General features: G+C 35.6%; 3 protein-coding genes across 6 annotated transcripts; all 3 read right to left on the reverse strand.

Annotated features, from left to right (window-relative positions):
• Positions 1-8,746: 8,746 nt before the first annotated feature.
• On the reverse strand, positions 8,747-126,636 carry spn-B (X-ray repair cross complementing protein spindle B). 4 transcript variants are annotated; one of them, XM_090400643.1, is made up of 6 exons: positions 126,479-126,636; positions 110,755-110,892; positions 87,836-88,048; positions 59,716-59,855; positions 44,823-45,035; positions 8,747-8,813 (listed from the first exon to the last, which is right to left on the reverse strand). In XM_090400643.1, the coding sequence occupies exons 1-6, from the start codon at positions 126,543-126,545 to the stop codon at positions 8,799-8,801; spliced, it is 786 nt and encodes a 261-aa protein (XP_090256769.1). In that variant the 5' UTR covers positions 126,546-126,636; the 3' UTR covers positions 8,747-8,798. The 4 variants fall into 4 exon arrangements, with proteins under 4 accessions (XP_090256769.1, XP_090256768.1, XP_090256766.1 ...); XM_090400642.1 differs by lacking the exon at positions 8,747-8,813 and adding an exon at positions 17,722-17,953; XM_090400640.1 differs by lacking the exon at positions 8,747-8,813 and adding an exon at positions 17,722-18,511.
• Positions 126,637-159,741: 33,105 nt separating this feature from the next.
• Positions 159,742-160,372, reverse strand: Rpp20 (ribonuclease P protein subunit p20). Its single transcript, XM_090400713.1, has one exon. The coding sequence runs from the start codon at positions 160,267-160,269 to the stop codon at positions 159,820-159,822; it is 450 nt and encodes a 149-aa protein (XP_090256839.1). The 5' UTR covers positions 160,270-160,372; the 3' UTR covers positions 159,742-159,819.
• A 44,296-nt stretch (positions 160,373-204,668) lies between these two features.
• LOC150101341 (solute carrier family 35 member F6-like) lies at positions 204,669-447,819 on the reverse strand. Its single transcript, XM_090400695.1, has 13 exons — positions 447,710-447,819; positions 444,153-444,244; positions 423,835-423,905; positions 407,485-407,558; positions 387,212-387,273; positions 369,107-369,186; positions 334,570-334,702; positions 312,193-312,287; positions 281,269-281,313; positions 267,877-268,054; positions 232,345-232,427; positions 222,459-222,501; positions 204,669-205,009 (listed from the first exon to the last, which is right to left on the reverse strand). The coding sequence occupies exons 1-13, from the start codon at positions 447,802-447,804 to the stop codon at positions 204,789-204,791; spliced, it is 1,272 nt and encodes a 423-aa protein (XP_090256821.1). The 5' UTR covers positions 447,805-447,819; the 3' UTR covers positions 204,669-204,788.
• Between the last annotated feature and the right edge of the window lie 28,029 nt (positions 447,820-475,848).

A 475,848-nucleotide genomic window follows, 5' to 3' on the forward strand; every position in this document is an offset into this window, starting at 1 on the left:
TTAAATGTCTAACTGGCATTAAGATGATTTTAACCAGATAGGTACTTGACAGAAATATCAAAATTTATTGCTTTAGAAAATATGCTGTTTTCTCACCCCACTACCACATGTATTATCTATCCACCAAAGATTTTAGTATGACATAGGCTAATAGTATTTGGTACGCCTATAGTTTTTTTTTTTTGTTGTTGTTCAGTTCTTTTTTTTTTTTTTTTTTTTTTTTTCAGTCCAACGAAAGAAGAAACTGCCATCATAAATGTTCTATAGAGTTTTAATCTGGCAATTGGTTTTCAGGACTGAGGAGGGTCATGCTTTATAACTTGTTTTTATACACCAGAAACTAACTGTGATTGCATGTGCTTTGTGAACTGAATTTATTCCTTGCTTTCTTGATAGGAAAGAAATGCTACATCATACAGAATAACATATGTTTTAGATCATGATATGTCAGTGGACTGGTAGAAGATTTTCATTATCCTGTGCAAGGATATCATCCTGCTTATCAGAAGCCTGAAATGGCTAAAAAAATACATTTAATTTCTAGAGCAAAGTATCTAGATTATCTAACTGTTAGTCCATCCATCACATTCACATGATATATAGGTTTCAAACTGAATGAATGGATTCAAGTTACACGAGAAAAAGGCACAACACACATTATGGAACAACTAGAACTTGGTGGTTCCCTGTTGTGGATATCAGGATCAGACATTTATTGTTGTACTTCACTGGCACTAAGGTACTTATTAAAAAAAAAAAGTGTCCTTTCATATGTGCCAGAATTAAAGCATCCTTTTGACTGCTCGGTTATGCAGTGGATACAGTGGATTTGGAAATGAGTGTTGACAGAAGTGATGTGCAGCCAGTGCAGAGTACTCTAGCTATGACATCTTACTGCTAAAAAGTTTTCTTCAGGACCATTTTAGATGAAACATGAGTTCACAAACACTGTCTCTGCTAGTCTGATTTGCAATCTAGACTGATGCTTATGTTTCACTTATCGAGCATGACATTATTTTCTTTGATAACATTTTTACTTCTTTAAAATGCTCCAGAATCTAATCGGTGACTGATATAATTTGTCGAAAAATAGCACCAATTAGAAAGGGAGGGAGAAAAGGCTGAACTGTGGAAGGCAGATGATTTTTCAGCTTTGAAGAATCTTAACAGACACTATTACTGAAATACTTGCACAACCAATTCATACCTAATAGATAATGAACTACATCCGTTTTTTATTGTCTTTGATAACATTTTTACTTCTTTAAAATGCCCTAGAATCTAATCGGTGACTGATATAATTTGTCGAAAAATAGCACCACTTAGAAAGGGAGGAAGAAAAGGCTGAACTGTGGAAGGCAGATGATTTTTCAGCTTTGAAGAATCTTAACAGACACTGTTACTGAAATACTTGCACAACCAATTCATACCTAATAGATAATGAACTACATCCGTTTTTTTTTTTCGACATTTATTTATAAGCTGAAGTTTAATTATATTAATACAAGTAATGGACAGAAAAGGCACATTACAATTATATCAGTCACTTATTAAGGTGTTGGAGATAGTTATTTTTTAGCCATGTAGCTACCTGAGCTGCCACTTACAGATTAGATGTTATTTCTTAGTCTTCATATCAATTTATCATTTAATTGACAAATGATTTTTAAATAAGAGCACATAAAAAAAAATAACAGATTTTTAGGAGGGAAAATGCTATTATTTTTGCTAACAAAAATAATATGCCTCCATAGCACAACCGAAAAAACAACAGGACATTGCCCTCTTCGACCGGAAATGGTCTGGGTTCGATTCTCATCATGACAAGAGAAATCTTTATATAGGCTATTTTCAATTGAAGGCGAGTTAGCCAATCTCATATGGAGATAGCAGGATTTTTTCTTCCAGAAACTTTTTTTTTTTTTTTTGTCCCACATACAGGCAAATTGACCATGAAAACACATTGAATTTACAGACAAAAAATACTATTGTTGGTAATGGGCAGTAGATGGCGTATGTAGTTGGATAATTAAGTAATGAAGTGAGATTTTGTAGTGGAGTAGAGTAGAACCCTCCTGTGATGAGTCCTTGAGGGGGGGGGTTTCTTTTTTTAAATCTTACATCTATAGAATTAAATGCAGAAGTAAAATATTCATAGAAAAGTCAGATTAGAAAATAACAAAAGATAATTATGGCACAAAAAATTTTAATTTATGTGAAACAATTGATACAGGATTAACTACCATATGCAATTTTCATAGTTCAGCACAAACTGAATCTGCAGTATGAATAATTCTGGAAAAATGTAAATTACTATCATTTATTATACACTGCTTGGAAAGAAATCAATGGACATCCCCATAGGCAAGGAATTGTGCCATGTAATGAGTCATGTGGTTGTAGCCAGTATAAATTGGAGTAATATGATGCTTCCAAGTCAGTGTAACTGTGTCCAGGTGAAATGTTGCAAGAAGGGAACTGACAGAGTTTAAAAGAAGCATTGTGAGAGGATGCCATGTTGCAGGCTAATCTGTTTGGTAACTTGTTGACAAATTGAGTCATTCCAGGTCAACAACCAGTGATACCACACTGAGATGGAAGCACGGGGAGTAAACTGCAAGTGCTACTTGCAGTGGACAACCCACCACACTTACAGAACATAACTGCAAGATGGTACAAATTATAATAGGTAATAACCACCCTTCATCGGCTGACATGTTGAATTTGGAGTTCCGGACATCGACTGGAACACGAATCTGCATAAAAACATTCAGAACTGAGTCTCACAATATAGGTTTCCATCGTTGCAATATGCAAGTCCTACAAACCCGAACAAACATATAGTGTTATTTTCAGTGGTGCAAAGAGCATAGTGGGATGTAGAAGCTTGGAAAGCTGTGTTATGGAGCAATGAATCACACTACACTCTCTATTGAGCTGATGGATGGGTGTGACAGAAGCCTGAACACCTCTTACCAGAGTGCATAACTCCAACTATGAAATTTGGAGGTAGTGATGTGATGTTTTTCCTGGTTTGGCATCGGACCTCTGTTGTGGTGCCACGAACATTAAACTCTGAGAGGTATCTGAACATTCTAGATAATGCGATGTGTCCTACTTTGTGGCATTCTCTTTCAGCAAGACAATGCACCATGTCATAAGGCTGCTCCTGTAACGGCATGGTTTGTGGACATGAATGTCACTACATTTGACTGTCCTCCACAGAACTCTTATCTCAACCCTAGTGAACATCTCTGAGATGAACTGGAGCATCAGGCGAGGTCAAGAGAAATCTGCTCCACAACAGTCCAGGACATTACATGTCTACAGGAAGAACGGTCCAAAATTCCCACTGATCACTATCGTACGCTTGTGGAAAGTATGTCTAGTAGGACTGCTGCGGTCATCGCAGTGAAAGGAGGTCCTACATCTTATAAAGGTCGGTGCCATGTTCTGTCTTATCTCTCATAAAAAATAACTATTTTCACCCAGTATTATTTTTAACAATACCCAAATTTCAAGACAATTTGAGATTTCTCTTCTTGGAATTACCCTGACATCAAGCCTCTCCTGGCATAAACACATCACAACAATTGCATCTTCAGCATCAAAAAAACTAAGATTTTCTTTTGTTCAAACATTACTTAACCCCTGAACAGCTATTAACTTTATACAAATTGCAAATCCAACAAGCTATTGAATACTGCTCACATATGGGGTGGGGTCCCTAAAGGCTTCCTCAAAATGCTTGACTTGCAATTTGCTTGACAAAGGAGAGCAATTAGACTTATTAATGACCCATCTCTTACCAACTGACTTCCCCCTCCCCCACTTTTGCACAGACATTTGGTTTCCACACTATGTGTATTCTACAAATATTTCCATGGGAAATGTTCATCTGAAATAGTATCAATAATTCTCCCACTTAGTACTAAGCTCGTTGGAACATGTGCAGCTGCTGCTCAACATCATTTGTTAGGAAGTAACATAAAAAAAAATCCAGTAGCTTAATTTTATTGTTTACATAGAAAAAAAAAGATATTTGCCACCTCCCATAAGAAGTAGCAAACATCAGACTTGATGTGAGGGATGTTCTGTAAGTGTGGTGGGTAGGTAGCACTGCAGGTAGCACTTGCAGTTGACTCCTGGTGCTTCCATCTCAATGTGGTATCACTGATTGTTGACCTGGAATGACCCAATTTGTCAACAAGTTGCCAAACAGATTGGCCTGCAACATGGCATCCTCTCACAATGCCTCTTTCAAACTCTGTCAGTTCCCTTCTTGCAGTGCTTTCACAAGGTAGTCATCTTTTTTATGAAGAATTTAACAAAGTACAAAAAAAAAAAAATCTCAAAAACAAACAGAAAATAATAAAGTAAAGAGCAGATAAGGCTAGCTTTAATGAATTGAACAATATATAACTGAAAAACATTAATGTTTCAAAAAATACAGCATACTAAACATAACTGAAAGAAACCTATACCAAATAATGATGGATATCTCAAATTAAGCCTAAGGAAAAAGAATCCTAGTTGTCAGAAAAACTTCCTGCTTTAATATTGTCTAACTGGATCATTCACAGACTACAGAGGTGAGTATACAAGAATGCCTGGAGTATCAGGCAACATAATCTACAAAGGAGTAGAATAATCTGAGGCCACAATATGTTACCTTGGTGCAGTGCCATAACGAGGGCATGGCAAAAGAGGCACCTGCCATGGGTGCAAAACGTAAAAAATATAAATAAATAAATAGATATAAAAGTCCGCTATTTTATATTGTATTTTTTAATTTCGGCAATACGCCGCTTTAGACACACAAATTCTGCAACATACTGCAACTCATTTTGATGGGGTTAATAGTAAGTATTTAACATATTGCATTTAGTAAAATTTAACTTGTTACATTTAAATTTTTCAAACATTTTTGTCATTTTGGGGTCAGGCGCTTCATACCCTCGTTACTGTACTGCCTTCGTGAACATATTGTGGCCTCAGATTAAAGGCATTAGTGAGACCCAGCTCATAGAATTAACTATCTGGAATCAAGTGTAAAGGCACAACATTTTTAAGACAGATATGAGCAGAGGGCTGCCTAATGTTACTGGATGATTTCCAACTAGGGTAAAAAGCTTTGACAGCAATATTCATAATAATTCTCCATGCAGCAGTAAGTTTGAAGTTATTTAGTGTGAGGCAGAGTCTAACAAGATCATATACATGGTGGGGGTGCTATTACAGACCTCAGGAATCAGTTGCTGGTGACAATGAAATGTATCACCAAATTATCAATGGACGTGACTTTAATTAGCTGAACAGCAGTGAAATTTCATAAGAAGGAAGCCAAATTTATTAGCTGTTAGCAGGATAACTTCCTAAAGCAGCATGTGAGAGAAGGAATTCTAGGTCAAAGTAGGGTTAAGATCTGATTATGTATCAGAAGGAAGTTTCAGTTAAAGACCTGACTGCTCTGCCTCCAGTTGGTGAAAATGATCATGCTGTACTGACCTGGGAAGTAGCCAAATATATAGATGTTCCATTGAGGAAAGGTTACATATTGAACTACAAAGCAGGAAATTATGACCAACTAAGGAGAATACTAGGTTTAGTCCCATGGTATCGGTTGCTGGATGGAAAGGATATTAGCAGTACATGGGAATCATTAAAAAAATACTTAAATGAAGAAATAATGGAAAGGATATTTGGAGTTCAGAGAATAAACAGGGTAGGAATGAAATAGATGTGTCATCTCATTAAGCAAGAGATTCTTCAGGAAAAAAAAAAAAGATATGGAATGAATACCATGTGCACAAGGATGAAATTAGTTAAGAAAATTATAAGGTGCATGCAAGAAGAGTTGCCAATATTGTACGGCAAACTGTTGTAGTGTGAAATGAAACAGGCTCAGCAAGTCAAGACAATCCAAAATATTTCTAATGTTATGCTACAAGTAAAAGAAAGAATGAATATGAAAAATTAACTAATAAATGCAAATGGTGAGTCGGGGTGGCAGGCGAGAAAAGACCGTTAAACTACTGAGTGCCTACATGCTCACCTGCTAAGAACTCAAACTGTTATATGCAACATGGAACTCAATGTTACCTCCCTATACTCGATGAGGAAACTCAGGTGCATGAGGAGATGCTAGAGCTGTTGAATAAACTGAATACGAATTATACGAATTGTGCGAACAGAAGAGCAGCAAAGATGCTAAAAGAGTGTTTAGCTGAAATGGCTGTATAATTATCAGTCTCAGCATATGGAAAATTTCTCAGGAGCAGAACGAATGCATGATAATCATAATGCACAAGGATAGCAAAAACTGATGTGTCTAACTATCAACCTATCAGTATCACTAGCATGGTGGTGAAGATTTTGAAAAAGTTGGTAAGAGCTTGTATCGGGAAAATGATTTGACAGAAAATCTATACTCTGCAATGAACAGCACAATTTACTATGGAAAAGTCATGTTTGAATAACTTGCTCACATTTTACGATGTTATAGTTGAGTTAAAGAAAGGAAATTGGACACACCATTATACTTAGGACTTTGCTAGGGTACAGTGCAGAAGGCTGTTGAATAAGTTGGAGGATATGGGACTGGATTATGAACCAGCGTTGGCTAAATCACAGCTTGCAAGATTGCTTACAATGGCTCTTGAGACAATTTTGGTTTTTATTGAGTTTTACTGATTAAAAAAAAAATATATATATATATGTATTTATTTATTTAGATTATCATACAAGACAAAAATTCATGATACACATATATTAGTGTGTATATAAACTATTTTTGAAGATTATAACCTCAAATTCAGATGAATCAGCTTGTGGCAATTTGTATAGCTGACGATTTAGAGTAGAAGCAAGTACACATTCAAATCGCATGCAAAGGGATCATGTGGTAGCACTCAACAGGATAAAAGGCTGCAGTAAGCAAATTATGTTTGAAGGAAGCTTTTTTCATGAAGGAATAAAGTTGCAAACTTGGATGTAGTCTTGTAATGTCTCAAAGACATCATCTAGATCAGTGGTTTCCTAGAGCACATTCTAAAATACCGGTATGGCAACATGCATCATCTATTTTTTCAAGCAAATTTTTTGAATTTGTCTGTTAAAAGAATACATACAAAGTTTACATTATATAAAAATTTAAATATATATATGTAAGTTAGTGTGATCTTTTTCATTGCATTTCATTGGCCAGTGCTTCATAATTAGGAGAATATGATGATATTCCAGTTCTTAAACTGGAATGAACAACTTCGAATGCACGTCTACTTTACATTGTATGTTTAATACTCGCCATGTGTCATCAACGCATGCGTCATATAGCATGCCATGAATTGTTGTGTGATTATTTCAAACTATACGGCACACGATTGAACAGCAGCGGGCACACACACAAATTGGTCGATGGGCGTCATGGTGCCCGCGGGCATAGGGTTGGGAACCCCTGATCTAGATGATTTCACACAAGGAACAATTATTATTTGAAAGCTTGAAGAAGACAGCAGAATTACTGATATTGCCAGAGAGTTTGGAATCTTGCATAGTGTTGTATCCAGGCTCTGGGCAGTATTTCAAACCAATGGAATGTGTTCCAGGTGTTTGCAAAGAGATCATCCACACTCTACCACAGAGCATGATGACAGATTTTTGGTTATAACAGCAAAATGTAATCGCCACACCACAGGTCAGCTCCATTCAAGCATGGATACGCAGATATATCGACAAACTGTGACAAGTAGGCCTAGATGCCCAAAGGTCTGTAGTCTGCATCCCTTTATCCACAGCTCATCGCAGAATATGTTTCCAGTGGTGTTGCATCCATAAAAACTGAACAAGACACAAATGGGCTAATATACTCTTTACAGATGAGAGTCATTTTAGCCTTTCCTATGATTCCAGACCACATCTGACCTGGCGTGAAAGTAGTACTGCTTACCATTATGAGAAAGTTCTTGAAAGGGATAGATACAGCGATGCTGGTGTCATGGTATGGGTAAGCATTATGCTTAATAGATGCACTGAGCTATAAGTGCTGGAAAAAGAGACCGCGACTCTAAATTACTTGGTGGCAAGCATGGTGAGACATTATGAGAGCTGTATCGCAGTTAAGGTGGACATATTCCATACTGAAATATCTTTCCACAGTTTTCTGTAAGCACTGTACATTAATTCCTTAACCATGTCCTTAAGAAATTTGTAACTTTTGCCAAAAACATAATGCAATTTAATTTGTACAAAATTTATACATAGTTTTAATTTAATTTGTACACATTTTTTGTGTAATATAATTTATTAGTATGTTGGCAATAAATTTATATTCACATTTGGATCTAGTCATGAAATTTTTTTCATATACAGGTAAAAATGTAGTTTGTCCTTGGCTTTTGGACACCTGTGTGTGCGCGTGCGAACTTGAGTGTGTAATATTTTTGCAGACATATCAACACGTATAATAACATACATAAAATATAATATGTATAAAGACATATTTTTCACATAATACAATAAATATAAAAAAATAAAAAATTTGAATTGACAAAATGTCTTTATATATATATATATATATATATAGTGAAACCTGTGGGGTACCCATAACTATAGAATAATACATATGCCACAGTAAATAACTTTTTTTATTATCTAAAAATGTTGTCTTATGTATCATAAGACATCATCAGTACAACTAATGAACAATAGGAATTCAATTCAAAAAAAAAAAAAAAAAAAACCGGTGTGTATGTCTAAATTGGAATCCCTCTCTGCATATGCAGTCGCATGTTCATGGATTAAAAACTACTGGGCTGAAATTAAAATACAGTAGATAAATTATTGAATACAACTGAGGATAGCAATTTCAAAAACTTTTGAAATAGTGAAACAGTTGTTTCAATTAAAATTAGGTCTATGAAGTAAGGCTTCAGCACTTCTTTATACAACTGTTCATGTTTATATGTGGATCTATGTAGTAACTTGGTGGTTTGCCATTGGATCCCTGTGGTTAGCATTTTCGATTCCATGTTGTGCAAGGCCACATTTGAGGTTTGATAAATTTGCATTCATATCAGGTTTTTGTATGATGTAAAGAACAGATACTTTTCCAATCAATTTGGTGTAGGTTGTTAAGAGCGTGATCTGAGAGGCCTGATTCACCAAAATTAATACATTTAATGTGTCATTTGTGTTCTTTATACGGATAGGGATTGTATATCCAGTTTCACCAATATAAGGCAAGTGAAGGTGCAACAGAAGGGTGAGCCAATGGAGTAGAGAGGATCCTTAGAGGAGTTGAATATGTTTTTTAATTTTATAGGTGGTTTAAAAGTGACATTAAGAGTATAATGATGTACAATTCTATTTATTTTTTCTGATAATCTTTTAATGTATGGAATAGCTATGATTTTACTGTAATTTATATTACATGTATTTTTATGAAGTTTTATGAACTTCATTGATAGTATTTTTGCTATAGCCATTATAAATGTATTGCTAATAATTTATAATTCTTGTTTAAGAGCTTGTTCATTACAGCAAATTATTATAGCTCTGTATTTGAGGATGTTAATCCTTAATTAGTCACACCTTTTTTTTTTGTTACATAATTAGTTGTTGCATGAGGCTTACTTGACCCCAAAATTAAAGTTATACTCCTTTAATTTCTCATGAAATGTTTTTATTTATTATAAGGTTGATTATGTTTGAGTAAAATGAAATAAACAAATCATTAATATTGCTTTATTCTTATATTAATTATTAACATTTTTATTCAGTCTTAATTTTCCATACAATTATCTTACTGAAGAATGCTCATTGCAACAAAAGCTCAGACATTTTTTTTTTTTTACGATTCTTTGATTCTTGGACATATTATGCAGCAGCCCCAGGAATATCTAGAAGTGCTTAGTTCTGGTTGTGGAGGCTTCTGGAATAACCAAGTTTTCTCATAGATTTTTCTGGACGTCCCTTGGTACTTGTGGGATATCTAAATGGCCTAGTCAATTCCATGGATAATTTCTTTAGATAGTTCACCCTGCTCATTTTAGAACTCTTAAGTAGTCCAAAGTTATACAGAACATATGCATTTCTTGCAGATACATTAAAGAAATGGGAGAATAGCATCATTGGCCATCTTTTAGTGCATCTTCCAGGTTATATGCCATACACATTTTATCACATGTATCAACTTGGTGTCACCTTTTGTAGAATTATAAAATTTTATTATTTCAGGCTTATTTTCAGGACATTATGCATGGAAGAAATAAGAATTTCAGCTTTGGACTTCTTGGACTTTGTGATTCTGCATTGCTCAATTCTTGCTAAGTCTCACTCTCATGAATACTCAATATTTCACCATCCGATCATCCTCTTAACTTCCTCCTACCAAATCCTCTTCTTTCAGATAAGCTTCTACCTCCTCCTCTGTCAAGTTTTTACATGAAGTCATTTTGCATACTGCAACAAATAATATCATAAATATCCACCAAGAATGCACAAAAAATGGACATAAATCATAATATTATAAATAAAACAGCTCAAAAATGCCTTGATTTACTTTGGTAATGGCAAACTTATCATCATCAAATTCCTGCCATGTACCCTCAAGGGGTGTACAGGAATGGCAAACTCAGTGTCAGCAAATGTAATAATTATGACTAGAACAAGGAAATATGCATAAAGTACAAAATCGAAAAAAAATATCACTTGAAAAATACTCATGTAAGTAGTCGTAGTCACATGGGATCAGAACATCAGAAATCACTCCATACTCCACAACTGATTGTGCCAATGGTAGGCACATGATTGATTTGGCATGAGGGCAGCAAGAAACTGAGCTACTTGAAATCACAACAAAAATCTGTCACTGGTTTTGTCAGAAATCGAAACTGAATGATGGTCAAATAAATCCCAGTGACTAATTAAAGGTTAATGACTCTAAGTTTTTGCAAAGAGTGATGATATGAGTTAGCATGTATATATTGGCCGGTATATGTAGGCTTGCAATAGACAGTGAAGAATAGATTGCCTGAGGAAAGATGTGTGACCATTATAATCTAGGAAAGGAAGTGAATTCTGATTTTAATTTCAATAGTAAATTTTATGCATTCATGTTGTTTGTTAAGGTGGCCAAGGAAGATGTTTAACATTTGGCAGCCATGTGGCCAGATAATGAAAACACTGTCAACGTATCAAAGCCAAACTGCAGGTGTTTTAAAGTAAAGGAATCTAGAGCATGTTGCTCAAAAGCTTCTATATAAAAGTTAGCAATTGGTGGGGTGGGGGGAATAGTGGTGAGTCCATGGCTGTACCTTCTTTTGGCAGGTAAATATTATTCTGCTACATGAAGTAACCAGAATGTAGTACATAAGCAAAGAGAACTGTAATGTCGGACGGAAATTTGTTCTGTAAAAGAAGAAGAATTGTGTCATTGATTGGGACATTTGTGAAAAGGGCAGAAACATCAAAACTAACTATAAATCATCTTTGCCGAGTGTTATGTTTTTTTTAATTTTGTCATGAAGTGTTGTGTTACTACCAACTCCTTGAGTGTCGATGCTAATTTCTTGGCTAGGTGATAATTTGGGCTGTCTATACCCTCAACTATCGGCCAAAACAGAACGTTATGTTTGTGTACCCTGGAAACACACCATATATTCTGGGAGAACAGGTGTAATGGGCTGAGTTTTTTTAACAGTGTCCGATGGCCAAGAAGTGACAGACTTAAGTAATTTCAGTTTTTTATTAATCCTGTTAGTCAGATTATAGTTTATAAGTGCTGAGAAACTAGTTAATTCATCTGATAAATGTAAGTTAATCTGTTAAGGACGACTGTGGCATTACCTTTGTCAGCCCGACATCCTCAGCCACCTGAACAAACAACATGAGTGCATAAAATTTACTATTGAAATTAAAAATCAGAACTTGCTTCCTTTCCTGGATACACTGGTCACACATCTTCCCTCAGGCAGTCTATCCTTCACTGCCTACTGCAAGCCTACACATATCAGCTAATATATACATGCTAATTCATATCACCACTCTTCGTAAAAACTTGGAGTCATTAACACCCTTCAAAAAACAAAGCTATAACAATTGGCTCTAATGAACAAGCTCTTAAACAAGAATTATAAATTATTAGCAATACATTTATAAATAATGGCTATAGCAGAAATTCTATCAATAAAGTTCTTCATTAAATTTCATCAAAAAATACACGTAATATAGATTAAAGTAAAATAGCTATCCCATACATTAAAGGGTTATCAGAAAAAATAAATAGAATTCTACACCATTATAATCTTAATGCCACTTTTAAACCACCTATAAAAGTAAAAAACATATTCAAATTCCTCTAAGGATCCTCTCTCCTCATTGGCTCACCGTTCTACTATTGCACCTGTAACTTATCTTACATTGATGAAACTGGACGTACAATCCCCATCCATGAAAAAGAACACAAATGACACATTAATTTAACAATTTTGGTGGAGCAGGCCTCTCAGATCGTGCTCTTAACAACCTAAACCAAACTGATTGAAAAAGTACCTGTTCTTTACATCATACAAAAATCTGGTATGAATGCAAATTTAAAGAAGTCTGTGAAATTTTGATTAACCATCCTAATTTTAACAATAATGGTGGAATAAAAATCCCAAGAATTTGGATGGCACACATTCGGCCTACTTAGTTCTTCAAGTTTCCAGCAAATCCTGACTTTAGGACACTAAGCAATTATTTCAACTTTTATTGGCCATCATCCATACTGTTTTAATTTATGTGTATACTTGTGTGAGTAACTTTGTGTGAACATGTTGCTCTCTAGCTTAATTGATTTTTTGCAACCAAATAGATAATAATAATAACAACAGGACTCTAACATTGATGTAGTAAGTTTTTTTTGTTTTTTTTCGCAAGAGGTCAGGCCAGTAGTTTTAACGGTTGACCAAATCAATATAATTTTAGCATACCATCAGTACCATTGACAGGGCATAGCATAGAAGCAACCTACTCATGGCGCAGCTTAATAAGGGCACTCGTTCAGCCATATTGCAGTAGGTGCCGTTGCTATGCTAATAATTCCTGTTAGTGTAGCAAGTGCAGAAAGTTTTCCAAGCTTAAACTGATTAAAAATTATTTGCAAACAGCTGGACCAACCCAAAAAAGATTGTTGGTCCAGCAACTATATCGATAGAGGCAGACATAGCTTATAATTTAAATTTAGAAGAGCCTATAAACAATTTTATTGTGCGATATCCCCTGTATAGCAAACAGTTAATTAATATTGTTATGCAATCGCTTTGCATTAATGTTTCTCTTGTAATAAAAACAAAATAGCAATTAGAGATTTTCTTATATTTTTGTCTTATAATCCATCAGGGACAATATTTAATTGTTTGCTTCAGGGCATGATCTAATCTGGTGACGACCCTGCATACCATGTAGATTGTAGTGCAGCTTGCTTCTTTGTATATATGTGTATACACCAAGTGATGACTTTAATGTGAAGGTCAAAACGTCGAGTGATTATTTCGGTTTATATTAAACTGAAGTTTTACTCTAACACAATAGTTGTTTCCATAATTTTTATAATGAATTCTGATTACCGTGTAACCATGAAGGAAAAGAAAAGATATACAGTTGACTCTTCACAGAAAAATCACAGAGACCAAAGGAATAGTTATCTTAGTGAAAGGTTAGCAATAGTGAATTTTTTGGAACACAGGATTGATGCTATGTAACCTCAGCCAAGACTTTTTGGTAGTCTGTTATGCAAGTTCACTATAAAAGTGTCTGTTAATAGTGGGTGATGACTGTAGCAGTAAACTCAGACATCAAATCTTTAATGTATTCTTTGTGATACACTAATTAAAAATAAATTCTCAATGGATATCATCAAATTATTTAAACTAGTGATGTTATCCTCCCCTTCTGTGCTATCAAATTTCTTTATCGATACAAAATTAATAACGGAAAAAACTCACGTACAAAGATTATTTAATAGTATAATTTTCGCCTGTGTGTCACAGGCATCTTCAGTACGTTAAGCTCAAATTAAACAATAACTGACAATTCCAAAAAGCCCCACCTAAGTAGCTGGTGTAAGATAACTAAAAAGGTCAATAACTTTCCTAAAAATAAAAATAAATAAATAAAAAAAAAAATCAATACAATAAAAAGTTAGGAAAGATTAGCTGATTTGTAAAATACTATCTCCCATAAAGGGGATAGACGTAAGCCGTCGGATCTGTTTAAGTTAGGAGAATGAAGTAGAGTTTCACATGTTTCTTTATAAAGGCATTTCATGAGAAACTGACTTTTGTGAAGAACTCTTGTCTTTCTCCAATGAACTCTGTGTCTAGTGAAGATGGCATGTTCTGCAAGTCCAGACTTTTCAGGTTTAAAGTATTCAACATAAAATTGATGTTCTTCTAGCCGAATAGAGGCAGATCTTCCCGTTTGTCCGAAATAAGATAATCCACAAGAGCACGGAATCTGGTAGACACCTGGATGATTAAGATGTGGAAGCTTGTCCTTAGGAGAAGTGAGAAAGAACATGCCATCTTCACTAGACACAGAGTTTATTGGAGAAAGACAAGAGTTCTTCACAAAAGTCAGTTTCTCATGGAACGCCTTTATAAAGAAACATGTGAAACTCTACTTCATTCTCCTAACTTAAACAGATCCGACGGCTTACGTCTATCCCCTTTATGGGAGATAGTACTTTACAAATCAGCTAATCTTTCCTAACTTTTTATTGTATCGATTTTTTTATTTTTTTATTTTTTTTTATTTTTAGGAAAGTTATTGACCTTTTTAGTTATCTTACACCAGCTACTTAGGTGGGGCTTTTTGGAATTGTCAGTTATTGTTTAATTTGAGCTTAATGTACTGAAGATGCCTGTGACACACAGGTGAAAATTATACTATTAAATAATCTTTGTACATGAGTTTTTTTCCATTATTAATTTTGTATCGATATGTCTACTCACGGTATACCTCTTTTAAAACTTAAATTTCTTTATGGAAGATTTTCAACAGAAAGCACTAAACTCAGCATCATTAAAACTTTCCATCTGAATGCATTACATAGATGACATGTCTGCAATTTGGCAGGAAAGCCTAAATGCATCAAGTCATTGCAGAGAACAGAAAGATGAGTTATTTTTGAAAATAATTAATACTATTATGTTCTGTAGTTAGCTTCTTTTTTTTATGAATGTATAGCTGAGATGCTTAGAAAAAGTTGTTAGTACATATTGTTTGATATGGCACTAATTCACAACAGAGCAATGTCAGTCCAGACTTATTGTTAGATTAATTTAACACAAAGGATTTCATTCAATGCATTGCATGTGAGATGTATTCTTTATGAAGAGTGAAAGATTCATGGAAGGAAAGTGAAACTGGCAAGCTAGTTTCACTTTCTTGTTGGAAGTGTTTTGAAAGAAATGCCAGCAGTGCAAGAGAGAACACGCAAGGCAGAGATATGAATGGCAAAAAGGTAGGAAAATTTGAGTATCAATAAAAGTGTACATGAATGTACACTAGCAAAGTGAGCAAAAGTGACAGCAATAAATGATATAGCATGAAAATGGTGGTGGAAGATCAGGAGATGAGGTAATAATGAAAGAGAAAGAAATAAGTGCAAGGGTAGAAAAAACAGAGTATGAAAGAGCAAAAGATGGTAAGGAGAGAGTTTTTCATAGTGACTATGATAGCCCGATGAAATTTTGTTTCTCAGGTGTGAAGATTTAGGTTTTTAATGAGGCTGTTAGGATGCAAAGAGAGAAAGTGAAAGATGACCGTGTTACCATAACCAAATGATATGTAACAAATATGGTATGAGAGAAGATATGAGAGTTACTGAAGAGAGAGAGAGAGAGAGAGAGAGCAAAGATTGTGAGTCTAGCACTACAGAATGATAGAGGTGAGTTGAGAAGGCCATGATTACAACGAGCCAACACTCAGGTTGCGTAGAGGAATGGTGTGTAATTTGTGGATATGTGAGACAATTTGAAGGATAGAAAATGTTGAATGTGACTGATGGATTACACCTGAATCAATCTGAAACTTTGTGGCCACTTGAAATAGTGTCACGATGAATCCTTTCTTTCATAGTAACATGGTGATCAGCATTTGTTCTAACAAATTATGGAGACAATTATCATGCTTTAGTGAAAACCGCAGTTTAATATAAACCAAAATAATTACTTAATTCTAAGCAAAAATTTCAGCTCTTATTTCATATATTGGCAAGCATCAATACTGCTTTTGTTCTAATTTTTCTGTGAGTAATCTTCAGCCTATTTTGTTAAATTTATATGTTAGTGCTTTCTAGTAAAACAGATAACAGACTAGCTTTGATGTAGTAGGGTTTTTTCCCACCAAAAGTCAGGTCAGTGTTGTTAACAGCTGACCAAATTAGTGTGACTTTAGCATACTATGCATATTGTAATGTTGCTTTTCTCTTTGTATCTGTGTATACTCCAGATGATGACCTCGATATGAAGGACAAAATGTTGGATGATTATTTTGGTTTATATTAAACATAAACAGACAGAGTAGTTGACTGCATAATTTATTAGAATGAATGCCATGATAAAAGAATCTGCAGGAGAAAAAAAAATGTTGTGGAGAGTTTATAAGGAGAACAGTTATCAAGCAGTGCAATGCATAGGCAAGCAAGGAGCACAGTAAGGAAGGCAAAATCAGATTATGGGAAGACATCAGCAATGAAGGCATAAGGAAATCCTAAAGTTCTTTTGCTACAAGGTAAGTAGAGCAAGAAAGTTTATGAAACAATTTTAATGAAAGCTGATCATAAAGAGCTAACAGAAACAAATGAAGCAGTTGAGTAATTGAGTGATCACTCTGCAAGAGTGTACAATCCAGGCACAGATATATCGACAGACATGAGAAGGACTGATTGTGAGACTAGAAGTAAATGAATTGGAGGTGGTCAAGATAATGCAAAATCTTAATGTGAATATGTCCATGGAATTGGATAGAATATCCATCCTGTGTATTATGAGAATGTATGAGAGTAATGGCAATGCTTCTGATCAGGCTGTTTATTTTCTGGTAAGGTCCCAAGGGAGTAGAAAGGGTTCAGAAAATTCCACTGCATAAAGGAGACTCCAGACAAAAGTAGCAAATTACACAACAGTTAGAGTCTGATGAATGATCATTAACATATTGGAGAAGTCAGTCAAAGGCAAAATTCAGGAATGGGAAGATGGCAGTAAGTATCAGCTGGACAGGAACTAGCTGTATGATAACTTTTTTAAAAAAAATTAAAGAACAGCATATAGGAAAATAACAGCTCAGAAAAATATAACAAGGACTTTTTTTTTAAAAGAAAATCTGATAAGGCATGTTACAGTCTTAATCTTCATATACTATTGTTTCACTTGTACACTGACAATAATCATTGTCAGTGTACAAGTATGATGAATTGACAGGCTTTGAAAACAAGTGTTTTCAAAGCCTGTCAATATTTGTTCTGCCTTCTGCCTGATAATCCAAGTCTCTACATAAACACTTTGATTTTAAGTTCTTTGGAGAGACATGTATTTTTCCATATATTTATAATCTGATGATGGTATACCACCCTAGATTTATTCTGTGTTTGAATTTTTTGACCTATTCCAGTTTCTTTCCTTCCACTTTAAAGTATTTAAATAAGATAGCAACATAGGTAGATGACTGGGATCAAGTTTATTGTAGTTCTCTTAGTGTTGTTACTCTGTTAGTACAGGATGTATAGAGTGAGAGTATTCAGTATAAAGGATTATTACATGTAATCCCTTATGATGATCCCAATTATTGTTAACATTACAATAATGAGAAGGTTCAGACAAGGAAGTTGGTGCCCCATTATGTGAGATCACATCTAAACTGCTATGTACAAACCAGGCCATCTAGTTTTCAAGGTGGGGGAAAAACTCTGAAAGGGCCAAACAAACAGATTACACACATATCTCATAGCTTTATGGCAGAAACTAAGCTTGAGAGTCATTTTGAATTAATAACACTAGAAAAAGATGTTACAAAATGTATGTACATGATATAGATATATTACTGAATTAATTCTCTGCAGAGCTTAACTGATTAAGACAATCAAAAGGAAGTAAAGTTTAAATATTAAAAATCATTAAACATCAATATATATATATATATATATACACACACACACATATATATTCACACAATGTCAAAAATCTGGAATTTTAGTCAAACCACTAATGCCTTCTTTTTTTACAGTAAAGTAACAAGATAACGGTGGAAGATGAGGTGCAAATATTATCTCCATGTTTCGCAAGGTTACTTGAAATGGCTGTTCCAGTTCACACTCAGTGTTCACATTCTGACCAGAAAGAGTTAAATTAGTTCGAAACAACATTAATCTTGTAGTTACAATATTAGCCCATGTTAGGCCTAAGGTAGGAATAATCTTTCTTTCTGGACCTAGTAAAATTTGGCTGGAATCTAACACATTGCTTACCTAGAAAAACATGAATAAATTGCAATAAATGTTTTACAATGGAACATATAGAATCTTTTTTACATTGTGTATGCATGTGCAGTGTAACACAAGTCAGCTGACAAATGAAAGGAAGGGGAATATTTTGCTATGTATTTATTTCAAATACTAGTAGAGGTTTTTTTTTATAATATTCCCATTCATAAAAGGTTGGAAATATATAGCATGCTATACTGTAGCTGAGCCAAGATTTAGATCATCTGGATACTTTACTCTAGTTTCTTATATAATGAAACCTGTGGAGTATCCATAACTATTGAGTCACACACGTACCACAATAAAAATTAAAGATATGCAGATATTTCATTTTACGTATCTTTTATTATTATTATTATTATATGGGCAACTCCATGGAGTCCGAAGACTCATCGCAGGAGACCCAATCTACCATACTTCTCCTTGAACCCATCAACAGACAAAGCACTCACAACTGACTGTGGTAACCCATTCCACTAATTCACCACTCTCCAGGCAAAAAATCTAGTCCTCACACCTCTACTGACCACATATTCAACTTCCAGGGACGAACCTTTGTTCTGGTCCCTCTAGCCAAATGCTGAAACATTTCCCCTACATCTATCTTATAAAATCCTTTAATCAACTTAATGTTTCTATCATATCCTCTGTTTTTCTCCTATCAACCAACTTCTGTAATCCACACACCTTCAATCTATCCTCATAGGGAACATTTCACAGGCCACTCGCCTCTGAATCCTCTCCACCGCTTCCTCATCCCCAAAAAACCCAGGGGACCAGCCTTGAGCACAATAATCCAGATGTGGGGGTATCAAGGCCTTATAAAGAGGAATTACAACTGTGATACACAGCTTGTAATCTATTTATCCCAAAATGCATAACTTTACATTTCTCAACATTAAACTGACACCCATTAACTTTTTCCCATACTGATAGACTATTTAAATTGTCCTGCAAGCTCTTTGCATCTCCTAGATTAACTATTACTCTTCCTAATTTCGCATCAGCAAACAACTGAATATTTCCTTTCAGGTTATTTCCTATATCATTTATGTACAAATTAAACAGCAATGGTCCCAGCACTAAACCTTGTGGCACACCACTAGTCACCTGTTTTCACCTCGATTCTGCCCCTCCATAAACCAATCTTAAGACACTGTCAGCGCAAACAGTGAACAACAATGAGGAATTTGAATAAAGAAACAGTAGAGTGCATGTGCTAAATCGGAATCCTCTATGTATACAGTTGTTTGTTCATAGGTTAAAACTATTTGGCTAAAATAAATTAAAATAGATAAGTTAAAATAAGAGATAGAGTGCACATATCTCTGAACATCAAGACACATTCGACTTAACAAACCAAACAAATCTGGTCTCACGTATCACAGGATTGAAAACACAGACCACGGGATCCAATGCCATCAATGTGATACAAATTGATGGGAAACACCAAGCTGCTACATAGTTCCATATATAAACATGAATATTTATACAAAGAAAGAGCTGAAGCTCTACTTCATCGATCTAACCTCAGTCGTAATGACTGCCTTACTATTCCAAAAAAGTATAGAAAATTGTCATCCTCAACTGCATTAAATAAATTTGTAATCTCATATTTTTAGCTTATCTATTTGAATTTACTTTGAGCCCAATAGTTTTAGCCTATGAACACAAACTGTAAACAAAGAGAATTCCAATTTAATGCATGTGCTCCACTGTTTCTTTATTCAAATTCCTTATTGTTATTCACTGTTTGCACTGATAATGTCTTATAATATGTAAGATGAAATATCTGCATAATAAATTAAATTTTTACTGTGGCACATGAGTGATTTTATAGTTACCTTGCTCTAGAGCTTGATGATTAAACCATTTCAGACTTCCAATAAGTATAGTTTTTTCCAGTAAATAAGAACTGCATACAGTGTTCCAAATTACTATTTAATTTCTGAGATGCTAGTATGATACATTGATGAATATAAATGATATCATCAAATCACTGAGGAATTCAGATGATATTGTGCTGTCTAACATATTCCCAGAAAAAATTCAAAGGAATGAGGTTAGTGATTGAGGTGGCTCTGACCAATCCATCCTATGTCCTGCTGATAACTGAAAATTATTTGGGATTATGAGAATGAAGTGTGCAGCAGTATTATCAGTCTGGAACCATGTTTAGTGGCAAAGCAGAACTTGCCTGCATGTATTAATACACATTTTCTTCAAAAAAAAAAAAAAAAAAAAATCCCCAAATAGATCATATTTGAAACACTAAGATTTTCTGCTTAATGCTTTTAAGCTGCTTAGATTAGGTCTGAGACTAATAATGTAATAATGTACATTTTATGTGCAAATATAAGGCATTTCTCACTGATCATTATGTGTTAAAAAAGTTGAGATAACTTTTTATATATGTACATTATGTACAAAATAAATTTAAAATACCCCAAAAATATATAAAATTAATAAAAAAATCCTTAGCCTATCCACGTACAAATTTATTATAGGTTTAGAGAAAAATCTTTCGTGCGTGGGAGTTACATAAAAAGCTATCCAAGGAAATTTGGGGAAATACTTAGTTCACAAGTTCACTATGGCAAACCTTATTATCATGAACTACTTCTTTGGTCCTCAAAGGTTTGCTATGGTACGTGTTTTACATTATTTTTTTAAAAAAAACCTGTGCATTATGGATGCATGAAATGGTATTTTATTAGTAAGAATGTGAAGGGAAAAGAAGAAAGCATACCTATATCTTTTTTTTTTTTTTTGAATCATCGTCAACATCAAATTCCTCTCAAGAGGTGTGCAGAATACTATGGCAGTACTATAATATTAAAATTGCATTATTACCAATTTTGTCAGATTATCAACAATTTTCCTCAGAATTTATTACTTGTTGGTTCCAATATTACGAGATCCTATATTTCTGTTTTCTGAACACTTCTGACTTCATCAATCCACCTAATTCTTGGTCTTTCTTTCTCTTCTTTTTGGTATCTTGGACTATCTTGGTATCAAACACCTTTTATTTTTTGCTAACCTTTCATTTCGCATTCTTTTTAAGTAACCATACCACTAGAGATTAGCTCTTTTCACATATTCTTCAATATTAATAATGTCAAGTTTCTTCCTGACATCTTTTTTCATATGATTCTGCCACTGATGTCATCCAGTAACTTCCTTAATTTTTCTCGGACTTCTCATATCTTTGGTGTCTATTCTCTAATGAACTGTTTTATTTCTAACCCAACTCACATATCCATAAGTGAAACTTAGTTTGTATACTGGGTCTTATATACTTCTAGTTTAGTATTCAAATTATTTTCTCATTTCATATAAATGTATTGAATTGGCTACTTACTATACCATCTTTATATATTTTGCTCTCTATTTCTATATTTCATTTGCCACCTTCACTGAAAATTGTACCCAAATAGCTGAAATGTTTTACCTGTTCTATAGGTTGTGGAGATTTCATTACAAGTCTGCAGAGTATATTAAGAGTATAATGCAATCAAAAAAAAAAAAAAGTACACAGTTCAGATTAACATCACCAATTTTTATATTTCAATTCAATACCACTTTCTTTCATAATGTGATCCATATAGATGGCGAGTAAGAGTTGAGAGTGTACACTCTTATCTTACATTTGATTTTACATCAAACCATATTCCTGTACTTCCTTCAATTCTAACTGTAGACTTATATAACTTTTTACAACTTATGAACTATACTATATGTTGTTCAATATAATGTCCTGTGTACACTATATAACTGCAGCATTTTGAACAGCTTTTCCAGATCATCAAAACTTAAAGACAGATCCATGTTATATTTCCATGATTTTCAATTACTTGGTTAAAGTGAAAATCTGATCCTGACAACTTCTATTTGGCCTGAACTCAGCCTGTACTTCTCCAAGTTTCTTTTTCACATTTCTTAGCCTCTTCTCAAATATGCTTTCCTACATGTTTCCCACACTCGTTAAAGAAATTTCTCTGTATCTCTCACACTGTTTTATTTATTTTTTTTTTTATAGATAGGTACTATGATTGCTCTATTCCAATCACTCTTTCAACAAGGCCTTCTGAATGATGCAGTGCAGCCACCACAACTTTCATATCTCCATACTTAAACATTTCTGGTAGAATAACTACTCCAGCTGCATTTAGGTTTCTGAGCAGTGGCAGCCCGTACATAAGCACTGCGATACTGCAGTACCCCTCAAGGAAAAAATGAAAAATTTAAATTTTGTTTGTGCTTATAAATAATAACAATGCTTACAACATTATATAAATGTAATACAACATGTTAAAAGTTACAGCTTATGTCTCAACAGTGATTGAACAGTTAATAATCGGAATTGTTCTATTAGTGCTTTAGATTACGAAACAAATACACTGCGATCTAACACAGTGTCAATATTATCACGTTCTACAAAATGCAGCCAGTCTCGCCAATATTCGTTTGCACTTGTGATTGCATGTTACAAGTCATTCCGACACTGCTCATTTGGGCAGTGTATTGTATGCTTGAGGCGTTATTTCTGTGAGATACAAAACTTTTATTATTGGTGTTTGTTCGTGGTGAGGGGGGTGAAATATTTTTAATAAAGCAATTTTTAATATGTAAATTTATTTATTAATAAATTGGTTATTGATTAGGAAAAAAAGATTTATTTTTATTTTTTATTTTGTATATTCAGTAAAATTTTATATATTTATATTTATATATATTTATAAATATATATTTATATTCTGAGCCTTTTCTACTTTAAGGAATGATCTGTACTCCTAATTGCATTCTTCCTGAATATTTCCCACCACAGTTCTGTCACTGCTTACTTCATGTAATAATCTTTTAAACTAATTATTCAAGACATTCAGAACATCTCTATCTTCAGTTTTTAATATTATCTTTATCATCTCTGATCCCCTTTATAGCACTCTTCCCTCCATTTTGAAGCATTTTCAATAGACTCCAGGACATTTTGTTGCCTTCATTATATTTGTTTTCTATGTTCTTACAAAAGCATTACTATGACTTTTGACTAGCTACTTTTCACACAACTTAGCTCTTGCTTTTTCTCTGAATTCCCCCCAGGGCCTTTGCCAACTTACTTGTTCGATATGCTTTCGAATTAACAAATTAACATATTCCATATGCTTTCTTCTTTTTTTCAGGGCTGCTTCTTTAACTTCAGTTGGGAGGCATGTGGTAAAGTTGTCTGCAAAATTAAAACAATCCAAACATCTTGGATAATCTTGCAAAAAACAACTTCACCATATGCCTCCCTAGCTGAATCATCAATGCTTTTTCAGTCTGCCACTCTCCAAGATTTGGTTTATGAACTTTGTCATTCTTTCTTGAATATTTGTATAGCTCAACACTATAAGTTACTTAATTTTAATTCTTTTTAAAACTTTCTCACATATTTTTCTTTTCAATGTGATATTATTTTTATCTATTCTTATTTTTTAGACAAGTAAATATTGCTCAACAAGTATCTGATATGGTGTGTAATTTTATTTATTTTGAGGGGGTTACTGGAATAATAAATGCCTCTATGGAAAAGGGTCTAACTGTATCTAGTTTCTAAAAAAGTGATGATGATGACAGTCTTCACAGATATAGTAGTTACTCTCTACTGATTAACTTCTGATAAACTGTGAAATGTAACTGTTACTGTTTTCTTTACCCATGGCTTGATATAACCAAGGCAAGCCTGCAGTTTCTTTTCATCAAAAAGTGAAATCTCTCTTCACTAATAGGTGATTTCAACCAAAAGGTATAAATATTTGGCATCAGAAACCTGGAGAAATTACTTCTTGGTGTGAGACCTAATGCAGAGAGTCAGGGAAACTAGATCATCAAGGGAGGAATGAGAAAAATGTGTGTGAAAGTTCAGCTATGGTATGCAAATGTGATAAAGATATGAATGTCTTCGAACATGGTTATGTATGTGGTGAAGGGTTGGAAAAATATGCTTTGGGTTCGGAGCTTTTAAGTATGTCTGGGCAGGGAAAAGAGAAAATTCTAGAACAAAACCAAATAGATTGCATATCTAATTATAAGAATAGGCTAGGTGGTAATTTATTACGTTTATACACAAATATGAGGAACATTAGAAATAAAAGGGTTGAGTTCATTGCTTTATTGAATATGACGTGGCATAAGATTGTTGGCACCAGTGAAACCTGGCTATCAGAATCATATATTATAACTGGAATCAAGTGTAATGGGTTTACTATTTTTAGGAATGACAGAAGAGATAGGAGAGGAGGAGGAATGCTACTAATGATATCAGATGACTTAAGTCCAGTTAGAGTAGAAACACAAGAAAACAATGATGGTAACAATGTCCCATGTAGTGGTAAGTTTGAGTCTATCTGGTGCGAAGAGGAGGTTAACAGAATGAGATATATGGTTGGGTGTTGCTATAGGCCTGGCAGCTTGGTCGCAGGAGACGAAGAAATACATTGGCAATTTAGCCTTATGGGTAGCAAATGAATGATCATTATGGGTGACTTTAATTTTCCAAACATTCATTAGGTAGAAGAGAAATCTCATGATAAGAAAGAAGAGGAATTTATTGAATTGTTGTGAGACAACTTTCTCAAGCAGTATGTGAAAGAAGGAACTCGAGGTAAAAGAGTTGGATTTTCTCATAGCGTCAGAAGGGGTCTCTGTCAAGAATATGGCTATTTTGCCACAATTGGTTACAGTGATCATGATGTACTTTCTTGGGAAGTATCCAATTGTATTGATGCTCTGATTAAAATAGGTTACATGCTGAGCTACAAAGCTGGAAATTATGATCAACTTAGGAGAATACTATCTTTGATCCCATGGTATCAGATACTGAATGTGAAAAATGTAAGCAATGCATGGGAATCTTTGAAAAAGTGCTTAAATGAGGCAGTATCTGAATGTATTCCTACTGTTTAAAGCACATATGGGCAACCCCCGGCCCGGATCCGGCCTAATCTATTTCAGCGAAGTTTGTCTGATTCATGGTGGGAGAAAACATGGTGTGTTCTACTAACTCACATTAAGCTGACGTCATATGACTTGCGCAAAACACACTATGTTTTCTCCAACCAAGGTCTCTTTCTCACTTTGACTAGCGGAGTGTGTAAACGTGTCAGTTCGGTACTTGCGTTGGTGTTGTGCTTTGTTCAGTGCCTGCATTGATGTTATGTTCTGTTTGGTATCTGCGTTGATGTCGTGTTCTGTTCAGTGCCTGCGGTGTAGAAGACAGTTTTATTTGACAGTTCTGAATATCGCTTATAAATTTGGGACAATGTCAGGGGTTATTGCAAAAAAAAGAAAAGTAGATGCAGAGAATCATCAATTTCAAAATAACTGGACAGAGGATTATTATTTTATTCTGAATGAAGGTTTGCCTGTATGTTTGCTGTGCAACAAATCTGTATCCGTCAACAAAGAATACAACTTGAAGAGACACTTTACTTCGAGACATGCGGATCACCCAAAAATTGATGGACAACTATGAAAAGATGAAATACAGAAGTTGAAGAACTTGGATACCCAGCAGCAAATGTTCAACAAGCAAAGAACACAGCACCACATCATTGCCAAAGTCAGCTTTGTGGTAAGCGAAAAATTCGCTAAGCATTCTAAGTCTTTGGTGAAGGAGAATTTATCAAAGCATGTCTGCTGGATGTTGTAAGTATAATATGTCCTGAAAAGAAAAAAGACTTCAAGAGTATTCATTTGTCGAGACGTACTGTTGTCCGACGGATAGAAATTATGGCTGATGATATCGAAAAAAGTTTAAAAGAGAAGATTGCTAGATTGTAAGCATTTTCAATTGCTCTGGATGACAGCACCGATGCCTCCGATATAGCACAACTAGAAATATTTATTCGAGGAGTTGATGCGGATTTCAACATCACAGAAGAATTACTGGCACTTCGGCCGTTAAAAGGAACAACTACCGGTGAAGATACATTTGAAACAGTCAACACAGTCTTCAAGAGATTTGGGCTAAAATGGAATTCACTATCTGGTATGCACTGATAGAGCCCCCTGCAATGGTTGGTGCACAGGAGGGATTTATTGGAATAGCTCATGAAAGAGCAATAGAACTACAGATCCATCCAGAAAATTTAATAAATTTTCACTGCATTATCTACCAACAAAATCTGTGTGCAAAATCGATTAAATTCACAAATGTTATGGAAGTTGTAGTAGCCAGTGTTAACTTTATTAAGTCACGTGCACTTAATCACCGCCAATTTAAGGAATATTTGGCAGACCTATTTTTGGATTATGATGTGTCTTATTATTGTGAAGTGAGGTGGTTGAGTAAAGGTAAAATGTTAAAACGATTTTATGATCTGAGACAAGACATTGCAGATTTTATGGACATAAAAGGAAACACAATTAAACAAGTAAAAGATGATGAGTGGGTGTGTGATTTAGCATTCCTTGTAGATGTCACCGGATACCTAAACGAACTGAATCTTAAATGCAAAAACAAGGACAATTTCTTCATGAACTGTATGGACATGTCAAAGCTTTTTGTAATAAACTAAGATTGTTGGAAAGTAAATTCAGATAAGAGCTAAAAATTGTTATCATTTTCCTACTCTAGCAACTCATAAAAATATCCCTTATAATCGTTATGGAGATGAACTGAAGGCACTAATAGAGCAATTTGATACAAGGTTTGCCGACTTCAAAAACAAAGCCTCCACATTCGCTATATTTGCTCGTCCAATGGATGCTGATGTAAATAATGTGCCAGAAAACTTACAGATGGAACTTAGTGAGCTTCAGGCGGATTTAGTGCTAAAATCACAATTTAACAACATTACTTTAATGGATTTTTATAAATTTTATTTGGTGGAAGAAAAATATACAAATTTACGTGCCTTTTCAAGAAAAATCATTTGTCTTTTTGGCAGCACATATATGTGTGAACAGTTTTTTTCGAGGATGAAATACAATAAATCAAAAATTCGGACAAGAATATAACAGACGAAAACCTCGAAAATTCTATGCGATTATCCTTAAGTAATATTAACGTTAATATTCATAGTCTCGTAGTTGAAGTACAAGGGCAATCTTCACATTAAATTGTTATGTCGTTCATTATATTAAAAAATTTATGTAGAGCTTTATACCAAAGCATTATATTATAAATAAATGAAATATGAAGTAGCAACTTGTTTTAATTCATTTAATATTAATTTATTTTATTTAATAATTTGGTCCGGTCCTTGACTCGGAGACAGAATGATAATTTGGCCCCCGAACTAGGAAAGGCTGCCCATGTCTGGTTTAAAGAATAAATAGGTTGGGAGTGAAATGGATGTGCAACCTTATTAAGCAAGAGATCCATAAGAAGAAGAAGATGATGCAGAAAGAGTATCGTGAGAATAGGAATGAAAGGAGTTATGAAATATATAAACCTCAGACCAGAAAAGTAACGAGTATTGTGAGGAAAGGTAAATGGGAGTATGAAAAGAAATTGGCCATGCAAGCTAAAGGCAATCCAAAAGAATTTTATCATTATGCTGCAGCAAAAAAAAAGAATGAATTGGAAGAATAACTTTATTGAATGCAGATGGTACTCGGGTGTCAGAAGCTAATGAGATTGCTCAGTTAACGAGTGCTCACTTTGCTAAGATATATCAACCAGGTGTATGTAATATGGTGCACAGTGCTACTGCTACATTGGATGAAGAATTATAGGTTCATAAAAATGAGGTTGAAGAGCTGATGCATAACATGGATAAGAATTTGTCTACAGGGACAGATGGAATATGAGCCCATCTATGCCTTTCACATGTTTGTATAACTTGAATCTCAGCTCAGGAATAATACCAGGGGAATGAAAGGAATGTATGATAGTTCCGTTGTACAAGGGTGATGCAAAAACTGATGTATCTAGCTACCGACCTATCAGTATCTCTGGTGTGGTAGTGAAGATTTTAGAGAAGTTAAGAACTTTTATAACAATTTTATGGTCAAATTGGATAAAGATAATGGATACACTATGATAATGTTGGATTTTGCTAAGGCAAAATCACATTATCAAATGCTAAGGCAATACCACACAAAAGGCTGTTGCATAAACTGGAAAATATGGGATTAGAATAAAAACTCTTGGCTTGGATCAGGGGATGGGTGACAGACAGATATCAAAAAGTGGTATATGGTGGGTGTGAATCTGCCAGATTTAAGGTGAGCAGTGGTGTACCTCAGGATTCAGTCCTTGGGCCATTATTGTTCAATCTATACATTAATGACATCAAGCAGGATCTAACATCAGATTGCAATTATTTGCTGATGATGAGAAGATAGGCAGGGCAATCAGGGATGCTACTGATATTCAGCAATTATGAAATGATTTGAATAGACTGGAAATTTGGGCAAATGAAAATGGCTATCAATTTAATGTTAGTAAGTGTAAAGTTATGCACTTTGGTGATTAGAGTTCCAGTGGCATATTATATTAGTGAGGTTATGCTACAAGAAACTGAAGAGGCAAGGGATCTTGGTGCATTGGCAGATAGGAATTTAAAGTTCAAAGGTCACATAGCAAAAGTTGCAAACACAACTCAGAGGATAATTGCAATGTTGAAGCAAACCTTGATATGTAAAGATAAAGAAGTAATTTTGACTCTTTATAAGGCTTTGATAAGATCACACTTGGATTACTGTGTGCAGATTTGGTCTCCCAGGTTCCAAGAGGATAAAGAAGCTGTGGAAAGGATTAAATAAGAGTTACAAAGATTATATCTAAATTATGAGGTCAGACTGCAAGTATGTGGATTGCAGATGTTGGTTTACAGGAGAAAGAGGGGTGATATAATAGAAGTCTATAAACTTTTGAATGGGTGTTATAGGATATCAGCTGATGAAATTTTTCATTATATGGAAGATGGAGAGAGAACACGGGGGCATCCATGGAAGTTAAGTTTGTTTACCATCGAGAAAAGGGTAAGAACTAGGATTTTCTTCCAGAGTGCAGTGAGTGAGCGAGTGGAATAATTTGCCCTTAGGTAGGGAGTGCATCTGGTGTGAATGAATTTAAGGGAAGGTAGTATGATAGCTGGTTTGGGTGATTTGTAGCCTCCCTTGATGAATCCTTGACTGCCTGGGGGTCTCAGATAATAATAATATTATCAACATAAAGGTAGAAGATAATAGGTTTAAGCATTACACTAGAAACTTCAATGAAAAGACCTTAATGAAAGTTTAGCCCTTAATTGAGAAAATTAGATTCTGGAGGAGGAATCTGGGACCAACCACTGTGCTTTGAACTCAAATTTTTTTATATATGTTCAGCAACATAGAATGTACAAGAAAATCAGAAAATGTAATCAATTCTGAAAAGAATTGGTCTGAAAATTGGGAGACGGTTTTTCTCTACAGCATATTATTAAAGATAATATGTTACATCAAATTTTATTATAAAATTTAGGTAAATATCACCTCTTCATTGCTTCTGCCTTAGTATCACCACTCTGTGTCTGCCTCCCACTGACGAGACCTCAATAAAGGTCGAAACCAGTCTGGGTTGTGGCCCTTCTCTTAATGCATAGCAGTATACATGTCTGCAAGGAGATGTGCTTTGCATTATGGGAGATACTGAGACAAGGAGTGATGAGATCTTGGTCCACCTTTGCTACGAGTTGCACCACCTTACCTCAGTCCTGAAGGTATTTTCAGGTGCAAACTTTGTTTGCTTACACTTGGGTAAAGGATTAAACTAAATTTATTATTATAAAATCAATCTGCACTTGAGGCAGAAAGAAAGTCTTGCTTAATGATTTAGACAAATACTTGGGTAGATGATAAATGTGGGAGTCATTCCCATCAATAAATAAAAACAAAGGAACATCCTTTTTATGCAATCTGGAAAGTCCATACATCATGAGAAGATGGGATGGGAAAGATAAGATTTTTTTCTCCCTAAAATGCAAATACAAGGACATGACATGCTTCGGCATTTCAGTGACTTTTCTTGTTCTACCTCTGATGGGATGGTAAGTGTCAATATGTCTGACAAATGCTCACATTTTTCTATTTTATGTTCAATAGTATTCGTTATAAGTGTAGTCCCCCTACCCCCCGTCTTCTTTAGGAATAATCATATTGTTTGAAGGAAATCAAACAGTTAACTGAATTTTTAAGGACATCAAATTGTTTTAAAGGAAACAGAACTTGCAGAAGAACTAGAAAAGTATTACGTGGACATAATTGGAATTACTGAGACAAAGAATATGAAAACAGGTGAGAGCTTCAGTCGACGGAAGTTTTTTCACTTGGCTATGCTACCAATTATATATTTGGTTGTTGAAAGTTTATTTTTCACTTGGTTAGAGTATAATATAATTAGTTTAATCCTTTATCCAAGTGTGAGCAAACAAAGTTTGCGCCTGAAAGTATCTTCAGGACTGGGGTAAGATGGTACATCCCTTGGCAATTCGTAGCAAAGGTGGACCAAGCTTTCATCACTCCTTGTCTCAGTATCTCCCATAATGCAAAGCACATCTCCTTGCAGACATGTATACTGCTATGCATTAAGAGAAGGGCCACAACCCAGACCGGTTAAGGTGGTACAACACCAAGAAGGTGTTGGTGTTGTACCACCTTACCCCAGTCCTGAAGATACTTTCAGGCGCAAACTTTGTTTGCTCACAATTGGATAAAGGATTAAACTAATTATATTATATATTTGGTTTAATCCTTTATCCAAGTGTAAGCAAACAAAGTTTGCACCTGAAGTATTTTCAGAACTGGGGGCAACTCGTGGTAAATGTTCTCATCACTTGCTTAGTATCTCCGATAATGCAAAGCACATCTCCTTGCGGACATGTATAATGCTATGCATTAAGAGAAGGGCCACTACCCAGACCGGTTTCGATCTTTATTGAGGTCTCACTAGTGGGAGTCAGACCCAGAGGTGGTGATACCAAGGCGGAAGTAATGGAGAAGTCATATTTACCTATACCAGTTGCCAAAAGGTGTCACACCTTATTATTAAAATTCTCTGGATTAGAGATAAGTTGATGGAAGTTTTTTCACTTGGCTACTGATATAGGTAAATATGACTTCTCCATTACTTCCACCTTAGTATCACCACCTCTGGGTCTTGCTCCCACTGATGAGACCTCAATGAAGGTCGAAATCGGTCTGAGTAGTGGCCCTTCCCTTAATGCATAGCATGATACATGTCCGCAAGGAAATGTGCTTTGCATTAAGGGAGATACTAAGGCAAGTGATGAGAACTTATACCACCTTTACCACGAGTTGCTCCAGTCCTGAAAATACTTCAGGCGCAAACTTTGTTTGCTTACACTTGGATAAAGGATTAAACTAAATATATAATAGGTGAGAGCTTCCTAAATAATAAGTATAGGCTGTTATGTTCGGATAATAGCAATCAAGGAAAGAAAGAAGTGGCATTAGCATTCAACACCAAACACAAATATAAACTCCTTAATTGGAAGGCAGTTTCAAGTAGGATTATGTGAGCAAACTTCAAAATGGGGAAATGGACAACATAACTTACTTAAATTAAGGGGATATTAAATCCCGCATAGTTTTAAAACCGAATAAGAAACTCGAAGATTGGAATCAGAGAGTTTCTTGCCGATTATAGTAAACTATAAAGTATCGGCGACACTAGCGTTAGCCAATGCAAGTGATCTTAGTACGTAGTACAGTACCGGGCAACTCGTGGCAGAAGTGGAGGAAGTTCAGATCGCTATTCTTAGGTATTTTCCATAATGTAAAAACACATTTCCTAGGAAATGTATGCTGTTATTACATTATGGAGGGAGGTCACTACCCAGACCGGTTTCAGCCTTTTTTGAGGCTTCATCAGTGAGTAGCTAGACCTAATACCAAAGTGTATAGCGAAAAGAACATTACTTGATTTAAGTAATGTTTTCATTGCCGAAATGAAGCTTATTAGCTCTTTATACTTAAGTAACTTAATGGTTGCACCTGTTTTGAAAACTCGTTCACAGAGTACATAAGCTTTGTGTGTACTCTGTACATACAAAGCTTATGTATGCCGAAATGAAGCTTATTAGCTCTTTATACTTAATTAACATAACTTATTTTTGCCTATTGTTCCACCGAAGGTTCACCTAAGGAGGTGGAGGGATTTTTTTGGTCATTAAAGCAGGCAGCTGACAAAGAAAATGGAAAAAGTGATCCTTGTTGGAGATTTAACCAGCAGAGTAAGCATACAGGAATGATTTGGGAAAATTTGGAGAGAAGGATAAGGCTAATGGCAATTGCCAATAATGGCAAGTATCTGCTGGACTTCTGCTCAATATATGCACTGGTCATTATAACAACATGTTTCAACATAAAGATGTGCACACAAAGATGATTTTACAGATACACCATAGAGAAGCAAGAAATAAGAAAAGTCTCATTGACTATGCCATTGTTGATAGTGATATCTTCATATTGGTTCAGGATACACAAGTGTACAGAGGAAATGGAAGTGACCCTTACTTAGTGCTAAGTAGGATAAAAATGGATATCACATTGAAAAGAACGATATGTAAGAAAGTTTTAAAAAGAATTAATGTTGGGCAGCTTTTAGAGATACACTATAGACTTAACTACACAAACATTATTGAAGAAAAAAATGAAACAGTTTGAAAACAAAAACTAAAACTTGGAATCTTCAGTGGAAAACTCTGAAGATAATTTTGACTGATTGCAGTAGTGGACACAAGATGTTAACGAAGCAGTCCTAGAAAAGAAAGCATACCAATAGTTCCAAGCAAATAAGTCGGCAGCTGTCCTAACAGAACATAGAGAAAAATGTAAGCAAGCTAAGCTATGTGTACAAGTAGCTAAACTAAAAGTCATAGGAAGATACTGAAAGTTTTTCACTTGGTTATACTATAAATTAAAGATGCCAAAAAATTATATTCATGGTTTAATCCCTTCTCCAAGTGTAAGTATCAAGACTGGACTAGTTGTATATAGAGGCTAATGACTTCACATCAATTGTATGGATACTAATGCAATTGATGTGAAGTCATTAGCCTCAATATACAAGTAGCCGAGTCATTAAGATACTTCACATACAAATTGCTTACTTACACTTGGAGAAAGGATTAAACCAAGCCGGCCTGGTTGGCCGAATGGTTGGTATATCTGCTCTCCAAGCAAAAAGGCTGTGGGTTTGAATCCGGCCGTGGGCATGGATGTTTGTGATTGTATGTGAAAATACTAGTGGTCATGGTAGGCAGTAGATGGCATTGGTGTAGATGATGATAGTAGTTGCAGTTCACTGTAGTGGTGGTGAAGGAGAGTTGTAGAGTGGTGCCCTCTCTCGATGAGTCTTTAGACCCCTTGGAGGTGTCATGTAATAATAGTAATAATTTCTTCATCATCATCAAATTCCTGCCATGTACCCTCAAGGGGTGTACAGGATATGATAGTACTACATGAAAAAAAATTACATCATTACTAACTTCCTATCTATAATTTTCCTCCAAATCAGTCTGTTACTTGTCAAGACTCCAACATTATCAGATCTTATATTTCTATCGTCTAAGGCAATTTGTACTGTATCAATCCACCTACATCAAGTGTTCTCTGCCAGGTTGGCAGCAAACAAATGTTTGCTGCCAACCTAGCAGAGAACACTTGTTTTGATAATCTTTCTTCGCCCATTCTGTTTAAGTGACCATACCACCTGAGATTAGCTCTGCTAACACATTCCTGGATGTTGACAATGTCAAGTTCTTTCATAATATCCTCGTTTTTAATATGATACTGCCATTGATGCCATCTGTTCATGCCTATAATCTTTCTCAGGACTCTCATATCTGCGGTCTCTAGTCTTTGATCAAGTGTTTTACTTCTGACCCAGCTCTCAGATCCATAAGTTAAAACTGGTTTGAACACTGTCTTGTACACAGCTAATTTAGTGTTCCGACTAATTTCTGTCTTATTCCATATGAATTTATTCAATTGACTTCCTACCATACCAGCTTTGCTGATTCTGTTGTCTATTTCTATATTTAATTTACCATCTTCAGTAAAAATCGTGCCTAAGTAGCTGAAACGTTTCACTTGTTCCACAGGTTCTCCATTCACAACACAGTTGACATTTTCAATGATTCTGCCTATTTTCATTGTCTTTCTCTTTTTATTGCTGACCTTCATACCACATCTATTACAACAGCTATTCAATTTAGTCAAAGAATCTTGCAGACTTGTAGTGGATTTATTTAGAAGTATAACATCATCCGCATAAAGCAAAGAGCTGACATTAATATCTCCAATTTTGATATCAAGTTTAATACCACTTTCCTTCATAATGTGATCCATATAGATAATGAATAACAGAGGGGATAATGTACATCCTTGTCTCACACCAGATTTAACATTAAACCATCTTCCTATACTTCCTTCAATTCTAACAGCTGACTTACAACTCAAATAAAGACTAAGTATTGCTTGATATAATGCCCCATTGACACCATATAACTGTAGCGTATTGAATAGCTTCTCTCTTGGCACCTTGTCATATGCCTTTTCCAAATTGACAAAACTTAAATACAGATCTCTGTTATATTCCCATGCTTTCTCAACTATTTGTCGTAAAGTGAAGATCTTATCCTGACAGCTTCTATTTGGCCTTAATCCAGCTTTCTTCCACAATTCTTCTCAACCGTTTCTCAAGTATACTTGCATAGATCTTGTCAGGAACACTCAGTAGGGAAATACCTCTGTAATTCTCACATTCAGTTTTATTTCCCTTTTTATATATGGGTACTATGAGAGCTCTACTCCAATCATCAGGAATTCGTCCCTCTGTCCAGGCTTTCTGAACTATGCAGTGCAGCCACTGTATGACTCTTATACCACCATACTTCAGCATTTCTGGTCGAATGTCATCTACTCCTGCTGCCTTTCCACATTTCAAGCCTTCGATGGCTTTTTCTACTTCAAGTATGGATATGTATTCCTGACTGCATGCCTGGTCAGTGTTTTTTTACCACTGTGCTGTCATCACTGCTTGTTTCATTTAGCAGTTTTTCAAAGTAATTACTCCATACTTTAAGGATATCTTTTTCTCTCGTTTTCATGTCACCTTTATCATCTCTAACTCCATTTACAGCACTCTTTCCTCCATTCCTAAGCTTCTTCAACAACCTCCAGAATATTTTGCCACCTTCTTGATATTTAATTTCTATATTCTTGCCAAAGTCCTCCCATGACTTTTGTTTAGCTAGTTTTACACAGTGTTTAGCATTCTTGCATTTGTGTCTGTATTCTCTAAGAGCACAAGCTGACTTATTTTACAGAAACTTTTGATATGCTTTCTTCTTTTGCTTCACTGCCTCTTTAACTTCCTGTGTCCACCAGGGAGTTCTGATTTTTTTATCCTTGCAGACAACCTCACCACATGCCTCTTTGGCAGAATCAATCAATGTTTTCTTCAGAGTTTGCCACTGAATCTCCAAGGTTTGATTCCTGTTCTCAAACTCTTTCATTTTCTTTTCAATAATCTTTCTGTATTTTAGTCTACAGTTCACATCTGAGAGCTGCTCAACTGTTATTCGCTTTAAAACTTTCTTACATGTTATTCTTTTTGATATTAAATTCAATTTTATCGTGCTCAAGACTAAATAGTGATCGCTTCCAATTTCAAATCCTCTGTACACTCTGGTGTCCTGCACCAGGGAGAAAACATCACTATCAACAATAACATAGTCAATGAGACTTTTCTTATTCCTTGCCTCTTCTCTCCATGTGAATTTGTGCACATTTTTATGTTGGAACATGGTGTTAGTAATAACCAGTCCATGTCCTGAGCAGAAATCCAACAGATATTTGCCATTATTATTAGCTTTGCTCTTTTCTCCAAATTTTCCCAAAATATTTTTGTATGTCTGACAATCATTTCCTACTCTGCTATTTAGATCCCCAACAAGGACCAACTTTTCCTTTTTCATTGTGTCAGTTGCTTTTTCTAAAGCCTCAAAAAATTCCTCCACTTCTACCTTAGTAGAACCTTCTGTGGGACCATAGGCACAAATAAGTCTCATTGTCCATTTCCCCATTCTCATATTTGCCCACATTACTCTACTTGAGACTGACTGCCCTCGTATTTTGTGTTGAATACTATGGCTACTCCTTCTTTTCCTTGATTGTGATTGCCTGAATATAACATTTTGTATTTATTGCTCAGAAAGATCTCACCAGTTTTTGTCTTTTTTGTTTCCGTCACCTATTATGTAGATCTGGTACTTATCTAATTCTTCAGCTAGCTCCATTTCTTTGCCATTCAGGCTTCTTATGTTGATAGTACCAATCCGTAATTCTGGTGATGTTGAGTTGGGGTTTGTTTTCAGATTTGTAATAATTTCTTGGGATCTTTAATTAATAGTCATGGGAAGACTTTGGTAAGAATATAGAAGATAAACATCAGGAAGGTGGCAAAATGTATGGGATGCTATTGAAAAACCAGAGAAATAGAGAAAAGAGTAGTACTGTGAAAAGAATCTCAGATGATAAAAGTGACATAAAAACTGATGATAAAGATATTATAGGTGTCTGGAGTAATTACTTTGAAAGACTGTTACACAAAACAAGCAGTGACAGAATAGTAGTAGAAAATTTTCAAGAGGAATGCAAACAGGAGTACATATCAATACTTGAGGTAAAAAAGGTCATCATAAAGTTGAAATGTGGAAAGGCAGTTGGAATAGATAATATTCAACCAGAAATGCTCAAATATGGAGGTATAAAAGTTTTGCATGGCTATATTGCATAATAGAGTGAGTTTGGAAGATCGAATTCCAAATGATTGGAGTAGTGCTCATAGTTTCCATCTATATATGCGTAGGCTGTTCAATAAGTTATAAGACAGACTATATTTATACAGAAAACAGATTACCTTTAATCGTCATCATTTACATGGTCTTTTTTGAAGTAACTACTGTGAGACGCGATGCATTTGTCCCAACGTTGCGTCCACTTCTTAAACACATGTGAAAGTCCGTTTTTTGAGAGTTCTTTCAAAACCACCTTTGCAGCTTTTACACATGCTTTGTTGCTTTCGAAATGGTGGCCTCTTAGTGGTTTCTTGAGCTGAGGAAACAGCCAGAAATCACACGGTGCGAGATCAGGGCTGTATGGAGGGTGTGGTAGGATATCTATGTTGTTCTTCTGCAAAACGTCCACTATACAACCAGCAATATGTGGCCTTGCATCATCGTGGTGCAATACGAAGCCATTCTTCAGCAATGGACGCTTCCTTTTGACGTGCTGTACCATTGTCCGTAAACCATTCGCATAGTATGAGCCGTTTACAGTATTCCCGGGTTCTACGGCATGTTGGTAAACAATTCCTTTGTAGTCAAAAAACATTATGGTCATAACTTTACCAGCCGATTTTACAGTTTTTGCTTTCTTGGGGGGTAGGCGAAGATGGATGCTTCCATTCACTGCTTTGTTGTTTCATTGTAGGGTCATAGTGATACAACCAAGCTTCATCTGCTGTAATGATGTGTTTTAAGAAGTTGTCGCCTTCTTGTTCCAGTCTTTCTTTCCATTTTGTGCACACTCGATGCTGCATTTGCTCTGGTGTCAAGAGTTTGGGAATCCATCGGGCGCAAACATGTTTCAGTCCCAAATGTTCAGCCATGATTGAGTGAACACTTCCCACAGAAATATTCAGGACAACATGCAGTTGGCATACTGTAATTCTGCAATTCTCCTTGATGATAATCACTGCTGTGTTGATCATTGTCTCTGTGATGGACATTGAAGGTATTTTCAAGTTCAAGATCTTTCACATTTTGCCTTCCTTCCTTAAAAGTTTTATGCCAGCGACATTGCTTCATCGTGGAAAGCTTCGCGTATCATGTTAAAAGTGTCCGATGCTGATTTTTGCAAACGCACACAAAATTTAATCGCATAACGCTGTTCCAAGGACGTTTCCATTTTGACGGCTGGTCACGGCTTGCAGGCGTGTTGAAACAAGCTTGCGTTTAGTCACGTGACACTCTGGCACATCAGCCCATATACACCATCTATCAACCTCTTTTGTTAATACAGACAGCAACATTTCTTTATTCCACAGAAATTAATATTGTGATGAGTGGTTTCGCGACAGTAAAATTAGTCTTATTACTTATTGAACAGCCCTCGTATGTATGTATGTATGTATGTATATATATATATATATATATATGCACGAGGGCTTACTAGAGAAATTACAGAGGAATTTCTCTAGTAAGTATTTCAGGTAAGATTTATGCAAGCATTCTTGAAAAAAAAAAAGACTGAGAAAAATTGTGGAAGGGAAACTTTGAGAAGAACAAGCTAGGTTCAGGCCAAACAGATGCTACACGATCAGTTTCACTTTATGAGAAATAGCCAAGAAATCATGGGAATATGCCAAGGATCTGTACTTAAGTTTTGTAGATCAGGAAAAAAAAGGCATACACAAGGCACCTAGGGGAAAGGCTTTTCAAAACACTACAGTTATATGGATAAATGAAACATTATACAACGCAATATATAGTCTATATTTAAGTTGTAAGCCAGCAGTTAATATTGAAGGATATACAGGAAGATGGTTTGATGCAAAGCCAAGGGTAAGAAAAGGATGCACATTACCTCCACTCTTATTCATCATCTATAGATCACATTATGAAAGAAAGTGGCATTAAACATGATATTAGAATTGGAGATACTGAACTTGGCTCATTGATTTATGCAGATAATGTTATATTCCTAAATACATCCTGTGCAAATCTCCAGAATTCTGTAACTAATTGAATAACAGATTGCATTAAATTTGTCATGAAAATCAGCAATAAAAAGACAAAAACTATGAATATAGGCAGGAATATAGAAAACTTCAACTGCATTCTCAATGGAGAATCTATGGAACAAGTAAAACATTTTGGCTATTTAGGCAGTTTTTAGTGAAGCTGGCAAATTAAATTTTTAAATAGACAACACAATAAGCAGATCTGATATTGAAGGTGGGGGGGGGGGGCTTCAAAAAATTTATATGGAATAAGAGAAAAATTAGCCAAACATGAAACTAGTTGTGTTATGGATCTGAAAGTTGGGTTTGGATAAAGCACTTGATCAAACTAGAGACTACAGATATGAAAGTTCTGAGAAAAATTAGGAGAGTGAACAGATGGCAGCAATGGTGAAATCATACTAGTAATGAAGATATTAGAAAGGACCTTGATATTGTTAGCATTCAAAAATGTGTGAAGAGGGATAATTTAAGGTGGTATGGCCACTTAACAAGAATGGGAGAGGAAAGGTTAGCAAAACAGGTGTTTGATGCCAAGATGGCATGAAAGAGATCCCAGAGGAATACCAAAATCTAGGTGACTGATTCAGTCAGAAGTGACTTAAAAGAATGAAATGTTAGATATGACAATATTAGAGTACTGACAAGTAAAGACTAATTTGGAGGAAAATCATTGACAGGAGATTAGTAATAATGTAAACTTAATCATGTAGTGCTGTCATAGTAGCCTGAACACCTCTTGAGAGTGCATATCAGGAAATTGATGATGATATATTTTTTACATTTTAGATATGTTAATGGTATAAAGCTATATGCTACATTTTTTTGAAGATAGTCACATTACTTTACTTGAAAACCTTATGTTTCAAAATTTCAACATGTTGAGAAATTGTTACATACAGGTGATTCATTATAATAAAACTTCAGTCCATCCATCTGGCAGCATTATTATGTTAAGAATTTGCTATCTGGACTCATGGTATGGATAACTTTAACCTCAACAGTTCTCATTCCTAACATATACATTAATAACCATTAATCCGCAACCTTTTCAAATCTGCTTTACTATGGGAAGGGAGGGAAAAGTAATAGCAGATTTGAGTTATGGAGATCCTAATTATGCATATCCAAGCAGTTTCCATCATCACTCTTCAGAGACCAGTTTCTATCTACTCTTCTGACACCTATCGCAAACAAGAACTGTTAATTATAAATTGACAATAGTTACTAGTTGTCTTCTGAAAAAAAAAAAAAAAAAACTTTTCTACTCACCCTAAAAATCTCCAATTCAGAACAAACTACTTCACAGCATATAAATAGATTCTTCAAGGAACAAATCTGCAACCTTCCTTCAAGACAGTCAGAACAACTGATTTTTACTTGCCTCACTAAAAATGTGTTCTCTGTCCTCTTCCTCCACCTCTTTTTCCTTTTCTGGTGTTTAGAGAGCAACCTACTTGTGTAATACTTCTTGAGACAAACTGACAGAACCCAATCCATCTTCAAGAACAGATACTAAATTTACTTCAGTAGGACAGTCTGCAATCAGGTTTGCAGATCATGATATTAATCTTTCACAATTAACAGAAAGAAAGAATATCATTAGTCATAATTCACTTTCAGTGAGATTATCTATCATGATAATCTCACTGATTATTATGATTATCTATCCATTGAGTGAGTTCATAGCATCAACCCACTCAGTGGATGTTCTAGCTACTCAAGAAACCCACACTGAAAATGCTCAACAATTGCAGTCTAGAGGAAAAATTCAAGGATTCAGATTAATTGCTTCAGTTAATTATCCTAAATATGGAATTGCAACCTATATTGAGAGTTATAAACTTATGACAACAAGTAACAACAACAGCATATTCTCAGCAACTATCCAAATAGCTGACACCATAGTCATGAACATCCATACCCCCGAATGCCACTTGGCCTTATCCCCCTCTAACCGATCTACAACATTCATGTGTAATATTGGGAGATTTCAATAGTCATCACAATTTATGGGGTTATAATGAAAATGATAGTAACGGTGAAAAGCTGGTAGAATGGAAAAGCTGGTAGTATACAATGCTAAAGATACCTCTACCTGTATCCAGTGATGACATTAAGGATACACTCCAGATCTTTGCTTTGTAACCAAGGATCATCATCATTGAAGTCTCAGCATAAATAGAAAAGTTCTTGGACCTTTCCCAAGTAGTCAGCACAGATCAATCTCATTCTCTAGGAATTTATATACCACTTACGTTGTCTGTCCCAAATCCTAGATGGAACTTCAATAAGGCAAACTGGAAGAAATTTACTGTACAAGTAGATGTCAATATTAGGTGGATAAAACTTATACCTAGCAATTATGGCAGATTTATAGGGGTGATTAAAGGAGCTGCAAAGAGAACTATCCCTAGAAGTTACAAGAAAGAATGTATTCTGGATTGGAATAGTGATAGCAACAACCTCTATTACAAATTTATAGAAAAAGAAGACCAGACAGTAGCCAAGGATCTCTTGTGCTCCTTGGATAATGCAAGAAGAAACAAATGGATTGAGACAGTTGAAAATATCAATTTTACACATTCAAGTAGTCAAGCATGGTCCCTGTTGCAGTGATTGGATCCTAGTGGAATTGCAACTATATGTTTTGCCTTCTCTTTGATATCAATAGATTGCTGTCTCTTGGATGCTGTTCCACTAGGATCCAATCCTAGTGGAACAGCATCCAAGATCATAAGCAACCTTATGATCACCAGTCTGTAAAAGACATCAACACACAACTGTTGAAACTGAAGACATCCTTAAAACCAAACCCTATCCTTTTCAGACCATTCACCATTGAAGAGGTAAATGAGGCTATCAAAATACTTAAAATGGCAAAGCTGCAGTTGGACAAGATGGAATTTTTCCAGAATTTCTTAAAAATTGTGGTAACAATGTCATAAAATGGTTAATTAACCTATATAATAACATATTGGTTTCAAGAAAGCTTCCCTCTCTCTTTAGAAGAAGAAAATAATAACCATTCTAAAACCAGGCAAAGATCCATCATTAGGAGCTAGCTACCAACCCATAGCTCTTATGAGTGCTATTTTTAAGAATGTTACTCTTAAACTTATGGAAAGGATTATATACAACAGAATATCTTCCACTATAAACAACCTAATACCTCCTGAGCAAGCAGGCTTCAGACGAAGAAGAGAATGTTGTGAACAAGTACTGGCTCTTACATCAATCACTGAGAATAGTTTTGAGAGACATCTGAAATTTATTGCTATGTTCATTGATTTAACATCATCATATGACACAGTATTGAGAAAGGGTCTGCTATTTAAATTTCTGAAGATGATTCCATGTAGAAAATTTGCCAACATATATTGAACTTAATAACAAATGAATACAGGTATCTGCAGACAATTCAAAAAGTCGACTATGCAAGCTTAATAATGGACTTCTTCAAGGCTCCACACTATCTTCATTTTTGTTTAATTTATATATTTATGGTCTTCCTCAAATCAGTTCAAGGAAATTTGCTTACACAAATGACCTTGCAATAATCACACAAAGCACTAAGTTTAATGAAGCTGAAAAAATAATTACAAATGATTTGAAAATTCTGATTCATATTTCAAACAGTGGCATCTAAACCCAAACCTATCAAAAACTGAAATGTCTACCTTCCATCTAAATAACCATCAGACTAATTTCAAACCTACTATCTTCTGAGATACATTACTGAACTTTAACAGTACACCTAAATATTTAAGTGTTACCCTAGATAGAACACTCACCTTCAAAGAACACCTACTGAAAGTAGATCAGAAAATAAAAACTCGTAATAACATAATTCAGAAGCTGGCTGGTTCAACTTGGGATGCAGATGCTGAAGCCTTATATCTATCAGCTTTGGCATTGGTTTATTCAACTGAAGAGTATTGCTCCCCAGTATGGCTGAACAGTATTCATACTTCTAGGGTGGACATCCAACTTAATCAAACAATAAGAATAATAAGGAACAATAGGATCTACACCAAATTATTGGCTCTCTGTCATCAGTAACATCGCACCTCCTAACTTATGCAGAAAAGCAGCTCTTGCTAAATTATGGACAAATTTAACCAACAATGCTAACCTACCTATCCATGAAAACATACAAAATCCCCCTACAAGGAGACTAAAAATCAAGAAATTCTAGTTGGAGAACAGCAAAGGAATTCATAGGTGAATCTTTCAACTTGACTGATATGGAAAGATTAATGGCTCCAACACTATAATAATCCTAGATTAGCTACATTGGACCCTAATCTAAACTACCTGGATTTGGACTACAGTGTCATCTTTGGACAATCTTAAACCACATTAGAACTGGTTATGGTAGATGTAAACACCATTTACATAAATGGAAATGGACCGACTCTCCTGCTTGTGAATGCGATTATCACTCTCAAACTATTGAATATTTTACTGGACTGTCCAATATATGGCTTTTGAGGACACTATACAAGATATACATAATGTTATGATGGATTGCTTTGTAAAACTTTCTTTTACATGGTTTTTAGTTTTCATACATCTGCTACATTGGTGTATTATGTTTCTCGATGTATTTTACCATCATATGATAAATAAATAATGAGATTATTCAGAGTAACTTGTTAGGCATCTACCATCATCCTCCTGCGAATAAAAATGACTGCCCATCCCATAGTGAAGTTCAGGAAAACAGTTCCCATTAATGTTTAATTTTTCAGTTTTATGATTTGATGTAAGAACTTAATTTCTGGCATCAACTCTTTGCTCCAGTTAATAAAGCCCTTTTATGGTTATTCTTCATTATATTTTTATTTAGCTCTAGTCTTTATCATCACCATCAGTGGTTCTAACAGGTAGCAAAGTCCCTCAGAACTTCCAAGTATCCTTGGATTTTCTAACTACAATTCTAGGATAGGTGGTTAGCCATATGTCTACAAGCATACTTTGTATGTAAATTGCATGTGTTCTCCTGGCTAGTTTGCAACTGTAGGATGAAAAATCCAAGTTTCTAGGCAGGAAAACCCTGCCACCTCCATATGGAAGCAGTTAACTGACCTTCAACTGAAAATCCGTTATTATTATATGGGCATCCTGAAATGCCTATATAATAATATATCTAATTTAAACTGCAGATGTATGTTTCCATTCTTTAGATAATACTTACCTTCTGTCTTGGGATACAAGAGTGTGATAAGCATGCATAGACTTCTTGCACCAAAATTTAGTTCTGCTTCGCCAACCTCGCTACTATTTAGCAGAGTTTTCTTACTTTACTGAATGCACTTATCACTGTAATATAATTGCCTGACAATGGTAAGCATATTACTATATAAGCATTACATTTTCTTAATAAGATGGTATGCTTTATGCCAAAAAATGTTATTCTATATTGCATTTCACCAAAATTTTTCTGAAAAGATATATATGCAAACAGTTATTATAATTACTTACTTGATTTACACAAACTACAGCTACATTATACATCCTGGCTATTTTGTGTAGATAATAGCCAACTGCTTGTAGAACTTTAGCTTTTTTAAGAGACTCTTGCATTTCATATTCACAACGAAATACTGCAGCAATCGAATCTATAATTATTAGTCTCACATTTTTATTTCGTAGCAAGGGTGGTAGAGTGCGTTTTAAGCATACCCATAAGCTTCCCTATAACATAAAATATTCAAACAAAATAAACATACTGAAATCAAATAATGGAAGAGGCTTATCGCTAAATGCATATGATGCCAAAGTATAAGAGCCAAGATGAACAGTAAAAGGATTATTTTATTAGGATTATAAATTGAAATAGATTTGATTATATATTTAGTCATAAATTGAAATAGATTTGAATGATAACACCAATATTAAGTTAACATATACTAAAATACAAAGTGACAATAATTAAACTTCCTCTATTCAGAGCCTTACGTAGCTCGATCTAGCAACCGGAATGTCACCAAATTTGAAAGGGGAAGCAATCAAGACATGGGAAGAAAGATTTAGATGTCTGTTAGATTAGATGGGAAGAAGGATTCCACAAAAAATATTTTATTTTGAAAAGCTGCCAAATAGGCAGGAATATGATGCTGTACAATAAAAAACATTAAAATGGACAGAGAAATGAATAACAAAGACTAAACTGAGATGAAAGATTACCTTTATGTGTTGCACTTATGATAATACAGCAATAAAACATTTCATATCAATTTTTAGCACAGTAATTATGGTATTACAGTTACTGGAACGTAAGTGTTGTCACAATCCTGCTGCACAACTTGAGCACATTGAGTTTATCCATGCGAAAGATCTGGTTTACTGTGGCCACCATTCTCATGGACCAGAAATTGCATCCTGTATACAACATTCTCAACAGCAGAACGTAATGTCTGAAGGAATGTTCATCACAGTCTGTGATACATTGCCCTATAATGCTGCCAAGTTTGAGATATCACTATGATAGGTGCTGGCCTTCGGGTAATCCCACAACAAAAAATCCCATGGAGTAATATCAGGGGAATGAGATGGCCATGCAAATGGAAAGAAGAGACTAATCACTCTTTCTTCTGTGAAGTGATGCCATAGAGGATGCTGTACCAGTCATGCAATGTGGGGAGATGCTCCATCTTGCACAAAAATGGTCTCATCCAGACACTGTTGTTGCTGAAGTTGCAGAACAACGAAACTATTCAGTTACTGGTCCTGTCAGTGTTCTCAAAAAAGAATTTCCCTATTACAAAATCTACAGTGAAACCACATCAACTGGTAAATTTTGGTGAATGTAAAGGGAGTTTTTGGAGTGCATGGGATGATTTGGAAGCCCAAATTCGATAATTTTAGTTGTTTACAGTCCTGTTCAAATGCATCTCATCTCCCTACACAATTTTCCAAGATCAAACATTGTCGACATCCAATCTGACCAGAAACTTGAGAGCAAATGTAAGTCACATATCATAATCATTGTATTGCAGCTGCTGTACATGGCTGATCTTGTACAGATAAAATGCAATAAGTTTGCACAGGACTTTTCATACCACGGAATAAGGTATATCCAATTGTCATGCTACTCTACGGGTGCTGCTACTACCAGCAACATTTTCATGTGATCTGTTGACAATCATGGCGGCAACTTCAGTTACCAGTGGTGAAACTGGTTTCCATTCCTCTGTCAGGTTGAACTTCCAAAGATCCTGTCTCTCTTCAAACTTTCGAATCATCAATCAACTGCATTAGCTGACAGAGGAGCTTTATGCAAGTTCTGGTGGGTTCTAAACTCATAAAGAGTGGCTGATGCATTGCACTCATTAAGGTAAAATAACTTTATGAGTGTGTGATAAGGTAAAGTGAGCCACATGTTGAACATGATCATCAATAGGAATGCATTTGTGAAGTTTTCACTTTACTTTATAGCTCTTGTAATGCCACCAAAAGAAGTGTTCAACTTCATTTTATGCCAATTTTCGGCTTCTTGGACTACAACATTGGCATTCCCCTATCAACAACTTTTCGAAATAAATTTTTTTTTTTTTGCAGAATCCAACTTCCCATGTCTTGATTAGTCTCCCTACCAAATTTGGTGACATTCCAGTTGTTAGAATGAGCTACATAAGCCTCTGAATAGGGGAAATTTAATTATGGCCCCTCTGTACATTAACAATAAAATCCACCTGTTAAAAAAAATAAAATTAAATTAAAAAAAAAACAACAACTGAATTTTCTATAATTAAATCTCAAGTAATGCATTCTTAGCAACACTTTATGCAGAAGTATTGTACAAGTATATTTTTCTGCATCATGAAAACTCTGAATGAATATGTTCAGGTTTATCATTAACTTATAAACTATAGAAAGTTTAAACACAATGAATATAATGAAATTTATGGATGATTTAGAATTAATATTAAAGTGAGTGTATTATTATGCCTGTCAGCATTCGTCAGTCGGTGTGACTGTTTGCAAGAGCAAATCTACTCTTCAGTTAAAAGGTCCAGAAAATATTCCTTACATACTGGACAGGATTTGAACCCAGATCTGATCAGCCATAGACCTCAAAGGTCATATGCTGAAGTATAAAATTTTTCAAAAATGACAGCAAATTCATATTGTGCTGCTTTATAGATTAGAAAATAGCAGGATCATAAGTTCAAAAGAATAATAAGAATGAATGCTGAATTATAGATGCATGTTTCACATAGTTCTCATTTCCTTTCAGAACAGTGCAAAACTGAATCCACATAGTTATGTTCATTCACAAGTCTGTTTGTTAGCACACCTTGGTCATAATGCATGATGAAACAGCAAACTCTTGAGTCCTATAGATTCCATGATAGTATGAAAATCTGAATTTTAACTTCTCTTCTTTCACCAAATCCAGAGGAAATGTCCGCTAGCATCAGGCTTGATCTACCACGTGATTCAACCTAACTGCAAGAGGTTGAATCACAAGAGAGGTTTTACGTAGTGCAATTATGGTAACAGTAAAATTAATTAGTACAGTGTACTAATTAACTCACTATAAAATAACTCATAGAGATCACAGGCATAGTTTGTTATAGTGGATAATTTGATATAGCAAATTTCTTTTATCTTAACATTGTACCTATGAAAGTTTAGGCAGGACTTTTCAGTAGTTTGCTACAGAGAATCAAATGCATATATGTTCTGAAATCAATCACACCTCCAGAAGAATTTAGTCTTGCATTCTGGCTTTTATTTTAAACACAGAAATGTCGTAAAATAATAGTGATAATTTGGAAACCATATGGTCAAGATATGTTTATAACCTATGGTATGTACTGTCATCATCGTATTACTGAAATAAAATCCATGCCTGTTAAATAAAAAAAAACAACTGAATTTTCTATAATTAATGTTTATAATGAAAATAAACAAACACCAAAATGTCCATGTATTCTGCTTTATTTAACACATTTTTTTAAGATCCCACAACCATGTAGCTTATTTCAAATTCTTTAGTATCCTTTAGTGGTAGATAAAAACTTATGATATCAGCAGCTATACCTTGAGTTATAAACCACCTTAGGAAAAGCAATGAAAGGGCATCTGAAAAAATTAATTACATTTCTACTTATAATGGAAATAAATGTTAGCATGACTACATGATCACAGGACTATTACCATCATTTTATGTCACATTTGAGCAATTCAATTAAAAGGTGAATGTAGCTAAACAACCTGCTAATCCTTCTGGGATAAACAAAGATGGCAAAAAATGATTAACATACAGGGGGGGGAGATTTGAAAAGTTCTGATAAACATCTAGAACAAAAATGATATTAAAACAACTGATATAACCACAAGAAAGAACGTGTCTTAAATCCTTTAAACCCCATGTTTCATCAAATTGTAATATTTTTTTCTTTTTCTTTTAGGATATATAAGAAGACATATCAGGTTTGAAGATATTTGAAGAGTCACAGAGGTGCAGACTGTCATAAAGTTTTTCATGTTGCAAGAAAACTCTGCAACTGAGATTCACCGAACACTTTGTGTGAGACTTTAGGGGACTGTGTCCTAGTATATCCAACAGTTGTCAGATGGGCGGTCAAGTTTAAAAATTGGGCATCCTGAAACAACAGATGCCACCAGGTCAGGAAGACCTTCTACAGTGATTACACCTGAAAGCATCAATGCAGTGCATGCCACAATCCTTGATGATAATTGAATACTAGCCAGAAATATTGAAAAGGCTCTAGGGGATATCCAGGGAATGAGTTGGGGTCATTATTCATCAACATCTGAACATGCAGAAGCTCTCAGCAAAGTGGTCCCCAAATGTTTGAATGCTGACCAAAAGAGAGAACATGTGCTGTCATATTAAGAGATTTTAGGTCATTTTAAGAAATCAGGTGCACAATTTTTGGCTCATATTGTTGACCGTTGATGAAACATGGCTTCATCACTATGACCTACAGACTTAACAACAGTCAGTAGAGTGGAAACACAGAGGTTCTCCACAGTCAAAGAAATTCCGAACCTAAAAGTCAGCAGGGAAGGTTCTTGCCACTGTTTTTTTGGTGGGGATATGGATGGTGTAATCCTTACCAAGTACCTCAAAAAAGGTGAAGCAGTTTATTCAACAGCTCTGAAGGAAAAACGCTATGGGAAACTGAAAAGAGACATGTTGCTTTTGCAGGAAATGCACCTGCTCAGACTGCTCATGAAACCCAATAGACAATACACAACTCGGACTTTCAAAATCTGCCTCACCCAACCTATTTGCCAGACCTCGCCCCATATGACTATTTCCTATTCCCAAATTTAAAGGAACAAAATTTATCACAGATGATAAAGTCATATCTGCAGCTGAAAACTACTTTGTGCAACAATGGAAAGATGTTTTTTCTCAGAGGATTGCAAATTATGCAGCAGCATGGTAACAAGTGTATAGCACTTAGTGGGGAATATGTAGAATAACGTGTAAGTAATGTGGTTTTACCTCAATTCATCGTGATTATCACAACTTTTCAGTACACTCCCTTGTATGTATAACATATTCCAAAATTCATTTTGTGCTTCTTGCTTTTTATATTGGCAGCATCTCCACTTGTCTCCTGGTCTAGCTGTGTCCTTCTAAATCAGAACATGAAGGATTCATACTCAGAGAGTTCTAAGCTCCAGCACCATGAAGGAATAGATGCCTACTATTCAAATACAACAAATGCACTTGGAAGTGAGACACCAGAGCTACTCTCAGACACACACTATCTAAGGCTCACTGCAGTGCTTATATAGTATCCGAGAGTATCTCTCAGACACGATATAAGCACTGTATTAGCTAATGTCTCACTTCCGAGTGATGAGTGATACATTCAAACTGCTAGAATTCCAGTGTCAAATCAAAATGAGCACTAATGGAACTGAAAATAATTTGGAAATAGGCACACTGTAATTCAGTCTGAAAAACAAACAAGTAATATCTATCGAATGGAACAGAATGGAATATACAGAGAGAGAGAGAGAGAGAAAAAAAAGGGATAGCTAGCATTATTGTGAGGATGTGTCCTCCATCACAAACAGATGCCCTACATACTGAATGGAAGCTGTTAAACTGAAATCTACTCCATTTTCTATATTTCTTAAAGAAAAAAATCATTCTGTTCTGAATGAAGCATTTAAAATCCTATACTTTTAATAGAAGTCACTTAAAGAACAAAACTGGATAAATGGGAGAAGACATCCACATAAACTTTTACAGAGTAGGGCTTCTGATCTAATATCCTATTTCTCACTTCTTGTGGTGCACCTAGCTAGTAGGCAGTGGCGGCCCATGAAGTTTAAAGTGGGGGTGCTGTCTATACAAAATAATTCAAAAAAATCCTTTTTTCCTAATTAATAACCAATTTATTAATAAATAAATCTACAGATTTATTTATTAATAAGCTTACTGATTAGGAAAAAATAATTTTTTAAAAATTATTTTGTATAGGCAGCACCCCCACTTTAAACTTCACGGGCCGCCACTGCTAGTAGGCATCTATCTGGGTAATGAAAAAACAAGGATGGATTTCTTACTGGTGTTACACCCTGATAACTTAAGAATGTGAAATTTTCAGTTATCATGATGTAACAAGAGAAGAAATAAAAACCCTGTACAGATAACTAAGTAAGCAAGCTTGTTCCTAAGCAGATATCGTTAAGAGCCTTTGAAAGTAATGAATACAAAAAAAAAAAAAAAAAAACATGCTTGTATCCAAGTGAAAAATATAGCTGAAATTGTTTGTTGAACTAAATAAACAAAAAGAAGGGAATTTTATTACAGTTGTAATATGATAAAATAAGGTTAAGTAAAGCAAAGAAGATTAGTCATAGGATTTTGTATGTGAGAGGCTAGTTTTTACACTTGAAATAAGAGATTAAAGATTCAAGTTAATTCTTAGAAAATTTTGGAAAGGAGATTAATTTAGTATAGATGACATAGAGGTTAGCTTAAACAAAAACCAAAGCTCAAGGTCATAATTCCCAAATTGAGACTTCGTCACGTGTCAGTCGCGTGCACATAGACCGCATGATGTTTTGGCAAAAAAACGCCACTCTAATTGGTCAGTGAAATCGACTCCAGTAAGGGGGGAAGAAAAGAAATTGAAGAAGGTGCCGGTAGGGGTCATCGTATAAAAGGGTTAGGAAACCCCCCCACACAAGGCTTTTTTCCTCAGAGTTTTCTTTATGAGTCTTCGTATAGGTCTCATGCAGTTTTCCTGAGTGACAGGTTAGGAGTTTTCTCCGTTCGACACAATAAGGAAACAAAGTGTGCAGGATTTCGATTCCGTGTTCCTATTGTAAGAAATGAGGGATGCCGTTTAGTCAAAAGGAGAGAAGATAATGTCAGTGTGTTTCATCGTCCAGTGATCGTAATGAGAGAAAGAAAATTCCATAAAGAAAGCCCACGTGGTGAATTTCACAGCCATAGAATAGATGATCCTATGTATGTCCTTGATTGAAGAATGTAAGGTAAAGATTATGAAAGCCCACCTAAGGCCAAAAGAACTTAGGAGTGATAAGTTATAGAAGAGTTCGTCCTAGGAAGGTAAACTATCGGAAAAACTATCAATTCAAATCATATGTAACTGCAGTCATTGTTCAATCACTGAACAGTTGAAAGGATTAATGAAAATTATACTAGGACTTTAGTACATGTCAAACTAGAATAAAAATGAGCTTGTTACTATTAATTAATACGTATTCATATGCCTAGAGATTTATGCATGTACATTGTATTTTAATTAAGAGAGTTTTAAAGGTCAAAAGTGTGTATTAGCTCAGCGAAAGGATAATTTTAATCCATATTGTCTTAGTGAGAAAACTAGAGTAACTGATTATATATGTCTCGAAAATACAGAATTATAGTGTGATCAAACCAGTAAGGGGTTAGACAAAGGATCAACTAGTTCTAGGATTATACATGTCTGTAGGTATAGAATCAGTTATGGCGATATGATCACAATTCTCATGTAGGATCTTAACCTAATACTTGTGTTTAGCTAGTGAAAATTTGTATTATATATTCTTAGTATTGAATTGAGTTTTATTTGATAAAGAATGAATTGTATCATGTTTAAGAGTTTAATAAACTTTTGTTCATTGAAAATACAGTTGTCTGAGATTGCCGCTCAATGCACCACTTGTAACATTGTACGAACCTAATCATGCATGTGTGTGTGTGTGGGGGGGGGGGGATTTTGTTAAGTTACGAGATAAAGGTCACGACTGCATATTAGTTTCACACTCAGACATATTTTGGTAATTGCTCCTTGTTTTTGAATTTTATATCTTAAACTAAATGTCCTGAAAGCACAGTATAAAATAAATATTTAGGGACACTAAGGGGAGAAAAAGCTTGAATATTTGTATTTGGGTGATATCTTGTATATAACTAAGATTTGGACAAAGGCAAGTAGAGTTTCACATGTAAGGATAGTTGAAAGCATAATAATCGTAAATTGGGACACAACCTAAATAGCGCAGTTGGCAGGATGTAGTTTAGCTAATTAAATCCTAATTACAAGCTATTCACAACAAGTTGGTTTTGGGTGCACGTCAGACAACAGAGGAAAAAGTTTAATTAAGTGTTGTTGAAAAATTTAAAGATTAAATTACTGTAAACTGGATGCAAGTATGACTGATCCCTCTAGTAGTTTAGGCATGGATAACAGCGAATTTTTTTGTTATATTAACCCACAGCAGGTGTTCCCACAATTTTCGGGTGAGAAGACCGATGATGTCCTCAAATTTTTTAGTTATATAGAAGAGCTTAGAAGAGTTGGAGGATGGACTGATTTTCAGTTGTTAGTCTTGCTCCGGAGTAAACTAGTGGGAAAATCTAAAGCTTTCCTGTATTCCTCCCCCATTCTCAAGGAAACCCTGGATTACTCCCGATTTAAGACAGTCCCTAATTTCTGAGTTCTCAAAACTGGGAAGCTTAGGACCTAACTTGTGGAAGCTGCAGAAAATGGTGCAAAAGGATAAGGAGAGTGTGTGTCCGACTTCCACAACAGGTTACTGACCCTCTCCAGTACCCTAAACGTCTCAAGTGAAGACAAGCACATTTGGACTGGGCAGTCTTCCAACATTTAGGATTGGCCTAAGACCAGAACTGAAGGAGACGGCTTTCAGTAAGGAAATAACCAACTTAGAAGAGTGCTATGCTGCCATCAAGGAGAAGGAACAGATGCTCGGAGACATTCATCCCGTATCTACTGCCAGCTACATTAACGTGATTAAGGAGACGAAGAGTTCCAACTGCGAGAACAAAATTGAGAACGAATCTAGCTCATGTATAGGGACGAATAAGGATCAAAAGGATAGTGAGGAAGTAAGAGAAAATTCAGTCAACACTAATCAAGAGGCTGAAATTAAAATGAACATCCCAAAACAAGTAGGGCTAACAAACATGGAAGAAGTACATTCTATAATTAAACAAGAAGTTGAACGACTTCAACAGCCCGTAATGGACCGTCTTGATGCTGTACTGAAACAGCTGGTGGCAGTCACAGATAAGACTTCAAAATCATCTATCCCTCAACCAGAGAAGACTAATGAATTCATCAGACAAGAAGTAGAAAGAATTCAACAGCCTATGATAGACCGTCTTGATGCTGCACTAAAGCAGCTGGTGGCAGTGACAGAACAGAAACCCCAGGAGTCTCTACCTAAATCTGAATGAAGTAGTGTGCAAGGAGAAAGAAAGGAGACTCCTCGATGTTTTAATTGTGGCAAGATTGGGCATTTAGCCCTAAATTGTTTTAGTAACAAGAGACCCTCCAATAGAAATAATAGATATGAACCGAGATTTGGGCACACTCCTCATAATTTTGAAAGTAAACCATGGAGGAGAGGACAAAGGAATCATGAACATCTAAGAAGATCGAGAATTAAAATCAAAGGGAATATACATGGATGTTATTGTAACATATTGCTAGATACTGGTTCCTGGGCCTCTGTAATTACTGAAGATTATCTTCAAGAAATAAAATCCAGTGTATGGCGAGGTAGTTATAAACTAAAGAGACCGATTAGATTATTAGGAACCTCAACATCAGAGATATATGTAACAAAGAAGGTTAGAGTAAAATTGTACTTACCTGAGTGTAAGTACAATTTTACTCTAAGTAAAACTGTATTTAACATGAGTGTTTGGCAAGATTTGTTGGTCCTCCCTAGGACATCTCGCCCAAGTGCACAAATCATCTTGGGAATAAATTTTCTAGAGAAGTACAAATTCTCATGCGACTTCTCTCGTAATGAAATGTTCCTTATGGGAAGAAAATGGTCAGGTAAAGGGAGAAATAATAATGGAAAGAAAGAGAATCACTTCAAGGCAGAATGCAAAATGAGAATAACATCAAAGAAAGTGTACAGTCTAAGAGGGATAATGAAGAATGTATAGATAATCAGACTGATTCTTCATTAACTTCAACATCCAAAAAAACAGTCAGACTGAAACTTACCTCATATCAATTGTGAAAGTAGTAGATAATCAAAGCGTAGGGGAAAATAGTCAGAGAACAATCGCTGTGAATTTAATTGAGAGATTTGAAAGATCTAGAGGTTCCTTTAACAATTCAAGTTTGAAGAATGGGAGATTCATTCCCAGAGGATTGAGGCATGTCTAAAAAGAAATTTTCTGGAAAAAAAAATTTTTTTCTAGAAAGGGAGAACCTTTGTTACACCCAGATAACTTAAGAATGTGAAATTTTCAGTTATCATGATGTAACAAGAGAAGAAATAAAAAACCCTGTACAGATAACTAAGTAAGCAAGCTTGTTCCTAAGCAGATATCGTTAAGAGCCTTTGAAAGTAATGAATACAAAAAAAAAAAAAAAAACATGCTTGCATCCAAGTGAAAAATATAGCTGAAATTGTTTGTTGAACTAAATAAACAAAAAGAAGGGAATTTTATTACAGTTGTAATATGATAAAATAAGGTTAAGTAAAGCAAAGAAGATTAGTCATAGGATTTTGTATGTGAGAGGCTAGTTTTTACACTTGAAATAAGAGATTAAAGATTCGAGTTAATTCTTAGAAAATTTTGGAAAGGGGATTAATTTAGTATAGATGACATAGAGGTTAGCTTAAACAAAAGCCAAAGCTCAAGGTCATAATTCCCAAATTGAGACTTCGTCACGTGTCAGTCACGTGCACATGGACCGCATGATGTTTTGGCAAAAAAACGCCACTCTAATTGGTCAGTGAAATCGACTCCAGTAAGGGGGGAAGAAAAGAAATTGAAGAAGGTCCTGGTAGGGGTCATCGTATAAAAGGGTTAGGAACCCCCCCACACACAAGGCTTTTTTCCTCAGAGTTTTCTTTATGAGTCTTCGTATAGGTCTCATGCGGTTTTCCTGAGTGACAGGTTAGGAGTTTTCTCCGTTCGACACAATAAGGAAACAAAGTGTGCAGGATTTCGATTCCGTGTTCCTATTGTAAGAAATGAGGGATGCCGTTTAGTCAAAAGGAGAGAAGATAATGTCAGTGTGTTTCATTGTCCAGTGATCGTAATGAGAGAAAGAAAATTCTATAAAGAAAGCCCACATGGTGAATTTCACAGCCATAGAATAGATGATCCTATGTATATCCTTGATTGAAGAATGTAAGATAAAGATTGTGAAAGCCCACCTAAGGCCAAAAGGAGTTCTTTATAGAAGAGTTCGTCCTATGAAGGCAAAATATCAGAAAAAGGTAGAGATCAGTGTAGAAGACCCAAGTCAAAAGGTACTGTAAAATCTCGTGTCAATTCAAATCATATGTAACTGTAGTCATTGTTCAATCACTGAACAGTTGAAAGGATTAATGAGAATTATACAGTGCTGTACTAAATGTACATAGTATATTTACTACAGTGCCATATTGCGATGCGCACAAGCATATGCACGTTATAGTGAGATGCAAGATATTAGCGTAATGCAGCACTGTCCGTCACGCAGTTCCACTGTTGTTTATATGCAGTTTGAGCCAGTAGTAGAGTGTTCGTAGTGCTTATCATGTTTACTCCGTCTGTTTAAATATTTGGACATTATAATTAAAGACATAACATTTGTTATAGTTTTAATTTTAGAACATTATTGGGGTTATGATAATGGATTTTATTTTTAAGTAATTTTGAATTATACTAAACTGTATAATTTTATCAATAATAAACAATATTTTTTCGTGTTTAATATTTTTTTAAATTTTTATCATGATTTTGATATTTTATCCAAACACATATACACTGTACTTACAGTGTGTATGTGTATTTCTTTGCAGCACCCTCCACAATTTCAAGCCATGAGCTGCCACTGTTCAGGAAGGTAGAAAATGTTCTGGAAGCTGTTGAAAAAAGCTAAGAAATGGAGGAAGAGTACTGTAAAAAGAATCACAGATGATAACGATGACATGAAAACTGAAGGTAAAGTTATTCTAGATGTCTGAAGTAATTAATTTGAAACATATGAAAGTGACAGAACAATGGTAAATAATATTCCAGAGTAATGTACATATCAATACTTAAAAAAAAAAAAAAAACTAAAATGAGAAAAGGCAGCTGGTCTAGACAATATTCAACCAGAAATGCTCAAACATAGAGATATAGAAGTTTTACAGTGGTTACAATGCATATCTAGATGGCATGATGAAAACATCAAATTCTGGATGACATGAAGTAGAGCTATTGTTATACGTACTGTTATTTTGTAACCCTACTTCGTCTTTGTGTTCTTTACTTAAAACTTTGTGAATAGTCGACTGACACCATTTATTTATTTCTACTAGATCTTCTACTCGATGTTCTCACACTCTATAGTCTAACAAATTTATTTGTTTTACAATTGCATCAGTTAGACTTGTATTGAGTGTGAGATTATAAGATTTTAAACTAAAGACAAAGCAGATATTGTTGGCATTCCCTGCTTATGTTAATCTTCAACTTTAATTAGTCATGGTTTAATTATTGATTACTTAAACTTAATCTTGTGCAGGTTTGAAATTTTCAGGATAGTGAAATGACAGAATCAGTCCAATGTGTTGTTCACAAACCATTTAATTAAATCAAAAGGAATATTTATGCAGTTTCATTCAATTAACACACACATATATATATGTTACACGCAGATTATGAAATCGCACAATTCACGGAATGCGCAACACTTTTGCTCATTCCATGAACCGTATAACGCGCTTGTACAGTTCGTGGAATGTGTAGAATTTTGCACAATTCGTGAAATGAGCATTATGTTTTCTGCTTATTTCATGAATTGGGCCCTGACCTGACCTGACCTAACCTAACTTAAGGTTAAGTTAGGTTCCATTTTGGATGTAGGGATCTAAAATTTAACAAATATGGATGTTTAAAACCTAATCACACATACCATATAAGCTACAGGTCGTGCAACTCATGCCAATGAGAAACTAACCTTACTAAATACGACGAAAGGAATTGTGATGTTAGGTACAAATTTACTGTGACACTTGACTAACTGGTTAGGTTAGATTAGGTAAGGTTAGGTCAGGTCAGGTCAGGTTCCATTTTGGATGTAGGGATCTAAAATTTAACAAATATGGATGTTTAAAACCTAATCGTGACATATTATATAAGCTGCAGGTCGTGCAACCCACGCCAATGAGAAACTAACCTTACTAAATACGAAAGGAATTGTGATGTTAGGTACAAATTTACTATAATACTTGACTAATACTATTACAAAAAATCTTCTAAAAACACAGCAACTTGCAGCAACAACAAATAAGAAATGTTCTTTAAAACCTAATAGTTACATATTATATAAGCCGTTAGTCAACTTTCAGCAATAACCAATAAGAAATGCTATTCACCAGTTTATCACGAACTGCACCCAATTCATGAATTGAGCATTACGTTTTCTGCTCATTTCATGAAATGTGCAAAATTATACACATTCCACAAACTGTACAGCGCATTATACAGTTCATGGAATTCTGATGTTAGGTACAAATTGTGCGATTTCACAATTTACACGTAACATATATATATATATATATACACACAAGTGCATTACAATTCTTTGTTATTTTCAATTCTTCCTAATTCAAACTTGGTTCTAACTTTCTTTCTTTAAAGCTAAATCACAATCTAGAATATCCTGCCAGTCATATATACACTAACTGACAATAAAGCATCCCTTGTATAAGCTTAATTCAATATCAGTTTACATTATCTTATTGTACCCATAAACAGACACACTTGATGCACATTCTTGTTTGGAATTATCACATACATAAGCACTTACAATTCTTGTTCAGCACTGCTTTTTACATGAATCTTTTGTTCACACGAAAGTGCTACCTTTTGTGCTTCTTTCTTTCTGCTGGCTCGTTTTTGATTTTTTGCCAAATTTCTTCTTTGTCCAAGTTGTCAATTATTTTATGTCCTTGAGGACCATTGACATGCCAGCAATGTGCAACTCTTTCCTAGCAAGGTGTCCTGATGATCTACATAATATTTCTAATGGTAGCGAACTTAGGTAGAAGATTCAGAAACCTATGACAAAGTCCTTCTTGACGTTCTGCCTTATAAAAGCTCGGACTTCCAATATAAACATGCACGCATCTCTCAAAACTTCCATATACGGTCATGTATGGACATCTGAACATGATGACACCATACTTCTCAAGTCTTTTGAAATTGCCATACATGGACATGAGTTAACAGAGTTACATAATGACATCATGTGCTACATTCTTTTAACAGAGGCTCATGGTTAAGATATTACAAATACAAGATTATTACAGATAAAATTTGACATTTCTTTAAGTGCATCCTCCTTAGAGAAACATGTAAAAGCAAACATGATAAGTTACATATCATGAGAGATTTTACCATTTTTAACATATTATTTATATTACAATTTAAATTCATTAGGAGTTGGTACTTTTTTTTTACAGACTCAGATTCACAACTCTATGAAGAACAAAAGATTTCAAATAGATATAATTCATTTATTTAATTTTATATCTCTTGCAAACAAAGAAATAAAATGTAAAGCAAAATGCTGAAACATTTAAAGACAGTATCTGATACAGGAATTTCCACGTGAAACAGGTTACTTGGAGTCAGGTGATCACAAAAACCTGCTCAAGTTTTCATCCTTAAAAATTACTTCAAAGACAGATCATGTATTTGATCCACTTCAGCTAGTAGGGAAGTTAATAACTTCTTTGTGTGCACATGGGTTTGAACAGCATCTGAAGGACACTAACACTAAATTTTGAATGCTAATATGAGAGAGAGCGAATATGAAGTAGTAAAATGTTTAATGCACTTATTGATTATAGTTATTTCTTTAATTACAACAAATATACAATTATTACTTACCACATCCCCAATCTGTGAAATAAATATGTTGTCAAAAAGTTTCATATTTTCAGATGATGACATGAATGGGTTATTAGTGTGTGCCAATTGATAAAGACGTTTAATTGGAAATAAATCTTCTGTACAAATGTATACAACCCCTGAAAGAAATAAACAAAAACAGAAATACAGCTCTAACAAGCTCTGAAGATAGCTTGTTAGCCATATTCATTTACACTCATTCCTAGAAACTTATGTTTCAATATATAAATTATAAAGAAAAAGTAACTCAAGTAATTAAAATTTTTTTTTTTTTTTTAAATTTTTATGGCTATTTTTGTTTAGGAGAACCCCTTTTATGATGTCATTGGCTTTTTATTCAATTTTTAGGGCATTACTGATGTTTTAAAAAATTTCTTAGTGTTATAAAATACTAGTATTGGAGGAAAAGGTAAAGACTAGTATTGCACTCACAGATGGCAATTTAGCTTATGCTGCTTTACATAATGATGATAGGATTTACATAATTTTATTATCATTTTCTTTATTATAATTACTCAAAAGTGAAAACCTATGATCTTAAACTAGCTCTGTAAATGATAGTAGCGTATAACATGTCTTTCATATGCAGGAAAAGTGGAGTCATTTTCAAAATACACGTGTATTCAATAACTGAAACATGTCACCTTCTGAATTAGTTCAGATAAAAAAAAATACCACACCTGAATGGATATCTAAATGTGCAGAACAGAAAAATAGTGAACAGTTAGAAGAATAAATATTCTTAAATATTTTGACCTGTCTCCTTAGCTATTCTTAAATATTTTATTCTCCCTAATAACTATTCTAACTATTAAGAGAATAGTCAATAGGAATAATAGGAATGTGCATATAGTTAACTATAAATATTAGTTGGATATAACTATTCTCCCAAAATATTCTTAAATATGGTGCTCTTTCTCCCTCACCATCCTATCCCAGTTCTGTAACAATTAATATTCCATCTACAGAGCCTGTAGTAAGAAAGAATATTAATAACTTTACACAGAATAAAAATTTTCAGAAAGCTAAATATAATCAAAATATTATTATTATTTGACACCTCCAGGGACTCATTGAGGGAGGGCACCTGCTCTACAACTCCATCTCCACCATTGAATAACCATCTACTGCAAATTACAAAGAGTATTTCCACAGACAATCACACACATCATGCCCATGGTGGGATTCGAACCTGCAACCTTTTGGATGGAAAACGGATACACTATCCACTTGGCCAACTGTTTCTTAAATATTTTTTACATTTTTTAGATATTTCTTAAATTGTTTTTAAAATATTTCTTATATGGGAAAAATTTCTTTTTTTCCCCACATATATCAGTGATGAATTTTCACACAATTAATTTTCCTATGATAAATTGTTGGCAATGAACTGTCTGGACACATAAAACCCAGGTTTTAAGGGTGAGCAGAATTTGGGAAGAAGGTGAAAGATGGAAATTTTTTGGGGAAAGGAGAAGAACAGAATATTAGGGATGGGAGTAATGGGGTGTGAGCCGTTTTGACTGTGTGTAGTCCTCGGAGCTCGTGGAAAAAGTGGAGGCTATGTCATGTGGGATTGGTGTTTTTGTCTTGGGTGTATCTGTGTTGTTTTCTACTGGTTGGAGTTGTGACCTAATTTTTATGTTTTGGAGCTTCCAATTCTCAGGAATTATATAGGGGCAGTGAATGTTTATGGAGCTTTTGTCACATTTTATGGCTATTGTTTCCGATATTCTAAGCATTGTTTCATTTTCCTGTATGTCTACTATTACAGTTTTGTCAATTTGCGGGGTATGCTTCTGTTCAAGAGCGTGGACTGCTATTTCTGTTTTTCCTGTATTTTGTATTCTGTTTCTTATTGCTTAGATGTTCTGGAATTGGTATGTTGCAGTCATGGAAGTGTTCCTATAGTCCTGCTCATAAAGAACTGATCGTGGAACCTTTGTAGGTGATGTCACAGTCCTGTTGGCAAAGTTGTATACCACATTGTGGTGTTCAAGCATTTCTTTGTATGTGTGAGATTTTGCATGTTTTAGAAGTGTTGCCAATTTTTGGTTCTTGGTGAACACTATTATTCCTTCCTTATATTCTTCATATATCTTTAAAACATCAGTAATGCTGTAAAAATTAAGTATAAAGCCTATGACATCATAAATGGAGTACTCCTAAACAAAAATAGGCAAAATAGCCATAAAAATGAATATTTATTTAGAGGAGTAACATGGAAAATTTTCCAGAAATAATTTTTTTTTTTTTTTTTTTTTTTTGCAAAATTCAACCTGCAACATGGTTAAAGTATCATTACTTCTTTTTTTTATTAAGGCTTTACAGTGAACGTAAAGAATGTAAAATGTAAACATGTTTATAGGTCTCATTAATATATAAGTCAATTAAGTTTTTTAATGTCACTTAACTTTTTTTCTTAATGTCAAGAGAAAAAATGTTTAACATTAAACCTGTCTAAAAAATCAGAGCCCATTTTCATGGAATAAGCATCTATCCGATCAATGAAGATTTCTTTTGAACCAGTGCCATTCACTATAAACCTAATATCTAACAAACTCTGCCAGCCTGGATGGTTAGCATACTCACTTAGCAACAGGCTGCAGCTTTGAATTCCTCTGCAGGCATGAATGTTTGTGAATGTCGTTAGTTGGAAGATGAATTTCATTCCCCAGCAAGAGCACTAACTGGAGGCCTGAAATGACTCATTTGGTCTCTAGAATAGGGTTTCTGGATTATATAAAAAATAAATAAACAAAAAATATGAAAAAGTATAAAAAAAGTTTAGCCCACTCATGGCGCTAATAATGTACTACAAGTTTAGTACCTTTCGTAGGCAGGAGCCACAATAAAAAATAAATAAATAAATAAATATATATATATATATATATATATATTTGGAGAATTCATTTTTACTCGGTAGGAATATTATAAAATAAGTTTAATGACTATTACCGAGAGAAAAGATGGCAAGATATATTTAACAAGATACTACTAGTTTACTAGTTTCGTTACAAGAACATCATCAGGTATCATACTCAAAGAAATATATAAAAAATTACAGAGACTTAAAATTGTATTAACAGAACAAGTGAAAAACAGTAGCATGTTTGAAAAAATGCAAGTATGAGTTCCATACAAACGAATACTACGCGCTGTCGCGAGTGCGCCAGTACTGAACAGAAGCAACGTGTGCATCCGAGAGATTGTAACTCAGGCTGTTGTTGATATGAGAGGAATCTAGAGAAATTTCTCTTGATTCAACAATCTTTCTTTCGAGTTCATCGTAGCACACATGGATATTAGCAGTTTGAGTCCAGTTTACAATGTGCTGGCGGCCTTCATCATATTTGAAGTCAGGATACTTCAAATATGATAACAAGATCTACTTACAAAACGCAGGTCTGGCTATGGGCAGCCCACTCTCTCCGATTCTTGCGGATATATTTCTCAACGAATTTGAAGGAAAAGCTATTAACTCCTTTCACTTTAAACCAAAAGTCTGGTACCGATATATTGATGATATTTTCCTCATCTGGGAAGACGGCGTCAATAACCTCTATTTATTTTTAGACCACCTAAACAAGTGCCACGAAAAAATCTCTTTCACCCTCGAACTGGAATCGGATGACTGTCTTCCCTTTTTAGACCTTAAACTTACCAGATGTGCTGAGAACATTAAAATCTCAATTTTTAGAAAGCCTACTCATACTGACAGATACCTTCATGCTTCCTCCCATCATTATCCTCCACAAAAATGTGGTATTATTTCCACTTTAGCCCACCAAGCCAAATCATTACTTACCGAAGAAACAGAAATTATAAATGAACTCAGCTTTCTTAAAAAAACGTTTATTAACAATGGCTTCTCTCCAAAGAAGATTGACAAATTTCTTTCCCCCAGGCACTCAACTACTGCTGAAGATCCCCCTCCCCCAAGAGCCTTCATCTCCTTGCCTTACATCAGCTCTCTTTCACCAAAACTGGCAAAGATCCTCAGGAAATTTAACTTCAAAACGTGCTACACTACGCTTCCAAAACTTCGTTCATTACTTTGCAAACATAAACAGAAACATCTTCCTACTCAGTTTCCAGGAGTCTACAAGATTTTGTGTGATTGCGGAAAGCCTTATTATGGACAGACTGCCAAATCCATCCTTCTACATTTGGATGAACACCGTAGAGATATCTCCTATAATAGGACTAGAGCTAGCGCTCTCTCTAGCCACGTTCTCTTTTCTGCTAACTCAGACGAAGGCTGCCAGCACATTGTAAACTGGACTCAAACTGCTAATATCCATGTGTGCTACGATGAACTCGAAAGAAAGATTGTTGAATCAAGAGAAATTTCTCTAGATTCCTCTCATATCAACAACAGCCTGAGTTACAATCTCTCGGATGCACACGTTGCTTCTGTTCAGTACTGGCGCACTCGCGACAGCGCGTAGTATTCGTTTGTATGGAACTCATACTTGCATTTTTTCAAACATGCTACTGTTTTTCACTTGTTCTGTTAATACAATTTTAAGTCTCTGTAATTTTTTATATATTTCTTTGAGTATGATACCTGATGATGTTCTTGTAACGAAACTAGTAAACTAGTAGTATCTTGTTAAATATATCTTGCCATCTTTTCTCTCGGTAATAGTCATTAAACTTATTTTTTATATATATATATATATATATATATATTAGTATTTCCTATAAAAGCCTGAAGTTATTAGTCATCAATGTACTTTTAATTGACAAGAACCTTTGTATCAAACGGGAAGAGATAAATATTAAATTTGTGTTTTGGGCATGGGATGAGAGTAGCCCACCAAAAGAAAAAAGAGATAACATTTCTTTGTATACAGGAAATGCTCAAAATCCCTTATGTATCATACTGTACTTAGAATTACTTTTTTTTTCTTTTTTTTTTCATTAAAAACCTACAGGAGAGTGCAAAAAAATTAAAATTTGTTTGGTAAAGTGTACGAGGGAGGTCTGGAAAGTTCTGATAAACACCTAGAACAAAAATTAAATAATTTTATGTCGTCTTATATACCCTAAAAAGAAAAAGAACAAATTATTACTATTTGATGAAACATGGGGGGGGGGGGGGGTTAAGCTCAATTGCTTTAGTATCATTTTTGTTCTAGGCTTTTATCAGAACTTTCCAGACCTCCCCCCTCTCATATATGATGTGCATCCTGTTAATATCAATTAAAGTTAACATTGTTTACCATTAGAGGCTAAAGTTTACTATTTTTGATGAGTAGTCTGCCTGCACTTAATGTAACTGTTTTTTATTTTCTCCTCCTATCAGGTCACCACATAAGTAATACTTTTTTCCAGCACTGCCTTACTGATAAATAACAGAATAATATTACAGAAAAGTAATATGCTATGGTAATGGGAGAGTATGTTGGGAGATTATGTGGTAACAGGGAAGCAAAATGTGACATTGAGTGGCTGGAGAAATGCCTGGCAGGTAGTATGACACAAAAGAAAGAAGAAGAGAAAGCAGAGCATGAAAGAACAAAAATGTGAAAATAAGATCAGATTTTGTATGGTAATTCATTGATATCAGAAGTCCTTGAGGAGAGTGTGACAAAATCATGTTTTCCTGTAGGTAAGATAAAGGATGTCAGTGATGCTGTAAGGATGCAGAAAGTTAAGTGAAAGAGATGTTTATTTTGGCTGTACAAATGATTTAGCAGGTGACATGTCATATGCAAAAAGACATGAAAGAGTTAATAGTTTGGGTAGTAACAGAACCAAACCAAACAGTTGAATTACCGTATGAGCATTTTTTGGGGGGAGGGGGTACCATCTAGGTGGTGACATTGACTGATAGGAGAATAGAGGTTGAAGAAATGGAGGTGCTTAAAATACTGCCAAAACTCAATACAAACACAACCATTGGATTAGATGGCATATCAGAAGAAGTAGCAAATTATAAACCAATTAGCTTCTCAGGAGTGGTAGTTAAAGTATTGGAGAAATTGGTGAAAGACAGAATTCGGGACTGGATAGATAGAAATAAGATACTCTATAAAGGACAACATGGTTTTGTGAAGGGTAGAGGTCTTGATTTAGTAATCTACTTACTTTTTATAATCAAGTAACAATGGAATTGGATAAGAGAAATAGCTACTCAATGATATTGCTGGAATTTGAAAAAGCATTTGACAAGATTCCACACAGAACTCTATTGCATAAATTAGAGCAAATAGGAACAGAGATAATTTAGTAATTTGGATTAGAGGGTGGCTGATGGACAGATATCAAAGAGTAGTTTATGGGGGAGTTGAGTTCAGGAGAAGGCAAGTGACCAGTGGTGTACCACAGGACACAGTACTTGGTCCTCTGTTGTTTAATTTGTATATCAATGATATAGGAAATGATTTGACAGGAAATATTCAGTTGCTTGCTGATGATGCTAAACTGGGAAGAGCAATGGTAAATGAAGGTGATATGGAGATCCTGCAGGAAGACTTAAACAGACTAGTAGTATGAGCAAAGGTTTGCCCATACTGCTAGTTTGGCTGCCGGTTTAATGTAGCCAAGTGTAAGGTGATGGGAAGAGATCAGAAGCTGTGTACTATATCGATGGAACTGAACTGAACTGAAAGAAACTGATGAGGCCAGGGACTTGGGTGTGATTGTTGTGGACAAGGAGTTAAGTTTAGAGGGTATATTTCGACAGTAACCAAAACAGCACATCAGATTACATGGTTGTTGAACACACTAACAAGTAGGAATAGAGAAGTTATTGTTCCCTTATATAAGGTTTTAATAAAGCCCCATCTGGACTACTATGCTCAGATCTGGATGCTGTGGTGATGATTCAGGGACAGGTGACAAAAATTGCGATGAGAATAGATTGACAGTCTGTAGGCTTCAAAAACTAGCTGATAAACAAAAAAGAGAAGACATGACAGAAGCATTTAAGTTATTAAAGGGATTTTATAGGATTGACATTGAAGACTTTTTTATTTAATTTACCATTACATTTAAATCAAATGTAAATAAGTTCCTCCTTTTCCAACCCACTACCCATACATGGTACTAATGTACTATAGGTTGATCAACCGACGTCTTGTGTATGGGCTTTAAAAAAAAAAATAATAAAATAAAATAAAAAAGAGAGATAAGAAGAAAGGGGGAGAACAAGGGGTTACCAGTGGAAATCGTATAAGAGTATGGTTAGCAAGGGTGTTAGGGACTAGGTTTTTTGCTTGGAGGGTCGTGAATTGGGTTGCCAGAGGCGGTTGTGGATGCTTCACCAGTGAATGAGTTTAAGGAGAATGACAGGTACTGTGTCAATGATGGCTAGTGTAAATAAATGGATTTCCCATGATGAGTTTTCTTACTCCATGGAGATAAATGAATAATAATAATATATATTTCAATGAAAGCAAAACAGGTTACTTTCCTTATATTTATTCTGCAACATTATACACTTATTTCTCAATGTAATCTCCTCTACAGTAAGTGGTCAAAGGAAGTGAATTCCAGCAGCTGGTTTTTTTTTTTTTTTTTTTTTTTTTTTTTTTTTTTTTTTTTTTGTAAAACAGAATTACATGTTGCTGCATATAAGGCTGTAAAAAAGTAGTTTTCTTTTTTGTTCAAATTCTGAGAATTTGAGCAACACAACATAAACAAAACCACACATTTGAACTAATGCATCAAATATCTAAACTTCTTATTAATTTGTTAGTTAGGATAATGGAGCCTGTAAACCAGTAAAACACTGAAAAAGTTTAATAAGCAACAAAACATAAATAAAAAGAGGAATTCACATGACAAAATAAAAATAAAAAAGTCATAAAGTTCAATTATAGTATCATTATCTAAACAAACAACCAACTGATTATAGTCTTCTCAGTAAACGAAAATATTTTTTATTAAAAAAAGTTTCTTTTTTGAGTTCTTTATGAACTCTTATGAGTATATATTATTATTATTATTATTTGACACCTCCAGGGAGTCCAAGTACTCAATGAGGGAGGGCACCTCATCTATAAGTAAAACACTGAAAAAGTTTAATAAGCAATAAAACATAAAAAAAAAAGAGGAATTCACATGACAAAATAAAAATAAAAAAGTCATAAAGTTCGATTAGAATATCATCATCTAAACAGAAAACCAACTGATTATAGCCTTCTCATACAATTCCGTCTCCACTATTCAATCACCAACTGACCACAGCTACACCAACGCCATCTACTGCTGACCACCATTGGTATTTCCACAGACAATCACAAACATCCATGCCCACGGCAGGATTTGAACCTGAAGCCTTTTGGCTGGAGAGTGCATTGTATCCATATATCATGCAAGAAAAATTGTAACAGCTCTTAAGTGAACTGTCTTTTTCATAACATACAGCTTTTAATAGAGCACATCTGTCAGAGTATTTTAAAATGGTTGATGAGTAAGAATAAGTGTCCAAACAAATGACACATCAGCTTCTTCGCTTAGCTAGTAATGATGTCATCTGGTTAAAAAAACATGGGTTTGATATGAAAAATCTTTATAAAGTATTTTCAAATAAAAGCAAATCTTAACCAGTCTCATAAGGAAGTAGAATGATTTTCCAATGCTTTTCATTCCACAAAACAAAGTAGCCTGAGAATACAAACATATGACAGATATAGCAGACTAAGTGGGGTCGGTTTGACCTGACAGAGCATAATGCCAAGTCATTTGGGTCAAAAACAGGTCAATGAGCCTAATATATTTAAGGGGGGGGGGTATTTAGGATATGAAGAAAACATTGATTGATTCAGCCAGAGAGGAATGTGGTGAGGTTGTCTGCAAGAATAGAAACATCAGAACTTAATGGTGGACAGGACACAGGAAGTTAAAGATGGGTGAAGAAAAGAAGAAAGCATATCAAAAGTTTCTGGCAAAAATAAGTCAGCTTGTGCTCTTCAAGAAGACAGAGACAAATGTAAGAAAGCAAAACATAGTGTAAAACTAGCTAAACAAAAGTCATGGGAAGACTTTGGTAAGAACATAGAAAATAAATATCAAGAAGATGGCAAGATATTCTGGTGGTTGTTGAAGAAGCTCAGAAATGGAGGAAAGAGTGCTATAAAAGGAATTAGAGATGATAAAGGTGACATGAAAACTGGAGAAAAAAGATATCCTTGAAGTATGGAGTAATTACTTCAAAAAATTGCTAAATGAAACAATCACTGACAGCACAGTGGTAAAAGACACTGACCAGGCATGCAATCAGGAATACATATCCATTCTTGAAGTAGAAAAAGCCATCAAAAGCTGAAATGTGGAAAGGCAGCTGGAGAAGATGAAATTTGACCAAAAATGCTCAAGTATGGAGGTATTATTATTATTATTATTACTACTACGGGCTACTCCAGGGAGTCCTTAGACTCATCGAGGGAGGCCCTAAACATCATGTTCACACAACTGTTCAACATTCTCACAGTATCTATCATACCTTGCCTTGAACTCGCTCACTGTCATAGCACCCACAACAGACTCTGGCAGCTTATTCCACTCATTTACCACTCTAAAAGTAAAGAACCCAGCTCTAACACCCCTGCTAACCACGCTCTTGCCCAGCTTCCATGGGTGTCCCCTAGTTCTCCCACCACCAAACCTGATCTCAAAAATATCCTCTGAATTAATCCTATAGAATCCTTTTAGCAATTTGAATGTCTCAATCATATCTCCCCTTTTCAACTAGTTTCTGCAACCCACAAATCTTCAACCTGTTCTCATATGGTTCATTCCATAGACCTGCTATCATCTTAGTCACTCGCCTCTGGATCCTCCCCACCTCCTCCCCATCAAGAAGGAACCGAAGTGACCAAATCTGGGCACAGTAGTCGAGATGAGGTCTTATCAGGGCTCGGTACAGAGGTACAATAACTTGCTTGTCTCTGCTCGTCAAGGTATTTTTCAACAACCAAGTGAGTTGATGAGCTGATTTAGCTACTTTCGCAATGTGTCCCCTAAACTTCATCTCCCTATCCACCAACACTCCCAAGTCCCTGGCCTCATCAATCTCTTGGAGTACAGTTCCACCAATGTGGTATACTGCTGCTAATCTTTTCACCCCAAAATGCATAACCTTACATTTTGTCACATTAAATTGACATCCATTCTCCTTAGTCCAGAACTCCAATCGATCTAAGTCATCTTGCAAGACTTTGACATCTTTTGCATTCACTATCGCCCTACCCAACTTTGCATCATCAGCGAACAAATGAACTGTCCCACTTAGACCCTTCCCTATATCGTTAATGAACAGATTAAACAGCAGTGGTCCAAGAACAGAACCCTGTGGCACACCACTAGTCACAGGCCGTCTTTTGGACTCTACTCCTGAATAAACTACTCTTTGATATCTCTCCATCAACCACCCAGCTTTCCATCTCACCAACCCTATATCTATTCCCATATGTTGTAGTTTACGGATTAGAATTCCATGTGGTATCCTGTCAAATGCCTTTGCCAGGTCCAGCAGTATCACTGTAAACCCATTTCCCTTATCCAGTTCAGCCGTCACCTTGTTATAAAATTTGAGCAAGTTACTGAGGCATGATCTACCCTTCACAAAGCCATGCTGTCCTCTGTACAGTATCTCATTTTCATCAATCCATTCCTGTATTTTTCCCTTGACTACTTTCTCCAAGACCTTGACAACGACTCCTGATATGCTGATCGGTCGGTAATTTGCAACCATAGTCTTGGATTCTCCTTTATGAAGTGACACTATTTTCCCCTCTTTCCACGTCTTCGGGTATAAAAAGTCTTATAGTGGCTGCATTGCAGAACGCCTGGATAGAGGGACGAATTCCAGATAACTGGAGTAGAGCTTTCACAGTACCCTATATATATATAAAAAGGAAATAAAACTGAATGTGAGAATTACAGAGGTATTTCTAAACTGAAAGTTCCTAGTAAGATTTATGCAAGTATACATGAGAAACGGCGGAGAAGGATTGTAAAAGAGAAGCTTGGCGAAGAACAAGCTAGATTCAGGCCAAATAGAGGCTTTCCAGATCAGATTTTCACTTTATATCAAATAGTTGAGAAATCATGGGATGATTACAAATATAGATCTGAGAGCTGGGTCAGAAGTATAAAACTTGACCGAAGACTACATACCGCAGATATGAGAGTCCTGAGCAAGATTAGGGGTACGAACAGATGGCATCAATGGCAATATCATATTAAAAACAAGGATATTAGGAAAGAACTTGACATTGTCAGAATCCAAATGTGTTAGCATAGCTAATCTTAGGTGGTATGGTCACTTAAACAGAATGGAGATGAAAGATTAGCAAAACAAGTATTCTCTGCCAGGTTGGCAGGAAACAGACCCAGAGGAAGACCAAGATATAGGTGGATTGATACGATAAAAAGAAGTGCCTTCGAAGATAGAAATATAAGATCTGATAATGTTGGAGTCTTGACAAGTAACAAACCGATTTGGAGGGAAAATGGTAGATAGGATGTTAGTAATGATGTAAATTTTTCATGTAGCAGTATCATATCCTGTACACCCCTTGAGGGTATGTCAGGAATTTGATGATGATGAGTTATGTCAGAAAATCTGCATCCTCTTCAGTTTTGGGAACAAAAAGTCACAAGGGAATAAATCTGGGGTGCATATGGAGAAGGGTCCAATTTTATGGTTGATTTTTAAACAGAAATGCACGGACAGCTATTGCATCAATATTATGCATTGATGATCCAACTGTTTGGCCAAAGTTGAAGTCTCTTCTTATTAACAGCTTCACATAACCTTGCCAGCACTTCTAAATAATGTTCATTCACTGTTTGTCCTTGTTTAATGAATGCAAAGTGAACTATGCTGTTATAATAGAATAAACAAACAAGCATCTTTATCTGCAACTGCGTTATTTGTACCTTTCAATGGTGAAGATGGTGTTTGTCATTGCATGCTTTGGCATTTTATTCAGGATTATACTGAATGAACAAAGTTTCAGTATCAAAAACGGTGAACTGTAAAGAAAGATTAGAACTAACATCAAGCCGCCACCACCTTGCTGAAAATTTTCTCATTCTTAAATCATCCATCAAAATCTTATTGACTGTTTTTCTGTCTACAATTAATTCTTATGCCATTAACCATATATTTAATCGTCTGTCAAAACAAACTTATTGCCACATTCTTTCCACATTTTCACATGTTCAATGAGTTTGTGGTTACCAAATGCTTTAATCATCTCTCACACATCTTTCCGTTCCTCTTTAAACCTCTTATGCCAATCTAAACTGTTTCATGGCATCATCAACCATAAACTACTCTTTATTATTATTATTATTATTCAGGCCTCCGTGGAGTCAAAAGACTCATCGTGGGAGGTCTTTCCTAAGAACATAAAGTCTGTCAAGACTCATCGAGGGGAGGTCCCCCTTAAGAAAACAAAGTCTATCATACCACTCTTTAAACTCATTGACCGTTCTCGCTCCCACCACTCCATCAGGCAATGCATTCCACGGTTCAACCACCCTCCACGCAAAGAAACCACTCCTTACCTTCTTGCTCACAGTTTCCTTTCGTAACTTCCAGGGATGGCCTCTTGTCATCACTCTTTCCCACTGTTCAACCAAGCGAAAGAACTCACCAGTGTCAACCCTGTAACCACCTCTCAACAGTTTAAAAGTCTCAATCATATCACCTCTCCTTCTTCTAACCACCAAACTCTGCAGTCCACATTCCCTCAGCCGATCCTCATAACTATCCTCGTACAGTCCTGAAACCGTCTTTGTCATCCGTCTTTGTATCCTTCCCACAGTTAATTTATCCCCTTCAAATCCTGGGGACCAAATCTGAGAACAATAGTCCAAGTGTGGTCTGATCAGGGTCTTATACAATGGCATGATAACTGTTTTATCTCTGCAGGTCAGTGTCCTTCTCATAATTGCAGCAATCCTCTGTGTTACCTTTACCACCTTTGCAATATGACCCCTAAACTTCAGGTTTCTATCAATCATCAACCCCAGATCTCTTGTCTCCCCTACTTCCTCCAGTATAACTCCTCCCATAGAGTATACAGCATCCCATCGATGTTTCCCAAACCTCAAGACCTTACATTTTGCTGCATTAAACTGACACCCCCATTCATTTGCCCATCTATCTAGCTTATTTAAATCCTCTTGCAGGGCTAACACATCTGCACTATTACTAATAATCCTTCCCAGCTTCGCATCATCCGCAAACAACTGAATATCCCCTTGCAATCCACTGGCAATGTCATTGATATAAAGGTTAAACAATATAGGTCCTAGTACTGAGCCCTGTGGGACCCCACTTGTAACCGTCTGCCTCCTTGAAACTGCTCCACCATACACAACTCTCTGATACCTATCAGACAGCCAATCTGACATCCAGACCCATGTGCTGCAACTTAAATATCAGCTTATCATGTGGCACCCTGTCAAATGCCTTCGCTAAGTCTAAGAAAATTGCAGTATATGCCTTTCCCTCATCTAATGTTCTTGTAACTTTATTATAAAAGGCTAGCATATTGCTAAAACAAGAGCACCCTTTCACAAATCCATGCTGACTCTCACAGATAACATTACCCTCATCTGCCCAATGCTGTATACGGTCCCTCACTACTTTCTCCAAGATCTTAACGACAACTGATGACACACAGACTGGCCTATAATTAGACACTTCCAGTCTGTTACCACCCTTACGCAATGGCACTATCTTACCTTCCTTCCATTCCCTGGGTACCTTTGCCAAAGTCAGACTTTCATTGAAAAGCCAGGTTAAAGGCACTGGCAGTTCCCTATCACGTTCCTCTCAAAACTTGGGGTGAAATACCATCCAGTCCCGCAGCTTTACTGACATCCAGAGTACTCAGTATCTGAAACACACTCTCCTCCTGTACTTCTAAACCTCGAACCAGCCCTATCCCTCTAGCATTAAAACTGATTCCTCTAGGATGAAATACTCCAATAAAGTGTTCATTGAACAATTCCACTATATATTCTGTATCAGTCACCTATTCCCATTTTAATCCCACAATATCATTCTTCCACAGTCATTTCTCCTCCTACTGGCCACATAGCTAAAAAATTCCCTAGGATTTTCTTTGGATCTTAGGGCCAATCTCCTCTCATAGTCCAGTTTCGCTTTCCTTACCACACTAGTCACTCTTCTGGCCTGTGTCTTATATTCTTCATGCATATTCTCTTCACCTGTCTCCTTATATCTCTTCCATGAACTCTTTTTCGCATGCAATACCTGTTTAATATTGTTTGTCATCCACTTTACTCCAAATTGTGTCGTCTTCTTCACTCATGGTATACAACTTACCATTGCTGCTAACAAATATTCTTTCACAATTTCCCACGCACTAATGATATCCCGGCCTTCCAATTCCTCCCTCCATCAAACTTCCCGAAGTTGACGTCTAAGACTATTATAATCACCTGCTTTATAATTCCACATAAGTTCCAGTCTCTTTGATACTCCTGCATGTCTATTCATTTTCCAAGTCAAAACCATATGGTCACTCTCTCCCACTGGTGGGAGAGATGTCATCTCAGTTATTATCAAATCTTCTGATGCTATAACCAAATCTAAAACTCTTGAACCTCTTGTTCCCTCTGTTACATGTTGCCTAAGACATTTGTCCCTCAAGAATTCTAGAAATTCTATTCCCCTATTGCTACATGCATCTTCCTGTCTCCAATTTATACTACTGTAGTTAAAATCTCCCATAACAATCATTCGTCTTGCACTTGCCAAACTTAGCTGTCTAAACATCTCCTGGTCCCCATCCTATGTGCTCCTGGGTCTGTAGCAACATCCCACTATATATCCTGTCTTGCCTACCTCTACCTCACACCATACGGTCTCAAAATCATTTATCTCACTTCGTTCCAAAGCCTCCACTCTTAGAGGACATAGGTCATCCTTGTAGACAGGCTTATACGTTGGTTATGCATTATAAGGAATTGAACAACGTATTAAGGATATAAATTAAATTATACTTTAATAAATATTTTCCAATATTTCGGCAATGTCACATTGCCATCTTCTAAAGGAACTTACAAAAAAAGCACGTGCACGTAGGCACTACAAACACAGTAACTGGGAATGAAGAGATGAAGCTATTGTTCTCCTAAAAGTCCTGATGGTGCCCTCTAGCGGGCTAAGTAGGTGTTCTTGGCCGTTGGGCTGAAGGTCTGCTGATGTAAGCCTCCCAAATTTGGGGCAGTCGCATACAACCAAATTTGTTGAGGTTTGGAGAATTTCTTAGGGCTGAGGCTGATTCCATAAATAGTCTTTCGTATTTGTATTTGCTACGGTGTATTACTATAGCTTTCTTCCACCGTATTCTGTGGCGTGTATCCAGAGCATGGTTTGCAAGACCAGAATGGCTGTACTTGTGAAACCAGATGTAGTCCTTGTGTTCAGAAATTCTGATATTCGCTGTCCTGCCTGTTTGGCCAAAGTAAGACAGATTACAACTGCAAGGGACCTGGTATACACCAGGTAGGTCTAGGGGAAGTGGTTGGTCTTTAGTGGAGCGGATAAGGGATGCCAATTTTCTGTAAGGTTTGTAACAGGAGGTCAGGTCATGCTTTTTTAAGATTTTGGTAATCTTTTCCGAGGTGCCTCGGATGTAGGGAATGGTGATGGATTTAGAGTAATCCTTGTTGTGGAGGGAGGGAGGGGATCTGTGGTTTGTAGGTTCTAATATTTTTTGGACTTTTTTTGAGGGGGGTAGCCATTGGCTGAGAAAGTGTTGAGGATGTGATTTAGTTCAGTGTTTAGGGCCAAGTCGTTTGAACAGATTAGTTTAGCCCTGTTGTATAGTGTTTTCACTACTCCATATTGTTGTGGGGGGGGGATTGTTGGTGAATGTATCTGCCTGTATTGGTGGGTTTTCTGTAAACTGAGAAAACCAAGGTTCCATTAGGCTGGCGGGTGACTAGTGTGTCTAGGAAAGAGAGGCTGTTTTTTTCCTCTTTTTCCAGGGTGAATTTGATTCTGGGGTGTTGGTTGTTTAAGTGTGTTAAGAAGGAGAGAAGTGTTTCAGAGCCATGTGGCCAAATAGCAAACACATCATCAACGTAGCAAAGCCATATGGTTGGTTTTTGTGGGACAGAGGCTAAGGCTTTTTCTTCAAAGGTCTCCATAAAGAAATTGGCCAAGGGTGGGGAGAGTGGTGAACCCATGGCTGTCCCCTCTATTTGTTTGTAGAATTTTCCTTGCCAAACAAAATAGCCTGAGTTCATTGTGAACTGAAATAAGGCTGAGATATCGGGAGAAAATTTAGCTTGGATTAGCTCTAGAGTTTCCTTGAGTGGGACATTTGTGAATAAAGAGGAGACGTCAAATCTGACCATTATGTCAGTATGTTGGAGTGTAAGGTTTTCTATGCTGGCTTTGAAATGGGCTGAGTTTTTTATGTGTGATGGTGTGTTGCCAGTATAGTGTGTGAGCTCTTTGGCCAAATGTTTAGCTAATTTGTATGTGGGGGAATCAATGCCATCCACTATGGGACGTAATGGCACTTTTCTTTATGTATTTTTGGGAGTCCATAAATACGGGGAAGTATAGAGTTAAATGGCTTTAATCTGTTGGTAACTTCTACAGGCCAAGAAGTGACTCTCTTAAGGAGCCTGTGAAGTTTTCTAATTTGAGAGTTGGTGGGATTGTAATTGATGGGGAGGTAAGTAGCCCGATTTCAGAGAAGAGCATTCAGCTTACCTGTGTAGTCCTTTTGGTTAAGGACAACAGTTGCGTTTCCCTTATCCGCTTTGGTGATAACTATTTCTTTATTATTCTTCATTTCCTGTAGAGCTTTATATTCCTTGTTGGGTATGTTGGATTTTGGTGGGACTGCTTTGGAAAGGACACAAGCTACATCCAGTCTCACACTGTTGGCGACTTGATGTGGAAGGTGGCGGATTCCACGTTCGATCTGGATCATAATATCCTCACTGGGTGTTTTTTTGGGAGCAATCGTGAAGTTGGTACACAATAAAACAGCCTCCCTTTCCTAGACACACTAGTCACCCGCCAGCCTAATGGAACCTTGGTTTTCTCAGTTTACAGAAAACCCACCCATACAGGCAGATACATTCACCAACAATCCCCCCCCCCACAACAATATGGAGTAGCGAAAACATTATACAACAGGGCTAAACTAATCTGTTCAAACGACTTGGCCCTAAACACTGAACTAAATCACATCCTCAACACTTTCTCAGCCAATGGCTACCCCCCTCAAAAAAAGTCCAAAAAATATTAGAACCTACAAACCACAGATCCCCTCCCTCCCTCCACAACAAGGATTACTCTAAATCCATCACCATTCCCTACATCCGAGGCACCTCGGAAAAGATTACCAAAATCTTAAAAAAGCATGACCTGACCTCCTGTTACAAACCTTACAGAAAATTGGCATCCCTTATCCGCTCCACTAAAGACCAACCACTTCCCCTAGACCTACCTGGTGTATACCAGGTCCCTTGCAGTTGTAATCTGTCTTACTTTGGCCAAACAGGCAGGACAGCGAATATCAGAATTTCTGAACACAAGGACTACATCTGGTTTCACAAGTACAGCCATTCTGGTCTTGCAAACCATGCTCTGGATACACGCCACAGAATACGGTGGAAGAAAGCTATAGTAATACACCGTAGCAAATACAAATACGAAAGACTATTTATGGAATCAGCCTCAGCCCTAAGAAATTCTCCAAACCTCAACAAATTTGGTTGTATGCGACTGCCCCAAATTTGGGAGGCTTACATCAGCAGACCTTCAGCCCAACGGCCAAGAACACCTACTTAGCCCGCTAGAGGGCACCATCAGGACTTTTAGGAGAACAATAGCTTCATCTCTTCATTCCCAGTTACTGTGTTTGTAGTGCCTACGTGCACGTGCTTTTTTTGTAAGTTCCTTTAGAAGATGGCAATGTGACATTGCCGAAATATTGGAAAATATTTATTAAAGTATAATTTAATTTATATCCTTAATACGTTGTTCAATTTCTTAAGTGTTTTAATAAGACATAGGTCATCACTTATCATAAACAGTACCCCACCACCACCACGCTTTCCCCTCCTATCCTGACGAAAAATGCTATACCCAGCAACTTCTATTCCTGTTATTATATCCCCTTCTGTCAACCACATCTCAGTGATCCTAATAATTTTTGGCCAGGCTGATGCTATCTATGCCACCAATTCCTCTCCCTTATTCCAGATACTCCTGGCATAGTATAAAGCATATAAATGCCATTGTTTCTATACCCAGCATTATCCCTTCTAGACTCCACTTGGCTCAGTGTTACCTGACATCGTCTCCCTTCTCCCAAGTATCCATTCCCACAAGAGGCCACCCCTGCTATCATCCTCCCTGGGACACACTGCCTCGTTCAGATCAGCAATCTCTCCAGATGCCTACGTCCTTCCTCATTCAAATGTAAACGGTCTCTCGCACACAATTCCTCTCTTTCCTCAAATGCACTCCAAGCATCCACATATATCAGTCCTCTCTTGTCACACATTCTTGCTATTATGTCATTCAATATCACCGCTCTTCTGCTCAGCTCATCATTAACATACCTAGGCAACACACACACACTATTTTTCCTCTCTCTGTCTTCTTCCGTACAGTCTCAAGCAAAAATCTCATATCTCTCGTGGCCCGACTTACATTACCACTCAAGTCATTCATTTCTACCATCACAATCATCTCATCCACCCTTTCACCTCTCTTAATTGCCATAGCCACCCTTTCCATTGTTCCTCCTGGCAAACACTCCTCATGCATCCTATCTTGAACACCACGGATCATTGAATCGCCATACATTATACATCTTACCATTCCCTCTCTCTCCTATTGTTTCCATTCTCTCCTCTTCTTTCATTCCCATAGGTCTCTCTCATTCCCTCTCCTCTACTGCTATTCTCTCTTCTAGCATTCCCATACCTCTCTCTCCTACTGTTTCCATTCTCTCCTTTTCTAGCACTCCCATACATCTCTCTCATTCCCTCTCTCCTACTGTTTCCATTTTCTCCACTTCTAGCACTTCCATATCCCTCTCTCATTCTGTCTCTCCTACTGTTTCCATCCTCTCGTCTTCTAGCATTCCCATACCTCTCTCTCATTCCATCTCTCCTACCGTTTCCATTCTCTTCTAGCACTTCCATATCTCTCTCTTCCGTCTCTCCTACTGTTTCCATCCTCTCGTCTGCTAGCATTCCCATACCTCTCTCATTCCCTTTCTTCTACTGTTTCTATTCTCTCCTCTTCTAGCACCCCCCATACCTCTCACTCATACTCTCTAAATTCTCTCTCTCCCCTACTCTGATTCACCTTGCATTTATCTCTTCCATTCTCCTAATCTTATCTTTCATACTTCTGCTCTCATTCACAAGACATTCCACCTCCTCTTTCAGCTCATCTATCTCCCTCTGCAGGTCAGTCACTCTTAATCTAAATTCACTCTCCCAAACAAAACCATCTCCTAAACTTTCACAGTCACTCACCCCTTCCACACTATCAACTATTATTTTCTCATTCATATATATATTTTTTTCATTCTCTCCTATCACACTACTTGTCTTCCTACATTCATTCCCCGTTCCTGGAGCAACAAGGTCGGATATTGATATTTCTAATGCACTTATTTCCTCCAACTGCCTGCATTTTGCGTACATATGCTCTCCGCTCTCTTTCACAAGCCACATATCCAATTCCCAAGACGCATACATGCAAGTACTGCATGCCACAAAGTCCCTTATGATATTACTTATAATAGAGTTCTTAAATGGCGGAGGACTTGGCGATACGCCACTTGCGACTGCAGCTGAATCCGCCATCATTCCTTACTGCCGAGTAGCATAATCTTTAATAATTATTCAATTAATAAATTCCGTTAAATAAATAAGAAAAAAAGTACAAACAATTACAAGCAAAAAAACATTTAAGTACACTAAATATAATTAAATAAAATGAAATATAACTAAATACAGTAATGAAAACTTAGCTTCGTTTTGTCTTCCACCATTATGCATTCGATTCTGACGGTAACCAAAATATATTATATCACGACAGCAACTAACTTCCAAAAAACAACTACTGAAGTACACTCGTATTAAGAGAAACAATTTAGCACTCGAAAACGTAGAAAAACGGGTGTAAAGTTCTTTTGCTTTAGCCTAAGTTTGCATATAACTTTATGTTAATGCACTGTTCTAAATTCTTCACTCATTTTTCCACTAAAAGCAAAAAACACAAACGTGCAAACCTGATCACAACTTGTCAACTAATGGCTGGATTGTTTTGATATGACTCAAGGTAATACAATAGAACAAACATATTCAAACATGGATCTGCCTGACTTGCCATATGTGTGATAGTACAAGGACATTCTAGAAATCTGTCATGCATTATGTATATGTGTGTATACACAAATATAAGGTACCTGAGGCAAATAAGGCCCACCTTATTTAAAATTTGAATAAGTTAGACAATTGTTTAGATTAACTGAAACAACAGTGTTCATATTAAAGTTTATATTATCACTAATTAATATAAATTAATACTAATTAATATAATTGCAGTAATTTATATTTTAACCAAGTCTTTAAAAAACACCTTGTGTGGGCCTTATTAAACCATAGTGGTTTAATAAAAGCCTTGAACAAAAATAAATATTTAAAAAAGAATATAACAATTATTTTTAATTATTATTAATTTTAATCATAATTATTAGCTTAAGAACAATCATAAGGGCATACAAATACGCTACATTCTTCTTTGGGGAGACCAACACACTCTTCATGGTACCATTTAAGACACCGTGTGCATTGCTTCATATCAGCAACCTTTTCTTCCCTGCATCCATGGCAATACCACCCCTCTTTTGACACTGTTCGTTCTTTTATTTATTTTTTTTTGGTTCTTCCTGATTTTTAGTGGCAGCTTTCTCTTTCTTACTATCCTTTTCTTTGAAAATATCTTTGGTCACTCTCTGGCCCTTATAATTTAACGCTTTTCTTCGTGGTGTTGCCTTTACAACTGCATAATTTGGCGTTGGCATTAACTCCTGAAACAATGACTTCAAAGAGTTCTTTGTTTTTAGATTTGCCAGTGGAATCTCATCGTTGGAGTTATCTGAATCACAAGATGGAGGATTAGGACATGTTCTTACAGCTCGAGCAGGATTCAAAAATTGAGCTTTACGTTTAGAAATTGTTGGGTTTCTCTTTAAAAATAACTTCAACCAATCTTTTCCTGCAAGGCCACTTTCTTTATTGAAGTTATTCCTAATTTCATTTTGTTTGCAAAATATAAAGTTTGCCTGCATATAGCTTTTGGAGTTAAAGGGATGCCAATTGAAGCACTTTACTATTCTTTCTACCAAGTTCTTCACTTGTTCTTTTGTTAGTACAATATTTCTTCCTAATCTTTTCATCATCTTTTCTGTCTTTAAATGGTTCCTCAATGTTCTTCTAGGTACTCCATAGTGTTCTGATGCTGCACGTTGTGATAGTTGTCCTCTTTGCACAGCTTTCATAGCTGCTTCTCATCTTTCATCAGTCCAAAGACCCCGTTTCTTCTTAACTTCTGACATTTTCAGAGGCCTTTAGCAATAAAATAAGTAACTATTTTGAGCAATCACCAAAAAATAAAATAATAAATTATAGCAGTTTAATAAGGCCCATCAACAAATTTACTGGGCCTTATTAACTGCCAGGAATTAGATTAGATCACATCTATTTTCACATAAAATACGAATTCAAATCAATTAAAACATTTTTTATCATAAAACTGAACGTTAAAAGAACGATATTTTTAATTAAAACTTACAAATTATTGCGGCGTAATATTATTAAAGGGGAAGACACAACCACCTCCTACAAAAGTTCTAGGTCAAACTGACACAATACAGTTGCTAGACAATATGGTGCTACTGATTTGCCATTGCTTATTGCATCCTCTGTGTGTGTGTAAGAAACCAAACCGGCATAAATTAACATAAATGTGATTTTTTTTAAACGGGCTTTATTAGAGACACTGGGCCTTATTTGCCTCAGGTATCTTACATATATATATATATTTTTTTTTTTAATTGTATACAAGTTATTATTGTGTGGTGTGTATTTTATATCTCACCCACACACATAGTGCCATGTGTGCGAAAGAGGAAAAGAAGAAATGAGGAATCTGTTTATTTTTTTCTGAACAACTAAAGGCTGCATTCTTCAAGGAAGGCAGAGTAAGGAGGCTGTTCCAAAGAACAGAAGTGGATGAAATGAAAGAGGAGGCAGTGAAGTTGGTTCAGTGAGTTTTAAGAGAGACTGTAAAAGGATGTTGATTAGCAGTGGAGGAAGGAAAGTGGAGGAATAATAGTGGCCAATTCAGCAAAGTACTATCAATGAAAGTATCTGTAGGAGAGGCAAAAGACAGAAACTGAAGTCTCTTGAAAGGGACTGAAGTGGATGTGTTTGTAATTAACCAGATTGCCAGAGAGAGGATTTTGGTGTGCCACCTCAAACATGGTAGCAATACTCCATGGCTGGGCAGATTTGGGATTTGTATAGAGCTGGCGGTTGTGAAGTAGTGTCTCGTGTGAAAAAGTACATCAAGCTTTTGCCTTCCTTCTGTGTTATATAGTACCAGGATAATATACACTGACAAAATGACTGACATCAAATATGATGCAATTAAACAGTGTTACTAAACAACGGTGCAATTATCTAACTTATACAAATTTGTATAACTTATACAAATCTTATTATTTAAGGGAAAACATATAAAGGAAATTTATGTGAACCTTATATTACTTTTGGATCTGTCCAATACTGCGATATGGAATATGCAGTTGGGGAAGTGACTGCAAAATAAATCTATACAACCTAATCAATACTATCCACAAAAAAAATCCACAAACTCACATTTCATGTTACAAGTTTCTGAAGCACACAATTACTTTAACTTATGTCTTATGTTATGATCTGTCTTATGTTGTGATAACTTTCACAACATAAGACAGATCTGCTAAAATATAGCCAGCATGACTGGCTGAGTTGTTAATGTATCTACTCTCCAGCCAAGAAGCTACAGATTTGAATCCTGGCATGGGTGGATGTTTGTGATTGTCCTACTGTAAAAATAATCATATTAAAAATTCTGAATATTTTTACGTATTAATTATGCTTGTTAGTTTTGTTTTCATACACGCAGTGTCTGCACTTGTGATGTGCTCGTTATGAAAATATTATATTAGAAGTAACATGTAAAGAAGTAAAAAAAAAAATTGATATACTTACTAAACTGAATATTTGTGTTACTTATAAGAAAGTTTGTTGTGGTTTAAAAGTGTTGAATTTTGTGTTTTGTGAAAGACTTTCTCTTAGTGCTAATGGATACAGTGAGTCAGCCATTTTATTACAGTGCGTAGTTTCTGACTTTTGTGGAGTGCGCATGCTCCCAGAGAGGATTTGATGTGTGATTGACAGCTGACAAGGAAAGCGTTGCGTATCCAAGTAACGGTTGAAAACAAGAGAGTGTTCGGAAGTTTTTAGAACACTGGCCAGTAAATATTCAAGTTGGAAGGAACTTGATTTTTTTGTGTGTGGCAGTCGGAAGGAATTTTATAGTGTATTCCGAAAAAGGAATAGTGGAAATAATAGGTTTCAAGGAGGAATAAGTAATGAATAAAAGGAAATCTTGAAACTGTAAGTTTTTTAAACTGGCCGGTAAATATTCAAGTTGGAAGGAACTTGATTTTTTTGTGTGTGTGGCAGTCGGAAGAAATTTCATAGTGTATTCCGAAAAGGGAATAGTGAAAATAATAGGTTTCAAGGAGGAATAAGTAATGAATAAAAGGAAATCTTGAAACTAAGTTTTTTTTAAGTGGAAAAAGTTAAGACTGTCATTTAGTATTGTGAATGAAAGAAGAACTTGTTGCTTACATTCTAAAGTGAATGTTTTTCTTAGAGAAAATATTGATAAGGAAGTTCTATAAGTATTAAGGATGCTTGAAAGTGAATGTTTAGAAAGTATATTGATTAAGAAGATTTATAGGTATTAAGGATGCCTGATCTGATGAGTATTGCTACTAAAAGGAAACAAGATTTAGTCAAGAAGACTTTTATGTGTGTTACATTGATTGATGAAAAGGATCCTGAAAAAGAGCCTTAACAGAAAGAGAAAAAGACTATGAACATTTTTTTGTGATTGTGAAAGAAAAAGTGTTTAGTCTTAAGAGTAAGTTTATATTTTTAAATAAGGCCTTGGATCCATATAATCTGTAGTATATGTATTATTGTATTATAGTTATGTATTATTGCTAGAAGTGTATATATATTGTTTTAGTTTTATTAAATGTGTTTATTTTGTACTTGGTTTTGAGTCAATGATTAGCTGGATTCTGAAAGAGATAGTTAAAGTCATTGCACCAATTGGAGTGAACTTTTGTGCAATACAATAACATATAGGGACACTCGGAGTCAAAATAAAAATAACTGTTAGTAAAAGAGATTTATATAATAAATCACCTCATAAGTATATAGTATAATTATTAACAAAGGCACAGCCGGTAGACTAAATAGTTAATATAAAATATATATATAAAAAAATGAGGGAATATAATATACAATAATCTTTAAAGTATAAAAAAATAACAAAGGCGCAGCCAGTAGACTAAATAGTTAATATACTATATATATAAAAAAAGAGGGAATATAAAGTAATAAAAAATAACACTACTAACTCTGTATGGAAAGGGCATCTGCAACCTACCATTTCTTGTACCAGCTCCCAAAACCATATGAGGTATGGGAGACCATATGGCATCTACAAACGTTAAATGTGAATAAATAAGTTCCCAAAATATACAACTCTTTGCAATATATTGCAGACATTATAAACTATGAAAAATTGTTATAAATTATGTTTTAGTTTGTGTGCATGCTCCTTGTTGTTATTTATTGTTGTCACCTGAGGATATTCTTCAGTGAGGCAATGGAGTGCCTGTAGTGCTCAAGTAATAAAATCCTCATGATCTACCATGAACACTGGCCTGAGCTCCAACTCCTAACTATATCCTAATGGGGTAAGCCTTGTAGACTTCAATGCAACCAAAATTCAGTCCTGTCTGATCTGTTTGCATCCTTTCCCCTTACCTTCAATAATACTGAGATATCCAAACATGATCAGAGATCCCTTCTTGGAGTGACCAACACCTCTGATCTTTCCTGGCACAAACACATTTCAACTTCTAGATTCTGCAGCTGCAAAAAACTTGTACTTTTTCTCACAAGACACTACTTCACACCTTCACAAAAACAAAAGAAAGCAAAGCACTGTGCAAAACTAGCTAAACAATTGTCACAGGAAGATTGATAAGCACACAGAATATAAATATATTTTTCGTAAGTGAATCAGATACAAAAACTAAAAAGGGAAGAAAAGGCAGTTCTTTGTGTAGCTAGCATTCTTGAATGTATTTATCATGTTTTGCAGGATCTCTTTACAAAAGGAAAGAATGAATCTCTTTTAGCTGATGAATTAAATGGGTTTATTGCTGAAACTCCCACTGGTTTTCTGTAGCATATTAATTGTCATTAATCATGCTGAGAGGGATAATTTCTTGAACAGCTAGGCTATAGGACTGTTTTCTCAATAAGTGGTCTGACTGGTAGTAAAATAATTGTATATTGGTTTCTTTGCAGAATATATTCAGAATTTAATTACTAATTTTGTAAGATGATTGTGAAATTCTGAGATTTCACGTTAGAATTTAATTATTAATTTTGTTAGATGATTGTGAAATTGTGATATTTCAAGTTGCACACACCGTTTTCTCTTTCTAGAATACAATGGAGATTATGATAATATTTGTTGTCTTCCTGTATTGATTTAGTTATCAATAAACACATATCAATAATTCAAGTGGAAAAATCTTCAAAAACCTGAAATGTGGAAAGGCAGCTTCATGTGCAATTCGTAGGCGGCTTTTATCCACTTGAATTACTGATATGTGTTCCTGACTACATTTCTGTTGGGAGTTTTCTACCACTGCACCAACACTGCTCGTTTCATTTAGCAGTTTTTCAAAGTAATTACTCCAAACATCTAGAATATCTTATCTGAAGATAAGATATTCTGGATGATATAGGCAGCTTTCATGTCACATTATCATCTCTGATTCCTTTTACAGTACTTTTCTTCCATTTCTAAGCTTTTTCAATAGCCTCCAGAATATTTTGCCACCTTCCTGATATTTATTTTATAGGTTCCTACCAAAGCCTTTCCATGATGTTTGATTAGTTAGTTTTACACAGTGCTTTGCTTTCTTACATTTTTCTCTGTATTCTTCAAGATTATAAGCTGACTTACTTGACAGAAACTTTTCATATGCTTCATTCTTTTCCTTGCCTTTTTAACTTCCTATCCTTACAGACAACCTCACAACAGACATGCCTCTCTGGTTGGATCAATTAATGTTTTCTTCAGGGTTTGCCACTGAATCTCCAAGGTTTGGTTTTTGTAATGAACCTCTTTCATTTATTTCTTGAATAATGTTGGTATATTTGAGTCTGCTCAACTTTGATTCGTTTTAAAATTTTCTTATATACTCCTCTTTTCAATATGAAATTCAGTTTTATCCTACTCAAAACTAATCACTTTCTATTTCAAATTCTCTGAATACTCTTATATCCTGAACCAGTGGGAAAACTTTGCTATGAACAATAATATAATCAACAAGACTTTCCTAATTTCCTGCCAGCCTGGTTGGCTGAGCGGATAGCATATCCGCTCTACAGCTAAAAGGCTGCAGGTCTGAATACTGCCATGGGCATGGATGTTTGTGATTGTCTGTGGAAATACCAGTGGTCGGTGGTAGATGGCGTTGGTGTAGCTGCGATCAGTTGGTGGTGGAGACAGAATTGTACAGCAGGTGCCCTCCCTCGACTTGGACTCCCTGGAGGTGTCAAATAATAAATAAATTTCTTTACATGTAAATTTGTTTACATTTTTATGTTGTAACATGGTGTTAGTAATAACTAGTCCACGTCCTGAACAGAAATCTAGCAAGTACTTACCACTATTATTCGCTTTGCTCTTTTCTCCAAATTTTTCCAGAACATTTCTATGTCTGATAATCATTTCCTTCTCTGCTGTTTAGATCTCCAACAAGGACCAACTTTTCCTTCTTCACTGTGTCAGCTGCTTGGAAAATTCCTCCATTTCACTGTCCAGTTCCCCATTCTGATATCTGCTCACATTATCTACTTTATATTGCATGCCATTCAAGATTATTCTCGTATTTAGTGTTGAATACTAATCCTTAATCCTTAATCAGGGAAAAGTTAATCCTTCTTTTCCCTGATTGTTATTGTATAATACAAATACAAAATGTCATATATGTAACATTTTGTATTTGTTGTTTAGAAAGATCTTAGCTATTTTTGTCTTCTTTGTTTCAGTTTGTTATTATTCCAATTTGGTTCTTATCCAATTCCTCAGCTAGCTCCATTTCTTTGCCATTCAGGCTTCTTATGTTGATAGTACCAATCTTGAATTCTGCTGATGTTGATTTGGGATGTGTTGCAAGATTTGTTCCAGTAGCTGACTTTGCACTGTTTGCCCTGGTTCCCTGACGAAAACAACAAGGGCATTGTTTAACTGGGCGACAACCCAACCAGCATGGTTGGCTAAATTCCAAATTGTCAGCCCATCCTCATTCATCCACTATCCAGGTAGATACCTAACAGGGGGTGCACCACGAGAATGTGAGGAATGGACATTAGGTCAGAATCCCTGGTTGGTTCTCGGCATTCCTTAAAAGGCTACGTGGAAGTCTCCCCCCAGTTATACAACTTTGTCCCTAAAGCACCTCGAATCTCTGAAGTAAATATCTTAATTATACAATAAAGAACAGCACTGCTTTCCATTAGCAGATATGTAGGATAATTTACAAATCACCTACTCTAAGGATAATAAAAATACAGCTATAAAATCAAGCATAAATCTTCCACAATCATAATGCAATTCTACAGCTTCAAATCAGATACTGCAACATGGCAACATTAAAAAATCCTCAATACTTGCCAACTTTTATTTCTTCACAGTTAAATGATAATAGAGTCTGCAGAGTTAATTGAAGGCATAATTGAGTCTTTCCACTTGCACTTTCTCCTGCTATTTCAGTAATAGATCTAACTAAAATGCCACCATGGAGAAATTTATCTAGTACTGGGCATCCCACTGATATCTTTTTTGTACAAAGCTCAACAGGACATTCAGGTGTAGTTAGCTGAAAAGCTAAAAATGAAACCATATTTATCACCATCACAAAGACATTGCATATTAGAGTATAAAAAAAGTATGTTAATAAATTTGAATTAAGATAAGTCATTCCTTATATATGAAATACAATTATTACTATAAAATAAAACTTCAGAACTGTCATCTTCCAGCATTTTCAAGGTTTATGTATTACCCCAAGATCAACATACAATTATGGCATTCTCTCTGTATTATCAAAACATTTTCAAGTAGTTATTTTTCTTTTATAAGGTTAAAATTTATAATAAAAGACAAAGAATGCTTCGATATTTTATATAAAATATTGAAGCAGTCATTTGTATTCAAATGACATTACTGTAGTATTATACAATATAGGGTAGTGGTTTACATACAGTAGGTTGTGACCTGTTTGTGGGCCATGGAATCAGTTTAGCAGGTCATGGCCAATATTTTTTAATGAAATATAATAGAAAACATCAGAATTTATCTTACAGATGTCAACTTTAATGTGTTCATTCCAGATAGTGTCACATCCCCCATTTCCCTTCATGAGGAAACTCCCTTAATGGTATATTATGGCAATTCTGCATAGAGTAAGGACATTTGCACAAATTTTTGCAGATATACAGACTGCTTGTTTGAATGTTTTTCATGAAATTTTAATTGTAAAATTGGTATTGTCTTAATGGTAATGTAAATTATCTGTGGGAGGGTTGTTAATCATCATGCAGAGTTAGGTTGTTTACATTTCAGATGTCTCCAATTTACATGAATTGTTGCTATGTACAGTACATAGGCTAATCGTGTCCATACTGTATATAGTGTATATAGTGGTACAATAAAGCTACTTCTTTTATTTGCAGTATGGTGTCTGTTGGGGAGGGGATATTTATCATCAGTATATAAGAACATTTTTATTTGTCTTCTGAAAGAAAAGGTGTAGTGAGTCAGAATCAGTTTAGTTCTCTCTCCCACACAAAAACTTGCCACTAAGTTCCAACATTATAAAATACTAATGGCTAAAAGATACGCTACTTTGATATATACACCTAAACCTCTTTTTATGCGAATTGGGATATCAAAAATATTTTTTTTACGTGATTTTTATTCACTTTTACGCGACCAACCTAAAGTCTGAGTTAGGAAAAAATCCTTAATTCAGGAAAATTCTGAGAATTGCATTGTCGTTTCAATTAAGAAAATTCTAAATTATAGAAAATTCTGAAAATTTTATAGAATTGCATTCTCGTTTCAATTAAGAAAATTCTAAATTATAGAAAATTCTGAGAATTTTATAGAATTGCATTCTCGTTTCAATTAAGAAAATTCTAAATTCTTACGAATTTCATTTATTGGGAATTCCCCGAATTACATAACTGAATGCACATAAAAAAGCAGTTCTTAGCAGTTTGAATTTGATGTTTAAGAAGACAACACAGTTACCGCATTTTTTGCATTTGTATTTTTTAAGCGAAATCAACATAAAAATCACGTTATAAAATTAATAATTTTGCCAAGAAATAATAAATGATAAGGTACATGTAATTTTCAAACTTTCATTTCATTAACCGAAGATTTTAATCCAGACCTCACATGATGTTGCCAATAACCAAAAAAAAAAAAAAAAAGAAGGAAAGCCGTTTCCTTGGATATAAAAAATAAAAATTCAAATTTTAGATCATCTTCAAACTGGGGAAGGTGCGACGGCTGTGGGTAAGCATTTTGGAGTCCGTGAATCAACTGTCAGATCTATAAAGAAAATGAAGAGGCTATTAGAAAAGCGGTATGTTCTGGTACAAAATCGAGTGCGAAATTATCATCATACACAAGAAATGTTGTCCTAGAAAAGGCCGAAAAAGATTTAGTGATGTGGATAGATGTACAAAAAAGAATGCCAGTTGACGGAAATTCCATCAAGCAATCATCATTGAGATTTTATGAACAGATTAAAAAACTGCAGCCAGATACTTCATCTCAATCGAGGAAAAAATATGAATTTCATTCAAGTAATGGTTGGATGGCTAAGTTTATTAAAAGACATGCTCTTCATAATATAAAAATTAAAGGCGAAACGGCTTCTGCTGATGAAACAGCTGCTAAAGTATTTCCACAAAAACTTGCTAAAATAATTGAAGATGGAGTTACACTAGTGAACAAGTTTGTAATATGGATGAAACTGGCCTTTTCTGGAAAAAAATGCCAAACAAAACTAACGTATCAAAAATGCAAAAAACTCTTGGTGGGTTCAAAGCAGCAAAGGATCGCATGACACTCCTATTTTGTTCAAACACTTTAGGAGATGGGATGTTAAAACCACTACTCATAAATCGATCATTAAGACCACGGCCAATGAAAGGCGTAGATTTTCAAAAATTGCCAGTTCATTGGATGGCCAACAAAAAAGCTTGGGTGACCATTGATATTTTTACTGAGTGGTTCCACAAACATTTTGTGCCAGAAGTTAGATGCTATTTGAATGACAAGGGTCTCAAATTTAAAGTGCTTTTGATTCTTGTTAATGCACCTGGTCATCCTGCCATAGAACACCCAAATGAACAGATTAAACATATTATGTCAGACGAACATTTCAGTGCATTTTGAACAAGCTAAATGATGATGAAACACTGTCAGTTATGGATGTGTGGAAAAAATTTTCAATTATGGATTGTATTGATCAGGTTCGATTATCGTTATCTGAATGGAGATCAGAAACTATGAATGCATACTGGAAAGTTATTTGGTCCGCATGTGTTAAAGAGAATGCTCCTGTTTCCTTCAATCATACTGCAGAATTCCCCAATATAATAAGTTTGGCATGTGAAATTGGTGTAGAAGGATTCGGTGATCTTACATCGGCTGATATCAAAGAATTGTTAATTGATAAACCTCTTAGCGAAGACGAAATAGTGGAGATTGTTTCTGAGACTCCTGAAAGCGAAGAAGATAATGATAATGATCAAGATAATCCTACTTTTACTGTTGATATAATTAAAGAAGGTCTTAAACTGGCCAGTAATTTAGGCAATTATTTTGCCCGACATGATCCAAATGAAGATCGTGCTGGGAAGTTTTCACGTGAGCGTAAGTTGTTAATGTCTTCATACAGGGAATTATATCGCGACTTATCTAAAGCATCAACACAGCGATTAATAACTGAGTTCATGCCTAAAACTACTGAAACAACCAGTGGTACTTTTGTTCCAGACATGACAAGAAGAATTCCACAAGTTGAGGCAGAAGTCGATGACGATAATACCATATCTAGTAGTTCCGGTGATATTACAGTCTCACGAAAACGAAAGTTTTCGCGTTTATGTCAGAAACTGATAGCGCATAATGTAATTTTTTTATAGAATCCTTAGCAAACAACTGAAATGAATATGTTAAAGAGCCAAGAGACTATTTTTCCGGCACCGTAAAATAAGTTAAGGGGGTAATTTACGCCGCCGGAAAAATAGCCTCATGGCTCTTTTATCGTAGTAATAATAATATATGGGTACACCGCTCTGGCAATTCGTTAGTGGTGGTATATGTAAGTTTGGTTCACTTTAAACCTTGGTATTCATGGTCTACCTACTCACTGATGAGACTTCAATAAAGGTCAAAACTGGTCTGGGTAGTGACCTCTCCTCATAATGTAAAACAGTAATACATCTCCTAGGAGCTGCGTTTTACATTATGAGAAAATATTAAGGATAGTGACGGACCTTGCTCCACCTTTGCAACGAGTTGCCCTAGTGTTGTACTACCCAGGTGATCACTTACGCCTGGACTCGCCGATAGTTCTTCGGCATGAAACTCTTAGATTTCGATCTCCGAGTTTCGGATCCGGCTTTAAAATAAAATAATGAGGGATTTATTATCCCCTTAACTGAAATGAATATGTTTTTTTTTTTAAGTTATTAAAATTCATTATATGTGTGCATATTCTCCATGAAATGTAAATAAAAATCTTACGATCCTAACGAATTTAATGTTTGTTTTTTTTCATTATTTTGCTTATATTTCAGGTTTGGAACCAATCTTCACTTTTTCTATGGAGTCAGTAGTTCTTTTTACGCGAATTCTATTTACGCGTAATTTTTAGGAACGTATCTATCACATAAAAAGAGGTTTAGGTGTACACATGTTTAAAGGATAATAAGAAAGATATGATCCTAATTAGAGCGAAACAATGCTGCTCCAGAAAGTAAATGGCTATGATGTTACACAAAATGAGCATAGAAGACGGCTGTGTATAAGAGATGGACTGCATTTTAATATAAAACGGCATTGTCATTTAGAGAAAATGATGTTTTCTGGGCAAGTAAGAGGGTAGGGTAGGGAAACTAGAGTTACCAGAGTGGATGGTAGCAGGGATGGCCTCTTGTGGAGTCACTTGGAGATGGGAGAACAAGATTATTGCAGCATCATATGGAGTCTGTAGGGAATAATAATAGACGTAATATACTGAAACTGCATTGATGTTTCTTTATACAAATGCCAGGAGTATCAGAAATAAAGGAGTGAACTGAATACAGATAAGTAAATTAGTAGCTTTGAAAGTCTAAGCTACAAAGATTATTGAAATCAGTGGAACATCACTGACAGAAGATAATGTCTGACATGAATAGAACCAGAAGGGTATAGCATATTTCTGCAGGATAAGAAGGCAAGCAGAGTGGTGGAGTGTTATTTATAATAAGAGATGAGTTGTGTCATCTTTAAGTGGAGAATTTGGAAGGAAATGGCACTAATTGTTTTATTTTTTATGGTACAAGGTGGAAGAGGACAGAAGAAGATATTTTGTTGGATGTCACTGTAGACCAGAGAACACAGAGGGTTATGAGCAGGAAATGTTAAGTAGATAAGTCTGGCAAGCACAGAGCGAATGATCATTATGGAGATTTTAATTAGAGCAATATAAACTGGCTACCTTTTATAAGCTGGAAATAGCATATATCCAACTCATAAAAGATATTTACAAAGAAGGCACAACAAATGTCACTCTTTTCAATCACCCAATTAACTTAAGTAGAGGAGTATGTCAAGGCAATGTCTTATCACTTAATCTCTTCACATCTACTCTGGACAGCATCATTCAAAAAACAAACATGAAAGGTGGAATAAACAGTGATGGGGAAATGTTAAATATTCTATTATTTGCCGACGATGTGGTATTAACCACATCATCGGCCAGATGATGGTGCTACTGCACAAGGGTGACAGTGGCAGAATGCATGTGTCAAACTATAGACCAGTTTGTATTTCTTCTGTAGTTGTTCTGGAGAAATTAGTGAGAGAATGTATACAAAAGTGGGCTGATGAAAGTAATATCATCTGTGATAGTCAGCAAGGATTTGTTAAGGGGTGCTCTTATTTTAGTAATTTACCTTTTATAGTAAAAAGCAGTTCACAAGAGAAAGGCATATTCCTATATTTTTTTTTTGTTTACTCATTATTATTATTATTTTCTTTTGGAGGTCCCTGTAACCTCTAGAGAGCGTGCCCCCTAGGTGGCAGATACAGGAGCCAACAGATATGGTGGGGTGGTCCGAATATATTGAATAAAGACTCGTGGACAACAGGGCCATAAGGGGTAATCATCTTGATTGGGAATCAAGATGATTCCCAATTCCCACATCGTCGGCAAATAATAGATGATTACCCCTTATGGCCCCTTATGCAAGGGAAGTGGCAGTCCCATGGTCCCCTAGCTGGATCTATCCTCTTCTTCCTCTACTTTGAGGAAGATCTACTCACTTTAATCTTTCCTATAAGGCCTTATCAACCAACTCTTCTTATTTTATGACCCTTATGCTATTAGAGTTACCCAAGGGCTATGGGATCTTTCCATTTTTAGCCTATATCTATGTCCCCTCTATAATCTACTCTTTCCCCTTCAGTATACCCTATTCTTCCTATGGGTTTAAATTTGGAAGAAGGCTAATTCAGAAGCCTTAAGGTAGTAGCACTACCACTGGACTATCCATCGCCAGGCTAGTCACCTGACATGGAGAACATTATTCTACTTTTAAGCCTACAGAAAAAGGTAATCAAAATGAATCTATGGAAAATGACCTTGAATGAAAAAGGTAAAACGAAAATGGAAACAACAAAATATAATACATAGAGTAAACTGGAATGTAAGAGGAATAGCATATAAACAAATAAAATCGGACCAAATATTAAATGAAAGAAATTTTCAAATAGTAGTAATAACTGAAATAAAAAAGATGTTAAAAAGAACCATGAGAACTGAAAATTTTAATGTAATATATAGTGGAGTTGATAGAGACCAAAGAGCACAAGCAGGTGTTATGGTTTGGATTCATAATTCCCTTTCAAAACAATTAAAATATTATAAATTATGGAATGAATGAATAATAGAAGCTAGGATAAAAATAAATAGAGATTATTTAACTATAATTGGTTATGCCCCAGAAGAAGGAAGACAAGATGATACTGAATTTTATAATCAGTTACAAAATATATATAATAAAATAACTAAAAATTATTATGTAATATTAGCAGGAGACTTAAATGCAAGAATTGGAAACACGAAAATTAATAATAATATAGGAATATATGGAGAGCATACTCTAAACAGGAATGATAAAAAAACTGATTGACTTTGTAGTTTATAATAACCTTAAAATAATGAATTCTTTCTATAAACATAAAGACATCATAAATATACTTGGGCAGCAAGAGGATGGAAATCAATATTAGACAACTTTATCAAAGTTCTCTTTGATGTTAGAGTTCATTGAGGATATGAAATAAGTAGTGGCAACATCCTCATTAAAATAAAATTAAGTTACCATCTAAATGGTTACAAATAACAAGAACAGAAAGAAAATTTAGAACATTTGTTTATAAAACTAGATTATTAAATGACACAAATATATAATGGCTATATGAACAAAGAATTAACCAATATTTAGATAAAATAAAACAAAATGAAGAAAACAGAAATGGAATGGCTTAATATAAAAACGATACTAAATACAGCAGCAAATGAAAGCTTAGGAGAAACACCAAAAAATTTAGTAAAAAGAAAAAACTGAAGATATGGGACGGTACAATCGAAGAAATAATCAAAATGACAAAAAAGAAGCACATCATAAATGGTTGAGCAGTAAAAGATTAGAAGGTGAAATAGAATATAAAAGAATAAGAGCGATAACTAAAAGAGAAGTCAGAAAAAAGACAGAGAATCATGGAACAAATTTGGTTTTTTAATTTAGAACATGATTTTATAAAATAAGACTCAATGTATATAAGAATTTGAAACATTTAAGTACAGATACTAAAGAAAACGTAAAATTAAACATCGAATTGAAATTAGAAAGCATTTCTAAATTTCTATACAGAATTGTGGATTGATAAATATTTTAAAAAAGATAATTAGCAAACATTTAATGAAAATGAAAAGGAAATAACCAAAGAAGAATTAGAAATCAGCCTGAAAGAAACAAGAAATGGAAAATCACCCAGAGAAGATAGGTTAGGTTCAGAATTATATGCCTCAGGCTGATACAGTAGCCATGAAGGCTTACAGAGTAACTTGAAAAATGGCTGACTAAAGGGGCTCTGGCAAAGATGTTAGGACTGCAATGACATGCAGGAATAAGAATCAAAGAAAGACTCCTATTACAGTAAAACCCCATTTTTAAGTTCCCGCAATTTATGTTTTCCTGCCATTTACGTCATTTTCCATTGGTCCTGTCATAAGGCCTATTCTTACAATATATTGTTTTCCCAGCATTAACAACTTGATGTGGACGTTATTCCCTGCAATTTGCATTTTTTTCTCGGGTGGCAGTACTGATTTTCGAATCGATTTCTGAAGAAATCTGCTCATTTCTGTTCCCAGATGGTGTTGCTTTCGGCTGTAGTTTCGCTTCCACCATCATGGTGACCTGCACGCTTGCAGCAGTAATATAGTGATGAGCGATACCATGATTTTTCAATCACAGTACAAATTGATATTGCAGAATTTCTGCTACACAATTTAGCGTGTGAAAGTTGCTTTCAAGTTGCGGTGGTGGATTATCCATGTTAGTAACATGGAGAAAAAAGTCCAAAAACTTTTGCATTTAGCAAAGATCTTGGACTCTCCATGTCCACTTTGAACACGATAGTAAAAAACCGGTCAAGCATTGAACTCAATGCAAAGCAATCTGGCGCTATGTCAAAAAAACAAAAGAAAAGCAAAAACAATCAACAAATAAAGATTATTTTAAATAGATAAATGTAAGTAATTGTAAATTCATTTATTTTCAGTTATTAGATTCTGTAATCTAGTATGTAGACTCACATACTAGCAGTAAGTCATTTTAGTCTTTTTTAATGTTTTTTTATATTTCCTGCTATTTACACTTTTTTTCCATCAGTCCCCTGAAAAGTGTAAAAAAGGGGTTTTTACTGTATTTTTAAATAAAAGCTATTCAAAAGTAACCCACCAACAGAATGGAAAAAAACAATTGTGATCCCATCTTTAAAAAAGGTAGCAGAGATGACCTAAAAAATTATAGAGGTATAATACAAGAAACATTCTAAATCCCAGTTACAAAATATATAGCAGAATTTTAAATAACACACTAATAAAATATTCTGAAAACTTTATTTTAGAAGTACAGAATGGATTTAGAAAAGGACGATCATGTACAGACCCAGCCTTTTGCCTAAAATTAATAATAGAGAAAAGAAGATAATACGATTTAGAAACACATATTACATTTATTGACTTTGAAAATTCATCGTTATCATCAAATTCCTGATATGTACCCTCATGGGGTGTATAGGATAATTATAGTACTACATGAAAAATTTACATTACTAACTTCCAATCAACAATTTTCCTTAAAATTAATCTTTTATCTGTAAAGATTCCAATATTATAAATCTTGATCTTTCTCTGGATCTTTTCCCTTACAACCTAGCAAAGAATGCTTATTTTGCTAATCTTTCCTCTCCCATTCTGTTTAAGTGACCATACCACTTGCAATTAGCTCTACTAACACATTCATGAAGCAGCATGAAGTAGAGAATTGCTTTGTAAGGTGTAGCATGATGGGGACTTTGAGTGCCTTGGGCCAATACAGTAGCCATGAAAGCTTACAGAGTAACATGAAAAATGGCTGACTAAAGGGGCTCTGGCAAAGATGTTAGGACTGCAATGACATCTGCTGTTTCATCATTGGCAGAAGAATTCATATATCAACTGCAATGTGGAACAATTAGCAGGCAGAAGAATCTGAATACAGATCAAAGGCTGGCAGTTTGAGCCAAGTTAGCTGGCTATTGCAGACGTGGAAGAGATTGAGGCCTCAACAGGTTACTATCCTATAGTCGACCATGGAGAAACGGAAATATCTTACAAGCTATGCTTTGGAAGTTGGAACTTCTGTAACGTCCCAAGCTGTAAATAATTACATTGAAGAAGACACTGAAACTATGAGTAAAACATGCGTTAAATGTACTAAATGATGACATTAACTTAAATCCAAAAGGAAGGTCGGCATCTGATATTCCTCATTTGAAAACAAGAAACAGAGTCTTGAAAATTGGAATTTGGAATGTGAGAACATTATATAAACTAGAGAATTTTGACAACCTTATACAGGAAATGAAAAGACTTAAAGTTGATGTGATGGGAATTAGTGAAGCAAGATGGCCTAACACATGTATATTCTGGTGGAGAGAAATATGAATATGGAATGGGTTTCATGATTAAGAAAGGCATCTTTAAATCTGTAATGGAGCTGTGGCCCATAAATGAAAGAATGATACTTATTAAATTAGCCGCAAAGCCTTTTGACATCACAATTATCCAGGTTTATGCCTCTACAACAACTCACAATGGTGAAGAAATAGAAGATTTTGATAATAGCTTACAAAAATCTATAGAATATGTAAAATCAAATGAGATACTCATAGTGATGGTGACTTGAATGCAAAAGTTGGAAAAGGGAAAGAAAATTGAGTTGTTGAAAAATATAATAATGATATAATTCTGCATTCAAAACAACCTACACATAATGAATACTTTCTTTCAACATCCAAAGTGCAGACTATATACTTGGACAAACCCAGATAACTCCGTAAGAAATCAAATGGATTTCATAATGATAAATAATAGATACAAAAATAATATAACCAGCGTTAAAACATATCCAGGTGCTGATATAGGTTCAGACCACAACCCTGTTGTGTCTACTTTAAAAACTGGACAACAAACACATTAATTGTCAATCCAAGCTCTGACAAACAAAAAGAAAAATTTACCATAATCTTTGTAGAAAAGATCAAAATGGAAAAATGCTACTAGAGACACAAGATATCATAAAAAGATGGAAATAATATGGAAAAGAACTGTATGACTCTGATCGCACAGACGCACCAGATATACAAAATATGGATGGTGAACCAACTACGTATGAAGAAATAGAATACACTCTAAGTCATGAAAACAGGTAAAACACCAGGCCCTGATCAGATCACTATCGAATTGTTAAAAAAATTAATGACCTAAAGGTTATTTTTAATAACATCTATGATACAGGATATATCCCTGATGATCTAAGGAAATCCATCTTTGTCACTATACTATTCCCAAAATTCCAAGAATTTTTGAATGTTCAGAATATAGACTAATAAATTTAACAAGCCATGTTACAAAACTAGTACTGAGAATAATCCTAGAAAGAATAAAAGGCACTCTGTCAATAGAAATAGAAGACACCCAATCAGGTTTTCAAAAAGACAAAGGTACAAGAGAAGGAATTTTCAATTTGAAAACATTATGTGAAAGAAGCCTCAATAACCAGAAAAGCATACAGTGGAGCCTCAGTTGTTGAACAACTCTCATCTCGAACAAATCGATTCCCGAACATATTTTCAGAACAAAAAACGCACCAGTTTCCAAACAGAATCTCGGTTCCCGAACAGGCAAACCAGCAACCACATGCTCTGTGGGCTGAGATTACAGTGGGAGAGTGTCAGTTACACCATAGCCTCCACTCAATGCAGACACCTGCTGGAATTTCTGGAGAATTAATTTAAGACATCTATTGTATGTTATTATTACAAGGTGCCTCCATGGAGTCAAAAAACTCATTGCAGGAGACCCAACATTGCTTACTAACCATTATTCACACAATACCTGTCATACTTCCCCTTAAACTCATTCACATTCTTGAATATGCAGTGCCTTTTCTTGATTTTATTTATATTTTGTGGTTAATAAATTATTATTAAATAAGCTACCATGGGGCCGAAGAAGGATAGTGATAGCAGCAAAGTGACAAGAAAAGTTGTTAGATAGATCGGATCTTGCTATGCAGTTTTCGGTATGGCGAAATCAACAATCTGTACAATACTCAAAAATAAAGAGGCGATCAATTTTCGTCTATATTTTATCTATTTATTGTGTTTATTCTTTTTGTGTAAGATTCTATGCATTTCATTGTTTTTGTATACGATTTTATACATGAAGTACTCCTATAAAGGTTTAAATAAGCAATCATCTGGAGTTCAGGAATGGATTAATCCATTTTACATTAATTTTTATGGGAAATGGTTTCAGTTTTCAAACAAATCGGTTTCCAAACAGCCTTTAGGAATGAATTATGTTCGACAACCGAGGTTCCACTGTATATCTGTTTTATTGATTACACTAAAGTGTTTGATTCAATAGATCATAATACATATCCTATAGAATAATGGGTTAAAAGGAAAAGATCTACATATAATTACAAATATATAATGGAATCAAATGGCCTTAATAAGATATAAAAATGCATATTCTGACAACTTTGAAATCAAAAAAGGAGTAAGACAAGGATGTGTGTAATCACCCCTTCTGTATAATATAATATATATATATATAGTGAGCAAGTTTTTAAAGATATTGCAGAACTGAAGGGTGTAAAAGTCGGGGGGTAGGAACTTCAACAATTTTAGGTATGCAGATGACACAGTCCTTATAGCTGAATCTGAAGATGATCTTCACACGTCAGTCACAAAAATTTACAACAGAAGCTTAGACATGGGATTAATTATTAACTTAAAGAAAGCAACGTGCATGATTATATCAAAAGAAGCAATAAATAAGAAACTAAACATAACTGTTAACCAAAAGAAAATTGAACAGGTTCAGTCTTTTATATATTTGGGACAAATGTTTACAGACAGAGGAAATTCCCTTAAAGAAATAAAAAGAAGAATAGAGATAGCAAGAAAAGCCTTTATTGATATGAAAACTGTTCTAACATCCAGAGACATTAACATAGACACAAGAAAAAGATTAATAAAATGCTATATCTGGTCAAGCCTTCTCTACAACAGTGAAACTTGGACTAATAAAGAAGCAGAGAAAAAATTAGAAGCTTTCGAAATGTGGACCATCAGACAAATGTTGAAAATATTATGGACAGAGAAAATGAAAAATTAAGATGTTTTAAAGAAAGCAATAATGAAAATAATTAAAGAAAGAAAACTTAAATATTTTGGACATCTAACTAAACAAGAAGGAATCCAGAAATTAATATTAGAAGTGAAACTGGATGGAAAAAGAGAAAAAGAGGGAGAGGTAGACTCAGGAGAAAGTAGTTTGAAGACATTAAGGACTGGACTGGCTTGAATTACCATAAATGTTCCAGAGCAGCAAAAGATAGAAAAACGTTCAGTGACATGGTTGCCAAACTCCTTCCAGGGAATGACACTTGTAGAAGAAGAAGAACACATTCATGAATGATAACAATGGCAAGTTCTTTCCTAATATCCTCATTTTTAACGTGATACTGCTACTAATGCCATCTGTTCACTTCACTAATCTTTCTCAGAACTGTCATATCAGACGTTTCCATCATCGTTCATCAAGTATTTTATTTCTACCCCAGCTCTCAGATCCATAAGTTAAAATTAGTTGGAACACTGTCTTGTATACAGCTAATTTAGTGTTTTGGCTAATGTCTTTCTTATTCCAAATAAATTTATTCAGCTGACTTCCTACCATACTAGCTTTACTAATTCTGTTGTCTGTTTCCATATTTAATTTATCATCTTCACTAAAAATTGTGCCTAAATAGCAAAATTGTTTTACTTATTGTATAGGTTTGTCATTCAAGATACAGTTGACGTTTTCAATGTTTCTGCTTATTTTCATTGGCTTTGTCTTTTTATTGCTGATTTTCATACCAAATTTCTCATAACAGTTATTCAATTTGGTCAGGGAATCTTGTAGATTTGTACTGGATTTTTCAGAAGTATAACATCATCTACATAAAGTAAAGAGCTAAGATTAACAACACCAATTTTTTTTTATATCAGATTTAATACCACTTTCCTTCAAAATGTGATCCCTATAGATAATGAATAACAGTGGAGATAATGTGCACTCTTGTCACACACTTGATTTTACCTCAAGCCATCTTCCTGTACGTCCTTCGATTCTAACTGCTGACTTAGAGTTTAAATAGACTATGCATTGCTTGATGTAATTTCCCATTTACACCATATAACTGTAGTGTTTTGAAGAGCTTTCTATTTGTACCTCGTCATATGCTTTTTCCAGATCAAAAAAAGAAGAAAAAAAAATTTAAATACAAATCCTTGTTATATTCCCAAGATTTCTCAACTATTTGTCTTAAACTCAATCTGATCCTGACAACCTCAATTTGGCCAGAATTCAGCTTGTTCTTCACCAAGCTTCCCTTCCACAATTTTTCTTAGCCATTTCTCAAGTATATTTGCAGAAATCTTACCAAGAACACTCAGCAGGAAATACCTCTATAATTCTCACATTCAGTTTTTTTTTTCCTTTATATAGATGAGTACTATGAGAGCTCTTCTCCAGTCATCTGGAATTCGACTCTCTGACAAAACATTGTGGATACGCAATGCAGCTACTGTTAGACTTTTATACCTCCATATTTGAGCATTCTGGCTGACTTTCATCTACTTCAGCTGCCTGTCCACATTTCAGATTTTTGATAACATTTTCTACTTCAATTATGGATATAGATTACTGACTGCACGTCTGTTGGGTGTTTTCTACCATCATGCTAACACTGCTTGTTTCATTTAGCAATCTTTCAAAGTAATTACTCCAGACATCTAGAATGCGTTTATCTTCAGTTTTCATTTCACCTTTATCATCTCTGATTTCCTTTTACAGTACATTTTCCTCCATTTCTAAGCTGTTTCAATAGCTTCCAAAATATTTTGCCACCTTTCTCATATTTATTTTCTATGTTCTTGCCAAAGTCTTCCCATGACTTTTGTTTTGCTAGTTTTACACAGTGCTTCACTTGCAGGAAGTTGATATGGTTTCTTTTGATATGGTTTCTTTCTTTCCTTCACTGCCTCTTTAACTTTCTGAGTCTACCATGGAGTTCTGATTTTTCTATCCTTACAGATAACCTCATCACACGCCTCTCTGGCTGAATAAATCAACGTCTGAATAAATCAAAATCAATCATTTTCTTCAGGATTTGCCACTGTATCTCCAAGGTTTGGTTCTTGTTTACAAATTATTTTATTTTTTTTTTCAATGATGTTTGTGTATTTAAGTCTACAGTTCATCTCTGAAAGCAGTTTTCTTCAATTTTTGCCAAAACATTTCTCTATGTTTGGTAATCATTTCCTACTCTGCTGTTTAGATCTCCAACAAGGACCAACTCTTCCATTTTCAGTGAGCCGGCTGCCTTCTCTAAAGCCTCAAAAAATTCCTCCATTTCTTCCTTGGTAGAACCTTTTGTGGGACCATAAATGCAAATAAGTCTCATTGTCCAATTCCTATTCTGATATTTGTTCTCATCATTCTACTTGATATTGCCTTTTTTTTTTTAATTTTGCCTGGGGTGCTTAAGGGTCAAAGCTGTATAAATTGGAAGGAGACCTCCGTGTAACCTTTCATGCATAACCCCAGTCAGTTCTCTGAATTCCTTAGAATGCAGAGAACCGACTGGAGCTTTTGACCTAATGTCCAATCCTCACCTTCTAGTGGTGCACCCTGTTGAGTATCTAGCTGAATACTGAATGAACAAAGATGTGCTGGCAATTTGGAATTTAGCAAACCAAACTGAGTTCTTACTGGATCAAACCTCAATGTAAAATACTGGCAATACACATAGAATTTTATTTGTATTGTCATCATTTACATTGTGTTCTAAGCCAATTAGAACACAATTTGATGCTAAATCCCAAACAGCCCATCATTGTTAACAAGAAATTGCATAAAACATTTGCTTTTTTTCATGATAAAACAAATGTGTTTCTTTATTATTTCATTAAGTATCACCTCAGTGTGTATTATATAGTTCAAACAGTATTTTTAAGAACATAACCTTTCATTCATAATGCTAAGCTTCTGGGAATTTAGTATTTGATTTACAATGGTCACTAAACAATACTTTTTATTCAAGAACTAATTAGATCATAAAAGCAGGGGTATACTCTAAAGCCAATGAAACAGAAATTATATGGCAGTACAGTTGCTTCTGTTGATGATGATTTATGGTTTTAATGGTGAAATAACAGTAAAGGTCATACTGCAGCATATCAAAGGCTATAGCAGTACACAAGGTAAGTATCACAGTATCACAAAGGTCCATACCCACAATGAGATTTGGACCTGTGACCCATTGGTTAGAGAACAAGTACAATAACTGGCAAAGAGTGTACTTGTTCTTTGCCTGTTGGCAAAGAACAAGTACACTCTACTAACCAAGCCAGCACAGTTGCTAAGAGAAAGCCAATATATAATATATACATATGCATATATGTGTGCAAAGCTTGACCAATAGACTCTGAAAAAAGATTTGACAAAATTAAAAGAAACGTTTATTTATTTATTATTATTACCCCAAGACCTCATGGAGTCAAAGACTCATCTAGAAGGTCCTTTTATCATACACACACACAGCTCATCATACCACCTTAAACACACTCAAATTCTCTGCAGACACCAACTCTCAGGCAAGGTATTTCAATCATTCACAACTCCGCATGCAAAAAACCTGCTTCTCACTCCTCTACTCATACCTTCTTTATACAGTTCCCAGGGATGACCTCTGGTTCTCCCACTGTTTTCTGTAGAACCTCTCGAACACTGATCCTATAACAGCCTCCTTACTAACTTGTAGGTCTCTATCATATCTCCCCTCTTCCTCCTATCCACTAGACTCTGTATGCATCTTCTTAATCTTTCCTCATATTCAACATTCCATAGGTCAGTAACTACCTTAGTCAGTCACCTCTGAACCCTTTCCAACATCTCTTCATCCTTTTGAAAACCAGGTGACCAAATCTAGGAACAGTAGCCCCAGGGTGGCCTAATCAAAGCTTTATACAATAGAACAAGAATCTCCCTACTTCTACATGTCAGTGTCCTCTGCATTATTCCCAGAAGCCTTTGTGTTGTCTTCACAATTTTGGTTATGTGTCCCCTAAATTTCAGATCCTTATCCACTATCACCCCAAGATCTCTTATTTCCTCCACCTCCAGCAATATATCCCCACCAAGCATAAATTCTACGTCCCATCTTTGTTTTCCAAATTCTAAAACCTTACATTTTGCAAGATTGAACTTGCATTCTCATTCCTGTGTTCAATTACTCAATTTACTCAAGTCTTCTTGTAAGGCCACAACATCTTCTCTACTTTTCATAGTTCGTCCCAACTTTGCATCATCTGCAAACAACTGAATATCTCCATCCAATTCTTCGCCAATATCATTAACATACAAGTTAAACAGTAATAGTCCTAACACAGATCCCTGAGGTGCACCACTAGTGGCTTTCCTTTTCCAGGATATTGCTTCCCCATACACAATTTGCTGATACCTATCAGATAGCCAGTCTCCGATCCAATGCACTAATCTAATATCCAACCCCATTCACTAGTTTGACTATCAACTTATCATGTGGTAATCTATTAAAAGCCTTTGCAAAATCAAAGTAGATTACTAAAACATAACCACCCTTTAGCAAATCCATGCTGTCCATCAAAGATAATACCACTGTTGTCAAACCAATTCTGGATCCTAGTTCTCACAAGGTTTGCCAACAACTTAACCACAACACTTCACACACAGATAGGCCTATAATTTGATTCTATTACCTCCCTTACGAAGCGGAACAATCTTGCCCTCCTTCCACTTCTTAGGAACTTGACCCAGTGCAAGATTCATATTAAAAAAATATGTCAAGGCAGATGTCAACTCCCTGGCACATTACAGTCAGTCTCTCCTCCCCATCATCAACTGCTCTCAATCTCTCCATGAAGTCACATTCACAAGAATGAAAGACCTTTATGAACTACTCATTAAGTATCTCCACAATATCTTCCACAACAGCTGTCTTTATACCATTTTCTCCAATCGCTGTCATCCTTAATTAAAAGAAACACACGTATTAACCACAGTGAAAATTATTTAATTGTAAATATTTCATCCTAAGTATCTTAGGAGATCATCAGTACAGTAGTTTAAAACAATAATAGGAATAACATACAGTTAGGGTGCATGATTACAATATAATCTCGTTAAACGTGTGTAACGTGTTACAGAAATTAAAAAATAATTAATTATTTAACACAATTTTGTATGACAATTTCCCATACTTTAGGAATAGTAAGAACGTCGTTGTGGTTTAAATTTGGTCTGTGTAGTAGAGCTTCAGAACTTTCTTTGTATAAACGTTCATGTTTATATAAAGATCTATGTAAAGTTTAGACTTAGGATTCCCATAGGTTTAGTCCATAGGATTCCCATACCTTACGTCAAAGGCATCTCCGAATGTCTTTTTAAATTATGAAGAAATACAATTTTGCCACTACTTACAAACCTATCAACCAAATTTACAACTTGTTACCTTCTCCTAAGGACAACTCTCACCTTTGATGTTGCCTGGCGTTTATGAAATTCAATGCTCATGCAAATTGTCTTACTTTGGACAGACAGGTAGGTCTGTTCAGAAACGCATCTTGGAATATCAAGACCACATTTGTCTTTTTAAACCGCAGAAATCTGGCCTCTCTCAACACAGAATTGAAAATCCAAACCATAGGATCCATTGGGAAAAGTCTAAACTTTTACATAGATCTTTATATAAACATGAACGTTTATACAAAGAAAGTTCTGAAGCCCTACTACACAGACCAAACTTAAACCGCAATGACGTTCTTACTATTGTCATACAAAATTGTGTTAAATAATAATAATAATAATTATTTTTTTTTTTTTTTTTAATTTCTGTAACATGTTACGCACGTTTAATGAGATTCTATTGTAATCATGCGCCCTAACTGTATGTTATTCCTATTATTGTTTTAAACTACTGTATTGATGATTTCCTAAGATACTTAGGATGAAATATTTGCAATTAAATAATTTTCACTGTGGTTAATACGTGTGTTTCTTTTAATTATGATCGCACCACAGGTTTCGTTATTTAAAAAAAAAAAAAATGTCATCCTTCCATAATCATTCTTTTTTTTTTTTTTTGGCTAAAGAACTCCCTAGGATTCTTTTTGGCTTCGTTAGCTAACTGCTGCTCATATCTCACTTTTCTACTCTTACCAACCAACTCACCTGCCTTGCCTAGTCTTTGTAATCCTCCTGGAATTGCTTATTACCACTTCTCTTGTGATAATTTTTTCTTGCCCTTTTTCTCTGTATCGCATGCTTAATCTCTTCATTCATCCATTTCACACCTATCTTATTTAATCTTCTGATCCTTGGAATACATTTAGACATTGCTTCTACTAGATAGTTCTTAAATATCCCCCAAGCTGCATTGATCTCTTTTTCAGCTAACTCCTCATTCCATGCCACACCTGCAATCTGTCTCCTGAGCTCTTCATATTCACCACCTTTGTAGTTCCACATATACCATTTTCTCACAGAGGTCCTCACACTGCTGGAAACCACCCTGGTAATCACTTCATGGTCACTCTCACCAATTGGAGGGTGATTGGATACCTCATAATTACATCCTCTGATGAGATGATCAAATCCAAGACCCTCAATCCTCGTGTGCCCTCTCTTACATATTGTCTGAGGTAATTGTTCCTCAAAAACTCAAGAAACTCATTTTCTTTACTTCCAGTTGTTGTCTCATCTTCCCAGTCTATATTGCCATAATTAAAATCACCCTTTTCTTATTTGCTCGACTAATTTGATTATACATTTCATAGTCACTACCATCCACATTACTAGGTCTATAACATCCAACCAAGTATTTCATTCTATTCACCATACTACCTCAAAGCCACTGGCACTATTTTCCTCTTGCATCTCTATTTTGTATGGACATAACTCTTTCTCTATCATCAGTAGCACTCCTCCTCCTCTTCTCTTTATACCCTTTCTATCCTCACGAAACACATCGTACTCTTCCATCTCTATTCCTGTCAGGATGTCGTCCTCATTCAGCCATGTCTCACTTATTCCATTCACCCCAATTTTGGGGTGAACAGACTCAATTAATGCAACCATTTCACCTGCTTTGTTTCTTACACTTCTAGCATTTGTATACAAACACAGTAGCTCATTCCTGGATCTACAGCTAGTTCCACTGATACCACTCATTCAACGTGATTTCTCCATGCTCAACTCAAACCATTTCCCTTTCTCCTTATTCATTTTAGAACCCTCTTCAAATATAACTGTTTCCTCTTGATCCCAGGTGCATTCACATCCTCTTGGAGCATCGACCTTTCTCTCTGTGGTTCCCTGTCCACCCTGGGCCTTCCTGTTTCCTGTCCTGCACACCCGTTCTCTCATTTTCTATACTCATGTCACTCACTTCTTCAATCTCTCCTGCTCTTCCACATCGCTTCCCACATGATCAGATATTCATTCTCTGTACTCACTTCTCTACCTTCCAGCAGCAGTCTCTCCAAGTGAATCACACCGAAACCACTCAAATGCAGTCCATCACTCTTATACAGTTCACTTCATCCTTCAAACTCATTTCACACATTAACAAACTGCACTCCTTTTTGCTAACATATCATTGATAATCCTTCCTCTCCACCTCATCTCATCTCACCTGTCATACCTAGGCAAAACGCTTACTACCTTTCCTATCACACTATTCTCTTTTATACGTCTAAGCAATCTCCTGATATCCAATCTGATGTGTTCTTTGTTCACAGTCAAGTCATTTGTACCTATTAAAACCATCAACTCTTTTGCTCGCTTACTCCTCTTATCCAATGCCTCAATCACTACTCATTCCACCTCCAGTAAAACATACCTTGTGCATCTTCTCGTCCAGCACACCTTTAATAATTGAATCACCATATAATGCCACTCGCAGGTATTTCTTTACTGCTTTTATACCAACATTATTTGTTTCCATCATTTTCACTCTCCCATACATTTCCTGAATTTTCTTAACTTCATTCTGCATCCATTTCATCTCTTACCTCATTCTAACCAACTCAACTTTTGAATCTTGCATTACATTTTCGCTCATTCATTCTTTCGAATTTTCAAACTCTCGAACCATGCATCACACTTTTGTTCTCATTTATCATTTCAAGATTTCATACTTTCAAACCTTATGTCAAACTTTCACTCTCATTTAGCCTTTCGAGTTTTCATACTTTCGAACCTATGTTAAATTTCATTTAACATATTAAAAGAAAGACAAATACCAAATAATATTCTAAAAGCTATTATAAGTATATATGAAAATAATCAAATACAAATAAGATTAAATTATGAACTATCATGTACGAGAGAGATAAACCAAGGAGTCTGACAGGGATGTTCACTTTCAGCAACTGTTTTTAATATTTATCTAAATGACATAATAATAAAGTGGAATAAAAATTTCCATTAAGGTATTACTTTCTCCTACTGTGAATTTAAACATGCTCCTTGTTGCTGATGACCAAATAATAATTACAAATTCTGAGCCAAAGATTATGGAATGATAATATCAACAGAAAAATAAAAGACAATGGCCTTTCAAGGACAAGATCCAGTAACAACTAAAATAGTAATATATAAGATTTTAGAACAGGTGAATTCATTTAACTACCTAGGATGGATGTTACATATGGAAATGAAAAAGATATAAACCTAAAAATTGCAGAATATTTAAAAATATCAAGTGTAATTAACTCTATATTTAAACCTAACCTCAAAAACAAACCTCGTTTGTTTTTAAGGCTAAAAGTATACAAGATATCAGCCTACCAGTTCTATTGTATGGAAGTGAAATCTGGACAATAAAACAAAAAGACAAACAAGGATTAATAACAGCTGAAATTAAGTTGATGAGAAAAACTGCAAAGTATACTGTATTCGATTACAAAAGAAATGAAGAAATTATGAAAGAATTAAACCAGGAATCAGTAACAGAAAAAAATTAAAAAATATAAACATAAATGGATAGAACACATTGAAAGAATGAAAACAAAAAGATTACCGAAACAAGCCTTAAATTACAAATCACTAGGGAAAAGAAAACCAGGATGTCCTCTTAAGAGATTCAACAATGACTTCTAAGGCTGAAACAGGTCACTCTAGGCCTAAATCCTTGACAAGCATGATTATTATTATTTTTTATTTTTTGCTAAGGCATTTGCCAAGGTACCACATTATAAGTTGACATTTCAGTTGCAACACATGGGATTAGTGAATTGGTGAAGTGGATTGGAAAATGGCTGTCTGTAGATATAAGAGAATTGTGTATGGGGGAGAAGTATCAAGGAAAAGTAAGGTCACAAGTGGAATATCACAGGGATCAGTACTAGGACTTTTGCTTTTGGACCTTTATGTGAATGATACTGTCACTGGGTTATAGGAAAATATTCAGTTATTTGCAGATGATGTGAGCTTGGAAGGGTTATTAGTAAATAATGCCAACAGAGTAGCCCTTTAGGAGGATTTAAATAAGTTGGACAGATGGGCAAATAAATAGGGAATGCAAGTTTAATGCAACCAAATGTAAGGTCTTGAAAATTTGGGATCCACTGATAGGATGCTGCATACTCTATTGGTGAAACTATACTAGAGGATGTGGAGGAAGGAAGGAATCTTGCGTGGCAATAGATAAAAAAAAAATTAAGTTTAGGGGACATATGCAAAGGTAGTGGAGGTAATCCAGAAGATTGCTGCAAACCAAAGAACTTTGACCATTAGAAATAAGAGTAACAATTCCATTGTATAAAGCTCTGATCAGACCAAATCTGGATTACTATGTTCAGATCTAATTACCACGATTTGAAGAAGATAAATGAACTTTGAATAGGATACATACATGGATAACAAAATTGATATCAGAACTTTGCAATGTTGGTTATGAGGATAGATCGAGGGCAAACTACAGTATTTGGCAGATAGAAGATGAAAGAGTGACATGAAGGAAACATTTAAACTGTTGAGAGGAATTTACAGCATTGACATAGAAGATTTTTTGTATAGTAGAACAAAGGGAAGGAACAAGAACAAAAGGACAGCCCTGAAAGTTTCAAAAGGAGGTGGTAAGAAGTGACTATTTAGCTTTGAGCATTATTAGACTATGAAATTCATTGCCTGATGGGGTAGTGAATGTGATAGTTTGAGCTGTCTAAGATGGGCTTCCTGCAATGGGTCTTGTGACTCCATGGAGGTGTATTATAATAATAATGAAGTAATAAAATCATGTAAATAAAATATTATATGTTTGTTTTTTTTTCAAGAAAAAAATATGCATAAATAGTCATGTAAATCTTACCAGTTACAAATTGAGTATTCACAGCAGCACGTGATACAACATCCAGGAGAACTTTTGTTTCGTTAATAGGCAGTTTAGTCACTTTTTGCAGTTCAAGGATAGATAAAGTAAGGATGCTCTTGCAAGTAAGTAGTTTTGCTGGAATTTTAATATTCAGTTTTGATATATATATATATATAAAGGATAATTAACAAAAACTAAACAAATAAATGGGCAATTTAATCAATTTTGAAGTATAAAGTTAGACGAATAAGTAGTTCTGCAGAAAATTTATTATTCATTTAAAAATCTTAAAATATAAAACAAAATCCCATACAGTTTGCTGACTTGATTGATGTCATTTCCAAGATCTTGCTTTATAGATCACAGTTACCACAAGAAAATACAGGTAAAATCTGAGAGGTACAATGGAAATAGCTGCCATATTATATTTCTCATCCAACTTACAGTCCATAGTAACTTACATCAGTATTTTGCAACTCCAAAATTAACCTAATTTGAAAGCATTTCAAATTTTTTTAAATCATAGAGTGGCAATAATTCTTTAGTCAGCAAAAGGAAAATATGCCTATTTCAGGCATATGTAGTGTGGTCCAAGAGTAATGAGACTGAATTCAAATAAGCCAAAATATGAAGGGAAAAAAAAATTTTTTTTCATATTTATTTTTCACTTACTCCACTCAAAATAATCGCCATGAGACCAAATGACAGACTTTGGAAAGAAATCTCATCTGCTTTGATGGCATTTAGTTCTACTATCATATTGTTTCAAACATCATATTGAAGGCGAAGGCACTAATTCCCTTCAATCTCAACTTGGGAAACAGAAAGTCTGGTACCTAATCACATTACTTCTAAGTCATGGAAGTAAGGAAAGTCGTTGATCACTACAACCTACTTGTCACCAGAAACCTCTGCCCACTGAGAGCTGTGTGAGTGGGCACACTGTCATTTGCAACAGTCATCAAATGGAATGTGCCAATCATTCCACATTGTTTGTTGGTGAGAATCTAGAGATTCTCACCAACAAACATTTCAATACCTCCAAGCAGTAATTGTAACAATCTGCCAATAACAGTTCTTCATTCTGGAACAAATTCCTTATCCCTTTGTAATCAAAGAATGTGATAAAAATAATTTTGATATGCAATTTCTGGATCTTTTGATCTTAGTGATACTGGACACACAAACTCTTGTCCTCAACAGTAATGCTGTTTAGGAAATAAACATCAGCTGTTTGAATAAAACCTTTACAAGTATCCAGTCAAAGGAGCTTTTCCTCATCATGCAAACAGCATGGGAAAAAAATTGGACAAATTTTCCTTTTTTTCCAAGTTTGTGGTTAATTTATGGACCTTACTGATTCCTTATTAACCTGATAGCACTCTCAATCAGTTTTCGCATGTTAGTGAACTGCACATCTACCAATTCAGAGTTGCATGTCATTTTCAGTTGTTCTCTGGATCATCTGATATGTCCTCTGGACTGAGCCTCATCTCCATAAGCCATTCATAGTATTTCATATGCTCCATTTTTAGATTTTAACAGTGGGATTAGACAAACAAATAAAGTTGCTTATTTTGTCCATACAAAAAAAAAAGCAACTTAAGGCTAAATGGTAGGTTATGCTCCTGTGCCTTTCTAATACCCACTTTGAGAACAACACTGAAATTAGATTTACTATTTCAGTCTTATCTTTTTGTCACACTGGATAAGTAAAGAGATTATAACTGGAATAAGAAAATATTCACACATAATATTTTGTTTTATTTTTATTAATTTAGCCTTGAATTATTACAAAATGCAATGTGTAAGTGTATCATAAAACATGACAATTATTGAGTTTTTAGTGGCACTTATGACATTATAAAATATTATTAGGAACACATAAGAACAAGAATTAATAATTCATTAATGCAAATGTTTGGCCTGAATCTAATAGACCATCATCAATGCACAAGCAAATTCACAAGGTGGAGCACAAACAGTTTGGTATTCTCTTTCACAAATATGAGCCACATGCTAGAGTGACACCATACAATAGATGGTAAATTAATAAAATAAACTAAAATAATGAAGAAATAAAAATTAAAATGAAATAAAAATAAAAGATGAAAAGAAGGGGAGTTACTGTTTGTCATTTATCAGGATGAGACTTTCCAGAGAATATCATGATCCAAAATATCATTCGGTCCAATATATACCTGTTACATCGGTGTCATTTTAAGTTTGAATGGTTGTCTAAAGAAAATGCAGAAGAGCTTTCATGCCAACCAAACTTAAATCAGAATGTCTTAAACAGAAAACATTTTAATTTTTGTTTTCTATGAAAAAAAATAAAAAATAAAAATTATTCTAATACCTTTTAGCGCACAAAAGTGAGTGAGGCCATTTACTAACTTTTGAAGACTTGGTGGGGAGCCAATCTCCACTCAGCCTAGCACAAGACTAACTGTGCTTTTAATGGGTATATGGGGAGAAAAATATATTATTATTATTATTTTTGTTTATTTTATTTATTTTACCACCTCTGTTTTATGGTATCACTATGTGAAAGGGAATATCAATCCATTAATTGTGTTCACCTTGTGAATTTTCTTGCACACTGATAATAGCCTATTAGCTTCAAGCAAAAATATCTAAATTAATAAACTATTATTATTAATTCTTGTTCATGTTGGGACCCTGTCGGCTTGTTTACCAGCTGCAAATTCTGCAACCATCGATCTACAGTATAGCATAGTGCAATACAGTCTTCTATAGTTTTCTACAGTTTTATAGTGCAACTAGCATCTTCTTTATCAGAGACACGACTAAAACTCAACGGCCCTTATGGGAACCAACCCTGACAATCATCTCACACAATACAGAGGGCCTCTCCTCTGTAAAAGATCTTATTGCAAAAATGTGTAAAGAACAAAAATGTGATTTTTATGTCTACAGGAAACACACAAAGGACCTCAACAAGCCACACTTAAAATTGCTGGAATGAAGCTCATAAAAGAAATACCACATGAAAAGTATGGAAGTGCTATTTTCACTGGGCAGGAGCTCCAAGTTACAGGATGCCTAATCACAAACCAAAATAACACAGAACTCCTTGGAATAGATCTGGGTAACATCAGCGTTTTCTCGGTATATAAACCACCTAGTATAATCTTTGCTTTTGAAATGTCCCAGTATTATTATTATTATTATTATTATTCAGGCCTCCATGGAGTCAAAATACTCATCGTGGGAGGTCCTTCCTAAGAACATAAAGTCTGTCAAGACTCATCGAGAGGGAGGTCCCTCCCCCCTAAGAAACACAAAGTCTATCATACCACTCATTAAACTCATTGACCGTTCTCGCTCCCACCACTCCATCAGGCAATGCAATCCACGGTTCAACCACCCTCCACGCAAAGAAACCACTCTTTACCCTCTTGCTCACAGTTTCCTTTCATAACTTCCAGGGATGGCCTCTTGTCATCACTCCTTCCCGCTGTTCAACCAAGTGAAAGAACTCCCCAGTGTCAACCCTGTAACCACCTCTCAACAGTTTAAAAGTCTCAATCATATCGCCTCTCCTTCTGCAGAGTATCCACGAAACTCTGCAGTCCACATTCCCTCAGCCGATCCTCATAACTATCTTTGTACAGTCCTGAAACCATCTTTGTCATCCGTCTTTGTATCCTTTCCACAGTTAATTTATCCCCTTCAAATCCTGGAGACCAAATCTGAGAACAATAGTCCAAGTGTGGTCTGATCAGAGACTTATACAATGGAATGATAACCCTCTTATCTCTGCAGGTCAGTGCCCTCATAATTGCAGCAATCGTCTGTGTTACCTTTACCACCTTTGCAATATGTCCCCTAAACTTCAGGTTTCTATCAATCATCAACCCCAGATCTCTTGTCTCCCCTACTTCCTCCAGTATAACTCCTCCCATAGAGTATGCAGCATCCCATCGATGTTTCCCAAACCTCAAGACCTTACATTTTGCTGCGTTAAACTGACACCCCCATTCATTTTCCCATCTATCCAGCTTATTTAATCCTCTTGCAGGGCTACCACATCTGCACTATTACTAATAATCCTTCCCAGCTTAGTATTTGACACAAAGGAAATCTGCTATTATTATAGGCAACTTTAACAGTCATAGTGGGGTTATAGTGAAACAAATGAGGATGGAGAGTTAGTCGAACAGTGGGCTGAACGTAATCAAATGAATCTTATACACTATCCTAAACAGCCATTATCATTTAACAGTGGAAGATGGAAAAAAGGTTATAACCCAGACCTTTGATTTGTTAGTAATAGAATAGATAATCTGTGCACTAAACAGGTACTTGCACCAATCCCAAGTTCACAACACAGACAAATAATGCTGCAAGTTTTCCCACCAGTCCGACTTAAGGAGATCCCACTTAGAAGACGCTTTAATTTTAAAAAAGCTAACTGGGAACAGTTCTTAAAAGAGAATTAGACATAAACCTGACCAATATTTTACCCACATCAGAAAATTATGGAAAGTTCATCAAAGCTATTAGACAGTCTGCTACCAGGCCCATGAGAAGAGGTTGTCGAACATGTTACCTTCCAGGTTTTACAGAACACATCGTGGAAATATATGAAAGATATTGTGACCTATATGATAAAGATCCATTTTCATCAGAAACAATTGATGCAAGAGAGGAACTTATAGCAGCACTGTCTGAAAAAAGAAGTCAACAATGGGCAGAGAAAATTAAAAGCTTAGATATCAAACACAATAGCAGGAAAGCCTGGCTCTTACTCAAAAAATTATCTGGTGATCCCACAACAGCAGCAACCGAAGTTAATATAAATGCAAACCAAATTACAACTCAGCCATCTCTGAATGGTAAACAAAGTGCCAAAGGAAAAATACCTAAAGATTATATTAAAAAAAGTTAGGGATTCAGAAAATAATCTCTTCAAAGCACCATTTACTAAAGAGGAACTAGAAAATGCCCTAAAATCCTTAAAACCAGGAAAAGTTGCCAGTATAGATGATATCAGAAATGAGATATTAAGGAATCTGAGAGAAAAGGCAACAGAGTGGTTGTTAGAATTTTTCAACTTTTGTTGGACATTTATCCAGCATATGGAGGAAACCGAAAGTAATACCTATCCTGGAACCAGGTAAACCTGCTGAGGATCCAAAGAGCTACAGGCCTATAGCTCTCCTACGCACAACACTGAAGCTGTATGAGAGGTTAATCTTGAACAGACTAAGTCCAGAAATAGAGAAAGTGCTGATAAAAGAACAGGCAGGATTTAGACCAGGAAGATCATGCACTGGACAAGTATTAAACTTAACACAGTTTATTGAGGATGGCTTTGACAGGGGTTAGCAACAGGAGCCGTATTTATAGATTTGACAGCAGCATATGACACATTAATCTTAGAAGGCTTATAGTCAAAATTTACAGCATGACAAAACAGCTATTGGTTAGTAAATATATTTAGGTTGCTGCTGTTCAGCAGGAGATTCTTCGTTGATTTTCCATGAAAAAAAAAAAAAAAAAAACATGGCATATCCAGAAAAATGGTCTACCTCAGGGTAGTGTGCAATCTCCCCTCCTCTTCAATATATATACTAACGACCAACTTATAAACCCATGGTCAAGAACCTTCTTATATGCAAATGACTGGACAATAGCTTATCAAGCAAAATCCTTTGATGACATTGAGAAGCAGCTCACACAAGAGCTAGAAACCCTTACAGTTTACTATAAGGAAAACTAACTGAAACCAAATCCCAATAAAATCCAAATGTGTCTTTTCCATCTCAATAATAGGGAGACGAGGAGAGAGTTGAATATAGAATGGAATGGTGTGAAACTGGTCAATTATCCAAATCCCACTTACCTAGGTGTTACACTAAATAGGACCCTAAATTATAAGCGACACATAAGAAGACAGCAGCTAAATTCAACAAGTAATAATATTCTGCAGCGATTAACATCATCTCGGTGGGGTACAAATCCACAAGAACTGTGCACCTCTGCACTGGCACTCTGCTTTTTGACAGCCGAGTATGCTAGCCCTGTTTGGGAAAGATCATCACATATTAAAATTATTGATAAGGTTCTTAATGAAACATGTCGGCACATTACCAGCTGCCTTAAGCCTACAAAAATTGACCATCTATACTCACTGTCTGGTATTGCATCCCCTCACATCAGAAGGATACACAGAGTAGATATGAGCAGAAACAACAACTAAATGAGGAACAGCATCCTTTGTATGGACATTTGCAGTACATAAGAGGCTAAGATCAAGGAAAAGTTTTATTCACTCAGTGGAACTGTTGGTTGATTCCACAAAAGCTACAAGATCAACAATGTGGCAAGAACAATTTCCAGAGGCGCTAAACTTAAACGAATCTCTTCCTTCCAGGTTAGATCTTGACTGGCAAAGATGGAAGACCCTGAATAGACTTCGTTCCGGAATGGACAGATCAAATAGCCAGATGGGGGCTACACAATGACAGCTGCTCATGTGGTGAAACACAAACCATAGATCATCTTCTGCAATGCTGCTTAATAGACATTAATAATATATGTACCCGAGAAGATTTGATGCAATGTAATGAAACAGCTTTAAAGTATATTAGTCACTGGATGAGTGAAATTTGACATTTTATGTTTTTGCTTAATATTTTATGCAAGTGGCATTTTTGTCTTTTAATCCCTATTCTTTTAATGTATGCTTTTAATCATTTATATGTATGTTCTTACATTTTCTGTAGTTCGTACATGAAATAAAAATTAATTCTAGTGCCCACATATTTCCAATAATCATGACAATTATTGATTTTAAGGTGGGTGTGTTTCAAATTATTTTATACATGTAGTATTTATTTCATTTTCATCATTTCATAGATAAAATAATGATAAAGAATGACTGTGAATGAGTTAGGAAATGAATGTACACCATAACATTTCAAGAATAACAAGATTTTTTACTTAATGACTGTTACTTAATTAACAAAATGCAAAAAGATATTGCAGGATTATGTTTCCTTGATATGAAACTATCCTTGTTACATATCCGAGGATGGCTTCAAACAAGTAGAGCTAAAACCAGATGCATCACTTATCAAGTGAGGTTACATGCATCACTGGCACAGTGATAGTTATTATTCTTTAATTTTAACAAAACTTAAAATTTCTGTTGAGTAAAATTAATTGCTTAACAGCTTTTTCTTTATTTATACTAGACATATTTCCTTGCCATCTCGCACTATCTATATGACTTACAGCATCTTCAGGAGGTTGCTTAACATAAGTAAAACACCAACAAAAGAAAAGATCCTCTCAACCATATAGACAGCAAAACATGTCAAGGCAATACATCTAGTATAAATAAAAAATGTCTATGAGTTAAAACCTAATTATTTATTATTCCTATAAATCTATGCTGAACGGTTTTTCACTTGGTTATACTATAAATTAACAATGCCTTGCATGTGAGGTAACTTCACGACTGGGCTACTTGTACATAGGGATTAATGACTTCACATCAATTGCCTTAGGTGCAATTGACATAATGCAATGCACATATCCCTACAAACAAGTACAGGTAGTTCTCACTTTACGAATTTTTTGGTTCAGGATTTTTATTTTAAATTGTGCTGGCGAAGATGATTAGGGGCATGTACGAGTATGGCATAAACTTTGTCCTTAGTTTAATGATAATTTAAAAGGCTTTGAAGACTCAACAAAAACTGTGAATTCTGAAACCTCAAGCGATCTTAGGTATGGCTAACCAGTTTCAAATGGAAGTTTAAGAAGGTGATGTTAATGAGCTGCTTCAATCTCACGCTAAGGAACCTCCCACCCAATGATCTCCTTGAATTAGAGGAACAAGAAATTAACGAAAAAGAAAAAGACGATAACAAATATGAAGTTCCAACTCAGTTTTTCAGTTAAAAAAAAGATGCACCGAAGCTTCCTAATATATCTCCTACTACCCCTCGATGACTGCCAATTCACCCAGTGATATGGAAATTAGCTTTTTTTTTTTTTCAAATAATCTTTTTTAATTAAAAATTTTTTATGCTATTTTTTAAATATTTAAATCTTTGACTAGTAAAGTGTTTTCTTATTATTTAATATTCATTTTATATATTCCTTCTTACGAACGTAACTCTCGCTTATAGCATTATTTCTAAGGCAAATAAACTCCTGCTTTACGAAAGGGCCATCAACTCTCAATCTCCTAATCTATCGTGAAGGTATGTGGCTATTAAGTGACCACCAGTATGGATTCTGTCAAAGCCGTTCAACAGGAGATCTACTCTCATACATCACCCATCACTGGACAAACACCATGAAGAAAGAAATCCCAAGTAGTTGCACTTGATATCTCTAAAGCCTTTGACTGAGTCTGGCACAAAGACTTATTAAGCAAACTCATTAGGGGCATGCCCCTAATAATAACCCCAATTTGGACTGCCTCAGGACTTCTGCAGATGGATTGCCAACTTCCTGTCTGGATGCACACTGTGTGATGGTACACAGCTCCCTATCCTCTCACCATCCAACTAATGCTGGGGTCCCACAAGGTTCAGTTCTCTCACCAGAGGCAAATTCTCCATACTTGCTGCGAAATCTCATTAATTGAGAAAGTAATATTTATTTGCTAATAAATGCATTCCATTTAGGCTTTTATTTTTGTAGACAGAAGAGGTCTTAAGCTTGCACGGCAATAATTGAGCTTTGCGTATCGAAGGCCGATGTTTGCTCTTCTAGTCAAGCTACCTTATCTTTCTCGGTTGCAGGAGCTTCAGGTCCTCACAGCAGCACTGTGATTTCATGCGTGCGCATTGCCATTTCATGTCGTCTCACTCTGTTGCTTAAACACAGGCCATACGCAGTCAACATAGCTCTAGCCAGTGAGCTTCAGCCAGCCTTTACAAGTGTGCATGATATTTAAGTGAACTGCTTTGCAGGAGCTTGTGTATGTCAGGAGTGTCAAACTCAATTAGACCGCAGGCCATTTGCTATAAAACTGTATCTCAAGTGGGCCTCAAAAAAGTTTCAACTAAAAAAACCTGCACTAATCAGAATCGAAGGGAAGTGAAAAAATGAGTATAAATAAATTGGAAAAATTAATAACAAAAATTTTATTTATTCTAAGTCTTTACAAGACAAAATAATAATATAATGGTTATGACAACTAAAAAAATAACAATATAAAGAATATTAATATTTATTAATAATTTAATAATTAATATTATATTAATATTTACAATAGATAGCATTTAATCCAAATTAAACTGAAATTAAATTTTATTTGAATAAATCAAATATTTATAATTTATACATTCTAAAAAAAGTATAAACTCTCATTAATAACCATCATAAAAATTTACAGCGCCCCCTGTTTGTTTGAAATTTTTTGTGTTTGTGTTGAAATAAAATACTTCTATATATATTTTTTTTTTGGGGGGGGGAGTCTACATTTTGGGGAATTTTTTGAAAAATTGAATTGAAAAAGATAGAATAACATTTGTGAAATAAATGTTGTATTTGTATGATTAAATGTGCATAAATTTCTAAATATCTAGTTTTAAATGGTCAGTAATTCATTATTATTAATCAGACTTCAATCACACCTCTCACTCCCTGCATGCTAACAAGAGCAAGCATGAATTTCAAGACCAGCATTCGCCCGTCTCTCACCGACCCTCTTCCTTAAATATATATCAATGACCTACTTCAGTTGACCTCTAACCCAATACACAGTTTTGCAGATGACAACACATTACATTCCTCCCTTTCATTTGACAAACCCTACTTTCACAACTCACTTCAACATCAACCATCCACCACCACTGCCCTTAATTCCACAGAACATGACTGCTTCCTTGGACAGAGGAGAAGGATACACAGTAATATACTTGGATTTCGCAAAAGCTTTTGATAGAGTGCCTCATGATAAGTTGACAGTCAAACTAGAGCAGATGGGGTTGGATATTAGATTAGTGCATTGGATTGGAGACTGGCTATCTGATAGGTATCAACAAGTTGTGTATGGGGGTGCAATATCCAGGAAAAGGAAAGTCACTAGTGGAGTGCCTCAGGGATCTGTTTTAGGGCCATTACTATTTAACTTGTATATTAATGATATTGGCGAAGATTTGGATGGAGATATTCAGTTGTTTGCAGATGATGCAAAGTTGGGAAGAACCATAAAGAGTAGTGAAGATGTTGTGGCCTTGCAAGAAGACTTGAATAAATTGAGTGATTGGGCAAGCAAATGGGGGTGTGAGTTCAATGTTGCAAAATGTAAGGTTTTAAAATTTGGAAAACAAAGATGGGATGCAGAATTTATGCTTGGTAAGAATATATTGTTGGAAGTAGAGGAAATAAGAGATCTGGGAGTGATAGTGGATAAGGATCTAAAATTTAGGGGTCACATCGCCAAAATTGTGAAGACAACACAAAGACTTCTGGGAATGATGAGGAGGACACTGACGTGTAGAAGTAGGGAGATTCTTGTTCCATTGTATAAGGCTTTGATTAGGCCACACATGGACTATTGTGCCCAGATTTGGTCACCTGGTTTTCAGAAGGATGAGGAGATGTTGGAAAGGGTCCAAAGGCGACTGACTAAGGTAGTTTCTGACCTCTGGAATGTCGAGTATGAGGAAAGATTGAAAAGATGTAATTTGCAGAGACTAGTGGAGAGAAGGAAGAGGGGAGATATGATAGAGACCTACAAGTTGGTAAGGGGTTGCTATAGGATCAATGGTGGAGAAGTTCTACAGCGAATAGTGGGAGATCAGGGGAGAACCAGAGGTCATCCCTGGAAACTGTATAAAGAGGGTGTGAGTAGGGGAGTGAGAGGCAGGTTTTTTTCGTGCAGAGTTGTGAATGATTGGAATGCCTTGCCTGAGAGTGTGGTGTCTGCAAGGAGTTTGAATGTGTTTAAGACCCGGTATGATGAGATGTGTGTGAGATAAAAGGACCTCCTAGATGAGTCTTTGACTCCATGAGGTCTTGTTTAATAATAATAATAATAATAATAATAATAACATCAACCAACACTGCCCTTAATTCTGACCTCCAAGCCATCTGCCAACGGGGCTCAGATAACCTCGTCAACTTCAACGCTGGTAAAACCCAGTTCTGTCTTATTTCTCACAAAAAAGAACCATTTTTCCCCAGCATTGTTTTCCACTCAAATTCCCAGACAAGATGAAATTTCTCTTCTTGGAATTACCCTGACATCAAGCCTCTCCTGGCATAAACACATCACAACCACTGCATCCTCAGCTTCCAAAAAACTGGGTTTTCTCTTTCGCTCAAAACACTACTTCACCTCTAAACAGCTGTTAACATTATACAAATCACAAATCCACCCAGCTATCGAATACCGCTCTCACATCTGGAGTGGGGCTCCAGATGTGAGCCCCACATCTTTTAGACGTGGAGCTCTAAATGTCGACAGTTTTTGCACTTGGTTATACTATAAATTAAAAATGCTAAGAAATTATATTCTTGGTTTCATCCTTTATCCAAGTGTAATCAAACAACGTTTAAAGTTGCAGTCATGAAGTTACTTCACGCATAAACTTTGTTTGCTTACACTTGGATAAAAGATGAAACCAAGAATATAATTTCTTGGCATCTTTAATTAATCATACAAATCTACTAGTAGTGAATTGCCTATCTTGAATATTAAGTTTCATAAAAATTAGTTTATTTGGTCTTAAAGCTGTTCCCTACAGATGGATGAATATGCAAAATGATCAACATAACACAGTTAACTTGTGAATGTGCCTAGAAATAAATTATGCAGATTTTTTTATTCAGTTTTAGATTTTAGCTAACACAACAGGCATAACAATGAGAAATTCAAGCTAAACCTCTATGGCCTGCCACTTGTGGGTCAAAGGTACTTTTCTTGTAGGTCTGAAATCATACAAGAAACAGTCTCATTATATCAGTAACTTTCACTGTCAACTTTGCATGCACTAGATTTCATTTTATTACACTCAAACAATAATATTATAAATTTAAATATCTAGAGGAAAGGATTTATCATTCAAACTGCTATGGAACTGTATGGTAAAGCGTATAAACAAATAAGCAAAGGATGCACATAGTAAGCTGTTTATGGTATATATGGATTAGAAGACCAATGTTAAAAAGTTATCCCTATCTTTGGGTAACGTTACTGTGGTGTCATCTATAGTGTAAGTAGAAGGGCAGAAGGTGTGACCCAGTGGCGCACCCAGAGGGGCCCCCCCCTCTGGCCCCCAAAGAAAAATGAAAAAAAACACTACAAAATTTTCCAAAAATCTTTTCCTAATTAAAATTCATTTTTTTTTATTTATGTCATGTCCTGTCTTCTATGGTACTTATGAATTGGCAATTCATTCAAGATGCTCAGTCATAGGTCGTATGCGATGCGTAGTGTGTATTTTCTCAAATCGTCTACTCATAGCCATAATGACACAATTTTTACTGCCATTTGAGTCAAAAGGAAAGTTTTCTGCATTTGGCCTTTTCAAAATCTGAGTTGGTGATTTTATTTGTTTATTTATTTTTTTTTTTTATAGATGTTGCAGGCTAAGTGTAAATCTAGGGGTTCTGACCTGAAGCAATTAGGGCAGAAAGGTAATGCAGATGAGGGCTTTAATTCCAGTTAGAATTCTTTCAGCTATTTGGTGTGAACAAATGTTTGGATCAGAAGAACAGAAACTGTAATTTAACTATAGAAAAGAGGCATAAAAATCACAGAATTTATCCCATTTTGTGCTGCTGAGGTGCCAGAAGACTAAATGGGTGAATATCGGTCTGTATAAAAGGAAATGTGTGCAAGGGTATGGGGTAAGAGTTACTATGAGGAGACCTGAAATATTGTTAGATCAGATCATTACTAACAGCAAGCCAGTCTGCATTATGACCACTCAAGTCTTCAAGGAAAATGATCGTGCACAAAATCAATTACTCTCAAAGACAAATAATCAAAGCATTCAGAGTGATTACTGCAATTAGAAAAGCAGTATACACAGTAGATGAAAGTAACAAAATGTGTTAAGATAATTTGAAAAAGAGCAGTCGTAAAAAGGAGATTCTAAGTTTAGCAATCTCTAGCATGGAATATTAGATGCGAGAAATGCAGACCTGATTTCTTCTTACGGAAGGAATTGTAGAGAATGAAGTCTGGGCAGTTGAGATGTGCAGGTTATCAGTTCAACTTCTATGAGAAATCACAGATCAGGTTTTGATGCATAATCATTAATATCTGAATTGAGGCCATGAATGTTAGTGAAGTGGAAGTGAATGTGAAAACACCACCCATACAGAAAGTGCCAGGTCTTATTCACACATATGGCCTCAAAGGTACCTCCACATACTGCTATACCTGATCTCCCTTAAGACAACCTGGAGGAGTAAGTGGAAGAATTATGTACTAGGTCATGAAGCCTCCTGAGACATTACCATCAGGTTCTGTCCTGCGTACTACTTAGTAGCCAATCTGCAACTACTACTGTATACAGGATACTACTGTATCCTCAAATGGAAGTGATAGTGACTCTCTGATTAAACCCAGTGTTGAGCATGTTCATGAAGAGAGAAGTGTATCAACTGATGTATCATCAAAATTAAGGATGTTAAGTATTGGAGACAAAAATAGTGATAGCAATTTCAGACCTCCAATAAGTTGGGCAGTATTTCAGTGATAGTCATATCACCTAGGGGTATAGCATTTCCTGCAATCAGAGAAAATTTGCTTTTAAGGCAGCAGTTAACCTGATATATGCACACACTGCAGCCATTATCTTGATACATTCCCTTGTGACCACTTCGTAAAAGGCAACATCAGTCTCTAGTGCATAATATGCTGAAAGAATGTATACAGATAGTAGTTTAACTAATACTTCATTTTTCAAACAACTCTTCTGATAATCTTTCATTTCCCATTCTATTTAAGCAACCATACTGTCTTAGGGAATATATATCATAGGAAGTCTGCTCTGCTTCTGCACACATTGTGTAAGGTGAAAACATTATTTTTTTAATGTTTTCATTTTTAACATAATCCTGCCATCAAAGCTATATATTCACAATCTTAATTTACCTCAGAACTTTCTTATTTGCAGTATCTAATTTTTAATCAACTGTTTTGTTCAAATAACCCAACTTTCAGATCCATATATTAAAACTAGATCAAACACTGTCTTGTATACTGCTCCTTTTGTTTCATGTTATACCTTACTATTATGTATACAGAATGTTTAAATACTCACCATGGGAGGTCTGCTTGAGGTAATAAAAATCTATCACATCACTGTTTTAACTGATTAACCACCTGCATACTCATCATCCTATCAAGGTGGTAGGGATGCATAAATAATAATCTAACCCTCACTGCCCAATTAAGCAAAGAACCCTTACCAGCCTTTCTAAAATTTTACCACTAAAAAAAAAAAACACAAATTGATTTATAGTTTGATGTTTCCATTTTACCATCATTCTTGTGCTGTGGCCACAAATGTCACTGAAAGCCCTACAACTGAAGAATTCTAGAGGCAAAATCAGTATTAAGATAGAGTCTCTAAAAAATACACAGTAAAATTGTGTTCAAAACATATTTAATTTATTCACTTCAGAGCCTCCAACTCCTCTCCTCCTAAGAATAAAATCTATTTCTCCAGAATAAATTATCCTGACAAAGTGATCATTAAGCAGCCTGATTTTGCCAAATCTTCATTTTCACTCATAGGGGATAATTTATCATCAATTAACCTCTTCCTTACTGCAATAAGTTGCATGGGGGAAAGATATAGATGAAAATAGTACACTAGGTGAACTATATTAATTTCCCTTGTTTGCCAAATTAAAAAAAGTTGGCTACATGCAAGTTTATTTTTTTGTTTATTACAGAAATATACATATTTCTGTAATACATATAATTTACATATCTTTCGTTTCTCAATCAACCTTATATTCTCATTTTTTGTTCAAGGTCCTTTTTTTTAAAGAGCATTTATTGATGTTTAACGCCAGATTTTTTCATTGGGATAAGAATCCAGCCGGTCAGAAATGAAGATAAATGAAATTCAAATGTTAAAAAGCGAATTAAACTTAATAAACGAATAATAAATTACTACTCTAATAATGCATGTTTTTCATTTTTTCTTAAAAAACTGAAAATTCATCTAGACTTGAACTCTCACTTCTACCATGAATTTATGCTCAATGTATTTAAAAACTAATAATAAAGTGGAAAATTATTTTTTTAAACTTTATTCCGGTCATGTTTCTAATAGAAACTATCCTCCGTACCGTCACAAAATCAGAGAACCCACTTCTCTTTCCCAGAGTATAACGTATTTATATCTAAATTTAATTGTGAAAGATAGAAATCTGAAGTCATTCTTGAACCACAACACTTTTTTTCTCATTTGTATCTGCGTGCGTTGTGAATATACTGTACTACAAGACAATAAACACTACCAGTTTATAGTTACTATATTCGGCATGTAACTCTTTGATTCCGATCTTGGAGTTTCTTATTCGGTTTTAAAACAATGTGGGATTTAATATCCCCTTAATTTAAATAGTATTTACGACTTTATTAGCATCGAATTTTCATTTATAAATAAAAATTGTAATGATCATATATTACACTTATTAAATATTTTAGAAACCCTTAAAAAGAATAAATAAAAATATATGCACAATAATGGATGACCTTTGGTAAGCGCTAGAATAGTTCTACTATCTAAATTTAATTGTGAAAGATTGAAATCTGAAGTCATTCTTCAACACTTTTTTTCTCATTTGTATCTGTGTGCGTTGTGAATATACTATACTACAAGACAATAAACACTTCCTGTTTAAATATTTGATATAAAAGTTAGGAAGGGGTAAAAAAAAAAAAAAAGCAACGCATCACTTTGCAAATCAAAACTTTAAACTACAAGTTCCATTCAATTTCAAAGAAACTAAATATACCGCCAAAAATAAATCTATTGCAATGACACACATAATGATGGCGCTATTATCGTAGCTGTGTTGGAATTAGACGTCGGAAACAAATACATCCATCTTAACCTCGTATTCGCAGCTTCAACAGGTACAGTATATTATCTGTCTAAAACAGTGTGAGTGATACGGTAATTTTTTTGAGTTATGGGGATAAAACCCAAGTGTTCGGGAAGAACATTCCTAGAGAAGGCTACTAGAAACGAAAATATGACGAATCTTCTGGCTTCTTGATCTACGAAAATGGAAATGTCACCGCAGGGCCTCAACAATTTGCCCTAGTTTTACTTTTAAAATAAAATACATAAATAAATATAAATCAGCTAAAGCCTTTTATTCCCTTATAGGGAGTAGCCGAGACCTTTTAACCCGATCTAGCTTTTAGAGAGTGAGTGGCCAACATCAATCTCCACAGGTAGTCAATCAGAGATAACTATCACTAACTATGAGCGGAAACCGATGTAGAGACTGGTAAACAAGTGCTGTTATCTACTGGTACCTAACCCTAACAGGATATGCTCTTATTTGAAATAGCGTAGGTTCAACAAACAGGACAAAAAATCCGCTTGCCCGTGCAAGAGATCGACTAACTCGGTAACCAGTCGAAGAAAGGCTTAGAAAAAGTTCCTTCAGTCGGCGATTAGAGTTGAACTTAAGTCTATCTTCCTGGGGAATTGCACAGATGATGCAAGCGCCACTTTCGCTGACCTGCAAAGTCTTAATAAGAATGTTGATTATTCTTTCCACACTTATTGATGATTATTCGATTACAGAATGAATCTTGTTGCAAAGCAAGGAAGGTTAATAATGATTTTTCTTTGTTTGTTTGTTTTTCAGAAACCCAGAATTTTTATTCTTGCAAAACTGGTTGTATGCAAACTCACTATTGGCAGACAAATATACATTTCATAATGGGCAGAGGAAATCTATGCCATTGTGGACATGTTTCTCATAAGAAGATGTAGGATGTGCCATGGAGTTTCGATATAAAATAATAATACAATACGTTATTGTCTGGAATAGTGTAGGTTCTACGGTCGATTTATTTGAATTTACAGGAAGAAAAACCCGAGTTTCTGGGAGAAAAAAAAATGATTGCTCATACCAGAAATCGATTTACTCGGAACCAGTCGAAGAAAGGCTAAGAAAAAGTTCCTCTAGTCAGAAATTAGAAAAGTCAGCAATTAGCCTTTACCTACGGGCATCCCGAAGATATAAACCAATCTTCAGGAGACCTAGCACAGACGTAAACCCGTGCCAAAGTGCGACTAACTCGGTAACCAGTCGAAGAAAAGATAAGAGAAAGTTCCTTTAGCCAGCGACTAGATTTGAACTAAGTTTATCCTCATGCAACCTAGTACAGAGGATGTGACCATCTCTTCCATTGCCCTACACAGGCCTTTTCATAATAAAGGAGACAGAAATAGAAAAAAAAATCAAAAGGTTGGAAAAGTGGAGCAATACAGGGTCAAAATTTGGAAGATATTGAATGGAAAATTGACAATCGCTTAATTTGGCAATAACTTCAGCAGGGCAACATCAATAAATAGAAGGTTTGATACTTGCAGCTGAAGAATAAGCACTACAAACAAATGCATTAAAGGCGAAGATTAAAAACAAAAGATAGTGGACCATCTAAGGTAGTTCTTGCAACGAGAATAATCATATAGATGATAAAAAGTGGCATGATCGGGTAGCAAAAGCTGTACGTGTATGATAAATGGTTTCTCAACTTACAAAATCCCTTGGAAACACAGTCGAAAAAGTTTTTGAAAATGAATATGACAAGATATTATGGGACTTTAAAATTCAGCGATAGACACTGAACATAATATGAGAGACACCACTGTAGTCGAGCAACATGTAGTTTATTGTTGTAGCAATACCAGGATATAGTAGGACAGAAGCAAAAGTTCATGAAAACTGATCAAGTGTAGGGATTTAGAGACTGACACTGAAAATTAGCAACTTTAAAACAAGAAAACAACAACAGTTTTAATTGTCGTAGGAGCAGAACCAAGATAATTTTTAACACATCCGAAAAAGTTGTGCTTGCCAAATATACCATCTAAATTCCAGAAATTGGCAGTTAGGGACATCTCATATTTTACGAAAATATGTAATCAATTTCTAGGCCTTTAGATAAGGCCCAACCTCGAGTCATTTACCAGTCAGAGATTTCATTATGCAGTTTCATGTTTCTTCTTACTCTTTGAATACGAACTATATTAATTGAATTCAATTCAATATTATTATTATTATCGCACGGGTACCTCCATGGAGTACTACGATTCACTGTGGGAACCCCAAACTATAAATAAATATATAGCATACTACTCCTTGAAACCACACACTTAAATTTTCCAGGTATAACATCTTGTTCTGCTTCCTCTAGTCAAGAGCTGAAACATTTCACTTGCATCATACCTAAAAAGCCTTTAACTTAAATGTTTCTATTATATCTCCTGCTGTTTTTGCCTATCAACCAACTTTTGAAATTTACAAGTCTTCGATCTATCCTCATAGGGAACATTCCACAGACCTCTCATCATCTTGGTCACTAGCTTCTTAATCCTCTACACCAGTGCTTCCCAAACTTCTGGATGTCAGGGCCCCCTTTGCAAAAATTAAAATATTTTACGGCCCCCCTCGAAAAAAAATCGTAATAGAGATATATTATTATAATATTTATTGTATTTATATTCAATACAAAACATACACAGCGAATATTGCAAAAATCAAATGCATGTATTACATTTTTTGCCTCTTACTGTTCGGTTCTGAAGACGATGCGGGCTGTTCTGGTAAAATATGAAATACTGTCCTTTTTTTTTTTGAGTCTGTTTCTGCTTCTTCTGATTGTTCGCGGGAATTTTTTTTTATTTTTTATCAGCCACTTATCCATCTCAGGGTTAAATTGTTTAACGTAGAATAGATCAAATAATATCACCACTTACCGATACTGGCACACCACAGACTGATAACATGAAATTAGTAAATATTACCCGAATAAGGGAATCCTCGGACCAGGAACATTTTTTCTTTTGTGACCTTTCTCCCTTTACGGTAATTAAGCCTAACGCGAAACAGACAACAAAGGCAGGTTATTAAAATGCATATGATTGGTGCGGTAATAACAAAAGATCGCGCAACCGAAAGATAAAAGCATAGCTGACAATTGAGTTGAAATGCTAACTCTCTTCAACCGAATTCCATATGTGAACCTGCCATAACATTCATTATATATATATATTACTTAGTTTTAACACTTTTACGATTTTTAACACGTTCGGTTGAATTTTATTGCTGCCTTGGGAAATCGAACTCACACAATCTAATTAATAACAATAGTTTTTAGTTAGATACTGTGTTTGCCCATGCAACATATGGTTTTGTTTCAGTCTATATAGCATAGTTTCTGTATGAGGGGACATGTGATTCATTAATTAGTGTGTTTTTATCCCAGTTGTCTGTAATCGCACTATTTGTTTGAGAAATATATTACACAGACTGCTCATACCTTATTCACTGTTATAATAAAAGTACTTACTTGTTTTTATTGCCTCTGCAGTATAGTGGCTGTTAGGGAGGGCATGTTGTTTACCACTTCAAGGGAGTTACTATCTCCCCACATGAACTTGTTTAAACTTTTTTTCATGTGTGAAGTATATGCGAAATTTTTATTGGTAACAGAAAACTAGCTCGGATGACAGTGATAATATAAAACGAGTTTTGATATGTATATAAAGTCAGTATTAACTGTCCCTGATTACGAACGCATGATGAAAGGGACAGGAAGATTTGGAGCTTCCCTGGAGAGCATTCAAAGTAAATACAATTAACCACTGCTTTGAAATGAAACATATGAATAAGCAATATTTACTAATATTCATTAAGCGCCGAAGAAATACGCAGGAAGCAAAGTTTGTAAACCAATTTTTCCATTAAAATATAAAAAATAACAAAAAAGAAATAATAAATAATAAAAGTTAAATATGTTTCTTTTAAAATAAAAAAAAATCTACTTAGTCTTAAAACATTTTAAATTTGTTTTCATTATTTCATGGCCCCCCTCAACAAAACCTAAGGCCCCCCAAGAGGGTTGCGGCTCACAGTTTGGGAAGCACTGCTCTACACTACTTCCTCTCTCAAGAAACCCAGGTGACCAGACTTCAGACAGTTATTCAGATGTGGTCATATCAAGCCCATATAAAGAGAAATGTTAACTCCCTTATCTCTGCTTGTTGATGTCCTCAATAAAAAGTAATCCTGTGAACTACCCTGGCTACTTTAGCAATTTTCCCTCTAAATTTCAGTACTCTATCTACTATTATTACTTCCAAATCCACGGCTTCATCAATTTCCTGAATTAAGTTCCTTCAATGTGATACACAGCTTGTAATCTCTGTATCCAAAATGCATCACTTTACACTTTTCCACATTAAATTGACACCCATTATGTTTTGCTCATGCTGCCAGCCTATTTAAATTACCTGCGAGCTCTCTGCAGCACCTTCATTAACTATCACACTATCCAATTTTACATCATCAGCAAACAACTACACATCTCCCTTTAAATTATATCCTACAGGGTGTTCGGGATAAATTTGACAGTTTCGTAAGGAAAAAGAAAATCTTCTTTGTATCTATTAAATTTAATGAATTGACAAAAAAACATTACAGGCAGAGTTAATTACAATACTATCAACAAGATTTACTCAAAATAACCACCATTAGCATCGATCACAGCTTCAATTCTGCTTCGGAACCTCGAACAAGCTGATGCTACAGTCTCCCTGGGAAGGGCCGCAAAAACTGTTTTAATTTTATCCATTAACTGGGCTTTTGTATTACTGGAAGTGCGATTGGTGTCTTTTTCAACTGCGCCCCATACAAAATAATCCATGGGGTTAAGGTCTGGGGAGTTTGGAGGCCAAACATTTGGACTGGTGAAGTCGTAGAAATTTTCAGACAACCATTTTTGACTTTTCCCAGAGGTGTGGCAAGGGGCCGAATCCTGCTGCCATACATACGGCCTACCATTGCCTACCCTTGTTATCCAGGGCTTGACTACAGTTAGCAACTCCACGAACAAAGCCCGAATTCCAATGCCAGGGTTCTTCAACACCTGTTCCTGCAGATTTGCGAGGAATTCTGGTGTACGAACGCAATCAGATCGTCTGCTAGGGATCTTTCTTCTTGCTACATCCTCGTAGTCACCATTGCAAGTCTCTAGTTCATGCCTGATTGTTTTTACTGTATTCAGGGAGCATTGGGCAGCAGTCGTAATATCCTTATTTTGATGGCGGGCACGAATCATCATGATACAAGTTATTCTCTTCCATGATTCAGGTGGGTTCCAGCTATCCATCCTTTCTGACATCTTGTATGTGAATGAAGAAGGGTCCAAACTTTTAAATGAAGAGAAGTGTGTGTTAATACATGTAACTTACGGAAAAATATAATTAATTATAAAGATGTCAAATTTATCCCGAACACCCTGTATATCATTTATTATTATTATTATTATTATTTGACACCTCCAGGGAGTCCAAAGACTCATCGAGGGAGAGTGTGCCAACAGCATCGAACGATTTTCCCCTTCCAACTACTAACCGCGTTCAAACTTACTTAACTGAGCCATTAGTAGCAGAGGCTCAACCAATCGACAAACAAAATAAACGGCAGTGGTTCAAGCACAGAGCTCTGCAGTGCACCACTAGTCACCTGCCTACTCTATATGTTTTTTTTTGGAATTTGTCCATTGTAGTATTCTCTCAAATGCGTTTGCAAAATCCAGTAGCATCATAGTGATAGTGCTGCCATTCTCTTCATTCAAATCAGCAGATAACTAAGGCATGAACGAACTTCATAAAGCCATGCTTCCCCTTATACTATTATACTATTATTCCCCCCCCCCATTATTGCATTCTCTTCTTTCCAATTTTTCCAGTACTTTTACCACCACTCCTGCGAAACTAATTGGTCTATAATTTGCTGCCACCATAGACACACCAGTATATCCCCCTTACGCAAAGGAATTTTTTCCTCCTTTCACTCCCTTAGGACTTAGCCAGAGCCTAGACTTAAACAGCCTCTTTTTAAAGACTTAAACAGCCAGTTCACTTGCACATTCTTGTAATGCGAGCGTATGTGAAGTCCAATCTGCTGGCTGTGTTTGCATTCAGATTCTGGAATAAAGGAAGTAATTCCAATTCTTTAATTTCTGTTCTCACATCAGTCGCTGTCCTCTATGTCATAACAATATCTTCACTTGGATGATAGCCTTGCAAAATTTTCACTCAGTAGCTCAGCAGTTTTGTCTGCTACGTTAACCCTCGACCATCTGCACTCGTTAAATTTATCCTTCTTCCTACTTACCATAAAGTGAAAGAACTCTTTGGAATTTCCTTTTGTCTGTTTGCCTAGTTTCTTCTCGCAATCTGATTTTGCCTTCCTTAATATGCTGGTTAACATTTTTGCCTGATGGTTCTACTATTCATGAGCTAGTTGGTCGCCTTTCTCCTTGTATACCCTCAATAAATTTTATGCTGTTTGCAGCTCATGCTTAATGATACTACTAATCCATCTAACTCCTATCCGATTTAGCCTCTTGACATTGGATATAGCGTAATATTGCTTTCTCCAAATATCCACAGTCTACTCCCATGCACTGTGATCATCCTTCCCTTGTAGATCTTTATGTCATGGTACTCCTACAAGCTGACTCGTAAGTGTATCATAATCACTTGCCTTGTAATTGCACATATATTACTTGGAAAGATGTCAACGGACACTCTTCCATGGGCAAGGTGCATTACCATATAACGAGACACGTGTTTGTAGCAGGTGTAAATTGGAGGAAAGTTATGCTCCCAAGTCAGTGCAACCGTGTTCGGGCGAAATGGATGCGGGAAGGGAACTGACATAGTTTGAAAGGCGTTGTGATAGGATATGTGATAGGCCTATGTGTTCAGCAAATTGACAGATTGGGCCATCCCAGGTCAATAATCACTGATACCATATCGAGATGGAAGCGCAAGGAGTTAACTGCAATTGCTACCTTCAGTTGACAACCAACCACATCCACCGAACATGATCATAGAGTGCTATGAGGATCGTAGCAGTTTATGATCCTCGTAGCGTCAACTTATCATCGTAGAGAGCATTCCATAGACATGTTATCAGATTAGTCATTCGTCTCTGAATTCTCTCTATCACCTGATCCCAAACAACCTAGGTGACCAAATATTTCCACTGATTCAAGATGTGGTCAAATCATAACCTTATTAAAAAAGGATAATAACTTCCCTATCTTTACTTGTTAGTGTGTTTTTCAACATCCAAGTACTCCTTTGAGCTATATTAAAAAGTTTTGCAAATTATTATTAATATCATCAACAGACCATCATGGAGTCAAGAGACTAATCACAGCAGGTTCTAATCTCACATGCACAGCCCATCATACCTTTACTTAAATGCATTCACTACACTCTCAAACAATGGATTTAAGTCATCCAACAGCACTCTGCATGCAAAAAATCTTCTCCTCACTCCCTTGCTCACACAACCCACACTATTATACAGCTTCCATTGATCGCCTCTCATTCACACCCTGTCTCCAGATATTTTATGAAAAAGGTCATCCATGTTAATCTGGTAATTACCCCTCACCAACTTATGTCTCTACAATGTCTCCCCTCCTTCATTCCAGTAGGCTCTGTAATTTGCATTCTCTAAATCTGTCCTCATATTCTAGTGACCAGAACCTCATTTAGTTAATCGTTTCTGAACTCTCTCCAATTCTTGAAAAAAACCAGGCGACCAAACCTGTGCACTGTAATCCATATGCAACCTGATCAAAGCCTTGTACAATGGAATCACAATATCCTTACTTCTACACGTCGGTGTTGACCGCATCATTTCCATAATCCACTCGGTTGTCTTCACAATTTTAGCAAAATTTCCACGAAATTTAAGTTACTATCCACCATTACCCCAAGATCTTCCCTCCCCTTCACCTCGTCTAAAATATTTGCACCAATCCTATAATCTGCATCTTGTCTTCGCTTCTAAAATTTTAAAACCCTACACTCTGCTATGATAAACTGAAATCCACACACACACACGCACTTGCTCCCCCATGCAGTCTATGTAGGTCCTCTTGCAAAGCTGCATCTGCTCCACTTCTCATAACTTTGCACCATTTTCACACAACTGCATATCACTATTTAAGTCCTTTACAATGCCATTTACACACAAGTTTTTTTTTTTTTGAAGGCCATAAACAGACCCTTGGGTATGCCACTAGTAACTTTCCTCATTTGGGATATCACTCCCCACACACAACCAGTCTCCAATCATGCACATTAATCTACTATCCAAACTCATCTATTCCAATTTAACTACCAGTCTGTCATGCGACAGTCGAAAGCCTTTGCAAAATCTAAATATACCACTTCATATGCACCCCTTGTCTAATGTATTCATACCTTGTTATAATAAGTAGATTGCTAAAATACGGTCTTTCTTTAGCAAACCCACGCAGTCAATTAAAGAGAATTTTGCTGCTATGAACCCAGTTCTGAATCGTTGTTCTCACTAGCTTCTCCCATATCTTGACCACAATTCCAGACAAGCTGATTGAACTATAATTTGAAGCCTTATGAAGTGGAACAATTTTGCATTCTTTCCACTCCTTTGGAACTTGGGCTAATCTAAAACTCATATTAAAATTGTAAGTGAAAGCTGTTAATTCTCTGCAACATTCCCTCAAGCCATGCAGTGATATGCCATCACATCCCATGGTCTTGTTGACACCAAGTTTACTCAATTCCTCATATCATATATCTCCTGTTCGCTCACTATCATTGCTTCTTCCCCCCATTCCAACTGCATTATGTTACAATCAGAAGGATGGAACACTTTAATGAACTGTCATTAAAGAAGTCTACCATACTCTGCTCAATGTTATCATCTTTCCATAATCATTTCTTTCGATATATTGCTAATCTTTGTATTAGCCACATATCGAAAAAACTCCCTATTTCTTTTAGCCTCATTTGCTAACTGCCATTAATACTGCAATTTTGGTACTCTTATCAAGTCAGTCACCTGCCTTGCTTTCTCTTTTGTAATCATGTAGCTGATTACCGCTACTCACTTTGTGCTTCCTCCACAATGCCTTTCTTTGAGACTGCATGCTTCACCTCTTCAGTGATCCATTTTACACCCTGTGAACTTTGCAGTGCCCATCATTAGCCCAAAGTCCATACCCTTACCAATTTTTTGCAATGCAGTGGCATCATATCGATGTCTAACCTTTTCAACTCGAATTGCATAACCTTAACATTTTGCAATATTAAATTCACAATCATTTTCCTTTGTCCACAATACCATTTTAAATCATCCTGCATGTTATAAACATCACCTTTATCAACTATTGCCCTCCCAAGCTTGCATCGTTAGAAAAAACTGAATATTCCCCTTAAATCTTTTCCTATATCATTGACATACAAATTAAAGAGCAATGGCCCTAGTACAGAACTCTGATATACTCTACTGTTACCCTATTCTCCTAGATTCCACTCCATCATATACTACTCTCTAGTGTCTGTCAGTCAACCCTTCTTCCCCATCCATGCTTCTGATTTGCTTCAACTTTTTAAATAGTTTTTCATATGGTATTCCCACAAATGCCTTTGCACAATCTAAATAATATCATGGTGTAGCTATTTCCTTTATCAAATTCTGCTGTCGCTTTATAAAGTCATGTTGCCAACTATATAGCATCACTTCCCTTTCCACCAAATGTTAGATTATACCTTTAACCAACTTTTCTAATACTTTAACCACTCCTGATATATTAATTGGTCTGTAGTTTGCTACCTCTGGCTTGGAGCCATCTTTAAGAAATGGAACTATCTTACCCTCTTTCCACTTCCCTGCAACCTTGACAGAGCTGAGATTAAACAACTTCATCAGAAGCAATGCCAATTCTCTTGCACATCATGTAGTGGGGGTTAACATGTCATCTAACATGCCAAAGTAGGACAGTTTACAGCTGCAAGGGACCTGGTATATTCCAGGTACGTTCAGGGGAAGTGGTTGGTCAAGGGATGCCAACTTTTTATGTGGTTTGTAACAAGAAGTCATGTCATATTTTCTGCTCCTTATCCGCTCTACCAAAGACCAACCACCTCCCCTGGACCTGCATGGGGTATACCAGGTTACTTGCAGCTGTAAAGTGTCCTACTTTGGCCAAACAGGCAGGACAGCGAATATCAGGATTTCAGAACACAAGGACTACACTGGCTTCACCAGTACAGCCACTCTGGGCTTGCAGACCATGCTCTGGATATCTGCCACAGAATACGTTGGAAGAAAGACAAAAGAATACACCGCAGCAAGTTCAAGTATGAAAGACTATTCGTAGAATCAGCTTCAGCTCTAAAAAACGTTCCAAACCTCAACAAATTTGGGGGAATGAGACTGTCCCAAATTTGGGAGACATACATCTTGAGAACATCAGCCCAATGGCCAAGACAACCCAATATAACCGACTAGGGGACACCATTAGACTTTAGGAACAAGATGAGTTTCCTATCTTCTGCCTCATTTGCTTTTTGTAGTTCCTGTGTGCACATGTCATATTTGTATATTCCCATGAAGATGGCAACGTGACAAATCCGAAATATAGGTAGTATTCATTAAAGTTTCTTTTAACCAATATTCCAGTATACGTTGCAAATTCCTTAAATTATTTAAGTCTTTGGCCTACTTAGCTAATTTCACCTTTCTTGCCATACTGGTCACCCTTCTTGCTTACTTTGTACTGCACAGGAGTATGCTGATTATCTTTTCCTTTATATTCTCTCCACATTTCTTTTTTTTTTTTCAGCTCTTGCTTTATATTGCTACTCATCCACTTCATCACCACTTGGCTTATCCTACTGACCTTGAGTATTCAGTCTTATAATGCTTTTCTCAAACAATCTCTGACCACTTCACACTGACTACTGACATAATTTCCCTGTAGCTTTTTAAACCATGCCACTGCTCCAAGATGCCTCCTAAGTCTGCCATGATTACCAGCTTTATAGTTCAACATAACCCTTTGACAAAATTCCAGATTTTTGGCAACCTCCCAGAACAAGACTGCATGTTTACTCTTCCCAATTGGAGGCAGAATGTACTTTGGTTATGAATATATCTTCTGATGCTATTACCAGATCCAACACTCTAACCTCTGGTCCCCTTTATAACCTGTCCTATTTCCTCTATCCTCTCTAAAAATACAATATCCTTTGCATTCTATCCTTGTAACTATATTATTTTCTGTTAGAGGTCTCATTGATGCATTTTTGGCTAAGTCAAGTTGACCAATGACGAAAACTCCTTTTTCTCATTCCTGATATTTCTGGCATTTGTGTACATACATTTCAACATCCCTTGTACCCACAATTATCCTTGTGTAATGTCATTACTAATCCAACTGAATCAGAACCTGAGAAATCGCATTTAACATCACATAATTATTCCACAATCCTCCATCTCCAGAGACTTGTGGAATAGGTGCCCCCCCTCAATGAGTCTTTGGACTCCCCAGAGGTGTCATGTAATAATAATACTAATCATTTCTGCACATTCCCATTTATTCTAGGACTGGCCAGACACATGATTGATTGCATCTCCTCTAGTTTCTCGCGTTTTGCACTTCCAATTCAGTGGCCAGTATGTGCTTAAGGCTAATTTAAAATTTTAAAAACTGAAACAAATTTAAAAGGATCTTCCTAGTAACATCTGTGACAGTATGATGAAGACTATCAGTGGTTTAATAATAATCACAGATTTATATGCTCTCTAGTCATATCTCACTCTTGGTGATGTGAAAATAAGCTCCCCAACTCACTTGGCCTGTTGTCTCTTCTTTCAGCAGTAAGTTCCTTTAGGTTGTCCATCCAACTATTTTGTAAGCTCCCCGACTCACTTGGCCTGTTGTCTCTTCTTTCAGCAGTAAGTTCCTTTATGTTGTCCATCCAACTATTTTGTAAGCTCCCCAACTCACTTGGCCTGTTGTCTCTTCTTTCAGCAGTAAGTTCCTTTATGTTGTCCATCCAACTAGTTTGCAGCCTTCCTCTCATTCTCATGCCCTCAACCTTCCTTTTTTCAAGCTTTCTTAAAAGTGATTCCAGACTTATTTAAAGCATAAGATAGTTTAAAAATCTGAGATATATTCATATAGCCATCTTTGAGTGATTATGCTCAATTCTAGACGTTTTTTCTGAGATCCAATAATTAAAAAATATCCCGTCTATGGTCCTTGTAAATTTACTGATGAATGTCACAGATCAAAAAACATGCAATCATATTGCATTATTCTTTGATTGATTGTGTTCCCTCTGTTAAATTAGATGATTTTTGAGATCATTGACATCCATCAATGTAAAGGAGCACATACACAGTTGTTCTGATTCTGTCATGAATGAGGTGAAGTTGGAGACCTTACAAACACGAATTCCTCTAAGCTAAAACCAAACATCTATGGATAACAGAACTTTGACACTGGAGAATATTGACAAACAAATGATAGTTATTCCATGCTCTCACAAATCCAGTATGGTAAAAAGATTTAATGGATCCATTAAATCAGATTGAAGTGATCTTATCTTATGCATTCAGTATGGAATTAGTGTTTCATTTCTTCCATTCATTTACTTTCTTCTTTTGTAATGTATGCTGCCAGACAGTTAAATGCAGACAAGCTGGCTATTATGTATTGGGACTTGGTACACCAATTTAAAATTGAACAACGTGGATAATAAATGTGAAGATGAGGGTTTGTAAATGGTTGGCTGCCTGTTAATTAAGCGTGTTTATTCAACAGTTTGTGTTTTGTAGCAAGGAAGTGTTTTAAAAATGAAAAATTCTGCACTATCATTAGGATGTTTTTAATCAGACTAAAAACAGATCTAGAGATCAAACCAACTCTTTTAAGCCATTTCACTAAGCAAGATTATGGTCTATAATAAATTTAGTTTAATCCTTTATCCAAGTGTTGGCAAACAAAGTGTGCACCTGAAAATATCTTCAGGACTGGGGTAAGGTAGTACAACACCGGGAAACTCGTAGCAAAGGTGGACCAAGCTAACATCACTCGTATCTCAGTATCTCCCATAATGCAAAACACATATCCTTGCAGATATGTATAATATTATGCATTAAGGGAAGGGCCACACCCAAACTAGTTTCGACCTTTATTGAGGTCTCTTCAGGGGGAACCAGGCCCAGAAGAGGAGATACCAGGCAGAAGCAATGGCGAGGTCATCTTTACCTATAGGAGTGGCCAAACGGTGTGCCACCTTTTTATTAAATTACTCTGGATTTAGAGTAAAAAAAAATCTGCTAACGCCTTTTTTTTATTCCTGTATATATAGGGAGGAGGCGAGGCCGTTTTTAGCCCTAACTTTTGGAGACTGAGTGGCCAGTTCAATCTCCACTAGTACCCAATCAGAGATAGTTGGCCCAAGGCTATTACTAATTAAACGACACGCAGTGAAGAGTGACGGCTCAACAAGTGCCGCCAACTCGTGGTCCGTAACCCTAACACTCGTATTTAATGTCTGAAATAATGTGGGTTCTACGGTCGATTTTCTTGAGTTTACGGGACGAAAAACCCGAGTTGCGGGAGAAAAAACCCGCTTGCCCATGCCAGAGATCGACTAACTCGGGAACCTGTCGAAAAAAAGGTTTAGAAAAATTTCCTCTAGTCACCGACTAGACTCAAAATCACAAACGCCACATCCACTGAACTACACAGGCTCTCAGATTTAGAGAAAGATGTTGAAAGTTTATTTTTCACTTGGTTAGACTATAATAAATTTAGTTTTTTAATCCTTTATCCAAGTGTGAGCAAACAAAGTTTGTGCCTGAAAATATCTTCAGGACTGGGGTAAAGTAGTACAACATCGGGAAACTCGTAGCAAAGGTGGACCAAGCTAAGTCTAACCAAGTGAAAAATACTTTCAAGGTTGTGGTCTAATACTCAGCAATGAAATTGATATACCACAAAAATATTTCTAAATTTTAACCCCTTAACATAAAAAGACGTCTGTGACACGTTCTTTTGTTTATTTCACTAAAATTGATTTCACTTATAAATACAACCGAATATAGACGCTAGACAATCTTGTGCCTCTTTCCTTTCAGCCGAGAAAAGTCGCCAACGGCGTGTATTGGCTATTTCGTTTGCACATATTCATCGTTATTTTTTAAATGATGAATTTGATCCAGCAAATCATCCTTGCCCAAAAAATTGGCAGAAAAACGACCGCTTTCTGATTTTTAATTGGTACATTAAGGGGTTAAACTTTAAGTTTTCGCTGCCTTATTTTCACTTTTTTTTGTCGTCAGTGTTTTCCACAGGGTATTAACAGTTCAACACCTTCAGGAATAATCGCTTGGTCTTCTCCAGAAGTTATCGACTTTTCTCTCTTTCATTTAGCATATCTATCATCACAACCTATATGCTCTACATCCACTTCTGTTTACAATTAACCATTCTGAGAGCTCAAATATTATCTTCTTTTCCAATCTCTTTTGAGTCTGATGGAATAAAATATCTTCAGCATTTCATGTTTCTGCCACATAGATGATTTCGGGTATGGTGTTGGTTTTGTAGATTTGTTTGAAATCATATTCGAAGCAACTAAGGCTAGTGCATTGCCTGTTAATTGGATTTTCTGCTTGTGACCAGTTGGAGCCTTTGTGGGAGACCAGCTATCTCCAGTACTGTAGATTTTTATTTAGGCTCTGTGTGTGCACAGATTCTAACATCAAAGCAATTCTAAAAGGGTAGCATGCATTATTCCCAGCTTATGCTTCTGAATTGCTTGGACTGATGATAGTATGGGCAGAGTGAACACAGAAATAATGTTGACATATAACGCTGCCTTTTCAGCTACAGTTATATTCGTTTAGTAGAAGTTCTTTGTTTTAGAAGCTCTGTAAAAGTTGAAAAGCTGTTACAAAGATCTCTTATTCTAGATGGATTCAAGCATACATCTTTCCAACCAAAGATCATCATCTCTGTCAAACTTTTCAAATGAAAATGAGTTATCTGGTGTATTGACCACAGAGATAGCTCCCCATCAGTTCCACTTATCCATATCTTGTTCTATATACTGTATAATTACCAAGCCATCAATTCCGATAACATGCCTCCATGGAGTCTGACGACTCATTTGCATGTTTACGTGCATTTAATGGCTGGATGTTTGTTTATTTATCCATTAAAATTTAAATGGAATAATCTTTATATCAATTATTTAGTGCTTTCCCTTTCTGTAAATTTTGTATCCATAGTATTTATTCATTCACTTATGGACATGAGTCAGCTTTTGAGAGGAAAAATCCTTATATAAATATTTGGCTGTGAATAGCAGTCTGTTGAGGACCAGACACAATCATAAGTTAAATCAAACTCTATAAAGAACTACAATATTTTGTATAATCAAAGTTCAAAAGGTTGCAGTAGGAAGAACATATTTATCATAGTGAAAATGCCAGCATTCTTGAGAAGTCTATACATAGCAAAAGGATGGTATCTATCCAAAAACAACATGGACAGATACCATCAGTCCAGATAGCAATATCATATTGCAAAGTCCATACTGAAGAAGTAAAATCGTAGACAGGGTTGGAGGCAACATACAGGAGACAAAGGCTTGACTTAGGCTATGTGGAAAATAGCATTCCCAGTGAAAAATTCCAATTCTATCTCTAAATGACAGTAATGATAGCAACACCGTTCCACGAGTGTAATAAGAATAATAATGTTATTCCACATAATAGTATTCCATAATTATTTACATTACCTTGATGGACCTGGTTTCACTCAAGATTTCTCCATGAGTGCATTTCATAAAGATGCCTCCAACGATCTCGAGCCTCTCTTCCATGTTCCATCTGTTATTGAAAAAGAGAGCCAAAAAGCTTCACTTTGGCAATGCAAAATTATTCAAATTAAGTGGATATTGAATCCAACATTATTTCATAGCCGAATATAGAAACGACAAGAGTTTCATGCCGAATATAGAGACTACAAGAGTTACGGCGGATACAAGCTTACGCCAACCCTTAATGATGGGCAACTCGTAGTAAAGGTGGAGCAAGCTCCGATCAGACCTTAGTATTTTCCCATAATGATACATACATCTCCTAGGTCCTAGGAGATGTATCATTGACTTCCCCCCATAATGTATAACATCATACATCTCCTAGATGTTTTACATTATGGGAAGATACTAAGGCCAGTGATCACAGCTTGCTCCTTTAGTACGAGTTGCCCGTCATTAAAGGTTGGCATACGCTTGTATCCACCGTAACTTTTATTTCATACATTATTTGTATGAAACTCTTGTAGTTTCTATATTCAGCTATGAAATAATGTTGGATTCAATATCCACTTAATTTGAATAATCCATATGTTATTCCTGAGTCTGGCTATGTGACCTACACATTTCATCTTGCTTTCATATACTGCAGTCACCACATCTTTTATTCCTGATCTTTCTTAGTTCCATGTTTCTAGCATGTTCCATTTTGCTGATGTTACAAATCCTATGTATATTGCATGCTGAGTTATCCTGAGAGTCTCTTCTTTTTTATTCGTGTTCCATGTTTCTGATCCATATGTAAGTGATGGAAGAATGTCACTATTAAAGTTTTTCCTTGGCAGAGATGTCAAGGTATGGATCAGTAAGTGTTTCTTTTAGTCTGTTGAATGATAACCATGCAGCTTTCTTTATGCTAGTTCTTCGGATAAATCGTTATTCGTTTTAATTGTTTGTCCTAAGTAATTGCAGGCATCGACTTTATCCATTTTGATCATGTAAAGCAGATGGAACTGACTGTTTAAAATTTAAGCCTTTCTCTATTTTTTTTTCAGGCTGGTTTTTGCCTGCACTGCTTCTCTTAGTTTTTATCCTGAAAGTTTTGTAGTCTTCTGGAATTCTTTTCCTTAGTAACTTAAAGATAATTTTGTATTCTAGAAAATTTCCTTCAGATTCTACATTACATTCTATAATAATGTTACCACTGAAAGAGACAAGGGGAATGTATATACCATGATACTTCTGGATTTTGCTGCCTTTTGACAGAATACAGCATGGAAGACTGTTGCATAAATTGGAGAATATGAGATAGGATTATAAAATATTAGCATGGATAAGAGAATGGCTGACTGACATATCAAAAAGTGGTATATGGGGGATGTGAGTGCAAAATTTAAGGTAACTAGTGGTGTATCACTAGGATCAGTCTTTGGTCCACTGTTACTCAATCTGTACATTAATGATATTGGGAAGGAGTTGACAGGCAACATACAGCTATTTGCTGATGATGATGCAAAGATACGTAGGGTAATCGGGAATGCAGCTGATTTGCAGCACTTACAGAATCATTTGAACAGGATGGAATTGTGAGCATGTGGAAAAATGGATATCAATTCAATGTCAGTAAATGTAAAGTCATGCACTTTGGCATGATTAGATATCCAATGTCACATTATATTGGTGGGATTATTGCTAGAAGAAACTGACTAGGCTAGGGATCTTGGAGATAGGAAGTTGAAGTTCAGGGACCATGTAGCAAAGACTGCAGGTGCAACTCAAAAGATAACTGTAATGCTGAAATGAACTTTCACATGTAAACATAAGGATGACATTTGCCTCTTTACAAGGAATTGACAAGACTTGGACTATTGTGTGCAGGTCTGGTCTCCTGGTTCATGTTGTGATTCTGATACAGCAAAGGGAATGCAAAGGAGAGTATTAATCCTGTGGAGGTCATGGCTGATCTGACAGATACAAATTGTTTCATATAAATATTCTTACACATATCCGATGTATAGCTTGGAGATCATGACTAGCTGCACACGAGTGATATTCCACACTGTTTATGCAGTCAGTTTTGGTTTAACACGTGTTAAGTAAAGGCGCGTGATATTTGATAGTGAAAAATATCTGAGATACCGTGAACTCCAATGTAAGTTTAGTATTGGTTTTAGTTTATTATTATTACATACTAAGATGTGCTAAATTATTACTACTAAAATGCATATTTTAGCACATTTTAGAAAAAATTGCAGAGACCTACGCTGCAATTTTTTCGACCGCACCTGGAATTTGTCAGTTTGGAGTGCTCAACATTTAGTATTGACAAAAAAAAAAAAAAAAAATGCTTATTTAAAATTGCCAAGGGGCAATTTTAAATTAGCATTTTTCTCTCTTGCGCATTAATTTTGGGAACTACTATATTTTCCAACTGTCACCCTGACTACATTACCCACACAACACTTTATCCTGAGCAACAGTCCTGCCATTATGAGAAGGCTGATTTCATGGCTTTATATGGGAGGATTGATTTGGTCTACTCTCCCAGTTTGTCTTAGGAGGGTGTATTTGTGTGCATGAACTGAAATGGTCACTACTCACCCATCTTGACCTAATAGGAACTTAAACTTCTGCCAGTATAATTCTCTGGGTAACTATAACACAAACTCTCTCCATGCTAAAGTGTCAGCCTACTAGAAAGGATAGTTTCTATATGATAAAAACTCATGGCATAGGCATTGGTCACATTCATTGGCATATTTATCAATAGAATATTCCAAGAACATTAAAACACAGTTTAAATTTACGAAATAAAACTTTAGAAAAATATTCCTAGAGCAAAAGTACAGTATTTTTTAATCATATGATGAAAGTGCTTTCTTTTTTAAAACTGTATTTGAGATTGTAGCAATACTTCTAAATCACTTTTATCAGGTGAACTCATATAAAGTACTTTACAGAACATCTCAAGTACTGGATTATACATATAAAGGTGTTTGCTTCCCTTCACTCAATCAGTCTACCAACCCAGTGAAAAGAAGCAGAAATTCTTGGAATCCAAACAAGGATGGAAAGTTTAAAGTCGTATAATTTTAAAACTTATTTCCCCAAACTTCTGAAAAACATTTTATTCACATGACCTGTAATTTTGACTGAGAAACTGCACCACTTAAAGATTATGATAAAACAAGCAAATACTCCCAAAGTAGATCAGATAAAGTTATGAAAACGGAATAACCCATATGGGGAAATATTCCACATTTTTTAATATTCTGTATCAAAAGAGTGGGGAAATAATATTCCTAGTATTTTGATATTAAATATTCTACACAGGGTTATTTCCTCATGGTGAAATATTCCATGTTGGTTAAATGGGATATATTTCTATATGAAAAAAATACCAATTATTCATATTTTATTTTCCTCATAGTGCTTTAATCTGGAATAATGTTGAATGTTTTTGTAAGATTTACATGCATATACAGTGGAGTCTCTTTTTATGCGGTAGATACGTTCCACAGAAAAAAGCATATAAAAAATCTTTTTTTACATTGAAAAATTAAGGATATGTTCCATAATTTTCTAAAACCGAAGCAATGAATTAAAATAAACCTAAAATTGCATAAAAAGGTTATAAAATTCAATAAGAAAAAACCTAAAAAAGCAAATGCGAAAACTTGTAATGACTACAGAATGATCAGCCTAATGAGTCATGTTCTCAAAATGTTCCTGAAAATAATTCAAAAAAGAATACACAGAAAATGTGAAGTCACCATCAGTGATACCCAGTTCGGCTTTAGAAACTGTTTGGGAACAAGAGAGGCTCCTTTTTGTTCTCAAATCTTATTCCAAAAATGTATTGATCAAAACAAGAAAGTATTCATTTGCTTCATTGACTTTGAAAAAGCATTTAATAAAGTCCAACATACTAAAATGATTACACTATTAAAGAGAATTGGATTAGATGGCAAAGACATCAGGATCATTCAAAACTTATATTGGAACCAAAAGGCATCTGTTCAAGTCGATGACATTATTACAGGCCCCATTAACATCAAACGAGTTAGGCAAGGATGTGTCTTGTTCACCTCTTCTTTTTAACATATACTCAGAAGCCATATTTCAAAAAATCTTAAAAGGAAGAGAGGAAAGCATTAATGTAAATGGTGAAATCATCAGTAACATCCGATATGCTGATGACACAGCTCGCCTGGCTGACAATATTCAGTATCTTTAAAATCTTCTGGAACTAGTGAATGAAGAGAGTGAAAAAAATGGGATTAAAAATAAATATCACCAAAACTAAATTCATGGTCATAAACAAGAAACCAATTCTTAATTCATCACTTTCTTTAAATGGGAAACGAATAGAAGGAGTGACAAAGTTTAAATATCTCGGATGCTGGTTAAATGAAGAATGCAATCCAGAAATGGAAATAAAAGTTATTATTATTATTATTATTATTACCACGAGCTACTCCAGGAGTCCTTAGACTCATCGAGGGAGGCCCTAAACATCATGTTCACACAGCTGTTCAACATTCTCACAGTATCTATCATACCTTGCCTTGAACTCGCTCACTGTCATAGCACCCACAACAGACTCTGGCAGCTTATTCCACTCATTTACCACTCTAAAAGTAAAGAACCCAGCTCTAACACCCCTGCTAACCACGCTCTTGCCCAGCTTCCATGGGTGTCCCCTAGTTCTCCCACCACCAGTCCTGATCTCAAAAATATCATCTGAATTAATCCTATAGAATCCTTTTAGCAATTTGAATGTCTCAATCATATCTCCCCTTTTTCGCCTATCAACTAGTTTCTGCAACCCGCAAATCTTCAACCTGTTCTCATATGGTGCATTCCATAGACCTGCTATCATCTTAGTCACTCGCCTCTGTATCCTCTCAACCTCCTCCCCATCAAGAAGGAACCGAGGTGACCAAATCTGGGCACAGTAGTCGAGATGAGGTCTTATCAGGGCTCGGTACAGAGGTACAATAACTTGTTTTTCTCTGCTCGTCAAGGTATTTTTCAACAACCAAGTGAGTTGATGAGCTGATTTAGCTACTTTCGCAATGTGCCCCCTAAACTTCATCTCCCTATCCACCAACACTCCCAAGTCCCTGGCCTCATCAATCTCTTGGAGTACAGTTCCACCAATGTGGTATACTGCTGCTAATCTTTTCACTCCGAAATGCATAACCTTACATTTTGTCACATTAAATTGACATCCATTCTCCTTAGTCCAGAACTCCAATCTATCTAAGTCATCTTGCAAGACTTTGACATCTTCTGCATTCACTATCGCTCTACCCAACTTTGCATCATCAGCGAACAAATGAACTGTCCCACTTAGACCATTCCCTATATCGTTAATGAACAGATTAAACAGCAGTGGTCCAAGAACAGAACCCTGTGGCACACCACTAGTCACAGGCCGTTTTTTGGACTCTACTCCTGAATAAACTACTCTTTGATATCTCTCCATCAACCACCCAGCTATCCATCTCACCAACCCTATATCCATTCCCATATGTTGTAGTTTACGGATTAGAATTCCATGTGGTATCCTGTCAAACGCCTTTGCCAGGTCCAGCAGTATCACTGTAAACCCATTTCCCTTATCCAGTTCAGCCGTCACCCTGTTATAAAACTTGAGCAAGTTACTGAGGCATGATCTACCCTTCACAAAGCCATGCTGTCCTCTGTACAGTATCTCATTTACATCAATCCATTCCTGTATTTTTCCCTTGACTACTTTCTCCAAGACCTTGACAACAACTCCTGATATGCTGATCGGTCGGTAATTTGCAACCATAGTCTTGGATCCTCCTTTATGCAGTGGAACTATTTTCCCCTCTTTCCACGCCTTCGGGACTAAGCCAGACCTGAGACTCAGATTAAACAACATGGTCAAGGGCACTGATAATTCATTAGCCGCTTCATGCAAGACCCGTGCCGGTATACCATCCAATCCCACAGATGTATTCACATTAAGGTTCTGTAATAGACTATTCACCTCCACTTCATGCATCACAATTCCCATATAAACTAATGGTTCCTTCATTTTTTCAACGTCACCACCTGGATGATATACTTTTGCAAAGTGCGCGCTCAGTAACTCCACTATATCGACTGGTTCAGTGAACTCTTTACCATCGTCATTCCTTAAAATCATTTTGCCATGTACAGTTTTTCTCTTGCTTGCAGCATATTGAAAGAACTGTTTGGGATTCTCTTTTGCTTGCATAGCTAGTTTCCTTTCATAATCGGCTTTTGCTGTTTTTACCACACTCGTTACCCTTCTAGCCTGTACTTTATACCGTTCGTGTGCCTGCAGGTCACCCCTTTCTTTAAATTCCCTCCATAGTTGTTTCTTTTTTTGCAGCTCAAGCTTAATGGTGTTATTCATCCATTTAACCCCTCCTAGTTTCACTATTCGGACCTTAGGTATACAATCAGTCATAACCTCTTGTAAATGCTCTTTGATCACTTCCCATGCTCTATCGACGTCCAGCCCTTGCAGTTGTACATGCCATGGCACTGATCCAAGCAATCTCCTAAGCTTGTCATACTTGCCAGCATGGTAATTCCACATATACCCTGTCTTAATCACAAATTTCACACCTTTAGCCACCTCCCAGGTCAAGACCTTATGATCACTCTCACCAATAGGTGGCAACATGGTCATATTCATTACAGTCAAATTCTCAGATACTATTACCAGGTCAAGCACTCTCACACCCCTAGTATTTTCAGTTACATGCTGTTTCAGATAGTTATCCCTTAATAATTGAATAAAATCCATTTCCTTCCTCACATGTGTCCTCTCCTCCTTCCAATCAATGTTACCATAGTTGAAATCCCCCATAATAATTACCCTCCTTCCACTCATTTCATCAATTTGTTTATGCATACCATCTCCACCATCTATTCCATCACCTGGTCTATAGCAGCACCCAACTGTATATTTTATTCTGCCAGTATCAATCTCACACCAAATAGCCTCAAATGAGCTCCTTTCACTATCCTGCAATACTTCAATTCTCCTTGGCTGCAGTTCATCAGCTATCATCAATAACACCCCTCCCCCAATTTTATTCTCTCTGTCCCTCCTAAACATACTATAACCTACACATTCTATCCCACTAACTATATCATCTTTCGTCAGCCATATTTCACTAATACCAATAACCTGTGGCCAGGAAGAGCCAATCAAGGCCAAAAATTCTTCCTTCTTGTTCCTAATACTCCTGGCATTAGTATACATGAATTGCAGTGTTCCCTTTGTCCCACCCCTATCTTGATGCGTTATTCTAAATATCCCATTCCCATTTTTTGTCCTTATTGCTGGCTCAGGTACATTATATACATTTTTACACTCAACTGTCTCACTGATGTCTGGATATCCACTTCCCCCCCTCCTTGGTAGTTCTAGTTTCCCTGGTTCTGCACATCCATTTTCACTTCATTCAGCAACACTTTTTCCAGTCTCCGCACACCAAGTCCATTCAAATGCAGTCCATCCATCTTATATAAGTCCTTTCGCCCATCAAACTCATTCCACACGTCCACAAATTCCACACCACACCGTCCGCATAACCTGCGCATAATATCATTTGCGATTATGGCCCTCCTTCTAAACTCCTCTCTGTCATACCGCGGTAACAGACTCACCATTCTAACTCTGTCACTCTTTTCTTTCGCTACCTTTAACAATACTTTCAAGTCCTCTCTCATAAAAAATTTATCACCTTTCAATTCATTCGTACCAGCCACAATTGTTATTTCTTTCACCCTCTGTTTTTGCACTCTAATGCTCTCACTTACATCCTTAAATTTCGCACCCGGCAAGTACGATTTAGTTACACTCCCATCTATTACTCCTCTTAATAACGAGTCACCATACAATACTCTCTCCTTCATTTCGGAAACTCGCCCACGCTGTTTATTTCCTTTAGCCGAATCACTCTGGAAAGAGTTTTGCAGGTGCTCTAATTGCCGCTGCGCATCTTGTATCACTGCGCGCAGCCTAGCGATCTCACTTCCTACAAATAATTCCTCATTTTTTTTATCATTCAAACCATTTTCTCTTTCTGTATAATTGCTCTCACTCTTTCTTAGATCACAGCTCACATTGCCATCTTGTACACCGCAATTCCCTATCGAGCCACTATTTTCACTTGCATTCTGGCTTTCTTCGACCATAACTGTCTCACTACCTGACACATACTTCGACTCCTCACTTTGCATACACTTTCTACACATTCTCCCACCACTATCACTTTCAACCCATACTCCAGACTCATTCGGGAATGCATACATTCCACACACATCACAACGGACAAACTCTCTCACACTACAGTTTTTGAACAATGGCGTCGTATTTTTGGACGCCATTATCTTACGTCGCATTGGCGCCATATTCAAATATATGAAACGTATCGTTAAAGACTAAATTAATTTACGGAATTTACACCAAAATCACACAGACACAACAAGCTACCAAATTTAGACAATATTACGTTATGATTTTTAACATTTATTCTAATTTCCATTCAAAATTGTACTTAGCTTTCGGGAGCTCCCTGAAAATACCAAGTTAGAATTGAAATTGCAAGAAAAGATTTTCTCCTGATGAAATCAACTGTGCAACTGCAACTTAAACTTAGCGCACGCATGGTTAAATGCTATGTATGGTCTATACTGCTGTACAGTGCAGAAACTTGGACCTTGAAGACAACATCAATAAAAAAACTTGAAGCCTTTGAGATGTGATTATACAGAAAAATGTTAAAAATCCCATGGACAGCAAAAACGTCCAATCAGGAAGTACTGGAACAAATGGGAAAAATCACTTGAACTTCTAGATACCAATAAAAAGAATGAAAACTGCATATCTTGGTCACCTACTTCATAATGAAAAATATAAAATACTTCAATTGCTTATAAAGGGGAAGATAAATAGAAGAAGAAAATCTTGGCTGGTAGACAGTGGACTGGCATGAACTCTGAGGGACTGTTTAGAGTAGTTGAGGAGTTTTTAATCAACCAGCATTTCCTGTAACATGTGAGTTTGTAATCAATCTGTTGTTTTTTCTTTGGTTTTCCAAAATAGAGAAATAAATATTTTATTCCAATATATTTTTTTGTTGTATTAAAATAATTAAAAGTGATAAATAAATTTTTAAATTTTTACACAAAGTTTTTAGTTGTTTATTTGTGCATAATCAGATATCAGGTTGTGGGAACGTGATCTATATAAGAGAGTAGATCTTTTTATAGAAAAGTAGCTCGCGTAGTAATAAAGGTTGAACACCACTGCACTATGGGAATGGCCACTACCCAGACCGATTTCAACCTTTATTGAGATTTCATCAGCGGGAGCCAAACCCAGAAGTGATACAAAGGTTGAAGTAACGCAAAAGTCATATTTCCATATACAAGTAGTCAACAGGTGTCACTACCTTATTACTAAAATACTCAGGATTAGAGATAGATATTTAGTTTTTATTAAATTAAATAAATTAAAGATGCAAAGAAATTATATTACTGATGTGAAGTCATTAGCCTCTATATACAAGGAGCCCAGTCGTGAGCTTGCTTCATTTACTTACACTTGGATAAAGGATTAAACCAAAAATATAATTTCTTGGCATGTTTAATTTATAGTATAACCAAGTTAAAAAAAAAAAAAAAAAAACTTTCAAAGTTATGTAAAATCGCTATGCTAAATTAATGTTATTATTCCCTAAGGAAAATTTAGTCACTGAGGTGTGTCCTTTCCCCATTGAAGAATCACATGAAAACGTGTTTAGATTGGGTGTAAATCTTGGAGCTCTCCAGATATCACTTTATTCCATACAATGTTTCCTTATAGGGATAGGGGATATTTCTCCATATCCCCAAAGGTCTATACGGAAATATTCTCTTATGTATCCCATAGTATACATACGAGAAAAAGGTTATGCAAATATCTCCCAGTATGTGTAGGTTTTCTATAAACAGAAAAGATAATGAACCATCAGGAAGGTGTGTGATTAGTGTATCTAGGAAGAACAGGCAGACAGTCATTAACTTCTTGTTCCATTGTGAAGTGGATTTGAGTGTTGGCTATTTACATACACTAAAAATGCATATAATTTGTCTGTACCATGTGGCTGAATATCAAACACATCATCCCTGTAGCACAGTTAAACCACTACTTTGAGAGTATCTGTATTCATTGCTTGGATTTTAAGTGTTCCATGTAAAAACTGGCTAAAGAGTAGAAAGGGGGGAGGAGGAGGACCATACCTGTTTCCCATCTAGTTGTGTGTATATTTTCCCTTTCCATGGAAAATAACTATGTACCGTAAATTTGAGTAATTCGAATATGTCTGGAGAGGAAATGTAACTAACTCAAGGGTCTCAATCAATAGTGCATTAGTAATAGCAGAGGAATATCAACATTAATCGTTATGTCTGAAGTTTTAAAAATAAATTCTTTTAAAGTACTTTTTAGGTGAACAGAATTTTTTAACAAAAGTGGAAGAATTATGTGGGGGAGAGGACTAGTAAATTAGCCAAATGTTTAAGAAGTTTGTATGTAGGACGACTATTTATACAATCCACAATTAGGAATTGGGATTATTATTATTATTCAGGCCCCTCCATGGATTCAAAAGACTCATCGTGGGAGGTCCTTCCTAAGAAGATAAAGTCTGTCAAGACTCATCGAGGGGAGGTTCCCCATAAGAAACACAAAGTCTATCATACCACTCCTTAAACTCATTGACCGTTCTTGCTCTCACCACTCCATCAGGCAATGCATTCCACGGTTCAATCACCCTCCATGCAAAGAAACTACTCCTCACCCTCTTGCTCACAGTTTCCTTTCGTAACTTCCAGGGATCTCTTGTCATCACTCCCTCCCGCTGTTCAACCAATCGAAAGAACTCCCCAGTGTCAACCCTGTAACCACCTCTCCTTCTTCTATCCACCAAACTCTGCAGTCCACATTCCCTCAGCCAAACCTCATAACCAAAATTGTACAGTCCTGAAACCATCTTTGTCATCTGTCTCTGTACCCTTTCCACAGTTAATTTATCTCTTTCAAAACTGGGAATTAGTTTACGGAATTAACAATGCATATAAAGTATATTAATTAAAGGTAACTTTAATGAATAACTTCTATATTTCGGCAACATCACGTTGCCATCTTCAGGAACATAAGGATATGGTATGTGCTAATTAATTAGCCTGCCAGAGGGCCCATTAGGACTTTAGGAACAATATTAGTTTCTTGCTTTCTTCCTCATTTGCTTTTGTTAGTGCCTGCGTGCACACACCATATGTTTATGTTCCTGAAGATGGCAACGTGACGTTGCCGAAATATAGAAGTTATTCATTAAAGTTACCTTTAATTAATATACTTTATATGTGTTGTTAATTCCGTAAACTAATTCCCAGTTATGTATGACCAACGTATAAGCCTTGCTACTAGAATTATCTCTTCCAAATCCTTGGGACCAAATCTGAGAACAATAGTCTAAGTGTGGTCTGATCAGAGACTTATACAACAGAATGATAGCCCTTTTATCTCTGCAGGTCAGTGTCCTTCTCATAATTGCAGCAATCCTCTGTGTTACCTTCACCACCTTTGCAATATGTCCCCTAAATTTCAGGTTTCTATCAATCATCAACCCCAGATCTCTTGTCTCCCCCTACTTCCTGAAGTATAACTCCTCCCATAGAGTATGCAGCATCCCATCGATGTTTCTCAAGACCTTACATTTTGCTGCATTAAACTGACACCACATTCATTTGCCCATCTATCTAGCTTATTCAAATCCTCTTGCAGGGCTACCACATCTGCACTATTACTAATAATCCTTCCCAGCTTCGCATCATCTGCAAACAACTGAATATCCACTGGCAATGTCATTGATATAAAGGTTAAACAATATAGGTCCCAGTACTGATCCCTGTGAGACCCCACTTGTAACCCTCTGCCTCCTTGAAACTACCCCACCATACCAACTCTCTGATACCTATCGGACAGCCAATCCTGAATACAGTTGACCAATCTGACATCCAGACCCATGTGCTGCAACTTAAATATCAGCTTATCATGATGCACCCTGTCAAATGCCTTCGCTAAGTCTAAGAAAATTGCAGTATATGCCTTTCCCTCAACTAATGTTCTCGTAACTTTATTATAAAAGGCTAGCATATTGCTAAAACAAGAGCGCCCATTCACAAATCCATGTTGACTCTCACAAATAACATTACCCTCATCTGCCCAATGCTGTATACGGTCCCTCACTACTTTCTCCAAGATCTTAACAACTACTGATGACACACAAACTGGCCTATAATTAGACACTTCCAGTCTGCTACCACCCTTATGTAATGGCACTATCTTATCTTCCTTCCATTCCCTGGGCACCTTTGCCGAAGCCAGACTTTCACTGAAAAGCCAGGTTAAAGGCACTGTCAGTTCCCTAGCACATTCTCTCAAAACTCGTAGTGAAATACCATCCAGTCCCAAAGCTTTACTGACATCCAGAGTACTCAGTATCTGAAACACACTCTCCTCCTGTACCTCTAAACCTCGAACCTGCCCTATCCCTCTAGCATTAAAACTGACTCCTGTAGGATGAAATACTCCAATAAATCTTTGAACAATTCCACTATGTCCTCTGCATCAGTCACTCTATTCCCATTTTTATCCCACAATATCATTCTTCCACAGTCATTTCTCCTCTTACTGGCCACATAGCTAAAAAATTCCCTAGGATTGTCTTTGAATCTTAGGGCCAATCTCCACTCTTATTCCAGTTTCGCTTTCCTTAACACACTAGTCACTCTTCTGGCCTGTGTCTCTTATATTCTTCATGCATCTTCTCTTCACCTGTCTCCTTATATCTCTTCCATAGCCTCTTTTTCGCATGCAATTCTGTTTAATATTGTTTGTCATCCACTTTACTCCAAATTGTGTCTTCTTCCTCACTCATGGTATACACACTTACCATTGCTGCTAACAAATATTCTTTCACAATTTCCCATGCACTTAATGATATCCCGGCCTTCCAATTCCTCCCTCCATCAAACTTCCCGAAGTTGACGTCTAAGACTATTATAATCACCTGCTTTATAATTCCACATAAGTTCCAGTCTCTTTGATACTCCTGCATGTCTATTCATTTTCCAAGTCAAAACCATATGGTCACTCTCTCCAACTGGTGGGAGAGATGTCATCTCAGTTATTATCAACTCTTCTGATGCTATAACCAAATCCAAAACTCTTGAACCTCTTGTTCCCTTTGTTACATGTTGCCTAAGGCATTTGTCCCTCAAGAATTCTATAAATTCCATTCCCCTATTGCTACATGCATCTTCCTCTCTCCAATTTATACTACTTGAGTTAAAATCTCCCATAACAATCATTCTTCTTGCACTTGCCAAACTTAACTGTCTAAACATCTCCTGGTCCCCATCCTCTGTGGGATGCATGTTGTTTGTGAATTTTTCATGCTGCATATATTCTAGGTGTTTTTACATGAAAAGGTTCAAGTTTGTTAACAGTTTCTTTACACCAAAAAGTGACATTCTTCAGTAAATTACAAACTTTATTCTTTTGTACATTAGTAGGATAACATTCTATGATTTCATTCATGTTTAGTGATCTTGTAAAAGAATGTGCATTTTGTTTTCATATTCTGTTTGATTCATGGTTGCAGTTGAATTACCTTTGTCTGCTTTGGTTATTATCACCATATTTTTATTACTGTATAACTCTTTTAAGGCACTGTTTTTTTTTTTTTTTTCCCATACTGCTTCTGGGAACAGAGAGCTCTGGAAGCTAGTGACTATCTGCCTTTTCTAGGTACACTAGTCACACACCTTCCTGATGGTTCATTATTTTTTTTCTTTTTGTGGACATATCTCCCAGTATGAGTAAGTTTTCTACAAACAGAAAAAAATAATAAACAGCTCTACATACAAACTTCCTAAACATTTGGCTAATTTACTAGTCCCCTCCCACACATGATTCTTCCTGTGTGGGAGGGGACTTCCTCTTTTGTTAAAAATTCTGTTCACCTAAAAGTACTTTAAAAGAATTTATTTTAAAAATACTTCAGACATAACGATTAATGTTGATATTCCTCTGTTATCACAGAACCAAAGCTATCTGTTCTAATAATGATGCTCTTACCACTGAACTCACTTGTATCACACTTTTTTTTAGCCACTGGCTATAACCCCCCCCCAACCAAAAAAAAAAAAAAATACTAAATGATCCCCAGAAATCCCCTTCATTGCATAATATGCAAAAACTCTAACCATCCCATACATTCAGGGCACATTCAAAAAGATATCCAGAGTACTTAATAAATATAGCTCCTCACCACCATATATCCAATTGGCAACTCTCATCTGTTAACTTAAGGCACACTGTATCCTTCATCACATCCAGGAGTGTATGAAGTGCTTTGTACTTGTGACCTGGCTTACTACGGACAGACAGGAAGAATTGGTGACATCCATTTGGAGAATATAAAAAATACGTTCAGCACTTTTGTTATGGCAAGTCAGGACTTGCAGACCATGACTTGGATATCCTTTCACACAGCATCAAATGGAAGAAAACATAAGTGCTACATAGCATTAGAAGTCACTGTTTTTAGAATCATTAACAGCAGCTTTAAAACATTCCCCAAATCTCAAAAAGTATGGCTGTATCAATTTATCAAAAATCTAGGAGACAGTCAACTTAACATCAAATTAATACTTGTTTTCTCTCTCTTTATCCAATAACAGATTGTGCCAATTAGGACTTTAGTTCCTCATGTTGTCCATTATAATTTTTTAAACTGGTTCAACTATTAACTTAATTATTGCAGTCTGTGTACTGTGACACTGTTTTTGTGCTCTGAAGATGCTGGGTGTAAGAAAAATATCAGCAAAGAAGTCATATAAATATTAATTATTTTCTTATTATTCTTGTGTTGTGAATTAATACCATTAAATAAATTAACATGAACTATCAACATATAAGCCTCTCTACCCATTTATGAATACAAATTAACAATTAGCAATAAATAAAAAAAAAGTCCTGGCTTCTGTGGTTAGCAATAACAGAAACCAAAAATGCCTAAGAAAATTTCAAGACTGGCAAGCAATGGAGGACAAAGGTTTGATTCCACCATAAAATCGAAACACTGATAGGACTTTAATAGAAATGATGTGAAGTTCAACACCATTCCATTTTTTTAAAGAAATTATGTAAAAATAAACACAAATGTAAATTACGCTTTAATAATGATAATAAACAAATCTCTTATAAAGAGAACTATCCACTACATTTCAATAATAAAAAATTTCAGTGTTAAATTGGTAAAAAAAAAACAGATATCATCCCTTCCTGCTTGTGAATATAATGAAAAACAAAGTTTGTATAATCTGTGAAACTATAGATGCATCAATCTGTAAAACTTTAGATGCATTAGTTTTTGCGAAAGATCAACTAGCATCACTGTTCCTTTTTTGTGGGTGTACTGTAACTAGGCAAACAATTAGCAAATTCAAAAAACTATAACTCAAAGGCATAGAAAGGCTTATGCGTGTTGGCAGTACATGTCAATTTATTTTCATGGCACTCATTACAACACAGAATGTTTGCATTTAATAATAAAAAAAATCAGCTAACACAGTTTCACATTCAATTAAAAAAAAAAAAAAATCATATGCATCTTATATGCAATCTGTTAGTGCAACATCGACCAATAGTGTCATGTGCAATGTGTAAACAGACATATTGAAAACAAAAATAAATCTAATTAAAAAATATGAATAAAGTTGATGGGCTTAAAAAAAAAAATAAATAAATGCATGTTCTATTTAATATTGATTCTATGGAATTACATCTCATGGTTTCAGTGTTCTACTATGAAGTACATACTTGTCATTAATAAGTACCATCAAATTTCACTCATCTAGGGCAAAAAAATTCTGTACAGCCTGAAAAGATGTGACTGAGAATTTTTTAAACGGATTAAAAAAAAAACAGTAATAAGGATACAAACAATATCACGATGCGGAGACATCCGTTGTACAAGAAAGTTATAACTGTATAAAGTATAAAACTGTAGTAATCCTGCTCATAATGATGTTTAGAGAAGGAAACACACCTAAGTTAACTAATATCTGTAATTTATTACCTAAATAAATAAATTATTAAACCACTATTTCACCTTAGTCACCAAGACATCCAATCTTCAAGTGCATGAAAATATGCACACTGGCACAAAAGCAGAAAACCAACTGTGTGCAAAAAAAAGATGGGATCCTCCTAAATTCCTAACTGGTGAACTCTAAGAGCACAGTAATAGGATTTTGCTCATTCAGTTGAAGGTTACAAAGAGGAAGATCTCTGAAATATTTGGTAACATGAAACAACCATATTAGGGAGACTGTTCTCTCAAAACCTTCAAATGAACAAGGAAGATCCAATTCCATCAGCTTGCCCTTATAAGGCACCTGTTAGGACTTTTGAGATCCTGCCTTTTTGTAACTCAGTCTATGTTGGTCTTCTTACTGGTGTCTTCATGCAGGTGTATAGCATACCTTTTGGCCCATGAAGATGTCTCAGTAACCAGGGCAAAATAGTTGTTTAATAATTTAACAACAAACTAAAGTTAGGTAATTAATTATTATACTTAGACTTGTGTTTCCTTCTCTAAACATGAGTGATAATTATCTAAGTATCCATACCACAGTCATGAATGATGGTTTGTACTATTATTACAAAACTGTATGTCTCAATCATTGAAGATTATGGACTTGGTATCCATAATACTTCAGATAAACACAGCTTTTGATGAAATGGCAATGCCATAATGCATCTACTGTATCAAGCTGTACTGCAAAAATATTTGTATTCAGCAAACTCCTAAAAAAGTCTGTGATATATTGTTATTCCAGTCCTCCTGCATCGCCAGAAGATGTGATAAAAGAATGCACTACTAACTTTACATATGAATACCATTAATATTTTATTATAGTTAAGAATGAACAAATATTAAAGCTAAATAAATTTTACATAATTTGATATGCACACAAACTCTGTACACCACTGTTGTCCTTATTTTATTAAATCAGATGAAGTTTACATACTAACCATTTCTTCATTGTTACCAGTCATTCTAACAGTTGAAGCAAGACGATATACTTTAATATGGATAGCTGAGTTATTCCGTGTCTGGATTCTTGGTTCAAGTTCATCATAAGCTGGTTCTAAATCATCAACAAGCTCCACTGTTGAAGTATTGGCAGAGACCTCCAAATTTTCATAATACAAAGATTTAACTTGTAAAGCAAGATTCACTGCACGGTTAACAGCAGTGCCTAATCCATGGATAAAAATTTCATTTTCTCCGCTATCAAGAAGCTTCTGACATCTTTGTAGTTGTACTCTAAAATTTGTTTTCATGTTCACATATATATCATTTTTACGCTTTGGCAGTCTTCTGGGAAGTCGTTTTCTTAAAGTATATTCTTCTGGATCAAACTTAATTCGCAATGTTTCCTTCTCTCTACTTGGACCAGGTTCTGCCATCTAAAATATTATATTAGTTTTATAAAATCACTGTATAAAATGCTGCGACAAATCATACTCAAAACCAACATGTTTAACCCTGGATTACTACCAGTTTCAACACTGGGAATGCATGAAAATAGAATAGGTTGGTCGATTGGTACAGCCTCTGCTACTAATGGCTCACGCAAAAAATTAAGCAAGTTTGAGCATGGTTAGTAGTTGAAAGGGTATCAATCATTCGATGCTGTTGGTACACTCTCCCTTGATGAGTCTTTGGACTCCCTGGAGGTGTCACATAATAATAATAATAATTGCAGTAATGAATAAATGTAAAGAAAAAAAAATGCAAACAACACGAGAGCAAGTCTGAAAAAAAAAAAAAAAACATGACAGGAAAAGAAGCAATGATAGATGAGAACAGTGAAGTAACTAATGAGAGAAATAACAGTTACATAATCCTACACAGAACACAGCATGAGCAACTACAGAAAAGTCTTCAAAGGTGAAAGTGAAAGTATTGCATGGTAATTCCATAATCAGATTTTCCTCCAACTGACAGTATAGATTCTTTTTCGCGAATTTGCAAATGTTTGTTTACGTTTAAAATATTTTGTCAAATATTTATATTTTTAAATAACATTTAGTGAAATAAATACGACATTTTGTTTTCTTTCTTTGCAAAATAACTTTATATGGATTGTCACCTTTCAATTTCAGGAACGATTTTTTTTTTTTTTTTATGAACAACAAATGATTATAAACTGCATTACTCGATTTCCGATATTGTATCTTTTTTAGTATCAAAAATTTATACCTAATGGTATTTTATCAGAGACTCTTCACCTTCTTCTTTTGCTGAAAATTGCCACTGGATATTATTGTATCCAGTGGTTAAGCACTGGATACTATAATATCCAGTGCTTAACCACTGTAGATATGTTGAAAATTTTATATCCTGTATGGAATGATTAAAAATTTATGCTCATTTTTAGAATTTTTTACTGCAACCCCCCCCCCTCTCCTGTCCTGGAACTGAGTTGCATAACTACTTTAAATTTCTATACCTTTGTAAGCTTTCAGACGGTATTCAAAATCTCTTATTTCAGTTTACCGTTTTGACAAAAGAAATAAAACAATAATATTGTTGTATATCGAAGCTTCTAATTCTGTACTCTTTCTTTGAATCTGAAATCAGCGGTCTGCTAAAATTATTCTAAGATTTAGAAATACTATGCTGTATTTTCAACATGTAAAACCCACACAAAGAAATTTCAATTGTGTTATTTCTGTTTCTTTTTTTTAAAAAAAAAAAAAAATCTAAATATTACTACTTCTATTTCTGCTGATTGCTATTTCTGAAATACATCTTAGAAATGCTGGACAACAATCCTCTTACCTAGAGGAAAAGCTAAAAGTCTTAGATTACTCTTTTGAGAAACACAAGACAGAAAGTTTCCTAGAAGTCGCACTAAATTGCCTCAAGCAAGAATGTCATTTCGTTTTCTGTTGTTCAGATATCCTAACACAGTAAAATTGACATTTCTTTTACAGGCTGATGAAGTATTCATGGCAAAAATAATTTCTTTATTTATAGTGATCAGTTTCACTTTTATTATCGAAAAATTCTAAATTATTTGATAATTATCTTGAAAAAAATTACTGCTATTGCTTGCCATCTCACAAATGAATTGTATATTGGGTATACTTTCTAATATTCCTTTCTGCCCAGTAACAAGTTGTAGACTAACGGAGATTACCAATTCCCCCCCCCCCACCACCACCACTGGGAACCAGATCAAAAGAACATGCCCAGAAGGCAACACACTAAAGTACCTCGTGCAGTAACTGAATATTTTACAGGCAGAAATTCCTTGTTCTGTTTTACCATCTTTCTGATTGATTAGCAGACATTCGAAGCATATTCTGATATTGCATTTGTACAATGACAGTGTTTTTAAATATTAATTTCCCCTATTAGCCAACGTCACATAACTTCCTGATTTATAATAATAGGGAAATAATATGTATATTTTCTTATTTATAATTTGCAAATTTATAATAATCAAAACTTAGTTTCTGTGTCGAAAAATTTAAATGTTATGTGGAACAATTATTATGGAAAAATCACGAATGAAATAAAAACTGTACCTATGTTTCATAACAGCTTTCGGGTGTCTGGTAATGTTGCAACGGGAGGGGGGGGGGGTGATGCTATCAAAGTCGAAATAAAGTTCATTTGTATTGTGAAAGGAAATGAAATTTCACATTTGATATACATATTTTGAATGATACAAATAAGCAAATGTATCGCTTACTTAAAAATTGAAGCATAAAATATCTGAATTATGCAGTAAATATCTATAACTGTTAATTTCATTTTGTAATGAAATTAACAGTTATCAATTATACAGGGAAACCAAGAAAGTGAAAGTACAAAGAACAGTAGATTACTAGATAATATAAAAAAAAAATTTAGTGATATGATTAAAGAATTTCATGTTATTCTCTATAAAGCAAAGTTGCTCCAGCGTATCCTAAAGGAAATCTGTGAAGTATTATTCGATTTCGATGGTTTTGTACAAAAATAAAAATAATATAATCTGGAACGTCGGCAGCCGGTTTTCTTTTCTTTTTTTAAAAGAATATTTCAAATAATTATCGTGAATTAATTTCTTCGAGAACAAAGAATAATGTTTTGTCTAGAAAGCGATTAGAAAAAAATTAGCGCAAAAAAATTAAAAATGAAATTGGTTCTCCAAGGTAAGGCAATATTTAAGTGAAAAAATTATGCAAGACCTTTATTTTGTCCAGAAATTAAAATTGTAAAAAAAAAAAAAAAAAAAAAAAAATCAGCTAACGCCTTTTTATTCCCGTATATACGGGAGTAGGCGAGGCCATTTAGCCCTATCTAACTTTTGGAGACTGAGTGGGCAGTTCAATCTCCACTGGTACCCAATCAGAGACAGATGGCCCAAGGCTATCACTAATTAAGCGGTACGCAGTGAAGAGAGACGGCTCAAATGTGCCGCCATCTCGTGGTCTCTAACCCTAACACAATATATTTAATGTCTGAAAACAATGTGGGTTCTACGGTCGATTTTCTTGAGTTTACAGGACGAAAAACCCGAGTTTCCGGGAGGAAAAACCTGCTTGCCCGTGCCAGAGATCGACTAACTCGGGAACCGGTCGAAAAAAGGCTTAGAAAAATTTCCTCTAGTCGCCGACTAGACTCGAAACCAAGACTTCCTTCGTGCGACCTAGCGCGGTGGTGTGCAAACGCCACATCCACTGAGCTACACAGGCTCATTAAAATTGTATTGTACAATAAAAAGAGAAAAAATATATATAAATAATTTCTCTATTTTTAGTCTATCCTATATAACTAAAATCCAGTTGACCAGCATAGAACAAGGATGTGCGTTTCTTGTTATAGGCAACTGAGAGGTAGCTATGAATGTGAGATAATCCGATTAACCGTTCTCTTCAGTGAGAGGGTTTATCACACCTTCTAATGGACAGGATGGTCAAATTGCACTTCTTATCCTGGTTCTTTAAACAGGTGGGCTGAATCATATTCAGATTTAGTTGGACGTCTATAGATGTCCTGGCCGTTTGGAAGGTTAACTGGGGTTATACAAAGTCCAACGAAGATGGAGAACTTGTTGGAAAATGGGCTGAAAACCTTTCTCTAAACCTGATACACAATCCAAAACTCCCTGCATCTTTCAACAGTGGCAGATGGAAGCGAGGCTATAACCCTGACCTCATATTTGTTAGCTCAAAAACATCCAACATTTGTGTTAAAAAGGTTTTAAATCCCATTCCACATACTCAACATAGACCTATAATGCTTCTATTCAACCCAGCCATTATGCTTAACACAGACGATGATTTAATTTCAAAAAAGATAATTGGAAGGGTTTCATGGAAGAGCTTGACCGCTCCGTAGAACCAGTCCCTCCAAACCCTCAAGAGTATCCCGAATTCATAAAAACACTGAGGAAAATCTCCACCAAACACATCCCTCCCCGAGGATGCTTCACAAACTACATTCCATGCCTTTCCAGTGACATACAAGCCTGGTATGCTAATTACTTACAACTTTACAACACCAACCCCTTCTCAGAGGAGACTATCCAAGCAGGAGAAAAATTATGCTCCAAGATGGCAGAGGAAATACGTTCCTCATGGAAAAAAGAAATAGAAACTCCAACCAAAACAAAAAATAACAGATATATATCAATACTCAGCAACCTTCTCAAACTCTATGAACGATTAATTTTGAATAGGCTACAACCCCTAATTAAACACCATCTTATTGCTAAGCAGGCTGGTTTTAGACCAGGCAAATCCTGTACATCACAAATTCTCAACCTCACTCAATATGTCTATATACCTAGAGTCCGAATAATAAATCAAGTAGGAGTTAAATGGATGAATAACACCATTAAGCTTGAGCTGCAAAAAAAGAAACAACTATGGAGGGAATTTAAGGAGAAAGAGAATTCAGGCTAAAGACAATCCTAAACAGTCTTTTCGATATGTTGCAAGTAGAAGAAAAAATGTATATGGCAGAATGATTTTAAAGAATGCTAATGGTAGGGAGGTAACTGAATCAGTTGATATAGTTGAATTACTGAGCGAGCACTTTGCAAGAGTATATCATCCAGGTGGTGACACTGCAGAAATGAATGAACCAAAAGTTTATACGGGAATTGTGGTGAATGAGGTGGAGGTGAATAGTCTATTACAAAACCTCAATGTCAATACATCTGTGGGATTGGATGGTATACCAGCTCGTGTCTTACGTTAAGCGGCTAAAGAATTGTCAGTACCCTTGACCATTCTGTTTAATCTGAGTCTCGGGTCTGGGTTAGTCCCGAGGGGATGGAAAGAGGGAAAAATAGTTCCACTTCATAAAAGAGGTTCCAAGACTGCTGTTGTAAATTATCGACCAATTAACATATCAGGAATCTTTGTCAAGGTCTTGGAGAAACTAGTCAAGAGAAGAATACAGGATTGGATAGATGAAAATGGGATACTGTATGGGGGACAACATGGTTTTGTGATGGGTAGATCATGCCTCAGTAATTTGCTCACATTTTATAACACAGTAACGACTGAACTGGATAAGGGTAATGGGTTTACAGTAATTTTACTTGACCTTGCCAAGGCCTTTGATAGGATACCACATGGAACTCTAATCAGTAAACTGGAGCAGATGGGGATGGATATAGGGTTGGTGAGATGGATAGGAGGGTGGTTGATGGAGAGATACCAGAGAGTGGTTTATTCAGGAGTGGAGTCCAAAAGACGGATTGTGATTAGTGGTGTGCCGCAGGGTTCTGTTCTTGGACCACTACTTTTCAATTTGTTCATTAACGATATAGGAAAGGATCTGAGAGGAAGTGTTCACTTGTTTGCTGATGATGCAAAGTTGGATAGGGCAATTGTGAGTGCACAGGATGTCAAAATTTTGCAGGATGATTTGGATAGTTTGGAGGACTGGGCTAAGGAAAATGGATGTCAATTTAATGTGGCAAAGTGTAAGGGCATTTTGGAGTGAAAAGATTAGCAGCAGTATATCACATTGGTGGAACCATACTCCAGCAGATTGATGAGGCCAGGGATTTGGGAGTGTTGGTGGATAGGGAGTTGAAGTTTAGGGGGCACATTGCAAAAGTGGCTAAAACAGCTCATCAAATCACTTGGTTACTGAAAAATACTTTGAGGAGCACAGACAAACAGGTTATTGTTCCTCTATATCGAGCCCTGATAAGACCCCATCTGGACTACTGTGCCCAGATATGCGCACCAGGGTTTCTTCTTGATGGGGAGGAGGTGGAGAGGATCCAGAGACGAGTGACCAAGATGGTGGCAGGTCTGTGGAATGAACCTTATGAGAACAGATTGAAGATTTGTGGGTTGCAAAAATTGGTTCATAGGCAGAAAAGGGGTGATATGATTGAGACATTCAAATTACTGAAGGGTTTCTATAAGATTAATCCAGAAGATATTTTTCAGAATAGGGCTGGTGGTGGGAGGACTAGGGGCAATACATGGAAGTTGGGCAAAAATGTGGTTAACAGGGGTGTTAGAGCTAGGTTCTTTACTTGGAGAGTGGTAAATGAGTGGAATAAGTTGCCAGAGTCTGTTGTGGGTGCTATGACCGTGAACGAGTTTAAGGCGAGGTATGATAGATACCGTGTGAAAAACGAATAGTTGTTCTTGACATGATGTTAGGGCCTCCCTCGATGAGTCTGTCAACTCCTTGGAGTTGCCCGTAATAATATATAGAAATGGTTATGAGCAAAAACTAGCCACAGGATCTTTGTAGACCTAACTGCAGCATGTGATACCATAAACCATCTCACACTCAGAAATAAAATATACAGAATAATAAGAGACTATCGCCTTGTTCTCCTGATCCAACTACTCTTGGAAAACAGCGCTTCTTTGTGGACCTAGGGGAGTAGGAAGAGTCGCTGGCATCCCAAAAAAAAATGGCCTTCCCCAGGGAAGTGTGTTATCACCATTACTTTTCAACATTTAAGTCAATGATCTCCCCATCTTTCCAGGTACTAGAAATTTTATCTATGCTGATGACCTTGCCATAGCTACTCAATCAAAAAATTTTAAGTCCATTGAAACTACTCTATCACTTGCCTTAAACAGTCTAACTGCACATTATAGAAATCAATTAACACCAAACCCCTTGAAAACCCAGACTGGCCTTTTCCAACTGAACAATAAGGAAGCCAACAGGAAGCTACAGATTTCTCGGGAAGACTCTAATTTAGAACATTCCTGGAACCCAATCTACCTCGGTGTGACTCTCGATCGCACTTTCATATAAAAGACACAGAAAAAAATGAAGGCAAAAGTGAATGCAAGAAACAACATACTAAGAAAGCTTACCTCCTCCTAATGAGGTACAGACTCTAGCACACTGAGATCTTCTGCCTTGGCCCATTGCTATTCTTCTGCTGAATATGCCTGCCAGTATGGTCCAGATCCTGCCATGCTGAAAAACTTGACCCAGCATTGAATGAAAGCTGCCGCTTAATTACAGGATGCCTGAAACCAACACCACTAAAAGACCTGTATACTTTGGCTGGTATTGCACCCTCTTCAATTCGAAGATCTGCATTTTCAGCTGACAAAAGAATGATGAACACCACCCACTATTCAGCCCGACCACAGTACCCCAAAGACTAAGATCCCGACATAGCTTCCTAGCCACTGTTGAACCAACTAAAAACTCTCCAGAGACAAGACTTCAACAATGGCTTGCACTATACCCTCAGAGTAATACTGGTATTCCAACAGCCGAACATCTTCCATGTGGTGCCCACTTGGACTGGAATATGTGGAAAAGCCTCAACAGACTTCAAACGACACGTCGCTTGAAACAAAACCTCATCAAATGGGGCTAGCTCACTGGACCAGATAATTGTGAGCGTGGGATAACCCAGTCCATAGAACAACTTCTATCTTGTCCCCTTCTTCAAGTACCTTGCACAAAAGAGGACCTTATATCCTGTACAGAAAGAGCAGTGATTGTGCAAGATACTGGAGGAACATCTGACCATATTTATTGTATATAACTTAATGTATAGTTTCTTTTTCTTCATATTTTACTTATTACTCCCTGTATAATTCACCTACCAAATTTAAGCTGTTCTCATTTGTAATGTATTCTAATTTGTTGTAAATAATGTTGTACCACTTATGTTTGGATACGAAATAAATAACTCGTTCAGGACACTAGAGTGTACAGAGAATTTGAAATTGGAAGTGATCACCATTTAGTCTTGCGCAGGATAAAATTGAATTTCATATTGAAAAGAATAATATGTTCTTATTATTGTGCTATCTTCTATCGAAGGTCAGCGACCACCTTGGCGAACAAACTGCGCTCTTGTGCTAATCTGAGCAGTTATGCACTGCTCTTTCCTGTCCACGTCTTGATGTTGTCAAACCATGATATTCTTTTTCTTCCTCTAGTTCCTTTGCCATCAATTCTTCCTACCAAAATAGTTTGTAGAAGTTGGTATTTGCTGTTTCTCATGATATGGCCAAGATATGATGTTTTTCGTTTCTTGATTATTTGTACAAGATGTTTAGCTTTGCCAATGGATTTTAAGACATCTTTATTGGTAATTTTTTCTGTCCATGATATCTTTAGCATTCTTCTGTATATCCACATCTCAAGGGTTTCGATTTTCTTGATGGTTGTCGCCTTCAATGTCCATGTTTCAACTCCATAGAGCAGAATAGACCACACGTAGCATTTCAGCATTCGGCATCTGACTTCCATGTTTAGGTCTTTAATGTAGAATAGTGTTCTCATTTTCATGAAGGACTGCCGTGCAACTTCAATCCTTGCCTTTATATCTATTTCTGGTCCCACCGTTCATTAAGCTAGCAACCAAGATATTTATATCTTGACACTTGATCAATATTTTTCCCATTGAGTGTCAGTTTCATTGATGAGGCTGGATGTTTGCTGATGATCATGTATTTTGTCTTGTTGATGTTTATATTTATTCCCCTTCTTTGGCTTTCTATGTATACTCTGTCAATGAGTTTTTGGAGATCCATAATATTATCTGCAATTAGCACGGTGTCATTTGCATATCGTAGGTTGTTAACAATCTTTCCATTTATTGCGATTCCCTCTGGACATTCTTCCAATGCTTTTTTAAAGATTACCTCTGCATATATGTTGAACAGGAGTGGTGAGAGCACACATCCTTGTCTCACTCCTCTTTTGATGTTAATAACACTGGTGGTAATGTTGTCTAATTGAACGGTAGCTGACTGATTCCAATACAGATTTGTTATTAGTCTTATGTCTTGTTCGTCTAGCCTTATTTGTTGAAGGACTTCTATTAAGTTAGTGTGTCTGACTTTGTCGGGTGCTTTTTCAAAATCTATGAAACACATAAAGACAGATTTCTGTTTTTCTATGCATTTTTGTATCAATATTTGGGTACAGAAAAGGGCCTCTCTAGTACCAAAACCATTCCGAAAGCCGAATTGTGTTTCACTTAGAGTTTCTTCACTTTTTCTATAAATGCGATTCTGAATTACTTTCAAAAATATTTTTAATGTTTGGCTCATTAGACTAATAAGTCGGAAGTCACCACAGGAATTCGCTTTGGGTTTCTTTGGGACAGTGATAAATGTAGATTTGAGCCAATCTGATGGAAATTCATCACTTTCATATATTTTATTAAATAGTTTTTCAAGAAGTTTGATGTTATCTGGTTCTATTAATTTTAAAAATTCTGTTTGCACACCATCTGGTCCACTGGCTTTTCCTGTTTTACTTGTTCGTATAGCATTCTCTATTTTGCATTTCACGATTGCTGGTCCAATGTTATCTTTTATATTTATAGGCTTCTGTCTAGTATCATTGAAAAGTTCTGTTACATATTTTATCCAAATCTGTGCTTTATTCTCTTCTTCTAGAACTATTTTTCCATTTTCGTCTCTTAGAGACACTATTTGCTTTTCCTCAGTTTTCCGGAAATTTCGTTGATATTCTTATACAGATTGAAATTATCATGTTTCTTCTGAAGCAGTTCAATTTCAGTACATAAATTTTTCATCCAATTTTCCTTGGCTTCTTTTATTTTTTTCTTGATGATGTTATGTGTTTCTGTATACCTGGCTAGGTCTTTGTTTTTGTACATTCTTCTTGTATCAATAAAAGAAAGAATCGCATCTGTCATCCATTCCTGTTGTTTTATATTATTCACATAACCTACTTCTTCAATATTTGTTGTTACGATGGCATTTTTTAAGCTATTCCAAAGAGATTCCACACTTTTATTTTCTTCTATGTTAATCTGTTGTAATCGCAGGTTAAGCTGTGTCTTGGCACTTTTATTTATGTTCGGGTCTTTCAGTTTTTCTACATCAATTTTCTTTTTCTTTTTTTGTGATTTTTTAGCTGATTTTAATCTAAGACGTACTTCTGCAACTATGGGATTGCGGTCTGATGAGATATCTGCTCCAGGATAAGTCTTTGCACTCTTTATACTACTGTGGAATCTTTTATTTATCAGTATATAATCAATTTGATTTCTGACAATGCTATGTTGGTTATCTTGAGGCGATTTCCAAGTATACAGTCTTCTGGGTGGAAGTTTAAACCAGGTATTTGGTATTGTTAGATCTTCTTCCTGACAGAACTGGACTAGGTGATCTCCTCTGTCGTTTCTGGTGCCTAAGCCATGTTCGCCAACAATTTCTCCATCACCCCCTCTTCCCACTTTTGCATTGAAGTCACCCATCACTATGTTTATATCATGTTTCTTTGTTAGGTTTTTAATCTCTTTGAGGTGTTCATAAAACTCTTCAACATCTTCTTCACTTTTGTCAGCTGTGGGTGCATAAGCTTGGATGATATTTATGTTAACAGGGTTTCCCTCAAGTTGTAACAGCATTATCCTTTCAGAAAATGGAATCCAATTTATTACTGATTTATTGATTTCTTCATCTACTATTACAGCTACACCATGTCGATGTTTGTTCTCATCATTCCCAGAGTAATACATTGTCGTATTATCTTGTTGACACTTTCCAGATCCTGGCCATCTTGTCTCGCAAATTCCCAAAATCCGGATGCCCAGCCTCTTCATTTCTCTTGTGGCATTTCTTAATTTGCCAGCTTCATACAAAGTTCTGACATTCCAAATTGCAATTTTAAAAGTGGACACCATTTTGAGCACGGAGATTCTTCGCACCCCTGTCCCATTTAAGGGACGCCGGGAACTTGGGGCCAATTGTAAGGGTTTGCTCACCATGGTGGTTGTTCTGGAGATAAGGTAGAGCAGTAGTTTCTCCGTTTGCTTTCTGCTCCACAGTATTACAGACGTACACAATATAATCATATTGCCATCTGCAAATCTCTGATCACAAGCTTTTCAATCATCATTTGACTTCAACCTTGTGTCAGTACTGACAATGCTGCTTCCCAATGTCAGGGGCAGTGACCCCAGCAGGTGCTTATTTAATGGCGGCACTACTCGCCATGTGACCGAGTTGTCATTGGGCTTTGTGAGGTTTTAAGTGAAACAGAGTTGCCACTTCTGCTCCCCCACGCCCTGATAGCTCAGTTGCTGTTGGTCCACGGCTGCTTATTCGCCAGATTGCTCTGTTTATATCGCAGCTAGCCTCCATATCTGATGGCTGTTCCCCAATCCACCACCTGGGGACAAACCCGGTAGTAGTCAGCTCTTCCCCGGGGAATAATATGTAAGAAAGTTTTAAAGCAAATAAAAGTTGAGCAGCTCTCAGATGTGAACTGTAGACTAAAATACACAAACATTATTGAAGAAAAGTCGAAAGAATGAGTTTGAGAACAGAAACCAAACCTTGAAGATTCAGTGGCAATCCCTGAAGAAAACAATGATTGAATCAGCCAGAGAGGCATGTGGCAGGGGATAACTGCAAGGATAGAAAAACCAGTACTCCATGGTGGACACAGGAAGTTAAAGAGGCAGTGAAGGAAAAGAAGAAAGCATATCAAAAGTTCCTGGCAAATAAGTCAGTTTGTGTCGGAATACAGAGACAAATGTAAGAAAGCTAAACACTGTGTAAAACTAGCTAAACAAAAGTCATGAGAAGACTTTGGTAAGAACACAGAAAATAAATATCAGGAAGGTGGCAAGTTATTCTGAAGGCTGTTGAAAAAGCTCAGAAATGGAGGAAAGAGTGCTATAAAAGGAATTAGAGAGGATAAAGGTGACATGAAAACTAGAGAAAAAGATATCCTTGATGTATAGAGTAAATGCTTTGAAAAATTGCTAAATGAAACAATCAGTGATAGCACAGTAGTAAAAAAACACTCAAACACTCATACTTGAAATAGAAAAAAAGCCATCAAAAGCTTGAAATGTGGAAAGTGTTAAGTTCAGTCAGCAAACATCACGGTATAAATATCAACAAGTGATGAATCTGAAAAAAGGGGTGGACCTGTACCAAAAATAAATAAATAAAATGTTCGGAGGTAATTTCTTGTATTAGTTGGCCTTATATTCTTTTTATTTCTATCATAAAAAGAATATAAGGCCAACTAATACAAACAGTTTTGTAGTAACTAGAATTGAGTATATAATATATTCTATTTTCAGGAAGGACAGAAGAGACAAAAGGAAGGGATTACTACAGATGATATCAGATTTGAATCCAGTTAATATATTATTATTATTATTCAGGCCTCCGTGGAGTCAAAAGACTCGTCGTGGGAGGTCCCTCCTAGGAAACAAAGTCTACCATACCACTCCTTAAACTCATTGACCATTCTTGCTCTCACCACTCTATCAGGCAATGCATTAAATGGTTCAACCACCCTCCGTGCAAAGAAACCACTCTTCACCCTCTTGCTCACAGTTTCCTTTTGTAACTTCCAGGGATGGCCCCTTGTCATCACTCCTTCCTGCTATTCAACCAAGTGAAAGAATTCCCCAGTGTCAACCCTGTAACTACCTCTCAACAATTTAAAAGTGTCAATCATATCACCGCTCCTCCTTCTATCCACCAAACTCTGCAGTCCACATTCCCTCACACGATCCTCATAACTAACATTGTACAGTCCTGCCACCATCTTTGTCACCTGCCTCTGTACCCTTTCCACAGTTAAAATATCCCTTTCAAATTCTGGGGACCAAATCTGAGAACAATAGTCTAAGTGTGGTCTGATCAGATTCTTATACAATGGAATGATAACTCTTTTATCTCTGCATGCCAGCATCCTTCTCATTATTGCAGCAATCCTCTGTGTTACCTTCACCACGTTTACAATACGTCCCCTGAATTTCAGGTTTCTATCAATCATCAACTCCAGATCTCTTATCTCCCCTACTTCCTCCAGTACAGCTCCTCCAATAGAGTATTCAACCTCCCATCAATGGATCCTAACCTTCAAGACTTTACATTATGCTGCATTAAACCGAGATCCCATTCATTTACCCATCTGTCTAGCTTATTCAAATCCTCTTGCAGGGCTACCACATCTGCACTATTACTAATAATCCTTCCCAGCTTCGCATCATCTGCAAACAACTGAATATCCACTGGCAATGTCATTGATATAAAGGTTAAACAATATAGGTCCCAGTACTGATCCCTGTGAGACCCCACTTGTAACCCTCTGCCTCCTTGAAACTACCCCACCATACCAACTCTCTGATACCTATCGGACAGCCAATCCTGAATACAGTTGACCAATCTGACATCCAGACCCATGTGCTGCAACTTAAATATCAGCTTATCATGATGCACCCTGTCAAATGCCTTCGCTAAGTCTAAGAAAATTGCAGTATATGCCTTTCCCTCATCTAATGTTCTCGTAACTTTATTATAAAAGGCTAGCATATTGCTAAAACAAGAGCGCCCTTTCACAAATCCATGTTGACTCTCACAGATAACATTACCCTCATCTGCCCAATGTTGTATACGTTGGGCAGATGAGGGTATGTGTTGTGTGTCAACTACTGATAACACACAAACTGGGATATAATTAGACACTTCCAGTCTGCTACCACCCTTATGCAATGGCACTATCTTACCTTCCTTCCATTCCCTGGGCCCCTTTCCTGTAGCCAGACTTTCATTGAAAAGCCAGGTCAAAGAAGCTGTCAGTTCCTTAGCACATTCTCTCAAAACGCGTGGTGAATTACCATCCAGTCCCAAAGCTTTACTGACATCCAGAGTACTCAGTATCTGAAACACACTCTCCTCCTGTACCTCTAAACCTCGAACCTGCCCTATCCCTCTAGTATTAAAATTTACTCCTCCAGGATGAAATACACCAATAAAGTGTTCATTGAACAATTCCACCATGTCCTCTGCATCAGTCACTCTATTCACATTTTTATCCCAAATGTCATTGTTCCACAATAATTTCTCCTACTACTGGCCACATAGCTAAAAAATTCCCTAGGATTTTCTTTGGATCTTAGGGCCATCTCTTCTTGCATTCCAGTTTCACCTTCCTTACCATACTAGTCACTCTCCTGGTCTGTGTCTTATATTCTTCATGCATCTGTTCTTCACCTGTCTCCTTATAACTCTTCCATAGTCTCTTTTTCACATGCAGTTCTTTAATATTGTTTGTTATCCATTTTACACCAAATTGTGTCCTCTTCTTCACTTGTGGAATACAACTTACCATTGCTGCTAACAAATATTCCTTCACAATTTCCCATGCACTAATGATATCCTGGCCTTCCAATTCTGCCCTCCATGGAATTGCCCCTAGTTGATACCTAAGAATATTATAATCACCCGCCTTATAATTCCACATACGTTCCCTTTTCTTTGCTACACCTGCATGTCTGTTCATCTTCTAAATCAAAACCACATGGTCACCCTCTCCAACTGGTGGGAGAGATGTCATCTCAGTTATTATCAACTCTTCTGATGCTATGACCAAATTCAAAACTCTTGAACCTCTTGTTCCCTCTATTACATGTTGCCTAATTCTTGAGGGACATTTGTCCCTCAAGAATTCTAGGAATTCCATTCCCTTATTGCTACATGCATCCTCCTCTCCCCAATTTATACTGCTGTATCTCCCATAGCAATCATTTTTCTTGCACTTGCCAAACTCAACCGTCTAAACATCTCCTGGTCCCTACCCTCTGTGCTCCTTGGTCTGTAGCAACACCCCACTAAATATCTATCTCACGCCATACGCTTTCAAAATCATTAGTACCACTGCCTTCCAAAGCCTCCACTCTTAGAGGACATAAGTCGTCACTTATCATAAGCTATGCGCCACCACCACCACACTTTCCCTTCCTATCCTACCAAAAAATGATGTACCTAGCTACTTCTATTCCTGTTATTATATCCTCTTCTGTCAACCACGTCTCAGTGATCCCAATAATCTTTGGCCAGGCTGATCCTATCAGCACCACTAATTCCTCTCCTTTATTCCGGGTACTCCTGGCATTAGTATAAAGCATAAAAATGTCACTGTTTCTATACCCAGCATTATCCCCTCTAGACTCCACTGGGCTCAGTGTTACCTGATGTCGCCCCCCCCCCTTCTCCCAAGTACCCATTCCCACAAGAGGCCGCTCTGCTACTATCCACCCTGGGACACACCGACTCGTTTAGAACAGCAATCTCTCCAGATGCCTACATCCTTCCTCATTCAAATGCAAGCGGTCTCTTGCATACAATTCCTCTCTGTCCTCAAATGCCCTCCAAGCATCCATATATTCCATTCCTCTCTTCTGATACATTCTAGCTATTATTTTATTCAATATTACTGCTCTTCTGCTCAGCTCGTCAGTATCATACCTAGGCAACAGGCACACTATGTTACCATGAACAACCGAAGTTCATGAAAACAATAATAGTAATAACATTCTATGTCTCAGTGAGTCTGGGACCATCTAGTGTGAAATGGAGACAACAAAAAGAAATATATGGTGCAGTGCTGCTAAAGAGACCTGGATGTTCAGTTGCTGGGAAAACAATGAAATGCATCATCAAATTACCTTAATGGGTACTAAATGAGTAATTAATATGGGTAATTTTAAAACTGAATTTAGTTTTAGACTTTAGACTTAAAACATTATGCAATAACAAATTTAAGATAAAAAATCTAAATCTGGAAAACTAATTGCACCTTTTGTTGCAAATACCATTTAGAAGGCTCTGGCATTCTTACCAGAGAAAATGTCATCCTCCTTTTATTCTGCTTGGACACTTCATTTAGTCTGACTGCAAGTTTAGAGAACAGAGCTTATTCTTGAAGAGTTCAGAATAAATGGTGAAATATGAATTTAAACTGAAAATCATTACTGAAAACACTTCCTTATTACCAATTAGTCATACCTTTTATGATGGATTGTCTCTGGGTAGTCATCAAGAGAATATGAAAAATAACTCATACTGAGCTCTTGGTCATGACTGAAGGTATTAAAGGAGGGCAGCAGCATACCTTGCTGATCAAATGAGAATGACAAAAATGTTTAGTTATGATCATTATAAGTTACATGTTAGTGATCCAGGGTTAAGTACTGAATTACTCAAAGTATTTAATTAGTTATTTTAAAAAGTAACACCATATAATTCTAATAAATATATCTCACAACTGTATGATTGCTATAATTAAACATGTTTACATGTTTAATGTCTATTACTTAAAACAAACTCTGGCAAAATCTATTATTATTGTTATGTGATGACACCTCCAAGGTTTCCTAGGACTCGCTATAGGAGGGTACTCTAATCCACTATAAACAGCTCGCCATCTTCCTTACTTAATTGCCTAACTACTACTACTACGACTACCACCATCAACATGCAATGTCATCTACTACCACTACTAACAGTTTTTTTTTGTCTGTAATTTGCGTGTTTTCTAATGGCTGATTGGTCTGTATGCAGAATAAAAAACCAGAGTTTCTGGAAGAAAAAACCCAGCTACCTCTGCATAAGATTGGCTAACTCACCTTCAATTGAAATATCCCAAATCAAGATTCCTCTTGCCATGATGAGAATCGAAAAATTTAAGTGATAGACTAGACTTCTGCTGCTAGTCACTAAACAGTAATATTTGCAACTTATCTTTAAAGAGTCATATCATAAACTTTTAAATATGCTTAGTTATGAGTGAAAAAAATATATACCCTTTTTAGATGAATCTCTCTTAAACAATTTTTCTAGATTTGTAATGATCTAATTTCTCTGTCTACATTGATTGATCACTTTTATTATGCAGATTGCTCTGTGGAATATATTTATTTATTTATTTATTTTTTGTCTTGCAAGTATATGTAAATATTTATCTCTTAACTATCATCATCATCAAATTCCTGCCATGTACCCTCAAGGGGTGTACAGGATATGATAGTACTACATGAAAAAAAATTACATCATTACTAACTTCCTATCTACAATTTTCCTCCAAATCAGTCTATTACTTGTCAAGACTCCAACATTATCAGATCTTATATTTCTATCATCTAAGGCACTTTGAACCGTATCAATCCACCTATATCTTGGTCTTCCTCTGGGTCGTTTTGCTGCCAACCTGGCAGAGAACACTTGTTTTGCTAATTAATCTCTTAACTATATAAACTATAATAATCAAATATCAAGTAATTTATTTTTGCATTCATGAAAAACATGATCTCAAAACTTATAACACAACAGTGCTATGGTGAAGTAGTTAGGGAGAAAGAAGCAATCTGTTAATGTACTTTAAAATCCAGAGATCAATCATTGGAGAAAACAGTATGAAGGTTGTTCCAAAGAGCAGATGCAGATGGATGAATATTCATGATAATAAAAGTTTAATGGAGTGAAACAGCACTAGGAAATGATTAAAAATAGTGTTTAATGCTTCCAATATTTCATCTCAGTTACAGAAACATCAATTAAAATGAGAATTGTCTCACACACACACACAGGCAGCACAAAACTAACTGAAACATAACTATATATACAGGGTGTTCGGGATAAATTTGACAGTTTCGTAAGGAAAAAGAAAATCTTCTTTCATCATCATCATCATCATCATCATCAAATTCCTGCCATGTACCCTCAAGGGGTGTACAGGATATGACAGTACTACATGAAAAAATTACATCATTACTAACTTCCTATCTACAATTTTCCTCCAAATCAGTCTGTTACTTGTCAAGACTCCAACATTATCAGATCTTATATTTCTATCGTCTAAGGCACTTTGTACCGTATCAATCCACCTATATCTTGGTCTTCCTCTGGGTCGTTTTCCTGCCAACCTGGCAGAGAACACTTGTTTTGCTCATCTTTCCTCTCCCATTCTATTTAAGTGACCATACCATCTGAGATTAGCTCTGCTAACGCATTCCTGGATGCTGACAATGTCAAGTTCTTTCCTAATATCCTCATTTTTAATATGATATTGCCATTGATGCCATCTGTTCACGCCTCTAATCTTTCTCAGGACTCTCATATCTGCGGTCTCTAGTCTTTGGTCAAGTGTTTTACTTCTGACCCAGCTCTCAGATCCATAAGTTAAAATTGGTTTGAACACAGTCTTGTATACAGCTAATTTAGTGTTCCGACTAATTTCTTTCTTATTCCATATGAATTTATTCAATTGACTTCCCACGATACCAGCTTTACTGATTCTGTTGTCTATTTCTATATTTAGTTTACCATCTTCAGTAAAAATTGTGCCTAAGTAGCTGAAATGTTTTACTTGTTCCACAGGTTCTCCATTCACAACACAGTTGACATTTTCAATGATTCTGCCTATTTTCATTGTCTTTGTCTTTTTATTGCTGACCTTCATACCATATCTATTACAACAGCCATTCAATTTAGTCAGAGAATCCTGCAGACTTGTAGCGGATTTATTTAGAAGTATAACATCATCCGCATAAAGCAAAGAGCTGACATTAACATCTCCAATTTTGATATCAGGTTTAATACCACATTCCTTCATAATGTGATCCATATAGATAATGAATAACAGAGGGGATAATGTACATCCTTGTCTCACACCAGATTTAACATTAAACCATCTTCCTGTACTTCCTTCAATTCTAACTGCTGACTCACAACTCAAATAAAGACTAAGTATTGCTTGATATAATGCCCCATTGACACCATATAACTGCAGCGTATTGAATAGCTTCTCTCTTGGCACCTTGTCATATGCCTTTTCCAAATCGACAAAACTTAAATACAGATCTTTGTTATATTCCCATGCTTTCTCGACTATTTGTCGTAAAGTGAAGATCTGATCCTGACAGCGTCTATTTGGCCTGAATCCAGCTTGTTCTTTACCAAGCTTTTCTTCCACAATTCTTCTCAACCGTTTCTCAAGTATACTTGCATAGATCTTGCCGGGAACACTCAGTAGGGAAATACCTCTGTAATTCTCACATTCAGTTTTATTTCCCTTTTTATATATGGGTACTATGAGAGCTCTACTCCAATCATCGGGAATTCGTCCCTCTGTCCACACCTTCTGAACTATGCAGTGCAGCCACTGTAAGACTCTTATACCACCATACTTCAGCATTTCTGGTCGAATATCATCTACTCCTGCTGCCTTTCCACATTTCAAGCCTTTGATGGCTTTTTCTACTTCAAGTATGGATATGTATTCCTGACTGCATGCTTGGTCAGTGTTTTTAATCACTGTGCTGTCGTCACTGCTTGTTTCATTTAGCAGTTTTTCAAAGTAATTACTCCATACTTCAAGGATATCTTTTTCTCCTGTTTTCATTTCACCTTTATCATCTCTAATTCCTTTTACAGCACTCTTTCCTCCATTCCTAAGCTTCTTCAACAACCTCCAAAATATTTTGCCACCTTCTTGATATTTATTTTCTATATTCTTGCCAAAGTCCTCCCATGACTTTTGTTTAGCTAGTTTTACACACTGTTTAGCTTTCTTACATTTGTCTCTGTATTCTGTAAGAGTAAAAGCTGACTTATTTGCCAGGAACTTTTGATATGCTTTCTTCTTTTCCTTCACTGCCTCTTTAACTTCCTGTGTCCACCAGGGAGGTCTGATTTTTTTATCTTTGCACACAACCTCACCACATGCCTCTCTGGCAGAATCAATCAATGTTTCCTTCAGAGTTTGCCACTGAATCTCCAAGGTTTGATTCCTGTTCTCAAACTCTTTCATTTTCTTTTCAATAATATTTCTGTATTTTAGTCGACAGTTCACATCTGAGAGCTGCTCAACTTTTATTCGCTTTAAAACTTTCTTACATGTTATTCTTTTCAATAAGAAATTCAATTTTATCCTGCTCAAGACTAAATAGTGATCACTTCCGATTTCAAATCCTCTGTACACTCTGGTGTCCTGCACCAGGGAGAAAACATCACTATCAACAATGACATAGTCAATGAGACTTTTCTTATTCCTAGCCTCTTCTCTCCATGTGAATTTGTGCACATTTTTATGTTGGAACATGGTGTTAGTAATAACCAGTCCATGTCCTGAGCAGAAATCCAACAGATATTTGCCATTATTATTAGCTTTGCTCTTTTCTCCAAATTTTCCCAAAATATTTTTGTATGTCTCACAATCATTTCCTACTCTACTATTTAGATCCCCAACAAGGACCAACTTTTCCTTTTTCATTGTGTCAGTTGCTTTTTCTAAAGCCTCAAAAAATTCCTCCACTTCTACCTTAGTAGAACCTTCTGTGGGACCATAGGCACAAATAAGTCTCATTGTCCAGTTCCCAATTCTCATATTTGCCCACATTACTCTACTTGAGACTGACTGCCATTCAAGAAGAAAATCTTTGTATCTATTAAATTTAATGAATTGACAAAAAAACATTACAGGCAGAGTTAATTACAATACTATCAACAAGATTTACTCAAAATAACCACCATTAGCATCGATCACAGCTTCAATTCTGCTTCGGAACCTCGAACAAACTGATGCTACAGTCTCCCTGGGAAGGGCCGCAAAAACTGTTTTAATTTTATCCATTAACTGGGCTTTTGTATTACTGGAAGTGCGATTGGTGTCTTTTTCAACTGCGCCCCATACAAAATAATCCATGGGGTTAAGGTCTGGGGAGTTTGGAGGCCAAACATTTGGACTGGTGAAGTCGTAGAAATTTTCAGACAACCATTTTTGACTTTTCCCAGAGGTGTGGCAAGGGGCCGAATCCTGCTGCCATATATACGGCCTACCATTGGCTACCCTTGTTATCCAGGGCTTGACTACAGTTAGCAACTCCACGAACAAAGCCTGAATTCCAATGCCAGGGTTCTTCAACACCTGTTCCTGCAGATTTGCGAGGAATTCTGCTGTACGAACGCAATCAGATCGTCTGCTAGGGATCTTTCTTCTTGCTACATCCTCGTAGTCACCATTGCAAGTCTCTAGTTCATGCCTGATTGTTTTTACTGTATTCAGGGAGCATTGGGCAGCAGTCGTAATATCCTTATTTTGATGGCGGGCACGAATCATCATGATACAAGTTATTCTCTTCCATGATTCAGGTGGGTTCCAGCTATCCATCCTTTCTGACATCTTGTATATGAATGAAGAAGGGTCCAAACTTTTAAATGAAGAGAAGTGTGTGTTAATACATGTAACTTACGGAAAAATATAATTAATTATAAATATGTCAAATTTATCCCGAACACCCTGTACTAGTTATATAACTATATAAACTAGTCATAACCAGGTGGGGCACAATCTCTCATCTCTAGATCCCTATCCTTAGATCTCTCATCTCCTCTACTTGCTTTCAAGTTTCTCCACCAAGTGTATACTTTGCATCCCATATGATTGTATTGCATATGATCGTGTTCTGTTGCAATGTATCCCCTATGTCCAAGGTCCTCATTGGGACAAGGGCTATAAGATCTATTGGGCAGTGTTTTTATGATGCCATATTATTGTTGGAGGGGCAGGTTGATGAGAAAGTTGGTGAATGTATCTGCCTGTGTGAGTGGGTTTCCTATATGCTGAACAGGACATGTTACCATTAGGTAGGCTGGTGACCAACATGTCTAGAAAGGCCAGACTATTATTAGTTTCCTTTTCCATTGTAAATTGGATTCTAGGATGAAGACTAATTGAGGTGACACAAAGATGTATCTAATGTGTTTGGGCCATGAGACCCAGTAGAAAAGATATCTACATATCTCAGCCAGATAGATTGAGGAGCTGAGTCAAGAGAGTCAAGAGCTTATTTTTTCAAAATCTTTTGGAAAATTTTGTACTAATTTTGCTCCCTGACGATGTTTCTAACTGAGATGAAATATTGGAAGCATTGAATATTGTTTTTTTATTGTTTCCCAGTGCTGTTTCACCCCATTAAACTTTTATCATGAGTTTTACCCAGCACATAAGCCCCAACACATGAGCAGGATAAGAAATTGGTGCAATGGGTCTAAAGCAGAACTGCAAAAGACATTGACTAGCAGCTGCTAGTGTTCTTACATGTTTATGAGAGTTATAGTTGGAAGAAAAGTGGGAGAATAGTGTTGACTACTACTACTGGAAAGCAGTACTCATGAAAATACCTAAAAAAAGACAATGCAGACAGAATACATATGAAGAGTTTTATAAGGAATGAACCATTTATTAAGCAAATTTCTTCTTTTTTGAAAAGCAAACATTCTGAGAAGTTTCTAGTGCACCAGAACAAATATAAGAAGGGTATTCTAGAGTATGGTGAATTTGGGATTTATGTAGGAAGGAAAGGAGATGAGAGAAAGCTACTATGCTTTATACACCAATGCAATGGTATTAGGAATAAAGGTGCAGAATGTGGCCTTTATACATTAGTTCAGAATCACTGGCATCAGTAACGTGTCATTAACAGAGGATGATGTACTCATGAGAAGAAAATATGATAGTTATGGGATTTTTCAAAGAGACAGAAAACTAAAGGAGGAGATGTGGTATGACTGATTATTTCAGAAGAGTTGTATCCCATATGTGTGAAATATGAAGCAGTAGTGCTAATGGCTTTGAGGCCATCTGGTGTGAAGCTGAAGCAAGCATGAATTTTACATATTTAGTAGGAGTGAAATATGTGGATCCATGGGAATAGATGATGGAAATGATCAAAGAGTAGAACATCTGGCAGAGTTTACTGAAGCAGAGGGGCTTTATATAATGAATAAGTTTTTAAACAAAATGCTCTTGAAGAAGGCGGACATGGAGATTTACAAATGGAGTAACAAGAAATGAAATTGACTATATCATGACAAACTGCAAAAGAATCATAAAAATGTAACAATTAAAAAAACATGCTCTGGCATACACTCGTATCACAGACCATTAAAAGCCATTCTTCATATAGACAAAAGACATGAAGCAAAAATACGATCAATATCACACCATCAACAACCAAAATATATTGATAAAGAGCAATTTGGGTAAATGAGTAAAGCAGATTGATTGGAGCTTGGAAGAAGACATGGTCAAATTCAACAATGTAAAACACAGGGCCAGATTGGCTGAATGGTAGCATACCCACTCACCAACCAATAATGTTTGTAAAAGCCTGTTCTAGACAAGCATGATAGCTTTCTGTGGTTCTCTTGATTGTAATATGACTATTAAATTATTTCAGGAAATTACAATGTATATTGGAATATTAATTAAAATAAACTTTAATAAATACATCGTATGTTTCGGCAATGTCACATGCTCATCTTCATGGGAACATAACACTATGACACGTTCATGCAGGCACTACTACAAAGAGCAAATGAGGCAGAAGAGAGAAAACTAACGTTGTTCCTAGAGTTTTAAAGGTGCCCCTTCTTCAATCTCTCTCTCCACAGCCAGCATTACAGAGTCCTGATATTGTTTCAGTCACTATTCTCTGGATTCTCTCCAATGTTTCCACATCACATTGAAAACCAGGTGACCACATCTGAGCACAATAGTCCAAGTGTGGTCTGACCAGTGCTTTATACAGTGCCGCAACCACCACCTCATCACTATATCACTATACGTGAGTGTACCTCTTATCATAGCAACACTATGATGTCTTTGCATCATTTGCAATGTGCCCTATAAACTTCAGTCTACTTCAACCATCACTCCCAAATCTCGAATCTCATCCAATCCCTACAAGCGCAGCACCATCACAAGACCTACTCTTTACAAATCGTGCTGACCATCATAAAGAATACTATGTCCATCAACCCAAACCTGTAGTCTATTCTTAATGAATCTCTCCAATACCGTGACTACAACTGCAGTTATAAAGACGGGTTCATAACTGGAAACTTGCATCGTAAAACCATGCTTGTGGAATGGTACTATTTTGATTTCTTTTCGCTCCTTAGGAATCTTTCTCACTGCAAGATTTTCATTAAATAATCTGATCAAAGGGACAGTTAGGGAAAAATTTGAAGGGGAGGGGGTAGCTGTTTGCATTGGTGTATAATCACAGTAACTTCCACGATCTCATTGCTTTCCTTCCCACAATTCCATACCCCCATGATTCAAATCCTTTGTTATTTCCACCTAGGCCATCCCTTATACTAATTCTGTTATCTTATACTCACAGTCCTGCCATTTAGTTCTTGTTTCTCTAACTGGCTAAATACACACACTCTTCCTCTTACCAACAATCCACCCAGCTTTGGAATGCCAATCTCACTCAAATGCAGACTTGGAACTTTCCAATTTATCCCACACATCGATATAGCAACGTCCTCTTGGGTGCTTACTGAACTCAGATTCTCTCTCATACTTCCCTGCTTCAGTCTCTAGCAACACACACAAATCCCACACTACTTCATTCACACTTCCTCACAAATCACTTGTTCCTCCCCACACAGTTAATGCTTCAGCACTTCCTGTACTCTCCACAAGCCTAATTGTTACTCCTCTCATTCACACCTGCTCCATTTGTACATCCTTCACTGGAGGCTAAACACATTGATATAGCGATATATATTACATATCGATATACATTGATATATATTATCCCACACATCGATATAGCGAAGTCCTCTTGGGTGCTTATTGAACACACTCAGATTCTCTCTCATACTTTCAGTCTCTAGGAACACTCACAAATCCCACACTACTTCATTCACACTTCCTCACAAATCACTTGTTCCTCCCCATACAGTTAATGTTTCTGCACTTCCTCTCCTCTCCACAAGCTTAATTGTTACTCCTCTCAGGTACACCTGCTCCATTTGTACATCCTTCATTGGAGGCACCAGGTAACACTACAATGCTCTTTACCATCCAATCAATCATTCTTCTTTGGCTCATCTAGCAGTGGCACCTTTCCTCTTACGCTTTCAACCTCCACTCTCTTATCTCACTCTGCACACACCTCAATTTGTCCCTCAACTTTACCCAATTGTTTTCTAATATCTTTCATAGTTTCTTTACTATCCTACATCTGTTCTACTTTTCTACTCTTTCACATATATTCTCTGCTATGTCATCTGCTACATTTGTATCACATTCGCTATGCTTGTATCACTTTTATCATTCATACTACCATTGATTACTTCTTTTGCCAGATGACTTGCCTTCTTTTTCATAACTTTCTTAATGCCTACTTGATGCTATTTCATGTTATCCCTCTTCACTAGCAGATAAGCACTCATTCTTGTTATATTCTCACTCCTTTCACCCTCTGATACCAATACATTACCATCTATAAATTCTGCATTCAAGTCAACTTCCTTTCCATTATCCTAAAAATCCATAACTTATCCACATAATCCAACAAGTACACACCCACCCACCCACCATACGTATCAAAAACAACTAAAACCAAAATTTAATTGCAGACTAACTGTATCAAGGCCACAAATTCTGCACGGTATTTCTAATACTCCTTGCATTGGTGTATAAGCAGAATAACTTCACCCTGGTCTCATCATTTTCTTTCCCATAATTCCTTCATTAATATGCAAAGGAGACATCTTACTTTCAATACCCATCAGTATACATTGCTGTAAAGACCTTGTAAGAAATCTAAAAAACAAGCGCACACATTTAGTATGACAGCACTTTGATTCATATAATTAAGTGCTAACAGGTGAAACATCATCAAATTCCTGATATGTACCACTTATGGGGCCTAGAAGTTATTATGACAGTACTACTACATGAAAGTTAACATCAACACTTCATTACTATTAACAACTTTCCTCCATATTAATCTCTGTCAGGACTCCTATATTGTTAGAACTTATATTTTGATCTTCTAAAGCACTTCTTTCTGTATCAATTCACTTGGATCTTGGTCTTCTTTAATCTCTTTTCATGTGATTTTGGCAGCTAATACTTATTAAGCTAACCTTTCCTCCACCGCTAGGTTAAGTGACCATACCTTAGATTAGGCCTGAACACACATTCCTGAATTCTAACAATGTTAAATTCCAGTAATAAATGTAGTTAGTACATAACAGAATGCAGTGATTTTCTCTTCTGCACTGATACCGTACATGAAGCTGCACTGATGGCTCCATAGTGCAATTGGAAAAACGATGGTATATTGCACCCTTCAACTGGAAAAGGCCTGAACTGAGTTGTGATGAGAGGAATCTTTATATAGTTTTTTTCAAATGAAGGTGAGTTAGCCTCTCTCACACACACAGGTAGCAGGGTTTTTTCCTCTCATGTTCAGACGAATCTGCATCAGAACACAAGCAATTTATAGAGAAAAATCTGTTCTTGGTGGTGATGGGTAGTAGAGATTATCATAATTGTGTAGTTTGAGAATTAAGTAGTAGGAATGATGGCGAGATGTGTGTAACAGAATAAAGTAGAGTGCCCTCCCGTAATGAGTTCTTAGACTCTTTGCAGATGTCACATAATAATAATAATGTTGATAGAATATGCTAAAGTCATTCCTATTATGCATTAGTCAGCACTTTGGAATTCAACAGGGAAACGGTTAGTCCAATCTGCCAGATTTAAGTGTGCCAGGTTATTGTCTTGTTATATATGAAGACTAGTTGCATGGTCGCGTAAAGGATCAACTGGCCAATACATTACTGAACATATCCTCTCCCAATTAAGGGATATGTTCAGTAACGAAAGTATTACTAAGTTTGAAAAACATTTAACATTAAATTTAAGTTTCACTGCCTGCAACTGAACACCAGGAATCAAATCAGTCGGTACTATTTTACATTTAGATTATTACAATTTTAGGCATAATACACAATTGGATTTTATTAATCAATGGTAAATCGTTAGCTTAATGTTTCGATAAAAATTTCAAAAAGAACTCCATATTCATTTTTGACTTAAAAAAATCTCATAAAACAAAACTTTCTTACAGCAATACATACAAAAACTGATTTCATTTCAGTTACCTGCGAGTTTCTTTCAAATGTTTTACACAAAACGGTAGAAGACGCCCTCTTTATTTTATGTCAAGGAATTCACTCTTTGTGGCAAATTTTTCAATATACAGTGCTACTGAAATATAAAGCCAAAATTCTCTATTTTAATATTCAATGCGCTTCATTTTCATTAAAAATTTACCTATTATATCTCTGCGTTGGAATGAGTTGTTTTGAATAGCGGCAGAAATAATGAAAGCTAACAGTATTCTCTGTAAATATAGTAAACTTTATAACACACGAATGCATTTTTATATAAAATTGCACCAAATCTATATGTATATAAACACATTGAAAAGAGATGTTTGGTTTCGGTTATTTCGATAAAAAAATTTACCTGTTATATCTCTGCGTTAATAGCGGCAGAAATAAATAAAGCTAACTATACTTTCTGTGAATTAAGAGTCCAATCTCTGCAAGCCGTATAAATTTGTAACACACGAATGCAATTTTAAATAAAATTGCCCAAATAAACATCTATATAAAACATATTGAAAAGAGATGTTTGTGGTTCGGTTATTTAGCGACGATTTCGTTATTATCATAGGAGAGAGAGAAAAAACTTTAATAGAATACATATCTGAAAATCTATCCTAAAGATAAACCAGATGCTCAGCACTCACAACGAGATATTAATCATCATCGTTTATTCCTGTACGAATAGAGAAATATATACGGAAATATTCATATAACTAAAATTCATGGAGATAAAGTCTATTAGATAAAAGAAAGCCAAGTTGCTCAGTTTGGTGCCAAATAGTAAATGTCAGATGGTTCATGAGCCTCATTTTCAAAAGAAGTTTTCTTATGAATTCCGTAAGCTGTTATCTTCGTCTGCCTCTTCCTCTATGTTCATCAGTTGGTCTGACGAGAGCAAAAACACTGAACGTAGGTGAAGGTGGATGACTAAGTTGATGTGCCAAATATCTCAGTTGACTTTTTTTTTTTAATTTTTCTATTAGATATATTTGCTTTCTTTCTTTAAGAATAAGAGTATTAGGATTGTGACATTGCGATGTATATCCTGGTATTGTTCGAAGACATGCCCTCCCAAAGATCATGATATTAATTACTCATTGAGTAGTGATATTCCATGTAGGGCACAATACGTAACTATGGCTTGGCTAGTAGTTCTGTACAGAAGAATCTTGGTATTTGTGACGAAAGAGTGGATTTCCAGATATTAGGAAGACTTTTGTGGAACTGAAGAGTTATGTTCTTTCTATTCCCTATGCCAGTTACAGTAGCGATGTAGAAACCAAGGTAGTGAAAATCATTTACTTGTTGAAGAATGTTATCATTTAGCGTAATATTTCCTTCTATTCAGAGTCTGTGTTTTGCTGCTGGTGACGGCAACTCAAACAGTGCTGCATTTTTACATAAATTATCTAAGTGGTTAGCCGAGTGGCTATGCGCTTCGCAACCATATGCCTGGGAAAGCAGTGTCCTATGTTCAATTCCCGTCGCCGACGTGAGGAGCTGAAGGATCTTCCTCAGCCATAGCCAAGTTAGCCAGTCTTCAGCATAGACAGATTTTTCATCCCACAAGCAGGCAAACCGGCCCCATGAACACACAGACTCCAGTCATAGGACATACCAGGAGGCATAGGGCTAACCACCTTATCCTCCAGAAGGGTACAGCTTAGAAGAGCTAAGGATAGCTCCGTAACAGGCCACTAGGGCTAATACTTGAAGGGAAGAAGAAGAAGAAGGTCTAAGTGGTTTCGGGTAGTCTGAATGTTAGATTCAATCAGTAGAATATCATCTGCAAAATAGACGCTGCTTATATGGTTTTGTCCAACTGAATATTCGAGCGTTGTCTGTATTTATTTCTTATGGGTCTGAATATAAATAAGGAGAAGGCCTGTGTAGCTCAGTGGAAGTGGCGCTTGCGTCCTCTGCGCTTGGTCGCTCGAAGTGAGACTTAAGTTCAAGCCTAGTCACTGACTGCAGGAACTTTTTCTAAGCCTTTCTTCAGCCGATTCCCGAGTTAGTCGATCTCTGCCACTGGCAAGCGAGTTTTTCCTCCCGGAAACTCGGGTTTTTCGTCCGGTAAACTCAAGAAAATCGACCGTAATACCCACATTATTTCAGACAGTAACATATCTTGTTAGGGTTAGGTGCCAAGAGATGGCAGAACTTGTCTGCCAGCCTCTTCATCGGTGGCTGCTGTAATTAGTGATAGACATGGGCCAGCAATTTCTGATTGGCTACCGGTGGAGATTGAACTGCACACTCAGTCTCCAAAAGCTAGGTAGGGTATAAAGGTCTTGCCTACTCCCTATAAGGGAATAAAAGGTGTTAGCTGATTTTTTTTAATAATAATAAAAAAAAATATGTTGCCAAAGAGTCTACATTAAGAATTCCAATGGAAATAGAAAAGCTCTCCTTTAACTATGCCTTTTGCATAATCATTCTTGTACAGTTTTGTCATTGTTTGGATTATTTTCAAGTATATGCTATAAAAACTGAGAATTTTGAATCCTTGGTTTATTGGTTGAATCGAAGGCTGAGACATCTATAATGCTTAAGATAAAGCGAAGGTTTTATCTATTGCTTCTTCTAGCAGCTTTCTAAGGCTAGATAGTGTTCAACAGAGCTTCTGTTTTTCAAGAAACCTGCTTCATCTTTGAGTAGAAGAGGTGTTACATATGGTTAGATTTAGACGTTATAGATTTTAAGTGTGGTAGGAAGCAGTATAATTTCTCTGCAATTTTCTAGGTTGTTCAGATCGCCTTTTGGGGATATCGATATTATTAGGTCGTCTCATCATTATATTGAAATCTTGCAAGTAGCAAGTGCTGTATTACAAATATTAAACAGTTGCTTCCAAAACTTTCCTCCATGTTTCGAAGCTTCTGCTGTTACACCATCAAATCCAGGTATTTTTCAATTCTTTTGGATTTTTAGTGGAGTTTCAAATTCTTGCATTTTAAAATTGTTACATAAAACAGGAAGTTTTTCTTGAATTACTATTTATGGCAAGACATCTGTAGTGGTTTAAATGATGAATTATTCAATAGTTTTTCAAAGTCGTTCTTCCACAATAAGAGTTCATCACTTTTATCTCCAGGTATCTTTTGGTTGTTAGCTCTTATTATTATTATTATTACCTGACACCTCCAGGAGGTCCAACGAATCATCGAAGGAGAGTGTGACAACGGCATCGAATGATTGAATTCCTTCCAAATACTAACCGCATTCAAACTTGCTTAGCTTTTTGCCTGAGCCATTAGTTGCAGTGGCTCTACTTCTTAGACCTTTCTGCTTCCTCTCTTTGATGTATTAGTTAGGTAAGGTTAGGTTAGGTGGTTTCTTGGTACATTTCTCTGATTTTATGGGTATTTTGATAGCGTTCTTGTTTTTGACAGACAGCCTAGATATGGTTTCTCTTGTCATTTTCAAAAGCCACAAATGCTTCATCATTTAGTTATCTTCACTCAGTGTAGAGTTTACATCTTCTGATTCCTGTATTGTTGTTTAATGCGACTGATTTTCTTTACCAATTCTTCAGTGGTATGTGTTACCCATTTCATTTAAGAAGATGGTCTTGGAGAACAAAGTTATTGCTACTACTTCATTGATGGATTATACAATATGACCAAAGCCCTCAGTTGGTTCTTCAGGCATCGAGTCTTCTCTTAGTTTGTTTTGTAGTGCTTCTTTATACTGAGTTTGTATGGAAGAATTAAATCATTCCAGTAGTATTTATTTGTTAATCGTGTTTTGGGATTAAAAGCTAACGTTTAATATTATCCATATAATCAGCTGCAAAAAGTGTGTTTCCCATGTTAGCGGAAGTTGAACGAATTCTCAAGATATTGTAGAATTAACCCGATAACACAAGGAAAGGAGTGAATACTGTTTAATGAAAGACCATATATTCTTACCTGAAAATTATAGAGTATAAGAGGTGTATGTAGATCACTGGAAGTGACGCATGCATCCTTTACGCTAGGCAGCCCAAAGATAGACTAAAGTTTGACTTTAGTCGACAACCAGAGGAACTTTTTCTAATCCTTCTTCGACCGGTTGCCGAGTTAGACAACTCAAGAAAATCCACTATAGAACCGAAGTACTGGAAGCTCTAGCTTTTGTCACTCGTAATTACCCTCGGAAACATTTGCTTATTTGTAGAAAGATCAATTGCAACTTGAACCCAATGCTGCTTCTGTTCGTCCGTCAAGATCCCAGGCACAAACTTCGCAGAAATCTTTCGCATACCCAATTCTTCAGTTAAAATTACCCTGACTGTTTCTCCATTCATCTGCAGCCGATCAGCCATTAATCGCATACTTAATCGTCTGTCATACCGTACCAAATCTCGCACTTTGTTCACATTTGAGTCATCATTAATGTTATTGGCTGCCCACTTCTGGGGTCGTCGTTGACATACAGCTCCAACGTTTCAGTAGCAGTTTTGCCAATTTTGAGCCAAAATTAGATGTTCACTCGCTGCTCCAAATTTCGATCACACATCTTTACGCCAAAGTTTACACACAGATCTCTATTGCTTTTGGAACAGCTAACTAGCAAATGGCTCTATCGGATTGAGGTTTACGAACCAATGGGCTACACTACACGGAAGATTCGGAAATGGAAACATTGTATTATAATTATTATTTAATAGTGTTATTAATTAATTAAGTGGATAAACTTACAACCTTACAACATTAAATTGATAATCATTATCTTTAGCCCATTATGCCAATTCATTTAAGTCATCCTGCAGGATATCTACATTACATTTATCAACTATAGCTCTCCCCAGTGTTTCATTATCATCAGAAAACAACCGAATATCTGTTCTTTCCCTATGTCAATGATACACAAATCAAACAGAAATGGCCATAGTACCGAACACTGAGGTACTCTACTAGTCACTATCATTCTCATAGCCTCCACTGCACCACATATATACTACTTTGTGGTGTCTATTCTTCAGCCACCTTTCCATTTATGCTACTAGCCTCTTGCACATTCACATAGCACACGGCTGATATTCCATCCAGTCCCACTACTGTGTTCACATACATATTTTTTTAATCTGCTGAATACCTGTTCATCTACTTCGATGTTGATATGCATCTCTGCAACATCAGCAACTGTAAATTCTTCACCTGGATGATACACCTTTGCAAAATGTCAATCAACAACACAGCAATTTCTTTTGGTTCAGTTACTTTCCTACCATGAACATTGTTTAAAGTCATCCTACCATAGTTATTCCCCCTCTTACTTGCTAGATAACGAAAAAAACTTTTGGGTTTACTTTGGTCTGTTTGGCTAATTTTCTCTCACAGGCTAATTTGGCCTTCCTTACCATACTATAATAGTTACTTTTTTTTGCTTGCACTTTGTAGTGTTCACGAGTAGTATGCTGATCCCTTTGTTTTCTATATTTCACCATAATCTTTTCTATTTTTTCAGCTCTTGCTTTATATCCCTATTCATGCACTTAATTCCAACTTGGTTTATCCTCCTGACCTTGGGTATGCAGTCTGATACTGCTACTCTCAAGCAACCTCTGACCACTTGCCATGCACTGCTGACATTCTTTTCTTTATTATTATTATTATTATTATTATTATTATTATTATTATTATTATTATTATTATTATTATGTACCACCTCCAGGGAGTCGAAAGACTCATCGAGGGAAGAACAGCGTGCCAACAGCATCGAACGATTTTTCCCCTTCCAAATACTAACTGTGCTCAAATTGTCCTAACTTCTTGCGTGAGCAATTAGTAGCAGAGGCTCTACCAAGCTTCTCAAGCCATTGTGCTCTTCCAAGATGATTCCTGAGGTCTCTCGTAATCAGCAGCCATATAGTTACATAAACTCCTTCTTGCCAGAAAACTCTCCATGTTTTGCAACTTCTCAGAACAAGACTGCATGGTCACTCTCCTCAATTGGAGGTGGTGTATATACCTTGGTTATGGATACATATTCTAATTATATTATCAGACCCAACATCCTCAAACCCCTTGTTCCCTCTGTAATACGTTGTTTCATCTAATTATCCCTTAGCTGCTGTATAAATCCCACTTCCATCTTTCTATTATCCCTTTCCTCCCTGCATCCGATGTCCACATAGTTAAAGTCTCCCATAATAACTGTTCAGCCTACATTCATTGTACTGATTTGCCGATGCACGGCATCTATATATTCCTGTGTATCCCTGGTCTATAGCCACAACCAACAACGTATTTTATCCTATTTGCCTCTATCTTACACCAACCTCAAATGAACCATGTGCTTCAGATCTAATATCCTCTTTAACTTATAATTTTGCAATTCTGCAGCTTTCACCAGTATTACCCCACCTCCTGTCTTGTTCCTTCCACCCTGCATGAAAATATAATATCCTTTATATCTTATCCCTGTAAATGTATCATTTTCAGACAACCAGGTCTCACTGATGCCTATACTTTTTGGCTAAGTCGAGCTTACCAATGCAGAAAACTCCTTACCCTTATTCCTGATACTTGCAGTCGTTTAAATGCATTTCAACATCCCTTTGTACCCATTGTTATCTTTGTGTAATGTCATTACCAATCCATCTAAATTGTATACTGTGAAATCTCTTTCGGCATTGCATAATCATTACTATACCTATGCTCGTTTATCACAGGGTGGACAGATACATTCTTGATTTCTTCCTTCCTAATATGTGTAGTGTCCTTTGTTTTACACTACCACGTTCTCACTTAACACTTTCTTCTAACATCTAACTCTAAAACCATTTAAATGTAGTTTTCCAGACATATATAAGTCCTTACTCCATCAAATTCACTCGATGCATCAATAACCTGCACACCATTCCTCCTGCACAATCTTCTCATTGATTTATTGACATTCTCAGTTATACCGATGCAGCAAAGTCACAATCTTTACTTTCATGCTCTTCATTTTCGCTTCCACTAACAATTCTTTCATATATTCTCTCATTTCACATTTCTCCGCTTTCAAATTTTTTTGCGCCAGCAATACAATCAATTCGTTTGCTTCATTCTTCTGTATACTTACAGCGTCATTAACATCCTTTATCTTTGCACCTGTAACATGCCTTTGCCGCTTTCTCATTAAGTACACCTCTTCCCATCGAATCGCGATGCAATACTATCTCCTTTCTCCCAGTTTCTCGCACTTTTATAGTTTGCCCATTCTCTCTCTCTTTCTTTCATGCTCCGTACTATCCGTTTTCATTTGCTGAAGCTTACGTTTTGTCTTGTTAAGGAGTCCGCGTAAGGGTACAATTTTTTCGTCGCTAGCATTGCATCATACACATACTATCACTCACTGTTTCCGCTACATTCTCCACAACACCTTAATAATCCTGCCTTATATCATTATTATCAGCTACTTCTTTCTTTCGCGACTCGCATTTATTATATTCATTCACAAAACATTTCAGAGAAATATTTTCTCCGTTCTCGCACCACAAACCATTTACTCTCGGCATCGAATACAGTTCTTTATTAGCATGTGCTTTCCCCCTTCCCTTTGGGAGACCTGGTTGAGCCATCCAATTAGGAATTAGGTATATATATATATATATTATGACTGTAAATCCATGTGTGTTCACGAGTAGTTGCACTTGATAGCTCCAAAGATTTTGCCTGTCCCGAGGGACAAGAAACAGAGTTTTTGGGTGAAAAAAAAAAAAAAAAAAAACCCTAGCACCGTATTAGACCGGCTAACTCAACTTTAGTCGAAAGAGATTACATAAAGGTTACTCACATCACATGGGGGAATCGAACGCAGGTCTTTTCGACCAAAAGGCTTCGTCTACACCGACTGCGCCACCGAGACTTTAACTAATACGTTAAGCACATGATGTATTGAAATCACAAACGTTGAAATCTGTCAACATCGATGTCTTCGTCGCCATTTTTCTCGTACATATCGGTGCCATAACGAAAAAAGATTCTAGAAAGAATATCACGCAATAATAGTTGATGTTACAATTTCGCTAATATGTACTAAGAATAATGACTTAACTAAGCAACCCGTGTACTGCTTCTGCTACTCAGGAAGACTCTTTAGAACATGGAAATCATCATGATAGTTTGTTGAATGTAATAAATGTAGCCATTAGATTATACACTATACTTATTATGAAATCAAGAAACTGATTCAGAGAAGCCAGAAATGTATGGGATGGGTTTTTTTTTTTCTTTTTCAACTGAGGGTGAGTTAACCGACCTCCATACGAAGGTAGTAGGGTTTTTTCCTCCAGGAAACTCGGCTCATTCTGCGTACAAACAAACAAATCGTCCTGCAGAACACATGCAATTTACAGAAAAAAAAATACTGTTGTTGGTGACGATGGGTGGTAGACGGCGTCGCAGTAGGATAATTAAGTAGTAGTGGAGAGGATTAGATGTATTTAGAGAAGTAGGGTACAGTGCTCTCCTGCGACGAGTCCTTGGACTTGTCATATAATAATAGTAGGAATCAAAAATACATTGGGTGGTCCTCTCTGAAAAGCCATTCAGATTCATAGATCGTCTGATGTTTACAATTTTTTGGTGTAGTTGTTGAGGTGTAGAACAATATTCCAATCATTAATTCTAGTTACCAAAATAAAAAATCAAGATAAAACTGGCTTACATGAAAAACTCTAACCTCCTTTAGTGCTTACATTCAAGCCCAAAACATCTGCAAGAAAGCTATCAATGCTTCAAAAACAGTTTGAAAGAGAAAAAAGCAGGAAACGTGCAACCTGCCCAAACTGTATGCGCCTTTGGTCTCTTGCCAAAGCAATTGGTCATAACTTTTGCCCAAAACTGATCCTACCCCAATCATACCCAGATGGCTCTATTGCATCATCACCCACAAAAAAATCCAATCTCGCACATTCACACTTTGCTCCAATCATTCCAGATGTACAATATATGACTGATATATCCTTTTGCCAGAAAGAGACCAAAGAAATATTGTCCAAATTACACACAAAAAAGTATCCTGGCCCTGATATCATTCCTCCAATGGTCCTGAATATTTGTGCACCAGAACTGACTCCTATCCTATGCAGCCTATATATATTCTCTTACTCCACTGATATCTATCCCACAGCATGGATATTGGCCTATATTCAACCCATTCCAAAGGGTGACAAATCACTGCTTTCAAACTACCAACCTATCTTGCTCACCTCAGTCCTATCTAAAGTAATGGAGAGAAGAACCATCAATTCCCAACTCCGGCACCCAGCTAATAAACCACCAGTATGGATTCTGTCACTGCTGATCGACAGATTTACTCATATATATCACCCATCTCTGAACAAATGCAACAGAGAAATTTGGTTATTCTCCAGTAGTTGTACTTGATATCTCCAAAGATTTTAACTGGGTCTAGCACAAAAACTCTAAGCAAACTCCCATCATTTGGTGTCTCAGGACTTCTGAAGTTGGACTGCCAGATCCATAAGTAATATGTTCAGATCTCCAGATGTTCATCGTTGAATTCAAGAGAGAATTTTACTTATGTTAGAAAAACACATTAATACATTGCCCATCATGTATTTTTTATATACTATGGTAGTCCAAAAAGATCTCGGCCTAAAAGTGAAAAAACAAATTTATAATTTCAGAATTATTTTTATTTTTCAACATGATCCCCCTTAAGACTAATACATTTATTCCAGCGATGCCCCAGCGCCATTATCCCATCCTTGTAGTGGTTCTCAGTAAAATCTGCAAAATACTCCTCTAGAGCTGCAATCACCTCTTGATTCGAAGAAAAACGCTGACCAGCAAGGAAGAGTTTTAGTTTTGGGAAGAGATAGAAGTCTGAGGAGAGCCAAATCTGGGGAACAGGGTGGATGTTCCAACAATTCATAGTGCAGATCCTTTAATTTTCCCATTGCCAAAATATCTTTGTGGGCAGGTGCATTGTCCTGATGAAAGATGATTTTTTAATTCTGCAAACTAGGTCTTTTCTCACGAATTTTTTCATCTAGTCTGGTTAAAAGATTGGAATAATATTCCCTGGTTATTTCTTTACCCTTTTCAAAATAATTAATAAACAAAATGCCTTTTACCATCCCAAATCACCGATGCCATGACCTTTCCTACTGATGGAACCAACTTTGTCTTCTTTGGTATTGAACAACTGGTTTCTGTCCACTGTTTTGACTACTGTTTGGATTCCGGTGTGTAATGGTGAATCCAAATCTTATGCAAAGTAAAAAATTGATGCACGAAATCTGTTTTATTCTTGTTAAAGAGCTCCAAGCACTTTTCAGAAATTTCCATGCGTTGTTTTTGATCTACTGTGAGCGAGCGCAGCACTCACCTTGCGCAAAGCTTTTCATTTGCAATTCTTCATGCAAAATATATCCTATATCCTACATGTTCTTTTGAAATGCCTATAGTCTCAGCAATTTCACACACTTTGACTCGCCAGTCATCCAATACCACATCGTGCACTTGATCAGTGATTTCTGGTGTTGTTACACTTTTTGGACGTTCTTCACGTGGATCATTTTCTAAGCAGGTACAGCAACATTTAAACTCGGCAGCCCATTTCTTAATTGTCGACAACTTAAGAGAAGAGTGCCCATAAACGTTTATGAACTTCGAACGAATTTCTTTTGGCGTTAAACCTTCTTTTATAAAGAATTTTATAACTGCACGATACTCAATTTTATCGATTTCAAGTGATACAGACAACACTTTTGCTTCAGACAGCTGTAAGTCATTCTATCAAGTAGCCTGTTTTGCAATTTCACATGGATGCTTATGACAGATGTACCAACTCTGAAAAAAAAATCATGCCGAGTGTTGCCATCTATGGTTCAGACCACCCTCGTATATATATATATATTTTCATAACAGAAAAATTTCTTTTTACTTTCTTTTGTCAGAGACTGACTAACCCAAGTCCTTTTCGGACAAAAAAAAAAAATTAAAGCCAAATGCTACTTCTATAAGAATTCATATTGCAAACAACATATATAAACACACACATGCCAGACCTTGTTATCTTTCTTAACTCTCATTTGCTGTCTTAGTATACCTATAAGGGTGTGCTGAAAAGTTGTGATAATCACCATGAAGGAATTGAGTAGAACCATGTAACTTACAGATTATTCTACATATTCCCCCAAAATGTGCTATACGCTTGTTATAATGCTGCTACATCATTTGCAATCCTCTGAGAAAAAAGTCTTTCGTTTGTTGCATAAACCGGTCCTAAGACTTCTTTTGTGGTAAATTTTGTTCCTTACAAGTGTTCCTTTAAATATGGGAATAAAAAGATAGTCAGATGGGGTCTGCCTCACCCACCCTATTCTCCAGGTCTTGAGAATAAGGTGGGTGAGGTAGACATTGAAAATCCAAGTTGTGTGTTGGGTATCATGAGCAGGTGAATTTTCTTCAGTACTTCCTTCAGAATTGAAAGAATCTTCACAGCTGTTGAATAAGCTGTTGCTGTAACAGTTTTACCTTTTTTTCTTTCTTTCTTTCTTTTTTTTTTTTTTTTAGGTACTTAGTAAGGATTACACGATACATAACCCAAAAGCAAAGGCAAGAACCTTCCATGATGACTTGGGTTCGAAACTTCTTTGGCCATGGAGAACCTTTGTCTCCATTCCATTGCCTGTTTGGTCTTTGAGTCATAGTGATGAAGCCATGTTTCATCAACAGTCACAATATAAGCCAAAAATTTTTCAGTTGATTTCTCAAAATGACTCAAAATCTCCAGAGATGATGGCACACGTTCTCTCTTTTGATTGGCATTCAAATATTTGGAGGGTGCCCCACTTTGCTGAGATCTTCTGTATATCCAGATGTTGGTGGATAATGACCCTGACTTGTTTCCTGGATATCCCCAGAGTCTTGGCAATGTTTTTGGCTAGTATTTGTCTATCATCAAGGATCATGGCATACACTGCATCGATGTTTCAGGATGCCCAGTTGTAAACTTGGCCACCCATCTGGTAACTGTTGGATATGCTGGGGCACAGTCCCCTCAAGTCTCACACAAAGATTGGTGAATCTCAGTTGCAGACTTTTTTTGCAACATGAAAAAACTTTGACGGTCTGCACCTCTGTGACTCCTCAAAATATCTTCAAACCTCTGACATCTTATATGTCAGAAAATGAAGAGTTTATTACAATTTAATGAAATATGGGGGTTAAAAGGTTTTAAGATATGGTCTTTCTTGTGGTTATATCAGTTGCTTTAATATATTTGTTCTAGGTGTTTATCAGAACTTTTTAGTCCCCCTTGTAACACATTCACATAGCAGAAAATTCAGTGGCTTCTCTCACATTTAGCATGCGTGTAAAAATAGTGAATAGCAGATCCATAAGTAATATGCTCAGATCTCGATATGTTCATTAACAAATTCAATAGAGAACTTTACTTGTTGGAAAAACACATTAATACTTTGTCAATCATGTCATGTGTGAGGTGTAGACGAGGGTTGAGAAAGAAAAAAACAATTGCCATTCTCTTAAAGAGTCGTAGGTTGAAATGGGGAACACATCACAAGGAAGGCTGTTCCAGACGACAGAGGCAGATGAAACAAATGAGAACGAGAAGCAGGTTGGTCGATTTGTAATTATATAAAGGGATGTTGGATAGCAGCTGGTATTGTTTTAACAGTGTAACAGTAAGCGGAGGACTGGAGCAGAGACCATAGAAGTATCTGTAGAAAAGACAGAGCTGAAACATCTGTGAGATAGAGGTCAAAGTGAGCCTGTGAGAAAAGGATCATCTACGAGCCGAATTGCTCTCCTCTGGACGGCATCAAGATTTTTAGAAGCTGAGGAAGCTATTGATGTGATGTGTTTGTGCCAAGAAAGGTTGGAGGTAAATATCAGTCCAAGAAGAGAGAGCATCCTGTCTGGTGATGTATTACTGAGGATGAGGGGCGAGTTCAGATTCCTTTTGCAAGAGACAAGACAGGACTGCGTTTTGGCAGCATTGAAGGTAACTAGGTTATTCTTGCTCCACTGAAGGATGGCATGGAGATCAGTATTTAAGGTGCTGGTTGCAGATGATCTTGATGTAAGGGATGTCTGGGAACTACATGGTTTATCAAAGGAGTAGGATGAGTGAAGAGTACTATCGTCGGCAAAGCTATGGATAGGATTTGTAGTGAGTGCGAGATGCCATCTACCTTTCACCAATTGTGAGTTTTGTCTATAAATTAGTTCTCTGGCTGATTTGACTGAAGTAGGGACAATACTTTCTGGCAGATAATACCCTGCTACCTTTGTATGTAGCCAACTAATTCCCATTGAATTGGAAGAGGAGAGAATCGAATTCATTGTTTTGCAATCAAAGGATACAGTGTTTCTTTGTTTTTCCAACACCTGACCTTGAAGGTGTCACATAATAATAATGCTTTAAAACACATTTCTACATTATATAAAAAATAGTATTTATTGTACAATTGAAAGTAACTAATACTGCCAGGGTATGTTATACATAAATAAGTCCTCTAAGTATAAAATCCATAGCAAATATTTTGTTTATGAACCCTGAGATGATGAAAATTTTAAAATAGCTAAATCCTCTAATCCCTTTTATTTCCAAAAGGAGTAAAAAAGTTAACCCTGACTAACTTTTTGAAGATCAATGGGCAGCCCTGTTCACCAAGAAAGCTGAGCTGAAAGCTGTCAGGAATGCCCCCCCCCGCAGTTAGATTGACAATGGATGTCGGGTAGTTGCTTCTCATTTTATTATAACCTTAGCAAAAGTGAAGGAATGAAGAATGCCGGTTCAATAGTATGTGTGCACATGAGAATGAGAAAGAGAGAGCAATAGAAACGTCAACGAGAACCCAATGAGAGACCAGTAGGAATTATCATGTGAGATAGAAGCCATTTTTATGCATTTGAGTCTTTCAAAACTGAATTCAGATTTATTGATAGTTTGTACAGGTAATGTAAGCATTAATGCAGGCTGGGAGTGAAACTAGACTTTTTGTCTCAAGCTATTTTGATATGGGAAATTTTTTTTTTTATCAACTGCCTTGACACAAATGTTGAAAAACTAAGGTTTGGACAATGGGCAAAAATTCCGAATGGCATGGAAAAAAAAAAAAAAAACTATTTCAGTTACCACAATATATGTAACATGCTCTTGAAGAGTATAATTCATACTATGTATGTATAACAGAGAGAGAAGAGAACAACAGAAGATGGAGCTTCTGTTCTATGGCATCTTTCTTTCACCAGCCATATTTATAAGCAAGTTCTGGGCTGCAATAATGTGAACAATACAAAAATATTAATACAAAGTAATGTACCTTTGTCTTGTGGTCAATTTTGTCAATGGTTTTGGTCAATGTTTTAGATTTAAAACAGTTACTTCTTCTTTTCAGCCATTTTCTGTCCACTGCTGGATGAAGGCCTCCTCCAGTTCTTTCCATCTTTCTCTGTTCTTGGCAATGGTTGACCAATTTTTCTCAACAAAATTTGACAATTCAACATTCTTATCTTTCTTTAGGACATCCTCAATCTCATTTCCCTTCTTTTGAAATCCAGCTTGTTAGTATGGTGGTCCATTGCTCATCTTCTCTTCTGGATAGATGTGAAGCCCATTTCCATTTTATTAGCTTGTGGTGAATGATGTCAGTAATATTAGTCTGGCTTCTTATCCAGGTGTTTTGCTTCTTATCTTTTAATGTGGTGCCTAGCATCAACCTCTTCATTTTTCTTTGAGTTGTTGCCAGTTTATTGTCAGTGCTTTTGTTAGAGACCAAGTTTCATAACCATATGTGACTACTGGACATATACACTGGTTAAATATCTTCCTTTTTAAAAAGAGTGGGACATCATTATTTTGAAAAATGCTTTCAATTTTCTGAATGAACTCCAGGCAAGTTGAACACTTCTATTTATTTCCTTTTGGAGTCTACAGTTTAGATCAATGAGATGACCTAAATATGTATATGAAGAGACTCTTTCCAAGAAATTGTTTTCTATTATTGTTTTTTGGTGTTAGAAAATGGTTAAACATGAATTTAGTTTTTTCTCTGTTATTTTTAGACCAATTCTTCTGCTTTCATGATATAGGTCTTCTAACATTATATTAAGGTCTTCTGGCATGTTTGCAAAAATTATGATATCATCTGCATATCTTAGGTGTGTTAAGTTTCTGTTATTAATTTTTAAACCAAGATTTGTCCAGTTTATGTTATTAAATATTTCTTGAAGGACTGCTGTAAAGATTTTGGGCAATAGGGAGTCTTCTTGTCGGACACCTTTTTCGATTGATATTTTATTACTACTCGTGAAGTTGGATTGTTGCAGTGTGGTATAGTGCTTTGATTATTGCATTAGTTTTGATGGAATCAAATACTTTTTCATAATCAATAAAGGCTAAACAGAAAGGCAATTGGTTTTCTTCTGCTTTTTCTATTTGTTTTACTGCATGAATATGATCAATTGTGTTAAAGTCTTTATAGAATCCTGCTAGTTCTGCTGGTTGATTTGGGTCTGGAAGAGGGGTTAACCTGTTTGTTATTACTTTTGTGATAATTTTGTACAGATTGGAGAGATTACTTCTTTATCTCCATTTTTAAACAGTATAAGAGTAGCATTTTTTCAGTTTCCTGGCATCTTTCCCTCTTCTAGTCCTAGTGATAACCTAATTCACATAGAATTAATTAATGAATTTTATGTGAATTAGGTTATCACTAGGACATTTTCCATTTGTTTTAATGTTTGCTTTATTTCATCTGAGTGAATGAGGAGATGAATTCCATATGTGAAGGGGAGGAGTTATTTATATTTGATTTATCTATTGAAGGATCACTAGAGTTCTTCATAAAATTCTTCTAGTCTGCTTAGGATTTGTTCTTGGTTCCTTATTGTAGTTCCATTCTTATCTTTTATTGCAGTTATTTGACTTTTACCAACTGATAAATGTTTTCTTAGTATTTTCATATTTTTATTGTTTTCAATTGTTTCATTTATTTTTGTAGTGTTATAAGATCTTATTTCATTTCTCATCTTTTTCCTTACTGTTTTGCATGGTTCTGCATGTTCTATTTAGAAGCTAAGTTTTTGTCTTGTTTCATCTCTTTTTTAGTAGATGTAAGGTTTTCTATGAAAGTTTATGTTTTTTTTTTTTTTGTTGTTGTTGTTTGTTGCCTTGAATTCATTGGCTGCTAAGATTATTACTTCCGTTAGGCTTTTGCTTATTTTATTTATGTCTTCTTCAAATATGTTTATGAAGTCATTTGATGAGTTTTTCTTTGTGATCCTTCTTGTTTTCAATAGGTAAAAAGTCAAAACTTCTTGATTTTTTATTGTTTACCCATTAAACAGTTACTATAAGACTTATTTGGATTGTGTAAGTTATAATAAAAAAAAATTTTTTTTTGTTATATCATTATATATAAAAATTTTTATAAAACCATGATAAACAATTAAGAAACAGCAGTAACACTGTAAAATAACTATTTTCAAGAGGTTTAAGTTATTTGTTGATTAAAGAGGTTTGAAGTTGATTTATTCAAGAATAAATCAACTTGACAGTGAAATTTTCAAAGATAATTGACAGGAGTTGATAAACTTTGCAAAATCCTACTCATTATGAAACAAATGTGCTTGCTCAAGATCCCCTCTCCCTTCTCATTTTTTTAATGACATGTTCATCAGCCAAATGGTGCTGTATCACTGTTTGGAGATCATTTCCTTTGTGTGAGAACCATTCCAATAAGGAGAGGTGAATAAACAATAAAAATATGAAAAATAATAAAAACAACATTGATTTTTGTGTGTAGAGGCTTAAGTGCTGTGAGAACATCATGTTGAAGGCTTAATGGATTGTATACAGCACTCAGAAAGGATTAAAAACAGAATTTAATTCTTCCTATATTTCGTCTCAGTCAATGAGACATCTTCAGGAATTGCAAAAAAACTAATGTAACATAAAAACAAATAACAAACAATACTAAGCCCAACCACGTGGGAGACACTAAAGTCCTATCTAGGTGGAACGCCCTTTAAGGGCGGTTGTAAGTGGCCTGGAATGTAAAGTGGGACCAGAGGTCCCATTTTACCTTATCACCAGAGGTCCCACTTTACATTCCAGGCCACCTACAACCGCCCTTAAAGGGCGTTCCACCTAGATAGGACTTTAGTGTCTCCCATGTGGTTGGGCTTAGTATTGTTTGTTATTTGTTTTTATGTTACATTAGTTTTTTTGTAATCCCTGAAGATGTCTCATTGACTGAGACGAAATATAGGAAGAATTAAATTCTGTTTTTAATCCTTTCTGAGTGCTGTATACAATCCATTAAGCCTCCAACATGATGAACATTGATTTTCATAGAAAATATATAAATTACAATATTAATTTTGTTACTAGAATGACCCTTTATGCTATGTATATTTTTCTGTGTTTTCTTGAAGTTAAAAAAAAATTATTAAAAAATTATTCAGAAAGTTATTAAATAAACAATATTCTCTTTTATCTGGTCTGTAGCTACTCACCAGCTAGCAAATCTACTTGCCACAGACGAGCATATTTGTCAAGCCCTGATATTGTTTCAAAGATAACCGATATTAGCACAATTAAAATGAATTTAAACTGAGCATTTATTTAGATTGGCAAAAATATACACATGTAATATACACATTATGAAGACAATTTACAAGTTTTGAGATTCTATGATAGATAAGGATGATAAAAAAAAAAAGTTAACTAAATGTAGATGGTTGAGTATTTCCATGAAGGAGAGGAGTTCTTTCATTCTCGACTTCTATATCTGACTGAATGTTTCCTGTTGCTGGAGAAATACTTGAATCAATTAGACTAGGATATGTTTCAAGTGGTGTTTTTCTCAATGAAGGAATGCAAGGCACATCCATAAGTTCATTATATAATGCTGTACCTATCATCAAGAACAGGAATCCATCCACTGAAATGGAAAGAACTATATAATACATATATATATATCAAAGACTAACAAAACTCATCTCTAGACGGTTCTTTTTTTTCTCCCCTCAGTAAATAAGCTAATAACTTTTTTTTCCTAGTCGGATGGGTATTTTTGGCAACACCCAATATCCAGAATGTTTAACACAAGAAATAATAATGGCACAGTGTAAATAGCAATTCTAGACTATATATCAGTTTTTGAGTGGGTTTAATATTTTAAAAATGGGAAGCCATGAAGATGACATTAGGGCTGAATACCCTCAACATCTTAAAACAAAGTCACTCCTAACAATAGACGAGAATAGTTGATGTATGCTGGCAAGATATCCATGAAGCTTCATTTACTGATAAATGGATGCTGTAATGTCATGATTGTTGATAATTTAGACCAGCATAATGCTTGCAAGCATCATTAAGAAGATGAGAGAAAAAAGTTTTTTTCTCTCTCTCTTTTTTTTTCCAAATGTTTGATTTATTATTATTATTGTTATTATATGGTGTCTTCATGGAGTCCAGATCATCATGGGAGACTCATTTACTGTCAGGGCACTCACCACCATAAATTCTGGCAATCCATTCCACTTGTTTATCACTCTCCGTGCAAAACATCTAGTCTGCAGATGCTTATTAAGCACTCTCTTACACAACTTCCATTGGATTACCCTTGGTTCTCCATCTGTCATATATTGAAAAATTTCCTTTGCATCAATTTTATAGAACCCCTTTAATATCTTATAAGCTCCTATCATGTCCCCTCTTTTCCACCTATAACTAAACTTTGTAACCCACACACCTTAAACCTATCCTCATAGGAAGCATTCCACAGACATGTCACCAGCTTGGTCACTCATCTCTGAATCCTCTTTACCCACCTCCTGATCCCCCAGGAAACACCCATGTAACCAAATATGTGCACAGTAGTCAAGATATGGCCAAATCATAGCCTTATAATACTTCCCTATCTTTACTTGTTAGCATGTTTTTTCAACAACCAAGTAATCCTTGAAGTTATTTTATCAACTTTTGCAATATGCTCTCTGAACTTCAACTCTCTGTCCACCATTATCCTCAAATCCCTAGCCTCATCAATTTCCTGCAATCCAGTACTGTCAATGTGATACACAGCATGCAACCTTGTCAACTTAAAGTGCATAACCTTAGATTTTGCATTGTGTATTAAGTAAACAAAAGTTCTTGTGATTTCTACTATTTTCTTAAAAATGAAGCTTCATTTCAAGGATTGCTTGATTTTCATCATTTCACCATTATCCTCAAATCCCTAGCTTCATCAATTTCCTGCAATCCAGTACTGTCAATGTGATACACAGCATGCAACCTTGTCAACTTAAAGTGCATAACCTTAGATTTTGCATTGTGTATTAAGTAAACAAAAGTTCTTGTGATTTCTACTATTTTCTTAAAAATGAAGCTTCATTTCAAGGATTGCTTGATTTTCATCATTCAGGTAAAAATACATAATAATTTTTTCTTTGATAATCCATCTGATATCCTTTGATGAGGAAAAGTACTAATCTGTCAAATAGTGGCTTCTAAATTTAATGAATATCCTCTATCTATGTTGGAAAATTATGTGAACACAGAAAGAAATATTTGAAGATTACTGTGATGATGTAGTCAAGGGGTCAAAACTATATAGCTGGAAGAAGACTACCACATAGCTTTTAAAGAATGCAAAGAAATAACCAGGACTTATGACCTAATGTCCAATCTCCACCTTCTTGTGGTATGCGATCAGTTGATATCTATCTGGACCTTGAAGGAATGTGGATAAGCTGGCAATTTTGGACTCAGCTGACCAAACTGTACTCCGTATTGACTTAACCTCTCTACTGGCCAAGGTGGATGAAATAGTGAGACCAAATTGCACTTCTTATCCATGTTATTCAATTATGTTACAGAATCATATCTAGATTTAGCTAGATGTCTATAGACATCATGGCCGGTTGGGGTGTTAAACCAAACAAACAAAATGACAGTACCACATGATGAAATGCAAGATAGCTGGAGTGTCACTATGTCAAACAAGCTCTCTTCTCCCCCCTCCTCCCAATGCTTTTGTCAAGAAACCAGAGTGAACTGTGAAAAGTCACACCTACTGCAAACGTAAATGGCAGTCAAGAAAAAATAATTTAATTAACTAGCTAAATACTCATTTTCATATTATGAAAACCAGCACGATTCTTAAAACATTTGAACCAATCATTGCTAACCAGATAGGTGCAAAATAATTAGAGAAGATATAACTGTCGTTACTGAAAGAAAAAAGATTAAATGTATGAGATTCTGATAAATAATAAATGCTTACAGAAAGAAGGAGAGTATTCAACATTATATACTAAGATAAACTTTTTAAATGCAATGCAATTTCAAGTAGAGTAATATGGACAAACATCAAAATGGGGAATTGGACCATGAGACATTTGTGCTTGTAGTCTCACAGAAGGTGGCTGAAATTAAGAAAAAGCAAAAGCTGGTCATTGCTGGAGAGTAGGAAATGAATACCAGAAATACAGAAATGTTTTGGGAAAATATGAAGAAAAAAGCAAAGATAATAATGATAAGTACCTGCTAGATATCCTGTTCCAACATAAAAAATATGCATAAGTTCACACATGGAGAGAACACAAACTGAATACAAGTAAATCAGTATGACATTGTTGCAAGTATATGTGACGTATCTTCTTTGTTCTAGAAAGCTTCCTCGGATGATACAATAAAATATTGAAATAAATAGCAAAAATGATATTGCAAACATAAGCATTAAATATTCACAAAGACCGACACAAATTATATAAAGAATATTAAATCAGTTGGCAGCTTTATAAATGAATATACTGGTGTATCGCAGTTGGATGTTCAGTGTTGCAAAGTTGAACAAGGTTGAGGTTTCAACAGCTCAACTTCTCTTGTATTTTACAACTTTGTACTACTACTGCCCAGGTAGTGCTGTCTAAATAATGTTTCTGAGGTTGATACCAGGTTACGTGTCTAAGAATTTCCATGGCTTTTATCATCATCATCACACTGATGATGATGACAAAATGATAAATCCTTATCAGTTGAAAATCTGGAATTTTCAACTGATAAGGATTTTGAAATGCTTCATTTGTGCATATCATATTCTTTTTGTAGTGAATGCCTCCTTTAGTTTCTTCTATATCATTTTCAAGGATATTCATTTAGAATACACATACATTTCCACATATAGCAATTTAATAGATTCCCAAATGTTTTCTAAATGGGTGAGGATCATTTTTTGACTGGTATTGGTATGGAATTAGAAATGAAGCAACTAAGGCTATGAGTACACAAATGACTCTCACCACAGCAAACACCATTATAACAAACTTGCTCTCTGCAACAAATTATTGTGAAGTCCTGACTAAAATCTCATAAGCAAAAGGCTATTTTAAAAGAAATTCACTACAGCAAACTAGTCACTATAACAAAATGTTCTTGTAATCTTAAGTTTATCATAGTGAGATTCTTACTGTATTACATCTGCTGATTATGAGTATTCTCTGGCCAGTTTGCCTATTTTTGCAGAGATGAAAAACCCCAGTCACCTCTATAGGAGAATGGCTAACTTTCAAATGAAAAGTCCTTAAAAAGGTTCTTTGCATTTTAGACAGGGTTCAAACCCAGGCCATTACATGAAACCCAGTTCACTGCCACTTTGATATAAAGTGGCAGTGAACAGATGTTGATTTTTCTGTAAAACTGTCAGAATGCAGGAAGCACTATATTATCCTGAAGTATTGTCTGTCTGTCAACTTGCAACTTTCCAGGCAATAAAACCAAAGGGTCTGAGCCTGGAGATATAGTTCTGGACCATTTCATCTTTGTCATTCAATTTCACAGCTGGATGATACACTCATGTGTTCCCAAGGCATCTGCCATATCCACATCTGTCTATCTAATTGATGGGTGAGTGTGGTGAAGCATGCTTCACATCTGGACTTCCAGCATTAAGGACTAGTCACAAAGATTTTGTACACCAGTGTAGTCTGTGTGATGACTGTCATACTTGATGTTTGAATTATGTACAGCTACCCTTCCACAGAAAGCAAGACTATGCAGCTCTTTACATGGTATCCCTTTATTAACCTGAATCTCATAATAATTAGCTCATAATCCCAGTAGATTCTTAGCTAAAACCAACCTACAGATTCAGTAGATTGGTGTTAACTACCTGGCTATTTTCATGCATTTCTTGTATGAGAATAGTAAGGAAAAACTTTGCTAAGGTGGAATCTTTGTACTTCCATTGGCATATAATGCTGCTTACAGTTGATTTTGGGTGATGCAGCCTTTTGCAAATGTCATGAACAGCTAGGCCACTCACATGCCTTCCAATTATCATATTTTTTTTATGTTTGAAAAAGGTTCATACTTAACAAAGGGTTAAAAATAAGATTTACACCTTCAAGATTCCTGATAAAAGTAGAAGGGCAAGGAAATCACAATTGCAATAAGCAATCTCAAAACAGATATAGCATTTTAGGTAAAAGAGAATAAAAAGTATCAGGGATTTTTTTTTTTTTTTTTTTTTTTTTTTTTAAGATTCTGGTACAATCTGTACTTGGTTGATAACTTAAGAAATCTTCATTGCATTTATTATCAGTAAATAATACACTGTTAGATCTGAAACAGGCAACCTCATTCTAAATGAAGTCACCCTTCCAGTCTAACAGAAGATATCCACTAAATGAGCATACTTATCATTTTGGCACAATTTAACTATGTCTTAAAAGAAATAACAACTTGCAAATTAAAATGAGAACTGTTTATATTGAAGTTAATGTATCTATATATTAAATGTAACTGTAAGTCAACAAAAAGGGCTCACATGAGAGTAATTATCAGTGATTTTTCTACACGTGAAAGAATGCCAATAATTTGGTAAGAAGGGGCAAAGGTCACCCTAATGCTACAAAAACAGCGTAAGTGCTCGTGGGTGTTACCTCTAAGAAAACATCAAGACGCATGCATTCCCAGAATTGGAAAGCCCCGTATGAGGATCAGTGAGGTCACCCAGTCGGGGATGAATCGGAAGGGCAGAAAGGAGAAGACAATCTCGGAAAGGTGGTGCTCGTAGGGAGCGTATAAAACCTGCAACACAGAATCGAACCCCCCCCCGTTTTGTTTGTTCCTGTATTCTCACCATGTGCTTCGAGTGGCCATCGTGATTCAGCTCTTATCTTTAAGAGCTGACCTCCGAGGAATCCCAGTATGGCACTGCCACAGAACACAGCAAATCTTGAATGCAGGCCATCAGTATGAAATAGCATCAACGTAAATCTTTAGTAAAGAAACATAGCACGTGATTCCCACGTGGCAACAGAACCAAAGCAGCCTAAACTTCGTAAGAAGGAAGAACGGAGAAAATTCCGAAGGAACCCGAGATAGTGTAGATAAGTACTTTTACATATTCTAGCCCTTTAGAGAACTTGACTAACAGAAACGGAAGATAGTGTAACCCGAATTTGATAAGGATAAACTTGAAGAATTATTTTATGTGTGAATGAGTCTATACCATTAGACTGAATTCTGAGAACTATTAATTTACTGGAGATTCTGTCGTGACCTACTTGAGGGAGATTAATAATGTGCCAAATACCTAGCTGGCTCCTATCAAGTTGTAAACTAAATATTTGATAAGTTAAAGGAGTAGTATTGTAGAGATTAAGAAATCCATGTCTATCTAAGAATGAGAGAGAGTGAGAGAAATGTAAGAGTTTTAATTTAGCATTAATGTCAATTTTATCTTTCTATTGTAATTAATTATGAATTCATTAAATTTGTATGTTACCATTCATGCTTATTTTTCTGACCATGTTGACTGACCTAGACCCTTCATAAAACTACGAACCTGGTGATCACATACGTGCACGGGGATATCCTAAGTAAGAAAGGAAAGGGGGGCACGACTGCAAACAGACTAGAAAACCTACAACTTCTAATTTCAAATGAATTAATTTAGTAGCATCTGATACTCTATAACCATCCTTAGGCTGAGCTTGACTCTGTCCTTAAAGCCCAGGCTGGCACAGGAAATAAATTTGTCTGAGCGAATGTGGATGACTTATGGAGATCAGGGAATAGGTATTTTCTGGGGACCCAAAATTTAGAGATTGTCAGATTAGCAGTAAGATCATATACTCAAATGTTAGGCAGATGAATTAGGGATATATAAGGGTTAAAGATAGTAGACAGAGGCCAACATATTTGCCAAGTGAACATTAAACAAAAAAGGAAAACTAAGATAAATCATAAAAAAAAACCATAACAAATGGCGCAGCCGGTAGGATTATAATTGCAACAAAACAAACTAAGTAAGCATAAATCATAAAAAAAACCCATAACAACACCTTATATCATATCTTGATGTAACATCATCTATCAACACCTTACATCATACACCTTGACATCATATCTCTACCACAATAAATTATTTTCACTGCTTTCTAATCTCTATCACGATTTAAAGAATTTGCTCCTATTAAGAGGAACAATAACCTGTGCAGATAATAAGAAAAGCCGCAATCATCATTATCAAATTCCTGATATATACCCCAGGACATGTGCAAGATAATTATGATAGTACTATGCAAAAAAGTTACACCATTACTAACTTCTGATTAACAATTTTCCTCCCAATTAATCTGTTATCTGTCAAGGCCCCAACATTATCAGATCTTATATTTCTGTCTTTTAAGGCACTTTTTACTGTATCAATCCATCTACATCTTGATCTTCCTCTGAGTCTTCTTCCTGACAAAGATCACTTGTTTTTTCTAATCTTTCCTCTCCCATTCTATTTAAATGACCATCACCTGAGATTAGCTCTACTAACATGATTCTGAAGTCTAACAATATCAAGTTCTTTCCTTATATCCTCATTTTTAATGTGATACTGAAATTGATGCCATCTGTTCACTCCACTAATCTTTCTCAGAATTCTCATATCAGAGGTCTCCAGTCTTTGATCAAGTGTTTTATTTCTAATCCAGCTCTCATATCAATTGGTCTTGTATACAGCTAATTTAGTGTTTTGGTTAATTTTATTCTTATTCCATATATTTTTAATCAGCTGACTTCCGACCATTAATTCTGTTAATTCTGTTGTCTATTTCCATATTTAACTTACCATCTTCACCTAAATAGCTAAAATGTTTTACTTGTTCTATAGGTTCACCATTCAGGATACAGTTGATATTTTCAGTGTATCTGCCTATTTTCATTGCCTTTGTCTTTTTATTGCTGATTTTCATACCAAATTTATTACAACAGTTATTCAACTTAGTCAGGGAATCTTGCATTCTTATGCTGGATTTATTCAGAAGTCTAACATCATATGAATAAAGTAAAAAGCTAAGATTAACATTGCCATTTTTGATATCAGATTTAATACCACTTTCCTTCATAACATGTTATTCATTATCTGCATAGATTAAATGTGCACTCGTCACACACCTGATTTCACATCAAACCATCTTCTTATACCTCCTTCAGTTCTAACTGCTGACTTACAGTTTAAATAGAGACCATGAATTGCTTGATATAATGTCCCATTAACACCATAAACTGTAGAGTTTTGAAGAGCTTTCCTCTGGGCATCTTTCCAAATCTATGAAATTTAAATACAAATCCTTGTTATATTCCCAAGATTTCTCAACTATTCATCTTAAAGTGAAAATCTGATCCTGACAACTCTGTTTGGCCTGAATCCAATTTGTTCTTCACCAAGCTTCCCTTCTACAATTGTTATTAGTTGTTTCTCAAGTATACATGCATAAATCTTACCAGGAACACTCAGTAGGGAAATACCTCTGGAAATTTTCACATTCGGTTTTATTTTCCTTTACATAGATGGGTACTATGAGAGCTCTACTCTAATCATTTGGAATTCGACCATCTGACCAGGCCTTCTGAATTATGCTATGTAGCCACTGTAAACTTTTCATACCTCCATATTTGAGAATTTTGGGTTGAATTTCATCTACTCCAGCTGCCCTCACACATTTCAGGTTTTTGATGACTTCAAACATGGATATTTATTCTTGACTGCATTCCTATTGGGAGTTTTCTACCACTATGATGATGATACTGCTTCAGTTTTCATGTCACTTTATCATCTCTGATTCCTTTTTATAGTATGTTTCCTCCATTTCTAAGCTTTTTCAATAGCCTCCAGAATATTTTGTCATATTACAACTGTATAATTATATGAAAAAAAAAAAAAAAAATTATTATTGCACCCTCCAAGGAGTCAGCAGACTCATTGTGGGAGGTTCATTCAACTCACAACATATCTATTGTTGTTAATGTACTGAATCTTAAAATCCTTAATACTCAGTACATTAACAACATATAGTAAGACCCCTGTTTAACGCTGAATCGATATAACACAGTTTTTTTACGAACCTGAAAAAGTGTCAAATATTCCGTGATTCGATATAATGCAATTCTACTTGAAGCCTAAAAAAGCACTAAATTTACACTGATTCAATTTATCGCTGTATTTCCTTTGATTTGTATATAATACGATTATTTCTGAACCAATCAGCAAAAGGTAACGATTCGTCGTAGCGCTGTAATTCCCCTAAATCTATGTTTGTCCCATGTATTTGTTTTCCCTGTACATCGTGTAATTGTTCACTGGTAGTGAAACAGTGCCCACACTATCAATACGATTTAGAGTGTCGCATAAAACGTTATGTGCTGTAAGCATCGATATTATTAACTAAGAAAATCAACAAAAATTTTATTTGTTCATTAAAAATTAATCATTACTATCATTTTTTAAATTATTCAAAATGAGTGGGTGATAAAATATGATAAAACAAAATTGATACAACAAAGCATTTCGCTTGACATTAAAATGCACTTGCTGAAGTGATTAGAAAAAGGTGAATGTCAAATTGACATTGGAGCCACTTTAAATTTGTCTACTTCTACTATACGAACGATTTTAAAAAACAAGGACAAAATTAAGTGTTCAGCAACCACAATGTCTTCTGCAACAAAGGTAACCCAATCCAGAAGCAATCTTTTAGAGGAAATGGAGAAATGTCTGTATATTTGGATTGATGATGAAACCGAATGCAACATGCCATAAGTCAGGCAATAATCATGGAAAAGGCCAGAAGTATTTTTAATCATATTCAAAAACAAAGAGAGGATATGAGCAAAAACTTTGCAGCTAGCAGAAGTTGTTTCAATAGATTTAAAAAAAGCGCAACCTCGACAACTGCTTAATGAGAAAAAAAGAAAATGACAAATGACACTAGACGACCTCATCACTAAAAATCAAGAATTTCAGAAGACCCAGAACCTTCGACAAAAATAAACTTTGTATTTCTGTGTATGTATGTATGTATATATGTTATATATACTGTATTTTGTCTTCTAGGAACGCATCATGAGCTTTAATCAGGGTATCACTGTATTCTCGTAATCCATTCCATTCACTGACAATTCTCCATGTAAAAAATATACTTCTCACACCACATCTATACTTCTCTTCACCACACTCTTAAATACCAGGGATGGCCTCTGGTTCTTCCCCCTCTCGCCTTTGACTCTTTTTATAATTCTCTATGGATTAATCTGATAAAAACCTGTCACTAACTTAAATATCTATCATATCACCTCTTTCCCTCCTGTCCACCAAACTCTGCAATTTCTTCAATCTCCCTCCATAGCCAATATTCCATAGTCATGATATTGTTTTAGTCACTTATTCTCTGGATTCTCTCCAATGTTTCCACATCACATTGAAAACCAGGTGACTACATCTGAGCACAATAGTCCAAGTGTGGTCTGACCAGTGCTTTATACAGTGGTACAACCACCACCACCTCATCCCTACATGTGAGTATACTTCTTATCATAGCAATGCTATGATGTGCATTCTTTGCAACAGTTGCAATATATCCTATAAACTTCAGTCTATTGTCAACAATCACTCTCAAATCTCATCCAATTCCTGCAAGTACATCACCATCAATATATTACACAGCCTTATATTTCTGCATTTCAAAGTTACTAATATTAAAACTACAATCCCTCTCTTTTGTCCAAGTGAAAGGTCTATTCAAATCTTCCTGAAGGGAATTAACATCAGCAGTGCTACTTAGAATTCTTCCCAACTTTGCATCATCAGCAAACAAATAAAGATTCCTAGTCAGTCCACAAGATATATCATTTATGAATAAGTTAGACAGCAGGGGCCCAAGAACAGAACCCTGGCACACACTGATGGTTACCCTCCTTTTTCGAGAAACTGCTCAATCATATGCAACTTGGCGGTATCATTCAGAGAGCCAATCTCTAATCCATCTAACCAATATACTATCCATTCCCATCCTCTGCAGCTTGTACACTAACTTATGTGGAAATCTATCAAATGCTTTTGCACAGTTCAAGAATATCACTGTATATGATTCTCCTTTATCTAACACACACTCATCACGTTGTTATAAAATGCAAGGAAATTGTTAAAACAAGATTATCCTTTACAAATCCATGCTGACCATCATAAAAAATATTACGTTCATCAACCCAATCATGTATTCCAGTGGTTCCCAAAGTGTGCGCCATGGCGCTTTGGGGAGTCGTGGCTTCCTCAAAGGGGCACTGCGATTACAAAATTTTCATAATTTTATTTCCATTTTCAATTCAATGTGACAGGACGTGACATCTAACGGACCTGGTGCAAACCAGGTCCACTAGATGTCGGAGCAATAACTGTTTGCAGAAGCCTCTACAAATGGTTACTAGATGGTGCTCTACAATAATTAAGTTTCTCGAACTTTCTTGGTACTTTGTGTTAATATATAAATAACTGTCAGTTTAGCGCAGTCTTAGTGTTGAATTAATTTTCGGAGATTGTATCAACTGAATATTGTTGTGATTTAGTCAAGCGAAGTCTTTGAAGTATTTCTTCCATGTATTTTTAAAAACGGATCAGTTTTTACTAAACAGTAATAAGCGTTGCGAGAGAGAAAATAAAGAGGACACACCATCAAATAGTGACAAGAGTGTGAAGAAGCGTAAATATCAAAAATATGATGACAGTTATTTGGACTTGGGTTTTACGTCGACAGAAGTCAATGGTGAAGGGAGGCCACAGTGCGAACTGTGTACTGTCATACACAGTACGCACAGTACACAGTGCGTACTGTGTATGACAGCTTTGGATCATTCCAGCATGGTTAGTACATCTCGTGACTACTTTATCAGAAAGTAGTTAAATCAACAAAAAGATAGTTTTTATAAGCAGGCGTCAATACTAAGCAATGCTCTGCTAGCATCTTACAAGGTGGCACATAGAATTGCAAAATATAAGAAGCCTCATACCCTCGCAGAAGAACTCATTCTACCAGCTGCTGTAGATATGGTGAACATTATGATCGGTGAGTCTGCTGGGAAGCTGCTTTCAAAAGTGCCTTTGTCCAATAACACCATCAGTCGCAGAATACAGCACATAGCAGAGGACCTCAATGATCAATTAATTGAAAAAATAAAAGGGAAGGAATTTGGTTTGCAGCTGGATGAGGCCACAGATAATAATAATGATGTCACTTGATTTGCTATGTTTGGTTTATAGATGGTAATAACGTTGTAGCAGACCTTCTCTTTTGTAAAAGTATCACTGCTGGTGCTAAGGCTCAAGACTTGTTCAAGATCCATGATACTTTTATATCTGAAAATAATTTGAAATGGACTAAGTGCGTTGGTGTCTGTACTGATGGTACTCGTTCTATGTCCGGCTGTTATGGAGGATAGCAGGCACTTATTCGAAGCAAAGCCCCTGATGCACTGTGGATCCATTGCGTTATTCACAAGGAAGCACTTGCATCAAAATATCCGAGTCCTACATTGAACCAGGTCTTAGAATACGTACTGAATGCAGTAAACTTTATAAAAACTCAGTCGTTGAAGGCAAGGTTTTTCAAAAAACTATGTGAGGATATGGGATCCGAGCACACGTCTTTGTTGTACTACAGCACTTCGCAATGGCTCTCTTGTGGTAATGTTTTGTCTTGTACATTTGAACTGCGACAGGAAATTTATATTTTTCTTAAAGAGGAAGACCACAAGTATACCGAAAATTTTGTGAATGAAGATTTTTTGATAAAACTAGCATACTTATATGATATTTTTGAAAAGATGAATGCTCTGAATCTCTCCCTGCAGGGATGCAACATGCACCTTTTAAAGTTGATTGAGGAAAATTTCAGCTTTTATAAAAAAAAAAACTAAAACTATGGAAAAGAAAAATGAATGAAGACGGAGGCAAAGAATGTTTCCCCTTGTTGCAACAGTTTTTGACCTCTAATGGAGTTGATTTCTCTCGAGGTATGAAATCCATTTTTGAAGAACACTTATCACAGTTTATCACCTGGTTTGAGAAATATTTTCAAAATGATAATATCGATAAATTTGCATGGATTCAAGATCCATTTAATGCCAGTGCTCCATCTGAATTTACTGTTGCAGAAGAAGAGAATTTTATTGAGTTGTCTTGCGACAATACATTGAAAACAAAATTTAGCAGCATGGAATTAACTGAATTTTGGATATCAGTAAAAGATGAATATCCCCTTCTGAATGAAAAAACTCAGAGAATTTTAATTCCATTTGTGACTTCTTATTTGTGTGAAGCTGGATTTTCGGCAGTCACTGTGATAAAAACTAAGTATCGTGCAAAAGTCAATGTGGAGAAGGAAATGAGGGTGGCTGTGTCCAGTTTGATTCCAAGATTTGAGAAAATGTGCGATGATCAACAGGCTCATCCATCCCACTAATGATAATTAGTTGAATTTGTTCAATTACTTTTTTTGTGACCTTAAATACGTGTTTTATTTATTTTTACCTAACCCTTTAATTAAAAAAAATTATTTGCTATTTCGCAAAGTGTACTTGTTAGAATTTGACATAGGATGCCTTGGGAAAACCTGGATTCATCAAGGGCACCGAGAATTGAAAAAGTTTGGGAATCACTGATATATTCTAATTCTAACCAATCTCTCCACACCTTGACTACAACTGCAGTTATACAGACTAGTGTATAATTGGAAACATGTATCCTAGAACTATGCTTATGGAATGGTGTGCTATTTTTCTTTTTTTTTCCACTCCTTAGGAACCCTACCCACTGCAAGACTTTCATTAAACAACCACATTAAGGGCCTAGATAAGGTGGTAATATGTCATCCATTCACAGAGCCTTATTAATATCTAACTCTATCAACACCTGCACTTTATACACCTCTGATTCTTTCACTTACATTTCTCCTAATACTTGTCTCTCCTCTCTATATATTGCACAGCATCATTTACGCCAGGATAATATATCCTAATAAAGTGCTCATTGATTAATTCCATTCTATTCTTTGTAATGGTCACTCTGCTGCCATGACTATCCACCAGTGTCAGCCTTCCATAATTATTCTTTTTCTTGTGTGCCATACAGTGGAAAAAATTCCCTTGAATTAACCTTGGCTCAACCAGCCAAATCTCCTCTCATACTGCACTTTTCTTTCTTTACCATGCTTGTCACCTTCCTAGCCTGCACTTTATATTCTTCGTGGATCCAATCACCACCAACTGTCTTGTACCTACATAGCATTTTCTTTTCTAACATAGCATGTTTGATTTCACTGTTCATCCATTTCACTCCTATTTTATTTACTCACTTACCCATTGGTATGCAGTTATACATTGCTTGTGTCAGATACTGCCTTATGAATTTCCATACACTGTCAACATCTTTTCTGCTTTGCTGATCTACTAACGTATTGATGTTGGTTGACTATAGAGCTTCCCATAATTACCCACCTTATACTTCTACATGTATACTTTTGGAAGTAACCTTTTCTTGTTTTAGCACTTTCTGAACAAGTACTTCATGATTACTCTCACCAACCGGCGGCAGTGTCAATATCCCATTAAGAACTACTTCTTATGTAGTCATCACCAAATCCAAAACATTAGAGTCACCGGTTGCTTAAGATAATTAACCCTCAGAAATTCAACAAACTCACTCTTCTTGTTCCTGTATAATCTCTTTTCCTTCCATTTTATATTCTTGTAGTTAGAATCTCTTGTCGAGATCACCTTCTTTTTACATGTCCAAACAATTTGCCAAAGCATTTCACAATCAGTATTCTCTACATTCCCTGGCCTATAACAACATCCTATCAGCTATACCAGCCTGTTAATTTCAACTTCACACCACACAGATTCAAAATCTGCACATGTACTATCAACTTCTACACTTTGTAGACAAAATTCTGCTGCAATCATTAACATACTCTCCCCTCCTCTTTTCATCTTCCTATCCTTCCAGAAAATTGTATATCCTTCCATTTCTATTCCTGACATCACATCATTCTGAGGCAACCAAGTTTCACTTATACCAACTATCTTTGAACATACTGACTGAATCAATGCAACAAGCTCAGCTCTCTTATTTCGAATACTCCTTACATTTGTATACAAATAACAATCCCTGTCTCTTTAAGGCCATTCTACCAGCACTAATATTATCTTGCTATACCACACCTCTCTTTTGTCTGACCACTCCTGCTTCCCTGATCCTGACTCTGATTGCCATTTATACCTATCTCATTCTCACCTTTATGAATTCCATCAGCTTGTTGCTGCTGCTGCAAGTACATCTTCAAACTCATATCCATCTTCCTCCTGTCATACAACCTGTTTAGCTGTTGTATCCAGCTTCAAAAGTGTCCTTTGATCGTCAGCTACATTAACTTCCTGATTCTGTGCTTTATCTGCAAACAACAGACTTTCCAAATGTCCACCACCCCATTCAAGTGCAATCCATCAACTTTAAACCATTCCAACTTTCCTTCACTCCACACACATTCATAAACTGAACACTGGCCTGGTTGGCTAAGTGATTAGCATATTCACTCTCCAGCCAAGAAGCTGTGGGTTTGAATCCCGCCAAGGGCATGGATGTTTGTGATTATCCTACTAACTAATTACCATACCTACTGCTGTGACCTGTGTCCTGGCACAGTATGACTTTTGACCTCTGCAAACAACAGACATTTGGAAAGTCTGTTGTTTGCAGATAAAGCACAGAATCAGGAAGTTAATGTAGCTTCAAAAGTGTCCATCAAAAGACACTTTTGAAGCTGGATACAACAGCTAAACAGGTTGTATGACAGGAGGAAGATGGATATGAGTTTGAAGATGTACTTTGAGCCATAAAAATCAAATTAAAAAAATATAAATAAACTGAACTCACTTTTGTCTCACACAAATCAGTCATCTTGCTGTTCATTATCTTTGTTCTTCTTCTCAATTCACTATTGTCACATCTGGGAAACAAGCTAATGACTTTCACAACAATGTTATTATCCTTTCTTTGATGCAACAACTTCCTAAAGTCTCTATCAACATTTTTTTTCCCACCAACTAAGTCATTTGTGCCATAACTACCATTAATGCTGATGCCTGCACTTTCTTTCTCTGCAAAGCCAGTTATTTGTTTCACTGTTCCAGCAGGAAAGCATGTTTTGTGTACTTCATTAGTCATGACACCTCTAATGATCTAGACTCCATACAACAATATATTATCCTTTGACACTTTCTTCATGACAATAACCTCCTCCTTCTCATTCTCATCAGCCAAAATCTTCTTTAGGTGTTTAATATCATCTTCCAGATGCTTCATTTCACTTTCATTTTCACAAACTCCTGTCTAATCTCTTCTACTAGTTCCAACTCTAGCTCCCATTTCTAATCACTCTAACCTATCATCTTTCTTGTTACATATATATATATATATACTAGGGAGGCTATGCTTCCCTGGCGCCTATGGCACCCACCCCCCACCCGAGTTCCAGACTGGTAGGCTGGTTCTCCTTGAATTCTGATGACTCAAATTTTGAAGACTCAAAAGGGGGGTATACCCCCCTGGTGCCTACGGTGATTAGAGATTGTTTTTGCAATCTGAGTGTAAACTTTGGCGTAAAAATGTGTGATTGAAATATGGAGCAGCATATTAACATCACATTTTGTGTGCAAATCGAAAAAACTGCTATTAAAATGTTGGAGCTATTGAAAGTGACATATGGTGTGAATGCTCTGAAAAAGTCAAGTGTTTTTCAGTGGCATAAGAGATTCAAAGGTGGGCAAGAAAATGTGAATGACAACCCCAGAAGTGGGCAGCCCAAAACAAAAATGATGGACGCAAATATGAACAGAGTGAGAGATTCAGTACAGTTTGACAGATGATTAAGTGTGCAATTAATGGCTGATAGATTGCAAATGAATCGAGAAACAGTCAGGGTAATTTTAACTGAAGAATTGGGTATGTGAAAGATTTCTGTGAAGTTTGTGCTTCGGATCTTGATGGACAAACAGAAGCAGCAGTGGGTTCAAGTTGCGATTGATCTTTCTGCAAAGAAGCACATGTTTCCGAGAGTAATATGCAAGATTAACACATTACCAGGTGCTTCCAGTTAACTGGAAGCACCAGGTCACGGGTGACGAAATCTGGTACTTCCAGTACAATCCCGAAACAAAATGCCAGTGCATGCAGTGGAAAATGCTCAAGTTCGGCACATCTGAAAAAAGCACACGTCATGTTCGCAGTTCACGACCATGCTGGTGTGTTTCTTTGATCACAAGGGGATAGTCCACTATGAATTCATCGAACAGGGACAAACGATCAACCAACAATGCTATTTAGAGATGCTGAAAAGATTACAAGATTCTGTTAGGAGAAAAAAGAGCTGAATCGTGGCTTGACAACTGAATCATCTATCATGATAATGCGCCAAGCCATAGTGCGCTCATCATGAGAGAGTTTCTGGCCAAAAAAATCGATTACCGAATTAGGTCATCCTGGTTATTCACCCAACTTAGCTCCATGTGATTTCTGGCTGTTTCCAAAATTAAAGACTGTGCTAAAAGGACAAAGATTATCTGACATTGCTGATATCCAGCATAATCTGATAAAGGAACTCAAGAGTATTCTGGAAAAAGAGTTCCAGGCCAGTTTCCAAAAATTGGGACACTGTCTAAACCAGTGTATAAATGCATGGGACTACTTCGAAGGTGACGGTAGCCACTAATGTATAGTTCTGAATGTAAGTTTTTTACAGTGCATTCCAGGAATTAAATTTCACACCTTGTGTGTGTGTGTGTGTGTGTGTGTGTGTGTGTGTGTGTGTGTGTGTGTGTGTGTGTGTGTGTGTGTGTGTGTGTGTGTGTGTGCGTGTGTGTAATTAAAATAATATTTCAAGACTGATATCAAACTAATATTAAACTTTAATTTAATATCAGACTTTAAATGCCAATAATAAAATTATGAAATGAAATAATAATAAATGTCAGTTTAATAAAGCAGAAAGTTTACTTACCTTGAAATATTCCATATTTCTTGTCAAATGATTCACCAAAATTCTAAGTAATTAAAATTTTATATACATCACAAATAAATATATCTATTTTCAGAACATGCAATAAAACTATACATTGAAGTCAATTACTTCATGCTAGTTTAATCTGACAGTGTCTTATTTATATACAGAAAAACCATGAGACACCTGCTTGATAGTCAATGGACCAGTACACAGGTCCAATGAGTATCACTGTAAACATCATAAATTTCCTAATATATACCCTCAAGGGGTGTTTCAGGTTACAATGACAGCACTACATGATTAAGTTTATATTACTATTAATCTCCTATTAACAATTTTCCTCCAAATTAGTCTATTTTTTTCCACATCAATATTGTGAAAGATAAAAGCATGAAAGCTGAATTATTAAGAAAGACATAAAGTAAATTGATTTATTTGAATTATGGGTGTGGAAGAGACTATTAAGAATCCCATGAACTGCAAGAATGACCAATAAGAAGGTTTTAGAGAATTTTAGAGAAAGAAAGACAGAATGCTCATGAACTTCTGTTCATGAGCATTCTGTCTTTATATTCTTTCATGAGACAGAAAGTACATGAACTTCTGTCATTCATGTACTTTGGGCATATTATGCGAGCTAATGAATTATTGGAAAAAGCAGTTATGTTGTGGAAGACTGAGGGAATGAGAAGAAGAGAAAGACCACAAAATAGTTGGATGGACAACATAAAAGAACTTATTCATATTTATACAGTGTAACCTTAAAAGAAAGAAAAAATAAAAGAACTTATGTTGTTTAAGTCTCAACTTGAACTTACAAGTACTAAAAGAAAGGATAAGAGGCTGAGTGGGATGGAGAGCCTTTGTTCACAGGATCACCAAGAGTCAAAAATGACTGGATTATTTGTATTTCTCTTGAAAATTTTTTTTACTACAGTTCTGTCACTGCTTGTTTCATTTAACAGTTTTTCAAGACATATAAGGATGTTCTTATGTTCAGTTGTCATGCCACTTTTATCATCTTTGATTACTTTTATAGTACTCTTTTTCTTCCATTTTTCAACAGCCTATAGAACATTTTGCCACTTTCCTGATATTTACCTTCTATATTCTTGCCAAAATCTTCACATGACTTCTGTTCAGCTACTTTCACACATAGCATAGCTCTCTTACATTTTTTTTTCAGTATTCTTTTAGGACATCTACCAACTTATTTTCTAGGAACTTTCAGTATGCTTTCTTCTTTTCCCAGAAGAAAGCTTACTGAAAGTTAGCTTTCTTCCACAGCATTCTTATTTTTCCATCCTTGCGGAAACTTCCCCACATGCCTCAAGCTGAATCATGCGATGTTTTCTTCAGAGTTTTCCACTGAGACTGCAAAGTTTGGTTCTTGTTTTCAAACTATTTCCTTCTTTCTGTAAACATGTAAAGATACCATTATGATAAAAATATGAAATCATAATAGCATATGCTAGATTGCAGTATCTGTGAAAATATAAACAGCTTCATATCATAGCTTATGACTTTAGGAAGCCATTAACTTATTGCTACAATCCAATATAACATTTAAGTGTGCAAGATGCAAAATCTGGAATGTAGGGGACTTTATAGTTTTTAGACAATATACAGTGAACTATATGAAATCAGAGTTCTCTTTGTTAAGGTGTGTTCTTGTTTTAGTAATATGGTGACCTATTACAATAAGGTAACAAGAACAGTAGATGAGAGAGAAAAGAATACATTATAACTAAAGAAAGAGCCAAATACATTTCTCATACATTTCAATTTCCTTAGTACTGGATGAAAGTTTTTGGTCTCTTAAGGTTTTCTGAAGAGAACCAACCAGTTCAAAACAGCTGTCAGACCAGTGAAACCTTATCAAATGGACTAATAAAAAGTGAGATATGGATGCTTGGGCAGTTCTCATGTCTTTTAAATAGTCCAAGCTAAGGCAACTCGGGGATACCAAGGATTGTATTCTCAAAACTTTTGTAGTTTCTACAAGCATTTGGCTTTAATATCCACTCTGCCTATGTAAATACACTAATTTATTTTATTTTATTTTTATTTTTTTGAATTAGTAAAGGCATTTGCTAGGGTGCAATATGATGCGTTGCAATGTATAGGTTTAGATATTGGATGAATGGAGTGGATTGGAAATTGGCTTTGTGACAGATATCAGAGAGTTGTGTATTGGAGAAGGGGAAGCAGAATTGGGAAGTAGAAAAGTTACAAGTGGGAGTCCACAGGATTTGTATACTGGTGCCATTCATCCTTTTTGCTCTTGATGTTGTTACTCGATTACAGGGAAATATTCAATTGTTTACTTATGATCTCAAATCCAGGAGGCTTAATACTAATAGTTCTGATGTTATGGCTCTTAAGGAGTATATAAATAAGCTGGAAAGGTGGGCAAATAAATGGGGATAGTTTCATACAGCTAAATGTGAAGTTTTGAAATTTGGGATCCACAGATGGGAGACAATGTAATGCATACTTTCTTCGCAATATATACTGGAAGACGTGGAGGAAGTAAGGGATCTTAAGGCAATAGTAAATAAAAATTGAAATTCACAGGACACATCGAAAAGAAGACAAGACAACACAGAAGAATGCTGAAATACTGAGAATAACGCTGACCACCAGAGATAAGAGGGTAGTAGTACTGTTATATAAAGCCTTGATCAGGCATATTTGAATTACTATGTGATCTGGTCACTAGAATTTGGAAGGGATGAAGTAACTGAATAGAGATAGTGCAGAGACAGATAACAAAGATGATACTGCAAAACATTGCTTATAAAGATAGGATATGTAATCTATTCTTTGTGGAAAATAAAGAGGTGATATGATTGAGACATTTAAGTTGTTGAAAGGGAGAAATTTATCAGCGTGTCATTTTATGACACTATGGTAAACTTATAAATGTTGACTGAGAACTCATGTTATGTCCACCGTATACTTCTTGACTCCTCCACCATCCCTGTGCTAGTACATCCTCACCTGCACTGCCAGCATTTGTGATTGGAACTTAGTTTTGGAACACACCTGATATATATCTATATTATTATTATTATCACGGGCAACTCTAAGGACTCCTTGGAGGCCCTATCATCGAGGGAGGCTCTAAACATCATGTCAAGAACTATTCAGCATTCGCACAGTATCTATCATACTTTGCTTTGAACTCATTCACAGTCATTGCACCCACAACAGACTGGCAGTTTATTCCACTCATTCACCACTCTTCAAGTAAAAAACCTAGTTCTAACACCCTTGCTAACTACATTCTTGCTCAGTTTCCATGGATGGCCCCTAGTTCTCCCACCACCAGACCTGTTCTGAAAAATTTCCTCTGAATTAATCTTGTAAAAACCCCTCAGTAATTTGAATGTTTCAATCATATCACCCCTTTCCACTTATTAACCAATTTCTGTAACCACAGATCTTCAACCTATTCTCGTAAAGTTCATTCCTTGGTCACTCGCCTCTGGATCCTCTCTACCTCCTCCCCATTAAGAAGAAACCCTGGTGCCCCAATGTGGGCACAATAGTCAAGATGGGTCTTATCAAGGCTCAATAAAGAGGAACAATAACCTGCTTGTCTCTGCTCGTCAAAGTATTCTTCAGTAACTAAGTGATCTGATGAGCTGATTTAGCCACTTTTGCTATATGCCCCCCTAAACTTCAACTTCCTATTCACCATCACTTCCAAATCTCTGGCTAGTCAATTTCCTGGAGTACAGTTCCACCAATGTGGTATACTGCTGCTAATCTTTTCACCCCAAAATGCATAACCTTATACTTTGCCACATTAAACTGCCATCCATTCTCCTTAGCCCAGTCTAACAATCTTATCCAAATCATCCTGCAAAATTTTGACATCATGTGCATTCACTATTGCTCTACCCAACTTTGCATCATCAGCAAACAAATGAACAGTTTCTCTCAGGTCCTTTCCTATATCATTAATGAACAAATTAAATAGAGTGGTCCAAGAACAGAACTCTGTAGCACACCACTAGTCACAGACCTTCTTTTGGACTCTACTCATGAATAAACTACTCTCTGATACCTCTCCATCAACCATCCTCCTATCTATCTCACTAACCCTATATCCATCCACATGTGCTGCAGTTTATTGATTAGAATTCCATGTGGTATCCTGTCAAAGTCCTAAGCAAAATCCAGCAGTATCACTATAAACCCATTACCCTTATCCAGTTCAGCTGTCACTGTATTATAAAACATGAGCAAGTTACCAAGGCATGATCTTACCCTTCACAAAACCATGCTGCTCCCCATACAGTATCTCATTTCGATCCATCCATTCCTGTATTCTGCTCTTGACTAATTTCTCCAATACCTTGACAATGACTCCTGATATGCTGATCAGTCAGTAATTTGCAACAGCAGTCCTGGAGCCTATTTTATGCAATAGAACTATTTTCCCCTCTTTCCACCCTCTCAGGACTAACCCAGAGCTGAGACTTAAACAATATGGTCAAGGGCACTGACAATTCCTTTGCTGCTTCACATAAGACTCGAGCTGGTATACCATCCGATCCCACAGATATATTCACATTAAGGTTCTGTAATATACTATTCACCCCAATTCCTGTATAAGCCATTGGTTCCCTCATTCCTGCAATATCACCACCTGGATGATATACTCTTGCAAAGTGTTCGCTTAGTAATACTACTATTTGGACTGATTCAGTTACCTCCCTACCATCGGCATTCCTTAAAATCATTCTGCCATATACATTTTTTGTTTTACTTGCAGCATATCAAAAGAACTGTTTGGGATTCTCTTTGGTTTGCATTGCTAATTTCCTTTCATAATCTGCTTTTGTTTTTCTTACCACACTAGCTACCCTTCTGGCCTGTGCTTTGTACTGTTCGTGTGCCTGCAGGTCACTTTTCTTCTTAAATTCCCTCCACAATTGTTTCTTTTTTTTTGCAGTTAAGCTTAATGATGTTATTCATCCATTTAACTCCCACTTGATTTACTTTCCGGACTCTAGGTATGCAGTCAGCCATTACTTTCCTCAAACATGCCTTTACCGCTCCCTTCCTATGTGCTATCAACATCCAGCCTTGCAGTTTTACATGCCATGGCACTGATCCAAGCAATATCCTAAGCTTGTCATACTTACCAGCCCGATAATTCCACATATACCCTGTCTCAATTGAAAATTCCATATATATATATATATATATATATATATATATATATATATATATATATATATGAAACAAGAGGAAAATGAGCCAGAACATAAAACTAGGTGTATAAATTTAACAAAAACACAGCAATATCAAATATCCTAGCAATTACTATGTTTATTGGATGTCCACATCATCAAATGACTGTCCTTCAAATTAATTAGCAATAATTAACAGTTAACAATAACATATCCATAAGATATTATAACATATCCAGTGCTAGATATTTATTCTTAATTACAAACATATAGAAACTTAACACTTTGGCATTTATTTTTCAAATATAATGCATCTCAACTTGTGAACAAATAAAAAACAGCTGTTGAGATGAATAAAACTTATGTATACAATATAAGACATATTGATAAGTCCTGATAAATTTTTTTTTTTCTTCAAAAATTAAAAATTTTTGTTCCATTAGATTAAAGAATTAGGAACATGGTTAAAAAGATATTAAAAAAAATAGCAAATTCTTAAACCGGGATCTGGTATCAATTATACTTGTAAATCCAATATGGAATGTATCTGCAATGGACAAACCTCTGTGGCACTTGATATCAAGAGGCAGTATGAATTTCATCACCAGTATAATAACACCACTTTCCTGGTGGAAGTTAAAAAAAAAACAAAAAGAACAATTGGATTACAAAATAAATGACAGCTTAATGATAGTTTAGCTTAAAAGGGTTATTCTGCAGCTAGAAAGCATAATGGAGACTAGATTACTGAACTGAGCCTAATGGCACCACTAAGTGATTTGGAGAACTTGCCTTCACTATTCTGCCAGATGTGCCTGCAGGGCATGTGAGTGAAGACAGCTGAGGTCATGATTTGTAAAGGAGTATGAAATTCTCCATGTATATGGCTCAAAGAATCCACATTACTGTTCATGACTCTTCAAATTTCATTCAACGACTATGAAAGAAATATAAATTAGAAAATAAAGGCAAACATCCCAGTTTTTCAGATTCATTTCACAAAATATACACTGTCTTAGATCCAACCATAATGATATTTATTTCCATCTCCAGTCTACAAAACTACATCTAATTTTCCTAACAGAAATTCAAATTTCAACTTCTTCAAGCACTATTCATCTCAGTTTTCCCAATTACACACTAACTTTTTTTGTCTCAAAGGTAATACCTGTGAAATTCTCTCCAACATATCTTTTTAGAGGATTCCTAGCTTAGAATCTTTTCTTTTTGACCTTCTCTGGCTAAAATCTTTCTGCGCTATTCTATAGAGTTCATTTGCTACCTCTCTATCACTCTCTAATGCCACCAACTTCTGAACTTCTTGATTTCCTTTCTTTAAATGTTGAAAATTCTAATGTTTGCAACTCCCACTTTCTTCCTATTCCAAATGCACAGTTCATGCAGGTGGAGATGATGAGACATTTGCTATTAATAATGTTTTGGCACAAATTGTAAGTATGCCTACAGGAAAACTATATAACCCTAAACCATTCTCCAAGAACTCTAGATCTCTCCCTAACCAATGATCTTCTAAGTATACAGAATTCAGAGACCACATTCTAATCTCATCTATATGTAGTCTAAGAATATTATAAGAATGCTAAGCAGGAAGATATTCACGACTTCTATGCTATTCCTTGGATGAATTATTGTTTTCAGTTTCTGATTGAAACACAAGCATTGAAAGTACCCCTACAGTCATTCCTATTATCTAATCCTATGTTCTCCAAGAAGTGCGCCAAGGCTGTATGATGGAAGAAATGACCACATCACAACAGGCCTTCACTGAAGTCTTCATCTTTCTTTCCTGTTTATATTTAAGACCAAAATAGCTGTGAAAAAACTATTAACATGCCCAGAACTGATTTTGAAAGGGATAAAGGCAGATAACTTGCATCATGTTGAAATGACATTGATGTTTCTGGTCTCTTGCCAATGCTTTCGGCTGTAACTTTAGTCCAATCTTGCTTGCTTCCATCTTTTTTTGCACTTAGATGGTTCTCTCCTGACTATATTTCCTCAAATTTGCACAGATGCACTTGGTAAATGTCTTCCTACCATTCCAGACACAACATTCAATGGCTCTTTGATTTTTTGCCATAAAGAGATCAGAAGATTTATCCAAACCGGATATCAATGATGTCATTTTTCCACATGTTCTGAAGGGATGCTCTGAAGTTAACTCCCTGTTCTGGGTCACCTGTTTATTCTCTCCTGTTTCATTGGTATCTAAAAATATAAAATTAGTCCATATCCAATCCATTCCTAAGAATGGTGAAAAATTGTTACCATCAGTTACTACCGAAATTTGATCACTTGAGGAATTTCTACACAAATGGAGGAAAACTTTCACTTAAACCTAAGTGAAAGGTTTCAAGATGGCTTAGAAGTTAACACTTAACTTTCTAAGCCATCCTGAAAGTTTTCAACTAATAAAACTATTACCAGTGTGTCATCATTATCAATCAACAGGAGATCTTTTTGTTTATATCATCTACCTTTGGAGAAATGCTGTAGAAAATTTTGGGGAATCAAGTAGTTGATCTAGATATCTCAAAGGTATTTGATCAGGTTTGGCAAAAGGTCTATCAAGCAAGCTCTTTCAACACATTTCTTGTAATTTTTGCTACTGAGTTATTCGGTGCCATCTTTCTGTCTACATGCACATTACATAATGGTGAATTGATCTTTATCCTCAAACTTTGAAGCTAATGCTGGTGTTCTACAAGTCATATTTTCTTTTCTTTCACCTACTCTCATCCTTTTATGTATCAATGACTTTCTCTGGTCAACAATAAATCCAATGCACAGTTCAACAGTACATTGCTACTTCTTTTCATTTAACAAAGCTCGTTTTACACAAATTGCCAAAACTTCTAGAACATCTTCCAGTTTTATCTTCCAGCTTCAAATCTATCTCTTGGCATAAACAAATTACAAATAATGCCTTCTCATCATCCAAAAAAATAGATTTTTTCTTTCATTCAAATGTTACATTGCCTCTGAACAGCTATTAATTCTGTACAAATCCCAGATCTGTCCACTCACTGAATACTATTCTCGTATATTATTATTATTAAGAGAGACTCCAGAGAGTCAGGGACTCATTGAGGGAGGCCACATACTACATGTGCCAGCTGTCATACTTGTTCTCAAATTCATTCACACTACTTGCACACACAACATCCAATGGCAATCTATTCCAATCACATACCATTCTATGAGAGACAAATCTAGATCTCATCCCCCTTCTTAGTGGCATTCATTCTCAGCTTCAAAGGATGTTCTCTCATCCTTTCACTACCCTCCGTAAAATGAAAAACTCCAACAGAAATCCTGTATGACCCCCTTCAGAAGTTTGCGTGTCTCAATCATATCACCCCCACTTTCTCCTGTTTGCTAGTGTTTGAGTCTACAGATTCTCAATTTGTCTTCATAATTAGTATTCCACAATCCTGATGTAATTTTTAACATTCTCCTTTGCACTCTTTCCATAGTATCAGAATCACCATTGAAACAAAAGAATTCAGACCTATGCACAATAGTCCAAGTGAGGTCTTATCAAGACCTTGTATAGAGGCAAAATGACATCCCTATTTTTACATGTCAGAGTTCGTTCCAGCATTGCAATTATCCTCTGAGTTGTGTTTGCAATCTTTGCTATATGGTCCTTGAATTTTAACTTCCTATCTAATAAACCTCCAAGATCTGTAGCCTGATCAGTTTCTTCTAACATAATCCCACCAATATAATATGATATTGGATATCTAATCTGACCAAAGTGCATAACTTTACATTTACTAACATTGAAGTGACAACCATTTTCCAATGCTCACCATTCCAGCCTATTCAAATCATCTGCATTCGTCATCTACTCTCTTCCTCACTGATGTTCTCTTCATGCATACTGAATTTTCTACAAATACTTCTATGGTCACTGTTCATTCAAACTGCCATTAATAATTCCTCAGCATTCTTTAAATCTGTTAAAATGCAGCAGTTATCAACACCCTTCACAGTTAATCTCCAAACTCTCAAAAGAAAATTTTATTCCTCTTCATTGTTTTTTTTTTTTTTTTACTGTTATTGTTTGGAACAGTTGTCCCTCATATGAACACAGACAACAAAATTAAAGCTAATGTAATATTCTTTGGAGTAAAAATCAGTATATGAACTTAGATATCACAACAATTTATCACATCATAATCTTGAATAAGATGATTATTCTCTAATGGAGATAGTTTTTTTTTTGTCATTATGAATTACTACATGCTAAACTGATTTTTCAGTAGATAACTGGACGGGAGGGGGGAGAGAGAGAGAGAGAACAAGAGGGTCACTCCTGGAAGCTGTATAAGAGTGTAGTTAGTATGGGTGTAAGAACTAGATTTTTTGCTTGGAGAGAATGACAAATGAGTGGAATAGTTTTCCAGAGGCAGTTGTCAGTGAACAAGTTTAAGTAGATAGGGCATCCAGAATATTATGACATTAACACATGAAAAGTTTACATCATTACTAACTTAGTTAAAATTTATCTCATATTCAATGTGTCAATAATGGTTAGTGTGGACTTCCCATGATTAGTCACAGGATTCCAAGGAGATGTCAGTATAGTAGTAGTAGTAATAACAGAAATAAATAAATTCAAAAATTGAGGAGAGGGGAAAGAAACTCACCTCATCAAACAAATAAAAAATTGCAAGATTTATAAGCCAAACCAAAATTGTTCTACATGCATCGAGAAGTGTCCTATGAACAGCTGAAAAGCAACAATAAAGCTTTTTAAATAATAAATATAACACGTTTATATAGCACATGTAAACATACTGAGATTTTTGGGCATTGAAAATAACCAAAGCTTATGAATATTAAGATTATATCATGTTGGAGGGTCAAATAACCACAAAACACATCCTCATGGAGTATCTGATGACTTTCATTCAGAACGCCACATTTTATATTTTAATAAATTAGCTAAGTTATCTATGTTCTAAATCAGCAGTTTAGAAGTGAAGGTGATGCAGGAAGATGGCTTGATTTTCTTGAACATAATTTTCAGTGAAGATGGTGAATTAAATATGGAAAGAATAGAACAAATAAGCAGGTATTAGGGGAAAGTCATGTGAACAAATTTATATGGAATAAGAGAGAAATCAGTCAAACCACTAAACATATACATGGTAGTATTCAAGCCAGTTTTTAACTTATGGATCTGAGAGCTGGGATAGAAGCAAAACAGTTGATTAAAGACTAGCGACCACAGCTATGAGAGTACTGAGAAAAGTAAGAGGAGTGAACAGGAGGCAAAAATCATATTAACAATGAAGATATTAGGAAGGAACTTAACATTGTCAGCATGTTATTAATGTGTGAGCAGAGCTAGCCTCAGGTGGTAAGGTCATTTAAACAGAATAGGAGAGGAAAGGTTAGCAAAATAATTTTTTAAAAAATGTTAAAAATTTGGGAAAGAACTTTTCACAGTCTTCTGAGAAGCTTATACAATTGTAAAGACACAGATTCTAAATTCAAGATTGGATGAATATCAGTTGGCATTTGAGTTCAGACTAATGATATTGTCAAAAAAAAAAGTGCAGTAATTAATCCACAAAGAAATCATACTATTCATAAAGTAAGAAACCATCTTATTCATTATACATATATGTTTTATTTGAAGATGTGATAGATCACAATAAAAAATTTATGCCTCATTTTTGTTCAATGATAAGCAAATGACTAAACCATCTGTATTATGAATGCTGCAATCTTCAAGAACATGTCAGAAATAACAAAAATTTCTTGTCCAGTAACAGAAGGACTTGTCCATAAATCAATGAAAAGTGGGTTTATAAATACAAACCAAAATGCAGACTTTTCATTGAGAAAACTACATTCCTCTTAACAATGATGACTATTAAGCAAAGTGATTATTTTGTTTCCCTGTGAAGGAATTGTACATCCAGAATTTCTTTCTGCTGGCCAAACTGCATACCACAACAGTCAAGTCCTTAACTATTTAACCAAAGGTGTCTACTAAACTGACCAGAAAAGTATCACATTCAGAACTAGATATCTGTGACAGTTTTTTGGGTAAGAAATGACTATGGCACTTACATACTCAACATACTTGACTTCCTATGGCAACCCCTGTCCAAGATGAAAATGTGGTTTTTATCTTGGGTGAGGGTTGTCATAGGAAGTTAGGCAGTGGGGGTTGTTAAATGTAATCAGCATTTCCAAGATCCAGACCAAATCATAAACTGTGCTGGATTCAAAGGAACACAATCAATTTGCTTCTAGCACTGGTAGAAATGCTGAATTTAGTGTATAAATTGAAAAGAGAACTACACTCAGTGAAATGATGATCTATAACTAAGGAAGCTTACACTTTATCACTGTCTTCATCATAGTCAAAGGCAGGATACTGTGTTCCACCAACACAGTATCCTGAACCCCATTAATAGGAAGTTAGCAACAATGAATACTGCTAACTTCCTATCAACAATGTTGCTCCAAATTAGTGTACCACATGCCATGGCTCCAATAGTCAGGTATTTTATTTTGATCTTCCAAGGCATTGTGAATTGCATCAATCTATCTAAATTGTAGTCTTCCTATTACTTTTTATCATCTGCATCAAATACCCATTTTGCTAATCTTTCATTTAAGTGTCCATAATACCCGAGGTTGGCTCTGCTCACACATTCATGAATGCTAACAATGTCAGCTTCTTTCCTAATATCTTCATTTTTAATCATCATCAACAGCTTTCTTCAGTCCACTGCTGGATGAATGCCTCTCCATGCTTCTTTCACTTTAACCAGTCTTATGCATCTCTCCACCATAAATGTCCATAACATCTTGCTATCTCATCGTCCCATTTTACCACTGGTCTTCATGGTTTCTGATAACCAGTTCTTGGCACCCATTCTGTTGTTCTCTTTGTCCACCTGTTGCCAGACATTCTCATCACATGTTCTGCCCAGCGCCATTTGTTGCCGTTTATTACTAAGGCAATGTCCATTACCTTCGTTTTCTTCCTTATCTAAGTATTATTCTTTTTATCTAACATTCCCATGTTTCTTTTGTCGTTTTCCGTTTCTCTGTGTTTTTTAGTCAGATTCCAGGTTTCACTATCATAGGTTATTGTTGGGAGTACACACTGGTTGTAGATCTGTCTTTGTAGGCAGTTTGGTAAGTTGCTTTTAAGGGATAATTAAATGAAACAACATGCTGAAGAGGGGACAAGGGATTTGAGGATGTTGGATCTGATAATAGCATCAGAAGATGTATCTATAACCAAGGTAGACACTCTGCCTCCAATTGGAGAGAGAGAGAGAGTAACCATGCAATCTTGTTCTGGGATGTTGACAAACATTTGGAGTTCTCTGTTCAACATAAACCCCAAGAAGGGGTTTATGTTGAATTATAAGGATGATGCTTATAAGAGACTTAGGAGGAGGTGGCAGACAGACAGACATCAGAGAATAGTATATAGTGGGGTGGAGTTTACAAGAATGATGATGACTAGTAGACCACTTTAGTGTTTGGTATTAGAGCCATTACTCTTTAATTTGTATATCAATGACATAGGATGTTGAAAAACACACTAACAAGTAAAGATTAGGAAGTTATTATAAGGCTATGATATGGCCATATCTTGATTACTGTGCACAGATTTGGTGACCTGGTTTCTTGGGGTCCAGGAGGTGGTCCCCAAGCCTTAAAAAGTGGAATAATAACTTTCTTATCTTTATAGATAAGAAAAGTTAGCGTGTTTTTCAACATCCAAGTTATTTGTTGAGCTATTTTACAAACTTTTGCAATATGCCCTCTGAACATCAACCCTTTGTCCACCATTATCTCCAAGTCCCTAGCCTTATCAATTTCCTGCAAACCAATACCATCAATATGATACACCATATGCAATCTTTTGAACATAAAGGGCATAACCTTACAACCTTGAATTGACAATCATTATCCTTTGTCCACAATGCCAATTTATTTAAATCATCCTGCAGGATATCTACATTACCTTTATTAACTATTGCTCTCCCCAGTTTTGCATCATCAGCAAATAAAAGAATATCCCCTCTTAAATCTTTCCCTATATCATTAACAGTGCCATAACAAGGGCGTGGCAAAAGAGTCGCCTGCCAGGAGTGCAACTAGGTTTGGGATGCAAAATGTAAAAAATAAAAATAAATAAATAGATATAAAAGTCTGCTATTTTATATTGTATTTTTAAATTTCGGCAATATGCCACTTTAGACACAAATTCTGCAACACACTGCAACTCATTTTGATGGAGTTAATAGTAAGTATTTAACATATTGCATTTAGTAAAATTTAACTTGTTACATTTAAATTTTTCAAAATTTTTGTCATTTGTGGATTGGGGGTGCAAGTTAGACACTTGTGTTGGGTTAGGGGGTGCAAGTTAGAAACTTGCCACAGGCACTTCATACCCTTGTTACTGTGCTGGTCATTAATATACAAATTAAAGAATAGTGGACCTTGTATACTGAACATTGAGGTACTCCACTAGTCAACATCATTCTCCTAGACTCCGCTCACCATATACTACTCTCTGGTGTCTGTCCATCAGCCATCCCCCTATCAATTCTACTAGCCTCATAATGATTAAAAACTTTCCATCCTGCTTTGTTATTCTAGCTGAAATTTCATTATGAAGTTTATGGCTGTTTGTAATGATTTTTCCTAGATATTTGTATGAATTTCCTATTGCAACCTGTCTTTGATTTATTTCAATTTTTCATTCTGAAGTATTTCTATTACACATTATTTTTGATTTATTCATATTTATTTGTAGGCCTATATCTAGACTTCATATAATTCAATAATCATGTGTTCTAGTTCTTTTGGTGATGTTGCTATTAGAATGATATCATCAGCAATTATAGATTGCTTAAGTAATCTCCATCAATATTCAGTCTTTTCTTATCTTTTCACCCAGTTCAATTTTCTTATAGAACATTTAAGGACTGTAAGCAAATAATTTAGGTGAGATAGAGTCTCCCTGTCTGACTCCTCTTTTTATTTCTCTCCCTTTTCCATTTAAATTTATTACTGATGAACCTCTCTCATATATATGAGTTAATATGTTAATATAAATATCATCTACTCCTATATGTTTTAAAGCTTCAAGCATTTTATATAGGTCTATTGAGTTGAAGGCTTTTTCATAATCTATGAATGCCAAAGAAATTGGTATATTATATTATTTTGCTTTTTTCAATTATTTGATTTAAGGATTGTAAATGAATTAAAGTTTCAAAAGGATATTCTGAAACCTGCTCTTTTGGTTGATGAAAATTTAATATACTGTTTATTCTCCCATCTATAATTTTTGTACACAGCTTATGAAGGACTGGGAGAAGGGTAATAGGTCTATAATTTCTTATGCCAGTTTTATATAGAACCTTTCTTATATAGAAGGATGATTTTTCCAGTATTCTAACTTTTAGGGATTCTTCCTGTTCTTAAACATTCAGAATACAATTCTACTAGTTTTATGTGCAAGGGATCTCTGCCATTTTTTAACATTTCTATCAGTATTCCATCAAATCCAGGTGCCCTTCCATTTTTCATTTTTGTAAGTACATGTTTTACTTTATCATCTTTAATTGAATATTCATTATGATTTTCAGTATCCCTTTCTCTATTGTTGTTCTGTTATTATCCCTTTTTTTGTATATACTTCTTGATAAAATTTAGCTATAATCTCCAACATGTGTTTGTTCTGTTTGTAATCAGTATTAGATTTTCATCTTTTACACCTACCATATAAAGGTTACCTCCAGTATCAAGAAGTTTCCTTGTTTTCTTTACACTGCTGTTGTTTTCTATTGATATTCTTATCAGTTTTGTATTGAAATGTCTTATATCCTCTCAAATTTTTCCCGATTGTTTTACAAAGTTCAGTATATTCTGTTTCTTACACCATATGCGTACTGTTTCATGTTTCTTCTTTCTATTACATCTCTAGTTTTTCCTTTTTTGTTTATTTTTGCTCTTTTTGAATATCAACATTCTTTATTATACTTTTTGTTAGGATACTGTTGAAATTTCCAATATTCAAAATTAACTCAATTTTTTTTATCATCATTATCAAAATCCTGATCTTTTCATTTGACAATTCATGTACTACTCTGGTATTCCAGGCTACAAGATCATCTACAACCAGTGCCTTAAACATTGATCTACATTTTATCCTTCAATGGGGCGAGGGCAATCTTGTGGTGTTCAATATCAGGAAAACATACTCTTGCATTTTTCTCTCACAAAAGAGATCTCAGCTTACCTACCCATACCCTCAGTAATATACAAACCTCTCTGCTTGGACTAACATTTACCTCCAATATCTCCTAGCATATAGATATTGGAGGTAAATGTTAGTCCAAGCAGAGAGGTTTGTATATTACTGAGGGTATGGGTAGGTAAGCTGAGATCTCTCGAGTGAGAGAAAAATGCAAGAGTATGTTTTCCTGATATTGAACACCACAAGATTGCCCTCGCCCCATTGAAGGATAAAATGTAGATCAATGTTTAAGGCACTGGTTGTAGATGATCTTGTAGCCTGGAATACCAGAGTAGTACTACCCTCAAGAGGTGTACAGGATATGATAGTACTACATGAAAAATTTACATCATTACTAACTTCCTATCTACAATTTTCCTCCAAATCAATCTGTTACCTGTCAAGACTCCAACATTATCAAATCTTATATTTATATCTTCTAAGACACGTTTTACCATATCAATCCATTTACATCTTGATCTTCTTCTGGGTCTTTTTCCTGCCAACCTGGTAGAGAACACTTGTTTTGCAAATCTTTCTTCTCCCATTCTGACCATACCACCTGAGATTAGCTCTGCTAACACATTCCTGGATGCTAACAATGTCAAGTTCTTATATGATATTGCCACTGATGCTATTTGTTCATGCCCCTAATCTTTCTCAGGGCTCTCTCATATCTGTGGTCTCTAGTATTTGGTCACGTGTTTTATTTCTAACTCAGTTCTCAGATCGATAAGTTAAAACTGGTTTGAATACTATCTGGTATATAGCTCATTTAGTGTTTTGACTAATTTCTCTCTTATTCCATATAAATTTATTCAGTAGATTTCCTACCATACCAGCTTTGTTGATTCTGTTGTCTATTTCCATATTTAATTTACCATCTTCACTAAAAATTGTACACGAGTAGCTGAAATATTTTACTTGTTCTATAGGTTACCCATTCACAATGCAGTTTATATTTTCAAGGCTTCTGCCTTTTTTCATTGTCTTTGTCATGTTATTGCTGACCTTCATACCATATCTATTAAAACAGTAATATATTCAATGTAGTCAGGGTATCTTGCAGACATAGCAGATTTATTCAGAAGTATACCATCATCTGCATAAAGTAAAGAGCTGACATTAACATCTCCAATTCTGTGGTCTGTAGTCTTTGGTCAAGTGTTTTATTTCTAACCCAGTTCTCATCTCTATAAGTTAAAACTGGTTTGAATACTATCTGGTATACAGCTCATTTAAGTGTTTTGACTAATTTCTTTCTTATTCCATATAAATTTATTCGCTAGATTTCCTACCATACCAGCTTTGTTAATTCTGTTGTCTATTTCCATATTTAATTTACCATCTTCACTATAAATTGTACACAAGTAGCCGAAATGTTTTACTTGTTCTATAGGTTCTCCATTCACAATCCTGTTGATATTTTCAAGGATTCTGCCTATTTTCATTGTCTTTGTCTTGTTATTGCTGACCTTCATACCATATCTATTAAAACAGAAATATATTCAAATTTAGTGAATTCAATTCTGGTGAAATTAGTCAGGGAATCTTGCAGATGTAGCGGATTTATTTAAAAGTATACCATCATCTGTATAAAGTAAAGAGCTGAGATTAACATCTCCAATTCTGACATCAGGTTTAATGGTGCTTTCCTTCAAACGAATAATAACAGGGGGGTTAATGTACATTCTTGTCTGACACCTGATTTAACATTAAACCATCTTCCTGTACTTCCTACAATTTTAACTGCTGACTTGGACTAAGCATTGCTTAGTCCTTATTTGAGTTGTAAGTCAGCACAATATAACTGTAGCATTTTGAATAGCTTCTCTCTTGGCACCTTGTCATATCATATGATTTTTCCAGATCTGCAAAACTTAAATAGAGATCTCTGTTACATCCCACGATTTCTCAACTGTTTGTCGTAAAGTGAAAATCTGATCCTGACAGCTTCTATTTAGCCTGAATCCAGCTTGTTCTTTAGCAAGCTTCTCTTCCACAAACCTTCTCAACTATTTCTGTACTGAGTGTTCCTGGTAAGATCTATAGAAGTATACTCGAGAAACAGTTGAGAAAGTTTCTAGAAGAGAAGCTTGGTGAAGAACAAGCTGGATTCAGATTAATAGAGGCTGTCAGGTTCAGATTTTCACTTTACGACAAATAGTTGAGAAATTGTAATTCTCACATTCAGTTTTATTTACATTTTTATATATGGGTACTACGAGTACTCTACTTCCATCATCCGGAATTTGTCCCTCTGTCTAGGTCTTCTGAACTACGTAGTGCAGCCACTGTAAGACTTTTATACCTCCATACTTGATCATTTCTGGTCGAATATCATCTACTCCTGCTGCTATTTGATATTTCAAGTCTTTGATGGCTTTTTCTACTTCAAGTATGGATATGTATTTCTGACAGCATTCCTGCTGAGTGTTTTTTACCACTATGCTGTCACTGCTTGTTTCATTTAGCAATTTTTCGAAGTAATTACTCCATACTTCAAGGATATCTTTTCTGCAGTTTTCATATCTTTATCATCTCTAATTACTTTTATAGCATGCTTTCCTCCATTTTTGAGCTCCTTCAACAACCTCCAGAATATCTTGCCACCTTCTTGATATTTATTTTCTATGTTCTTACCAAAGTCTTCCCATGACTTTTGTTTAGCTAGTTTTACACAGTGTTTAGCTTTCTTACATTTGTTCCTGTCTAAGGGCACAAACTGACTTATTTGCCAGGAACTTTTGATATGCTTTCTTCATTTCCTTCGCTGCCTCTTTAACTTCCTGTGTCTATGCCTCTCTGGCTGAATCAATCAATGTTTTCTTCAGGATTTGCCACTGAATCTCCAAGGTTTGGTTCCTGTTCTCAAACTCTTTCATTTTTTTTTTGAATAATGTTTGTGTATTTTAGTCTACAACAGCTTCCAAAATATTTTTCAACAGCTTTTTCAGTTTACATCTGAGAGCTGTTCAACTTTTATTTGCTTTAAAACTTTCTTACATGTTCTTCTTTTCAGTATGAAATTCAATTTTATCCTGCTCAAGACTAAATAGTGATCACTTCCAATTTCAAATCCTCTGTACACTCTGGTGTCCTGCACCAGGGAGAAACCATCACTATCGACAATAATATAGTCAATGAGACCTTTCTTATTCCTTGCTTCTTCTCTCCATGTGAATTTGTAAACATTTTTATCTTGGAACATTGTGTTAGTAATAACCAGTCCACATCCTGAGCAGAAATCCAACTGGTATTTGCCATTATTATTAGCTTTGCTCTTTTCTTCAAATTTTCACAAAATATTTTTATGTCTGACAATCATTTCCTACTCTCCTATTTAGATCCCCAACAAGGACCAACTTTTCCTTTTTCATTGTGTCAGTTGCTTTCTCTAAAACCTCAAAAAATTCCCCCAGTGCTACCTTAGTAGAACCTTCTGTGGGACCATAGGCAAAAATAAATCTCATTGTCCAGTTACCCATTCTGATATTTGCCCACATCACTCTACTTGAGACTGCCTGCCATTCAAGAAGATTAGTCTCTTATTTAATGTTGAATACTATGGCTACTCCTTCTTTTCCTTGATTGTCATTACATGAATATAACATTTTGTATTTATTGCTCAGAAAGATCTCACCAGTTTTGTCTTTTTTGTTTCCGTCACCTATTATGTAGATCTGGTACTTATCTAATTCTTCAGCTAGCTCCATTTCTTTGCCAATCAGGCTTCTTATGTTGATAGTACCAATCTTGAACTCTGGTGAAGTTTCGTTGGGATGTGTTTTAGGATTTGTTCCAGTAGCTGACTTTTCACTGTTCACCCTGGTTCCCTGGTGAAAACAATGGGGACCTTGTTTAACCTGGCAACGCCTTTGTGCATGAAATTCTGTCATACTGCATCATCATTTTACATTGTGGTTTAAGCCAATAAGAATACAATTTGGTTAGTTAAATCCAAAATTACTAGCCCATCCTCATTCGTTCAGTATCTAGGTAGATACCTAGGAGGGTGCATCACGAGAAGGTGAGGATTGGACATTAGGTCAGAAGCCCTGGTCGGTTCTCCGCATTCCTTTAAAGGCTATGTGGAGGTCTCCTCTCAGTTATACAGCTTTGACCCTTAAGCACCATTACCTGAAATTCTTCTTTTTCAAATTTGCAATATTTCTAAGATATTTCTGGTTTTCTTTTTTATCATTTTTTTTTGTCTTTCCATTCTCAGGTTTATCACTATTTTGTTTCAGCTGATCCCTTTCCTGTCTCCTTAAATTTCATCTTGTTACTTTCTGTCTTCTGATTCTTCAGATCCTATGCTATTAGAGTAAATCAAGAACTAAGGGTCTCTGTTTTATTTCCTCCTCTTCCATTTCCTATTATTCTACTTTACAGCTGGCAGAAAGCTATAAAGTAGAATAATAGGAAAAGAGCAAAGCAAATTATTATTAGCTTTGCTCTTTTCTTCAAATTTTCACAAAATATTTTTATATGTCTGACAATCATTTCCTACTCTGCTATTTAGATCCCCAACAAGGACCAACTTTTCCTTTTTCATTGTGTCAGTTGCTTTCTCTCCAAATCCATCTGTCAACATGGGAGATTAGACCAAAAACCTCCATGAATTTAAGAGAAGAAAGATCATAGTGTCCAAGGCCATAATGGACAAAATAATATAATCAAGAATAAGACTATTTTTGGCCAGAAATATGAAAAGACACTTCCAAACCTACAAAGGATTACTGTCTCAGATGGAAATAAACCTGACCAAGTTTTAACAATATATAAATCATTAAATAAGAAGAAACAACCAGCAAGAATTCTATACATAGCTACCAGATAAGATTATCAGCATAACAAGTTAATAAACCTAGATAAAGAGCTGGAAGGTATTAAGTGGGATATAATTGAAATAAGTGAAAATAGACATAAAGGAAATACAATCCAAGATGTAAATGAAAATTTGCTAATAACAAGTGGAAAACAAGATGAAAGTAAACATGGTGTTGGTTTTTTGATTAACAATAAAATAAAAAATAACTTAGAAGATGTAAAATTTATATCAGAAAGAATGTGCCAAATCGCAATAAAACTAAATAGAAGATATATCTATGAATGGTGCAAGCTTATCTACCTATGTGTAGTTACATAGATGAAGAAGTAGAACTTGTTTATAACCAAATACATCATCTTCTAGAAAATGAGAACCATTGTTTTAATATTTTGGTGGAAAATTTCAATGCAAAGGTAGGAAAAAAGAAAAATCCAAATGAAGTATCTGTGGGAATTCACTGATATTGGCACCAGACACGAAAGGGAAGAAATGTTAGTGGAATTTGCAGAAGAAAGAAATCTAAAAATATGAATAATTTTTTTCAAAAAGAAACCACAAAACAAATGGGTTTGGAGACACCCAAATGGAATTAACAAGAATGAAATTGATTACATATTAACAGATAAACTATATATGGTACAAGACATAAATATCATAAACAAAGTAAGATTAAGTAGAGGATCATAGACCAGTCTTCATTTTCAATATGACTGCAATTAATGACATCTGTTCATTCACTACCCTCATTCTTCTAAAATGTGTCTGGTATTTTATTATTTTATCAACTATTTTATTTCCAACCCAGCTATTGAATCCATACGTTAGAATTGGTTTGAAAACCCTGTTTTATAAACAGCTAATTTAGTGTTTGACTGAATTTTCTCTCTTATTCCATATAAATTTATTCAGTTACCTCCCCCCCCCCAATGTCAGCTTTGCTTATTCTGTTGGCTATCTCCATATTTAATTTGCCATCTTATAGTGACTTTATAGCACAGTTCAAAGAACGATGGTACATTACATTCTATGACTAGGAAAAAACCTGGGATCAATTCTTGTCAAGAAGAGAGGAATCTTTATATGGGCTTTCTCAATTAAAAGCAAGTTAGCCTAGCAGGGTTTTTCCAAAGAAATAAAATCGGTGATCAGCAGATGGCATTATGTGCATATGGAGAATATGCGACATAGCACATAGATGGAGAATTAAACAGTGTACATAGCAGATTATGTAGTGTGGGATGCTTTCCTGTAATGAATTACTGGATTCCTGTGAGATATTCCATAATAATAATCTGACCTACAGAAGTTGTACCTAAAGAGCTGAAATATTTTAATTGTCCTATATAGAATATCTCACACAGAATGCAGTTGATGTTTTCATATTTCTGTTTATTTTCAGGTTTTTGTATCTTTTTATTGCTAACTTTCATGCCAAATTTGTTGCAGCAGTTATTCAATTTAGTTAAAAAAAATCTGTAGACTTGTAATGGATTTATTTAAGAATATAACACCATCTGTATAAAGTAAAGAAGTGAGAACATCTCCTGTAATTTCTTTAATAAAAAATGCTAATTTACAACTTAAATATAGACTATGTATTGCTTGATATAGTGTCCCATTTGCACCATATAACTGTAGTATTTTGGACAACATTTCTCTTGTCCTTTAGTGTTACATGGTGATCAGTATTCATTTCAGACAAATTATGGAAACTAACCGTTAGAAATAACTATTTTAAATCCCAGTATTTCAACCTTCATATTAAGGCCATCATCTGAAGTATACACATATATACAGAGAGAGAAGCTATATTACATTTTACATAGTATGCTAAAGAGACAATGATTTGATCAATGACTATTCTACTGGTCTGTCATCTAGTGAAAAAATAAAATAAAAATAAATAAATGAAATAAAATAAATTAACTACATCAAAGCTATATTCTGTTTATGACAACATCAGAGAAAACTTTCCACATAGATAGTTTTATTACAGCAAAGTGATGTCCTGATTTAACATGAGAATTGTTACATTAGATTTAAGATCCTGGATTATCTATAGTCCTATTTATAACCAACTCTTAGGGAGAAAGGTTATGTGGGAAGAATATGTGCCTTCCATATTCTTGGGATTTTTAGACTGCCATTATTGTTAAGATTAAAGTGATTGATAAGAATTTCACAGGCCTCCTTAAATTTATGTTCATACCATGTTTTGGTGTGATGTAAACAACGGATGCTTTTCCATTCAATTCTATGTAAAATATTCAGGGCATGATCAGAAAGGCCAGCTTGACTACAGTTATGAAATTTAATGTGTCGTTTATATTTCTTTTTTTTTCCTGATAGGAATTGTGCATCCTGTTTCCCCTATATAGGGTAAATTACCAGTGCACTGAATACGGTATACTCTAGGGTGGGCCAGCGGAGGAAGTGGATCCTTGGATGAGTGGAGTAAGTTCTTTAATTTTGCAGGAGGTTTAAAGGTGGCTTTAAGGTTGCATTTCTGTAGTATTCTGTTTATTTTGTCTGATATCCCTTTAATGTATGGGATACATTAAAGGGATATCAGATGATTACAGTTTTATTGTAGTCTAGTTTATTTTTGTTTTTAAATTCTTGTGAAGAATTTTGTTGATAGTATTTTGGTTGTAGCCATTTTTAGGAAGGTATCGCTGAGAACTTTTAATTCATCTTTAAGTGCTTGTTCATTGGAGCAAATCTTCAAAGCCCTATTTTTTAGTGTATTAATTACACCTAATTTTTATGCTGCGTGGTGGTAGGAGTTTATGTTTACGTGTATATATTGGCCAGTATGTGTAGGTTTCTGGTAAACAGTGAAGGAAAGACTGTCAAAAGGAAGATGTGTTCTACTTTTCAATTTCAATTGTGAATTGTATGCATTTGTGTTGTTTGTTTAGGTGACTGAGGAAAGTGTCTAATGTCTGGTGGCCATGGGACCAGATAGCGAAAACAACTGTCAAGGTATCAATCAAAGCCAGACTTTTGGGTTTTAAAGGAAAGGAATCTAGAACACACTGCTGTAGATTCCTTTCCTTTAAAGGCATGTTTCTGTTTTGATTAATCAATTTAATTTTAAAACATTGTAGAGACAGCAATATCATTCCAAACTGCATCACATTGAAAAGAAAATTCACCTTGACGAACACATTACATATATATACCACCATATGGAGAAGGCGTTGCTCAGAAGATCCAGACTACTCAAAAAAAAAAATTGACTTTTGCTCAAAATCAGGTCTGAAATTTAAAATCTGAACTTTCAAGTTGTTTGAATCCAGATATTTGGGATATCCTTGAGAGGATTACGAACAATTTCGCTAATCATATCCTTGAAACAAAGAAAGTAAAACTCATCAGTGGGAGCCAGACCCAGATAAATTTACTATGGAAATGGAAGGATCTGACTCCTACTGATGAGACCTCATATAAAAGTCAAAACTGGTCTGAGTAGTGGTCCTTCACATAATGCAAAGCATTTATACATGTCCACAAGGATATGTGTATTGCATTATGGGATACTAAGGCAATCGATGGGAAATCATTAGCTTCTATATACAAGTATCCCAGTCGTGAAATGACTTCACATGCAAACTTTGTTTGCTTACACTTGGATAAAGGATTAAACCAAAAATATAACTTTTTAGCATCTTTAATTTATACTTCCATTTATCAAAAGCCTACTTTCACTGGATACTACATTCAACAACAATCAGCTCATCATCCATCACAGAAAACTGGAATTATAAAAACTTTATTATAATTATTATTTTCAGAGGCTTTCATTTTTTCTCTAATAATATTTGCATATTTGGGCCTACAGTTCACTTCCAAAAGTTGCCCAACTTTTAATCATTTTTAAACTTTCATATATAGTTTTCTTTTTAATATGTTCTTTTTTATCCTACTCAAATTTAAATGGTGATGATTCCCTATTTCAAAACCTCTATATACTTTTTTATCATAAACTAGCATGAAAATATGATGATCACTAATGCACAGCCAGTAACAGATCTCATGTTTATTGGGTCTTCTCTACATGTGAATATGTGCAGCCATGTTGAAATATGGTAATAGTAATGACTAGTCTATGTCCTAGACAGGAACTTAGCATTATTATTATTGCTGTTAGTTCTTGTCTTTTCTCCAAATTTTACATTTTGAGAAAAGCCAAGTCCTCTTAATTCTTTCCTAGCAGACCTTCTATGGGCATGTGTGTGCATAAATAAGTCTTGTTGTCCAATTCCCCATTCTGATGTTTACCACATTAATTCTACTGAAATTTCTTGTCATTCAGGAAGATTATCTTCATGTTTAGTTAATACTATGGCTACTCCTTCCTTTCTCTGATCATCATCATCAAATTCCTGACATGTACCCTCAAGGGGTGTGCAGGATATGATAGTACTATATGAAAAATTTACATCATTACTAACTTCCTATCTACAATTTTCCTCCAAACCAGTCTGTCACTTGTCAAGACTCCAATATTATCAGATATTATATTTCTATCATCTAAGGCACTTTTTACCGTATCAATCCACCTATATCTTGGTCTTCCTCTTGGTCGTTTTCCTGCCAACCTGGCAGAGAACACTTGTTTTGCTAATCTTTCCTCGACCATTCTGTTTAAGTGACCATACCACCTGAGATTAGCTCTGCTAACGCATTCCTGGATGCCGACAATGTCAAGTTCTTTCCGAATATCCTCGTTTTTAATATGATATTGCCATTGATGCCATCTCTTCACTCCTCTAATCTTTCTCAGGATTCTCATATCTGCGGTCTCTAGTCTTTGGTCAAGTGTGTTACTTCTGACCCAGCTCTCAGATCCATAAGTTAAATATTGGTTTCAATGCTGTCTTGGTATATATACAGCTAATTTAGTGTTCTGACTAATTTCTCTCTTATTTCATATGAATTTATTCAATTGACTTCCAACCATACCAGCTTTGTTGATTCTGTTGTCTATTTCCATATTTAATTTACCATCTTCACTAAAAATCATGCCTAAGTAGCTGAAATGTTCTACTTGTTCCACAGGTTCTCCATTCACAACACAGTTGACATTTTCAATGATTCTGCCTATTTTCATTGTCTTTGCGTTTTTATTGATGACCTTCATACCATATCTATTACAACAGTTATTCAATTTAGTCAGAGAATCTTGCAGACTTATAGCAGATTTATTTAGAAGTATAACATCGTCCGCATAAAGCAAAGAGCTGACATTAACATCTCCAATTTTGATATCATGTTTATTACCACATTCCTTCATAATGTGATCCATACAGATAATGAATAACAGAGGGGATAATGTACATCCTTGTCTCACACCAGATTTAACATTAAACCATCTTCCTGTACTTCCTTCAATTCTAACTGCTGACTTACAACTCAAATAAAGTCTAAGTACTGCTTGATATAATGCCCCATTGACACCATATAACTGTAGTGTATTGAATAGCTTCTCTCTTGGCACCTTGTCATATGCCTTTTCCAAATCGATAAAACTTAAATACAGATCTTTGTTATATTCCCATGCTTTCTCGACTATTTGTAGTAAAGTGAAAATATAGATAATGAATAACAGAGGGGATAATGTACATCCTTGTCTCACACCAGATTTAACATTAAACCATCTTCCTGTACTTCCTTCAATTCTAACTGCTGACTTACAACTCAAATAAAGTCTAAGTATTGCTTGATATAATGCCCCATTGACACCATATAACTGTAGTGTATTGAATAGCTTCTCTCTTGGCACCCTGTCATATGCCTTTTCCAAATCGACAAAACTTAAATACAGATCTTTGTTATATTCCCATGCTTTCTCGACTATTTGTAGTAAAGTGAAAATCTGATCTGGACAGCCTCTATTTTGCCTGAATCCAGCTTGTTCTTCACCAAGCTTTTCTTCCACAATTCTTCTCAACCGTTTCTCAAGTATACTTGCATAGATCTTTCCAGGAACACTTAGTAGGGAAATGCCTCTGTAATTCTCACATTCAGTTTTATTTCCCTTTTTATATATGGGTACTATGAGAGCTCTACTGCGATCATCGAGAATTTGTCCCTCTATCCAGGCTTTCTGAACTATGCAGTACAGCCACTGTAAGACTTTTATACCACTATATTTCAGCATTTGTTTGAATATCATCTACTCCTGCTGCCTTTCACACATTTCAAGCCTTTGATGGCTTTTTCTACTTCAAATATGGATATGTATTCCTGACTGTATGATTGTTGTGTGTTTTTTTACCACTGTGCTATCACTGCTTGTTTCATTTAGCAATTTTTCGAAGTAATTACTCCATACATCAAGGATATCTTTTTCTCCTGTTTAGATGTAACTTTTATCATCTCTAACTCCTTTTACAGCAGTTTCCTCCATTTCTAAGCTTCTTCGACAACCTCCAGAATATCTTACCACCTTCTTGATATTTATTTTCTATGTTCTTGCCAATGTCTTCCCATGACTTTTGTTTAGCCAGTTTTACACAGTGTATAGCTTTGTTACATTTGTCTCTGTATTCTCTAAGAGCAAAAGCTGCCTTATTTGCCAGGAACTTTTGATATGCTTTCATCTTTTCCTTCACTGCCTCTTTAACTTCCTGTGTCCACCATGGAGTTCTGATTTTTCTATCCTTGCAGAAAACCTTGCCACATGCGTCTCTGGCTGAATCAATTAGGGTTTTCTTCAAGGCTGGCCACTGAATCTCCAAGGTTTGGTTCCTGTTCTCAAATTCTTTCATTTTTTCTTCAATAATCTTTGTGTATTTTAGTCCATCAAAGAGCTGCTCAACTTTTATTCGCTTTAAAACTTTCTTACATGTTATTCTTTTCAATACGAAATTCAATTTTATCTTGCTCAAGACTAAATAGTGATCACTTCCAATTTCAAATCCTCTGTACACTCTGGTGTCCTGCACCAGGGAGAAAACATCACTATCAACAATAACATAGTCAATGAGACTTTTTTATTCCTTGCCTCTTCTCTCCATGTGAATTTCTGTACATTTTTATGTTGGAACATGGTGTTAGTAATAACCAGTCCATGACCTGAGCAGAAATCCAACACGTATTTGCCATTATTATTGGCTTTGCTCTTTTCTCCAAATTTTCCCAAAATATTTTTGTATGTCTGACAATCATTTCCTACTCTGCTATTCCGAAGATCCCGAAGAAGGACCAACTTTTCCTTTTTCATTGTGTCCGTTGCTTTTTCTAAAGCATCAAAAAATTCCTCCACTTCTATCTTAGTAGAACCTTCTGTGGGACCATAATCACAAATAAGTCTCATTGTCCAATTCCCGATTCTGATATTTGCCCACATCACTCTACTTGAGACTGCTTGCCATTCAAGAAGATTAGCCTCGTATTTTGTGTTAAATACTATGGCTACTCCTTCTTTTCCTTGATTGTCATTGCCTGAATATAACATTTTGTATTTATTGTTTCAGAAAGATCTCATCAGTTTCTGTCTTTTTTGTTTCAGTCACCCCTATTATGTCGATCTGGTACTTATCTAATTCCTCAGCTAGCTCCATTTCTTTGCCATTCAGGCTTCTTATGTTGATAGTACTGATCTTGAACTCTGGTGATGTTGAGTTGGAGTATGCTTTCAGATTTGTTTGAGTAGCTGACTTTTCGCTGTTCACCCCAGTTCCTTGGCGAAAACAATGGGGGCCTTGTTTAACCGGGCGACGCCCCAGCTGGTATGAAAATTTTGTCATGTTGTACCATAATTTTGTATATTGGTTTAAGCCAATAAGAATACAATTTGGTCGGCTAAATCCCAAATTGTCAGCCCATCCTCGTTCGTTCAGTATCCAGGTAGATACCCAACAGGGTGCACCACGAGAAGGTGAGGATTGGACATTAGGTCAGAATCCCTGGTCGGATCTCCACATTCCTTTAAAGGTTATGTGGAGGTCTGCTCTCAGTTATACAGCTTTGACCCTTAAGCACCCCTGCGCTGATCATTAATGCCTAAATATAACATCTGGTATAAGAATTGCATTTTAGAAGAATCTCAGCTAACTTTCTTCTTTGTTTCAGAACACCAATAACATCAATTATGTCAATGTAGTACTGTTCTAATTCTGCTACTTCCAGTCGTGAAGTTCTTTTCCACTGATACTTCTTATGTTGATTGCCTATCTTCAATTCTGGTGAATGCTGTGTTTGTTCCAGTGGCTGACTTGTCACTGTTAAACTTGATTTTGTGATGAAAACAGCAGGGCCTTGTTTAACTGGGTGACACCTCAGATGCATGACATTCTACCATCATTTTGTACCTATCATTTTCTTTTGTCTTGGGTGGCATCTTAGACAGCTTAAAAAAGGCAGCTATAGGTTTATGCGTTAAATTTTATTTTTTCCCCTTTCCAAGGAGGGTAAAATATAAAATTAATTTTATGCAAATAATAAATCAATATCATTCAATTCCAATCCTAGTGATGGACCTCAATGAAATCCAAGAGTATATAAATCTAAGGTTGATCAGCAGCTACTTGGTGCCAAGAGCATCAGTACATAATATTTGTATAAGACAATTACTATAAATGTAATCACTAATAAGTGACCGTAGAATTCTATGGAAACTGATGTAAAGTTATTGATAAAGTTAAAGATATGCCCATAAAACCAAATACTTAAAATACAAAATCTTAAAAAAATAATTTTTAAGAAATCAAATGAAGCTTGTTGTACCAACCTATTGATATGAAAGTAAATGTCTGGATATTTCTAAATTTTGGACTATTTTTTTGTACTTATAGATGCTCATAAGAAGTCATCACTTAGTGGCAACAATAGCATAAAGATAGGCATGGTATTTTTTATGTTGCCTTGTAGCGCCTTCAATAACATTTTTTATCAGGGCCCGTGAAAGGATTTTCTAAATCCAGTAATTAAATAAATTAACAGTAATTACTTTTTTTGTTAATTTTATATATTTTATTAGTTTTTATTTATTTTTTGCACAGTCTGGAAACCCTGCTCTAAAGACCAACCAACCTGCAACTTTTGCAAGCCACTTCAGACCTCCAATAGAAATGGTGGTGGTCTCATACCAAGCAATGAAATTCATCTCCTACCTAATGATGATCACAAACATCCATGCCTATGGCAAGATTCAAACACTTTCGATATTTCAAAAATATCTTCTAAATGAAGCCAACTTTTGAAATGGGCCTTTAATATTTACTTTTGATAAGTAAATGTTATTGATATTACCACAATTTTATTCTATCAATTCTAACTATACCAAAATTGCAGAAACCAAAAGAAATTTACTAGTGGATGAGTGAATCAGGCAGACTTGTGCCAACAAAAGTTATTATTAAACAATATTAAATTATTAAATATTATAACATTAAACAATATCAAAAATTTTAATAAATTTTAATAAATTGATAGTTTGAAAAAGTCTCACATTACAATAGCATTAAAAACAATATCGAGTTTTTCTAGATAGATACCTCCATATCGTTTTCCACCAAATACTGTACAGTTATTTTCAGCAGTGTTTATGAACATGTACAAAATTTTCATGAAAATCTGACGTGGGGCAACAAGGCAGTTACTAAAAATGCATTTGGTAGTACTCAGCAATTATAGTGGAACATTTGAAATAGACACTTAACCCTAATGAACTCAGTGAATGAGTTATTTCATTAGGGGGCAAGTACAAAGTGTTTGTTACATCATGAGTTGGGGCTGTATGTACAAATATTTAAAATGAACTGGACTTTTATTTTGATTTATTTATATTAAATTTCAGTATTTACATTTATCTTTCAATTTAATTTTAGAAATATTATTCATACAGACCAAAATAAATAAGATTATTGCATACATCCTTAAATGTTCTTGTTTATTCACTTGTACAAACATTAAATTCTTTTCCTCACTTGGTTATATTAATAAACATTGAGATAAAACAGTTATATTGCATAGTAAAGAAGTGGCATAGTATTTGATGCTATCTAGGGATGGACTGTGAGCTAGATGTCATTGTTTTAATACTGATTAATGCTCTTTTGATAATTAGCGACTATAGTATTCTTGTGATTGAGTGTGATTACTTATTTTTTAAGTATTTATACCATGTATGATAGATAATTTGTGATATTCAAGGCGTCGATGTGAATGAGAACAATGGCTACCAAGACTCATCAATGTGCATGGGTGGTTTGACATGGGGGGATTTTGTGAAATGTAGTGTGTGTGTATGTACTATGTATCTGTTGCCAAGAGAAAATGGATTGTGATATGAGAGTGGGAGTGGAGAGAGTGTTGTAGATGCTTTACAGCCAGAAATGCAAGAGAATGAAGTAGCAGAAGTTGGTACTGAAAGCTGTGAAACCAAAAGTATTGGACATTGGTGAAAGAAATGTGAAAGAGAGTATAAATGAAGTGATTGAAAGTAGCAATAAGATAGCATATGGAAAATTTGCAGTGGCAGAAGTTTAGAAGAACATAGAAGACCTGAATAAAAAAATAGCTTGCTCTCATGTAGTCCTTCACAGGAAAAAGCACGAGATTGAAAGGCTGCAGAAACAGCAAGAGATTAGTCAAACTGTGAACAGAAAAAAAGTAAGAGATCCGAAGTCAAAAAGAAAATTGTAAGAATAAACGAGCAAGAAAGAGCGTAAGCAGATAATTTTTTATGGTAATTCTATGATAAAGGGGGTACTTCATGAAAGAACAAGAAACTCTTGTTTCCCTGGTGCAAAAATTAATATTAGTAATGCTGCCAGAATGCAGAAAGGAAAGGTGAAAGAATTGATTGATTGTTTTTAGCTAGAGTCAATGACTTGAGAGGTGAAAAAGAAGAGTGAGAGGGTGAAGTATGTATGTTGCCATGCTATGAGAGAGACGAACTGAGAAGGAGGGCAATGATAGCTAATAAATCAATATGTAGGATGATGTAGAGTTTGTGGACCTATGGCCTGAGTTTGATGGACATAAAGATTTAAACATAAAGATTTGTACAATGCTGATGAATGCAATTAAATGGACTCAGTGTTAGGCATCTAGAGAGCTTTGCTCACTGACAGCATGGAAGCACAATGGCAGGAAAACTAAAGAAATTAGGGAGGATGTAGATGAGCGTGCGTGCAAAAGAACCCACTTCATGAAGCAAATGAGTATGAGAATGAACAACAAGTGCAGCATCTAGTCTCTCAAGCAAAAATACTGAATAGGGTAGTCAATTCAGGAAGGAAAGGTGGTTAGGAGCCAAAAGGGATGCTGCAGTTTTTATATACTAATGCCAGAAATATCAGGAACAAGATGGAGGAGTTTTTGGCATTGGTTAGTGCAACCTTGGCAAATGTTATATGCATTAGTGAGACTTGGCTAACAGCAGATGATGTAGTTCCAGGGATAGAATGTGATGAATTTAGTATTTTCAGAAAGGATAGAGTAGACAGGATGGGGTATTGCTGATGATAGCAGATGAACTGCAGCCAACAAGAGTAGGAGTCAGTCATGCAGATGGCAGTTCTTTTGAGTCAATTTGGTGAGAAATTGAGGCCAACAAGACAAAATATAAAACTGGTTGCTTTTATAGGCCAGGGATGATGTGGAAGACATCAATCATGCAGATGGCAGTTCTTTTGAGTCAATTTGGTGAGAAATTGAGGCCAACAAGACAAAATATAAAACTGGTTGCTCTTATAGGCCAGGGATGATGTGGAAGACATGCATTAGCAGATTACTACAATGAGTGCAAGTCGAGTAATTACTATGGGGGACTTCAACTTCAGAGACATAAACTGGAAGGAGGAAAGATCACATGGCAGGAAAGAAATGGAAATTATTGAGAGATAATTACTTGAAGCAGAATGTGATGGAGAGGACTAGGGTAAAAGAGTGTTAGATCTTGGCATAGGATTAGAAGACCCATCCATAACTAAGGTGCATTGCCTCCAATTGGGGAAAGTGATCATGTGAACTTAACTTTGGAGGCAGCTTGAAGAAGTACCATGGCATAAAGATCTGCAAGGAAAGGGTGTTCATGGTGCATGAGGGATAGTCAAGGGGCATCTGGAGGAAGCAATATCACACTGTATATTCAAGGTCAGGAGGGTAAATCAGGTAGGAGTTAGATGGAAGAGTAGTATCATTATACATGAGCTGTAAACAAAGAAAATGTTGTGGAAAGTATACAAAGGAGAAAGGTGGCCAGCTAACTCATGAACATACAAGAAAAGGCAAGAAAGGTAACCAGTATGGCAAGGTTAGCTCAAGAGACAAAAGGAAATCATAGAGTTTTTTTCATTATGTGGTAAGTAGCAGGAAGAATGACAATGGAAGGATAACTTTAATGAGTGCAGATGGTAGGGGGATAACAGAGGCAGACAAAATTGTTGAGCTACTGAGTGATCATTTTGCAAGGGTATATTATATCATCTAAGTGAAAATAATGTTATGACACAGGTGACAGGGTCTGATGTGAGAACAAGAGGTTGAAGAATTGGAAGTACTTAGTATACTGTAAAATCTGAATGCAAATACAAAGTGGGATTGGATGGGATATCAGCTTACATTTTATGAGAATGTAAAAGATATCTGGCAATGCCTTTGACTAGGCTGTTTAAGTCTCAGCTGTGGAAAAGTCCAAAAAGAATGGAAGAAGGGCAAAATAATTCCCATGTATAAAGGAGGATCTAAGTCTGTGGTAGCAAATTATAGACCAATTAGCATCTCAAGAGTGATGGCAAAATACTGGAAAAGTTAGTCAAAAAGAGAATTCATGAATGGATGGATAAGAATATGATATTGCATGAGAAGCAGCATCACTTTTGTGAAGGGTCAGTCATGTCTTAGTAATTTACTAGCTTTTTATAATAGAGTGACAACCGAGTTGGATAAAGGGAATTGCTACACAATGATACCGCTGGATTTTGCAAAGGCACTTGAAAAGATACCACATGGAACTAAGTTATGCAAACTGCAACAAATGGGGGATGGATAAGAAACTGGTGATATGGATAACAGGGTGGCTGATGGACAGATAACAAAAAAAGTAGTATATGGAAGAGCAAAATCCAGGAGAAGGCAGGTTCTATGCTTGGACCATTGCTATTTAATTTGTACATAAAAGATATAGGGAATAATTTAAAGGGAGATATTCAGTTATTTGCTGATGATGCAAAGTTAGGTGGTAATAGTTAATCAAAGTGATGTAGAGAGCTTGCAGGATGATTTAAATAGGCTGACAGTATGGGCAAAACATAATGGATATCAATTTAATGTGGAAAAGTGTAAAGTTATGCATTTTGGGTGTGTATCACATTGAGGGAACTGTAATCTAGGAAACTGATGAAACCAGGGATTTGGTGGTAGTAGAAATAGAATTGAAGTTTAAATGCCATATTGATGAAGTATCCAAGGTAGCTCACAGGATTACTTGGTCATACTAACAAGCAAAGATAAGGGAGTTATCATTCCTCTTTATGACCACACCTGGATTACTGTGCTAAGGTCTAGTCACCTGAGTTTCTTGTGGATGAGGAAGTGGTGGAGTGGATCCAGAGGTGAGTGGTCTGTGGATAAACCTATGAGGATAGATTGAGGATTTGCAGATTGCAAAAGTTGGTTGATAGGCAAAAAAAAAAAGGGGGAGGATATGATAGAAACATTATATGATAGAAACATCTAGCAAGTGCTGAAACATTTCCCCTGCATCAATCCAATAAAAGCAGGGGAAATGTTTCAGCACTTGCTAGATGGGGGCAGAACAAGAGATCATCCTTGGAAGATGGAAAAGAGTGTGGTTAACAAGGGCATGAAAACTAGATTTTTCACTTGGGGAGTGGTGAACAAATGGAATGAGTTGCTTGAGTGTTAGTTGTGAGTGCTTTATTTGTTAATGGTTTCAAGGAGAGGCATGATAAATATTGTGTTGAAAGTTTGGGTCTCCCGTGCTGAGTCTTCAGATTGTATCGAGGTGCTCATGCAATAATAATAATAATAACATGGTTATATGAAAGGCAGTGCTTTTTTGGGAACTGTATGCAATGGTATGGTGCAATACATTTAGAAATTTTTAATATTCAGTAATTTTTTACATGTTTACCTAGTATTTAAATAAGCTTAATTGTTTAATGAAATTTGCATATTTGATATAACTGTTTTTAGAATTTTAAATTACTTTCATGTTTACATATTAACATGTTCAAACCAGGTTGTGTCTCGTGTGAGTTGGGCCTAAAGTAGGACATTTTAGCACTACAATAAAACTTTTACTTCATTTGGCCTGTGACTTATGCAGTATGGCATTCCTTCCAGCTGTTTGTAATTAAGCTAAATACTCTAAGTGCTCTATTTTTCATTAAATACAGCATATATTGACTGTGTTTTTGTGCTGTTTTTAGTGTTACAATAAAATTTTACTTTATTATTAATCTGCGCAGTATGGTGATTGCAGGGGAAACGTGTTTTACTATAGACGGTAATTTTCATTCTAACATTAAGCTACCAATATATACCAGATAAGCATTGAACAAATTCAGATGTCCTGTCTGAAAGTAAAATACAATCTGAGTTGATTTGCCTCTTCCCACTGTGAACATGTTAAGTCATTTCACTGTTTTATCTTACTTTTGCAGATTTCTGTTGATCTAAGAAGTAATATCAAAAAAGAAAAATTATCTTGAACCATAAAGTAAAAAAAATTAAAAGGATTACTAGTTTTATTTTTCCCTTCCACAGTTAAGAAATTAAAAACAAGTGAGAGAATGAGTGAAGAGTTAACTACATAGAGGCTGTGTCAAAGACTTTTTTTCATGATGGTATCACCATCCAACAGCAAAGAATGACTGACATAAATGACTGGCCAAAGTTGCTAGACTGTTGAAAAAATATTACTTCTGTGCAAAATATAACTGGCTAAATTATTGAAATAAGAGACTTGGATGTAGAACTATTGTTAGGGTATGTGCCGCCCCTAAATTCAAGAAAATATGTAATTTTTTATGTGTTTTTTAATGGCTGAGATACAATTTTGGTAGATTTTGCTATCCTTCAAGCTCGCTCCTAGGCAGTGCCTTAGTTAGTATGTCAGTGTGACAGTTTTCTTGTCATATTCTCAAATCTCCAATTTTTCCAGCTAGCAAAGAATAAGTACCAGCAGCTTTTTTTTTTTAACAAAAAAAAAAAACATGGCTCAGACACACTCCACTCCTTCCTAACACACTTAAACAACCAACACCCCAGAGTCCAGTTCACCTTAGAAAAAGAGGAAAACAACACCCTCCCCATCCTAGACACTTTAATCACCCGCCAGTTTGATGGATCTTTGGTTTTCTCTGTTCACAGAAAACCCACCCATACTGGCAGATACATTCACCAGCAGTCCCCCCCCCCCCCCACAACAATATGGGGTTATAAAAACACTATATAACAGGGCAAAATTAATCTGCTCAGATGACAAGGCCCTAACTACTGAACTAAACCACATCCTCAACACTTTCTTAGCCAATGGCTATAACCCCAAAAAAATCCAAAAAATACTAAAACCAGTAAACCACAACCCCCTCCCCCCCTCCACAATAAAGATTACACCAAGTCTATCACCATCCCCTACATCCAGGGCACCTCTGAGAAAATAACCAATATCCTCAAAAAATATGACCTTACTTCCTGTTACAGACCATATAAAAAGTTGGCATCCCTTATCCGCTCTACCAAAGACCAACCACTTCCCCTAGACCTACCTGGTCTATACCAGGTCCCTTGTAGCTGCAAATTGTCCTACTTTGGCCAAACAGGCAGAACAACAAATATCAGGATTTCAGAACACCAAGACTACATCCGGTTCCACAAGTACAGCCGCTCTGGGCTGGCAGACCATGCCTTAGATACCCACCATAAAATTCTTTGGAAGAAAACAAAAATAATTCATCGCAGCAAGTTTAAATACGAAAGATTATTCAAAGAATCTTCAGCAGCTCTAAAAAACATTCCTAACCTCAACAAATTTGGGTGCATGAAACTACCCCAAATTTGGGAGACTTACATTATGAGAACTTCAGCCCAACTGCCAAGACTACCAAATTAGCCCACCAGAGGGCACCATTAGGACTTTAGGAACAATATTAGTTTCTTGCTTTCTTCCTCATTTGCTTTGTGTTAGTGCCTGCATGCACATACCATATCTTTATGTTCCTGAAGATGGCAATGTGACGTTGCCGAAATATAGAAGTTATTCATTAAAGTTACCTTTAATTAATATACTTTATATGTGTTGTTAATTCCGTAAACTAATCACCAGTTAGAGATAATAAAGGTGATCATAAAAACCAGAGAAAAAGATATCCTTGATGAATGGAGTAATTACTTCGAAAAATTGCTAAATGAAACAAGCAGTGATGACAGTACAGTAGTAAAAAACACTCAACAGACATGCAATCAGGAATACATATCCATACTTGAAGTAGAAAACGTAATTAAAAGAATGAAATGCGGAAAGGCTGTGGGAATAGATGATATTCGACTAGAACTGCTCAAATCTGGAGATTAAAAGTCTTACAGTGGCAGCACTGCATAATTCAGAAAGCCAGGACAGAGGGACGAATTCTAGATGATTGGAGTAGAGCTTTCATAGTACCCATATATAAAAAGGGAAATAAAACTGAATGTGAGAATTACAGAGGTATTTCCCTACTGAGTATTCCTATTAAGATTTATTCAAGTATACTTGAGAAAGGGTTGAGAAGGATTGTGGAAGGGAAGCTTGGTGAAGAACAAGCTGAATTCAGGCCAAATAAAGGTTATTCAGAATCATATTTTCACGCTATTACAAATAGGTGAGAAATTGTGTGAATATCACAAAGATCTGTATTTAATAATTTAAACTGAAATATATTGCTTTTTAATTGACCAGTGATTTATAAACATACAATGCCAACATGTTTTGCCAATGGAGGTGTTTGGCTTCATCAGGGTTGATAATGGTAAGAGTGGCTAGTACAGAGAAAATGGAGTAACACTATCATATAAATTAAAAATTGAAACAATCAAACAGCTCCATTGGCGAAACTTGTTGGCATTGTATGTTTATAAATCATTGGTTAATTAAAAATCAATATATTTCAGTTGATTTTTGATTTTTAAAAATTAATATATTTCAGTTGTTCAGAAAGCCTGGACAGAGGGACGAATTCCCGATGATTGGAGTAGAGCTCTCATAGTACCCATATATAAAAAGGGAAATAAAACTGAATGTGAGAATTACAGAGGTATTTCCCTACTGTGTTCCTGGCAAGATCTATGCAAGTCATCATCATCATCATCAAATTCCTGCCATGTACCCTCAAGGGGTGTACAGAATATGACAGTACTACATGAAAAAATTACATCATTACTAACTTCCTATCTACAATTTTCCTCCAAATCAGTCTGTTACTTGTCAAGACTCCAACATTATCAGATCTTATATTTCTATCGTCTAAGGAACTTTGTACCGTATCAATCCACCTATATCTTGGTCTTCCTCTGGGTCGTTTTCCTGCCAACCTGGCAGAGAACACTTGTTTTGCTAATCTTTCCTCTCCCATTCTATTTAAGTGACCATACCATCTGAGATTAGCTCTGCTAACGCATTCCTGGATGCTGACAATGTCAAGTTCTTTCCTAATATCCTCATTTTTAATATGATATTGGCATTGATGCCATCTGTTCACGCCTCTAATCTTTCTCAGGACTCTTATATCTGCGGTCTCTAGTCTTTGGTCAAGTGTTTTACTTCTGACCCAGCTCTCAGATCCATAAGTTAAAATTGGTTTGAACAAAGTCTTGTATACAGCTAATTTAGTGTTCCGACTAATTTCTTTCTTATTCCATATGAATTCATTCAATTGACTTCCCACGATACCAGCTTTGCTGATTCTGTTGTCTATTTCTATATTTAGTTTAACATATTCAGTAAAAATAGTGCCTAAGTAGCTGAAATGTTTTACTTGTTCCACAGGTTCTCCATTCACAACACAGTTGACATTTTCAATGATTCTGCCTATTTTCATTGTCTTTGTCTTTTTATTGCTGACCTTCATACCATAACTATTACAACAGCTAATCAATTTAGTCAGAGAATCTTGCAGACTTGTAGCGGATTTATTTAGAAGTATAACATCATCTGCATAAAGCAAAGAGCTGACATCAACATCTCCAATTTTGATATCAGGTTTAATACCACATTCCTTCATAATGTGATCCATATAGATAATGAATAACAGAGGGGATAATGTACATCCTTGTCTCACACCAGATTTAACATTAAACCATCTTCCTGTACTTCCTTCAATTCTAACTGCTGACTCACAACTCAAATAAAGACTAAGTATTGCTTGATATAATGCCCCACTGACACCATATAACTGCAGTGTATTGAATAGCTTCTCTCTTGGCACCTTGTCATATGCTTTTTCCAAATCGACAAAACTTTAACACAGATCTTTGTTATATTCCCATGCTTTCTCGACTATTTGTCGTAAAGTGAAGATCTGATCCTGACAGCCTCTATTTGGCCTGAATCCAGCTTGTTCTTCACCAAGCTTTTCTTCCACAATTCTTCTCAACCGTTTCTCAAGTATACTTGCATAGATGTTGCCAGGAACACTAAGTAGGGAAATACCTCTGTAATTCTCACATTCAGTTTTATTTCCCTTTTTATATATGGGGACTATGAGAGCTCTACTCCAATCATCGGGAATTCGTCCCTCTGTCCAGGTTTTCTGAACTATGCAGTGCAGCCACTGTAAGACTCTTATACCACCATACTTCAGCATTTCTGGTCGAATATCATCTACTCCTGCTGCCTTTCCACATTTCAAGCCTTTGATGGCTTTTTCTACTTCAAGTATGGATATGTATTCCTGACTGAATGCCTGGTCAGTGTTTTTTATCACTGTGCTGTCATCACTGCTTGTTTCATTTAGCAGTTTTTCAAAGTAATTACTCCATACTTCAAAGATATCTTTTTCTCCTGTTTTCATTTCACCTTTATCATCTCTAATTCCTTTTACAGCACTCTTTCCTCCATTCCTAAGCTTCTTCAACAACCTCCAGAATATTTTGCCACCTTCTTGATACTTATTTTATATATTCTTGCCAAAGTCCTCCCATGACTTTTGTTTAGCAAGTTTTACACACTCTTTAGCTTTCTTACATTTGTCTCTGTATTCTGTAAGAGTAAAAGCTGACTTATTGGCCAGGAACTTTTGATATGCTTTCTTCTTTTCCTTCACTGCCTCTTTAACTTCCTGTGTCCACCAGGGAGTTCTGATTTTTTTATCCTTGCACACAACCTCACCACATGCCTCTCTGGCAGAATCAATCAATGTTTCCTTCAGAGTTTGCCACTCAATCTCCAAGGTTTGATTCCTGTTCTCAAACTCTTTCATTTTTTCTTCAATAATCTTTCTGTATTTTAGTCTATAGTTCTCATCTGAGAGCTTCTCAACTTTTACTCGCTTTAAAACTTTCTTACATGTTATTCTTTTTGATATTAAATTCAATTTTATCCTGCTCAAGACTAAATAGTGATCACTTCCAATTTCAAATCCTCTGTACACTCTGGTGTCCTGCACCAGGGAGAAAACATCACTATCAACAAAAACATAGTCAATGAGACTTTTCTTATTCCTAGCCTCTTCTCTCCATGTGAATTTGTGCACATTTTTATGTTGGAACATGGTGTTAGTAATAACCAGTTCATGTCCTGAGTAGAAATCCAACAGATATTTGCCATTATTATTAGCTTTGCTCTTTTCTCGAAATTTTCCCAAAATATTTTTGTATGCCTCACAATCATTTCCTACTCTACTATTTAGATCCCCAACAAGGACCAACTTTTCCTTTTTCATTGTGTCAGTTGCTTTTTCTAAAGCCTCAAAAAATTCCTCCACTTCTACCTTAGTAGAACCTTCTGTGGGACCATAGGCACAAATAAGTCTCATTGTCCAGTTCCCCATTCTCATATTTGCCCACATTTCTCTACTTGAGACTGACTGCCATTCAAGAAGATTAGCCTTGTATTTTGTGTTGAATACTATGGCTACTCCTTCTTTTCCTTGATTGTCATTGCCTGAATATAACATTTTGTATTTATTGCTCAGAAAGATCTCACCAGTTTTGGTCTTTTTTGTTTCAGTCACCCCTATTATGTCGATCTGGTACTTATCTAATTCCTCAGCTAGCTCCATTTCTTTGCCATTCAGGCTTCTTACGTTGATAGTACCGATCTTTAACTCTGGTGATGTTGAGTTGGGGGTTCTATGCAAGTATACTTGAGAAATGGTTGAAAAGAATCGTGGAAGAAAAGTTTGGTGAAGAACAAGCTGGATTCAGGCCAAATAGAGGCTGTCAGGATCATATCTTCACTTTACGACAAATAGTCGAGAAAGCATCAGAATATAACAAAATGTATTTAAGTTTTGTCGATCTAGAAAAGGCATATGACAAGGTGCCAAGAGAGAAGCTATTCAATACGCTACAGTTATATGGTGTCAATGGGGCATTATATCAAGCAATACTTAGTCTTTATTTGAGTTGTAAGTCAGCAGTTAGAATTGAAGGAAGTACAGGAAGATGGTTTAATGTTAAATCTGGTGTGAGACAAGGATGTACATTATCCGCTCTGTTATTCATTATCTATATGGATCACATTATGAAGGAAAGTGCTATTAAACATGATATCAGAATTGATGTTAATGTCAGTTCTTTGCTTTAGGCGGACGATGTTATACTTCTAAATAAATCTGCTTCAAGTTTTCAAGATTCCCTGACTAAATTGAATAACTGTTGTAATAGATATGATATGAAGGTCACCATTAAAAAGACAAAGACAATGAAAATAGGTAGAATTGTTGAAAATGTCAACTGTGTTGTGAACGGGGAACCTGTGGAACAAGTAAAGCATTTCAGCTACTTAGGTACGATTTTTACTGAAGATGGTAAATTAAATATGGAAATAGACAAAACAGAATCAACAAAGCTGGCATGGTAGGAAGTCAATTGAATAAATTCATATGGAATAAGACAGAAATTAGTCAGAAAACTAAATTAGCTGTATACAAGACAGTGTACGAATCAATTTTAAGTTATGGATCTGAGAGCTGGGTTAGAAATAAAACAATGACCAAAGACTAGAGACCACTGACATGAGAATCTAGAATGGTGACCAGATGGCATCAGTGGCAATATCATATTACAAAATGAGGATATTAGGAAAGAACTTAACATTTAGCATCCAGGAATGTGTTAGCAGAGCTAATCTCAGGTGGGATGGTCACTTAAACAGAATGGGAGAGGAAAGATGAGCAAAACAAGGGTTCTTTGCCAGGTTGGCAGGAAAACGACCCAACGGAATACCTAGATATTGGTCGATTGATACAGTAAAAAATGCCTTAGAAGAAAGAAATATAACATCTGACAATGTTGGAATTTGACAGGTAACAGACTGATTTGGAGGAAAATTGTAGATAGGAAGTTAGTGATGGTGTAAGTTTTACAGCAGTACTATATCCTGTACACCCCCTTGTATGTATATATCATGAATTTGATGATGATCTCTTCTGGGTCTGGCTCTCACTGAATCAGACCTCAATAAAGGTTGAAACCAGTCTAGGTAGTGATGCTTCTCCTAATGCATAGCAATATACACTTCAGGAAGGAAGTATGTTTTGTATTATGAGATATCAAGGCAAATGATGCGAAGTCATCAGCCTCCACATAAAGTATAAAAGTAATCTAGTTGTGAAGATATTTCACACACATACTTTGCTTGCTTACACTTAGATAAAGGATTAAAATAAATATATAATTCTTTAGTAAGTTTAATTTAATACACTCTCAATCTAATAAGTAGTTTATTATTCTTGCTAATTATGTTGTACTCAACAATAACATGGAATTAATAAGTTCAAGAGCGAATACTGGTCTTGAAATTCGCGCTTGCTCTTGTTATCATTCAGGGAGTGAGAGGTGCGATTGAAATCTGATTATCGGAATAATGATTTACAGGTAACCCTCGTATAACACGGATGTTAGGTTCAATAGAAATGCCGCGTTATATAAATCGTGTAATGCGAGACTCAGATCACATACATAAAGTAGGGTTATGTTCCAAAATCACTTTTATTTTTATTTTTTAAAAATTATATAAACAACAATGACATATCCAACAAAAATATATTTTTATTTAATTCAGGTAAGTTAAGAAAACATATAAACAAGGGGTGGGGAATCTTTTTAGTATCAAGGGCGAAATTGCTAATTTAAAAACTTCCGTGGGGGACTGAAAATTTTAACTCTTATATAGTGTATGTAGTGTGCAATATATATCTCAATAAGTAAATGTGCAACATTTTCATCTGATATGGTATCTTTTAATTACAATTGTGTAGACATAATTATAACAATCAAGCATATAATTATAACAATCTTAAACTTTTTAGTGAGAAGGCTGAAACTGCTTTTTTTTGTGAAAGCTTAGAAATATTACCGCACTTGATGAGACGGCTACTCATAGTTCATTGGTGAGATTTCCGTCAGCGAGTCTTGTACGAAGGTGATTTTTTGCCAGATTTAATTTTGCAAAAAATTTTTCAAGGCATTATTTTTTAAAGGAGGGAATTTCTCAGAATCAATAGATTTGTAAAAGTCCAATATAGGCAGATTACTATATTTTGATCTCAAAGTGTTATCACACTGCAAATCAATCAACTCTAATTGCAAGGAATCAAAAGCTTCCTCAGGGCGTATATGAAAAGGTGTTTCAAATATTTGTAACTCAATTCTTTGATTTTTTATATCTTCAAATCTCCTTTGAAAATGATTCAAAACACTTTGGCACTCATCAACATACTCACTTGTTGATTTTAGATTGTGTTCTCTTAATTTTGGAAAATGTGTAATAATAAATTTAAATTATTATCAAATTTTATTTACATGTACATACGAGTACATCAGCAAAGGGGCGAAGTGAAATAGGAGAAATAGACTCACAGGAGAAATTTCGCCCGCAGGTGAGGGCTCCCCACCCCTGATGTAAACTATGACACAAATACATAGTATAAAATTGTAAAAATTACAAATTGTACGTAAACTTCATTGCACATAATGCATAAATGTTTTAGGCAAAATAAAAATAAGTGCATATTTTAATCTTTCATAGCACAAGGATTTGAGGATCGGTTAATAAACATTAGTTTTGTCATGTAATCACCTGATGCATTACTACAAAACAGTAGAGTAATTCTATCTTTGGAAACTTTGAATCCAGGAGCTGATCTTTCATTTTTCGAAATACACGTGCGTTTTGGCATATTTTTCCAATATAACCTGGATTCATCAGCATTGAACACCTGGTCTACATTATAAATGTTCATGAACTTTGAGAGTTTTTTGTTTAATAAGATTTCCATTCAAAGAAATTTTCTTTTGGGTGCATCTTCTTTCCAAATCATTAGAGATTTCTTCATTTTTCACTTAGAAAATTGCATACACGAGCAACAAGCTTTGCACTCACCATTGACCCAGCAATAAACACTTTCTCGGATTTTATGTTCATTGTGTTTGATTGTTTGAATTCTTGATTCATTTAAATTTAAAGTCCTTACAACTGTTTTTTCTCCATTTTTCAACTGATCCATGATTTTAATTTTTTTTTCCTCTAGAGAAATTTTCTTTTCAATATTCATTTTTTCCCTTTCAATGCAATTTGTGGCCATTACTATAAAAATATTTTTTTACATAAAAAAGCATTACATATTAATTATGTATGTAACTCACCAGAAAATAAAGTGCTCAACTTGAGATAACATACATGATTATCAATGCGCTTTCCTGGCAGAAAACGAAGACAATTTTCAACAACAAACGCTTTATACGTATACAATTGACGTACATGCATGCTAAAGGTGTTTTCCCTAATATAAATTTGCTACTTATAACTACCTGCGTGATATCAGCAGACACAAATTTAACGAAGATAAAATTTGATTTTTAAGTTGTGCGGTGAAAAATATATGAAAAGATAAAGGGTTACTACAATTTCTAGACTGTGTTTTTGTCAAACTGCATTGTATAAGTACCGCATTGAACAAGGGTTACTACAATTTGTTGACCGCATTATATTGAAACCGCATTGCATAAGTACGCATTATACGAGGGTTACATGTACCGACCATTTAAAACTATATATTTAGAAATTTATGTACATTTAATCATACAAATATAACATTTATTTTACAATGATATTCTATATTTTTCAATTTAGCTACTTGAATACAAATTCTACCTATGGTTCTTCTTTATGAACTAGTCAATAACATCGTCATAAAAAGTTGGTTGTAACTTAATTTTCCCAAGCAACACGCACACTTGTAAAGGCTGCTGAAGCTCACTGGCTAGAGCTACGCTGACTGTATATGGCCTGTGTTTAAGCAACAGAGTGAGATGATGTGAAATGGCTATGCACACACATGAAATCACAGTGCTGCTGCAATAAGCTCCTACAACCGAGCAAACCAAGGTAGCTTTGACTAAACGAGCAAGCATCGGCCTTCAATACACAATGCAAACCTCAATTATTGCCGCACAAGCTTAAGACATCTTCTGTCTACAAAAATAAAAGCCTAAATGGAATGCTTATAAATGCATGCATTTATTAAGAAATAAATAGTACTTCTTTCTCAATTAATGAGCTTGCGCAGCAAGCATGGAGAATTCGCCACTGAATAAGCATAATTCAGCAGTAATAATACTAACTGGTGTTATTACTCATCTTCAAAAAGACAGTATTTGGACCATAAGTGTTCCAAAATGTACTTTCTCGTTATATCTCATTATCTGTCATATTCAGGTCTCACAGGACCCAAGTATGATAGGTAACTGGATAATCAGTGAACTTAAGTATTAGTCGTTGTTTCAAATTTTGAATAAAAGAAATGAAAAGGAACAATCATAGAAAAATATGAATATTCTAGCAGTTTAACACAACAATATTAAGATGATTACCTGTAAGAGATTTTGTCACGGCAAGGCCAAAATAATTATAAAAAGCGATAGAAACAAGATACAGGGCACTGAAGACAAGAAGACTAGGAGAATTTGAAATCTGATATATAGCATCCAAACTATCTTCAAACTTTCTACCAGAACCACCTGGGATGAAATACATTGCTGGTAATACAACCTAGATTAAAAAAAAAATGACAAATCACTTTTACTTCAATCATTTATTGCAAATTAATACCAAAATATATACATATAATGAACTCTTGTTTACTATATTTTCTATATAGTTCATTATTTGAGAATTCTAAAGAATCATCAAATAATCAACTCACATTTTAAACTGGATAAATTTAGATTAAATGGCGATTGTGCTGCTACAGGAACAAATTGCTGCTACTCACATACAGCTTACCAAGTAAACAGTGCTATAAAGGGGGCTCTATATGAAGAGCTATTTAATGTTTTAAATCTTGAACTGTGGAACATCCTATATCACATCTCCAAAGGTTTGGCAAAAAAGTTAGAAAAATTAAAAGCTGGCACTTGAAGAAATTTGAAATCCTACAACAGCACCAACATACTATGCTCAGACATCAATTTCGCTGAGATCGTGTGGTCATAAATTTATAGTTACAGGTGCTTACAAAAGCAACTACAAATGCTTTCAGTCAAGATGAAAACTTCACTATTACACCTAAACAAGTTCCAAAACTAGAAATTATGATGAATACAGAACAGAGTATCTATAATTATAACCTTCCACCTTCAATAGCCAATAATGGACAATTAGACACTGAAATCATCCTAAACAAATCTAAACTACCTTAAAGTAATATTCCACGGAATGAAATAGGTGGTTTAAAAAAATATATATATGAATAAAAATATTGTTATTACTAAAGCTGACAAGAGTAATGTTATGACTTTTTTACTAAGTAATTTAAGGAAATTACAACGTCGCTAGGATATACATTAAAATAAATTTTAATATACTTCAATATTTCGGCAACATCACATTGCCATTTTCAGCCTACATCACAAGACCTTCAGCCCAATCGCTCAAGAATACCAACATTGCCCGCTAGGGGGCACCATCAGGACTTTAGGAGAAATAATAGCTCCTTGCTTTTTCTTCATTTACTGTTTGTTGTGACTGCGTGCACATATCATGTTCTTAAGTTTCTTGAAAACATGTTGTAGACATCCTGTAAAACATGTCATGTTGTAGGCTGTACAACTCGAATAAAGATTAAGTATTGCTTTATATAATGCTGCAATGAAAAAGGAAAAGTTGGTCCTTGTTGGGGATCTAAATAGTAGAGTAGGAAATGATTGTGAGACATACAAAAATATTTTGAGAAAATTTGGAGAAAAGAGCAAAGCTAATAATAATGGCAAATATCTGTTGGATTTCTGCTCAGGACATGGACTGGTTATTACTAACACCATGTTCCAACATAAAAATGTGCACAAATTCACATGGAGAGAAGAGGCTAGGAATAAGAAAAGTCTCATTGACTATGTTATTGTTGATAGTGATGTTTTCTCCCTGGTGCAGGACACCAGAGTGTACAGAGGATTTGAAATTGGAAGTGATCACTATTTAGTCTTGAGCAGGATAAAATTGAATTTCATATTGAAAAGAATAACATGTAAGAAAGTTTTAAAGCGAATAAAAGTTGAGCAGCTCTCAGATGTGAACTGTAGACTAAAATACAGAAATATTATTGAAAAGAAAATGAAAGAGTTTGAGAACAGGAATCAAACCTTGGAGATTCAGTGGCAAACTCTGAAGGAAACATTGATTGATTCTGCCAGAGAGGCATGTGGTGAGGTTGTGTGCAAAGATAAAAAAATCAGAACTCCCTGGTGGACATAGGAAGTTAAAGAGGCAGTGAAGGAAAAGAAGAAAGCATATCAAAAGTTCCTGGCCAATAAGTCAGCTTTTACTCTTACAGAATACAGAGACAAATGTAAGAAAGCTAAAGAGTGTGTAAAACTAGCTAAACAAAAGTCATGGGAGGACTTTGGCAAGAATATAGAAAATAAATATCAAGAAGGTGGCAAAATATTTTGGAGATTGTTGAAGAAGTTTAGGAATGGAGGAAAGAGTGCTGTAAAAGGAATTAGAGATGATAAAGGTGAAATGAAAACAGCAGAAAAAGATATCCTTGAAGTATGGAGTAATTACTTTGAAAAACTGCTAAATGAAACAAGCAGTGATGACAGCACAGTGATAAAAAACACTGACCAGGCATGCAGTCAGGAATACATATCCATACTTGAAGTAGAAAAAGCCATCAAAGGCTTGAAATGTGGAAAGGCAGCAGGAGTAGATGATATTCGACCAGAAATGCTGAAGTATGGTGGTATAAGAGTCTTACAGTGGCTGCACTGCATAGTTCAGAAAGCCTGGACAGAGGGACGAATTCCTGATGATTGGAGTAGAGCTCTCATAGTACCCATATATAAAAAGGGAAATAAAACTGAATGTGAGAATTACAGAGGTATTTCCCTACTGAGTGTTCCTGGCAAGATCTTTGCAAGTATACTTGAGAAACGGTTGAGAAGAATTGTGGAAGAAAAGCTTGGTGAAGAACAAGCTGGATTCAGGCCAAATAGAGGCTGTCAGGATCAGATCTTCACTTTACGACAAATAGTCGAGAAAGCATGGTAATATAACAAAGATCTGTATTTAAGTTTTGTCGATTTGGAAAAGGCATATGACAAGGTGCCAAGAGAGAAGCCATTCAATACGCTGCAGTTATATGGTGTCAATGGGGCATTATATCAAGCAATACTTAGTCTTTATTTGAGTTGTGAGTCAGCAGTTAGAATTGAAGGAAGTACAGGAAGATGGTTTAATGTTAAATCTGGTGTGAGACAAGGATGTACATTATCCCCTCTGTTATTCATTATCTATATGGATCACATTATGAAGGAATGTGGTATTAAACCTGATATCACAATTGGAGATGTTAATGTCAGCTCTTTGCTTTATGCGGATGATGTTATACTTCTAAATAAATCCGCTACAAGTCTGCAAGATTCTCTGACTAAATTGAATAGCTGTTGTAATAGATATGGTATGAAGGTCATCAATAAAAAGACAAAGACAATGAAAATAGGCAGAATCATTGAAAATGTCAACTGTGTTGTGAATGGAGAACCTGTGGAACAAGTAAAACATTTCAGCTACTTAGGCACAATTTTTACTGAAGATGGTAAACTAAATATAGAAATAGACAACAGAATCAGCAAAGCTGATATTGTGGGAAGTCAATTGAATAAATTCATATGGAATAAGAAAGAAATTAGTCGGAACACTAAATTAGCTGTATACAAGACTGTGTTCAAACCAATTTTAACTTATGGATCTGAGAGCTGGGTCAGAAGTAAAACACTTGACCAAAGACTAGAGACCGCAGATATGAGAGTCCTGAGAAAGATTAGAGGCGTGAGCAGATGGCATCAATGGCAATATCATATTAAAAATGAGGATATTAGGAAAGAACTTGACATTGTCAGCATCCAGGAATGCGTTAGCAGAGCTAATCTCAGATGGTATGGTCACTTAAATAGAATGGGAGAGGAAAGATTAGCAAAACAAGTGTTCTCTGCCAGGTTGGCAGGAAAACGACCCAGAGGAAGACCAAGATATAGGTGGATTGATACGGTACAAAGTGCCTTAGACGACAGAAATATAAGATCTCATAATGTTGGAGTCTTGACAAGTAACAGACTGATTTGGAGGAAAATTGTAGATAGGAAGTTAGTAATGATGTAATTTTTTCATGTAGTACTGTCATATCCTGTACACCCCTTGAGGGTACATGGTAGGAATTTGATGATGATAATGATGATTATATAATGCTGGGGTGCTTAAAAGTCAAAGCTGTATAACTGAGAGGAGAACTCCACATACCGATTAAAGAATGCGGAGAAAAGACTAGGGCTTCGGACCTTGTGTCCAATCCTCACCTTCTCGTGGCGCACCTTGTTGGATATCTACCTGGATAATGAACGAATGAGGATGGGCTGGCAATTTGGGATTTAGCCAAACAAATTGTATTCCTAATGGTTAAACCAAAATACAAAATGATGGTACAACATTACAAAATTTCATGCCGGCTGGGGCATCGCCTGGTTAAACAAGGTCCCCGTTGTTTTCACCAGGGAACCAAAGCGAACAGTGAAAAGTCAGCTACTGGAACAAATCTGAAAACACATCCCAACTAAACATCACCAGAGTTAGAGATCGGTACTGTCAACATAAGAAGCCTGAATGGCAAAGAAATGGAGCTAGTGGAGGAATTAGATAAGTACCAGATCGACATAATAGGGGTGACTGAAACAAAAAAGACAAAAAATGGTGAGTTCTTTCTGAGCAATAAATACAAAATGTTATATTCAGGCAATGACAATCAAGGAAAAGAAGGAGTAGCCATAGTATTCAACACAAAATACAAGGCTCATCTTCTTGAATGGCAGGCAGTGTCAAGTAGAGTGATTTGTGCCTAGGGTCCCACAGAAGGTTCCACTAAGGTAGAAGTGGAGGAATTTTTGAGGCTCTAGAGAAAGCTACTGACACAATGAAAAAGGAAAAGTTGGTCCTTGTTGGGGATCATTTAGATCCCCAACAAGGGATTCACTTCCTACTCCGCTATTTAAACAGAGTAGGAAGTGATTGTCAGACATACAAAAATGTTTTGGGAAAATTTGGAGAAAAGAGCAAAGCTAATAATAATGGCAAATACCTGTTGGATTTCAGCTCAGGACATGGACTGGTTATTACTAATAACATGTTCCAACATAAAAATGTGCACAAATTCACATGGAGAGAAGAAGCAAGGAATAAGAAAAGTCTCATTGACTATGTTATTGTTGATAGTGATGTTTTCTCCCTGGTGCAGGACACCAGAGTGTACAGAGGTTTTGAAATTGGAAGTGATCACTATTTAGTCTTCAGCAGGATAAAATTGAATTTCATATTGAAAAGAATGACATGTAAGAAAGTTTTAAAGCGAATAAAAGTTGAGCAGCTCTCAGATGTGAACTGTAGACTAAAATACACAAAGATTATTGAAGGAAAAATGAAAGAGCTTGAGAACAGGAACCAAACCATGGAGATTCAGAGGCAAGTCGTGAAGTTGTCTGGAAGGATAGAAAAATTAGAACTCCATGGTGGACACAGGAAGTTAAAGAGGCAGTAAAGGAAAAGAAGAAAGCAAATCAAAAGCTACTGGCCAATAAGTCAGCTTGTGCTCTTAGAGATTAGAGAGACAAATATAAGAAAGCTAAACAGTGTGTAAAACTAGCTAAACAAAAGTCATGGGAGGACTTTGGCAAGAACATAGAAAATAAATATCAAGAAGGTGGCTAAATATTCTGGAGGTTGTTGAAGAAGCTTAGGAATGGAAGAAAGAGTGTTGTAAAAGGAGTTAGAGATGATAAAGGTGACATGAAAATGGAAGAAAAAAGATATCCATGAAGTATGGAGTAATTACTTCGAAAAATTGCTAAATGAAACAAGCAGTGATGATGACAGCGCAGTGATAAAAAACACTGACCAGGCATGAGGTCAGGAATACATATCCATACTTGAAGTAGAAAAAGCCATCAAAGGCTTGAAATGTGGAAATGCATCAGGAGTAGTTGATATTCGACCAGAAATGCTGAAGTATGGTGGTATAAAAGTCTTACAGTGGCTGCACTGCATAGTTCAGGAAGCCTGGACAGAGGGACGAATTCCTGATGATTGGAGTAGAGCTCTCATAGTACCCATATATAAAAAGGGAAATAAAACTAAATGTGAGAATTACAGAGGTATTTCCCTACTGAGTGTTCCTGGCAAGATATATGCAAGTATACTTGAGAAACGGTTGAGAAGAATTGTGGAAGAAAAGCTGGGTGAAAAACGAGCTGGATTCAGGCCAAATAGAGGCTGTCAGGATCAGATCTTCACTTTACGACAAATAGTTGAGACAGCATCGGAATATAACAAAATGTATTTAAGTTTTGTCGATTTGGAAATGGCATATGACAAGGTGCCATTAGTGAAGCCATTCAATACGCTACAGTTATATGGTGTCAATGGGGCATTATATCAAGTAATATTTAGTCTTTATTTGAGTTGTAAGTCAGCAGTTAGAATTGAAGGAAGTTCAGGAAGATGGTTTAATGTTAAATCTGGTGTGAGACAAGGATAGGATGTACATTATCCACTCTGTTATTCATTATCTATATGTATCACATTATGAAGGAAACTGGTATTAAAAATGATATCAAAATTGGAGATGTTAATGTCAGCTTCTTTGCTTTATGCAGACAATGTCATACTTCTAAATAAATCTGCTACAATTATACAAGATTCTCTGACTAAAATGAATAACTGTTGTAATAGATATTGTATGAAGGTCAGGAATAAAAAGACAAAGAAATGAAAATAGGCAGAATCATTGATAATGTCAGCTGTGTTGTGAATGGAGAAACTATGGAACAAGTAAAACATTTCAGCTACTTAGACACGATTTTTAGTGAAGATGGTAAATTAAATATGGAAATAGACAACAAAACCAACAAAACTGTTATGGTAGGAAGTGAATTGAATAAATTCATATGGAATAAGAGAGAAATTAGTCGGAACACTAAATTAGCTGTATACAAGACAGTGTTCAAACCAGTTTTAACTTATGGATCTGAGAGGTGGGTCAGAAGTAAAACACTTGACCAAAGATTAGAGACCGCAGATATGAGAGTCCTGAGAAAGATTAGAGGCATGAACAGATGGCATCAATGGCAATATCATATTAAAAATGAGGATATTAGGAAAGAACGTGACATTGTCAGCATCCAGGAATGCGTTAGCAGAGCTAATCTCAGGTGGTATGGTCACTTAAACAGAATTGGCGAGGAAAGATTAGCAAAACAAGTGTTCTCTGCCAAGTTGGCAGGAAAACGACCCAAAGGAAGACCAAGATATAGGTGGATTGATATGGTACAAAGTGCAATAGACGATAGAAATATAAGATCTGGTAATGTTCGAGTCTTGATAAGTAACAGACTGATTTGGAGGAAAATTGTAGATAGGAAGTTATTAATGATGTAAATTTTTCATGTAGTACTATCATATCCTGTGCACCCCTTGAGGGTACACAGGATATGATGGAATTTGATGGTGATGATATAATGCCTCATTGACACCATATAACTGTAGTGTATTGAATAACTTCTCTCTTGTCACCTTGTCATATGTCTTTTCCAGATCAACAAAACTTAAAACAGACTGATTTGGAGGAAAATTGTATAGATAGGAAGTTAGTAATGATGTAAATTTTTCATGTAGTACTATCATATCCTGTACACCACTTGAGGGTACATGTCAGGAATTTGAGGATGATGATATAATGCCCCATTGACACCATATAACTGTAGCGTATTGAATAACTTCTCTCTTGTCACCTTGTCATATGTCTTTTCCAGATCAACAATACTTAAAATACAGATCTTTGTTATATTTCCATGATTTCTCAACTATTTGTCGTAAAGTGAAGATCTGATTCTGACAGCCTCTATTTGGCCTGAATCCAGCTTGTTCTTCACCAAGCTTTTCTTCCACAATTCTTCTCAATTGTTTATCAAGTATACTTGCATAAATCTTACCAGGCACACTCAGTAGAGAAATACCTCTGTAATTCTCATATTCAGTTTTATTTCCCTTTTTATGTGTGAGTAATATGAGAGCTCTACTACAATCATCGGGAATTCATCCCTCTGTCCAGGACTTCAGAACTATGCAGTGCAACCACTTTATGCCACTATAATTCAGGATTTCTGGTCGAATATCATCTGCTTCTGCTGTCTTTCCACATTATAAGCCTTTGATGGCCTTTTCTACTTCAATATTCCTGACTGTATGCCAGTTGAGTGTTTTTTTTTCTTTTTTATCACTGTGCTATCACTGCTTGTTTCAATTAGCAATTTTTCGAAGTAATTACTCCATACTTCATGGATATCTTTTTTCTTCTATTTTCATGTCACCTTTATCATCTCTAACTTCTTTTACAGCACTCTTTCCTCCATTCCTAAGCTTCTTCAACAACCTCCAGAATATTTTACCACCTTCTTGATATTTATTTTCTATGTTCTTGCCAAAGTCCTCCCACGACTTTTGTTTAGCTAGTTTTACACACTGTTTAGCTTTCTTACATTTGTCTCTCTATTCTCTAGGAGCACAAGCTGACTTATTGGTCAGGAGCTTTTGATTTGCTTTCTTCTTTTCCTTTACTGCCTGTTTAACTTCCTGTGTCCACCATGGAGTTCTAATTTTTTTATCCTTCCAGACAACTTCACGACATACCTCTCTAGCTGAATCAATCAGGGTTTTCTTCAAGCCTTGCCTCTGAATCTCCATGGTTTGGTTCCTGTTCTCAAACTCTTTCATTTTTCCTTCAATAATCTTTGTGTATTTTAGTCAAGTTCACATCTGAGAGTTGCTCAACTTTTATTCGCATTAAAAACTTTCTTGCATGTTATTCTTTTCAATATGAAATTCAATTTTATCCTGCTGAAGACTAAATAGTGATCACTTCCAATTTCAAATCCTCTGTACACTCTGGTGTCCTGCACCAGGGAGAAAACCTCACTATCAACAATAACATAGTCGATGACACTTTTCTTATTCCTTGCCTCTTCTCTCCATGTGAATTGGTGCACATATTTATGTTAGAACATGGTGTTAGTAATAACCAGTCCATGTCCTGAGCAGAAATACAATTGGTATTTGCCATTATTATTAGCTTTGATCTTTTCTCCAAATTTTCTCAAAATATTTTTGTATGTCTGACAATCATTTCCATTGGATTGAACACATGGAAACCAATAGAACACATTCCTTTGGTTTGAAATGCTGCTCAGAGCCAGGATACAATGCTATGTGAGATTCCAAACTCTCCTCTCTGGTAATACCAGTAATTCTGCAGTCTTCAAGTTTTCCAATAATTCTTCCCCATGTGAAATCATTTAGATGATGTCTTTGAGACATTAAAATCATCCAAGCTCGCAACTTTATTCCTTCACAAAAAGAGCTTCCTTCAAACACAATTCGCTTAACACAGCCTTTTGCTTTTTATCCTGTTGCTACCATATGAATGCTTTGCAGGAGATTCAAAATCTGAATGTGTACCTGCTTTCTACTAAACATTTTCAGTTACACAAACTGCCACAAGCTGATTCATCTAAATTTATGGTTGTAATAATCAGAAATAGTGTTAATCCTTAAGTTTTGGACACCAGCGTACTTTAGTTTGAATATTCCAGATATCCCTGTATGATGAAATAGACAAGATAACAATACCACTGATTCTCTGAGTGAACCATGGCGGTGTGTATGTGTGTGGGGGAATCTACATCTGATTTCTTTCAAAGGTGTATTTTGTAATTGCAGAACTCGATATTGCACCATGATCCCAACAACTTTTCTCTTACCATATAGTTGTGGTGGCACATCTTTAATCCTAAACCTGCAGGAGTTAAAGGATAGACACTTAAGTTCTGTAGATATACAATAAGCTAAATTTAATGGAAAATAAGCAAATGGTCATGTTCCTGAATGCTGTCCCCTCCCTGACAGCAAGGATCCCAGCCGATAATGATTATGACAACTAATAGAACCATTTCGAAAAAAAAAAAAAAAAAGCAACAATAGTAAATATGCTATTTTCTTGAGACAAGCAATGGTAAAATCACCCTATAGATTTAGTGTAGGTGAGGATGTGATTTTATTTCATCTTTCATGAAGCAACCCTGTGATTTAATTAATGCTGAATATCATTGTCATCAAAAAATTCATGATATATATCCTCATGGGGATGCACAGGATATGATAGTACTATATGAAAATATTACATCATTACTAACTTCCTATCTACAATTTTCCTCATAATCAGTCTGTTACCTGTCAAGACTCCAATATTATCAAGTCTCATATTTCTGTCTTCTAAGGCACTTTTTACTGTATCAATCCACCTATATCTTGTTCTTCCTCTGATTCTTTTTCCAGCCAACCTGGCAGAGAACACTTGTTTTGCAAATCTTTCCTCTCCCTTTCAGTTTAAGTGACCATAGCACCTGAGATTAGTTCTGCTAATGCATTCCTGGATGCACAATGTCAAGTTCTTTCCTAATATCCTTCTTCTTAATATGATATTGCCATTGATGCCATCTGTTCATGCTCCTAATCTTTCTCAGGCCTCTCATATCTGCAGTCTCTAATCATTGGTCAAGTGTTTTACTTCTAACCTAGCTCTCAGATCCATAAGTTAAAATTGGTTTGAACACTCTCTTATACAGTTAATGTAGTGTTTTGGCTAATTTCTCTCTTATTCCATATAAACTTATTCAGTTGACTTCCTACTATACCAGCTTTGTTGATTCTGTTGTCTATTTCCATATTTAATTTAATATCTTCACTAAAAATCGTGCCTAAGTAGCTGAAATGTTTTACTTGTTCTATAGGTTCTCCATTCACAATGCAGTTGATATTTTCAAGGCGTCTGCTAATTTTCATTGCCTTTGACCTTTTAATGCTGACCTTCATACCATATCTATTACAACGGTTATTCAATTTAGTCAAGGAATCTTGCAGACATGTAGCAACTATATTTAGAAGTATAACATCATCCACATAAAGCAAAGAGCTGAGATTAACATCTCCAATTTTCATATCAGGTTTAATACCACTTTCCTTCATAAGATGATCCATACATAATGAATAACAGAGGGGATAATGTCATCCTTGTCTGACACCAGATTTAACATTAACTTCTTTACAGGCCGTGGTGGATGAAATAGTGAGACCTAATTGCATTTCTTATCCATGTTATTCAATAGCTATTATAGAATCGTATCCAGATTTTGCTGGACATCTATAGACTTCCTGGACAGTTGGGGTGTTAAACCACCTTCCTGTACTTCCTTCAATTGTAACTGCTGACTTACAACTCAAATAAAGGCTAAGTATTGCTTGATATATTGCCCCATTAACATCATATTGTGAATAGCTTCTCTCTTGGCACCTTATCATATGCCTTTTCCAGATCTACAAAACTTAAATACAGATCTTTGTTATATCTCCATGATTTCTCAACAATTTGTCATAAAGCGAAAATCTGATTATGATAGCATCTATTTGGCCTGAATCCAGCTTGTCCTTCGCTAAGCTTCTCTTCCACAATCCTTCTCAACCATTTCTCAAGTATACTTGCATAGATCTTGCCAGGAACACTCAGTAGGGAAATACCTCTGTAATTCTTACATTCAGTTTTATTTCCCTTTTTAAATATGGGTACAATGAGAGCTCTACTTTAATCATCGGGAATTCGTCCCTCTGTCCAGGCCTTCTGAACTATGCAGTGCAGCCACTGTAAGACTTTATACCTCCATAAGCATTTCTGGTCGAATATCATCTACTCCTGCTGACTTTCCACATTTTAGGCTTTTGATGGCTATTTCAAGTATGGATATGTATTCCTGATTGCATGCCTGGTCAGTGCCTTTTACCCATGTGCTGTCATCACTGCTTGTTTCATTTAGCAATTTTTAGAAGTAATTACTCCATACTTCAAGGATATCTTTTTCTCATATTTTCATGTCACCTTTATCATCTCTAATTACTTTTTCAGCACTCTTTCCTCCATTTTTGAGCTTTTTCAACAGCCTCCATAATATTTTGCCACCTTATTGATATTTATTTTCTATGTTCTTGCCAAAGTCCTCCCATGACTTTTGTGTAGCTAGTTTTACACAGTATTTCGTTTTCTTACATTTGTCTCTGTATTCTGTAAGAGTAAAAGCTGACTTATTTGCCAGGAACTTTTGATATGCTTTCTTCTTTTTCTTCACTGCTTCTTTAGCTTCCTGTGCCCACCACGGAGTTCTGATTTTTCTATCCTTGCACACAACCTCACCACATGCCTCTCTGGCAGAATCAATTAATGTTTCCTTCAGAGTTTGCCACTGAATCTCCAAGGTTTGGTTCCTGTTCTCAAACTCTTTCATTTTTTCTTCAATAATCTAATTGTATTTTAGTCTACAATTCGCATCTGAGAGCTGCTCAACTTTTATTTGCTTTAAAACTTTCTTACATGTTATTCTTTTCAATATGAAATTCAATTTTATCCTGCTCAACACTAAATAGTGATCACTTACAATTTCAAATCCTCTGTAAACTGGTGTCCTGCACCAGGGGGAAAACATCACTCAACAATAACATAGTCAATGAGACTTTTCTTATACCTTGCCTCTTTTCTCCATGTGAATTTGTAAACATTTTTATGTTGGAACATGGTGTTGTAATAACGAGTCCATGTCCTGAGCAGAAATCCAACAGGTATTTGCCATTATTATTAGCTTTGCTCTTTTCTCCAAATTTTCCCAAATATTTTTGTATGTCTCGCAATCATTTCCTACTCTGCTATTTAGATCACTAACAAGGACCAACTTTTCCTTTTTCATTGGGTCAGTTGCTTTTTCTAAAGCATCAAAAAATTCCTCCACTTCTACCTTAGTAGAACCTTCTGTGCGACCATAGGCACGAATAAGTCTCATTGTCCAGTTATCCCCATCACTCTACTTGAGCCTTCCTGCCATTCAAAAAGATCAATCTCATATTTAGTGTTGAATACTATGGCTACTCCTTCTTTTCCTTGATTGTCATTGTTTCAGTCACCCCTATTATGTCGATCTAGTATTTATTCAATTCCTCAGCTAGCTCCATTTCTTTGACATTCAGGCTTCTTATGTTGATCTTGAACTCTGGTGATGTTGAGTTGGATTAGTTTCAGGATTTGTTCCAGTAGCTGACTTTTCGCTGTTTTCCCTGCTTCCCTGGTGAAAACAATGGGGGCTTTGTTTAACCAGGTGACGCACCAGCTGACATGGAATTCTGTCATGTTGTACCATCATTTGAAATTTTGGTTTAATCCAATAAGAATACAATTTGGTTGGCCAAATCCCAAATTGCCAGCCCATCCTCGTACGTTCAGTATCCAGGTAGATACTTAACAGGGTGCACCCCGAGGCGAGGATTGAACATTAGGTCAGAAGCCCTGGTCAGTTCTCTGTATTCTTTTAAAGGCTATGTGGAGGAATCCTCTCAATTTATATAGCTTTAACCCTTAAGCAACCCATGTGTAATGCTGAATATTACAGCATTAATTCAATAGCTTTTATGGCTTAGAAGTTAAAGAAAATATCTGGTCCTCTTTTCCCTGCACATTACAAGAAATTTTTAATTTATATTTAATTTTAACCAGTATTAGTGTAAATTCTAAAATGATTCAAATTTTAATTATCATTCATGTAAATTCATGTAATAAAAGAATTTTTACATACCAAAGCCATAGCAAAAAATCCAAAGGCTCCCTCCATTCCAACCACCTAGAATGGTTTATAAAATAAAATTATCATAAAAAGTAAGAGCATCTTGATTTATCAACTAATATGCATCTTATAATATACAAAAATCACATGAGAAGTGAAAACCAACTATACATGTATGTGAATCACTTAAGAGTCAAATCTACATGCCCAGAAGATGAACACTACCTATCCTTATAAAGGAAATAGAGAACTGATTAGTTGACCAAATAATCAGTTATCACCATTTCATAAGATGACTTGTTACTGCTTGTTTACTAAATGAATGACGAAGACTGAAATATGTGAATCAGTTGACCAAACTGTAATGTGCATCATCATTATTATTATTATTATTACACCCTCCATAGAGTCGGCAGACTCATCGTGGGAGGTTCATTCAACTGACAACATATTTATCATATAGAATCTTAAAGTCCTTAACACTACTTGCATTAGCAAAACATTCTGGTAATGCATTTCATTCACTGACAATTCTCCATCTAAAAAAATCTACTCTTCACACCCTTCTTCACTACACTTTTATATAACTTCCGGGAATGGCCTCTGGTTCTTCCCCTCTCACCTTCTACTCTTTTTGTAATCCCTTATGGATTAATCTGATAAAATACTCTTACTAAATTAAATGTTTCTATCATATCACCTCTCTTCCTCCTATCCACCAAACTCTGCAATCCACATTTCTCCAACCTCTCTCCATAGCCAACATTCCAAACTCCTGATATTGTCTGTCACTTGTCTCTAGACCATTTTCAATGTCTCCACATCACATTGAAAACCAGGTGACCAGATCTGAGCACAACAGTCCAAGTGTGGTTTGACCAGTGCCTTATACAGTGGCACAACCACTTACTTATCCTTGCATGTTAGAGTACTTCATAACAGCACTACGATGTGCAACCATTGCAACCCTAGCAATATCCCTCTAAACTTCAGTCTACTGTCAATCATCACTCCCAAATCTCTAATCTCATCCACTTCCTGCAGTATGGCACCATCAATATAGTACATAGCCTTATATTTCTGCACTCCAAAATGCAACACCTTGCACTTATTGATATTAAAACTACAACCCCACTCTTTCGTCCAAGTAAAAAGTCATCTATTTAAATCTTTCTGAAGGAATTCAGCATCAGCAGTGCTACTTATAATTCTTCCCAACTTTGCATCATCAGCAAGTAACTGAAGATCCTCAGTTAGTCCACATGATATATCGTTTACAAACAAGTTAAACAGCAGGGGGCCCAAGAATAGAACCCTGGGGCACACCACTGTCACCCTTCTTTTTTGAGACACTGCTCCATCATACACAACCTGCTGGTATCATTCAGAGAGCCAATCTCTGATCCATCTAACCAATATACTGTCTATTCCCATCCTCTGCAGCTTGTACACCAATTTATCATGCGGTAATCCATCAAACCCTTTTGCAAAGTCTAAGAATATCACTATATATGATTCTCCCTTATCTAACACACTCGTCACCTTATCATAAAATGCAAGTAAATTACTGAAACAGGACCTACCTTTTACAAATCCATGCTGACCTTCATAAAGGATGCCATGTCCATCAACCCAATTCTGTATTCTATTCCTTATTGATCTTTCCAACACTTTGACGAAAACTGTAGTTATACAGACTGGCCTATAGTTGGAGACTTCTGTCTTAGAACCATGCTTGTGGAGTGGTACTATTTTGCCCTGTTTCCACTCCTAAGGAATCCTACCCACTGCAAGACTTTCATTAAATAACCAGGTCAAGGACATAACCAGTTGTTGTGCACATTCCTTAAGCACATATGGTGATATGTCATCCATTCCCACAGCCTTATTCGCATCTAACCCAACCAACAACTGATATACCTCTGTTTCTTTCACTTCCAATTCTCCTAATACTTGCCTCTCTTCTATATATTGTACTGGATAATTTATACCAGTATGATATATGTTGATAAAGTGCTCGTTCAATAATTCCACTATATCCTTTGCAACTGTTAGTCTGCTGTCATGACTATCCACCAATGTTAGTCTGCCATAATTATTCTTCCTCTTGCTTGCCATGTAGTGGGAAAATTCCATCGAGTTCACCTTTGCTTGACCAGCCAATCTCCTCTCATTCTGCATCTTTTCTTTTTCTATCATGCTCATCACTTTCCAGCCTGCACCTTATACTCTTCATGGATCTGATCACCATCAACTGTCTTCTACCCCCTCCATAACATTTTCTTTTCCAGTATAGCTTGCTTGATTTCGCTGTTCATCCATTTCACTCCCACTCTATTTACTCGCTTAACCCTTGGCATGCAGTCATACATTGCTTTTGTCAGATACTGCCTTATGAGTTTCCATGCATTTTCAACATCTTTTCTGCTCAGCTCATCTACCCAATGTACTGATGCTAACTGACTACAGAGCTTCCTATAATCACCGCTTTATATTTCCACATGTATCCATTTTCGGCAGTGACCATTTCTTGTTTCATCACTTCCCAAACAAGTACCTCATGATCACTCTCATCAACTGGCAGCAGTGTCAACACCTCGTTAACAACTACTACATCTCTTGCTACTCGTTGCTAACAACTACATTTTGTGAAGTTATCACCAAATCCAAAACATTAAAGCCTCTAGTTGCTTCAATTATGTGCTGCTCAAGATAGTTGTCTCTCAGAAATTCCAAACTCACTCTCCCTGTTTCCATACACTATTATTGAACAAAATACAGGGTATTTCAAAAAGAATGACCCAATTTCAAATAATTATATTTAATAATGAAAATGTGGTGCAGTCACAAAATAAATTACCAAGTATGAAGCCTGAAGTTTCACTCATTCACTCGTTCAGATGGTACAAGTCACATTCATTTGTGGTTCGTGGTTGCAGAGATATACAATTTTCAAATCGGGACATTCCTTTTGAAACATCCTGTATTTTGGAAAAGCCCCAGTTTTGGAATTGAAAAATACTGATAAGAAGTTGGCAATGATGTAAACTTTTCTTGTAATCTTATCATAACATTCTCTACACTTCCTGAGGACATATATCAAGAATTTGATGCTGATGATGTTATCCATTAACATGTTTATCAGAATTGGCACTGACAATTACCTTATCCTCATGAAATCAGTTAAAACACATGCAGTAGTTATTGAACATCCTTGCACTCTTCAATTTTTCTTAATCTTCATTCATTCCTTCCTTTCTTCCATTGCAGTGTGTGGAATATTTGTCCCACTTATATATTTCATAAAAGGTCCACCTACAGGTTTTCAAATCGAACGTTAAGAAGTTTCTACTTTCTCCTTGCTTTTTTTGCTCAAACACAGACCTAATGTACTATGGGTTTGAAAAATTGCTAAAAAATGGAATTACCATAAACAATTTATGATCATCATCAAATTCCTGACATCAATGGGGTGTACAGGATATCATGATAGTACTACATCAAAATGTAACATTATTACTAACTTCATATTGAAAATTTTCCTGCAAATTAATCTGTTATCTGTCAGAACTCCAATATTATTAAATCCAATCTTTTGGACCTCATGGACCACTAAACTCACAATTTTGAATCCTGCGGACCGCTAACATGAATTTTTTTTTAAAACGGTACAAACGTGTATAAAATAATGATCATAAAAGTTGCATTTTATTAATATGAAATGCACTTGTTTAATTATAACAAAATTATTAGTGTGATATATGTTGCTGCTCATTTGAAATAGGTTTAAGGATTCTTGGCTCCAGTGACGTCACTGCAACACGGAGAGCCGTTTCTATTTCAAGCTGACAGCGGTACTTGTTTTTAATTGTCGTAACAGATGAGAATGTCTTTTCACACAAATAGGTTGTTGCAAATGGAATCAAAATTTTGATGGCTTTTTCACTCAGCACTGGGTATTCACTTTTTACAGAGAGCCAAAAATGATGTCTTGATGAGGACAAGTGGAATTTAGCTTTGAGACTGTCATCGGATGATAGATCGATTAGACTTTTTTTTTTCTTTCATGATCAAATTGCTATCTTCAATTTTTGCCAAAACTGGATCCATTATCCACATATTGCCATGTCTGGGGTCCTCTTCCTTTGGGTAATAACGGCCAAAAGATTCTGTGAGTGACCGTAAGTGCTGTCAAACAATTGTTATTACCTGTTGGTTGACATCGTCTTCTTTCATATACTCATCAAGATTCGGGAACATTTGCAGATTTTCTTTTGAAATGCATCCATTTTACCTCGCAGTGTGAACAGGTCCGTAAGCTGTCCTTGCAAGAACGTGTTTAGCTTGTTTAACAGTGAAAAAATATCTGCCAGGTATGCAAGCTTGGCTAGCCAATCATTGTCGGACAAGAGATCTAGGAATTTCAGTTTATTTTCTTGCTGGAAAAATAACGACTTCTTGGCACAAGTCAAACAATCGGGTTAGTATTTTGCCTCTCAACAGCCATCTCACCTCAGCGTGAAGAAGGAGATGAGTATATTGAGAGCCCATTTCTTCACAAAGTGCCTTAAATATTCAAGAATTGAGCGCTTTGTGCCGAATTTCATTTACAATTTTAATTACATCAGAGAGTACTTCGTGCAGTTCTGGAGACATTCTTTTCACTGCAAGTTGCTCACGATGTAAATACAATGAGTGAACAAGATGTCTGGGTGTCTAACATCTTTCACTTTTGTAACAACTCCTGAAAGATGCCCAGTCATGCTTGTGGCACCATCTGTGCATATCCCAACACATTTCTTCCATTCAATACGTCTCAGTAAATAACCATTAAGTGCATCGAAAATCGCAGACCTGGTTGTTCCACCCGGCAAGTTGAGCGAACAGAGGAGTTCTTCCTTTAGCTCTCCTTGACACTCAAACCTCACAAAACAAAGGAGAACTGCCTTTTCAGTTATGTCTGTTGATTCGTCGAGTCGAATTGAATAAAACGTTGAATTTTTCACCATTTCTATCACTTGATTTTCAATATCTTCAGCCATGTCTTCGATTCTGCGCTTCACAGTGTCAGTGGACATAGGAATTACTTTCGGTCTCTGGACAGTCTGTTTCTCCAAAACTTATTCACAGGCTTGTAACAAGCAAGGCTTAATTAATTCTTCTCCAATCATATATGGCTTTTTACTTTTTGCAATTTGAAGTGCTATTAAATAAGAAGCCTTTACTATGGAACTTGTTAGCTAAATCTGAGTGTTATGACTGCAAGTGTCTTGCGAGTTTCGAAGGTTTCATGGCATCACTGCATAAACTCTCAACAAACGACACAAAGCGGCTGTGGATCCAACTCACTTCCAGGTTCTTGAATAAATCCAAACTTCAAGTAGTCTCTGTCATATTTTCTTGAAATTTTGAACTTTTTCTTCTCTCCACCTCCAGTTGTAATGTCCCTGATGGTGCCTGGCGGGGGATATAGAGGCTCTGATTCATTGATCAACTCAGGTTATGCAAGTGTTACCAAAGAAATGCAAAATGCTTGGTTGCTTTTTCTCAGTCATTGTGGGTTTATTTTATTCGAATCTTAAACCAAATAAGAAATTACAGTTATCAAACTCAAGCTCTTCAATGCCATTAAATATCACACTGTGCACAGTTAAAATAAAAACGTCACTGGTCGCTTACCTAAGAAGAGTATCATGAGGAATAAACACCCGTATAGTGTTGACAGATGACAATTCGCTTCAACAAAATAAAACAATCGGACGAGAATCAGTATTTATGGGGAATTTGATTGTTGCGACGGTACACATGTGCCACTGAAGCCTGGCGCATGGGTACTAGCGTTCGCAAGCCATGCCGCCGGTGGGTCGATGGGGGCCTGACAACAAAAGCGTTACTAGACGAAAATTGTCAGCAATCCTGTGTTGGTGTCCAAATCTCTCCACAGACCACCAAAATTTTCCCATAGACCACAGATTTGCAACCTCTGTTCTAAAGCACTTTTTACTGTATCAATCCATCCAGATGTTGGTCTTCCTGGGGGTCTTTTTCCTGTTATCCTGGAAACGAAATTGCACTGCTAACATTTCTTCTCCTATTCTGTTTAAGTGACCATACCATCTGAGATTGGCTCAGCTAACACATTCCTGAATGCTAGCATTGTCAAGTTCTTTCTTAATATCTTCATTTTAAAGATAATACTGCCACTGATACCATCTGTTCACTTCTGTAATCTTTCTCAGAGATCTCATGTCTGTGGTCTCTAATCCTTGATTAAATATTTTATTTCTAACCTAGCTCTGAGATCCATAAGTTAAAATTGCTTGAACACTCTCTTGTAAACAGCTAGTTTACAAGACAGTTTACATACTTATTTTGACTAAATTTCTCTTTTATTCAAGATAAATTTATTCAGCTGACTTCCTACCATACCAGCTTTGCTAGTTCTGGTGTATATTTCTATATTTAATTTGCTATCTTCACTAAACATCATCATCAAATCCCTGCCATGTATTTTATTCTAGTAAAACTAAGATGTTCTTAAAGGTTTTTGAATAGTAAACAATTATACTTCAAACCAAACTAAAAGTAAAACAGCATAAACACATTTATTTAAAAAAGTAGAACTTTTAAATTTCTAACTTACTATATTAATGCCAATAAAAATATGTAATGAATTCATCATCATCAAATTCCTGACATGTACCCTCAAGGGATGTACAGGATATGATTACTACATGAAAAAATTACATCATTACTAACTTCCTATCTACAATTTTCCTCCAAATCAGTCTATTACTTCTGAAGACTCTAACATTATCAGATCTTATATTTCTATCATCTAAGACACTTTGAACAGTATCAATCGATCTATTTCTTGGTCTTCCTCTGGGTCGTTTTCTTGCCAACCTGGCAGAGAACACTTGTTTTGCTAATCTTTCCTTGACCATTCTGTTTAAGTGACCATACCACCTGAGATTAGCTCTGCTAACGCATTCCTGGATGCCGATAATGTCAAGTTCTTTCCGAATATAATCGTTTTTAAAATGATATTGCTATTGATGCCATCTGTTCACGCCTCTAATCTTTCTCAGGACTCTCATATCTGCGGTCTCTAGTCTTTGGTCAAGTGTTTTACTTCTGACCCAGCTCTCAGATCCATAAGTTAAATATTGGTTTGAGCGTTGTTTTGGTATATATACAGCTAATTTAGTGTTCTGACTAATTTCTCTCTTATTCCATATGAATTTATTCAATTGACTTCCAACCATACCAGCTTTGCTAATTCTGTTGTCTATTTCTATATTTAATTTACCATTTTCACTAAAAATCGTGCCTAAGTAGCTGAAATGTTTCACTTGTTCCACAGGTTCTCCATTCACAACACAGCTGACATTTTCAATGATTCTGCCTATTTTCATTTCTTTGTCTTTTTATTCCTGACCTTCATACCATATCTATTACCACAGTTATTCAATTTAGTCAGAGAATCTTGCAGACTTGTAGCTGATTTATTTAGAAGTATAACATCATCCGCATAAAGTAAAGAGCTGACATTAACATCTCCAATTTTGATATCATGTTTAATACCACTTTCCTTCATAATGTGATTCATATAGATAATGAATAACAGAGGGGATAATGTACATCCTTGTCTCACACCAGATTTAACATTAAACCATCTTCCTGTCTTCCTTCAATTCTAACTGCTGACTTACAACTCAAATAAAGTCTAAGTATTGCTTGATATAATGCCCCATTGACACCATATAACTGTAGTGTATTGAATAGCTTCTCTCTTGGCAGTCATATACCTTTTCCAAATTGACAAAACATAAATACAGATCTTTGTTATATTCCCACGCTTTCTCAACTATTTGTGGTAAAGTGAAAATCTGATCCTGAGAGCCTCTATTTTGCCTGAATCCAGCTTGTTCTTCACCAACTTTTCTTCCAGAATTCTTCTCAACCGTTTCTCAAGTATACTTGCATAGATCTTGCCAGGAACACTCAGTAGGGAAATACCTCTGTAATTCTCACATTCAGTTTTATTTCCCTTTTTATATATGGGTACTATGAGAGCTCTACTCCAATCATCGGGAATTCGTCCCTCTGTCCAGGCTTTCTAAACTATGCAGTACAATCACTGTAAGACTTTTATACCACCATACTTCAGCATTTCTGGTCGAATCACATCTACTCCTGCTGTCTTTCCACATTTTAAGCCTTAGATGGCTTTTTCTACTTCAAGTATGGATATGTATTCCAGACTGCATGCCAGGTCAGTGTTTTTTACCACTGTGCTGTCATCACTGCTTGTTTCATTTAGCAGTTTTTCAAAGTAATTACTCCATACTTCAAGGATATCTTTTTCTTTCGTTTTCATGTCACCTTTATCATCTCTAACTCCTTTTACAGCACTCTTTCCTCCATTCCTAAGCTTCTTCAACAACCTCCAGAATATTTTGCCACCTTCTCGATATTTATTTTCTATATTCTTACCAAAGTCCTCCCATGACTTTTGTTTAGCTAGTTTTACACAGTGTTTTCGCTTTCTCACGTTTGTCTCTGTATTCTCTAAGAGCAATAGATGACTTATTTGCCAGGAACTTTTGATATGCATTCTTCTTTTCCTTCACTGCCTCTTTAACTTCCTGTGTCCACCATGGAGATCTGATTTTTCTATCTTTGCAGACAACCTCACGACATGCCTCTCTGGCTGAATCAATCAGGGTTTTCTTCAAGGCTTGCCGCTGGATCTCTAAGGTTTGGTTCCTGTTCTCAAACTCTTTCATTTTTTCTTCAATAATCTAATTGTATTTTAGTCTACAGTTCACATCTGAGAGCTGCTCAACTTTTATTCGCTTTAAAACTTTCTCACGTGTTATTCTTTTCAATATGAAATTCAATTTTTCGTGCTCAAGACTAAATAGTGATTGCTTCCAATTTCAAATCCTCGGTACACTCTGGTGTCCTGCACCAGGGAGAAAGCATCACTATCAACAATAACATAGTGAATGAGACTTTTCTTATTCCTTGAATCTTCTCTCCATGTGAATTTCTGTACATTTTTATGTTGGAACATGGTGTTAGTAATAACTAGTCCATGTTGTGAGCAGAAATACAACAGGTATTTGCCATTATTTTTAGCTTTGCTCTTTTCTCCAAATTTTCCCAAAATATTTTTGTATGTCTCGCAATCATTTCCTACTCTGCTATTTAGATCCCTAACAAGGACCAACTTTTCCTCTTTCATTGTGTCAGTTGATTTTTCTAAAGCATCAAAAAATTCCTCCACTTCTACCTTAGTAGAACCTTCTGTGGGACCATAGGCACGAATAAGTCTCATTGTCCAGTTCCCCATTCTCATATTTGCCCACATTTCTCTACTTGAGACTGACTGCCATTCAAGAAGATGAGCCTCGTATTTTGTGTTGAATACTATGGCTACTCCTTCTTTTCCTTGATTGTCATTTCTTGAATATAACATTTTGTATTTATTGCTCAGAAAGATCTCACCAGTTTTGGTCGTTTTTGTTTCAGTCACCCCTATTATGTCGATCTGGTACTTATCTAATTCCTCAGCTAGCTCCATTTCTTTGCCATTCAGGCTTCTTACGTTGATAGTACCGATCTTTAACTCTGGTGATGTTGAGTTGGGGTGTGTTTTCAGATTTGTTACTTTTAACTGTTCGCCCTGGTTCCCTGGCTAAAACAACAGGGGCCTTGTTTAGCCGGGCGACACCCCGGCCGGCAAAAAATTTTGTCGTGTTGTACCATCATTTTTCTATTTTGGTTTAACCAATAAACAGTTATTGGTTAAACATTGGTATCAAATTCAGTATCAAAGTAGATACCCAACAGGGTGCACCACGAGAAGGTGAGGATTGGACATTAGGTCAAAATCCCTGGTCGGTTCTCCGCATTCCTTTAAAGGCTATGTGGAGGTCTCCTCTCAGTTATACAGCTTTGACCCTTAAGCACCCGTAAAAGGAGTTAGAGATGATAAAAGTGACATGAAAACAGGAGAAAAAGATATCCTTCAAGTATGGAGTAATTATTCAAAAAATTGCTAAATGAAACAAACAGTGATAGCACAATGGTAAAAAACACTGACCAGGCATACAGTCAGGAATACATATCCATACTTGAAGTAGAAAAAACCATCAAAGCCTTAAAATGTGGAAAGGCAGCAGGAGTAGATGATATTCGACCAGAAATGCTGAAGTGTGGTGTATAAAAGTCTTACAGTGGCTGCACTGCATAGTTCTGAAAGCCTGACCAGAGGGACGAATTCCCGATGATTAAAGTAGAGCTCTCATTGTACCCATATTTAAAAAGGGAAATAAAACTGAATGTAAGAATTACAGAGGTATTTCCCTACTGATTGTTCCTGGCAAGATCTATGCAAGTATACTGGAGAAATGGTTGAGAAGAATTGTGGTAGAAAAGCTTGATGAAGAACAAGCTCGATTCACGCCAAATAGAGGCTGTCAAGATCAGATCTTCACTTTACGACAAATAGTCGAGAAAGCATGGGAATATAACAAAGATCTGTATTTAAGTTTTGTCGATTTGGAAAAGGCATATGACATGGTGCCAAGAGAGAAGCTATTCAATACGCTGCAGTTATATGGTGTCAATGGGGCATTATATCGAACCATACTTAGTCTTTATTTCAATTGTAAGTCAGCAGTTAGAATTGAAGGAAGTACAGGAAGATGGTTTAATGTTAAATCTGGTGTGAGACAAGGATGTACATTATCCCCTCTGTTATTCATTATCTATATGGATCACATTATGAAGGAAAGTGGTATTAAACCTGATATCAAAATTGGAGATGTTAATGTCAGCTCTTTGCTTTATGCAGATGATGTTATACTTCTAAATAAATCCGCCACAAGTCTGCAAGATTCTCTAACTAAATTGAATAGCTGTTGTAATAGATATGGTATGAAGGTCAGCAATAAAGAGACAAAAACAATGAAAATAGGCAGAATCATTGAAAATGTCAACTGTGTTGTGAATGGAGAACCTGTGGAACAAGTAAAACATTTCAGCTACTTAGGCACAATTTTTACTGAAGATGGTAAATTAAATATAGAAATAGACAACAGAATCAGCAAAGCTGGTATGGTGGGAAGTCAATTGAATAAATTCATATGGAATAAGAGAGAAATTAGTCAGAACACTAAATTAGCTGTATATATACCAAAACAACGCTCAAACCAATATTTAACTTATGGATCTGAGAGCTGGGTCAGAAGTAAAACACTTGACCAAAGACTAGAGACCGCAGATATGAGAGTCCTGAGAAAGATTAGAGGCGTGAACAGATGGCATCAATGGAAATATCATATTAAAAATGAGGATGTTAGGAAAGAACTTGAATTGTCAGCATCCAGGAATGCATTAGCAGAGCTAATCTCAGGTGGTATGATCATTTAAATAGAATGGGAGAGGAAAGATTAGCAAAACAAGTGTTTTCTGCCAAGTTGGCAGGAAAACGACCCAAAGGAAGACCAAGATATAGGTGGATTGATATGGTACAAAGTGCCTTAGACAATAGAAATATAAGATCTGATAATGTTGGAGTCTTGACAAGTAACAGACTGATTTGGAGGAAAATTGTAGATAGGAAGTTAGTAATGATGTAATTTTTTCATGTAGTACTGTCATATCCTGTACACCCCTTGAGGGTACATGGTAGGAATTTGATGATGATGATGATGAATTCATTACATATTTTTATTGGCATTAATATAGTAAGTTAGAAATTTAAAAGTTCTACTTTTTTAAATAAATGTGTTTATGCTATTTTACTTCTAGTTTGGTTTGAAGTATAATTGTTTACTATTCAAAAACGTTTAAGAACATCTTAGTTTTACTAGAATAAAATACATGCTAAGAACAAGGATTTCTTTTTACAAAAAGGGATATCTCTTTAAAAAATTTTGAAATCAACTTACTGGAATGAAAGCTTCAATATATAAGTTAACTGTCAAACCAATGATGATTCAAAAAAAAAAGAACATCCATCAACTGGAAAATACATATGCCAGAGGAACAACTTAGATAGAAAATGAAGATATCCAGAGATGACAAGAAATGAGGTAATATAAATCCAATAAAAGAATAGACAGGAAGATGGTTTGACTGAGGCTGCAATGAGCAACAATGGTTTCATACTTGAATAAGATAAGTGATTTTTTTTTTTTTAATGACTGAATGTTTTCTTATGTCAATTACTTTAATTATTATATATAGTGCATTTAATAATATATTTGTAGATATTGTTAATTTAAAGTAGTGTGCAAAAACAGCACCAAAACACATCAAACAACAGAACAGCATCAAAAGTCAAAAGTGAAGGGTAACATAGATGCTGGAGACAAAAGCCTTTGCTCTGCAGAATCAAAACATTGAATCAAAAAAATCAAAACAAAAAATCCTTCATTTTTCCTCCATCACCTCTGAAAGCTGTTCAAATTTGAATTTTTTTAAAAAAAAACTTCCTTTTTTTTTCTTCTTTTCAATATGATGTTCAATTTTATTCTTTTCAAAACTAAATGGTGTTCACTAAATATAGTCAATGAGATTTTTCTTATTCCATGTGTCTTCTACTATCTCCCCATGTAAATTTGTGTCAATCTTTATGTTGGAATGTATGTCTTCTCTAGTTCTTATATACCAGAGTTGTATGTACCTGAGTGGTTAATTAACTTTTTAGTTAATATCACAGAGTTGGATCTGAGATATTATTATTATAATAACTTAAGAGATTGAGTGAGAGACAAAGAAAATGCTAAAATAATATTAGTTTAAATTCATGGTATTGCTGTAACAGTTTATAAAGTGTAGTTTCTTTCGCTCTCAATAACGGCCATTAAAATATAATTACTTAGCTCATACTTGTTTTTCTTCTAAAACAAGAAAAATTGGAGTAGAGGTCTCACTGTACCAATTTATATAAAAAAGGGGAAATAAACTAAATGTGATAATTATAGGAAATTCCACTGAATGTGCAATTTCCTTACTTTCTAGGAAAGATTTAAGTGAACATACTTGGGGGAGGGGGAATTAATGAAGGGAAAAACTGAAGACGACAAAAGTTGAGGTTACGCCAAACAGGTTTTTTAATACCAAATTTTTACATAATTATGGGACTATAATAAGGATGTGTATTAAGTTTTGTTGATCTTGAAAAGCACATAATAATAATAATAAATAGTAAGAAAAAAAAATCATAAAATCTATATCATGTGAATGGAAATAGAGTGATGAACTGCTGTAATTAATTGAAAACCGACAGAATTGTAGGATGTACATGAATATGGATAAAAAAATGGTTATGAAATACCACCTGTGCTGGATTAGCAAAATATCTTATGCAACTCTTCAGGGGTAATGTACTAGAAAACAATGATGATGGACCACATTATAAAAGAAAGTGATACTAAAACTGATGTTAAGTCAACTCTACGCAGATAACGTTATTCTCTGAAATAATTCTTTTGCAAGTCTTCAATGATCTTTAACCAAACTGAATAACTGCTATGTCAAATTCTGTATCATAATAAAAATACTAAATATATAAAAATAGAAAACAGAAAACAAGAACTTCATTCTTAATAATGAACTTGTAGAACAGTATAAGTTACATTTTAGCTATTCAATCAAAAGTTTTAATGAATATAACAAACAAACGAAGAAATAAATAATAGAATAAGGCAGGTGTGGTGAGCCAGTGTGATAAATTTATATGGAACAAGAGAGAAATCAAGATCGTAGCATACAAGACAGCACATTCAAACCAATTTTAACTAACAAGTATGAGAGTTGAAATATAACAGCTGCCCACACACACTGATATGATAATTGATAAGAAAAATAGGAGGGTGGGGGAGGAACAGATGGCATCATGACATCATACTGATAATGAAAATTTTATACAGTTGCCATTATTAATAGTCAAGATTAATAAACAGTTAAATGTTTAAGTTTAAATCAAACAAATATTTAAAACAAAAATTCAAGGATAAAGATGCAGAGGAGGAACAAGATATAGGTATATTTATGCACTTAGGAGTGCCCTTAGAAGATCAAATTATAAGACTGATCAAATCAAAGACCTAACAAACAAGAAACCAATATGGAAGAAAGTCATTCACAAAAGTTAGTCATAAAATATTGTATTAGGCAATCATAATAATTAGGTAATCTCTAAGGATATAGAACAGAAATAATAATGAATTCATTAACTAGACATATTCATTCACTAGAAAAATCATGCAACCGCCAAGCAGCATCAGTGAATAAGCTACTCTAAACTTGTACTCGCACATTTTTATCATTATCGTGAGTGTTTTTCATCGAAATTAATCATTAAACGGAAATCTTAACAGTGGATTACTTCTGCACAACCTGTAAGTACTTATAGTGCATTAAATTAGCTATCTATCCTGTTCTAAATCAGCCACATGTAAGTGCTGGCTATGCCTACCGTATGAAGCAAAGATGGTGGCAATAAAAGCCAATGACAAACGAGCACCCCGCGTCTTGCCAGCATAGTGCTGGTGATCAGTGATCAGCTGTAAAACTGGTGTCACAGATTAAAAAAAAAAAAAAGGGTATATTCTGCAAGTTCTGTTGTCTGGCTACACGCTTCCTGTGCCAAAATAGATGACTCTGTGTACAAGCTATTTATCAACCTCAACTAGCTGTTTTTTCTATTTGCTGTGCCCCCCCCTTATATAAAACAACTCCTGAACATAGGTAAAAAGTCGAAAACCTCGAACAGCACATCAATGCTGTGAACGAAACTTTTTCTTCCAAAATACGAGCAGTGGAAGCTAAGCTTGAACAAATTGATAACCAGCATTGCAACATAAGTTCACCTTTGCCCGCGAATGAACCATGCGACCTAATTGCATCAACGGTATACGACTCGATGGAGGCCAAAAACAAAAAAAAAAATCAACTTTTTTTTGAACTTTCAATAAAAATTCAACAAATTTGAACTTTCCACCGGAAAACAGAAAATCATTAAAAGAAGACATCAACAACTTAGCAGAAGAATACAACATCGATTCTAAAAATATCATCAGGTGCAATCGTTTCGAGCCCATAAATAAAAGAAAGGACTGAACAAACTCTCCATGCCTCGTAAAAGTGACTTGTGACACTACGACAAGCACATCTAAATCAATAACAAGTTCAAAGATACTTTAACCCAATTGCGCATACATGCTCAACCAGACCTAACATTTGCACAGAGGGAACAAGGAGATGCCATCTTCAAAGAGAACTTGAAAAAAAACCCATCAAAATAAAGACACCAGTTGAATCATTGACTACAAGCAAGTTAAATTGGTGCAAAAATCAAGTGATGTCACTAGTAGTCACCATGGAAACCAGTATGCAGGCACTTCATAGGAAATGTGCAAGACACTTGCAGTCAAATATATGATTCACAGAACCTTGCATATCCACTTCACCAACATACATGACCTAAACTCCAACCTTAATAGTGATCATCACCAAACCCTATCTACTCTTTCTGGCAGAAACTTAAATCTCACCTCTCCCCAGCACTATTTATCTCAATCTTCCAAACTACACAATCTTTAATTCCTTTCGACCCCAAGGGTGGTGTCTGTGCATACATCTGCTATGACATACCTTGCCAGAGAGCACCCAACCTAGAATTGTCCAACTTTGACCTTCTTTGGTTGAAAATATTCCCTTCCCTACTCAGTCAGATTTATTTGCTGTCTCTATCACTCCCCCAACGCAACCAACCATTCTGAGCTGTTTAATTTCCTCTCCTTAAAAACTGATTTTCTCCAACCTCATTTTCCCAACAGCAAAATTATCCTCCTAGAAGAATTTAATATCACCAGCTGGCTTTCCTCCTCCAGTTGTACAGATCTTGCAGGCAGAGATGCCGAAACATTTGCCATCACTAAAGACCTTACACAATTTGTTCAGATGCCATATAACTTGAATCACTCCCCAAAAACGCTAGATTTCTTCCTCAACAATGACCCTTCCAAATACACAGTGAAAGTAGTGAGCCCCCTAGGTAATTCTGACCACAATCTGCTCATCTTCTCCCCAATGCTACAACACTTATACAGCCACTCCCATACAAGAGTAGTTTGGCATTATAACAGTGCCAAGTAGAAAACAGCCTCCAAAACTCCTATGCCACACTCCCATGGTTGGACTATTGCTTTCAGCCTTCCAACCCAAACATATGCACCAAACTTATCACCAAAGTAATCCTCACTGGCATGGAAACATACATTCCCCACACTACCCTGAACTGCCATTCCCTAACTAAATCCTGGTTCTCCAAAAGATGTACCAAGGCTGTACAAATGAAAAACCAAAATACCGTAACTGGCTCAAATCAAGAACTCCCATCTTCCTTTAGAGCTTATACTGAAGAATAGATGCAAAAAAACAATCAATGCTTTCAAAACAGAGTTTGAAAGAGCAAAAAGCAGGAAACTAGCAGCCTGTCCAAACGACAGCCAAGCCTTTTGGTTTCTCGCCAAAGCAACGAGTCGTAACTTCTACCCAACACTATTCCCACATCTATCATACGCAGATGGCTCTACTGCATCATCACCCACAAAAAAAAAGCCAATCTTCTGGCTTCACACTTTGCATCCAATACATGCATAACTGACAATGGTAAATGCCTCCCAACCATTCCAGATGCCCAACATACAATACCCCCTACATCCTTTTGCCAGGAAGAGATCAGAAAAATATTGTCCAAATTAGACACAAAAAAGTCTCCTGGCCTTAATGGCATTTCTCCAATTGTTCTGAAAGTTTGTGCACCAGAACTAACTCCTATCCTATGTCGACTATATATACTCTCTTACTTCACTGATATCTAGTTCTGTCTAAAGTAATAGAAAAAATCATCGATTCACAACTCCTACACTACCTTGAACGCACCCACCTAATAAACGACTGTCAGTATGGATTCTGTTACTGCCGATCAACAGGAGATCTGCTCACATATGTCACCCATCTCTAGACAAATGCCATGGAGAAGTTTGGCAAATCTCAAGTAGTTGCACTTGATATCTCCAAAGATTTTCATGGGGTCCAGCACAAAGGTTTACTAAGCAAACTATCATCACTTGGTCAGTCCCAGTTAGTTGGATTGCCAGCTTTCTGTCTGGACAAACACTGTGTGTGATGGTGGATGGTTCCTTATCCTCTCACCATTTAACTAATGCCGGGGTTCCACAACGTTTTGTCCTCTCACCAACCCTCTTCCTGCTATATATCAATGACCTACTTCAGTTGACCTCCAACCCAATACACAGTTTTGCAGACAACAGCACATTACACTCCTCCCTTTCATTTGATAAACCCTTACCCTAACAACTCACCTCAACCTATAGAATAAAAATCACCACTGTCTTCAATTCTGATCTCCGAGCCATTCTCCAATGGGGTTCAGATAACGTCATCAATTTCAATGCTAATAAACCCAGTTCTGTCTTATTTCTCATAAAAAAGAACTATTTTTTCCCCACTATTCTTTTTGACATACCCAAATTTCCAGACAATTTCAGATTTCTCTTCTTGGAATTACCCTGACATTAAACCTCTCCTGGCATAAACACATCACAACAATTGCATCCTCAGCTTCAAAAAAACTAGGATTTCTCCTTCACTCAAGACATCCCTGAACCACTTACTACTGAATCACTGAATACTGCTCTCACATATGGGGTCCCTAAAAGCTCAGACAAAATGACTGACTCAATATGGAAATGGTGGAATTAACGAATCCTCTCACATTTGTTAAACCCATCAGTTCCGTGTTTTGAATATAAAGCAGAATTTATTACTGACAAATGTCTCACTCTGTAACTATTTTTGTAATTACCATTAAGTAAAACATCAGTAATAATCTATTATGAAAGAAATATCGTATCTTACTTTACTGTCCATTGTAAATATAAACAAATTTTTAAAATTATTCGAAAATTCTTGAAATATCTGAAATTCTCATATAATGCTTACATAATAAGTATTCAGTATTTTTATCACTTGCTTCCCTAACATTATTGACAATATTTCAGTATTTTGCTTATTATTACTGTATTATTTAAACTGTATTATTGTATTATTTATTTAAAATGGGGGTGGTCTGAATATACCGAATAAGGACTTGTGGACCAACAGGGGCAATCATCTTGATTGTAAGGGAAGTGGCACTCCCATAGTCCCCTAAGCTGGATCTGTCCTCTTCTTCCTCTACTTTGAGGAAGATCCACTCACTTTAATCTTTCCTACTATTTATAAAATATATATATATATAATATATATATAATATCTACTATATTTCTACTATAATTTACTCTTTCCCCTTCAATATACCCCATTCCTTCTATGAGTTTAAATTTTGGAAGGCTACTTCAGAAGCTTTAAGGTAGCAGCCCTACCACTGGACTATCCATCGCCAGGCTAGTCACCTGACATGGAGAACATTATTCTACTTTTAAGCCTACAGAATAAGGTAATAATGAATCTATGGAAAATGACCTTGGAATGGAAAAGGTAAAACAAAAATGGAAACGATAAAATATAATACATATAGCAAACTGGAACGTAAGAGGAATAGCATATAAAGAAATAGAATTAGACCAACTATTAAATGAAAGAAATTTTCAAATAGCAGTAATCACTGAAACAAAAAAGAAATTAAAAGGAACCATGAGAACCGAAAATTTTAATGTGATATATAGTGGAGTTGACAGAAACTAAAGAGCACAAGCAGGAGCTATGATTTGGATTCATAACTCCCTTTCAAAACAGTTAAAACATTATAAATTATGGAATGAAAGAATAATAGAAGCTAGAATAAAAACAGATAGAGGTTATTTAACAATAATTGGTTTATATGCCCCAGAAGAAGGAAGAAAATAGGATAATAATGAATTTTATAATCAGTTACAAAATATATATAATAAAATAAATAAAAATGATTATGTAATATTAGCAGGAGAATTAAATGCGAGAATTGGAAACACAAAAATTGATAATAAGGAACATATGGAGAACATACTCTAAACAGAAATGGTAAAAAATTGATCAACTTTGTAGTTTATCATAAGCTAAAAATAATGAATTCTTTCTATAAACATAAAGACATACATAAATATACTTGGGCAGCAAGAGGATGGAAATCAATATTAGATTATTTTATTTTAACTGAAAAGACATCAAAGTTCTCTTTAGATGTTAGAGTTCACAGAGAATATGAAATAAGTAGTGACCATTTCCTTGTTAAAATAAAATTAAGATTACCACCTAAATGGCTACAACAACAAGAACAGAAAGAAAATTTAAAACATTTGCTTATAAAACTAGATTATTAAATGGCACAAATATACAATGGCTATATGAACAAAGAATTAACCAATATTTAGATAAAATAAAACAAAATGAAGAAATAGAAATAGAATGGCTTAATATAAAAATGATACTAAATGCAGCAGCATATGAAAGACCAAAAAATTCAATGAAAGAAAAAACTGAAGAATCAAAGAAATAATCAAAATGAAAAACGAAGCCTATCATAAATGGTTAAGCTGTAAAAGATTAAAAGATGAAATAGAATATAAAAGAATAATCTCAGAGAGTTGGAAGCTCCACAACATAAAAATTAGCTCACAACTCCAACCAACAGGAGACAACACAAGCACACCAAAGATAGAAACACCTAACCGACATGACATAGCAACCATTTCTCCCACGAATTCTAAAGACAGCTTACACGCCATAACTCCCACCCCTGACTTTTCCCCTTAAATCCCCCCCCCCAAAAAAGAAATAATTTGTATCTTCAGAGCCTTCTCTCACCCCCTCTCCCAAAACACACTCTCTCTCTCTATGTTCACTGGGCATCTACAGATGCCGTATGGTCACTCCGATGCTCGATGATGTTCCACACCAGGCCTCGCCATGTAGTCCTGTTGTTTGCTTTTCTGGCAGCCTCAACTCTCTGAAGATCAGTCACTCCACACATGCATCCATCCATCTCATCGATGGTCTACCCCTGCCTCTTTTTCCAGGAACTTTACCTTCTATTACTGTTCTGAGAAGTCCCCCTTTCATCCTTTCTATGTGTCCAAAATATTTTAACTTTCTTCTGTCAATATCCTTAAGAAGCCTTAAAGTTCTGCTGATCTTTTCTAACACCCATTCATTCGTACGCCTTTCAGTATATGATATCCTCAACAGCCTTCTGTAACACCACATCTCAAAAGCAGATATCCGTTTCTTATCTGACTTCTTTAGGTTCTAAGTCTCGCATCCATAAGTCGCTGTTGGAAAAACAACTAAAATCCTCAACTTTGTTCCCATGGAGATAGATCCACCCTTCCTCTGACTGTTGTTTTAGCCATTCCTAACCTTTTTCTGACATCTTCTGAACAGCAATTCTTCACATTAATAATGGATCCCAGGTACTCAAACTTGCTGACTTCCTCAATTCTTTCTCCATTAAGATACACTTGTTTCTCAAGAGCTTCTCTGTTTGTTTTTCCTTTGAGAACCATGATCTTTGTCTTGCTAGAATTGAGTTGAAGTCCTCTGTTATTACTGATCTTGTTAACTTTGTCAAGAATTAGTCCTAGTTCTTCCATGTCATTACAAAGGAGTACTGTATCATCAGCGTACCTCAGATTACTGATCAATCTACCTCCTATCGTAATTCCTGTCCTGAGCTCATCCAATGCTTCACGCACGATGTCCTCTGCATATATACTAAACAAGTGAGGAGAAAGTAAACATCCTTGTCTAACTCCTTTTCCAACTTGAAGCCAGTCAGTCAATCCAACACCTGTTCTTACTGTGGCTTCTTGCTCCTTATACAAGTTGGCTATCAACCTGATAGTGTGTTGAGGAAAACCCATTATTTTCATTACTTCCCACAGTTTCACATGCTCAACACAGACAAAAGCTTTAGAGTAGTCTAAGAAACACATTACTAGAGGGAGTCTGAATTCTTTATATTTTTCTATGATCTGTCTAAGGCAAAGGATCTGATCTCTCTGGTGCCCCTACCTTTCCTAAGACCTGCTTGTTCCTCGGGCATCTCTGCCTCAACTTTGGCCTCAATCCTATTTAGCATGATCTTTAATAAAATTTTGCTTGCATGAGATATCAAACTAATAGTTCTATAATTCTTGCATGCCTTCTTATCACCTTTCTTGTGTAGTGGTATGAAAACTGACTTCTTCCAGTCTCTAGGCCATGATCCTGTCTCCCATATTCCTTGTAATCAATCTATGAAACACTCTTATCCCTCCATCCCCTGTGGCCTTAATTAACTCTGCTGGGATTTCATCTGCACCTGGGGCCTTATTGCTGTTGAGCTGCTTAACTGCTCTTTCAACTTCGTGCCTAAGAGGAGGAGGTTCCAAATCAAAATTTTCTTGGTGGGAGGATTCCACATTTTCTTTATCCACTCAATTTAGGCTTAAACTTGTGCTTCAAGTCACAAACCAAATAAAACATCCTTTTATAATTATGCCTTTTCATCTGGAACTCTATTTCTTCACATTTATTAGTATAGAACTTTTCCTTGTCCTGCTTGATGGGTCTTCTGATTTCTCAATGTAATCTCATGTATTCTTTGGTCGCTGTGTCTCTTTGTTTTTCCAACCGCCTTCTTTTGATTAGTTCCCATGTTGAATCTGATTCCTGTATTATCGTCTTGACTCCTTCCCAAAGCATTTCTGGTGAGATTTCCTCATTGGTCTCCAAAAAATCATCCAGCCGAGTTGATGTTTCTTCTGGGAATACACTAGGAATTACTCTAACATTCAATCTAGTGGAATGTGCCTGACCTGGACGTTTTCAGAGTCTTAGTCTTACTTTGGCTCTTACCAGCTGATGGTCTGTACCACAATCTGCTCCAGGACAAGTATGCACATCAGAGATGCTTGTGTTCCACCACTGGAGAGCCAGGATGTAATCAATCTGGCGTAATCATTCAATTATTAATAATAATAATATACATATATCAAAAACCCAGATTTTTTTCAAATAATTTCCCCACATTGCTTTACCCCCACTTCCCCTCCCCTTCCTTTAACAGCATATGAATGCACATCACCGGAATAAGGAGACAGAAAACAACATCCAAAAAGGTATTCCAAAATTTCTCCTATATTTTTTATTCTTCATATATTAGTTCTATAACACTTCAGTAATGCCCTAGATTTTTGTGGGTACAGAGCCAATGACATAGTAAAAACAGGGGCACTTATAAACAAAAGTAGGCTAGATTAGCCATTAAAATAACAGTAAAAGAATAAGAGACATAGCTAAAAGAGAAGTCAGAAAAAGACATAGAGAGTCATGGAACAAATTTGCTTCTAATTTAGAACATGATTTATATAAAATAAGACCCAATGTATATAAGATTTTGAAACACTTAAATACAGATACTAAAGAAAACATAAAATTAAACACCGAATTGAAATTAGAAGAATTTCTAAATTTCTATACAGAATTGTGGAAAGATAAATATTTTAAAAAAGATAACTGGCAAACATTTAATGAAAATGAAAAGGAAATAACTAAAGAAGAATTAGAAATCAGCCAGAAAGAAACAAGAAACAGAAAGTCACCTGGAGAAGATAAGCTAGGTACAGAACTATATATGCAGGAACAAGCTTCAAAGAAAGGCTCCTATTATTTTTAAATAAAATCTATTCAACTGGTAACCCCCTCCTCCCCCAACAGAATTGAAAAAAGCAATTGTGATTACTAACTATAAAAAAAGGTAGCAGAGATGACCCTAAAAAAACTACAGAGATATAAGTATACCAAATTCCTGTTACAAAATATATAGCAGAATTTTAAATAAACTAATAAAATATTCTGAAAACCTTATTTTAGAAGTACAGAATGGATTTAGAAATAGACGATCATGTACAGACCTGGACTTTTGCCTAAAATTAATAATAGAGAAAGGAAGAAAATACAATTTAGAAGCAGGTATTACATTTATTGATTTTGAAAAAGCATTTGATAAACTTAAAAGAAGTGAGAAGAGGCAAGGAATAAGAAAAGTCTCATTGACTATGTTATTGTTGATAGTGATGTTTTCTCCATGGTGCAGGACACCAGAGTGTACAGAGGATTTGAAATTGGAAGTGATCACTATTTAGTCTTGAGCAGGATAAAATTGAATGTTATATTGAAAAGAATAATATGTAAGAAAGTTTTAAAGCGAATAAAAATTGAGCAGCTCTCAGATGTGAACTGTAGACTAAAATACACGAAGATTATTGAAGAAAAAATTGCTGTGAAGAAAGCCCTGATTGATTCAGCTAGAGAGGCATGTGGTGAAGTTGTCTGCAAGGATAGAAAAATTAGAACTCCATGGTGGACACAGGAAGTTAAACAGGCAGTGAAGGAAAAGAAGAAAGCATATCAAATGCTCCTGGAAAATGAGTCAGCTTGTGCTCTCAGAGAATACAGAGACAAATGACATAGTAAAAACAGGGGCACTCCTAAACAAAAGTAGGCTAGATTAGCCATTAAAATAACAGTAAAAGAATAAGAGACATATCTAAAAGAGAAGTCAGAAAAAGACATAGAGAATCATGGAACAAATTTAAATTTAGCTAAACAAAAGTAATGGGAGGACTTTGGCAAGAATATAGAAAATAAATATCAGAATATAGAAAATAAAAACAAGAAGGCAGCAAAATATTCTGGAGGTTGTTGAAGAAGCATAGGAATGGAGGAAAGAATGCTGTAAAAAGAGTTAGAGATGATAAAGGTGACATGAAAACCAGAGAAAAAGATATCCTTTGAGTATGGAGTAATTACTTTGAAAAACTGCTAAATGAAACAAGCAGTGATGACAGCACAGTGGTAAAAAACACTCACCAGGCATGCAGTCAGGAATACATATCCATACTTGAAGTAGAAAAAGCCATCAAAGGCTTGAAATGTGGAAAGGCAGCAGGAGTAGATGATATTCGACCAGAAATGCTGAAGTGTGGTGGTATAAGAGTCTTACAGGGGCTGCACTGCATAGTTCAGAAAGCCTGAACAGAGGGACGAATTCCCGATGATTGGAGTAGAGATCTCATAGTACCCATATTTAAAAAAGGAAATAAAACTGAATGTGAGAATTACAGAGGTATTTCCCAACTGAGTGTTCCTCGCGAGATCTATGCAAGTATACTTGAGAAACGGTTGAGAAGAATTGTGGAAGAAAAGCTTGGTGAAGAACAAGCTGGATTCAGGCCAAATAGAGGCTGTCAAGTTCAGATCTTCACTTTATGACAAATAGTCGAGAAAGCATGGGAATATAACAAAGATCTGTATTTATGTTTTGTCGATTTGGAAAACGCATATGACAAGGTGCCAAGAGAGAAGCTATTCAATACACTACAGTTATATGGTGTCAATGGACCATTATATCTAGCAATACTTAGTCTTTATTTGAGTTGTAAATCAGCAGTTATAACTGAACGAAGTACAGGAAGGTGGTTTAATGTTAAATCTGGTGTGAGACAAGGATGTACATTATCCCCTCTGTTATTCATTATCTATATGGATCACATTATGAAGGAAAGTGGTATTAAACATGATATCAAAATTGGAGATGTTAATGTCAGCTCTTTGCTTTATGCGGACAATGTTATACTTCTAAATAAATCTGCTACAAGTATGCAAGATTCTCTGACTAAATTGAATAACTGTTGTAATAGATATGGTATGAAGGTCAGCAATAAAAAGATAAAGACAATGAAAATAGGCAGAATCATTGAAAATGTCAACTGTGTTGTGAATGGAGAACCTGTGGAACAATTAAAACATTTCAGCTACTTAGGCAATATTTAGTGAAGATGGTAAATTAAATATAGAAATAGACAACAGAATCAGCAAAGGTGGTATGGTGGGAAGTCAACTGAATAAATTCATATGGAATAAGAGAGAAATTAGTCGGAACACTAAATTAGCTGTATACAAGACAGTGTTCAAACCAGTTTTAACTTATGTATCTGAGAGCTGGGTCAGAAGTAAAACACTTGACCAAAGACTAGAGACCGCAGATACGAGAGTCCTGAGAAAGATTAGAGGCGTGAATAGATGGTATCAATGGCAATATCATATTAAAAACGAGGATATCAGAAAGAACTTGACATTGTCAGCATCCAGGAATGCGTTAGCAGAGCTAATCTCAGGTGGTATGGTCACTTGAACAGAATGGGCAAGGAAAGATTAGCAAAACAAGTGTTCTCTGCCAGGTTGGCAGCAAAACGATCCAGAGGAAGACCAAGATATAGGTGGATTGATACGGTACAAAGTGCCTTAGATGATAGAAATATAAGATCTGATAATGTTGGAGTCTTGACAAGTAACAGATTGATTTGGAGGAAAATTGTAGATAGGAAGTTAGTAATGATGTAATTGTTTTCATGTAGTACACCCCTTGAGGGTACATGGCAGGAATTTGATGATGATGAAAGAAAGACAAATACCAAATAATATCCTAAAAGCTATCATAAGTATATATGAAAATAATCAAATACAAATAAGATTAAATCATGAACTATCATATACGAGAGAGATAAACCAAGGAGTACGACAAGGATGTCCCTTCTCAGCAACTCTACTTAATATATACCTAAATGAAATAATAATAAAATGGAATAAAAATTTTAATCAAGGTATTAAACTTTCTCCTACAGTGAACTTAAACACTCTCCTGTTTGCTAATGACGAAATAATAATTACAAATTCTGAAGATAACTTACAGAAAGCTATTTTAAATCTAAATGAGATAGCCAAAGATTATTGAATGATAATATCAACAGAAAAATCAAAAACTATGGCCTTTAAATGACAAGATCCAGTAAGAACTAAAATAGTAATAGATAACAAGATTTTAGAACAGGTGAATTCATTTAATTACTAGGATTTATGATTACATATAGATATAATGAAAAAGATATAAACCTAAAAATTGCAAAATATTTAAAAATAACAGGTGTAATTAACTCTATGTTTAAATCAAACCTTTCAAAAACAAACCAGACTAAACATATACAACACATTAGCCCTACCAGTCCTATTGTATGGTGACAAACAAAGATTAATTATTATTACGGGCGACTCCAGGGAGTCCTTAGACTCATCGAGGGAGGCCCTAAACATCATGTCCACACAACTATAAGACATTCTCACAGTATCTATCATACCTTGCCTTGAACTCACTCACCGTCATAGCACCCACAACAGACTCTGGCAGCTTATAACACTCATTTACCACTCTAAAAGTAAAGAACCCTGCTCTAACACCCCTGCTAACCACACTTTTGCCCAGCTTCCATAGGTGTCCCCTAGTTCTCCCACCAGTCCCGATCTCAAAAATATCCTCTGAATTAATCCTATAGAAACCCTTTAACAATTTGAATGTCTCAATCATATCTCCCCTCTTCCTCCTATCAACCAATTTCTGCAACCCACAAATCTTCAACCTGTTCTCATATGGTTCATTCCATAGACCCGCTATCATCTTAGTCACTCGCCTCTGGATCCTCTCCACCTCCTCCCCATCAAGAAGGAACCTAGGTGACCAAATCTGGACACAGTAGTCAAGATGAGGTCTTATCAAGGCTCAGTACAGAGGTACAATAACTTGCTTGTCTCTGCTCGTCAAGGTATTTTTCAACAACCAAGTGAATTGATGAGCTGATTTAGCTACTTTTGCAATGTGCCCCCTAAACTTCATCTCCCTATCCACCAACACTCCCAAGTCTCTGGCCTCATCAATCTCCTGGAGTACAATTCCACCAATGTGGTATACTGCTGCTAATCTTTTCACTCCAAAATGCATAACCTTACATTTTGTCACATTAAATTGACATCCATTCTCCTTAGCCCAGAACTCCAATCTATCCAAGTCATCCTGCAAGATTTTAATATCTTCTGCATTCACTATTGCCGTACCCAACTTTGCATCATCAGCGAACAAATTAACTGTTCCTCTTAGATCCTTCCATATATCGTTAATGAACAGATTAAACAGCAGTGGTCCAAGAACAGAATCCTGCGGCACACTACTAGTCACAGGCCATCTTTTGGACTCTACTCCTGAATAAACTACTCTTTGATATTTCTCCATCAACTACCCACTTATCCATCTCACCAACCCTATACCCATTCCCATATGTTGTAGTTTATGGATTAGAATTCCATGTGGTATCCTTTCAAACGTCTTTGCCAGGTCCAGCAGTATCACTGTAAACCCATCCCTTATCCAGTTCAGCCGTCACCTTGTTACTAAATTTGAGCAAGTTACTCAGGCATGATCTACCCTTCACAAAGCCATGCTGTCCCCCATACAGTATCTCATTTTCATCAATCCATTTCTGTATTTTTCCCTTGACTACTTTCTCCAAGACCTTGACAACGACTCCTGATATGCTGATCGGTCGGTAATTTGCAACCGTAGTCTTGGATCCTCCTTTATGCAGTAAAACTATTTCATCCTTTTTCCACACCTGTGGGACCAAACCAGACCCGAGACTCAGATTAAACAACATGGTCAAGGGCCCTGATAATTCCTTAGCCGCTTCACGCAAGACCTGTGCTGGTATACCATCCAATCCCACAGATGTATTCACATTATGGTTCTGTAATAGACTATTCACCTCCACTTCATTCATCACAATTCCCTTATAAACTAATGGTTCCTTCATTTTTTCAATGTCACTACCTGGATGATATACTTTTGCAAAGTGCTCGCTCAGTAACTCCACTATATCGACTGATTCAGTGACCTCCTTACCATCATCATTCCTTAAAATCATTTTGCCATGTACAGTTTTTTTGTTGCTTGTAGCATACTGAAAGAACTGTTTGGGATTCTCTTTAGCTTGCATAGCTAGTTTCCTTTCATAATCCGCTTTTGCTTTTTTTTACCACACTCGTTACTCTTTTGGCCTGCGCTTTATACCGTTCGTGTGCCTGCAGGTCACCCTCTTTCTTTAAATTCCCTCCACAGTTGTTTCTTTTTTTGCAGCTCAAGCTTAATGGTGTTATTCATCCATTTAACCCCTACTTGTTTTACTATTCGGACCCTAGGTATACAATCAGCCATAACCTCCTGTAAATGCTCCTTGACCACTTCCCATGCTCTATCGACATCCAGCCCTTGCAGTTGTACATGCCATGGCACTGATCCAAGCAATCTCCTAAGCTTGTCATACTTGCCAGCACGGTAATTCCACATATACCCTGTCTTAATCGAAAATTCCATACCTTTAGCCACCTCCCAGGTCAAGGCCTTATGATCACTCTCACCAATAGGTGGCAACATGGTCATATTCATTACAGTCAAATTCTGAGATGCTATTACCAGGTCAAGCACTCTCACACCCCTAGTATTTTTAATTACATGCTGTCTCAGATAGTTATCCCTTAATAATTAAATAAAATCCATTTCCTTCCTCACATGTGTCCTCTCCTCCTTCCGATCAATGTTACCATAGTTGATATCCCCCATAATAATTACCCTCCTTCCACTCATTTCATCAATTTGTTTATGCATACTATCTCCACCATCTATTCCATCACCTGTTCTATAGCAGCACCCAAATAACAGCTGAAATGAAGTTTATGAGAAAAACTGCAAAGTATACTCTATTTAATCACAAAAGAAATGAAGAAATTATGAAAGAATTAAACCAGGAATCAGTAATAGAAAAAAATTAAAAAATATAAACATAAATGGATGGAACACGTTGAAAGAATGAAAACAGAAAGATTACCAAAACAAGCGTTAAAGTACAAGCCAATAGGAAAAAGAAAACCAGGACGTTCTCTTGAAAGATTCAACGATGACTTCTAAGGCTGGAACAGGCCACTCTAGGCCTAAATCCTTGACAGGCATGACAAATTGACCTAAAAGTTCCCTCAAAATGCTTGACTCAATACAGAGGAAAGCAATTAGATTTATTAATGACCCACTCTTAAAAACTCACTCCCCCCCACTTTCGCACACACATTTGGTTTCTGCAATATGTATATTCTACAAATATTTCTGTAGGAAATGCTCATCTGAAATAACATCAATAATTCCCCCACTTAGTACCAAGTTCGTTGGAACACATGCAGCTGCTGCTGAACATCCCTTTGTAAAAATAGTCATAATTTGAAATTCTGAATATTTTTACAAATTGTTTATATTAGTGCATTATTAGTTTTGGTTTCATAATACGTATTGTCAGCACTTGCGTTGTGCACGTTATTGATGTTATTTTGTTGAAATGAGATGTGAAGCATTTAAAAAAAATTATGAACTTACTGGATTTGGATAGTTGTGTTACTTTCAGAAATTTTATTGTGGTTTAAAATTATTAAGTGCTGTGTTTTGTAAAGACATTCTCATAACGCTAACGGAGACAACACGTCAGCCATTTTACATAACTTCTTGCTTGCCAGTTTCATGGGGTGTGCATGCTCGCTGAGGAGTTTGATGGGTGATTGACAGCTGACAGGGAGAGCGTTCAGTATCGAGGTAATAACGGAAACAACAAGAGGGCATTCAGTATCGAGGTAATAACGGAAACAACAAGAGGGCATTCAGTATTCAAAATAACGGAGGATAAACGAGAGAGAGCTAATGGAAGTTTAAGAATGCAGGCCGGCAAAATTTTGTTCTTAGGAAATTAAGTTTTTATGCGACAGTCAGTGGCATATTAATAGAAGATTCCGAAAAAGGAATCGTAGAATTGTGAGCCTTTAAAGTGGAGGAGTTAAGACTGTAAATTAGTATTGGTAAATAAAAGAAAATATTGCAATTGACGTTCTATAGGAATGTTCGAGGAAACGCTGATTGAAAATTTAATCTATTTTAAGGATGCCGGATCTATCTGTTATTTCTACTGGAAAAGGAGACGGAATTTAGCAACTTAGATAAAGCGGTAGAAGAAACTTTTTGTGCTGGTACAAAAATTAACAAAAATTGAACTGCATGAGGTAAGAGTACTTATACTTCGGTGAATTCAGAATAACTTACTTCAGAGTCAGAAGGAATAATGTGCGCTACATAAGGGTGACGAGAAAGGATTCTATGGAAAAAGAAGAAGAGAATCTTATATCTTCGGAAAAAGGCCTTAATAAAGAAACTGACTATGAACATTCTGTTATTGTGTAAACAAGATGTTTAGTCTAGTAGACGTGATTAAGTATATGTTAAACAAACCAGTAATAGAATGAGTCAGAGAATGGGTGATCTCTAAAGTGTAAGTTATTTTAAAAATCCTTGGAACCAGTTAATTTTGTAGTTAGTTGTGTAATTTTATTTGAAGTGTATATTGTTTTTGTTTTATTAAATGTGTATATTTTGTATTTGGTCTTGAGTCAGTGATTTTTTGGGTTCTGAAAGAAACAGTAAAAAGTCATTGCATCAATCAAAATTGAACCCTTGTGCATATAAATAAAAACACTCAGAAATAGAAATAATCGTTAGAGAGAAAATCTCACAACAAATGAGGATTGATAATAAATAATCCCCCTCTTTATAACAAATAGTAATAGAGATCAAATCTCTTTATAACACCTTCACAGTGCACCTTGAAACAAACAGAACAAGTTTCATTTCCTCTTCCTTCATCCCTGTTGTGTTTCTGAATTGTTTCTGAAGGAATACAATATACAGTGTTTCAAATCAAATGTAAACAAGTTCCTCCTTTCTCAACTCACTACCCATACACATTACTAATGTACTGTTGATACACAAAAGGTTGATCAACTAACCTTTTGTGTATGGGCTCAACATAAAAAAGAGCCATTCACTAATGCTTATTCTACTTTTTTATTTATATTTAATGACAATGCAAAAAATAAAATATCCAATTTTACCTGTAAAGGATGATATCCTTTGTTCTTTAAATATAACTCTTCAATGACCATTTGGCCAGCACTAACTACCTGTCCAGCAAAAATCAATATAATTCCTAGAAATTAAAAAACAAATGAACAAAGATAAGCAAAATGTATACCTATTTCTAAACATTAGAAATAGGTAAACAAAATGTATACCTATTTCTAAACTGACATGGTAAGATGATTCTTACCATGTCAGTTTTCAATATTCTAAGGATAACAGTACTGATTTATTTATTTATTTAGTGTATGATGGTACAACAGCTGTAAGGGCAGATAAGGCACCATTTTATTAAACCAACATATCACTGCTAGTTGTAATGTCTTTGCAACTAGCCAGAGAATATATAGAGAACCTGTATGTTCTCCAGTTGGTATGTTCTGTTTTGTAAGATCAAAAACCCTGTCACCTTCATATAAGACCAGCTAACTCACCATCGCTAAAAAGCCATGTTTTTCCAACCAAAGAGGCAACATCATTAATGATTGAGATATAGAGGTTCCATAAGATAAACTGATAAATTAGCATTATGAGCTTGTGATGATGCATTATGAGAATCATACTGATGTTGAAAATTCTATTGCCATTATTAATGGTCAAGATTAATATACAGAATGTTTAAGTGTTTTAAAAGTGGCATCACGCGATCAATCGATAAATTGATTGATTCCCAGGCAATACAACAACAATCATTTAATCATCAATATGCAGATATTTTACATTCTGATTAGCAATAATAATAAGCAACTATTTATCATACTGATTAACAGAAAATAAACTGTCATTGCTGTAGTCAAACTTTTAATTTTTCTTGTAGATATTCTAGCTTATACAACTTGTCAAAGACTTTGTCAATCAACAGCTTCAAAGATGCCATTGTTTTAAAAAGATGTTAGTGGTTATTCATAAAAGTGCTTCATGATATAAACAACATGGGAGGAAAATAAATAGTTCATTTATTGAACTTGCCAATATTCTGATGTATTTTCAACCAGTATCTTCAGAGCACAAGTTACAAATATGGTAACCCCATAGCACTTAATTGGATAGTAAAAAAAATTCAAATTGTAAGTGAAAAGAAACTAATGTCTCCTCTTCCTCTCTCGCTCCCCCCAACCAATTCTATACGAAATTTCTAGAAAATCAAGCACCGAACACTGCCACACACACAAACCAGCAGTTAGGCTATGCTATGTAGATATGTGTTTGCTATCTCATGGCCTACTAGATACATCAGACACATTTTTAGTCCACTTAAATTGCCAACATCCAAAATACTAATTACATGGTTCTTTATCCTTTTCTGTTTACAGGAAACTCATACATGTTGGAAATTATGTGAATAAGTAATCACATCAGCAATTATATACATAAACAATCACATCCCATTCCTCACCCACAGAGTCAGAGCTATTTGTTTAAATGATGAAGCAGCTGCTACTGAACTTAAGTATCTTCATTCACAGTGCACTTTTTTTTTTTTTTTCAATGGCTACAGCCCTTATAAAATACACAAAATATTGCATATCCTTCTCTACCCCTCCTGCAACCAACATATACAAAATTCCCATCTCTTATATTCAAGATACATCAGAAAAAAATATCTAAAATTCTCATGGAGATTATATTCTATGCCTCTTTCAAATCACACATCCAACTGGCAACTTTTACCCATTCTCCTAAGGATCAGTTTCATCTTTCTGGCAAATTCTGCAGTGTATAAAGTTTCCTGTGGCTACAGTTAGCCTACTTTGGATAGACTGGTAAATCTGTTAGCATATATCTTGAAGAACATGAACTTTAAAACTATGCCTGTAATCATACGGAAAGTCAGAACATTCTTTGGATACTCCTTTACACAGGATTAAATGGAAGAAGACAACTAGGCTACAAAGAAGTTGCTATAAGTCTGAGAGACTATTTTAGAATCAGCATCAGATATGAAGCACTTCCCCAACCACAAGTACAGATGCATTTCATTTCTCAAAGATCTGGAAGACTGTCATTCTAAGGCTATATTTAGCCTGGCTCCTCTGAATTAACATCATTTTTTATCCACCCCCTAGAAGACAACCTGTTGGGAACATTAGTTCCTTTTCAGTTATAATTTAAACTGTTTCTATAATTCAAATTATTATTATTATTATTATTCCTGACACCTCCAAGGAGTCTGAAGACTCATCGCGGGAGGACACCTACAGCTGTCTCGACTGATAAAAATTGTAATTCAGATTTCTAGTATCTAAGTGCTGTGAGTTTACGACATTTGTAATTTTTGCTCTGAAGATGCTGACTGGAAACATTTGTAATTTTTGCTCTGAAGATGCTGACTGGAAATCCAGCAAAATATTAGTTAAGTCCAATATATTTATTATTTATTTTCACCACATACTATTTTTATTAATCATTATTTGGTGTTATTTATACTGTGAAGTACTGTTATGAATTAGATAGATGTGCATGTCATGAGCTGATTATTGAAGACCAGCTGTGTATTGTTTTGTAACCCAAGTAGGTTACATCACAGATGTGACTGAATCAATTCTCTGATTCTTTTCATAACAATTATTAATTTTGTGTCATGGTTGTGCTCTGGGTGCCTTAAGGCTGCATATGTTGTTAATCCTGTCTGATCTGCACATTTTTGTTGTATGTTACTCATATGTTCATTCATTGGATTTCCAGGAGGATCATAAGATAGCATTACTGCAAGAACACCCAATTTTGTATACCATCACATACTTCCATCAGAAGAGAACTATTTCTTTGTGTTTTCATATTATAGGAATATTAGTTTCATAGATGAAGCTCTTTTTTGCTAAATAAATAAATAATATTAAAGGTCAAATGCAGCAATGGCTGCCTTTTTATGTACTTCCTTACATTTTCAACAACTTTAATGGTTAATAATGATTAAAAACACTTGACGGGTTTCACTCATATATTTAATATAAAACAAATAAACTTCAACATGCAAAACACCTGACAGTATAAATTGTGCCTTCTGCTCTATGCAGGAAACAAAAAAATACCTGCTCTATGAATGCACAGTGGTAAGCCAAATCTAGGTTGATATTAGAAATAAATTCAACATCCCCACACTGAAAAAAAAGAACAAATATTATATTTAAGGATATACCTGAAAAAAGGAGGAAAGAAACTCAACCACTTTACTAACTAATAGAATTCAAATATCATATCTGGAAAATCAGAAATAATGCAACTTTCCAAGAGCAAAAGGAGACTACAGAATACATAAAAAAAGCCTCAGTTAAAAACTATATTAATCTACAAAAAAGTAGAAACAAATGTTTTCAGAAAACAACTGAGTTCACCACCAATAATATGCTACCAATATCAAAACAGTATAATTCTGAAGCTTTCATGAAATAACACATGTAAAATGAGCAAATGGATCCCATACTTTCCCCCTCACATGTATTATTATTTTTTTATCCTGACTGACCTTACAACCACCTATCCCAATTCTTTACCTTTTGACTTATTCTTTTCTTTTCCCATAACCCATTACACCTCCAGCCAAGCACTATACAGTTATCCCTCAGCTACTTTTATTAAGCCCTTATATGTCCATGAAAGTTTCTTCGATATTTCTTCTTTTCTAGAGAACAGGAAAATTGAGTCTTTAGTTGATCATCTCTTGCAAACTAATAACATCAGCAAATGTAAAGGCAAAATTATTTTTATTTAATAAAAATTAACTGTTTAAACAAAATCATGCAGCACCATTGATCAGTTTAAGGAACTCCTACTGACTTCAGTAAGTCATTAAGTAGGCCATATCAATTAAAAATAAAGGGGGGGGGGGGTCTTGGATGCTTACCTCCCTTTTTGTGGTGAGTACGATTCTGCATAATTTGTTGAGCCCTGAGCATCATGCCTATGCATCCATGCCGTCAGTCTTCTCTAACAACTAACTCCTGAAGGGCAGAGTGCGTGTCCTTCAAAATGGAGAGGAACCCTCCACCTCCTCCAACCAATACGAACTTCTTAAAATATTTAGAACTATCTCCGTAAATCCTCCCTCCTCTTTAGGCCGTAGATTGCCGTAGATTATCCAATCTGCGGCAATAGGAAACCTGGTCCTGGAAACAGCCTATATAACCTAGAACAAGATATATCCTGTGGCAGATGAGCAGATAATCACAGTACTCAAGAAATATGATGGCAAGCAACAAGGAACCAGTTATAGATAGAGTGGTAGAAGACTGATGAAGCCATTTTAACTATAAATGAATACAATCTTTTCTGTTTTGTTTTTAGTGAATGAAAGCCCAAAAACTCTAATAGAAAGGCACTTGCATACAAACAGATCTGATATTCAAAAAAAAAAAAAAGTTATAAAAAAAAATAACATTATTATTATTATTATGTCACCTCCAGGGAGTCCAAAGATTTATCGAGAGAGGGCATCTACTCCACAGCCCTGTCTCCGCAATCTGCCAACTGACCGCAACTACACCAACACCATCTATTGCCGACCACCACCACTAGTATTTCCACAGACAATCACAAACATCCATGCCCACGGTGGGATTCGAACCCGCAGCCTTTTGGCTGGGGAATGGTTACGCTAACCACTCGGCCAGCCAGGCTGGCCATGTGGTTATAATGTGAATTATCCACAAGAATCATAAATCCGTGGGAAGTGAGGCCAGTTTTATCTTTGTATTCAATGTTGCTCAGGTGCTGTTTTTTTTTTTAATGGATTTCAAACCTTCTTCACTTTGAACAATGTATGTTCCACACAACAACATAAAATATTATATATGCCAAAGGATCTGAACCAAAGTTCTGTACATGTTATTTAGTAATACACCCTCTGTCCAAAAAGAAACCGAACTTTTGATATAAAATAAAACACAGGCCAATTATAATTATTCAAATCATTTATTTCAATCAATATACTCTCCCTCAGCTTCGATACAACGTTTGACACGGTCAATTAATTCCTTAAATGAGTTTTTTATATCGGTTTTTGGGATACTGTCGAGGGTCATGGTTACTACTGCTTGAACGTTTTCAGTGGTGTCGTATCGCTTTCCTTTCATCGGCAAATGAATTTGGGGGAAGAGAAACAAGTCACAGGGTGCTAAATCAGGTGAATATGGCAAGTGATCCAACACACAAACTTGGTTTTTTGCTCAAAAACTGTCTCACAATGTTCGAACAACAAGATGGTGCATATCGTGCAAAAGTGACCAGCTGCCTGCATCACAATATCCATGCCATAAGCAAAGAATTCTCGCTATCAATCGCTTCAAAACTTCAAGATAAAACTTACCATTGACGTTTGGCCAGGCAGAACAAATTTTTTGTGGATAATGCCCTTGGAATAGTAGAAACAAATCAGCATTGTCTTTACTTTTGACTTCTCCAAGCGACTTTTTTTCAGATACCCCTCTTCTGGTGGTCTCCACTCAGCACTTTGTTTCGGGCTCATACTCAAAATACCACATTTTGTCACCAATAACGATTGTTTCAAGAAAGTTTGTGTCCTTAAGAGCAGTTTTAATGAGGTCCTTGCAGTGTTCAATTTGATACATTTTTTGGTCGTTGGTCAACTTGTGAGGAACAAATCGCAATTCAATTAACAAAGGCCCAAACTCTCGGTCAAAAGTTGTGCACAGTTGATTTTGGAATCCCCAATTCATCTTCAATCAATCTCACGGATGATTTCGAGTTTTCTTTGATGAAATCACGCACTTTTTGGATGTTAACTTCGCTCAGTGCAGTTTTTGGACGGCTGGCTTTTCATTGTCCTCAAGCGTCTCACAACCACTTTGAAATCGCTTAAACCACTCGTAAACTTGAGTACGGGATAAGCATTCATCACCATATGCTTTTTGAAACATTTGATGCATTTCAGTAAAACTTTTACCAAGTTTAATACAAAAGTCAATCACAGCTCTCTGTTGGAAACTCATTTTCCGACCATTCGTCAAAACACACTGTCACTCTTGGTGCTATAACTCGGCTTCTAATGAAACAAATGTCATAAACAGTTGACACAACACTAATGAAGGTTGCCGCTTTCGACAACAAACAAAAAAGATACAACAGGTGGCGCCACTAGTTCCTTCCATTTTCGAAAAGTTCGGTTTCTTTTTGGACAGAGGGTGCATACCTCTGTCTTGCAGCTTCTATTATGGAAAGGAACTATTTTGTCCTCTTTCCACTACTTTAGGAGCCTGACATTGATAAGGCTTAAATTAAACATCATGGTGTTAAGGCAGAGCCATTTCTCCTAAACTTTGTCACACACAGGCCAATATCCCATCCAGTCTCATGAATATATTCACACAGAGATTTCCTAATATACTAAATAAATATCTACTGTTTCTTCTATTCTCACATGAGTTATTGTATTATCTCCATCTGGATGATACACCCTCACAAAGTGAGTTCTTAGTAATTCAACTATTTCTTCAGAAATAGTTGAATTACTAAGAAACCTTACTAGGAAACGTCCTGATTAGAGAAATTATCCTTCCATAATCATTCTTTCTTTTTCTCACTACACAGTGAAAAAATATGGATTTCCTTTTGGTGAGCTTAACTAATTTCCTCTCATAATCTGATTTTGCATTTATTTCTTACTAGGCTGGTCATCCTTGCCTGTGCTTTATAATTTTCATGAGTTTATTTATATTTTTTTCTTTTTATTAAGTATAATTTCTGGGAAATTCCCATGCTACTCCTCTAAAACACTATTAATATAATTAACGGCTATTTTAGCATATTTTTGTTTAGGAGTGTCCCTTATATTTAATACATTGGCTAACATAACTCAAAAGGGGTATGTATATATTTAAGGGCATTACGGGCGAGTGCAGAAGGAAATTATGGCAGAATAAAAAATGTGGAAAAATTATGTTACATACCTTGACTTTGGTTTAAAGATGCTTCTAAATCCAAGCTCTTGTTGAAAGGGGGGGGGAGAGCGAAAGAACATGGGGATGTACTTGAGACGCGGGAAATAAGTTTGGGAACCTGGGTTACTATTAATAATATATATATAAATATATATATATTATTTTGTTGTGGGGAGAGGGGGGGAGGAAAGAAGGGGAAGGGTATCCTTATGTGGAAACTTGGGCAAGGGTTTACGGGGTGTGGACTGTTTCAGTCATCGTCTGACCATCGTTGGAACTTTGTGGGAATGACTGTAGGGCTATGTCAAGGCTGTAAGATGTATCTGCCAAATTTGGGCATTTGTTGTCACTAAATGGTCGGAGGCGTGGCTTAATTTGTAAGTTATGGAACGTCCAACATTCGGAAATTAGGTAGGGGTGGTGGACGTTGATAGAATTACCATCGCATTTTATGACAATAGCTTCGGATATTTTCTAAGCATCGTTTCATTTTCTTGTTTGTCAATGATTATGGCTTTGTCAATTTGGGGAATGTGTTTTAGTTCAAGGGCGTGAGCTGCAATTTCAGTCTTCCCTGTATTCTGTGGTTTGTTTTTCTGTTTGATGTTGCGATGTTTTTTCGTGTTCAGATATTCTGGAATGGGAATATTGCAATCCCTGAAGTGCTCTTGTAGTCTAGTCCATAACGACCTAATTGTAGAGCCCCGTGTTGGTGACGTCACAGTCTTTTTGACAGGGAAATTTGTAGACTACGTTGTGGTGTTCGAATAATTCTTTATGAGTGAGAGATTTAGTAGGTTTTAGGAGAGTTCCTAATTTATGGTTTGTGGTGAATACTAGCTTATAGTCCGTGTTTTTGAAAATGTATTTGTAAGCCTTGTATGTGTTTTGGATGTATGGCAATTTGATGACCATACGTGTCGAGAAGTCTGCTTTTGTTGTATTATTGTTAAGGAGGCATTTTGCCGTAAAGTTCGTGTAATTTATTAGATGCGTGGGGTAGTTGCGATTTTTGAAAACCTGTGTTAAATACTTGAGTTCAGTGTTAAGAAAATTGCTGTTGGTGGAGAATTTGTAAGCATTGATAAATTGTGATAGGATGACAGATTTTTTAACGGAATATGGGTGGTATGAATTGAAATGGAGGTAGTTTCCGACATGTGTGGGCTTGTGAAAAATCTTCGTGGCAATTCTGTTATGGCTTCTGATTAATGTAAGATTTAAGAAATTGATGGATTTGTTCTGTGAAATGTGGAAAGGCAGCAGGAGTAGATGATATTCGACAAGAAATGCTGAAGTATGGTGGTATAAGAGTCTTACAGTGGCTGCACTGCATAGTTCAGAAAGCCTGGACAGAGGGACGAATTCCCGATGATTGGAGTAGAGCTCTCATAGTACCCATATATAAAAAGGGAAATAAAACTGAATGTGAGAATTACAGAGGTATTTCCCTACTGAGTGTTCCTGGCAAGATCTATGCAAGTATACTTGAGAAACGGTTGAGAAGAATTGTGGAAGAAAAGCTTGGTGAAGAACAAGCTGGATTCAGGCCAAATAGAGGCTGTCAGGATCAGATCTTCACTTTACGACAAATAGTCGAGAAAGCATGGGAATATAACAAAGATCTGTATTTAAGTTTTGTCGATTTGGAAAAAGCATATGACAAGGTGCCAAGAGAGAAGCTATTCAATACGCTGCAGTTATATGGTGTCAATGGGGCATTATATCAAGCAATACTTAGTCTTTATTTGAGTTGTGAGTCAGCAGTTAGAATTGAAGGAAGTACAGGAAGATGGTTTAATGTTAAATCTGGTGTGAGACAAGGATGTACATTATCCCCTCTGTTATTCATTATCTATATGGATCACATTATGAAGGAATGTGGTATTAAACCTGATATCAAAATTGGAGATGTTAATGTCAGCTCTTTGCTTTATGCGGATGATGTTATACTTCTAAATAAATCCGCTACAAGTCTGCAAGATTCTCTGACTAAATTGAATAGCTGTTGTAATAGATATGGTATGAAGGTCAGCAATAAAAAGACAAAGACAATGAAAATAGGCAGAATCATTGAAAATGTCAACTGTGTTGTGAATGGAGAACCTGTGGAACAAGTAAAACATTTCAGCTACTTAGGCACAATTTTTACTGACGATGGTAAACTAAATATAGAAATAGACAACAGAATCAGCAAAGCTGGTATCGTGGGAAGTCAATTGAATAAATTCATATGGAATAAGAAAGAAATTAGTCGGAACACTAAATTAGCTGTATACAAGACTGTGTTCAAACCAATTTTAACTTATGGATCTGAGAGCTGGGTCAGAAGTAAAACACTTGACCAAAGACTAGAGACCGCAGATATGAGAGTCCTGAGAAAGATTAGAGGCGTGAACAGATGGCATCAATGGCAATATCATATTAAAAATGAGGATATTAGGAAAGAACTTGACATTGTCAGCATTCAGGAATGCGTTAGCAGAGCTAATCTCAGATGGTATAGTCACTTAAATAGAATGGGAGAGGAAAGATTAGCAAAACAAGTGTTCTCTGTCAGGTTGGCAGGAAAACGACCCAGAGGAAGACCAAGATATAGGTGGATTGATACGGTACAAAGTGCCTTAGACGATAGAAATATAAGATCTGATAATGTTGGAGTCTTGACAAGTAACAGACTGATTTGGAGGAAAATTGTAGATAGGAAGTTAGTAATGATGTAATTTTTTCATGTAGTACTGTCATATCCTGTACACCCCTTGAGGGTACATGGCAGGAATTTGATGATGATGATGATGATGTTTCCATGGTGAATTGCAGTCTGTTGCTAAAATCGTTGAGGGATGTTTGTAAGGCGGAGATGTGTGAGGGTTTGCCAATGCATAGAATATCGTCTACGTATCTGCCATAGAAGGTGATGCCGGGGGGGGTGTGGAGTAGAAGTGATTCAATGTGCGCCAGGAATAACTCCGCTAATTGTCCACTGATGTTTTGTCCCATTGGGAGACCAAAAATTTGAACATATAAGGAGTTGTTGAATTTAAAAAAGTTGGCGGATATTGTGAGTTTAATCAAACTAATGATGTCATTTGGTGTTAATTTTGTGCGTGTGTGTAGGGTGTGGTCCTTGGAGAGTAGTGTGTGTACGATGTCTAAAGTTTTGGGAACATCCACGTTGGTGTATAATGAAGTTGCATCTAGTGAGGAGAGGATGTCATCCTGGGATGGAGTAGTGTTGCTTAATTTCCAGAATAGGTCATCTTTATTTTTGATCATACAGATAGACGATGTTAGTAGTGGTTTGATGAGTTTGGCAACAAATTTGGATAAAGGAGCTGTGGTGGTGTTCTTGTAGGAGACTATGGGTCGTATAGGATAACCGTCTTTGTGGGTTTTGATGTTCCCGAACATATAGGGGGTGCGAGTGATGCGGGGGGATTGTGTGTCTCATTGTGGTTTTATCTATTTTGTTTTGACTTTTTAATGTGTGTAAGGTGCTGTTTATCTGTTTTATGAGGTCGGGGGTAGGATCATTGTGGATTATTTGGTAGGTGTGTTGGTCGTTTAAGACGGCCATTATTTTGTTGTGGTAATCCGTTTTATTGATGATGACAACGGTGTCACCTTTGTCAGCTTTTGTGATCATGATATCAGGGTTATTTTTTAAAGATAAAAGGGCACTTTGTAAGTTGGGAGTGATGTTGGGTTTTACTATTATTTTGCTATTTATAATGTTGTTTATCTTTTGGAATATTGTGTCTCTGTTTGGGTCATTTTCAAGTTTCGCTTGGATTTCGATGATGATGTCTTTTTTCGGTACGAATTTAGGGGATATCGCGAAGTTAAGATCATTGTTTAGAATGATGATCTCGTCCGGTGTGAGAACGTGGTGTGATAGGTTTTTGATGGAGTTGTCAAGTGTGGGTCGTGAGGTGGAGGTGTCAGAAAGATAGGGAACAGTATGTGTAATGTATTTTGTGCCTGTTAAGGCATACCATTTTTTTGTGTGTCGAGCTTCAGTTAACATCGCATAGTCATTGATGTGTGTTTGGGTGATTTCAGAGAAGCCTGCCCACTCTTTAGGGGACATTAAGGTTTTCAGTCTACGTTTAGTATTGTGGATGTAAGAATAAGCTTGATTTTTCTTATTGAATCTGTCATGTATAGCCTGCTTGATGAGTGCTCGTGAAGCTCGATAGCAAATTTTTTTGTTCCCGGGAATGGAGCGGTTACCACGTACAGTGGCAAAGTTTGGCGTGACGTTGTGATGTAGGCAATGCTTGAGGAAAGATATGTGCATTTTTTGCGCGGTATATGTGAGGATGGTTTTTTGGTAGTTTGCTTTTGTGAAAGTTATACAATTGTTAAAAGTATGACGTGAGCCCATGACATAGCCTAGTGTTTGGAGCGAGTGCTAAAACGATCTTATAATTAAAGTGTATTTTGTATCACAGGGGGAGAAGAGGGTGGTATGAGTAGAGAGCCAATGGTTGAAGGGTTTTATGGTTACAAACACAATAAAAATTAAGTATAATTTCTGGGAAATTCCCATGCTACTCCTCTAAAACACTATTAATATAATTAACGGCTATTTTAGCGTATTTTTGTTTAGGAGTGTCCCTTATATTTAATACATTGGCTAACATAACTCAAAAGGGGTATGTATATATTTAAGGGCATTACGGGCGAGTGTAGAAGGCAATTATGGCAGAATAAAAAATGTGGAAAAATTATGTACATGCCTTGACTTTGGTTTAAAGATACCTTCTAAATCCAAGCTCTTTTCAAAGGGGGGGGGGGGGAAGAGAGGGAAAGAACATGGGGATGTACTTGAGACATGGGAAATAAGTTTGGGAACCCGGGTTACTATTAATAATATATATATAAATATATATGTATTATTTTGCTGTGGGGAGAGGGGGGGGAAAGAAGGGGAAGGGTATCCTTATGTGGAAACTGGGGCAAGGGTTTACGGGGTGTGGACCGTTTCGGTCATCGTCTGACCATCGTCAGAACTTTGTGGGAATGACTGTAGGGCTATGTCAAGGCTGTAAGATGTAGCTGCCAAATTTGGGCATTTGTTGTCACTAAATGGCCGGAGGCGTGGCTTAATTTGTAAGTTTTGGAACGTCCAACATTCGGAAATTAGGTAGGGGCGGTGGACGTTGATAGAATTACCATCGAAATTTATGGCAATAGTTTCGGATATTCTAAGCATCGTTTCATTTTCTTGTTTGTCAATGATTATAGCTTTGTCAATTTGGGGAATGTGTTTTAGTTCAAGGGCATGAGCTGCAATTTCAGTCTTCCCTGTATTCTGTGGTTTGTTTTTCTTTTTGATGTTGCGATGTTTTTTCATGTTCAGATATTCTGGAATGGGAATATTGCAATCCCTGAAGTGCTCTTGTAGTCTAGTCCATAACGACCTAATTGTAGAGCCCATGTAGGTGACGTCACAGTCTTTTTGACAGGGAAATTTGTAGACTACGTTGTGGTGTTCGAATAATTCTTTATGAGTGAGAGATTTAGTAGGTTTTAGGAGAGTTCCTAATTTATGGTTTGTGGTGAATACTAGCTTATAGTCCGTGTTTTTGAAAATGTAAAATCGCAACTACCCCACGCATCTAATAAATTACGCGAACTTTATGGCAAAATGCCGTCTTAACAATAATACAACAAAATCAGACTTCCCGACACGTATGGTCATCAAATTGCCATACATCCAAAACACATACAAGGCTTACAAATACATTTTCAAAAACACGGACTATAAGCTAGTATTCACCACAAACCATAAATTAGGAACTCTCCTAAAACCTACTAAATCTCTCACTCATAAAGAATTATTCGAACACCACAACGTAGTCTACAAATTTCCCTGTCAAAAAGACTGTGACGTCACCAACACGGGGCACTACAATTAGGTCGTTATGGACTAGACTACAAGAGCACTTCAGGGATTGCAATATTCCCATTCCAGAATATCTGAACACGAAAAAACATCGCAACATCAAAAAGAAAAACAAACCACAATATACAGGGAAGACTGAAATTGCAGCTCACGCCCTTGAACTAAAACACATTCCCCAAATTGACAAAGCTATAATCATTGACAAACAAGAAAACGAAATGATGCTTAGAATATCCAAAACTACTGCCATAAAATGCGATGGTAATTCTATCAACGTCCACTGCCCCTACCTAATTTCTGAATGTTGGACGTTCCAAAACTTACAAATTAAGCCACGCCTCCGGCCATTTAGCGACAACAAATGCCCAAATTTGGCAGATACATCTTACAGCCTTGACATAGCCCTACAGTTATTCCCACAAAGTTCTGCCGATGGTCAGACGATGACCGAAACAGTCCACACCCCGTAAACCCTTGCCCCAGTTTCCACATAAGGATTCCCTTCCCCTTCTTTCCCCCCCCCCCTCTCCCCACAACAAAATAATATATCATCATCATCATCATCATCATCATCAAATTCCTGTCATGTACCCTCAAGGGGTGTACAGGATATGACAGTACTACATGAAAAAATTACATCATTACTAACTTCCTATCTACAATTTTCCTCCAAATCAGTCTGTTACTTGTCAAAACTCCAACATTATCAGATCTTATATTTCTATCGTCTAAGGCACTTTGTACCGTATCAATCCACCTATATCTTGGTCTTCCTCTGGGTCGTTTTCCAGCCAACCTGGCAGAGAACACTTGTTTTGCTAATCTTTCTTTGCCCATTCTATTTAAGTGACCATACCATCTGAGATTAGCTCTGCTAACGCATTCCTGGATGCTGACAATGTCAAGTTCTTTCCTAATATCCTCATTTTAAATATGATATTGCCATTGATGCCATCTGTTCACGCCTCTAATCTTTCTCAGGACTCTCATATCTGCGGTCTCTAGTCTTTGGTCAAGTGTTTTACTTCTGACCCAGCTCTCAGATCCATAAGTTAAAACTGGTTTGAACACAGTCTTGTATACAGCTAATTTAGTGTTCCGACTAATTTCTTTCTTATTCCATATGAATTTATTCAATTGACTTCCCACGATACCAGCTTTGCTGATTCTGTTGTCTATTTCTATATTTAGTTTACCATCTTCAGTAAAAATTGTGCCTAAGTAACTGAAATGTTTTACTTGTTCCACAGGTTCTCCATTCACAACACAGTTGACATTTTCAATGATTCTGCCTATTTTCATTGTCTTTGTCTTTTTATTGCTGACCTTCATACCATATCTATTACAACAGTTATTCAATTTAGTCAGAGAATCTTGCAGACTTGTAGCGGATTTATTTAGAAGTATAACATCATCCGCATAAAGCAAAGAGCTGACATTAACATCTCCAATTTTGATATCAGGTTTAATACCACATTCCTTCATAATGTGATCCATATAGATAATGAATAACAGAGGGGATAATGTACATCCTTGTCTCACACCAGATTTAACATTAAACCATCTTCCTGTACTTCCTTCAATTCTAACTGCTGACTCACAACTCAAATAAAGACTAAGTATTGCTTGATATAATGCCCCATTGACACCATATAACTGCAGCGTTTTGAATAGCTTCTCTCTTGGCACCTTGTCATATGCCTTTTCCAAATCGACAAAACTTAAATACAGATCTTTGTTATATTCCCATGCTTTCTCGACTATTTGTCGTAAAGTGAAGATCTGATCCTGACAGGCTCTATTTGGCCTGAATCCAGCTTGTTCTTCACCAAGCTTTTCTTCCACAATTCTTCTCAACCGTTTCTCAAGAATACTTGCATAGATCTTGCCATTAACACTCAGTAGGGAAATACCTCTGTAATTCTCACATTCAGTTTTATTTCCCTTTTTATATATGGGTACTATGAGAGCTCTACTCCAATCATCGGGAATTCGTCCCTCTGTCCAGGCTTTCTGAACTATGCAGTGCAGCCACTGTAAGACTCTTATACCACCATACTCTAGCATTTCTGGTCGAATATCATCTACTCCTGCTGCCTTTCCACATTTCAAGCCTTTGATGGCTTTTTCTACTTCAAGTATGGATATGTATTCCTGACTGCATGCCTGGTCAGTGTTTTTTATCACTGTGCTGTCATCACTGCTTGTTTCATTTAGCAGTTTTTCAAAGTAATTACTCCATACTTCAAGGATATCTTTTTCTCCTGTTTTCATTTCACCTTTATCATCTCTAATTCCTTTTACAGCACTCTTTCCTCCATTCCTAAGCTTCTTCAACAACCTCCAGAATATTTTGCCACCTTCTTGATATTCATTTTCTATATTCTTGCCAAAGTCCTCCCATGACTTTTGTTTAGCTAGTTTTACACACTGTTTAGCTTTCTTACATTTGTCTCTGTATTCTGTAAGAGTAAAAGCTGACTTATTTGACAGGAACTTTTGATATGCTTTCTTCTTTTCCTTTACTGCCTCTTTAACTTCCTGTGTCCACCAGGGAGTTCTGATTTTTTTATCCTTGCACACAACCTCACCACATGCCTCTCTGGCAGAATCAATTAACGTTTCCTTCAGAGTTTGCCACTGAATCTCCAAGGTTTGATTCCTGTTCTCAAACTCTTTCATTTTCTTTTCAATAATATTTCTGTATTTTAGTCTACAGTTCACATCTGAGAGCTGCTCAACTTTTATTCGCTTTAAAACTTTCTTACATGTTATTCTCTTCAATATGAAATTCAATTTTATCCTGCTCAAGACTAAATAGTGATCACTTCCAATTTCAAATCCTCTGTACACTCTGGTGTCCTGCACCAGGGAGAAAACATCACTATCAACAATAACATAGTCAATGAGACTTTTCTTATTCCTAGCCTCTTCTCTCCATGTGAATTTGTGCACATTTTTATGTTGGAACATGGTGTTAGTAATAACCAGTCCATGTCCTGAGCAGAAATCCAACAGATATTTGCCATTATTATTAGCTTTGCTCTTTTCTCCAAATTTTCCCAAAATATTTTTGTATGTCTCAAAATCATTTCCTACTCTACTATTTAGATCCCCAACAAGGACCAACTTTTCCTTTTTCATTGTGTCAGTTGCTTTTTCTAAAGCCTCAAAAAATTCCTCCACTTCTACCTTAGTATAACCTTCTGTGGGACCATAGGCACAAATAAGTCTCATTGTCCAGTTCCCCATTCTCATATTTGCCCACATTACTCTACTTGAGACTGACTGCCATTCAAGAAGATTAGCCTCGTATTTTGTGTTGAATACTATGGCTACTCCTTCTTTTCCTTGATTGTCATTGCCTGAATATAACATTTTGTATTTATTGCTCAGAAAGATCTCACCAGTTTTGGTCTTTTTTGTTTCAGTCACCCCTATTATGTCGATCTATTACTTATCTAATTCCTCAGCTAGCTCCATTTCTTTGCCATTCAGGCTTCTTACGTTGATAGTACCGATCTTTAACTCTGGTGATGTTGAGTTGGGGTTTGTTTTCATATTTGTTCCAGTAGCTGACTTTTCGCTGTTCGCCCTGGTTCCCTGGCGAAAACAACGGGGGCCTTGTTTAACCGGGCGACGCCCCAGCCGGCATGAAATTTTGTCATGTTGTACCATCATTTTTTTTATTTTGGTTTAACCAATAAGAATACAATTTGGTCGGCTAAATCCCAAATTGCCAGCCCGTCCTCGTTCGTTCGGTATCAAAGTAGATACCCAACAGGGTGCACCACGAGAAGGTGAAGATTGGACATTAGGTCAGAAGCCCTGGTCGGTTCTCCGCATTCCTTTAAAGGCTATGTGGAGGTCTCCTCTCAGTTATACAGCTTTGACCCTTAAGCACCCCCAAAATAATATATATATATTTATATATATATATTATTAATAGTAACCCAGGTTCCCAAACTTATTTCCCGCGTCTCAAGTACATCCCCATGTTCTTTCCCTCTCTTCCCCCCCCCTTTTCAACAAGAGCTTGGATTTAGAAGGCATCTTTAAACCAAAGTCAAGGTATGTACATAATTTTTCCAAATTTTTTATTCTGCCATAATTGCCTTCTACACTCGCCCGTAATGCCTATTTTTTATTTTTTTTTTTTTGCCTCCTCCTTTTTAATAAAGCTACACCCAAGAGAATTACTATCTGATGTGAAATGGAAGTTTGATCTGATAGTACTGCTTTTTCAAATGAACCGCTTCCTGCAATGCTATCTTACTGCTCAGCGCCTACTTTTGCTGGATGCAATTTTTCTATCAGCAAATATTACTGTTGTTAATCTAATTAAATCTCCCTCCATCAACCAAGTCTCACAAATATGCCTATAATTTTTGTCCAAGTCAAATTTATTAATGTTAAATTCCTCACCTTTCTTCCTGATGCTTCTGGCATTAATATAGATGAACCGCAATATCTTCATTTGGATATCCTGGCATCTTTTTTAATAACTAAACATTTAGATCTGAGACCAGAGAAATTATATTCAGCATTGTTTTAGTAGGGTAACTGCACATATGCTCATCTGCACACACACAACAAACAGCCTTAGTTTCCCTGATTTTGCACTTCCAGTCTCTCTAAACAAAACTTTCTCCAGGCAATTATCTCTAAATCTATTCAAGTGCAATCCATTAGCCATACACCAGTCCTTCAACCATCAAATATATTTCATACAGCTAAAAATTACATGCCATTACTTTTACACAACTTCATTCCTATCATAACTTGACAATGGCAATTTTTAAAATCAACTTCTTTTTTTACTTCTTCCAGTAACTGTTTCATATTCTCTTGCATTCCATACCTGTCACTTTTAAATAATTCATACCTGCCAAAAAAAACTGTTAACCCTTTCTCCCTCAGCATTCTAACATCATCACTAATATCTTTAAACTTACCACCAGGCAACATAATTTTGTCAAGAACTTATGAAACACATTTCTGATCATGAAATCATCATATACTGTTTTCTTGCTCTCTCCCTCACTCTTCACTTGCCAGATACTTCTCCAGTTAAGTGAATTAATGAATGCTATGTCTTATGAAAAGCTATGTGAGCCCACTATTTCTCTCATTATTGCAACCTTGCCATTTTCCTCATCTTCCGCCACTTCTTTCACATTACCGTTCCTTTAACTCACACCCCATCATTTTGTATTCAGTTCAATTTCACTCACTTCTGCAACCATTTCAATATACATTCATCACAGAGCAATTCTGCTTTTGATACAATCTATGCTTCTATTCACTCACTCATTTTTGCAGCACTTTCAACATTCTTACTTTTCAACATTCTTTCAACAATTTCACTTTCTACCCACAAATATATCATATATGGGATGCTTAAGGGTCAAAGCTGTCTAACTGAGAGGAGACCTCCACATAACCTTTAAAGGAATGCACAGAACCGACCAGGGCTTCTGACCTAACGTCTAATCCTCACCTTCTCGTGGTGCACCCTTTTGGGCATCTACCTGGATACTGAACGAATGAGGATGGGCTGGATATCTGAGATTTAGACTGGCTTAAACCAAAACACAAAATGATGATACAACATGACAAAATTTCATGCTGGCTGGAGCGTCGCCCAGTTAAACAAGGCCCCCCATTGTTTTCGGCAGGGCAACCACCGAAAAGTCAACTACTGGAATGAACCATAAAACACATCCCAACTCAATATCACCAGAGTTGAAGATCAACATAAGAAGCCTGAATGGCAAAGAACTGGAGCTAGCTGAGGAATTAGATAAGTACCAGATCGATATAATAGGGGTGACTGAAACAAAAAAGAGAAAAACTGTGAGACCTTTCTGAGCAATAAATACAAAATGTTATATTCAGACAATGACAATCAAGGAAAAGAAGGAGTAGCCATAGTATTCAACACAAAATACAAGGCCAATGTTCTTGAATGGCAAGCAGTCTCAAGTAGAGTGATATGGGCAAATATCAGAATGGGCAACTGGACAATGAGACTTATTTGTGAATATGGTCCCACAGAAGGCTCTACAAAGATAGAAGTGGAAGAATTTTTTGAGGCTCTAGAGAAAGCAACTGACACAATGAAAAAGGAAAAGTTGGTCCTTGTTGGGGATCTAAATAGCAGAGTAGGAAGTGATTGTCAGACATACAAAAATATTTTGGGAAAATTTGGAGAAAAGAGCAAAGCTAATAATAATGGCAAATACTTGTTGGATTTCTGCTCAGGACATGGATTGGTTATAACTAACACCATGTTCCAACATAAAAATATGCTCAAATTCACATGGAGAGAAGAAGCAAGGAATAAGAAAAGTCTCATTGACTATTATTGTTGATAGTGATGTTTTCTCCCTGGTGCAGGACACCTGAGTGTATACAGAGGATTTGAAATTGGAAGTGATCACTATTTAGTCTTGAGCAGGATAAAACTGAATTTCATATTGAAAAGAATGACATGTAAGAAAGTTTTAAAACGAATAAAAGTTGAGCAGCTCTCAGATGTTAACTGTAGACTAAAATATACAAACATTATTCAAGAAAAAATGAAAGAGTTTGAGAACAAGAACCAAACATTGGAGATTCAGTGGCAAGCCTTGAAGAAAACCCTGATTGATCCCAGTATGTGATGGGGTTGTCTGCAAGGATAGAAAAATCAGAACTCCATGGTGGACAAAGGAAGTTAAAAAGGCAGTGAAGGAAAAGATGAAAGCATATCAAAAGTTCCTGGCAAATAAGTCAGCTTGTGCTGTTAGAGATAAATGTAAGAAAGCTAAACACTGTGTAAAACTAGCTACACAAAAGTCATGGGAGGAGTTTGGCAACAACATAGAAAATAAATATCAAGAAGTGGCAAAATATTATGGAGGTTGTTGAAGAAGCTTAGAAATTTAGAAAAGAGTGCTGTAAAAGGAGTTAGAGATGATAAAGATGACACAAAAACAGAAGAAAAAGATATCCTTGAAGTATTGGGTAATTACTTTGAAAAATTGCTAAATGAAACAAGCAGTGATAGCACAGTGGTAAAAAATACTCAACAAGCAAACAGTCAGGAATACATATCCATACTTGAAGTAGAAAAAGCCATCAAAGGCTTGAAATGAAATGTGGAAAAAAAAAGTAGATGATATTCGACCAGAAATGCTGAAGTATGGTGATATAAAAGTCTTACAGTACCTGCACTGCATAGTTCAGAGGGCGTCGACAGAGGGACAAATTCCTGATGATTGGAGTACAGCTCTCATAGTACCCATATATAAAAAGGGAAATAAAACTGAATATGAGAATTACAGAGGTATTTCCCTACTGAGTGTGCCTGGTAAGATTTATGCAAGTATACTTGAGAAATGGTTGAGAAGAATTGTGGAAGAAAAGCTTGGTGAAGAACAAGCTGTATTCAATCCGAATAGAGGCTGTTTAGACTATTTATCTTAAAATCAAGATCAGATCTTCATTTTAAGACAAATAGTCGAGAAATCATGGGAATATAACAAAGATCTGTATTTAAGTTTTGTCGATTTGGAAAAGGCATATGACAAGGTGCCAAGAGGGAGAGAAGCTATTCAATACGTTACAGTTATATGGTGTTAATGGGGCATTATATCAAGCAATACTTAGTCTTTATTTGAATTGTAAATCAGAAGTTAGGAATGAAGGAAGTACAGGAAGATGGTTTAATGTTAAATCTGGTGTGAGACAAAGATGTACATTACTTCCTCTTTTATTCATTATCTATATGGATCACATTTTGAAGGAAAGTGTTATTAAGCCTGATATCAGGATTGGAGATGTTAATGTTGAAAGTTTATTTTTCACTTGGTTAGACTATAATAAATTTAGTTTAATCCTTTATCCAAGTGAGAGCAAACAAAGTTTGCGCCTGAAAATATCTTCAGGACTGAATATGGTGTTGTACTATCTTACCTGGGATAGGAGTGTTGGTAGCTTGCTCTACTTTTGCTGCAAGTTGCCTGGTGTTGTACTACCTACACAGGTAAGATAGTACAACACCATATTCAGTCCTGAAGATATTTTCAGGTGCAAACTTTGTTTGCTCTCACTTGGATAAAGGATTAAACTAAATTTATTATTTAGATGTTAATGTCAGCTCTGCTTTATGCAGATGATGTTATACTTCTAAATAAATCTGCTACAAGTCTGCAAGATTCCCTGACTAAATTGAATAACTGTTGTAATAGATATGGTATGAAGGTCAGCAATAAAAAGACAAAGACAATGAAAATAGGCAGAATCGTTGAAAATGTCAACTGCGTTGTGAATGGAGAATCTGTGGAACAAGTAAAAAATTTCAGCTACTTAGGTAAGATTTTTAGTGAAGATGGTAAATTACATATGGAAATAGACAACAGAATCAACAAAGCTCTGACAATGTCAAGTTCTTTCCGAATATCTTCATTTTTAATATAATATTGTCATGGTATGGTAGGAAGTCTACTGAATAAGTTCATATGGTATAAGAGAGAAATTAGTCAGAACACTAAATTAGCTGTATACAAGACAGTGTTCAAACCAGTTTTAACATATGGATCTGAGAGCAGAGTCAGAAGTAAAACACTTGACTAAAGACTAGAGACCGCAGATATGAGAGTCCTGAGAAAGATTAGAGGCGTGAACAGATGGCATTAATGGCAATATCATATTAAAAACAAGGATATTAGGAAAGAACTTGACATTGTCAGCATCCAGGAATGCATTAGCAGAGCTAATCTCAGGTGGTATGGTCACTTAAATAGAATGGGCAAGGAAAGATTAGCAAAACAAGTGTTCTCTGCCAAGTTGGCAGGAAAAAGGCCCAGAGGAAGACCAAGATATAGATGGATTGATATGGTACAAAGTACCTTAGACGATAGAAATATAAGATCTGATGATGTTGGAGTCTTGACAAGTAACAGACTGATTTGGAGGAAAATTGTAGATAGGAAGTTAATGATGATGTAAATTTTTCATGTAGTACTATCATATCCTGTACACCCCTTTAGGGTACATGGCAGGAATTTGATGATGATGATGATATATATATATATATATATATATATATATATACACACCTCATTTCACAAAGTCCTTCATTAAATTTCATTAGCACTGTTTTGTCACCATTAGCAGCACAGTAATAATAAATATGCATATAACAATAAATTTATGAATGATACCCACTAACTCAGATAAATACTGCAAATTGAGCTAAAACAATCTTAAAAACCAAATCTAACATAAATTACATAGTATTACTAGTTATGAAATGAAGCATATTATTTTTCAGATTCTGTTGCAACAAGTTATATATGATATTAAGCATAACTCATGTTTTTTTTAATATGTTCCAAGAAGTGATGGATGGACTAACCTAATTCAATATTTCATAAAGTTTGATGGACAGGAAACCAGTTATAATTAATAAAAATCTGCACTAGAGAAGGAATGTATAGATAGTAATGAATGTCAAGTAGAAATATTTTACATCTATTTATTTTGAAACTAAAAATTACCTAAGATGATTTTTTTGCTTGTATGATGCTCTTCTCTGAATACAGAAGACAGCCCAACGAATAATAGCCCAATAACTGTTACAGCAATTCCAAGCCACTGAAGTCCTCGCAACTTTCGTTTCAAGAAAAGTTTCTAGAATTTAATAAGAAAGTCTTTTTATTTTTTAAAACATTACATACATTTTCAACTGTCATAATTTAAATGTTTATTTGCATATATGAGCAAAACTTCAGATGCATTTTTATTTAACTACACTAAGTGGATTTTAATAACAAATTATCATAAGAACTCCACAGAATAATGGATTTTACTTAGTTCAATTATGTTCCCCCCCCCCCAAATACTGCTGAGCTTTGGTAACTAAAGTTATGTGAAAAACAAATACAGCAAGTTTAATGACATTAAACCACTATTAACTGACAAAGTCTTGCTAGGAGTTAGTATCATCTTCAATCTTGATCACAGTTATTATCTTTTGTCAATTAAAAAATTATTAAATGCATCCATTCCCTTTTTTAAATGTGATTTTTTATTTGAGATGATAGTCATTATATTTGTAGTTAAAATGAAAAAAAATGCAAATTGCAATATTGTTGTGTCCTGAATAAGCTATGAACGTTTATTATAAAATATTCAGGTCACAACCTTAAATACAACTAAGGCAGAGAATAGGAAACGTTGGCAATAGGATAAGTGTAAGCTGTTTACAAGTACAAAACACTTAAAATTTAGGAATTTCATGAATTTGTATAATAAGCTTTTATATTTTATATATAATCTGTATTAAGTGTGAACCAGTTATAGAGATCCATATAAGCTGGCAAATCCATTTGATAAAACCAGTCTCTAGTATTAAATTAGCAAGGCCTATGAGACAGGGTTCAAGGGTCACTTTTGCCATCCTGCATTATGGAAAAGAAGGGAGGGAGAGAGGTATTGGAAAAGGAAACCTAAGCGTCTTCCAAGAAAGGAAGGCAGACACACGTGCGAAAAAAAAATAGAGGGAGCTAAGGTGATCGACGTTAGCACACGTGACCGCGTTGGCGCGAATCGCGAAGTTCGAGATTTGCCGAGAGGAAAGAGTTAAACAAAAAGACCTTGCAAGCACGATTCCAGATCTTTTTTCCTGGATTCCTGGTTCCTGATCTTTCAGAGAGCGGTCGAGCTCGTCTTCATCGAGGGAAGTTCCTGGCTTATCGCGGAAGGCATTTGGATCGTCTGTCGTAGCGTTGGTATTGGGCCTAGCTATATCCATGCACTGGATAGCTGAGTGACGTCGTGCAACGGACAAACCAAATTGATGCCGTTCCAATCAAGGCGATGTCACCTTGCCGACCCCCCCGGTTTCTCGGGGAGATTCTACTCGCACAGATCTATGGAAGATATCCTCTAAAGCGACTATATTAGCCTTGATGACTAGACAAGGCAGGAACAAGCTTTAAGAATTCAAGGACAGACATGGTAATGTAGATTTTTGAAATACTAATTCCAGTTATAGAAGAGTGTGAATTCCTTGTGAGGACATTTGTATTGGACTGAACTTAAGGGACTGTAAGAGTAGCCTACAACTAGGCATAGGTCCGAAACAGTGATAAGATTTGTTGGCCCACGAGGCCGAGTAGATATCTGATTATGTTAAACTTAATGTGTAAATTGTGCTATTGTGTTAACTGATGGCCACGTGTATCAGAATGGCATGATGATGAATTTTATACTTTATGATTGAATTAGTGTTATTTGCAATTTAGTACGTGTGATTAGTATAAATTAATTAGAAACCTTTGAACTAAATTTGAGTGCTACCATATTAACCTGCTTGAATTGTATTATTATGTATCACCTTAAAGCTCATTAAATTGTTTCATTCATGTACTTGCCTGATCTGCTTATGTTATATGAATTCAAAACTACCGTTCATAAAATCACCAATGAACTAAGCGGGATAAACCCATGAGTATAAATATATTAAGCAAGCCACAACTGTGAGAAAGAAATAAGTAAGCGGAGGAATAAGATTAATCTTGATCAAATTATCATTGTCTCTCTGAAGGGGTCACCCTGAGCAAGAATCCTTTCTATCCTAGGTATTAGCTGGCACAGCAAAAGAAATAAATGTGTTAATACTTATAGGGTGAACTCCATCAGATTGTTGTGTGATAAATTGACGTTTAGAGCATAGAGAGGCCAATAAGACTGCAGAGATCCTAAGAAATATATTAATTTGATAAGAGACAAAAGAGTTACATACATGTGTGAGAGAGAAAGGAAAAATAAGTAAAGATTAGTCGTGAGCTTGCTATAAGAACGAGGATAGGTTATAAGAACCATTATAACAAATGGCGCAGCCGGTAGGATAAAAGAAAGATATAAAACAACAGAAGTTAATCTAAATGATTAGAGTATAAACGTATTATAACAAATAAGTAGAGATAAATAATAAAAGAGAAACATTATAACAATATCAAGCCACTATAGGTCAGTGATGTACAATGTACAGCCTCTCCCAGTCAAGTCAACTCTGTCTTCTCGTGGTGTCACTTGTTTCTATTAAAGGGACTCTGGTGAAAACGAGTAGTCCTGCTGCAAAAGGATACCTTGCTAGATAGAGGAAATGCCAACTAGTCCTAGGTGGAAGATGACTTTCAATGCCTGGTGAAATACAACTATCTTGCATAATGGGAACCTGAAGTGGACATTGCCATGCTTGGTTCCTAGAGCAAGGTTCTAATTTCTCTTTCAACATACAACATAAGTGATACTCTTCAAGGGCATGCCAAACATACTGCAGGGATCCAGTACCTCCCTCATCTCCAGGGGTACAGCAGTAAAGAGGGTACTTTGAAGATACTGCTATGCAAAAGCTGGCTGCCAATTAGTGCATGGACCAAACCAGATGGTAATGTGTCTTTTAGGAGGCTTCCTGATCAAGTGGTGCATAATCTCATTGCTGACTATACTGCCAGGTCATGCCAAGAGAGAGGCTGTGTAATGGTATTAGGGGGATGTCAAGGCTACATTGTTGTTTGGAGACCAGATGCTCTCTGAATGGGCAACATGTTCAAGAATCTATTTTCTCCCACTACATGTTTCCCTTCCCTTTTTCTCCTCAATTTTTGTAACATTAAACATGACACAAAGCCTAAATAGATACAGTGTCTCTGCAGTTCAACAAAAAGATAAGCCTCCCTCTAAAATTTAAAAAAAAAAATCAATCTTAAAAATCACACAAAAAAACCCCCTTTCATATTCACTTTATCAACATCCGTGGCATCAACAGTAACTTAAATGACGTGCATCATCATTTTCAGTCATCCAAACCTGATATTCTGTTTCTGACTGAACCCCAAATTTCTACTAAATTAACCACAGCTCATCTTATAACTGTCTAAATTACACTCTGAATGACTCCTTCTGCCACAAGGGAGGTGCTTTTTGTGCATCCTGATATTCCTTACAAAATGATGTCTAATGTAGATTCTCACCTTTTTGACCTCCAGTGACTTAAAATTTCTTTGCCACCACATTTTGTTTCATTCATCAGCTGTCTCTACCATTCTCCCACAATTTCATTCATTCAAAATTTCCAAACAGTGAAGTACTTCTTGGCAATTTTAATGTCCACAACTCTAATTTGCTTCCTTTTTCAAATTTCACTGACAAAGCTAGAAGAGAAGCAGAGATTTTTTCTGTAAGCAATGACTTAAAACAGATGCTTCATCTCCTTATCAGAATTCCTGACAATCAGCTTCACTCACCCAACACTAGATTTCTTCCAAACTAGTTCCCCTTCCAGGTACTCTGTTCAGATGACTGCTCCACTTGATAATTCAGACCAAAATCTCATCCAAGTTTCATCTTTCTTTGGTGGAATGTCCTTCCTTCAGCTATTCACAACCTTGCATTACAACAATGCCAAATGGGAGGACTTGCATGACTTTTACTCCCCTTTTCCATATTCAGACTGTTGTTTTCATTCTTCTGGTCCAGATACCTGCTGTGATCTTGTCACAGAAATAATCCATATCAGAATGGAAACTTTCATTCCTCATTCTGTTCAAATTTCCTAACCAATATCTAAACCAGGGTTCTGTAAGAAGTGTGAGAGGGCTGTCCAAGAAAAGTACATAGCCTTTCACAACTGGCTTGAGACCAAAACACCAGCCTCCTTCACAAAACACAGCCAAAACCAACTGACTTGAGACCAAATCACAGCCTCTGTCCTTTTACAATACTTGTAAAGCCACTATTAAAAGGCAAAGTCTAAATTCAACAAGGATAAATGTAGAAAACTCACTGCTTGTGCCACTGGCAGTAGTGCCAGTGGGTCCCTTATCTAAACTGTTGGGCATAATGTGTATCTGTCTGCGCTACCTCCTCTATCTTACGTAAGAGTGGCATTGTAACTTCACCTACAGACAAGGCTGATGTCTCGGCTCCATTCTTCTCTTCCAACTTCTCCACAGATGACCATGACAAATTACCTCCTTTGCCTAGAACATTGCATCTCATTCCTCCTGCAACCTTCTGCCAGAAAGACATCAAAAGAATCTTGAATAACCTGGATACCACAAAAGCAATTGGTCCTGAAGAAATCCAATCCACTGTGATCAAGAGTTGTGCTCCATTCTTTACTATCTGTTCACTAAACTGTACTCAGCTGGCATCCAGCCCACAGCATGGAAGAGAGCCCATATACAACCAGTTCCCAAAAAAGGGAATAAATGTTTGCCATCATGCTATCAACGTATTGCTCTCACATCAGTTTTGTTTAAAGTAGTAGAGAAGGTTATCAACAGTCGGCTTCTTCAATACCTTGAGAACTGCTATCTAATTAGTGACTACCAGTATGGATTTTGCCACTCCAGACCCACAGGAGATCTCCTGGCCTAAATCGCTCACATTTGGACCCATTACATGGAAAGGTTTGGAGAAACCTATGCTGTTGCTCTTGAAATTTCCAAAGCTTTTGATAGGGATCTGGCATCGAGGGTTTCTCAACAAGTTACCATCATTTGGGCTGCCTTTGTCCTTGTGTAAACGAATTGCAATTTTTCCTCAGATCAATCCCTATGTGTAATGGTCATTGGTATTCTCTCCTGAGACTTTCCTGTAAATACTGGTGTCCCTCAGGGCTGTTATTTCACCCTGATTGATATAAATGACCTGCTCTCATTTATATCAATCAGGATGAAATGACAGTCCTAAGGGACACTACAGCATTTAATCAAACTTGAGATGTTTGAACACTACAAGGCTTGTCATACAAGTTGGACAAGTGGAATGTGCTATCATCAACAAAACTATGAATAGGCTTTCAGTGTTCAAACATCTGAAGTTTGATCATCTATAATAAGTGCCCTGAACACTGATCTCCTCAGTATTCTTTAATTCTTTTGCATCAACATTTCTAGTCAACTTGAATGCTTCCAAAATGCAATTTTGCTTGTTTTCTCTTAAAAAAGACCTCAAGATTTTCTCCACTTACTTCTGATAATGATTCTTACTTCAAACTTTCTGGCACAATCATATCACTTCTATAGCACCATTCCAAAAAAAAAAAAAAAAAAAAAACTCAGCATACTCTGCTTAACAATTACTTACTCTATATAAATTCAATTAACATTAAAACACTGCTCTCCTGTTTGGATTGGTGGACCTAAAAATTCTTGATGTTGTTCAGAAAAAGCCAGTTCTGATGATTAATGACACGTCTCTTACAGACTCTCCTCAGCTACTTTCCCACTAAAGATCAGTTTCTGCATTGTGTCTATTCTACAGATATTTCCATGGTCATTGTTCAGCAAAATTGGCATCCATTATGCTTTCCATTTCTGCCAGCTCTACAAGAATTTGAGCAACAGCTACTCAATATCCTTTATAGTCAAAATGCATACTCACAGAACCTACTACTCCCAGTCATCTTTCATTCCTTCTACCTCAGTTCTGTGGAACAGTCTCTCTCTCTCCATGAAGCATTTCCAAAGGACTACAATCTCCAACAGTTCAAGAAGAATATTAACAGATTACTCTACTCCCGCTCACACATAGCATATTTGTTATATGCTCTTCTGCCTTTTTTGTGTAGGAGAAATATTAAAAAAATAAATAAAAATGACATAGTGGCGACTGGAATAAGTTGACCTAAATGTGTACTCATTTTACCATTTTCAAAGTGATTTCTCACGTTAATTTTGCCAAATGAAAGCTGTGCAGTTTTTAAGAGTTTTAATATCACTGCAACTTGTAAGTATTCTTTTAAGTGTCTCATAATAGTCTTTTTATTAATCCAGCATTGGCCACATGCAAGCACTCACCAGTGCCTACTGCAAAAGGTCAAATATGAGGGCAACAAATTTCCAATTATGACAAAGTGCTCCCAGCATGATTAATGCAGTGCAGCTGACGTGTGTTAATAAACTCAATGATGCTATCAAATGTCACAGCTGTAGGCTAAATATCATGGACACCAAAAAAAGGTCTTCTGTGTGATTTTTGTTGCCATTGGTCATATGTTCACCGCATAAAAATTGATGACTCACAACACAAACTCTCACAAAATTAAACCAGCTTTCTTTTGTTCCACTGTGCCTCCCTTTAGTAAAACAGTTCTTGAATTTAGAAAAACATATAGAAAGCCTGGAACAGCACCTAGATACCATCAGCCTGCATGAACAAGGATGATGACTTTGCCAACAACTGGAAAAAAAACGATGTAATGTGGAACATAGACTACAAAAGAGGAATTCTAGTGCCACTAATAGCCATCTTGGAAACAAAGTATTCTGTTTTTCTCCAACAGAATAGTCAGTTCATGCTGCATAGGGAACATGTATGACTTATAAAACAAACCCCCCACAGAGCCTTTAGGATCCACTTCAAGAATATATGTGGTCTCAGCTCCAATCTCAGTGTCCACTTCCATCTCCAGTCTGCAAATCTCCACTAGCTTTTCCTGATGGAAACTCAAATTTCAGTCTCTCCGAGCACTACTTATCTTAATTTTCCTAAATACACACTCTTTGACTCCTTTCAACTCAACAGGCGGCATTTGTGCATGCGTTCACTTTGATATACCAAGCTAGAGAGTATTCAATTTACAATCTTCTTTGCTCACTCTGTTCAAATTTATACGCTGTCTTTACTGTTCCCCAATGCCACCAACCACTTTGATCTTTTTGACTTCCTCTCCCTTAAAGTTGATTTTCCCCAACAGCAAGTTTACCTTTTTTGGAGATTTTAAGTTCATAATACCAACTGGCTTTCTTCCTCAATCTACACAGCAGATAGCAAAGCCAAGTCATTTGCCACCGCAAATGACCTTACACGTATTATTCACATGCCCACCAGAACACCAGATAACACAAACACTCTGGACCTCTTTCTCACTAGTGACCCCCCCCCCCCAAGTATATTGTAAAGGTTGAATATCTTAGATCATTCACAACACAACCTTGAGCTTGTCATCTCCCACTGAATACCTTCGTGATGTCTATGCCTCATTCCCTTGGTTGAATTATTGCCTTCAGACTTAAGCATATGCACTAAGCACATCACTGAAGTAATCCTCACTGGTATGGAAGCATATATTCCCATCCCTGAAGTAAGCCTTGGTTCTCCAAAAGTCATACAACTTGTACAATGCTGAACAAATTAAGAACCAAGCATACTGCAACTGGCTATCATCTAACTTCCCTTACTCCACAGATCAAAAGCAAAAAGAAGCTGCTGGAAAATCATCCACATATTGAAAATTGATTTCCAAAGAGCCAAAAGCAAGAACTTTGTGTTGTGCGCAAATGGCAATCATGCCTTCTGGTCTTATCTGCCAAAGCAATCAGCTATAATTTTTATCCAACACTACTACACCAAGATGTAGTAGTGGTTGGAGTAGTGTTGTAGTAGCTCTAGAGTATCATCACTCACAGAAAAATCAAACCTCCTGGCATCATATCTCAAATGCATGCATGGATGATTTTGATACATATCCCCAAGCCATTTCAAATGCACAATGTCACCCTCATGACCTTTCATCAGAAAATGATCAGAAAAATCCTGTCCAAATTCATCATCATCAAATTCCTGCCATGTACCCTAAAGGGGTGTACAGGATATGATAGTACTACATGAAAAATTTACATCATTATTAACTTCCTATCTAAAATTTTCCTCCAAATCAATCTGTTACTTGTCAAGACTCCAACATTATCAGATCTTATATTTCTATCATCTAAGGCACTTTTTACCGTATCAATCCACCTATATCTTGGTCGTCCTCTGAGTAGTTTTCCTGCCAACCTGGCAGAGAACACTTGTTTTGCTAATCTTTCACTCACCCATTCTGTTTAAGTGACCATACCACCTGAGATTAGCTCTGCTAATGCATTCCTGGATGCTGACAATGTAAAGTTCTTTCCTAATATCCTCGTTTTTAATATGATATTGCCACTGATGCCATCTGTTCGTGCCCCTAATCTTTCTCAGGACTCTCATATCTGCAGTCTCTAGTCTTTGGTCAAGTGTTTTACTTCTGACCCAGCTCTCAGATCCACAAGTTAAAAGTGGTTTGAACACTGTCTTGTATACAGCTAATTTAGTGTTCTGACTAATTTCTCTCTTATTCCACCTGTCCAAATTAGATACCAAAATTTCCCTGGTCCTGATGGCATTCCTTCAATTGTCCTTAAGAATGATGCTCCAGAGTTGACTCATGTTCTGTGTTGCATTTTTATGCTCTCTTATTTCACTGATATTTATCCTACACCTTGTAAACTAGCCCATGCACAACCACTTCCTATAAAGCGATAAAATCCTTGCCAAAATTACTGCCCCATCTGTCTTTCTCTCAACTCAGTCCTCTCCAAAGTAATGAAAAGGACCAACACCCAACTCCTATGCTACCAAGAAGATATCCACTAATAAATGACTGCCAGTATTGATTCTGCCACTGCTGATCAACATGGGATATGCTCACCTATGTCACCCACCTCTGGATAAGTACTGTACGTCCACAGATGCGAGACCCTTCAACACTTCTGCGTATGTCAGAAGGAGGAGAATCCATTCCGATAATAGAGTAATCACTCCATCTTGTGGGAAAGGTGTTTATTATTACACGTTGGAAAATTAACTTTTCTTTTATGAACATTGTAGTTTTTAAAGTGGTAACTATTTTACTTGCATAACAGCTGGAAAATTTTATGTATAAAGCATGTGATTTTGTGTGCTGGTGACCAATTCATACATCCTTTATTTCTTTCTCCCCTTTATCATGAACTGACCATTCTTGGCAATAGTCAAGAATAGTCAGTTCATGTTGACTATTATTGGCAATCTGCCAGCCCCTGGTTCGATGAACTGTAGGTGTACAATACTATAGAAAATTTTGGTTAATTCCAAGTGGCTGTATTTCATATCTCAAGGATTCCCCCCACTGGGTCTGGCACAAAGGTTTATTGAATAAGATCCTATCACTCAGTCTGTCCTGTGACTTCTGCAACTGGGTTGCCAGATTTCTCACTGGATGCACATTGCACATGATGGTGGATGGTTTCCTATCTTCTAACTATGCAACTAATGCTAGGACATCGATGAATTGCTCCAGTTGGCCACCAATCCAATTAACAGTTTTGCCGATGACAGTACACTACATTCTTCCTTCTCACTCGACAAACCTTGCACCAAACAAACCACCACAACTCATTGGGGCTTGAATAACCTTGCCAATTTCAATGCCTGCAAAACACAGTCCCACAAGAAAAAAACATATTTCGCAGCCCTACCTCAGACAACATCCAGAAGTTAAAACAATTGTAAGTATTCCAAATTGGCCGTCATTCCAGGTGGTTTAACAAAAAAACTCCAACCCCTTGATCTTGCAGTAAATAAACCATTCAAAGGCAATTTGCAGGCTAAGTGGGAAGACTGGATGATGAATGACATCCATGAATATAACAAAACAGGGCAGATGAAAAGAACGTAATATAAAGATATAGTTACATGGATTGTAGAAAGTTGGGCCGCTGTAAGTGAAAACTGTGTTAGAAATAGTTTCATTAAAGCACAAGGGAATGCAGTGGTGTCTGGTGACAATGATTATGAAGCTGAAGAAATAATAACTAAGGTAGAATACTTCTACCTTAGTTTTGTTATTACATTTGATTTACCTCTCATACCTTTCAAATGTATACCGAGCATGTTCATTTTTAACGAATTTAGACTTTTTTGTATAGATAATGTGCGCGTTATCTATCGAAAAATACGTAATTCTATCTAGTCTTTATGAACTTCCAAAAAGCTTTATTTTTTGACTTCAGTGCTTCTTTAACTCTCTCAATCAACCAGTGTGTTTGTTTTCTTTGTCTGGTTCCACTTGTTCATCCACACACACACACACACACACACACACACACACACACACACACACACACACACACACACATCTCTTCTGCTGTTCATACCATTACATCTTGAAATTTTTCCCATTCTTCATCTACATTATCTGTAATTAACTTATGGGTGATGGACATGATTTGGGACTCAAATTCTTGCTTTATCTCAGTTTATTTTCATTATCCACAGCTTCAGCTTTCTATCACTATTTTTTCTTGCCATATTTATTTTTCATACATATCTTAAAGGTGGCTATAATAAGTCAAATGGCAAAACTTTATATCCATGACGTCAGTGTTCCATTCTTTATCAAGGATGAAATATCTATTACCAATTTCAGCTCACCATCTAAACCATACCTTATTTTGTGACTTTGTCTTTTCTCAAACCAACCATTTTGAATTTTGAAATAATTTCTGATGCAAAAACCTAATTTTGTCCATCATTTCTTTATCCAAAACCAAACAGTTTTAAATTTTTTACTCCTCCTGATCTATTATTATTTGACACCTCCAGGGAGTCCAAGCCTCATCGAGGGAGGGCACCTACTCTACAACTCTCCATTTCCACCACTCAACTTCACCTACCTGTCATCCACCAACTGCATCATCTACACCAATGCCACCTACTGCCCACCACCACTGGTATTTTCACAGTCAATCACAAATATCCATGCCCACAGTGGGATTCGAAACCGCAGCCTTTTGGCTGGCAAAAAATCTATCTTCCCCAACCTGCACATTCAGATCACCTAAGATGATTATAATCTTATTTTGAATAACACTCTCAAAATGCTCCACAAATAATGTATTTTCCTCAATATCTAAAAAATGTTGTGGTGCATATATCTGAATATGTGAGATTTGTTTTACATCGCATTCAAATACAAGTCTCATTATCCTATCATTAATTCCATCACACTTAATAAGGCTTTCATTTACTTTTTACTGATAAAACTAACATCATTTTTTGACTAGTCATCTGCTCCTTTCCAAAACAAAACGTAGTTTCCACTTTCTTTCTTTTTTTTTTTTTTTTCATTTTGTCTACTCAAAACCAAAACGTCTAATTTTCTCTTCAGCAATACTGTTATATATATAATTGGTGGTATTTTGTTTATTTTTGACTGTTTTAGTCATCTATTATTACTTGATAAACTTTCAGAAATTTTTTTTGTTATGGCACCAATGCATACCAGAAAATGGCCACCAAGGCATCGATGTTGACTGATATCAACATGCAGGATTTAGTATGATGTAGCATGTGTTTAATGTCTTCATTGCCGAGAATGAATGGTTTGTGGTGTGAGGGTGAGAATTGAGAAAATATTTGTCAGAAATGTTTTGTAAGCGAGTATAAGAAATGCAAGTCATGCTGGAAGTGAAAGAATGAAGTGACTGATATTATGGATATAAGGCAAGACTGCCAATGTGTTGTGGAGAATGTAGTAGAAGCAGTGAATGATAGTGCACAAAATATGAATGAGAGGTTGAAGGAAGGGCTGAAAATAATAATGTAAATGATTATAAATGTAAATGAGATGCTAGCTTCGAAAGATATTGCATTCTTATGCGTATTCCTTCACAGGACAAAACATGAGCTCGAATGACTGGAGAAACAATGTGGTACAGAAGGATGGAGAATGAAAGAAAGAAAGAGTGAATGGGAAAAGCATAAACGTGCAAGAAATTGGGAGAAAAGAGATAGTTGTATGGGGGATTTGATGATAAGAGGTATACTTAATGAGAAAGTGACAAAAGTATGTTTTCCAGGTGCGAAGATAAGTGTGAAGCTTTAAGTTTGCAGAATGCACAAGTGAACTCATTAATTGTTTTGGCAGACACAAATGATTTGAAAGGTGAGAAATATTCAATGAGATACGATATGAAAGAGTTGTTAGAAGAAGCAAAAATGAAGAGTAAGAAAATAGACATTGTGAGTCTGTTGTCTCAGGATGACAGGATGGAATTGAGAAGAAAGACCACGACTGCCAATGAAAAGATTGTGCAGGAGGAATGGTGTGCAGTTTATAGATGTGTGGATTGCAGTGGTGTAGCTAGAGCTTTTGCAGTCCAGGGCAGTCCCCGAGTTTGACGCCCCTCTCAATACACACCAAAAATACTATAAAAAGTCAAAACGATGTATAGGGAAATAAATTAAAACAGTATGTTTATTTTGAAGTAAAACTTTAATTTCAACATTCTAAAATATTATTTTTCTTACTTTTCTGTTAGCAAAATCATCGATGACATTGGCAAAGTCTATTTTATAGTAAGTCTTAATCAATTTTATTTAAAAAAACTCCTCTCACAACTAGCAACACTTACAGCAATTGTGAAGAAAATTCGCAGTAGTATTACAATATTTGAAAATGAGTCCTCGAGACTGTATTTTAGAATTAACTGCAAAAATTCAAAAAGGTTCAAAGTACTGCCCGGGACGGACCACCCCCTCCCCAGCTATGCCTCTGGTGGATTGAATTTAATGGATGTAAGGACCTGTATTTGACTGATCAACTGCACTTAAATGATTTCAGAGTTAGGTGCTTGGAGAAAATGTTGTTCAGTGAAAGTTTGAAAGTGCAAAACAGGGAAACTAGAAAAATTAGGGGGGAAGCCATCAAGCATGTGTCTAACCACCCCTGGGATAGATAAGTATGAGTGCAGGAATGATTATGAAGAGCCGGATGTGAATCTGAATGGGCAGATAATGACATTATGTAATGGTAACTGTCGGCCCAAGGGGGTGTTGAAATGCATGTACATCAATGCCTTTCAGAAACATTTAATCAGAAATAAAGGAGAAGTTTTTAACACTGGTCAGCTCAACTTAGCCAAAAATTGTTGACATCAGCAAGACTTGGTTGTCATAGATGATGCAGTTACAAGGATAGAATGTAATGGCTATTCTATTTTCAGAGAAGGTAGAAGAAATAGGACAGGAGAAGAGGTATTATTAATGATAACTCAAGAACTTCAACCAACAAAATAGAAGTTAAGGAAGATTGTAGATCTGATGGAAATAGTTCATTTGAAGCTGGTGTGAGATAGAGGCCAACAGGACAAAATATATCGTTAGTTGCTGCTATAGACCTGGGAGTCCAGAAGAAAATGTGGATGCCCCAATACATCAGCAGATTAGCACAATGAGTGCAGGCTGAGCAATTATCATGGGGGACTTCAACTGTGGTGATATAGATTGGAAGAAAGAAAAGGCACATGGCAAAATGGAAATGGAATTTATACAGTCACTAAGAGATAATTACATGAAACAGCATTTGATGGAAGGGACTAGGGATTTGAGAGTGCTGGATCTGATAATATCAGAAGATCTATCTATAATTGCAGTAGTAACTCTACCACTGATTAGGGAAAGTGGCCATGCAGTCTTGTCCTGGAGGTTACTCAACATGTGGAAATTCAAGTCAAGGAAGGGTTTATTAGGAACTACAAAGCTGGTGATTATGACAGACTTAGGAGGCAACTTGGAGCAGTGCCATGGCATAAGAAACTACATGGAATGAATATCATTAGTTCATGGGGAGTGGTCAAGGATTGTTTGAGCGAGGCAATATCAGAGTGCATACCCAAGATCAGGAGGATAAATTGAGCAGGGTTTAAATGGATGGCCAGCAATATAAAGCAGGAGCTGGAAAAAAAAAACTGTGGAAGGAATATAAACAACAAGGTGATCACAGTATGCCCATGAGCAGTATAAAGCACAAACAAGAAGGGGTAACAAGTATGGTAAGGAAACTTAAATCAGATTTCGAGAGAAAATTAGCTAAGCAGGCCAAAGTGAATCCAAAAGAGTTTCTTGCTACATAACAAGTAAGAGAAATAACTTACTTCTGTCACTTTCCTATCTAAGTAGGAAAGTGACAGAAGAAGAAGAAATAGTTCAGTTACTAAGTGTTCACTTTGCAAGGGTATATCATCCAGGTGGTGATTTTGCAGTTACTGAAGTGATAGAGACCGATGTGAGTATTGAGGTAGATTAACAGGAGGTACTCAGTATATTGAAAAATTATTGATGTGAATATAGCAGTGAGTCTGAATGGTATGTCTGCTCATGTGCTACAATAATGTGAACGTGAACTGGCTGTGCCTCTGACAAAGTTGTTTAATCTAAGTCTCAGTTTTGGCAAGGTTCCAAGGGAGTGGAAAGTGGATAAGCTAGTTCCACTACATAAAGGTGGCTCCAAGACAGAAGAAACAAATTACAGATTAATTAGTATCTCTGGAATGGTGATTAAAGTATTGGAAAAGTTGGTTAGAAGTAAAATTCAGGAATGGGAAGATGGGGGCAGCATGGCTTTGTAAAAGGTAGATCATGCCTCAGTCATCTATTCACATTTTATAATAAGGTGACAACAGAATTGGATAAAGGAAACGGCTACACTATGATGCTGCTGGACTATGGAAAGGCATTTGAAAAACTATTACGTAAGTTGGAGCAAATGGGAATGGATACGAGGCTGATGGCATTGATGGGGGGGGGGGGGGCAGCTGATACACAGGCATCAAAGGGTGGTGTATGGTGGAGTGGAATCAGTGCGAATGAGGGTGACTAGTGGAGTTCCCCAGGACTCTTTACTAGGACCACTACTCTTTAATTTGTGTATTAATGATATAGCAGAAAATTTGAAGGGGAACATTCAGTTGTTTGCCAATGGTGCAAAACTAGGGAGGGCAATAGTTGATAAAGGTGATGTAGATATCTTACAAGATGATTAAATAAATTGGCAGTGTTGGCAAAGGACAATGGTTATCAATTCACTGTTGTAAAATGTAAGGTAATGAACTTTGCAAGAGTTAGCAAAATAGCTCAGAGGATTATTTGAATGCTGAAGAACACACTGACAAGTAAAGATAGAGAGGTTATTATCCCTCTTTATAAGACTATGACTGGCCATATGTTGACTACTGTGCACAGATATGGTCACCTGCGTTTCTTGGTAATCAGGAGGTGGTGGAAAAGATTCAGAGACGAGTGACCAAGCTGGTGACACGTTTGTGAGGATGTGTGTAGGTTGCAGAGTTTAGCTGAGAGGCAGAAGAGAGAGAGGATATGATAAAAACTTATAAGTTACTAAAGGGATACCATAAGATTGACAGAGAAGAAATTTTCAATACTGTACATGGGGAGTAGGGGAAAAACAAGGGGTCATATCTGGACGTTATCTAAAAGTGTCGTTAGTAACGGTGTGCAGACTAGGTTCTTTTCTTGGAGAGTGGTGAATGAGTGGAATGGATTGCAAGAGGCAGTTGTGAGCACACTAACAGTGATGTTTAAGCAGATGTATGATAGATATTGTGTTAATGGATAGAGTGGGTCTCCCACGATAAGTCTTTTGACTCCATGGAGTGTTCATATATATAATAATAACATCCACTAACTCTTCATCTTTACCTATAAGCATTAATATGTTCAATGTTCCTATTCTCAATTTCTTTTCCAAATCATTTGTCATTTATATCTGTCTGATTTGATTCTACTGTTTCTTTTTAGCTTAAATAAATCCACTACTGCCTTGCTAGATCTGTCGCAGCTTCACCAGAGCCCATTAGCCAGAAGAACTTTCAGGCTATCTAATGAATTTTCATCCATTAGACATTGCCGCTACCACTTCATATGATTTCTACTGGATCAGTGCAGAGTTTAAAGCCTATTTATTTTATTGATATCATAATCAAATGGCTTGAGATAGACCTTATCACATAAAGATTTCTTTTACACAAACATTACTAAAGAAATACAAATTAAAAGGAATAAGTATTACATTTTAATTAAATATTTACATATAAAATAGGGCTAAAACTGTTTATTTTCCTTTCTTTGGTAAAAAAAAAAAAAATGGCCATCATTAAATTTAAAAAAAAATATTAATAAATCTGATACTGCTAAATAGCAGATATTTTACATTAGAAATTAAACAGTTGAGCAAAAGCTAGAGACAAAATCATATTCTGTCAATGATGAAACAATGCACTTTTTGTCTAGAAAACACTCAAGTTTGTTTCTCATCATGATGAGAAGAATCTTTATGAGATATTTCAACTAAAGGTGCTTTTAACTGATCTCATACAGAAATGGCAGGGTTGACCTGCCATTTTTGTATGAGATCATAACTCAGTTTATCAGGAAAGTGTGAACCAATGCTAATGAAAACTCCTTGCCTATTCATTTCATATCAATAGGGATCATTCATACTATCAACTACAATGCTACGTGCTTTTCATTTTCCCTCCTTTTAAAATATCTCACTGTGTGAAACAAGAAATGATTCTAGCTTATTTTAAAATAATTCCAAAAATCTGAATCAATGCCTACTGTTTTCCTGAACTGTGTAGTCGATGCATTTGAAAAGACATTATATTCATTAGATACAGTTCCTCCCCTCCACATTCTTTCTTCAACTTTTATAAGCTAATTGCCTAGTTAGGCAATTTGTTTATAAAACTAATTTTTATAAAGTGGGAGGGCTGATTGCTGAATAGCAATCAGTCCTCCCACTCTAAGAGCAATGATCATCAGGAGTTAGGTCTTAGTGCTCAAGACATCAAAGTATGAACTTCAATGTCCACAACTCAATATTGGCTCCCCTTTTCCAGTTTATAGATCAAGCAGGCAGGGATGCCAAGATGTTTTCCATCAGCAATGACGAATCTCAGATCATCAGAATATCTGACAACCCCCCCCCCCTTTCAATTTGCCAACACACTTGACCTCTTCCTAACAAGCTCTCCTTCCAGGTATACTGTGATTGTTGGTTCTCATATTGATAACTCGGACCACAACCTCATACAAGTCTCTTTTGCCACAGAACAACCTTCACCCACCAGTTCACAATCTCATGTCCTTTGGCACCACAAAGGTGCCAACTGGGAGGACCTCCGTGACTTCTATTCCTCCTTCCCATGGTCTGACTACTGCTTCAGTTCTTCTGATCCAAACATCTGCTCAGATCGAATAAGAGAAATCACCCTCACAGGAATGAAGACTTTCATCCCTTATCGACTCTAAATTTTGAGCCACCATCCAAGCCTTGGTTCTCAAAAAAAGTATACCAATGCCGTAAAAGAAAAAAAAAAAAAAAAACTCTGCTTACCACGAATGGCTCAAGACCAAAACTCCAGCTTCCTATTCAGCCTATACTGATCTCGCAAAAGTTGCAAAAGAATCATCACCAAGTGCAAGTCAGACTTCGAAAGGGCCAAATACTGCAAACTAGCCACCTGTCCGAATGGCAGTCACTCCTTCTGGTCTCTTACCAAGACCACTGGGTGCAACTTCTGCCCACCCAGGTTTCTACCACTCTCATATCCAGATGGTACTGTAGTTACCTCACCTAAAGACAAGGACAACTTACTAGCATCACTCTTCTCTTCAATTCATGCATTGATGACCTGGGCAAAGTTCCCTCCACTCTGCCAAGAACAGCTCTCTTCATGTCTCCCACAGCCTTCCGACAAAAAGAAATCTGAAGAATCCTTAATAACCTAAACACAAACAAGGCATGTGGTCCTCATTGTATACCACCTATTGTGTTAAAAATTTGTGCCCCAGAACTAACACCTATCCTGTATTGCCTCTTCAATATATCCTAATCAACAGGCATCCACCCTGCAACATGGAAACAGGTCCATATCCAGCCCATCCCAAAGAAAGGCGATAAAAGTCAACCAATGAACTACCATCCAATTGCTCTCACACTTCTGTTCTCTCTAAAATTATGGAGAAGGTCATCAACAACCAACACTTGAACCACTTAAGACCTACCAACTAATCAGTGACCAGAAGTATGGATTCCACCACTTGCAATCTACAATTGATCTTCTTGCTTTCACCATCCACCTCTGGATTTAGGTCAAGGTGAAATTTGAAGAAACTCATGTGGTTACCCTCAACATTTCAAAGGCATTTGATTGAGTATGGCATAGGGCCTACTTGACAAACTGCTATCCTATGGTCTGCCTTCCTCACTCTGCAAACTGGATCACTAGCTTTCTCACTGGTCAATCACTATCTGTCATGGTGGACAGTTTACTCTACTCAGATTTCTCCACCCATGGAGGAGTACCCCAGGGTTCGGTTCTTTCACCCACAATCTTCCTCCTGTATATAAACGATCTGCTCTCACAGACTTCTAATCCTATCCATAGCTTTTCCAGTGACAGCAAACTCCATTTCTCCTTTTCATTCGACAAATCTTGTAGTGCTGAAGTATTAGAATCCTCAAGATCTACCACATCCAGTCATCTGAACTCAGATCTGCTAACTATATTACAGTGGGGCAAGGACAACCTTGTACACTTCAATGCCCCTAAAACTCATTCTGTCTAATCTCTTGCAAGAAAGAGCTCTTATCCCTCTTCCCCCTTACGTTCAGTAGTACCAAGATATTCAAACACGACCAGATTTCTCTTCTTGGATTGAAGGTGAGTTAGCCAGTCTCACATGGAGGTACAGGATTTTTTCTTCCCAGAAACTCGGATTTTTCATTCCTCAGAATAGGCAAACTGGCCATTAGAACACATGCAATTAACATACATGATACACTGTCTGTAGGAAACAACAGTTGGCCTGCTCCCAAGGAGATGTAAAACCAGACAAGAAACTAATGGATAAATAATTCAGAAGCACCCACAGCAGTGTACTGGTAAAAGGTAGAGCACCATTCTGGCACCAACTAAGGGATTTAAAAAAAAAAAAAAACTTTTTCCTAAGCACTATTTATTATTCAGTATAGAATTCATGATATTATTATCTCTAAAAAAAATATTGTTAACTGTTGGTCCCTGCTGCCATTGAGGATGGACTGACAGATAAAAATAAAAGGATTACTGAGAGAAAAAAAAAACGACCTGAATGATAGAAGGCAGTCAAGATAAAGGCGCTCTTGAACTGGCTTAGTTCTTACTAGCTTAAAACCTAGCTTAAGAATGAAACTATTTATATTTAAGTAGCAATAGTAATGCCCTAAATGAATCTATTAATTTTACATTGTTGTTTTATTATAGTCATTATGCTTTTCTTCATAATCATTGCAATCTTCAATAATGGTTATGATGGTTGCAAAGAAAGATATAATTTTCAGATGGACACTGAAATCAAAACAGTTTCAGCAACTATCAAGTTTGCTATCATACTTGTGTACAAAAAAATACTGTATAATGTCTTGTCATATCTCCATTATAAAAGGGTGGGGCAGGAAGGGAAGAAATGTCTCATAGTCAGGATGTTTTCTATTTCAACACTTCCTATAATTCCTTTTACTTATGATAAAAATACTATTTAAAAAAAAATAAATCTGTTTCATATTAAGAAATTTCACAATGTTGTTAACCTGGTTTAACCTAAAACAATTTTCACATTACTGTTTATATTTTTATCCCCTCTATATCTGCTATACATATATTTTTATATCAGCAAATTTTGTTTCCAGTTCCTCTGAAAAGGAACTGGAAACAAACTTATGAGAATCTTTTTATCCTTGTATTTAAGCTAATAATTATAGGAATTCTGATTCTATTCTAATTAATAGTTAAACAATACTTCTTTTTATTACAAGCAATAAAATTTAAAGATTAATTACTTAAATTGCTATTACTTGGAATTTAAATTGCTCAAAAAATTTAAAAGAAAACATAATTATAAAGCATAAGTAAAATAAAACATACAAAATTAATTAATGTTAAAAGGGAAAAATATCTTAAGATTCAAAGCTAAATTGGGAGGAACTCTCCATATTGACTATAATGCAGAGAATGAACTGAGATTCTGACCAATGTCCCATCACACCTTTCTGTAGTGTACTTGATGGTTAGTAAGCATCATGTGGACACTGAATGGACAAACAAGGAGGGACTGGCAATTTGTGACATAACCAGAAAAAAATTCGCAATGGCTGAAATTAAACTTGTATTATGATGTTTAATTAAAGACAACAAGAAATTATATTCTTGGTTTATCCATTATCCAAGTGTTAGCAAACAAAGTTTGCACATGAAGTATTTTCATGACTAAGCTACTTGTATACAGAGGCTAATAATTTCACATTAATTGCCTTAGTATCCCATAATGCAAAGCAGGCATCCTTTTTGGGTGTGTATAATGCTGTATTATGATGATACACCATAATCAAAAATCAAGACAGCTACAGCATTATTACTAGGATAAACTTAAAAAGTCAACTTCTGGAACTACCTCAACCAGAATGGTCCAAGAGAGCTAAAATTACACTATCAGTAAATAGTGCCTAGTTTTACCTGTTCTCGGGTAAACTAGGAGATACCAAGATTATATAATTTGTGTTATCAAGACAAAGAAAGTCACAATCAGTGAAATCCTTCTAAAAAAAACCCCTAAGATATGTATATTATTTCTGGGGAAACCCCTAAGATAATAATCAAATGATACAAAATATGGAAAGGAAGGCAGAGCCACAGCATTTAACAACAGACATAAAGCAACTAACTAAAGATATACTAAGCAAATAAAAACAGCAGAATTAAATGTCGAACTCACATACAGAAAAAAAAAACTAGTTCTAGTTGGAGATATCAACAGTGGAGTATACAAATTACAGGGTTTAAGATAATGACTTGTTATTCTTCTTGAGACAGCCAAATAATACATATTCTCGAACTGGATAAAATCTCTAAACCACTGACAAGCCAAGATGATGTTCAGACCACCTCAGATTGAGTATTGTTGTGTCGGAAATAACTGGCCCACTTTGTACCCGTAATTTTATAAAAATACTTATAAAGACTTTTATAAAACCACACTTCTGCATTTCTGGTCGAATATCATCTACTCCAGCTGCCTTTCCACATTTCAAGCTTTTGATAGCTTTTCTACTTCAAGTATGGATATGTATTCCTGACTGTATGCCTGTTGAGTGTTTTTTACCACTGTGCTATCACTGCTTGTTTCATTTAGCAATTTTTCGAAGTAATTACTCCATTCTTCAAGGATATCGTTTTCTCACCATTTTCATGTCACCTTTATCTTCTCTATTTTCTTTTACAGCACTCTTTCTTCCATTTCTAAGTTTCTTCAACAACCTCCAGAATATCTTACCACCTTCTTGATATTTATTTTCTATGTTCTTGACAAAGTCTTCCCATAACTTTTATTTAGCCAGTTTTATACAGTGTTTAGTTTTCTTACATTTGTCTCTGTATTCTCTCAGAGCACAAGCGGACTTATTTGCCAGGAACTTTTGATATGCTTTCTTCTTTTCCTTCACTGCCTCTTTAACTTCTTGTGTCCACCATGGAGTTCTGATTTTTCTATCCTTGCAGACAACCTCACCACATGCCTCTCTGGCTAAATCAATCAGGGTTTTCTTCAAGGCTTGACATTGAATCTCCAAAGTTTGGTTTCTGTTCTCAAACTCTTTCGTTTTTTCTTTAATAATCTTTATGTATTTTAGTCTACAGTTCACACCTGAGAGCTGCTCAATCGTTATTCGCTTTAAAACTTTCTTACTGGTCATTCTTTTCGATATGAAATTCAATTTTATCCTGCTCAAGACTAAATAGTGATCACTTCCAATTTCAAATCCTCTGTACACTCTGGTGTCCTGCACCAGGGAGAAAACATCACTATCAACAATAACATAGTCAATGAGACTTTTCTTATTCCTTGCCTCTTCTCTCCATGTGAATTTGTGCACATTTTTATGTTGGAAGTAATAACCAGTCCATGTCCCAAGCAGAAATCCAACAAGTATTTGCCATTATTATTAGCTTTGCTCTTTTCTCCAAATTTTCCCAAAACATTTTTGTATGTCTGACAATCATTTCCTACTCTGCTATTTAGAACCCTAACAAGGACCAACGTTTCCTTTTTCATTGTGTTAGTTGCTCTCTCTAAAGCCTCAAAAAATTACTCCACTTCTTCCTCAGTAGAACCTTCTGTGGGACCATAGGCACAAATAAGTCTCATTGTTCAGTTCCCCATTCTGATATTTGCTCACATCACTCTACTTGAGACTGCCTGGCATTCAAGATTAGCCTCGTATTTAGTGTTGATTACTATGGCTACTGTTAAGTTCTGAATGAAACTGAAGTTTAATCAATTTATGTTTCCTTCAAACTTAACATGCATTTAGATTTTCAGGGCCAATACTGATATATCAGATGAATAAAGCTAATTGTAATTTATCAGCAACATTAATAATTTGAGAAAATACTTATCTGTATATCGTGTTGTAAGTAATTATTGTAAATTGTCTAATATTTAAACTATGCTATTTTTGTGTAAATACTTGTGTATTGCTGGGAGAAAGATAATCGGATTAGATACTGATGGCCAGAACCTAAAAATGCGCACACAGATTCTCCCCCCCCCCTGTAAAGTATGCTAGGGGAGAGTGTGGCACTAGGTGCTGGGAGAAGTAAGGTTTCGTGGGCAAAGGGAGAGAGAATGATGATGTAGAAAGGAAGCATCGGGCGTGTGATTTAAAAAGCGTAGCGGTGCCGGTTCAAGGTCTTTTTTTCCTCTTCCTCCTACATTAGAGAGGTCTTCGAGATAGAGGTCCTTCGAGATCGTTGGAGCATGCTGAAGCGTCTATGTTCAGTTTGTCGGTCAATGAATAGCCCAGCGGAGCGGAGTTCCCGATCACCGCAGAGATCGCTAATCCATGCCGAGCCAGTCGACCAGAGAGCAACGAGGACTTATCTTTTTCAGCAGAGATATGTCTAGTCCGGGCCTATCAGTAGAATAATGCAGATAAAGTAAACTGAAGAAGAGACCAAGAATCGGAAGTTCTGTCGTGATGTATGTGAAGGTCAAATAGTTCCCCAGCCCTTGGTAATGTAGAAACTTTGATTTGTTAAGTAATTGTGTTAAAGAAGGAAATCTGTAATTGTAAAAAAGGACATTAGGTTTTGAATGCAACGATTAATGAAAGGACTTTAGAGATTGTGCTTAAGAAAGTAGTGGAACTTTAAGATTTGAATAAAGGAATTAGTGTGGAAGCACGCAGAGCTAACTTTGTTGTTGTTGATAAGTGAATAACCTCTAGCATTGTAGTGTATAAAATGCATGATTGACCTTAGATAAAATTTCCTACTTGAATTGATGTCTTTACATGTTATGGGAGAATTAGAAAGGTTGGATAATTATACTCACTCCTTAAAGTTAGTGCAATTATATGTCAGTATTTGTTCATAAAGTGTAAACTGTCTGATTTGTAATTAAATGTTTTTCTTTAAATTTAATCGATGACTTGCCTGATTTTTTTTCTATTGTACCGCTCATTAAATTCGAACCAAGGCGGGAGGTAAATTACAAAGGAGGCAACAACTGTGAAACAAGTTTTAGTTGTTTCATAAGGTTTAGAATTTATCAAAAGTGTTTAAGAGATTTAAGACAGTTAAACTGAGTTCTGGTTCCTTGATTTTTGCACTGTTCAATAATCTAGGATTCATGGTGGCGCAGTATAATAGAAATTTTCCCTGAATCCAAAAAAGGAATCAGCGCTAGTACTGAAACAAAGGAATTGGTGTTGTTCATTGGCAATCCCTTTGTCTTCAATCCACATGCACTACTCTTAAGAATGGTTAACGGCCCAGATTGAATATTGAGACTGCTTAAGAATTTAGGTATATTAAGTTGATGCACCGAGCAAGGTAATTTATTGAAGTTAAAATAAGGAATGTATATGAGGGAATAAGTCAGGAAAAGATCATTATAAAAACGATATATATATATATATATATATATATATATATATATATATATAGAGAGAGAGAGAGAGAGAGAGAGAGAGAGAGAGAGAGTAAAGAGAGTTATTACACTTCTCCTTCTTTTCCTTGATTGTCATTGCCTGAATATAACATTTTGTATTTATTGCTCAGAAAGATCTCACCAGTTTTTGTCTTTTTTTGTTTCAGTCATTCCTATTATGTCGATCTGGTACTTATCTAATTCCTCAGCTAGCTCCATTTCTTTGCCATTCAGGCTTCTTATGTTGATACTACTGATCTTTAACTCTGGTGATATTGAGTTGGGGTGTGTTTTCAGATTTGTTCCAGTAGCTGACTTTTCACTGTTCGCCCTGGCAAAAACAACGGGGGGCCTTGTTTAACTGGGCGACGCCCCAGCTGGCATCAAATTTTGTCGTGTTGTACCATCATTTTGTATTTTGGTTTAAGCCAATAAGAATACAATTTGGTCGGCTAAATCCCTAATTGCCAGCCTATCCTCGTCCGTTCAGTATCCAGGTAGATACCCAACCAGGGTGCACCACGAGAAGGTGAGGATCGGACATTAGGTCAGAAGCCCTGGTCGGTTCTCTGCATTCCTTTAAAGGCTATGTGGAGGTCTCCTCTCAGTTATACAGTTTTGACCCTTAAGCACCCCACAGCTGAGATATTATCAGGAGGAAATATAGCTTGGATAAGGTCTAACTAGTCTTTAAGTAAGACATTAATGAACATAGAGAGGGGAGACACTAAAACCGACCATTATGTCAGTAAGTTAAAGTGTGAGGTTTTCCATACTGGCTTTAAAGTGGGCTGAGTTTTTTATGTGCAAAGGAGTGTTGCCAGTATACTGTGAGAGCACTTTGGTTAAATGTATGGCCAATTTGTATGTGGGTGAATCAATAAGATCTAAAATAGGCACAATTTATTTATGGATTTTGATAGTCCATATACCTTGGGGTGGGGGTCTAGAGTTATAGAGTTTTAGTTTATTGGCGATTTCCACATGCCAAGAGATGACCTTTTTAAGGAGCTTGTAAAATGTTCTGATCTGTGTACTGGTAGGATCATAGTCTAAAGCTATCCCTGCTTTAGATTATGATCCTACCAGCTCATAAGTGACGTGAGGCTCTTTGACATATGATGTGCAGCTTGTGGAAATATGTTGGCTGAGCTCCTTTTTGCATCACAATTAATATAAAAGATAAATAAAAAAATTTCAAGCTTTATTACTGGATATAAACTGAAAGTCCACTGGATTAAAATGTAAGTTTAATGTTTATGGTGAATCAATATATTTAAGAATTTAAATAATTTTAATGCTAGATTTGAGTCAAGGATTACAAAGGAAATGCACTGAAAAATCAGTAATTGTACAAGCTGGTGCTGACAATGTTAGTTTTGGTGGGCATGGCTTGCAATCATGTGATTATGGAGTGTGTGTGTGGCTGTTGTGAAGCATTAGTGTGATACTTGGTGCTGTAGAGTTGAATGCATTGCATGTGTTAGAGTTTGTTTCTTTTCACTTTCATTTTTTTACAAGTGTCTGTGAAAATTTTGTGAAGGAAAATGGCATCATCATCATATTGTATGAAGCAAAAGTATGAAGATGAAAACAGAGTGGAAGGAAGATTTTACATTTATCATTAAAGGAGGTAAACCTTTGTATCTTATCTGCAATGGGTCACTCAGTCCTAATAAACATAGTAACTTGAAATGTCACTATAAAACAAATCACAAAAACTTTTCTTTGATTATCCACCAAAATCAGAATAATGGAAAAATAAGTTAACTGTGTAATCATCAATAAATAACCAGCAGACACTGTTGACAACATTCAGTAAGGAAGCCAATATAACGACTAAAGCCAGTTTTGTTATATCATGGAATATTGCTTGTACTAAATGCCCATATTCTAATAGCAAATTTGTTAAGAAGAATACAGCTGAAGTTGTGCCACACTACAGAGAGGCGCAACTCCCAGATCAGTGCTGATGTTGCAGATAAAATGCAAAATGATTTAAAGAATTCCCTTGCATTCAACTTAGTGCTTGATGAAAATCTACAGACATACAAGACAACCCACAACTGGCAGTATTTGTTTGTTATTTTCCTCTGATGTAACTGTGAAAGGAGAGATGTTGGACTTGGTGGCACTAAAAGAAACAACTCATGGCGTTGACATTAAAAATGTGCTTGACAGAGCCTTAACAAATGCTGATATATCACTGGAGAAACTCGTTAGTGTTGCAATAGATGACAGAGAAAAATGCAGGATTAATTGCACTTATGAAAAGTGATCCCAGCTTTCCAGAGTTTCTCCCTGTTCATTATTCATCATGAACACCTGGAAGCTAGATAATTCAAGTATGATTTCAGGAAGCACAGGGTGTTTCAAAAAGAATGTCTTGATAACTCTGGGCCCAAGGCCATTCACATGGTACAAGTTGCATTTATTTGTGGTTCGTGGTTGCAGAGATATACAATTTTCAAATCGGGATATTCGTTTTGAAACACCCTGTATTTTAATATTTATGTTGTTGTCTCAAAATTGATTCTGTTTTGAATCAGAATTTAATCCTGAAATTATACCTTTTTAATATCTAATATAAATATGAAGTTTGACAGAAAATATTAAAACCAGACTGGCAGAAAGCTATGTGATCATAGCAGAAAAGAATTATATATATCATGCCCTAATAATCTCTATAGCAAGTTATTTGAACTAGAACAAGTACTGCTATATCATAAACAAAGCTTCGCCAAAAAAAAAAAAAAAAAAAAAAAAAAAATCAGAGTTCTTTTAAATATGATAAGCACAATATGAAACATATATAGCTCAAGAAGATACTGACAATATTAGCTAATGACAGCTTTCTTACACAAGCCAAAACAGTTGATATGAGCTATATAATGATAAAAGATTATTTTGACAAACATACTGCAAACTAAAATTACTTTATGTAATATGATTCAGATTTTATTAAAATGTAACATAATTTTGGCAAGAAAAATACTGTCTAATAAAAGCCCCCCCCCCCTTCAAAGTTGTCATATGGAAACTTCATCTCAAATTTTGGTCAATTATTGAGCATGTTAAGTACCTGTAAAATTTTTTAGCTGCCACTATCTGAAAAAAAAAAGTGACAAAGCATAGAATTTCTGTATGATAAAATAAAACAATAAAAATAATTGTTTTCTTGTTAATTACATGATAAACTTACCATACATGTAAATTATGTAAAGACAAAATTCAGCATTCAATATAAAACACATATATCATGTGATGGGTATCTCATCACATCATCAGAGTGAACACAGAAAGAACAGACAATTCACGTAACTGTCCATTTTTTCTGTACATGTTCAGAAATCTTGATGATATGTCAAAACGTTCATCACCAAATATGCTTTATTTTATATTTACATAATTTACACATATAGTACACATGGAAAGCCCCAGGGAAGGATATAAATGGTAGAAGAAATCAGATCGATTATATTTTGATAAACAAAAGATATAGAAACATTATAAAAGATGTGACAACATATCCAGGAGCAGACTGTGATACAGATCACATATTGTTGTCAACTAAGATAAGGATTAATCTAAAAAAGGTAACTACAGGGAAATGGAACAAATCATGGAACATGGAGCAGCTGAAGATACCAAGTACGGCGAATGAATTCTCAACGAAAGTATAGGAAGAAATGAACGAGAGAAACATACAAGAAAATGATGATGCAAGTGAAAAATGGAAGATTCTGAAGGAAAGCATAATTACTGCTACAGAATTACATTTAGCTAAAAAAGAGGAGGAAAGAGAGAAAAGAAAGAAACAATGGATGACGGAAAATATTTTGAGGAAAATAACACAAAGAAGAACGTTAGTTAATAGTAAAACAGAGGAGAAAAAAAAGCAGTATAAAGACTTGAGTAGGGAGATACAAAGAGAGATAAGAAGGAAAAAGGAAGAGTGGTTAGATGAAATAAGTAAAGATACAACAGCAAAGGCAGAAAGAAAGGACATAAAAGGTGTTTATAAAAACATTAATATGATGACAGGAAGGAGAAAGATGCTAAGGACTGGAGCAATCAAGAATGAAAGAGGTGAAATTTTGATAGAAAAAGAGAAGATATTACAGAGATGGGAAGAATATGTAAGTAAACTTTACGAAGACAGGGAAAGAGGAGAAAATCAAAGGAAAGAACATAGTGGGCAGAGACTGTGCATCATGAGGGAGGAATTGAATCTAGCAATTCAAAAGATGAAAGAAGGAAAATAAAATCCCCTGGAATAGATGGTATACAGATAGAACTTATAAGGAATATAGGTGAAAAAGGTATGGAAGTGTTATGGCAAATTATTAATGGAATTTATGAAGGACAAGAATTACCAGAGGAGTTTAGAAGATCAATTTTTATCCTCCCCATTCCAAAAAAGATGGGAGTTTTAGACTGTAACAATTTTAGAACGATAAGTCTTATAACTCACACAGCAAAAATTCTGGTGCAAATAATTTTAGAGAGAATTAGGAATAAAATAGAAAAAGAAATGAATGAGGAACAGTTTGGATTCAGAACCAACAGAGGAACTAGAGAGGCTATAACTTGTCTAAAAATTATTGGGGAGAAAACACTAAACCATGGTGGAAAGTTGTTTTTGGGATTTCTAGATTTTGAAAAAGCATTTGATACAGTGAAACATGAAAAGCTTTTTGACATTCTAGAAAATACTGATATTGACTCTTATGATTTGGAAATTTTAAAGAGATTATATTGGTCACAAATAGCGTCAGTGTGTGTAAATGGAGAGGAAACAGGAGAATTCCCGGTGGAGAGAGGAGTCAGACAAGGATGCAAGTTATCACCATTATTGTTTAACTTTTATAGTGAACAAATGTTTAGAGAGGCACTTGAGGATGTAGAAGAAGGAATAAAAATAAACGGAAGAATCATTAATAACTTAAGATATGCAGATGATGTGGTAGTGATGGCAGAAAGTGAAAATGGGTTACAACAAATTATTCAAAGAATTGAAAACTCTTGTAAAGAGTATGGACTAAGAATTAACACAAAAAAGACCAAGATAATGATAATGGGTAGAAAAATAGGAGATAATGTAAAAATAAGATGTGGAAGAAAGATTTTAGAAGAAGTGGAAAGATTTCAATATTCAGGTAGCTGGATCTCAGAGAAAGGAACTTCAGAGTTGGACATTAGAAATAGAATAGGCAAAGCTATATCGGCATTTATGGAAATGAAGAGAATTTTAATAAACAAGAACACTAAAATAGGCGTTAGAATTGGAATAGTTAAAGCAACAGTTTGGAGTATTGCGAGTTATGGAAGTGAGTCATGGACACTAAGAAAGAGAGATATGGAAAGAATTAATGCATTGGAAATGTGGTGTTATAGAAAGATGGAAAAGATTAGCTATACAGAAAGAATATCAAATCAAGAAGTTTTAAGACGAGTTGGGATGGAAAGAACATTGTTAAGAAATATTATGTAAAGAAAGACTAGAAATGCAGGACATCTTCTGAGAGGTTCTTCGGGACACCTGACAAGAACTATATTACAAGGGAAAGTTGAGGGGAAGAGAAGACGTGGAAGACCAACTAGAGAGTGGTTTAATGACATCGTGGAATGGACTGGTTTAAGAATGATGGAAGCGACAGACAGAGAGAAATGGAGAAGAGCTGCTCATCTGCTGCAACCCTCTTGCTAGAGGATGCTACCGGACGACGACGACACATATAGTAAGTTCATCATGTTCAGGAATTATGTTAGTACTAATACAGCAGAATGTCAATTATACGAATCTCTGTCACCTCCAAAATCTACTTTTAGTGCACTTGTTGTTATGCTGAAATGTTACTCCTGCCACTTAATGCATTCATTTCCAATTATTTACTTGAAGATATATGAAGTGTAACATAGAGTCTTAATTTGTCATTACAGGAGTTAAAAATCAAATGTTAGCTTTAGTTACCGTCGACCCAGGACAGTCTCCCATGATGACCTTGATGAGTCATTATCTGTTGTGAATGCATGAGTATGGTGCATGGATGTGGGGGGGAGGAAGGAAGGTTCACGCTTGATGATGTGATTAGACACTCATCACAAACTATGCTTTGTCTTTACATAATTTACATTGGAGGTGGGATGTGGGGAATGGCAATTAACTTTCATTTGGTCTGTTGTGAGCCACTGCAGATCACTGAATATTTGAGTATTTGATTATAGCTATTTCAAAGTGAATACTGTGTCTACTGCTCCCTTTTATGTTAATATACAGGCAAAAAATTTACAGGCAAAAAACTTGCAATGTGTTGTCAATAGAAGACAAAATAACAATTATTAATAGAATGGAAAAAGGGTAAAACAGTATCTCTCTTATTATGATTTCTAATGTTGGTATAGCCATAGTATTCAACACAAAATACGAGGCTAATCTTCTTGAATGGCAGTCAGTCTCAAGTAGAGTAATGTGGGCAAATATGAGAATGGGGAACTGGACAATGAGACTTATTTGTGCCTATGGTCCCACAGAAGGTTCTACTAAGGTAGAAGTAGAGGAATTTTTTGAGGCTTTAGAAAAAGCAACTGACACAATGAAAAAGGAAAAGTTGGTCCTTGTTGGGGATCTAAATAGTAGAGTAGGAAATGACTGTGAGACATACAAAAATATTTTGGGAAAATTTGGAGAAAAGAGCAAAGCTAATAATAATGGCAAATATCTGTTGGATTTCTGCTCAGGACATGGACTGGTTATTACTAACACCATGTTCCAACATAAAAATGTGCACAAATTCACATGGAGAGAAGAGACTAGGAATAAGAAAAGTCTCATTGACTATGTTATTGTTGATAGTGATGTTTTCTCCCTGGTGCAGGACACCAGAGTGTACAGAGGATTTGAAATTGGAAGTGATCACTATTTAGTCTTGAGCAGGATAAAATTGAATTTCATATTGAAAAGAATAACATGTAAGAAAGTTTTAAAGCGAATAAAAGTTGAGCAGCTCTCAGATGTGAACTGTAGACTAAAATACAGAAATATTATTGAAAAGAAAATGAAAGAGTTTGAGAACAGGAATCAAACCTTGGAGATTCAGTGGCAAACTCTGAAGGAAACATTGATTGATTCTGCCAGAGAGGCATGTGGTGAGGTTGTGTGCAAGGATAAAAAAATCAGAACTCCCTGGTGGACACAGGAAGTTAAAGAGGCAGTGAAGGAAAAGAAGAAAGCATATCAAAAGTTCCTGGCAAATAAGTCAGCTTTTACTCTTACAGAATACAGAGACAAATGTAAGAAAGCTAAACAGTGTGTAAAACTGGCTAAACAAAAGTCATGGGAGGACTTTGGCAAGAATATAGAAAATAAATATCAAGAAGGTGGCAAAATATTCTGGAGGTTGTTGAAGAAGCTTAGGAATGGAGGAAAGTGTGCTGTAAAAGGAATTAGAGATGATAAAGGTGAAATGAAAACAGGAGAAAAAGATATCCTTGAAGTATGGAGTAATTACTTTGAAAAACTGCTAAATGAAACAAGCAGTGATGACAGCACAGTGGTAAAAAACACTGACCAGGCATGCAGTCAGGAATACATATCCATACTTGAAGTAGAAAAAGCCATCAAAGGCTTGAAATGTGGAAAGGCAGCAGGAGTAGATGATATTCGACCAGAAATGCTGAAGTATGGTGGTATAAGAGTCTTACAGTGGCTGCACTGCATAGTTCAGAAAGCCTGGACAGAGGGACGAATTCCCGATGATTGGAGTAAAGCTCTCATAGTACCCATATATAAAAAGGGAAATAAGACTGAATGTGAGAATTACAGAGGTATTTCCCTACTGAGTGTTCCCGGCAAGATCTATGCAAGTATACTTGAGAAACGGTTGAGAAGAATTGTGAAAGAAAAGCTTGGTGAAGAACAAGCTGGATTCAGGCCAAATAGAGGCTGTCAAGATCAGATCTTCACTTTACGACAAATAGTCGAGAAAGCATGGGAATATAACAAAGATCTGTATTTAAGTTTTGTCGATTTGGAAAAGGCATATGACAAGGTGCCAAGAGAGAAGCTATTCAATACGCTGCAGTTATATGGTGTCAATGGGGCATTATATCAAGCAATACTTAGTCTTTATTTGAGTTGTGAGTCAGCAGTTAGAATTGAAGGAAGTACAGGAAGATGGTTTAATGTTAAATCTGGTGTGAGACAAGGATGTACATTATCCCCTCTGTTATTCATTATCTATATGGATCACATTATGAAGGAATGTGGTATTAAACCTGATATCAAAATTGGAGATGTTAATGTCAGCTCTTTGCTTTATGCGGATGATGTTATACTTCTAAATAAATCCGCTAGAAGTCTGCAAGATTCTCTGACTAAATTGAATAGCTGTTGTAATAGATATGGTATGAAGGTCAGCAATAAAAAGACAAAGACAATGAAAATAGGCAGAATCATTGAAAATGTCAACTGTGTTGTGAATGGAGAACCTGTGGAACAAGTAAAACATTTCAGCTACTTAGGCACAATTTTTACTGAAGATGGTAAACTAAATATAGAAATAGACAACAGAATCAGCAAAGCTGGTATCGTGGGAAGTCAATTGAATAAATTCATATGGAATAAGAGAGAAATTAGTCGGAACACTAAATTAGCTGTATACAAGACTGTGTTCAAACCAATTTTAACTTATGGATCTGAGAGCTGGGTCAGAAGTAAAACACTTGACCAAAGACTAGAGACCGCAGATATGAGAGTCCTAAGAAAGATTAGAGGCGTGAACAGATGGCATCAATGGCAATATCATATTAAAAATGAGGATATTAGGAAAGAACTTGACATTGTCAGCATCCAGGAATGCATTAGCAGAGCTAATCTCAGATGGTATGGTCACTTAAATAGAATGGGAGAGGAAAGATTAGCAAAACAAGTGTTCTCTGCCAGGTTGGCAGGAAAACGACCCAGAGGAAGACCAAGATATAGGTGGATTGATACGGTACAAAGTGCCTTAGATGATAGAAATATAAGATCTGATAATGTTGGAGTCTTGACAAGTAACAGACTGATTTGGAGGAAAATTGTAGATAGGAAGTTAGTAATGATGTAATTTTTTCATGTAGTACTGTCATATCCTGTACACCCCTTGAGGGTACATGGCAGGAATTTGATGATGATGATGATGATGTTGGTATAGCAACCATATCTGACATAAACAGCAGAAAAAATGAAATTCTGATGTTTGCTTCCTAGTTAGACACCCTTTGTTTCATATAAAGTGGGTATTCTCATGTATGTTTGATTATGTGAACATTAACAGAATCAACCTTGGTCCCAATTAGTTTGGATAATCGACATCATTCTACTGCAAATTAATTGTTAGTTATATGTTGCTTTATTGTGCTAGGTATGTCTCTTTTTTATTTATGCTAATACAGTCAAATAAAAATGGGAAGAAAATATAATTTTGGAACAGTCACTTCTGTAGAAAGCAGTGACCACTTGAAGGTGGGTGAGGAACTTGATATGAACGTGGGCAAGTGCAACTTCAAAGTACACCACAATCAGAAATCCATACTTCTGATAATCTTTTTTTTCAGATACTTTCATGTTGGTATTTGTAGCTAAAATTTTTCATGGACAAAACAAAACATACTCTATAAGTGAACAAAATTTGAGATGAGGTTTCCACACAACAATGTCAAAGGTTCTTTTGTAAGCAGTGGTGTGCTAGAGCCAGCTCATGCAAGCTGATCATTAAATTTTCAAGAATTCGGCAAGCCACTTGTTAAATGGCTTGCCGAATTCTTGAAGTACATGCTGTAGAGCAGCATGTACTTCAATCCATAATGGCTAGTAGCATTTGACTTATAAGCTTGTATATGGTGACACTGAAAAGCCAGGCAGGATTGCATTTATTCCAACACTTTGTGCTTCCTTTCCCTCCCCTTCTTAACGTCCACTAGCAATTTTACAGGAATATTATTTTTCAACAAACACCTGCATAAGTTTTGCCTGGGCCTCATTATCTTAAGGTAATAGCATTCCTGTGCTTGATATCTGTCAAATATTTTGTTGTATCTAGAATTGTTGTGAAACTAATAAGCTCATTACTCTAAGAAGAATCAGCTCAGGAAAATTAAGCGGATGTTTGCTGATAATGCAATCCATTTATACTTTGGCAGGTTGTAATTCTCACAAAAGGAGAACTTGCATCAGCTTTATTTATTTATTTATTTTTTTAGCATGCCAGTTGTTAAAAATTTACCAGCATACCACTGCTTGTTAGGATATGCTAGTAGTGCTGTAATGATAAAATATGAACAGCAATTTGTTATGACAAAAATATGATAGAGCAAAGCACAGAGCCCATGACAGGTAAATCAAAAAAACTTGGTAGTACTTACAGAAAATATTCCTGTAAAGATTATTATGGATCCACGAAGCATTTGCCAGACAGAAGCATCTACATATATAAGTCCAATACCTAACAGAAATATTATAAGTTTTGGATATTATTTGTGGCATTTCATAAGTAAACATATATTTCAATCCTGCATACTTTTTTTCACTACATGAAAATTAGTAAAAAACTGAAAATATTTCTGATTCAAAACAAAAACTGAGGAGAATAAACAAAAAATATTCAAATTCCAATGCCAAAAAAATTCAGAATAAAAGTTACTATATGAGTAAAACAAAGTAAGAAAATCTGAACACATGGGTGTATAAGATTTTACACTTTAACTGATGAAATAGTAGGTCAAATATTATATATACTAGTAGGATTATATACAAAAAGTCAAGATGTGAAAGTGATAATGAAAAGAATTTCAAAAGATATATTCCTAAAGTTATAAAGATAATGCTTCATCAAATAGAAGCTAGTTTGTACATGATGTGATTACCTGGATTTGTTTTTGGTTTTGTTTCTGTAGGAGAAGAGAAATGAGAAAACATGGCGAGTAATCATAGTAATATCAGAACTAGGGGTTCAAATAGTTTTGAACCAATATAAAATGTTTCTCTCAAAACAATTCAAAAAGAACTTTTTTTTTTTAATCACACAAATTAATAATCACAGATAGGAAATTTTTTGTTATCCTGAATTTTTTTATCTACTGGTATAGCTATCCAGATTAGAACAATTTATTTGTTCCTCTGAAGATATATTTCTGGGTTGGAGCAAAAAATTCCACTCTCAGGAAGTAATGATCAGTATAAAATTCACACATGCACACCAACAGTGTGTGTGTGTGTGTGTTTTATGCACCCCGATGAAGTCTTCTAGAAAGACAAAACTAGTAGTGCCATTGGAAATTAGATATTTTCTATTTTTTCATATACATACATACATACACTGCTTGGAAAGAAGTTAATGGCCACCATAGTTTGAGGAACATACAGCAATGGAACTAGCCTTAATATGATATGATGACTGAAGCAAGCCTACAGGGTATACTTTTCACAAGTGTACAATAACAATCAATGGGAATTTTGGACCATTCTTCCTGCAGACATGTAATGTGGTCCTCAACTGTTGTGGTGCACACATCCCTTGACCACATCCAATGCTCCACTTCATCCCATAGATGTTCAATAGGGTTGAGATCAGGGCTCTGTGGAGGCCAGTCAAGTTTGGTGACATTCATGTTCACAAAGGTGCAGTGTCTTGCTGAAAAACGGACAATGGTCAGTTCCATAGCACGCCACAAAGTAGGAAGAATCTTATGTCCAGAATGTTCAGATACCTCTCGGAGTTCAATTTTCGTGGCACCACAAACAGAGGTCCGAGGCCAAACCAAGAAAAACAGGAATATACCATCATACTATCACCTCCGAATTTCAAAGTTGGGTTACCCACTCTGATAAGAGATGCTCCCTGGGCATCTGACACATCCACATCTGTCCATCTGCTTGGTAGCATGATTCATCACTCCTTACACATCCCACTGTACACACTCTTTGCACCACTGAAGATGATACTGCATGTTGGTTCAGGTAACATGGGACTTGAATAATGCAGTTGTATTATGGAAACCCATGTTGTGAGGCACGGTTCTGAATACTTTGTGCAGATTTGTATTCCAGTCGATGCCTAGAACTCTGCATTCAACAAAACTGGTGGTTTTTACCTATTATCTTTCGTAGCACCCTACAGGCATATTCAATGAGTATGGTGGGTCATCTACTGTAGGTAGCACATTCAATTGGCTCCCTGTACTTCCATCTCAGTACAGTATCTCTGATTATAGATATATATTACAGATATATATTATAGAGATATAGACAAATCTTAACAGATAAATTAATCATTTGTCCGGATATTTAAATTTTGGTGTTAAGCAGACTGCTGGTAATGGTAAAAATTTGGGGGGGGGGGGGGGGATATATATATGTGCGTGTGTGCATACACTCCAAAAATTATGCTATTCTGCCCAAAATTGTGCTGATCACGTCTAAATGAATCCTGAACCAGAGTGAATAACAACAACAATAATGAGGGCTATCAAACTTTGAGAAGAAAATTATAAAGAAAAATATTATTAGAATAAATGAATACTGAAAATTTTAACAGATGGATGTTAAAATTGAAACTGTCATTATTACATAATTATTAAATATAAGATCAGAAGGCATTATATTTCCTCTTGAAGTGAGTTTCTACAGAATAAATTGATAATACTCTTTATATATTAATGAATGTAAAAGCAATAATACTTAATTATAAACAAGATTTTTTTACTCTTCTGTGCTATAGTTCAGCAATGATATTTGGAAAAAGTAAATTCCAGGTTTTATGGCAAGATAGTATTAACATAATTTTCAAATGCTATTTTCCTTAAATGCTCAAATGGAAAAACAGAATACACATACAGCAACACCGTCTTGCGATGCTTCACTTTATGATGGATTTTTGATTATGACCAATGCCCATTTACAAGACACTGCATTTGTTGATATGATTGTTTTCAATCATAACCAAATCCATTTATACGATGTTGCAATTGCTCATACAATGGTTTTAGTGACACGATGCTCATGTGAATCAACCGATGCACAGTTTCCGTGAACTGTTTATGATGTCATTGCTCGATAGACCACATTGTGTTTGATGTTTTGCTGTGAATTATAAACTATTTGCTTAAAGCAATTAAAATTATTAAATTTAGTAACGATGATGTATCCACAACTGAAATAGGCAATGGACTAAACTTACCTTAATGCTACTATCACTACCATTGTTTAAAACAAGGATAGAGTTCTTAGTAAAAATAGCTATGGGCTGGCAATTTGAGATTTAGCCGACCAAATTGTATTCTTAAACCAATATACAAAATGCTGGTACAACATGACAAAATTTCATGCCGCCTGGTGCATCGCCCGGTTAAACAAGACCACCGTTGTTTTCACCAGGGAATAGTGAACAGTGAAAAGTCAGCTACTGGAACAAATATGAAAGCACATCCCCAACTTAACATCACCAGAGTTAAAGATTGGTACTATCAACATAAGAAGCCTGAATGGCAAAGAAAAAATGGAACTAGCTGAAAAATTAGATAAGTACCAGTAGCCATAGTATTATGACCAACACCCATTTATAAGACACTGCATTCGTTGATATGATTGTTTTCAATCACAACCAAATCCATTTATATGACATTGCAATTGCTCATACAATGGTTTTAGTGACATGATGAGCATGTGAATCAACCGATGCACAGTTTCCGTGAACTGTTTATGACATCATTGCTCGATACACCTCATTGTGTTTGATGTTTTGCTGTGAATTATAAACTATTTGCTTAAAGCAAGTAAAATTATTAAATTTAGTAACGATCACGTATTCAACACTGAAATAGGCAACAGACTAAACATACCTTAATGCTACTATCACCACAATTGTTTAAAACAAGGATAAAGTTCTTTGTAAAAAGAGCTATGGGCTGACAATTTGGAATTTAGCTGACCAAATTGTATTCTTAAACCAATATACAAAATGATGGTACAACATGACAAAATTTCATGCCAGCTGGGACGTCGCCCAGTTAAACAAAGCCCCCGTTGTTTTCGCCAGGGAACCAGGACGAACAGCGAAAAGTCAACTACTGGAACAAACCTGAAAGCAAACCCCAACTGAACATCACCAGAGTTAAAGATCGGTACTATCAACGTAAGAAGCCTGAATGGCAAAGAAATGGAGCTAGCTGAGGAATTAGATAAGTATCAGGTCGACATAATAGGGGTGACTGAAACAAAAAAGACAAAAACTGGTGAGATCTTTCAGAGCAATAAATATAAAATGTTATATTCAGGCAATGACAATAAAGGAAAAGAAGGAGTAGCCACAGTATTCAACACCAAATATGAGGCTAATCTTCTTGAATGGCAGGCAGTCTCAAGTAGAGTGATGTGGGCTAATATCAGAAGGGGAATTGCACAATGACACTTATTTGTGTCTATGGTCCAACGGAAGGTTCTACTAAAGTAGATGTGGAGGAATTTTTTGAGTCTCTAGAGAAAGCTACTGACACAATGAAAAGTTGGTCCTTGTTGGGGATCTAAATAGCAGAGTAGGAAGTGATTGTCAGACATACAAAAATATTTTGGGAAAATTTGGAGAAAAGAGCAAAGCTAATAATAATTGCAAATACTTGTTGGATTTCTGCTCAGGACATGGACTGGTTATTACTAACACCATGTTCCAACATAAAAATGTGCACAAATTCACATGGAGAGAAGAGGCTAGAAATAAGAAAAGTCTCATTGACTATGTTATTGTTGATAGTGATGTTTTCTCCCTGGTGCAGGACACCAGAGTGTACAGAGGATTTGAAATTGGAAGTGATCACTATTTAGTCTTGAGCAGGATAAAATTGAATTTCATATTGAAAAGAATGACATGTAAGAAAGTTTTAAAACGAATAAAAGTTGAGCAGCTCTCAGATGTGAACTGTAGACTAAAATATACAAACATTATTCAAGAAAAAATGAAAGAGTTTGAGAACAAGAACCAAACATTTGAGATTCAGTGGCAAGCCTTGAAGAAAACCCTGATTGATTCAGGCATGTGGTGGGGTTGTCTGCAAGGATAGAAAAATCAGAACTCCATGGTGGACAAAGGAAGTTAAAAAGGCAGTGAAGGAAAAGAAGAAAGCATATCAAAAGTTCCTGGAAAATAAGTCAGCTATTGCTCTTAGAGAATACAGAGACAAATGTAAGAAAGCTAAATACTGTGTAAAACTTGCTAAATAAAAGTGATGGCAGGACTTTGGCAAGAACATAGAAAATAAATATCAAGAAGCTGGTAAGATATTCTGGAGGTTGTTGAAGAAGCTTAGAAATGGAAGAAAGAGTGCTGTAAAAGGAGTTAGAAATGATAAAGGTGACATGAAAACGGAAGAAAAAGATCTTCTTGAAGTATGGAGTAATTACTTCGAAAAATTGCTAAATGAAACAAGCAGTGATAGCACAGCGGTAAAAAACACTCAACAGGCATACAGTCAAGAATACATATCCATACTTGAAGTAGAAAAAGCCATCAAAGGCTTGAAATGTGGAAAGGCAGCAGGAGTAGATGATATTCGACCAGAAATGCTGAAGTATGGTGGCATAAAAGTCTTACAGTGGCTGCACTGCATAGTTCAGAAGGCCTGGGACGAAATCCTGATGATTGGAATAGTACCCATATATAAAAAGGGAAATAAAACCGAATGTGAAAATTACAGAGGTATTTCTCTACTGAGTGTTCCGGGCAAGATTTATGCCAGTATACTTGAGAAATGGTTGAGAAGAATTGTGGAAGAAAAGCTTGGTGAAGAACAAGCTGGATTCAGGTCAAATAGAGGCTGTCATAATCAGATCTTCACTTTACTACAAATAGTTGAGAAAGCATGGGAATATAACAAAGATCTGTATTTAAGTTTTGTCAATCTGGAAAAGGCATATAACAAGGTGCCAAGAGAGAAGCTATTCAATACGCTACAGTTATATGGTGTCAATGGGGTATTACATCAAGCAATACTTAGGCTTTATTTGAGTTGTAAGTCAGCAGTTAGAATTGAAGGAAGTACAGGAAGATGGTTTAATGTTAAATCTGGTGTGAGACAAGGATGTACATTATCCCCTCTGTTATTCATTATCTATATGGATCACATTATGAAGGAAAGTGGTATTAAACATGATATCAAAATTGTAGATGTTAATGTTTATGTTATACTTCTAAATAAATCCGCTACTAGTGTGCAACAGTCCCTGACTAAATTGAATAACTGTTGTAATAGATATGGTATGAAGGTCAGCAATAAAAAGACAAAGACAATGAAAATAGGTAGAATCGTTGTGAATAGAGAACCTGTTGAACAAGTAAAACATTTCAGCTACTTAGACTCGATTTTTAGTGAAGATAGTAAATTAAATATGGAAATAGACAAAGAATCAAGAAAGCTGGTAAGATAGGAAGTCGATTGAATAAATTCATATGGAATAAGAGAGAAATTAGTCAGAACACTAAATTAGCTGTATACAAGACTGTGTTCAAACTAGTTTTAACTTATGGATCTGAGAGCTGGGTCAGAAGTAAAACACTTGACCAAAGACTAGAGACCACAGATATGAGAATCCTGAGAAAGATTAGGGACGTGAACAGATGGCATCAATGGCAATATCATATTAAAAACAAGAATATTAGGAAAGAACTTGACATTGTCAGCATCCAGGAATGCATTACCAGAACTAATCTAAGGTGGTATGGTCACTTAAACAGAATGGGCGAGGAAAGATTAGCAAATCAAGTGTTCTCTGCCAGGTTGGCTGGAAAACGACCCAGAGGAAGACCAAGATATAGATGGATTGATAGGGTACAAAGTGCCTTAGATGATAGAAATATAAGATCTGGTAATGTTGGGGTCTTGACAAGTAACAGACTGATTTAAAGGAAAATTGTAGATAGGAAGTTAGTAATGAGGTAAATTTTTCATGTAGTACTATCATATCCTGTACACCCCTTGAGGGTACATGTCAGGAATTTGATGATGTACACATATGACTGCTTAAAAACATTATTATACTATTACAACTTCTACAAGTAAAAAAAAAAGTCAGTGATTCACTACACGATAGTGGTCTGAAATCTAATGTGTCGTATGCCCATATATACACATGTACAAATATAAATATATATATTTATATTTGTACATGCCTGTGTACCTCTGTGGAAATGGCGTTTATCTTAATTGCTAGGATGCCAGAAGAAAAGACTGTTCTAAGTTCAGCAGTAGTTGCCAACCAGAGAAACTTTTTCTAGGAATTTTTTTCAGCCAGTCCAAAGTTTGTCGCAGGCAAGTGAGATCCCCTTTCTGGAATCTTAAGTTTTAAGCCCTGCAATTCAAGAAAATTTATCACATAATCAAGTAATTTCAGGCAATAATATATAATACTAGTGTTAGGGACCATAAGATGACAGCAATTGTCTGTCCCATTCTCCTTCCTAGATGCCTTTGGATCATTGTGCTTTGGCCATATATTGGCAATAGCTGTTTTGAGAAAAATAATCTGTAGACATTCTTCTTGAAGAGCTGGATATCAGTCTTTGGGGAATACTTCAAGAGAAAGTGCTCTTCCACACAAGAACTAAAGCAGATTGAATGAAAGATGAGCAGAAAGTTTTAATGAATCAGCAAATGAACTGTAAAAGAATGTTAGGCAGCTGTTTCTCATATTGATGTAGGTTTAACAGAAATGTAAGCAAGATGGATGCAGGAGGAGGAAAGAGGTTGTTGGCCAAACTGCCCTCTGCTAGACAGCATGAATAGTTTTTAAGAGAAGTTTTTGGTGCAACACACCAAATACAAGATCAGTAAAATTCTAACGTAAGCAGATCAGGGATTTATACAAAATTAATATCATCCTGTGACAGACAGGATGATATGTTAACTTCTGCCTAGGAGAACAAAAGAAATCTATTTTCTGCCATCATAATGGCAAGTCAGGACTGGCAGACCATGCTTTGGACATACCTTCACACAGGATTAAATAGAAGAAACCAGTTTGTTATACAGAAGTCATTACACAAGTCACAGAGAATATTTTTCAAGTCAGCAACAGCTATGAAACATAGTCCTAACCTCAACAGGTATAACTGAGTTAATCACTCAAAATTTTGAGAGACATTCATTTTAAGATCAATTCCTATCTAACATCATGTAAACAAGACGGATCACTTTTCAACTTGCAACAAACAGTTGTGCTCTGAAAATGCTGGTGGAATATAATATAGTGAAATCTTTTTTTATTATTATTCATAGTTTTGGTGTTGTGTAATACTGTAAAAATATCCAGACAGTGAAGCCATTTTACCTGGGGACATGTACAACTGACTTCCTTCTCTACTGTTTATAATATATATCAGTTTTCCACTTGGTAACTCAGACCATAACTCCATCCAAGTTCTCTTTACCATTAAACATCCTTCACACAACGATTCTCAGTCTCATGACGTTAATATTATGTTACATGAAAAATTCCATGTTTGGTCTCATAGCATGTAAAAAATTGATGATTGCTGTTTATCAAAAATGTCGATGTTAATAAGATTTTAGCTGTCACATGAAATTATCATTTATTAAAAGAAGATTTCTCAGGAATTTATTTCTAAAGCAAATTTTACAATTTTTATTTTTTTAGTTTCTAAAAATCATTTTCAACCAGATTATGGTAACAATTTGAAACTTACTTATCTAAATTTAGATAATGTTCAAAACCAAGCAAACATAATCCCATAAAAATGTCCTCAATGATTCCAAAGAAACTAACAATCACAATTTTTTTTCTGAGGCAGCAGTAAGTTTCATTGATAATAAAGTAGATCTTGAAGACTGCCACCTGATTTCGATTCTGACTGCTCTGTTCAAGAACTTGATTATCAGTCTGAGTCTGAAAATGATGCAGGAAAAAAAAAAGTCTAGAAGGTCTAATAGAGAAACACACTGAAAAAATAAAATAAAATAAAATAAAAATGGAAGAAAATGATCCATCAAAAAATAAAATATATATATATTAAAAAAAAAAAAAAGAGGCAAGAATTGAAGCTAAAATTTCAAGGCAAATAAAGAAATTTTTGGCAAATCTCTGGAGCACTAAGCAACAAGCAGCTACAATAAACTGCCTAATGAAATAAAGGCTATAGCATTGGACTATACTTTTAGAAAAATAGTGAGAGACTACCTCATAGGACTAAATAATGCTGACTTTTATTTTAAATGCATATTATAGGAAATTACTCTAAATGTTATATATGATATTATATCTCAATTATATGCTGTATGTAATGTGTATTCTCATAGATACAGTAACTGAATTTTAAAGTGACTATCACCTACATTTGTACTTTTACAGTTCCTTCTAGCCTATTTCCATTTTCTGTTGTTTATTCCTAAGTCTTTTCTTTAAACTATCAATCTCTATATTACCACTTGAACAGTAATTGTAGGATATTTTTTTATAATATACGGTTTATTACTTTTTACTATCGCTTGTATTATCTAAATAATTGTTGCATCACTACCGTATTATATTTTCATTTGTATTACTTCTTCAGTGTTAATAAATTTTCAAATTTCAATTTATCAAAATCAGTAAACTGCAAAAAAAACATGCAAATATTGCTATGGTAAGAATTTTCCCAAAGAGATAAGAATGTCAATTTTACAACATTTTTGGAAGGCTGATTAGATTATGCTAGATAAAGAATTTATTCTTTGACCTACAAAAAGTGTCTCCTACAAGAAGTTAGAAGTGAGTTCCACAATACTACAAAAAGATTCTAAAAATTAAATTTACTACTTGAATATTGAAAAGAAAAGAACAAAACTTCAGTATGCAAACATTTTGTTACCACCACTTTATGCATTTCTGGATGCTGCTAATAAATAATGTTTGTTGGAGGTGATAAGAGAGAAAGAGAAACTACACATAATAAGAGAGATCCTGGGTATTTCAAAAAAGTTAAAGAACATATAGGAAAATTCCCCATGCTGGAATCATCATCATCAAATTCCTGACATGTACCCTCAAGGAGTGTACAGGATATGATAGTACTACATGAAAAATTTACATCATTAATAACTTCCTATCTACAATTTTCCTCCAAATCAGTCTGTTACTTATCAAGACTCGAACATTACCAGATCTTATATTTCTATCGTCTATTGCACTTTGTACCGTATCAATCCATCTATATCTTGGTCTTCCTCTGGGTCATTTTCCAGCCAACCTGGCAGAGAACACCTGTTTTGCTAATCTTTCCTCACCCATTCTGTTTAAGTGACCATACCACCTTAGATTAGCTCTGCTAATGCATTCCTGGATGCTGACAATGTCAAGATCTTTGCTAATATCCTCGTTTTTAATATGATATTGCTATTGATGCCATCTGTTCACGCCTTTAATCTTTCTCAGGACTCTCATATCTGCAGTCTCTAGTCTTTGGTCAAGTGTTTTACTTCTGGGCCAGCTCTCAGATCCATAAGTTAAAACTGAGTTGAATACTGTCTTATATATACAGCTAATTTAGACTAATTCTAATTCTGACTAATAAGCTAATTCTGACTAATTTCTCTCTTATTCCATATGAATTTATTCAATTGACTTCCTACCATACCAGCTTTGTTGATTCTGTTGTCTATTTCCATATTTAATTTACCATCTTCACTAAAAATCGTGACTAAGTAGCTGAAATGTTTTACTTGTTCCACAGGTTCCCCGTTCACAACACAGTTGACATTTTCAACAATTCTACCTATTTTCACTGTCTTTGTCTTTTTAATGCTCACCTTCATACCATATCTATTACAACAGTTATTCAATTTAGTCAGGGAATCTTGCAAACTTGTAGTGGATTTACTTAGAAGTATAACATCATCTGCATAAAGCAAAGAGCTGACATTAGCATGTCCAATTTTGATAACATGTTTAATACCACTTTCTTTAATAATGTGATCCATATAGATAATGAATAACAGAGGGGATAATGTACATCCTTGTCTCACACCAGATTTAACATTAAACCATCTTCCTGTACTTCCTTCAATTCTAACTGCTGACTTACAACTCAAATAAAGCCTAAGTATTGCTTGATATAATGCCCCATTGACACCATATAACTGTAGCGTATTGAATAGTTTCTCTCTTGGCACCTTGTTATATGCCTTTTCCAGATTGACAAAACTTAAATACAGATCTTTGTTATATTCCCATGCTTTCTCAACTATTTGTAGTAAAGTGAAGATCTGATTATGACAGCCTCTATTTGGCCTGAATCCAACTTGTTCTTCCACAATTCTTCTCAACCATTTCTCAAGTATACTGGCATAAATCTTGCCCGGAACAACACTCAGTAGAGAAATACCTCTGTAATTTTCACATTCGGTTTTATTTCCCTTTTTATATATGGGTACTATTCCAATCATCAGGAATTCGTCCCAGGCCTTCTGAACTATGCAGTGCAGCCACTGTAAGACTTTTATGCCACCATACTTCAGCATTTCTGGTCGAATATCATCTACTCCTGCTCCCTTTCCATATTTCAAGCCTTTGATGGCTTTTTCTACTTCAAGTATGGATATGTATTCCTGACTGTATGCCTGTTGAGTGTTTTTTACCACTGTGCTATCACTGCTTGTTTCATTTAGCAATTTTTCGAAGTAATTACTCCATACTTCAGAAAAGATCTTTTTCTCCCGTTTTCATGTCACCTTTATCATTTCTAACTCCTTTTACAGTACTCTTTCTTCCATTTCTAAGCTTCTTTAACAACCTCCAGAATATCTTACCAGCTTCTTGATATTTATTTTCTATGTTCTTGCCAAAGTCCTGCCATCACTTTTATTTAGCAAGTTTTACACAGTATTTAGCTTTCTTACATTTGTCTCTGTATTCTCTAAGAGCAATAGCTGACTTATTTGCCAGGAACTTTTGATATGCTTTCTTCTTTTCCTTCATTGCCTTTTTAACTTCCTTTGTTCACCACGGAGTTCTGATTTTTCTATCCTTGCAGACAACCCCACCACATGCCTGAATCAATCAGGGTTTTCTCCAAGGCTTGCCACTGAATCTCCAATGTTTGGTTCTTGTTCTCAAACTCTTTCATTTTTTCTTGAATAATGTTTGTATATTTTAGTCTACAGTTCACATCTGAGAGCTGCTCAACTTTTATTCGTTTTAAAACTTTCTTACATGTCATTCTTTTCAATATGAAATTCAGTTTTATCCTGCTCAAGACTAAATAGTGATCACTTCCAATTTCAAATCCTCTGTACATTCAGGTGTCCTGCACCAGGAAGAAAACATCACTATCAACAATAACATAGTCAATGAGACTTTTCTTATTCCTTGCTTCTTCTCTCCATGTGAATTTGAGCATATTTTTATGTTGGAACATGGTGTTAGTAATAACCAGTCCATGTCCTGAGCAGAATTCCAACAGGTATTTGCCATTATTATTAGCTTTGATCTTTTCTCCAAATTTTCCCAAAATATTTTTGTATGTCTGACAATCATTTCCTACTCTGCTATTTAGATCGCCAACAAGGACCAACTTTTCCTTTTTCATTGTGTCAGTTGCTTTTTCTAAAGCATCAAAAAATTCCTCCACTTCTATCTTAGTAGAACCTTCTGTGGGACCATAATCACAAATAAGTCTCATTGTCCAATTCCCGATTCTGATATTTGCCCACATCACTCTACTTGAGACTGCCTGCCATTCAGGAAGATTAGCCTCATATTTTGTGTTGAATACTATGGCTACTCCTTCTTTTCCTTGATTGTCATTTCTTGAATATAACATTTTGTAATTATTGCTCAGAAAGATCTCACCAGTTTTTGTCTTTTTAGTTTCAGTCACCCCTATTATGTTGATCTGGTGCTTATCTAATTCTTCAGCTGGCTCCATTTCTTTGCCATTCAGGCCTCTTATGTTGATAGTACCTATCTTTAACTCTGGTGTGTTGTTGAGTTGGGATGTGCTTTCAGATTTGTTCCAGTAGCTGACTGTTCGCTGTTCACCCTGGTTCCCTGGCGAAAACAACAGGGGGTCTTGTTTAACCGGGCGATTCTCCAGCCAGCAAAAAATTTTGTCATGTTGTACCATCATTTTGTATATTGGTTTAAGCCAATAAGAATACAATTTGGTCGGCTAAATCCCAAATTGCCAGCCCATCCTCGTTCGTTCAGTATCCAGGTAGATGGTGCACCACGAGAAGGTGAAGATGGACACATTAGGTCAGAAGCCCTGGTCGGTTCTCCGCATTCCTTTAAAGGCTATGTGGAGGTCTCCTCTCAGTTATACAGCTTTGACCCTTAAGCACCCCCCATGGAATCATATTATTAAAAAAAATATGAAATGCTTGTCTCATGATCCCTAACTAAAAATGTACAATTTGTTAAAGAAAATGTTTGAATAATTCTAAACCAGTTAGTATCATAACTTGTACAAGAGCTTTCTCACCAGGCTACACCTCATAATTTTTCAAAAAGACCAGTACTGGCTGTGTATATGGTGTAATACTACAAAAAATAGAAGATGATTACAGAGAGCACAGTCAATGAAAAGAGGAATGTAAATTGAAATAATAATAAAAAAAAGATGTCAAAAACATTTATGCACTCTACATTTGATTTACAATCAGTCTTACACACACACACACACACACACACACACACACACACAAAGCACAAAGGCAACACATATTTAAGTGGTTTAAATAGACTAGCATCCTAAGTGGGTGTCCCACCCTGCTTTGTGAATTGATTGTTTTCCCTTTGATAACCATGAAACAATTTGCAACGAGCTACTTCTTTCTTCAACCCATAGTCCACAAAGGTCCATAAAGTATACAACAATGCTATTATAAAATAAATCTTTCTGTGATTGTCTGTGGTCGTTTCCTTACTTGTCCAAATATAATGAATCTACTTTATAAGGTTAATACCTGTAAAAGGCAAAAACAAGTTTTGTTAACAATAAAATGTAAGTATAGAATATATGCTACTTTGATATTTTGATAATTTTTGATTAAGGTTTATCTTTTCATTCTTTGGTCTAACAACCTTGACAAAATTAACAAATTAGTTAATTATGAAAACATTGGATTTTTTTTTTTACTTCTGAATCTGTCAGCATTATAAATAAACATTAAATAATAACTTTTTGGAGAATAAAAAGGCATGCAGGATTTTTTTTGTTATGTATTGGATAGAAATCCGTCCAACCTGAATTAAGTTACACAGGAAGGAGTTGTTGTATACAACTCCTAATGTACAGGTACAATAGGAGTTGTATACAACAATTCAAAAATCAGCTACCAGAAAAATGTTTTTTTACAAATTCTCCCTGTTTTTAATGCAATTTTCAATTATTTATCATAAAAATACCACAGACATCCTTGTCCTTCTTTTAGTTTGAATTTAAGTAAATTTGTACAGTAAATTTTGCTATACACCAAAACAGTATGCAATAAAAGCTGCATACTGCATTTGACAAAAAAAGACAAATTAATGGACATTGGGACTGCATTATGAGTTTAAAAAAAAAATCTGTTTCATTTTAAAAACCTAAAGATTGCTTTTACGAGGCTTTTCATCTTCTAAATAATTCTGAAACATTTTCAAACAGTGAATAAAATTAAATAATAAATAGTATGATCACATGTTACAAGCATAACATCTATAGTACGAGGAAATGCCAATTACCATGTACTATTAGGATACCCTGCTAAGGAATGGTCAACTTCATAGGGATCTGACTATAGCTTCGAATTTAAACATGGGATAAATATTGCTGCACTAACAGACATTTGTAAAAGAGAAGCCACCACTGTTTTCCTCTATTTAGTACTACTTAAGTCAAGTAGACTGTACACAGGATACCTGATATCAGCTGGTGACTAATTAGGAGCATAGGTCATTACAGGTAATGGATCATCTCACTGCTTCTGGAAATAGTGCCAGACTTCAACTGATGTGTTGCTAATAATTACTTTAAATAGCTTAAGCTGAAGTGAGTTGAATAGGTTTTTATCCCATGCCTGCAATTAGGGAGTGGATTTTGCTGCACCCTAAAACAAAAATTAATTGTCCACAAAGCTAGTAAAACCTTTTCTTTCCAGTGAAACACTAAACCAAAAATTTTTGCTTGATGTCCTCAGTGAAAAATTTCACCAGTACAAGATGGTGATTCCTGTCCTATAGGAAGTAAGATGGACAAGACATGACATTCAGCAGATGGAAACATCAGCAAGGTGTAGGACTGTTACATCTTAACAGAAATGCTACTAATGCTCTTCTTGAATATAACTGCATTAATGAAAGATTCCTAACTGCTGAATTTAAAATGGGATTGAAGCTCTTAATGTGGTTAGGTTCTATGCTCCTACTGAGGATTTAGAAAATGGAGATTTTTTTTTTTTTTTTAACAGCTACAAAACAAACTCAGAAATTTAATAAAAGGTCACATAATAGTTATTTTGGAAGAAATAAATGCCAGGTTGACTATGTTTTCCATTACTGGGAAATAATAATTGGACCATCTGGCTTCCTCCAGTTATGTAATGTAAATGGATTGAATAATTGAAGTATATACAGTTGGGTCTCACCTAATCTATCCACAAGAATATGGTGTATTATGTCTAAATTAAGAATAAATGAGCATTCTGTGCAGAAACTAAGGAAAACAGAAATGCAGAGATAGAATCTGAACTATTATTTTGTGAAGAGTGCACTGCAACTAAGCAACTAGAAAATGCACTCCAAGGACTAATGATGTCACTAATTAACATCACTGAAGCATTGAGTACTGCTGATACTCCCAGAAATTTACCGGGATAAGATGCTCAAATGTTATGAAAGAGATAACCTACAAGAGCATGATGTAGTGGGGTGGGGGGGGGGATGGCTTAAAGAGGGCTCAGAAAAACAAATCAATCTGTTGTTAGGGGTTGGAGAGAGAAGCAAAAAATAGAATTAATTGAGCAATGAGACAATGCAGAAAGAAGCTGAAGCAATACTGAAATAATGAGACTAGACTAAAGTATAGAGAAATTAATAAAAGAGTAAAAGCACAATTGAAAATAGGTAAAAACTTCTTGTTTAATAGCATGGCAGAGAAAACAGAGAATAATTGCAAAAACTATATGAAGTTATTAATAAGTTATGTAGGAAGAGATAGAAAAAATGAAGTCTTCTCTCTCAGGTGAAAGGGAAATGCCATCAAAGCAAGACAGGCTGATCATTTTGATAATCTTTTAAACAATATTCAGTCATGTAACCTAGTTGTCTTTAGTGAAGAAACTGATTCCACTTCCCAATTTGATATCAGTGTCATTACACCTCTGAGATGAGATTGGTTACAAATAAATTAAAAAATGAATTCACTCACTATGTATGAGAATGACAGTGGAATTAGCTTATTGCTAATTCTTGATAAGGTTCTCTGCACTATTGTGCTCAACAGGATAAAGGACCTGGTTGAAGATGATGAGCAACTCAGATTAAGGAGAAAAATATTTGTATAGACCAATATTTTCATTAAGGTAGATCCTTGAGAAATCTTTAGATAAGCAATAAGCAAAACTTATGGAAAGAGTTTGTGGAACCCGACAAACATTAGCATTATGACTGTTTCTGTATGACAGTAAGGCTTAATAACACTGATAAAGCATATAGTGAATGGTTTAACACTACAACAGGCCATGACGTCTATAGACATCCAGCAAATTCTGGATACGAATTCTGTAAACCTATTGAATAACATGGATAAGAAGTGCGATTTGTTCTCACTATTTCATCCACCATGGCCAGTAGAGAGGTTAAAATAACAAATGCAGTAAGACAGGGATGTGTCCTGTCACCTTTTCTATTTAATCTTGTAATAACTGATTTTGTGATGAATGAGAACTCTGCAAAGGGGACTAAATGGACTGGAGACTAAACATGTCTAAGAATTTTAGATCTGAAGGAGATTATGCTGATGATTTGGCTTGGCCTCATTCACAAAATGTAGAAATGAACTCCTTTATTACTGCAACTGGTGATGCTGGGAAGTTTGATTACCATATTTACTCGAATATAACTCACACTTTTTCCCCCAAAATTAAAGTTAAAAAATTGTGATGTGAGGTAATGCAAGGATTTTCAGAAACTGAAGTTTTTCAGGAAAAAACTAAATTGACATTCATAATTAAATCCTCAGTATTCATTATAATTTATAATTGCTCACATTATTTATAAAATGATTGCATTTAAATTTTAATTATCAACTTTATTCACGCGATCGGTTGCTCAACTTCATCACACAATATATTTAAATGTTGAGGGACAATTAAAATTGTCGCTAAAGATTCAAATTAGTGAATGACTAACGAGAAGTGAAAGCTGAGTGTGAAATGGACAGCAACGGTAGGCCAGTAGAGATAGTGCAGCTATGAAGCCATGAATATAATTGGTGCAATATTAACAAAAGATCGTGCAATTTGACGACAAAGGCAAGCCGACAATTGTTGAGTTGATATGCTGATTCTCTTCAACTGAATTCCAAAATATCTGCAATTGCCATACCAACATTCACTATTTATTCTTAAAGTTTTCAACTTTTTTTCGTGTGCGAGGTATACACAAAACGTGAAAAAAAAAAAATTTTTTTTTTTGTAAAGTAAAATCAGGGGTGCAAGATATATGTGAGGGCGAGTTATATTCGAGTAAATACAGTATTTGAAAAATAAAGGTACTGAAAACAGCTGATAAAGATTTCTGTCTTTCTTCAGGGATGTGTGATAACACAAGTCTCTCACTTAAAGTATTTTGGTAGTTGTGTAACTGATATTAATGAGGTCTTATATAGTTATAAGAATAGAAATGGCTTCTAGAATTTTCAAAAACTGATTGAATTAAAGACAGCAGAATAGTATTAAGAACTAAACTTAGAATTTACAGTAGTATTCCAGAGCCAAGATGTAGGACATTCTGTACATGTGATAATTGGATATTGATGATTTTGATCAGCAGTGCTTAAGGGAGTATTTTGGGAATGAAATGGTTTGACTCCATGAATAATGATAAGCTACATCAGATGAGTGCTGATTCATCTCTTAATGCTAACCTGTATAAGGAAAGGATGCGATGATTCAGGCACATTGGTCAGAATGCAGAATATTTGTTTGGTCTTATGTTAAGTGATCCAGAACATGTCAGGAAAAGAAGCTGCCTCCAAATGAAACGGCTTGACAATACCAAACAAGGCCTTAAAAGAAATGGCTTACAGTGATATGAATCAGCATAGGATGAGCAGGGAAAGACATCTAGCCTAGTAAGCAGTGCAATTTGGTTACGAACTTTGTAACTGATAGTTGCCTGAGGAACTTGCATGTATGCATATGCAGAAGGGAAAGGAGGACAAGGAACTAATATACTTTCAGAGAAAAAACAGTACCAGCATTATTTCAGCATTTTAATAAACTTACCTGCTAATGATGTTCCAATCAGATCAAAAAGGGTAGGAATAGCAAAAATCCATTCAAATATTCTGCAAAGAAAATATTTATGCACAGGTAAAAAAATTATTTTTAATGGTATTTCTTACACTATTTGAAATAGGATGCATTATAAAATGTTTTTGTAGCCAATCTATATCAAACTGATATATATATTCTAAGGATTAAAAACTCAGTGTTAAACACAGAAAATTTCTGACTGCCTCATAACAAATGCGAATGAATTAAAACTATGTTATAACATAGTTTTAATTCCTTCGCATTATTTCATACAACTAGGTTCTGTGGAGAAAGCAATGCAGTCAATAATTATTAGCAAACATTATACTTTCAGATTTCTGACTTCAACACATCAGATTTTAGTAAGTAAGTATAAGTAAGTAAGAATAAACCAGATGCCAAGATGGGAAAACATGCATTTTTACCTATATATAAACATTATATATAGGTTAAAACACTATATATATATATATATATGCCGGGTGATCCAAAAGTAACAAAACAGTAAAAATTCAATAATTCGAAAAGTATAGACAGTAAAACAATGTGGTTCTACTGTCTCTACTGTGCATTTCTATGAAATGCACAGAAAGACATGGGATTTTTTTTTAATAATGAAAAATTTTATATATATATATATATATATATGTGTGTGTGTATTTTAAAGAATAAATTTTAAATGACTTTAAACCAAGATAAAATATTAAATTTTAATGATACAACTAGTTTCAGTCTTTTACAGCCTTCTTCGGGTATCCACTAAAGGTAGAACACAGTAATAAAAAATTGAAGTTACAAAAAATTGAGAATTACAGGCAAAAAATGCAATACATGATTGACAAAAAAAAAAAAAACGTATTTTTCAAGTCATTCTATCTAATGTGCTATTGTTTGTTGCATGCGTGCTTGCAGGTTCTCGTGAACACCAGTATTGGACAACTGCAGTATGGCTATCAGGAATGTTATAACTCAAATTGCTGTTCGAATGTTCAAGATTGAGGAGGATTTCTCTGGACTCCACAATTTTCCATTCAAACTCATTACTACAGCGAAAAATGTTTTCGGATTTATTCCAGCAAACTGGGTGACTCTGTAGATTGTCATGAGGGTTATTAGAGAAAACAACATGACTGGATAGCGCAGATGCATGTGATCTTTTATAGGAGATGTCTCTTTCTCTCTCTTATGCTCCTCAATACGCAGTTCAACAGATTTGTTAGTCTGTCCAAAATAAGGAATATTACAGTTTGCACCATAACTTGTAAACGCCTGGATATTTCAGGTTATGATGAATAGGCTTCGGATGGCTTATAAGAGAACGGACTTTAAGGAGTGTAGTGAAAAACGTCCTGATGTTATGTTTTGTAAGGACTTTAGCCAATTTATTGGAGAATGAACTAACGTAAGATATTGAGATGCTACCTTTAAAATCAGTAGTTTCCGTAGTACACTGCCTAGCAGGATCCAGAAAAAATTTCTTACTTATTTTTTCAGAATATCCCTTTTGTTTAAAGATAAGAGAAAGTTATAATATAAATTGAAAGCCAAACGGATAAGAGAAAGTTGTTCAATTTCTTTTTGGAGTTCATCTGGTTCATTTAAAAGAGATCGTGCTCTGTGTCCTAAGGTAGAAATAGTTCCGAGCTTTTGTTGTGGAAAGTGATGAGTTGACAGTGCAGATATCTGTTAGTATGAGTTGGTTTTCGGTATATAGAGATTTTAAATCTATCAGAGCATCGTGTAAGAATTTCATCCAGGAAAGGAAGACAGTTATTTCGTTCTAGTTCAGCAGTGAATTTTATATTAGGATGCTGGTTGTTAAGATGTTGAAGAAAATCCATGAGAGATGTGTGTCCGTGACTCCATATAATGAAAATGTCATCAACATAACGTCTCCAAAGTTTCGGCTTAAACGAGAAGGACAATATGGCTTTTGTTTCAAAATATGGAGTCACGGACACACATCTCTCATGGATTTTCTTCAACATCTTAACAACAATCATCCTAATAGAAAATTCACTGCCGAACTAGAACGAAATAACTGCCTTCCTTTCCTGGATGTAATTCTTACATGATGCTCTGATAGATTTAAAATCTCTATATACAGAAATTCATTTTAAAAATTTTTATGGAATTTACAACCGTGTTAAAAAAACTTTTTTATTATCCCGACGTTTCGATCTTCACATCAAGATCATCATCTGGAGCGTATATAAGTATACAGAACAAGCTGAGTTACATCATTAACTGTAAGCTAGAGAAACAATGATTTGATCACATGTTATTCTACTGGCGTGACCTCTGGTGAATAAAAAATAAAATAAAATAAAATAAAATAAAATAATTAAAAAAAAATAATAAAATAAAACTTTTTTTTTAACTTCAAGCTAAATTCTATTTTTACAATGAAATAAACATTCTTTTAGAAGGTTTTCTTTCAGAAACAATTGGTGTCCTATTTTTAGTATTACAATTCCTATTTTTGATTTACAATACTGGATTTTTTACAGTCCTGTTAATAGTTGTTCTTGGTGAGGAAGGTCAAATATATGCCTTCCATATGTTTGGGATTTTTAAACCATCACTGTTGTTCAGATTGGGGTGGTTGCTGATAATCTCGCAGGCTTCCTTGAATTTCCGTTCATACCATGTTCTAGTGTGATGTAGACAGCTGGTGGTTTTCCAGTCAATTCTGTGTAAGGTATTCAAGGGCATGATCAGAAAGGCCAGCTTCACCATAATTATTATATTTAATGTGTCATTTATGTTCTTTTTGTCTAATAGGAATAGTGCGTCCTGTTTCTCCAATATATGGTATGTTGCAAGTACAGTAAATTCGGTATACTCCAGGGTGAGCTAGTGGAGGGAGTGGGTCTTTGGATGAGTTGAGTAAGTTTTTTAATTTTGCGGGAGGTTTAAAGGAGCTTTGAGGTTGTACTTTTGTAGTACTCAGTTTATTTTGTCTGATATTTCTTTAATGTAGGGAATGGTTATAGTTTTACTGTAGTTTGTCTTTGTTTTTTATTGTGGTTTTGTAGAGAATTTTGTTTACAGTATTTTGGCTGTATCCGTTTTTTTGTAGGTTATTACTGATAATTTTAAACTCGTCTTTCAGTGCCTGTTCACTGGAACAAATCGTCTGAGCTTTGTTTTTTAGCGTGTTGATGACACCTAGTTTTTGTGTTGGGTGGTGGTAGGAGTTTATGTGTATATATTGTCCCATATGTGTCAGTTTTCGGTAAACAGTGAAGGAAAGATTGCCCGAGGGAAGACGTGTGACAAGTGTATCTAGAAACGAAAGTGTGTTGTGTTTTTCAATTTCAATTGTGAACTGTATGCATTTGTGTTGTTTGTTTAGGTGGCTAAGGAACGTGTCTAATGTCTGGCAGCCATGGGACCAGATCACGAAAACATCGTCAACGTATCTAAGCCAGACTTTGGGTTTTAGAGGGGAGGAATCGAGAGCAAGTTGCTCAAAATGTTCCATGTAAAAGTTAGCAATAGGGGGGGATAATGGCGAGCCCATGGCTGTGCCTTCTTTTTGTAAGTAGAAGGCGTTTTGCCATACAAAATAATCCGACTGTAATACATGCGCAAAAAGTGCCATGATATCAGAGACCGGCAGATTCATTTTTTCTATACAAGTGGTACGGTTTAAAATGACAGTGGCATTTCCTTTATTGGCTCTGGTTATGCTGGTCTCTGACAACAACATGTATAAACTAGTTAATTACAACCCAACTAACAGAACAAAAAACAAAACGGAGAAACTACTTAAATCAATTACCACATGGCCCGAAGATACAATCAAAAAACTGTTCCCTCATTACGCGTGCTCCCCTAGAATTTACGGGCTACCAAAAATTCATAAAGAAAACACCCCGCTAAGACCTATCGTTGAAGGGATTGATAGCCCGACATATCACTTAGCCAAAAAATTAGCGGCAACACTCAAGGAGTTGGTAGGTCATTCCCCCTCCTATATCAAAAACGCACAACACTTCATAAATATCATCAAAGACATTACATTAGAAAAAGATGATTAATTAGTCAGTTTTGACGTCTCTGCCCTCTTTACGAATGTCTCAATCAATGACACAATCCTTCTCCTACAAAACAAATTCCCTCCACATATCACGGCGCTTTTTGCGCATGTATTACGGTCGGGTTATTTTGTATGGTAAAACACCTTCTACTTACAAAAAGAAGGCACAGCCATGGGCTCGCCATTATCTCCCCTATTGCTAACTTTTACATGGAACATTTTGAGCAACTTGCTCTCGATTCCTCACCTCTAAAACCCAAAGTCTGGCTTAGATAAGTTGACGATGTTTTTGCGATCTGGTCCCATGGCCACCAGACATTAGACACATTCCTTAGCCACCTAAACAAACAACACAAACGCATACAGTTCACAATTGAAATTGAAAAACACAACACACTTCCGTTTCTAGATACACTTGTCACACGTCTTCCCTCGGGCAATCTTTCCTTCACTGTTTACCGAAAACCGACACATATGGGACAATATATACACATAAACTCCTACCACCACCCAACACAAAAACTAGGTGTCATCAACACGCTAAAAAACAAAGCTCAGACGATTTGTTCCAGTGAACAGGCACTGAAAGACGAGTTTAAAATTATCAGTAATAACCTACAAAAAAACGGATACAGCCAAAATACTATAAACAAAATTCTCTACAAAACCACAATAAAAAACAAAGACAAACTACAGTAAAACTATAACCATTCCCTACATTAAAGGAATATCAGACAAAATAAACTGAGTACTACAAAAGTACAACCTCAAAGCCCCTTTAAACCTCCCGCAAAATTAAAAAACTTACTCAACTCATCCAAAGACCCACTCCCTCCACTAGCTCACCCTGGAGTATACCGAATTTACTGTACTTGCAACATACCATATATAGGAGAAACAGGACGCACTATTCCTATTAGACAAAAAGAACATAAACGACACATTAAATATAATAATTATGGTGAAGCTGGCCTTTCTGATCATGCCCTGAATACCTTACACAGAATTGACTGGAAAACCACCAGCTGTCTACATCACACTAGAACATGGTATGAACAGAAATTCAAGAAAGCCTGCGAGATTATCAGCAACCACCCCAATCTGAACAACAATGATGGTTTAAAAATCCCAAACATATGGAAGGCATATATTCGACCTTCCTCACCAAGAACAACTATTAACAGGATTGTAGAAAATCCAGTATTGTAAATCAAGAATAGGAATTGTAATACTAAAAATAGGACATTGAAAGTTTATTTTTCACTTGGTTAGAGTATAATAAATTTAGTTTAATCCTTTATCCAAGTGTGAGCAAACAAAGTTTGCGCCTGAAAGTATCTTCAGGACTGGGGTAAGGTGGTACAACACCAAGGCAACTCATTGCAAAGGTGGAGCAAGCTAACATCACTCCTATCTCAGTATCTCCTAAAATGCAAAACACATCTCCTTGCGGATATGTCTAATGTTATGCATTAAGAGACGGGCCACTACCCAGACTAGTTTCGACCTTTATTGAGGTCTCTTCAGTGGGAGCCAGGCCCGAGTGGAGATACTAGACAGAAGCATTGGCAGATCATCTCTACCTATAGGAGTTGCCAAATGGTGTGCCACCTTTTTTTAATAAAATTACTATGGATTTAGAGAAAGATGTTGAAAGTTTATTTTTCACTTGGTTAGAGTATAATAAATTTAGTTTAATCCTTTATCCAAGCGTGAGCAAAAAAAGTTTGCGCCTGAAAGTATCTTCAGGACTGGGGTAAGGTGGTACAACACCAAGGCAACTCGTTGCAAAGGTGGAGCAAGTTAACATCACTCCTATCTCAGTATCTCCTATAATGCAAAACACATCTCCTTGCGGATATGTCTAATGTTATGCATTAAGGGACGGGCCACTACCCAGATTAGTTTCGATCTTTATTGAAGTCTCTTCAGTGGGAGCCAGGCAAGGAGATACTGAGATAGGAGTGATGTTATCTTGCTCCACCTTTGCAACGAGTTGCCTTGGTGTTGTACCACCTTACCCCAGTCCTGAAGATACTTTCAGGCGCAAACTTTGTTTGCTCACACTTGGATAAAGGATTAAACTAAATTTATTATAAAAATAGGACACCAATTATTTCTGAAAGAAAACCATCTAAAAGAATGTTTATTTCATTGTAAAAATAGAATTTAGCTTGAAGTTAAAAAAAAAAGTTTTATTTTATTAATTTTTTTATTTTTTTAATTTATTTTATTTTATTTTATTTTATTTATTTTTTTTATTCACCAGAGGTCACGCCAGTAGAATAACGTTATCAAATCATTGTTTCTCTAGCTTACAGTTAATGATGTAACTCAGCTTGTTCTGTATACTTATGTACGCTCCAGATGATGATCTTGATGTGAAGATCGAAACGTCGGGATAATAAAAAAGTTTTTTTAACACGGTTGTAAATTCCATAAAAATTTTTAAAATGAATGCTGATCACCGTGTAACCCTAAAAGAAAGGATCTATATACAGAAAACCAACTCATACTAACACCGTCAATCTCATCACTTACCACAACAAAAGCTCGGAACTATTTCTACCTTAGGACACAGAGCACGATCTCTTTTAAATGAACCAGATGAACTCCAAAAAGAAATTGAACAACTTTCTCTTATCCATTTGGCTTTCAATTAATGTTATAACTTTCTCTTATCTTTAAACAAAATGGATATTCTGAAAAAACAAGAAAGAAATTTCTTCTGGATCCTCCTAGGCAGTGTAGTAGGGAAACTACTGATTTTAAAGGTAGCATCTCAATACCTTACTTTAGTTCAGTCTCCAATAAATTGGCTAAAGTCCTTAAAAACTACAACATCAAGACGTTTTTCACTACACTCCTTAAAGTCCGTTCTCTTATAAGCCATCCGAAGCCTATTCATCATAACCTGAAATATCCAGGCGTTTACAAGTTATGATGCAAACTGTAATATTCCTTATTTTGGACAGACTAACAAATCTGTTGAACTGTGTATTGAGGAGCATAAGAGAGACATCTCCTATAAAAGATCACATGCATCTGTGTTATCCAGTCATGTTGTTTTCTCTAATAACCCTCATGACGATCTACAGAGTCACTCAGTTTGCTGGAATAAATCCGAAAACATTTTTCGCTGTAGTAATGAGTTTGAATGGAAAATTGTGGAGTCCAGAGAAATCCTCCTTAATCCTGAACATTTGAACAGCAATTTGAGTTATAACATCCCTGATAGCCATACTGCAGTTGTTCAATACTGGTGCTCACGAGAACCTGCAAGCACGCATGCAACAAACAATAGCACATTAGATAGAATGACTTGAAAAATACGTTTTTTTTTTTTTTGTCAATCATGTATTGCATTTTTTGCCTGTAATTCTCAATTTTTTGTAACTTCAATTTTTTATTACTGTGTTCTACCTTTAGTGGATACCCAAAGAAGGCTGTAAAAGACTGAAACTAGTTGTATCATTATCATTAAAATTTAATATTTTATCTTGGTTTAAAGTCATTTAAAATTTGTTCTTTAAAATGTATCATTGCAACCGAGTAGAAGATCAAGAATACATATACATATATATACATATATACATATATATATATATATGCTAATTATTAGTATCTGATTGTATGTACAAATGAAATACCAAAAAGAATATTAATTATATTAAATATTAATTTAATTAGTACAATTTAGCCTAAACAATTTTTCAAACTGTTATCTTCCAACTGAGTTTTTAGGATAAACTGCAATACAAACTGTTGGTTGATAATTAAAGTTAACATGAAATCTTACCCCCCTCACACACACCACTAATGGATCAACTAATCATATCCAATAAATTACATGTTTAATTTATCACATTGAATAAGTTACATGTTTAACATTATTTCGAACTGTTCATTCAGTTTTACTCACAATGTTTCGTTCATCTTCTCAGTAGCATAGGCAGTTGTGAGTGCAGGAACATGTTCAAAGTAGGAATCCCTATAGTTATTAAACTCACAAAGGTTTTGCTTTTATGAATTATGTGGAAACTGTCAGCAGGATAACTGCTTCAATATTAAGGAATACAATATACAGTCAATATAAATTTAAATGAACTTATTACAGAATCCATGTACCTCATACCTGATAAGATAAAAAGAACTTAAATTATAATATATGAACATACACACTCATACAAGAGTTTATTAATAACGTTATATAACAAAATATGGCAAATTAAATATGAAACTAGACTGTTTATTTGGTTGTCTAAGATGGTAACATGATGGTATGGTGGGGAGCTATTTGAACACTATACAAGACAGTGTCCACACTACTTTTTAATATGGATATTACTATTATTATTAAGAGAGACCTCCAGGGAGTTATAGTCATCACATCGAGGGAGGCCACATACTGCACGCACCAGCTATCATACTTATTCATGAATTCATTCACACTGCTTGCACTCACAACATCCAATGGCAATCCATTCCAATCATGCACCACCCTATGAGAGAAAAATCTAGCCCTCACCCCCTTCTTAGCCGCATTCATTCTCAGTTTCCAAGGATGTCCTCTTGTCCTTTCCCCACCCTCCCTAAATTGAAAAATTCCATCAATTGAAATCCTGTATGACCCTTTCAGAAGTTTGTAAATCTCACTCATATCATCCCTCTTTCTTCTGTTTGCTAGTGTCTGCAGTCTACAAATTCTAAACTGTCTTCATAATCAGTATTCCACAATCCTGATATCTTTTTAACACTCTCCTTTGCACTCTCTCCACTATATATCAAAAGCACAACGAAAACCAGGAGACCAAGCCTGCACACAATAATCTAAGAGAGGTCTTATGAAAGCCCTGTAAAGGAGCAAAATGACATCCTTATTTTTGCATGTGAACGTTCATTTCCGCATTGCAATTATATTTTGAGTTGTATTTGCAATCTTTGCTACATAGCTCCTGAACTTCAACTTCCTATCTACTACACTCTAAGATCCCCAGCCTCATCAGTTTCTTTAAGCATAATCCCACCAATATAATACGAAATTGGGTATTTAATCATGACGAAGTGAATGACTTTATTTACTGACATCCATTTTCCCATGCCCACAATTCCAGCCTATTGAAATTATTCTGCAAGTACTGCATATCAGCAGCATTCCTGATTACCAATACCTATCTTTGCATCATCAGCAAATAGCTGTATGCAATTTGTCAAATCCTTCCCAATATCATTAATGTATAGATTGAATAACAGTGGACCAAGCACTAATCCTTGTGGTACACCACTGGTTACCTTAAATCTTGCAAACTTGCATCTCCCATTTCTATAATCCAAACCCATATTCTCCAATTTATGCAAGTCTACCATGCTGTATTCTGTCAAAAGCCTTAGCAAAATCCAAAAGTATCATGGTGTATCCATTCCCCCCTTGTCTAGTTCAATGGTAACATTGTTATAGAATGTGAGCAAGTTGCTAAAACCTAACCTTCCTTTAGTAAACCCATGTTGCTCATTGCAAAGTAGAGATTCATTGTCAACCCATTTCTAAATGTAAGCCCTAACCAATTTTTCCAAAATCTTCACCACTACTCCTGAGATACTAATTGGTTGATAGCTGGATATACTGGTCTTTGCACCATCCTTGTGCAATGGAATTACCATACATTTTTTCTATTCCTGCAGAATCTTCCCTTCTCTGAGACTAATATTAAATTGGTCAAAGGAATAGCCAGTTCAGTTGAACACTCCTTTAGTTCAACTATTGCTGAATTCTTATTCAGTTTGTGCAACAGATCTAATACCTCGTCCTCATACACCTGAGTTTCTTTATCCAGTGAAGAGGTAGCAGTGAGCTCAATGTCACATACACCAGGTTGATAGCTTTTAACAAAATGGGCACTCATTAGTTGAACAACCTCTTCTGCATCTGTAACCCTTATGCCATCTGCATTTAGAAGAATTATTCTTTCATATTCATTCTTTCTTTTACTTGCAGCATATTGATAGAGTTCTTGTGGGTTGTCTTTAGCATGCAGAGCCAGTTCCTTTTCAAACTTAGATTTTGCTTTCTGTACAATAGTTGTGACTATTCTAGCCTGCTACTTATAATTTTCATAATGCACATCATCCTTATGCATGTGGTATTCCTTCCAATCATCCGTTTCTTACGAATCTCTTGCTTAATAAGATTACACATCCATTTGACTTCTATCCTATTTATTCTTCGAACACTTGGGACACACTCTGATATTGCATCATTTAAGTATTGTTTAAATGCTTCCCATGCACTGTCGATATTCTTCCCCTCCATCAACTGATCCCATTCCACTGAACTTAGTAGACCTCTCAGTTGGTCATAATTTCCTGTATACAAATTAAGTGGATAATGAATCCAACATTATTTCAAAGCCAAATATATAGAAACTACAAGAGTTTCGCATAATTTCCTGCTTTGTAGTTCAGCATGTAGCCTTTCCTTTTTGAACATTCATAAACTTGGTCATTTCCCAAGTGAGTATCGCATGATCACTGTCACCAACCGGAAGCAGAATAGTTGCATCTTTAACTGAAACGCCCTCTGACACTCTTTCACCTCGAGTTCCTTCTTTCATTTGCTGCTTGAGGAAGTTGTCCCGCAACAGCTCAATAAATGCATTTTCAATCTTCTCATGAGATTCTACTGCTACCCAATGAATATTTGGATAATTAAAGTCTCCCATTATGATTACTCTTTTAGCTCTCATCTTGTCTATTTCGTAATGCATTTCTTCATCACTAGCAACCGATTTACCAGATCTCTAACAACATCCCACTATGTAATTGATCTTGTTAGATTATACTTCACACCAGATTGCCACATGAAATACTGTTAGTAGCAGTAGTAGTACTACAATTATAGGTCTCAACTGTAACTGGATTCAAGTCATCTGCTATAATTAGCAGCACACCCCCTCCTCTCCTATCCTTCCTAAAAATAGTGTAGCCTTTACACTTGATACCAGTTAGTATGTCTGATTCTGATAGCAAGGTTTCACTAATGCCTACAATCTGAGGTCCAGCATATTGAGTCATATAAGAGAGTCAATGTCTCCTCTCTATTCACCGATGTCTCATTTAAAGCCACTTTAGAGCGTATTCAAACTGAATTTCCTCCTGATAATTTAACCTTGTTGGCTATGAATGAACTCTGGCTATTTTGTTTGGCAAGGAATATTCTACAAACAAATAGAGGGGACAGCCATGGGGCTATGCTTTTACCCCACCCAACTACATGGAAATGTTTCTGTTCAAATGTTTCTTCATGGAAACATTTGAACAGAAAACTCTAAACTCTGCCCAATACAGACCCACTGTTTGGCTGTGTTTTGTGAATGACATTTTGTCCATTTGACCACATGGCCTGGATGCTCGCAGCGTATTTTTAACACACCTAAACAATCAACATTCAAGGATCCAGTTGTTCACATTAGAAAAAAGAAAACGACAACAGTCTTCCTTTCTAGACACTTTAATTACATGCCAGCCTGATGGATCCTGATATTTTCTATTTACAGAAAACCCACACAGACACATGCACAAATAGTCACACCTTCTCCCTCCCAACAGAATAGAATTATTAAAACTTTATACCGCAGGGCCAAATTAATTAGTTCAGATAACAATGCCCTCTCTACTGAACTTGACCATTTTTAGAAACCTTTTTCAACCAATGGCTACAATTCCAATTATATGCAAAAAATATTAAAAGCCCAAAACCAACACACCCTCTCCAAAACAGAGATTACACAAGGGCTATCATTCTATATATTCTGTATATCCAGGGTACAGACCATACTTACAGACCATGTAAAAAATTAGCATCCCTTATCTGGTCCACCAAAGATGAGCAACAGTCTTTAGACCTACCAGGTCCTTTGTAGTTGTAAACTATCTTACTAGGGCAAGACAGGCAACACAGTCAACATCAGAATTGCTGAACATAAAAATTATATTTGTTTCCATCACTTCAGCCATTCAGAACTTGCTGATATTGCTTTAGATGCCCACCACAGAATACACTGGAAAAAAAGCCACTTTACTCAATTGCAGCAAATATAAATATGAAAGACTTTTTCTTGAATCTGCTTTTGTCTAGTGAAACTATTCTAACCGCAATAAATTTGGTTGTATGAAAATGCCGCAAATTTGGGAAGCTCTCATCCTCTGCACTTCAGTCCAACAGCCAAGAATACCCAATTTAGCCCACAAGAGGTCACCATTTAGGATTTTAGGCCTTCTCGACAATCATTACTTAGTTTAGTGCCTGTGCACATATATCTTATGTTTTTTATTCCCTGTTGACAGCAACTTGACTTTGCTGAACTACAGGAAGTATTCATTAAATTTAATTTAGTTAATAAAGTAGTCTATGTTGTAATTTCCTTAAAAAATACAGCTATATAACTTAAACACAATGGAAGAGAGAGGATTAGCAAAACAGGTTTGATGCTAAGATGGCAGGAAAGAGACCCAGAGGAAGACCAAGGTTCAGATGGATTTATTCAGTCAGAACTGCCTTAGAAGAACGAAATGTTAGATATGACAATATTGGAGTGCTTACAAATAACAGACTAATTTGGAGGAAAATTGTTGATAGGAGATTAATAATAATGTAAACTTAATCATGTAGTGCTGTCATAATAACCTAAACACCCCTTCGGAATACATATCAGGAAATTGATGATGATGATGAGGTATCATTCGAAGGAATATTAGTAAACTGTGAGGTGATGTCAAAGCTAACAAATATATCTGTATTATTTAACTTGAGATTCTCGATGGAAGTTTTAATATGGGCAAATTTTTTTTATGTAGGACCAAAGAGGTTAAGAACTCACTATCTGTTTAGATAATTTATAGCAGTGGTGTTCAACCTTTTTTACTACGCGACCTACTTTTCTATAATAAGTTATTCGGCAATCTACTCTCTTATATAGATCACGTTCCCCCAACCTGATATCTGATTACACAAAAAGAAACAACTAAAAATAAACAACTAAAAAAAAAAAAAAAATACACAACTAAAAACTCTATTTGTGTATTTAAAAAGTTATTTATCCTTTTAATTATTTTAATACAACAAAAAAAAACAACAACAACATATATATTGGAATAAAATATTTATTTCTCTATTTTGGAAAACCAAAGTTAGAAAAAACAACAGCTTGATTACAAACTCACAAATTACAGGAAATGCTAGTTGATTAAAAAAAAAAAAGTTAATGTGAAATTTGGCATTGTTTGGACCTTGCAATATTTTCATAGTCATATTTTCATGATATGAAGAAGTGGCAATCGCAGACAATCATCCAAATGATCATTTGTAATTTGGTTTCTTAATTGATTTTTTAAGACGGTCATATTTGAAAAAGCAGATTCTGACAAGTATGTCAATCCAAAACACGACAGAATTTTTCGCACAATATCAGTTAATATTGGGAATTTTCCATGTGCATACAAATGACTTCATTGTTTATTGATTTTAAATGTAAACTATTCTAAATGTTTATTATCTCAAGTTCTACTTCAGCTTGGTTTATATCAAACAGCCCACTAATTTTATTTGAAATTTCTGTGATGTTTAAGTTTTCTTGAAATGGATTATTGATAAAAGATACAATCATTCCAGTTTTATTAAAATCTTTAAACCTTGAATTTATTTCTTCCTCAACTAATTCTATTTCACGAATAAATTCTTTTAAATCATAGCAAGGCATTTCTTGATTTTGTTCAAAAAATTTTAATAAATATGGGAGATGTCTAAATTCACGGTGATTTATATTTTTCTTTAATAAAAGTAAGTATTGTTGGAAAGTTTTTATTGAACTTAACATGTCAATTAAATTTTTATCTCTATCTTGTAACTCTAAATTTAAATTGCTTAATTTTGTACAGAAATCTACTAAAAATGATAAGTGTGACAATCATCTTTTATCACTCAACTGTGGATAAATATCTCCTTTTTCATCAAGAAAAATTTTTATATCATTAATTAATACAAGAAATCTTTCTAAAAATTGACTTCTGCTGAGCCAGCGAACATTATTGTACAACAGAAGTTCCCTATCGTCATCTGCCTGTAATTTAAATAACCGCGTTGCAGGGCTTTTCCTCAAACAGAATTTACAATTTTAAATGTAATATCTAAAACATCTTTTGTGTTTAATCTTTTACTACACAGTACTTGTTGGTGAATAATACAGTGGTACGTTAAAAAATCTGGATATCTGTCATCGTTTTTACATAATGAAATGAAGCCTGATTTACTACCTATCGTTGCAGGAGCACCATCAGTAGTAATAGACACAAGTTTAAAAAGCGAAAGTTTGTGTTGTTTCACAAATTCATCAAATGCCGAAAAAATGTCTTGTCCCCTAGTCCTTCCCAATAATGGTATAATTTTCAAAAGTTCTTCTTTACTTGAATAATCTTGAAATACCATGCGAATAAATACCATTAACTGAGCAATATCAGTGAAGTCGTTTGATTCATCAAATTGTAATGAAAACGCAACACAGTGGTGAATGTCTGACATTAACCTGGCCTGGAAACTTTTCTCCGGCAATTGGAACTCTTCCTTTCGGCAATTCGAAACTTTGTCTGCAGCCTAGAAGTAGTTTCTCTCTAGCAATGTCTCGAACCTAGAAGCTCCTTTCTGGAAGTGGGAAACTCCTCTCTCAAGCAACATGGATCCAGGCAGTCTCTCTGATGGCGACTCTGGACCAGGCGGCCTCCTCTCTGACAGCAATTCTGGAATCAGGACCCCTTCTGCTTTGGCAACCTCCAAAGAATCGGTATGAGTCTTTTATCTTAAGTTTCAAGTTCAGCACGCCTTTTGTTCTCCTCTGCTTTCTTTTGATTGCAAGTTGCCAGCCATTGGAAAGTTGTCTGAACTCTTTCTGACTGACTTCGGAGATGTTTACACTTAGAGCCTACAAGCCTTTCTCATACATACAAGTTTCAATAACAATCTTTCTAATGCCACCAAATACAGCTTCAGTGACAAAAACTTTAGCTTTGTTTTTAACACTGTAACATATTCTTATTAAAGCAGTATATACAGTTAGCTTCAAAAGAGTTATTTACAAAAACATTAATACAAACTATACCGAGACAAACAAAGTTTATTTTTTTACAATATTCACATGGGACTTAACCTAAATAAAAAATCAATGTAATGTGCTTTGGAATATTTAATAATTAAGCTACAATCGAGTTTTTACACTTTGATAAATTAAAGACTTAATTCTGTATGTTAGTCAAGTAAATATTAGTTTAATATCCAACGTTTCACTGACTGATATCTGTCAGCATTTGATATAATATGAATAATATGATATAATAATATGAATAAAATTTTTACACTTTGCTTATAATCGTATTCACTCGGTTCACTGTTTGACTTCCACTGATCTAAATTAATTAATTTACCTGGACTTATAATAAGAAAATTACTGATTTGACAATTTTAATGAAAATTAAATAAACAATGCAATACACTTAAAGTGAATTAAAAATAATACAAAATAATGATAAATAAAATATTATGTTTTCAGTTTTAATTAAATTTGTAAGTAAGGAGGAATACGCAAGAGATCGACCAAAAATCGCTCTGCGATTGACAGGTTGAACACCCCTGATTTATAGCATCAGGGAATCGGTGACATCTACTATAAGTCCTAAGACCTATAGTAGATGCCAGTGATTCCCTCTGCTAGAAATTATCATTAGTTAGATGTACCACACTAGAGATCCCATTTTACAACCTAGGCTTCCTATTGTCGTGACGTTCTTTTTTTATGTTATGTTCTAAATCCGCCATCTTGGTTCAAGTCACTCTCATCAATATAACAACTAATTGCAAATTGATCACCGATCCAAAAGTAGGGAAAATTATAATTATACTGCGCCACCCTAATTTTAGATTAGTCTACATAAAATAGTAGGATCAATTCTTAATTAAGTTAGCAGTCTCCTCATTTATTTAGGCCGAATTATTTACTATTCCACTTGGGGTTCCCGCATGATTCGAATATTTATGAACGGTGCAATAAAAAGGAATTCAGGCAAACACAATATTTAGATTAACAAAATAAAACATTTAATATATGATATATATTAAATACAAGAATTCTGCTTTAAAATGAAACAATACAATCAACTTAATACATCTTGCTAAGTCACTCATGCCAATTCAATGTTCTAAACTTTCACATACAATTCACAGCTTCAAAATCACAAGCTTTCTTAACTCAAGTTAATAAAACCAAACTTCTTATTTGTTCAGTCTCCACATATCTATCAGCTGCACTTAATGTTTAAATTCACAGCAAAAACTAATCAAGGTAGACAATATTCCAAGCAATCTTATTTTGGACCTTGAACTTCGAAGATATGTTAATGTTAGAATAAACAAACAAGTATGACTACTCTTACCAGATACAATCTTCAAAACATCAATTAATTGTGAGCACACTTATGAATTAACTTATTTACGCTAGTGGAACACATTAATAAAAATTCTCCAACGATTTAACTGAATTACTGTTAATCACGCTTCACTACTCTAAAAAACACATCAATAAGGCACTGATATCTTTCCTTGTCTACTTTTCTCCAATTAGTTAAATTCAATATAATTCTTCTCAGGGCAACATAGAATTAAGACGTAATCCTAGATTAACTGGAACTAATCAGAATTTTCCATTGAATGTCCAGTTCTTTATTCATCCGAATACGGCATTAATTTTCTTCTATAACAACAGCTGACTTCACTTGCAGCTAAGTATATGATTCACTATGTTTTGGCTCACTTCTAAACACTATTCTCATGAATTTCTGCCCTAAAGAATTTATAATTTTTTTCCACTTCTTTTGCTTGTATCCTACCTTCCTTTCCGCTCCGCAAAAACTTCCTCTCTTCTCTCTAATTAAAAACCTTATATTTTCTTTTCTCTCCTTTCAGTCCGAAGGTCACGCTCTCTTCGACTCGTGCTTGTTTATTTCATGCGTCTCCATGACAACAAAAAAACGCAAACATTTGGCTAATGTAATACAATGCTCTACTACTACATGAGTGATTACATAATGTTAAATTTTCACAAATAAGAATAAACAGAATATTTGAGCTACTTAATCAGCTTTTTCATTACGTATACAATTAATTATAATAATACTTTTCGTTACATCATATATATATTTTAGTTATCATAAATTCTACAGATATTATTGTTTAATAAATTAATAGTAGGTTAAGTTTAGAATAAATATTTAAATAGTAATCCTAAATTAAGGAATAATAAATAATTTTTATACAAATCATGATTAATACATAATAAGCAATGTTAAATGTGAATGAAAAAAATAAATAAATTACACAACATAGTTTCATTCACAATTTAACACTATATACACCCAACAGAGAGTGCCCCAACTAGGTAGAACTCTAGTCTTACATCCAAGTGATTCTTTCAGTTTTATATTGCCTTTGTGTACAAGTATTAGCTTGTACTTCCTGAAGATGTCTCTGAAATACTGGAAGAATTAAAATAGTTTTTAATCCTTTTCCATTTTCCAAGTATTAGCTTGTACTTCCTGAAGATGTCTCTGAAATACTGGAAGAATTAAAATAGTTTTTAATCCTTTTCCAGTGTTGTTAACATGATTTCCTCTCAGCACTTTAGCCTTAACACATGGATCCCTTATTGCTTGCTTTAACTTAGCATCAGTAAATAATGCTGCATTGAAGTGAATGATAAGGATACAGACTATGGGCAGACATTAAAAGAGTATCAGTTTAATGTTTCTAAGTGCAAGGTTATGGAAATTTGCTATAAATAGTTTATGAAGATAGACTTTGGTGGTGGTGGTAGTGTGTGTGTGGGGGGGGGGAACAGTGGACAGAGAATCAAAGTTTAGGGACCACACTGCTAAGATGGTTAAGACTTACAGTGTCAATACAAGTAAGATTTTACAGCTTATGGGAAGTAGAGGCAAAACTCAACGACCCATCAAGAGAAGCATGTGAGGTGAGAGTGAAGAATATGGGAAATTGCCAGATATATGGATGTTCCATATATAAAATTGTTCAGTAAATTATGAACAAAACTGAGAATAATAATAGAATCAGTCCCATAGTATCGGTTGCTGGATGGGAAGGATGCTGATAGAGCATGGCAAACATTGAAAAAATATTTAAACGATGCAATATTAAAATGCCTACCTAGTGTTCAAAGAATAAGAATCGTAGGAATGAAACGGATATGCCATCTTATTAAGCAAGGATTCTCAAGAAAAGATGATGTGGAATGAATACCATATGCATATAAAGTATAGGCCAGAAGATTTTTAAATATTATACAGAGAGAGATGTCTGACTATGAAAAGAAATAGGCCCTACAAGTTAAAGACAATCTAAAGGAATTCTATTGTTATGCAGCAAGTAAAAGAAAGAATGAATGAGAAAGAATAACTTTACTGAATGATATTCTGTTGGGTGGTAGATGCAAAAGAGATTGTACAACTAATGAGTGCAGAATTTGAAGAGTTATCAACATGATGTGTGCAACACACAATTTATCTCCAATGCATCACTTGTCAGCACTGTACACTTCTGGCTGCATAAAGTTACCCAGTTTTAACTGCCATCAAATACCTGTGTCACTAATCTTTCCTCTTTTAAGTGACCATACTTCCTCTGCTCACACATTTCTGAATGCTAACAATGTCAGATTCTTTCCTATTATCTTTATTTGGAATATGATTCTGCCATTGATGCAGTCTCTTCAATCCCTAATTTTTCTCAGAACTTTCAAATGGTCTGACTTTAATTAATTGGTTTCTTTCTAATCTCACGCTCAGATCCATAAGTAAAAGTTGGTCTTCAAACCAATTTTAATGGATGTGATAACAATGCTAGTTTAACTGTTTGGCTAATTCCTTTCTTATTCCATAAAAATCTATTCAACCAGAATCCCACTGTACCAACTTTGCTTATTCTATTGTCTATTTCCATTTTAGTTTGCCATTTTCATTAAAAATTGTGCTTAAATAACTGAAATATTTTATTTGTTCAACAGGTTTTACACTGAACTTATAAAACAAGTATTCTGCATAGATGCTACAGTTTGATCTTCATTTTTCTTTGAATCAAGACGTGATTACAGTTATAGAGGGGTATTTTGCAGATCTTACTGAGAACCACTATAGGGATGGGATAATGGCGATGGAGCATTGCAGGAATAAATTTATTGGTCTTAAGGGAGATTATGTTGAAAAATAAAAATAATTTTGAAATTATAAATTCGTTTTTTTCATTGTTAGGCCAAGAACTTTTCAGACCACCCTCATATTTTACAAATAGCTTCATTTTCTTGCATTTTTCTCTAAATTCTCTTAGTATGTCTACTGAATGAATTGCTAGGAGGGTTCAACATGCCTTCTTTTCCTGGACCACTTCTCAAACTTCTTGTGTCCACCTTGAAGTTTTGATTTTTCTATCCTTGCAGACATCACTGGTTTCATCAATGAAATCAAATTTCTGATTATCAATGTTTTCTTCATAGTTTGCCACTGAGAATCCAAGGTTTGTTTCTTGTTTTTCAAACTCTTTTATGTTTTCTTGAATGATATTTGTATAACTGAATTGATAGTTCACCTGTAAAAACTGCTCAACATTAATTCTTTTTTAAAACTTTGTTACATATTTTTATTTTCAATATGATATTCATTTTTATCCTGCTGTAAACTAACTGATGATTATTTTCAATTTGAAATCCCCTCTATACTCTTGTATCCTGAACCAATGGGAAGATATCACTATTAACAATAATACAGTCAATAAGACTTCTTCTTTCTTGGGTCTTCTCTCCATGTGAATATGGTTAAATTTTTATGTTGAAACACAACATTATTGATGACCAGTCCATGTCCTGACAAGAAATTCAAGTACTTACAATTTTCCCCAAACATTTCTATATGCCTAGGATTCATTTCCTAGTCTGCTGTTTAGATCTCCAACAAATGTAAAATAAATGTTATGAGTCTTAGTTATATTTCCCTGATTGTCAAAATTTTTAATAAAAATTCACACACTTGAGTAACAAAATTGTTATCAACATTGATTTAAATAGATGACTATACTCATATAAAATTATCATACCGAGGTTGCCAAGTAGTTATTCTTTGATTCGCCAAATTGCCTGAAGTAGATGGTGAGACCATTAATCTGTTATTCTAGCAAAGAGTTAAAAAAAGTCTAAATACTTGAGTTAGCACATTACATACCAAATTAATGAAAGTAAAAAGTGACAGAAAGAAAAAAAACAGTCATATAAGTTTAAGATAGACACTTATGATTAATTACGGTTTTAAGATACTTTAGTTATTTACTTCTTGCTTAATTTATTGCATATGTATTTGTGACTGTTTCAGTTGGAGGTAGATACTTCCTGGCTAATATCGGTGCCAAAAATTTACTATTTAACAGCATAATATTGCATCAATTAAAATTAAATTAATTAAAAATAAAAAATAAATAGAAATGTTGCACAGTTGCATTTTTTTAGGATGCAGTGTTCTTATGTTTCTGTTACTCAAGAAGTTTCATTGATGATAATTAAATATTTACCTTAGAAAATAATTTCTAAAGTGAAGTTAACCTATCTCATTCAGAATTCTTCACTGGAAATTTGGGTTTTACCTCCTTCAAATACGTATACAAATATGCTGGAGAGTAAATTAATGTAGATTAACAGCTGCTCATGTTCTTAGTAGAAAATAAAGAAATGGAGGTGACCAGCTCAGCAGAATACTGTCCAGGAAAATACTTACAGAGGAGACATAAGGAAGAAACTGGGCACCTATAAGAGAGTGACTGGAGTGAATTTGTGAGAGAGGGAGGATCATTAACTAACTGGTTTTCCCTGTTCTGGATAGTATCAAGCATCCCTGGAGATTTTAAATGCACCACCCCTAAATGTGTAAGCAGAGGGGAAGTCATTTAGGTGAATTTGAGATTTATACTGTCAGCAGCTTTATCAGTGCTTAAATGGAAAAGTACATCTTGTTTTCTTGAAGGCTGGAGAAGATGAGAAAGGACAGGGACAAAAATCAGCCAAAAAAGAGAGTATGATCATATTTGGGGGATCTGGGTATTATCAACAGTAAGGGGAAATTAAGCATACGAAGAGAAATATTTCTTGTGAGTATCAGCATAGCATTGTATTGTGGCAGCAGTAAGTTCACAAAGTTATCCTCATTCCACTGAAGAACAGCAAGATCAGAATTAAACCACCAGTTATGAAAGATTTTGAAAGTAAGAATGATCATGCACCACAAAGTTTGTCAAACAAAGAAGAGGAAAGGACTGCACTGTTTTATTAGCAAAACTATGGATAGGATTTGTGTTTCAGTAAAAGACAGTCATCAATATTTGAGGACAAAAAGATTAATCATAATTGGAGACTTTAATTATCCAAATATTCATTGGGTAGCAGTAAAATCTCATGAGAAGAATGAAAGTGAATTTATTGAGCTGTTGCGGGACAACTTCCTCAAGCAGCAAGTGACAGAAGGAACTCAAGGTCAAAGAGTGTTAGATTTGATTATAGTGTCAGAGGATGTTTCGGTTAAAGAGGTAACTATTCCGCAACTAGTTGGTGACAGTGATCATGCGATACTCACTTGGAAAATGACTAAGTTTATGAATGTTCCATTCAGAAAAGGTTACATGCTGAACTACAAAGCAGGAAATTATGACCAACTGAGAATGGGATCGGTTGATGGAGGGGAAGAATATCAACAGTGCATGGGAAGCATTTAAACAATACTTAAATGATGCGATATCAGAGTGTGTCCCAAGAGTTCGAAGAATAAATAGGATAGAAGTCAAATGGATGTATAATCTTATTAAGCAAGAGATTCGTAAGAAAAGAATGATCGGAAAGAATACCACATGCAAAAGGGTCATGTGCATTATGAAATTTATAAACAGCAGGCTGGAATAATCACAGCTGTTGTACGGAAAGCAAAGTTTAAGTATGAAAAGAAACTGGCTCTGCATGCTAAAGACAACCCACAAGAATTCTATCGATATGTTGCAAGTAAAAGAAAGAATGAATATGAAAGAATAGCTCTTCTAAATGCAGATTATGTGAGGGTTATAGATGATTTACAGAGTTACAAATAATCATGAATAAGTACTTCAACTTTCATAAATATTCTTTGAAACTCAAAAATCTGCATGAAAGCGACACCTGCAGAAAATGTAATTAATAATAAGTAAAGAAATGACAGAAGAAAGTCATAAAATACCCTAGTAATAGCATCCTTGTGTAGTGACAGCATTCATTGTCACAACAAATGAATTATAAGTTTTTTTTTCTCTTATGTACTATATATATGCACAAGTTTATTATGCCTAAATTTCCAACTAAAAAATGGTCTGAGACTCAGACTGAGTGAAATCAAACCTAAAATGACCTTAAAAAAATTTACTCAAGATACTAAATATCAAATTTCATTAAATTCTATCCAAACAGAGCAGAGATGTTACTATAATTCCAAGCTGTTTCACTAACTTTTGGCAATAAAAATGGTCCAAATGTAACCAAATGAGAGGTGAATAAACAAACAAGGGTGGTCTGAAAAGTTCTTGACCTAACAATAAAAAAACGAATTCATAATTTCAAAATTATTTTTATTTTTCAACATAATCTCCCTTAAGACTAATGCATTTATTCCAGCGATGCCCCAGCATCATTATTGGGTCCCTATAGTGGTTCTCAATAAGAAGAGCTGCAATCACCTCTTGATTCGAAGAAAAACGCTGACCAGCGAGAAAGAGTTTTAGTTTTGGGAAGAGATAGAAGTCAGAGTTAGCCAAATCTGGGGAATAGGGCGGATGTTCCAATAATTCATATTGCAGATCCCTAAATTTTCCCACTGCCAAAACACCTTTGCAGGCAGGTGCATTGTTGTGATGAAAGATGATTTTTTCCTTCTGCAAACCAGGTCTTTTCTCACGAATTTTTTCGTCTAGTCTGGTTAAAAGATTGGAATAATATTCCTCAGTTATTGTTTTACCTTTTTAAAGATAATTAATAAACAAAATGCCTTTAGCATCCCAAAACACAGATGCTATGACCTTTCCAGCTGATAATACTGACTTTGTCTTCTTTGGATCTGAATAACTGGCTTTTATCTGCTGTTTTGACTGATGTTTGGATTCTGATGTGTAATGGTGAATCCAAGTCTCATCCATAGTAATAAATCAATGCACAAAATTAGTTTTATTCTTGTTAAAATGCTCCAAGCACTGTTCACAGATTTTCATGCGAGTGCATTTTTGATCTACTGTGAGCAAGCATGGCACCCATCTTGCACAAAGCTTTTTCATTTGCAATTCTTCATTCAAAATATATCCTACACATTCTTTTGAAATGCCTATAGTCTCAGCAATTTCACACACTTAGACTCGCCGGTCATCCAATACCATGTCGTGCACTTGATCAATGATTTCTGGTATTGTTACACTTTTTGGACGTTCTTCACGTGGATCATCTTCAAGGCTGGTACGGCCATGTTTAAACTCAGCCCATTTCTTAATTGTCGAAAACGAAGGAAAAGAGTGCCCATAAACTTTTATGAATTTCGAATGAATATCTTTTGGGGTTAAACCTTCTTTTACAAAGAATTTTATAACCACACGTTACTCAATTTTATCCATTTCAAGGGATACAGACAACACTTTTGCTTCAGACAGCTGTATAAAACAAACTACTTGATAGAAAGACTTGTAATTTCACATGGATGCTTTACCAACTTTGAAAAAAAAAAAAAATCTTGCCAATAGTGTTGCCATCTATGGTCGAGACCAAGAACTTTTCAGACCACCCTTGACAATTTTTTAAGGATTCCATATGCTGAATTTCAATCAAATCCAGCTAGCCAAATCCAAGAAATAACCTGTATATGGATGAAGAGACAAAATTAATCTAACAGATGTTCACACATGCCAATAGATATTTGTGATATCATTATTGTATTCTGATGTCGCTTATTATCACAGCTGAATTTACAGCTGTTTTGACTTATGTACTATAAATGTAGAATTTGGTTTGTTAAATTGGGATTCAAAGGAGGAAGTACAAATACATTAATGTCCTAACTTATGATGCTTTGCTTTAAGACAATCCTCTCACACGACATTTTTCAAAAATGACTAATGCCCATTTATAATGCTGCATATGAATTTTTTCAGTTATAACCAATGCCCATTTATACAACACTGCATTCACTCATACAATGATTTTAGAAACAGGTTGCTCCCGTGATTCAATTGGCACTTGGTTTTCATGAAATGTTTATTTACAATGTTATTGCTCACTACATTCTCATGCTTTGGTGTTTCACTGTGAATTATAAACTGTTTATAAGTATTATTTTATTTTATTGCTGTTAATAATGCATATATAATAATAATAATGCCAGATAAAATTCAATGTAAGGATGCAGTTGCTTCCAGTGAAAAGAAGATGCATAATGTGATGATGGTATATCAAAAACTGAGACAGGGCCACAAGTTAAACTTACCTTGCATAAGTAGTCATTATAGTTATTAAAAACAAAAAGTTCTTAATAAAGTGAAAAGTGGCACACTAGTTTATTCTACAGTTATCCAGAAAGATGACAATCATATTGCCGAAATGGAAAAATTTTTATGTGTGGATAGATGACTAAACCAGTTGACCTTTAATAATTTTTTGTTTGTGAAAATTATTCCAAATGTTTTGTTAGCGTATCTGACATAAATACTTAATCTACATCATTTCCACATATAATGACTGCTTAAAAATGTTATTAAACCATTATATGCATCTACAAGTGAAAAAAAAAAAAAGAGGGAGGAGTGATTAGCTACTCAACAGTGGTCTAGAACCTAAAGTGTCGTATGATGGGTATGTCTGTATACGATACTCTTAAAAAGCTGCACCTAGCCTCTCCTCTGCAATCTAACTCTCACCTCCACATGGTGATCTCTGGAGCCTGAGCAACCACGTGGAAGATTGGGTACCAATCCTTGGTTAGGTATAAACAAGAGAAGGGAGACTTAGGACAGAATTGCCACCTTGCCACCTTAGGACAAACTGCCCTAAGGTGGCAGTTCCACCACCAAACTAGGTTGTGGATGGCTGGCAACCAACCCAGCTAAAATATTTTTCTTATTCCAAAGCCAAAGGATGAAAGAAACCAGACTGTCACTCTGAAAAATGACTCAGACAGGTTAATGAATATGAGCAGGACAAGGAAAGGAAAAAGAATGAAAATAAACAAGAATATCTTGAATGTTGCTACTTGGAATATCAGAAGTATTCATCACAAATACCATGATCTAGATAAAACTTTAAGAGAGAGAAACATTACATTAGCAGAAATAACAAAATCAAAGAAAAAACAAAAAAAGGTTCAAATGAAACAGATTTGACTCCACTGTAGATATAGATAACATCTTTATCTACAGGGTGGCCATAAAATAACTTTCCCTCTTTGAAGACATCTGTAGCTAAAACCAATAAATGGAATGAGACCACATTTTATATTGAGACTTTCGAAAGCATGGGGAGATGATTTCCGCGAAAAAAATATTTAGTACCAAGAGTCGCTGATAGGGGAAATTTTGGTGCCGGCGGAGCCGAAAGCAGTCAAATATTTGCAGTAAACGCAGGTAAAAAGGATGATGCAAATTTTACTGTGCGTATGTGACAATCCCACTTAAAAAGGGATTAGGAACGTTCAGGCAGTTATTTGAATGATTGACGAATTGTGCTCAATATGCTTCCTACCTTGCATCAGCGTGCTTTTTTTGTTAAGTTGTTTTACCTTAAACAGTGCAATGCCGTAGGAGCCTTTTGGGAATTTAGAAGACTTCATAACCTGCGTATAGGTCCTATGTCAGCTGTAGCACTGAGAGCTATGATTAAGAAGTTTGAAGAAACTGGATCGCTAGGAGTTAGACCTGGCAGACAATGGAAAGCAGTGCAAGAAGAGACAGTAAGACATGCTCAGCTGTAGAGCATGTCGCACACCAGATGCAATTTGTTGTACACAAGAAAGGTCAGCACACTGAAAATCATGTATGTGGTCCAGGGGACCCTGATTCTGATGAATAAAACATTATTTCCTGTGAGTTCAATCACTACATTAATTTCTGTCTCTTGGAAGTTGTTGTTTTAGTTTAATTATTATTATTATCATTGTAACGTGCCACATATCCAGCTGGAATGAGTGATGCGGCTGTCATTTACACCATCGAAATGTTATTATTCCATTTTATCTGCCTTTAATGCAATTATCTGCTTGTTTTTGGCTCCACCAGCGCCAAAATTCCCCCTATCGGTGAGTTTGGTACTTTTTTTTTTTCCCGCAGAAATCATCTCCCCATGCCTTCAAAAATCTCAATATAAAATTTGGTCTCATTGCGTTTATTAGTTTTAGCTACAGATGCCTCCAAAGAGGGAAAGTTATTTTATGGCCACCCTGTACAATGGAGTCAAAAGGAAGATCAAAAAGCAGGAGTAATGATTTTTATTCATAAATGAAATTTTTTTAAAATTACATGTCAAATACTGGAGCTAGAGAAAACTAGAACTAAAATTAAAAATAAGTCATGGCTTCCTGACTATTATTGGTGTTTATGACCCAGAAGAAGGAAGAGAGAAAGATAACAATGCCTTCTATTCAGATTTACAAAAAATAAAAGATAAATTAAACCCAAATAACTATCTATTAATAATGGGAAATTTCAATGTCAGAGGGAACATTCCACCTGGTACAAATATAGGAATAAATGGCGAAGCTACATGTAATAGAAATGGATATAGAGTTAGAGATTTCTACACACATCATAAATGAAAATTACTAACACTTTTTTCAAGCCTAAAGACTCCCACAAATTCACTTGGGAAACAAGATGCATAATACTGCTAACATGATACCTAGATAGCAAGGCATTCAGAGGTGCATAAATAGAGCCAGATCATTATCTATTACAAGAAAACTTGAGAATACCCTCAAGATAGTTTAAACTCAACCAATCAATGCAAAAATAGAAATCCCCAGGAATCCTTTCAAGTTCAATTCAACTCTTGGATGACAGAAGTATTAATTAGCTCTATTTGCAAGGGATAAATGAAAAACTAGAGCAAATAAAAGAAACTGGTGATCAATAGAAAGAAATGGAATAATTTAAGAACCATACTGATAAGTGCAGAAACAAAATGACTTGGAACAAAAAGTAAATGAAAGAAGAGAAGAGGAATGAGAAACTGGAATGAAGATATTGAAATAATAATCAAAAACAATAACATATAAACAAGAGTATATAAACAATGGATAAATACAAAATAAATACAAAAAAAAAAGCTTGCAGGAAAAAAAAATAGAGAAACATGATATCTCTTAACAGCAAACTGATAGCAAAATTAAAAAGAGTTCTTACAGTGAAGAGACCAAATACATACAAAATTCTAAGAAACATGAATAAGGAAGTAAAAGAAAAAGTTAAATTTGAAATAATCAGAGAAAAAAACCTGTTAGACATCTTCCAAAACTTATGGCAAGATAGTAATGAACCTAAATCTGATATCACTGCTAACTACTATATAGTGAAAGAAATAACATTACATGAAATCCAACATAAAATACATCCAAGTAAATCACAAAAATCCCCTGGAGAAGATGGAATAAATAAAGAGCTTATTAAATATGCAGGCATCCTTGATCAAATGACTTTTAAAATTATTTTACATCTCAGCATGGAAAAATACCAGAAAGTTGGAATTAAGCATTATCATTCCAATATATAAAAAAAAGTAATAAGTGCAGTTGTGAAAACTATAGAGGAACAATTCTTTTAAATAGTGGTTACAAGTTATATGCAAAATATCAACTTCAAAATTTAAATCATATATAGAAGATAAACTTTGTGAACAAAATTGCTTCCATAAACAGCAATCATGTATTGACCCAATTTTTACATTAAAAATCCTAATGGAAGAATTGTGATTTCAACATGGAAACACATAACATTTGTAGATTACCAGAAAGCCTTTGACAAAGGAACCAATTGTGGATCATACTCAAGATGTTCTTCTTCTTTCACTACGCATTATTCCCACTTCCTATGCAGGGTCCGCGTGTTACTTAGATGTGACTTCTTGTTAGTACCACTCCCAACCGACCTGTCGCCTAGTCTGTCGCTGAGAGGGGATATTTTTTTGGCTGTAGAAGCGTATGTTCACGGGGCCGATTTGCCTGCTTGCAGGATGATAAACACCAGATAAACTGGTGGAAAATAAAATAAAAAAATAAAAGAAATTACTACACCATGATATTGCTGTTACTTATAAAAGAATTTACCAGGATGCTACATGCAAGCCTATTAATTATGTTGAAGCAAATGAGGATAGGCATGAAACTGATGACATGGATTAAAAAAAGAATGAAAAGACATCAGAGAATAATATACAGTGGAGTTGAATCAAAGAGGGCATGAGGTGCTAATAAAGAGCTCTGTGGGCAAAATAGCTCAAAGGATCATGTGGATGTCAAGAACCCATACTAACATTTTTAAGACTTTGATATAACTACATTCAGATTACTAAACAGATTTATTATAATTCAGATTTAGTTGCCTGGATTTCTTGGGATTGAGGAAATGATGGATTTGGAGACAAGTGACCAAAATGATGACTGGTACATGGAGTGTTCCCAGCGAGTACCGACTAAAGGTATGTGGGTTACAAAGTATAAGCTGATAGGCAGAAAAAAGGGAATACGATAGAAATATGATAGAATGTAAATTACTACAGGAGTTTTATAGAATGGATGTTAAGGAAACTTTTCAGTGACTGGATGGAAGAAAACAAGGTGTCACTCTCTGAAAGTTGTGTATTAACAAGAGTAGAGTATAAGGACTAGACTTTTTTTTTTTTTGCTGATGAGTGACAAATGAGTCATTAGAGACTTGTCAGTGAATGAGCTTAAAAATAGAGGTATGATATGAATTATGTCAGTGATGGTTACAGGATTAATAGAGGAAATTTTTCAGAACAGGTCTGGTGGTGGGAGAACTAGGGGCCAACCTTAGAGATTGAGCAAGAGTGTAGACTAAATTTTTTGCTTACAAGGTTATAATAGTTGCTCAAGGTAGTAGGATTAAATTATCCCATGGAGAATTATCCTGTGTAATATTATGTGTGTGAATTCATTGATGAAAGCCTATAAAGTTATAGTGCATTAACACTATAATTCAATATATAATTGTGAGCCAATCATGCTCACAATGTAATAATCCATTGATAAAATGTTATCCATCATTAACTGGATCTGCACATTTCTACTATCAAGACACAAGCAGACTTGATTAAAGCAGCATATGCCTTTTGTCAGCGATTTTAATTTGCAGCTATTTAGTAAGCTGCTGTCTGCTTTTATTGTAAAAAGGCAAATAAAAGCAGATCAAATTTATGTAGTTATGTAAAAATACTATGCAAGCGAAGACTTATTTGCAAGTTAAATTATTAATATAATGAAGAGCTTCACAAAACATCTTTTATTTAATTGTTGTTTAACAAAGAGACTGTGCTTTGAAAGGTGTTGTATAACTTATTAACTGGAAAACCAGCCATCAGGTAATCACTTTTTTTTTTTTATGGAATTGTAGACTGACAAGTAAATATAGAGTATCATACTCAAGAAGTTAAACATTCCAAAAGCTATAAATTAAAGATGCCAAAAAAAATTATATTCTTAGTTTAATCCTTTATCCAAGCGTATACAGCTACTCACAACAATAAGCAACATGTATCAAAATAACCAAAATAAGTGTAAGAATCCATGAAAAATTACAGAATGGAAATCAAAAAACAGAATCCATCAAGTCTCTCATCTTTCCATCATCTTCCTCTGGGCCTTTTTTAAGCAGAGCTAAGTGAAATTAGCTTTGCTAAAATATTCCCAAAACTCTTGCCAAATAATTCTCATTTTTAATATGATACTGTCATTGATGCCATCTGTTCAATCCCTTATTCTTTCTCAGAACTCTCACATCTGTGGTCTCCAGACTTTGAACAAGTGATGTTATTTCTAATCCAGCTCTCAAATACATATGTTAAAACTGGTTTGAACACTGTCCTCTATACAGCAAGTTCAGTGTTTTTGATTAATTTCTCTCTTATACCATATAAATTTGACTTCCTAATATACCAGCTTTGCTAATTCTGTTCCATTTCCATATTCAGTTTGCTATCGTCACTAAAAACTGTGCCTAAATAGCTGAAATATTTTTATTTGTTCTCCATTCAGGATGCAGTCGATGTTTTCAATGTTTCTGCCCATTTTCATTCTTTGTCTTTTCAACTGATTTTCATATCAAATTTATTACAGGAGTTATTCAGTTTAGTCAGGGAAAAATGCAGACTTGTACTGCATTAGAAGTACGACATCATCTGCACAAAGTAAGAAGTTGGGAATAACATCTCCAATTTTGATGTCAGGTTTAATACTACAGTGCTTCATAATGTGATCCATATAGATGACGAATAACAGAGGAGATAACATGCACCCTTGTCTTACACCTGATTTAATATCAAACCATCTTCCTGTACCTTGTTCAATTGTAACTGATGACTTACAACTCAATACTAAGTAATACTCAATATAATGTCCCATTTACAGAATATAACTGCAGTATTTTGAACAGTTTTTTGCTTGGAAAACCTTGTCATATGCCTTTTCCAGAACTATAAAACTTAAATACAGATCCATGTGATATTCCCATGATTTCTCAACTATTTTTGTAAAAGTGAAAATCTGATCCTGACAACCTCTATTTTGCCTGAACCCAACTTGTTCTTTTCCAAGTTTCCGTTCCACAATTTTTTCTTAGACATTTCTCAAGTATACTCACATAAATCTTACCAAGAACACTCAGTAGGCAAATTCCTACTGAGTTTTCCTCAGTAGGAATTTTCCTGGTTTGTGATAAAGAGACAAGGAGCACTGTTTCCTATATACAGTTCAACAGACCTGTTAAGATTGGAACAATGTAATAATGCCTCACAACTCATGTGGTGTATTTTATTTCCCTTTTTATAGATGGGCACTATGAGAGCTTTACTCTAATCATCTGGGATTCAACCCTCTGACCATGATTTCTGAATTATGCAGTACAGCCACTGTAAAACTTTTATACCTCCATATTTGAGCATTTCTAGTCGAATACTATTTACTTCAACTACCTTTCCACATTTCTGGTTTTTGATGGCTTTTTATACTTCAAGTACTGATATGTATTCCTGAATGCATTCCTCTTGAGTATTTCCTAATACTATGCTGTCACTGCCTGTTTCATTTGACGATCTTTCGAAGTAATTACTCCCATCATCCAAAATATCTGTAAATTCAGTTTAATGTCACCTTTATCATCTCTGATTCCTTTTAGAGTACTCTTTCTTAAACTGCTAAGCTTTTTCAATAGCATCCAGAACATTTTGCCACCTTTCTGATTTTTTTTATTTGATTTTTTATGGTGGGTCATACATCAATAGTCATACCACACCAGGACACAGGTCACAGCACAGTACAGTACATATGGTAATTGGTTATTGGACAATCACAAACATCGCCTGTGGTGGGATTAGAATCCACAGCCTATTAGCTGGAGCAGATATGCTAACCACTTGGCCAACCAGGCCAGCCCACCTTCCTGATATCTATCTTCTATGTTCTTACCAAGATCTTTCCATGATTTTTGTTTAGCTAGTTTTACATGATGCTTTGCTTTCTTACAATTTTCTCTGTATTCTCTAAGAGTACAAGCTGACTTATTTGCCAGGCACTTTTGATACACATTCCTCTTTTCCTTGATTATCTCTTTAACTTCCTGGATCCTGATTTTTCTATCCTTACAGACCTTACTTCATGCCTCTCTCACTGAATCAATCAATGTTTTCTTCAGAGTTTACCAGTGAATCTCCAAAGTTAAGTTTTTGTTTTCAAACCAGATATTTCACACTTTTCCTCTTTCATTTGGGGTCTCATCAGTCAGCACCAAATCCAGAAAAATAACAAGGTCAAATCAATGCAGAAGACATATGTTTTCTATATACAAGTAGCAAAATGGTATATCACAATATTATTATCTGGGGGTAAAATTTTCCATACCATATCTGATCCAGAGTACTTAATGCCAGACTGCTCAGGCATCTGATGTATTTGTTTTTCATGATAAATAGCTACAAATCTTCTGGAATAACCAAAGTATGCCAAACTCTAGAAGCAGAAGATCTGGTAAACTCTTGGAAAGGCCAAGAGGAAAGCATGTCCTTTGATGATGAAAGAAATGGGGTATTCTTGCAAACAGGTTAAAAAGCTAAAGAATATTAAGAGGTTTAAGTATTTTAGAGAACATTTTTGACATAAAGGATGGGACCACAGTCGACTTCTTCCTGAGAAGAAGACAGTAACTAATCACAGCAATGTTGATAAAACACTCAACAAAACCACTGGATAAGAAGGTGGACTTAATATGTTGTTTCCTTAAGTAATGTGTTTGTTGCTAAGATTAATGCTGCTCATCCAAGGATATAGTTTACTTTAGTAATGGAGGAAATCTGTGTTTCCTTTCTTAGCTATTATGATTCATTCTTCAACAACCAGATGGAGACTTCAATTTTATATTTTATAGGTTATTACCTGAATGCATGGTTTCACCAGTATCCATGCCAAAAATCTACCATTATCAGAATCTTGGTTCATTGTGCTCACTTCCTATCCTCCACTAAGGGCTTATTATTTCAGGAAATAGAACACATAAGTTGTGAGACATTGTTACATTGTTTCAGTCTTAACAGGTCTGTTAAATTGTTTATAAGTAGTGCTCCTTGACACTTTATAATTATTATTATTATATATAAAGTTAGACAGGGCTAAATGGCCTCGCCTACACCCGTATATGGGAATAAAAAGGCGTTAGCTGATTTTTTTTTATTTTTTTTATTTTTTTATATATATATATATATATATATATATATATATATATATATATATATATGTATGTATGTATGTATGTATATATATATCATCATCATCAAATTCCTGCCATGTACCCTCAAGGGGTGTACAGGATATGACAGTACTACATGAAAAATTTAAATCCTCACTAACTTCCTATCTACAATTTTCCTCCAAATCAGTCTGTTACTTGTCAAGACTCCAACATTATCAGATCTTATATTTCTATCGTCTAAGGCACTTTGTACCGTATCAATCCACCTATATCTTGGTCTTCCTCTGGGTCGTTTTCCTGCCAACCTGGCAGAGAACACTTGTTTTGCTAATCTTTCCTCTCCCATTTTATTTAAGTGACCATACCACCTGAGATTAGCTCTGCTAACGCATTCCTGGATGCTGACAATGTCAAGTTCTTTCCTAATATCCTCATTTTTAATATGATATTGGCATTGATGCCATCTGTTCACTCTAATCTTTCTCAGGACTCTCATATCTGCGGTCTCTAGTCTTTGGTCAAGTGTTTTACTTCTGACCCAGCTCTCAGATCCATAAGTTAAAACTGGTTTGAGCAATGTCTTGTATACAGCTAATTTAGTGTTCCGACTAATTTCTCTCTTATTCCATATGAATTTATTCAATTGGCTTCTCACCATACCAGCTTTGCTGATTCTGTTGTCTATTTCTATATTTAATTTACCATCTTCAGTAAAAATCGTGCCTAAGTAACTGAAATGTTTTACTTATTCCACAGGTTCTCGATTCACAACACAGTTGACATTTTCAATGATTCTGTCTATTTTCATTGTCTTTGTCTTTATATTGCTGACCTTCATACCATATCTATTACAACAGCTATTCAATTTAGTCAGAGAATCTTGCAGACTTGTAGCGGATTTATTTAGAAGTATAACATCATCCGCATAAAGCAAAGAGCTGACATTAACATCTCCAATTTTGATATCAGGTTTAATACCACTTTCCTTCATAATGTGATCCATATAGATAATGAATAACAGAGGGGATAATGTACATCCTTGCCTCACACCAATTTAACATTAAACCATCTTCCTGTACTTCCTTCAATTCTAATGGCTGACTTACAACTCAAATAAAGACTAAGTATTGCTTGATATAATGCCCAATTGACACCATATAACTGCAGCGTATTGAATAGCTTCTCTCTTGGCACCTTGTCATGCCTTTTCCAAATCGACAAAACTTAAATACAGATCTTTGTTATATTCCCATGCTTTCTCGACTATTTGTCGTAAAGTGAAGATCTGATCCTGACAGCCTCTATTTGGCCTGAATCCAGAGAAAAGTGAAAAGAGACTAGTGAAAAGCTTGTTCTTCACCAAGCTTTTCTTCCACAATTCTTCTCAACCGTTTCTCAAGTATACTTGCATAGATGTATTCTGTAAGAGTAAAAGCTGACTTATTTGCCAGGAACTTTTCATATGCTTTCTTCTTTTCCTTCACTGCATCTTTAACTTCCTGTGTCCACCAGGGAGTTCTGATTTTTTTTTATCCTTGCACACAACCTCACCACATGCCTCTCTGGCAGAATCAATCAATGTTTTCTTCAGAGTTTGCCACTGAATCTCCAAGGTTTGATTCCTGTTCTCAAACTCTTTCATTTTCTTTTCAATAATCTTTCTGTATTTTAGTCTACAGTTCACATCTGAGAGCTGCTCAACTTTTATTCGCTTTAAAACTTTCTTACATGTTATTCTTTTCAATATGAAATTCAATTTTATCCTGCTCAAGACTAAATAGTGATCACTTCCAATTTCAAATCTTCTGTACACTCTGGTGTCCTGCACCAGGGAGAAAACATCACTATCAACAATAACATAGTCAATGAGACTTTTCTTATTCCTAGCCTCTTCTCTCCATGTGAATTTGTGCACATTTTTATGTTGGAACATGGTGTTAGTAATAACCAGTCCATGTCCTGAGCAGAAATCCAACAGATATTTGCCATTATTATTAGCTTTGCTCTTTTCTCCATTTCCCAAAATATTTTTATATGTCTCACAATCATTTCCTACTCTGCTATTTAGAACCCCAACAAGGACCAACTTTTCCTTTTTCATTGTGTCAGTTGCTTTTTCTAAAGCATCAAAAAATTCCTCCACTTCTACCTTAGTAGAACCTTCTGTGGAAACCATAGGCACAAATAAGTGTCATTGTCCAGTTCCCCATTCTCATATTTGCCCACATTACTCTACTTGAGACTGACTGCCATTCAAGAAGATTAGCCTCGTATTTTGTGTTGAATACTATGGCTACTCCTTCTTTTCCTTGATTGTCATTGCCTGAATATAACATTTTGTATTTATTGCTCAGAAAGATCTCACCAGTTTTGATCTTTTTTGTTTCAGTCACCCCTATTATGTCAATCTGGTACTTATCTAATTCCTCAGCTAGCTCCATTTCTTTGCCATTCAGGCTTCTTACGTTGATAGTACCGATCTTTAACTCTGGTGATATTGAGTTGGGGTTTGTTTTCAGATTTGTTCCAGTAGCTGACTTTTCGCTGTTTGCCCTGGTTCCTTGGCGAAAACAACGGGGGCCTTGTTTAACCGAGCGACGCCCCAGCCGGCATGCAATTTTGTCATGTTGTACCATCATTTTTTATTTTGGTTTAACCAATAAGAATACAATTTGTTCGGCTAAATCCCAAATTGCCAGCCCATCCTCGTTCGTTCAGTGTCCAAGTAGATGCCGAACAGGGTGCACCACGAGAAGGTGAGGATTGGACATTAGGTCAGAAGCTCTAGTCGGTTCTCCGCATTCCTTTAAAGGCTATGTGGAGGTCTCCTCTCAGTTATACAGCTTTGACCCTTGATTATTATTATTAACTGAACTTTGGTATTAAATGACCGCTGTTGCCCTAATGAATCATTTATAGATTGGTTGTTGTTGTTATCTGTGCATGTACCTATGTTCCAATCATTACATCCTGAAGATACAAAATATCATCAAATTCCTGATATATACCCTCTTGGGGGGGGATACAGGATATGATGATGGTACTAGTGAAAAGATATAACCATTTAATGCAGTACTAACTATCATTTAATTTTGGTTTAAACCAATAAGAATAGAATTTGGTTGACTACATCTCACACTGCCAGTCCATCCTCATTCGGTATCTAATACCTACTAACAAGGTGTATCATGAGAAGGAGAGAACTGGACATTGGATCAGTCCTTAAAGGAATCCAGCTTTCACCTTTAAGTGACCTTAAATGATGCTTATGAGATATGGACAAAAATGAATATGTTAAATTTTTTTTTTCAATTAAGTTAACCATATTGAGTGCACCCACACCATACTTGCAAAGGTTAAAATATTTTTTGCTCTATGTTATTACTTCATATATAAAATGCCTTTATATTAATTAAATACATCATAATTTTTTTTCCTTACTTCTTCTTGTATTAGGGATTTTCTTTCTTTCCATCTGATATAGCATAAGCCAAATAGACATATCATTTCACCTAAATAGAATTTTAAAAATATATAAATATCTGTATAAAAAAATAATAAAAATAAAATATTAAAAAAATTACATAATGCAAAACTTATCTTCCTTAAGCCTTTCTTTTATCTTCTTATTCTTCCTTAACATAAAACTCAGTAAAAGAAAGGAAAAAAAAATCGTAAAGTGTTTCTTCTTCTTTTCAAGAGAAATCTATGTAAAATAGATTTCTCTTGAAAAGAAGAAGAAACACTTGAAAAGAAGAAGAAAAAAGAAGAAGTGCATCCTACACTTAACGTGCAGAAATATATTGAAACCGAGTGCTAACCACTCGGCCAACCAGGCTGGCCAATCATGCACCACCCTATGAGAGAAAAATCTAGCCCTCACCCCCTTCTTAGTGTCATTCATTCTCAGCTTCCAAGGATGCCCTCTTGTCCTTTCCCCACCCTCCATAAATTGAAAAATTCCATCAACTGAAATCCTGTATGATCCTTTCAGGAGTTTGGTAAGTCTCAATCATATCACCCCTCTTTTTCCTGTTTGCTGATGTCTGTAGTCTACAAATTCTTAATCTGTCTTCATAATCAGTATTCCAAATATCATTTTTAACACTCTACTTTGCACTCTCTCCAATAAATCAGAATTACTCATGTTGGAGGTTTAATGGAATATTATCAGCACTGAGAAAGGATTAATACTAATTTTAATAATTCCAATATTTTGTCTCCATCACAGAGACATCAGGGATTACAAAAAAACATTTTGCAACAAAACACATAAATATAACACAATAGTGAGTGAAACTATTGGAGGAGTCCAAAGAGACCACCTGCAAATGCCCTCTATGGGCATTTGCAGGTGGCCTAGGATGTAAAGAGGGATCTCTCTGATAATTAATGTTTCCCAAATTTTGGGAAGTTTAATACAATCGCATTTGTTTAAATTCGGTTTAAATTAGATTCCTGAGTGCAGATGCAGATTCAAAGAATAGTCTTTCTTTTCTGAATTTACTATGGTGGAGCATGGCGGTTTTTTCCCAGGAGATCCTGTGGGTTTATCCAAAACATGGTCTGCAAGTCCAGATTGACCATAATCGTGATTGCAGATGTATGACGTGTTCTTCTAACCGGATGGTTGCTGATCTGCCAGTCTGTCCGAAGTAAGCCAGTTTACAGGCACAATGTACTCTATATACTCCAGGCACTGAGAGAGGAGGGAGCTGGTCTTTGGTGGAACGGATAAGGGCAGCAAGTTTACAGTGGGGCTTAAAAGCTGTATGGAGGTTGTACTTTTTTTAATGATCTGGCTATTTTTTCTGATGTACCACAGATATAAGGTATGGTGATGGCATTTCTGAAGTCCTTCTGAAGAGATGGTTGGGGAATGGGGAAAGACTTGATTATTTTTTTAATTCTGTAGTCACTGTAGCCATTGGAACACATACACAACACCTTCTTTTCCAATGGTTACAGTGACTATAGAATTATAAAAATAATTAAGTCCATTTCTACCGTTTCAGAAGGGTAGATCATGCCTCAGTAACTTGCTCACGTTTTATAACACAGTGATGGCTGAACTGGATAAGGGTAGTGGGTTTACAGTGATTCTACTGGACCTTGCTAAGGCCTTTGACAGGATACCACATGGAATTCTAATCAGTAAACTGCAGCATATGGGGATGGATATAGGGTTGGTGAGATGGATAGGAGGGTGGTCGATGGAGAGATATCAGAGAGTGCTTTATTCAGGAGTAGAGTCCAAAAGACAGCCTGTGACTAGTGGTGTGCCGCAGGGTTCTGTTTTTGGACCACTACTGTTCAATTTGTTCATTAACGATATAGGAAAGGATCTGAGAGGAAGTGTTCATTTGTTTGCTGATGATGCAAAGTTGGGTAGAGCAATTGTGAGTGCACAGGATGTCAAAATTTTGCAGGATGATTTGGAGGACTGGGCTAAGGAAAATGGATGTCAATTTAATGTGGCAAAGTGTAAGGTTATGCATTTTGGAGTGAAAAGATTAGCAGCAGTATATCACATTGGTGGAACTGTATGCCAGGAGATTGATGAGGCCAGGGATTTGGGAGTGTTGGTGGATAGGGAGTTGAAGTTTAGGAGGCACATTGCAAAAGTGGCGAAATCAGCTCATCGAATCACTTGGTTGCTGAAAAATACTTTAACAAGCAGAGACAAATAGGTTATTGTTCCTCTGTAGTCTAGATGAGGTCTTGATAAGACCTCATCTAGACTACTGTACCCAGATATGAGTACCAGGGTTTCTTCTTGATGGGGAGGATATGGAGAGGATCCAGATACGAGTGACCAAGATGATAGCAGGTCTATGGAATGAACCTTATGAGAACAGGTTGAAGATTTGTGGGTTGCAGAAATTGGTTGATAAGCGGAACAGGGATGATATGATTGAGACATTCAAATTACTGAAGGGTTTCTATAAGATTAATTCAGAAGATATTTTTGAGAATAGGACTGGTGGTGGGAGGACTAGAGGCCATACATGGAAGCTGAGCAAGAGTGTGGTTAGCAAGGGTGTTAAGCTAGGTTTATTTACTTGGAGAGTGGTGAATGAGTGGAATAAGCTGCCAGAGTCTGTTTTGGTGCCATGATTGTGAATGAGTTCAAGGCGATGTATGATAGATACTGTGTGAATGTTGAATAGTTGCTCTTGACATAATGTTAGCCTCCCTCGAAGAGTCTATCAACTCCTTGGAGTTGCCCGTAATAATAATAATAATAAATTTTTTAACTATTTCTCTTCTTCATCTTCCTCGTTATTCCTTTCTTCTTCTACAACTCTTTCGTTTTGGAAAATCAAGTTTTGATCAGTCAGTTCACCTTCTTCGTGATCTGCTAATTCCTCTATATTGGTAATATTGATTTCTAAATCCAGTTTTATTGCAATTTCAACAATTTCTTCACCAATTTGTTCTAGCATACTATGGTCATTGTACTCTTTGAGTGTCTCCTGCGGTAGTAACTTCTTCCATGAAGTTCCAATGTTCTTGATACATCGGTCAATATCGTAATTTTTCCAAAAATCACGTAATGCTATAGCATCATTGTCTTTCTCAAGCAATAACTGCTGTTATTGCTTGAGAAAATGTAGTTTTCATGTAATATGTCTTGTATGTAGCAATCGAACCTTGATCCATAGGTTGAATCACAGCTGTTGTATTGGGCGGTAGATACATCACATTTATATTTTCTTTCAAATCGCTGATGTGAAGAGGATGTCCTGGAGCATTGTCAAGCAGCAATAGAATTTTAAAAGGAATGTTTTTTTCAAGACAGTAGGCACGTACTTCTGGAATAAAACAATTTAAGAACCAGTCTTCGAATAAAACAATTGTCATCCAAGCCTTAGGCTCCTGTAGTAAACTGGCAATTTATTCTTGTCAATGTTTTTCAAAGCTCTAGGGTTTTGTGAACGGTAAACAAGAAATGGTTTTAATTTAAAACCAGCAGCATTTTCTCCAAGGAGAAGCGTAATCCTATCTTTAAATGCCTTAAAACCAGGAGGCAATGTAGCATCTCGGTGAATTTAAGTTCATTCTGGCATTCTTTTCCAGAACAGTCCGGTTTCATCTACATTAAAAATCTGCTCTAGCAAATAGCCTTCATCTTTTATCATCTCTTTTAGATTTTTCTTGAAAATTTCAACACTTTGAAAATCGGAACTAGCAGCTTCTCTAGTTATTCGTATGTTATGTAAGTTAAATCGGCTTTTGAATCGATAAAACCAACCTTTACTAGCGTTATATGTATCCTCGCCATATTTATCTTCTTGTTGTTTGTTTAAATTGTCAAATAGGCTGCGTGCTTTTGTTTGAATCGTAAACAAACTGACAGGAATATTTTTGTTGATCTGATCATCTATCCATATAAAAGCTTCTCCATTTCATGAATTGGCCATTCTCTTTTTTTCGTTAAAATTGTGCATTTCATATTAACTGCCCTTTTAGCTGCCTCCATTATTTTTGATTTATCTTTTATGATTGTTGAAACAGTTGAATATGATAGTTTTTCTTCTTGTGCTATTTCACCGACTTTCTTTCCTTTGTCATATGCTTTAATGACCTTCATTTTAACATCTAAACTTAAAGCTTTCCTCGCCTTCTTTTTTATGTTGAAATTTTCATCAGTAGTTTTACTTCTCTTACTGGACATGATAGGATTACGATGAGATACAAAAATTGCAACGAGAGAAAAACGAACACTTCGACTGCTGATTAGCAACTAATGTGCCAAAGGCTGTGATAAGTTATAAGTGGATGAATTAGCAGCGGCTATTGCGTATTGGTGATAGGCTTTGCTTGCCAACTAATGGCGATGCCGTGCGTATACAAAAGCAATGTGATATATGTATGTATATGCTGGCAGCAAAGTTAAATTAGAGAATTTTTAATAATAATAATTGCTGGCGGCAAAGTGAAATTAGAGATTTTTTAATAATAATAATTTTGGCTGTCAGTCAAGGACTCCCTGTATATATACCGTATTTTTCGATAGATAACGCGCACATTATCTATACAAAAAAGTCTGAATTCGTTAAAAAATGAACATGCGTGGTATACATTTGAAAGTTATGAGAGGTAAATCAAATGTAATAACAAAACTAAGGTAGAAGTATTACTTAATATTTATTGAACATTACACTATTCAAATCCAAAAAATTCTTCATCAGACTCAATATTGAAAGAATTAATTGTGTTAAAAATTTCGTTTGGTATTTCTTCAGCTTCCATTTCAGAAGATACATTGTCACCGGACACTACTGCATTCCCTTGTGCTTTAATGAAACCATTTCTTAAATTGTTTCTCTTTATAAATCCAAAAACCCAAGATGGATACGCCCTGAAATCCTTTATTATCGTTTTGTGCAATTCTTTTTAATTTCTGAAAGGCATGGACAGTAGATATTCTGATACCTTTAGCTCTTTCACTAACAATCCAATCAAACAGGGTTTTTTTTTTGCTATGGTTGGCCAAAAGCACTTTCTAAACCTCATAGCACGTTTCCTCGTATGTAAACATTTCAGGACTGTTTCAGCCTTTCGCCATTCACAAACACTACTTTCTCCAACACTCAACAATCTACCAGCTTCACGATTCCCTTTTTCCTTTGCTACTCCTACCACTTCAATCTTGACCTGCGCTGTGTAGGATTTTTTGGCGCATGTGCATTATCTATACATCAAAAGGCATGATGAAAATGTTGGGGGTGCTCGTTATACGTTAAGTGAGCATTATCTATCGAAAAATACAGTGTGTATATATATATATATATATATATATATATATATATATATATATATATATATATATATATATATATATATATATATATATAGTTTCGTGCAAAACATCTATTCTGGGCTAGTTAATTATGTTCTATCATATAAAATGGTTAAAAAAGTAATATTTAAACTAAACATATTTGGTCGTTTTATAATTAAGATACAAACTTACTAAATATATGAAGAGCCAAAGGCTTCAATTCAGCGATGTAAAATTATTTAAATTAAGGGATATTACATCCCATATTGTTTCACAGCCGAAAAAGAAACTCAAAGAGTTTCATGCCGAATATAGAATACATAAAGTTCGGCGAGTCCAAGCATTAGCAAATACCTGGATAGTGCAACACATAACCCATCTGGTAGTGCAACACTGAGGCAACTCATAATAAGGGTGGAGCAAGCTCCAATCACTATTCTTGGTATTTACCCATAATGTGAAACCCAGCTCCTAGGAGCTGTGTTACTGTTCTATATTATGAGAGAAGATCACTACCCAGACCGGTTTCAACCTTTATTGAGGTCTCATCAGTGAATAGCTAGACCTAGATAATACCAAGTTTGTAGCGAAAAGAGCTTACATACCCTACTATAAGAATTGCCAAGAAGGTGTCCTAATAAATTACTAAATATATAAAGAGCCAAAGGCTTCAATTCGGCGACGTAAAATTCTTTAAATTAAGGGATATTACATCCCATATTGCTTCACAGCCAAAAAAGAAACTCCAAGAGTTTCATGCAGAATATAGAAACTATATCAAGTTCGGCGAGTCCAAGCATTAGCAAATACCTGGATAGTGCAACACATAACCCATTTGGTAGTGCAACACTGTGTTGCACTACCAAATCAGTGTTGAACAAACCAAATCAAAGCCGAAAAGAAACTCTTTGAGTTTCTTTTCAGCTGTGAAACAATATGGGATGTAATATCCCTTAATTTAAATAAAGATACAAACTTATTTAATACTGACCATTTACAAACAAACTTACATTATAGCCTACCAGTTTCACCAGCAAACTGTTTGGCTTTTTCAAGGTGTTTACGGAAAGACATAAAAACTAGTAAATGCAAATTGAAAGGAACATAAAAATTGTTGTTAACCAACTAGTAGCTAAGGTTACACATTCGCGTGACAGAGAGGACTTATTGTTCTTATTCATTATAACGCATGCTTGTTTGTTGTAAATGTGTAATGTGATTACTGGCTAGCTGTAGTTCAGATTGATTTAGAGAGAGGATCAGGTTTTTCCACAAACTATTTAGGATTGCACCCTGATTTCTGTTGAGGTTTCCACTGGTTATTAACACTATTGTGGCTTCTTTGAATAAACAATGTCTGTAGTCGTCATCCAGATATGGCATGGAGCTGTTTTGGTTAGACGTACAGAAATGATGTGCTAAGCCGGAAGAGATACTTCTCTTGTGGTTTACATCACCAACATGTTCTTTTTGTCTGATTTCTAAACTCCGTGAAGTTTGTCCGATGTAGGCAAGACCACAGGAGCAAGGAATGTAATATACTCCTGGATATTTGTAGAATGGCGCCTTATCTTTTGGGGATCCTAAAACTTGTCTGATGCTGGTGGTTGGTTTGAAGACCACTCTGAGGTTGTAGGCTCTTAGTATTCTGGTTATTTGATAAGAAATTGACTTGATGAAAGGGATTACTACAGTAGAAATGTGCTGGGAGCGTGATTCTTCTTGTCTGGAGTTGTCACTGTAGATATTTTTTGATGATGTTTGGAGGATATTATCCATTTTGTGATAATGTGTTGGCTATTAGCAAGAGTTCAGTCTGTGTATCCTCCTCTTCTGATATAAACTTTCTGGCCCTATATTTCAACATATGGATAATGCTCAGTTTGCGTGTGTCTTGTGATGGTTTGAAGTATAATGAAGATATCTTCCAGTATCTGGGCTTTCTGTGAATAGATAATTTGACACTATTTGATTGTTTCTTTATCAAGATGTCTAAAAAATGCAGTTGGCTGTTGTTTTCCACTTACAGAGTGAATTTTATCTTGTTATGTATTGAGTTGATTTTATCCACAAACGATTTTAAGTTTTCTAAGCTGTCTTGCCATATAATGAAGATATCGTCAACATATCTCCACCATATAGATGGTCTAGGGGAAGATTGTGGAGAGAATTTCTTTTTCAAGTTTTTTCATGAAAAGGTCTGCACAAGATGGTGATAGTGGACTTCCCATTGCTAGGCCTTCTAATTGTTGCTAACCTTGAAGAAATTAGATTGAAGGCAGTGTCTAAACATCTGTGTGATGTCTAGAGGAAAGAGATCTTGGATGATGTTTATTACCTCTTCTACTGGTACATTGGTGAAAAGGGATATAACATCTAGACTTGCTAGCGTGTCTGTTGGTGCAATCTTATGGCTTGGAGTTTATTTACAAAATGTTGACTATTCTTGATATAGGATTCTGTTGATCTTATTTTATTATTTAATAAGTTTGCAAGATGCTTTGCCAAAAGATAGGTTGGTGATGATCTTCCATCAACGATTGGACGGAGAGGTAAATCCTTTTTATGTATTTCAGGTGTCCCATATAGTCTTGGAGTGATAGGATGTGAGGATTTTAGTGTTCTTTTCACTTCTTCTGGCCAAATGTTACAATTTCTGATTAGTTGGTTTGTTTCATTATGATTTTTTATTGTGTGGTCTCTGTCTAGGATCTTATAAGTGGAGTTGTCTGATAATAATACGTTTAACTTATCATAATAATCTTTAGAGTTAAGGATAACGGTTGAATTTCCCTTATCAGCCTTTGTAAAATGATATCTTTGTTTTTCTTCAAGTTGAGAATTGCCTTTCTATCATAAGGAGACGTGTTGAGATTACGCGATTACGCCCAAACACATTCCCAAAATGGATTTCATGTGTGGAATTAAAAAGGCCTATATCCACTACCGCAAAACATAGCCAACACTATTAGATTCAAAAGTATGATAATCCTAGCCAAAGCCAAACAACCTATTCTCAACACATCTCCTTATGATAGAAAGGCAATTCTCAACTTGAAGAAAAACAAAGATATCATTATTGCATAAAGGTAGTGATAAGGCTATAGCTTCAAATTATAGGCCAATCTGTATATCTGGAGTTGTGGTAAAGGTACTGGAGAGATTGGTGAGAAGTAGGATACAGAAATGTGTTGATAACAGCAGTATTCTCTGTAGTTATCAGCGTGGGTTTGTTAAAGAGAGATCATGTTTCACTAACTTATGTACGTACTATAACAATGTGACAAATATCTTGAACAAGATAGATGCATATACAATAGTGTACTTGGATTTTGCATAAGCTTTTGATAGACTGCCACACGACCAGATGGTAAATAAATTGCAACAGATGGCAGTGAATAACAGACTTCTGAGTTCGATCAGTGACTGGCTGTCAGATAGGTATCAGAAAGTTGTATATGGGGGGTGCAGTATCCCAAAAGAAGAAGGTCACTAGTGGTGTATTGTTGGAGTCAGTTTTGGGACCACTGTTGTTCAATTTGCTTGTTAATAATATTGGGATGGGTTTAACTAGTTATATGTAGCTGTTTGCAGATTATGCAAAACTGGGGAGAGCGATGCAGAATCAAGTGGATATTATGGCCTTACAAGAGGACTTGAATAGATTGCATGAATGAGCAGGTAAGTGTCAGTTCAATGTTGCAAAGTGTAAGGTTTTGAGATCTGGTAAGCAATGATGGGATGCGAAGTATACCCTTGGTGGGGAAACTTTAAAGAAAGTAGAGAAGATTAGAGCTATGTGATGGTGGATAAGGACGTGAAATTCAGGAACCACACTGCGCAAGTTGTGAAGACATCACATTGGATAATGGCAATGATGCGAATGATCCTGACATGAAGAAACAGAGAAGTTATGATGCCATTGTATGAGGCTGTGATCAGGCCTCATAAGGATTATTGTGCACAGATTTAGTCATTGGGTTTGCATGGTGATGAGAACATGTTGGAAAGGGTCCAGAGAAGATTCACAAAGGTAGTCAGCAATGTTTGGAATGTGGAATATGCGGACAGATTGAGAGAATATAAGTTGCAAAGCCTTGTGAATAGGAGGAAGAGGGTGGATATGATTGAGACATATAAACTGGTCAGGGGTTGTTATCAAGTCAACATTGAAGAGATTTTTGATGGAATAGGAGAGGGGAGGGGGATAGAATAAGAGGCGATCACTGGAAACTGTATAAAGAGGGTGTGAACAGAGGAGTGAGGAGCAGGTTCTTTGCATGGAGAGTGGTTGGCGAGTGGAATGCATTGCCTGAGTGTGTTGTGAATGTAGACACATTGAATTAGTTTAAAGAACAGTTGAGTGAGCATTGTGTGCGACAGTGTGTACCTCCTACGATGAGTCTGACTCCATGGAAGATCTTAATAATAATAATAATAATGAAATATATTCTTTGGATTTATTTATCAAAGAAAATTCAGATTTAGTTACCAAAAAAAAAAAAAAAATCTAATGACATTTCACAACAAAGAAGTCTCTGGCACATCAACAAATTTTGAAATGTAGATTTTGTAATCTTTTCCCGACTTCATTTTTTATGTCAGGAAATTTTTTTAAAAGCCCAAATGAAGAATGTGGGACAAACAAATAAATAAATAAAAATAAGAACATAAAGAAGGAAATGGCATTCCTTGTGATGGATATTTATTTCTTTTCTACAAATAACAATATTCTGCAAAGAGCTGACTTGGCCAATTGGGTATCATCTCTACTCTCAACTAACAGGTTTGCATTTGAATCCCACTACACACACACACACATGGGTAATGTGTGGGCAGGAACAAAAACTGAACTCTCAGGTGACAACAGTTTTTGTTATATGGTAGAAAAACAAATCGTACCTACACAAAAAAATTAAAATTTTATTATCATTACCTAAATTAATTTCTTCCTTGCTTTTGCTTCTGCAAAACAGTCAATAATTTTCCTATTGACTGTTTTGTATTGGGTTCTTTTCAGCATAGTTCTAAATATACTGTCTTATTTTCTTCATGCTCTACACATTTTTTTTATTTTAAAACACCAACTTGTCTGTCAAGTTATTTGCTGAGGGGAAGCTGCCAACAAATTTAATAAAATAGTTGTATTTTCAACTAGGAGATAGTATCTTATGATCAATTTGATAAATTGATTAATTCTTTCATAAACTGTTTGTCTCTACCAAAAGTTAGTTTGCATAAAGATACTTGCAAAAATAGGCCATGTTTGCTGTTTCTGAAATGTGAAGGAATTCCATTCTATGACAACAGATAGTACTATTTAAACTCTCACCTTATTTATAAACTTAAGCCCAGCCTAGCCTGTATCCACAGGATAATCTTGAAATAAATATTAAAGTATTTTCAAACATTTTATTTTGCATAACTTACAGATCTGATAGGTATGCATTTGCAATGTAGTATTAGCATAAGCTTATTTTCACAATTCACAACATGAATTAGCTTAGTGTAATTATATACGTCAACATTTTGCATGATAAAAAAGATTTTTAATACTAATGTTATTTAAAAAACACAATTATATTGCAAAGACAAATCAGATGCCGGATAACATTACTGATGTTACATAGCTGTTCCATTGCTAGTGTTAACTACTTTTGGTTGTTAAAAATAATCCTGCTGAATTATTTTTATGGATAATTTATATAAATTCACCCTTCATTATGAATAATAAATGACAAGAAAGAAACCACAATTTTTAGTCTTATTATTATTTATTATTATTATTATTAACATTTGACCTGCATGGAGTCAGAGACTCATCATGGGAGGTACACACTATTGCATACAATGCTCGTCCAACTGTATCTTAAATTGATGGAAGGCAATGCATTCCATTCACCAACCATGCAGAGAACCTGCTTCTCGCTCCTCTGCTCACACCCTCCTTATACAGTTTCCAGCAATGACCTCTTGTCCTAGCTCCCTCTCCCATTCTATGAAAAATCTCCTCCATGTCGACGAGATAACAACCCTATCTTATGTCTCAATCATATCCCCCCCCCCTTCCTCTTATTCACAAAGCTCTGCAACTTATATTTTCTCAATCTGTCCTCTCATACTCCACATTCCAAAGACCACTGACCACATTTGTGAATCTTCTCTGGACTCTTTCCAACATATTGTCACCATGAAAATAAGGCGACCAAATCTGTGCAATAATCCATGTTAGGTCTACTCAAGGCCTTATAGAGTGGTATCACTCTCTCTATTTCTGCATGTCAGGGTCCTTTGCATCATTGCCATTATCTGAATGTGTCGTCTTCACAACTTGTGCAATGTGGCCACCTGAATTTCAGGTCCTTGCCCACCATTACTCTTAGATCTCTCATCTCCTCTTATACTTTTACTGTGTACACTTTAACAGAAGTACACATTAAAAGTATACACCAAGTGTATACTTTGCATGCAATCATTGCTTACCAAATCTCAAAACCTTACACTTTGCAATACTGAACTGATAGTTCCACTTACCTGCCCATTCATGCAATCTATTGAAGTCCTCTTGTAAGGCTATAACATCAGCTTGACTCTGAATTGCAGTGATATGCAGCTGTTTGCAACATCTGCATATCACTAGTTAAACCCATCCGAATATCATTAACACACAAATTGAACAACAATGGCCCCAAAACTGACCCCTGTGGCACACCACTAGTGACCTTTCTCTTTTGGGATACTGCACTCCATATACAACTTTCTGATACCTATCCAACAGTCAGTCACTGATCCAACTCAGAAACCTATTATCCAGTCCCATCTGTTGCAATTTATATAAGAGCTTTTCATGTGTCAGCCTATCAAAGTCCTTGCAAAATCAAAGTACATCACTGTATATGAATCTCCCCTATCCAAGGTATATGTCACCTTGTTATAGTACATAAGTAAGTTAGTGCAACATGATCTCCCCTTAATAAACCCATGCTGATAATCAGAGAATACTGCTGTTATCAACCCATTTCTGTAACCTACTTCTCACCAATCTCTCCAGTATCTTCAACACAACTCCAGATATACAGATTAGCCGATAATTTGTAGCTACAGTCTTAGCACCACTTTTATGCAGTGGAACAATTTTACCCTTCTTCCATTCCCTTGGAACCTGTGCTGTTGTAAGACTTTTATTAAACAGGCATGCCAATGCTTCTGCCAATTCCTTTAAGATGTGGTGATATGTCATCAAATCCTATCATCTTATTGGCATCAATCTTATTCATTTCCTCAAATACCTCCTGCTCACTTACAATTAAGCCATCCCCTCCTATGTCCTCTACACTTAAGTTCCTCGTGATATCCACCTGATCAGGATGAAACACACTTATAAATTGATCACTGAATATCTCAACAATGTCTTCTGCAGCAGATACCATTCTGTCACGTTCATCAATTTACTTCACCTTACCACGCAGTTATTTGCCACATATCTAAAAATCTCTCCAGGGTTTTTCTTTGCCTGATTTGCCAATTTCTGCTCATACTCTACTTTTGTTTTCCTTACTAACTGAGTCACTCTCCTGGCTTGTTCTTTATATTCTTCATATGACTGATTATTACTATTATTCATCTTGTACTTCCTCCAAAGTACTTTCTTTTTCCAGATTTCATGCTTAAGCTCCACATTCATCCATTTTACACCTACCTCATTCAGCCTTTTGGCCTTCGGAATACATTCACACACTGATGCCGTTATGAAACAGTGCAAAACTGAAGACAAAGGTAAGAGAACTAGAAAGTATTAAAAATGCTGGAGAAGAATTATTTTATATCAAGTAAAAACAATCAAGTAAGACATGCTTTCCAAGACAAATGGCTCAAGGAATTCAAGTGTTACAAAGACAAAGTTACATTCTATAATGTATGTAAAAAATATGCAGAGGCTACTCATAAACACTCTAAATTACCATGAGAGAGTTTTTCTTCAAAATGAAGACATTTCTGTTTCATGGACATTCGAATTTTCACAAAAAATGCTTTAACATAAACTTGGCCAGAAATTCACCTGGTAAACACACCTCGAGTTCCTCTGAGTTGCAACAGTTTGTTTCTTTCCAAATTAAATACACTTCACCTCAGGATCTAATTTACCTTAGAAAAAGAAATAACTAACCAAATATCCATCAACAAGAAAGAAACTTACACTTTTCAGTTTTTTTCAGAAGACGACTCATACTTGCCTGGTTGGCCAAGTGGTTAGCATACTTGCTTTCAACCAACAGGTTGACAGGTTCATTTCCTACCATGGGCATGGATGTTTGTGACTGTCTTAAGGAGGGAGATGAGTTTCATGGCCCAGTGTGAGACCACTGTCTTGCTTATTGGGGGGCCTTGAATAAAATGTTCATGTTTTTTCTCTAGAGCAGAGTTTTAGTCTACAGTTTTTCTCTAGAGACCAGACTAAAAAAAACAAATTCAAAATACAAAAAATATATATATAAAATTGATGAAATAAAAAAAAAAACCCTGAACCAATCCACAGTACAAAATGTACTATATGTTTGGAAATAACTTTTGTGGATGGTAGCTCCATAAAAAAATTAAATTAAATTAAATTAAATACAGACTGTTATAGCCATGCCAAAGCTCATTGTCATTTTAGTTAAAAGGTTGGAACTATTAAGACTTTAGTACATAGTGTCCATCCTTTATGTTTTTCAAATGAACTTTTACAGAAAGAATTACAGCTTATTAAACCTACCATTTATCAAATGGTTTTAAGGATTCTCTCATCAAAAAAGCATTTAACAGTTAGGGAATCTCTGCTTCTTCTAATATAGAAGAAATAACTTGCACTGCTATCTCTTAGGTGTAAAGCATTTCTGAACACATAGTGAAAGTTTTAAAACAACTGAATATTTTTGTTGCCTTTTACCCTATCAGAAAAATCTCCACCTTTCTTGCTTCTCCCAGGGACAAGCTTCCACCTCTAGGTTTTCCAGGCATCGACCAGATTCCTTGCTCTTGCAGCTAATCATATTTTGGACAAACCAGAAGATCTGCTTTTATTCATCTAGAAGAACACAAGCCTTATATTAAATATCATGAGCTTGAAGAGTCTGGGACTTGCTGAGCATGCCATCTGTACTAAACATACAGTTTATTGGAACAAGACAACAGTCCTTAATAAGTCATTTCCTCATAGAATGTCTTTATAAAGAAATGTGTAAAACTTTACATCATTGTCCTAATTTAAACAAATCTGATAGTCTTTCTCCTTTGTGGGAGATAGGGAAGATTAGCAGATTTAAAAAGTACAAACTTTAACGAGTAAAAATGCTTATGTGTTGAGAGTACATGGCAGTTTATTTAATGGTATTAATTCGGAGTGGAATAGAGTGCCCTGCCACAATGAGTCAGACTCCTTGGAGGTGGCACATAATAATTCACAATACAGAATATAAGAAAATAATTATTATTTATTTTACTTATTTGCTAATACTTTGCTGGTATTATCTTGTAACAGACAATGCAAGGAACTAAAGTCCTAATTGGTGGCATCTTTTGTTGGATAAAGAGAAAGAGAGAGAGAGAGAGAGAGAGGGAAAAAAAATCAAGTATTCATTTGATATTAAAATGACTGTCTCCAAATTTCTGGTAAATTGATACAGCCAAACTTGTAGGGGTTTAAAGAATGTCTTAAAGCTGCTGCTGATTACAGAAATCTCTCTGACTTGACTTCTGGTAGCACTTTTGTTTTCTTCCATCTGATCCTGTGTGAAAGGTATTCAATGCAAGGTCTGCTAGTCCCGACTTGCCATAACAACCAGGTCACAAATACAGAACACTTCACATACTGCTAGATGTGATAAAGGAGAGTATGTTCTTGGGTGAACGAATGAAAGTTGCCAATTGGTTATGTGGTTTAAATGTGGTGCTCAAATTTATTAAGCACTTTAGATATCTTTGCAGATGTGTTCTGAATGTATGGGATGGTAACAGTTTTTACTGTAGTCTTGTGTATTAGGTAATGAAAAGAATTTCCAGAGAATATTTAGTATTTTTGCTATTCTTTGGGAATTACAGCTGTTGGCCAAAAAAAGTGTGACACAAGCAAGTGAGTAGTAAGAGCAAGCAGACAAAGGTAATCCAACTGTGATCATGAATCTAACTGAATATGAAAAAATGCACATACTTTTACAAGATCATTCTACATACCAGATCATTGGAAGAAAGTGCTATTCTTACAGGTCAATGCAAAACCTCATTCTTTAGGATGGGAGATACTCCCTCATCCTCCATATTCTCCTGACATTTTTCCAAGCGATTATCACCTTTTTTTGGCTCTAGACAATCAAATACAAAATAGACAGTTCCGAAATAAAACAGAGATTGAAACGGAAGTTGCTAGGTTTATTACTTCTAAAGACAAAATGTTTTATAAAAGAGGAATTTACAAACTATCTTGCTGGGAAAGAGTTGTAGATTGTGAAGGTGTTTATTTTAATGAATAAAACATTTTATGAAAATTTCTGCAGTTGTTTAATTTTTATATCAAAAAGACAACTGGCAAACAATTAACCAAAATGAAAAGGAAATAACTAAAGAAGAATTAGAAATCAGCCTGAAAGAAACAAGAAACGGAAAATCACCTGGAGAAGATAAGCTAGGTTCAGAACTATATAAATATGCAGGAACAAGATTCAAAGAAAGACTCCTGTTATTTTTAAATAAAATTTACTCAACTGGTATCCCCCCAGTAGAATGGAAAAAAGCAATTGTGATTCCTATCTTTAAAAAAAGGTAATAGAGATGACCCTAAAAACTATAGAGGTATCAGTATACTAAATTCCTGTTACAAAATATATAGCAGAATCTTAAATAACAAACTAATGAAATATTCCGAAAACTTTATTCTAGAAGTACAGACTGGATTTAGAAAAGGACGATCATGTATAGACCTGGCCTTTTGCCTAAAATCAATAATAGAGAAAAGAAGAGAATACAATTTAGAAACACATATTGCATTTATTGACTTTGAAAAAGCATTTGACAAAGTTAAAAGAAACATATTATTTAACATATTAAAAGAAAGACAAATACCAAATAATATCCTAAAAGCTATCACAAGTATACATGAAAATAATCAAATACAAATAAGATTAAATCACGAGCTATCACATACGAGAGAGATAAACCAAGGGGTCCAAGGGATGTCTACTTAAATATCTACTTAAATGAAATAATAATAAAATGGAATAAAAATTTACATCAAGGAATTAAACTTTCTCCTACAGTTAACTTAAACACTCTCCTCTTTGCCGACGACCAAATAATAATTACAAATTCTGAAGATAACTTACAGAAAGCTATTTTAGATCTAAATGAGATATCCAAAGATTATGGTATGATAATATCAACAGAAAAATCAAAAACTATGGCCTTTAAAGGACAAGATCCAGCAAGAACTAAAATAGTAATAGATAACAAGATCTTAGAACAGGTGAATTCACTTAACCACCTAGGATGTATGATCACATATGAAAATGAAAAAGATATAAACATAAAAATTGCAAAATATTTAAAAATAACAAGTGTAATTAACTCTATATTTAAACCAAACCTAGTTCAAAAACAAACCAGGCTAAAAGTATACAATACATTAGCCCTACCAGTCTTAATGTACAGAAGCGAAATCTGGACAATAAAACAAAAAGACAAACAAAGATTAATAACAGCAGAAATGAAGTTTATGAGAAAAACTGCAAAGTATACCCTATTTGATCACAAAAGAAATGAAGATATTAAGAAAGAATTGAACAAAGAACCAGTAATAGAAAAAATTTAAAAATATAAACATAAATGGATGGAACACGTTCAAAGAATGAAAACAGAAAGATTACCAAAACAAGCCTTAAAGTACAAGCCATTAGGAAAAAGAAAACCAGGATGTCCTCTTAAACGATTCAACGATGACTTCTAAGGCCAGAACAGGCCGTGCTAGGCCTAAATCCTTGATACGCATGATGATGATGATGATGATAAGCACGTCATATAAGTTACTGTTGATGCCATGGATGTTTGTAAAGTGAATATGAAAGATATTTTTTGTGTTATTTTTTATTTAAAAATTTTTAGGGTGATTTTAGAGTGAAGTTTTTTTGTTTTTTTTTGTTGAACCACAGACTATCTATTTAGACTTATTTTCATGTTTAAAATTACAAAAATTGAAGGAAAAAAGGGAAGGGAAACATGCAGTGGGAGAAAATAGCTTCTTGAGAATGTTGCCCATGCAAAAGAATCCAGTTTCCAATCACAACATGGACCTCGAGTGTGTTGTGGTATGCCATACCATATGTTAGAGGCATTTCAGAAACAATCAGAACACTGCATAAATACAACATCAAGACCTTCAAACCCTCAACAAAATTAAGAAATTTACTCAGTTCTTCCAAAGATCCTCTTCCACACCTGGACCACCCTACACAGGGGAAACAGGACACACCATCCCGATCAGAAAAGACACACACAAACGACACATTAAATATCTCCATTATGGAAAAACAGGCTTATCAGACCATGCACTCCAAACATAATGATGATAGAAGTGCAGTATAGGGACTAGGTGACTGGAAAGTCACCAAGTCCCTATACTGCACCAAAAACTGGTTTGAGAGAAAATGTAAAGCCTGTGAAATGCTAAAACACAATCCAAACCTGAACAAAAATGACGGACTAATCATTCCAAGAATGTGGAGGACCCATCTGCAACCCTTATAGCAACCGGAACAAGTCCAAAAGGATATCTCAAGACAAGAGGACTTTAGAAATGTTCAATGTAGTTCCATTTTTAATTTATTTTTATATTTACTTTTTTTTTTAAACTTTATTTTATTTTTTTTTAAATATTTTTTTTTTCAGGCTAGATAAAAGATTAATAAGCAGCTTAGATTCATTTTACCTTTATAAAGTGCAGTAGCATGTAGCTTGTTCCTTATAGATGTGTATTTTTTTGATGATGACCTCAATACAGAGGTCTAGACATCAAATGTTTTTTCCTAATATTAAGTAAAGTAATTATTTTAACACGTGTGTTGTGTTTCCCTAAATTCTTAACCATGAATGCTGACTTATTCAAATTAAGTGGATATTGAATCCAACATTATTTCATAGCTGAATATAGAAACAACAAGAGTTTCAGAGAAATTACAGGAGTTTCATGCCGAATATAGAGACTATAAAAGTTTCGGTAGATACAAGCGTATGCCAACCTTTCATGATGGGCAACTCGTAGTAAAGGTGGAGCAAGCTCCGATCACTGTCCTTAGTATTTTCCCATAATGTAAAACATATCTCCTAGGAGATCTATGATGTTATACATTATGGAGGGAGATCACTACCCAGACCGGTTTCAACCTTTTTTGAGGTCTCATCAGTGGGAGCTAGACCAAGAATACTCAGGATGAAGTAATACAGAACTTGTACTTTATGATATGAGTTGCTAAAAAAGGTGTCACATTACAAAAGGCACCAAAAATTACTGAAAAAGAGAGCCAAAAGGCTTCACTTTGGCAATGCAAAATTATTCAAATTAAGTGGATATTGAATCCAAAATTATTTCATAGCTGAATATAGAAACAACAAGAGTTTCATGCCGAATATAGAGACTATAAAAATTTTGGCAGATACAAGCGTATGCCAACATAATACACTTGTATTCGCCAAAACTTTTATAGTCTCTATATTCGGCATGAAATTCTTGTAATTTCTCTGAAACTCTTGTTGTTTCTATATTCAGCTATGAAATAATGTTGGATTCAATATCCACACTTAATTTGAATAATTTTGCATTGCCGAAGTGAAGTCTTTTGGCTCTTTTTTTCAGTAATTTTTGGTGCCTTTTGTTATGTGACACCTCTTGCAACTCGTATTGTAAAATACAAGTTCTATATCACTTCATCCTGAGTATTCTTGGTCTAGCTCCCACTGATGAGACCTCAAAAAAGGTTGAAACTGGTCTGGGTAGTGACCTCCCCCCATAATGTATAACATCATAGATCTCCTAGGAGATGTGTTTTACATTATGGGAAAATACTAAGGACAGTGATCGGAGCTTGCTCCGCCTTTACTACGAGTTGCCCGTCATGAAAGGTTGGCATACGCTTGTATCCGCAAAAATTTTTATGGTCTCTACATTCAGCATGAAACTCTTGTTATTTCTATATTCAGCTATGAAATAATGTTGGATTCAATATCCACTTAATTTGAATAATTTTGCATTGCCAAAGTGAAGCCATTTGGCTCTCTTTTTCAGTAATGAATGCTGACCACTGTGTAACCTCAAAAGAATGAATTGTTGCAATTACTGACTGTTGCACATAAACTATAACATACTGTTTCAACAAATAAGTTAAAATAACAAATTAGTATGATTAGTGTTTTAATACCATGAAAATATATTACTTCAGCTAAGCTATCAGCTAACGCCTTTTTATTACCGTATATACGGGAGTAGGCGAGGCCATTTAGCCCTATCTAACTTTTGGAGACTGAGTGGGCAGTTCAATCTCCACTGGTACCCAATCAGAGACAGATGGCCCAAGGCTATCACTAATTAAGCGGTACGCAGTGAAGAGAGACGGCTCAAATGTGCCGCCATCTCGTGGTCTCTAACCCTAACACAATATATTTAATGTCTGAATTAATGTGGGTTCTACGGTCGATTTTCTTGAGTTTACAGGACGAAAAACCCGAGTTTCCGGGAGGAAAAACCTGCTTGCCCATGCCAGAGATCGACTAACTCGGGAACCGGTCGAAAAAAGGCTTAGAAAAATTTCCTCTAGTCGCCGACTAGACTCGAAACCAAGACTTCCTTCGTGCGGCCAAGCACGGCGATGTGCAAACGCCACATCCACTGAGCTACACAGGCTATAAAAAATACATTACTTTTATCTAGCATATTAATCTTAATACTTACCCATAAACATAATAATAGTCTGAAACCAAGGATGGTTAAATTCATGAATTTTTCCTGTTGTGTTTGAAATGGAATATGGATAACCAGGAGATCTATAGGGGGAAAAAAAAGCAAATGTCTTTTTAATACACAGGTGATATGCATTAAATTGTGTTAATTTACAAAACTGTCAATAATGTTTTCAAAAAATCGCATGAAAGAAATCACTTCCATATGAAAATAATGGCAACTAAAAGTTAGAGAAAATAGAAAAATAAACTGCTAAAACAAGTCTTTTGCGATGAAACTTTGTTGTTTACTTGTTCTATAGGATTTCCATTCAGAATGCTGCTGCAGTTTTCTATGCTCTTGCCATTTTCAGTTTTGGTCTTTTTATTGCTTATTTTCATGTCAAATTTGTTACAGCTGTTATTCAATTTAGTTAGTGAATCCTGGAGATTTAGTCCATAATTTTAGTAACTATAATTATAAGGTCTTACACTTTTGTGTAAGACCTTAGTCTTCTTTATGATCTGATGTTTGGTGGAGATAGCATTTTCAGCAAGTGCAGATTGTACATGGAATTTAACAGAGTCAAAACATTCATCACAAGAGCCACAGATCTGCCAGTATGGCTGAAGTAAAATAACTCCCAAGTGCAGGGTATTTGATGGAAACCGGCATAGGCTAGAGGCAGAACCTTATCCTCTGTAGAGCCTAAAAAGGAAGACAGTTTGTTAACTGGATGAAAAGACACATGAGACCAACACATCTAAGTACTTTGGCAATTCTCCAGAAATACCCTTGATATAAGAGACAACAATAAAGTTGATAACTTCCTGAGAATCAGGTAGCAGAGAAACTCCATAACCATTAAAGATCTTGTAAACAAAAGACTCAGTGAAACTGCCAAATAAGGTGGTCCTAATAAAATTTATTAGAACATAAGGAGTGAATCCAATAGATAAGAGAATTTAATGGTGCTAGATTTTTGAAAAGGATGATGTTAGTGAGCACAGATATAAAGTCTGGTATGTGTATTTTCTTTCAAACTGAAGACATCCATATGGCTAGTGAAGAGGAATAAGAAGGTCTAAAAAAAAAAATAAATATATAAATGCAATTATTCCTTTTCCACTTCAAGAGCCAACTGTATATAAGGATGAAGCATTAATCTTATATGATGAATTCCTGAAGCTCAGAAGGGGAAACCTTGCCATATTGCAAAAATATGTCACTCACATATATGTATCATAATGAGGACCTAGAAGTAATTTCATCAACCAACTACTGTTTGAATCATTCCACAAAGCAGTTTGCAAGCATATGAGAAAGAGGATTACCCATGGCAGTACCCTCAACTTGCTGGTAAATCTTTCTAACAGGTTTTCAAAATAGCCAAAATGCATGAAAAAAAAAAAAAAAATCAAAGCAATGAAATTCTTTCAGACTAATCTCAGCAATCTAGAAAAACATTTGTGAAAAGAGAGAGAGAGAGCGATACCAGAGCAAAGACAAAGCTGTGAGATTTTTTTCCTTTGAAGTGCAAACTGATCTGAATAAAGGACACAGTTTTATGTGTAAAAGAAAAACAGAAAAGTGCTTAGAATTTTTATAACATGGTGAACCAATGTAGTCAATGACAAGTCATAAAATAGAACATTTATGGTCTGTGCCATGCAGTCTTTTGTGGTCCACACAATCTAGGTGGCCATGATAGGTTTTAAGCTTCTTTTTAGATTCATCATTCAACAGAAGACACCATTGATGAGTTTGTTCAATTTATTATCAGAAAGAGGATGATAAGTAATATCATCATGTAACAATAAGGAAAGTTTCAAAAAATATTATTTTCTATTCATGAAACATAACAGCTTTTCCTTTATCAGCCTTTGTAATAATAAAATTTATATTTTTCTTCAAGGAGAACAATGCTTAAAATTCTGGATAAGGCAAATTTGAATGTGGAAGCTTAGATTTGGAAAGAATTTATGCCACTTCAAAGTAGAGACAGTTAGCTGTGTCTGAATACCAAGAAAAAATCCATAATAGCAAAATAAGCACCTTTGGATAAAGCATTTACTTCTTTTGGAGACAGAGGTCTTCCAGAAATATTATTAATGGTTTCACTTGGCTGTCTAACAGTAAAAAAGGATAACAAGTAATAGCTAATAAGAAGACTCAAGTACAATCCTATTCTTCAAATTGGTATTTTTGTATTGTTAATTATGCATGTTCTTAGGCTAATTTGCCAGTATTCTGGGATGAAGAAACCCAAATTTATGGGAAAAAATCTCTGCTAATGCCATATGAAATTGGCTAACTCAGCATCAGCAGAAAATGTTCACACAAATACTCTCTCATCATGGCAAGAAAGAACTGAACTGTTCAGATCCTTTCCAAATGAAGAGTGCATGTTTTGTCATTCTTCCATCAGCACTACAGAGGCACTAACAGCAAATAAGCAAGAGCTATATATAGTGAAAGGAATATAAGGTGAAAGATAATCAGAAATCAATAAAACAGTTGATCAAAGACTGAAGGCCATGGATATGAGAGTTCTTATAAAAATCAGGAGCGTGAAAGATAGCATCATAGTGACATCCCTATGAGTCTAAAAAGGAAAGCTTTCGACCAGTGCATACTTCCTGTCCTAACATATGGAGGAGAAACATGGACTTTAACAAAGCCCTCAACAAAAGCTAGAAAAACAACAGAGTGGAGACCAATGGATGGAGGAAGACCGAAAAGAAGGTGGAGAGATGAACTGGAACAAATTGCAGGAGTGAGATGGATGGGAGAGGCAGAAAACCGAGTGATCTGGAAAATCATGGGGGAGACCTTCGTCCAGCAGTGAACAGAACCAGAAGGTTGAAGAAGAGATTGAGGCACTGGATGACGTCACTGCCTGATGACTAAATCACGTGCATGCCGCATGGCTTTGTAAACAAAACCACATCTTTCCATCCATCTAAATCATTAAATGAAAAAAAAAAAAATTACGATTTTTTTTTATAATGAATCAATCACGAGAGTAACTTTTTTTATATTAAAATTGAGTGCCTGAGTGAGAGTGGTATTATGCGACTATTTTTAATATTACGTGTTAGGGAATACACAGGAGTGTTTTCTTGAAATTTACACAATTTTAAGGTAGAGCAACAACTTTTTTAAAGATGAGCAATTTATTTTTTTATGCATAAGAAACGAAAAGAAGCAAACACTGGAAATTGTTTAGTAGCCTCACAGATTTTAAACCATCATAACAGATGCAAGAAGAAGACTGCGCACGTGCTAAAACAAATAATAATAATAATAATAATAATACACTTAAAAAGTATGTGCAAGCATAAATATTAGCTATAAACGAATCTATGCAAACTGCATTCAAAATCTCTATTGAGCTGGTGATATATTTAACAGCCTATGCGCAATTAATCACTGACCACCTGGAATTTCTTAAGTGCCATCGCAGTAAGAGGGTGGTATTACTGGAAATGACAAATTATGCACCTTTATTTTTCAGCATGATTTCACTAACTCAACATAATTAAAAATATAGTATAAATTAAACTTACTTGCAGTCATTCTGCGCCTTTTTACTTAATGTATTGATAGAACCAGTAATAATCATTCCTAAACACAACCCCACATGTTTAAATGTCAGCGCCATGATGGCATATGACACATTACTTATCAGGTGAGCTACAAAACAAATAGCCCAAACCATAAGAATATAAATCATATGATAGCCCAAATCAATCCATTAAATCGTCAGCTGATTCGATATATTATTATCATTATTAGAGGAGTGACTTCATAGACTCAGCGAGGGAAGTCCTAAACATTAAGTCAAGTACTACCTAATGTTGGCACAAGTTAGTTCATTATGAAGTTCACAGACGTTAATATTATGAAGAAAGAGTCAGACAATAATCGTATAGTATTGTAAGGTTGCCGGAATGGTCAGCGTATCCTCTCTCCAGCCAAGAGGCTGCGGATTCGAATCCCACCAGCGGGATAGTATTTGTGATTGTCTTACTATAACTCTGTGTGGAAATGGCATCTGCCACCCTCTACCACTTCTAACAGATGCCTTCACTCCCAAAACCCAATGAAGTACGGGAGTGACGGTAGGGCGTCAAATGACGTCATATGCAAATAACTAACTAAGAGTGTAAACGGGGAACTGATGAGAGGTGGGATGAATAACAAAGTTCGAAAAACATGCTTTGCAGAAAGAACGAACATCGAGATTAATGATAACTGAGGGCACGAATGGCTTGATGAAAAAAAAAAAAACAATGCTGATAGAGACTTAGAGAAGTTGTTGGGGGAGTGGGGTAAAGGATAATAGTGCTGTTGGGAAAGTCGATAGTGTGTTGCCCAGATATGATATCAATGAGTTGAGAAGGGGAGTTTTATTTACATTTGTTTACATATGATACTTACATTACGTACATTTGTTTACATATAATACATACATTACATACATTGGTTTTCATGCATGTGATAAGTACTTTACATGCATTTGGTTACATATGATAATTATTTTTTTTTGTTGTTGTTTTGGATGAGATGTAATTTCTCAACTTTCATCCTCGAAGCTTATTTGTGAGCTTATCTGAGGATGTCACCAGTTAGTTATTATTTATTGGTTTGTTTGCTGTGTTGGTAAGTTACCAAATCAAACCTATGTTTAATAGGTTTGATTTCCACTGCAGCCGTTGATTGAGAAATTCTCGCACTAACCCCACAAACACATACATGCATACGATAATTTGGAATGTCTTGATGTGTCGCTGAACTTGAAGCTTGAACGAATATATTGTGTTTCATTAAGTTTGTATGGTATTTTGGGTGCTTGATTCATGTTCATAGTATGTCCTTAGAGCTCTTTTCAGGCTATTGTAATTTGTAAGGTTTCTGTATTCAAAAGATTAATGATTTCAAATCATTAATATAATATGCTAAGAGTGATCTCTTTCATTTTGACAATATTGGTTACGGATTAAATTTGTATAAATATATATACTAGTTTTTTTTACATTTTATCTAATACAGTTCTATTTCAAAATTAACAACTAATAATAATAATAACAATAATTTTTTTTACATTTTTTTACATTTTTTATTTTTTTATTACATTTGTTTACATATGATACATTATGTAATTTGTTTACACATAATACATACATTACATACATTGGTTTTCATGTGATACGTAATTTACATGCATTTGGTTACATATGATACATACTTTTTTTTTGTCTTGCATGAGATATAGTTTCTCAACTTTCATCCACGAAGTTTATTCGTAAGCTTATCTGAGGATGACACTAGTAGGTTATTATTTATCGGTTTGTTTGCTGTGTTAGTAAATAATAATAATAACAATAATAATAATACTTTTTTTTTATTATTTCTCAGATAAATTAAAAACATTATATGAATACACTTATGCATAAGAAATACTTTCTTTTACATAAAGTTTTTTTAAATAATAATAATACTAATAAAAATAACTGTTTACAACGTATATTATTATAATATTCATAATGATGATTATTACAGATGTTTTCTTTGCAATTTTACACTCTATATATACAATATCAATGGATATAATCACTCTATATTGCATACTTTTGTTACAGTTATTACATACATTACATGCATTTGTTTACATATGATACTTACATTACATACATTGGTTTACATGTGATACGTACATTACATGCATTTGGTTACATCTTGAATGAGAACTAATTTCACTGCTTTCATCCTCGAAGCTTATATGTAAGCTTATCTGATTATGACACCAGTTGTTTATTATTTATTAGATTTTTTTGCTGTGTTGGGAAGCTACGAAATCTATGATTGAGAAATTCGCACGCACACACACACACACACACACACACACACACACACACACACACACACACACACACACACACACACACACACACACACACACACACACACACACACACACACACACACACACACACACACACACACACACACACACACACACACACACACAATAGCTTGGAATGTATTTGATGTGTCGCTGAACTGGAAGCCTGAACGAATATATCGTGTTTCATTAATTCGTGTGTGGAGGCTTAAGTGCTGTGAGGACATCATGTTGGAGGCTTAATGGATTTTTTACAACACTCAAAAAGAATTAAAATAGAATTTAATACTTCCTATATTTCGTCCTAGTCACTAGGACATCTACGGCGATTACAAAACAATTAATGTAACATGCACACAAATATCATACAATACTAAGCCCAACCACGTGGGTGACACTAAAGTCCTATCTAGGTGGAGCGCCCTCTAAGGGCGGTAGTAGATGGCCTGGAATGTAAGGTGGGACCTCTAATGATGAGTGTTTCCCAAATCTTCGGCAGCTTAATACAACCGTATTTATTAAGATTTTGTTGGTTTCTGAGAGCTGCTGCTGCTTCTAAGAAAAGTCTCTCTTTCTTGAATTTGCTGTGGTGGAGCATGGTGGTTTTCTTCCATGATACCCTGTGGGTGGTGTCCAAAACATGGTCAGCCAAGCCTGAATGGCCATAGTTGTGTTTACAGATGTAAGACTTGTGTTCCTCCAGGCGGATGGATGCTGATCTGCCTGTCTGTTCAAAGTACGCCAGCTTACAGGAACAGGGTACTTTGTAAACTCCAGGCAGAGAGAGAGAGGAGGGGGCTGATCTTTCGTAGAACGGATAAGGGTAGCCAGTTTGTGGTAGGGCTTATATGCTGTGTGTAGGTTATACTTTTTTAGAATCTTGGCTATTTTTTCGGATGTGCCACGGATGTAGGGTATGGTGATGGCATTTTTAAAATCTTGTTGACGAGAAGGACGGGGAATGGGGGAGGAACTGATTATTTTTTTGATGCTGTGTTCACTGTAGCCATTGGAGAGGAAAGTGCTGTGTATGTGGTTAAGCTCAGTAGTGAGGGCGGTTCCACTGAAACAAAGATTGTGGGCTCTCTTGGTAAGAGTTTTAATAATGCCATATTGTTGTGAGGGGTGGTGATGGGAGAGTTTGTGAATGTATCTGTCTGTGTGTGGGGGTTTTCTGTATTATACAGTGAAGGCAAGTGTATCATTAGGCAGGCGTGTGACTAAGGTGTCTAGGAAGGGTAAACAATTGTTCTTTTCCTTTTCCATAGTAAACTGGATTCTTGGATGTAGGCTATTGAGATGACTGAGGAAGGAGTTTAACGTGTCTGGGCCATGAGGCCAAATAGAGAACACATCATCTACATATCTTAGCCAGATAGAAGGTTTGAGTGGGGCTGAGTTTATGGCTCGTTTTTCGAAATCTTCCATATAGAAATTGGCAGGGGGGGTGAGAGGGGGGGAACCCATTGCGGTTCCCTCTATCTGCTTGTAGATTTTGTTCTTCCAAGAGAAATACCCAGAGTTAATGGCAAAGGAAAAGAGATCTAAGATGTCAGAGGGAAAAACGTTTTCTAAGAGAGATAAGGTGTCAGTTAAGGGAATATTGGTAAACAAAGAGGAGATGTCAAAGCTTACCAATATGTCTGCATTATTCAAGGTTTAATTTTCTGTTAGGGCTTTAAAGTGGGTCGAGTTTTTTATACAGGAAGTGGACCTTCCGGTGAGGGGGGGGGGGGTCAGAGAGTTGGCCAGTTGTTTAGACAGTCTGTAGCAAGGTGCATTTGTGGCATCTATTATAGGCCTGAGTGGGGAATTGGGTTTGTGGATTTTTAGTAAACCGTATATTCGGGGGGGACGGGAGCGGAAAGGTTGAAGTTTTTTCGTGACGTCAGGGGGCCAGGAGGTTACTTTTTTAAGTAAGATTTTTAATTTCTTAACTTGTGTTTTTGTGGGGTCGTGTTCTAGCGGGATGTAGGTGGCGCGATCGCGGAGGATAATGTTCATTTTACGATTGTATTCACTGGTATTAATTACGACTGTGGCATTACCCTTATCCGCTCTGATGTCCTAGTGACTAGGACGAAATATAGGAAGTATTAAATTCTATTTTATTTCTTTTTCAGTGTTGTAAAAAATCCATTAAGCTTCCAACATGACGTGTTTCGTTAAGTTTGTATGGTATTTTGGGTGCATGTCTGTTGTTCATAAGGTTTCTGTATTCAAAACGTAATTTGTTGATCATGTCTGGGATGCAGAAGTTTCGCTTGGCCTTTCCGTAGTGATTATTGTATTTATATGTGATATAATTAGTTGCCTGAGGTCTTGTTATATGGTATGTATTTCTGACTGTCTTGTAGTTGGCATCGAAATAATGTTTTAGCAAAGCTGCATAGTGGCATAAATGTTTTGCTGTCAGTATTTTGTGTTCTGACATTGCAATGTGTATAAGGTCGTTATTTTCTCTTTGTTCCCAAAAGATTAGTTTTATCATTTTGTACTGTAGCGACATTAATCTCTTTAATTTGTAGGGTGCACATAAAGCATACGTTTTTATAGCGTATCTTAGTATATTTTGGCATGGTGCTTTTTTGATATTTTGGCATTTGTATATTAGTATGGTAATAATAGTAGTAAAGCAGTAGTCATAATAATAGTAATAATAAGTCATACAAATGACATTTCTCAGAAAAACATCTCGACATCTCGAGAGGCTCTACCAATCGACCAACCTTTGCTTGCCATCAAAGGTTTATCGATTGGTAAAACCTCTGCTATTAATGACACGCAAAAACTTAAGCAAGTTTGAGCGCGGTTAGTAGTTGGAAGTGAGGCAATCGTTCAATGCTGTTGACACACTCTTCCTCTATGAGTCTTTGGAATCCCTGGAGGTGTCAATAATAATAATAATAATAATAATAATAATAATAATAATAATAATAATAATAATAATAATAATATATCAAGCGGGATCATAAAACAAATGATGAAATTCTACAATCCCTAAATATAACCAATTAACTAGTATATAAGTAAATGTTAATAAAAATGAATAAAACATATAAATTGAATGGACAATAGCAGTCTGCCAAAAATACTATATCAATATTAAATAACTGAAAACAGAATCGGAAGACAGAAAGCGATGGCACGAAACCGGAACAGACGACTTGGCCCAATATCCATCACGGGAAGAAAAGAAGTAGAAGACAAATATAAGGAGTATTCGACATAAGTGATCTGAGTTCATTGCATTGATTGAGTACAAACTAGTATATAAGTAAATGTTAATAAAAAATAAATAAAACATATAAATTGAATGGACAATAGCAGACTGCCAAAAATACTATATCGATATTAAATAACTGAAAACAGAATCGGAAGACAGAAAGCGATGGCACGAAACCGGAACAGACGACTTGGCCTAATATCCATCACGGAAAGAAAAGAAGTAGAAGACAAATATAAGGAGTATTCGACATAAGTGATCTGAGTTCATGGCATTGATTGAGTCAGTATGCTCAAAGATAATTAGTATAAGTTTAACTTGGTTGTCTGATGATAATGTACTGCTGGAAATAGAAATGGAAGGATATACAATTTTCCAGAAGATGGAAAGGTGAAAAGATGGAGAGTACTGTTAATGATCGCAGAATGATGTGGTGCAATATACAGAAGGGAGGAAAGCATTAGGAAATTGGGAAGTGAAAGAATTAAAGATATATCTCGTGTTGATTGGGTTACGTGTTAATAAGGCTGTGAAAATGGGTGATATATTGCTATGTGCTTTACAGAATGTGCACAACACTTAGCTGTCCCTTAACATAGCTACTATACTAGTTATTCTAGTGGGTACGGTTCCTTAGGAGTGCGAAGAAGGCAAAATGTTACCACTCCACAAGGATGGGTATAGGACACCGAAATCTCCAGTTATAAACCAGACTATGTAACTCCAGTTCTAGTCAAGGTATTGGAGAGATTTGTTAAGAATAGGATATAAGTTTGAATTGATGGATATATTATTCTTTATGATGGTCAGAATGGATATACAAAGGGTAGGTCTTGCTTTAGCAGTTTACTTGCATTGCATGATAAGGTAAATAATGTGTTAGATGAGAATATTACTATATTATATATGATATTCTCAGACTTTTGCAAAAAAGTTGATAAATTACCACATGATAAGTTGTTGTACAAGCCGAAAATGATAGAAATAGATAGTATGTTGTTCAGATGGAGTGCAGATTGGCTCTCTAAACGATACCAGTAAGTTATGTATAATGCAGCACTTTCTCGAAAAAAAGGAGGGTAACTACTGGCATTCCCCAGGGTTCTGTTCTTGTGCTCATGATGAACTTATTTTTAATAGATATATCATGTAGGTCAGTGGTGTACTCAGGATTTAATCTTCGGGGGCGGGGGGAGATGAGTTGAGTAGACCATTTGAGAATACACACTATGCATCGAATACGACTTACGACTGATCATTTGCAATGATTGCCAATATGATACCCATAATCTACAGAAGTAGCGCTCGGTCCATTCGAGCACTACTTCGTTCGCTTTGTGTTCATAGCCGCTTGATTTGGTTTGGTTTATAGTTTATTTGACAGAAAAACTACAAAGGTCATACTGTGTCATATTAAGGTTCAGTGGCGACTCGTGGCTTGAAATCGTGGGGGTCCTGCAACTTTCGAAATATATATACACACTGTAAGTACAGTGTACACGTGTTTGGATAAAACATTAAAATTATGGTAAAAATTAAAAAAAAAGTAAACATTAAAAAATATTGTTTATTATCGATAAAATTATACTGTTGGGTATAATTCAAAATTACTCAAAAATGAAATATATTCTTCTTGTTTTGTTTCATGAAAAAATATTGTTTATTATCGATAAAATTATACAGTTTAGTATAATTCAAAATTACCTAAAAATATAATCCACACCTTTCATTGTAATTAAAGGAATGGATTTACAATTTTTGGATGTTACAATTAAATTCTTTAATTGTAATGTCCAAATATTTAAAGAGACACAGTAAACAAGACAAGCACCACAAACACTCTACTACTGGGCAAACTGCATATAAACAACAGTGGAACTGCACGACGGACAGTGCCGCATTACGCTAACAGCTTGCATCTCAATATGACGTGCATATGCTTGAGCGCGTAGAAATATGACACTGTGGTAAACACAGTGCGGCTAGCGTCCTTCGCCCTAATAAGTGCTACAAGATGGATTTTTATTATTTTTTATACAAAATAAGAGATTGTATAGGATTGCTGATGATAAAATTAAATATTACAAGCAAATATAAATAAATTAATAAATATATTTATATATCGAGAAAATTTGGGGAGTGCTGCAGTTCCACAGTGCCTATGCACGAGCCGCCCCTGCTAAGGTTACAACTATACATGAGCAGTTAAAGAAAATTGTAAACGATATGCATGTACAAAAATTAGGTTCCACAAAGCAGCACCTACATAGAAACAGAATTGCTGCAGAGGGCACAGCAACACACAAGGTTAAAGGTTATAGTAGTACAAAAATTGTCAACATTACAAGTTAAATTAACAAAGTGTGTACAAGCCAAGGAATGCAGTATCTACATATAGTTAAAATTATAACAGATGTTTTTACAGCCATACATAAATAGGCAAAAAGGAATAATTATACAACATGCATGCATAAAAATAAAATTTGGCAATGTGGTATCTATGTATAATCAAAATTACAAGGTTACACAAATATACAAGGTGTCCTACAGCAATACATAATTAGTCAAAAAAAATTAGTAAATAATATGTGTGCACAAACGTTAAGCTTTGGAATGCATTATCTACATATGAACAAAATTACTGCAGCATTTGAGACAGTATACATAATTAGACAGCAATATAAGTTAATAAACAAAATGCATGTACAACACCAAGCCAAGGAACGTAGTATCCACATATAAGATTACTACAATAAGATTACAACAAATGTTATTACAGTAATACTGTACATAGAGTTAAAGAGGAATTATTATACATTATGTATGCATAAAAATGATTAAGTTTAGCAGTGTGGTATTTACATATTAACAAAATTATAACAAGGTAACACAAGGCTACAGAAATACATGATTGGTCACAAATTAACCTAATGAATAATATATGCATTAGTACTCAACTCCTGAACATATACATCACAAAACATTACACATTTTGTAATATATAGTGAAGCAATACAGTATTTACATATAAACAAAATTACAGTCAAATGTGTTTGTATAAATTAACTCTTTGTAAAAAATTAATCCACCCATTGTTGTTGCTATCAGCAATTTCTCAGAATGTTGCTGACACAATGTTTCCACAAGGACATCACCAGAACGCAATTTCTTAACAGTTTTTGGAGGTCCTGCTAGTCCTCCTAAACCTTTTTGAATAAAGAAGGGTGACATTTTCCCTATTGGTTTTTCACCTGTAGCATGAATGATTAAAAATGTTGGTACATTTATATTAGCATCATATGTCTTTTGTTTCTTACTTCTGTTTTCATATGCTGTATCTACGGTATCTGGTTGGGTATCTACGGTTTCAGGGGCCCTAACAAAGGGCCCCTGAAACATTTGAGAATGAATGATTCATGCTAAAGGAGTTTTGGGCTCGACGCCAGGACTACTCCGGACGCTATACCGGTACTACAGCAAGTCTAGGATCCCGATTCCGGACCATGGGGTGAGAGACTTACTGCAACACCGTTGACCTTGCAGGCAAGCCCACTAGTCGAATGATCCTGGCTGGGCAATCCAGGACCGCCCGTCTTGCTGAAGCAGGGGCCAAAGTGGTGTAAGACTACCAGGATCCCCTTTCTGGATGTCCACGGGTCGCACCGCAAGGCAAACATGGCGGCAGGGCGTTGGATCCCAGTGACGGCGGTCTGGAAAAAAGGATAGTGAAAAAGACTCAGGAGAAGTAGAGCGAGGAATATGAGAAGAAAAGCAAATAAAAAGAGGAAGAATGAAAAGGACCAGTACCATCACTGAGAGGCCCCCCTCCACCACGAACAGGTGCCCCACATGAGGGATTTTCAGCAGTAGTGATTTCCGAGAGCTATTGGTATTCCCACCTTATGTGACCACTAATTCATAAGTAGTATAGAAATATAAAAGACACAACGCAACATGAATAAAAAATGAATTTTAATCGGAAAAGATTTTGGGAAATTTTCTAGTGGTTATCCTTTTTCTTTGAGGGTGCCAGGGCCCTTTCTCCCCTCCCTCTGGGTGCACCACTGATGTAGGTTAACTAGAACCTTCAGTTGGTTGCTAATATTGCAATGTGTCTTCTTCCTCCTCCCCCTCTTTTACCTTGCGGTGTGAAGGGTTTTTTATTCATTTAACCATAACCGTACACAAAGATAAGGTGGTTAGTCCTATGCCTCCCGGTGTATATTATGTTTGTAAAGGTTGAGTTCTCAAGGCCGGTTTGCCTGCTTGCGGGATGAAAAATCCAAATAAACTGGAGAGAAAAGCCCTGCAGTCAACGCCCAAAACCGGCTAACTTGGCAATGTCTGAGAAAGATCTTAAGCTCCTCACGTCAGCGATGGGAATCGAACCTAGGACACTCCTTTCCCAGGCATATGGTTGCGAAGCGCATAGCCACTCGGCTAACTGCGAGGACGATATTGCAAAGTTGAGGTGAGGAGAATTATAAGTAGCATTACTGATGTTCATTCTCTTCAGGAAAATTTGAATAGACTTTGGGTTGGACAATAAATGACGTTATATGTTTAATATTAATAAGTGCGAGGTTATGCATATCAGAGTGCAGAAATATAAGGCTGTGTACTATCCTGTCCTGTCAGGTGTCTTCTCCCTCCAGGAAATTGACTACCATGTGTCTCTACCATGTCCTATTCTGTGCCTCTCTGCTGCATTCCTCATATTAGAGATAGGTCCGGTCTTGTATATTTTTCATCCACTCCAGTCTTTGTCTTCCTCTCCTTCTCTTTCCCTCAACAGTTCCTTTGAGAAGTGTCCTTTGTAGGCAGTTATATCTCAGAATATGTCCTAAATAGCTGACGTTTCTCTTTTTAATTTCTTTTATCAGGCTCCTGTTTACGCCTACCATCTCTAGTACCTCTTCATTTGTCTTTTTGTCTTTCCATGATATCCTCACAATTCTTTGCACCATCCACATTTCAAAGGCCTCCAGTTTTTTCACACTCAGATTGGAGAGTGTCCATGTCTCTACTCCATATAATAATGTGGACCATATGTAACATTTGTAGATCCTTAGTCTTGTTTTCAGATTTAATTCTCTAGATGTCAGTAGATTTTTCATATTGTTGAAAGTTGACATTGCAATTTCAACAATATGAAAAAATCCTTTTTCTTATTCATCTTCTGTCCTGCCATTCTCTGCGATCAAGAGTCCGAGGTATATGTATGTTTGCACCTGTTCTAATTTATTTCCTTTTATATGGATGAATATTTTTGGTATTTCCTTTTTCTCTTGAAATTATCATGATTTTTGTCTTTTTAAATTGAAACTGAGGCGTACTGTTCGCTGTACTTGAGGGTTTCATCTATAAGAGTCTTGAGGTCATATTTATTTTAGGCTAGAAGAACCGTCTCATCTGCATATCTTAGGTTATTAATATTTATGCCCCTACAGTGATTCCTTTGAGGTTACTAATTTTTGATTTTTGAAATTACTAATTTTTGAGGTTAAAGAGAATTGGAGACAAGACACAGCCTTGTCTCACAACTTTCTGAACTGGGAATTCTTCTGAGGTCTCTCAATTTATTCTCAAAGATGCTGTCTGTTTCCAGTAAAGATTAGTTATTAGTCTAATGTCTTTTCCGTACATCCCTATTTTTGAAAGGATTTCAATTAATTGCCCATGTTGAGCATTATTAAATGGCTTTTTGTATTCTATGAAGCAGAGGTACACATCTTTTTGTTTTTCAAGATAACTTTCTATGATGGTTCTGACGTTGAAAATACCTTCTCTTGTACCTACATTTTACTTGAAGTCACTTTGTGTATCGTTTATTTCTATGTTTATTTTTCCTTTATTTCTTTCAAGAATAACGTATAGGTGATACTTGAATTGGAACGAAAATTGAGTGATAAATATCTTTGGGTAGAAATCCAGTCTCGTATATCTTGTTGCATAATTTTGTTAGAAATTTCAGTCCTCCTTCATCGAGAGCCCTCAACCATTCTGCCAAGATATTATCTATTCCTGCAGCTTTATGTCGTTTTAGTTTTCTGATGGATTTTCAACTTCACAGAGTAAAATGGGTGATCCTTCTAAATCAGTCTGTTTCAGGAATATTATTTCTTTGTTGCTCGCATAATATCCTTGTATATTCAATCCATCTTTCTATGATTTCTTTTTTATCCATTAGAATATGGTCTCTTGAGTCTCTAATGACACTTGCTTGATTTACCGTATTTGTCGTGCTTGTGATACGCCAGTTAGCCTAGTGGCTGTGCATTGCAACCATATGCCCGGGGAAGGAGTGTCCTAGGTTCGATTCTCGTCGGAGACGTGACGAGCTTAAGAATCTTCCTCAGCAATAGCCAAGTTAGCCAGTCTTGGGCATGGACATCAGGGTTTTTCTGTCCTGAGGTTTTTCATCCCGCAAATAGGCAAACCGGACCAGTGAACATACAGGATACAGCCATAGGATATATATATATATATATATATATATATTATTATTATTATTTTTATTTTTTTGTAAATAACGAAACCTGTCGTGAGTTCATAACTACAAGAAACACACGTATTAACCACAGTAAAAATTATTCAATTGTAAATATTTCATCCTAAGTATCTTAGGACATCATCAGTACAGTAGTTTAAACAATAATAGGAATAACATACGGTTAGGGTGCATGATTACAATAGAATCTGATTAAACGTGCGTAACAGAAATAAATAAAAAATAAATAAATAAAAATATTTTACACAATTTTGTTTGACAATTTCCCATACTTTAGGGAAAAAAAGAACGTCGTTGTGGTTTAAATTTGGTCTGTGTAGTAGGGCTTCAAAACTTTCTTTATATAAAGGTTCATGTTTATATAAAGATCTATGTAAAAGTTTAGACTTTTCCCAATGGATCCTATGGCTTGGATTTTCAATTCCATGTTGAGAGAGACCAGATTTCTGCTGTTTAAAAAGACGAATGCGGTCTTGATGTTCCGAGATGCGTTTTTGAACAGACCTACCTGTCTGTCCAAAGTAAGACAATTTGCATAAGCATGGAATCTCATAAACGCCAGGCAACATCATAGGTGAGCGTTTGTCCTTAGGAGAAGGTAACAAGTTGTAAATTTGGTTGATAGGTTTGTAAGTAGTGGCGAAATTGTAATCCTTCATAATTTTAGAAAGGCGTTCAGAGATGCCTTTGACGTAAGGTATGGAATCCTATGGACTTCTTCTTCTTGTCTGGTTTGATGTGTGGGAAAGTGATTGATGATTTTTTTTTTTTTTTTTAGTTGTTTTAGGATTATATCCATTTAGGATCGCTGTGTTTTTGATTACTTCTAATTCTTGGTTAAGAGATTCTTCAGAGGAGCAGAATTTGTGTGCTCTGGAAACTAGTGATTTAATAATGCCAGATTTCTGAGATGGATGATGAGAGGAAGAATTGTAAATGTAGCGACCTGAAAATGTAGGCTTGCGAAAACAGATGTGGCGATGGAACCGTCTTCTTTTCTTTGAATGTGTAAATCCAAAAAGGAGATACCCTGTGGAGATTCTTTTTCTAATGTAAAGTTGATGCGATGGTGAAGAAGGTTAATTTTATCTAGAAACATCATGTTCGGGATGATCCCAGGCTGCAAATACGTCGTCGACATATCTTAACCAAATTTTTGGTTTGGGTTTAAAAGTGAATATTTTTTCCTCAAGTGTTCTAGAAACAAGTTTGCTAGATTTGGTGGAAAAAAGGAGATCCCATTGCTGTTCCTTCTTTTTGCTTGTAAATTTGACCTTTCCAGGTGAAGTAACCTGATGTAATAACAAACTTGAACAATTCAACTATATGAAAAACGGAAATTTTTCAGTTAGTAATTCTACTGTTTCTTTATGGAGAATGTTCGTGAAGAGGGAGACAATGTCGAAGCTGACTAACAAGTCAGTTTTTTACAGTTGAATGTCTTTCATTTTTGTGTGAAACTCTGTAGAATTTTTGATCGAAGAGACTGAGTGGCCTATGTGAGGACGGAAAAGGTTAGATAAGAATCTTGATAACTTGTAAGTTGGACTGCTGATACAGTCTACGACAGGTCTGAGTGGAACATTAGTTTTGTGTAGCTTAGGTAAGCCATAAATTCTAGGAGGTCTGGCATGGTATGCCTGAAGTTTTTAATTGTTTCTTCATCTAAGGAGGAGGTTTCATTAAGTAGCTTATTTAATTTTCTGAGGACTTTTTTTTTTTTGACGTTTTGTAGGATCATAATCCAGTCTGGCATACGTATTACGATCTCGAAGAAGTAAATTCATTTTTCGGGCATATCAATTGGTATCAGGAACCACAGTGGTATTTCCTTTATCAGCTCTGGTAATGATTATGTTTTTATTACGTTTTAAGGATATAATAGCTTTCTATTCTGATGGTGGGATATTTAATTCCGAAGGTTTTTGCATTGTAGATCACTTTAGCGACCTCAAAAAAGACGTCTGTTGGCTTCAACACTGGAGAGAGAGAGAGAGAGAGAGATGGTCGATGTTTCTCTCTATATTATGTATGAAGTCTAAATATGGGAAACATTTTGGTGAAATCGCAAATTTATGGCCTCTTGCTAGAACATTTAATTCGTCTGTTGTTGTGGACGGTTAGATAAATTGACTACCCATTTTTCTGTTGGTAATTTGTTAGTGATCTTTTTTGATCGATTTAGTAGATTAAGGTATTTATTATGTAGAGTACTATTGCTTTTATCAAAAGCTTTTTTTCCTGAATTCTTTGAGACAGTTATAATCAATTGTAGCAAATCTTGATTTAACGTCACTAAAAACACACGTACTAACCACAGTAATGACTATTTAATTCGTAAATATTTCATTTTCATTATCTTGGGACATCATCAATACAGTAGTTTAAACAATACTAGGAATAACATGTAGTTAGGGCGCATGGTTACAATGGAATCTCAATATGCGTGCAGCATCGTGTTATAGAAGTAAATTAAATATAACTGAAAAAATAAATAAAATAATTTATATATATATATATATATAGATTATTTTACACAATTTTGTATGACAATTTCCCATACTTAAGTAAGAACATCGTTGCGGTTTAAATTTGGTCTGTGTAGTAGGGCTTCAGCACTTTCTTTATATAAACGTTATATATATATATATATATTTTTTTTTTTGTGTTCAGTTATATTTAATTTACTCCTATAACATGTTATTGCATGCATATTGAGATTCCATTGTAATCATGCGTCCTAACTGTATGTTATCCCTAGTATTGTTTAAACTACTGTACTAATGATGTCCCAAGATACTTGGGATGAAATATTTATGAATTAAATAGTCATTACTGCGGTTATTACGTGTGTTTTTAGTGATGAATTCACCACAGGTTTCTTTATATAAAAATTGATTTAACGTATTTGACAAGTCTGTTTCTAGTTCGGTAATTTTTAAATTGTTTGTTGCTAATTCATGCTTAGAAACTCAACTGATTGAGTAGTAAGGAATGACTTGCTTTTTGATACATTTTATGTGCACCTGGAGATTTGATGACTTCCTTTAGTTTTGCAAAGGTTGGAATGAGATTATCGAGTCTGCACTTTTTTAAAAAAGAGATTCTAGCTCGTAGCTGACCCTGTTTTAATTTCAGTTTTCCTAGTAAGTTGTTCTTCTGCGCTGTCATTTCCTCGTGAAGGAATAAAACTTTTTTAAATAACGAAACCTGTGGTGAGTTCATAACTACAAGAAATACACGTATTAACCACAGTGAAAATTAATTATAAATATTTCATCCTAAGTATCTTAGGATGACAGATAGGTCTGTTCAGAAACGCATCTCGGAACATAAAGACCGCATTCGTCTTTATAAACCGCAGAAATCTAGTCTCTCTCAACACGGAATTGAAAATCCAAGCCATAGGGAAAAGTCTAAACTTTTACATAGATCTTTATATAAACATGATCTTTTATATAAAGAACGTTCTGAACCCCTACTACACAGACCAAATTTAAACCGCAACGACGTTCTTACTATTCCTATAGTATGAGAAATTGTCATACAAAATTGTGTAAAATAATTTTTTTTTTTTTTTTTTTTTTTTTTTTACTTCTGTAACACGTTACGCACCGTTTAATGAGATTCTATTGTAATCATGCGCCCTAACCGTACGTTATTCCTATTATTGTTTAAACTACTGTACTGATGATGTCCTAAGATACTTAGGATGGAATATTTACAATTAAATAATTTTCACTGTGGTTAATACGTGTGTTTCTTGTAGATAGGAGACATATAGACGAAGACAGAAGAGGAGATGGGCGCCAACTGTCTTAATTCATCGCCCAATAGACATTCATGGCTCAGCCATGAGTTACCCAACGGTCCATTAAGGACTATGGGAGAGGATAGGTCCTGCTTGTCATTTCTCTGATCTTTTCATACATTTCTCTGCTTCTGTGTTTTCTATCAAGGTTTTTTATGTCTGTGCATTTATTCAATTCTCTTTGGCTTTCCTGCATTCTTTTTTTATTTCTTTATTCATGCTTTTATATTCAGGTTTATTCTTTAATTTTTTCTTTGTTCCATCAACTTTAATATATTTTTTCATTTATCCAAGGTTTATTCCTTTTCGTTTTTAATTATGGGAATGTATTTTTGGCTGCTCCGTTGATGCTATTCTTGGTGTATTTAAGTATATTTCGTTATATAGCACATAATTTAACGCAGAAAATACAGCAATACATTGTATAGGGCATTATTGCTTCGTATTCGTGTTAATTTCATCTATTGGTGTTCTATTTCAACATTATCAACTGCCACAAACTGACTTATTAGACACAAATCAGTTTCAATTATATGATGAATTTATCAAAATGATTAAATATGCAGACACTAAATCGCAATATTATAAAACAGTTACTACAAAAAAGGACGTTCACACACACACACACTGGATAACAGATGAACTAAAAAATATGATAAAGACAAAAGAGAAGCTCTACTGTAAGCATAAAAAAAATCCATACAATTTAAATTTTGAATATGACTATAAAACTTTCGTTAAACATCTAAAGGAAAAAATAAAATAGGCAAAAGAACATTCTCTGCTATCGAAATTTCTTTCTTGTTGTAATGATAAAAGTAAAGAATGGTGGTTGGTCAATATGATAATAGGTAACACAAAACAGAAAACGCGAGAATTTCCAGAGGGCAATGACATCACTGATACTTAACAAAATGAACAACCACTTTACCAACTATGGCAGTTGTGTTTTCGACCCTGCAGAAAGGGCAAAGTATGTCTGTCACCTTCCGTGGATTAAGAATTCTATGTATCTACATGCAGTAAACGAAGATGAAGTGAAGAGTGTAGTAATCGGATTAAAAAAAGGGAAAAAAGTGGGATGTGACAACATAAATGTTAAAAAAGTTAAACATCATTAGGCATAAATCACAATTCTTTACAAATATCATTATCGGCCTGTGTAGCTCAGTGGAAGTGGCGCTTGCGTCTTCTGCGCTTGGCTGCTTGAAGTTAGACCTAGGTTCTAGTCTAGTCGCTGACTGGAGGAACTTTTTCTAAGCCTATCTTCGACCGGTTCCCGAGTTAGTCGATCTCTGGCACAGGCAAGCGGGTTTTTTCTCCCGGAAACTCGGGTTTTTCGTCCCGTTAACTCAAGAAAATCGACCGTAGTATAGTTCGCCCACCGATTTGAGGTCCCTCGAAACTACTGCGCATGTCAGAAAAAGGAGAATCCATTCCGATAATAGGGTAATCAGTCTGTCTTCTGGGAGGTAATAATAAACAAACTGAGTTTGTTTATTATTACAGGTCGGAAAATTTAGCTTTTCTTTTACGAACATTGTTGTTTTTAAAGTGTAACTATTTTGCTTGTATAACAGTTGGAAAAATGTACGTAGAGTGTTAATACGTGCAAATACTACGTTCTACATAAAACAATGTCACTTCGCTCCATGATAAGTTTCCTTTTATTCTGGGACTTTTTAAAACAAAATCCGATTTCATGAAGTATTTTCCTTAAAGTTTCTCTTTTCCAAGGAAAATTAATTTTTTTCTTTAAGCACAGGAATCAATTTCGGAACAGTTGGCACTCTTTTCTCGACCACGTAAAATTCGTGAATAGCTCTTCTTATAACGTCTACATCAAAATCATTCAAAGCTACGGTTTCGATGGTTTTATTCTGGCGCTTTTTTTTTTTTTTTTTTTAGGAGATTTAAATTTTGGCTTACCTTCACCTTTTGATTCCCTACGAATTCTTTTAACAGTCGACCCCGATACGCCCGCAATTGCACTTGCACGTTTTATGACTTGAGAAAGGGGAACAAGAAGACGGCCTTCTGACGATTCTTTTTCGCAGAATGTCAGCATATTATTCAATATTCTTTTGCAAGAGCTACTGAAACGTGTAACAATAGAACTTGTTGACTGTACTGGATCCATCATACAAATTAATAATAAAAAAATAATGCAAAAAGAGAACAACAAAAATCAAGCTAGTACTAGTACAGCGACAGACAAGAAAGCACGTGATTTCGCATGTTGGTGACCAATTCGTACATCCTTCATTTCTTTCTCCCCTTCAGCATGAATCGACTATTCTTGGCACAAATCCAACAAGGGATCTAGAAATGGTGGGCGAACTATACCCACATTATTTCAGACAGTGACATATCTTGTTAGGGTTAGGTACCAAGAGATGGCAGCACTTGTTTGCCAGCCTCTTCATCGGCAGCTGCTATAATTAGTGATAGACATGGGCCAGCTATCTCTGATTGGCTACCGGTGGAGATTGAACTACCCACTCAGTCTCCAAAAGCTAGATAGGGTATAAAGGCCTCGCCTACTCCCTATTAGGGAATAAAAGGCGTTAGTTGATTTTTTTTTTTTTTTTTTACAAATATCATTAATAAATCCTTTGAACGTGGCAAATTTATAGAACGCCTAAAGACTGCTTCAGTTGTATCGTTATTTAAAGGAGGAAATAGAAATGAAATCAAAAATTACAGACCAATATCTATACTATCCAAAGTTAACTCAAAGGTTATTGAAATTCTTATCTGTTGTGCTTTTAAATATGATATATTTAAAAGCACAACAAACATAATAAAATATACAGATACAGGCATAATAATAAGAAAAAATCTTAGTTCAGATCCGGAAGCATTACTGAAAAAGCGCTACTTGAGTTTCATAAAAATGTCTATAGTGGAATAAATGAAGGAATGCACACAGCAGCTGTTTTTCTTGATATATCTAGAGCGTTCGACTGTGTTCATCATGATCTATTGCTATTAAAAATGTCCAAATACGGCATTAGGGGAATTACTAATGACTGGTTCAGATCCTATCTGAATAATAGAAAACAATATACCAGCTATGATATATTTAAAAGCACAACAAACATAATAAAATATACAGATACAGGCATAATAATAAGAAAAAATCAGACTATAATGTACTCTGGCAGTGACTTACACCTTAACGGAGTAGCGCTTGTCCTAAGTAATAGAACTGCAAAATCTCTACATGGATATTAGCCCATAAATGACAGAATCATAACAGCCAAAATAACTGCACAACCATTCAACCGTACTAGGACCCATTCAAACAATGGGTCCTAGTGCCGACCCCCACAAGGGTCGGTACTAGGACCCATCCTATTCATAATATATGTTAATTATCTATGTAAATACAAACTTTTTGGCAAAATGATATCCTTTGCTGACGATACGGCTTTAGTGTACACCGAAACAACCCTTGAAAATCTAAAAAATCGGATTAATAGCGATATGTTAAAACTAAGTATATGGTTTAGCAACAACGGATTTAACATTGATCCCGACAAAACGAGATATGTGTACTTTACATTAACAGACAAATTAGATCACAGTATAACTATAAAATGGCATGGAAGGAAATGTAGCGATACTCTGAATTGTAAATGTAGCTTAATCAAAAAAAAAAAAAAAAAAAAAAAAAACCGTCAAATATTTGGGCCTCCATATCGATAGCAATTTGAAATGGAACTCTCACACCACTTTCTTAACAAATAAGTTTAGGTTCATAATTAACAGAATATATTATGTTAATAAGAAACACCCAGATCCATAGAGAAGTTAATATCCCTTATATCTCTTCCTTTCTCATAAATCTAGCTGAGAAGTTCTTTACCAAGACAAGTAACCATCCAAACCCGTTAATCAAGGAAGCCTCGGAATATAATGAAGAAGAAATCAACAAATATAAAAGACCAAATCTATTTTAAGTTCAGCTGAACACAACTAACTTCACTGCCCTCAATGGGCGAGCATATAGCTCACAAACACTCCATTCAAAGTTCTTCCATTACAAGACAAAGGAGAATATGAAAAGCAATTTTGCTTCACCCATCTAGCCAGAAATGTTAATGTTAATGTTAAAAAATTTGTAAATGCAGCATTCTTAAGATGTTTATACTATTCCTGGGTAAATTCTTCACTGCAATATAGCATTACCTGTTGGGGAGGAGACTATTATAACGATCTGCTTCCATTAATAAGAATACAAAACAGAATAATTAGAGCCATAATTACTACCGACTTTGCGCATTCAACCAATGATCTGTATATCGTTCATAATATTCTACCATTTCAGAAACTATATCTCTATGGTTATCTGTTATATGTAAAAAAAAACACTGAAAGTTTCTTGGTATATTATGTAGACTATGGATTGAGCTGCGGTCGAAACATGCTGGAAGTACCTAAGGCTAACAAAGAAATTTTTCATAAATCTTTCGAGTACATTGCGACGAGCAGCTATAATAAACTTCGGAATGAAATTAAATCTATAACCTCAGAATATGTATTCAGAAAAAGATTGAGAAACTACCTTATGGGATTAAAGAATGTTGACAATTATTTTAAACGTATAGTATAAGAGATCATTATAACTCATATATCATAACCAATTAAGGTACAAATTAATTTACAAATTGGTTCATTCAATTAGGAATTAAAATATCAACATGTACATTATTATAACTGTAAAAGAGTCCTCTTAGATGCTATCCCCGGACTCTCAGTGTCTGTTTTAAGCTAATTACTTTTCTAGTAACCCAGTATGGCTACGGCCCTTGGTTACACATATTTGCATTAACTAACTTACATTACTCTAAACCAATTACTTATCATAACTTTGAAACCATTCGAAATATATTATATTCTTGGATATATGAGAAAACGTATTATTAATCATAATAAAATAATAGCCATAATAAGTGTTAGTACCAACAGAATATGATAATACTTAAATTTTATTTTGTAACATTGTACTGTGCATTGAATTGTATTGTGAAATATTGTCATAATTATACAAGTTGAATAGTATAATATGTATAATTTGTATACATGATGTGAATAATAAACATTAAAACATTAATAATAAACATTAAACATTTTCTGTGTGAGTTGTGGTGTTAGACTTGTTAACGGATTTTGTGAATTCTTTTATAATGCAGTCTTTAACTTTATTTATTATTTTGATTATTGCAATCACTGGGTTGTGGTCCAGTCCTATGTCTGCTTCAGAATGTTTTTGTTTGTGTTATTGCATTTTGGAATCTTTTGCTTATTATGATATAATCAATTTGGTTTCTATAGATGTCCCCATGGCTTTTCCATGTACATAGTCTTCTGGGATGTTTATATAGTGTGTTGGCAATTATTAGATCATTCGTTTCACAGAAGTGAATTAATCCTTCACTCTCTTTCATTTCTGATTTTAAGTCCTTGGTTTCCCATGCAAAATGAGATTTTTTCCGAGTCCACTTTTGCATTTAGGTCGCGCATCATTATAATAATATCATCCAACTTAGCACCAGAGATTGCAGTTTGGACGTCTTCATAGAAATTGTTCCAACTCTTCATCTGGGTAGGTGCATATGTTTGGATAATATACAAGTTGAATGGTTGTGCAGTTATTTTGGCTGTTATGATTCTGTCATTTATGAGCTAATATCCATGTAGAGATTTTGCAGTTCTATTACTTAGGACAAGCGCTACTCCGTTAAGGTGTAAGTCACTGCCAGAGTAGATTATAGTCTGATTTTTTCTTATTATGCCTGTATCTGTCCACCTCACTTCACTGATACCTGCAATATCAGCCTTCATCACTTCTAATTCCTGAATTCGGTTGTGTACTATACTGATGAAAATGAACTACAAATAGTGAATGAGATTCGAGATATGGGAGATGGTTGACATTAGACTGAAGTTTAGAGAGCATATTGCATGTGCTGTAAAAACTGCACATCGTATTGCTGATATAATAAATACGAGTAATTATTAAGTAGGGGAGAGGAGGTAGCTGTGCCACTGAATAAAGCACTGGTCAGACTACAAATGGACTGTTGTATGAAGATATGGTCACCTGGTTTTCATAGTGATGTGAAAACATTCAAGAGAGTCCAGAGACGAGTAACTAAGACAATATTAGGATGCTGGTTATGGAGAGAGGTTGAAGGATTGTGGAGTGCAGAGTTTGGTGGATAGGAGAAAAATAGGTGATATGATAGAAACATTTAAGTTAATGAGGGTATTTTATCAGATTAATCCAGAGTGGATAATAAACTAATGAAATATGATAAACTGAATAAAGCACTGGTCAGACCACAACTGGACTATTGTATGAAGATTTGGTCACCTGGTTTTCATAGTGATGTGAAAATATCGGACAGAATCCAGAGACGAATGACTAAGATAATATTAGGACGCTGGAATGGAGAGAGGTTAAAGGAATGTGGTGCAGAGTTTGGCAGGTAGAGGAAAATAGGTGATGAGAGAAACATTTAAGTTAGTGAAAATATTTTATCAGATTAATCTAGAGGGAATAATAAAAAGCAGAAGAGAGGGGGAATATATATTGTCAGTTGAATGAACCTCCCGCGAATAATAATATCTATCATACTTTACTCTATTCTACTCATTCACTACCTCCAGGCAAAAATGTGTAGTCCTGACACCATAGCTAACTACATCCTCTTACTCAGTTTCCATCATACTTTACTCTATTCTACTCATTCACTACCTCCAGGCAAAAATGTGTAGTCCTGACACCATAGCTAACTACATCCTCTTACTCAGTTTCCAAGGGTAGCCCCTAATTCTCCCATTACTATACCTGTTCTGAAAAATTGCGACCCTTCAGTAATTTGTATGTCTTAACATCTTCCGTTTTCTACCTGCCAACCAATCTCTGTACAAAAATCTTTGACTTATCCTCATAAGGGGTACTCCATAGAGCTGCCAACTTGGTAACTCGCCTGTGGATAAGCTTCCTCTCTTCTTCATCCCCAAGAAACTTGGGTGTCTAGAACTGCGCACAGTTCTTGCCGTTTTCTCAGCCAATGCCTGAGAAAATAATAATCTTCTAGTAGACTTACCTTAAGAATGCAGATTTTCAGTTAGAAATTAAATTACACTTGACACAATATTATATTCTTGTTCTAATTTATACTTTGTTGCCTTGAAATCAATCCTAGCATCCCATAAATGACAGCATCAGTACCTTTTGGATGTGTATACTTCCATGATCTATGGAAAACATTACTGTCCAGACGGGTTCGACTTTTAGTGAAGTCTTATGAATGGAGGTTATAATTCTGAAGACATTAAAATCTAAATCAATGAAGAAGTGACATTTTCCATATTTAAAAAAATCTTCTAACACATTTTATTACTCAAAGGGAATCAGCAGGGATACTGTAATCCTACCAACATCTGAAGACAAACAAGCAACCAATCTCATGCCTCGGCCACTTGTGATGACCACAAGCGATCAATGAAACAAGGCTTTTGGGAGAAGAGAAAGTATAAGATATCCACTCCCACCACATGGTCCTAAACGCTATTATGGGTGTAACAGTAGGTTCTAGGGTTGATTTTTGAGATGTGGGATTAAAAACTACAGCAGTTGGGAGAAAAACCTACTTGCCCTCATCAATGATCGCCTAACAGAGGAAACACCGAAAACGAGCAGAGAAAAAGTTACTGTAGTCAGTGACAAGTATAGCGGCCTTTCATCGGGCGACCTAGAGCTATGTAGGCAAACACTGTTTCCAGAGTGCTACCAAGGTAGTATCTCTATTTTGCATAAACCACTAGCAAAATACTGTATCACTTTGTTAATAAAATGACCTAAGTGAGAAATAGCTGTTAAAAGTGTTTCACTTGATCAGGAAAAAAAAAAGTACACATAAAAGAAATTATAGCTTGATTCAATCCTTTACCTAGGCGCGAATGTTGTTTTGTGTATCGTTCATGTCTTGTAAAAGTGAATAGAAATTAGTTCAACTACCGACTTTGGTTTACCTACAGTTCTTGTATTGAAATGTAGATTTGAAAGCTAGGGTAGTTATTAATTCAATTACCGGCGATGGCGAAGAGTCGAAGCCTGCTTCCTAGAAATTTCCAGAAGATACTCAATCGTGCAAGAGTTCTGTCTACTTCATTTTGGTTATAAAAATGCGTTACAGACGTTTTTATTTATTTTTTATTCATAAATACACGTATACAGTGTACATCATGATTATGACCTCTTCTCATAATAAATGACAACATACATGTCCAAATGAGAGCATGCTGTACATTACGTAATGCTAATTCTCTGACGTCAGGACTCACGAGAATTTAATCACAACTAAATTACATCTGTAGTAATTTAGTTGTGAAAACATAAATACTTCATGTGTAAATTTTTGTTTGCTCATTCTTGGTAAAGGAGTAACACAAGAGAAAATCTGTCAAGTTGCCTTAGCGCCTCCGTAGCGCAATTGGAAGAACGACGGTACATTGCGCCCTTCGATTGGAATAGGCCTAAGTTCGATTCTCGTCGCGACGGGAGGAATCTTTATCTGGTCGATTTCAATCGATGGTGAGTTAGCCGATCTCATACGGGGGTAGCAGGGTTTTTTCTCCCGGAAACTCGGGTTTTTCATCCCGCATACATACAAATCGGCCCTTCAGAACACACGCAATTTACAGACAAAAATTACTAGTTGTGGTAGTGTTGGAGGTGGGCGGTAGATGGCGTTGATTCGTAGTAGAGGTAAGATGTAGAGACAGTTGAAGATGTCCTCCCGCGATGAGTCTTCGGACTCCTTGGAGGTATCAGGAATAATAATAATAATAATAATAATAAAGAAGTGGATTAAAAATAAATCTCAGTCAAATTCCTATTTGGTCATGTGATCGATGCCTGCTAAGACACTGGTCTGCAGCATATCGTCGCCAGTCGCGCATTTAAGTGTGATATGATCTATATTTATTTATTTGTATCTATTGGTTGACCAGTATGCATGTGAGTTCGATTCTAGTAGACTGAATGGAAAATTTTATTTCATGATTCTCGTCCGGCAGAAGTGAAAACATAAGTTTCAGTCGATCGACTGAAAATGTTCATTGTAAACAAACAAACAAACAAACAAAAAAGACAATTTCATTGCGCCATTTAACTGGAAACTTAAGTTTCATGCAAAGTCTGATTAAGTGCTCTGTCGAATCAAAAAAAAAAAAAAAAAAAAAAAAAAAAAAAAAAAAAAACCGGGGGAAAATGTTTAAAAAAAAGATAGAAGGCGGAATGTTTCAGCAAATGACTATTCTTCTCAATACAGCATATTATATTGCTAAAAATAATAAACCATTCAGCGACATGAAAGAAATATTACATTACGCATGAAAAATTCAAGTCAACGTTCTTGAGCAATTTGACAACGATAAACGGTGCACAAAACAACTTATTGCTGAAATAATTAGAAATGACATTATCACCGAAGTTAAAAGTAGTGTTTCTGTAGTACTGTGTACTAATTGATGGCTCTACTCACAAATCTATAACCGAGAGATTGATAACATATACGAAAAATTGTAAGGAAAGAAGGCAACGTAAAGGAGTCATTTGTTAGCATAGTTAAATTAAATAATGCTAGTGGACAGGTTATTTTGATGCAGTTCAAGAAGAGTTACGTAAATTCGGGCTTCACTGGAGAGACAGAGCAGCAATGGACACAACCGGAGCTGTAAATATTCATATTACACTTTAATCGAATGATTGCAGCACAAAGAGCAATGATTCAACAATTCAACAATTCCTGAGGATGTCTCAGTCACAGAGTCATCTTCAGGAATGCAATTTTAAAATTGCCATAACCAGGGCCTTTGCCAGATTAGATCGCGCCATGAGGCAAACAATTAAATATCGCCCCTGATGGGTTATAAGACAAAAATATAAGAACATCTCCAGTTGCTATTTTGTTTTTATTACAAGAGAAACATTAATGCAAAACGATTATATAATAATATTAATTAAATGTTTGCTACGGTGATATCGCACAAAAAAAAAACTGTTTATAAAGTCTTCTAAATTTAAATTATAAGCTATGTCCGTCTTTATCGATATAGCTGCTAGACCAACAAATCTTTCTTGGGTCATTGTTGTTCGCAAATAATTTTTAATCAGTTTAAAACTCAGTTTAGTGGAAAAACTTCTTTACGCACTTGCTATGCTTGTTAGTGTAGCGACGGCGTGAGGCAGGCTGCCTGTTACACCCTGTCAACAGTACTGGTCATAACTCACACAAAAAGAAATGAGATTAGAATAAATAGACCAAAGTCTATTTATTCTAAATAAGTCCTATGAAGTTTAATTTTTTTTTATGGTGCAAAGACCAACCAAGTCCATATGATAACTGGTTAGTAGACCAATCAAAAATATCCATGCTCTTCGTGGGATTCGAACCCGCAGCCTCTCAGCTGGAGAGCGGATACATTAAAATAAATGTTAAAAAGGCCTCAAAAATCATATAAGATTTTTGAGGCCTTTTTAACATTTAGGTTTCATGAGACTTCAATTTCCACAAAAGGCTCTGACATAAACTTGACAGAAGTCGTCTGGGAAACATATCTAGCTGCTTTCCAAAGAAAGATGTTTGCACACCTGAAGTACCTCTTCATTTCAGCTTAATATAAAGCTAAATTCAATAAACCATTTACTGACTTCACATACATATATGTCCAATAGCAGAAGAACATCAAAATGACATGAGAAGTAAATGTTAATAATGCCAATTAATAATAATTATTTTGGAGGGAGGGAGGGAGAGAGAGAGAATCTAGATTTTTTGCCAGTAAGTAAAACAAGAAAAACTTTAGTAAATTGTTGAGGAACACACTAACAAGCAGGGATAGGGAAGTTATTATTGCACTCTATAAGGCATTAATAAGGCTGCATTTGGACTATTGTGCACAGATCTGGTCGCCAGGATTTCTTGGTGATGCAGAAGTGGTAGAGAGGATTCAGAGGCAGGTTACAAAGATTGTTGCAGGTCTGTGGGATGTTCCCTATGAGGATAGATTGATGATCTGTGGGCTCCAAAAACTAGCTGATAGACGTAGGAGAGGAGATATGATAGAGGTATTTAAATTGTTAAAGGGATTTTACAGGATTGATACTGATGATATTCTTAAGACCAATACAGGATGTGAGAGAACGAGGGGCCATCCCTGGAGATTGTGTAAGAGTGTGGTTAATAAGGGTGTTAGGACTAGATTTTTTACTTGGAGGGTTGTGAATGGGTGGAATGCTTTGCCAGAACTGGTTGTGAATGCTTCAACTGTGAATGAATTTAAGGAGAGGTATGACAGGTATTGTGTAAATAATGGTTAGTGTGTCAATGTCGGGTCTCCCGCGATGAGTCTTTTGACTCCATGGAGACACCGTTAAAATAATAATAATAATAATAATAATAATAAAATGATAAATCAATTTTTAATTAGTAAAGCTGGTAGAGTAGATAGCCAACCGAATAAATTTATATGGAATAAGAGAGAAATCAGTCAAACACTAAACCAGCTGTATAAAAGACAGTGTTCATACCAATTTTAACTTGTGAATTGGAGCTGGGTTCGATATAAATCATTTGTTCAAAGTCTGGAGACTACAGATATAAGAATAACAAAACAAGTGTTCTTTGACAAATTGCTAGAAAAAGACCAAGATCTAGGTGAATTAATACTGTAAGAAGTGTCTTAGAAGACAGAAATGCAAGATTTGATAATACTGGAGTCTTAGATAAAAGTATTAATTTGGAGAAGAATACGTGACAGGAAGTTGGCAATGATGAAACTTTATCATGTAGTACTATTTTAATATCCTGTACAGTCCCTGAGGGCACTTGTCTGGAATTTGATAATGATACATCAACTTTCAATTTCAGCTCCAAAGGAAAATAAGGTTCTGACATTTAGTGGTTTAAGTGGAAGAAGTTAATGATGTGCTACTGAAGATTTTGTAAAATCTTCTCTCTCCTTCTTATGAAAGAAAGAAAGAAAGAAAGAGAGAGAGAGAGAGATTGAGGGAAATAAAAAGTTAAATGTTTAATAGAATTAACATAGCAAAAGGTTGACTATGTTGAGGCACTCCTTAATACAATAAGTGTGCTGCATTACTCTTACTAGTATAATGCTGTTGAACAAAACATATTTATAAAAATCTTCAAATTATAATCTCTGAAGCTA

This window comes from Typopeltis vanoorti, chromosome 11 (genome assembly GCF_054136105.1).
Source record: "Typopeltis vanoorti isolate ZY-2024b chromosome 11, IOZ_Tvanoo_1.0, whole genome shotgun sequence".
Classification (NCBI taxonomy): Eukaryota; Metazoa; Arthropoda; class Arachnida; order Uropygi; family Thelyphonidae; genus Typopeltis; species Typopeltis vanoorti.

What these genes read in the sequence shown, in the direction of transcription:
- LOC150101341 (XM_090400695.1), bottom strand. Translation starts at nt 447,804, where the DNA reads ATGGCGCTGACATTTAAACATGTGGGGTTGTGTTTAGGAATGATTATT. An exon ending in GATTGGAACATCATTAGCAG is followed by an intron (nt 369,187 to 387,211) that starts GTAAGTTTATTA and finishes TATTTCTGTTAG; the next exon opens with GTATTGGACTTATATATGTA. An exon ending in GAAATATGGAATATTTCAAG is followed by an intron (nt 205,010 to 222,458) that starts GTAAGTAAACTT and finishes TTTCCATTTCAG; the next exon opens with TGGATGGATTCCTGTTCTTG.
- spn-B (XM_090400640.1), bottom strand. Translation starts at nt 126,545, where the DNA reads ATGACTTCAGATTTCAATCTTTCACAATTAAATTTAGATAGTAGAACT. An exon ending in TATTCTAGCGCTTACCAAAG is followed by an intron (nt 110,893 to 126,478) that starts GTCATCCATTAT and finishes TTAAAATTCCAG; the next exon opens with CAAAACTACTTACTTGCAAG. An exon ending in CTGTGAAGAAATAAAAGTTG is followed by an intron (nt 59,856 to 87,835) that starts GCAAGTATTGAG and finishes TATTTCTTTCAG; the next exon opens with GGGTTGTATACATTTGTACA.
- Rpp20 (XM_090400713.1), bottom strand. Translation starts at nt 160,269, where the DNA reads ATGGCAGAACCTGGTCCAAGTAGAGAGAAGGAAACATTGCGAATTAAG.